The sequence below is a fragment of the Typopeltis vanoorti genome, chromosome 12, assembly GCF_054136105.1.
Source record: "Typopeltis vanoorti isolate ZY-2024b chromosome 12, IOZ_Tvanoo_1.0, whole genome shotgun sequence".
Classification (NCBI taxonomy): domain Eukaryota; kingdom Metazoa; phylum Arthropoda; class Arachnida; order Uropygi; family Thelyphonidae; genus Typopeltis; species Typopeltis vanoorti.
The window spans coordinates 124,192,886-124,709,594 of record NC_143560.1 but is presented as its reverse complement, the minus strand read 5'-3'; the positions used below and the strand labels follow the sequence as shown (position 1 = coordinate 124,709,594).

At 36.2% G+C, this 516,709-nt stretch overlaps 2 protein-coding genes across 2 annotated transcripts; both read right to left on the bottom strand.

Moving 5' to 3' along the window:
- Nucleotides 1-47,013: 47,013 nt before the first annotated feature.
- LOC150101205 (uncharacterized) lies at nucleotides 47,014-289,992 on the bottom strand. The gene is made up of 16 exons (XM_090402189.1): nucleotides 289,802-289,992; nucleotides 240,327-240,564; nucleotides 229,527-229,687; nucleotides 214,818-214,953; nucleotides 189,598-190,950; nucleotides 176,776-177,247; nucleotides 160,601-160,720; nucleotides 138,008-138,114; nucleotides 130,578-130,644; nucleotides 114,787-114,884; nucleotides 101,518-101,529; nucleotides 97,328-97,501; nucleotides 67,361-67,501; nucleotides 56,734-56,846; nucleotides 47,789-47,898; nucleotides 47,014-47,081 (listed from the first exon to the last, which is right to left on the bottom strand). The coding sequence occupies exons 1-16, from the start codon at nucleotides 289,990-289,992 to the stop codon at nucleotides 47,014-47,016; spliced, it is 3,561 nt and encodes a 1,186-aa protein (XP_090258315.1).
- Nucleotides 289,993-488,656: 198,664 nt separating this feature from the next.
- Nucleotides 488,657-490,733, bottom strand: LOC150101204 (transcription factor Jun-like). Its single transcript, XM_090401412.1, has 2 exons — nucleotides 489,274-490,733; nucleotides 488,657-489,084 (listed from the first exon to the last, which is right to left on the bottom strand). The coding sequence occupies exon 1, from the start codon at nucleotides 490,494-490,496 to the stop codon at nucleotides 489,567-489,569; it is 930 nt and encodes a 309-aa protein (XP_090257538.1). The 5' UTR covers nucleotides 490,497-490,733; the 3' UTR covers nucleotides 488,657-489,084; nucleotides 489,274-489,566.
- Between the last annotated feature and the right edge of the window lie 25,976 nt (nucleotides 490,734-516,709).

The window sequence follows — 516,709 nt, the reverse complement described above, 5'->3', positions numbered from 1 at the left end:
ATATGCCATCTAATCCCATGGCTGTGTTCATGTTGAGGTTCTTCAATATTTTACATATTGTTTCAGCTGTTGCTGATGAAGTGGCTAGCACTTCCACTCCAACCAACAGACCATGGATTTGAATCCCACTACAGCAGTAGTAGTTCTTAAACTTTTTATGATTACAACACAGCCATGAAGAATTGTGGTACGCTGAAAGTTTGAATTGGCAATAGAAGATCAGGTTATGTCTGTAGATTGCATGTGTTCTTCTGGTCAGTTTGTGGGATGAATAACCTGACTTACTAAGGAAAAACTCTACCACCTCTGAATGAGGCAGGCTAACTCACCTTCAATTGAAAAGTCCTTATAAAGGTTTTCACATCATAAAGGCTATTTGAACCTGGTTCTTTCCAGCTACAAGGCATTGTCAGACACTTGTACAGATTCCCTTCAATAAGGAAACCATCACTGATTGCTGGTCCAAGGCATCAGTGATTTCATAAGGATCTTGTTTAATTTGTATATAAATGATATAGGAAATGGCTTAAAGGGAGATATTCGGTTGTTTGCTGATGATGCAAAGTTGGGTAGCGCAATAAAAAATCAAGCTGATGTTGAAAGTTTGCAGGATGATTTAAATAAGCTGGTAGAATGGGCAAAAGATAATGGATGTCAGTTCAATGTGGAAAAGTGTAAAGTCATGCATTTTGGGAAAAATGCATGACTTTACACTTTTGAGAAACATTTAAATTACTGAAAGGTTTTTATAGGATTGATGCAGGGGAAATGTTTCAGCTGTGTGATAGTGATGGAAGAACAAGAGGTCATCCCTGGAAATTAAAGAAGAGTGTGGTTAACAAAGGTGTCAGAACAAGGTTTTTTGCCTGGAGGGTGGTGAACGAGTGGAATTCATTGCCTGACTTAGTTGTGAGCTCTTTGTCTGTAAATGAATTCAAGAAGAGATATGACAGATATTCTTTTGCTAGTTTGGGTCTCCCGCGATGAGTCTACTGACTCCATGGAGATACTCGTAATAATAATAATAAGCTAGAAACTGCTGCTATTTTATTATCCCTAATGCTATATTGTCTGAAATTATTAGTCATGCAGTCAGTTTTGAGTTGCAGGGTTAAAATCCAAGTTTTAAGGAAGAAAAAATCCTTCTTGCCTGTGCTCAAGATCAACTAATTCAGGAACCAGTTGAAAACAAAAATCTAGAAAAAGTTCCTCTAGTCAGAAACTAGAATCAAACTTATAATGGTCTTTCTTCTGGTGATCTAGCACTAAGGAAGTAAATTCTATCTCCTTTGGGCCATGCAGGTCTATGCTTTTTTAAATGTTTTAAAACTAATTACATGTTATTAAATTTAATGCAGATAAGGTTTTTGATTAAAAGAAAAATGTAGATGATGACTAAGTAGTAGAAAGGAACAATAACAAAAGTAAGAACAAAATGATGCAAATCCATACAATCTATACATGTGCATTCCCTTGGTAAGGATATGGAATTCAATTGTATGGTACTTACAGAAGTACCATACAGTCAATAAGTATTAAGATAGTTACATAAACTTAGAATTTATGTACAATGGATTTGAAAAAACCCGTCCACTGTACAGTGGACAGGTTTCAAATCCACTGTACAGATGGTTCACACTGTTCACAGATGGTTCTTTGTGCTAAATCATTTCAAAGTAAAAAACTGATTCTTCAAACTTCTCAGGCACTGATAATTTGGAGATCCATTAAAAAATGAATGATTATTTTTTGAATACTGTACCTACTCTGAATTACATATGCCTTGGTCTTCTAAAGCATTGTTAACTGCATCAATTAGGCTCTGCTCACACATTTTTGAATTAAAAATATCAAGTGACTTTCTACTATCTTCATTTTTAATATCATTCTGATGCAGTCTATCATTCCCTCAGTTTTAGTTTTACTCAGAACTCTCATATTTACAGTTTCTAGTCCTTGATCAAGTGTTTTATTTCTAACTGAACTCATAGATCCATAAATGAACACTACATTCTGTATTTTTTGTTTAGTGTTTTGGCTAAATTTCTCTTATTCCATATAAGAGATTTATTATTTGTTTGAAATTTTAATTGGCAGTCTTCACAAACTGCATAAATTGCTGAAATGTTTTATTTATTTAAGATGCTCTTCATCGAGATTGCACGTTTGATGTTCTCCACATTGTCATATTTCAGAGTTTGTATTTTAATTGCCGATATACATATCGAGTTTATTATAGCATTATTCATTTTAGTTAACTAAGTTCTGAAGAATTTTACTGGATTTATCTAGGAGTATAACATCATCTGCATAAAAAGCAGAACTATTTCTGATTTCGATATTAGGCTTAACGTCACTTTTCTTCATAATGTTACCATATATATCATAAACAAGAGTAGAGATACCATGCATCCTGGTTTTATACATGATTTTACATCAAACAATTTTCCTGTACATCCTTCAATTGTAACTGCCATACACGCTGTTGATTGTTTTGCATAATTTCATTTTATTACTATATAATTCTAGTAGAAAATACTCGTGATAAGAACGAAGGAGTATTAAGCTGTTGCGAGGCAACCTCAATAATTAGGCTTATACATATCAAGCTCTTCTTTCACACTGCATGTGAAAGAAACAGCTTGATGACAAAGAGTGTTAGATTTGATCATTAGAAGTTATTGTAGTTAAAGTGACTATTTTCCTATCAGTTGGTGACAGTGATCATGCCATACTGACTTGGGAAGTAGCCAACTATATGGATGTTCCAATCAGGACACATTGCATATTGAACTATAAAGCTGGAAATTATGAACTCAGGAGAATACCATCTTTGGTCCCATAAGCAAATGCCCTTCCCATCAGTTACTGAATGGGAAGGGCATTTGCTTAAATAATGCAGTATCTGAATGTGTCCATAAAGTTCAAAGAACAAATAGGATGGCTTAATTTTATTAACAAGAGATCCATAAGAAGATTGGAAGGAATAATGAGAATACCAGTGAGAAGAGTCATGAAGTATATAAAAGTGCATAGAATATAAGTTAAGAATATTGTATGAATAGATAAGTTGGAGTATGAAAAGAAATTGGCTGTGCAGGCTAAAGGGACTTCAAAAAAAAATTTATTGCAATGCTTCAAGTAAAAGAAACAATGAATGAATGCAGTAGAATAACTTTACTGAATGCAGACAGTACCTTAGTCTCAGAAGTAGTAGTAGTAGTTCAAATAATGAGTGTTCATCAACCTGGTGTATGTAACATAGTGCACAGTACTATCTACATTGGATGAAGAGATAGAAGTGCATGAGAAGGAGGTTCTGGAGCTGTTTCTATCTGGGTAAGAATTCAGCAATAGGGACAGAGGGATATCAGCATGTATGCTAGGCTCTTGATATATTTGTATAAACACTCAGGAAAGATCCAACAGGAATGGAAAGAATGTATGATAATCCCATTGCACAAGAGTTGTGCCAAGACTGATGTGTTTGTAATTAATGACCTGTCAGTATCTCTGGAGTGATTGTGAAGATTTTAGAGAAGTTGGTAAGAACTTGCATACAGAAATAGGTATAAAAATAGGCTCTACTTTGCAAGAAACAGCACAAGTTTACTAAAGGGAGGTCATATCTGGGCAATTTGTTCATATTTTACAACAATCAGTGGCGCACTCAGGATTTAATCTTTGGGGGGGGGGTGCCGAGTTGAGTAGATGATTTGAAAATACACACTACATATTGCATAAGACCTATGACTGAGCATCTGCAGTGATTGCCAATGCATGATACCTGTGATCTCCTCTGGCCCGGCTCGGGCAAACTAAGTAGCGCTCGCCCCGCCCGAGCACTACTTCGTTTGCCTTGCATTAACAGCACCCATGATTCCTGAGAGCTATAGGGTATTCCCACCTTATGTGACCACTAATTCATAAGTAGTATAGAAATAGAAGACACGACACAACATAAATTAAAAAAATGAATTTTAATTAGGAAAAGATTTTTGGAAAATTTTCTAGTGTTTTTTTTTTTTTTTCCTTTTTCTTTTTTTTTTTGGGGGGGGGGGGCCTTGGCCTGCCATAGATAACAATGCTATCACTGATTTGGATAAAGGAAATGTATATACTCTAATACTACTGGACTTTGCTAAAGCATTTGATAGGATACCATATGAAACGCTGTTGCATAAACGAGAATATGGATTGGAATATAAATTATTGATTTAGATAAGTGGTGACTGATGAATGAGTATCAGAAAGTGACAGATTGGGGGGCAGGGGGGAATCTACCAGATTTAAGGTTACTAGTGGTGTGCTCAAGGGATCAGTCCTTGGGCATGACAGGGGATCTTCAATTGGTTGCCGACAAGGCAAAGACAGGCAGGCAATCAGAGAGATGCTATTGATATACAGCATTTATGGGATGATTTGAATAGGCTGGAAGTGTGGACAAACAATAATGGCTGTCAGTTCATTGTTAGTAAGTGTCAAGTTATGCACTTTGGCAAGATGAGATATCTAGCAGCATATTATATTGGTGGGATTATGCTTGGAATAATTAACAAGGCTGGAAATCTTGGAGATGGATAGAAAGTTGTCACATAGCAAAAATTGCAAATAAAACTCAGAGAATCATTGCAATGTTGAAATGAACATTGATGTCATGTAAGTTGACATTTATTTTCAATGTTCTTATCAAACTGATAGCAGAGCTGAAGAAGAGAAATGGGTACACTGATACTGCTGGACTTTGCATTGGCATTTGACAGGATACTGCATGAAACTCTATTACATAAACTGAAAAAAAATGGGAATGGACATAAAGCTGGTGGCATGGATAAGAGATAGCTGATGGACAGGCATCACAGAAAGTATATAGTGAAGTTAAAGCAAAGAAAATGCAGGTTATCAGTGGGGTGACACAGGACACTTGGGTAGCCTGTTTTCTGGGAATGATTATTTTATTTTGTGTGTATATGTTGGGGGGGGGCAAATAAAGGTGATGTAAAGATCCTACAGGGTGATCTAAAATACTGGTAGTTGGAGAAAGGAATGGCCTCAAGTTCAGCATGTCAAAATGCAAAGGTATGCATTTGGAGATAAATAACTACAGGCTACATACTGCACAGATGAAACAGCATGTGATAAAGAAATTGATGAGGCTAATGATTTTGGTGGCAGTGGTGTGCATGTGAGAGGGGGTTAAGAGGCTTTAAGTTCAGAGGACATATTGCAAAAGTTAGGGAAATATCACAAAAGATAACTTGGATGGTAAGAAACATGCTAACAGGCAGGCAGAAATAAGGAAACTGTTATCCATCTTTAAGGCTTTGATACAACTTCATCTGTATTATTGTGCAAAGATTTTTTTTTTATCTGGGTTTCTTGTAGTGGAAAGGATTCAGAGATAAGTAACCAAAATGGTATTTGTGGAGTGCTTTCTGTGAGAACAGGCTGAAAGTTTTTGGGTTACAAAGTTTAGCTAATGAGTAGAAAAGAGGAGATATGATAAAAACACGTGAATTACTAAAAGGGGCTTTACAGAATAAATGCTAAAGAAATATTCCAGTATAATGACTCCATGGAGAACTCACTGGAAGCTGTATAAAAGTAGATTGGTTAGCAATGGTGTCAGACTAATTTTTTGCTTGGAGTGGTAAATGAGTGGAACAAGTTCCCAGAAATGGTCTCACACTTTTTTTAGCTAATGGCTACAACTTCTGCAGAATAGGGTGACATGAAGTGTTTTATCTATCTCTTCCCATAGAATATAAGATTTCATAGCAAAACTATTTCCATCCAGTATATCTCAAGTGTATCTGAAAACATAACCAAATTTCTTTTTTTTAATATATTTTTGTGACTTTCACCCACAAAAGGTTGTAAACCTACAGTACATTAGTAGTGTCGATGAGCTAAAGATTTATTTACTTATTTTGTTGTATTTTTTACATAGTCCAGAAATCTTACTAGACCAAACATGGAACTTTTTCAAGCCATTTCAGGTGGAGCAATGATTGCATATCAGGCAATAAAATCCATCCCACACCTAAAGGACAATCACAACCATCCGGACCCACTGGCAGAATTTGAATCTACAGCCTGCTGGTTGAACAATGATTACATTAACTTGTCCAACCATACATAATCTTTACATTATTTTTAGGTGCTTCAAACTAGTAATTATTATCATGTGACACCTCAAAGATTTCATTGCATGAGTACACTCACTCCTTACAACCCATCATTTCCGACACTTAATCCTCCATCTACCACTCACCAATAGCATTTTTTGGCCTATATGCAGGATGAGAAACCTGAATTTCTGGAAGAAAAAATCTTGTTAGTTCTGTATCAGATTAAACAGCTGACCCACCTTCTTTGAAAAAAGCTCATATAAAAATTCCTCTCATCACAGTGAGAAATCAAATTTTGATATTTTCCATTAAAATTTTTATCCATTTCCTAAAATAAAATGCCAGCTTTGCTGGGTGAGTGAATAATGTATCCACTTTTCAACAAAGAGGATTGGTTTTGGATTTCATTATTAACATGGATACCTGTAGAAATCTTTAGGTGGTGCATGAATTTCATCATCTAGTATGGGATTACTACTGACCTTCTTACTGGAAAGCTAAAATGGCTTGAAAAAGTTCTCAGGATTTCTGGATAATGTAATGCTTAGCCCTCCCCCCCTTCTACCAACAATATACTACTGGTTTACATTTTTTGTCAAGTGGTATACACATAAAAAATAAAACTAACAAGGCTTTTATAGTTACAGCTTAAAACATGTAATATTATGTGCTTACTTTTATGTATCCCTTCCTTCAAGGTCAGATAATTATTATACCTTTCTCTAGAGACCCAATAAAGAACTTTTTAAGCCACTTCAGACCTCCAATAAGCCTCATGCCAGATGATGAAATTCATCTGTAGCCTAAAACATTCACAAATATATATGCTTGTGGTGAGATCCAAACACACAGCCTATTGGTTAAAAAGTACAGATGCTATCCACTTTGCCAACCAGACTAACAAATTGTTCTTATATATCTTAAAATGGTTTAGCAACTGATAAAGGTTAGAGCTAGGGCTGCCTGCTATCTGTTTACTGCTTCAATATACATATGTAAGCTGATATACTTGGAAAAATTAAAGATGGAAACTTAAACTTACATGAAATAAATTTATTAGCTGTAAAATTTTTGCCTAAGTGTCATAGGCATTTGATTGCCTTCAGTTATCTCCCCTATATGGGAAATATTATTATGTCATTTTTATGCAAATTACTGATTATTAATTTTAATAATTAGGAATTTACTGCCCATCTGCTATCCTACTGTGCTGTAGTGGCAATTTTTGAAACTGATTATTTTATTGTAATTTATTTTGTGTTCCATTGTTTTTATTTGTACCCATGTGTTGTATCCATGATGTCCTCACAGCCTAAGTGCTCTGAGGACATCATGTTGGAGGCTTAATGGATTGTATACAGAAAGGATTAAAACAGATTTTAATACTTCCTATATTTCATCTCAGTCACTGAGACATCTTCAGGGATTACAAAAAAAAAAAAACTTATGTAACATATACCACACAATACTAAGCCAACCATGTGGGTGACTCTAAAGTCCTATCTAGGTGTGCCCTCTATGGGCACTTGTAGGTGGCCTAGAATGTAAGGTGGGATAACATTGGGAAGCATTAATTGGGAACATTAATCATCAGAGATCCCACCTTACATTCTTACTCTACAACTCTATTCACCAGACCTGGCCCATTTGACTATTTCCTATTCGCAAATTTAAAGAAACAAAATTTACCACAGATGATGAAATCATATCTGCAGCTGGTTTGTGCAACAAGGAAAGAAATTTTTTTTCAGAGGATTGCAAATGATGCAGCAGCACATTGCAAAAGGGTGTATAACACTTTGTGGGGAAGATGTAGAATAATGTGCAAGTTATATAGTTCTACCTCAATTCTCAGTACCGTCGACAGGATGTACCTGCTTCACGGCACAGCTTAATAAGGGCGCTCGTTCAGCCATATTGCGGTAGGCGCCGTCGCTACGCTAACAGGAATTGTTAGCGTAGCAAATGCGGAAAGAAGTTTTTCCAAGCTTAAACTGATTAAAAGTTATTTGCAAACAGCAATGACTCAAGATTGGTTGGTCTAGCAACTATATCAATAGAGGAGGACATAGCTTATAATTTAAATTTAGAAGAGCTTAGAAACAGTTTTATTGTGCGATAACCCCGTAGAGCAAACATTTCATTAGTATTATTATGTAATCATTTTGCATTGATGTTTCTCTTGTAATAAAAATACAAAATAGCAATTGGAGATTTTCTTATAATCCATCAGGGACAATATTTGTTTGCCTCGGGGCATAATCTAATCTGGTGACGGCCCTGTCAATTCCTTCATGGTGATTATAACAACTTTTCGGCACACTCTAATATATACATGATAGATAGCAGGAATTTATTTCACTTGCTTGAAAATCAGGCATTACTAGATAACAAAACGATAGTGAAGAAGAGAGCTAAAGATTACTTGTTAAGCTCAGTGGCTTGTCACAGCCAAGTAACTGTAGAAACCTAATTAATGTTATAATAGAAATTAATCTGATTATTCTTATCTTCACAGTCTGATTTGTTTATCAATTGCATTATTCTACATATTCTTTGTCCAGTTTGTCTCTCTTTGCAAGAAAAAACCCACAATAATAAATTTAGTTTAATCCTTTATTCAAGTGTGTGCAAACAAAGTTTGCACCTGAAAGTATCTTCAGGACTGGGGTAAAGTGCTGCAACTCCTTGCAAAGGTGGAGCAAGCTACCAACACTCCTATCTCAGTATCTCACATAATGCAAAAATACATCTCCTTGCGGATATGTATAATGTTATGCATTAAGGGAAGGACCACTACCCAGACTAGTTTCGACCTTTATTGACGTCTCTTCAGTAGGAGCCAGGCCCAAGTGGAGATACCAAGGCAGAAGCATTAGCAAGGTCATCTCCTCCTACAGGAGCTGCCAAATGGTGTGCCACCTTTATATTAAATTACTCTGGATTTAGAGAAAGATGTTGAAAGTTTATTTTTCACTTGGTTAGACTATAATAAATTTAGTTTAATCCTTTATCCAAGTGTGAGCAAACAAAGTTTGCACCACATTTGGATAAAGCCAGGCCCAAGTGAGCCTTTCACTTGGGCCTGGCTCCTACTGAAGAGACCTCAATAAAGGTCGAAACTAGTCTGGGTAGTGGCCCTTCCCTTAATGCATAACATTATACATATCTGCAAGGAGATGTGTTTTTGCATTATGGAAGATACTGAGATAGGAGTGTTGGTAGCTTGCTCCACCTTTGCAAGGAGTTGACCGGTGTTGTACCAATTTACCCCAGTCCTGAATATACTTTCAGGTGCAAACTTTGTTTGCACACACTTGGATAAAGGATTAAACTAAATTTATTATAGTCTGACCAAGTGAAAAATAAACCTTCAAAAAACCCACAAGTCTCTAAGAGAGAAAAAATACTGCCACTTCCATATGATAAATATGATAATATCAAACAAACCATGAATATGGAGACTTTCAACCAATGAGTATAAATTATAAAGAAAATGCAATGGAATTTATTTGGTCATAAGCAATATATAATGAAAACCAACTAGTTTTGCCAGTAATACTTGTAACTTCTTCTGGGTTGAATGATATAAAAAATTCAAATGTTATAGTTCATGTTAGCCTTTTGTATTTTTTATGTCAATCTAACCCAGCAGAAGCCACAAGTATTACTGGCAAAACTAGTTGGTTTTCATTATATATTGCTTATGAGCAAATAAGCCCAGTGTATTTTTTATTATTTTTAAAAATCAGTCACTTTTATTTGTAAAACTAGTAATCCTTGTCACTATGCAGTGAATTAACATAATGCCTATTTCCCCCCCCCCCTCCCCCAATTCAAAAGGAATTTTATGGTACAATTTGAACTCAAATACAATCTGTATGTAGTATGCATATTAATAATGAGCTACTAAAAGTGGAACCTATTGCCACTTCTTCATGGGAATATTTGTCTGTTTCTTTAAAAAATAATAATAAAAAAAAACATTTTTTTGTATAGGTGAGAAATCAAGTACAGCAATCCCTCGATTAATGCACCTCTGATTAGTGTGCCTATATATATCTTAAATAAATGTTACAGATTTTTTAAAAATTTTCCATCTATACATTTTTTATGGCTAACTATTTTAAAAAAAATCACTTACTAGGATGAAATAATTTAGTTACCGATTTAAAACTGTGAGATCTAGGATCCAGAGTTGGGTTGACAACAATGGTATAATCTTTGATGGACAGCATGGATTTGCTAAAGGGAGGTCATGTTTTAGTAATCTACTTACTTATTACAATAAAGTGACTGCTTCCTTGGACAGAGGAGAAGGATACACAGTAATATACTTGGATTTCGCAAAGGCTTTTGATAGAGTACCTCATGATAAGTTGACAGTCAAACTAGAGCAGATGGGGTTGGATATTAGATTAGTGCATTGGATTGGAGACTGGCTATCTGATAGGTATCAACAAGTTGTGTATGGGGGTGCAATATCCAGGAAAAGGAAAGTCACTAGTGAAGTGCCTCAGGGGTCTGTTTTAGGGCCATTACTATTTAACTTATATATTAATGATATTGGTGAAGATTTGGATGGAGATATTCAGTTGTTTGCAGATGATGCAAAGTTGGGACGAACCATAAAGAGTAGTGAAGATGTTGTGGCCTTGCAAGAAGACTTGAATAAATTGAATGACTGGGCAAGCAAATGGGAATGTGAGTTCAATGTTGCAAAATGTAAAGTTTTAAAATTTGGAAAACAAAGATGGGATGCAGAATTTATGCTTGGTGAGAATATATTGTTGGAAGTAGAGGAAATAAGAGATCTGGGGGTGATAGTGGATAAGGATCTAAAATTTAGGGGACACCGCCAAAATTGTGAAGACAACACAAAGACTTCTGGGAATGATGCGGAGGACACTGACATGTAGAAGTAGGGAGATACTTGTTCCAATGTATAAGGCTTTGATTAGGCCACACTTGGACTATTGTGCCCAGATTTGGTCACCGGGTTTTCAGAAGGATGAAGAGATGTTGGAAAGGGTCCAAAGGCGACTGACTAAGGTAGTTTCTGACCTCTGGAATGTTGAGTATGAGGAAAGATTGAAAAGATGTAATTTGCAGAGTCTCGTGGAGAGAAGGAAGAGGGGAGATATGATAGAGACCTACAAGTTGGTAAGGAGTTGTTATAGGATCAATGGTGGAGAAGTTCTACAGAGAATAGTGGGAGATCAGGGGAGAACCAGAGGTCATCCCTGGAAACTGTATAAGGAGGGTGTGAGTAAGGGAGTGAGAGGCAGGTTTTTTTCGTGCAGAGTTGTGAGTGATTGGAATGCCTTGCCTGAGAGCGTGGTGTCTGCAAGTAGTTTGAATGTGTTTAAGACACGGTATGATGAGATGTGTGTGTAAGATAAAAGGACCTCCTAGATGAGTCTTTGACTCCATGAGGTCTTGTTTAATAATAATAATAATAATAAAACATTTTACAAAGTTATTTTTTAATGGCATACTATACTATACTATTTCCATGTACACTATGTTCCAAATTTACTGCCAAAATTTATGTCATCTGCTAATTACATAGCATTTTGATGATCATATCTTGTGCCTCCTTTGCAATTGTTTTCCTTACTTTTTTTTTTTTTAAAGTATTTTCATAACCTTTCATCATGAGTAAAAGAATTAGTGAGCAAAAAAGTGTGTGAAAATGATTCAAAAAGTAATCTCATTGGTAAGAAAACTTGAAATAATAAAGAAAAATGAACAAGGGGAGTCCAGAGAAAAGATAGAACAAGAACACAAAAATGGGTGAATCAACTATACGAGCAATTTTAAGCAAAGCTGCTGAATACAAAGAGAAAGGTAAGGCTGCATCAAGTTCATCATACATGCACTCAAAATCAAAATATTATAATGATTGAATTAGATAGACTTCTTTCTACATGGATCTAAGATCGTAACCAAAAACGGATCCCATTAAGTACTGACCTTATTAAATCAAAAGCATTAAGTCTCTTTGCAACCTTGAAAGAAAAAGCTATCAATGATGAAAAAGAAAAATTCCATGCCAGTGCTAGGTGGTTTGAGTGTTTCAAAATAGAAATAGCCTAAATAATGTTCTAATCACAGGTGAAGCTGCAAGTGCAGATAAGGAGGTTTTTTTTTAAAGTATTAAAAAATACTTTTAATACTGCAAATTATCTAAAGATTTAAAGTAATTGTGGAAGAAAGGGCCTATTTGTGACCAACAATATTTAATATCGATGAAACCAGCCCTTTTTTTTCAGAAGCAAATGACTTTTCTGGCGAAATTCAGAGAAATCTCGGCCTGGTTATAAAGTCGCAAAGTACTGCTAGCAATATGTGAGCCATTTGGAAACACATTCTTCCACATTGTGCAAAATTATTTTAGAGGCTTTTCAAATGAATCTAAGTTAATTAAATCTCATTCTGAGAAACCGAGTGATTCTGACCTGCTAAATTTAGATGCACAGCAGAAAGATCCTGAAGAATATGAAGAAAATTTAATCACTGGAAAGCCCAAAGAGATTTCACAGAAACAATGTGAAAATATTTTTCATACAATTGAAGTTTATAAGCAGCGATGCTAAAAGGCTGACCCTGATGAAGAGAGAAGTAGTAAAATTTGCAGAATAGTAGAAGAGGTAATAGGGCCATATCTGTTGTATGAAAAACAGAAACAGAATGCCCACAAAACTATGTTAGCTCAATTCTTTGTTAAGTAGAATAATAAATTTACATTCTGAATATGTTTTATTGTCTTTCAGCCTCATGGCTTTCCTTTACCTAAGCCCTGAGATATACCCTAATTTATATAAAAAAAAAAAAAAATTAAGGGTCAAAAAAGAAAATTGAGGACTGAATTATACTTTTCCCGATAGGTTATTATATTTGATTAGTGCATTTTTGATTAATGCACCTGTGTTAAAGAACGTATATGCGCATTAATTGAGGGATTGCTGTATTTTTATGTACAGTATAATGCAAAAAAAAAAAAAAAAAACCACTGAATAACTACAATGATATATGTTATGGAGTAAGGGAGTGTTGAATTTCAGTAGTTTTTTTTTTCCACCATACCATATAATATCAGAAATGTTTTTTTACTGGATCTCCATCATTTCATAAAATTAATGATTTATTTTTCTGTTTAATAGTCCAATTCAACTATATTTACCAAGGAATGGAAAGATATTAATTAAATACAAAGTCAAATTATAATTGATATATGAATAACGGTTAAGAAATGACAAACATTTTTAAAGCTGTGGCATTTGATGTGTGAAAGGCAAACATTGAGGTACTATAATAAAATCTGTATACTTTTTGTTATCAACAGAGCATCATTCCAATTTAGTGTTATAGAATATCTTCTCACCAGTGCAGTTTCTTTAAAAAAGTCATCTTCTTCTGTTGCTGCAATTATGGCATCTACTGAATTACAGCCAACTTCACGTAACTTTTCATTGTGAGGACAGGCTTGTTTTGTCTTTTCTTAGCTGTGCAGCAGCACCTGCTATCTATCTATCTATCTATCTATCTATATATATATATATATATATATATATATATATAGCAGGTGTACTTATCAAAAACAACATTTTCTTGTTTCTGATAAGACTCCTCATGTAAGCCTGAATGCTGAATTTTTTTTCCATGTGAAGTGCAGAGGAAATGCTGAACTGATTGAATAACATGTTCTCCCTCCATAAATGTTAGATCTGTTTTGCTACTGTGAATTAGCATCATTAGCATCTGAAGCTTTTAACTGAAAAGATATGTTTTATTTCCAAATAAAATATGCTATTCACCTCCACATCACTGGTTGGTCTCTTTACAAAAAACAATGAATGTTGCTATATGATTTACCATAAAAACATATGCCACATTAATGACATTTTAGTAATAAGGGAACATGGTAAACAAGTATTTCTAAACTTCATAACTTACAGCATAATTATTAACAATTCATGTTTAAAATAACACTTCCGTTAGATGATGAGCAATTAATATTCTCAGAGTTTGGTAAAGTAATAAACACATTTCAAGTCAAATCACTTCTGTAGTCAAAAACAATGAATGGCTAAAATGTTATAGCACTGTACCATGTCGGTAGATCCTACAACACTAAAATATGAACACGAAGATCAACAATATGCCTCTCTAAGAATGACTACAACAAAAGACAAGCATAAAAATATAGAAAATATTATGGCAACTTTTAAGACCCCCCCCCCCCCATGATGCTGCAAAATTTTTGGAAGCAATCACTATGCCATTTGTAGGGATAGCAGTAATGAAGGTTTCCAATGTTTTAAGTTATATCAAGGTGATATTAAAATACATGAAGTAAAGAAGAATAATAATTTTAATTTCCTAAGTTTCCACATATTTGGTACAAACATCCACGTGTATATGGGATAAATTTTTGTGCCATAATCCATATTTTGGCCAAAGAAGACAATCCTTTAAGGTGAAGAGTAAAGAACAACAAATACTGCATATCAAATAAAAAATAAAACTGTCCTGAATGCCCTCAAATTCATCACAAAGTCACATGAAGTCAAAAGGAATTCAATAGTCATGCCTCACTGCTGCAGACACAAATGCAAACATCTTTTCAGAGAAGTAGAATTAGTGAAGCCACCCAGATAGCACTAAATCAGAATGATTCAGTTATGATTTGTATTTCACTGCAGTAGGTTTTTCATTGCAGTATCTTGACAAGATATACTTTTCATACACTATCTGATCAAAAGTATCTGGGCACCTACTCGAAACTGTAATCAGACTTTCCCTGTGACACACTTTCCAGTAGTGGACATTAATATGGGGTGAGTCCACCCTTTGCTTCTATGACAGCTCTAACTCTGCCAGGGAGACTTTCTACCAGGTGTTGGAACATCTTTGGAGGAATGGTAGCCCATTCTTCCTAAAGAGCTGCAGCCAGAGCAGTTCATGATGTGGGTTACTGGGGTCTGGAGTGAAGTCACCATTTTAATTCATCCCAAAGGTGTTCTATGGGATTCAGGTCAGGGCTCTGGACTGGCCAGTCCGTTTCTGGAACGTTATTGTCCACAAACCATCCCTTCACAGACCTTGCTTTATGGCAGGTAGCATTGTCATGCTGATATAGACGACAGTCATCACCGAATTGATCTTCTACTGTAGACAGTACTCAACGGCAAAATGTCCTCGTACCCTTCCGCATTTAGATTTCCATGTAGTGTTACGAGAGGGCCAAGTCCATTCCATGAAAAACACCCCCACACTCCTCCAAATATCACTGTTGGCACTACACACACTTGCAGGGATCATTCGCCACACCATTGGACTGCTACATGGTAAAGCATGATTCGTCACTCCAAATCATTGCTGCACTGGGGGGGAGGGGCACCAGAAAAAAAGGAAAAACGCTAGAAAATTTTCCCCAAAATCTTTTTCTAATTAAAATTAATTTTTTAATTTAAGTCGTGTTGTGTCTTCTATTTCTATACTACTTATGAATTAGCAGTCACATAAGGCAGGAATATGGTCAGCCTAGTGGCTGTGCACTTCACAACCATATGCCTGGGGAAGGAGTGTCTTAGGTTCGATTCCCGTCGGTGACGTGTGGAGCTGAAGGATCTTCCTCGGCCATAGCCAAGTTAGCCAGTCTTGTGCATGGACAGTAGGGTTTTTCATCCCACAAAGTAGGCAAACTGGCCTTGAGAACTCAACACTACAGGACAGGATACACTGGGGCATAGGGCTGAACATTATCCTGTGAACGGTTTGAGGTGCAATGATGAATAAACCCTCGACACCACAAGGTAAAAGAAGATAAGGTGGGAATACCCTATAGCTCTCAGGAATCATGGCTGCTGCTGCTGTGAACGCAAGGCGAATGAGGTAGTGCTTGGGCAGACCAAGCACTACTTCATTTAACCAAGCCATGCCCAAGGAGATCATGGGTTTCATGTACTGGCGATCACTGCAGATGCTCAGCCATAGGTCGTATGCAATGCATAGTGTCTATTCTCAAATCGTCTACTCAACTCGGCACTCCCCCCCCCCCCATCAAGGTTAAATCTTGAGTGCTCGGCTCCCCTTAAGATTAAATCCTGAGTGCACCACTGCTCCAAATCACATTTCCACTGTCCAGTGGCATCACTCTTTACATCACTGTAGGTGGCTTAGCATTCACAGGATAAATGTTTGGTTTATGGACAGCTGCTTGACCATGGAACCTCATTCCTCTTAACACACAATCATGGTGCTGGCTGGACAATAAGTAGCACTGGTGAATTCCCAGATGATTGTTTCACTCGATGTCTGGCAATTTCCACGAACCACCTTCGACACTCAATGGTTCCTGTATGTCATTAACTGCAGCCTACCAAACCATGTTGTGGTTGTGCCTTCACATTTCTACTTCACAATCAGCCACCAACTGTTGACTTGGGCAACTTGAGGGCTGAAATGTCTCTGACAGATTTCTTACTGATGTGGCAACCAATAACTAGTCCACGTTCGAAGTCATTGAGCTCCCTTGACCTACTCATTCTGCTCGTACTTCTTATCACTGAACAGCATACAGCTTTGTGCCTCCTTTTATACCGGTAAGTGAGGTAGTGACATCTAGACATCAGTTTACGAATTATAGAGGGGTGTCTGGATACTTTATATAACTGGATAGTGTATATAACTACATAAAATTCAAGATATAACAAGTAAAATATCATAGCCTTGAAACAATATTGCTTCCTAAACTATTATTTGCTTTCTTTAAGTTTTCCCAATCCTTGCTGGGGTCAATGTGTTTCTTAAGTTTTGGTACATATGTTAATCCTATTCATTGGTGTCAAAAGTTTTTCCACTTGGTTATACTATACATTAAAGATGCCAAGAAATTATATTCTTGGTTTAATCCTTTATCCAAGTGTAAGCAAAACAAAGTTTGCACCTGAAGTAACTTCAGTACTCCAGAATATTTTAGTAATAAGGTGCGACACCTTTTGGCTACTTAAAAAAAAAAAAAAAACAGCTAACACCTTTTTGTTCTCGTATATAGGGAATAGGTGAGGCCGTTTAGCCCTATCTAACTCTGGAGACTGAGTGGGCAGTTCAATCACCACTGGTAGCCAATCAGAGATAGCTGGCCCAAGGCTATCACTAATTAATCAGTACCCAGTGGAGGCGGCAGCTAGCAAGTGCTGCCATCATCTTTTGGCTATTTGTATATGGAAATATGACTTCTGCATTACTTCAACTTTGGTATAATTTCATGGTCTGGCTCCCACTGATGAGATCTCGATGATAAAGGTTGAAACCGATCTGGATAGTAGCCCTCCTATTTTTGGACATCTATAATGCATAGCATTATAGATGTCCAAAAGGATATGTGCTTTGCATTATGGGATACTAAGGCAAGTAATGTGAAGTCATTAGCCTCCATGTACGATTTGCCCAGTCCCGAACAGCACTCAGCTCTTCAGGACTGGGCAAACTTACTTCAGGTGCAAACTTTGTTTTGCTTAACTTGGATAAAGGTTCTTGGCATCTTTGTTTAATTTATGAATGTGGTGTCCAGATAAATTATGAATTACTCATCGTACCAAAAACAAAAAATAAATTTCATATATATGACAGTTTCTTGATTCGGTATTGCTTTGTAAATGAAAATTCATAAACTGAGTTAAATTTTCTCCTTACTTTTTATGTGATTTCTTCAGATTTGTGCATATGAGAAAAACAAAAGTTGCCTCTAATTTTCTTTAAGATGATATTTATTTGTAAAACAAGATGAAATCACCAATAATTTATATCTTAGAACTAAATTAAAAGTTAAGTGAGAGCCATTCACACTGATGGTAATGTGGAGGGATGGGGAGAGAGAGAGATGAGTGTATTTGCATGGCAGTAACAGATAATCAAAGAATACAAACTGTTATTAATAATATTCATTTATTTTCCAAAAATCTTTATAGCTTACGTATAAAATGAGAAACAAACATGATTTACAAAAGGTGACAGCAGTTATCACAGAACCCAAGAAAAAATACAAAGCACAGCTGCCACACACACATAGTCAACACTATCTTAGTACTGCACGTCTTTATTAGGCTTACATTTCAATCTTATCAACTAGTTGTATCCAAAATTTAATTTTATATTGCATCACCAGATCATTTAAAACAACTGGACATAGCATTCTTCATATTTATTCACAAAACTAAGCTTTCAGCATTAATTCCTTTTTATATAAAAAAAAATGCAAAAGCGACCGAGTACACAGCAAGGTAATTATCGTGTCACTATTCAATAAATATGTAATTTTCATTATAAAAATAATAATAAAAAATAGTAACAAGCAAAATTAAAAATGTGCATGCATATTTAAACATTTCTAACAGAAGGAATGAAAAAACTAAATTCTAAAAATTTTATATTTAGCATGGTTTCATGGAAGGATATATTCGAAATCATATATTTTACAGCTGGTTTTATATGTAGCAACATTCCTTGTCCTGCACATTATCTCAAGAGCCAATCAATATATACCTAGTCAAACATACTATTTGATGCAAGACAGGGAATGCTACCTAATTACTTAAGTGATACATATATACTATGTAAAATTACTCAAAAATTATTTCACAAATAGCGAATCATTTCTGAAAGTTTAGTTTTAATATTTGATAGTCCTATTTACAATGCCTTACGAGTTTTCATATGGCTCTTCTTAATGGACTCTGATATGATGACATGAGAACACAAAGAATGGAATGTAAATAATGATATATACATACTATATTATATAATATAAATAAATAACGAGCACTGCATGCTCAAAATGAAATGACATCTTCTGAATTCTACTCTTCTTTTACTGAAGAGTAAAAGATAATCATTACAAACATAAATGCCATTATTATTTTTTGGTCATGGGCTAGCCAAATGTCAGTTTAAAATCAAGGTTTTATTTAATATATTTAACCAAATACTTTAATGATGATAAGCAAAAATTTAGCAAGAGAATTAGTTCTGAAGATAACAAAGAAGTAGCATCATTAACATAAATATGAAAGCCCTTTTATATTTTCATGATAAAATTAATGCTTTTAACATTAAAATAGAGAGTAAATGAATATAATGAATATGAACAGAACACAAAATTTCTCCTGATAATTTTTATATGATTTGAGAACCTAGTATTATTTATCAATCTGAATTATACACTAAGTGGAAAGGTATTATGCTTAAATACATAAGTATAGAAAAAATAGCCTTTAAGTTTATTGTATGAGATTACATTTATTGTACAACAGCTAAAACTTCTTCAGTTATCTAAATAGTTTTATTCTATTTCTAATTGAACAATATATATATATACTAATAACAGTACTTTCTTTCCACTGATATAACTGCCCCACCCAATAAACATAAGATCAGTGTATTTCATAATTTTTATTTAATGTAATGAGCATGCCGACTTGTGATACTATTTCCAGCATTTTATTTATGGAAGACCTACAGATATGAAAAAATTGTTGTGGACTTTAAAGTATGGCTAAGTTTTTGCTAAAATATTATAGTAAATTAATATCTGAGTGACATCTATTAAGATGTCCCATAAATGTGCATTACTCCCGAGGAAATTAAAATGAGATGCAAAATGAATTTCAAGATTGTCAAATGAGCAATGAAGTCATTAAGTAATTATACTTTGTTTTTTAATCATGAAGATTCTCAGTTAGGCTTAGTGTGTTCACTTCCCCTCTAAAACAGTGCATTTCAATTGTCTATTTAAAATTATATATATGTGTGTGTGTGTGTGTGTGCTAATTATAAACAGATGTATCACTGGTATGTTTAATAATTTATTAAAAACACATGTAAGTGTACTTAATCAAAACCGACTTACTGAGTTTTAACAGTTGTAGTATTTCATTTTTTGTTACATTGAAATCTTCAGAGAAGGTATAACTGCCAACAATGTCGATACATTTAAACAGCCCTAGATGCACATGTTTATAATGCAAGTCTCAGATACAGGCAAATGCAATATTATAGTTTCAAAAGTGCCAATAATATAATAATAGTAACTTGAAATGTTAAAAGGAAAAAAAAAAATTGTTGATTTATTATAATAACGTTCTGGATCTTAGACATCGAGTTACTGTGATTGATTCAGGAAATAATGAAGGGCTTTGTAGGTTTCTATATATAGACGTTCATATTTGAAATAGCTTTTGTATAGTATCTTCACTTCATCTAGTTCCACTGCTGGGTAGTATACCGGGTGTCTGAAAAAGAACTCCAGGGTTTACAATGAAATTTATTTTATGACATTTTGAAGCAGAAATGTATGTAGCATATATTATCCAAGTATAATGTTACAAGTTTGATTATCTGTTAGTGGAACTCAGTGTGTGTGTGCACCATTTACAGTCCTACAAACATCAAAACAAAATTCTACTTCAGACCACACTTGGGTAAGCATATCCACAGGGATTGCTTCTATGATTGCTGTTATTTCAAGTGATAAACAAGTATGACACACCTGGAAATGCTAGAGAACTTTGTGTTTTCCCAGACTGAGAATGTGGAGGGCCTTATCAGGACTGTGCCACAGCACAGTCCCGATTTGTCCACAATAGATTTCTTCCTTTGGGGCTATGTAAAAGGCATTGTGTATCAAAGAAAAAAAATCCAGCCCACTGCAGCATAAAATAACAGCAACCATAGAAGCAATTACTATGGATATGCTTATCCGAGCATGGTCTGATTCTGTTTTGATGCCTGTAGGGCTGTAAATGGTGCACACACATTGAGTTCCACTAACAGGTAATCAAACTTGTAACATTGTACTTTGATAGTATATGCTACATACATTTCTGCTTCAAAATATCATAAAATAAATTTCATTGAAAACCACGGCGTTCCTTTTTTGGACACCCTGTATTTAGTGGAGATGCCACACTCAGCAAAGTTGACTCACAGGACTGGAGAAACCTTGTCTAGTCTTTTATATTTATTTATTTTGATTTCTCCTATTTGTCCAAACTAAGAGAGATGTGACAAAAACAAGTAATGTAATATACACCTTTAGGTATGTGCTAACCTGGTAAAATCTGGCCATCTTTGGTGCAAATTGTTAAGTTAGTACAGAAATATCAAAACAAGCAAAGTGAAACATAATATATCCAGTTAAATACACAGGCTGATCCTTAGTAACAGCATGTGATATTGAAGATAAACAGCTTTTTCTGAAACACCATTAACATAGTGATATAAATTACCATTGGTAATCCATATATCCTAAGAACTCTGGGAAAGTATACTCGAGACTTATACACCATTCAAATTGCATGATCTCTGTTCTGCATGGTTAAAAAAATGCTTCAAATTTTCATTTTACACAGTATGATCTTGGATTAACACATTTAGGAATAATAAAAAAAAATGTGTGTGTGTGTGTGTTTTGTATTAAAAGCTATGCAGTTGCCCATACCCACTGAGTATATCACACCAATTGTTATTCAATTCCTCCAGTACACTGAGGTATGTCTGCAAGATGTATATGCAATTTCTAGATGTAATAAATGAGATTAATTAATTCACATATCAATATGTGAATTAAGATGCAAGAAATAAGAAAAGTCTCATTGACTATGTTATTGTTGATAGTGATGTTTGGCCACCAGTTCAGGACACAAGAGTATACAGAGGATTTCAAATTGGAAGTGATCACTATTTAGCCATTTATAAAATTATTTAAAAACACATTTATAAACTTGAATTGCATATTGAAAAGAAGAATGAGAAGGTTTTAAAACAAATCAAAGTTTGAGCAGCTTTGGGATGTGAACATACAAAAAAATTATTCAAGAAAAAATTTAAGCATTTGAAAGTAAGAACCAAACTTGAAGATTCAGTGGAAAACCCTGAAAAACATTGAATGATTCAGCAAGAGAGGCATGTGGGGAGATATATCTGCAAAGATAGAAAAATCAGAATTCCACAGTGGACTCAGGATGGTCTGAGGTCAAATTAAAGAGACTGTCAAGGAAAGAATAAAGCATATTAAGTTTCTGGCAAGTAAGTCAGCTTGTGCTCTTAGAGAATACTGAGAGAAAGCAAAGCTAGCTAACAGAAAGCATGGGAAGACTTTGGTAAGAACACTGAAAATAAATATCAGTAAGGTGGAAAAATATTCTGGAGGCTGTTCAAAATGCTGAAAAATGGAAGAAAGGGTACTTCCAGTCAAAGGAAACTGAGGCGACAAAAACAGAAGATAAAGACATTCTTGATGTTCAGAGTAATTACTTCGAAAGATTGTTAAATTAAACGAACAGTGATAGAAAACACTCAACAGAATTCAATCAGGAATACATATCAATACTGGAAGCAGAAAGCCAACAAAACCTTAAATGTGAAAAGGAGTAAATGATATTTGACCAGAACTTGAATATGAAGGCAAGTTTTATAGTGGTTGCACTGCATAATTCAGAAGGCCTGGTCAAAGAGTTGAATTCCAGATGAGTAGAGTTCTCATAGTACCCATCTATAAAAAGGGAAATAAAACTGAATACAGAATTACAGAGGTATTGAGTATTCCTGGTAAGAGTTATTATTATTATTACTTGACACCTCCAGGAGTCCAAGGACTCATTGAGGGAGGGCACCTACTCTACAGCTCTGTCTCCACCAACTACAACGAGCCACAACTACACCAACGCCATCTACCGCCAACCACTATCACTACTATTTTCACAGACAATCACAAACATTCATGCCCATGGTGGGATTCGAACCCACAGCCTTTTGGCTGGAGAGCGGATATTCTAACCACTCGGCCAAACCAGGCCAGCGTTATAAGAGTTATACAATTATACTTGAGAAATGGCTAAACAAAATTGTGGAAGGGAAGCTTGGTGAAAAACAACATGGATTCAGGCCAAACACAGAAGGTGTCAGGATCAGATTTTCACTTTAAGACAAATAATTTAGAAATCATGGGAATATAACAAGGATCTGTATTTAAGTTTCATAGTTCTGGAAAAGACATACAAGATACCAAGAGGAAAGCTGTTCAAAATGATACAGTCATATGATATAAATGGGATATTATATCAAGCAATGCTTAGCCTATATTTGAGTTGTAATTCAGCAGTTAGAACTGGAGGTACAAGAAGATGGTTTGATGTTAAATCAGGTGTGAGATAAGGGTGTACATTATCTCCACTGTTATTCATTAACTATATGGATCACATTATGAAGGAAAGTGGTATTAAACCTGATATCAAATTTGGAGATGTTAATCTCAGCTCTTTCCTTTATGTTGGTGATATACTTCTAAACAAATCCAGTACAGGTTTGCAAGGTTCCAAGATTAAATTGAATAACTGCTGTAATAAATTTGGTATGAAAACATCAACTGCATCATGAATGCAGAACCTATAAAACAAGTCAAACATTTCATCTATTCAGGCACAATTTTTAGTGAAGATGGCAAATTAAATATGGAAATAGATAACAGAATTAGCAAAGCTGGTATGGTAAGAAGTTAACTGAAAAATATATGTAATAAGAGAGAACTTAATCAAAACACTAAGCTAGCATGACAGAGTTCAAACTAATTTTAACTTATGGATCTGAGAGCTGAGTTAAAAATAAAATACTTAATCAAAGACTGGAGACCACACCACAGATACAAAAGTTTTGAGAAAGATTAAAGTGAGCAGATAGCATGTAGGGCAGTATCATGTTAAAAATGAAGCTAGTAGGAAGAACTTGCCATTGTTAACATTCAGGAATGTGTTAGCAGAGCTGATCTCAGGTGGTATGGTCACCTAAACAAAATGGGAGAGGAAAGGTTAGCAAAACAAGTATTCTTTGCCAGGATTTGCTAGGCAGATTGATACAGTAAAAAGTAACTTATAGAGAAAAATGTAAGCTCTGATAATACTGGACTCTCGACAGATAACAGATTAACTTGGAGGAAAATTGTTGATTGGAAATTAGGAATGATGTAACATTTTCATGTAGTACTATTGATACAATTACTATTGTATGAATAGCACTACCAATATTATTATTGTACTAATATTTTACCAATATTACAAGTACTACTAGTACAAGATAATAGTACTACAATTGTCATTTGTAGTACTATTATCTTGTACACTCCCTGAGCGCACCTATCAGGAATTTGATAATGATGAATAACTAAGCTGTAAAATATTATATTATATACAATGTGGATTTAAAGGATCTATTATAGGCATATAAATGATCCAACTAGCTAATGTAAGTGCTATTGTATTATTTATTATTATTAATATCTGACTTCCATGGAATCATCATGGAGGTCTATACTCTCATGCAAAAAGATCATTGAACTATGCCTTTAAATGCATTCATAGTTTTGTACACATCACACTTTCAGGCAAATGCATTCCATACACTCTTCATGCAAAGAAGCTGCTCCCCACTCTCTTTATATAGGAGTGCACTATCAGGATTATTCCCAAAACTTGGAAAGCTAAAGGAAGTTATTCCTGTTTACATTAGGATGATGCATGTGATGACTTTCACAACTTTCTTTATAGAATCTTAGAATAACTTGTATTATTTCCAAGATAACAAACAATCATTGTCTCCATCCTCATTTTCCTCAAGAGGATATTTTTATGCTTTCCATTCCTTATGCCAGGAATTTATTTGAAATGTTATCCATGCCTCTATAAACCTCAAATCTCTAGGTTTCTTCTGTCCAGTTCACAATTTAATGACTTATGCAGGCTTCAAAAAGATCAACTTTTACTTCTTCATCTCACCTTTAAACTGCTTCTTATCAGTGCAGTTAAAAAATAAATAAATAAAAAAAATAATAAAAAACTGAATTTACTTTTGTTTTGGATTACTCATGCTTCTACCATATTATATTTGTAATACATGCTTTCCTTTATTCATTTTATTTATTATTCTTTTTACCAGGTACAGATGCACTGAAAATGATCATGAAACACAACTGAAAATGCTGGTTATAATTAATTTATCTAAGTTTTTCCATTTAGAAATGGCAGTGATTGGTGGATTAATGCAATCCACTAACTAGCATTAAGAATGTCATTTTTGTGACTTGGACAAACCTAAATTTTTTTGGCTCTTGGATGATGCAGATATATGTAAATAAGAGTACCCAGGAATAAGCTTTACCTAGTAAGCTGTTAAGCTCATTCAACTGCAGGATCCTAGCCAATGAATCAGTATGTGCATCAGTCTTGTAAATTTCAGGTCTTATTCAGAAAAAAAAAAAAAAATGTAATGGCTTTTTGCTCAATCTTACAAAGCAATATTGGTGTTTAATGTGAAGGATGGGGGGGTGGGGAGGAGGCATAAATTTCAGTAGAAGTATAGGTGTGCCTTCTACTTAAATTTGTAGAAGTATATAATATTGGCTTTGTCAGAATTTATGTTACTGATTCCCTTCTCAATGATGACCATAAATTTAATACAGTCAACTCTCACTATAACAAACTAAATTATAATAAAATTCAACCATAAAAGTCCCACTATATAAAGGAAATTCACCATGTCAAGCTTTCTACTATAACAAATTATTTCTCTGCGCCTTAAAAGTTAGCTATAAGTGATCATGATTGTGTAAGGTATTCTTCACATACTATACAAACTCCTGACCTATTTTTGACATTTTTTTTAATCACTAGTTAAATGACAGTCTGATAAATTTATGGCCTAGTTGTTGGAGAATAATATTTTAATTTTAGACATTCCAATCAGTGATTTTTTTTTTCTTCACAAGTGAAATTAAGATCATCTTCCTGATCTGTAAGAAATTCTACAAATGTTTTCATAAAAACTGGCAGTGGGTAGTATCCTTGGGAGTGATATCCAATCTCTGATGTGAATGTTGTTTCAAATCTGTTTTCTTTATGCACTCTAATAGTGCATTTTTTTAAGTCATGTAGCTTGAGTGAGACTTGCATTGTGCATGAAAATGTTTACTGTATCTCTATTGATATTGTTACCCATACTATGAAAATGTTCATGTAATACTAAGAAAATATTACAGCTTAATACTCAAATCTATTTCACTTAAGTGCTTACATGTATTAAACATTTCAAATAAATATTAATAACAAAAATAAATCTAGTGAAATTAACTTTATGTTAATATTATGCATTTTCTGTGTACTTAATGATTAGAATGGCGGTGTTTTAACTGAAAGGGTACACTATACTTTATTAGATTGCCCGCCTGAAATAAGTTGCTTCAATATGAATTCAGAGAATTTATGCAGCATAAAATCACTGATATAATTCAAGTATGACAGCATCTGACCAATTATAAATATAATTTTATGGGACTCCCACCCACAAAAGATTGTAAACCTATAATACATTAGTACTGTGAGTGGGCTGAGGATTTCTTATATTTTGATTAATTTTATATATATATATATATATTGTATTTTTATATATTTATTAAATAAAAGTACATAATCCAGAAACTCTGCTCTAGAGGTCAAAGATGGAATTTTTTCAAAATATTTCAGGCCTTTAAGAAATGTGGTGGCAGTCTCACTATGCAATAAAATTCATCTGTTAACTAAGGACAATCGCAAATATCCAAAGAGTGGATATGCTAACCACTCAGCCAACTATGCCATTATGTAAAAGGAAATACATCTGAAATGCTAATTCCAACATCACTGACTTTAATTTTAATAATACTCAACCACAAGGAACCAAAGCCAGAAACAAGGAATGATTTCTTTCTCTTATCATTTGTAAAAAGTTGCATATGATGGAGAAAACAACTGGTACAACATACAGGATATTGAAATTTTTTTATATTTTTATTATTATTATTATTATAAATAATAATAATAAACAATCTAATAAGCTGAGGGCAAAGTAGTTTTTAGTGAAAAAGGCAAATCTACCTATGGTCTGATAAAAGGATCAAGCACGGTCTCTAGACCAGGATTTTCACTTTATCAAACTTGGTCCACCCACTACTAATACAAGGCTTCCAGCAACATGATTCCACTTTAATTGGAATCCATATTCCCTCAAAACCAATAACATATGAACAACAGCCATGGTCACCATCCATATATACAGTCCAACAAGAAATTCATCAGCAAGTAACCTTACTTCTTCTTCTCCAGTATTTCACTAGGATCATATCTATAATTATTCAAGACATAAATGTTAGTAACTCTGCTTTCTCTAATTCCAACTTCTAAATTATACACGCTGCCGAGTGCACTATAAGGTTTACTAACTCTTGTGTAAAGAATTGCCAGAATGCATTTACAATGTTAAAATAGATGTATGATAGATGTTAAAATAAAACAGAATGCATTTACAATGTACAGTAGATGATTAGGGCCATTTGTAGAAATCAAACTGCTCTATTATAATTATGAATACATTTTTACTGTACAATAATATGGTACTTAACCAAGCAAAACATCCTTTTGTTATTACAAAAACATGTCTTTTAATATCTCTTATTTGAACATATATATATATATATTCAAAAATTAGCATAGCTAATAAAATAGCTAATAATGATTGCAGTAATGTCATCCATCTATATGCAGTTATTTAATGCATACAGAGCAGAACACCAATTTTCTTCACATCTATACTATGATTCAAGATCTAAGACCTTTGCTGGTAGTGCTGCTGCTGCTGCTATACTTCCTGACTTAATCATATTCAATCAGAAAGCAGTTGATTACATTTATAAGGACTCATTGAGTTCTTTACAGGCCATCTCTTTTCCTGTACAATCTACATCCAGTGCTTTATGAGATTCTACAACTGTTGTACAAAATAAAGACCCTGAATTTTGATATTTGGTTGTGCTAGATTCCTAGCTACATTGGAATTAAAGTAAATGAGACTGCAGCTGCTACATCAATTGATACTTTTTTCTGCATACTGTTTATCAGTCCCATATATATATATACACGCTAGTGGCCAAAAATTGTGGAAACCTTTTGGAAAAAGTGTATTTTTGAGGTTTGATGGCTTATAACACCACTTTTCCTTGGTGTAATACCATAAAATTATATATCAATGGAAAGATAATTTAATCAAGAATGTAATGCAACAAAGTTTGTTCGTTTATCTGTATTCTATGAAAAGTTATAGCCAAATAACCAGAAAGAAGAAGCACAACTTGCTTAGGTTGAATCGAAGTAGCTTTCCTTCATTTGAATGTAGCCAATTAGCATGAGTGTTTAGAGAGCCAATCAGGACAACACATGGACATTTGTAAGTGTGTTATGTGATTGCTATCAAGTTGATTGGTTTTTTTTGTGTGTTCTTTCATTTAATGAGCTTGTAAAACATAATAAAATTAAAGAAATGGCGCAATGAGTTGACTGGTCATCCAGAAAGCGATGTAAAATAGTACTATTAAGTGAACAAGGCTACAGTTATGAAGAAATCAGAAGAAAAATTGATGGAAACTTAACCAAAGGTGGCATTTCTAAATTTTTGAAGAGGTATAAGGAGACTCAGTCACTACAAAACTAGACTGGTAAAGGCAGGAAAAGGTGCACAACAGCAAGTGTTGAGAGACTGTGCCTACGTGACAAAAGAAAAATCACCTGGGTGTATACAAGATGAAATGGCGCAATACAATGTGAAGTTGAGTGCAAGGACTGTTCGGTGCAGACTGCAGGAATTTGGTCTAAATGCTAGAATTCCACAAAAAAAGCCATTTTTATCTCTCAATTGAAAAGATTAAACTGGGCTAAAACCCATGTTAACTGGACAGCAGAACAATGGGACAGTGTTATTTGGAATGATGAGACCAAAATCTCCCTGTTTGGTAGTGATGGCATAAAATACGTAAGGAGAAGAATCGGAGAAGATTTGCATCCTGATTGCATTACACCTACCATGAAACACCCACTTAGTGTTATGATCTGGGGTTGTATGACATCAAAAGGTGCGGGCAGAATTTGCGTGATTAATGGGAATATAAATGCCCAAAAATACATAAATGAAATACTTGAGCCCAAACTGAAGCCTTCTGCATGTGATCTTTTCCAAGATAATGAAGCATTTATATTTCAACAGGATTCAGCTCCATGTCATGCTGCTGCTGTGTGTGCAAAATGTGGTTTCAAGATAATCATATTCCACTGCTGGAATGGCCTGGGAATAGCCCAGACCTTAACCCAATCGAAAATCTATGGGGTCGACTAAAGAAACTTGTTAGTCAGAAGCGACCACCAATAAAACCCAATTAATAGAAGCAATAATTCAATCTTAGTTTCACATTATAACAGCTGCAGAACTAAAAAAAACTTGGTTAACGCTAAAGGTTACCCAACTAAGTATTAACTCACATTGTGAACATTTTTGTATAGCTCATTTTTTCTGTTTCACTTCTCTTCTTTATAACTGCTGTTCTAATAAAAAATCCTTCATAACACTTATTGCATTACATACTTGATTAAATTATCTTTCCATTGATATATAATTTTATGGTATTACCCCCCCAAAAAAAGTGGTGTTATGAGCCATCAAACCTCAGAAATACACTTTTTCCAAAAGGTTTCCACAATTTTGGCCACTAGTGTATATAGACAGTTTATAAGTTCAAAGCTAATTACCCAAAGGCAGTCATTTTGGCAGGAAGCATTGACAAATTACATGAGATTACCCTGAAATTAAGCATTGGCAATCAAGTCAACATAGAAACAGGAGGTTATTCTTGCTAGACTCTGCATACATCACAGACATCTTCGATATTGAGGGCTAATAACCCACTTATATGTGAATAATGCAACACACATCTCACTATTTCTCATGTTCTGGTGAAGTGTTAGCACTTCACTCAAGAAAGGAATGAATTTTTAACTACTGTCAAGCAGATCTTAACAGACTCGGACATATTGCACTAACTTTTTAAAAAGAATTAATTTATACAAGCACATTTGATTATATGTTCTATTTATATGTAGATACTGCTTTGCTTAACTTAAATTTTTACAATTTTCTTTCTGTAACGTTATTCACTCATTTATCTCTTTATTACCATGTATCGTTATTTTGAATACTGCTATAACCTTTGGTTTGGTGCAGTATGACATTTGCTGTCCTTTTGGCAATAAACTTCTAATAACCAACTATCACCCTCATAGAAACAAATCTTTATGTCCTCCATAAGTCGATTAATTTTGACTGTCAGAAAGAAAAAAAAAAAAAGAAAAAAACTAGTCTGGTCAACCAAACTAATAACAAACAGAATGAAAATGAGAAAATTCTATACGTATGGTAACAACTAGTATAGAATATTTTCTGCTTGGTCAGTGAAAAAGCAGACAAATAAAAAAAAAATCTTATTTTTAGTATACTTCCAGTTTGTTGCAGTTAGCTTATCTGGCTTTTATAAGTTAATTCTGATAGAATAAGGTATTAGCTCTATGGCTACAGTCTGACACATTTGATTGTATATGTTCATGGGCAATTTTATAGGGAAAAAATAAATAAATAAAAAAATCCAAACTATAAGAAAATTCTGGCAAGAATTTTCTTGTAGTGTTAATATTGAGTTACTCAATATTACCGGTTAATATTGAGTTACTTGAAAAAGACCAAGAAAATTTCACTCATCACAGATGGATTTGAACCCTCGTCTCTTTCTAAGGCAAGAAATACATAGCAAAACTACACAAGCCAATGACAAGTCAAAATAAAGTAATAACAATATAAAATAATAATATTCAAAAGACATCTTAATGTGCTTTCTTGCACATTCACAAATGAAATCACACTCAACACTAATGGGTTACATAAAAGAAAGAAAATGAAATTAAAAAAATAAAATAATAAGATTTAAAAGTAACAAAGCTTACAGGCCCTTACCTTAAGAGTCTGTCAATTCTTGTGTACTGCTCTATATTTTTTTTTTCCTAGTGAAAAATTATGCTGCATTTAGCAAAGAAACTGTTCACTAGCAGCTGATTTTTTCAATGCTAAAATGCAGAGGTCCATTAACATAAATGTAAAACAAAATTTTGTGTCAAGGTGGAAACTACTAGTTTTAACCAATGGAGCAACTTATTTCATTTTTTTTTTTCATAATGACAACTTATGTTCACTTATTCAGTGATGTTAAGAGTTTTGATTATGATGTGCAAACTGTATAATCACTTTTACTTCTTTGATATTAATTATTGTAATGCAAATAATTTACTTAACTTTATAAATTTAGAAAAAAAAGATTCTTTTGTAGTGGATTGAATTTTATAGTTTGAAATTCACAGTGTTTGATTTATCCATAAAACAATTTTTTCCCTACAATAATCATTATAAAATACAGAAAAATAAAGGACATATATACTTTAAAGTCCATCTCTCATATTCACAAAGTCTGATTTAATATACAGTTAATCACCATCTACTGAGATTTTGCATTTGCTTCACATCCAAGATTCATTTAACTAGATGCTCATGCTACATCATTATATGCTATCAAGTGAAGAACAATAAAATACAAAAGTAGTGGCTGAACAGGAAATGTGCAGCAAAAAGAGCCAAATGCAAGTTGGCAGGCCGCAAGCAAATGACAGCAAGTACTAAAATATTACCAATATTTATTATTTCATGTAAAAATATTTATTCACACAGGTCTGCTCTTGGCAGTGTTATGACCTATTTTAAGAGGTCAAAGATGATTTAACAGAGCACTAGAAATGTTAATTACACAATATTACTTGAACATGATAAATATATGCACACACACACACATCTGCTTGTATGCATATATGTGTAGGTGTGTATATATATATATATATATATATATATATTTTTTTTTTTAAATGTAACTTATATGCAAAAATTATTTAACAAAATAACACAGTATCACACCATAGAAGTCTGTACAGGACGATGATCTGAAATACCATCCTCTTGAATTGATGATGTAAATACATCCAAATAATAATAAGAAAAGAAATGTAAAACTAAAGGGACAAATAATATGTTAACCTCATATGGTATAATCCCATATATTAAAGGCATTCTTTAAGTGGAAGAGATCAATAACAGTTTGCAAATGTATATGAAATTCCTGTAAAGATTAGTATGAGTATTAGTGTACTGTGAAATTCACGTTGTTGGTCATTTATGGTTCTATAACAAGGGAAGATGATCAAGTTTCAGAAAGTGAACTGCTTAGAAAGTTCTCTACATTTATTGCATATGTAGAAATGTCTAATATTCTTTTATCAGGCGCATTTTTATGAAAAATGATAGCAACATTAAATAACAGAAATTAAAATTTTCAATAAAAGCTACCTTCTATCTGGCCATATGTGCTTGTGTTGGAGGGGGAAAAAAAACATAATAGAATAGAAGAGTGTTTCTCCTCAATGTTCTGATCTGCATGAAATCCACTGAAAATCAAGCAGATTTCAAAATTCGGTGCATAATAATACATAAACTCAGTACCATCTATGGAGTATAATAAATTTAGTTTAATCCTTTATCCAAGTGTGAGCAAACAAAGTTTGCGCCTGAAAATATCTTCAGGACTGGGTTAAGGTAGTACAACACCGGGCAACTCGTAGCAAAGGTGGACTAAGCTAACATCACTCCTATCTCAGTATCTCCCATAATGCAAAACACATTTCCTTGCAGATAGGTATAATGTTATGCATTAAGGGAAGGGCCACTACCCAGACTAGTTTCGACCTTTATTGAGGTCTCTTCAGTGGGAGCCAGGCCCAGAAGTGGAGATACCAGTCAGAAGCAATAGCGAAGTCATCTTTACCTATAGGAGTTGCCAAAAGGTGTGCTACCTTTTTATTAAATTACTCTAGATTTAGAGAAAGATGTTGAAAGTTTATTCTTCACTTGGTTAGACTATAATAAATTTAGTTTAATCCTTTATCCAAGTGTGAGCAAACAAAGTTTGCTCACAAACAAGCAAACAAAGAAGAGACCTCAATAAAGGTCGAAACTAGTCTGGGTAGTGGCCCTTCCCTTAATGCATAACATTATACATATCCGCAAGGAGATGTGTTTTGCATTATGGGAGATACTGAGATAGGAGGAGTGATGTTAGCTTGGTCCACCTTTGCTACGAGTTACCCGGTGTTGTACTACCTTACCCAAGTCCTGAAGATATTTTCAGGTGCAAAATTTGTTTGCTCACACTTGGATAAAGGATTAAACTAAATTTATTATAGTCTAACCAAGTGAAAAATAAACTTTCAACATCTATGGAGTAAAAATGAAATGAATTTTTTTTTTTATATAATTCAAAAACTGATAATTTGATTAATCCTGTTTATCCTAATGTATGCATCTGTATGTATGCAAACAGGTAAAAAAAATATTACACAACTATAGCTTGGACTACTAATGTAATTTTTTTTTTTTTTGGATGAAGAGATCTCAACAAGAATTGAAATGACCACCTCCAATAAAAATCACGATAACAAAGGCATGATAGTATACTAGACATAATGAACTCATATATCAAATGGAAGTACTGTCATATGTGAGATTTCATGTGCAAACTCTCACTACCTTGTAGTAACAGACTTCTTTTTTTTGGGGGGGGGGGGCAAAATAAGTATAAAGATAGCATACATTTACAGAAAAATAAACAGGACAATGCACAAAATGAAAAGTTTAAAACATTTTTCATTTTGATTTCTGAGTTGGCCAGACCGTTCAGTTTAGTATGTCCTTTGTTTGGAAGATATAAAAAAAAAAAAAAAAGTCCCTGTAATCAGACTACTTGTTCAAATAGTGAATTTGAGGCATTCATTAGAAATGTGGCAAATCTGTGTGATATCAATAAAACTATTACTGTCATGCATTTTGTTTGCAATAATTTCCTAATTGGATGGCTGAATGGAAAGCATTTCCATTTCTAGCATATAAAATATGGGTTCAAATCATATGATATGACTGTTTGTGAAAGTTATTAAGGAATAGATGAGTTTTATTACCAGTGTAAGACCATTCAGCTTACTAAAGGTCTAAAATGGGTTGAAATACCTGTTTTGTATTATAGAGCAGAGTTCCAGCTAAATAGTATTCCAACTTCTTTATCTGATCTGGGGATCTGACATTACATAAAATTATCTTATATATTTTCATTTTCTTGTTATGTTTAAATTGATTCTGACACAGTGTGTTCTAGGTTTATTATATATTACTAAAATATTCATTAAGAAATAAACTATGACTATTTTAACTATTACATGCCCATAATATAGTACTTACCAGATTACATCAAATGTGGTGGTAGGGAGGGAGGGAGAGATATTTTCAGTGCTACAAATGGAAGCAAGTGTTGGAACTTTATTATGCTGCTGGCAGTTAAACGTTCAATAGAAAATATCTTGTGGATAAGGCTGGTAAAAGCATGCAAAATTCATGCAAAAAAAAATTTCATACCCAGGGATTTTACAATATTCAAATCAGTCAAAACTTGGCTGAAAAGTTATTTTTATTATTTTTAGTGAAGTCCATTATAATGCTCAATTAAAAATTTCATATAGATGGTGTGTATGACTACTGGGCAGTAGATAAGTGGAAATAACTGGATTTTCCCTGTGACAGAATGCAGAAGAGGTAAATATAGTGCTGTTTGTTTCTGTATACATTTGGATTCTACATATGACAAGTGCAAATTATGAATGTTATGGATTTATTTCATATTATTCTTAATAACACTAACAGTCATGTTTATATTAAAAAGGGGGAAAATAAAAGATTTTTAACAGTGCAATGTGACATTATTGCATATTAGCGGAATTTGCACTGTATAATAACATAACTCTATTATAAAAAAAAGTGCATTATTAGTATGTTATATTAAAACAAGGGATTATCTGTTAAATACAATGTATAATTAATGTAATTAATTAATGGTTGGTTAACACAAGTGCTTACTTTTTTATGTTTCACCTACAGTATCTCTAAATATTTTTTAAGGAATGCCACACATTTGTCCAATTGAATTAACTGTGAACAAAATAATGCCACGTGAAAAATGCACTGAAAGTACATTGACATAATATAATTTTAGCTGATCTGATTCTATAAAATCAGCTAACAGAGAAAAAATAATTGCAATGAATGAATACTGTACCTACCATTCTTCCCCACCATTGTCCCATAGTTTCAAACCAAAATGAAGAAATCAACTATACAGAAAGTAAAGAAAATTAGAAATTTGAAAAACTGTTACAAATCATGTACCTATTTTCACAAATTCTAAAAAGCTAAATTTTTAGAAAAGTCCTGAATTTTTTCAATTTCCTATCCATCCCCCCCCCTCCCCTCTCTCTTACTGCTGGTTGAAACTGCAATTCACATATAGCATACGTTGGACTTAAACACAGAATGTCTGGAAGCAATTGGAAAGCATCTTACTTGTGTGTTATATTATTATTATAACACACAAGCATGAATTGAAAAGTAAGTCACACTGGTGACTCACTTTTCAATTTTTGTTCTTTATGATATTACTTACCATTGACTCTTTATTAAACTAACAAGCAGAACTTTTTTTTGTTGTTGTTGTTGTTTTACTCAAGACAGGTTGGTTAGACATTTATAGTACATTTTGGTGTTATGGGTTAGATAATCCAGAAATTCTGTTCTAAAGATGGAACTTTTATAAGTTGTTTTATGCCTTCAAGTAAGGGTGATTGGTCTCGCATTAAGTGATAAACCAACTGTCACCCAAAAACATTCGCAGACATCCAAACTACAGTGAAATTTGAGCCGACAACCTGTTGATTGGATAATGGCAATGCTACCCAGCAGGGATGTATTACACTGATAAAATTGAACTACATGTGATTGATAAGGCTAAGGATTTTGGATGATGGTAACCAAAATTTGAAGAAGGCATACCAGAAGTAGACAAGACTATCACTTGGGTGCTGAAGAACACACCAGTAGATATAACAAGGTTATTCCTCTTTATAAGGCAGCAACATCTGGACTACTGTGCTCAGATTTGGTTGACTGGATTTCTTGGGAATGTGGAAGTATTAGAGAGGATCTGGAAGCAAGTGAGTAAAATTGGAATTGGTCTGTGGAGTTCATCCTATGTTCTTCCTTCCCAGGGAGATGAGGGGTTATGGATTACTGAGTTCAGCTGATAATTCTGCAACAGTTTGGTTAACAAAGGCATCAGGGGTAGATTTTTTCTTGGAGAGTGGTGAATGAGTTGAATGGGTTGCCAGAAGTGATCATAAATGTTCTGTTAGTGAAAGAGTTTAAGAAGAAATATGATAGATATTGTGTGAATAACAGTTAGTTTGCACCAAACAATAGTGAGTCCCAATATAATAATAATCCACTCATCTAAACAGGTCAAGAATTATGCAGGATATTCTAAACACCAGCAGGAGAAAATAATATTTATAACTGTCTTTTTGTTGTTACAAGACTAATTTTGAGAAGGCTATAAGAAAGTTAATACCAAAGTTATAATAATTAGAATATTATGTTCAGTATAGGTATCTTGGCTGTTTAACCTTTATGTCAATGGTACTGTCACTTGATTGCAGGGAGAAAAATCAGCTGTTTGCAGATGAAGTGAAGCTTGAAAGGGCTATTAGTAATAATACCAATGTGGTGACTCTTCAGGAATATTTGAATAATCTGGATAAGTGGCTGAATGAAAATAGGGTATTAGTTTAATGCAACTAAATGTAAGGTCTTGAAATTTCAGATCCATCAACTGATGGCGGGTTGTACATATTGTGCAGAACTATATTAGAGGAAATGGAGGAGGCAATGGATCTTGGGGTGATAGTCAACAGATAAGGAACATACTGCGAAGTTTCAGTTTCATACAGTTTTGGTTCCTGTTTTCTTGTAGATTTTTAGATGTACTATTTCTGCAGTACATTACTAGATGATGTACTTCTCTTCATCTCACTAATGATGATAAAATGATTACAAAAGTCTAAGACACAAGTACAAATTTTGAGAAAAGTGATGATGTAAGGAAAAATTTTATAAATAGCAAACCAAATCAAGATATAGATGGTGCTTAAAGAAAAACACATATTATTCCCAAAATTAAAGGCTATGTAGAAAGTGCTATTAACCACGCTACCAGCCAAGACGTCTATAGACGTTCAAGTTATCATGGATGCGAAGTGCATATTAAAATTGTAATACCATTAATATTACATTGAAATATATGATGGATGTGAAGCGTATGCGTATTTGATCCATAATGGCCAGTAATATGGTTAATACTGTGAAGATGAAAACATTTGAATATGGCAGAATGTAAAAGAAATAGTTTGAAATTTCATAAGATGTGCACACATGCAAGCACATTTTATGAGATGTGTGTGTGTGTGTGTGTGTGTGTGTGTGTGTGTGTGTGTGGTTGTTTCAGTGGCCATCCTCGGATTTGGGTAAAGAACAGGTTTTGTGAGGCAGCTGCACTGCTCTTATAAGGAGAGTTAGGTAGGAAAGTGTTTTGTCTGCCAGAATATAGAAAGATATTTTACTTTGTCCAGCTGCCAAACTGATGAGATTATGCAGGGTATGGGTGTTTGGGTTGTTTTTTATGGCTACAATTTCTGAGTCAGAAGCTTATTTTATTTATTTTTTTTTATATATATATATCTAGCATAATGCTATTTTTAAACATAAGCTTTGTTAACTAATTATCAACTGAACTTTAGGTTCAGAAATTCAAAATTCCCTGGATATGTTTCTTCTTTAGTAAGACAATGTGAGGAGAGATTAATGATTACTTTTTTCACAGACATCCTTTGGTGACGTTCCTTTTCTACCAACAGCCTGTTAAATTTCCTTCATAAATGATTTTTATATATTTCTAATACTATGAATTATTGGACAATAGTATTGAGGCTAAAAAGCATATTGGAAATTAAGTAGTTAATATTAGAACCAGGACTTACTACAAACTATCAGCATCCTGAAATGGGGGGGGGGAGCCTCACAAATGAATCCGGAACTTCGAACGGAGTGCAATACATATGCAGTACCATGAGGATATTATGCAAGAAACTGATGATGATGTGACAGTTTATGAAAGAATTTTATGTGTTATTCATTAATAAGTAAAATTTTATGTTATGTAAGGCAAAATCATTATTAAAATAATATTGCCACAATATCATTTTAGTAATGACTACTCTCTATATATTGGAAAAAAAAAAAAAAAAGTTTCATTTGATTACAAAGCCAAATCTGACGATGTTTCCATGACAACCCAAGGTCCTGCTTTTTAAATAACTTGAATGGTGAGATGGGTGTTATAACCTTCAGATATTCTACATTTAAGTCCAACCTCAGCTATGAATATTCCTTTGTTAAGCTAGAGAGAGAGAGAGAGAGAATGAGAATGTTATACGCAAAATTTTAAGGCATGTTCTAAGGCTAGCTGTCTTATATATAATAATAATACTTTACTCATGGAACACGCTATAAAAATTCTTTTTTCTAAGATGTTATATCATCTTTTAAGACTTGAAATGCCATTTCTTAACAGCAAATCAAAACAAACATTTCTTGTCATTTTTAATCGCAGGAATAAAAAAAAATTACCATTACAGAATAACAACTTAGATAACAAAAGTTTCCTATCATGCTTAACAACAATTCATCAATACAGAATGACAACAATAAGCATAATTTTTATAGTGAGGGGAAAAAAAAAAGTAGGATATCCACTATGAAATTGAAAATAAACAGACACAACCATTTTCTCCTAGATATTGCATATTTTTTGTATAATCAAATATCAAAACATATATAAATATGCACTTTTTTGGTAATGAAATTTATCTATCCAAGAAAGCAACTATGTACTTTGAGAAAGTGCCTTCCTAGTAAGGTATAACAATGTACAAAGACACAGAAATCGAGTTATTTGGCATGCTACAAGACCTCAATGTTTCTGGACATTTTGTAACTTATCATATTTATTTACAACTTAAACAGATTCTAATATAAACTTATATAAAATTTATGAGGTTTGTACAAAAGTAATACCTTCTATTTTTTTTTTTCTTTTGATTCATGCACAGCAGAAAGCTTGACACATCACTGAGTAGAAAGCAGTAGTCTCTAGTTCTATCACAGTGAGTGGCAGAACACACAAGCAGTTCAAAATGAACACATGAAGCAGAGAATGATGACTGAATTGTTTACTGTGGAAGATGCAAGTCCAATGAAACTTCATTCATCACATCAACAGTAATGTCTTTATGCACATTTTTCAAATGTGTATGAAGACAATACTGTTGATGTGAGCACAGTTAGATGCTTGGTTAGACACTTTGTAAGTGGTGAAACCTTAAAACTTTTAAGGGTGGGTCATCATCCAGTGTGTCATTCAGTGATTGCAAAGTGTATAGAGAATAATGGAGAATTTGGTAAAAGAAGAATGGATGCTAGTGAAAGATAGAGGATTAATCCAAAATAAAATTATATTTTCTGGAAAAAAAAAGGGAGGGGGGAGCATTACTTTCATATCATCTCTCAATATATAAAATTTATAAATTTCAGCAGTAATTATCTGATTAGCTGAGTCACTATTCTTTTACTAAAAGGTTGTGGTTTTGAATCTAACTGTGAAATGGATGTTTACAAATGCTTATAAACATTTCAATATTCTAATAATGTATGCAAACTGGATATTCATTTTTCAAATGATTATTTCCAAATGTGCAAAATCAAAACGGACTAACTCATTTTGTTGAAGGGTTAGGCTCATGTAAAAAGGACTAACAAGATTCTTTATATAATATGAAGGAATAATTTGCATTTATTACTATTTAATAACCACTGGGTAACCATGACTTAACTAATGTTAAGTCATGGTTACCCAATCTTAGCATTCTGTGTTCTGAAAAATGAATATTCAGGAAAATATTTCATTTCAGTAGACCAATCAAACCGTCCATATTAATTCGGCACTCATTATGATCTGGGTACATTCCATAAACAAGAATAGACTAATGGAAGTACTTTGTCTTTGGTGGAAGGAAGGAGGAAGCTAGTTTTGCAACAGGAGAGAGGGAAGTTTTTTTTTGTTTTTTTTTTAAACAAATGGGCAGTTTTTTTTTAACACCTTTGACATGTAGGAGAGCTATATGATTTCTATTAACAGAAGTTTTTCTAGTCATTACAAATACCTAATACTACCTATTCTTAACTACAACTAATCTTCGGATAAGTTGTAGTCATTTAGAGAAAACTTTTCAAATACATTCATAATTGCAAATGCACTAGCAGATCATTTCAGCAAGTGCCATGGGTGTAATATGCAAAAGTTTTAATAATGTTATTAAAAAATTTGTGTTTCAATCCGTTCAATTAATTTATTGCAACAATGTTTGGTGTCTAGAGCAGAATTTCCAGATTATCAAACCCACAGCACATCCACGGTACTAACACATAGGTTTACACTCTTTCTGAATGATGGAAATTCACATAAGTGTCCTACTTGCAACCACTGCTGAAACCTATCTGAAGCTCTGTATTATTATAAACTGCACTAATGAGGTAAAGCTCAGGAGATGCATGTAGCAGATATGCACATTAGATATGCGACTTACATTTATAGTTGTTTTGTGCACATTCCTAATAAAATTCATCAGTTCTTGATTCTTTGCACTTGTTAAAATAGAATGTCAGTCACAACTACAATACAAAATGGGTAAGCATATTTAAAAATAAAAATTTATATCATATATTTGCATAGGTTTTTATTTTTATAAAACTCAAATTAGAAACTTTTGTGGTAAACTGACAAAAAAAAAAACCCTCTTCCATCCTTCCTTGTTTCAGCTTCCCTCTCACATCTTGATGGTACAATGGTAACATCACATCACCTAACAATAAGGCAGACTTTTCTTTTCCAACTCTTCTATAGAAGACCAAAGGAAATCATCCTGCAATAGCACAAATCATTCACCTACCTCCCTTGATATTTTGTTAGAAGGATATCAGAAAAATTCTTATTAGTCTTAACACTAATTAGTCTCTAGTCTAGATGGATTTTTCCACCAGTTGCGCTAAAAACTTCACTTCTGAATTAACATCCATCTTGTATCACCAATATGAGCTGTCAAATTTATCTGGCATCTATCCAACAGAATGGAAGCAAATCTTTATGCAGTCTATCCTTAAAAAGGGAAATAAAAGTCAGCCAACTAAGTACTGTCCCACTGCTATCGGCTCAGTACTCTCAAAAGTGATGGATGTCATCAACAACCAGCTTCTTCACTACCCAGAGATCCATCAATTAATTAGTCATCACCAATATGGACTCTGCCATTCTTGTTTGTGAGAAGAGATTCTCAGTAACCTTACAAACTTTTTTGACACTTCCAGGCATTTTTGTGGCCTACTTAATAAGCAACCATCGTATGGTATTCCTCTGTATTGACATGAATGAATGTATTGATAGCTTCCTCTCTGCTGTTCACTGTGTGTCATGGTGGATAGTGTCTTCCCATGAGACTTTTTTTTTTTTTTTTTTTTTAATCAATGCTGGAATACCTCAGGGTTCTGTACTTTTATCATGCTCTTCCTATACAGCAATGACCTTCTTTCTCTAACTTCATTCACAATCATTCATCTCATTCATAGTTTTCTCCATTCCTCCTCTTTATTTGAGAAAATTCTGTAGCACTCAAATGACTGAAGTTTCCAGATCTGCCATAACTAATATCTTAAACACTGATCTCTTCACCATTCTCAAGTGGGGTGGGGGGGGGGGGGGTTAGACAACTTAGTGAATTTCAATGCTTTCAAAATGCAGCCCTATCTTATTATCAAGAAGGAAAAAAAAAACCTATGACACTTGCTCTTAGTTCATGTTCTGATTTTTATTCAAAATCAGTTTTCCCTTCTTGGGCTGACTTTCATATGCAGCTTATCCTGGCATAAACATATGACATTCATAGCCTACTCAGCCTCTAGAAGACTTGGTATTCTTTTTTCACCCAAAACACTACTTCTCACCTGCTCAACTCCTAGCACTTTATAATTCCTGAATCCAACCAAACTTATATTACTATTCTCACATTTGGGGTGGTGCATCCAAAACTCAAAAAGAATTCTTGATTGTGCACAGAAGAGGAGAAATCCACCTAATAGGTAAATCTCCCCTCTCTCTCTCACAGGCTTCCTCCAGTCTCTTTCACAGGCACTGTTTCTGCATTATGCTTCTTTTTTTATAGTACACAATTGGCATTGCTCCACTGCTTTCCTCTAAGAACTAGAGCAGTCACTGATCAATGTCCACACACACACAGTCCAACTGCAAACATATCAAATCACCTTTTCACCTTCTTTCTTCATTCCATCTACCTCTCTTATTTGGAATAGGCTAACAAGTACTGTTTTTCCTAATGAATAATATAACCCCAGATTTTCAAGAAACTTGTTAAATGATTCATTCTTTCTCATTAACCACCTTACCACATACAGCACTATTGTGTTATAGTTTTCGTGATATCTCTGGAATGTGGGGTTGATAAAAGACAAGCAATGCTGCTGGATAACAGTCAATCAAAATGGTGATTGACTGTTATCCAGCTCCCTTCAGAATTCAGCATTGTGAAGAAAGTATGAAAATCGTGGATACCACAATTTCCAGCAATATCTGTAGTCTTAGATTTACTCTAAAATATTAACCCAGTTGGTTGTTAACATTTAGTGAGTGTTTTGCTGCTACCCAGTAATTTCGCAAATGAAAACAAAACTCATTCTAGACTTAATGACAGGCTGGACCATAAGCATGTCATTCTGATGAGGAAAAAAATTCCAACATATCATGGCACCTTGACTTCATATTTAATTGTAAAAGACCACCGATATTGTCTTAGAGCTAATGATGTACTCTTAGTACATCATTATCTCTAAATGATTGTCTCTAAATCATTATCTTTAGAGAGCCAGTTACAAATTTTTACACAAAAATTTGATGGTTTTTATGTAGAACTGTTAGTTTTTGTTTTTTAATACAGAACCATATTTGAAGAGTTTAAAAGGATAACCATTAATACTTTTGAAAGCCATTATAAAATATTCATGTGCTCTTTTTATAAGGAACATTATAATTATGCAATATTATTTGTTTTCACAAATCACAAATGAATAGCTAGGGAACATAGTTTTATTAAACTGTACTGTTAATTATAAAAATAGCTGTACACTTCTGTGAGAAGATTCTTCAGCAAAGTTATCTTAATGAAATACTGGTAAGGGACGACTGGTTATCGTTATACCATATTTTTATAGGTGTTCTTTTCTATGATGCATTAAAGAAGTGGAAGCCAGTTGTAGTGATAGTTAATGCATTTACGATAGTCAGTTTTTATGATGGAATGAGTTTTCTTTGATCTGTCAGCTCAATGTAACAATTAAACTATGAGAAGGAAGATGAGTGAAGGATTTATAATGGCTAGTTGGAAGACCTGATTGATGCATGCAAGTTTCAGAAAGATCATTCACACATTTTAATGTAAATGTCTGGTTAACACGTGTTATGTATGAAAATATATGCTGCACATTAGATGTTAAAGTTTTGAATTATTTCTCTCACAAATATGTGGTACTATTTATGTGATTATTTACAAGTGATATCATCTACAGCATATCAATGCAGTTTGGAAATGATTAATTTGTAAAAAAGTCAGTTCAGTAACATAAGGTTTGGTATGTGTGTGTATTTAAGAACAGAATGAATTTCTACAATTTAGAGATACCTGTCTCATGTTTTCAAACTTTACTCTAGGTGATATGCAAATAGAAATACTTAATTGTAAAATATCAACAGGACCCACTGATAGAGTGAAGTGATTTTGGAATAGTCATTAAATTTTCTGTTCTCAGAAAATCTGGAGATTCAGAGAATGTTTGGTATGTGTGTGTATTTAAGAACAGAATGAATTTCTACAGCATTTAGAGATAATACCTGCCTCATGTTTTCAAACTTTACTCTAGGTGATATGCAAATGACAATACTTAATGGTAAAATATCAACAGGACCCACTGATAGAGTGAAGTGATTATTTAGTGAAGATGGAAAATTAGAATAAGTGAAGCTTAGAAAGGAAGCTAGATAAATACATTTATATGCAATAAGGAAGACATCAGCCAAAACAAACTAACAGTACACAAGACAATATTCAGACATTAATTTATGGACCAGAAAGTTTGTTAAAATAAACCAAATGATCAAAGAATAGAAGAACCACAGATATAAGCATACCGAAGAAAATTAGAGAAAAATGAAAAGAACAGTATCAATAGCGGAAATCACATATTTGAAAGGAACTTGACATTATTAGTATTCAGTGGTGTGTGTGTCCCAACTACCAAGAACAGATGCAAGTTTTTTTTTTGTTTTTTTTTTTACATTACTGACCAATAACAAATTAATTTCAAGGAAAAGTTGACAGGATGCTAGTAATAATGTAAACTTAATTGTGTGTAGTACTATCACAGTATCCTGTACATAACAGGGTATGACAAAGATGATACATGAACATCTGTTTTGTTATATTTTGGAAGGGTTTAAAAAATGCAAAGTATTCTTCTCAAGGCTCACAAAATTAATGATATCCATTATTTGAAACTTTAAGTGATGTGATCATGCATTAGACCAAATCCTCAAATAACTGTGCTGTTTAGTGTTCTGATCATACTGGGACATGAATAGTGGCATATATATATATATATATATATATATATATATATATATATATATATATATATATATATATATATGTTTAAAATTATTACTGACTTAAACACCGAGAAAAAATATAAGAGATTTAATAAGGTTTCACTACTAGTTTCATCGGAAATGTCGACTTCGTCAGGTGAATACAGTACCATGGAAAAAAAACATCTTAAAAATATTGTACTTTAGAGAAACACAGGGTTTAGAACAAGTAGTAGTTGTGTTTGAAATTGAGTCCGAGTGTTAGTTCTGGAGTGAAGCACTTTGCGTGTGAATGATATCATGAGTACGCCAAAATACATATAGTGCTGTAATCCAGTTTTGGTGTACTCATGATATCATTCACAAGTAAAGTGCTTCACGCCAGAACTAACACTCGGACTCAATTTCAAACACAACTACTACTTGTTCTAAACCCTGTGTTTCTCTCAAGTACAATATATTTTTTAAGATGTTGTTTTCTCCATGGTGCTGTATTCACCTGAAGAAGTGGTCATTTCCGATGAAACTAGTAGTGAAACCTTATTAAATCTTATATTTTTCTCTGTGTTTAAGTCAGTTAATAATTTTAAACATGTCATTAAACCGAGTCAATTACTCTGTAAATATATATATATGTATATATATAATATATATTAAGAAAAACTTACTAAAAAGATTTTTCCCAGAAAAAAAAGAAGGAAAGACAAGTTTTTAATGTAAAACAAAGTGCCTGAACAGACTTCTATATGAAATTAATGTTGCAAGTATATTCATGTAGTAAAATATGAAATAAATGCTCTGTAAATTGTCTATTTTACATATTTAACTAAGTATCCAAATGTTATGAAATCATCTATATTCTACATAATATACATTCAAATTGTTAAACTTTTGCTTATGTGTTTATAAATTACCTAAAAACATACCAACACCAAATCTGAACTGCATTATTTTTCTTTTCACATTTGGGATGAAGCTGTACATTCTTATGATGAACATGAAATGACCATGGCAAAAAGTGTAAAACAAGTTTCCTTTAGTACAAAATGTGGTACTAAAACTTATTCCTGAGAATTAATGCCATACTTTTCTGATTGTAATCTTGGCTTCCAACTATGGAAATAATCAATTCATTCTTGGCATCCTTGTTGAGCTTATTTACTATTTAACAAGTGCATTTCACCTATTTCCTCCTGAAAAATTTCTTAACATTTGGTATACTTCTGCAAAAGTAGGCCTATCTTCTGCCCTGAAATGTAATATTTGGTGTAATGAGGAATATAATATTCTAAAGGTTTCAAAAACACAGTAAGCCTTAAAAAAATATTTTAAATAACTTATATCAACACATACATTAAGATTTTTTCTATCCAATCTTTGATCCAGTCAAATAGCAGTGTATAATAATGTTTTGAACATTTTATGGTTATATATATACCATTAAGCCCAATTACATTTTTAAAACAATGTCAAGAATCTTAAGTATACATTTCCTCTGATAATGACACTCACTTTCTAGGGGAGGGGGGGGGGGGATAGAAAAGGATGCGTAATCAATTAACAGTGTCAAAGTGATGTGAAGTACACTCATTTTGACAAATATCTTTGACCATAATGGGGCATAATAGTATCCACTTAGCAAAAATTTAATGCACTACTTTGAAGGGAAGGAATTGTATTCTTCAAATCAGATTCACATAAAAATACTGATTTGCAGGCAAAAGTCTAAGGAATGTGAACCACATGGGACTTCTTAGCTGGTATTCCATCTTCACATTCTTGTTATGCGTATTATCACCTGGATACACAAACAAGGATGGGCTGGCAAATGGATTTAGAAGACCAAACCACATTCTGTAGTGGCTTAAGCAAAAAGGTTAAAGGTAATGTCTTGAGGAAAAGAGTACCAAGTTTTCTGGAAGTAGCAAAGTTATTTTCTTAAATTACCATTTATGCCTACTTACCAAATTATTATTTTATAGTCTATCATTCATCCTCTGTAACTGGAATGCCACTGTACTGGTGGATAGTTTCTTGTCTTCAGATTTCCCCACCAATGCCAGTGTACACCAGGGCTTTCTGCTTTCATTCACACTATTTCTTCTATTCATAAATAACCATCTTTTAAACATTTGACAAACTTTGTTCCTCCTCCCTTTTTTTTAGCACTAATATATCCAAATCTACAAGATCTATAATCAATGTCTTAAATCTTATCATATTTCAATGAGATGTCAGTTTCAGTGAAATAAGATAGGATTAGGTCAAAACATAACCCTGTCTTATTTCATTCAATAAAGTCCATTAACTCCTCTAAACATTCGCTAATACTGAGATCTCCATGAGATAAGCTTTCTGGACCTAGGTGTCCTTTTCTGCTTAGGACATTACCTCTCCCCTGTACATCTCCAAATTGTATAAATCTCAAATCCACCAAACGTTAGAATATTGTTTTGCCACAGGAATGGTACACCAAAAAATATTTCCAAAAATGCCTGATGCTGTCCAGGAGACAGTAATCTGGATAATTACACCTCTCTCACAGACTTGTTCCAGTGACTATTTCACAGACATACTTTTTTCTACCTTAATTCTCTTCTGCAATAGCTGACACTATTCCTCTGCTTTCTCTCAAGCCCATAAACACACAAGCAAATGCTGGTCAATATCTGTTCAATGTCCAGCTCCAAACATACCAAACCAACTTCTCATCCTCTTCATAATTCCATCTACCTTCATGCTTAGGAATTCACACTGTTTCCTTGAGAATGACAGCATTCGTTATTTATTCAAAAATCAACAGTTTCATTCTTTCTTCTTTACCATCCACACATGGCACTGATGTGCTATAGGTTTTGCAATATTTCATGTGCATGTGTGTGTGTGTGTATGGGGTTACATATATAATATAAAATTGGATAAACAATTTTAGAAGTAATCTGGAGTTTTAATTTTAAACTAAAGTGTGAACCAGAATGCAGTTCTGTAAAAGTAAACCTATCTTCTGTCCTAAAAAGAAACATATTTTAAAATTTTCAAAATAGCACCCACAATGTACAACATGAATGCACAACAGGTTTTGCAGACTTTGCGTGTGTGTGCATGAGCAATTAATGTTTGGAAAAAAAAAAAAGTTTTTTTAAAATTATTTTATGCAAAAAGACCCATAATAAAATGAATTTTTCTTTTTTTGTGTTTCAGAAAAAAGTATTCACATTATAAGCTGACAGCTCCAGGATAATTTCTATAATACAACTGTCTGCAGAAGGAGGATAGGTTTTCAGTTCTAGCCACCAAAGAGTAACTTTTTCTTTCTTTCCTTTTTTTTAACAGCCAATTTCAGAATTAGAACTTTAGAGTTAGTCTTTAGGAGTGCTTAAGGGTCAAAGCTGTATAACTGAGAGGAGACCTCCACACAGCCTTTAAAGGAATGCGGAGAACCGACCAGAACTTCTGACCTAACGTCCAATACTCACCTTCTCGTGGTGCACCCTGTTGGGTATCTACTTGGATACTGAATGAACGAGGATGGGCTGGCAATTTGGGATTTAGCCCACTAAATTGTATTCCTATTGGTTAAACCAAAATACAAAAATGATGGTACGACATGACAAAATTTCATGCTGGTTGTAGCGTCACCCGGTTAAACAAGGTCCCCATTGTTTTCGCCCGGGAACCAGGACGAACAGCGAAAAGTCAGCTACTGGAACAAATCTGAAAACAAACCCCAACTCAACATCACCAGAGTTAAAGATCGGTACTATCAACCTAAGAAGCCTGAATGGCAAAGAAATGGAGCTAGCGGAAGAATCAGATAAGTACCAGATCGACATAATAGGGGTGAGTGAAACAAAAAAGACAAAAACTGGTGAGATCTTTCTGAGCAATAAATACAAAATGTTATATTCAGGCAATGACAATCAAGGAAAAGAAGGAGTAGCCATAATATTCAACACAAAATACGAGGCTCATCTTCTTGAATGGCAGTCAGTCTCAAGAAGAGTAATGTGGGCAAATATCAGAATGGGGAACTGGACAATGAGACTTATTTGTGCCTATGGTCCCACAGAAGGTTCTACTAAGGTAGAAGTGGAGGAATTTTTTGAGGCTTTAGAAAAAGCAACTAACACAATGAAAAAGGAAAAGTTGGTCCTTGTTGGGGATCTAAATAGCAGCGTAGGAAATGATTGTGAGACATACAAAAATATTTTGGGAAAATTTGGAGAAAAGAGAAAAGCTAATAATAATGGCAAATACCTGTTGGATTTCTGCTCAGGACATGGACTGGTTATTACTAACACCATGTTCCAACATAAAAATGTGCACAAATTCACATGGAGAGAAGAGGCAAGGAATAAGAAAAGTCTCATTGACTATGTTATTGTTGATAGTGATGTTTTCTTCCTGGTGCAGGACACCAGAGTGTACAAAGGATTTGAAATTGGAAGTGATCACTATTTGGTCTTGAGCAGGATAAAATTGAATTTCATATCGAAAACAATGACATGTAAGAAAGTTTTAAAGCAAATAAAAGTTGAGCTGCTCTCAGATGTGAGCAAGGTCTGTTCCTGACAAGATCTATGCAAGTATACTTGAGAAACGGTTGACTATAGACTAAAATACACAAAGATTATTTAAGGAAAAATGAAAGAGTTTGAGAACAGAAACCAAATCTTGGAGATTCAGTGACAAGCCTTGAAGAAAACCCTGATTGATTCAGCTAGAGAGGCATGTAGTGAAGTGGCTGCAAGGATAGAAAAATTAGAACTCCATGGTGGACACAGGAAGTTAAAGAGGCAGTGAAGGAAAAGAAGAAAGCATATCAAAAGTTCCTGTCAAATAAGTCAGCTTGTGCTCTTAGAGAATACAGAGACAAATGCAAGAATGCTAAACACTGTGTAAAACTAGCTAAACAAAAGTCATGGGAGGACTTTGGCATGAATATAGAAAATAAATATCAAGAAGGTGGCAAAATATTCTGGAGGTTGTTGAAGAAGTTTAGGAATGGAGGAAAGAGTGCTGTAAAAGGAGTTAGAGATGATAAAGGTGACATGAAAACGGGTGAAAAAGATATCCTTGAAGTATGGAGTAATTACTTTGAAAAACTGCTAAATGAAACAAGCAGTGATGACAGCACAGTGGTAAAAAACACTGACCAGGCATGCAGTCAGGAATACATATCCATACTTGAAGTAGAAAAAGCCATCAAAGGCTTGAAATGTGGAAAGGCAGCAGGAGTAGATGATATTCGACCAGAAATGCTGTAGTATGGTGGTATAAAAATCTTACAGTGGCTGCACTGCATAGTTCAGAATGCCTAGACAGAGGGACAGATTCCAGATGATTGGAGTAGAGCTCTCATAGTACCCATATATAAAAAGGGAAATAAAACTGAATGTGAGAATTACGGAGGTATTTCCCTACTGAGTGTTCCTGGCAAGATCTATGCAAGTATACTTGAGAAACGGTTGAGAAGAATTGTGGAAGAAAAGCTTGGTGAAGAACAAGCCGGATTCATGCCAAATAGAGGCTGTCAGGATCAGATCTTCACTTTACGACAAATAGTCGAGAAAGCATGGGAATATAACAAAGATCTGTATTTAAGTTTTGTCGATTTGGAAAAGGCATATGACAAGGTGCCAAGAGATAAGCTATTCAATACGCTACAGTTATATGGTGTCAATAGGGCATTATATCAAGCAATACTTAGTCTTTATTTGAGTTGTAAGTCAGCAGTTAGAATTGAAGGAAGTACAGGAAGATGGTTTAATGTTAAATCTGGTGTGAGACAAGGATATACATTATCCCCTCTGTTATTCATTATCTATATGGATCACATTATGAAGGAAAGTGGTATTAAACATGATATCAAAATTGGAGATGTTAATGTCAGCTCTTTGCTTTAATGCAGATGATGTTATACTTCTAAATAAATCTGCTACAAGTCTGCAAGATTCTCTGACTAAATTGAATAACTCTCGTAATAGACATGGTATGAAGGTCAGCATTAAAAAGACAAAGACAATGAAAATAGGCAGAATCATTGAAAATGTCAAGTGTGTTGTGAATGGGGAACCTGTGGAACAAGTAAAACATTTCAGCTACTTAGGCACGATTTTTTAGTGAAGATGGTAAATTAAATATAGAAATAGACAACAGAATCAGCAAAGCTGGTATGGTGGGAAGTCAATTGAATAAATTCATATGGAATAAGAGAGAAATTAGTCAGAACACTAAATTAGCTTATACAAGACAGTGTTCAAACCAGTTTTAACTTATGGATCTGAGAGCTGGGTTAGAAGTAAAACACTTGACCAAAGACTAGAGACTGTAGATATGAGAGTCCTGAGAAAGATTATAGGCATGTACAGATGGCCTCAATGGCAATATCATATTCAAAATGAGGATATTAGGAAAGAACTTGACATTGTCAGCATCCAGGAATGCGTTAGCAGAGCTAATCTCAGGTGGTATGGTCACTTAAACAGAATGGGCAAATAAAGATTAGCAAAACAAGTGTTCTCTGCCAGGTTGGCAGCAAGGCGACCCAGAGGAAGACCAAGATATAGGTGGATTGATACAGTACAAAGTGCCTTAGACGATAGAAATATAAGATCTGATAATGTTGGAGTCTTGTCAAGTAACAGACTGATTTGGAGGAAAATTGTAGATAGGAAGTTAGTAATGATGTATTTTTTTTCACGTGGTACTATCATATCCTGTACACCCCTTGAGGGTACATGGCAGGAATTTGATGATGATGGTTATGATGCAGTGTGGTGTAATGTGGAGGTTGACAGGAAGGCATATTTAGTTGGATGTTGCTATAGGCCAGGAAATGTGGAGGGTAGAGGGATGAAGAAATGTATAAACAACTTAGATTAGTGAACAAAGGAAGGGCAATTATTATGGGTGATTTTAATTATGGCAGTATAGATTAGAATGAAAAAATAACATTTGGGAATAAGGAAAATGAATTTCTCAGGCAGCGTGTAAAGGAGGGCAGACAAGGATCAGGAGTTTTAGATCTGATCATTTCAATAGAGGATGTAATTGTGAGTGGGGTTTCAAATTTTCCTCCAGTTAGTGAGAGTGATCATAAAATGATCACTTGAGTTGTGGCTAGCCATATGCAGACCTCTGTGAGGAAAGGATATATGTGGAATTATAAGGCTGGTGATTATGACAAACTTAGGAGACAGCTTAGAGTTATAGCATAGAATGAGGAGTTGAGCAGTAAGGAAATAAATGCTGCTTGGGAACTGACAAAGAAATGCATAACAGCATCAATGTGTAAATGCATTCCCAAGGACAAAGAGCTGAATAAGGTGTAAAATGGATGAATGAGGGACTTAAGCATGAAATCTCAAAGAAGGTACTTTGGAGCCAGTACAGAATGAATAATGGTAATAATCAGTTACACAGAAGAGTTTGAAGAACAAGCCAGGAGAGTGACTCATTTAGTAAGGAAAACAAAAGCGCAGTATTAACAGAAAGAAGTTGAGGTATTCAGTGATAAATTTATAAGGGTGGAATCACGAAGAACTTAAGTGTAGAGGACATAGTAGAGGATGGCTTAATTGTGAGTGAGCAGGAGGTATTTGAGGAAATAAATAACATTGACGTCAATAAGGAGATAGGATTTGATGACATATCACCACATGCCTTAAGGGAATGTTCCAGGGAATTGGCAATAGCATTGGCGTGCCTGTTTAAAAAAAGTCTTGCAACAGCACAGGTTCCAAGGAAGTGAAAGGAGGATAAAAATGTTCTACTGTATAAAGATGGTGATAAGGCTGTGGCTTCAAATTATAGGCCAGTCAGTATATCTGGAGTTGTGGTGAAGGTACTAGAGCAATTGGCAAGAAGTAGGATACAGAAATGGATTGATAACAGTAGTATTCTCTATGGTTATCAGCATGGGTTTGTTGAAGAGAGATCATCTTTTACTAACTTACTTATGTACTAGAACAAGGTGAGAAATACCTTCGACAAGGGAGATGCATATACAGTGATGTACTTGGATTTTGCAAAAGCTTTTGATAGAGTGCTACATGACAAGCTGTTATATAAACTGAATCAGATCGGATTAGATAATAGAATTCTGAGTTGGATCAGTGACTGGCTGTCAGATAGGTATCAGAAAGTTACATGGGAGTGCAATATCCCAAAAGAGGAAGGTCATCAGTGGTGTAGCACATGGATCAGTTATGGGACCAGTGTTATTCAATTTGTATGCTAACGATATTGGATTGAACCATGTGGAAAGACTTGTGTTCGTTGTACATGTTGATTGGATTTTAATGGTACAGATGCGAACACAGATTGATAAGAAAATAACTGTTAATTGACTTAATTGCTAATATTTCGCTGGTATTCTATCCGGTGTTAAGTCAGAGGACTTAACATTGTTGTCACTCTCTTGAGAAAAATAATGATTCATCAGAAATAAAGATGCACTGTATAGAAATTGTAATTTAGTTGTATATATCTTATTTAGTAATGTGAAATTTCATTGTATTATTATTATATAGTTGCTTAGTCTAAAATACCGTGTGAACAACTAACCATTTGCTGGGTATAATAATCTAAATGTGAAACGGCCGACTTCTAAGACACGTGGTGAATGTACTAGTATATCTGTTAATGTAGCACGGTGCTTTTGCCCCCCCCCCCCCCCCACCGTGACGCTACGAGAGTTACGAAAGGATTCCGCGAGCGGCACTAAGTGCCGCGTGACGTAGTGAAAGCATGTCGTACACATCGATGGCGAAAGAGAGAAACAGCGCAGTGTTTAAAAGTGGATGTAACACTGCGAACCAGGCTTTTAGACGTTTTCCTGCTGCTGTATTCCTGTGCCACGGAAGTCCAGCTGGTATGGAGCCTCCACGTGGGTTTCCTTTGTTCGTGGACGTTACGACCGAATGACCAAGAGAACTTACCAGTCGGAAATAAAAGCCCAGCAGATCCTGATAGTGGAAAACTACAGAATAATTCCAGTTGAAGTATAGAGGGAGATCATATAGAAAATCCCGAGGAAGTGTGAAGAAAAGTGATCATATAAGGTAGTTGTCTGACGAAAGAATTGAAGTGGCCAAATTAGAATATCCAGCAAATTGGTAAGGTGAAAACTTTATGTCTACTAACTAAAGAATTGAATGAGAAGACTTTAATGTGTGTGCTAAGAGACATTTCTTTGAACTGTTGCTGATAGATTTAGAAGGAAATATAATAGTGTCTCATAAATGTATTTTGAAAGAGAGTGAATTACAAATGTTCGCAATTAGATCTGAGATACATGTAAAATTTGAATAGGATTGTTAAAGAGAATTATGAATGGAATTTGATAAGTATTAAGAGTAAAACTTAAGTGGTTAGAGTAGGAAATTGAGACTAAGTGATTAAATGTTAGTATTTATGTTTCTAAGATAGAAATTCATGAAAAGGGATAATTAACTATGTACGAGTGTTAATACTGTATATGAAATTTAGTTGAATGATTAACTAAGTGCTTCTAAGTGTAATATATGAATTCTAACTGTAATTAAAATGTTTTGTTTTAATGTGAATGTTGTCTTGCCCGTACTTCATCCTACTGCACTTGCTCATAAGATATACCGAACCACAAAAGTGCGGGAAACTGTATAATATAAGGTCATGACTGCAAGTTGTAAATTTATAGCTGAGATGAGTGAACACTGACTGGTTTCTAACTTCTTGGTCCTACATTTTAGTATATCCTAGGATTCAGGGTGGCGCAGCATATACAAATAAATTTTCTCTGAATTTAAAAAGGGAGATAGAACCAGTGCTGAGACAAAGAAATAGGCATCCGCCATTTACATTTCTTTGTCTCACAAAACAACAGCTTCACTCTTATCAGGGATTCGGCCAGTAGTGTTATTGATAAGAAAGGATTAACCTGGAAATAATAAGTGTGGGATAGAAGTAAGAGTTATAATATATATATATATATATAGTTGTGATAAAGATAAGAAAGGACACTTAAGGACAGGATATGACGCACCACCAGCATCTTCAGAGCACAGACAAACAAAGTTTGTTACAGTAGCACGACAACCACAATCCGGTATAACAATAGGACTAGTATGAGCAATTGCAGCATGCAACACAAAAACTAAAGTCCTAATTAGGAGCCATCTAAGTTGGGAAAAAAAAAAAAAAGAGAAAAAAAAACCAAGAGAGAAAGCAGGTATTAATTTGGTCTTAGGATGACTGTCTCCCAAATCTTTGGTAGATTTATACAGACATACTTGTTGAGGTTTGGAGTATGTTTTAAGGCTTCTGTTGATTTCAGGAACACCCTCTCTGACTTGGGAGGGTATCCAAAGCGTGGTCTGCTAGACCTGACTTACTTGCTATAGCAAAAGTGCCGGATATATTTTTTGTGTCCACAGTTCTTCCTGTCTGTCCATAGTAGGCTCGATGACACAAAAAGGGCACTTCATAGACTCCTGGATGTGATAAAGGAGAGAATCTGTCCTTAGGTGAACGGATGAAAGTTGCCAATTTCATATAAGGTTTAAATATGGTGTGTAGTTGGCGTTTGTTAAGCACTCTAGATATCTTTTCAGATGTGCCTTTAATGTATGAGATGGTGACAGTTTTGTTGTAGTTGTGGTAGACAGTAGGGAGGATTTCTTTGTGTCGCACGCTACAATTGCTCATACTAGTCCCACTGTTATACCGGATTATGGTTGTCACGCTACTGCAACAAACTTTGTTTGTGTGCTTTGAAGATGCTGGATAGAATACCAGCGAAATATTAGCAATTAAGTCAATAAATAGTTATTTTCTTATCAATCTGTGTTTGCATTTATACCGTTAAAATTAAATCAACAAATATTGGGATGAGTTTAACTAGTAATTTTCAGCTGTTTGCAGATTGTGCAAAATTGGGGAGAGCAATGCAGAGTCAAGCAGATATTATGGCCTTACAGGAGAACTTGAATAGACTGCATGAATGGGCAGGTAAGTGGAACTATCAGTTCAATGTTGCAAAGTGTACGGTTTTGAGATTTGGTAAGAAACGATGGGGATGCAAAGTATACACTTGGTGGGAAAACTTTAAAGGAAGTAGAGGAGATGAGAGATCTGGGAGTGGTGGTGGACCAAATTCAGGGGTCACACTGCACAAGTTGTGAAGAAGTCCCATCAAATAATGGCAATAACATGCAGAAATAAAGAGGTTATGATGCCATTGTATAAGGCCTTGATCAGGCCTCGTGGATTACTGTGCACAGATTTGGTTGCTGGGTTTTCATGGGTGACGAAGATATGTTGCAAAGAGTCCAGAGAAGATTCACAAAGGTAGTCAGTGGTCTTTGGAATGTGGAGTACGAGGACAGATTGGGAGAATGTAAATTGCAAAGCCTCGTGAATAGGAGGAAGGGGAGGGTATGATTAAGATATAAGCTAGTCAGGGGTTAATCAGGTTGACATGGAAGAGAGTTTTCATAGAATGAGGGGGGGGGGGGATAAGAACAAGAGGCCATCGCTGGAAACTATATAAGGAGGGTGTGAGCAGATGAGTGAGGAGAAGGTTCTTTGCATGCGGAGTAGTTGGTGAGTGGAATGCATTGTCTGAGCGTATTGTGAATGTAGACACATTGAATCAGTTTAAGGCACGGTTGGATGAGGATGAGCATTATGTGCAATAGTGTGTGTACATCCCACGATGAGTCTCTGACTCTATGGAGGTAAGATGTTCATAATAATAATATCAATAATAATATAACTTGATACATATTCCATCTTGTAAAACAATTATAACTTCACATTAATTGTAAACTAGGGGAAAAAAAGCAAGATAGAACTATTTACTTATATTTCCAACAGCTCCTCATTATTTCATAAACTGCTGGTGGACAGTGTTCTGGCTGTGGCAACCTTTCATTTTGTTCAAACATCTGAAGGATTTCCCTTCCAACCATTCCCTGTAATATCCAGGAATAATAAATTATTGCAAATTTAAATTCCATTAAGCAGTAAACAATAACAATGTCCAGACTCAATAGTTTTGTTTTTCTTATTATTATTTAGTTATTACTTATCCTACTGTGTAGCTTGGATTATGGAAGTCTTTAGCAAGGCTCTAATCCTTAATACATCCAGAGTACAAAAGGTTTGCAACCTTTGTGGGTGAAGAATCATAAAAAACAGAAAGAAAATAAAATTAACCAGAACAGATTCAAGTAGAAAAGCAAGAAAAACTAAATCACTTTAGCAGAGAGTACGAACAGTAATTCTTTGTTCCCAGTTTGGAAGTAGCACTCAGTGTAATAGTTGCTGATTCATATGTTAGTTTAACGAAAGAAACATGAGTGTATGAATAATAACTGAGTTAATTATTAAATTTTACTTCATCAATAGGCATCAGTTTCTTTCATTCAACTAAAACTGAGGAATTGTTGATGATCTTAGATATACCTACAGCAGGTTCTTTCAATGGGTAGAAAACTAAATTATACCTGAACACGAAATTATATTCATGTTTTCATCCTTATTTCACAAAAGTGTGTGCAAAGCATGTGAATTATCTTCATGACTAGCTCCTGTCTGGTAGTGATCCTTCACATAATACATTCTCAAGAAATTAGTTTTTATTTATTTTATCACACACACACACACACAAAAGGTTATAAAATCTATAACAAAACACTGACACATGGGGGTAAGTAATTAGTGAGTAAGAAGGAATATTTCGATGTGTTATTTTGAAAAGCTGGAGATTGTATTCACTGGGGAAAAAACAGTATGAGGAATACTTTTCCAAAGAACAGAGCTGAACTGTACATGAATGGTGACTAGCAGTATTTGTGTTCTCACATGACTGGAGGAATGACAATGGCCAGTAAGGTGGAGCAGTACTTATGAAAATACCTATAAAAAAAGGCATAATGCAGAAACAGAGCATTTATGAGATTAGACAGAATCTGATAGGGGTATCTATAAGCACAATATCCTCTTCTAGATATAACTGAGTATTCTCAGAGAGGTATTGGGTGCACCACCCAAATGTAAGAACAGCATACTAAGGTTGGATGGATATGGGATTTATAAAGTGTTAGGAATTGAGCAGGAGAGAAGTGTTCATCATTATCAAATTTCAGATATGTACCCTCAAGGGAGGTATGGGATACTATGATAATATTACATAAGGTTCACATCATTACTAATTTTCTATTAACAAATCTACCTCCAAAGTAGTCTGTCAGGACTTAGATAGTGATCAGATTTTATAATTCCATTCTTCTGAGGTAATTCTAACTGCATCAATCTACCTAGTTTTTGGTCTTTCTCTGGTCTTTTGTTCTGCTATAACAAGCTTTGATAATCTTTCCTCTCTCATTTTTTTAAGTGACTATACCACACTACTGTTAGCATTCAAGAATGTGTGAGCAGATTAGCTCTGTTCACACATTCCAGAATACTAACAATATGATTCTGTTGTAGATGCCATCTATTTATTCCCTTAATCGTTCTCAAAACTTTATTATCTGTCATCTCTAATCTTTGATCCATTGTTTTATTTCTAATCCATCCCATAAGTTAAAATTGGTTTGAAAACTATCTTCGATGCAGTTAATTTAGTGTTTTTGCCTAAATCTTCTCTTATTAACAACCACACAAGCTTTGCTTATTCTGTTGTTGTCTATTTCCATATTTAATTTTTCATCTTCATGAAAAACAGTGCTTAAATAGCTGAAGTATTTCACTTGCTATATAGGTTCTCCATTGAGAGTACAGTATGATGTTTTCAATTTTCCTGCATATTTTCATATGTTGTCTTTTTATTCCTGATTTTCTTGCCAGATTTGTTGTAGCAGTTATTCATTTCAGTAGACTCTCACAGATTTCATACTAGATTTATTTAAAAGTATAACATCATCTGCACAAACTAAAGAGCTGAGTTGAATATTTCCAGTTTCAACATCCTTCGCTTCATTAAGGATCCATATAAATGAATAACGGTGGAAATAGCATACATCCATGTCTTACTCCCGATTTAACATCAAACTATCTTTCTATACCCCCTTCAATTCTAACAACTGATTTACATCTTAAGTACAGGTTATATATTGCTCTGTATAATGTTCCATTTATCCCATATTATCATTATCAGAGATAAATGATAACTGACACTGGGTTTAATAGTGATAATATAGACACTTAAACCAACTAGTTTTGCCACATTTCACCTTAAGCCAAGCATCCTGATTTTACCACTAGCACATGTGGCAAAACTAGTTGGTTTAACTATACTATCATGACCTATTAAACCCAGTATGAGTTATCATTTGTCACATTCCTTTTCTGGTCGAAAAATCTACATGTTCATTATCAGAGACCTCCAGTGAGTCAAGGACTCAATGCAGAGGCCAGATATCATCAATACCAGTTGTCATACCTTCTCTTAAACTCATTCATTCATACTAGATGCACTCACTTCCAGTTCCAGAGACTTCCAGTGAGTCAAGGACTCAATGCAGAGGCCAGATATCATCAATACCAGTTGTCATACCTTCTCTTAAACTCATTCATTCATACTAGATGCACTCCCCCACTTCAACAGGTAAATAAATCAACAGGATACATTGTAATTTTAGTTTTCTATTAACAACTTTTTTCTTGACACCTTGTCAAATGCCTTTTCCAGATCTACAGAACTTAAATGCATATCTTTGTTATATTCCCCTGAACTCTGAACTATTTGTGTTAAAGTGAAAATCTGATCTTTACAGCTATTTGGTCTGAACCCACCTTGTTCTTCAAATGAAAGAGTACTTACAGTACTCTTTCATTTCTATGTTTTTTTTTTTTTTTGTTTTTTCAATAGATAACCTTCCTGATATTCATCATCTAGATTCTTAACAAAGTGTTCCAATGACTTCTGTTTAGCTATTTTTACACACTGCTTTGCTTTCTTTTTTTTTTTTTTTTCTTCTCTGTATTCTCTCAGAGCACATGCTGACTTACTTGGTATGAATTTTGATATGCTTCTCCCCCCTTTCCACAACTGCCTCTTTAACCTCCTGAGTACACACCATGGATTTCTGATTTTACTATCCTTGCAAAGAATTTCACCAGATTAATCAATGTGTTTTTCAGAGTCTACCACTAAGTCTTCAAGGTTTGGTTCTTGTTTTCAAACTCCTCCTCCATTTTTTTCCTGAATAATAGTTGTATATTTGAGTCTACGGTTATCTTCTGAAAACTGCTCGACTTTGACACTTTTTTAGAATTTTTGTAGAATTTTTCTTTTCAATATTAAATTACTTTTTATCCTGCTAAAAACTAAATAGTGATTACTTTGTATTTAAAATCCTCTGTATAATCAACTGTTCTGAACAAGCATGCAGATATTACTATCCGCAAGAATATAGTCAATTAGACTTTTTTTTATTTCATATCCTCAGTCAGCAGAGGGTAATCAAGATGATATTTGCACTGTGGAATTGCATATGATAATAGAATAAGATAATGTAGTCTTCAAAGTCTGGGTAATAGATAGAAGAGAGGAGATAAGTTGATAAGGGGGACCAATAATTTTATAGCTCATGCCAAGTGGATAGAGAATTCAGAACACAGGAAACTGACTAAGGTTGTGGTTAGGAAGCATGTGAGGTCCAGGTTCTTCTTATGGATTTGGGTGAGCATGTATGAAAATGTCTGATACTTAGTGTCCCACACCCATTCATATATCATCAATCTTTAAGGCAAATCATATGGTGAAATATTAGACATTCACAAATTCTTTTTCATTTTACAGACAACATGCTAGACTTTTATTCTACATTCATCTATTTATATAAGTAGAACTGTCTAATCATTGGATTCTTTTTATCATTTTCTATTATTTTACATTACATTATTCTTTTACTTTTCATTATTCCTATTTGCACTTTATTTATTTTATAATTTATATTTATATTATTTATTTATTATTAATATTTATTTATATTATAAGAGTTAATAATATTTATAGTTAACTATGCTTTACATACCAAAACAGAAGAAGAAACTATGCCTTTCCTTCCATTAACCTTGAAAGATATATTTCTCTATTTCACACAAAAACACAAAGAAAGAAGTAAATCATATACATTTAAGCCATATATTTCAGCCTGAATATTATAGGCTATCGTCAGTGGCAATGATAATTAATTACAAGGTAGAACACAAAGAACGGATTGATTTGAAACAGTATTATTAATTATTCATTAACTGTATTTAAAAAAAAAACTTTAATGATGTGCGATTAGAATAAGATCACATATCTTAGATGGTGACATATATATATCACTATCTAAGACATCGGAGAGTCTTATTCTAATAATAGACATCATTACATTCTTTTTTAATAGAGTTACTGAATAATTAATAATGTGTTTCCTCAGTTATACCTTTGTGTTGTTTTATGCATAACATCATGCGGCTCTTACTTTTGAAATCAATCCATGTTTGCATTCTACCTTGTAATTAACTACTGTTGTCACTGATGATGGCCTGTAATATTCAAGCTGAAATATATGGCTTTAAATAAATATTAATTACTTATTTCCTTGTGAATTAAAGAACCTTCATGGTACAAGTATCTCTTTAAGAACAACTTGCAAGATATAGCCATGTTTCTATTCATAATCTAAACTGCATCTAATGCCTTAATCATGTTTATCAGACAGCAGCCAATGAGAACCCAGAGATGATGTAGGTGGAGTGATGTAGTTCAAAGTGCTTTAGAAGACTGAAATATAAGATCTGATAATACTTTTGTTGTGACAATTAGCATTAGCAAACTAATTTGGAGGAAAAACTGTTGATAGGAAGTTGGTAATAATGTAAACATCATGCAGCATTATAATAGTATTCTGTACATCCCTTGAAAGTATGTATCAGGAATTTGATGATCATCTACTAACATACTACACTGAAAAAGAAAGACATTCAGAAACATATTCAGAAAAACTTCTAGCTGTAAGGCATGTCATTCCGAATGGGTTCAAATCCATATAGGACTTTAAGAATGCTTGTAAGGTCTATTCATTGAGGATGAATTTTTAACCAAATTTAATCACCTGATAACTGGCATTCAAATTATCATTTTTCCTATTTTTACTGAAGAACATTCTTAACACAGATAATAAAAATGAAGGCTGAATTACCCGAGTTTCATCCTAACAAAAACTTGTTTTGTTCTTTATTATTCAAATGTAAATATACAGTAGTCAACACAAATTAATCACACTTACATTTTAAAGAAAATTTTCAATTTCGCAAGAAAATAAGTATAAAAATTAAACTCCAACTTTACCTAATAATTTATATGTGCTTCTCTGTTCCTAATAAGTTCATTAATTCGCTTAGGCATGGACTCTACCAATGTAGAACACATTTTTCTTATTTCTGCATCTCAAAATCATACTTTTATAATGGATTGTATTAAGTTATCCTCTGTATCACAATTTAATTTTCCAAGTCTCTTTTACACTATGGCCCACAAATTTTCTATTTGGTTACTGTCAGGAGAGTTATCCTGACCACTGAAGCAATTGGAATGGTATGATTTTTGACGAACTCTATCACATTTTTGAAGTATGACATGGAGCAAGATTCTGTTGAACCACTTTTTTACTAATATTTTTACTTTTTCATCATACCGTCAACAGTCACTAAGTGATCCTGGACCATCATGTGCAAAACAACTCCAGAACGTCTTTTTAGCTGGGTGTTTAGGAGCTTGTTGAAGGTGAGCAGGAGAGATCTTCTCAGCTGCTGATTTGCAAATATAGGGTACATGCCCTCCTTGGACAAAGAAATGGCTCTCATCTGAGAATATGACCTTCTTCTACTTCTCAAGAGTTCAATCTTTGTACACTTTTGCCCACTGGAGCCTCTTTTTCTGCATAGTCTTCGTCAACAGTTGTTTCTTTTTTGGTCTATGGGCAGTACTCCCTGCTTTCAACAATCTTTGATGGACTGTCATATCAGAAACATTAATCCTGCTAGTTGCCAGGTCTTTATTTAAGTCTACACCAGACAATCTTGGATTCATTTGGCTTTTTCTAACTAGTAAATGATCTTGAGTAAGTGGCGTTTCCTTTTTTATCCACATTTTCAATTTCTGTCAGAGAAAAGGTGCCTGTCTCCCTAAACCTCTTTAAAATCACATGAACAGTACCCAATCCAACACCACATTCATTGCAATTTGTCTCTAAGTCATGGATGTGTGCTGAGAAAGAGTACATATTTTTGAATGCTTTCTTGTAGATGTATCCATTTAATAGCTACACAAAATGAATAAAACACTACGAATGTAAACTTCCTTGTACCATTTAAAATGCACACTATTAGTAAACACCATAGAGACAGCTAAAACACACAGCACTCAACCAAAGTAGTGAACTAAAATCAAAAATAATAAACCCAAACCAAAGTTATTGTGAACTGAAATCAAAACCAAACCAAAAACTTGACAACTTTGGCTTGTTCAGATTAATCTGTTCACTACTATATCTATCACATAGGCCTAAAAATCAGTAAACTCTTCGAACAATATGTAGCTGAAAATAAAACAATGGAGTAAGATATCCAAGAAAACGTGTAACTGGTATGTATAATCATGCAATCCACAGCGTAGCGGTAGAAAAGCAAACAGACCAACAAACTGTCTAGCATGGATGGCAAATATAAGAAACAGAAATATTAAAAACATATTTGTATATATTTGCCATGTGTTTTTAACATTCTGAGATTAGTGAACTGCAAGGAACTAAAAAACTGGTTTTCAAAGACAATGAAAAAATAATCCTTTGAGTGCTTTTCCTCTGTAATGCAATAAAGATACTATTAAAAATGTTTTAAATTTTTATTATGAATACAGTCAATCCCCTATTTATGTAAATTTGATTCTTGACTCATTTAAATCTGTACTTACACAAATTATCCAGAAAGGACTATGAAAAAAAATTTAGTCATAAGAAATTTACTTATTGTACAACATTTAACAGTGGTTGCCTGCAAAACAGACAGTCTATGTGTTGTATGCATGCATGCACCTTGCTTACTACTGAACATGGACGTGCTGTTTACTTGTATTCATATATTTTCATTTCATAATTTTTAGCATTTGTGTGTACTGGGGTAGAGTTAAATCATGAGGAAAAAAAGGAAAGACATGGAAAAAGTGAGTCCATGCATAAAGACATCAAAACTAATAAAAAATGAAATTTATAGAGAAAAAAAAATTAAGTACCTGATACCTTAAAAAAAATAAATAAAAAATTCTGCACCAAGTACATAATGCTGCATATTTCAAAGTTGATTTGTATATTGCAGCAAACATTAAAAATGCCTTCACCATAAGCTCCACTAGCTATGTGCACACACAACACTCTGGATCACGACACTTATGTAATGTAATATAACCTAATGCTTTTTCATGACAAAAATTTCTGGATAACACTGGTAAAAATGTTTTGGTATCAATGTGAAGGTGAAGAATGCAAATGGATGACAGATCCTAATTCCTCATTGTCTAAAAGTCTAAAGAGAAGAAAATGATGCTTTTAGCTGGTTATCAAGAGCTTTATGAAAAGAAGTCACTGTTCAGTCATCTCTTGATAATTTCATACAAAAGGTTGAATAGCCAAATTAAACATTTTTTCCTTTTCTTTAATTCATATTATTTATATTTTATTATATTACTTTGCATTGATAATTCCATGCTTAAATCTAATTTGTGTATGTGTGTACGCACACATCTTGTAAATTAAACTAAGAAAAATAACTTTAAAACACATTAATGCATCAGCACATACATGTAAGCAATGGGGTGTAATTAACAGGTGAGGATTTAAATCCAACTTATGCAAAATTCAAGTAATGTCAAGTTTACAGAATGTAACTCTTATATAAGTGGGGAACTGTCTGCATACAATAACTTTCTCAATTTTTTCTTAAAAAAAGAGCTTATATATATTTTACTGTTTAATACCATTTCCCATAAAAAAAAAATAATTCACTGTTTATCCAGTGCTATATGACCATTTTCTGCAATTGTTCGAAATTATTTCACTCAAATTGATGGTGGCATGTCATACAAAATAAGTCAAAGACAATTTCAGACTGCTCTTGATTATTTTAAACTTTTGTCAAGAGAAACAAGAATTTAAATGTGCTTAAGAGATTAGTGGATCTTAAGAATTTTAAACATGTTTAAATTCTTCAGCAATAAAACATTTCCCTCTCATTTTGTTCAAGTAACTACTTCAGATGAGCTCTACCTTAGATTAGATGGGCCACTAATGGGGCAGGGATGTGCAATATACAGCATCTTCCTTCTTCCTATGGTGTGGTTTCTTTCTACAAAAGAGGGGCTTTGGTGAAACCAGTGAGTATTGGAAGAAATGTTAACTAGATACTAGTTAGTAGATGTCCTTCATTGCCCAGTGAAATACCACCACCTGGCTTATTGGAGGTCTGAAGTGGCAAATGCCATGTTTGGTCTATAGATCAGGGATTCTGGTTTCTTTTCTCCCTCCACTCTCTTCTTTGTGCAGCGCGAGTAATATAATACCCTTCAAAGCCATGCTAAACATACTTAGAGATTCATAACCTCCTCAATTTTGAGATAACATCAGTTAAAATGGTGGTGTTGCAGGACAGCTGCCAGTTAGTGCATGGACTTAAACCTATCAGTAATGAATCAGGAGCATTCCTAGTTAACTGATGCATAATCCCACGGCCACATACTCTGCAAGGTCAATGCCTAAAGATGAGGTCCGAGAGTCTATCTTCTCTCACTGTATCCTTCCATCTAATCATGATTAGATTCAGGAAACTCTTACAATGATAGTGACACCACAGCAAAAATGAATCTCCCTCAATAAAAAAGTCACATCACAACCAATTACAACATACAAAACCAAGCCAGAATCACCTCACTAAAAACTCACTTTCACATCCACTTTACTAGCATCCATGGAATTAAAACAAACATAAATGACATTCACCATTACTTGCAGTCTTCCAAACAAGATATCCAATGCCCAGAATACACACTCATTATTCTTTTTGCCACAAAGGTGGCACCTGAGTCTGTGTTAGCCTGCAAGAGAATGGCTAATTTAGAATACCCTGCTTCTGACCTTCTCTGGATTAAGATTTCCTTGCCCCATTTAGTAACGTTGGCTTGTTGCATTTACCAAACACTGATAACCACTCAGACCTATTCACATTCCTTTCAATGAAACTCAGCTAAATGCAATCTAGCTATCCAAATAGGGAGATCATCTCCCTAGGCAACCTAAACATCCACAATCCCAATAGCCTCCCCTTTTCTAACACTACCAAACAAGCTGGACATAAGTAATTTTTGCTATAAGTAATGACCCAATGCAAATTGTACATCTACCTCCTCAAATTCACGATAACCCTATTCACTCTGGATCTCTTTTTGAACTGTTCATAAGAACTGGGCAAACTCAGACCACCATCCTCTCTCACAGAACACCCTTCTTCCCACCACTACCGACCTTGCATCCTCTGGCACTACAAAGGTGCCAAATGGGATGACTTCTGGAATTTCTACTCCTCCTTTCCTTGGTCTGACTATTGCTTCCACTCATCTGACCCTAACACCAGCTCTGATTGATTCACAGAAATTATCCTCACTGGCAAGAAGTTTATACTACCGATATCTATGGTCTTTGCTAAGAAAAATTAGAAGAGTGAGCAGATGGTATTAAATGCAGAATCATTAAAAAAATGAAGCTACTAAACATTGTTATCATATAGGTATGTATGAAAAGAGCTTTTTTTTTGTCATATTCAATTGTTTTATTGAATATGTGTGACCAACTATGACTTATGCTTTGGAAACTGTGGCCCTGAGGAAAAATAGCATCAGCAGGATGGAGGTAGCGGAGATGAGAATGCTTAGGTGGATGTGCGGTGTGACCAGAAAGGATCATCTGAGAAATGACTATGTAAGGGGAACAGTGAAAGTTACGAACTTAGGAGCAAAGACACAGGAGGCAAGGTTGAGATGGTTTGGTCATGTGATGAGGAGGGAGGAAGAGTATTTGGGAAGAAAGGTCATGCAGATGGATGTGCAGGGGAAGAGGAAGCGCAGATGGCCAAAGAAGAGATGGAGGGAGATGGTGGAGGAGGACTTGAGGATGAAGAACTTTTATGTGGCTACAGCCCAAGACAGGAAGTAGTGAAGGAGACTCAGCACAAACAGCAATTCTACTTAAGTGGGAAAAGCTGCAGAAGAAGAAGAATTCAATTGTTTTATTCTTAAACTCAGCTCTCAGAGCAATAAGTTAGAAGTGGTCTGAACACTTTATTTATATTTATCAACTTTATTTATTTTAACAACTGAAACAAATAGCACAAACAATAAATATTATATAACTGCATAAATACTAAACTGTTATATCTTTACCTGATAAGGCTTTTCTCCATAAGACATTGCTTCCCAAATGGTCACTCCAAAACTCCACACATCAGATTTACTGCTAAATTTGAAATAATAAATACATTCAGGAGCATACCACTTTAAAGGCCATTTTCCAGCAACTTCAGCCTAGAAGTATAAGTATGTAATATAACCTATATTTGAAGAAACCTCTTTAAAAATAATGTATATAACCTACAAATCAAAATTTCACATTATACAATAATTACTGTGAAAATGAAAGCATGATCAAAATTATACCATAGAGATAAACAGGCAATATACGATATCATTATAATTAGGAATTAATATTATAAATCCTAATCCTTCCCAACACACACACAAGAATTAATACATATTTTATATTCCCCATGCTGGTTTATGATTTGAAGCAGGTAGAAATAGAGGTGTCAAAGAAGTGACTTATAAAAAAAAAAAAAAACATTCAGCTAAGAAGTGAAAAAATGTAAATAAAGTGACTGTTGGTATAACAGTCACTTTATTTACATTTTACCAACAAAGCAACTGTTGGTAAAAGGAAGAGATGTTACATAAATTGTGTAGAAAGAAAGCTGAGAGAAATAATAGGCATTATGAAGCCAAAGAATGAAAGATGAAGAACAGTGAAACTGTTAGTCAGCTTTGCTATAGAAAACTGTCAGAGTCATGTTGGTAGACACAATGTCCAGGTTGTGTAAGAAGAAGGATCTAGATTATGTATATATCAGGGAGTGATTATTTGATAGGAGGAAAGAATTACATGACAGAAAACAGGTCATTTCAATAAAGAAGAAGACAACACACATATATGCATGTGTACACACACACACACACACACATATATATAGAGAGAATTTGATTTAATATGATATGTTTTTTTTATGGCACAAAGACATCAAAGGTCATACTGCAGGTCACAGCAGTACATACGGTAATTGTTTAGTAGGATGATCACAAACATCCATGCCCTTGGCAGGATTCAAACCCGCAACCTCTTGGCTGGAGAACAGATAAGGTAACCACTCAGCCAACCAGGCCAGCTAAGAGAGAAACTTATTTAATAGAAATGAGAGCAATGGAGTAAAAGATCAAAAGAAAAGCATTCAATGGAGCAAAAATGGAATTAAGTCTGAAAGTATGCTGTTATATTTACAGCAATCCCTCGATTAATGCATTCTTTAAAATAGGTGCATTAATTGAAAATGCACTAACCAAATATAACAACCTATGGAAAAAAGTAAAATTCATTCCACAAATTTCTTTTTTGACCCTTAATTTTTTTAATAAAAGAATTAGGGTATATCTCGGGGCCTAGTTAAAGAAAACTATGAAACAGAAAGACAATAAAACATATTCAGAATATAAATTTATTATTCTACTTCTTAACAAAGAATTGAGCTAACGTAGTTTGGTGGGCATTCTGTTTCTTTTTTTCATACAACTGACGGTATGACCCTATTGCTTTTTCTATTCTTCTGCAAATTTTATTGCTTCTCTCTTCATCAGGGTCAGCTTCTAAGCATTGCTGCTTAAAAACTTCGATTGTACAAAAAATATTTTCAAATTGTTCATGTGAAATCTCTATGATCTTGTCAGTGATTATATTTTCTTCATATTCTTCAGGATCTTCCGGCTGTGCATCTAAATTTAACAGGTTGGAATCACTCAATTTCTGAGAATGACATTTAATTAACTTAGATTCATTTGAAAAGCCTCTAAAATCATTTGCACAATGTGCTTCCAAACGGCTCGCATATTGCTAGCAGTAATTTCAATTGGCTCGAAAAGTCTTGGAAGGTATTTGCTTCCAAAAAAGGTCGGTTTCATTGACATTAAATATTCGCTGGTCACAATAGCCTCTTCTTCAAATTCTCTGGATAATCTTTCCAAAAAAGGTCGGTTTCATTGACATTAAATATTCGCTGGTCACAATAGCCTCTTCTTCAAATTCTCTGGATAATCTGCAGCTACTTCCTTATCTGTACTTGCAGCTTCGCCTGTGATTAGAACATTATATAGGCTATTTCTCTTTTTGAAATGCTCAAGCCACCCAGCACTAGTGTGGAATTCTTCTTTTCCATCACTGATAGCCCTTTTTTTCAAGCTCACAAAGAGATTTTATGCTTTTGATTTAATAAGGTCAGTGCTTACCTGGATCAATATTTGCTTACAATCAACACACGTGCACACACGCACCCCTCTAATTCAATCATTATAATACTTTGATTTTGAGTGCATGCATGATGAACTTGAAGCAGGCTTACCTTTCTCTTTGTACTCAGCAGCTTTGCTTAAAATTGCTCTTATAGTTCATTCACCTATGTTGTGTTCTTGTCCTATCTTTGCTCTGGACTTGCTTGTTCATTTTTCTTTATTATTTCAAGTTTTTTTTCCAGTGTTATAACTTTTCAAATCATTTTCACACTTACACTTTTTTGCTCACTAATTCTTTTACTCATGATGAAAGGTTGGGAAAATACTTTAAAATAAAAAAAGTAAGGAAAACAATTGCAAAGGAAGCACAAGATATGATCATCAAAATGCTATGCAATTAGCAGAAGAACATAAAGACGAACATAAAAGAGGGGTGCTTAAGGGTCAAAGCTGTATAACTGAGAGGAGACCTCCACATAGCTTTAAAGGAATGCAGAGAACCGACCAGGGCTTCTGACCTAATGTCCAATCCCCACCTTCTCGTGGTGCACCCTGTTGGGTATCTACCTGGATACTGAATGAACGAGGATGGTCTGGCAATTTGGGATTTAGCCCACCAAATTGTATTCTTATTGGCTTAAACCAATATACAAAATGATGGTACAACATGACAAAACTTCATGCCGGCTGGGGCATCGCTGGTTAAACAAGGCCCCCGTTGTTTCTGCCAGGGAACCAGGGCGAACAGCGAAAAGTCAGCTACTGCAACAAATCTGAAAGCACACCCCCAACTCAACATCACCAGAGTTAAAGATTGGTACTATCAACATAAGAAGCCTGAATGGCAAAGAAATGGAGCTAGCGGAAGAATTAGATAAGTACCAGATCGACGTAACAGGGTTGACTGAAACAAAAAAGACAAAAACTGGTGAGATCTTTCTGAGCAATAAATACAAAATGTTATATTCAGGAAATGACAATTAAGGAAAAGGAGTAGCCATAGTATTCAACACAAAATATGAGGCTAATCTTCTTGAATGCCAGGCAGTCTCATAATTAGAAGAAACACACGTATAAACCACAGTGAAAATTATTTAATTGTAAATATTTCATCCTAAGTATAGTTCGCCCACCGTTTGTAGGTCCCTGCTTCGCGTCTTTCCAAGAATAGTCGATTCATGCTGAAGGGGAGAAAGAAATGAAGGACGTCCGAATTGGTTTGCCAACACGCGAAATTACGTGCTTTATAGGTAAAATTTTCCAACTGTTACACAAGCAAAATAGTTTACAATAATCATAAAAGAGAAGTTAATTTTCCGACCGGTAATAATAAACAACTCATCCCACAATACAGACTGATTACCCTATTATCGGAATGGGTTCTCCTTTTTCTGAGATGCGCAGAAGTGTCGAGGGACCTCTAATCGGTGGGCGAACTATATCTTAGGACATCATCAGTACAGTATTTAAACAAAAATTAGGAATAACATACAGTTAGGATGCATGATTACAATAGAATCTCATGAAAACATGCATAACGTGCTAAAGTAGTACAAAAAAAAAAAAACGTTAATTATTTAACACAGTTTTGTATGATAATTTCCCATACTTTAGGAATAGTAAGAACGTCGTTGCAGTTTAGGTTTGGTCTGTGTAATAGGGCTTCAGAACTTTCTTTGTATAAACGTTCATGTTTAAATAAAGATCTATGTAAAAGTTTAGCCTTTTCCCAATGGATCCTATGGTTTGGATTTTCAATTCCGTGTTGAGAGAGGCCAGATTTCTGCGGTTTAAGAAGACGAATGTGGTCTTGATGTTCCGAGATGCGTTTCTGAACAGACCTACCTGTCTGTGCAAAGTAAGATCATTTGCATGAGCATGGAATCTCATAAACACCAGGTAACATCAAGGGTGAGAATTTGTCCTTAAGTGAAGGTAATAAGTTGTAAATTTGGTTGATATGTTTGTAAGTAGTGGCAAAATTGTAAATTACAAATTACAATTTTGCCACTACTTACAAACCTAATGTCAAAGGCATATGACAAGGTGCCAAGAGAGAAGCTATTCAATACGCTACAGTTATATGGTGTCAATAGGGCATTATATCAAGCAATACTTAGTCTTTATTTGAGTTGTAAGTCAGCAGTTAGAATTGAAGGAAGTACAGGAAGATGGTTTAATGTTAAATCTGGTGTGAGACAAGGATGTACATTATCCCCTCTGTTATTCATTATCTATATGGATCACATTATGAAGGAATGTGGTATTAAACCTGATATCAAAATTGGAGATGTTAATGTCAGCTCTTTCCTTTATGCGGATGATGTTATACTTCTAAATAAATCCGCTACAAGTTTGCAAGATTCCCTGACTAAACTGAATAACTGTTGTAATAGATATGGTATGAAGGTCAGCATTAAAAAGACAAAGACAATGAAAATAGGTAGACTTGATGAAAATGTCAACTGTGTTGTGAACGGGGAACCTGTGGAACAAGTAAAACATTCAGGTATTTAGGCACGATTTTTACTGAAGATGGTAAATTAAATATGGAAATAGACAAAAGAATCAACAAAGCTGGTATGGTAGGCAGTCAATGGAATAAATTCATATGGAATAAGAGAGAAATTAGTCGAAACACTAAATTAGCTGTATACAAGACAGTGTTCAAACCAGTTTTAACTTATGGATCTGAGAGCTGGGTCAGAAGTAAAACACTTGACCAAAGACTAGAGACTGTAGATATGAGAGTCCTGAGAAAGATTAGAGGCATGAACAGATGGCATCAATGGCAACATCATATTAAAAACGAGGATATTAGGAAAGAACTTGACATTGTCAGCATCCAGGAATGCGTTAGCAGAGCTAATCTCAGGTGGTATGGTCACTTAAACAGAATGGGCAAGGAAAGATTAGCAAAACAAGTGTTTTCTCCGAAGATGGCAGGAAAACGACCCAGAGGAAGGCCAAGATATAGATGGATTGATACGGTACAGGAAAAATCAAGGAAAAGAAGGAGTAGCCATAGTATTCAACACAAAATACGAGGCTAATCTTCTTGAATGGCAGTCAGTCTCAAGTAGAGTAATGTGGGCAAATATGAGAATGGGGAACTGGACAATGAGACTTATTTTTGCCTATGGTCCCACAGAAGGTTCTACTAAGGTAGAAGTGGAGGAATTTTTTGAGGCTTTAGAAAAAGCAACTGACACAATGAAAAAGGAAAAGTTGGTCCTTGTTGGGGATCTAAATAGTAGAGTAGGAAATGATTGTGAGACATACAAAAATATTTTGGGAAAATTTGGAGAAAAGAGCAAAGCTAATAATAATGGCAAATATCTGTTGGATTTCTGCTCAGGACATGGACTGGTTATTACTAACACCATGTTCCAACATAAAAATGTGCACAAATTCACATGGAGAGAAGAGGCTAGGAATAAGAAAAGTCTCATTGACTATGTTATTGTTGATAGTGATGTTTTCTCCCTGGTGCAGGACACCAGAGTGTACAGAGGATTTGAAATTGGAAGTGATCACTATTTAGTCTTGAGCAGGATAAAATTCAATTTCATATTGAAAAGAATAACATGTAAGAAAGTTTTAAAGTGAATAAAAGTTGAGCAGCTCTCAGATGTAAACTGTAGACTAAAATACAGAAATATTATTGAAAAGAAAATGAAAGAGTTTGAGAACAGGAATCAAACCTTGGAGATTCAGTGGCAAACTCTGAAGGAAACATTGATTGATTCTGCTAGAGAGGCATGTGGTGAGGTTGTGTGCAAAGATAAAAAAATCAGAACTCCCTGGTGGACACAGGAAGTTAAAGAGGTAGTGAAGGAAAAGAAGAAAGCATATAAAAAGTTCCTGGCAAATAAGTCAGCTTTTACTCTTACAGAATACAGAGACAAATGTAAGAAAGCTAAACAGTGTGTAAAACTAGCTAAACAAAAGTCATGGGAGGACTTTGGCAAGAATATAGAAAATAAATATCAAGAAGGTGGCAAAATATTCTGGAGGTTGTTGAAGAAGCTTAGGAATGGAGGAAAGAGTGCTGTAAAAGGAATTAGAGATGATAAAGGTGAAATGAAAACAGGAGAAAAAGATATCCTTGAAGTATGGAGTAATTACTTTGAAAAACTGCTAAATGAAACAAGCAGTGATGACAGCACAGTGATAAAAAACACTGACCAGGCATGCAGTCAGGAATACATATCCATACTTGAAGTAGAAAAAGCCATCAAAGGCTTGAAATGTGGAAAGGCAGCAGGAGTAGATGATATTCGACCAGAAATGCTGAAGTATGGTGGTATAAGAGTCTTACAGTGGCTGCACTGCATAGTTCAGAAAGCCTGGACAGAGGGACGAATTCCCGATGATTGGAGTAGAGCTCTCATAGTACCCATATATAAAAAGGGAAATAAAACTGAATGTGAGAATTACAGAGGTATTTCCCTACTGAGTGTTCCTGGCAAGATCTATGCAAGTATACTTGAGAAACGGTTGAGAAGAATTGTGGAAGAAAAGCTTGGTGAAGAACAAGCTGGATTCAGGCCAAATAGAGGCTGTCAGGATCAGATCTTCACTTTACGACAAATAGTCGAGAAAGCATGGGAATATAACAAAGATCTGTATTTAAGTTTTGTCGATTTGGAAAAGGCATATGACAAGGTGCTAAGAGAGAAGCTATTCAATACGCTGCAGTTATATGGTGTCAATGGGGCATTATATCAAGCAATACTTAGTCTTTATTTGAGTTGTGAGTCAGCAGTTAGAATTGAAGGAAGTACAGGAAGATGGTTTAATGTTAAATCTGGTGTGAGACAAGGATGTACATTATCCCCTCTGTTATTCATTATCTATATGGATCACATTATGAAGGAATGTGGTATTAAACCTGATATCAAAATTGGAGATGTTAATGTCAGCTCTTTCCTTTATGCGGATGATGTTATACTTCTAAATAAATCCGCTACAAGTCTGCAAGATTCTCTGACTAAATTGAATAGCTGTTGTAATAGATATGGTATGAAGGTCAGCAATAAAAAGACAAAGACAATGAAAATAGGCAGAATCATTGAAAATGTCAACTGTGTTGTGAATGGAGAACCTGTGGAACAAGTAAAACATTTCAGCTACTTAGGCACAATTTTTACTGAAGATGGTAAACTAAATATAGAAATAGACAACAGAATCAGCAAAGCTGGTATCGTGGGAAGTCAATTGAATAAATTCATATGGAATAAGAAAGAAATTAGTCGGAACACTAAATTAGCTGTATACAAGACTGTGTTCAAACCAATTTTAACTTATGGATCTGAGAGCTGGGTCAGAAGTAAAACACTTGACCAAAGACTAGAGACCGCAGATATGAGAGTCCTGAGAAAGATTAGAGGCGTGAACAGATGGCATCAATGGCAATATCATATTAAAAATGAGGATATTAGGAAAGAACTTGATATTGTCAGCATCCAGGAATGCGTTAGCAGAGCTAATCTCAGATGGTATGGTCACTTAAATAGAATGGGAGAGGTAAGATTAGCAAAACAAGTGTTCTCTGCCAGGTTGGCAGGAAAACGACCCAGAGGAAGACCAAGATATAGGTGGATTGATACGGTACAAAGTGCCTTAGACGATAGAAATATAAGATCTGATAATGTTCGAGTCTTGACAAGTAACAGACTGATTTGGAGGAAAATTGTAGATAGGAAGTTAGTAATGATGTAATTTTTTCATGTAGTACTGTCATATCCTGTACACCCCTTGAGGGTACATGGCAGGAATTTGATGATGATGATGATGATACGGTACAAAGTGCCTTAGATGATAGAAATATAAGATCTGATAATGTTGGAGTCTTGAAAAATAACAGACTGATTTGGAGGAAAATTGTAGATAGGAAGTTAGTAATGATGTAAATTTTTCATGTACTATCATATTCTGTACACCCCTTGATTCTCGTGGAAAGGCTTAGACCTTGGTTATGCATTTTCACTATATAATTTAAGGAAATTACAACGTACTAGGATATACATTAAAATAAATTTTAATGTATTTCAATATTTCGGCAACGTCACGTTGCCATTTTCAAGAACTTAAGTACAAGACACGTGCATGCAGGCACAACAAAACAGTAAGTGAGGAAGAAGTAGGAAGCTATTATTTCTTCTAAAGTCCTGATGGTGCCCTCTAGCGGGCAATGTTGGTATTCTTGGGCGATTGGGCTGAAGGTCTTCTGATGTAGGTTTCCCAAATAGCCAAATTTGTTGAGGTTTGGATCGTTTCTTAGGGCTGAAGCTGATTCAATGAAAAGCCTTTCATATCTGTATTTGCTACAGTGTATTATCCTGGCTTTCTTCCACTGTATTCTATGGCAGGTATGCAGCGCATGGTCAGCAAGACCAGAGTGGCTGTATTGTTGGAAACGAATGTAGTCCTGGTGTTCTGAAGAAATTCTGATATTTGCTGTCCTGCTTGTTTGGCCAAAGTAGGACAGCTTACAGCTGCAAGGGACCTGGTATACACCAGGTAGGTCTGGTGGGGGGGGGGGGGGGGAAGAGTTGGGCTTTAGTAGAGCGGATAAGGGATGCCAATTTTTTATATGGTCTGTAACATGAAGTTATGTTTTTTTAGGATTTTTGTGATTTTTTCCGAGGTGCCTCGGATATATAGGGTATGGTGATGGATTTAGAGTAATCCTTGTTGTGGGGGAGGGTGGGAGGTTGTGGTTTTTTTGGTTTCAATATTTTTTGGATTATTTTGGGGGGGGGGGTAACCATTGGCTGAGAAAGTGTTGAGAATGTGGTTTAGTTCTGTGGTTAGGGCATTGTCATTCAAGCAGATAAGTTTAGCCCTGTTGTGTAGTGTCTTAATGACTCCATATTGTTGTGAGGAGGGGTGGTGAGATTGTTGGTGAATGTATCTGCCTCTATGGGTGGGTTTTCTATATATTGAGAAAACCAAGGTTCCATCAGGTTGGCGGGTGACTAGTGTGTCTAAGAAAGGAATGCAGTTTATTTTTCCTTTTCCAAGGTGAATTTGATTCTGGGGTGTTAGATGTTTAAGTGTGTTAAGAAGGAGAGGAGTGTATCGGAGCCATGTGGTCGAATAGCGAATACATCATCTACATAGAGAAGCCAAAAGGTTGGTTTTTGTGGGGCAGAGTTTAAGGCTTTCTCTTCAAAAGTCTCCATATAAAAGTTGGCCAAGGGTGGGGAGAATGGAGAACCCACGGCTGTCCATTCTATTTGTTTGTAGAATTTTCCTTGCCAAACAAAATAGCCTGAGTTCATTGTGAACTGAAATAGGGCTGTGATATCGGGAGGAAATTTAGCTTGGATTAGCTCTAAGGATTCTTTGAGTGGGACATTTGTGAATAAGGAGGAGACATCAAAACTGACCATTATGTCAGTGTGTTTGAGTGTAAGATTTTTTCTATGCTATTAGAACTATTAGAATTAAAGAAAAACAAGAAAATAATAATCACCAAAGCTGACAAAGGGAATGCCACAGTATTGCTTAACCAAAAAGATTACACAGGTAAGCTGAAATCTCTATTGTTAGATCGGGCCACTTACCTCCCTATCGAGTACAATCCCACCAACTCACAAATTAGAAAACTCCACAGGCTCCTAAAGGTCACGTCTTGGCCTGTGGAAATCACCAACAAATTAAAACCATATAACTCCATACCCCCCCCACCCCCTGTATTTATGGACTCCCAAAAATTCACAAGGAAAATGTGCCATTACGTCCCATAGTGGATGGCATTGATTCCCCCACATACAAACTAGCTAAACATTTGGCCAAAGCTCTCTCACTCTATACTGGCAACACACCTTCATACATAAAAAACTCAGCCCACTTCAAAGCCAGCACAGAAAACCTTATACTCAAACACACTGACATAATGGTCAGCTTTGATGTCTCCACCTTATTCACAAATGTCCCACTCAAAGAATCCTTAGAGCTAATCCAAGCTAAATTTCCTCCCGATATCTCAGCCCTATTTCAGTTCACAATGAACTCAGGCTATTTTGTTTGGCAAGGAAAATTCTACAAACAAATAGAGGGGACAGCCATGGGTTCTCCACTCTCCCCACCATTGGCCAACTTTTATATGGAGACTTTTGAAGAGAAAGCCTTAAACTCTGCCCCACAAAAACCAACCGTTTGGCTTCGCTATGTAGATGATGTATTCACTATTTGGCCACATGGCTCCAATACACTCCTCTCCTTAACACACTTAAACAGCCAACACCCCAGAATCAAATTCACCTTGGAAGAGGAAAAAAACAACTGCATTCCTTTCTTAGACACACTAGTCACCCGCCAACCTGATGGAACCTTGGTTTTCTCAGTATATAGAAAACCCACCCATACAGGCAGATACATTCACCAACAATCTCACCACCCCTCCTCACAACAATATGGAGTCATTAAGACGCTACACAACAGGGCTAAACTTATCTGCTCGAATGACAATGCCCTAACCACAGAACTAAACAACATTCTCAACACTTTCTCAGCCAATGGCTAACCCCCCCCCCAAAAAAAATCCAAAAAATATTGAAACCAGTAAACCCAACCTCCCCCCCCCCCCACAACAAGGATTACTCTAAATCCATCACCATACCCTATATATCCGAGGCACCTCGGAAAAAATCACAAAAATTCTAAAAAAACATAACTTCATGTTACAGACCATATAAAAAATTGGCATCCCTTATCTGCTCTACTAAAGACCAACCTCCCCCCCCACCCTTTATCAGAAAAGCAAATAAGCAAATATCAGAATTTCAGAACACAAGGACTACATCCATTTTCACCAATACAGCCACTCTGGTCTTGCTGACCATGCGCTGGATACCTGCCATAGAATACAGTGGAAGAAAGCCAGGATAATACACTGTAGCAAATACAGATATGAAAGGCTTTTCATGCAATCAGCTTCAGCCCTAAGAAACAATCCAAACCTCAACAAATTTGGCTGCATGAGACTTCCTCAAATTTGGGAAACCTACATCAGAAGACCTTCAGCCCAATCGCCCAAGAATACCAACATTGCCCGCTAGAGGGCACCATCAGGACTTTAGAAGAAATAATAGCTTCCTACTTCTTCCTCACTTACTGTTTTGTTGTGCCTGCATGCACGTATCTTGTACTTAAGTTCTTGAAAATGGCAACGTGACGTTGCCGAAATATTGAAATATATTAAAATTTATTTTAATGTATATCCTAGCACGTCTAATGTATATCCTAGAGAGAATGTATATCCTATACGTTTAATGTATATCCTAGATTCTGCCAGAGAGGCATGTGGTGAGGTTGTGTGCAAAGATAAAAAAATCAGAACTCCCTGGTGGACACAGGAAGTTAAAGAGGCAGTGAAGGAAAAGAAGAAAGCATATCAAAAGTTCCTGGCAAATAAGTCAGCTTTTACTCTTACAGAATACAGAGACAAATGTAAGAAAGCTAAACAGTGTGTAAAACTAGCTAAACAAAAGTCATGGGAGGACTTTGGCAAGAATATAGAAAATAAATATCAAGAAGGTGGCAAAATATTCTGGAGGTTGTTGAAGAAGCTTAGGAATGGAGGAAAGAGTGCTGTAAAAGGAATTAGAGATGATAAAGGTGAAATGAAAACAGGAGAAAAAGATATCCTTGAAGTATGGAGTAATTACTTTGAAAAACTGCTAAATGAAACAAGCAGTGATGACAGCACAGTGATAAAAAACACTGACCAGGCATGCAGTCAGGAATACATATCCATACTTGAAGTAGAAAAAGCCATCAAAGGCTTGAAATGTGGAAAGGCAGCAGGAGTAGATGATATTCGACCAGAAATGCTGAAGTATGGTGGTATAAGAGTCTTACAGTGGCTGCACTGCATAGTTCAGAAAGCCTGGACAGAGGGACGAATTCCCGATGATTGGAGTAGAGCTCTCATAGTACCCATATATAAAAAGGGAAATAAAACTGAATGTGAGAATTACAGAGGTATTTCCCTACTGAGTGTTCCTGGCAAGATCTATGCAAGTATACTTGAGAAACGGTTGAGAAGAATTGTGGAAGAAAAGCTTGGTGAAGAACAAGCTGGATTCAGGCCAAATAGAGGCTGTCAGGATCAGATCTTCACTTTACGACAAATAGTCGAGAAAGCATGGGAATATATCAAAGATCTGTATTTAAGTTTTGTCGATTTGGAAAAGGCATATGACAAGGTGCCAAGAGAGAAGCTATTCAATACGCTGCAGTTATATGGTGTCAATGGGGCATTATATCAAGCAATACTTAGTCTTTATTTGAGTTGTGAGTCAGCAGTTAGAATTGAAGGAAGTACAGGAAGATGGTTTAATGTTAAATCTGGTGTGAGACAAGGATGTACATTATCCCCTCTGTTATTCATTATCTATATGGATGACATTATGAAGGAATGTGGTATTAAACCTGATATCAAAATTGGAGATGTTAATGTCAGCTCTTTGCTTTATGCGGATGATGTTATACTTCTAAATAAATCTGCTACAAGTCTGCAAGATTCTCTGACTAAATTGAATAGCTGTTGTAATAGATATGGTATGAAGGTCAGCAATAAAAAGACAAAGACAATGAAAATAGGCAGAATCATTGAAAATGTCAACTGTGTTGTGAATGGAGAACCTGTGGAACAAGTAAAACATTTCAGCTACTTAGGCACAATTTTTACTGAAGATGGTAAACTAAATATAGAAATAGACAACAGAATCAGCAAAGCTGGTATCGTGGGAAGTCAATTGAATAAATTCATATGGAATAAGAAAGAAATTAGTCGGAACACTAAATTAGCTGTATACAAGACTGTGTTCAAACCAATTTTAACTTATGGATCTGAGAGCTGGGTTAGAAGTAAAACACTTGACCAAAGACTAGAGACCGCAGATATGAGAGTCCTGAGAAAGATTAGAGGCGTGAACAGATGGCATCAATGGCAATATCATATTAAAAATGAGGATATTAGGAAAGAACTTGACATTGTCAGCAACCAGGAATGCGTTAGCAGAGCTAATCTCAGATGGTATGGTCACTTAAATAGAATGGGAGAGGAAAGATTAGCAAAATAAGTGTTCTCTGCCAGGTTGGCAGGAAAACGACCCAGAGGAAGACCAAGATATAGGTGGATTGATACGGTACAAAGTGCCTTAGACGATAGAAATATAAGATCTGATAATGTTGGAGTCTTGACAAGTAACAGACTGATTTGGAGGAAAATTGTAGATAGGAAGTTAGTAATGATGTAATTTTTTCATGTAGTACTGTCATATCCTGTACACCCCTTGAGGGTACATAGCAGGAATTTGATGATGATGATGAAGTCAGCCTTCAAAGTAATAGCCCAGTGCCATTAATTCAATCCTCTCAAAAAAGAATGAATAAAGTCATCAATAGCCAATGTCTTGACTACTTGGAGGACAACCAATTAAGTAGTGATTACTAATATCGATTGTACCATTTTTGTTCTACAGCAGGTTCTTACTCATCTTTGTGGACACAATCCACAAAAAGTACATGGAGATACTCTGGGTGATTCTGGACATTTCTAGTATATTTGATTGGGATTGATTGGAACAGAGGCCTTCTTGCCAACTGACCATCTTGTGGTCTATTTTCAGTCCTCTTAAACTGGGTTGCCAGTTTACTTTTTGGTCATGTACTGCATGTCATGGTGGATAATTTTCTCACTTCAGATTTTTCTCACTATCAATGCTGGAGTACCCTAGGGCTGTCTGGTCTCCCCACACTTTTCTTCCTGAATGACCTTCTCTCACTGACCACAAATCTTATCCATAGTTTGCTGACAAACAGCGCATGTATATCATTCTTCTCCTTCATCTGCCATACCAAATAATTCATACTTTAAGATTTCTATAACTAATGTCTCAAACATTGATCTCTTCATCATTCTGCAGTGGGGGTGAGAATAATCTAGTGAACTTCAATGCTATCAAAACACATTCCTGTTCTTATTTCTCTTAAGAAAGATTTCACTTCACTCCCCTTTAATTTTGACAATACTTAAATCACCAGGCAGGATCAGATTTATTTTCTTGAGCTGACTTACATACTTCTAGCCTTGCTGGCACAAATGCATTACATCATCAACCTCCAAAATCCATGCCTCTTGCATTCAAAACATTACTTCTCACCTAATACTATATAAGCTCCACATCTCCTTAGAATACTGTTTTTAACATCTGAGGTGGTTCACCAAAAACCTCCCTTAAAATGGTGTCGAGAAGAGGACAATCCACCTCATAAGTGATCTCCCCCCCTTTCCCTCACAGGTTCCCTCCAATTACTTCCTCATAGATACTCTCTTTGTTATGACTTTTATACAGATATTTTCATGGGTACTGCTAACTGAAATAGTCATCGCCATTCCACTAAACATATAAAAAAAAAAAAAATGAGAAGCTGCTTAAACATCCATACAAAGTTCAGCTTCAAACATATCAAACCAACTTGATATACTCCTCTTTCATTCCATATACACCTGTTCTTTCTTTGGAACAGCCTTATCATTACTATTTTCCCCCCAAGCCTATGACCTACAGCTATTCAAGTAATAAATCAAAAGATTCATTCTTTCTCTCTTACATAAAGTACTCTCATATGTGTTACTGTGTCCAATGTAATGGGATAGCTTTGTCTACATACCATGAACCCAGTATGATGAAGGTTTTGCAAATGTGATTTAGCTTTTGCTTTCTTTTAACCAATATTAAAGTTTAAAGTGATTTTGCAGGGTACTTCATCATCATCATCAAATTCCTGCCATGTACCCTGAAGGGGTGTACAGGATATGATAGTACTACATGAAAAATATTACATCATTATTAATTTCCTATCTACAATTTTCCTCCAAATCAGTGTTACTTGTCAAGACTCAACATTATCAGAACTAATATTTCTATCGTCTAAGGCACTTCGTACCGTATCAATCCACCTATATCTTGGTCTTCCTCTGGGTCGTTTTGCTGCCAACCTGGCAGAGAACACTTGTTTTGCTAATCTTTCCTTGCCCATTCTGTTTAAGTGACCATACCACCTGAGATTAGCTCTGCTAATGCATTCCTGGATGCTGACAATGTCAAGTTCTTTCCTAATATCCTCGTTTTTAATATGGTATTGCCATTGATGCCATCTGTTCACGCCTATAATCTTTCTCAGGACTCTTATATCTGTGGTCTCTAGTCTTTGGTCAAGTGTTATACTTCTGACTCAGCTCTCAGATCCATAAGTTAAAACTGGTTGAACACTGTCTTGCATACAGCTAATTTAGTGTTCCGACTAATTTCTCTCTTATTCTATATGAATTTATTCAATTGACTTGCCACCATACCAGCTTTGCTGATTCTGTTGTCTATTTCTATATTTAATTTTACATCTTCAGTAAAAATCGTGCCTAAATAGCTGAAATGTTTTACTTGTTCCACAGGTTCTCCTGTAGAGTACTTTTCAGCATAATTGCTCATCTGTTGTTGTATGAAGGAGAGACTTCATACAACAGGTTTTGAGTGACTTCTGATGTTGAAGTCACATGGATGTTTCATAAATGTATGAAGAGAAGATTCATTTTTCTAAGTGTGTGGTGGAATCACATTAAAATCTGGGAAGAAAAGCATTCACTCCTCTGATCAAAAAAACAATTGACAGTAAGAAGATAGTTAAAACATACACATTTGTCAATGACATTTGCTATCCTAATGGTATGGAAGGCATATAGAGAACAGCAAATGATTTACTACTTCTATTTAGCCAATATCTCTGGCTTTTCTGCAAAGCCAACACACATAATAAAGTAAAAATACCTGCAATAAGCCCCAAGAGACCAGTAAGTACTTAATCATGTAAAATGTAGTTTCCAAACCACAGGAACACATACTGGGACAAAAACAATGGACTGGACCTGTATAGACTGTATTAAGAACTGTATAGGTTCTGTAATAAGAATTGTATTAACTTCTCTTAAACCAGATATTGATTTTCAACTTCCAGTTATGTGCAAAATTCAGTTAATGATGAGAAAACTTGAATGATCTTGTAAGATTTAAACTTTGTATAATGCAATAATGTTAACAAAGTAACGGAAATGCTGGGAAGGCAGGGGGGGGGGTGTAATCCTAATAAATGGTATTTGTTTATAGCTGCATCAAAAGCATCATCTACACAGTGGAAATAAATCCCTCTAAATTCCAGAAGCATGTGCTGGCAATTTGAAAGAATCTTATGAGAATATGGATTTGCTTCTTATAAATATATTAACTATGATGAATATAGGCAGCACATTTGCAGTGACCTCACAAAGTACTGTTGATTTTATGAGTAGGATAGTTTTAAGATAAAGAACACCATTATGTCATTAAAATAAACAGCTAGTTCAAAAGACTTTAATGCAAGGAAAGAAAAGAGTTTTCCCTTATGAAGTGCAAAAAAGTTCTCTTGTCACTGGTTCACATAAACTCAGTTTGTTGGAAAAGTTTATAAAAGTTTTAATAAAGGTGATATTATACGACTTCTTCCCAAGACTAAACAAACAAATATTACAGAAGGCATTTTTATTGGCTTATAAATTGATATACTAATTGAAGGACAGCTCTCTTTCAATGACAGCTTAAACAACTGAAAATGCAATTTAAATAATAATGAAAAGGCTTTGAGAACTTTTAAAACTGTTAGATTTTTAAGGTCTGTTAAAAATGACAGCTATAGAATTCTTATAGAAGAGCTACAGGCATGAAAAGCATGGGATGCAACATGTTATTGTACTTTCTGCATTCACATCTGGATTTCTTTCCTCCTAACACATAAAGTGCTGCTAGTAATGAACATGTCAAACAACTCCATTAAGATGTCATTTATATGGAAAAATATCATTCACATATGATATCTAAGATTGCTGGTTTTTCTTAATTGAAGAAACTACTGATGTCAGCTATAGAAGGAAGACTAAAATTTTTTTTTAAAAACCTTAACATAGGTTCATATGAAATGCAATTATGTCTACAAGTAATTTTGATTTCCTGAAAAATTGGAGAGTAATAACCTAATTTTAGGCTAACATTCAAATTCAGTAGAACCATTTACTTTTGCTTAAAGGCAAAACAGAAATTTTCAATTTGTTGATGAGTATTATCAAATCCTTTAGCCATACAAGTTAATAAAATGTGATATATCCATCCTTTTGTAAATGGGACTGACTTAAAATAATTGAATGAATGAATTAAAAAAATTATGTAAATCAAACATAATTTGTTTGATTTACATACATTATTTTAAGATGGAATGTTGTGACAGGTCCAAAAAGACAGCAGCCCAAGAAAAAATATTTCAACAATATTACTATCATCATCATCATCAAATTCTTGCCATGTACCCTCAAGGGGTGTACAGGATATGATAGTACTACATGAAAAATTTACATCATTACTAACGGTCTATCTACAATTTTCCTCCAAATCAGTCTGTTACTTGTCAAGACTCCAACATTAGCAGATCTTATATTTCTATTGTCTAAGGCACTTTGTACCGTATCAATCCACCTATATCTTGGCCTTCCTCTGGGTCATTTTCCTGCCAACTTGGCAGAGAACACTTGTTTTGCTAATCTTTCCTTGCCCATTCTGTTTAAGTGACCATACCACCTGAGATTAGCTCTGCTGAAGCATTCCTGGATGCTGACAATGTCAAGTTCTTTCCTAATATTCTTGTTTTTAATGTGATATTGCCAATGTTGCCATCTGTTCACGCCCCTAATCTTTCTCAGGACTCTCATATCTGCGGTCTCTAGTTTTTGGTAAAGTGTTTTACTTCTGACCCAACTCTCAGATCCATAAGTTAAAACTGGTTTGAACACTGTCTTATATACAGCTAATTTAGTGTTCCGACTGATTTCTCTCTTATTCCATATGAAATTATTCAATTGACTTCCTACCATACCAGCTTTGCTGATTCTGTTGTCTATTTCTATATTTAATTTACCATCTTCACTAAAAATCGTGTTTAAGTAGCTGAAATGTTTTACTTGTTCCACAGGTTCCCCGTTCACAACACACTTGACATTTTCAATAATTCTACCTATTTTCATTGTCTTTGTCTTTTTAATGCTGACCTTCATACCATATCTATTACAACAGTTATTCAATTTAGTCAGAGAATCTTGCAGACTTGTAGCGGATTTATTTAGAAGTATAACATCGTCCACATAAAGCAAAGAGCTGACATTAACATCTCCAATTTTGATATCATGTTTAATACCACTTTCCTTCATAATGTGATCCATATAAATAATGAATAACAGAGGGGATAATGTGCATCCTTGTCTCACACCAGATTTAACATTAAACCATCTTCCTGTACTTCCTTCAATTCTAACTGCTGACTTACAACTCAAAGACTAGGTATTGCTTGATATAATGCCCCATTGACACCATATAACTGTAGCGTATTGAATAGCTTCTCTCTTGGCACCTTGTCATATGCCTTTTCCAAATCAACAAAACTTAAATAAAGATCTCTGTTATATTCCCATGATTTCTCCACTATTTGTCGTAAAGTGAAGATCTGATCCCGACAGCCTCTATTTGACCTAAATCCAGCTTGTTCTTCACCAAGCTTTTCTTCCACAATTCTTCTCAACCATTTCTCAAGTATACTTGCATATATCTTACCAGGAACACTCAATAGGGATATACCTCTGTAATTCTCACATTCAGTTTTATTTCCCTTTTTATATATGGGTACTATGAGAGCTCTACTCCAATCATCTGGAATCTGTCCCTCTGTCCAGGCATTCTGAACTATGCAGTGCAGCCACTGTAAGACTTTTATACCACCATACTTCAACATTTCTGGTCAAATATCATCTACTCCTGCTGCCTTTCCACATTTCAAGCCTTTGATGGCTTTTTCTACTTCAAGTATGGATATGTATTCCTGACTGTATGCCTGGTCAGTGTTTTTTTTATCACCATGTTGTCATCACTGCTTGTTTCATTTAGCAAACTTTCAAAGTAATTACTCCATACTTCAAGGATATCTTTTTCTCCCGTTTTCATTTCACCTTTATCATCTCTAACTCCTTTTACAGCAGTCTTTCCTCAATTCCTAAGCTTCTTCAACAACCTCCAAAATATTTTGCCACCTTCTTGATATTTATTTTCTATGTTTTTGCCAAAGCCCTCCCATGACTTTTGTTTAGCTAGTTTTACACACTGTTTAGCTTTCTTACATTTGTCTCTGTATTCTCTAAGAGCACAAGCTGACTTATTTGCCAGGAACATTTGATATGCTTTCTTCTTTTCCTTCACTGCCTCTCTTACTTCCTGTGTCCACCATGGAGTTCTAATTTTTCTATCCTTGCAGCCACTTCACTACATGCCTCTCTAGCTGAATCAATCAGGGTTTTCTTCAAGGTTTGCCACTGAATCTCCAAAATTTGGTTCCCGAAGGTTTGCCACTGAATCTCCAAGATTTGGCTCAACTTTTATTTGCTTTAAAACTTTCTTACATGTCATTCTTTTTGATATGAAATTCAATTTTATCCTGCTCAAGACTAAATAGTGATCACTTCCAATTTCAAATCCTTTGTACACTCTGGTGTCCTGCACCAGGAAGAAAACATCACTATCAACAATAACATAGTCAATGAGACTTTTCTTATTCCTTGCCTCTTCTCTCCATGTGAATTTGTGTACATTTCTATGTTGGAACATGGTATTAGTAATAACCAGTCCATGTCCTGAGCAGAAATCCAACAGGTATTTGCCATTATTATTAGCTTTTCTCTTTTCTCCAAATTTTCCCAAAACATTTTTGTATGTCTGACAATCACTTCCTACTCTGCTATTTAGATCCCCAACAAGGACTAACTTTTCCTTTTTCATTTGTCAGTAGCTTTCTCTAGAGCCTCAAAAAATTCCTCCACTTCTACCTTAGTAGAACCTTCTGTGGGACCACAGGCATAAATAAGTCTCTTTGTCCAGTTCCCCATTCTGATATTTGCCCAAATCACTCTACTTGACACTGCCTGCCGTTCAAGAAGATGAGCCTCGTATTTTGTGTTGAATACTATGGCTACTCCTTCTTTTCCTTGATTGTCATTGCCTGAATATAACATTTTGTATTTATTGCTCAGAAAGATCTCACCAGTTTTTGTCTTTTTTGTTTCAGTCACCCCTATTATGTCGATCTGGTACTTATCTAATTCCTCCACTAGCTCCATTTCTTTGCCATTCAGGTTTCTTATGTTGATAGTACTGATCTTTAACTCTGGTGATGTTGAGTTGTGGTGTATTTTCAGATTTGTTCCAGTAGCTGACTTTTCACTGTTCACCCTGGTTCCCTGGTGAAAACAACGGGGGCCTTGTTTAACCAGCGATGCCCCAGCCGGCATGAAGTTTTGTCATGTTGTACCATCATTTTGTATTTTGGTTTAACCAATAGGAATACAATTTGGTGGGCTAAATCCCAAATTGCCAGCCCATCCTCGTTCGTTCAGTATCCAAGTAGATACCCAACAGGGTGCACCACGAGAAGGTGAGGATTGAACATTATGTCAGAAGCCCTTTTTTGAGGAATTTTGACTACAACAGTAGTTCATATCAGAAGTATACAACTAATAACAATACCAATGCAATGTTCTGCAGAAATGAAGACAGTATGTCATTGAAAATACTAAAGTGAGAGTTATAAAGTTGATTTTTAAAATTTAATACAACAGGCTGCTATGTGATGAAAGGTTCACATGAAGGAGATGAAATATTTGCATAACTTACCATATATTAGTCTTTAAAAGTAATTTACTTCATTTGCATGTCTAAATAATTCTCAGTATGCATTATCTGTCTCAGTTAAAATAAAATATTAAAACTAAAGTGAGAAGATAAACAGTTCAGTGAAATGGATGACTTCAGAAAAGAGAATAAGTCCAATATGTGATGAGAAAAGAATAATGGGGAAGAGAGATAGTGGTCAATTGCATAAAGAGTATGAAATACAAGCTAAGAAAGTGATAGCATAGTAAAGCAAGGTAAATCAGAAAACAAGAGGAGAAATGGACAAGCTGATTCAAAACTGATTTTGAATCAACTTGTCCATTTATATTTAAACTTTGAGTAAAAACTGATAAGCATCCTTAGTTTTTGACTGTTTATTGAATAATAATAATAACCACTATTTTACATAAATACCAAAATACATTATCACTATGTCACTAAATTTATTCTGCACATGAGTCAAGCAATGGAGATACCCTTGGACACAAGCAATTTTAATTGCATGCTCTTGGGATATTAACTGTAACCAGTGAAAATAATTACACCCTTATATTCTTCTCTTATAGCAGTCATTAATTAACAAATTTTAACACTGAATATACATGTATGCTATACTGAATGTATGACTTTACCCCATTAAATCCTTTATCAAGTAACTGCTGACTTAACTCTTCTTTTTTGAATTTTTGAAAGTTTTACATCTTTCTTGTATTTTGTTTTCATATAGAAAACGAACACCTTTGTTTTCTATATGAAAACAAAAACAGCTTGGATGTAATTTTAGAATTACATCCAAGCTAGGTGGCTGTATGAGGTGGGATTTTGGCTTTCTTGATGGTATTGGTAAACAATCATTTATAAAATGAAAAATGATTTATAAATATTACTTGCTTCAGAAACTTCTGTGGATGAGGAACATGCTGAAAGTTTAAGCCTGATATATATATATATATATATGCCCTGTGTCGAACAGTTTATTGAAGTTTAATCTCTACTACTTTCATATGCATTATAGTACACTTCTTTAGGAGAAAGTGAAATAAAAAATTAAACTGATATTACATTGAATGGGTTTTGCAACGAGCAAGTTTAACAGTATTAGTAATACAAAATATCTGAAAAACAGACAACAACATTGTATGTGGCATGTTGTTTCAACATGCCGAGTTGAAGTTCAGAGGGCACATTGCAAAAGTTGGAAAAACAGCTCAAAGGATTACTTGGATATTGAAAAACATGCCAACATGTAAAGATAGGAAAGTTATTATCCCTCTTTATAATGCTATGATTTGGTTGCATTTTGACTATTTCTTGGGGATAAAGAAGTGGTGAAGAGGATTCGGAGATGAGTGACCAAGCTGGTGATAGGTCTGTGGAATGCTACCTATGTGGACAGGTTGAAGGTGTGTAGGTTGTAAAGTTTAGTTGATAGGCAGAAAAGAGGAGACATAATAGAAACCGATAAGACATTAAAGGAGTTTTATAAGATTGACATAAAGGAAATTTTTTAATATGTGACACAGAGAGAGAGAACTAGGGATCCATGTAATTTGTGTAGGAGTGTGTGGACTAGATTTTTGCATGAAGAGTGGTGAATGAGTTTAAGAAGACGTATGATAGGTTTTGTGTGTATAAAAGTCGGTGTGGGTTCCCATGATGAGTCTCTGGACTTCACAGAAATACCTGTATAATAATAATAATAGTAATAAAATAATAATAATAATAATAATGCATTGTAATGCAATGCACAGAATGCCTGGCAATATGAGTTTAGTTGATTTTTTAATTTCACTCTCCTTAAGGACACTATACTGAATATGAAACTAATAGAAATGGAAACTTAATAAGTACACACCAAATAGTTGCCATGTGGCATATATAGTGGATATTAATATCACTACATAGGGAAGAAAAAAACAAACTTCTCTATAATTATGGATCTCACATTCAAACTGAATGTTTAGTCATTCATATGTAAATAAAATATGAAAATTTCAGTTTTTGTATAAAATTATAAATAACCATATCATTCTTAATATTATATTTCATTTTTTATCATTCTTTATTCTAATAATATTTTTTCTATGCTGAGCAAAGTTTGACAATCTATATCTACACCAGATTGGTGAGAAGAACATGAAACAAACGATACAAGTGGATGGAATTGATATAGAAAACGTAGAACAATTCACATATTTGGGAAATAAAATGACATGATTTGGACTGTAAAAAAGAAATTAAGATCAGGATTGCAAAGGGAAGAACAAATCTGAAGTCCATGGATAACATCTGGAAAAGTAAAATGATCAGCCTTCAAACAAAACTAAGAGTACTAGAAACATTCTAATAATAGGATGGGTACAGAAAATCACAAATGAAGAGCCATATCAGAAGATACAACCAAAGGAGAATCTAATGCAGAAGATTATACAATGGAAGCTGCAATTATTTGTACACATCTGTAGAATGAGTGAGGGCTGGAAGATAAATACATTTGTGTTTGGTATCATGGATGGTGTAAACAAAAGAGGTAGACCATACAGAGAATGGATAGACAACATAAAGGACTGGTGAGGAATGGGTTTAAAGAAACTGCAACACTGTGCACTGAACAAAGAAAGGGGGAATAAGATAGTGAAGGAGGCATCGTTGGTGTCATCATCATCACAAACCAACGGGCAGTGAGCCCATGATTTGTGATGATGATGATACCAGATCCATTAAATTTCCCACTAAAATTTCCGTAATGTAAATAATCTCTGTAATAATAATAATATAAATGTCATTATTTCACAGAATAATAGAGTAATTTTATCTGTTCGTAAATGCATGATTTCTCTGATGTAATCAGAGTCATTCCATGCTTATTACAAAGTCATTTCAGTATGCATGCATTTCACATGAATGGATCTACTGTTGTATCTTCGTCCAACCTTGGTACATATTAAGTATCAAATTAAAAATAAGAAATAGTTACATTCAAATACAATATTTATAATTGGGATATCATTTTTTGTAGTCTCATTCTTCTTCACACAGTCTTTGTCACCATGGAGTCCTAGGCCTCATTGTGGGAGGTCAATGCACACTACATGATCCATTATCATCATCATCATCATCAAATTCCTGCCATGTACCCTCAAAGGGTGTACAGGATATGACAGTACTACATGAAAAAATTACATCATTACTAACTTCCTATCTACAATTTTCTTCCAAATCAGTCTGTTACTTGTCAAGACTCCAACATTATCAGATCTTATATTTCTATCGTCTAAGGCACTTTGTACCGTATCAATCCACCTATATCTTGGTCTTCCTCTGGGTCGTTTTCCTGCCAACCTGGCAGAGAACACTTGTTTTGCTAATCTTTCCTCTCCCATTCTATTTAAGTGACCATACCATCTGAGATTAGCTCTGCTAATGCATTCCTGGATGCTGACAATGTCAAGTTCTTTCCTAATATCCTCATTTTTAATATGATATTGCCATTGATGCCATCTGTTCACGCCTCTAATCTTTCTCAGGACTCTCATATCTGCAGACTCTAGTCTTTGGTCAAGTGTTTTACTTCTGACCCAGCTCTCAGATCCATAAGTTAAAATTGGTTTGAACACAGTCTTGTATACAGCTAATTTAGTGTTCCGACTAATTTCTTTCTTATTCCATATGAATTTATTCAATTGACTTCCCACGATACCAGCTTTGCTGATTCTGTTGTCTATTTCTATATTTAGTTTACCATCTTCAGAAAAAATTGTGCCTAAGTAGCTGAAATGTTTTACTTGTTCCACAGGTTCTCCATTCACAACACAGTTGATATTTTCAATGATTCTGCCTATTTTCATTGTCTTTGTCTTTTTATTGCTGACCTTCATACCATATCTATTACAACAGCTATTCAATTTAGTCAGAGAATCTTGCAGACTTGTAGCGGATTTATTTAGAAGTATAACATCATCTGCATAAAGCAAAGAGCTGACATTAACATCTCCAATTTTGATATCAGGTTTAATACCACATTCCTTCATAATGTCATCCATATAGATAATGAATAACAGAGGGGATAATGTACATCCTTGTCTCACACCAGATTTAACATTAAACCATCTTCCTGTACTTCCTTCAATTCTAACTGCTGACTCACAACTCAAATAAAGACTAAGTATTGCTTGATATAATGCCCCATTGACACCATATAACTGCAGCGTATTGAATAGCTTCTCTCTTGGCACCTTGTCATATGCCTTTTCCAAATCGACAAAACTTAAATACAGATCTTTGTTATATTCCCATGCTTTCTCGACTATTTGTCGTAAAGTGAAGATCTGATCCTGACAGCCTCTATTTGGCCTGAATCCAGCTTGTTCTTCACCAAGCTTTTCTTCCACAATTCTTCTCAACCGTTTCTCAAGTATACTTGCATAGATCTTGCCAGGAACACTCAGTAGGGAAATACCTCTGTAATTCTCACATTCAGTTTTATTTCCCTTTTTATATATGGGTACTATGAGAGCTCTACTCCAATCATCGGGAATTCGTCACTCTGTCCAGGCTTTCTGAACTATGCAGTGCAGCCACTGTAAGACTCTTATACCACCATACTTCAGCATTTCTGGTCGAATATCATCTACTCCTGCTGCCTTTCCACAATTCAAGCCTTTGATGGCTTTTTCTACTTCAAGTATGGATATGTATTCCTGACTGCATGCCTGGTCAGTGTTTTTTTATCACTGTGCTGTCATCACTGCTTGTTTCATTTAGCAGTTTTTCAAAGTAATTACTCCATACTTCAATGATATCTTTTTCTCCTGTTTTCATTTCACCTTTATCATCTCTAATTCCTTTCACAGCACTCTTTCCTCCATTCCTAAGCTTCTTCAATAACCTCCAGAATATTTTGCCACCTTCTTGATATTTATTTTCTATATTCTTGCCAAAGTCCTCCCATGACTTTTGTTTAGCTAGTTTTACACACTGTTTAGCTTTCTTACATTTGTCTCTGTATTCTGTAAGAGTAAAAGCTGACTTATTTGCCAGGAACTTTTGATATGCTTTCTTCTTTTCCTTCACTGCCTCTTTAACTTCCTGTGTCCACCAGGGAGTTCTGATTTTTTTATCTTTGCACACAACCTCACCACATGCCTCTCTGGCAGAATCAATCAATGTTTCCTTCAGAGTTTGCCACTGAATCTCCAAGGTTTGATTCCTGTTCTCAAACTCTTTCATTTTCTTTTCAATAATATTTCTGTATTTTAGTCTACAGTTTACATCTGAGAGCTGCTCAACTTTTATTCGCTTTAAAACTTTCTTACATGTTATTCTTTTCAATATGAAATTCAATTTTATCCTGCTCAAGACTAAATAGTGATCACTTCCAATTTCAAATCCTCTGTACACTCTGGTGTCCTGCACCAGGGAGAAAACATCACTATCAACAATAACATAGTCAATGAGACTTTTCTTATTCCTAGCCTCTTCTCTCCATGTGAATTTGTGCACATTTTTATGTTGGAACATGGTGTTAGTAATAACCAGTCCGTGTCCTGAGCAGAAATCCAACAGATATTTGCCATTATTATTAGCTTTGCTCTTTTCTCCAAATTTTCCCAAAATATTTTTGTATGTCTCACAATCATTTCCTACTCTACTATTTAGATCCCCAACAAGGACCAACTTTTCCTTTTTCATTGTGTCAGTTGCTTTTTCTAAAGCCTCAAAAAATTCCTCCACTTCTACCTTAGTAGAACCTTCTGTGGGACCATAGGCACAAATAAGTCTCATTGTCCAGTTCCCCATTCTCATATTTGCCCACATTACTCTACTTGAGACTGACTGCCATTCAAGAAGATTAGCCTCGTATTTTGTGTTGAATACTATGGCTACTCCTTCTTTTCCTTGATTGTTATTGCCTAAATATAACATTTTGTATTTATTGCTCAGAAAGATCTCACCAGTTTTGGTCTTTTTTGTTTCAGTCACCCCTATTATGTCGATCTGGTACTTATCTAATTCCTCAGCTAGCTCCATTTCTTTGCCATTCAGGCTTCTTACGTTGATAGTACCGATCTTTAACTCTGGTGATGTTGAGTTGGGGTTTGTTTTCAGATTTGTTCCAGTAGCTGACTTTTCGCTGTTCGCCCTGGTTCCCTGGCGAAAACAACGGGGGCCTTGTTTAACCGGGCGACGCCCCAGCCGGCACGAAATTTTGTCATGTTGTACCATCATTTTTTATTTTGGTTTAACCAATAAGAATACAATTTGGTCGGCTAAATCCCAAATTGCCAGCCCATCCTCGTTCGTTCAGTATCAAAGTAGATACCCAACAGGGTGCACCATGAGAAGGTGAGGATTGGACATTAGGTCAGAAGCCCTGGTCGGTTCTCCGCATTCCTTTAAAGGCTATGTGGAGGTCTCCTCTCAGTTATACAGCTTTGATCCTTAAGCACATCACCAGTCACCACCTGGACAGTAGTCTGTAAATTGCATGTGATCTCTAGCCAGTCTGCCTGTTTTTCTTGGAGCAAAACTTTCCAGGAGAAACCTTGTTCCCTCCATATGAGACCAGCTAACTCAGCTTTCAATGAAAAAGTCAATATAAAAAATTTCTTGCATTATTATTATTATTATTAAGTTTATATTAGATGCTCACAGCTCTGTGATATTAGTATGTATTGTCGCTACATTTGGCAACTTTTGGTTTCATATAGACCGTAACAAGCCTCAGGGCCTAATAAAGATAGGAAGATGATGATGGTTTCATATACAATAGATCTGTACACTTCTAGGTTTAGCAACTTCTAAAGAATATTAATTTATATTAAATAACATTTACAAATTAGAGTTGATTACACTCCCTTGGTTTAACTGGAAGTGTAACCAAGATTTATAATGCAATTCTGGGAAAGTGCATTAAAATTAATTTGCTTATTTTTGAGGAAGAAAGATGAGTTTAGTACTGTAAATATGGTTGTCATTTATGTTTCCAGTCTGTTTTTAATTTTATTTTATTTTTAAAATCAAGTGCATAAAGTATTAAAAACAGTTGTGATTTAATAAGCGCTTACTAAATTCCATGATAGCATTATAGAATTAAAGTATGTACAGGCAGAGACCCAGGGCGCACATTATTTCAACTGTTATTTATTACATCTATGTAACTCACATTATGGAGGAAAGTGCAATTAGGCCTAATATCGAAATTGGTGATATTCAGAGAATCCTGCAGACTTGTACTAAGCCTGCAGGATTGCCTCACTGGAAAAAAAAAAAAAATTAAAAAAAAAAAAAAAAAAATATATATATATATATATATATATATATATACTGTCCAGATGGTGGCTGGCAATTACGTAGTCTAAATGGTGGACCATACAGTGTTGAGTGTGCAGTGACCTCCCACAATAAGCCCTGGGACTCCGTGGAGATAAAGGACGCTGTGTAAAAAAAAAGATGACAATGATGACTACAAAAAATGATATTCCAATTACAAATATTGCATTTGAATGTAATTATTTCTTATTTTTAATCTGATACTTAATAGGTACCAAGGTTGGAGGAAGATACCACAGTAGATCCATTCATGCAAAATGCATGCATACAGAAATGACTTTCCATCACCTCACAGAAATCGTGCATTTATGAACAGATAAAATTATTGTATCATTCTATGTAAAATATGACATTTACAAAGATTATTTACATTATATATTACATAAACACATCAAACAAATATTATTTCAGTGATTAGCATACAGAAAAGATCTAAAATACATGGAACTCAGTTATGCCAGATGCAATATATGTGCTATCAATTTACAAGTCCATCAATATCAGTTAATATACTAAAAATCATTCCTACTACATGTTTTCAAATTTACATTCAACTTCAATTCTTGAAGTAAGCTATAGTACATCATAAACTAGTTGAATAAATTAAATAAGTTTTCATTTGCATACTTATGTAGTTATACCAGAATCATTAAAATGAATAATAGTACCCACAGAAGCTAGGTATCAGAAAAGCCTTATCTTATTCCTCAGCTGTAGAACATGGATGTGACAAGTCATCCTTTTATGGAGAACTGAGTATTAGGGTATAACATCTTATTGGCTGTGATGTCATGTCCAAAATTAGCCTGAGAATCAAGCAGCTGAATAAGTAAGGAAGCTCAATGGAGGTGAAAATTTGATTCCTGATGAGGTGCAGGTCTTCACCTACCTAGGATAGCATAGCTCTGATGCCTGTCTATTATTACATTCAGTGCAGGTTTGAGCCTGTTGGGAATGACTTTGTATATTACTTTGCAGTGAGTATTTATGATGGAGGTGTTGCCAATTTTTGAGTTTGGTAAGTTTTTTCTTGAATAAATCTCATGTGGCCAATGTCACAAATGAGAAGTCACTGATACATGCTCCAGAAAACAAAATTTAGTGGTGAGCCTGTCTACCTGTGAAAATTTTTTGCTTGATAAAGAAATATACATTTTTGTCAAGATATGTTTTTGTTCTACACTAATGATGAGAGCAATCAAATTTCAGAAAGGATTCTGCTGGTGGCACTGTAATGTTTGCTTTGTACATGCTTCAGTAGTAGTGGTGCAAGGTGTGAAGAAGGATTTCAGTGAGGTCTTCTCTGATGCTTCTACTAAATAATAGAATTAAATTAAAATAATAAAATTAAACAAAGTGTAAAATATAAAGTAGAAAAAGGCAAATGAGCCAAAAAAAAAAAAAAAAAAACTTTCTTGTTATAAATGACACTATGGTTTTGAATTTTCTTCTGCAATCCAGAAAATGGTAACAGTTGAATTTCTCTTAGCCAAAAATCATTTTGGCTATATCTGCAATTATAGATAAAAGAGATAAAGGGAAAAGACCAAAGTAGTACGTTAAATATGAGAAAAGAGTATGCTAAGTAATGAGTTCAGCTAGCAGTAGTGCACACTAATAAACACTTAATGGAGTTAAATGTTTGCATAAAACTTACTCTATAATAATCTTTTCCTAAACCAAGGGCTCTGGACATTCCAAAGTCACTGATTTTTGCAAAACTTTCATTAACAAGGAGAACATTTCTGGCTGCCAAATCCCTGTGAACAAACTGCTTATTTTCCAGGTATTCCATGGCCATAGCAACTTGCTGCATCAGAACTAATATATCCTGCACTGCCATATCCCTAAATAATAAGAATAACTAGCTATACAAAAGAGCAAAATGGCTTCATTTAGTAATAAAATCTATGAAAAACACATAAAATGTTTATAATTAAGGGGATACAAATCCCTTGTTGTTCAACTGCCAGTAAGCAAAACTCTTAAGATCGAGAACTACGAATCTATGAGTTTCATATATACTGAAAAACTATCGGTGAATCCAAGTGTAAATGACCACTTAGTAGTACAACACCAAGGCAACTCGAAGAAAAGGTGAAGCAAGCTCCCTCACTATCCTTGATATTTATGCTTACTGGCAGTTGAACAACAAGGGATTTGTATCCCCTTAATTATTATTAAGGATGCCAGAAAAATAGCTGTTTGGCTTTAAATTTATGTTCTAATATACAAACACACCTTTATGGCATTCGTATACTAAAGGTATGTAAGTTCTTTTCACTTAAACCTTGTTATCTTCCAGGTCTACCTACTCACTAATGAGACCTCAAAAAAGGTTGAAACCGGTCTGGGTAGTGACCTCTCCTCATAATGTAATTACAGTATTACATCCCCTAGGGGCTGTGTTTTTACATTATGAGAAAATATCAAGGATAGTGAGGGAGCTTGCTCCACCTCTGCTTCGACTTGCCTTGGTGTTGTACCACCAAGTGGTCATTTACACTTAGATTCGCCGATAGTTTTTCGGTATATATGAAACTCATAGATTCGTAGTTCTCAATCTTAGAGTTTTGCTTACTGGCAGTTGAACAACAAGGGATTTGTATCCCCTTAATTATTATTAAGGATGCCAGAAAAATAGCCATTTGGCTTTAAACATAAAATATTTATTACTGTTATACTAATTAGGCAAATCTAAGTTTACAAAACAAAACTATATTACAAAGCTTTTTTGGTAACATGAGCAATCTCACTATTACACTAAATAATATGCTCATAGACAAACTTTGTGTCCATGAGCACATATATTGTCTTTTAATAACACATTAATAGGTTCTCTAAGTTTATTTTGAGGACATATGGTGACCCATGATAGAATGAAAAGTTCATGTCAGATAATTCTCTCTTTTCCACATAGAAACTAGTGAACATTACAAGAAATGTTGAATTTCAAACCACGTGTGTAGTTATACAATACAGTACTATTGTGCTCAGTTTATTGATAGTTTTGAAGGATTTCAAGAACTACCTGAGATCAAACAAAATGGAAACAGAAGTACTTGTTAATATTCCTAACCAAATGTAGCTTGGGGTTTCTAACTGCCATCCTGATCTGCTTCAAGCAACACAAAGCTCAGAAAGCAGAGGAAGAAGATTTAACAGCTTAAACTACTGTTTGGTTCTGATGAAGCTTTCAGCATACAGAAAAAGCAACTGAAATTTTCATATCGTGAGATTCAAATTTTTATCAGACTAGAAAAGTTGCTCCAGATTTAAGAAATGCATACGCATGCTATTGTGAAATTTATGAAGAAAAGAGAAGACTGTCTTGGAAACAAATGATTTTTGTAATTTGCTCGATGTTAGAGGCTATGTTTTGATACATTGAATTGTTCTGGAAAAAAAAATGCAAGTTATCATTTCTTTGGATAAATAAATAATTGTCTGAGTACAAATTACTGTTTTGTTTGGGGAGGGATTGAGACAGCCTTCGTGTGTCTTCATGATCCCAGGCCTAATTCTTGTGTCTTATAACTGCCATCCCAAGCATGGCCTAGCAATCTACATCTGACCTGGCCTCAAGGACATAACCCAATGTGTACCTGATGCAGAATACTCCATATGTATTAAAGTTCAAAATACCACCATCTACAATGTCTACAAACTACCATCGCAATACTGGCCTGAGCAGATGGACCGACCACCACCTCATCCTGCTCTCTATGTTGGTGACTTCAATTCTCATCACACCATATGGGGCTATTCCTCTAACAGCCAGGATGGTAATAATCTAGTTAACTGGATGGATACATATAACCTGCATTTAATATACAATGCCAAGCAGGAAGGCACTCTCCACTCATCCAGATGGAAAAGAACCTACACCCTAGATCTGTGCATAGTCACTAAAGACTCTGAAGACCACCCTCTGCCAACAACCAGAACCATCCTCAACAGATTTCCTAATAGTCGGCATTGTCCTACACTAATAGACAGGCACATCAATCCCAGTCATCAGCAGAACACCAATTGCTAGATGGAATCTTCGCAGGTCCAACTGGAATGCATTTCAGAAACAAATCGAGCAAACCATTAGAGCAATTCCACCCACCCCTAATTGCTATCCAAGATTTGTTAAACTAATCAAAACTGCAGCGAAAACCTCTATTCCTAGAGGCTACAGAAAACAATACATCCCATGCTGGAGTAGAGAAACTGAGGAACTTTTAGCCAAATATGAAGAGACTGAAGACCCAACTGTTGGTAAGGAGCTCATAGCAATGCTGGATAAAAACAGAAAGGAAAGATGGATCTCAACCATCAATGAACTCGATTTCACCACATCTAGCCAGAAAAAGCTGGTCACTTCTGAGAAAATTGGGTGGGGGCAGAACTAACAGCACACAAAATAACAGAGATAACTCCTGATCAAATGGCTAATCATTTATTGAAAACCTCCAAGATACATCCCGGTTCTATCACGAAAATTATTGTGCAATCTTCCATCAGACAAATCCTGAAGGAGGCCCCGCAAGCGTCCTGAACTTGTACACCCAGTATCTCGAGAAGAGGTAAAGGTAGCCTTAAAACTCACCAAGAATGGCAAGGCTCCAGGAGTGAATGGTATCCTTCCCGAGTTTCTAAAGCATCTCAGTCAACAAGGCCAAACATGGCTGGCCACCCTTTTCTCAAAAATTATAATGACTGGAAAATTACCAAATCTGTGGCAGGAAGCCAAAATAATCCATACCCAAACCAGGGAAAGATCCAAATGATGTCAAAAATCTATGAGTTATCTCCTTTGCTCCACCTTCAAGCTCTTTGAAAAAATTCTCCTTAAAAGAATTTCACCACTCATCGAAAGAGCACTTTCTGACTAAACAAGCTGGCTTCAGGCCGGGAAGAAGTTGCTGTGACCAGGTCCTGGCCCTGACAACACAGATTGAAGCAGGCTTCCAGAAGAAACTTAAATCCTGAGCCATTTTCATTGACCTAACATCGACTTATGACACAGTCTGGATCAGGAGCCTCCTCCTAAAGCTAGGAAATATAAGGTACAAAAAAAACTTTCCAGCCTTTTGAATCCATTCTCTCCAACAGAAAAATCCGGGTCCATATTTGTGGAAAAAAGAGCAGGGCCAGATTCCTTCATAACAGTCTCCCCACAGGACTCTGTGTTATCCCCTTTACTCTTTAATATCTACGTGTATGACTTACCACATACCAGCTCAAGCAAGCATATGTACGCTGATGACCTAGCGATCCTACATCAATCTACCTCCTTTGCCAACCCGGAATCAACCTTAAACACAAACCTGAACATCCTGGAAGAGTAATTCGAGCAGTGGTACTTGAAACCAAATCCAACAAAAACTGTGTCCACAGTATTTCACCTGAACAATGCAGAGGCTAATCAACACCTCAACTTTTCTTTCTGTGGAAGAATGGTAGAACACGAGCCTCACCCGAAATACCTTGGAGTGAGCCTGGACAGAAGCCTGACCTATAAAAGGCACATCACCAACCTGTCCAACAAAATTAAAACGAGAAACAATATCATTTCAAGGCTTGCTGGAACAACCTGGGGTTGTGGTGCAGAAGTCTTAAGGTCATCTGCACTAGCCCTCACATTCTCTGCAGCAGAATATTGTGCCCCTGTCTGGGAAAGAAGTACACACACTAACATTATAGACACTCAGCTAAACTCTACCATGTACACAATTAGTGGGACAGCGAGAAGCACCCCTCTCTCCTGACTGCCTGTCCTATCTAATGTTGCTCCACCAAACATACAGAGAAGACAAACCTCAATTAAAGAATTTAATAAAGCAATGAGCAACCCACTCCTGCACCAGACTCCCATAAATCCACCTAGTCTTTGCCTAAAATCTAGAAAGCCTTTCTGGTCCATGGACGAACTCTCTTCAGCTGCCATCAAACACGTGGCATGTGGAGAGAATACTGGTCCAACATTCTCCCAACAAATGGCTTACTGGTAGAAGATTCCTGTGCTCTACAGCCTGGTTTTGCTCTTCCTAGGAAGATTTGGTCATCAATCAACAGGATCAGAACTAACCAGGGCAGAGTGGCTACCTACTACATAAATGGAGACTGTTAGACCACCCTTATTGTGATTGTTCTCCCGTAGTTCAGGCAATTACTCATATTGTAAATGACTGCCCAAGGCACCAATTTCAAGGTGGTGGCCTACAGGATATCCACAAGGTGACGGATGAGGCCTTGGATTGGCTTTCCAGACTGGACATTGACCTGTAGCTGTTCTGTATTCCTGTATTCTGTATTGCCATAAGAATAAATAAATTGTTTTGTTCACCTATAACTAACACTACTATAATTAAATTTCATTGAAGAGAATATAATCTGTTTTTAACAGTACACCAATGGCAAATAAATTCATGCTTTATAAGAACAAAGCAATGAATTAACTTGTAAAGCTGGGAAATACCTATACAAAAAAAATTACTAGTGTGACACTAAGACAGCTCAAGAAAAAGATTGTTTCCCATCTGCTATCAAAAAAAAAGAAATTCTTAGACATTTTGTACAAACTCAGTTTGTCTAAATGGTGAAAATAACAACAGTTGACACAGATTATTACTGAATAAATACGAATTATTTATTGTGATTGGTCGGTGAATTTATAGGTCGTGTGAAAGTATTTTTTTATCTGTTTTATTGCGTTTTCCCCTCGGAAAATCAGCGTTTTATAGTATATTAGTGTAGATTTTCATGTTTTTTGTGTAGTTAGTGTTTCATAACATATTTTTTGTTAAGCTATTGCTCTAATAAATATAGTTTTCAAAATGGTGCCAAAAACGCACAAGAAATGTAATGCTAACAAGAGCAGTGAAGTTGAATTCAACAAGGCTTGTCCCACTAAGAAGGCTACTGAAAACGAATTAACCTCCAAAATAATGAAGTTGAAGTAGATAATTAGAGAGATGACGCAGGAATTATAGAAAGTCGAGTGCTGTTTGAATGAACATAAGGAAAAGAAAATTAAGCAGCAGAATAAGAAAAAACAAAGAATAGAATCAGGTAAGTTAGTAAGCGATGAAAATCAGGCAAGTAACATTAACTATAAAAAGAAGGATATTATTTGGAATGGTAACTATCACAAAATATGCTGTTGATGAGCAGGTTATAACTTCTAGTTTTTTTTTTGGAACAAAATGTAAAAATATAGCACATGCAATTGAAAAACAAGTAAACAAGATTATAATTGTAGTAGGTACTAATGAATTAACTAGCATAAAGTTCTTCATGAGAGAGGATATGAAAGGGTTGTTGGAAGAAGTGAAAGTGAAGAGCGCGATAGTGAAAACAGTTAGTATGATAAAAATGAATTAAGAAGAAGGGCTATGATGGCAAACGATTCAATGTATAGGCTGCGTGTAAAAAAATGGATGCGAGTTTTTGAATGTGTGGAGTGAGTTTAAGGGAAGATTAGATTTGCATAAGAGGGACAGCCTATACCTGAATGTGTTTGATACTAGGAGTCTTGAAAAATTAATAACTGGTATGAGACCTAAAGCAGAGAGTCAGGGAAACTAAATTAGAATGGGAAGAATATGAGTATAAGAGTGACAATGTTATATAATTGTACTAATGATGGAAATGGGCATTATCATGAAAATGATTACAAGGAGAGAATGATTTCGAATTTGGGTTCATCTGGTTCGGACCTATCAAACATATGCAAAGATGTCTGTCTACCTGTATAAGGCACTAGAGAAGAATAGAGATCTGCAAATTGCCCAACTGTGTCATGCAGACTGCAGACAAGAGTATATAAAAAGTATATACAAAAAAGAGTATATACAAAAGAACATGCAGGTAGATTATCATGTCTATATATCAATGCTAGTAGTATCAGAAACAAAGGGGTAGAGTTCATTTCCTAAGTCAATATGTTGGGACCTCAGATTGCAGGCATTAGTGAGACCTGGCTATTAGAATCAGACATACTAACTGGTATCAAGCATAAAGGGTACAGTATTTTTAGGAAGGGTAGACTGGATAGGAGAGGGGGGGGGCATCTGTTAATGATATCATATGACTTGAATCCAGTTAGTGTTGAGAACTATGATTGTGGTACTAGTAACAATATTTCATGTAGCAGTGCATTTGAAGTCATCTGGTGTGAGATGGAAATAAACAAGATCAACTGCATAGTAGGGTGTTGTTACAGCCTGGTGGATCTGTTTCTAGTCATGAACAAATGCATCACCAAATAGAGATGATGGGTGTGAAAAGAGTAATAATGGGAGACTTTAATTATCCAAATATTGATTGGATAGCAATAAAATCTCATGAGAAGAATGAAACTGAATTTATTGAACTGTATGTGGGACAACTTCCTCAAGCAGCATGTGACAGAAGGAGCTTGAGGTCAAAGAGTGCTAGATTTGATTACAGTTAGTGTCAGAGGGTGTTTCACTTAAAGACATAACTATAATGTCTCTGGTTGATGACAGTAATCATACAGTACTCACTTGGGAAGTGACTAAGTTTATGAATGTTCCATTCAAAAAAGGTTACATGCTGAACTACAAAGCAGGAAATTATGACCAACTGAGGAGTATACTGAGTTCAGTGTAATGGGATCAGTTGCTGGATGGGAAAAATATCAACAGTGCATGGGAAGCATTTAAACAATAATTAAATGATGGGTTATTAGAATGTGTCCTGAGAGTTTAAAGAATAAATAGGATAGGAGTCAAATGGATGTCTAATCTTATTAAGCAATATATTCTTAAGAAACAGATGACATGTAAGGAATACTGTCTGCATAAGGATGATGTCCATTATGAAAATTATATATACTGCATGGAAAGCAAAGTCCGAGTATGTAAAGAAACTAGCTCTGCAAACTAAAGCCCACCCACAAGAATTCTATCAATATGCTGTATGTAAAAGAAAGAATGAATTTCAAAGAATAACTCTTCTGAATATAGATAGTGTGTGGGTGGCAGATTTAGAAGACGTTCGAGTAATGAGAGCCCATTTTGCTAAAAGCTATCAATCTGGAGCATGTAACATTGAGTTCACTGCCACCTCTTCTGAAGAAACTCAGGTGTATGAAGAGGAGGTATTACAGCTGTTGCACAAACTGAATAAGAATTCAGCAATAGGGACTGATGAGATATAAGCATGGGTGCTAAAAGGGTGTTCAGCTGAACTGGCTATTCCTTTGACCATGCTATATAATTTGAGTCTCGCAACAGGGAAGATTCTGCAGGAATGGAAAGAATGTATATAACTTCATTACACAAGGGTGGTGAAAAGACCGATGCATCCAACTATCCACTAATCAGTATCTCAGTAGTAGTGGTGAAGATTTTGGAAAAATTGGTTAGGGTTCACTTTCAGAAATGGGTTTTCACAGTGAATCTCTACTTTGCAATGAATAGCATAGGTTTGTTAAGGGAAGGTCATGTTTTAAAAGCTTTCTCACATTCTATAATAATGTTACCACTGAACTAAAATATTAAAATGCTTAAGAGGATGGCTTACTAACAGATATCAAAAAGTGGTATATGGGGGGGGGGGGATGTATGTGAGTCTGCAAGATTTAAGGTAACTAGTGGTGTACAACAAGGATCAGTCCTTGGTCAACTGTTATTCAATCTGTACATTAATGATATTGGGAAGGATCTGAGGCGACATACAGCTATTTGATGATGATGATGCAAAGATAGGCAGGGTGATCAGGAATGCTGCTGATATGCAGTATTTGCATAATGATTTGAATAGACTGGAATTGTGGGCATGGGAAAATGGATGTCAGTTCAATGTCAGTAAATATAAAATCATGCACTTTGGCATGATTAGATATCCAATGTTGTATTATACTGGTGGGATTATGCTAGAAGAAACTGATGAGACTAGGAATCTTGGAATGTTACTAGATAGCAAGTTGAAGTTCAGGGGCCATGTAGCAAAGAAAGCTGTATAACTTAGAGGAAACCTCCACATAGCCTTTAAACGAATGCAGAAAACTGATCAGGTCTTGTGAACTAATGTTCAACCCTCACCTTCTCTTAATACACCTTGTTAGGTATCTACCTGGATACTGAACGAACGAGGATGGGCTGGCAATTTGGGATTTACCCGACCAAATTGTATTCTTATTAGCTTAACCCACAATATACAATAATGGTACAACATGATAGAATTTTCATGCCAGCTGTGGCTTTGCCTGGTTAAACAAGGCCCCATAGTTTTCACCATAGAACCAGGGTGAACAGCAAAAAGACATTTACTGGAACAAATCTTGAAACACACCCCAACCCATGATCACCAGAGTTCAGGATCAGTACCATCAACATAAGAAGCCTGAATGGCAAAAAAAAAGAAGGAGCTAGCTGAGGACTGGATAAATACCAGATCGACATAATAGGGGTGACTGTAACAAAAAACATAAAACAGGTGAGATCTTTCTGAGCAATAAATACAAAATGTTATATTCAAGAAATAGCAATCAGGGAAAAGAAGGAGTAGCTATAGTATTCAGCACTAAAAATGATGCTAAGCTTCTTGAAAGGCAGGCAATATCAACTAGAGTGATGTGGGCAGATATCAGAATAGGGAACTGGACAATGAGACTTATTTGTGCCTATGGTCTCACAGAAGGTTCTACTAAGGTAGAAGTGGAAGAATTGTTTGAGGCTTTAGAGAAAGCAACAACTGACACGATAAAAAAGGAAAAGTTGGTCCTTGTTGTGATCTAAATAGCAGAGTAGGAAATGATTGTCAAACATACAAAAATATTTTTGGAAAATTTGGAGAAAAGAGCAAAGCTAATAATAATGGTAAATACCTGTTGGATTTCTGCTGAGGACATGAACTGATTATTACTAACACAATGTTCCGACAAAAATATACACAAATTCACATGGAGAAAAGAGGCAAGGAATAAGAAAAGCCTCATTTACTATGTTATTGTTGATAGTGATGTTTTCTCACTGGTGAAGGACACTACAGTGTACATAGGATTTGAAATTGGAAGTGATCATCATTTAGTCTTGAGCAGGATAAAATTAAATTTCATATTGAAAAGAAGAACATGTAAGAAAGTTTAAAGCGAATAAAAGTTGAGCAGCTCTCAGATGTGAACTGCAGACTAAAATACATAAACATTATTCAAGAAAAAAAATGAAAACTTGAGAACAGGAACCAAACCTTGGAGATTCAGTGGCAAATCCTGAAGAAAACAATGATTGATTCAGCCAGAGAGGCACGTGAGGTTGTCTGCAAGGATAGAAAAATCAGAACTCCAATATCAAAAGTTCCTGACGAATAAATAGGCTTGTGCTCAGAGAATACAGAGATAAATGTAAGAAAGCGAAACCCTGTGTAAAACTAGCTAAACAGAAGTCATGGGAAAACTTTGGTAAGAAAGTAGAAAATAAACATCAAGAAGGTGGCAAGATATTCTGGAGGTTGTTGAAAAAGCTTAGAATTGGAGGAAAGAGTGCTGTAAAAGGAGTTAGAGATGATAAAGGTGACATGAAAAAGGGAGAAAAAGATATCCTTGAAGTATGGAGCAATTACTTTGAAATTGCTAAATGCAACAGGAACTGGTGATGGTGGCAGTGATAAAAAAACATTCTACAGGCATGCAATCAGGAATACATATCCATACTTGAAATAGAAAAAGCCATCAAAATCCTGAAATGTGAAAAGGCAGCTAGAGTAGATGAAATGATCAGGTATGGAGGTATAAAAGTCTTACATTGGCTGCACTGCATAGTTCAGAAGGCCTGGACAGAGGGACAAATTAAAGATGATTGGAGCAGAGCCCTCATAGTACCATATATAAAAACGGAAATAGAACTGAATGTAAGATTACAGAGGTATTTCCATACTGAGTGATCGTGGTAAAATTCATGCGAGTACACTTGAGAAATGGTTGAGAAGGATTGTAGAAAGGGAAGCTTGGTAAAGAACAAGCTGGATTCAGGCCAAATAGAGACTGTCAGGATCAGATTTTCAACTTTAACAGAAATAGTTGAGAAAGCATGGGAATATAACAAAGATCTGTATTTAAGTTTTGTAGATCTGGAAATGGCATATGACAAGGTGACAAGAGAAAAGCTATTCAAAACACTACAGTTGTATGGTGTCAACCGTGCGTTAATACTTAGTCTTTATTTGAGTTGTAAATTAGCATTTAGAATTGAAGGAAGTACAGGAAGGTGGTTTAATGTTAAATCTGTTGTCAGACAATGATGTATATTATCCCCTCTGTTATTCATTATCTATATGGATAACTTCATGAAGGAAAGTGGTATTAAACCTGATGTCAAAATTGGAGATGTTAATCTTAGTTATTTACTTTATGTGGATGATGTTATACTTCTAAATAAATCCAGTACAAGTCTGCAAAATTCCCTGACTAAATTGAATTAACTGTTGTAATAGATTTGGCACATGAAGATCAACAATAACAAGAGATAAAGACAATGAAAATAGGCAGAAGTTGAAAATATCAACTGCTTTGTGAATGGAGAAACTATAGAACAAGTAAAACATTTCAGCTACTTAGGCACAATTTTTAGTGAAGATGGTAAATTAAATATGGAAATAGACAACAGAATCAACAAAGCTGGTATGATAGGAAGTCAACTGAATAACTTTATATGGAATAAGAAAGAAATTAGTCAAAACACTAAATTAGTTGTATAGAAGACAGTGTTCAAACCAATTTTAACTTATGGATCTGAGAGCTGGGTTAGAAGTAAAACACTTGACTAAAGACTGCAGATATGAGAGTCCTGAGAAAGATTAGGGGCATGAACAGACGCATTAATTGCTGTATTACATTAAAAATGAGGATATTAGGAAAGAACTTGACATTGTTAGCATCCAGCAATGTGTTAGCAGAGCTAATCTCAGGTGGTATGGTCACTTAAACAGAATGGGAGAGGAAAGATTAGCAAAACAAGTGTTCTCTGCCAGTTGGCATGAAAAAGATCCAGAGGAAGATATAGGTGGATTGATACAGTAAAAAGTGCCGTAGAAGACAGAAAAAGAAGATCTGATAATGTTGGAGTCTTGACAAGTAACAGATTGATTTGCTGGCAAATTGTAAATAGGAAGTTAGTGGTGATGTAAGCTTTTCATTTAGTACCATAATATTCTGTACACCCCTTTAGGGTACATTTCAGGAATTTGATGATGATGAGATAAGGATGTCATTTTTCCTCTTTACAAGGCCTTGATAAGACTACTGTGCACAGGTCTGGTCTTCTGGTTTCTGTTATAATTCTACAGTGGGGAGCATCCAAAGGACTGTTAAAAATGATATCAGGATTGTGGATGCTAATTATGAAGACAGATTGAGAATTTGTAAACTGCAGACACTAGCAAACAGGAGAAAGAGTGATGATATGATTGAGACGTATAAATTTCTGAAAGGGTCATATAGGATTTCAGGTGATGGAAGTTTTCATTGTATTGGGGAGGGGGAGAGGACAAGAGGGCATCCTTGGAAGCTGAAACTGAATTCTGCTAAGAAGGAGGGGTAGATTTTTCTTTCATAGGGTGGTGAATGATTTGACTGGATTGTCATTGGATGTGGCAATCCATTCCAATAATAATAATAATTATTATTATTATTGTCATCACTGAATAAACAAAAACATTATTTGATAAATGAATAAAAAAATAATAATAATCCATTCCATTAATTATTATTATTATTAATAATTATCACTGAATAAACGAAAAATTATTATTTGATAAATTACTATTAAATAGTAATTTTCACTATCTTTTGTGCTTATATTTAAGTTATGTACATTTAAATGCAAGAAACTATTGGTGACTTTATGAAACATAATTTAGTTACACTCCAATGAATATAAATTCTAAATTCAATTGCAACAAATGAATCAGTGTTCCAATTTAATTCATTAATAGTTAGTCAGTAATATCAAACTATTAAACATCAATGAAGACTTAATATCATTCTTTATTTCACCAAAAACAAGAGTGTTTTTGAAGAATTCTAATTTATCATCATGAGGATGATGATAAATATGAGCATATTTATCATCATCATCATCAAATTCCTGATATGGATCCAAAAGCAATGTACAGGACACTACCATAGAACTGCATGAAACATTTACATCATTACTAACATTCTTATCAACAAATTTCCTCAAAATTCATCTCTGTCTAGACTAGAATAACTAGTCTCTATTCACATATTCCTGAATATCCAATTCCTTCCCAATTATTTTTTTTTTATTAATATGCTTCTGCCACTGATGCCATCTATTCATTCTCTTAATTTTTCTCAGAACTTTTATATCTGTGGTCTGCAGTTTTGGATTCAAGTGTTTTATTAATTAAAAACTGGTTGGAGTATAAGTTAAAACTGGTATACAGCCAGTCTTATTCCATATAAATTTATTCAGGTGGCTCCCTATCATACAAGCATTATGGTAATTCTGTTGTCAATTTCCATATTTAATTAACCATCTTCACTAAAAAAAAATTGACTACATAGCTGAAATATCTTACTTATTCTATAGGTTATCCATTCAGGATGCAGTTGATAATTTCAATGTTCTTGCTTACTTTCATCTTTGTCTTTCAATTGTTGATTTTCATACTGATTTATTACAGCAGCTATTCAACTGGGTGAGGGAATCCTGCAGATTTGTGCTGGATTGAATACTGTCAGTTTTGATATCAGGACTAATTGCCACTTTCCTCCATATATATACAATCTATGTGATCCACATAGATGATAAATAACAGAAATAATGTGCACCCTGGTCTCTGATTTAACATCAAACTATCTTGTACAACTTCAATTCTATCTGCTGACTTACAACTGAAATGCAGACTATGTGTTACTCTATATAATGCCCCATTTACACCATGAGTATAGCATTTTGAACAGCTTTTCTCTTGGCACCTGCCATTTCCAGATCTGCAAAACTTAAATGTTAATCATTGTTATATTCCATGATTTCTCAACTATGAGTTTTAAAGTGAAAATCTTATCCTGACAGCCTATTCAGCAAGGAAATTCCTTTGCAATTCTTGCATTGTTTTATTTCCCTTTTCACAAATAGTATTATGGGAGCCTAATCTAATCACCACTTTCTCAGCATGACCTCTGGATAATACAGTGAAAGCAAATGTTAAACAATTTTTGTACCTCCAAATCTGAGCATTTCTGATTGAATAGCAACAGCTGCTTTTCCAAATTTGAGGTTCTTGATAAATTTTCCTACCTCTAGTAGCAACGTGAATGCTTAACTATATTCTTCTGAAATGTCTTCTACTACATTTCTGTCACTTCTCATTTCATTTAGCAAGCTTTCGAATTGATTACTCAAGATATCTAGACTATCTTTATATTCAGTTTCATGTCACCTTTATCATCTCTGATTTTTTTTTTATAATACCTCCTTCATCTATATCTTTTTCAATAGCCTCCAGAATATTTTGACACCTTCCAGATATTTATCTTCTATATTCTTACCAGTCTTCCCATGAGTCGTTCAGCTACTTTTACACACTGCTTCATATTTTTACATTTTACTTTGTATGCTTTCAGAGCACATGCTAACTTACTTGATAAGAACTTTTGATATACCTCCTTTTCCATGACTGCATCTTTAACTTCCTAAGTCCACCATAGAGTTCTGATTTTTCTACACATGCAGACAGAAACTTCACCATTTAAGCTGAATCAATGAATGTTGTCTTCAGATTCACCAATGAGTCTCTAAGGTTTGATATTGCTATTAACAATGAGACTTTTCTTACTTATTGAGTCTTTACTTCATATGAATGTGTACACATCTTTTATGTTAAACTATGATATTAGTAATGAGTAGTCCATACCCTCCAAGAGAAATCCAGCTACACTTACCAATTATCGTTAGCTTTGCTCTTTTCTCTACATTTTCTCGAAAAAATTCTTAAATAAATATCAAGTCTGTTATTTATTTTCTATTCTGCTATTTAGATCTCCAACAAGGACCAACTTTTTCTTTATGTCAGCTTCCTTCTCTAATGATTCAAAATGTTCTTCCAGTTCTTCCTTATTAGAACCTCCTATAGGATCACGAACACAAATAAGTTTCATTGTCCAGTTTCCCATTTTGATACTTGTCTACATCATTCTACTTGATATTTCCTGCCATTCAAGAAAGATTCCAAAAGGAAGGAGTAGCTATTGAATACAATAGCTACTCCTTCCTTTCCCTGATCATTACTGCCTGAAATTAATGTCTTGTATTTGTTATTAGATGAATTTGATCTGTTCTTCTTTATTTTGTTAACACAAATTATGTTGACCTAGTTCTTTTATGTTGATGCCTCTTACATTGATGGTACCAATCTTGAATTCTGCTGATAGTGATTTGGAGTTTTATACATATTTTTACAGACGGAGATTTTTTTTTTAACTTATTTTTATGCATCTTAAAATGATGACTCTGGAGCCAAGAAGAGCTTTCTAATTCTGAGCTAATCTGCAAAATTTCCAGAATTCATTAAAATTAGTCATTATGGTTTTCAACAATGAGAATTCCTTCCTTTAATAACTTTTTAATTAGAGCTAATATCATAACTGATATCAGATATTAGTTGTGATATTGGCTCCAATAAAAAGATTATTAATAAAAATTAGTTCTAATCTGATCTAGTTGATATTAATAAAGTAACTTGTCAGTCAAGCCTTTTTTGCATAATGAAACCTACAGAGCTTCCATAATTATATAAACACACATGTACCACATTAAAAAATTTATATTATTTATTAGACAAATATTTTATCTTACATTATCGTAAGGAATGAATAAGTGCAAGTGAAAAACAACAATGATCAAGTTTGAAAATAAAAGTGATATTGCAATAGAATCCAGTTAAACATGCAGTCCCATATCAGTTAGGATAAGTGACTTTTGGGATAGGCATATAATAAATAATTAATAAAAAAAACAATACAGTTTTAAGGATAACTATTTTCCAAACTTTAGGAATATTGGTATCATTATAATCAAGGTTCGACTGATGAAGTAAGGCTTCAACACTTTCCTTGGATAAATGCCCATATTTATAAATAGACTGATATAAAAGTTTGATATTATCCCAATGGATCCCATGGCTAGTGCTGTCAATTCCATGTCGAGCTAGGCCAGATTTATGAGATTTGATAAGCTTGATATGGTTCTAATGTTCTGAGATACGTTTGACTGATCCTCCTGTGTTTGACCATAAGACACGCTGCAAGAACACAGAACTTGGTAAACACTACTAGGTGTTATCATTGGTGAAACTTTGTCTTTGGGAGAAGGTAAGAGATTACAAATTTGGTTGATAGCTCTTGAGGATAATAATGAGTTGGGATTTCTTCAAAATATTTGCCACACATTCACATTCAATCGTTTGACTGATCTTCCTGTTTGACCATAAAACAAGCTGCAAGAATACAGAACTTGGTAAACACCAGGTGTTATCGTTGGTGAAACTTTGTCTTTTGGAGAAGATAAAAGATTGCAAATTTGGTTAATAGCTCTTGAATATAATGAGTTGGGATTTCTTCAAAATATTTGCCACGCATTCAGAGATGCCTTTAATATAAGGTACAGGAGTTCTGTGGACTTCTTCTTCCCTTGGTGGATGTAGAGGAGATCTCGTAATTATTTTCTATGCTATTCTTCAGTTATAACCATTTAATAGGGCAGTTTGATAGTTTCCACTTCTTGTTGGAGAGATCCTTTAGAGGAGCAAATTTTGTGTACTCTAAATAAGGATTTTACAATATTGTACTTTTGTAATGGATGGTGTGTGTGTGTGTGTGTGTGCACGCGCAATGCGAATATAGCAACCTTTAAAGTTTGCTTATGATAGACAAAAGTTGAAAGAGATCCATCAGATTCCCTTTTGATATGCAATTCCAAAACTATATTCTTCCTGACAATTCTTTCTGAGGAATAAATTTAATTTCAGGATATATATTATTAATTTTGTGTAGAAAGCAACAGAGTTCTGATTCGGTATGATTTCAAATGAGACAAATGTCATCTATGTAGCATAGCCAAAGAATTTTGGGTTGAGAGAGGGAGGGAATTCTTTCTTCAAAGTGTTCCAAAAAAAAATTAGCTAAATCAGGTGAGAGAGATGCACCCATCACAGTTCCTTCAGATTGTTTAATTTTATAAATAAAATTTATCCTTGCAAGTGAAATAACCAGATGTGACTGTGAATCTGAATATATCAGAAATGTCTGATAGAAATTCTTGAGATAGAAATTCTAATGTATGAGTATGAAGAATATTTGTGAGAGGGAAATAATATCAAAAGTAATAATAAAATCTGATGCAAGTTTTATGTCTTTTTTTTTCTTTTTGAGAGAAATGCTACAGAATTTTTTTTTTTTTTTTTTTTCCAAAGAAACAGAGTGAACACTGAGAGGACAGAGAAGTGAAGATAAAGTTCAAGATATTATACATGTGAATTTTATATAATTTAGATGCACCACTGATTCCAAGAAGCCTTGCATGATAAGTTCTAAGTTTTTTTAATGGCTACTTGATCAATGGATGCAATCTTATCCAATAATTTGTTAAGTTTGTTTAGATGACTTATAGGATCTCAACTAATCAAAGAATATGCATTTCGATTGCAAAGAAGCAAATCCATTTTATGATCAAAAGATTTGCAATCCAAGAAAACAGTGATGTTTCCTTTGTTAGAAAATGGTACTGTGTTTTAGACTTCAAGGATTTCAATGTTCCAAATCTATACAACACCTGTTCTCTTCCAAAACTCACTCTTTTCTTTGACTAAATATCCTAACAGCCAATAGCAAAGCACCAGAATTTGAAGCATCCACTGTAAAATCACAATATTGTTCATATCTTAGTGTCTGAGTGCATTCTGATAAGCAGCTTAATAATCTAAAAATAATACACTTGGGATTGTGACCCATCATAAAGAACTCTACTCTAATATTACAACTTTTACCTTTCCCAAAGCTATAATGTTCTGTTGAATTTAAACACTACTATGCTTAAAAATTACTTTCAGTAATTACAGTTAAGATTATTAGTAAGCATAAACAAGAACTGACCTGTGAACTCTCAGATATTTACTAAGAGGTCCCAAAGGAGCTAGTTCCATAACAAGCATGACAGACTCCCACTCACAAACACCTAAAACAGAGTATTTCTGCATCAGTTTCAGTTATTTGTTTAATATCAATTTAAACTGGAAGATTTAACAGCATGCATTTGGTTCATCAATCAGAATATATACATGGCATTACTATAAAATATAATAATCTTAATATATAAGGGTACTCTTAAAATGCATTGTTATTAACATAAATATTATAACTGATACACATGACTGTCATCAGTTGCATGCATGAATGAAATATTATACAGTGATATCCAAAAATTCTAGTCTTTCAAGCATTTGAAAATACAGATGACAGACTGTTTGGAGAGCAGAAGCATATGCTGCACATGGCCAATCAAGACTAGCTAATTTATCTATTTTAGAATTATAATTTTTAAAGTGTAATTTGCAAGTAAAGTTTTCTCCCATCACCCTGTCTGCATAATATGAATGCATCTTATGTATGTATGCACACAAAAGCATGCATGAACTTTTGTTGAAAAGTTTTTTTTTTAAGCTGTTACACAGAAACATGGAGGACAATATGCAAGAAAAGTGAAGTCTTTAAACAAAGGAGGCTGTGGGAAACAGAACATAAACAAAATGACAGGAAACTATACACTGATGACAAAACACAAGGGACTGGCAGAAACCATACAAAAAAAAATAAATAAAATAATAACAGCACACAGAAGTACAAATGCAAATAATAGCCTGGTTGGCTAAGGTTTGTGTATCCGCTCTCCAGCCAAAAGGCTGCAAGTTCAAATCCCACCGTGGGCATGCATGTCTGTGATTGTCTGTGAAAATATTAATGGTGGTGTTGGGCAGTAGATGGCTTGGTGTAGTACAGTTCATTCTAGTTGGTGGATTGAGTGATGGAGACAGAGTTGTACAGCATGCCCTTCCTCGATGAGTCTATGGACTCCCTGGAGGTGTCATGTAATAATAAGAAGAATCATCACCACATGGAGATATTGGGAAAGAATAAGAAACAAGAGAACTAGAAAAGTATGAAATTATAAATGAGAATCCATAATTAACATTTAAAATTTGAAATATTACATTCACGTGAGCCGGCCTGACAGTCCAAGTGGTTAGTGTAGTCGCTCTCTAACCAACAGGCTGTGGGTTCAAATCCCACCATGGGCATAGATGTTTGTGATTGCCTTTGGGTGGAAGATGAATTTCATTGCCCAGTGTGAGACCAATACCCTGCTTCTTACTGGAGGCCTGAGGTACGTTGAAAAAGTTCAAGAAAAAGTGATTGGCTCAGCGATCTAATGAGAGACAGGTGGCATAGGTTAATACTGCTTTGTTAAAACTATAAATATAAATTAAAAAAAAGGTACAATATTTCTTTAATTTAAAGTCTAATTAAATGTTGATTCTTTATCCATAAGGTAAAAAGAATTCTATATTGATGTTTATTGATAAACACACTGACTTTTCTTTCACAATGAAAATAATTTTCAAAGGTACTATGATTGCTAGACACAATTACAATCACTTAAATTTTATTAAGTGAAGTAAGTACATTTCAAAGATATAAAAAAACATATTCTTTTACCAAGGGTTTCCTTGCTGTATGTCTTCTCATATTCTTTTACAATTACAAAGAATATCCTTATTGCTAGCAGAAAATATAAAGAAAGTCATTTCTTTATAGTTAAGCATATATTCATGGAAGAAACTTTTTTTTGTGTGTGTGTGTATTTTATTTTACTGTGTGTGTGTGTGTGTGTGTGTAGACAGTAGATTCCAGTTAATCTGAGCAGCCATTTTATTGGGACAAGTCTGGAAGAATAAAAACAAAATGAAAATATGACAAAAATTTCCTTTGTATATTTAGGACACAAGGCCATTTAATTGGGCTTGCCAGTAACCTGAACCATATGGAGTGTTAGAAAAATTATGTAATCTTGCTTCAAAAATTTAGTGCTGATGAAACAGGCCTATTTCACTATGCCACATTGGATGGTTCCCTGTGCTATAAACACCCTACGTTGTTTGGATCAATGAAAGCAATAGATTATGCAACAATGTTATGTTGTTCAAATATCAGGAAGTGGTAAAGGAAAGCTGTTTTTTTTTTTTTGTTTTTTTTTTTAATGTTGAGCACATACACAAGAGATTGGTTAATCAACCTATAGTATGTTAGTATCATGTAGAGGTAGTGGGTTGAAAAAGGAGAAACATGTTTACATTTGATTGAAAAGTCTGTATATTGCATTCCTTGGGGGAAGACTGTTCCACAATACAGCAGTAGCAGGGATGAAGGAGGAGGAAAAGAAACTTGTTCTGTGGGTTTCAAGGTGTACTGTGAAAGGATGTTGGGTGGCAACCACACGTTTCAAAGGACTTAGTACTCAGTGGGAGAATTATTGATGCTCTTACATACAAACATTTACCTTGGAAATATTTATATAGTACACATATTGCAGAAACCACACACCTGTGCAAAAGTGGAGGGGGGTGTTGGTAAGAGATTGGTTACTAATCATTCTAATTGCCCTCCTTTGTAAAACTTTGTCAAGAATTTTGAAGGAGCTCTTAGGGTTTTACTCCAAATGTGAAAGCAGTATTCAATAGCTGGGCAGATTTGTGATTTGTGTAAGGTTAACAGCTGTTCAGAGATGAAGTAACATCTTGAGTGAAAGAGAAATTCTAGTATTTTTAGAAATTGAGGAGGGAATGGTTGTGATGTGTTTATGCCAAGAAAACTTGATGTCAGAGTGATTTCAAGAAATCTCACCTTGCCTGGAAACATGAGTGTTGTCAAAGGTAATACTGGGGGAAAAATGGCTCTTTTTTAAAAGAAATAAGGCAGAACTTGGTTTTGATAGCATTAAAATTGACAAGGTTATCTGAACTCCATTGGAGAACGGCTTTGGACTTACAATTGAGGGCAGTGGTGGTTGATGTTTAGTAGGTTTAGGTAGAGCAGGGTTTATCAAATGAAAGGGGGGGGGATGCAATGTGCTGTCATCTGAAAAACTGTATATTGGGTTGGAGTTCAACTGAAGTAGGTCATTGATTGGTGAGAGAAAACAGAACCTTGTGGAACCCTGGCATTAAATGGTGAGAGGATAAGGAGCCATCAAGACAGAAAGCTGGACACACACTGATTCTAATTCTTTGTGCTAGACCCAGTCAAAAGTGTCGGAAATATCAAGTGCAATCACTTGAGATTTACTAAACTTCTTCATGACATTTGTCCAGAGATGGGCGATATACTTGAGTCAATCTCCTGTTGATTAGCAGTGATTTGTCACCATTCTTGGGAATGGGTTGAACATAGGCCAATTTCCAGGCTGTGGTAGGACAGTTGTCAGTTGAATAAGAGAGTATATACAGGTGACATAGGATAGGAGTCAGTGGGTGCACAAACCTTCAAGACAATTGGAGGAATGTTATCAGGGCCAGGAGATTTTTTTTTGTGTCTAATGTGGACAATATTTTTCTGATCGATCGCTTCCAGTGAAAGGATATAGAAGGTACGATAAAGAGCCAAGAGGCTATTTTTCCGGTGGCGTAAATTAAGTTAAGGGGATAATAAATCCTTCATTATTTTAAAGCCGGATATGAAACTCGGAGATCGAAATCTAAGAGTTTCATGCTAAAGAACTATCGGCGAGTCCAAGTATAAGTCAACACCTGGGTAGTACAACACTAGGGCAACTCGGAGCAAAGGTGGAGCAAGATCCATCACTATCCTTGATATTTTCTCATAATGTAAAACACAGCTCCTAGGAGATGTATTACTGTTTTACATTATGAGGAGAGGTCACTACCCAGACTGGTTTCGACCTTTACTGAGGTCTCATCAGTGAGTAGGTAGACCTGGAATGACCTCGACCTACCTACTCACTGATGAGACCTCAATAAAGGTCGAAACCGGTCTGGGTAGTGACCTCTCCTCATAATGTAAAACAGTAATACATTTCCTAGGAACTGCGTTTTACATTATGAGCAAATATTAAGGATAATGATGGAGCTTGCTCCACCTTTGCTCCAAGTTGCCCTAGTGTTGTACTACCCAGGTGTTGATTTACACTTGGACTCGCCGATAGTTCTTCAGCATGAAACTCTTAGATTTCAATCTCTGAGTTTCGTATCCGGCTTTAAAATAATGAGGGATTGATTATCCCCTTAACTTAAGGATATAGAAGGTATTGTATAGCACGCATCTGGAATGGTTGGGGAGGAGGCATTTCCTACAGTCAGTGATGCATGCATTGGAAGCAAAGTGTGAAGCCTGGCTTTCTCTATGGGTGATGATGCAATAGAGTCATCTGAGCATGATAGGAGTGGGAATACTGTTGGACAAAAGCTATGCTCAATTGCTTTGGCAAGAGACCAAAAGACTTGGCTGCCAGGTTGCAAGTTTCCTGCTTTTTGCTCTTTCAAACTCAACTCTGTTTTGGAAGCAGTGACAGTTTTCTTTCAGCTATTTCAGGCTTGAGTTTAAGCACTAAAGGAGGATGGAGTTCTTGATGTAAGTTAGTTGTGGTATGCTTGATTTTTTATTTGTACAGCCTTGGCACATCTTTTAGGAAAGCAGGCATAATTAGGCCATTTCAGAGTAGTGAGGAATGTATGTTTCCATGCCTGTAAGGATTACTTCGGAGATACATTTGGTGCATATATTGGGTTGGAAGACTGGAAATAATAGTCCAACCATGGGAAATATAGAAGACATGGAAACTGTCCCACTAAGCACTGTTATAATGCCAAATTAATCTTGTATGGGAGTGACCGTGTAAGTGTTGTTGCATGGGGGGAGGAGACAAGCACTAGATTGTGGATGGAATTATCTGGGGGTGGGGGGCACTACATTCACTGTGTATTTGGAAGGATCACTGGTAAGAAAGAAATCTAGGATGCTTGGGGGGAGTGGTTGGCATGTGAACAATTTGTGTAAGGTCGTTCTTCTTCTTCATGTCGCTTCCTCAGTGAGAGGGTGCAGCACCATGTCCTTCCAGTTGTCTCTGTTGGTGGCTTTCCTTTTTTGTTTCTGCATAGCATGATCCTGTCCATGATCTTCAAGCCATGTTCTTCGTTTTTTGCCTCTTGATCCTTTTCCCATAATTTTTCCTTCTAAAACTGTTAATATCCTCTGTCCTGCTGAACCTCTCAGTACATGTCCTCCAATCTCATCTTTCTCTGGATCATTTCCTGTAATAAAGATCTCTGTGTTCTCATTCTCTGCAGGACATCTGTAATTGTCACATGTTCTATCCATGAGATTTTCAGAGCTCTTCTATAACACCACATTTCAAAGGCTTTTCATCTGTTGCCTTACTCTCTTCTTGAATATCCAGGTCTCACTTCCATATGTGAAAATTGGCCACACTAATGTTCTTATTATTCTTTTCTTTGTCTCGATACTCACAGAACTTCTGAGCAGATTGTTATTTTTCCAGAATGCATCTTTAGCTATGGCTGTTCTTATTTTTATTTCTTTATCTTGCTTTCCATCTGCAGTAAAGTAGGGTCCTAAATATTTGTATTCTGTTGTATGTTCAATTTTCATATTGTTTATGAATATTTCTGGCTAGGATCTGTTTTCTTTTGAGATTTTCATAAATTTCGTCTTTTTTGCATTTATATCTAATCCAAATTTTTACCTTCTTCAATTAGTAGCTGAAGTAATTTGATTAATTTGTTTCTGTTTTCTGCTATTAGAATGGTGTCATCGGCATATTTAAGATTGTTGTAAGGTCATTAGTGATGGCAAATATTTCAGCATCTCTGCCTTCTAGATCTGTACAGATGGAGGAGGAAACCCAGTTATGGTTGTGGACATTAACATCTCCAAGAGGTCAGTACCATATGAACAAAAATATGTGGATGATATTTGAATTTTTTTAAGAACTGGCTTATGAGATGGGATGCAGAATTACAACAGAAATGGAGAAAATAAATTTACTGGTTCCTGACAATTGCTAAGGAGGTCAGTGCAAACATTAATCTTTTATAAGCAATACAGTTTATGGTAAATAGCTGGCAAGAATAAGCAACAAGATCATTCAAAAAATATTTTGCTTACTGTGGTTTTAAGCATTCAATCATGGCTATATCGAATATGCCAATAATGAAAATAATGGCCCATTAGATGTGAATCACATCAGAAACTATGAAGTGTATGCATTCATTAACAGTCTTCTTCAATATTATAATGAAAATGAAGATTTTGAGGAGGAAATTAAAACAAAACATAAGAGGTCATTAGAAGAGGAAAGAAAAAAGTGATGAAGATGACATTCCTGAGCTTGAACAGGCAACTACCAGGATGCTAGAAAATTTATTACTCTACTTGATTACAATTATTTCATGCAGAAAGGCAGTATTATACTACAGTAAATGCCTGCACCCACCTGAGGATATATATTCGAAATGATAATGATGACATATAACAGAGTACAAATGGATGAATACTCACTTCTTGAATTTTGTTTAATAGCAGTCAATTAAAAAAGAAAACAGAAAAAGAAAGAAAGACAGACTATGGGTCATCAATTCCTGCATTATCATTAACTGCATGCATATTTAATACATATATAAATGAAATTATTTCTCTCATCATCATCAAATTCCTGAGATGTACAGGGTATGATAATACTACTTTTTATTTATCAAATCTTATATTTCTCTCTTCTAAGGCACTTTTTACCATATCAATCCACCTATATCTTGGTCTTTTTCCTGCCAACTAGCAGAGAACACTTGTTTTGATAAGCTTTCCTCTCCCATTCTGTTTTAAATGACCATACCACCTGAGATTAGCTCTGCTAACGCATTCCTGGATGCTAACAATGTCAAGTTCTTTCCTAATATCCTCATTTTTAATGCCATCTTTTCACACCCCAAATCTTTCTCAGGACTCTCATTATCTATGGTCTCTAGTCTTTGGTCAAGTGTTTTATTGAACCCAGTTCCCAGATCCATAAGTTAAAATTGGTTGAACACTATCTTGTATACAGTAATTTAGTGTTTTGACTAATTTCTCTCATATTCCATTTAAATTTATTCAGTTGACTTCCTATCATACCAGCTTTGTTGATTCTGTTGTCTATTTCCATATTTAATTTACCATCTTCACTAAAAATCATGCCTAAGTAGTTGAAATGTTTCACTTGTTCTATAGGTTCTCCATTCACAATGCAATTGATATTTTTAATGTCTGCCTGTTTTCGTTGTCTGTGTAGGTCAGTGGATGTGGCGTTTGCACACCACGGCGCTTGGCGGCACGAAGGAAGACTTGGTTTCGAGTCTAGTTGGCGACTAGAGGATATTCTTCTAAGCCTTTTTTTGACCAGTTCCCAAGTTAGTTGATCTCTGGCATGGGCAAGCAGGTTTTTTCTCCCGGAAACTCAGGTTTTTCACCCCGTAAACTTAAGAAAATTGACCGTAGAACCCACATTATTTCAGACATCAAATACGAGTGTTAGGGACCACGAGATGGCAGCACCTGTAGAGCCGTCTCTCTCTACTGCATGCCACTTAATTAGTGATAGCCTTGGGCCAGCTATCTCTGATTGGGTACCAGTGGAGATTCAACTGCCCACTCAGTCTCCAAAAAGTTAGATAGGGCTAAAAACGGCCTCGCCTACTCCCTGTATATACGGGAATAAAAAGGCATTAGCTGATAATTTTTAAAAAATTTTTTTTGTCTTGTTATTGCTGATTTTCATACCATATCTCTTACAACAGTTATTCAACTTAGTCAGGGAATCTTGTACTGAATTTATTTAGAAGTATAACATCATCTGCATAAAGTAAACATAAGTAAACAGCTGAGATTAACATCTCCAATGATAATGAACAACAGAGGGGATAATATATATCATTGTCTGACACCAGATTTAACATTAAACCATCTTCCTGCTTCAGTTCTAACTGATGACTTACAACTCAAATAAAGACCAGGTATTGCTTGATATAACGCCCAGTTGACACCATACAACTGTAGTGTTTTGAACAGCTTTTCTCTTGGCACCTTATCATATTCCTTTTCCAGATCTACAAAACTTAAATACAGATCTTTGTTATATTCCCATGATTTCTCTATTTCTCATAAAGTGAAAATCTGATCAGCCTCTATTAGGCCTGAATCCAGCTTGTTCTTTATCAAGGCTTCCCTTCCACAATCCTCAATCATTTCTCAAATATACTTGCATAAATCTTACATGGAACACTCAGTAGGGAAATACCTCTGTAATTCTCACATTAGTTTTATTTCCCTTTCCAGATATGGGTAATATGAGAGCTCTACTCCAATCATCTGGAATTCACCTGTCCAGGCCTTCTGAGCTATGCATTGCTACCACTGTAAGACTTTTATACCTCCATACTTGATCATTTCTGGTCTACTATCATCTACTCCAGTTGCCTTTCCCCATTTCATCAAAAGCTTTAAATAATAAATTACACAATAACCACAGTAATTAACTTTAATGAAATAAAGGTACAAAATTTCGTACTGAAACTAATAGTACATCATCAGTGTAGACAACAAGCAATTCAAAGGAATGGAATACAAAGTACATAACAGTCAGTAGTTTACCAATTAAAAACTGTTGCTGCATGCTAGAAATTAATATTAATAAAATATTATTAAAAATTCTTAAAAACTATTTCTTATCTTATGGTTACATAAGATAAAATCTCCCAAACTTTTGGAAGAGAGAGAGACAATCATTTCAATTCAGATTTGGGTGATGTAAAAGGGCTTTGCAACTTTCTTTGAAAAGGCATTCGTATTTAAACTTGCATACTATATTGTGCCAGACCAGACTTTTGAAGTTTCATATATTCAATATAATATTGGTGTTATTCATTCTATTTACCACAGAACGGCATGTTTGTCCAAAGTATGTTAAATTACATTCACACAGTATCTGGTAAATGCTATTTTCGCATTTGTTCAAAGTAATTACTCCATACAATCAAGGATATCTTTATCTCCATTTTTCATGGTCACCTATATCATCTCTAATTCCTTTTACAGTAATCTTTTTTGACAACCTCCAGAATATCTTGCCACCTTCTTGATACTTATTTTCTATGTTATTACCCAAGTCTTCCCATGACTTTTGTTTAGCTAGTTTTTTTTTTACACAGGGTTTAGCTTTCTTACATTTATCTCTGTATTCTCTAACAGCACAAGCTGACTTATTTGCCAGGAACTTTTGATATGCTCTCTTCTTTTCCTTCACTACCTCTTTAACTTCCTGTGTCCACCATGAGTTCTGATTTTTCTATCCTTGCAGACAACCTCACCACATGAATCTCTGGCTGAATCAATCAATATTTTCTTTGAGATTTGTCACTGCATTTCCAACATTAGGTTACTGTTCTCAAACTCTTTCATTCTTTCTTGAATAATGTTTGTGTATTTTAGTGCATAGTTCACATCTGAGAACTGCTCAACTTTTATTAGCTTTAAAACTTTCTTACATGTTCTTCTTTTCAATATGAAATTCAATTTTATCCTGCTCAAGACTAAATGGTGATCACTTCCAATTGCAAATCCTCTGTACACTCTAATGTCCTGCACCAGTGGGAAAAAACACTATCAACAATAGAATAGTCAATGAGACTTTTCTTATTCCTTGCCTCTTCTCTCCATGCAAATTTGTGTATATTTTTATGTTGGAACATGGTGTTAGTAATAACCAGTCCATGTCCTGAGCAGAAATCCAACAGGCATTTGCCATTATTATTAGCTTTACTCTTGTCTCCAAATTTTCCAAAAATATTTTTCTATGTCTGACCATCATTTTCTACTCTGCTATTTAGATCTCCAACAAGGACCAACTTTTCCTTTTTTATCATGTCAGTTGCTTTCTCTAAAGCTTCAAACAATTCCTCCACTTCTACCTTAGTAAAACTTTAGTGTTTAGCATCATATTTACTAATACTAATCCTTCTTTTCCCTGATTGTTATTGTCTGAAAATAACATTTTGTATTTATTGCTCAGAAAGATCTCACCTGTTTTTCTCTTTTTTTGTTTCAGTTACCCCAATTATGTCAAGCTTGTATTTATCCAATTCCTCAGCTAGCTCCATTTCTTTGCCATTCAGACTTCTTATGTTGATAGTACCAATCTTGAACTCTATTGATGCTGAGTTGGGGTGTGTTTCAGGATTTGTTCCAGTAGATGACTTTTCGCTGTTTGCCCTGATTCCCTGGCAAAAACAACAGGGGCCTTGTTTAACCAGGCGAAGCCACAGCTGGCATGAAATTCTGTCATTGTACCATCATTTTATATTGTGATTTAAGTTAATAAGAATATAATTTGGTCGGCTAAATCCCAAATTGCCAGCCCATCCTCGTTCGTTCAGTATCCAGGTAGATACCTAACAGGGTGCACCACCAGACGGTGAGGACTGGATATTGGATTAGAAGCCATGGTCGGTTTTCTTCATTCATTTGAAGACTATGTGGAGGTCTCCTCTCAGTTATATAGCTTTGATCCTTTAAGCACCCCCAGACCCTTAAGCACCTAAATTATTTCTATGGCAGATATTTTACTTTAATTAAAACCAATCGTTTAAATCTATCTATAAGTCTAATTATGCTATACAACTAATGAAAAACTTGTAGTTTGTCTTATGTTCATATGCTTTTTAAACTCTTGACGTGCAACTTTGTTTAATTTGGGGAGTCGCTTAACTTGGCCAAATTATGCTATTCTTAATGTGGTCCAATTAAATGGAATCTACTGTGTGTGTGTGTACAGTAGATTTTAGATATGCAGGAAAAGTGTGTGTGTGCATATGTATATACACATATATATACACCTTTTCTGTACAGCTCCGGGTCTAAATCAGGAATTTGATGACGGTGTGTATATCAAGAGTACAAATGGATAAATACTCACTTGAAGCATTCTTCTGTTATATATCAAAAATATATATCTAAAATACTTTATTTTCATTAGAAATGGAATTAAAGTGTGGTTATCATCAATCCACAAACTGATACTTTTTTATATCAACAAATTAACTTTAAAAACACAATGAGTTTTCTATAAAATCCTTATAACTTTTAATTAAAACTCTGAATTGAAGATATACTGTTGTGAAAATTTAAAAAGAATTAAAGTAGGGCACTTTTTACAGATAAACTGTAGACTCAACTACACAACATTTTTCAGGCAAAAAATGAAACAGCTTAAAAACAAGAACCAAACTTTTGAATCTCAGTGGCAAACTATGAAGAAAACTGATTGATTCAACTAAGGAGACATGTGATTAAGCTGTCTGCAAAAACAGAAAAATAAGAACACCATGGTGGACACAAAAAGTTAAAGATTCAGTCTCGGAAAAGAAGAGTGTTCATCAAAAGTTCCCGATAAGTAATTCAGTAACTGTTCGTAGAGAATACAAAGAAAATCTAAGAAAACAAAGCAGTACATAAAACTATCTAAACAAAAGTTATGAGAAGACTGGTAATAACATAGAAAATAAATATCAGAAGATGGTGGCAAAATATTCTGATCAATATTTGACCAGAAATGCCCAAATATTGAGGTATTCAAATTTTGCTGCATAATCCAGATGATATGGCCAGAAGGTTGAATTCCAAATGTTTGGAGTAAAGCTGTCATAGTTCTCATCTATAAAAAGAGGAAAAAGTTGAATGTGAGAATTACAGAGGAATTTCTCTATTAAGTATACAAGCCTACTTGAAAAGATGCTAAGAAAAATTGTGGAAAAGAAGCAAGGAGAAGAACAAGCTGGGATCAGACCAAATAGAATTTGTAAAGATCAGATTTTTCACTTTATGACAAATAGTGGAGAAATAATGGAAATATAACAAGGCATATGACAAGGTGCCCAGAAAAAACTTTTCAAAGCCTTACAATTATAGGGAGTGAATGGAACATAATACAGAGCAATACATGGTTTATATATTTAAGTTGTAAGTCCGTAGTTAGAACTGAAGGAAATACAGGAAGATGGTTTGATGTAATATCAGGTGTAATACATGGATGCAGATTATCTCTACTCTTGTTCAACATCTATATGGACCACATTATGAAAGAAAGTGACATTAAACCACATTAGAATCGGAGATATCAAACTTAACTTTTTGATTTATGAAGATGATGATGTACTCTTTACACATCCAGTGCATAGTTTATAAATACATAGTTTATATATTTAAGTTGTAAGTCCGTAGTTAGAATTGAAGGAAATACAGGAAGATGGTTTGATGTAATACCAGGTGTAATACATGGATGCAGATTATCTCTACTCTTGTTCAACATCTATATGGACCACATTATGAAAGAAAGTGACATTGAACCATATTAGAATCGGAGATATCAAACTAAACTTTTTGATTTATGAAGATGATGATGTACTCTAAACATATCCAGTGCAAGTCTCTGGGATACTCTGATTAATTTGAATAACGGTTGTAACAAATTTGGCATGAAAATCAGCACTAAAAAGACCAAAACTATGAAAATAGGTAGAACACAGAAAACTCAAGCTGCATTCTCAATGGAGAACCTATAGAACAAGTAAAATATTTAAACTATTTAAGCACAGTTTTTAGTAAAGACAGCAAATGAAATAAGGAAATAAGACATCAGAATAAGGAAACTTAGTATGGTGGGTAGCCAGCTGAATAAATTTATATGGAATAAGAAAAAAATTAGCCAAAACACTAAACTAGCAATATGCAAGACAGAGTTCAAACCAGTTTTAAGTCATGGATCTAAGAGTTTAGTTAGAAATAAAGCACTTAATCTAAGATTAGAGACCTGAACAGACATTAGTAGCAGAATCATATTAAAAATAAAGATATCAGAAAAGAAGGAAGGAACTTGACATTGTTAGCATTCAAGAATGTGTGAGAAGGACTAATCTAAGGTAGTGGTGTGGTCACTTAAACAGAATGGGAAAGGAGAGGAAAGGTTAGCAAAACAGGTGTTTGTGCTAAGACAGCAAAAAAAAGACCCAGAGGAAGACCAAGATCTAGGTGGAATGGTTAAGTCTGAAGTGCTTTATATGTTAGATAAAAGTGACTGGCACCAGTTGTGCCAATCACTTTTACTCTCCCCATTATAAGAGAAAAAGGGGAGTTGAATATTGACCAATTATAAAGTTGACTATTATAGCATTGCTTCAACACCAAAAGTTGAAAAATTAAATTAATTTATTGAACTTCCTAATATTTTGCTGGTTTTCTACCCAGCATCTCCAGAGGAGCACAAATTATAACTGTGATGACAAGCACTACACTGAAGCATTAGACAGAATTACATTCATGATCATCTGTATGGCAAGTGGAGATTGGAAGATCATGCTTTGGATACTCTTTTACATAGGATTAGATGAAGGAAAACATCGATAATATACAAAAGTCGTAATAGGTTTGAGAAACTATTTTTCGAATCAGTATCAGCTTGAAGCACTCTCCTGACTTTGGTATGACTGTATTAATTTAGCAAAGATCTGAGAAAGTGTCATTTTGAGATTTGATAGCCTGACTTCTGCTAATTAACTTGTGGTTATCTGGCTCATAGAGGGCATCAAATAAGGGCATTAGTTCGATTTGAGTTACAGTTTGAATTGTTTATTTATTTATTTCAATGATGTGTGCCTTTAACAGTTAAAATCTGAAGATGCTGGGAAGAAAACACCAGCAAAATATTAGTAAGTTTAATAAATGTATTTTTGGTGTTGTCTACACCATGAATATCTATCATGAATAACTGAATTTGTTCCATTAGGTGGCTTTTCACTGTTTGCCCTGGTTTCCTAATGAAAACACCAGGGACTTGATTTAGCTGGGTGATGCCCCAACCAGCATGAAATGTCATCATGTTTGTTTCTGGTTTAAGTCAATACAGAATACAATTTGTAGAGTTAAGTCTCAAATTGCCAGCCAATCCTCATTTGTTCAGTATTCAAAATACATATAATGGGACACACCATGTGAAAGTGTGGATTGGACATTAGGTCAGAAGCACTAGTCAGTTCTCTGCATTCTTTAAAACTAATGTGGAAGTCTGTTCGAAGTTATCTAGCTTTGATACTTAAGTGACCCCTAACTACCATTTAAAAGCATTAATTAGTTTTATATAAAGATGAAGCCAGCTAACTTGCCACTGAACTTAACAAAGTGAGTTGAATTTTTTGGAAATTAATCTTCTTCTTCTTCTGCAGCTTCACCCACTTAAGTGGGGTCACTGTTGATGATGAGTCTCCTCCACATCCTCCTGTCTTGGGCTGTCACCACATCCAAGTTTTCATCCTCAAGTCCTCTTCTACCAGCTCCCTCCATCTCTTCTTTGGCCACCCACTTCCTCCTTCCTTGCACATCCATCTGCACGACCCTTCTTCCCACATATTCGTCCTCCCTCCTCATCACATGACCAAACCATCTCAACCTTGCTTCCTGTATCTTCGCTCCTAAGTTTGTAACTTTCACTGTTCCCCTCACATAGTCATTTCTCAGACGATCCTTTCTGTCACACCACACATTCACCTAAGCATTCTCATCTCTGCTACTTCCATCTTGCTGATGTTATTTTTTCTCAGGGCCACAGTTTCTATAGCAGTCATAGTTGGCCTCACTACTGTCCTATAGATTTTGCCTTTCAGATTGATCGGCACCCTCTTATCGCATAACACTCCAGCCATCTCCCTCCAGTTCCTCCAACCTGCTTGTATCCTGCATCCCACTTCCTTCTCAGCTCCTCCATCTTCTTCCACTGTTGAACCTAAGTATCTAAAGTCCCTCACCTTCCTGATGACATTTCCTTCCAGCTCCGGATCTGTCTCCTGGTCGCCGCTCACTGTGCAACACATATACTGTGTCTTACTTCTGCTCAGTCTCCTACCTCTCTCTTCCAGTACTTTTCTCCATCTTTCCAGTTTAGTTTCCACTTCTTCTCTTGAATCTGCACACAGCAAGATGTCATCTGCATACAACATTGTCCAAGGTGCGTCTTCTCTCACCTCCTCCGTCACCACCTCCATCACAATGTTAAACAGAAACGGACTTAATGCTGACCCGTGATGCAAGCCAACTGTTACTTGAAAACATTCTGTCTGTCCCAGACAGATCCGAACACTTGTCTTCACATTTCTGTACATCTCCCGCACCAACCTGACATATTTCTCCGGAACCTTCTTCTCCCTCAGACACCTCCAAATTCTTGCCTTAGCACTCTATCGTATGCTTTCTGCAGATCAATAAATGCCAGATGTAGCTCCCGTTGTTTCTCTCGAAACTTTTCCATCATCTGCCATAATCCAAAGATAGCATCTGTTGTTGATCTACCAGGCATGAAGCCAAATTGTTCCTTTGCAATCTCCACCTCCTTCCTCAAATCTTCCATCAAGAACCCTTTCTAGGATTTTCATTGTGTGGGACATCAACTTTATTCCTCTGTAATTTTTACAGTCTTGTGCATCCCCTTTACCCTTGTAGATGGGGACAAGAGTACTCTCCATTTTTTGGAAATTAATACTTGAATTTAAAAAACAAACAAAACAAAAATTATTAAATATAATGGATATTATGTAGTGACCTATAAGAGAACATGCTACACTATTAATTTTTAGCTTTGTATTAACTCTAAGTTTATATGCAATATTGCAGTGAAAATAAAGTATGCAAATAAAACTTACAGATACTAAAAATAAGAATTACAGAGAGCTGAAATTTCATCATGATGAAGAATTATAGAGCTTACCTATTAATCTGACAATATGTGGATGATCAAGAGCTGCCATTGTTTGAGCTTCTTTCAGAATTTCAGTCTGAAAATCAATTTAAACACCTATATTGCTAATATGCAATAAATTTCATAAACAACATTTAATAGCTTCAGTAATAAAATTCTGTGATGTCGAAGAATTTGTGGTTTTCCACAAATAAAGAAAGAATATGTAACTACAGTCAAAAAGATGAACATTCTCTGATCAGATCAGAATATAGTTTGAAGTTGGCATGATTGGTATTACTAAAACAAAGAAGACAAAAACAGGTGGGATTCTACTAAATAACCATATAAGATGTTATATTTGGGCAGTTATGATCAGAGAAAGGAAAGTGCAGTTCTTGTATTCAGCATAAAAACACAAGAATAAGTTTCTTAAATGACAGGCAGTATCAAGCAGAGTAATATGAACAAACATGAAAATGGGGAATTGGCCAATGAGACTTATTTCTGTCATGAGCCCACAGAAGGTTCTACTAAGGAAGATGTGGAGGAATTTTTCAAGTCATAAGAAAACGTAGCTGATAAAAAATAAAAAGTTAATCCTTGTTGGAAATCTTAACAGCACAGTAGGTAATCAATACCTACTGTACTGTTAAGAAATACAGAAATGCACTGGGAAAATTTGGAAAAAGGAGCAAACTGATAAGTAAAAACTGCTGGATTTCTGTTCAGGACATTAACTAGTCATTGCTAATACCACATTCCAACATAAAGATTCATTCAAATTCACATGGAGAGAAGACACAACAAATAAGTATCATTGACTTATGTTATTGTTGATATCAATATCTTCACACTGGTTCAAGAACAAAAATGTGTATTGTAAGGAATTGGAAATAGGAAGTGATCACCATTTGGTTTTGAGCAGGATAAAACTGAATATAATGCTGAAAAGTATGTAAGAAATGTTTTTAAATGATCAAAGTTGAGCTGCTTTCAGGTGATGTGCATAAGTTTTTTCTTGAATGACATACAAATATTATTCAAGAAAAAATGAACGAGTTTAAAGGCAAGAATCAAGCTTAGAGACTCGTCGGTAACCTCTGAAAAAAAAAAAACAGATTGATTGGTTCTGCCAAAGAAGCATGTGACAAAGTTGTTTGAAATGACTGAAAAAGAAGAAAGAATATGAAAAGTTGTTAGGAAGTAATTCAGCTTGTGCTCTGAAAGAATACAGAGAAAAATGTAAGAAAGCGGTAAACCAAAAATCATGAGCAGGTTTTGGTAAGAATACATAAGATAAATATCAAGAAGGTTGTAAAAGGTTCTAGAGGCTATTGAAAAAGCTTAAAAATGGAGGAAAGAGTACTGTAAAAGGAATCAGAGATGATTGCATGAAAGCTGAAGATAAAAACATCCTAGATGTTTGGAGTAAAATTCTGAAATACTATTAAATGAAACAAGAAGTGACAGTAAAGTGGGAGAAAATATTCAAGAGGAACGCAAATCAGAAGTACATATCAATACTTAGGATTTTATAGTGGCTACACTGCATAATTTAGTAGCCCTGGTCAAAAGGTCGAAATTTGGACGACTGAAATAGAGCTCATAATTCCCATGAGAATATGTCTAGTATGTATCCTAGGTAAAATTTACTCAAGCAGATTGGAGACAATGCTAAGTCTGGAAAAGGCACATAACATATACTGGTTCAAAATGCTGCAATTATATGGTGTAAACAGCACATTATATTGAGCAATGCATAGTCTATATTTGAGGCATAAGTCAGCAATTAGAACTGAAGGAGGTAGAGGAAGATAGTTTCATGTTAAATTAGGTGTGAGAGAAGGGTTTTTCCACTCTTATTAATTCATGTAGGAAAAGTAAAAAAAAAAAAAAAAAGAAAAGTAGAATCAGGCTTGACATCAAAATTGAAAATATTCAACTCAGCTCTTTACTTTATGTAGATAATGTTATACTCCTAGAAAATTCAATGGAAGTCTGCAAATTTATGAAAATTAGCAATAAAAAAACAAAGACTAAAAATAAAAACAGGGTGAACACTTAAAACAACCTACAACCTGAATGGAGAACCTACAGAAGAATTATTAAAAATTATGGAAACAACTATCGTGTTATAGTAAAACTTCAGTTTAATATAAACCAAAATAATTACTAGACGTTTCAACCTTTGTATTGATCATCTGGAATATTCACATATATATACAAAGTAACATATATGTTTCATTGTACAAATTTGTCAAGAAACATATATATGTTACTTTGTATACATGTGTATATTCCGATGATGATGCTAACCTGGTTGGCCGAGTAGTTAGATAATCCGCTCTCCAGCCAAAAGGCTGTGGGTTCAAAACGCACCAAGGGCATGGATGTTTGTGAATGTCCTACTAATCAATTACCATATGTACTGCTGTGACCGATATCCTGGTGCAGTATGACCTTTGATGTCTTTGTGCCATAAAAAATCAAATCAAATAAAAAAAATTCAGATAATGACCTTAATATGAAGGTCGAAATGTCGAGTGATTATTTTGGTTTATATTAAGCTGATGTTTTACTATAACACAGTAGTTGTTTCCATAATTTTTAATAATGAATGCTGATTACCATGTAATCATGAAGGAAAAGACTTTACAGAATCAGTAAAGCTGATATGGTAGGAAGTCAAATGAAATAAGAGAGAAATGTCAAAACACTACACAACCTGTATAGAAAACAGTGTTTAAACTAATTTTAACTTATATCTGAGAGCTGGGTAAGAAATAGAACACTTCATCAAAGATCAGAGACCACAGGTATGCAAGTTTTGAGAATAAATTGGGTTGTGAACAGATGGCATCAATGGCAGAACTGTATTAAAAAATGAGGATATCAGCAAGGAAACTGATATTATTAGTATCTAGGAATGCTTGAACAGAGCCAATCAGTTAATGTAAAGCAGTAAGCAGTATGGTCACTTAAACAGAATGGAAGAAGAAATGTTGGTGGAACACGTTTTTTTTTTTCCCCCATCCCCCTCAGGATGGCAGGAAAATATCCAGAGGAAGACTAAAATATAACGTCTTATGATATTGGAGTCCTGACAGATAACAGATTTGGGGAGAAAATTGTCAACAGGAAGTTGGCAAGGATGTAAACCTTTCATGTAGTACATCATCATAGTATCCTGTCCCACCCTCCTCCCAAATTCACATATCAGGAATTTAATGATAACTATGACATTTTATAGAAGAACAGGGGATAATGAACTCCCTTTGGCAGCTCTCTGCAGGTAATGCCAAGGGGCAGTCCATCATTCCCTATTTTAACAAACTATTTTTTGGAGCAACAAAAAAAAAAAAAAAAAAAAAATCTAATTTATCCTTTCAAATCTATTCTTGCAGATTTGGTAGAGCCGACTCATGATAGCAAACTCTCAAATTGAATACAATCAAACAAATTGAATACAGTTAATTCACCATTTATCTAACTGGACTGAAAAATCTATTTTTGACATTAGCTTTAAGAAATGCTGCATGTACCATGATGAAGCACCACTCCTGGGGGCTAATAAATGCTTTTCGAATTACAGGCAAATTACCGTATTTTTCGGACCATAAGACACACCTTTTTACATAGAAAAATCGACTTAAAATTGGGGTGTGTTCTTATGGTCCAAAGGTAACATTAAAATACGAATCTTTACAGTGTACCGAAGCTGTTAGCAAAGTTCAATTACTGGCGCAATATGTTAATAAAATTAGTAACTACACCACTGAAGGTAGGTACCTAAGTTATCTCGCTGCATGTGGGTGAATCACTGAATTAGAGCATCAATAATCATTAGTGTGTAAACAAATGTGCTTTTGTACGGTTCATTTGATTTTTTTTTTTTATAAGTCATTAAAATTTTTATCATAAAATTAGAAAAAATGAGTGTAAAACAAAAAAGACTTTCATATAACGTGAGTTATAAATTAAATGTGATAAATTATGCAAAACAATATGGAAATAGAGCAGCAGAAAGACATTTTGGTCCACCACCAAAGAAAAATGGTTCGCGAGTGGAGAAAACAAGAGAAACAATTAAAACTGCTATGTAAACACAAGAAAACATTCCTTTTGCACCTAGAAAAATAGCCAGAATTAGAAGTACAAATGAAAAATTGGGTAACAAATCACCGGAACATGGGAATATCTGTTTCTACGAAAATGATAATTTTTGAAGCGAAACGATGGACAACTGCTAATGGAATTTTAAATTTTACCGGATCACTGTCTTGATATTTTAGATTTATGAAAAGACACGGGTCATGCATGCATACAAAAACCACTCTAGCCCAAAAAATGCCGGCTGACTATGAAGCTAAAATTATAGAATTCCATAGATTTGTCATATCAGTGAGAAGGAAATGTAACTTTGAGTTAAATCAAATTGCGAACATGGATGAAGTGCCTCTAACTTTTGATGTTCCTTCAAATCGGACAGGAGATTCAATGCCGGCTGACTATGAAGCTAAAATTATAGAATTCCATAGATTTGTCATATCAGTGAGAAGGAAATGTAACTTTGAGTTAAATCAAATTGCGAACATGGATGAAGTGCCTCTAACTTTTGATGTTCCTTCAAATCGGACAGGAGATTCAAAAGGCACCAAATCAATAGTGATTAAAACAAAAGGTCACGAAAAAACTCACTACACTGTAATTTTAGCTTGTTGCACAGACGGAACAAAACTACCCCATGTTAATTTTCAAGAGAAAAACGTTACCGAGAGATGAAATTCCTTGTGGCATTATTATCCACGTTCTCTCTCCATCTTTTTCTCCTGTTTTCATGTCACCTTTATCATCTCTAACACCTTTTACAGCACTCTTTCCTCCATTCCTAAGCTTCTTCAACAACCTCCAGAATATTTTGCCACCTTCTTGATATTTATTTTCTATATTCTTGCCAAAGTCCTCCCATGACTTTTGTTTAGCTAGTTTTACACACTGTTTAGCTTTCTTACATTTGTCTCTGTATTCTGTAAGAGTAAAAGCTGACTTATTTGCCAGGAACTTTTGATATGCTTTCTTCTTTTCCTTCACTGCCTCTTTAACTTCCTGTGTCCACCAGGGAGTTCTGATTTTTTTATCCTTGCACACAACCTCACCACATGCCTCTCTGGCAGAATCAATCAATGTTTTCTTCAGAGTTTACCACTGAATCTCCAAGGTTTGATTCCTGTTCTCAAACTCTTTCATTTTCTTTTCAATAATCTTTCTGTATTTTAATCTACAGTTCACATCTGAGAGCTGCTCAACTTTTATTCGCTTTAAAATTTTCTTACATGTCATTCTTTTCAATATGAAATTCAATTTTATCCTGCACAAGACTAAATAGTGATCACTTCCAATTTCAAATCCTCTGTACACTCTTGTGTCCTGCACCAGGGAGAAAACATCACTATCAACAATAACATAGTCAATGAGACTTTTCTTATTCCTAGCCTCTTCTCTCCATGTGAATTAGTGTGCATTTTTATGTTGGAACATGGTGTTAGTAATAACCAGTCGATGTCCTGAGCAGAAATCCAACAGATATTTGCCATTATTATTAGCTTTGCTCTTTTCTCCAAATTTTCCCAAAATATTTTTGTATGTCTCACAATAATTTCCTACTCTGCTATTTAGATCTCCAACAAGGACCAACTTTTCCTTTTTCTAAAGCATCAAAAAATTCCTCCACTTCTACCTTAGTAGAACCTTCTGTGGGACAATAGGCACAAATAAGTCTCTTTGTCCAGTTTCCCATTCTCATATTTGCCCACATTACTCTACTTGAGACTGACTGCCATTCAAGAAGATTAGCCTTGTATTTTGTGTTGAATACTATGGCTACTCCTTCTTTTCCTTGATTGTCATTGCCTGAATATAACATTTTGTATTTATTGCTCAGAAAGATCTCACCAGTTTTGGTCTTTTTTGTTTCAGTCACCTCTATTATGTTGATCTGGTACTTATCTAATTCCTCAGCTAGCTCCATTTCTTTGCCATTCAGGCTTCTTATGTTGATAGTACCGATCTTTAACTCTGGTGATGTTGAGTTGGGGTTTGTTTTCAGATTTGTTCCAGTAGCTGACTTTTCGCTGTTCGCCCTGGTTCCCTGGCGAAAACAACGGGGGCCTTGTTTAACCGGGCGACGCCCCAGCCGGCATGAAATTTTGTCATGTTGTACCATCATTTTTTATTTTGGTTTAACCAATAAGAATACAATTTGGTTGGCTAAATCCCAAATTGCCAGCCCATCCTCGTTCGTTCAGTATCAAAGTAGATACCCAACAGGGTGCACCACGAGAAGGTGAGGATTGGACATTAGGTCAGAAGCCCTGGTCGGTTCTCCGCATTCCTTTAAAGGCTATGTGAAGGTCTCCTCTCAGTTATACAGCTTTGACCCTTATGCACCCCGTAATTTAAGGCTTGTTTTGAAAATCTTTATGCATTCATTCTTTCAACATGTTTCATCCATTTATGTTTATATTTTTTAATTTTGTCTATTACTGATTCCTGGTTTAATTCTTTCATATCGTCATTTCTTTTGTGATCAAATAGAGTATATTTTGCAGTTTTTCTCATAAACTTCATTTCAGCTGTTATTAATATTTGTTTGTGTTTGTTTTATTGTCCAGATTTCCCTTCCATGTAATAAGACTGGTAGGGCTAATGTATTGTATACTTTTAGCTTGGATTTTTTTTTTTTTTTTTTTGAAATTGGTTAGGTTTAAATATAATGTTAATTACACCTGTTATTCTTTAAATATTTAAATATTTTAATTAAAAAACAATTAAATATCTTAATTTAGATAATTCCACCAAAAATAATCTCTTTACATAGAATGTCAACCATCCATCCCTCTTCCTTTTTCATGTTAGGCTCAATGGCCAGTGAAGGCTAAGTAACTTGACATCTTTGAAACCTCACCTCATAAATGCTCTGATAGGGTGGTTAATCCTTTCTGCACTATCTGCTATGACTAATTTGTATGCATTCTTCTGGATGGTTTACCTATTTTGCAAGATGAAAAATCCTGCCACCTCTGTCTCGATATCCCACCTTAAGCTGAAAAGCTCTGATAAAGGTTCTTTGCATCCTAGATAGGATTTGAAACAGGTCTTTCCAACAAATGAAAAAAGTCAAAAATTGATGATTTTTAGTTATGCTGCTTAAAAACTTGCCATATGCATACACTGTAATCAAGAAACGCTTCAAGTTATTTGCAATAAAAGCTATCAGAAAATAGAAGCATAATTTTCCTTACAGCTAAGCTATATATTTAGATAGTTTAGTTAAACTAAACTATCTAAATGATAAACTATCATTTAGTTGGTTAAAAAGAGATGATAAAATGTGAATTTCAATTTTTAAGAACTAAAAATTATAAAAAAAAAAAAAAAAAAAAAAAAAAGAAGCAAACCTTCTGATTAGGCACTGGACTACTTTTCAGCATTTTTACAGCAAACTGCACTTCAACTGGTCCAGATGCAAAAACTCCACATAAAACTTCTCCAAAATTTCCTGAGCCTTAAAAAAAAAAAAAAAGGTGAATTTACATTTTTATAGTTAAGTTTAGGGAGAGAAAAAGAAACCAACACAAGAAAATAAATTTTTTCTATTGCATTTAGGTTGAAATTTTTAAACATGACAACACAACAGATGTTGTCATGTCATGTTTATTTTAGGCTTACATGCTGCCATAATATCATTGCACCAATATTTTTTTATACGTTTTGGTGTCTTAGGATATAACTATCAAAGGAAAAAACACTATAGTAATAGAGTTATTTTATCAGTTCCAGTTTTGAAGAAAAATTAAAATCTAATTACAGGTGGTCCACTGGTTATGGAAGACCCAACTTACGGCATTCCATACTTACGAACGGGCTCCCCATAAGGATAATTAAATCAGTGGTTCCCAAACTGTGTGCAGCGAAATATTCCAATATTTTCACTGAAATAATTGCACCAACTGTGCACTGCAACTGTTAGGTAGGCATATGTTCTGACTTTGGGCACCATGAAAAAAATGCTGATATACTAAGGCTGCCGTGAACCGAAAAAGTTTTGGAACCACTAATTAAATAATTAAATTAATAACTCGGGAACCAGTTTCTTCTGCACATGTAAACAAACCCACATGTATGAGTTTGTTTTTATGTTCTGTTTGTTTGAATGAAAAGAAAGAACACAATAGTTTCTGTAACTTATTATGGGGTATTATTATTGCCACATGAACCATTATAGTATTGTTATTATTACCGTATATGCGCTGTTCATCAGTGATTAGAGTTACATACAAATCCGACTTAAAGACATTCTCAGGAACGTATCTTATTCGTAACCTGGGACTGCCTGTATATATCTTATTCATAAGTAGACCCAAAAGCTATTTTTCTCTGTCTACTCAGCTATCTTGCACAAAAAGTTATGACAGGGCTTAGCAAGATCCTGAAATCCTGGTAATTTTTTCTTGGTATTCAAATAGCAGTATTGATACAAAAATACTTGTTTCAAATACTAATTTAAAAAATAATTGGTTACGATTTATTCATATCAAGGTTACAAAAAAGGAGCTTGTGTAGCTCAGGAGCCTGTGTAGCTCAGTAGAAGTGGCATTTGCACTCTGCAGCTCTTGACCGCACGAAAAAAGGATTTGGTGGTTCAAATCTAGTCGTCGACTAGAGGAAATTTTTCTAAGCCTTTTTTCGGCCAGTTCCCGAGTTAGTCGATCTCTGGCACGGGCTAGCGGGTTTTTTCTCCCGGAAACTCAGGTTTTTCGTCTCATAAACTCAAGAAAATCGACCGTAGAGCCCACACTATTTTCAGACATTAAAAATATTGTGTTAGGGTTAGAGACCATGAGATGGCGGCACTAGCTTGCCGCCTTCTTCACTACATATCGATGAATCAGTGATAGCCTTGGGCCAGCTATCTCTCTGACTGGCCACCAGTGCAGATTGAACTGCCCACTCAGTCTCCAAAAGTTAGATAGGGTAAACGGCCCTGCCTACTCTCTATACGGGAACAACATAGGCGTTAGCTGATTTTTTTTTGTTTGTTTTTTTTAAGGTTACAAAATACTAATGCCTATAAAGTTAGCAGTAGATGTGCTTATGCCATAAAGAAGCAAATCTTTTAACTCAAGATGATGCAATAAAATTTATTATTGAAAAAACTTGTAAATCAAAATTCTGAAATAGCTAAAGAATTGCATATGGTATTTGAAACTGTATTTTCAGAGGTTTACAAATTTATCACAAGTTATTCAGTATTTGAAAGAATGAAGGATAAACAAGATGGGACACAAGATGATAGTAAATTCTTTCCTATACTCAATAAAGATACTACAATGAAAATTATACTGCACTTAATAAAGCATCTTTCAACATGAGAAAATAATGAAAAGAATTCAAATTTAGAATACCAACATGGACCAGAACATCACTGTTCTGCAAATTCCTTACAAAATAAGAAATTGCTTTGGGAATGGGAGGGGGGAACCCTACAACTTTCCTACATCTATCTCTACAATATCACCATTCAACATAGAATTTGAAAGGGTGTTTTCTGCCACTAATCAAATCCTATCCTAATTTTGCCTTGAATGTTAGGCTGATGGTCAGTCATGGCTAAGTAGCAGCTTACTTTTTAAACCTAATTAATGCTCGAATAGGATAGTTAAGCCGCCCTGATTAATGCATTATAGCTGTCGATTGTGTGTGTTCACCTGGCGGTTGTTTTATGGGATGAAATATCTTGCCACCTTCATATGGGACCAGCTTAAAGGTTCTTCATGTCTTAGATGATATTTGAATCAAGGTCTTTCCAACCAGAGTGTATTGTGAAAAGTAAATGAGCTATGGAAGCTCTTGCAAATAATCAAATATGTACAAAATTGGATTCAATTTAAATGATAACATTATTGCTTGTATACATTTCTTAGGAGTGCACTTTTAGGTTGTTGTTGTTATGTGCCATCCAGTTGTTTTCAATTCTTGGTGATCTTGTGAACAAAGGCTCTCCATTCCACTCGGCTTCCTGTCCTTTCTTTCAGTAAGTTCTTTTATGTGTCGTCTATCCAACTCTTTTACGGTCTTCCTCTTCTTCTCATGCCCCCCAACATAACTCCCTTTTCCAATGATTCATCTGCTTGCATAATATGTCCAAAGTACATCAACTTCTGTTTAGAGATCATTGCCTCCAAGGAGCATTCTGTCATTCATACTCTCTAAAAGCCTTCTTATTCTTCATTCTTGAACCCATGGGATTCTTAAGTCTCCTCCACATAATTCAAATGAATCAATTTGCTTTCTGTCTTTCTTCTTAATAATCCAGCTTTCACATCCATACATCACTACTGAAAATACCATTGCTTTGACAATTCTAACCTTTGTGGCCTTACTCACACTTCTCTCTCTCATAATTTTTGTCAAGTTTAACATAGTTTTTTTCCCCAAAACTATCCTTTTTTTAATTTCATCTTCACATTTACCATAATTTCTTATTCTGGACACATGTAAAGTGTAACTTTCAAGGATCTCTATTTTATCTCCCTCTATGATAAATTCATGTAAATTGCCAGAAGTCATTGCTTTTGTTTTGCTGATGTTTCAATTATGATGATTGCAGCATCTGCATATCTCAAATCAATTATTTTTCTGCCACCAATCTTAATTCCAGCTGGGTCTTTGTCTGAGTTAGCCATTCTCATAAAAAAATTGTAAAATTCGATGCAGCAAAAATTTTCAAAGCTCTTTGCATCGAGTTTTACAGAGGTCACATCTAAAAAGCTTACAAAAATAACTTTGTTTGTTACTGTAAATATAATACTAAAAGCCTATGTATAAAGCCCAAAGGGAATTAGCTTGCTCACTTGTATAAACAAAAAGACGTCTATATGTTAAAGCCAAGGGCAATGCCTTTGCCATCGGAATGTTATTTGATGTTAGTGCTCTGATTGAAGTGTAAGAGAATTCCTTTGTTTACAAGCTCAGTCTAAGACCACCTTCAAGGTCAGTGGAAAAAGGGGCGGTGTGAATCAAACATAGTTCTGCAGTCCAGTAAAACAGATTAAAGATGCACTTAAAGGGAGAAAGAGAAGTTGGCATCGATAGAAGATCAAGATAATCACGAGGAAATGTTCAGGGTTCTCAATCCTTAAACCAGGGTTCCCTGGAAGGATGAATATAAGCTATGGATCTTCAACCATGGAGATCGACAGTTTTCGGCTAGAGCACACAGAAGTCGGAAGGAGTTAAAGAGGAGGAGGAGGTCGATCCACCGGAAGTCGTCCAGATCAAAAATGACGGTTACCAGAAGCGATTAGCTGAGCCGGACCCGATGCTTTGGGGATCAGACAAATCTGCATGTGCTCCGACCGTTGGACCCCTTCACCCGAGCTCCAAGACGTTGGGAAATCGCATTCCAGAACCCTCCAACTGTTCTGAATGAGACACCGGTGCTCTGAGAACCTCTAAGGAAAGAATCCAAAACCCAAGACGGAAAAGGAAACTAAGGACTCCGATACGAACAGAGAAGCGGTGCACTAAAGACAGAAAGAACTCATGTGAGTTATTTGTTGATTTTGTATGTGATGTAAGAGAACTACCTTAAATGGACTGCTAAGTTTATAGTGTTAAGATAGATATAGCCTGAAAGTAATCAATGTAAATTTATGGTTGGAATTATTAAGTGTATATACCAGAGCATAGCAAATTCCTAAGAAGTAATTGGGCCAAAAGTTTAATTGTTAATTTTAAGGAATTCTAAGGCTTTATGCTGCATAATTGCAGAAAATTACTATAGGGATTCTGTTCTAAAATAGTTTGCTAAAAATAGGAATTATGAATTTTATTGCAGTGATTTTGTAAGATATGTTACATATTTGTGGGAGTTTGCGGTAGAAGTCTGTCATATAGAGTATAACTTAAATTAAATATATAAGAAGCAATGTCCCTATTGCATGAATTGTATATTCAGTCTTAGTATTTAATAAACATATTTGTTATTTATATTTAATGAGTACCACCTGATCTTTAATATGCAATGCACTGTTTCCAAATAAACTTGATCCTGTGAGCGGGGGAGTAAAATGATAAGATGAGAAGCGCATAAAAAATCCACGACTGTAATTTAATTAGGGGAGGATTTGTATTAGATAAAGACCTACTGAAAGTACTACTATTTCTTATACTGCAGAGGGACCACTGGTGGTGCAGTCATTAAAGAAAACAAATTTCTAGGCTCTCGGGTATAAGAATATAGAGTTACGGAAGGTAGAGTAAGAGGTAACAGGAAGCACAAGATTAATACAGTATAAGGAAGGGAATTAGATACATAGGAAGGGATGATATATGTAGCAAAAAGATATAAGAAAATAGAATAAGCATATGCGCAGTAATCAGCAAACATTAACACACCAGTAAGAAAAAAACTACAAAGGCACAAAAATATTACAAAGTGCAGAATAACCTTAAATTTACAATAAGGTGCAGCCAGAACCAAATTTTACACATTCACTATAAATATTAAAAAGATAGGGCAACAGTATACAACTTGCTGCACCCCTTTTTCCACTCGAACACTGTCTGTTTCTCCAAAGACTGTTCTTACTGAAGCTTCTTGGTTGTCATACAGCTTTCTTATCAAGAGAATCTTATCAAGGACAGGTAGTACTGATAGTAAAACATAACTAAAATTTGTGGTATTAATATGTGTATACATATAGTTATATATATATATATATATATTTTGTTTTTAGAATAACTATATTCTTAATAATTTTTGTCATAATATTTATTATTGCAATAAAAGTTTGATTTAAACATGAAGTACAGTACAGGCAGTACCAATACGTATGACATGTTAAGTTCTATTGCATAGTGAATGGCGAATCACCATTTCCCCCTCACACATGCACACACTTGTAGATGCATGTAATGATTTAATGCACTTTAAAGGGTCATATATGTACAAAAATGTTTAAATAATGCATTTATTTATATCAGTTATACAAATGAAAAATTTAGAATAATTTTTGCAAAGGTAAAAGTTATTCTGAATAGCTATGGCTTAAGGGAACATGCCAACCAGTTTGGTCATCAATCTACACCCTTAAAGCTTTTCCATTTAGGCAATAAGATTGTCATGCTTAAGGATGACTGTATATTATTATATAGCATAGCAGTTTTCACTTTACCTTTATTTTTAGCATCTATAACAATAGTGCAAGGTAAGTTTAGCCTGCAGCCTGTCTCAGTGTTTGAAGTTCCATCATCACTAAATTTAACAATCGTAATCTTATTATCTAATGTAATGGGCTTACATGTCTTCTTCTTTTCAATGGAAGCAACATCACCCTTACTTTGAATTTCATCTGTCATTATTAATAACAATGAAAAAAAAAAAAAAAACAGTTATAAACAGTTTATAATTCACAGCATAACACCAACACACATAAGAACACAGCAAGCAATGATGCCATAAAAAAATGTTTCAGGAAAGCTACACATTGATTAATTCATGGAATGTCGCATCATTAAAAAACTGTTGCATTGATCATAACTGACCAATGCAATTATAGTAATTGGCATTACTGCATTGATGATAATTATTATACCTAATTATCATCAAAATTTATCGAGAAAAATGTTTGTGTTTGGAACATCAGTATTAATAACAGTATCCTTGTTATATCTGAGAGGAATAATGATACATTATTCCTCTCATAAATTTGATTTCAACAAAACATTTGCAATACTATTGTACTATAAAGATATTCCATCTGCAACAGCTGCAAAACATATCTAATATTATCTTCATTTATCATATTTATCAATATGATAAATGACAGTAGTGAGGCCAGCTATGATGTATACTATAGAAACTGTGGCCCTGAGGAAAAATAACATCAGCAGAATGGAAGTAGCAGAGATGAGAATGCTTAGGTGGATGTGCAGTGTGACCAGAAAGGATCGTCTGAGAAATGACTAAGTGAGGGGAACAGTGAAGGTTACAAACTTAGGAGCGAAGATACAGGAGACAAGGTTGATATGGTTTGGTCATGTGATGAGGAGGGAGGACGAATATGTGGGAAGAAAGGTCATGCAGATGGATGTGCAAGGAAGGACGAAGTGTGGGCGGCCAAAGAAGAGATGGAGGGAGCTGGTAGAAGAGGACTTGAGGATGAAGAATTTGGATGTGGTGAAAGCCCAAGACAGGAGGATGTGGAGGAGACTCATCATCAACAGTGACCCCACTTAAGTGGGAGAAGCTGCAGAAGAAAAAGAAGAATCAAGAATAAACTACCTACATCCACTACCACAACTAATGCTTTATCAAATTTCAGGCTATGTCCTGCATCTTAACTATGACCAAATAATGAAGACCTGCAGAGATCAGAATACAAGATTATTAAGTTTATACAATCAATTTTCACATAGAGAATACAATTATGACAAACTCACTCACTATAAAAAACTATCCTAAAGTTTGTTATTGTGAGTGGGCCTGACTCGTTATTGTGAGTATAGGTCTGCCTGTAATTACCCCATAGCTATTTTTATGGAAATTTACTAAAGCATGTTTGAAGAATGAGATATTCACTTGGTCCACATGCTGTAGTAAGCTGGTAGAACTGAGAGAGAGAGAGAGAAAAGAATACCACTTTTACATTTGGATTTAAATTGGTTAATGTTGTAGGACGACAAAATTTCATGTTCTAAAAATAACTACAGACTGAACAGAGGCTACACTGAAAATATAATCAAAAATTGTTTTGTTTATCTTTTAATATTGTTGCAAACATAGAATGACCATTATAAACACGAACAACTTGAAGCAAATGATTTATAGTTTTCAGATCACTTAATTAGGTCCATTTTAGTGTGTAATGAATCAATCATTGTTTTTGTCACTTCACAAGCATGATTTTTATGTTTGTTTTCCATATCTCAAGTAATAAAAAATGGAATGGTATACGTAAATATGCACAACATTAATGAGCAGAATGTGTTAATTCCGAATGGCATACACGATTCATAAGACCAATAAAGTAAAATTAGTTACATAGCATTTTAAATTATTATTTTATCAGCTAACGCCTTTTTGTTCCCGTACAGGGAGTAGGCAAGGCCGTTTACGCTATCTAACTTATGGAGACTGAGTGGGCAGTTCAATCTCCACTGGCAGCCAATCAGAGATAGCTGGCCCAAAGCTATCACTAATTACGCAGCATGCAGTGAAGAGAGATGGCACAAGTGCCGCCATCTCGTGGTCCCTAACCTTAACACAATATATTTAATGTCTGAAATAATGTTGATTTTCTTGAGTTTACGGGAAGAAAAACCCAAGTTTCCGGGAGAAATTATTATTTTATTTTTATATATATAAAATAATAATTTATTTTATTATTATTGGATATTAGTAGTAAGATTTCGGTCTATCTGGTGTTGACGCTCTTCTAAGTTAGAGTTGGCAGAGAAAAGGACATGACTGGAGAGGGCGCTTGCACGGGTTCTGTTGTAAGAGATATCACATTGATGCTCTTCAAGACGTAGTGAGACTGACTTATCGGTTTGCCCATAATATGGTTTTCCGCAACTGCAGATGATTAGACTGAAATCTTACTACTAATATCCATAAATGCGCTGACGAACTAGAAAGACGCATCTTAGAATCAAAAGAAATAGTTCTGGACCACTCACACAGCACAGTAATTCAGTTCTGGCACTCCCGAGATACTTCCCACTCACTAACGCCTCACGCTAGACCTGCCATGTGGACACGGTTCAAATTTGACTATTGTTATTCCTAACTTGTTAATATGAGAAGTCCATGTTTTTATCTTAACTATTTTTCCAGTATGTGATAATTTGTACACCTGAAGAAGTCGGCATTCTGACGAAACTAATTGAGTTTTAATTAAAGTTTTTATCTTACCTTGTCTCGGTGTTCCTAGTCAGTAAAATTATGGTTTAAAATGTCTACAATCCGAGTAAATACCAGTTACAATATATATATATACGCACACCCACCCAAAAATATATATATATATATATATATTACACCCAAAGGATTGAGTGTAAAATAGGCTCTTGAACAAAAGAGAATGTCAAGTTTCTTGGATGATGAGGAGGCTACTGATGTGATGAGTTTATGCAGGGAAAGACTGGACTGGAGGTAACAATAGCAAGCAAAGACATTTGATCTTGTCTGGTGATTTGTGTATTACTGAGTAAGGGTAGGTGAGCTGAGATCTCTTTTGCATGAGAAAAGGCAAGACTGTGTTTTAGAAGCATTGAACATAACAATGTTGTCTTGCCCCACTGATGGATAGTATGCAGATCAATGTTTAAGGCACGAGTTGTAGATGATCTTATAACCTGGGATGTCAGAGTACTGCATAGTTTGACAAATAAGTAGGATGAGTGGGGAGTACTATCATCTGCAAAGCTGTGGATAGGATTAGTGGTTATTGTGAATAGATCATTTATGTACAGGAGAAAGAGAGTAGGTGATAGGACAGAGCCCTGAGGCATTCCTGCATTGGTGATGAAGCTTGAAGAGAGCGAACCACCTACCATGACTCACAGAGAACAACCAGAGAGAAAGCTGGCTACCAAATTACAAACAGACAGGAAGACCAAATGATGACAATTTGTTTAGTAGTCCAGTTGGAATTGTGGATGTTGTGATCACCTAGGAAGATGACCTCACTTTTTGGATAGGTGAATTGCAGGTAGTTAAGTTTCGTGGAAAGGAATGTGAAGAGATCTGAGTGGTTATTAGTGTGGGACCAGTAAATGCAACAAGTGAGTTACTAAATTGGACAAGGAAACCTTGAGCCAGAGAAGGTCAAAAGCAGGGGATTCTAAATTGGCCATTCTCTAGCCGGCTGTGTCAGATTTTACAAAGTCACAGGTGTTACTGTGGTGAAAAGAATAGTGAAGTGTGTAGTTTGGGCACTGGATTTGGACAGCAGTAGATGTAGCTGTGATCTGAGTTTCTGTCAGAAATAAGACATCTGGTCAAGAAGACTGCAAGTGATGGTGGATGCCATTTATGATTGTTTTAATGCCATGGATGTTAGTATAAAGTGGATGTGAAAGTGAGTTTTTAGTGAAGAGATTCTGGCATGGTTTGCATGTTGTGGCTGGTTGTGTTGTGACTTTTTTGATGGGATTAGTTTATGAGAGTCTTCATAAGTTTGATTAGATGGAAGGATATGGTGGGGACATGCAGTGAGAGAAGATAGAGGCTCTTGAACGTGAAAACCATGCAGAAAGAAACCAGTTTCCAAGGCATGACATGGCCTCGACAGTGCCCCTCCCCTCCACATACCACTTCTTGGACCCTCTCCCCCCAGGCATGATCTGGCAGATGATCAGGAAGCTTCCTGACTCTTTACTGATAGGTTCAGGCTCATGTGCTAACTGATGGCTAGCCTGCAACACCACCATTTTAACCAATGTACTCTCGAAATGGAAGATTTATGGGTCTCTAAGTATGTTTGTCATGGCCTTGAAGGTATCACTCACAGTGCAGAGAGAAGAGAAGGGAGGGAACATTTACAGTGCAGCATATATTTATGCCTCTCTCTCTCTTTTTCTGTAAATAGGAATTGTGAATCCGAGAACAAAAATCTTTAAAGAAGCAGAAAGCAATAGCATTAGAAAAGAGGGCACGAAATTTTTCATTAAACAAAACAGAGAAACATGTTCCAAGCTTCAGGCATCCAATTCTATAATAAGCACCATCTTTAACAATATATGAAAAGTTCACATATCATACTTTCAGAGTTCAACTGTATTTCAAGGAATGTAATCCCAAATGATGACAATGAGCCTATGAGAAATCAGGGTTTTGATTTACAATGGCTCACTTAATTATAGTTTTCCGAGAACCAATCAGGTTGTAAAAGCAGGTGCTTACTAATTCTGACATGGAATTTGGCTATCATGTCAGTTCATTGTGAGAGGAAGTATGAATGGGTTTTCAAGGCACTCATACTTCCTTGAAAAGCTATAACAACAGGCTTACCTTAGGCTAAATTTGATTGTCTATTTTGCCTTATTACAAATACTGAATTTAGCTTAAAAAGAAAATACACTAACAAACCTGAAGCAGTCCATCACAAACAGCACAGTTCAGGTACAGTGTCCTGAACTGTGCAATAAAAATGGTTATAGGAATTGGTTATGGTTAATGGATCTGGAGATAGTATAAGAGAGCTTTGTTCATAACCACGGTAACAACCACTTTGCCTCTGAGTGGAGAGGAAACATGCAAAACTATAAAGCTGATGATTATAACAAAAGGAGGTGCAACTGTTCAAGACTGGAAAGGAAGAATATTAGTAATGTTCAGGAAATAGTCAAGGGATATTTGAGCAAAGTAGTATCAGACTAAATACTAGGGTTAGGCGGATAAGCCAGGTGAAAGTAAAATGAATGAGCAGCATGATTAAGTAGGAAGTACAAAAGAAGAAAACATTATGGAAAATATATAAGAATAAAGTGATCAGCAAGCTCATAAGCAATACAAAGCACAAGCAGGAAGAGTAACAGCACAGTGAGAAAGGTAACATCAGATTATGAAAGAAAATGAGCAGGGTAGGCCAAGAGAAATCCTAAACAGTTCTTTTGCTATGTGATGAGCAAATGGAAGAATAATTATGAAAAGATGAATTTAACTAACGTTGACAGTAATAAGGTGACAGAAGCAGAAGAAATAGATGAAATAGTTACCGAGTGATCACTTCCCAAGTGTGTATTATCCTGGTGGAGATAATACAAAGAGGCTGATGTGACAAACTACGATGAGAATAGAGGCAGATGAACTCAGAGTGTTTCAAAAATTAAGAAATCTGTAGGCGACCATGGGATTGAATGAAACACCAGCCTGTGTGTTATGGGATAGTGTTGGATTCTGAATAAGGAGAAATTTAAGTTATTAATATTCCTTACAGAATCCACCATACCAAAGGCTGTACTTGTAAAAATTATTTGATATTAATCCCATGATTGTAAATTATTATTCATATAATTGCCTTGAGTTTATTTATTTAATTTTATTACTTAATCTAAAATATGTGTTAGCAATGATAGGACCTTGTATTGAAATATTATTCTGTTTATTTTGATTATTCCTAATTTAATATTATGAGGAGTTGTATATATAAGTTTAATATGCCTTATGTGAATTATAATATTTTAATTTTTTATTTATCACTACCAGTATGTAAAGGTATAATGTTATGCAATATGTCTGTTTTTATTTTATTTTGTTTGTTACTATGGAGACGGGCTAGAAATAGCTAGCGCATGCATGGATCACGAGATATGGTATTCAACTGCAGAGAAGGAATTGACATAAGATAGCTTGAGAAAGAATTTTGGGCGGGAAAAAGGAGGGAGGTATATAAGCTGATAGCGGAGAAAACCGGGGGCTTCTCTTTTTCAGGACTGACCATTCAAGGACACGAGAGCATTGAGTATAGCACAGACAGACAAGGAGAATAGGAGATGCAGCAAGGTGAATGCAAAGGATTGCTGTGTCTGGAACTTTAGTGCTGTAACTGGACTATTTAAGGACCGGAAAAGTAATAGGCAACAGAAAATAATTCTAGAAGTTAAAGAATTACTGCGTGTTCCATTAGCTTCATGAAACTTTAACAGAGAGCTGAATTGGTCGAATAGTGTTAAAAAAGGAATGAGCTTTTTCCTTTATCCAAGTACGACTATTAATAGTTCAGTTATCATTGAGAAGATTTATTCTAAATAGTGTTGCCATAGTGTGCTAAGTAAATATAGTTATAAAGTGTCCCCATAGTGAAATTGATGAGCAAAGGATTTATCCGGTAAGAACTGTCCAATTTTATGTTACTTCAGTGCAGAGATATATATGCAATTCCTCCTGTTATTCCCCACATTAACTATAACGTTTTTTGCTGAAATCAGCCGGAGTATGAAGTATGAAAGTGTATACTTATGAAGCATTTGTTGCCAACATTAATGTATTGAGACTTTACTGACTGTAAGATAATAGTAAAATTTGTTACCAAGAGATTTTGTGATATTAAACTCTATTAAAAGTTATTTTAATATTGTGAAAGCTATAAGTCTGATAGCAGGATGCCCATAGACTGAATCTGTAAGATGTTGTGACCAGTTAAGCTAAGACATTTATATTATCTTGTTCTCAGAATTGAATTTATATGTATAACATATAACCCTTAATTAAATGTTTTGTTTTGATGATTTTAAATTGTGTTTGCCTGCATCTCTTTTACTGCACCATTCATGAAATTATCGGACCTATCGGGAGCATCAAAAATAAGAGATAAACTCGGTCTATGAAATAATATTGATATAAAATTAGTTGATGCTTGGTTTCAGTATATTTCATTAGACTAATCTAGATATAGAGTGGCACAGTCTAAAAATATAAATTTCTCTATATTTAAATTAGTAATCAACCAGCAACTTATTACTTGCTTAAGAACAGAGTTAAAACAAGATGGTGGATCAAAAACAAGGAAGTACGATCCAACAATAGTGCAAGAGACTTAAACATATTGGTTAAGGGCAATGCCCTTAATCAGTCTGTTTTAAATTTTAGTACTGATAAGAATGCAATGGGTGTGAAAAGAAAAGTTGGTTAAGAGCAGATAGGATAGATATTTATAGGAAAGGATACATAGGATAGATAGATATATCCTGTTGTTGGTGGTGGTAGTGTGTGTGTGTGTATAGAAGGAGGGACTGTATGGCTTTATGAAGGGAGAGGTCTTATTTTAGTAGTTCAATCACTTTTTACAGACATCTGAGCGGGATAAAGGAAATGGCTACACCATAATATTGCTGCAATTTACAGAAGTATCCAAAAGGATACTACATGGAATCTTATTACATAAGCTGGAGTAACTGGGAGTCAACATGAAGCTGGTGACATGGATAAGAGAGAGGTTGTAGGCTTCAGAGAGTAGTATATCATGGAGATGGATCAAAGAGAAAGAAGTGACTAGCAGTTTGCCACAGCTCTAGTGGGGATGCTGCTGTTCAATTTCTACATCTATAATATTGGGAATAATTTGAAAGGTTGTTCCAGCTGTTTACTGATGACGATGCTAAACTGGGGGAGAGTAATAGTTAACAAACATGATGTAGAGATCATCTTGAACGATAATATAAATAGGATAGTAAGTTGAGCAAAGGATAATGGCTGCTAATTCAGTGCATCCAAGTGCAAATTAATGCACTCTGGGATAAAACAAACAAACAAACTAAAGGCTGCACACTGCATAAATGTAGCTGAAGTGCAAGAAACTGATGAGGATAGAGATATAAGAGTGATGGTGAACAGAGAGAGAGAGAGATAAAGTTCAGGGGACATATTACAAAAGCGGGCAAAATATCTCAAAGGATCACTTGGATGTTTTTAAAAAAAAACATGCCCATAAGGATTACACATATGGACTACTATGCACAGATTTGGTCATCTGAATTTCTTCAGGGTGTGGAAGTAGTGGAGAAGATTCAGAGTTGAGTTACTAAAATGGTGAATGGTTTGTGGAATGCGTCCTATGAGGACAGAGACCAAAGGTTTGTGGGTTAAAATGTTTAGCTGACAGGCAAAAAGGAGGGGATATGACTGAAACCTATAAGTTACTTTTGAAGGGGTTTTATAGAGTAAATGGTACAAGTACAAAGTAAAATAAGCAATTTTACTCCTCTCATTAAGATAAATTATTAAATATGTATAGTATCTTTATAAGTTTTGTCCTATTAAAAATAAATCATTTTTGTGTTTAAATGTACATCTAAATTCAAATAAAACAGCAATTTACAATGAAATATATATTTTTTTTATTTTTTTTTATTTATTATTATTATTATTATTATTTTATTCACATAATTGATACATAGTCAAAACAAGATATAAATAAAAATTTGACAGGTGATACAGGATAATTCAGATTCTACCCAAGAATCTAAGAATAGTCCATCAGGTAGCATTGCAAAATATAGACTGTTCCAAGTAATGCTGTTTTTTGTAGGTCATATGTGGTCACTTCATTGATTTTTAATTGCTGTAAATAGTTGGACAGCTTCTTTGAAGTTGCACCAAGTGCACCAATAACTATTGGAATGACTTTGGTGTGTTTAAGCCACATTCGGCCAACTTCGATTGAAAGATCTCACTATTTAGTAATTTTTTCCTGTTCTTTGTTGTTGATGTTGTTATCACTCGGTACTGCAATATCGATAATCCAAATGCCGATCAGTTTGTATTCTAAAGACCCAGAGAATTTTTGCTGTTTTGATTTCCCATACTGTCTCTATGTTATCCTGCCACCAGTTATCAGAAGTAGGAAAGCCATATTTTTTGCATACATGCCAATGAACTATTTTGGCCACTTGATCATGGCAGTATTTATAGTCAGTTTGAGGTATTTTGCTGCAGGCACTGATTACATGTTCTACAGTCTCATCTTTCTGATCGCATAATCTGCATTTGCTGTTATTATTGATGTTGAAAATTTTTGCTTGTTCTTGAGCTACTAGAATAAATCCTTCTGTTTCTTTTTTAATGTATCTGTGTTGTAGCCATTGCCATGTCTTGTTGACGTCAATTTTGTCCTCAGTATCTCAAAGAAATTGGCCATGCAAGGGTTTATTTTTCCAGCGCACATATCGGATATTTTGTTGTTCCTTTTTGTAATCGGATTTGTTTCCTGTTGCTTTTAGAAGGCTCTCTTGTGTAATTGCTTGAAGCATTGGCTCAGAGCTCTTCTCGATGTAATTTCTTAAACCAGTTTCTTCTTCTTCTTCCACAGTCTGTCTCACTTGCAGCAGACCCCGTCCACCTATTCTCCTCGGCAGGTACAAACGGTCAACATCACTTCGTGGATGTAATGCATGATGCATTGTCATTAATTTTCTAGTTTTGCAGTCTAGTTTGTCCAGGTCTTCTTTTGTCCAATTTATTATGCCAGCTGTGTATCGGATCACTGGTATACCCCAAGAATTCATTGCTCTAATTGTGTTTAATCTATTTAGTATTGTTTTCAGAATATTTCTAACTCTTTTGATGTATTCTGATGCTGCCTGTTGTTTAACTTTTGAGTGGAGAATATCATTGTCTTCTAATATTCCTAGGTATTTATAGTGTTCGTCAACTGAAATTGCTTTTATATATTTCTCTTGATCAAAATTAAAATTGTTAGTGTCATTAGTTTTTCCTCGTTTAATAGACACAATTGCACATTTATCTAAACCAAATTCCATTTTGATGTCCTGACTGAAAATACCAACTGTGTTCAATAAAGATTCTATTTGCAGGGCCGATTTTCCAAATTGCTTCAAGTAATCCATATACAACAGATGGGAAATTTTAATATTACATTTAAGAATTTCATATCCAAGATTTGTTTTCTTAAGGGTTGCTTAAGGGTCAAAACTGTATAACTGAGAGGAGACCTCCACATAGCCTTTAAAGGAATGCGGAGAACCAACCAGGGCTTCTGACCTAATGTCCAATCCTCACCTTCTCATGGTGCACCCTGTTGGGTATCTACTTTGATACTGAACGAATGAGGATGGGCTGGCAATTTGGGATTTAGCCGACCAAATTGTATTCTTATTGGTTAAACCAAAATAAAAAATGATGGTACAACATGACAAAATTTCATGCCGGCTGGGGCGTCGCCCGGTTAAACAAGGCCCCCGTTGTTTTCGCCAGGGAACCAGGGCGAACAGCGAAAAGTCAGCTACTGGAACAAATCTGAAAACAAACCCCAACTCAACATCACCAGAGTTAAAGATCGGTACTATCAACGTAAGAAGCCTGAATGGCAAAGAAATGGAGCTAGCTGAGGAATTAGATAAGTACCAGATCGACATAATAGGGGTGACTGAAACAAAAAAGACCAAAACTGGTGAGATCTTTCTGAGCAATAAATACAAAATGTTATATTCAGGCAATAACAATCAAGGAAAAGAAGGGGTAGCCATAGTATTCAACACAAAATACGACGCTAATCTTCTTGAATGGCAGTCAGTCTCAAGTAGAGTAATGTGGGCAAATATGAGAATGGGGAACTGGACAATGAGACTTATTTGTGCCTATGGTCCCACAGAAGGTTCTACTAAGGTAGAAGTGGAGGAATTTTTTGAGGCTTTAGAAAAAGCAACTGACACAATGAAAAAGGAAAAGTTGGTCCTTGTTGGGGATCTAAATAGTAGAGTAGGAAATGATTGTGAGACATACAAAAATATTTTGGGAAAATTTGGAGAAAAGAGCAAAGCTAATAATAATGGCAAATATCTGTTGGATTTCTGCTCAGGACATGGACTGGTTATTACTAACACCATGTTCCAACATAAAAATGTGCACAAATTCACATGGAGAGAAGAGGCTAGGAATAAGAAAAGTCTCATTGACTATGTTATTGTTGATAGTGATGTTTTCTCCCTGGTGCAGGACACCAGAGTGTACAGAGGATTTGAAATTGGAAGTGATCACTATTTAGTCTTGAGCAGGATAAAATTGAATTTCATATTGAAAAGAATAACATGTAAGAAAGTTTTAAAGCGAATAAAAGTTGAGCAGCTCTCAGATGTGAACTGTAGACTAAAATACAGAAATATTAAAAAAAAAAAAAAAAAAAAATCAGCTAACGCCATTTTATTCCCGTATACGGGAGTAGGCGAGGCCATTTAGCCCTATCTAACTTTTGGAGACTGAGTGGGCAGTTCATCTCCACTGGTACCCAATCAGAGACAGATGGCCCAAGGCTATCACTAATTAAGCGGTACGCAGTGAAGAGAGACGGCTCAAATGTGCCGCCATCTCGTGGTTCCTAACCCTAACACAATATATTTAATGTCTGAAATAATGTGGGTTCTACGGTCGATTTTCTTGAGTTTACAGGACGAAAAACCCGAGTTTCCGGTAGGAAAAACCTGCTTGCCCGTGCCAGAGATCGACTAACTCGGGAACCGGTCGAAAAAAGGCTTAGAAAAATTTCCTCTAGTCGCCGACTAGACTCGAAACCAAGTCTTCCTTCATGCGGCCAAGCGCGGCGGTGTGCAAACGCCACATCAGCTGAGCTACACAGGCTCTTTGGTTTTATATATATATATATATATATATCATCATCATACTTTTCTGAAATATTCAGAATCATACAGAAATATTATTGAAAAGAAAATGAAAGAGTTTGAGAAGAGGAATCAAACCTTGGAGATTCAGTGGCAAACTCTGAAGGAAACATTGATTGATTCTGCCAGAGAGGCATGTGGTGAGGTTGTGTGCAAAGATAAAAAAATCAGAACTCCCTGGTGGACACAGGAAGTTAAAGAGGCAGTGAAGGAAAAGAAGAAAGCATATCAAAAGTTCCTGGCAAATAAGTCAGCTTTTACTCTTACAGAATACAGAGACAAATGTAAGAAAGCTAAACAGTGTGTAAAACTAGCTAAACAAAAGTCATGGGAGGACTTTGGCAAGAATATAGAAAATAAATATCAAGAAGGTGGCAAAATATTCTGGAGGTTATTGAAGAAGCTTAGGAATGGAGGAAAGAGTGCTGTAAAAGGAATTAGAGATGATAAAGGTGAAATGAAAACAGGAGAAAAAGATATCCTTGAAGTATGGAGTAATTACTTTGAAAAACTGCTAAATGAAACAAGCAGTGATGACAGCACAGTGATAAAAAACACTGACCAGGCATGCAGTCAGGAATACATATCCATACTTGAAGTAGAAAAAGCCATCAAAGGCTTGAAATGTGGAAAGGCAGCAGGAGTAGATGATATTCGACCAGAAATGCTGAAGTATGGTGGTATAAGAGTCTTACAGTGGCTGCACTGCATAGTTCAGAAAGCCTGGACAGAGGGACGAATTCCCGATGATTGGAGTAGAGCTCTCATAGTACCCATATATAAAAAGGGAAATAAAACTGAATGTGAGAATTACAGAGGTATTTCCCTACTGAGTGTTCCTGGCAAGATCTATGCAAGTATACTTGAGAAACGGTTGAGAAGAATTGTGGAAGAAAAGCTTGGTGAAGAACAAGCTGGATTCAGGCCAAATAGAGGCTGTCAGGATCAGATCTTCACTTTACGACAAATAGTCGAGAAAGCATGGGAATATAACAAAGATCTGTATTTAAGTTTTGTCGATTTGGAAAAGGCATATGACAAGGTGCCAAGAGAGAAGCTATTCAATATGCTGCAGTTATATGGTGTCAATGGGGCATTATATCAAGCAATACTTAGTCTTTATTTGAGTTGTGAGTCAGCAGTTAGAATTGAAGGAAGTACAGGAAGATGGTTTAATGTTAAATCTGGTGTGAGACAAGGATGTACATTATCCCCTCTGTTATTCATTATCTATATGGATCACATTATGAAGGAATGTGGTATTAAACCTGATATCAAAATTGGAGATGTTAATGTCAGCTCTTTGCTTTATGCGGATGATGTTATACTTCTAAATAAATCCGCTACAAGTCTGCAAGATTCTCTGACTAAATTGAATAGCTGTTGTAATAGATATGGTATGAAGGTCAGCAATAAAAAGACAAAGACAATGAAAATAGGCAGAATCATTGAAAATATCAACTGTGTTGGGAATGGAGAACCTGTGGAACAAGTAAAACATTTCAGCTACTTAGGCACAATTTTTTCTGAAGATGGTAAACTAAATATAGAAATAGACAACAGAATCAGCAAAGCTGGTATCGTGGGAAGTCAATTGAATAAATTCATATGGAATAAGAAAGAAATTAGTCGGAACACTAAATTAGCTGTATACGTGTTCAAACCAATTTTAACTTATGGATCTGAGAGCTGGGTCAGAAGTAAAACACTTGACCAAAGACTAGAGACCGCAGATATGAGAGTCCTGAGAAAGATTAGAGGCGTGAACAGATGGCATCAATGGCAATATCATATTAAAAATGAGGATATTAGGAAAGAACTTGACATTGTCAGCATCCAGGAATGCGTTAGCAGAGCTAATCTCAGATGGTATGGTCACTTAAATAGAATGGGAGAGGAAAGATTAGCAAAACAAGTGTTCTCTGCCAGGTTGGCAGGAAAACGACCCAGAGGAAGACCAAGATATAGGTGGATTGATACGGTACAAAGTGCCTTAGACGATAGAAATATAAGATCTGATAATGTTGGAGTCTTGACAAGTAACAGACTGATTTGGAGGAAAATTGTAGATAGGAAGTTAGTAATGATGTAATTTTTTCATGTAGTACTGTCATATCCTGTACACCCTTTGAGGGTACATGGCAGGAATTTGATGATGATGATGATGATGGTACAAAGAATTTTTCCGAATACATGACTGGATGAGAGAGAACCCCTCCCTTCCCCAAAAGTAATGTAAGAATGTGGTTGGCAAGGGGAAAGAGGAGAAGAAAGAGAAGAACTAGATTTTTGGCTTGGAGAATGGTAAATGAGTGGATCGGGTTGCAGAGATAGTTAGTGGTAACAGCTTTAAAGAGAGAGAGATATGATAGTCATAGTGTCAAGAACAGTAGGTGTTAATCTTCCACACAACTATTAGGTAAAATTTTCTACGGCAAACTATCCATTATAACAAACTATTCATGTGATCCCTAAGAGTTTGCTATGGTGAGAGATGACTATAGATTTATATACACTGCTCAAAACAATTGGAGATATTTTAGTTTCTGTTGAATAATTATACATTTCTGCAAATAATTATAATTACTGGGTACTTTATGCATGAATAAATATTTCTTACTTATGGATAGGTTAATGGAGACCATACGCCCTATTAAAAATTTATTAATTTTTAATAGGGCGTATGGTCTCCATTAACAGCCAAAACAACGGTACATCTGGATTGCATGGACTGGATAAGATGATCGAACAGTCCTTGTGGGATTTTTCCCCACTCTTCTGTGAGAACAATTTCAAGCTATTGAAACGATCGTGGTGGCAACAGTCAAGCAGAAATGCACCTACCTAAAGCATCCCAGGCATGTTCGATTGGATTATAATCCGGTGAACAGGCAGGCCTGTCCATTCATTCAATATCTTCTTCCTCGAACCACTCTTGTACCAAATTTGCATGGTGTGGACGAGCATTGTCATCCATAAAAATGAATTCTTTGCCAACTGTAGCAGCATATAGAAGAACTATAGGTTTCAAAATCTCATCACAATACTCTTGGACTGTTAAGGAACCGTTTCTGATAAAATAGAGATCAGTATGGCCACCTATACTTATTCCAGCCCATACCATCAAACTCCCAATTTGATGTTGGGGTCTTTCACAAACAAACTGGGGATTATTTCTTGTTCCACTTTCATGTCATATCAAAATACGTCGGTTATCTGGTTGCAGACTGAACCTGGACTTGTCACTAAAAAGTACACGAGCCCAATCCTCGTTTGTCCAATCGCAGTGTTCTTGTGCCCAAATTCTTTTGTGATTTGCAGTAAGTGGAATGCAAACCATTGGTCTTCGAGCATATAAACCTATGGCATGAAGACGATTTCGAACATTTCCCGTCTCCTCCAAAGTCGCGAAATTAAGCTTGGAGATACACGACACGCTTGAGCAACAACTTGCTATGTTTGTCCGGCTTCTAATCGACCAATGGCTCTCCAAGCAATGGATTCCAGGATATCATGTTGCTCTGCCATTTTTAACAAAATAATGGGTGGTAGGTAACACAAGTTTACAAATGAAGTGATAATTATGCACTGTGGAAGTGAGCACAATGAGTCATGTTTTTAAACCCCCCACATGCTAATATGGCTAAGACATGTTTCGACAAGTCTTACCATGATTTTGTACACAGTTGCATGTTCTACACAGCTGTATATTAAGAATATTTTGAAATAATTGTGTTACATTTGTAAATTATTTTTATAACTTAATAATTTACAAGAAAATCAAAATATCCCCTAATTGTTTTGAGCAGTATATGTATATGGTTTGTACAATTTGTTTTAGACATTTTTTTTGAAAAAAAATGTCTAAATCTTGTGATGAATGTAATAGGCATATAATTGTTAAAACAGAGAATATCTTATAGGCTTTCAGTAATTAAATTATGGACATTATGCTGAAGTTATTTAAAAATGAAGCAGACTTATTTTGAAATTATGGCAGCTGCTGGGTCAATTTCAGATAGACTTGATAATTATATATTGCTTACTGTTTAGCTGGTACTAATATAACTCAACCTGCTAATACAATAACAACCCAGGCACCAAACTCCTGTCTATGACAAAATACCACTAAGTGTGATAAACATGGGATAATTCAATCTGCTCATCTGGAAGACACAAAGTCAGACCACCAGCATCCAGCATTAATGTGCAGAGAGATTTAACTGGCACAACAGACTAAACAGGTTTTCTATAATTTATTATACACAGATTTTTAGTAAAGATGTCATGTACATCGTATTAGTTCCATAAGCATTTAGACTTCTGAATAATAACACATTGTGGTACTGGTGTTCTCATCCTCTCTTAACTCTTGGAGAATAGTCATGATGTCATTGTTTCTGTTATTTTCTCTCTTTTTTTTTTGGGGGGGGGGGGGGGGACAAGGAGGAAGAAAGGAAAGAGAATAAATCATATTAAGATTTTTTTTTTTTGATTTATGCTCTACTGCATAAAAAACAGTTATAGTAGTGATACTAGCTTCTGCAATCATACCAACACTACACCTGTAATCTCAGCGTATGTTAAGTTGAAAGGAAAGTTGAAAGAAAGTAAAACAACAGTGTTTTTTTAATATAAGTTGATAGTATTAATTTTTGAGATGATGGACTTAAAACAATGACTGTGATTTCAATAATAGAAGTTAAGAAAAATAAAATATAAAAAATAAGACAAAGTAACGAGGAGCACATTAATAAGATTACAATGCGTATGCCATTGCTATTGTGAATATTTAATCATTACTTACACCATAAACACTCAATAACTTCAATGATAAATTCACTAACCAATCTTTTCTTTCAATATTATAGATTTTGGATCAACATTAATGGGTCCTCTTCTGCACCTTCGTAGTGTATTATACGCTAATTCAGATTCTTCTCTAGATAATGTATGTAATACGGCAACTACAGAAATAAAACAGTATAAATTAATATACAAAATTTCAGTAATATCAAACTAATGAATAAAATATTTCTAATTGGAAAAAAGCATATACACTGCTAGGAAAGAAGTCAACAGATCCCCCCCCCCCCCCCATGAGCAAGGTGCATTGTAACGAGTCACATGTTTGTAGCCAGCACAAACTTGAGGAATATGATGCTTCCAAGTTAATGCAACTGCGTCTGGGTGAAATGGCTACAAGAAAGGAACTGACAGATTTTGAAAGAAGCACTGGGATGCAATGCAATGTTGTAGGCCTATCTGCTCAACAAATTCTTGACAAATTGAGCAATCCCAGGTCAACAATCAGTGATATAATATTGAGATGGAAGTGCAGGCAGTACAACTTTGGGTAGCAATTGCTACCCAAAGTGTACACCCCACCATACTGACCAAACGTGACTGCAGGGTGCTATGAGGGATAATATGTAAAAACCACCATTCATTTGAAATGAAGTGTTGTGATACAATGCAATGTTGTAGGCCTATCTGTTCAACAAATTCTTGACAAATTGAGCCATCCCAGGTCAACAATCAGTGATATCATATTGAGATGGAAGTGCAGTCAGTACAACTGCAAGTGCTACCTAACGTATATGCCCCACCATACTCACCAAATGTGACTATAGTGTGCTATGAGAGATAATATGTAAAAACCACCATTCGTCGGCTGACACATTGAATGTGGAGTTCCTGGCATCGACTGGAACACAAATCTGCACAAAAACATTTGGAACTGAGACCCAGAATATGGGTTTCCATGGTAGGACTCCAATATCCAAGCCCCGTATTACCCTAACCAAGATGCAGCATCATCTTCAGTGGTACAAAGAGGGTGTACAGTTGAATGTGGAAGCTTGGAAAGCCATATTATGGAGCAATGAATCACAGTACACCCTCTACAGATGGATGGATGTGGCAGAAGCCCAGTGAACCTCTCTTACCAGAGTGTGTAACCCCCATCTATGAAATTAAGAGGTAGTGGTGGTGTGAGAGTATGGTCCTGGTTTTCCTGGTTTGGCCTTGGAAGTTTGTTTGTGGTGCCATGAACACTGAACTCAGAGGTATGTGAACATTCTGGGCAATGTAATGTTCCCTACTTTGTGACGTTTCTACAGAACTGACTACAGTCTCTTTCAGCAAAATAAAACACTGTGTCATAAGGCTACTGCTGTAACTGCATGGTTTGTGAATATGAACATCACCACACTTGACTGGTCTCCACAGAGCCCTGATCTCAACCCTATTGAACATCTGTAGGATGAACTAGAGCATCAGGAGAGGTCAAGGGATATCTGTCCCATAACAGTCTCAGACCTCATTGCATGCCTAGAGGAAGAATGGTCCAAAATTCCCATTGATAGTTATCACATGCTTGTAAGATTGCTCCAGTCATTGCAGCGAAATGAAGTCCTATGTCTTACCAAAGTGGGTGCCATAGCTGTTTGTTCCTCATAATATGGTGTCCATTGAATTATGATCAAGCAATGTAGTTGCATAAGTCATTGTTGTGCACAGATTCACACAATTCCTCCCATCAAACAGAGTTTAATAGGAACCATAATTAAATAACTTGTATAAAACAGGTTTCACACCATGTAACTATTTAACAAACCAATTTATTTTTTTATAACTGTCTATTAGCTTACAAATTTCATGTGTGTCATCAGAGCATAAAAATATATTAATTGCTAAAAAAAAGTACTGTGCAAAGATTTGCAAAAACAGCTATTCACAAGCACCTAGTAAACTAATATTATGACCATTGAGTGATTTCAAAAAAGCTTATTTATAATGTGTTTTTTTCTAGACATAACATATTTTTAACATTATAACATATAATAAATACACAGTAATATAATTTTATTTATTTTCATGTGAATTCTACCAAAGAAAACCTTGAGTGAGTACGATTCACATAAAAAGGGTTAAATGCTTTGGAAATCCTACTGTAGAGACCAAACAGGAACTTTTTCAAACCACTTCATATTATATTTCCAATAAAGAGAGTGATGGCCTCACATCTACAGTCTGAAGCCTTCACAAACATTAATACCTATAGTGCAATTCAAATCACAAGGTTACTGGATATGCCTATATATCCAATGTATAATGCACAACAATGACTTATGCAACTACACTGCATGATCATAATTCAATGGACACCATATTATGAGGAACAAACAGCTATGGCACCCACTTTGATAAGACATAGGACCTCCTTTCGCTGCAATGACTGGAACAATCTTACAGGGCATACTTTCTACAAGCATATGATAACTATCAATGGGAATTTTGGACAATTCTTCCTCTAGGCATGCAATGAGGTCTGAGACTGTTGTGGGACAGATATCCCTTGACCTCACCTGATGCTCCAGTTCATCCTACAGATGTTCGATAGGGTTGAGATCAGGGCTCTGCAGAGACCAGTCAATTGTAGTGACGTTCACATCCACAAACCACACAGTTACAGCAGTAGCCTTATGACGCAGTGCAGTCTTGCTGAAAGAGACAGTAGTCAGTTCTGTAGAAACGTCACAAAGTAAGGAGCATTACATTCTCCAGAATGTTCACATACCTCTCAGAGTTCAATGTTCATGGCACCACAAACAACCTTCTGAGGCCAAACCAGGACCATACTCTCGCACCACCACCTCCGAATTTCATACATGGGAATACGCACTCTGGTAAGAGAGGTTCACTGGGCATCCATCTGTAGAGGGTGTACTGTGATTCATTGCTCAATAATACAGCTTTCCAAGCTTCAACATCCAGCTGTACACCCTCTTTGTACCATTGAAGATGATGCTACATTTTGATTGGGGTAATATGGGGCTTGAATATTGCAGTCCTACTATGGAAACCCATGTTGTGGACCTCAGTTCTGAATGTTTTTGTGCAGATGTGTGTTCCAGTCGATGCCAGGAACTCTACCTTGAATGTGTTGGGATCCAGAAAAGTGGCCCCTCGCATTTCGCCTCCCACATTTCACCCCCAGCACATTTTGCCCCCCTGTAAATAACGAGTAGGCTACAAAAATGTAAATCATCATCATCATCAAATTCCTGCTATGTACCCTCAAGGGGTGTAGAGGATATGACAGTACTACATGAAAAAATTACATCATTACTAACTTCCTATCTACAATTTTCTTCCAAATCAGTCTGTTACTTGTCAAGACTCCAACATTATCAGATCTTATATTTCTATCGTCTAAGGCACTTTGTACCATATCAATCCACCTATATCTTGGTCTTCCTCTGGGTCGTTTTCCTGCCAACCTGGCAGAGAACACTTGTTTTGCTAATCTTTCCTCTCCCATTCTATTTAAGTGACCACACCACCTGAAATTAGCTCTGCTAATGCAGTCCTGGATGCTGACAATGTCAAGTTCTTTCCTAATATCCTCATTTTTAATATGATATTGCCATTGATGTCATCTGTTCATGCCGCTAATCTTTCTCAGGACTCTCATATCTGTGGTCTCTAGTCTTTAGTCAAGTGTTTTACTTCTGACCCAGCTCTCAGATCCATAAGTTAAAACTGGTTTGAACACTGTCTTGTATAAAGCAAGACAGTGTTCAAGACAGTGAACACTGTCAGGGAATCTTGCAGACTTGTAGCGGATTTATTTAGAAGTATAACATCATCGGCATAAAGCAAAGAGCTGACATTAACATCTCCAATTTTGATATCCTGTTTAATACCACTTTCCTTCATAATGTGATCCATATAGATAATGAATAACAGAGGGGATAATGTACATCCTTGTCTCACACCAGATTTAACAATAAACCATCTTCCTGTACTTCCTTCAATTCTAACTGCTGACTTACAACTCAAATAAAGACTAAGTATTGCTTGATATAATGCCCCATTGACACCATATAACTGCAGCGTATTGAATAGCTTCTCTCTTGGCACCTTGTCATATGCCTTTTCCAAATCGACAAAACTTAAATACAGATCTTTGTTATATTCCCATGCTTTCTCGACTATTTGTCATAAAGTGAAGATCTGATCCTGACAGCCTCTATTTGGCCTGAATCCAGCTTGTTCTTCACCAAGCTTTTCTTCCACAATTCTTCTCAACCGTTTCTCAAGTATACTGGCATAGATCTTGCCAGGAACACTCAGTAGGGAAATACCTCTGTAATTCTCACATTCAGTTTTATTTCCCTTTTTATATATGGGTACTATGAGAGCTCTACTCCAATCATCGGGAATTCGTCCCTCTGTCCAGGCTTTCTGAACTATACAGTGCAGCCACTGTAAGACTTTTATACCACCATACTTCAGCATTTCTGGTCGAATATCATCTACTCCTGCTGCCTTTCCACATTTCAAGCCTTTGATGGCTTTTTCTACTTCTAGTATGGATATGTATTCCTGACTGCATGCCTGGTCAGTGTTTTTTATCACTGTGCTGTCATCACTGCTTGTTTCATTTAGCAGTTTTTCAAAGTAATTACTCCATACTTCAAGGATATCTTTTTCTCCTGTTTTCATGTCACCTTTATCATCTCTAACTCCTTTTACAGCACTCTTTCCTCCATTCCTAAGCTTCTTCAACAACCTCCAGAATATTTTGCCACCTTCTTGATATTTATTTTCTATGTTCTTGCCAAAGCCCTCCCATGACTTTTGTTTAGCTAGTTTTACACACTGTTTAGCTTTCTTACATTCGTGTCTGTATTCTGTAAGAGTAAAAGCTGACTTATTTGCCAGGAACTTTTGATATGCTTTCTTCTTTTCCTTCACTGCCTCTTTAACTTCCTGTGTCCACCAGGGAGTTCTGATTTTTTTATCCTTGCACACAACCTCACCACATGCCTCTCTGGCAGAATCAATCAATGTTTTCTTCAGAGTTTGCCACTGAATCTCCAAGGTTTGATTCCTGTTCTCAAACTCTTTCATTTTCTTTTCAATAATCTTTCTGTATTTTAATCTACAGTTCACATCTGAGAGCTGCTCAACTTTTATTCGCTTTAAAATTTTCTTACATGTCATTCTTTTCAATATGAAATTCAATTTTATCCTGCTCAAGACTAAATAGTGATCACTTCCAATTTCAAATCCTCTGTACACTCTGGTGTCCTGCACCAGGGAGAAAACATCACTATCAACAATAACATAGTCAATGAGACTTTTCTTATTCCTAGCCTCTTCTCTCCATGTGAATTTGTGCACATTTTTATGTTGGAACATGGTGTTAGTAATAACCAGTCCATGTCCTGAGCAGAAATCCAACAGATATTTGCCATTATTATTAGCTTTGCTCTTTTCTCCAAATTTTCCCAAAATATTTTTGTATTTTTCGCAATCATTTCCTACTCTGCTATTTAGATCTCCAACAAGGACCAACTTTTCCTTTTTCATTGTGTCAGTTGCTTTTTCTAGAGGGTCAAAAAATTCCTCCACTTCTACCTTAGTAGAACCTTCTGTGGGACCATAGGCACAAATAAGTCTCATTGTCCAGTTCCCCATTCTCATATTTGCCCACATTACTCTACTTGAGACTGACTGCCATTCAAGAAGATTAGCCTCGTATTTTGTGTTGAATACTATGGCTACTACTTCTTTTATACTATGGCTACTCCTTCTTTTCCTTGATTGTCATTACCTGAATATAACATTTTGTATTTATTGCTTAGAAAGATCTCACCAGTTTTGGTCTTTTTTGTTTCAGTCACCTATTATGTCGATCTGGTACTTATCTAATTCCTCAGCTAGCTCCATTTCTTTGCCATTCAGGCTTCTTATGTTGATAGTACCGATCTTTAACTCTGGTGATGTTGAGTTGGTGTTTGTTTTCAGATTTGTAAATAATATACCTAATGTTTTAATAATTTTAATTTATTTTGTTTTAATAGAATAAATGCACATTATTATTCTTTAAAACTCGAAGTTGTATGCAATGCCTGTAAGGTAATCAATCACATCATGGTTTTGAAAATCTTGGACTATTCTTTTGATTCTAGCAGAAATTGCAGCATACTTCATGTTTCTTTGATTGCCTGAATTACCGGCAATTAGTTGTGTAATTAAGAAATTGTGCAGCCCTTGTTTCTTTAAAGAATCAATGAATCTGTAAATATTTGGGAATGAAGTAGCACAAGTTTCCTGAAATCCCCTGTGCAACCCCTCCACGCCGTTGTTGGTCATTCAGTGTTTGTGTGTAAACATTACACAATTCAATGGCAAAAATGGGTAATTGCTGGCCTCTCTGTTGTCTTCTTCCAATATATGTATCTTCAAAGTAGCTTGCAATCACCATAGCTTCAATGGGGAGGTCATCAGCTTCAACTAAATCTTCAAATGCTTGAATAATGTTAGCAGGAGGAATAAATGCCAATGCCGGAATCAATCGGATCCAACGAGCAAATTCATGGTCTTGTTCGTTTCGGGCTTTTAAACCTTCGTTCTGTACCTTTTGCCAAACGCTTTGGGAAAGATGAAAAAAACAACTGGTATTTACGATACCAGGAAATTCTTCTTGGAAGGCCTACATGGCACTTTGTTCGAAATCTGTCATAAGTCACTGGGGTTGGAGACCCAGTTGTAGATTTTTAACTTCTTGAAGCAACCTGACATATGTGGCACGAGTTTTGTTTGGCAGAAGCGCGTAGACCGCTGGTTAGGTCTCTCTCCTCACATTGAAATGTGAGGAGAGCCAGATGCAGGAACTTTTGTTTGAATTTAGACAAATCGGAACAAGATTCACTTGTTACTGAAAAGACTCCTTTAAGATTAGTCACTGTCCCCCCGCCCATGTCCATCACTAACCACATGACTATTCCCCCTCATGGTCAAGTATGTATTCTTTCCATTGTGAAAGGATTAACAGTTCCAGTTAATCCTTTCACAATGGAAAGAGAACTCTGAAAACATACAAAAGGGGAGAAATTAGTTTAAAAGCTACGTGACAATTTGTACACGAATGTAATTTTGAAAATTTGTTCGGAAAAGTTAGAGTTATCGGAAGTTCAGTTCGAGTAATCGAAAGAGTTTAACATTGAATCTCCACTAAAGGGGCTGGGACTTCAATAAAAATTCGAGTTATCGTGAGTCGACTGTATTTACATTTTTGTAACCTACTCATTATCTACAGGGGGCGAAATGCGAGGGGCCACTTTTCCGTAAACCCAATGTGTCAGCCGACGAATGGCGGTTTTTACATATTAACCTCATAGCACCCTACAGTCAGGTTTGGTGAGTGTGGTATACACTTTGGGTAGCAGTTGTTCTGCCTGCACTTCCATCTGAATATGGTATCACTGATTGTTGACCTGGGATGGCTTAATTTGTCAAGAACGTCAACAATCATATCCACTTAGCAAAATACATCATCAATTTCTGATATGCACTCTCTAGGGGCATTCTTATCAACACCCCCCTCCATTGAGTGTTATCTGTCAGGTCTCTAATATTGTCAAGACCTCATATTTCAGTTTTTTAATGCGCTGCTATCCTAGAAATAAACACTTGTTTGAAAAATGTTTCCTCTCCCGCGCTGCTTAACTGACTATTACTTAAGCTCTGCACATGTGTACCTGAATTTAAACGATGTCAAGTTCCTTTCTAATATCTTCTCTGTTGATGCCATCTGTTCATTTTTTTCAGTATTCTCATATCTGTGGTCATCATATTTCTAACCAAGCTCTCAAATAAATAAGTTAATCTATTGATTGCTGTCTTATATACTGCTAGTTATATAGTGGAGTCTTGCCAGATAACAGATGAATTTAGAGGAAAATTAGTGATTGGAAGTTAATAATGGTTTAACTTTTTCATGTAGTACTATCATAATTATCCTCTACACCACCTGAGGGTACATATCAGGAATTTGATGATGGTGGTATTGCTAGTTTAGTATTCAAGCTGATTTCCTTCTTATTTTTAATTTTTTTTTTTTCAAATGGATCCCCATCATATAAGTCTATTTCCAAATTTAGTTTGCCATCTTAATTAAAATTGTACCTAAATAACTGAAATATTTTACTTCATATATATATAGGTTTGCCAATGAGAATTTCCAACAGTTCCTGCCTACTTTCACAGCTTTTGTTGTCTTTTTTTATCACTGATTTTTATACAAAATTTGTGACAATAGTTATTCGATTTAGTTAAATTGTCTTGTATACTTACACTAGATTTATTTAGAAGTAACATCATCTGCATAAAATAAAGACCTGAAGTGAATATCACTGATTTTTAAATAAGGTTTAATGCTACCTTCCTTCATTATGCAATATGTATTAGATGAGGAATAAAAATGAAGATAACTATAGAATAACAAGTATACACAATAAAAATAAATTTATTATCTAAATATTTCGTCTTATGTATCGTAAAGCATCATCAGTACAAACAACAAACAAAAATAAGGAATTCATGGATTAAAACTATTGGGCTGAAAATAATTAAAATTAGTTAAAAATAAAATATATATAATAGATTAAATTTATTTAATACAATTGAGATATAAAAATTTCCCATAATTTTGGAACAGTAAGACAATCGTTACAATTAAAGTTAGGTTGATGAAGTAGGGCTTCAGCACTTTCTTTGTATATACGTTCATGTTTATATATGGATCTATGCAGTACCTTGGTATTTTCCCATTGGATCCTATGTGGTTAGTATTTGCAATTCCATGTTGTGCCAGACTAGATTTGTGAGGTTTGATAAGCCAGATGTGGTCTTGATGTTCAGAGATATGTTTATTTACAGATCTTCCTGTTTGTCCATAGTAAGACAAGTTGCACAAACATGGTACTTTGTACAGTAGCTCTCCTCCCCCTCTGTGGGGGATACATTTCAAGACAGCGAGTGGATACCTGAAACTGCAGATAGTACCAAACTCTAAATATACTATGTTTTTTCCTATACATACATGCCTATGATAAAGTTGAATTTATAAATTAGGCACAGTAAGATATTAACAATAACTAATAATAAAATAGAACAATTATAACAATATACTCTAATAAAAGTTGTGAATGGAATCTTAGCAACCTCAGCATATGATTTTTTTTTTCTTTCCTTATGAAGTTGAGTACTTTCATCTTTTCACTTAAAGGAAGCACTTTATGGCTTCTTTTTGACACATCAGAATTACCAGCATCACTACTCTTGCAGTTTGGGGCCATTATTAAGTAAAATAAGATTTACTTGAACACAAGCACTGCGATATCATGAAAGTCGATCTGATAACCTGAGATGGCTACTAAGTGATTGACAGGTGGGTAATGTATACAGTACAGCATGGATATGTCGGACAAACGGATGATTCACGCCCTGGGTGGGACGCCGCAAGATATAATCATGCTACTCAGAATGGAGCGGAATTTAAAACTTATGAATTGTTTATTTCTGGAATTTCCATTTAATATTTTCTATCTGGTGGACTGTGAGTAACTGAAACTGCAGAAAGTGCATCTGCGGATAACGGGAGCATAAGTGGCGAGAGTTTGTCTTTTGGAGACGGTAGCAGGTTAGGAATTTGATTGATTGGTTTATAGGTAGCGATGAGTTTATATTTTTTCATAATTTTTGCCAGATGTTCAGAGATACCTTTAATATATGATATAGGAGTCCTATGGGCTTCTTGTCTGGGTTGCTGTACAGGAGAGTGGTTAATTGTTTTTTGGGTTATTCTTGAATTATATACATTTAGTAAGGCTGTTTCTTTGACAATTTCCAGTTCTTGTTTTAAAGATTCTTTAAAAATCTAGTATTAAGAGCACAAATCTTGTGTGCTCTTGATACTAGGGATTTTATGATGCCATATTTTTGAGATGGATAGTGGGCTGATGTAATGTGGATATAACCTGAAAAAAAAGTAAGTTTTTGGTAGACAGAAATGGAAATGGATCCATTTTGTTTATACTGGATGTGTACATCTGAAAAGGAACTACCTAATGATGATTCTTTTTCTATTGTGAACTTAATATGAAGATGTAGGCTGTCACACAGAACTAGAGTTCTGGTTCTGTGTGACTCCAAACTGCAAAGACATCATCATCATCAATGTGCCACAGCCAAACTTTTGGTTTGGGGTCAAAAGAGAAAATTCTTTCTTCTAGGTGTTCAAGATAAAAAGTTGGTTAGGTTAAGTGATAAGGATGAGCCTATTGCAGTTCCTTTCTCTTGTTTAAATATTTTATCTTTCCATATGAAGTAACCAGATTTAACTGCAAATTTGAATAATTTTTTTTTAAATAACGAAACCTGTGGTGCGATCATAATTAAAAGAAACACACGTATTAACCACAGTGAAAATTATTTAATTGTAAATATTTCACGTTACGCACGTTTAATGAGATTCTATTGTAATCATGTACCCTAACTGTATGTTATTCTTATTATTGTTGTAAACTACTGTACTGATGACATCCTAAGATACTTATTTATATATATAAGTTATTTAATTTAATTTATATATATAAGTTATAATTATTTAATTGTAAATATTTCATCCTATATATTTATATATATAGGATGAAATATTTACAATTAAATAATTTTCACTGTGGTTAATACGTGTGTTTCTTTTAATTAAATTTGAATAAGTCCCATCTGTCTAATGGAAATTTTTGGGATAGAAATTCTATTGTCTCTTTGCAATATTTGTGAAGAGAGAGAGAGGCAATATCAAAGCTTATCAACATGTCTGTATCTGCCAGTTTAATGTCTTATATTCTTTTAAGAAATTCGATGGAATTTTTTAATGAAGAAGCTGAGTGGCCAATGAGGTGGGCTGAGAAGGCTAGACAGAAATTTTGATATTTTATACATAGAACTGCCTATAGAATCCACAATAGGTCTACATGGACAATTGTTTTCATGTAATTTTGGTGAGCCATATATTCTAGAGGGTCTTGCATGGTATGTGCTGAGTCTTTTGATGGTTTCTTGATCAGATGTTACGATACGTAAGGCGAAATATTTATATAATAAACTTATTTTTACTGTGGTATACGTGTTATTCTATAGTTACAGATACTCCACAGGTGTCAATAGACAAGAAAAAAAAATGAAGATAGAAATGAATTCACCCTTGTCTTAATGCTGTCACACTCATCTGGCACATACCAAATAGCATTATCTAGCCTTCCTTCAAAAGGAAAATAAAACTAAGCGACTAAACTATCGTCCTCCATTGGCCTCACTTTAGTATTCATAAAGTGGAGAAGATCCTAAACAACCAGATTCTTTACTATCTGGAGACTCATCAATTAATTAGGGATTACCAATATGAATTCCACCACTTGCTCTCCAGTAGATGTCCTTGCTAATATAATCTGCCAGTGGACATAGGCAAAGGAAAGATTTAGAGAACTTGCTTTGCTCTTGATATCTCCAAGGTATTCGACCATGCCTGGCATGGAGGTCTTCTTACTAACCTAACATTTTATGGTCTCCATCCTGTCCTTAGTGATTGGATTACTGTCAGATTTCTTCAGCAATGTTGGAGTACCCCAACAATCAGTACTCTTGTCTATGTTCTTCCTCTTACACAATGACCTTCTCTCTCTCAAATTCTATCCATAGTTTTTGATGATGACAGTACTCTCCACTTCTCTTTATTCAAAAAACCTTATACTCAAATGATTATACTTCAAGATCTTCCATAATATCTTAAGCACTGATCTCCTCACCATTCTCAACTAGGATGAAGATAATCTAATAAAGGTCAATGATATCAAGACACAGTCCTATCTCCTAATTCATCCCTCTTACTTTTGGCAATATTAAAATCTCTAGCCAAGATCAGTTGACATGAAGACTTTCACATCTAGCTTATACTGTTATAAACAAATCCCATATGTAGCATCCTCAGCCTCCAAAAAACTTGATATTCTTTTTTGTTCAAATGACACTTCTCACCTGGTTAACTACTAACATTTAATAAATTCCAAATCTAACCAACCTCAGAATATTTTTCTCACATTTGGGATAGTCCACCCAAAATCTCACTAAGAATTCTCAAGTCTTGTGCAATCCACCAAATAGCTAACCCCTCTCTCAGAGGCTTCCTCTAGTCACTTTCTCACAGGTACCCTATTTCTACATTATACCTTTTTTACAAATATTTTCAAGTATGTGTGTGCGCATACATGTGCACACATGCACGAGCACACACAGGGCTCAACAAATATGCTCACCCATGCATATAAAAATTAACCTCATTCCAATTCCTCATTATGATATTTGTCCACATCATCTTACTTCAAAATGCCTGACATTCAAAATCTTTGTGTTAAGTGTCGAATACTGTAGCTACTCTTTTGTTTCACTGATCGCTACTTCCCGAATATAACATCTTGTTGTTATTATGTAGAAGACACTCACCTATTTATGCCTTTCTTCATTTTAGTAACATCAATTATATCAATGTGTTACTGCTTTAATTCTTATATTGACAGCACCCATCCTGAATTGTGCTGATTTAGACATTCAGTAGCTGACTTTTCACTATTCATTCTAATGAAAACATCAAGGGTGTTTAAATGGATGATGCCTCAGCTATCATCGCATTCCATCAGTATCTTCATTTTCTTTTGGTTAGTCATTGCAGAATAAACAGTTGGATAGGTTAAATCCTTAACTGACAGATCATCTTTGTTCATTCAGTATCCAAGTGAACAATTACTAATAGGGTATACAACGAGAAGTGTAAACTGAATGTTAGTCTATAGCCTCAGTCAGTTCTTTCCATCCTTAAAGGGTGACATGGAGCTCTCTTACCAGTTATTTCACTTTGCCCATTAGGCAACATCATTTTATAAAGAAGTCTGCTTAATGTTCTTCAAAATCAATTTAACTAATGGATTTAGGAGTCAGGTTACAAATAAAACAATCGACAAAGTCTGGAGAACATAGATGAATTTTGAGGAAAATCAGAAAAGTGAACATATGACATTACTAACATTCAAGAATTTGTAAGCAGAAGTAATCTAGGATCAGAAGTGGAGAAGAAAAGTTAGCAAATACAGTTGTTTGATGCCAGGACAAAAAAGACTAAGGAGAAGACAAATATCAGTGTAGTTTAATGCAGTCAGCAGTGCTGTAAAGTACCTAAAACAAATAACAGATTAATCCAGGATTAAACTGTTAATAGGAAGCTAGTAATAATGTAAACTTAAATGTGTTGTTCTATCACAGTATTCTGTACAGCACTGAGGGTACATACCAAGAACTGAGAATGGCATATTTTTACTTGGTAACACATTTCTGTGCACAATAATAATGCTTGCATTGTTTTCTCTGCTGTTGGTTAGTCATTTCAGTAGGTTTGCAATGTCCAAAATTTGCCAATGAATGCATCTTATTGATCTTTTAGATGGCTGTGTGTGTGTGTGTGTGTGTGTGTGTGTGTGTGTGTGTGTGAGAGAGAGAGAGAGAGAGAGAGACTCTACCTACCTATGCAAGGCCGTGTAAAAGGTTAAGTCTGGACATCTAGCTGGTCAAAGAGCATGCTAGATCCCTCCACAAAGACTTGTATATCATTTTATAGAAAATTACAGGTGCATTTCCCCATTCAGATGACCTAAGCCTGTATGATCTAATTAAGTGGTTACCATCAAGCCTATTAATGTTCATTATGTGTATTATTCATGCCATCTCTAGTAAATATCACTTTATCAATAAAGTGTAACTCTGCACATCAGGATCAGTGAGCATCCAAAAGTTAATACATTACTCAATCTACCTGTTTAAGGTGCTATACTTCTTGCAGTTTTTTAATTTTATTTTTTATTTATTTATTTTTCTATCTGATCCACACATGAAAGACCACATGATCAATAGCACACTAGTGCCATGTGTGGGCAAGAGGAATAGAAGAAAGGAGGAGTCTGTTCACATTTTGCTTGAATAGCTGAGGGTCTTTGAGAGTCTTTGGGGAAGGCAGAATGGGGGAGACTGTTCCAAAGGACAGAAGTTGATGGAATGAAAGATAAGTCAGTGAAGGGTTCGGTGAGTTTCAAGTTAGACTATAAAAGGGTGTGGGTTAGCAGTGGCTCTTGGTTTGATGATTTTGGAGAATGGAGGAATATATGGCCAATTCAACAGAGCACTGTCCATGAAAGTATCTGTAGAAGTGGCCCAAGGCAGAAATTGAACATGTGTGTGTGTGTGTGTGTGTGTGTGTGTGTGTGTGTGAGAGAGAGAGAGGGGGGGGGGGACTGGAGTGGGTCTGTGAGAAAGGGATCATTAATTAGCCAGACTGCCCTCTTCTGGATAGAATCAAGCAATCTTAGAGAGGATTTTGGTGCACCACCCTAAATATAGGAGTAATATTCCATGGCTGGGCAGATTGTACTTGTAGTGAAGCAAAGCTGTCTGAAGTATATTATTTTCAGATGCAATACTAAATGATCCAGTTCCCCACAGATGGTGGATGTAATCTATAAAAATTGGGACCATATGGTTGGCAAATCAGTATTGTGATTTCTTATAAGTAGCTTTTGCAATGCCATTACAAAAAAAAACATAAATGAAGTGCATGCTGAAAACAGCTACCACCATTCTTTTCAGTAAAAGCACACAGATAAATGCATTAACCCAACAATGCTCAACAGAGCACTGTTTAAAAGCTCCAAGAACTACACTATGTAAATTTTAAACTGTGAAATGACTATCACCCTATTTATTTGGAAGTGGAAGAGACTTTTAATTTCTTCACACTGAAACATTATTCTGAAGATAATAAATACCATAAAATTCTAAGTATAAGAGGCACTTGTGTATAATATGCATGTCTAATTTAGATCTGTTAAATGTTAAATTTAGATGTAGTTAAAGGTTAAACTGAAATTCATAACACCCAGCAGTACTATTCTATTAAGACACAGGTGTATCATTTTAATAATTTATTTCAGTATAGATATTGATATTCACAATTATGCATATTATATGTGAAATTTCAGTATAGATAGATAGATAGATATTGTAATTAAACATATTAACATGAGATTTTAAAGTACCAATGTGATGTAAAGTTCTCACATTTAATTCAGAAACACTCAGAGAGAATATTTAAACTATCTACAGCTTTTAGATATGAGCCTCGTATTATATGAAAATTGTGTTAAATAAAGCATATGCACACAAACATGCACCAAACTCAAGTATAGAAAACAATGACCAAACAAGTTTTGCTTTTTGTATACCTGTGTTTGGTGCTGCAATCATTTTAATATGCCATTCTTCATCTGAGTGCATTGTTTGAAACTTAGTAAAATAGGTGTGTGCAGCTAACATTTACGGTATATTAAAAATAGTATTTGGCAATTGTGTCAGAAAACCATGATTTTGCGAATTTAAAGTAGTTTACAGAGCAGCCAGACAAGTCTGCATGGAAATATTTCAAATGGTCAAACAGTTATTACTTACATCATATATGTTGTGGTATTAAAATATCTCTAACATACCATAAAAAAATTTTCATAGTAATAACAAAATGAAAACTGACTATTCTCCATCAGAAATATGTCAATTGCTAAATCTGTTTTGTTTGTTGCACAATATAGATATGGTTCCTTGTGACTTCTTGGGATTACTCTGAATTCAATTAAAGGTCACTAAGATGAGAAGTGACAGTCCCCTCTCAACAAAAAAGCAGCTTGCTTCAGTAGATAGAAAGGTTACAGAGCCAGTGAATAAGTGATATGTGCCTAAGGGAATTAATTCAAAGGTGACTAAAAACATCAACATTTCATCCTCTGTATGTGGATCATCACATCTTATCCTACTAATAATTTCCTTAATCCAATAGTACATTGAGTACACTAAATGTGTACTTTCAGTTGATTCTCCTTCAGTGACATATTTTTAAGGAATGTGTATAAAAAGAATGACAGTAAATCACAATTAACAAAGTTTGTGATAAAGTAATTAAAAATTTTGTGTATGTGGAGGATAAAAAAAAAAAGGTAATAATAATGTATCTATATTTTCATCTTATTAATAACACATCATCAGGAATTGTTTTATGAAATTTAACTTTTACCTGAATTTTCCTCTGCAGGTTGGCCATCAATCACCAATGTAGTGGAAGACGGAGAAACAGAGGATGGATCATTAACAACACTTAAAGAGCATATAATATCACTACTACCACTGAGAGTTGCATACACTGGATTATCAATTCGGTCAACATCATCTTTTTGTTGTCCATTACATTCGTCAACTGGTAAACTAACTCCACTAGATATCACTGGTGGTGAGGCACTATCAATAAGCTGCATGACTGGAGATGTATCCCGTGAAGTTCTAGCACTTTCTGGATGAGTCATGTCAGAACTATTTTGTAAAGATACCATGGACACAGAATTTATCTCTGGGCAGCTTTCATTAAGTACAAGGCAAGTATTCACTTCCATACTAGACTCTGTTGCTTCAATAATGGCTTGCTCAAAATGTGCATCATCATGATTTAGCTCAGTATAAGCATCAAGATCATGAGGAGAATCTTGTTCAGGCTAAAAGCAAAAAATATTAATATATATATATATATAAACAATACAAAATAATCTACAATTCCCTGGATCTGAGATAGTTAGTTAGTATATCATTACTTCTTAACTAGAAAAGAGATTTGTGTTTTTTTTTTTTTCATCCATATTTAACTCTAGTGGGTCGATCCTCTAGTATTAGTGGCTACCACCATAATGCAGGACAATATAAGAAATGTGTTATGAAAAGCATTATAGAATACTTCCATCATGTTCTCATTATTGAGAACATGATGAGAATATTTTGTATAAACAAAATGGCTAATTATGAACTTCATGTGCAAACTTTTTTTTTGAGTAAAATATGGATGAAAAATAAGATTACTGTGTCTAATGTCTTGTAAAGTGTTATATATTAACATAATTTAGCATGCACAGTTACCTCTAATCAAAAGTACTATAAAACTCTAGCAACACTATTTTTCTATTTGCATGACTTTTTTTTCCATCAGGATAGCTCATAGTATTTTCACCTAGATCGAAACTAATAAGCAATTTATCATGAAACAAACCATATAACAGTAAGATACTGAGAATACACTCATTACGATTATTTTATTTATTTATGTTTAAGGTAAAACTCATCTACAAAAGGCTGAAAACATAATAATACATATATTATTATGGCCAAGGGTTAGATGATATGAAATATCCCGGATCTAGAGACCAAACTTAGAACTCTTTCAAGCAGCTTTAGACTGTGAATAAGCAGGATGAATGTCTCACAATGGACAGTGAAATTCTTATACCACCTAAAAGGCACTGCAAACATCCTGCCTGCAGTGGGATTCAAACCCACAACCTACTGGTTAAAGAGTGAGGAAGTGCTTGAATAATAAATAACTCACAGACATTTTCTATTAACACTAGATATATTTCCTCAACATGCTTTGCTGTCTGTATGGTTGACAGCATCTTCAAGAGGTTGTTTAACATAAGAAGAAAACAAAAATTGCCAAAAGTAAGAGGGAGTGAATATACTGAAAAATGATATTAAAAGAAAAGAACTTCAAATTCTATACAATTAGTTCCTCCAAAATGGCTGCTCAAAAAAAAAAAGATACTAAAGAAGCTTTTATTTTCTGATGAACTATTCAGTAATAACCCAGAAATTAATTAAAAAGCCATGGTAACTATACCATATGTTGGCAATGCATCAAGAAAAATAGCCCAAATATTAAAATCAGTAACACCAGAACAACCTTTACACCAGTTAACATCTTATGAAACTTCTTTTGTCCTAAAGTCCTAAAATGGAACCATTTTAGGACTGGAGTATACAAGATTCCGTGTTCTTGTAAAAAGCTATATGGGTCAAACTGGGAGAAGTTTCGAAATCAGGAACATAGAACATATGTTTAAAATAAAAGGGAAGAAAAAAGTTCATATGCAGTGCACATCCTCAAAGAACATCACATGGTCAATTGCAAGTACTCTTAATCTGTCGAAGAGAATTACTTCAACAGATTTTTCAAGGAGTCTTCCATGGTTATTCACTCGAAAGGCACATTAAATAGCAAGGAATGATCCTCTTCATGACATCTGGAAATCATTAAGTAATATGTGTAACGTTCAAGACCTCTCCTATGCAGCAATCACATACAGAGCTTACACAACAATAGAGAGAGAGAGAGAGACTGCATGTAACATGCCTAATGATACACATGATTAAACTATTTTTCTAATCAATTTATAGAAACAGTGGTTGTTGTAAAGTGATTAGTTTTTTTTGTTGGTTTTTTACTTATGTTAAACAACCTCCTGAAGATGCTGTCAGCAACACAGACAGCAAAACATGTCAAGAAAATACAGTTATTTATTATTCATGCAAATCTACTCAATAAATTACCTACAAGTGGAAGTGCTATTTACTCAGCTAACCAGGATGGAATGAAAGCAAATTGCACTTTGAAAAGATATTACACTCTCAATTTTTATCCTTTATACAAGCATAAGTACACAAATGTTTGCATGTGAAGTGCCTTCATACTTGTATATAGAGACAGCTTACTTCCCATCAAAATACCAGTATAATGCGCAGCAAGCTTCCTCTGGGAAATTTATACTGCTACACATTATAGGAAGGATCACTATCCAGACCAGCGAAAGTGCTAAGACCTAAATGAGTGGCTTAAGTCATAATTTCAGACGCAAGTAACAAAATGGTGCACTACATATTATTAAAACACGAAATGATGCACTACATATTATTAAAGCACTGAATGAGAGATACTCATAGGAAATTTTTATGCAGAATCACAGAGTAAATTATACTTGACAAGAAATTATGTTTTGGAGGAGTCGGGAAATGCACATTCTCGTTTTTATCCTTTTGAATATACTTCATATGCAAACTTTTGATTCCTCAAGCTTGGGTAAGGAGGGGAAAAATACAGTTTCTCATCATGTATAATTTGCTTTCTAATCTAATGAAAACAAATGCTATTATAATACTATAATTGAGGAAATTATTCTTGTCTATCTTGTTTTTATCTGAAACTGAAACATGAGCAATAAGAGTTCATATCAACTTCACAACTAGGCCCACTTGTACATATATATATATATATATATATATAGAAGTAGGTGACTTTACATCTATTTCCCCAATATTCCATAATTCAGACCATAGTTACTTTTGGACATGCATATTATCATGCATTATGGGAACAGTTACTATCCAGAATTGTTTTAACCTTTATGGAGGTCTCAATAGCGGAAGCTAGACCTGTAAAAATTCTGAGAACTACTTCCTTCTCCTGAAGAGACCCTCAATATAAGATAAGATCAATCTGGATAGTGATTCTTTCCATAATTCATGGCAACACACATGTCCAAAAGAAAGCATGCCCTGCATTATGGGATATTAGGTCAATCTGAGGTACAGTTATCTACCTCTATATACAACTAGCCCTAGCTGTAGAGATATTTCATGCACAGAAGCTGCATGACTTCTATGCAATTACTTCACATCAGTTATCCTTTATTATATGAAGTCAACAGTCTCTATATAAAAATAACCCAATCATAAGATAATGCTTCACATGCAAACCTTATTTGGTTATGCTTGGCTAAAGGATTAAAACAAAATGATAAGCTCCTATTATAAATTTACCTTATAACTAATTGAAAAAACTTTCTGTAATTTTATGTGTAATTTTTGGTTTGTTTATGTTCGAGTCTTTTTAATTACTTTAATATTAATGAATTAAAAATTCAATTTAAATTTTAAAAAATTAAAATTAATTTTAATTAATAATTTTCTTTCTAACTCTGAACAAACTTGCTGTAAGAAGTTTTTTTCTGAATCAGAAAGCAAGTTATATAGGCTTATACATGATCAATCTAGTCTAAAACATATGTGGTATGCAGTTCACTTTCATGCAGCTTGTAGTTGCTGGCATAGTAAAGATTTGACACAATGCAAGACCAGATGAATACCTACCCAATATCATGCAAGCAGACAACTTCACTTAATTCCTTAAGGAGAAGAGACAGGAAGCTATTATCAAGACACAGGCACTGAAACTGAGGACCAATCCATCATGACTTTCTGCAAAGACATGAGCAGAAGGAGATGAGTTATATATCTGCTTATGGGTAACACCACTAGTGTTCACCTCTCCAAATTTAGTGATGTCTCCCAGCATACCTATGGAAACCTTATACCAGTATATTTTATAGTCACCAGGATATTTCCAGAAAAGAATACTTTCTTTACTGGAAAGTGATAGGATATGATGTGTCTGAACTGATTTATAAGAGAATGCCCACCTCTTGTAGTACAGAAACTTTTTTGTCATCATCAAATTTTTTATGTGATATTATGGTAGTACTACATGAAAAAGTTACACTATTACTAACTTCTTATCAATAATATCAGATCTTATATTTCTGTTTTGTAAAGCACTTCTTACTGTATCTTGGTCTTTCCCTGGGTCTTCTTCCTGGAAAAGAACTTGTTTTCATAAACTTTCCTCTCCATTCTGTTTAGGTGACCATACCACATGAAATCAGCACTGCTAATAAATTCCTGAATGCTAACAATGTCAAGTTCTTTCCTAATATCTTCATTTTTAATATGATATTACCATTGATGCCATTTGTTCATCCCCTAATCTTTCTCAGACCTCTCATATCTGTGGTATCCAGTTTCTGATTAAGTGTTTTATTTCTAACCCAGCTCTCAGATCAATAAATTAAAATTGGATGGACCACTGTCTTGTATACAGCTAGTTTAGTGTTTTGACTAATTTCACTTATTCCACATATTATTCAGTTGACTTCCTGCCATACCAGCTTTGCTAATTCTGTTGTCTATTTCCATATTTAACACGTTCACTGCCAACTACGAGTATACTCACAGTTGGTATATGAGCCTCACAAACCAACTACGAATATGCTCGTATGTCGATTACCGACCTCCTATGCCAAACGAGTTAACCCATAGTATAAGCACATTAATTTGGACCCTTGGCTTGTGAATAAAGCAGAAAGCATGTCTGGGGACTTGGTAGAAGGAAAATAATTTCAGCAAAAGTATAGTATATTATAAGAGGTATTGTTGTGTAAACTGTGTATTTATTAATGCAAATAAAACAATTTTTTGAAGTTTTTTCAGCATATACATATATTTATATGTGCTATATCATCATCTGAGTCATTGCTAGAGTCATCTGTAGGATTATAATCATCTTCAGAATCAGAACCAAATAATTTATTACATTCATCATCATCGCTCATATTAGCGTAAGCTTCTAATTCTTCATCAGTAAGCTTTCTTTTACTGTCCATGGCGTAATTGAAGGTTTTTATTTAGATAATTTTAAATAACTGCAAGACCAGATGCAATAAACCTTACTGCACTAAATGCTGAACGTCACTGATTCTACTCAAGTTACACAGTCATCAGTGCATGTAAGACATAGGTGGGGGGGTGATACGAGATTACTCGTAGTCGGCATATGAAACTCAAGCATCATGCATCGTTTAATTTCATCCATGATATTTTGTTCCATTGATATCTGTATGATACTAAATAATACTATAATAATAATTATAATATTAAATTAATTAATAATAATGCTAAATATTAAGTATATATATGACCTCTTCACTTCAAGGCAATGCTACCTTATAAGCATATCCTCTCTGGTTGTAGAACATGCCAATAAGACCTCTAGATAGTAGATGTCTTTCAACATCCAGTAAAATGCCATTGCCTTGCTTATTGGAGGCATAAAGTGACTGCTGCCATGCTTCATCTCTGGAGTAGGGGGCTCCTCTGGTTTCTGTCTCCTCTTCCTTATATCCAGTGTGGATAGTGCTTGAAGCAAGGATGCCTTGCTGGGCATGCTCAATACACCATTATTAATAAATTACGGATCCAGAACCTCCTCCAATTGACAGTAGAGCAGTAAAGTAGTTTTCACAGGCTGACTGCTAGATAATACATGAAACTGAACCAGACAGTAACATGTCTGGAGGCACTTCCCAATTAGCTGGTGAATAATCCTACTCCTGTTACTTACTCTGCTAGATCATGCATGAAAGAAACTTGCATATATTAGAGCACAGGGTCACTATAGTAGCCATGCTTGGATTGGAGTGCAGGCACTTACTGTGTGAGAATTGTATGCATAAGTCCCTCACCTCAGCTGAATGGGCCCTGCTCTTTATGTTTCTGCACAAACTCAAGAAAGATAGCTAAACAAATACTAGTGTCATTGCAAATGTAAGAAAAAAAAAAATCCCCTAAATAAAATAAAAATACAATTTTAAATAATTGTAAGACTAGACGCAATAAACCTTATTGCACTGAATGCTGAACGTCACTGACATTCAGCACACAAAAAAATCACCAAAACATGAAAAATATAACAAAAATTACAAAATATAAGAATAACATATACCACCAGCATATATATCAGAATTTGAAAATTTTTGGTGACTGAATTCAACAGAAATTTGAAAAATTATTATTGCAAAGTGGTTATATAACAGAAAAATCTGCATGCTGATAAATTATTGAAGCCCTTATTAGATGCCTGGCACCAGTAAGATATTCAAAATTTTAGTTACTTTTATTTTTAAGTGTTCTCAAAAAAAAAAAAAAAAAAAAAAAAAAAAAAAAAAAAAAAAAAAAAAAAAAATTCAGAGGGGGGGGGGGGATATCAACACTGCATGCATAAAGCAAAGTGATCCTTTGTTCAGATATCAGGTTTAATGCTATTTTCTTTCATAATGAGATCCATATATATAATGAATGAGAAAGAAAAAGGGTGTACCCTATCTTCTCTCTCTCATGCATTATATATATATATATATGGATCATGTTATGAAAGAAAGTAGCATTAAACTTGATATCTGAACCAGGGATCTCTTTGCTTTATGCATGCAGAGAAAATGCAAGAGAGCTAAAGTATGTGTGAAAGTAGCTAAGCAAAAGTCATGGGAAGACTAGTAAGAATATAGAAGAGAAATATCAGAAAGGTGACAGCATGTTCTGGAAGCTGCTGAAAAAGCTTCAAAACGGAGGAAAGAGTATGATAAAAAGAATCAAAAATGATAAATGCAACTGAACACTGAAGGTATAAATAATCTAGATATATGGAGAAATTACTTTGAAAGACTACTAAATAAAACAATCAATGACAGAAAATATGAAACAAGAATGAAATCAGAAGGCATATCAATTCTTGCACTTCTGATTTCATTCTTGTTTCATGTTTTCTGTCACTGGCTGTTAAAAGCCTGAAATGTGAAAAGGCAACTGGAGTAGTTGATATTCAACCAGAAATGCTCAGATTTGGAGGTACAAAATCACATTATATAATTCAGAAACCCTAGTCACAAGTTCAAATCCCAGAGGTTTTCATGATGTGGCGGTTTTGGTGGATTTATGAATCTTGATATTTTTTGTGAAGGTAGACAAGCCACTTTTATGTTGTACTTGTGGAGTAACGTAGCCAGACAGGAAGGTCGGGAGAGATCTGCATGTCTGAACATGTAAAAGATCAAAAAAAAGGTGGGCACAAATCAGGCTTGGCAATCCACAGGCCATCAAGTACTCTGGCAACAGACAAACATCATATATTGATAACTGTTTCACAAGAAAATTTAAAGAAACTGCACAAATGCTTAAGATCCCTACACAATGCAATAAAAATCAAGGCTTGATTTTACATCAAGTGTGGTCTTGCCTTCATCAAAAATCTAACTGTCCCAGACCTCGGACCACGTGCGCCACAGAACGTGCCACCAACTTGCAATGTTCCAACACACATACAATAATGAATATATCATTTGTATTCTGGTTTCTTGATTATTTAACAGTTGTGAAGTTATAAAAACATCTAATATGTGTAATTAATTGGCAGTATGTTTTGTTGTGTTAAACTTTTATATACCATTACCTCTGATGATGTAAGTCTTAAGACGAACGAAACTTGTCGGAATTTTTAATTGTTTATTTTTAATAAACTCTTTATATTAATATGCGATCTCAATACCAAAAACTACCTACACATCTCTATGCCATGTTTGCCGATGGCTCGTTCATGTCCTGAACAGAAATCTAGTATGTGCTTACCATTATTATTAGCTTTATCCTTTTCTCTCAATTTTCCCAAAACATTTCTGTATGCTTGGGATTAATTTGCTACCCTACTGTTTATATCTTCATCAAGGATCAGCTTTTCTGTTATGCTTGCCTTCTCGACTGACTCAAAAATTCCTCCACTTCATCTTTAGGGAACTATAGGAACATTGAGGTTTATTTCATTGAAATAAACTTCAATGTTCAATTCCTCATTTTGAAATCTGCTCACATAACTATTTAAAACTGCCTACCAATCCAGAAGTTTATTTTTGTGTTTGGTTTAAATACTATCACTACTCCTTTCTTTCCGTGATCACTGCTGCCCAAATATAACATCCTATATTTATTATTTAGCACGATCTCATCTGTTTTAGTCTTGTTCATCTCAGTAATACCAATTATGCCTCATGGTACTTCTCTAGCTCTTTTGCTAGTTCAACATCTTTCTGTTATGCTGATGATACCCATCTTGAATTCTGCTGCTTGAGTTTGTTTCAGCAGCAGCTTCACTATTCACCTTAGTTCCCTTATTAAAATAATGGGGATGTTGTTCACCTGAGCAAATTGTACAGTTATCTGTACAATTGTATATATTTCTGGTTTAAACCAATACAGATTATAATTTGGTCAACTTAGTCCCAAATTGCCAGCCCATCCTCATTCATCCAGCACTTAGTGAGTACCTAACAATGGGGACACTCTCCTCTGTAATGTGAATGGGAGGATTGGACATTGGGGAAAAAGTCCACTTGGCTCTCCACATTCCTAAAAGGTTACATGAAGGTCTTCTCCTAGTTATCTGTCTTTGACCCTTAAGTGACCCAAAAATTATTGATATGTTCACTTAAATAACTGACATTTTAGATTGGTCAAATTAAGCCAATCTGCTTGCAAAAACTTAGACAATCATTAGCTGACAATTATTTGATTTAAAATGTGTTGCATTGGTAGTTCAGTTGGTAACAGAAAGTCTTCTATAGGTTCGAATTCTGCATAAGTCATGGATATTTGTAAAAGCCTGCTCAAGAAGAATGGAGAATCTTGAGTTTATAAGACGTGTCTTTAAAAAAATAAATACTCTTTAAAAAAAATTCATTCTTGACTAATCTCCAGCAGCGGCAAAATAACATGGATGGGAATTAAACAAAAGATATATAAGCATCCTTTGAATGTAATTTATTTTAAATAAAGCTTTTCTTACATTTAATAAAGACATGGGTATGGAAAAGGAAACTGTGTAGCACTGCAATAACTCACTCCGTAATGGAGTAATAGGTGCTGTAATCTGTATTTATAGTTTCTTCACCCTACACCTGCATGTGAATGAAATACTGGTTTGATGCTACACTCAGCAATATTCAAAAGTTCTGACATTCTGTTAAAGAAAGTGCTTCTGGCTAAGCTGTTTGAAATCAAGCAGCTTGAAAACCTGAAATGCTTCAATTCTTTAGTACTATGCCTGTAATCAATATTTCAGAAGGAAATTAATGATCTGTAAGTACTCAAATGATTCAAGCTATTAAACCTCAGTTTCATAAATCCCTCAGTTCAAAATCTTGGTGTCCTCTTTCATTCAAAACATTACTTCTCACCCAGCACAACTCCTAACCTTTTTCATGCATACACATGTACACACACATAAGCTTCCTCTAATTGCTTGATCAAAGATGCTCTGTTTCTGCATTATGTCTTTTATATTTATTTTGAGCAGCTCCATCGGCCACCACCATTCCTCCAATGATGTAGAAACAAGCAGCTAATGGTCAAAATGCATACACAGCTCCTTATTGTACCAACTTTTCATCCACTTCTTTGAAATTTGCTCCAAAGCTCTTCAAGAAACACAACAACAGACTTCATCTTTTTCCCTGATCACTTGGCATGCAACATACACATGGGGCATTATTATGTTACAGGTTTTTGTGACTTCTTGTGTGTGGAGTTGATACAAAAAGAAAGAAATAAAAACTTTAAATAACTTTCTATACAAATGCAATCAACTCTTATTACAGAAAGACTATTATACTAAAATCACTCTCTAGAACACTCCTGGAAAATTCGTATACAAAAAAGTCGCAAAAACACTCTAGATATGATACATGAAATGTGAAGAATGGCTCATGATGGAGGAACATGTGAAACCAGATGTTCATACTGTGAGTACTGAAAAACTGGAATTTATTTTAAATAAAGCTTTGCTTACATTTAATAAAGACATTATGGATATGGAAAGGGGAACTGTGTAGCACTGCAATAACTCACTCCGTAATGGAGTAATACGTGCTAACCTGTAATAAGCAGCTCAACGTTCTGTTGAAGGTATTATAAAAAAAGATTTTAAATACAGATGATGTTAGTCTTAACTTACATGGCAACTAGATGGTGCATAAAAATGGATATTCACTTGCAGTTTATATCAATGCCTTGCTCTGACAAATATATAGGAGAAGAAACTGAAATGAAAGTTTATCACATCATCTTTAAAGAAAGCAGATAAAAGTGAAAACTTTTAACTAATAAACAAAAAAGCTAAGATTGTGGTAATGGAGCTACCATTTTTTACCAACTTGTAGGAGTAAAATCAATATTTCAATTAAGGGGATATTAAATCCCACATTGTTTTAAAACCGAATAAGAAACTCAGAGATTGGAATCAGAGAGTTTCATGCCGAATATAGTAAACTAAAAAAATAAGGCGAATACTAGCGTGAGCTAATGCAAGTAGTCCTAGTATGTAGTACTAGGACTACTTGCATTAGCATTATTGCATTATTTTTATAGTAAACTATACAAATACGGCGAATACTAGCGTGAGCTAATGCAAGTAGTCCTAGTATGTAGTACTAGGACTACTTGCATTAGCATTATTTTTATAGTTTACTATATTTGGCATGAAACTCTCCGATTCCAATCTCTGAGTTTCTTATTCGGTTTTAAAACAATGTGAGATTTAATATCCCCTTAATTGAAATAGTGTTTATATCGCTGAAATGAAGCCTGTTGGCTCTTTATATTTAAGTAAAATCAATAGATTATTTAATAATTAAAATGTTTTAATTACGAGCAATAAATAAGACATAATTGGAAAATGATGTGAGATTGGAAATGAACTAATATCTAGCAAACCATGACTTATAACTAGTTTTTCTATCTTTTATATGATGACAATCCACTGAAAATGTCAGCATACTGTTATTTATACTGCTAGCTGTTCATCTTTACTATCAATTTTTACAATTGAAAGAATTTATGAATTTAAAGAGTTACTTTAAATTCATTGCCATCCAAATTTTGTTTTATTTATAGTTTTATTCTTACTTTTGATATAGCTTTACTCGTTTTCATCTTCCATCTTGTTTCACAATCTCGCATCACAATCATACCTGGATGAATTCATTATTCATCCAGGTATGATTTATCATTATTATTATGAATAATTATAGAGGCACCCTACCATGTTTACGAACTTATTTTAATTAAAATTAAATTCGACATTTCAACTATTATATCAAGGTCATCTTCAGGAATACACACACACACACAAAGGATCACAAGATACAGTGAGCCAAGAATAACTGCTTGGTCAACTGTTGACCATAGCTTGACCTCTGGTGGAAAAAATAATAATAAAAATAAATAAAACCAAACATAATTATCTTAGTAAACTACATCAGCAGTTATTTGTTTCTTATAGTCCTGTTACTTTAAATTTCTATTTGCTGCTGAAGGGTTACTGTATTCTTATCCAATTAAACTTCTTTCGTATTCAGTATTCACTATGTGGGTTATTCTTCTTTTTCCAGATGCTACATGGGCTGTAGGTGAGCCATCCAAAAATCCTAGGGACTTTCAGGCCATCATTTTTGTTGAGATCTAGTTGGATGATAAGCATTTCACAATCTTTCTTGAATTTACATTTGTACCATGTTTTGGTCTGCCATAAGAACTGGATGCCTTTCCAGTCAATCCAGTGATATGTTTCAAGTGCATGGTCAGAAAGACCTGCTTTTCTGTGATGAAGGTACCTGATGTGTCTTTTATGTTCTTTCCACTTAGGGATTGTACCACTTGTTTCACCTATGTAGAGTAGACTACAGGTGCATCAAATCTAGTATATACCTGGATGGACAAGAGAAGGGAAAAGAATATTTAGAAGAGCTTAATATACTTTTTATTTTTGTTGGTGGTTTAAATGTGGCCTTAATGTTAGTGTACTGTCTATTCTTTCAGATAATCCTCATATATAGAAGATGGCCATAGTCATCTTCTATATACAAGATGCCTATGATCTTACTGTACTCTTTTTTTTATTTTTGGTTGTGCTTTTGTGAAGGACTTTATGGAGTGTTTTATTGTTGTAGTCATTTTTTAGAAAAGTTTTTCTTATTATTTCATATTCATTGTTCAGAGCCTGCTCAACAGAGCAAATTGTTAAGGCTCTGTTTTAGGGTGCTAGGTTACTCTAATGTAAAAGTTTAAATTAATAAATAATCCATTAATCTTAAACCTACAGGCTGGTAAAAAGGGATAACTCTATAAAGCTTAGCTTTTTTTTTTATACTGTCTTATACTGGCAGCTACTTGAAACTTATGTTTAAGAATTTTCTAAATAGTGAAAACTTTTTTGACTACTCTTTTTTCATAGCAATAAATTTTTACAACCAACAAAATAAGATAAGAACCATTTTTACAATGGATTAAAATACAAAGTTCTTACCTCTGAGGCTTCTGTTAAAGTAGGAGAAGTACTTTCATCTGTAGAGGCACAAGAGTTTCGACTTGCATCATGATTATTAGTTTCATGCTGTTGTAATTTTTTCCTAGGCCTTGGAACTGGTCTCCTACTTTTTGAAGGTGACAACTGCCCATTTTGAGAAAAAGTTTTAGTTTCAGGTCTTGGAGAAGGTATTGGGGTTACAGAAAGAGTTGGAAGAGATTCACTACTTCTGGAATCTATGGAGGTAGATAGATATGGTGGTCTAGGAGGAAGCTGTGGTTTTGATTTTGAATGTGAAACCACTGATGGTGAGGAGGCACTTCGAATAAATGGTAAAGGAATATGGTTATCATTCTCTTGAAATGTTTTTATTCCTCCCTCTTCCTCTGGAATAGAACTGGATGTAGATTCTCCAAGACTAATTGATCTTCCCGATACTACAAGAGCATCACGATTTGCATAGACAGGACCGACATCCTGACTTAATTTCCTTGTAAGAGAAAGACGAGGAGCAGGAACAGGAGTTAGTTTGTGAATTTTATTTGTCTCTTCAGCAGTTGTTCTCGAATTTGATTCTGTGAATGTTCCATTACAATGAACATGATTTAGTTTAGAAACTGAGTAATCACCTCCAGTTTGTGTCCTTTTGGAAGAACTCTCTATTAGTTTTCTTTTTCCTTTTTTATCAGTATCTGAACTAGAATCACTAGAAAAAAATAAAGATAAAACATGAAGAAGGTCAAAACTTGAAGCCTTCTGAATTCTACTTTTTTTTGTGTCTTGTATTCCAGAATCCTCTCTTGCAGAATATGTCAAAGATCCTTTCCTAGGGGCAGCAGGTGTTGAAGGATGAGCATTCGCAATTGTAACTGGAGAAGTTCTTGAATGGACGGCTCTAGAAGAGTCACCACTCTCCAAACTATCATCACTAAAAGAAGGGAACAGATGCAATGATGCTTGAGTACCCTGGGATGTTGTTTGAGTATGGTTTGATGACTGTAATGTTTGAGATACAATCTGAGGTGCAACACTAGCTACTAGTTTTGTAAATAGCCCACGCTGATTTAATCCACTTAATAATTTTGCACTTTTTGATGATGTAGAAGTACTCTTTTCTGTGCTTAAACAACTTGGACTTTGCCTTCCACATGATCCCTTATTTTTGTCAGTCCCAGTCTGAAGATGGGTATTAGGATTTTTACTTCTATTTTCAGAAGAATGGGAAGCATCATGATTTCGGGAACTTCTGTTTTGAGGTGTGGAACATTCTGAAGGCCGACGAGATGGAATGGGACATGGATCAGCAAGAGAGCACCACAGACCATCACTGAATAGTGTATAATGGCTTACCAGCTATACAGAGAAAATTTTATTTTACCAATACCCTATTTATATTTTAAAAATATATATAAATCAAATAATCAATAAAAGCATAATTAATCAAAATTCTGTTATTAGTTTTTTTATTGGGATTAAAAAATTTAAAATAATAAATTATGTAAAAATCAGCATTTCATTATTATTTTTATAGTTAATCTCTCATCACTTGTCAAGTAAATAAACCATAGATGCATGCGCACAGTTGAGAAGTTTTCAGATGTGAACTGTAAAATCAAATACACAAATATTATTTGTATTCCACAAAATACTGAGTTTGAAAACAAGAAACAAATATTGGAAATTCGGAGACCAACACCAAAGAAAACAATAATTGATTCAGGTAGAGAAGCATGTGACAAAGTTGCTTGATGAATAGAAAATCACAACTCTGTGGTGGACTATAAAAGTTAAAGAAGTAGTCATAAAAAAAACGAATAGAATAAAGTGGAAAACTTCCTAGCAAGCAAGTCAACAGGGGTTCTAAAAAACACAGAAAAAAATGTAAGGAAGAAAAGCAATACATAAAAGTAATTAAACAAGAGTCATGGGAAGACTCTAGTAAGAAGTATCATCTATAAAAGCAAAAGGAAAATCTGAAAGCAAAATTAAGAGGAATATCCCCTAAGTGTTCCAGGTAAGACTTAATCAAGCACACTTAAGAAGAGGCTAAGAAAAATTGTGGAAGGGTAAACTTGGAGAAAAACAATCTGGTTTCACATTCAGACAGAGGTTTTTCGAGATTACATTTTTATTTTTAAGACAAATAGTTTAGATATCATGGGAATATAACAAGGATAATCTGTAATTAAGTTTTGTAGATCCTGAAAAGACATTTGATAAGGTGCTAAGAAGGAAGCTGTTCAAAACAATACAATTATATGGTGTAAATGCAACACTAATGAGCAGTACATCATCTATATTTGAGTTGTGAGTCAGCAGTTAGACTTTAAGGATGCACAAGAAGACGGTATTATATAAAATCAGGTATGAGACAAGGGTGCACAATATCTTCATTGTTGTTCATCACCTATATGTGGATCACACTTTGGTGGAAAATGGAATTAGGGCTTATATCAACATTGGTTCTTTACTTTATGCAGAAAATGTTATACTCATAAATAAATACAATGGAAGTCTTCAGGATTCTATAACTAAATTGAACAAGTGCTGTAAAAATATGTCTTTTTAATGCTGATTTTCATACTAAAGACTATGTATATAGGTTGATGTATATATACATCAATTGCATCCTAAATGGGAAACCTATAAAGCAAGTAAAATATTTTAGCTATTTAAGCACACATTTTAGTGAAGATGGCAAATTAAGTATGGAAACAGACAAACAGAATAAGCAAAACTTATATGATAAGAAGTCAAATGAATAAATTTATATAAGAATGGAAGTGATCACCATTTAGTCTTGAGCAGGATAAAATTGAATTTCATATTGAATAGAAGAACATGTAAGAAAGTTTTAAAGTGAATAAAAATGAAAGAGTTTGAGAACAGGAACCAAACCTTGGAGATTCAGTGGCAATCTCTGAAGAAAACATTGATTGATTCAGCCAGAGAGGCATGTGGTGAGGTTGTCTGCAAGGATAGAAAAATCAGAACTCCTTGGTGGACACAAGAAGTTAAAGAGGCTGTGAAGGAAAAGAAGAAAGCATATGAAAAGTTCCTGGCAAGTAAGTCAGCTTGTGCTCTTAGAGAATACAGAGACAAATGTAAGAAAGCAAAAGACAGGGAGGAAAACTAGCTAAACAAAAGTCATGGAAAGACTTTGGTAAGAACATAGAAAATAAATATCAAGAAGGTGGCAAGATAATCTGGATAATCTAAGCTACGGAAATGGAGGAAAGACTGCTGTGAAACGAATTGGAGATGATAAAGGTGACATGAAAACTGGAGAAAAAGATATCCTTGATATATGAAGTAATTACTTCGAAAAATTGCTAAATGAAACTAGCAGTGATAACAGCACAGTGATAAAAAAAAAACACTGACCAGGCATGCAAATCCATACTTGAAGTAGAAAAAGCCATCAAAAGTCTGAAATGTGGAAAGGCAGCTGGGGTAGATGATAATCGACCAGAAATGCTCAAGTATGGAGGTATAAAAGTCTTATAACAGCTGCACTACATAGCTCAGAGGGCCTGGACAGAGGGACGAATTCCAGATGATTGGAGTAGACTTCGCATAGTACCCCATATATAAAAAGGGAAATAAAACTGAATGTGAGAATTACAGAGGTATTTCCATACTGAGTGTTCCTGGGAAGATTTATGCACGTATACTTGAGAAACGGTTGAGAAGAAGTGTGAAAGAAAAGCTTGGTGAAGAACAGGCTGTCAGGATCAGATCTTCACTTTACGACAAATAGTTGAGAAATCAAGGGAATATAACAAAGATCTGTAATTAAGTTTTGTAGATTTGGAAAAGGCATATGACAAGGTGCCAAGAGAGAAGCTATTCAAAACGCTACAGGTTGTATGGTGTCAGTTGGACATTATATCAAGCAATACTTAGTCTTTATTTGAATTGTAAGTCAGCAGTTAGAGTTGAAGGAAGTACAAAAAGATGATTTAATGTTAAATCTGGTGTCAGACAAGGATGTACATTATCCACTCTGTTATTCATTATCTATATGGATCTCATTATGAAGGAAAGTGTTATCTGATATCAAATAAATAAATAAATAAATCTGCTGCAAGTCTGGAAGATTCCCTGACTAAACTGAATAACTGTTGTAATAGATATGGTATGAAGGTCAGCAATAACAAGACAAAGACAATGAAAATAGGCAGAAGCACTGAAAAAATCAACTGCAATGTGAATGGAGAATCTATAGAGCAAGTAAAACATTTCAACTACTTAGGCACGATTTTTAGTGAAAATGGTAAATTAAATATGGAAATAGACAACAGAATCAACAAAGCTGGTATGGTTGGAAGTCAACTGAATAAATTCATATGGAATAAGAGAGAAATTAGTTGGAACATTAAATTAACTGTATACAAGACAGTGTTCAAACCAGTGTTAACTTATGTATCTGAGAGCTGGGTTAGAAGTAAAACTCTTGACCAAAGACTAGAGACCGCAGATATGACAGTCCTGAGAAAGATCAGGGCCATGAACAGATGGTATCAATGGCACTATCATATTAAAAACGAGGATATCAGGAAAGAATTTGACATTGTTATCATCCAGGAATGTGTTAGCAGAGCTAATTTCATGTGATATGGTCACTTAAATAGAATAGGAGAGGGAAGATAAGCAAAACAAGTGTTCTCTGCCAAACTGGCAGGGAAAAAGACCCACAGGAAGACCAAGATATAGGTGGATTGATATGGTAAAAAGTGCCTTAGAAGACAGAAATATAAGTTCTGATAATGTTGAAGCCTTAACAGGTAATAGATTGATTTGGAGGAAAATTGTAGATAGGAAGTTAGTAATGATGTAAATTTCTCATGTAGTACTATCATATCGTGTACATCCCTTTAGGGTAAATGTCAGGAATTTGATGATGATGATGAAGAATAAGACAGAAATTAGTCAAAAGACGAAACTAGCACACAAGACAGTGTACAAACCAATATTAATCTATGGATCTGAAAGCTCGGTCAAACAACTGGTCAAAGACTGGAAAGATCACAGAAAGTGCTGAGAAAAATTATGGGGATGAGAGCAGAATGACATCATATTAAAAAGATACCTGGAAGGAACTTGACATTGCTAACACCAGTAACATGTAAGCAGAGCTAATCTAAGGTGGTATGGTCACTTTAACAGAATGAGAAAGAAAAGGTTAGAAATGCCAATTGTGTCTATGCCAGAATGCTAGGAAAGAGAACCAGAAGAAGATAATCTAGGTGATGGAGCTAGAAGATCAAAATATAAGATCTCACAATACTGGTGTCCTGACCGATAATAGATAATTTTGGAGGAAAATGGTTAAATGGAAGTTAGTAGTAATGTAAACTTAATTATGTAGTACTATTACAGAATCCTATACACCTTATGAGGGATACATATCAGGAATTTGATGAAGACAATGATATCAATGCAGGAGCTTAAGAAGTGCAATGAAAAAAAGATGGTCAATGTCATCTGCCACTTTCAGTAATGATCCATGAGAATCTCATTATTCTCCTGAACCTTTGATCTACAGCAAAGGGACCAGAAAACAGAAGAGGCAGACCATACAGAGAATGGTTAGACAACATAAAGGACTGGTGTGGAATGGATGTACAGAAACTGCGACATTGTGCATTGGACAAAGAAGGTGGAAGAAGATAGTGAAGGAGGCATCAGACACCAACGGGCAGTGAGCCGATGGTTTGTGATGATGATGATGATGAAAGGGACCAGGAGATGCACATCTCATTTAGCCATGAGACAATCTGTTTCAGTTTTTTAGTCTTTTCAGTGCTGGATTTGGATTGACCTCCAGATATTTTTAGATTCAGTATACCCACAGAAAGCAAGTAAGGGACTTTGCTTACTGTCAATTCTGATATGCTTTTTTTATCGTGGAATGTCTTGGTGCATTTGATGGAGAATCAAGACTTGGATAAACAAGGAAAATTCAAGATTATGAATAAAAGTACTCAGACCAGTTCATAGGAAAAATCTTGGTAATACAAGAGCAAGAGAAGGGAAGGGAAAGGAATAGAGAAGGGAAAGCAACAGTTCAAGCAGTGGCATGCTAAAGTACTAAATGATACAAGGTCAAGAATGACTGTGAGTGATATGTTCCATGCAGTGGGAGAGGGGATGAATAAAATAGTTTGTGATCTGATTTGTCTGTAGGAAAAGTGACATTAACAGTATATCAGGACTTCTATTTGGACACATCGCAGTAACAAATGCTTCAGCCAGTCTTCCAGCTGAGTCACCCAAAAATAAAGTCAGTCACTCACTGGCATGGATGGTCACATGGCTTATGTACCCACTTTCAAACTTGCATACTGTAGGTTTGTATGGATGTTTGTCACGGTCTTCATATGGAAGATAAATTTCACCAATTTGTGTGAGATGACCACAATGCTAACTATTGGAGACCTGAAAAAGTAGCATGTTTGGTCTGTAGAGCAGGTTTTCTGGACTATCCAAAAATAAATTTTAAAAAACAATGAATTCTTGCAAATGAAATGGCCCAATTGACTGCAGGTTGAGTTTGAGAGGACTCTGTACTCACAATCTGGCTCATATTTAATCCCAGGAAACAAGTAAAGAATAGGATGGGTTCTATCAGAAAGAATAAACAACACAAGGAACTAATGTCAAATGAAATTGCAATCCCCACAGATATAGAAATTAACCAACATAAGGTAAGAGTTCCGGGGTGCTTAAGGTTCAAAGCTGTATAACTGAGAGGAGACCTCCACATAGCCTTTAAAGGAATGCGGAGAACCGACCAGGGCTTCTGACCTAATGTCCAATCCTCACCTTCTCGTGGTGCACCCTGTTGGGTATCTACTTTGATACTGAACGAACGAGGATGGGCTGGCAATTTGGGATTTAGCCGACCAAATTGTATTCTCATTGGTTAAACCAAAGTAAAAAATGATGGTACAACATGACAAAATTTCATGCCGGCTGGGGCGTCGCCCGGTTAAACAAGGCCCCCGTTGTTTTCGCCAGGGAACCAGGGCGAACAGCGAAAAGTCAGCTACTGGAACAAATCTGAAAACAAACCCCAACTCAACATCACCAGAGTTAAAGATCGGTACTATCAACGTAAGAAGCCTGAATGGCAAAGAAATGGAGCTAGCTGAGGAATTAGATAAGTACCAGATCGACATAATAGGGGTGACTGAAACAAAAAAGACCAAAACTGGTGAGATCTTTCTGAGCAATAAATACAAAATGTTATATTCAGGCAATAACAATCAAGGAAAAGAAGGAGTAGCCATAGTATTCAACACAAAATACGAGGCTAATCTTCTTGAATGGCAGTCAGTCTCAAGTAGAGTAATGTGGGCAAATATGAGAATGGGGAACTGGACAATGAGACTTATTTTTGCCTATGGTCCCACAGAAGGTTCTATTAAGGTAGAAGTGGAGGAATTTTTTGAGGCTTTAGAAAAAGCAACTGACACAATGAAAAAGGAAAAGTTGGTCCTTGTTGGGGATCTAAATAGTAGAGTAGGAAATGATTGTGAGACATACAAAAATATTTTGGGAAAATTTGGAGAAAAGAGCAAAGCTAATAATAATGGCAAATATCTGTTGGATTTCTGCTCAGGACATGGACTGGTTATTACTAACACCATGTTCCAACATAAAAATGTGCACAAATTCACATGGAGAGAAGAGGCTAGGAATAAGAAAAGTCTCATTGACTATGTTATTGTTGATAGTGATGTTTTCTGCCTGGTGCAGGACACCAGAGTGTACAGAGGATTTGAAATTGGAAGTGATCACTATTTAGTCTTGAGCAGGATAAAATTGAATTTCATATTGAAAAGAATAACATGTAAGAAAGTTTTAAAGCGAATAAAAGTTGAGCAGCTCTCAGATGTAAACTGTAGACTAAAATACAGAAATATTATTGAAAAGAAAATGAAGGAGTTTGAGAACAGGAATCAAACCTTGGAGATTCAGTGGCAAACTCTGAAGGAAACATTGATTGATTCTGCCAGAGAGGCATGTGGTGAGGTTGTGTGCAAAGATAAAAAAATCAGAACTCCCTGGTGGACACAGGAAGTTAAAGAGGCAGTGAAGGAAAAGAAGAAAGCATATCAAAAGTTCCTGGCAAATAAGTCAGCTTTTACTCTTACAGAATACAGAGACAAATGTAAGAAAGCTAAACAGTGTGTAAAACTAGCTAAACAAAAGTCATGGGAGGACTTTGGCAAGAATATAGAAAATAAATATCAAGAAGGTGGCAAAATATTCTGGAGGTTGTTGAAGAAGCTTAGGAATGGAGGAAAGAGTGCTGTAAAAGGAATTAGAGATGATAAAGGTGAAATGAAAACAGGAGAAAAAGATATCCTTGAAGTATGGAGTAATTACTTTGAAAAACTGCTAAATGAAACAAGCAGTGATGACAGCACAGTGATAAAAAACACTGACCAGGCATGCAGTCAGGAATACATAACAATACTTGAAGTAGAAAAAGCCATCAAAGGCTTGAAATATGGAAAGGCAGCAGGAGTAGATGATATTCGACCAGAAATGCTGAAGTATGGTGGTATAAGAGTCTTACAGTGGCTGCACTGCATAGTTCAGAAAACCTGGACAGAGGGACGAATTCCCGATGATTGGAGTAGAGCTCTCATAGTACCCATATATAAAAAGGGAAATAAAACTGAATGTGAGAATTATAGAGGTATTTCCCTACTGAGTGTTCCTGGCAAGATCTATGCAAGTATACTTGAGAAACGGTTGAGAGGAGTTGTGAAAGAAAGGCTTGGTGAAGAACAAGCTGGATTCAGGCCAAATAGAGGCTGTCAGGATCAGATCTTCACTTTACGACAAATAGTCGAGAAAGCATGGGAATATAACAAAGATCTGTATTTAAGTTTTGTCGATTTGGAAAAGGCATATGACAAGGTGCCAAGAGAGACGCTATTCAATACGCTGCAGTTATATGGTGTCAATGGGGCATTATATCAAGCAATACTTAGTCTTTATTTGAGTTGTGAGTCAGCAGTTAGAATTGAAGGAAGTACAGGAAGATGGTTTAATGTTAAATCTGGTGTGAGACAAGGATGTACATTATCCCCTCTGTTATTCATTATCTATATGGATGACATTATGAAGGAATGTGGTATTAAACCTGATATCAAAATTGGAGATGTTAATGTCAGCTCTTTGCTTTATGCAGATGATGTTATACTTCTAAATAAATCCGCTACAAGTCTGCAAGATTCTCTGAATAAATTGAATAGCTGTTGTAATAGATATGGTATGAAGGTCAGCAATAAAAAGACAAAGACAATGAAAATAGGCAGAATAATCATTGAAAATGTCAACTGTTTTGTGAATGGAGAACCTGTGGAACAAGTAAAACATTTCAGCTACTTAGGCACAATTTTTACTGAAGATGGTAAACTAAATAAGACAACAGAATCAGCAAAGCTGGTATCGTGGGAAGTCAATTGAATAAATTCATATGGAATAAGAAAGAAATTAGTCGGAACACTAAATTAGCTGTATACAAGACTGTGTTCAAACCAATTTTAACTTATGGATCTGAGAGCTGGGTCAGAAGTAAAACACTTGACCAAAGACTAGAGACCGCAGATATGAGAGTCCTGAGAAAGATTAGAGGCGTGAACAGATGGCATCAATGGCAATATCATATTAAAAATGAGGATATTAGGAAAGAACTTGACATTGTCAGCATCCAGGAATGCGTTAGCAGAGCTAATCTCAGATGGTATGGTCACTTAAATAGAATGGGAGAGGAAAGATTAGCAAAACAAGTGTTCTCTGCCAGGTTGGCAGGGAAACGACCCAGAGGAAGACCAAGATATAGGTGGATTGATACGGTACAAAGTGCCTTAGACGATAGAAATATAAGATCTGATAATGTTGGAGTTTTGACAAGTAACAGACTGATTTGGAGGAAAATTGTAGATAGGAAGTTAGTAATGATGTAATTTTTTCATGTAGTACTGTCATATCCTGTACACCCCTTGAGGGTACATGGCAGGAATTTGATGATGATGATGAGGTAAGAGTTCCTCCTGTTATCCTGCAAGCCAAGAAACAATGGATAGAAGTGGCAATGGTCCTCAAAAACAATAAAATAAATTTTAAGAAAGTCAGGAATACAGACAAGGGAGTCTAAATATAGCCAGAGATGGTAACTGACTACAACACAATCAGTAAAATTTTAGAAGATAAAAAAGGAGTCCAATACCATACCTTTACTTTAAAAGCAAAAAAACTTCAATGTGATACTGCACAGTATTATGAAATCCATCACCACCAAGGAAATCACAGGAGACCTCCAAAAGCAGACTAAACCGTATTAAAGTTAGCCGTATGCCCTAAGCAGATAAAGAGCCAATGTCTTTTGTCCTAGTGGAAGTCAGCAAATAGTACTGGGAAATCTACGACCTAAAAATAGTTTGCAACCTGGCTATAAAACTAGGACATATTATAACAGAAGGCATCAACTGGACAATGCTGCTATTGTCAAAAATTCGGCCACTCGCAACACTGCTGCAAGGCCAATTTCCGATGTGTTAAATACAGAGAAAAACACGCAATGGCTTCCTGTAAAAATCTAAAACTCAATTGCACCAATTGTGACAGACAGCATCCTGCCAACTACAGAGGGGTGCAAGCGATATTTAACTACCCAAAAATCAACAAAAGAATATGTAAGGGTCCATCTATAACTTTGTGGGCACCGACAGCAAATGCTGATAAACTGCAAAGGCACAACAAACCATCCAAACACGTGAGTCATATACAGTGGTAGTGGTGGCTTCAAAACCTGCAGGAAAAACTGAATCCCAATGCCCAACCAAATCTAGCAAAGCTACAGTTGTAGCAGCCACTCTAGGTGAAATGTTAATTGCGTTCAGCAAAGCAAACCCCAGCCAGGACTCCACAAATAAGTTTTGGGACATACAAACAATTTTTACTGCAATAGTCAATGGTTAACAAACATAGAAGGCCAAACTATCTACAGATTCTGTTCTGGAATGTCAATGGTCTAGTAAACAAAATGCAAGAACTACATGAATTAAAACAACATGCTACAGTGCTGAGAAAATCCTTGTAAATGTAAATGAAATGCACCTTTGACCAACCAACAGCCCAAAGCTCAGGAAATATGTTCTATACCAAAATGACAGAACCGATGATGGGGGAGGGGGGGGGGGTACAGCCATATATGCCAAGCTCAATATAGAAAAGAATGAAATTGTAAATCCTGCCACTACCAACATAGACATCATGGGAGTGGAGATCTAAACTGCAAATGCAGGTCCCCTGAAAATATGCTCAGTATATATAACTCTCCAAACAAACAGTTACTGGAAGCAGACTTGAATGAAATTCTACACACATGAAACATTGCTACTAGCAGGAGACCTGAATGCTAAGCAATACTACAAATTGAAATGGTAGAACCCTCAATGACTTTTTGCTGCTGCCAGAAACACAGTGATCATAGGACCTCCAGACCCCATGTGCTAGGAGGACTTCCTGATATCCCTGACATAGCGATACCACAAAATATCACACATCAATAAAAAAAATAAATGTGACAGATGACCTCAACTCTTACCACAATCCAGTTTTATTCCAACTGGGCTTAGAACATGAAAATATTTCGGACTGGGTCCTAAGTGTCAACTGGACAAAACAAATAACTGCTCTACGTGAATCTATTGGCCCAGTTCCAGCCATTGATTCAAAAGAAAAAATTGACAACTCAATGTCGAGCAAAACTGATCCATGAAAAGAACAAAGCTAGCAATTAATACAACAGAATGATGGCCCCAAAACACCAACAAGTGCTCAATACCTGCTACAAAGGAAATTCGATATGCATTTAAAAGCTATCAACAGTGCAAGACAAAACTTCCATTATTAAAAACGGAGGACCAGATGCTCTGGAAAATGAACAACGCTTTACGCACAGACCACAAATCTCTCCCACCAATTCATGGTGATTAGTCTGGTTTACAGTGAGATAGACAAAGTTGAAGCCTTTGCCAAAAGCCTAGAGAAACAGCATAATCCAAACTACACCCATGTGGATCTAAACTTCAAACTACTTGGCTGGGTACGCCGTATGCCAAAATGCACAGAGTACATAAACTCCATTCAAATGACATCATCTGCTGAGGTACAGAAAATAATCACCAAACTTAGAATAGGAGAGCACAGAGGCCTAAATGGGATTTCTAACAAAATTATCAAATGCCTGCCACATAAAGCCATAATGCACATTGTTGCTATTATTAATGCAATATTAAGATATCACTAGTCCCTGCACAACGGAAAGCAGTAGATGTAATTTTAATCTGAAAATCAGGAAAAGCAGCATGTCTTCCCCAAAACTATCATCCAATCAGCCTGCTTTCCTGCCTAGAAAAAATAGATGTTGAAATTTTTCCAGTTGGTTATACTATAAATTAAAGATGCCAAGAAATTATATTCTTGGTTTAATCTTTTATCCGAGTGTAAGCAAACAAAGTTTGTACGTGAAGTAATTTCACAATTGGGCAACTCGTATACAGAGGCTAATGACTTCACATCACTTACCTTAGTAGTATCCCATAATGCAAATTCCATATCCTTATGGACATGTATAATGCTATGCATTATCAGAAGGGTCACTATCCAGACCAGATAAAGGATAAAACTAAGAATATAATTTCTTGGCATCTTTAATTTATAGTATAACCAAATGAAAAAACCTTCAACATCTATCTCTAATCCAGAGTATTTTAGTAATAAGGTGTGACACCTTTTGGCTACTTGTATATGGAAATATGAGTTTTGTATTATTTCAATCTTGGAATCACTTCTGGGTCTGCTCCCACTGATGAGACCTCAATAAAGGTCAAAGCCGGTCTGGGTAGTGACTCTTCCAATAATGCATATTATACATGTCCATAAGGATATGTGCTTTGCACTATGGGATACTAAGTTGTATTATGAGTGCTATTTCCACAAACCATAGGACCTCGGGTAGTGGATTAAATTAGTGGATTAACCAGCCTTTTACTTAAGACTGAGGAAGCAAATCAAGCTTGGATGAATATTTCAGTTGGGTCTCTTTTTATGCGGTAGATACGTTCCACAGAAAACTGCATATAAAAAATCGCAAAAAAAAAAGCCTAACTTATGTTGAAAAATCAGGGATACGTTCTACAATTTTCTGAAACCGCATAAAACCGAAGCAATGAATTAAAATAAACCTAAAATCGCATAAAAAAGTTTATAAAAATTCAGGAAAATAAGAATGCCTAAGTCTGTTTTAAAGCTTTATTCATTTAATTTTATTGAAAAGTAAAATTTTTTTTTAACATTTTGTCATCAGAATTAGCATTGCTATTAGACAATATTCAGCAACGTTTGCGAACTGGTGTAAAATCACTTTCATCACCAGAAGAGATAGTCAGCGCATCAGATCTGTATGGTAAAGGCAATGGTTCTTCACAAACAGAATTAGCTTCACCCTCGTTCTGTGCTGATTTTTTTCTTCTACCAATGTAATCAGTGATTAAACTTTGCGATGATGATTTCACTAATTTTTTATACAGCTCGCGATATCCAGACATACAGTTCTTCCTCAGCTCACGTTGGAATTTACAGGCTCGTTCAGAATCTGTGTCATTAACAAGAAAATGATTTTTCAATTTATTGCACAGTTCAAGACCTTCTCAAATTATATTTGCAGTGAGGGGGCAGGTTTTTCTTCAGCTTCACTATCATTTTCTGGATCTTCGATGATATCTAAAGTTAATCGATATCCAATAATATCATAGTCACTTAAGGCATTATCCAATTCGTCTACATCGTTCTGGCTAAATGTATCAAAACCTTCTCCACCAATTTCATGTGCCAATGTAATGATTTCAGCTGATAATGTAAGATGTTTGCATGGTTGCACTGTTTGCAATACATCCAGGCCAAGCTGCTTTCCAGCAAGCATTTAAAGTTTGTGGTCTTATTTCAGCGATAGCAGATGCAAGATGATTTAAACAGTCCAACATAGAAAATTTTTTCCAAACGTCAGTTACTGTTAATGATTCATTTTCTAGTTTATCCAATATAAATTGAAAAGTGTGCTTAACGTAATATTTTTTAAAAGTAGCAATTATGTCTTGATCTAATGGCTGAATAATGCTTGTTGTATTGGGTGGAAAAAACACTACAAGAACATTTGGATGTTCTAAATGCAGATGACTTGGTGCTTTGTCAACAATTAATAAAACTTTAAAATCAAGAGCCTTTTGCTTCATGTATGTTTCCACTTCTGGTACAAAGCAATTATTGAACCATTCAGTAAATACAGCAGTTGTTACACAGGCCTTTGTATTAGCCATCCAACGTACTGGCAGCTGTTTTAGATCTTTGCCTTTTAGAGCACGTGGTCTTAGAAATCGATTTACTAGGAGTAGTTTCGACATTCGATCTCCTGATACATTGCTACAAAGTACCAACGTTACTCGATCTTTGCTTGCTTTAAACCCACTTGCTTTTTTTTCAGACTTTGCGATGTAAGTTTGACTAGGTTTTCTTCCAAAACAATCCTGTTTCGTCAGCATTAAATACTTGATCTGGACAATATCCACCATCTTCAATAATTTTGGCTAACTTCTCTTAAAAATTTTTGGCTGCTTCTTCATCTGCTGCTGCAAGCTCACCTGTAATCTTCACATTATGAAGTGCATTCCTTTTTAAAAATCCGGTTTACCATCCTTTGCTAGCCGAAAGTTCTTTATCAGCCTGGGAAGCATAAGTAGACGGCTCCAATTGCTTCATCTGTTCATAAAACCGAAGAGCTTTTTGTTTAATTAAATAACCACTTATAGGAATTTTCCTTTGAGTTAATTCTTCAATCCAAATTACTAGCACTCGTTCCGTGTTTTCTAATAAAGCATCTCTTGAGTATGATGATAATTTGGCACTTAGTTTTGTGCCAGAAATGACAGATTTTCTTATTACGACTTCATTCTTTTTAATTGCTCTTATAGCAGATTCACCTAAATTAAAATGTTTACCAATCACCATAGATCCCCTCTCCTTTTGCTAAGCAATCTAAAATTGCAATTTTCATTTCCAAAGAAATTGCTTTTCTTCGGTGCTTTTTTTCTCCATTGGGCCAAATTTAATTAATTATTAATGAATACATTACAAAATAACCAAGGTGTTCAATGAAAATTTCAGGATTTGTGAAGTGTTTCTGTCATAGGAAAAGTTTGGGAAATGCTGAATTACCCTATTATAGGAATGGATTCTCCTTCTGTTGACATGTGCAGAAGTCGAAAGGTCTCGTATCTGTGGGCATGCACCGCATAACTTCAAATCTGCATAAAAAAGATCTGCCATAAAAAGAGACCCGTGTGTGTGTGTGTAAAAAATCCACTGTCGGATATACAGGTAGTCCTCAACTTACGACGGGGTTACGTTCCAACCTCTCTATCGTAATAAGTCGATTCTGACGTAAGTCGAGGACTTTTGTTAATTCTTGATTTGTGTTATAATATTTTCATAAATTAAATTTATAACTTAAAATGGTGAAAAATGTATAAACTTACGTAAACATTTATAAATTATTTATTAGCACATACAAATACATAAATACAAAATTAAGAAACAAGCCATTAGGAAAAAGAATACCAGGACATCCTCTTACATGATGGACGTCCTTGATACACATGATGATGATGACAAAATTAAGAAAGAAAAATTTAAGAAAAAATACATAAACGCATATCAAAAATGGTGCACTTACTTTACTTTGAAATTCCTTTAAATATTAGTTAACATAAACAAAAAACTTATTAACAGTGTCTTTAATTAAACAGGTGAGTAACTGTCACTTATTTGGATGATATGGTTATTTCTCGTGATCGGGAATAAAAATAAGAAAACAACAGACAACTGTTAGATCTTGAATGGGGACTCTTTCAACAAAAAAGTCATTCATTCAAGATTTAACAAGAAACACAATTCTTGTTAAATCTTGAATGAATGACTTTACATTCTTTTACATTTACATTTACATTCTTACACAGAATTATATTGTTAAAGTTATTGATGTCAAAATTATACTCTGTGTAAGAATGTAAATCTAAGTGCAAACAAAGGTTCAAAAGTTACTAGCTAGCTGCCTACGATGACGTAATGCCCCCAACGGAAGTGTTCATGGAAAGGGAGCTGAACTCGCGTTCGGCGAAATGAGCACTCGTCAAGGAGCAGAAGTGTGATGCAATCACATAGGGGCGAATAGGAGAGCACAATGAGAGATCCTCCAATACGAAAAGAGGGCACTACAAAGAAGAATAAAAAGCGAGTTCACTCGGGTTTGAATCCCCCGTTTTTTCTGTTCGTTTTCTCGTGTGGTCAAGCAGAGTACTGACTGATCGACAGCGCCGGAAGTAATCTCCTTCCCGGTTGCTATCTGAAGGAGTCAGGCATGCTATACATGAGCTGACAGTAGACACCAACTAGGGCCATCAGTAAAAGGTTACCGATGCAAGACAGCGGAAAAGTTCCCCAAAAAGGGCGGCTGAGACGATGATATTGATCCGGTAGATGAGCGTTTGTGCGGCAAAGTGCAAGGAATGGCGATTAGCGTAACCTCCACGTGGACGCGACTCGATAAAGCAGAACATCTGACTACAAAGGACGGACGAAAGAAGCGTGATATCCTCTTAGGACACTGGTAATGTACAGTAAATTCTTTATTCTTGTAACAATTAGTATTGGGGCAAAGAGAGAAGAACAGATTTCTAATTGAGAAGAAAGAGAACTTTTAAGTGACTTTTGTGCTCAGTAATGTGTTAATCATATTGGACTAGTAGTCTGAAAGCCTGAGAGTATGCAACACTTAGTTGAATGTGAATTGATCTTTGTTAGCAAGTTTTTACTTAGAATTTTGAACTAGTGTTTTATGATGAATGTGTACTTATTTAACCTAGAGATGTAAATAGAGTATTTGATAATTAGAATGTTCCCTATTGCTTAGCTAGTAAATTAGAATTTTGATATGACATACCTTTGATGTGTGGAAGTTTATTGTATGTAATTTGATAATTAATAAACATGTTTTTCTATGTAAGTCTGAGTTTGTCTGAGCATGAGAATGATTTTACCACTCGCTAAAGTTCAAACCTGTGAACAAGGGGAAATTAAAGAAAGTTATAGGCCATGACTGCAATGTTGAAGTTTCTATAGGCACTTAATACTTTAACAAGATTAGGTAATACTTGAACTCTGGGAAGGTTTCTTTGTACAAGAATTCTTCTGTACTAGGACTCTGGCTGGTGCAGCTATATCAAACAAATTTTGTCAGAGTTCTGAAAGGAGAAGTGGCCCCAGAGAGAAATAGGTTAGAGATTTCAGGCTTAGTAGGTACGACAGGGATTTAGGATAGAGAAATAACAGAAAAGCGACGCCATAAGAATGGCACAGCTGACGTAACAATGAACCAGTCGACATAAAGAATCATTCATAGCAGCTGTAACAATAGCGCAATCGACATGACAATGGTGCAGCCGGTAGGATGTGTTTGATCCATAAAATTAAGGAATTTGGTCATTCACAGTGAGTTGATCTTAGTCTCATGCACAGCAATCAGGAAAATTTTGGAAGGGAACTTTGAAAGACAGTGTAAACTAAAAGTGCAGGTATGTCTCTTCCGTCTAGCTCCGAGTAAAACAATTCAGCTTCTGATTCGGAATTCTTTAAGACCATAAACCCTAGACAGATTTTTTCCTAAGTTCTCTGGAGAAGACACAGATTATGTGAGATCTTTCTTTAAATACACTGAAGAGTTTAGGAGGGTGGGTAGATGGAGCAAATTCCAACTCCTAACATTGCTTCGTGGCACCTTGATAAGGAAGGTAAAGAAGTTTTTCCAATCACACCCCATTTTGGGAAAGACCCTAAGCTATGAGGAGTTTAAGGAAACACTCACCCTTAAATATTCAAAAAGGGGAGGGACTAATCAAACGCTCACAAAAATATACAAATGCTTGCAAGAAAAGGGGGAAGGGGCGAAAAACTTCCTTAATCGGATACTATCACTCACTCGCGAAATGAGGGCCTCCCCCGAGGAGGAAGCCCATATTGAATGGTTAGCTCTCCAACAATTTCGATCGGGACACACTCAGATTGCAAGAAAGTACTTACATAAGAAAGGCAAAAAACCTAGGAGTGCTATGAAGCGGCTAAGGAAAGGAAGAGGGTGTTGGAAGATTTGGATCAGGCCCTTGAGATAAGCAAACTGATGACAGGAGTATCAGAGGAAGGAAATTCCAAGGGAGACAGGGATCCATTGAACACAAAAATAGACTATGAGTGTGAACCATATAGAATGCAGAGCGTAACCCCACCAGAGCCACAGAATGAAGGAAACCTTACCATGGTCGAAGGACTCATAGAGGGAACACCGTGTAAATTTCTGTTAGACACAGGTGCACAAGTTTCGGTTGTCCCTCATTCATTGATCAAAGAACTTGATCCCCTCAGTCCCGAGAGCCTCACAGAGCTTCAGAAACCTCACACTCTAGTAGGCGTAGCCAGGATTGAACTGTGTTCCACTATGAAAGTAAGGGTGCAAATGTCTATACCTTGTTTCCCCATAGATCTCACTCACGAACTATTAGTTCTCCCCAAGATGTCGGGCTAAAGCAATCAGGTTGTTTTAGGCCTGGATATTTTGAAAAAAAAAAAAAAAAAACGTTTTGCATGCGATTTCAGAAACAAATCCCTCTCTCTTTGTGGGAGAACCTTCCAAACCCGGTTACAGCCCTAAAGAAGAGAGCAAAATGAATGAAACCATGAAAATCGAAGTAGGCAGTTTAGGGAACAATCATGGTGAATGGAGAGAAAGGCTCACACACAATGCCATGGAGCTGCATGATTCTCAATTAATCAAGGAAGAAATTAGGGAATTCTTCCACACCATCTACAAGAGTTTCCCCAAGGTATTCACAGAAAGAATCACTTCCCTTTGCTGCACTAATGTAGTAGAACATTCAGTACAAGTCACCTCAGAAACCCCAATATATATACAAGGCAGCATAAGACCCCCCCTCTAAAACACCAGGACAAATTGGAAAAGCTCCTGTCAGAATATGAAAGGGCAAGAATTATCGAAAAGTCGAATTCTCGTTGGAACAGCCTGTTTATCCTTGTCGAAAAATCTAATGGAGATTTAAGGTTTGTGTCAGACCTTAGGGAGATTAACAAGGTTACCACACCTATCGATTTTCCAGTGTGTACGATAGAGGAATTGCTTGTCGGCCTGGAAGGAGCAAGGATGTTCTCAAAACTAGACTTAAACTCTGGCTACTACTAATTTCCTCATAGGAAGCGGGACAGACAGTATTTTGCCTTCACCACAAAATGGCAAAAATACCAACTGTGCCATCTTCTCCAGGGAGCAAGGAACTCAGCCATGAGTTTTCAGAGCCTTATGAACACTGTGCTAGCTGATGTATTGGGCGAGGGAGTCCTGTGCTTCCAAGACGACCTGCTAATCTATTCGTCCACACTAGGTGAACACAAGAAAATTTTTCTAAAGGTTCTACATAGACTGAGCGAAGCCTGCCTATCACTCAAATGCTCCAAATGCAGATTCTTTTTAAGGGAAGTGGAGTACCTTGGACACATAGTGAGCGGCATGGGAATAAAACCATCCAAGGAGAATGTGAGTGCTGTTTTGGAGGCAAAGCCTCCCTCCACAGTGAGATAAGTCAGGAGATATCTGGGGATGGTAAATTTCTATAGGAAATTTATTCCCCAGTGCTCTGAACTAATGGACCCCATTGTGAAACTTACGAGAAAGGGGACAAAATTCACATGGGGAGGGGAGCAGCTTGGTTTCAGCGCTGGTTCTCACTCATCCCAAGATTGGACAGACCTTTTTTCTTGCTGCCGATGCCTCAAAGAACACCATTGCTGCCGTTTTAGAACAAGCTGAAGGAGAAAATTTCAGGCCAATTGCATTTATGAGCAGAAGATTATCGCCCTCTGAACAGAACTACTCTGTAATAGAGAGGGAGGCCCTGGCAATCGTGTGCAGCCTTAGGAAGTTCAGATATTTATTGCTGGGACAACACATCATCCTCAGGTCGGATCACAAACTCTTATCCTTCGTTTTTTCAATGAAGGATAAGAACCAGAGGATTGTGCGTTGGTTCCTAGAGATGCAAGAGTACAATATGGAGGTTAATTACATTCCTGGAAAATCAAACGTGGTAGCTGATTACCTATCCAGATCGCTAGACCCCAACCCTGATGAGAACTGCAATGCCGATGTGAAGGGGATGAACCCTGTAATGGTGATAAAGGGGGGAAAGAAAGAAAAAAGTCTACCTCCCCAGCTCCAAATCTGGGGAAAGCAACAGATCATTGATGTCCAAAGGATGGATCCATTGTGAGGGGGTGGGGTACACAGAAGGCTATCAGAAGGACAGTCTCTCGCACAGTCAAAGGTTCTATGACTCCATATACAGGGACAAGGACGGCCTTCTGTTGCCAAAACAAGGAGTCACCGGAAGATGGAGAGAAAGAATTCTAGTCCCGAGTGTCATGATTCCTTGGGTATTATACACCTTTCATGACACGGACTTAGCTGGCCATCAAGGTATATATAGAACCTGGAAGAGGATGATGGATAGGTATCTGTGGAGGGGGATGAGAGGTGATGTTGAAGCCTACGTGTCATCATGCCATCTGTGTCAACAAAAATCCTCCATCACTGGCAAAGCACCCCCTCGTGTCCCTTTCAGGCTGTGGCTATGGACATCGTGGGACTACTCCCCACCACCTCGAAGGGGAACAGATACATACTTGTCATAATTGATATGTTCTCTAGATTTCCTGAAGCCATAAAAGATCAAATGGCAAAGACTGTGGCGAACAAGCTATTCAAATTGGTTTTTTCAAGATATGGAACACCCGAGACGCTCTTATCAGACCAAGGCACAAATTTCACCACCGAAGTGATGTTACAACTCTGCAAGTTGCTGGGGATAAAGAAACTATTCACCACCCCATATCATCCCCAAGGAAACGGGATGTGCGAGAGGATGAACCACACTCTGAAACACACTTTATCTAAGCTGACAGAGGGGCAGGTTTCAGAGTGGGATTCTCACCTCGCGCACACCCTTTTTGCCTGTAGGACAGCCCTCCACGCCACCACTAAGGAGACCCACGCAGTTGTGCTATATGGTTTTGAGCCCCTTTTCCCCAGCGATTTCAGAAGCTCCACAGAGCAAATACCAGTTTTCAGGATATTGACCGATATCTAAACAATCTTATCCAAGACAATAGGTTAGCACACGAATTAGTAGCTGAATCCAGCAATATGAGCTCCCAACGTGCCAGGGCATATGCAAACAGATTGAGGAAGTACAAAGACTTGAATCTGGGCAAGCTAGTTCTATTGGAGCAGAATTCAGCGAGGAAAAGAGGAGGTAAGTTCAGAAAGAGTGCCGACGGACCCTTCAAAATTATAGAAAAATTGTCACCAGTTACCTACAAGATTAGAGATACAAGAAATAAAAGAAAAATCTTGATCGTCCACTTGGATCATTTGAAGTTGTATATAAAGCAGATCGGATAGGATAGTCTTTTTAGGAGACTCACTGGAAAACATCTGGGGTAGACGAAGAAGGCAAACAGAAGGAAAGGTACTCCGAGGAAACAAACGTACAACCAAGTCCAGAAACTACTCGTTTATGGGTGAAAACAACAACGAAGAGGAAGGACGGAGCGTTTTTGAGGAATACCTCCCCAGACATGCCAGATATAGAGAAACCTTAGACAAAATTTGTAGGGGAGGATGCCCACTGTGGGAATCAGAAAAGAACGGGGGAGTTAAGTTGCGGAGAAAGTATACAAAAAACCCCCGTTAGATACTCATTAAGGCCCAGACATAATAGCAGAGGCATATCAACAATTAACCAGTTGGGTTTTTTCTTTCTTTCTTCATATATTTTGTGATAACACCTGACTGCTTCTCGAATTTGCTTTTCGACTTTGGCGAAGAGATCAGTGTCTTGATCCATATTTTCGAGTAGCTGAAGTCCTTGATTTAGTTTAGAAAATACTTCAGCTAATCCTTTTACAGTAAATTTCTTTTCTTCGTCTTCCTCGTTATTCCTTTCTTCTCCTACAACTCCTTCGTTTTGGAAAATCAAGTCTTGATTAGTCAGTTCACCTTCTTCGTGATCTGCTAATTCTTCTATATCAGTAATATTGATTTCTAAATCCAGTTTTCCTGCAATTTCAACGATTTCTTCACCAATTTGTTCTAATATACTATACTCATACTCTTCGAGTGTCTCCTGCGGTAGTAACTTCTTCCAAATTCCTCGCATACATTGTTCCGATAGTTCCTTCCATGAAGTTCCAATGTTCTGAATACATTGTTTAATATCGTAATTTTTTCAAAACTCGCATAATGTTATAGGATCGTTGTCCATTGCTGTTATTGATTGAGAAAATGTAGTTTTCAGGTAATATGGCTTGAATGTAGCAATCAAACCTTGATCCACAGACTGAATCACAGCTGTTGTAGATACATTGTTATATAAATGTGTTGTAGATACATCACATTTATATTTTCATTAAAATCGCTGATGTGAAGAGGATGTCCTGGAGCATTGTCAAGCAGCAATAGAATTTTAAAAGGAATGTTTTTTTTCAAGACAGTAGGCACGTACTTCTGGAATAAAACAATTTAAGAACCAGTCTTCGAATAAAATAATTGTCATCCAAGCCTTAGGATTACTCCTGTAGTACACTGGCAATTTATTCTTGTCAATGTTTTTCAAAGCTCTGGGGTTTTGTGAACAGTAAACAAGAAATGGTTTTAATTCAAAACCAGCAGCATTTCCTCCAAGAAGCGTAATCCTATCTTTAAATGACTTAAAACCAGGCGCCGATGTAGCTTCTCTGTGAATGTAACTTCGTTCTGGCATTCTTTTCCAGAACAGTCCGGTGTCATCTACGTTAAAAATCTGCTCTAGCAAATATCCTTCATCTTTTATCATCTCTTTCAGATTTTTCTTGAAAATTTCGGTACTTTCAAAATCAGAACTAGCAGCTTCTTCCGTTATTCGTATGTTATGTAAGTTAAATCGGCTTTTGAATCGATAAAACCAACCGAGCATACATTTAACTAGCGTTAAATGTATGCTCACCGTATTTATCTTCTTGTTGTTTCCTTAAATTGTCAAATAGGCTGCATGCTTTTGTTTGAACTGTAAATGAACTGCGAGGAATATTCTTGTTGATTTGATCATCTATCCATATCATTAAAAACTTCTCCATTTCATGAATTCCCTTCTCTTTTTTTTGTTAAAATTGTACATTTCATATTAACTTCCCCTTTAGCTGCCTCCATTATTCTCGATTTATCTTTTATGATTGTTGAAACAGTCGAATGCGATAGTTTTTCTTCTCGTGCTATTTCATCGACTTTCTTTCCTTCGTCATATGCTTTAATCACCTTCATTTTAACATCTAAACTTAAAGCTTTCCTCACCTTCCTTTTTATGTTGGAATTTTCATCAGTAGTTTTACTTCTCTTACTGGACATGATAGGGTTACGACGAGATATGAAAACTGCAATGAAAGAAAAACGAACACTTCGACTGCTGATTAGCAACTAACATGCCAAAGGCTGTGATAAGTTAGAAGTGCATGAATCAAAGCAGCAGCTATTGCTTATTGGTGATAGAGTTTGCTTGTCAACTAACAGCGACGCTGCAATGCGTATACAAAAGCAATGTGATATACTGTATGTATGTATATGCTGGCAGCAAAGTTAAATTAGAGAATTTTTAATAATAATAATTTTTGGTGACAAAGTTAAATTAGAGAATTTTTAATAATAATAATTTCTGGCGACAAAGTTAAATTAGAGAATTTGGCTGTCATAAGTGCGAATCGTCCTAAGTATATATAAAGTATATATAAAGGGGGAAAGGGAAAAAAACTCAGTGGTGGTCTATAGCTGACAATGGGCAAGCCAAGTGCTCAATAATATTCCTTAAAACAAGTGGGCATCTTTGAATGAAATAAAGATCTTCGCTCTAAAAATATTAGAACTTAGTCATGGGCAAGTGTTTGGATCAAGAAATGAAATATTCCAACCATGGAAAAGGTTGAATGGAAATTACAGATGAAATCATTCTAAATGGAGCCATTTTAGTGTCAAACGATTTATGCCAAGATTAGCAGTAGGATAGCCATAACACTGGGGGGGGGGGGGATATAAAATCCATGGCATACTAAGAATCATCTCTTAAAATATAACTACATTGTACCTACCTTAACAGCATTATCTTATTTTAATTCTTTACCCAAGCATAAGCAAAGAATATGTGCTTATGCTTTATCCAAACTGCTAGGCTGTTTGCATATAGAGCGATTTCATGTCAATTCTTAGTATCGTGTATAATGCATGACACGCAATAAACATCCGAAAAGAAGTATATACAAGTAGCCTAGTCATAAAGGTACTTCACGTGCAAATTTTCTTTGCTTATACTTGGATAAAGGATTAAAACAAGTATCTGGTGAAAAACTTTCACAAACATGATAAATTACATGCTATTCAGACAATAAAATACTAAACAAGTAAAAATAACATTTCTATTCTCATCATCAATTTTAAACTTTATTTAAAAGAAAGTCAGGCATCATTAAAGAACAGAAAAGCAATATGTTTTTGTGTAATTTGCATGATATAGTAACACTTCCGCAGCACATGTGAAAGGAGATAGATTAGACATGTGCCCTCTGGTTATAAAAGAACTGGGTTCAAATCTCAATGATATGAAGAAATTTTACACCTGAACACAAAGTAGCTGGTCCCATAAAAAAAAGAAGGCAAGACTTTTCCTCCCAGCAATGTGGTGGGCTCCTTCCAAAGCAGGCAACAAGTCTGAGTACAAACGCAATGATAGTGAGGAATATATGAAATGCTTTGCATAACAAAGCCATTTACTCAACAGAAGTGCCAAATGATAAACATAATACTAACAGCAACATTATTAAATATTAATATAAATATTTTAAAATGTCTTATCTCAGAATATAAAGATACTAATTAAATAATTAGTCACAAAATTTAGGAAATTAATGAATGATATGAATTTCAGTATACTCACAGCCATTATACTTGGAAATCTTTGTCCATCTTGTATGGCAAATTCACCAGAAGGAAGTACATCTATTTTATAATGTTTAATACGACCTGAATGACTTAAACAAAGAGCATAGCTACTGTCATCTCGTTCTCTTACCCTGTTAAAATATCCAATCTCAGTATATAATAAATCACAACTGAAGACCAGTAAATTGCTACAATGTTTCTGCAAAGTTAGATATAAAAAAAAAAAGCTTAATGCTAAACAAATGAAAATAAGAACAGATAATACAGGATGTCCCATAATTCTTAGTGCTAAACTTTAATAGTTATATTATAAAAGTTACAGATTTATAGTAAATAATAGCTTAAAGAGTATGTAATTAAGTTTTATCTACAATGATTTGTTTCTTACTGGTGCTCAACATAACCGCCATCTTGTGTGATGCATGTAACTAGGCGATTTTCGAAGTTCCAGAAAACGGTTAGTAGTTGCTGAGAGTGACTGCATCGATTGCATTTGCAATTTTAGTCTTAATGTCATCAAGAGAAGCAGGTTTTGAAGTATACACGACTGTGTTGATGTGAAATAAGTCTAATGTCATAAAAAAGTCTAATGGAGTCAGGTCGGGTGACTGGGGTGGCCACGCAAGCACACCTCCTCTACCAATCCACCTGTCTGCAAAAGTGTCATCCAGAAACTTTCGTACCCATGTCGTATAGTGACAGGGTGCCCCATCCTGTTGGAAAATGGTTTTATTCATAAGATTTAATCTCTTTAATTCGGGAATAAAAAACTTCTGATCATCATCATCATCAAATTCCTGAAATGTACCCTCAAGGGGTGTACAGGATATGACAGTACTACATGAAAAATCTACATTATTACTAACTTCCAATTTACAATTTTCTTCCAAATCAGTCTGTTACTTGTCAAGACTCCAACATTATCAGATCTTATATTTCTATCGTCTAAGGCAGGGATTCTCAACCTATGGTAAGCGTACCACTGGTGGTACGTGAGCCACTGCCTTACTGGTACATCTAATATCTTGAATTAAATAGAGTGGTATGCCACTGGAAGAGGTTGAGAACCCTGGTCTAAGGCACTTTGTACCGTATCAATCCACCTATATCTTGATCTTCTCTGGGTTGTTTTCCTGCCAACCTGGCAGAGAACACTTGTTTCGCCAATCTTTCCTCGCCCATTCTATTTAAGTGACCATACCACCTGAGATTAGCTCTGCTAACACATTCCTGGATAATGAAAATGGCAAGTTCTTTCCTAATATCCTCGTTTTTAATATGATATTGCTATTGATGCCATCTGTTCATACCTCTAATCTTTCTGAGGACTGTCATATCTGCGGTCTCTAGTCTTTGGTCAAGAGTTTTACTTCTGACCCAGCTCTCAGATCCATAAGTTAAAACTGGTTTGAACACTGTCTTGTATAAGCTAATTTAGTGTTCTGACTAATTTCTCTCTTATTCCATATGAATTTATTCAATTGACTTCCCACCATACCAGCTTTGCTGATTCTGTTGTCTATTTCTATATTTAATTTACCATCTTCACTAAAAATCGTGCCTAAGTAGCTAAAATGTTTACTTGTTCCACAAGTTCTCCGTTCACAACACAGTTGACATTTTCAACAATTCTACCTATTTTCATTGTCTTTGTCTTTTTATTGCTGACCTTCATACCATATCTATTACAACAGTTTTTCAATTTAGTCAGGGAATCTTGAAAACTTGTAGCAGATTTATTTAGAAGTATAACATCATCCGCATAAAGCAAAGAGCTGACATTAACATCTCCAATTCTGATATCATGTATAATACCACTTTCCTTCATAATGTGATCCATATAGATAATGAATAACAGAGGGGATAATGTACATCCTTGTCTCACACCAGATTTAACATTAAACCATCTTCCTGTACTTCCTTCAATTATAACTGCGGACTTACAACTCAAATAAAGACTAAGTATTGCTTGATATAATGCCCCATTTACACCATATTATAACTGTAGTGAATTGAATAGCTTCTCTTGGTACCTTGTCATATGCCTTTTCCAGATCGACAAAACTTAAATACAGATCTTTGTTATATTCCCATGCTTTCTCAACTATTTGTCGTAAGGTGAAGATCTGATCCAAATTCTGAAACATTGCTAAATAAGATTCACCCCTGACAGTGGGCTCATCGAAAAAGAATGACCCAATAATGCAACACCTCCTAACTGTGCACCATACATTAACTTTTGGTGAGTTTCTTTCGTAATGCCACATTTCCTGAGGCTTCTCTGTACTCCAAATGCAGCAATCGTGACGGTTAACTTTCCATTTATGTGGAATGTTGCTTCATCTGAAAAATTTAACATCAATAACATCTGTCTCATTTTTCATTTGTGTCTTCATCAGTTGACAGAAATCCAATAATCCTCTTCTTGTGGCATTTGAACAGTCATAATTTTGTAAGCATGTTTATGGAGTTGTCTGGTTAGAATTCTGTGCACTGTGGTTTTTGGTACATTTAACTCAGCAGCAGCACTCTTTCTTGAGATTCTTATCAAATGCCCTTTCGATTTTGACCACATTCACTTCCCTCGATGAACACCTCCCTGATCTGGGTTTGTCATGAACTGATCCAGTTTCTTTGAAATTTTTCATCCAGTTATTAATTAAATTTCTGTGGGGAGCCTCCCTGTTATAATGGGCAGAGAATTTTCTACTTACTGCTGTTATGGACTTGAGTTAAGCAAGCCAGAGAATACAATTGACTTTTTCTTCAACATTTGCCATCTTCAATCACACCAGTCTAAAATAGTCTCCATAAACCTGCTTATTATCACCCATGAAAAATGTAATGAAATAATAATATTCATGAATCAAAAATTCGAATACTTTCAAATGATATTTATTGTAACTCTGTAACTGTGATACTTTTGAAGCAAGTAAAGATCAAAACTGCAGTAAGAATTATGGGACACCCTGTACAATGTGATAATAGGTCAACAGTTTAACATAACTCTGAGCGTGGTGTCATATTTAGTGTGTATAATGCTCATGTAAGTATCATGAAAACTATTACTCTTTAACGAATTTATGTAGAACCTTCTAGAGCATACTGACAATAGTCAGTAGATGGAAACATTTTTTTTCCTTCAACGTAGAGCTTGATAGATTACGTGGCAAATGACAGCAAAACATGAAAATAACCAGTAAAGGGGTATACTGAAACACAGAATGCATCTCTCCATATCATAGCTGGTATATACAGCAGAGCAGATAACTTCAAAGAATTGTACTACTATAATCTAAAACACATATGGGCAACCCCTAGCCCTCTACTTCTTTTGATCCGGTCATAATCTATTTCAGTGAAGTTTGTCTGATTCATGGTGGGAGAAAACATGGTGTGTTCTACTAACTCACATTAAGCTGACGTCATATGACTTGGGAAAAACACACTATGTTTTCTTCAACTAAAGTCACTTTCTCACTTTGACTAGTGGCATGTATGAACGTGTCAGTTCGGTGTTGCATTGGTGTTGTGCTTTGTTCAGTGCCTACATTGATGTTATGTTCTGTTCGGTGCCTCCGTTGATGTTGTGTTCTGTTCAGTGCCTGTGGTGTAGAAGACAGTTTTGTTTGATAGTTCTGAATATCGCTTATAAATTTGGGACAATGTCAGGGGTTATTGCAAAAAAAAAGAAAAGTAGATACAGAGAATCATCAATTTCAAGACAACTGGACAGAGGATTATTATTTTATTCTGAATAAAGGTTTGCCTGTATGTTTGCTGTGCAATGAATCCGTATCTGTCAACAAAGAATACAACTTGAAGAGGCACTTTACTTCGAGACATGCGGATCACCCAAAAATTGATGGACAATTACGAAAAGATGAAATACAGAAGTTGAAGAAGAACTTGGATACCCAGCAGCAAATGTTCAACAAGCATAGAATGTAGCACCACAGCACTGTCAAAGCTAGCTTTGTGGAAAGCGAAAAAATCGCTAAACATTCTAAGTCATTTGGTGAAGGAGAATTTATCAAAGAATGTCTGCTGGATGTTGCAAGTATAACATGTCCTGAAAAGAAAAAAGACTTCGAGAATATTCGTTTGTTGAGATGTACTGTTGTCCGACGGATGGAAATTATGGCTGATGATATCAAAAAAAAGTTTAAAAGAGAAGATTGCTAAAATGGAAGCATTTTCAATTGCTTTGGATAACAGCGGCGATGCCTCCGATAGAGCACAACTAGCAATATTTATTCGAGGAGTTGATGCAGATTTCAACATCACAGAAAAATTATTGCCGCTTCGGCCATTAAAAGAAACAACTACCGGTGAAGATATATTTGAAACAGTCAACACAGTCTTCGAGAGATTTGGGCTTAAATGGCGTTTACTATCTGGCATATGTGCTGATGGAGCCCCTGCAATGGTTGGTGCACAGAAGGAATTTATTGGAATAGTTCATGAAAGAGCAATAGAACTAGAGACCCATCTGGAAAATTTAACAAATTTTCACTGCATTATCCACCAATAAAATCAGTTAAATTCACAAATGTTATGGAAGTTGTAGTAGCCAGTCTTAACTTTAAGTCACGTGCACTTAATCACCGCCAATTTAAGGAGTATTTGGCAGACCTATTTTCGGATTATGAAGATGTGCCTTATTATTGTGAAGTGAGGTGGTTGAGTAAAGGTAAAATGTTAAAACGATTTTATGATCTCAGACAAGACATTGCAGATTTTATGGACATAAAAAGGAAACACAATTAACCAAGTAAAAGATGATGAGTGGGTGTGTGATTTAGCATTCCTTGTAGATGTCATCAGATACCTACACGAACTGAATCTTAAATTGCAAAAAGAAGGACAATTGGTTCATGAACTGCATGGACATGTCAAAGCTTTTTGTAATAAACTAAGATTGTTGGAAAGTGAGATAAGAGCTAAAAATTGTTATCATTTTTCTACTCTAGCAACTCATAAAAATATCCCTTATAATTGTTATGGAGATGAACTGAAGGCACTAACAGAGCAATTTGATACAAGGTTTGCCGACTTCAAAAACAAAGACCACATTTGCTATATTTGCTCGCTCGATGGATGCTGATGTAAATAATGTGCCAGAAAACTTACAGATGGAACTTAGTGAGCTTCACGCGGATTCAGTGCTAAAATCACAATTTAACAACATTGCTTTGACGAATTTTTATAAATTTTATTTGATGGAAGAAAAATATATAAATTTATGCACCTTTTCAAGAAAAATCATTTGTCTTTTCGGCAGCACATATGTGTGAACAGTTTTTTTCGAGGACGAAATACAATAAATCAAAAATCTGGATAAGAATAACGGACCAAAACCTCGAAAATTCTATGCGATTATCCTTAAGTAATATTAACGTCAATATTGATAGTCTCGTAGTTGAAATACAAGGCCAATTTTATAATATAATAAATTGTTATGTCGTTCATTATATTATAAAATTTATGTAGAGCTTTGTACCAAAGTATTATATTATAAATAAATGAAACATGAAGTAGCAACTTGTTTTAATTCATTTAATATTAATTTATTTTATTTAATAATTTTGTCTGGCCCTTGACTCGGAGACAGAATGATAATTTGGCCCCCGAACTAGGAAAGATTGACCATGCCTGATCTAAATAAAGCAGTCACAAGTATAGCAGGAAAACAAATGCTAGAAACTTGAGAAGTAGAATAAAGGTTATTCTAATGAACAGCAATTCTAGTTGTTCCAAGCTAATACCAGTGGAGCAATATTTAAATGTCACAGCTTAGCTGAATTGTTGCTATGCATCAGGTGGATACATTCAAGTTCACAGTTTATCCAATGTGAAAGCTGTGGTTTCCAGGAGAATAATATCACTCTTGAATGGATTAAGGAGCACGAGGGTGACTTTACCAGACTTTACTGGCCTGTTTAGTTCACCAGCTTGCAGGTACAAGGAATTAGACACATGCAACTAAGAGTGGAAGAGACTGATCTTTATGGAAATAACCCATGTTATAGCAATAACCTTGCTATATATGCTGTGAGGATTTATCATTTTGTTAATCATGTTGTAACTGTGGCCACTGGATATGGGTGAGCTCAGCTCTGAAAGGTAACATGGCTACAATCCCAACCTAGTTATCAAAATGCTAAACCATAGCATGCTGATTACAGTAATGATATTACCATTTCTTATATTCAGGACACCTCAGAAAAAACAGCCACGATATTTTTTTAGACCAGAAATCTCCGTGCAGTCTTAAAAATTACCAGTCTGGTTGGCTGAGTGGATAGCATATCTGATCTCAAACCAACAGGCTATGTATGGGTTTGAATGTCTGTGAACTTTAGGTGATAGATAATTGAACTGCCTGGTGTAAAAACACTACCTAGCTTATTTGGAGCTTTAAGTGATTTGAGGACACATACAAATACAGGTAACCCTCGTATAACGTGGATGTTAGGTTCCATAGAAATGCCGTGTTATGCGAGATTCAGATCACATACAAAAAGTAATGTTATGTTCCGAAATTTTTTTTTTTAATTATATAAACAATAATGACATATCCAATAAATATACGTTTTTATTTAATTCAGGTAATTCATGTAAGTTAAGAAAACATATAAACTATGACACAAATACATAGTATAAAATTATAAAAATTACAAATTGTAATTAGGCTTCATTGCACGTAATGCATAAATGTTTCAGGCAAAATAAAAAAAGTGCATATTTTAATCTTTCATAGCACAAGGATTTGAGGATCAGTTCATAAACTAATGTTTATGAACCGATCCTCAATGTGATCCGAGTCTCACAAAATGCGATTTATATAACGCGGCATTTCTATGAAACCTAACATCCGCATTATACGAGGGTCACCTGTAATTCATTATTCCGATAATCAGATTTCAATCACACCTCTCACTCCCTGAATGATAACAAATGATAACCAATTAATGCATCACCTGATGCATTAATATAAAACAGTAGAGTAATTCTGTCTTTGGAAACTTTGAATCCAGGAGCTGATCTTTCATTTTTTGAAATATAGGTGGATTTTGGCATTTTTTTCCAATATAACCTGGATTCATCAGCATTGAACACCTGGTCTGTATTATAAATGTTTATAAACTTTGAGAGTTTTTTGTTTAATAAGATTTCCATCCAAAGGAATTTTCTTTTGAGTGCATCTTCTTTCCAAATCATTAGAGATTTCTTCATTTTTCTCTTAGAAAATTGTGTATACGAGCTTTGCACTTACCGCTGACCCAGCAATAAACACTTTCTCGATTTTATGTTCATTGTGTTTGAATTGTTGATTCATTTAAATTGAAAGTCCTTACAACAACTGATTTTTCTCCATTTTTCAACCGATCCATGATTTTAATTTTTTTTCTCCGAGACGAATTTTCTTTTCAATATTCATTTTTTCCCTTTTAATGCAATTTGTGGCCTTTACTATAAAAATAATTTTTTATGTAAAAAGAAATTACATATTAATTATGTATGTAACTCACCGGAAAATAAAGTGCTCAGCTTGAGATGACACACTAATGATTTTTAACACGCTTTCCTGGCAGAAAACGAAGACAATTTTACAATAAACACTTTATAAGGTATACAATTAACGTACATGTGTGCTAAAGGGTGTTTCCCCTAATATAAATTCGGTACTTATAACTACCTGCACGATACAGGCAGACCCAAAATTAACGAAGATAAAATTTGATTTTTAAGTTGTGCGGTGAAAAATATATGAAAACATAAAGGGTTACTACAATTTCTAGACTATGTTTTTGTCAAAACCACGTTGTATAAGTACCGCATTGAACAAGGGTTACTACAATTTGGAGACCGTGTTATATTGAAACCGCATAGTATAAGTACCGCGTTATATGAGGGTTACCTGTAGTTCCATTTTTAATCTCTGGAGATGGGTTTCCAAATTCTATAACCTTTAACCTAATCCACCAATGTACTAGCATACTATAGGTTAACAACCTTTCATGGGTGGAATATTCACATTTAAAAAATTAAAATAATAATACCATACCGAGCTAAAAAAAAAAAAAAAACTGAATAGTCATGACTGGCAGACCATGCCATTAATTCTACCCATCAAATCAAAGGGAGAAAAATCATGATACATTATCACAGTGAGTTTAAACAAGAGAGAGAGAGACTTTTCTATAATCTGCAGCTGCTCTTAAAAACCATTCAAGATATCAGATGTAATTTTCAGGTCTCTCAACTAGCATCTACAGAGAGAGACTTGAGTCTAGATGTAAGTCTATAATCATTTTCACTTGCTTGTATTTTCAATGTATGCACTGTAATCATACAATATACCCCCAATTGTGTGTCTCTTGTAGCAACATTATTGGGGGTATTGTATGATTACAGTGCATTCATTAGAAACACAAGCAAGTGAAAATGATTATAGACTTACATCTAGACTAGATGTAAGATAATACTGGAACTCCAATACTGGAAGCATAATTTCATTCCTTTATGTTGGACTTCATATTTATTATATCAACAACATGAGCACTAAAAGGTATAGTATATACCTAATAAACTGGCCACAAAATGTAAATTCTGTTACAAAACAAATGGAATATAATAAATTTAGTTTAATCCTTTATCCAAGTGTGAGCAAACAAAGTTTGTGCCTGAAAGTATCTTCAGGACTGGGGTAAGGTGGTACAACACCAAGGCAACTCGTTGCAAAGGTGGAGTAAGCTACCAACACTCCTATCTCAGTATCTCCTATGATGCAAAACACATCTCCTTGCGGATATGTCTAATGTTATGCATTAAGGGAAGGGCCACTACCCAGACTAGTTTCGACCTTTATTGAGGTCTCTTCAGTGGGAGCCAGGCCCACGATTTTTAGACATGTATATTAGACATATCCGCAAGGAGATGTGTTTTGCATTATAGGAGATACTGAGACAGAAGTGTTGGTAGCTTACTCCACCTTTGCAACGAGTTGCACCACCTTACCCCAGTCCTGAAGATATTTTCAGGCGCAAACTTTGTTTGCTCACACTTGGATAAAGGATTAAACTAATTTATTATATTAAAGATACCAAGCAATTTTAAACCTGGTTTTACTCCATTTTTCCCAAGTGAGCAAATAGACAAAATGTCAAGTTTGCGCCTGCAATTGATGCAAGACTAGCTGATCCCACAGGTAGTGCAAGATCAAGGCAACTCGTGGTAAAAGTGGAGCAAGCTCTGATCACTAATCTTAATATTTACCCTTAATGCCAAAACACTATAAATCTATAAATTTATTATACTCTAAAACTTTCAACATCTTTCTCTAAATCCAGAGTAATGTATTAAAAAAGGGTGGCACACCAATTGGCAACTCCTATAGGTAGAGATGACCTGCGAATGCTTCTGCCTGGTATCTCAGCTTGAGCCTGGCTCCCACTGAAGAGACCTCAATAAAGGTCGAAACTAGTCTGGGTACTGGCCCTTCCCTTAATGCATAACATTAGACATATCCGCAAGGAGATGTGTTTTGCATTATTGCATTATAGGAGATACTGAGACAGGAGTGTTGGTATCTTACTCCACCTTTGCAACGAGTTGCCTTGGTGTTGTACCACCTTACCCCAGTCCTGAAGATATTTTCATCAGGAAAATATCCAAGTGTGAAGCTCACACTTGGATAAAGGATTAAACTAAATTTATTATACTCTAACCAAGTGAAAAATAAACTTTCAACAAAACAAATGGAAGCTTTCATTTAATGAACGAGGAAGCAATGATAAAGCTGAAAGATAATTTAATCAAAATTTAATACTTCTTTGCAAATTCACTCAGCTGGTAATTCATTTTAGTGATCTTTCAGCAGAGGGATATACCTTTTTCAATAAAATGGAGAGAGAGTGATCAAACCTTTGTACCCCTCCCTAAAAATTAAAAAAAAAAATGTACACTGAGTATACGGTTATTTACATGCATATATGAATGTATATTTTGTTCCTGAGTATTTCACAAATCTCAATACACTGTTGACCCCATATGGACATGATTACAGATACAACTCTCTTAAGTAGACATCTATTAATGTTTATAAAATATATATTCAGAAACAGATATTCTGGATTGGCCAGTTCTAATCTTTGCATCTCCACTTCTTCCAACCTGCAACACTTTGGGTTGGATTATTAAATGAGGTGCTCACATAATCAGTGGCTTAAAATCTGGATATAGTTCACAAGAACATGATGCTGCATTTTCAAGTCTATCAGTGGAAATGCCTTCATCCATAGTCCATGTTTTTAGAAAATGACAATAGATACTGGTCTTATAGCTGATAGCAAGTTTGTAAACTAGAGGTTAGACATCTGCTATGCCAATGTTTAAATGTCACTAAAAATATGTGCGTCAATCCATCCTCTTAAACAGTATGAACACTTTTTAAATTCAAGCTAGAAATCATAAGCTTTATTGATCAGCAGAGAGAGAGAATTCTTGTTTTCAGAGTTTATGTTGCTTTTTCATCATCATCAAATTCCTGCCATGTACTCTCAAGAGATGTACAGGATATGACAGTAATACATGAAAAATTTACGCCATTACTAACTTCCTATCTACAATTTCCCTCCAAATCAGTCTGTTACTCGTCAAGACTCCAACATTATCAGATCTTATATTTCTATCTTCTAAGACACATTTTACCATATCAATCCACCTATATCTTGGTCATTTTCCTGCCAATCTGCAGAGAACTCTTGTTTTACTAATCTTTCCTCTCCCATTCTGTTTAAGTGACCATACCACCTGAGATTAGCCCTGCTAACACATTCCTGGATGCTAACAATATCAAGTTCTTTCTTAATATCCTCGTTCATAATATGATATTGCCATTGACGCCATCTGTTCACACCCCTAATCTTTCTCAGGACTCTCATATCTGCGGTCTCTGGTCAAGTGTTTTATTTCTAACAAAGCTCTCAGATCCATAAGTTAAAACTGGTTTGAACACTGTCTTGTATACAGCTAATTTAGTGTTTTAACTAATTTCTTTTTTATTCCATATAAATTTATTCAGTTGACTTCCCACCATACCAACTTTGTTGATTCTGTTGTCTATTTCCATATTTAATTTACCATCTTCACTAAAAATCGTGCTTAAGTACCTGAAATGTTTTACTTGTTCTATAGGTTCTCCATTCACAATGCAGTTGATATTTTCAATGCTTCAGCCTATTTTCATTGTCTTTGTCGTGTTATTGCTGCCCTTCATACCATATCTATTACAACAGTTATTCAATTTAGTCAGGGAATCTTGCAGACTTGTAGCAGATTTATTTAGAACTATAATATCTGCATAAATCAAAGAGCTGACATTAACATCTTCAATTTTGATATCAAGTTCAATACCACTTTCCCTCATAATGTAATCCATATAGATAATGAATAACACAGGGGTAATGTACATTCTTGTCTCACACCAGATTTAACATTAAACTATCTTCCTGTACTTCCTTCAATTCTAACTGCTGACTTACAACTCAAATAAAGACTAAGTATTGCTTGATATAATGCCCTATTGACACCATACAACTATACTGTATTGAATAGCTTCTCTCTCTATCTCTCTTGGCACCTTGTCATATGCCTTTTCCAGATCTACAAAACTTAAATACAGATCTTTGTTATATTCCCATGATTTCTCAACTATTTGTCGTAAAGTGAAAATCTGATCCTGACAGCTTCTATTTGGCCTGAATCCAGTTTGTTCTTCACCAAGCTTTTCTTCCACAATCTTTCTCAACTGTTTCTCAAGTGTAAATGTTACCAGTAACACTCAGTATAAAAATACCTATGTAATTCTCATATTCAGTTTTATTTCCCTTTTTATATATGGGTACTATGAGAGCTGTACTATAATCATCCAGACCTTCTGAACTATGCAGTGCAGCCACTGTAAGACTTTTATACTTCCGTACTTGAGCATTTCTGGTCAAATATTATCTACTCCTGCTGCCTTTCCACATTTCAGGTCTTTGACTGTTTCTACTTCAAGTATGGATATGCATTCCTGACTGCATGCCTGTTGAGTGTTTTTTACCACTGTGCTAGCACTGCTTGTTTCATTTAGCAATTTTTTGAAATAATTACTGCATACTTCTAGAATATCTTTTTCTCCAGTTTTTTCCAGTTGCTTTTTCATGCCAACAGTAAAACAAGCCTCATCATTCACACACTTATGGGATCGTACAATTTCAATTTCAGAGAGCAATCAACATCACTCAGTCTGTCATTTGAGCAACAATAAGAAATAAGCAAATACACTAAAATGTACTCCTAAATCAGATGCTAAATTGCATGGTTTCAAACAAGCAATAAAAGTGAGCAGCATATCTACCTGCTCTTGCTGCTTATGGGTAATTACAACTTTTTTTTTTAAGTTGTTTTAATGTGAATGAACTTGTTAATATTAGAGATTTTTATTTAAAGAATATTATCATAATATTAATCCTACTGGCTGCACCATTGTTTATATATAGGATTTTTATTTATTTTATTTAATCTCTGCATTTCTAACAATTATTTTTAATTTATTTTCGAGTGTACCTATATATTATATACACAAGGGTTCACTCCGATTGGTGCAATGACTTCTTTTTTACTATTTCTTTCAGAATCCAAATAAATCACTGAGTCAAGACCAAAATACAAAATAAACACATTTAATAAAACAAAAACAATATATATACACTTCAAACAATATTACATAACTAACTACAAATTTAATTGGATCCAAGGCCTTTTAGAAATAAACTTACACTTAAGACTAGACTAAACACTTTGTTTTCACAATGACAAAATGTTCATAGCCAGTTTCTTTCTCTGTCAAGGCCCTTTTCCAAAAATATATGACTTTATTCTTCATTTTCATAGGATCCTTTATCATCACTTATGTAGCACACATTAATTCTTCCTAACTCAATTCTGTCTCTTTTTAGTAGAAATAATAGTTAGATCTGGCATCCTTAATACAGATGAAACTTCCTAATCAGAGTTTTCTCGAACATTCCTTTAGAACGTAAATTGCAATTTCTTCTTTTATTCACTAATGCTTATTGACAGTCTTAACTCTTTCATTTAAAAAATTCACAGTTCTACGATTCCCTTTTCGGAATCTACTATAAATCTTCCAATTAGCGTTTCCTCGAATATTCCTTTATTTTAAAAGGAATATTTGAGGAAACGCTAATAAAATGATCTACAGCAATATTTCCCTTTTATTTATCAATACTTATTCCACATTAAAACTTCAGAGTTTCATGATTCCTTTTTCGGAATATACTATTGATTTTCCTCCTACTGTCACATAAAATAACTCAAGTTGAATCTAAATATCTGCCGGCCTGTGTTCTAATTTTCTCTCCGAACACTCTTCTTGTTTACAGCCGTTACTCTGATACCGAATGCTGTTCTTGTCAGCTGTCAATCTCACATCAAACTTTTCGGCAAGCATGCGCACTCCATGAAAGTGGCAAGTGAAACTAGGTATAATGGCTGGCACGTTGTCTCCGTTAGCGACAAGAGAATGTTTCCATAAAACACAACTTTTGATAATTTTAAACTACAATAAAATTCCTGTAAGTAATACAAATATCAAATCCAGTAAGTACATAAATGCTTTACATATCACTTTGACAAAACAATTTCAATAACGGACACATCGCAAGTGCTGACATTGCGTGTTATGAAACTAAAACTAATAAACATACTAACATAAACAATACGTAAAAATATTCAGAATTTTAAATTATGATTATTTTTATAAACTCAAACTTATATCCAAAACTAATACTAAAATATAAGCCAGTTGGAAAGAGAAGGCAGAGTAGACCTCAAAAAAGGATATTGGATGGATAACGAGACTGAACAGACCAATATGGTCTATACCCGTAATTAGTGTTATGATGATGAACTCAATCTTGATATGGAATACTGTATCAAGATGTCAAGTATGTGGCTTACTGTTGCAATGTACTATGTAACTTCTTTCATAGCCTAATTCATTAATATGTAATCTTCAATATATGCTGACCAAAGCTGGTTCAAGATGAAATTTTTTTTTTTATACATGGGATTGTACATCATATCAGTTTGGTAGCTTATTTAAATCTGCAAACACATTTAACTGCATCTACTTCAAAGCATATATATTGGTTTAAATATCTTCTGTTTATCTTCAGACCGTTCTCTTCCCAATTAAGCTTGAATATTCCCTCTAAACATGTGAATAGTTTTAGTGATATTGTGTCACCTTGACTTTATGCCTCTCTGTATTTCAACACTGCAGATGTTTCCATCAGAATGAACTGTTAGTACTGGCCTCATTATTGTATGCTGATTTGATGGTCCTTATATATGGTTCTTCCATTTGCTGATTCAGTATTGCACAAGTATTTTTTTAAAAAATCAAAGGCTTTCTCATAATCAATAAAAACAAGAAAAATGGAAGTTGTTTTGTTCCATGCTACTATTCAATAATCTGTTGTACAACTTGAATATGGTCTATTCAAGTTGTACAACAGTATATGAGCCAATACTTTTGCAAACACTTTATAAATCACCAATATATATATAAATGAACAATACATACTGCTATATAAAACAGCCTCTCAATGAATAAAAGAATACTCACAAGAATTTACCATCTTTATGGCTACTTTCTTCAATGCGTCTTTCAGCTTCCACTCTTGACAACTGCCCATGAAACCATGGTTGAATCTGATGTAAAGTTTTGGTGATTAAGAGTTTGATATCATTATAATTTTCAGTAAGGCTTGAATCTAACTTATCTTCCTACAGAAAAGAAAGAAGATAGAATACATTATTTCATAATATGAGGTATTTATTTTAAAACAAAATGGAAGTGCACAATTAAAATATATTACAATAAACAGAAATGTACCATCAACTGTAAATACAAAAACTCTCAAAGCATCTTAGCATTAATGCTATACTAAAACAAATTCACTATAGCAAACTATTTATTTGGTCCCTATGGGTTTGCTATAGTAATAGTTGACTGTATAGTAAAGCTGTGATTAATCAAGCTTTGATTAACATTCCATTTTAATCAATGTGAAGTATATAAGAATAGTCTATGGTAGCAGTGGCCAAACAGCAGTGAACTAGTCTCAATCAGCTATGAAAAGATTGTTGCAATTTTTATTACTCACTGTGAGGAGATCTCTGCATAGTCTAAGGAACAAGGGAAGTGAAGTGGGTTTTGACCTCGTATTCAATTCTCATGTTTTTAGTGGTGTATCCAATTATTAAGTATCTACCCTGAATACTGAACTAATCAGAATGGGCTAACAATATGGACTAACCAAATAAACTGTATTATGTTTTGGCTTAAACCATGCATGTATTATGATGATACAGTTATAATCAAATATCAAGAAGCTGAGGCTATCATAGCCTAGTTAAACAAAATCCCTACTGTTTTCATCACAATACTAGGGCAAATAGTGATACGTCAGCTAGTGGAAAATAGCAATGACAAAACTGAAGATATGAATTATCGATGGTAGAGGAGAAGGTAAAAAAATTAAATCAGCAGAATTAAAAAGTACAATGTGGACTAACTAGTAATATTAAGACTGAGGAGAAAACAAGTAACAACTTCTAAATAATAAGTCATAGGAAGATTTATAGAGGAACATTGATCAAAAAAGGAAAGAATAGCTATATAGTTTTCTTCATGGTTAGTTCAATGCTGGTCATAAAGATAATCTTCTTGATTCGAAATTTAAAGTTGAGTGACTGGGCAAATTTCAACATAAGGAAACTGGATGATGTGATTGTACCTAGTCCTAATAAAGAGGCTAGCAGGGAAAAAGTAGAGGAATTCTTCAAGTCATAAGAAAGGACAAATAACGAAATTGGTAAAATTCGTTCTTGTTGTAAACACAAATAGCTGAGTAGGTAATTAATTGCAAACATACAGAAATGTGGGGATAATTTGAAGAAAAAGGACTATTAATAACAGTAATGGCTAAGCTGTTGGCTAAACTTTCCAACTTGGAAGTCAAGTGTTTGAATCCTACTGCAGCATAAATATTTAGCAGGGCAATTTGGAATAGCAGTCGAAGCAATCAAGGCAATGATAGATCAGTGTATTATGTGCGTTAAGTGTATGTGTTTTCCAGCTGATTTGACTGATATGAAGGAAGAAAAATCCTGACAACTGCTATAAGACAATCAAACTCACCTTGCTGGTGAGTTTGATTGTTAGTGATGACATTGACATTGCTGATAAGTTTGATTGTTTGATAACAATAATAATAATAAAGAAAGAAAAAAAAAGGCACTTGCTGGATTTCTGCTCAGGACAAGAACTAGTTGTTACTACAGTAATATTTTGCTACAACAAACACCATTATAGCAAACGGAGCTTTTATTGGTTTTAATAGTGAATTTTCTTTATAGTACAGCAGCATACTTCCATATGCCTATGGAGACAATGCTATACAAAAGAAAATTCACTATGGCAAACTATCCATTATAACATACTATTCCTGTAGCCTCTGTGACAATGGAAGTCAACTGTAATAATGTGTTCCAACATGTGTATAAAGTCATATGGAGAAAACACAGAAGAAATAAGTCTCAGTGATTATGTTATTGTTGATAGAGATATCTTAATAATGGATCAAGATACAGGGAATTTAAAGCAGGAAGTTATCAACCTGGCATGATAATCCTCTTCTTGTAACATTTGAACAGTCATAATTTTGTAATGTGTAATTTAATTTTGACAGTGGCGGCCCATTCATAAGCACTGCGACACTGTAGCACCCCCAAGTAAAAAATGAAAAAATTAAATTTTGTTAGTGTTTATAAATAATAACAATGCTTACAACATGCTAAAGGTTACAGCTTATGTTTCGACATTGATTGAATAGTTAATTGGAATTGTTTGATTAACGCTTTAGATTAGGAAACAAATACACTGCGATCTAACACAGTGTCCATATTATCACATTCAACCAACTGCAGCCAGACTTGCCGATATTCGTTTGTGCATCTCATTGCACGTAACTAGTGAATCTGACACTGCTCTTTGGGCAGTGTATAGTATGCTTGCATGCATTATTCCTGAGAGATACGAAAGGGTGAACTATTTTTTTCTAATCTTATTTTATTTTGTTAAAATAACAGATTTTATATGTTAAGATGAAAAGACAAATGGCTATATTTTCTGGCAAAGTTAGTTAAATTAAGGAGATAAAAATCCCTTATTATTTTACAGCCAGTATGTGAAACTCTAAGATCGAAAACTACGATCTACGAGTTTCAGGCCGAAGAACTATCAGCGAATCCAAGCATAAGTGACTACTTGGTAGTACAACACCAAGGCAACTCGAAGCAAAGGTGGAGCAAGCTCCCTCACTATCCTTGATATTTTCTCATAATGTGAAAACACAGCTCCTAGGAGATGTAATACTGCTTTACATTATGAGGAGAGGTCACAATCCAGACCGGTTTCAACCTTTATTGAGGTCTCATCAGTGAGTAGGTAGACCTGGATGATATCAAAGTTTAAGTGAAAAGAACTTACATACCTTCACTATACGAATGCCAGAGTGGTGTGCCCATATATATTATATTATAATTAAGATGAAAAGCCAAAAGGCTATATTTTCTGGCGAAGTTAGTTAAATTAAGGGGATAAAAATCCCTTATTATTTTACAGCCAGTATGCGAAACTCTAAGATCGAAAACTACAAAAACTACACTCTGGCATTCGTATAGTGAAGGTATGCAAGTTCTTTTCACTTAAAACTTTGATATCATCTAGGTCTACCTACTCACTGATGAGACCTCAAAAAAGGTTGAAACCGGTCTGGGTAGTGACCTCTCCTCATAATGTAAAGCAGTATTACATCTCCTATGAGCTGTGTTTTCACATTATGAGAAAATATCAAGGATAGTGAGGAAGCTTGCTCCACCTTTGCTTTGAGTTGCCTTGGTGTTGTACTACCAAGTGGTCACTTGCGCTTGGATTCGCCAATAGTTCTTCGGCATGAAAAACTCGTAGATCGTAGTTTTCGATCTTAGAGTTTCGCATACTGGCTGTAAAATAATAAGGGATTTTTATCCCCTTAATTTAATATTTTATATGTTATTTTAACATATAAAATATGCTATAATAAATAAATAATTTATTTATTATAGATACAAGGCTGAATTTTGACAAGTGTCACTGTTGAAAATATGAAGAGAATGATATTTTTTCAATTATGGTTACACGAAACAAATACATTGCAATCTAATGCAGTGCGAGAATGATCGCACCAATTGCTGGTAGACTCGCCGATATTCGTTTACACTTCACACTGCTCTTTGGGCAGTGTATCGTATGCTTGCGCTCCTTATTTCTGTGAGATACGAAACTTTTGTTATTGGTGTTTGTTCATGGTGAGGGTGAAATATTTTTAATAAAGCAATTTTTTAACGTGTAAATTTATTTATTAATAAATTGGTTACTGATTAGGAAAAAAAGAATTTTTATTTTATTTTGTATATGCAGCACCCCCACTTGAAATTTTTACTGGCTGCCACTGTTTTGAACAGATTAAAAATGAGTATGACAGTGAAAAGAAAAATATGTAAGCAAGTTATAAAAAGGAACAAAGCAGAAAAGCTTTCAGATGTGATCAATTTAAACACAAAAATATATTGTGGAAAACATGAAAAAAATCTGAAATAAAAAAAAAACAACTAAACATTAGATGTTGGGTTTTCGTTTTCAGATTCTTTCTGAAAAATCAAACATTGGGAAAATCTAAACAAAGCATGGATTGATTCAGAAAGAAAAAATATCTAGCTCACTGTCAAACACTGTGCAATATAAGTAATTTCTGTCATTTTATACTTTTCATACTTGATTCTTAAGGTTTAGCCATCTAACAATAGCTTGCTTATATCTAAATGGATGGCAGATATTAGCAAGCTGTGGTAATTAAAGGTGGTAAAAAAATTTAAACGCTTTAGGAAACAAGCACTATTTAATTATCACATATGCTCAATACAATTTATTATAGTGAATTTCTTTGACAATATCACTGACTATGGGAATTTGGTTGTGACTTTCTGATAGTTTGTCACAGGAAGTAAGTCATAATGGTGTCTGCTATAGAGAAAAGTCAACTGTACAACCAAAAGAATGGTTGTATAAACACAAAATGAATTATGAAAATATCATCCTTCGATGATATTTGCACAGAAAATCAAACAATTGACTCGGTTGGATGATTTTTTGAAGACCAATGAGAACTCCCCAGAAATGCTTTGGGAAGGAATCAAAAAAGAAGACCAAGAGACCCATGAATATCAAATTCAACATGGGGAACTAATCAAAAGAAGGCAGCTGGAAAAACAGAGAGACACTGGGACTGAAGAATATAAGAGATTACATAGAGAAGTCAGAAAAGCCAGACTCAGAAGAGTCAACAATGACAAGTTCTATACTAATAAATGTGAAGAGATAGAGTTCCAGATGAGGAGGCACAATTATAAAAGTATGTTTTATTTAGTTCGTGATCTAAAGCACAAGTTTAAGTCCAAATTGAATGTCAAAGATAGGAATAAAGAAGACTCGGAAATTTTTACTAAGAAGAATTGGAAATCAAAAACAACTAGTGAGGAACTGCACAATAGAGTGGATCAAGAAAATTTGGAGGAGCGTTTGACTAGGAAAATTCCGATTTATAATCTCCTCCACTTATGCATGAAGTTGAAAGAGCAGTTAAGCAGCTTAACAGCAATAAGGCCACAGGTGCAGATGGAATCCCAGCAGAGTTAATTAAGGCCACAGGGGATAAGAGTGTTTCATAGATTGATTACAAGGATATGAGAGACAGAATCATGGCCTAGAGACTGGAAGAAGTCAGTTTTCAAACCACTGCACAAGAAGAGAGATATAAGGGCTTGCAAGAACTATAGAACTATTAGTATAATATCTCATGCAACAAAATTTTATTGAAGATCATGCTAAATAGGACTGAGGCCAAAGTTGAGGCAGAGATGCCTGAGGAACAAACAGGTTTTAGGAAAGGTAAGTGCACCAGAGATCAGATCCTTTGCATTAGACAGATCATAGAAAAATATAAAGAATTCAGACTCCCTCTGGTAACGTATTTCTTAGACTACTCTCAAGCTTTTGCCTGTGTTCAGCATGTGAAACTGTGGGAAGTAAGGAAAAGAATGGGTTTTCCTCCTCAACACACTATCAGGTTGATAGCTAACTTGTACAGGGAGTAAGAAGCTACAGTAAGAGCAGATGTTGGATTGACTAATTGGCTTCAGGTCAAAAGAGTTAGGCAAAGATGTTTACTTTCTCCTCACTTGGTTAGTATATATGTGGAGGATATCATGCATAAAGCATTGGATAAGCTCAAGACAGAAATCAGCATACCTCAGATTGATCAGTAATCTGAGGTATGCTGATGATACCCTACTTCTCTGTAATGACAAGGAAGAACTAGGACACATTCTTGATAAAGTTAACAAGATCAGTAATAACAGAGGACTTCAACTCAATCCTAGCAAGACAAAGATTATAGTTCTCAAAGGAAATACACACAGGGAAGTTCTTGAGAAACAAGTATACCTTAATGGAGAAAGAATTGAGGAAGTCAGCAAGTTTGAGCACCTGAGATCCATTATTAATGTGAAGAATTGCTGTTCAGAAGATATCAGAAAAAGATGATTAGAAATAGCTAAAACAATAGTCAGAGACTTGTCTAAAATCTGGAAGGATGGATCTAACTCCATGGGAACAAAGTTGGCCGAGTGATGAACGTATCCGCTCTCCACCCAAAAGGCTGCAGGTTCAAATCCCGCCATGGGCAAGGATGTTTGTTTGCAAAAATACTAGTGGTGGTGGTTGGCAGTAGATGGTGTTGGTGTAGATGATGAAGGTTGTTGCAGCTGGTGGAGTGGCGAAGGCAGAGAGTTGTAGAGTAGATACACTTCCTCGATGAGGCTTTGGGCTCTCTGGAGGTGTCATGTAATAATAATAATAAAGTTGAGAATTTTGGATGGGATGCAGTTGTTTTTCCAACAGCGACTTATGGATGTAAGACTTGGAACCTAAAGGTCAGATAAAAAAAGAATAGCTGCTTTTGAGATGTGGTGTTACAGAAGGCTGTTGAGGATATCATATACTGAAAGACATACAAATGAATGCGTGTTAGAAAAGAGCAGTAGAACTTGAAGGCTCCTTAAGGATAGTGACAGAAGAAAGTTAAAATATTTTGGACACATTGAAAAGAATGGAAGGAGAACTTCTCAGAACAGTAATAAAAGGTAATGTTCCAGGAAAAGGAGGAAGGGGTAGACTGTCAATGAGATGGATGGACGGTGTGTGAAGTGACTGATCTTCAGAAAGTCAAGCCTACAGAAAAGCATATAACAGGACTACATGGTGAGACCTGGTGTGGCACATCAAGCATCAGCGTGACCACACGGAATCTGTGGATGTCCAGTGAACATATGAATGAATTTTGGTATATAGATGATCTTTTCATAATATAACCAGGAATAATAGAGCTACAGATGTTCATGGAATATAATAAAACCTATTCGCCTGAACCATGTGAGTAGGTTTTTGTATTTTACATGGTTAAAACGGATTCTGACTGTTGACGTGCAGAAGAAATGTATCTAGGACATGAGGAAAAACTGAGAACACATTATCAATATATCTTTAGCCAGATAGAACACTTAAGTGGGTTGTCATGAGCAAGACAAAGGGTTGGGGAAGGTGAGAAACCACTGCTCTTCTAATCTGCATGAATGGCAAAAAGAATGGGAATTTGTGCTCTCAGGAGTAAAAACGTTTTTAAAATTATTAGTGTTATTCAAGAGGCTATTAGTGAAGAAAAAAGTGAAGTCAAAGCTAACTACAGAGATTTTGCTAACTGTTGGATATAATCTCTAAGGAGAATCAGTAGCATCTATAATGGGTCAGAGGATCATCAGGTCTGTGAATTATTGGTGATCTACATATGACAGAGAAGGGGATAAAGGGTTTAAGTAGTTTAATAATTTCAGAAGTTCAAAAGTCCCTTTTCTGAGTAATCTCCTTTTTATAGCTTTCAAGATGCCTAGAAAGGCTAGATTACTGTTAATCTCTTTCTCCATGGTAAAAACAGTCCTACCAAATCTCATGTTAAAATAAAAAAAGATTACTCAGCAAAGCAACTTCTTGGCCTCCTGAAATGACTAAAAAAAAAAAAAAACTTAAATCCTTTGGTCTCTCTGATGTATAAGGATTGCCAAGAATCTACAAATCTAATAGTCCTATTACTATATAATACATATAGCTTTTGCAGCTGCCCAAACACCTGGTGTACTTTTTTACACAAGACACTACTTCACACCTTCACAGCTGCTAATTCTATACAAAGCCCACATCCACCCAGCCATGGAATATTACTCCCATATTTGGGGTAGTGCCAAAATCCTCTCTAAGATTGCTCGATTTTATCCAGAAGAGGGCAATCCAGTTAATTAATGATCCCTCTCTCAGGTATTAAAGTGAAACTAGATGCAGAGACATTCAGTTTCTGACTTGTGCCTCTTCTACAGATACTTCCATGGACAGTGCTCTACTGAACTAACTTCACTAGAACTATAAGAGTCAGGTAGACTATAACTAAGGTTGCTGTTGATGTGAGAAGAGTCTAAGATAATTTCTTAGAATTCAACTATGCGATGTTCCACTTCATCGTGACAAATATAAACGTCTGATGTTGCATTCCAATCTATTTCGTGTTGGCGGCCTTCATCGTTTGTGTTCACTGAGAATAAGACGTGACTTGAGAGTGTGCTTGCTCTGATTCTATTGTATGAAATGTCTCTCTGGTGTTCCTCTAGCCATAGGAGGATTGACGTCTCAGTCTGGCCATAGTATGGTCTCCCACAATCGCATATTATTTTATATACACCGGGGAACTGAAGATGGTTATGAGCTTTTTTGGGGTGGTTTAGAACTGACCTTAGTTTTGGAAGAGTTGAAACACGTTTTTATATTAAATTTTTTCAAAATTCTTCCTAGTTTCCGGAAGAGCGAGCTGATGTAAGGTAAAGAAATATAAACCCTTGGGGGTTGTTAGGAATCTCTGTGTTGTTTCGAGGACGCCGGTATAGTTACCTCTTGATGTTTTTGGAAGAGTATCCATTATTAGAGAAAGTTCTTCCTAGATATTTTAGTTCTTCTTCATCGGACAATACTGAGCATGCATGGTGAGCCAATGTGGAAATGATGCCCAACTTTTATGCAGGATAGTGATGTGAGGGTGCATGTAGGTATCTATCTGTGTGTGTGTTCATTTCCTGAAGATTGAGATTTTTAAAGAATCAGACATCTTAGTAAATTTCATGTCTAGAAATGAAAGGGAACCATTTTCTTCAATCTCAATGGTGAATTTTATATCTTGGTGGAAGTTGTTTAAATGATTTAGAAAGATGTAAAGATTCTCCACACCATGCTCCCAAATAAGGAATATATCGTCCACATAGTGGAGCCATGTTCTAGGTTTTAATGTTGCTTTAGAGATGGCTTTTTCCTCGAAATCTTCGAAGAAAATGTTGTAGATAGGGGGCTGCCCATAGCTAGTCCTTTATTCTGTTTATAAATTTTCTCTTCGAAGTTAAAATACCCCGAATTAATACCGTGTGAGAGAAGTGCAAAAATCTTTTTTGGAGATCTTGTTTTTTAAAATGTTGAGAACATCTTGCGTTGGAACATTTGTAAAAAGTGCCACAACATCAAAGCTCATCATAATATAGGAATTCTTGAGCTTTTTATGTGGGACTAAGTCCATTGAATTTTTAATATAAGAGGAAGATTTTCCTACTAGACCTTTTAAGGAGGATGCTAGATATTTTGATAATTTATATGTGGGTGAATCAATGCTATCAACTATTGGCCTGAGCAGACAATTTTCTTTGTGCACCTTTGGAAGGCCGTATAATCTTGGAATAAGTGGATGTAAAGACCGAAGAGAATTTCTATGGGCAGCTCCTTCTCTCCAATACTGGCCAACATCCATCTCTAAAGCAATATTAAAACCTAGAACATGGCTCCGCTATGTGGACGATATATTCCTTATTTGGGAGCATGGTGATTTAATCATTTAAACAACTTCTACCAAGACATAAAATTCACCGTCGAGATTGAAGAAAATGGTTCCTTTCATTTCTAGACATGAAACTTACTAAGATGCCTGATTCTTAAAAAATCTCAATCTTTAGGAAATCAACACACACAGATAGATATCTACATGCATCCTCACACTATCCTGCATAAAAGTTAGGCATCATTTCCACATTGGCTCACCATGCATGCTCAGTATTGTCCAATGAAGAACTAAAATATCTAGGAAGAACTTTCTCTAATAATGGATACTCTTCCAAAAACATCAAGAGGCAACTATACCAGTGCCCTCGAAATAACACAGAGATTCCTAACAACCCCAAGGGTTTATATTTCTTTGTCTTACATCAGCTCGCTCTTCCACAAACGAGGAAGAATTTTGAAAAAATTTAATATAAAAACGTGTTTTTCAACTCTTCCGAAACTAAGGTCAGTTCTAAGCCACCTAAAAAATGCTCATAACCATCTTCAGTTCCCCGGTGTATATAAAATAATATGCGATTGTGGGAGACCATACTATGGCCAGACTGAGAAGTCAATCTGCCTACGGCTAGAGGAACACCAGAAAGACATTTCATACAATAGAATAAGAACAAGCGCACTCTCAAGTCACATCTTATCCTCAGTGAACACAAACAATGAAGGCCGCCAACACGAAATAGATTGGAATGCAACATCAAACGTTTATATTTGTCACGATGAAGTGGAACGTCGCATAGTTGAATCCAAAGAAATTATCTTAGACTCTTCTCACATCAACAGCAACCTTAGTTATAGTCTACCTGACTCTTATAGTTCTGCCATTAGATACTGGTGTATGCGTGAACTCACACGCTCGCATATGAACAACAATACAACTACAGTGCAGACTATAACGACAATTCAAACTTAACTACAGTTTACAAGTCTGTTTTATGGTTATTATAATGGCACAGTATTTTTTATGGTTTTTTTTTCATTTGCTTTAAGTGTTCCCACACCTGAAGAAGTCATTTTTGACGAAACATGTTGTGTGCAAATTAACTTGTTTGTTTCTCGGTTTCAATCAGTCAAAAAAACACATGAACACATCTACTCATTCAGTAAATATAACTGATGATCATATATATATATATATATATATATATTTCAAGTGAGGAATTGCTCTCCTTGTAAAGTGCTATGCACAGAAAAAAAAAACTTATAAATTTTATATCATACCCTGACTATATGGTTAATTTGTAGAATAATAAATTATAAAGAAAATAAAATACTAAATAAACTTACATCTATACCCCATTCACGTGCTTTTTGTAGCATTGCTTTTCTGATTTCCTCCTCAGTAATCCCCCAGTGTGTTAATGGAAGTACAGAGTCAAGTGATTTGTTGCAAGGAATAGTAGGTTTGCAAGCAAGTCCTTCAACTCCTTCAACTAGCTCTACTGGGCCTGCAAACTTTTGGCGTGGAACCCCACAGAGACCAACTTCTCCACTAGGCAATTTCTTGATGCGATAGTGAAGTACACTAAAAAATAAATTAAAATCATTAAAAAAATGGTTCAAAATTATTTTAAATTCCAAAATCATGTTTCTTCAGTATGTCAGTATTAAATATTTGTTACACTGTTCTGAAATGGAGTGACAGTAATTTATTAAACTACTATTATTAGTAATGCAATAACAGCTGAAGGGGATGACTAGCGAGTGTACTGGATGCATGATAAATAACAGTTGGCAAAACAAATGTCATTGACCCTGTCTTGTCTTCACTCATGATTTGTCCTCTAATATTAAATTAAAAATACATTTCAAAAACAAGAAATGTGCATTTATCTTCTCCCAACTTTCTTCAGTCTGATAATGTTTCTCTCTTTAGAAATATTTTGTTAGCTGATACCCTAGAATTACTGAACAATTATTTTTCCTTCTGATAGTTTTGTATTTGGTTTTAACATGGCATACTTACAATATCTATTCTAATAATAATAATACATCAAATGTCAAGATGAACTATACAAACAAGAGGCAAAGCTGCTGGCTCTTGTTTCATCTGCTCTAGTCAATTACGATGTAAAAGTTTGAGCAGCACATTCTTAATTATATCATTCCCTGACCGTCTATGTGAACAAAATAACTTGGTTATCTTCATGATATTTTGCTACTGGTGCAAAATACTTCAAATATCAAGAGAACCTACACAATTTATGGACAAAAAAAAAAAAAAAAACTATCTCACAGAAAAAAATAAAGTATAATCAACATTCTCTACCTCTTCACAAGATGATGTCTGCAGGTTTTCTGATTGGTTATATCTAAGGTACTTTAGAAAAGATAAAAAGGCTTCTGCAGTATAAAAACTTGAACATAACATTACCTACCTCATCAAGATGATATATAGCCTTTCTACTCTTTATGGCCAAGGTACCTTAAAGATGACAGTGAGGCTTTTGCAAATTAAAATCTTGCAAGATTCCTTTCACTTTACCGAGCCTTGATAAGACCTCATGTCGACTACTGTGCCCAGATTTGGTCACCTAGGTTTCTTCTTGATGGGGAGGACGTGGAGAGGATCCAGAGGCGAGTGACCAAGATGATAGCAGGTCTACGGAATGAACCTTATGAGAACAGGTTGAAGATTTGTGAGTTGCAGAAATGAGTTGATAGGCAGAAAAGGGGAGATATGATTGAGACATTCAAATTGCTAAAGGGTTTCTATAGGATTAATTCAGAGGATATTTTTGAGATCAGGACTGGTGGTGGGAGAACTAGGGGACACCTATGGAAGTTGGGCAAGAGTGTAGTTAGCAAGGATGTTAGAGCTGGGTTCTACTACTTTTAGAGTGGTAAATGAGTGGAATAAGCTGCCAGAGTCTGTTGTGGGTGCTATAGTGAGTGAGTTCAAGGTAAGGTATGATAGATACTGTGATAATATCGTATAGTTGTGTGGACATGATGTTTAGGGCCTCCCTCGTATGAGTCTAAGGACTCCCTGGAGTCGCCCGTAATAATAATAATATTTGTGAAGGAAGTTATTCCTGCATTCTTCTAAAGACAAGATGAATACGTTAGTCTATGTGGGAGTTCATCAGACATCATGATCATGTCGTTGAAAGTTTTTTCACTTGATTATACTATAAATTAAAGATGCCAAGAAATTATTATTTCTTGGCATCTTTGTCATTATCTTTATCATTTTTTATCATCTTCATGATGATATTACTATCGTGACAGGGCTACTTAGATATAGAGGCTAATACCTTCACATCAATTGCCTTAGTATCTCATAATGCAAAGCACACATCCTTTGGTGTGATTGTATGTGTGTGTGTGTGTATATATATATATATATATATATGATGATTTATTCCTTCAGTTGTTTCTGACCCTAGGTGACTTTGTAGGCATGCATGCAAAGTGTTCCTGGTGAGATTTTTACAGCATAGCTCACCATTGTCTTCTCCAAACAACCCAATTTTATCCGGGCTCTGGACCGGCATACGACTGGTACGTATTCATGACTGCAATCCATGTGTGTGTTCACAGGGACCAGTTTGCCTGTTCTGTGGGACAGGTGAAAAAACCCCCTACTGCCATATAAAACCGGCTAACTCATCTTTCGTCAAAGGTGACTTATCTATTTTTCTTTATCATCTTCGTAATGATATTACTATCGTGACAGGGCTACTTGTATATAGAGGCTAATGCCTTCACATCAATTGCCTTAGCATTTCATAATGCAAAGCACACATCCTTTCAGGTGTGTATAATGCTATGCATTATGGGAAAAGTCACTACCCAGACTAGTTTCGACCTTTATTGAGATCTCAATATTTTTTATTTTTTTTATATATTTTTTATTTAATCATCCATTTAATGTCAGCCCCAGTTCACTATCTGTAATGCCATATAAATCACAAAATGTTTTACTGTTATAATCATCATCATCATTAAATTCCTGCCATGTACCCTCAAGGGGTGTACAGGATATGACAGTACTACATGAAAAAATTACATCATTACTAACTTCCTATCTACAATTTTCCTCCAAATCAGTCTGTTACTTGTCAAGACTCCAACATTACCAGATCTTATATTTCTATCATCTAAGGCACTTTGTACTGTATCAATCCACCTATATCTTGGTCTTCCTCTGAGTAGTTTTCCTGCCAACCTGGCAGAGAACACTTGTTTTGCTAATCTTTCCTCGCCCATTCTGTTTAAGTGACCATACCACCTGAGATTAGCTCTGCTAACGCATTTCTGGATGCTGACAATGTCAAGTTCTTTCCTAACATTCTCGTTTTTAATATGATATTGCCATTGATGCCATCTGTTCATGCCTCTAATCTTTCTCAGGACTCTCATATCTGCAGTCTCTAGTCTTTGTTCAAGTGTTTTACTTCTCACCCAGCTCTCAGATTCATAAGTTAAAACTGGTTTGAACACTGTCTTGTATACAGCTAATTTAGTGTTCCGACTAATTTCTCTCTTATTCCATATGAATTTATTCAATTGACTTCCTACCATACCAGCTTTGTTAATTCTGTTGTCTATTTCCACATTTAATTTACCATCTTCACTAAAAATCGTGCCTTAGTAGCTGAAATGTTTTACTTGTTCCACAGGTTCTCCATTCACAACACAGTTGACATTTTCAACAATTCTACCTATTTTCATTGTCTTTCTCTTTTTATTACTGACCTTCATACCATATCTATTACAACAGTTATTCAATTTAGTCAGAGAAGCTTGCAGATTTGTAGTGGATTTATTTAGAAGTATAACATCGTCCACATAAAGCAAAGAGCTGACATTAACATCTCCAATCCTGTTTAATACCACTTTCCTTCATAATGTGATCCATATAGATAATGAATAACAGAGGGGATAATGTACATCCTTGTCTCACACCAGATTTAACATTAAACCATCTTCCTGTACTTCCTTCAATTCTAACTGCTGACTTACAACTCAAATAAAGACTAAGTATTGCTTGATATAATGTCCCATTGACACCATATAACTGCAGCGTATTGAATAGCTTCTCTCTTGGCACCTTGTCATATGCCTTTTCCAAATCGACAAAACTTAAATACAGATCTTTGTTATATTCCCATGATTTCTCCACTATTTGTCGTAAAGTGAAGATCTGATTCTGACAGCCTCTATTTGACCTGAATCCAGCTTGTTCTTCACCAAGTTTTTCTTCCACAATTCTTCTCTACTGTTTCTCAAGTATACTTGCATAGATCTTACCAGGAACACTCAATAGGGATATACCTCTGTAATTCTCACATTCAGTTTTATTTCCCTTTTTATATATGGTACTATGAGAGCTCTACTCCAATCATCTGGAATCCGTCCCTCTGTCCAGGCATTCTGAACTATGCAGTGCAGCCACTGTAAGACTCTTACACCACCATACTTCAGCATTTCTGGTCGAATATCATCTACTCCTGCTGCCTTTCCACATTTCAAGCCTTTGATGGTTTTTTCTACTTCAAGTATGGATATGTATTCCTGACTGCATGCCTGGTCAGTGTTTTTTTTTTATCACTGTGCTGTCATCACTGCTTGTTTCATTTAGCAATTTTTCAAGGATACTTCAATACTTCAAGGATATCTTTTTCTCCCGTTTTCATTTCACCTTTATCATCTCTAACTTCTTTTACAGCACTCCTCCATTTCCTTGATTTCTTCCATTCCTAAGCTTCTTCAACAATCACCAGAATATTTTGCCATCTTCTTGATATTTATTTTCTTGCCAAAGTCCTCCCATGACTTTTGTTTAGCTAGTTTTACACAGTGTTTAGCTTTCTTACATTTGTCTCTGTATTCTCTAAGAGCACAAGCTGACTTATTTGCCAGGAACTTTTGATATGCTTTCTTCTTTTCCTTCACTGCCTCTTTAACTTCCTGTGTCCACCATGGAGTTCTAATTTTTCTATCCTTGCAGACAACTTCACCACATGCCTCTCTAGCTGAATCAATCAGGGTTTTCTTCAAGGTTTGCCACTGAATCTCCAGTGTTTGGTTCCTGTTCTCAAACTCTTTCATTTTTCCTTCAACAATCTTTATGTATTTTAGTCTACAGTTCACATCTGAGAGCTGCTCATCTTTTATTCGCTTTAAAACTTTCTTAGATGTCATTCTTTTCAATATGAAATTCAATTTTATCCTGCTCAAGACTAAATGGTGATCACTTCCAATTTCAAATCCTCTGTACACTCTGGTGTCCTGCACCAGGGAGAAAACATCACTATCAACAATAACATAGTCAATGAGACTTTTCTTATTCCTTGCCTCTTCTCTCCATGTGAATTTATGCACATTTTTATGTTGGAACATGGTGTTAGTAATAACCAGTCCATGTCCTGAGCAGAAATCCAACAGGTATTTGCCATTATTATTAGCTTTGCTCTTTTCTCCAAATATTCCCAAAACATTTTTGTATGTCTGACAATCACTTCCTACTCTGCTATTTAGATCCTCAACAAGGACCAACTTTTCCTTTTTCATTGTGTCAGTAGCTTTCTCTAGAGCCTCAAAAAATTCCTCCACTTCTACCTTAGTAGAACCTTCTGTGGGACCATAGGCACAAATAAGTCTCATTGTCCAGTTCCCCATTCTGATATTTGCCCAAATCACTCTACTTGACACTGCCTACCATTCAAAAAGATGAGCATCGTATTTTGTGTTGAATACTATGGTTACTCCTTCTTTTCCTTCATTGTCATTGCCTGAACATAACATTTTGTATTTATTGTTCAGAAAGATCTCACCAGTTTTTATCTTTTTTGTTTCAGTCACCCTTATTATGTCGATCTGGTACTTATCTAATTCCTCAGCTAGCTCCATTTCTTTGCCATTCAGGCTTCTTATGTTGATAGCTTCAATCTTTAACTCTGATGATGTTGAGTTGGGGTGTGTTTTCAGATTTGTTCCAGTAGCTGACTTTTCGCTGTTCGCCCTGGTTCCCTGGCAAAATCAACTGGGGCCTTGTTTAACCGGGCGATGCCCCAGCCGGCATGAAATTTTGTCATGTTGTACCATCATTTTGTATTTTGGTTTAACCAATAGAAATACAATTTGGTCAGCTAAATCCCAAATTGCCAGTCCATCCTCGTTCATTCAGTATCCAGGTAGATACCCAACAGAGTGCACCACAAGAAGGCGAGGATTGGACATTAGGTCAGAAGCGCCCTGGTCGGTTCTCCGCATTCCTTTAACGGCTATGTGGAGGTCTCCTCTCAGTTATACAGCTTTGACCCTTAAGCACCCCTTACTGTTATAATTAAACTGGAATACTGATTTAGAAATTCCATTTTATTCTGACATATTATAATTTATTATTGCATAAAAAACGTCCTTGATACTAGACTGAAAATTTTTAGGAAATGTTAAAGTGAGATCAATAAATATTTTCATTATATCTTCACTTTAAGTTTCATTAATCAAGCAAAAATATACTTTTCATCCAAACATTTTTTCCACTCCCATTTGTGCCCACTGCAGATATATATAAAATTTGCACAATAATGATGAAATTTCCTTTTCTGTCATCATCTTCTTCTTTGGTGCATGTCCGAAGATTGGTAATTATAGCAGCTCATCGCAACATCCAGTCTTGGGACCTCCTTTTTATCTCTTCATGACTCTTAGCGCCAGTTAGCATTATTATGTTGTTTATATATGAAATTCTTGGTCTGCTCGTGGCCTCTTTCCATCTACAATCCCCTCCATTATTTCTGTAATCAGTCCCAATGTCTCAAATGGTGTCCAATTAGGCTTTTTCTTCTCTTATTGATGTGTTTCATTAATGACTGCTCTTCATGAACTATATTTAAAACTTCTTCATTACTTTTCCTTTTGTCCAACTAATTTTCATCATCTTTCTCCAGCACCAAAGTTCAAATGCCTCCAACTTTTTCGTGTGTTGTTTTGTTAGAGTCCAGGCCTCACAACCATATAATGCAATGCTCCATATGTATGTTTTCACTAGCCTTTTTTTGAGCTGGATGCTAAGGCCTTTACTAGTAAAAATGTTTCTTCTGTTATAGAATGCTTTTTGGGCTGGATTATTCGTGCTTTAATATCTGACTGGTTTCTTCCATCTTCTGTGATAAGACTTCCAAGATATTTAAGAGAGGATACCTGTTGTATTAGGTTATTATTTATTTCCAGGTTTATTTTCATTGGATATGCTTGACTTGTAATTAATAATTTTGTTTTCTTATAATTAATTTTTAGGCTGTACTGTGTGAAGATTTCTTCCATCTGTGTTAGGGTGCCTTTCAGTTTGTTTTCGTTATCAGCTATAGCTGCTATATCATCTGCGAACTGTAGCCAGTTAATATCAATTCCATTTATCTTAATTCCTGTTTCTATTAGTTCTTTCAATTTATTTATTGCATCTTCAATGTACAGATTAAACAATATGGGTGAAAGAGAGCACCCCTGTCTTACACCTCTACATATTTTTGCTATTGCAGTTTTTGTTGTATTGCTGGTTGCTTCTATTAGGGCTTCTTGATGCTTGTAAAGATTAAATATGAGCCTTGTATCTCTCCAATCTACCTTTATTCTTTTTAGGAGGTGAAACATTTGATTACAGTCAATACTATTGAAGGCTTTCTCTAAGTCAAGAAAGACTATCAGAGTATTTTGATTCTTCTCCAATCTTCTTTCAATAACTGTTCTTTGAGTAAGGATTGCTTCTCTTGTCCCTTGCTGTTTCCTGAATCCAAACTGGTCATTGCCAACATATTATTCAACCTTCTTTGTTAGTCTTTTTTGTATAATTTTGAGTAGTATTTTCAAAACATGTGATATTGAACTTATTGTTTGATGATTTTCACACTTGTTTCAATTATTTAGTTTAGGAATGGGTATGATAGGGCATTGTGTAAAATCTTTGGGGATGATCCCCATTTCATAAATATCCTTTATGATCTTGAAAAGGTATGACTTGGTTATGTTTCCTGAGTATTATTAATTTTGAAGGGATGTTATCAATGCCTGGTGCCTTGTTGGTTGACAATTCATTCAGTGCCCATTCAAATTCATCATTTAATATAATTGGATCAATTTCTTCCACATCAAGTCTTGTTTCATCTTCTATAGCCTTGGCGTCTAGATCTTTTCCACTATATAGATCTTCTAAGTACTCCTTCCATCTTTCCGAAATTTCTTCCTTATCTATAAGTATGTTCCCTGTTTATATTTGATAATTGTACTTCTTGTTTTGTTTTGCTGGCTTATTCCTTTTATAATGTTATAAGCTTTATTGATTCTTCCAGTCTTTGTTAGATTTTCTATTTCATTACATTTCTCTGTATACCATTGTTCTTTTGCTTCTTTACATTTTCTATTTATCATATTTTTTATATGCTTATATTTGTCTTTGCTTTCTTTCTTTAGGGAGGTTTTGCATTTTCTTCTTTCATCTATTAGATCTAGAATGTCCCGGGTGATCCATGGTTTTTTTATTTGCTTCTTCCTTAATCCTATGCAGTCATTGGCAGCCTTGCCTTGATGATTGTATCCTTAAAATGAGTCCATTTTTTCTCTATGTTTTTCTTTTCCCTCTCTCCCATTTTAATGCTTTCATCAGTTTGCTGTTTATAGTTTCTATGGTTTTCCTCTGTTTTCAGGTTACTTATGTTCCATTTGGGCCTTTTCCTTGGTTGTGACAACTTTTTAAATTTCAGATTACATTTCAATAAAATCAAATTGTGGTCACTGTCAACATCAGCTCCTTGGTAACTTTTGCATGATTTTACTTGATTTTTAAATCTATTTCTTGTCATAATATAATCTATTTGGTACCTTCCTAAATAGCCTGGCATTTTCCAAGTATACCTTCTTCTTTTTGGAACTTCATACCAGGTATTAGTAATGATCACATTGAATTGGTGGCAGAACTCCAAAAGTTTATCTCCTCTTTCATTTCGGCATCCAAGTCCGTGCTTTCCCACCTCTCTACCATCTTTGCCTTCACCAATGATTGCATTCCAATCACCCATGACAATAAGATTATCTTCCTTCTTGGTCAGTTTGATTAGATTCTCAATATCTACATATACTCTCTCAACTTCATCATCACTGTGGTCGTTTAATCATCAAGCTTACATGCTAGTAGGCATGTAAGCTTGTATTATTATAATATTTGTTGGTTTTGCTTCTAGTTTTACCATTATCAATCTGCTACTACATTTCACCGAGTTGATTACTCTTCTTCCTCATTCCTTATTGAGAACCACCACGACTCCATTTTTTGCTGTCTCATCACCTGAATAAATGATTCTGTAATCACCACTCCAAAAGTCTCCAGTTCCGTGCCATCTCATTTCACTAATTCCCAATATGGCTATTTTTAATCTATTAATTTCTCTCTTCAAATTTTCCAATTTGTAGGAGGGTTCCCACATTCCACGTCCCAATGCATGTACAAGGATTTCGCTGGTTTACGACCAGGGAAGCCTTGCTTTTTCCCCTGTCATACACAAGTATTGGGCCATTGTGCATCTTACTTTAAGAATGTCCATCCATACTGCTATCTTACTAGGGAAAAATAGAACAAGGTGGTATCCTCTTGCCCTCCTTGTCCAGCAATAGACTTCTAGAGAGGCTCAGTGATTATCCGTTCATGATTATCTGCCTACCACAGTAGCCTTTACACCGTTGTCACTTATGGTGATCTTCCGCTGATCAGGATGAAAGTTGTTGCTGCCCCAACTTCCAGCGGGTAGTAACAACTGTCATATTTTCATTATAATTATTTATTAAAAAATAGAAAATTTTTTTAATAATGAATACAACAGCAAAGAAATGGAAAAGAATCATATCGACCAAAACTGGTTACTTATTGGTAATCAATATATATGCTTGGTTAGTTTGTATGAACAGCATAAATATTTTCATAGAAAACAGGAATTTATTAGTCATTACCTAAATAAGTAAATTACACCGACTAGTTTCACCACCTAAATGAGAACTGGGGTTCTTTGGGGCTAGACACTTCAATACAAATAAAAGGTCAAGAAGTAGATTAATTCAGTGTAATTTATTGTATTATATATGTAATATATGTTACGTATTAATCATAAGACATTCTTTCATTTAATCATAAATATTTTCTATAGGTCCAAGCTATGCATGATGTCATTACCATAGGGGTTCTTTGGCTATGAACAAAAAAAAAATCAATGAATTGTAAGAAAACACAAAGAAAATTTTCCAAAATCATTGTAAAAAACTTGGATATGGCTGCAATTATTTAGCAACCAAAACAGTGATTTTTTTTTTTTTTTTAACAAACCTCAATTTCCCCCCTCCCACACACACACCCAGACTTAAGTACAAAATATCATGCACACACGCTAGTCTGATATTTACTAGAGGTAGCAGTGTAATTAATGAATGTTATTGATTTATTCAATTCATAATATTGTGAATAAATTGCTGAAATTTTCAATAACATTTACTTAATTATCTTAAAAAAGGTAAAATAAATAAATAATTTTTTTTGGTGAGCACCATAAAGTAAACATTTCTATGTGAGTGTTCATTAGAGCAAAATTATGGAGACCACGATTGTGTTAAGAGCGGGAACCTTAATTTACAGACATTTGACCTTCATATTAAGGTCATCATTTGGAGTGTGTGCACGCGTGCGCGCACGCACGCACACACACCAGATATGGTAGGGGTGGTCTGAATATATTGAATAAGGACTCATTGACCAACAGGGCCATAAGGGGCAATCATCTTGATTGTAAGGGAAGTGGCACTCCCATGATCCTGTAGCTGGAGATATATTTTTCTTCTTCTACTACTTTGAGGAAGAGCCACTCAATAAGGCCTTATCAGCCAACTCTTCTTATTTTATGACCCTTATGCTATTAGAGTACTTGAGGACTATAGGGTCTTTATATTTCTGGTCTATATTTATGTTCCCTCTAAAATCTCCTCTCTTCTCTGGGAGTGTGTATGTGTATATAAATATGTATGAGGGTGGTCTGAAAGTTCTTGACCTAACAATGAAAAAACGAATTTATAATTTCAAAATTATTTTTATTTTTCAACATACTCCCTTAAGACCAGGGCCGTCGAGAGAGATTTTTGGGCCCGTGACAAGTCTGTGGTCCAGGTCCACTTAAAAAAATGCATTACTTTTGTTTAATAAAAAAAGTCATATAAAACATTTATTTAAAAAAAGTGTACAATAAATTCAAAATTCGATACATTACATACCAAACAAAATATGATGAAAAATACGAACAAAATTAAAAATATAATTTTAATAATTAAAAAATCAAATTAATAAGAATACTTTTATTTTTTAGTACACGACCTACACTATACAATTGCACACTTTACAAAGAATCACAAAACCTTCGTCTATCAAAATACTAACAAGAACGAAGCGTTCTGGCAGGGAACATTACTGTGAATGCAATTACTAGCTAGCGCTAGCAAGGCCGACTGCAACAACCTTGCATGAATGCCTATTGACGTCATCACCCGCTATAACTACAGCGATCCACTGAGAGAATCAGCGTCTTTCGGACACTCACGGCGAAATAAAGAGCTTAGCTGTCTGTCTAAAACAAAACACAGTATCATTCTCGATATGAAATTATCCTTTATCATTATTGTATTATTACGAGAATTAAAACCATGAATTATAAACACAGTTATGTGACATGTCGGAGCCCCGACAGTTGGGCCCTTTTCGATGACAGGCCCGTGAAAAAAGTCTCAGATGTCACCCCCTCTTGACGGCCCTGTTTAAGACTAATATTTATTCCGATGATGCTCCAGCACCATTATCCCATCTCTGTAGTGGTTCTCAGTAAGTTCTGCAAAATACCCCTCTACAGCTGCAATCACCTCTTGATTCGAAGAAACATGCTGACCAGTGGGGAAGAGTTTTCATTTTGGGAAGAGATAATAGTCAGAGAGAGCCAAATCTGGGGAATAGGGTGGATGTTCCAACAATTCATAATGGAGATCCCTTTTCCATTTTTCCATTGCCAAAACACCTTTGTGAGCAGGTGCATTGTCCTGATGAAAGATGATTTTTTTTTCTTCTGCAAACCGGGTCTTTTCTCACAAATTTTTTCGTCCAGTCTGGTTAAAAGATTGGAATAATATTACCTGGTTATTGTTTTACCCTTTTCAAGATAATTAATAAACAAAATACTTTTAGCATCCCAAAACACCGATGCCATGACCTTTCCTACTGATGGAACTGACTTTATCTTCTTTGGCATTGAACAACTAACTGGCTTCTGTGCACTGTTTTGACTGCCGATTGGATTCAGGTGTGTAATGGTGAATCCAAGTCTCATCCATAGTAATAAATGGACACACAAAATCAGTTTTATTCTTGTTAAAACACTCCAAGCACTGTTCAGAGATTTTCATGCGAGTGCGTTTTTGATCTGCTTGTGAGCAAGTGCAGTACCCATCTTGCACAAAGCTTTTTCATTTGCAATTCTTCATGCAAAATATATCCTACATGTTCTTTTGAAATGCCTATAGTCTCAGCAATTTCATGCACTTGATCAATGATTTCTGGTGTTGTTACACTTTTTGGACGTCCTTCATGTGGATCATCTTCAAGGCTGGTACGGCCACGTTTAAACTTGGCAGCCTATTTCTTAATTGTTGAAAACGAAGGAAGAGTGCCCATAAACTTTTATGGACCTCAAATGAATTTCTTTTGGCATTAAACCTTCTTTTACAAAGAATTTTATAACTGCATGATACTCAATTTTATCCATTTCAAGGGATGCTGACAACACTTTTGCTTCAGACAGCTGTATAAAACAAACTACTTGATAGAATGACTTGCAATTTCACATGGATGCTTATGACAGATGTACCAACATAGAAAAAAAAATCTTGCCAATAGTGTTGCCATCTATATTCAAGGCCGAGAATTTTTCAGACCACCCTTGTGTGTGTGTGTGTGTGTGTGTGTGTGTGTGTGTGTGTGTGTGTGTGTGTGTGTGTGTGTGTGTGTGTGTGTGTGTGTGTGTGTGTGTGTGCACCCACCAGAGGGCCAACCAAATACAGTAATTAATATACACTCTATTAATCCTATAAGTTTACATTTGGAAGAAGTTCCTTAAGGTAGTAGCCCTACCATCACCAGGCTAGTACCCTGACATGGAGAGCACTAAATTATTTTTATTGATTCACTTTGTAGTTTATAATAATCTTAAAATAATGAATTCTTTCTATATACATAAAGACATGCATAAATATACTTGGGCAGAAAGAGGATGGAAATCAATATTCGAAATGAATCTATGGAAAATGACTGGAATGAAAAAGGTAAAACGAAAATGGAAACAACAAAATATAATACACATAGCAGACTGCAAAACAAGAGGAATAGCATATAAAGAATTAGAATTAAATTTAATATTAAATGAAATAAATTTTCAAATCACTGAAACAAATAAAAAAAAAAAATTAAAAGGAACCATGAGAAAATTTTAATGTAATATATATAGTGGAGTTGACGGAGACCAAAGAGCACAAGCAGGTATCGTGATTTGAATTCATAATTCCTTTTCAAAACAGTTAATATATTATAAACTATGGAATGAACAAATAATAGAAGCTAAAATAAAAATACACAGAGGTCATTTAACAATAATTGGTTTATATGCCCCAGAAGAAGGAAGATAAGATGATAATATGAAATTTTATAATCAATTACAAAATATATATAATAAAAAAAATCAAAATGATTATGGCAGCAGGAGACTTGAATGCAAGAACTGGAAAAACGAAAATTATTAATAGTATCGGAATATATGGAGAACATATTCTAAACAGGAATGGTAAAAAGTTGATTGACTTTGTAGTTTATAAAAATCTTAAAATAATGAATTCTTGCTATAAACATAAAGACATGCATAAATATACTTGGGAAGAAAGAGGATGGAAATCGATATTAGATTACTTTATCTTAAATGAAAAGACAAAGTTTTCTATAGATGTTCAAGTCTACAGAGAATATGAAGTAAGTAGTGAACATTGCCTCGTTACAATAAAATTAAGATAACCACTTAAATGGCTACAAATAACAAGAACAGAAAGAAAATTTAAAACATTCTTTTATAACTAAATCACTTAAGGAATTGAACAACATAGATATGAATATAAATTAAATTACACTTTAATAAATATTTCCGATATTTCAGCAACGTCACGTTGCCATTTTCAAAAGGAACTTACAAAAAAAAGCATGTGCACATAGGCAATACAACACAGTAACTGAGAATGAAGAGATGAAGCTATTGTTCTCCTAAAAGTCCTGATGGTACCCTCTAGCGGGCTAAGTAGGTGTTCTTGGCCATTGGGCTGAAGGTCTGGTGATGTAAGCCTCCCAAATTTGGGGAAGTTACATACAATCAAATTTGTTGAGGTTTGGAGAGTTTATTATTATTATTATTACGGGCAACTCCAGGGAGTCATTGGACTCATCGAGGGAGGCCCCAAATCATATTCATCACAACTATTTGACATTCATACAGTATCTATCATACCTCGCCTTAAACTCATTCACTGTCACAGCATCCACCACAGACTCAGGGAGCGCATTCCACTCATTCACTACTCTAAAAGTAAAGAACCCAGCTCTAACACCTTTACTAACCACACTTTTGTCCAGTTTCCATGGATGTCCCCTAGTCCTCCCACAACCAGCCCTGTTCTCAAAAATATCTTCTGAATTAATTTTATAGAAACCCTTCAGTAATTTGAATGTCTCAATCATATCTCCCCTCCTCCGCCTATCAACCAATTTTTACAACCCACAAATCCTCAACCTGTTCTCATACGGTTCATTCCACAGACCTGCTATCATCTTGGTCACTCACCTCTGGATCCTCTCCACCTCCTCCCCATCAAGAAGAAACCTAGGTGACCAAATCTGAGCACAGTAGTCTAGATGGGGTCTTATCAAGGCTCGATACAGAGGAACAATAACCTGCTTGTCTCTGCTTGTCATCGTATTCTTCAGCAACCAAGTGATTTGATGAGCTGTTTTGGTCACTTTTGCAATGTGTCCCCTAAATTTCAATTCCTTATCTACCAACACTCCTAAATCTCGTGCCTCATCAATTTCCTGGAGCACGGTTCCACCAATGCAGTAAACTGCCACCAATCTTTTCACCCCAAAATGCATAACCTTACATTTTGCCACATTAAACTGACATCCATTCTCCTTAGCCCAGACCTCCAATCTATCCAAATCATCCTGCAAAATTTTGACGTCATCTGCATTCACTATTGCCCTACCCAACTTCGCATCATCTGCAAACAAATGAACTGTTCCTCTCAGATCATTTCCTATATCATTTATGAACAAATTAAACAGCAGTGGTCCAAGAACAGATCCTTGTGGCACACCACTAGTCACAGGCCGTCTTGTGGACTCTACTCCCGAGTAAACCACTCTCTGATATCTCTGTGTCAACCACCCTCCTATCCATCTCACCAACCCTATGTCCATTCCCATATGCTGCAATTTACTGATTAGAATTCCATGTGGAATCCTGTCAAAGGCCTTGGCAAGGTCCAGTAGAATCACCGTAAACCCATTACCCTTATCCAGTTCAGCCGTCACTGTGTTATAATACGTGAGCAAGTTACTGAATCATGACCTACCCTTCACAAAACCATTCTGTCCCCGATACAGTATCCCATTTTCTTCTATCCAATCTTGTATTTTCCTCTTGACTATTTTCTCTAAGACCTTGACAATGATTCCTGATATGCTAATCGGTCGGTAATTTACTACAGCAGTCTTGGAACCACCTTTATGCAGTGGAACTATTTTCCCCTCTTTCCACCCGCTTGGGACTAACCCAGACCCGAGACTCAAATTAAACAAAATGGTCAAGGATACTGACAATTCTTTAGCTGCTTCTCGTACAACACGAGCTGGTATACCATCCAATCCCACAGATGTATTGACATTGAGGTTATGCAATAGAGTACTCACCTCCACTTCATTAACCACAATTCCCGTATAATCTACTGGTTTATTCGTTTCTGCAATGTCACCACCTGGATGATATACTTTTGCAAAGTGCTCACTCAGTAACTCAACTATCTCAACTGATTCAGTTACCTCCCTACCATCGGCATTCTTTAAAATCAATCTGCCATGTACATTTTTCCTTTTACTTGCTACATATCTAAAAAACTGTTTAGGATTCTCTTTAGCCTGCATGGCCAATGTTCTTTCGTAATCCTTTTTTGCTTTTCTTACCACACTCGTCACCCTTCTGGCCTGTGCTTTATAACGTTCATGTGCCTGCCGGTCACCCTTCTCCTTAAATTCCCTCCATAGTTGTTTCTTTTTTTGCAACTCAAGCTTAATGGTGTTATTCATCCATTTAACCCCTACTTGATTTATTATTCGGACTCTAGGTATACAGTCAGCCATTGCTTCATGCAAGCACTTCTTAACTACCTCCCATGCACTATCAACTTCTAGTCCTTGCAGTTGTACATGCCATGGCACTGAACCAATCAAACTCCTAAGCTTGTCATACTTTCCAGCCTGATAATTCCACATGTACCCTGTCTTAATTGAAAATTCTACACCTTTAGCCACCTCCCAAGTTAAGACCCTATGATCACTCTCACCAATTGGTGGCAATGTGGTCATATTTGTTACAGCCAAATCCTCAGATGTAATTACTAGGTCAAGCACTCTCTGACCCCTAGTATTTTCCATTACATGCTGTCGCAGATAGTTATCCCTTAATAACCGCATAAAATCCAGTTCCTTCCTCCCGTGTGTCCTCTCCTCACTCCAATCAATGCGACCATATTTGAAATCTCCCATAATAATCACCCTCCTTCCACCCATTTCTTCTATTTGCTTGTGCATACTGTCACCACCATCTTTTCCATCACCTGGTCTATAGCAGCACCCAATTGTATATTTAGTTCTGCTAGCCACAATCTCACACCAAATGGCCTCAAATGTGCTCTTTTCTCTATCCTGCAATTCAACTTCTATTCTCCTTGGCTGGAGCTCATCAGCTATCATCAACAATACTCCTCCCCCCATTTTATTCACTCTGTCATTCCTGAACACACTATACCCATCACATTCAACCCCACTAGTTATATCATCTACAGTCAGCCATGTTTCACTAATACCTATAACCTGTGGTCTTCAAGTGCCAACCATGGCCAAAAACTCTTCCTTCTTGTTCCTAATACTCCTAGTATTAGTGTACATGAATTTAAGACCCCCATTAGCCCCAACCCTACCTTGATGCCTTATATTAACTATCCCTCTCAGATTTGTTGTCCTTATTTGCTCTGGCATATTATATTGATTCGTACATTCAACTGCCTCCATAAGGACTGTATCTCTACTCCCCCCCCCCCCTAACAAATCTAGTTTCCCTGAATTTGCACATCCACTACATTCAGCAACACTTTCTCAAGTCTTCTTACACCGTAACCATTCAAATGCAAGCCATCCATCTTATATAGATCCTTTCACCCATCAAACTCACTCCACATATCCACAAATTCCACACCACTCGTCATACATAACCCACGCATAAAGTCATTTGCAATTATAGCCCTCCTTTTAAACATTTCACTGTCATACCGTGGCAAAAGACTAATCATTCTAACTCTCTCACTCTTTTCTTTTGCTACCTCAAACAATTCATTCAGGTCTTCTATCATTTCCATTTTATCTAATTTCAGATCATTCGTACCTGCCACAACAATCATTTCTTTCACCCTTTCCTTTTGCTCTCTAATAGACGCAGTTACGTCCTTTATGGTCGCAGAGTTGCTTAGGGCTGAGGCTGATTCCATAAATAGTCTTTCGAATTTGTATTTGCTACGGTGTATTACTGTAGCTTTCTTCCACCGTATTCTGTGGCATGTATCCAGAGCATGGTCTGCAAGACCAGAATGGTTGCTTGTGAAAGCGGATGTAGTCCTTGTGTTCAGAAATTCTGATATTCGCTGTCCTGCCTACTTGGCCAAAGTAAGACAGTTTACAACTGCAAGGGACCTGGTATACACCAGGTAGGTCTAGGGGAAGTGGTTGGTCTTTGGTGAAGCGGATAAGGGATGCCAATTTTCTGTAAGGGAATAACATGATCTGACCTCCTATAACAGGAGGTCAGGTCATGTTTTTTTAAGATATCGGTAATTTTTTCTGAGGTGCCTCCGATATAGAAAATGGTGATGGATTTAGAATAATCCATGTTGTGGAGAATCAACATCATCCACGGAGATACGATCGCACGGAAGGCCCGCCAATACGGTAAAATGAAGTTGAAGCTATCTAGACAATTAAATTGTATAACTTTCCTGAAACACTGCCAGGATAATAAGGTAATCCCGAACTGTGTAAAATTCAAGCACCATTTTGTTTCACAAAAAGTTTTCCATATATATAACTGCGCTAGCTACACGTTGCTTCGCGAACAAATCACCGCCATGCGATTTCTCTTAGCAGACATTAACGAAGCTATTTGTGCCTTTGAAGATGAGGTTTCATGCACTTTAAATCATGAACTTTGATCTATTTTACATGACATCTCGTGTACCGCTGCAGACAAAGAATTTGAAAAAATATGATGCCGACAGATGAAAAAATTCGAAAAATTAAAAAAGAACTCTACCGTTAATCCAAAACTTGCTACCAACATCGTAATCAACCTTTCTTCAGTTACCCTGAAGCCTGAAGCACTCAACACGCTTTCACATGGCCACAACTTCGCCATTGCTCCCAGAAAAATACCTAGTGGGGATATTATGATCCAGATAGAACACGGAATCCGCCAACTTCCACATCAAATCGCCAACAGTGTAAGACTGGATGTAGCTTGTGTCCTCTCCAAAGCAAGACCACCAAAAACCAACATATCCAACAAGGAATATAAAGCTCTACAGGAAATGAGGAATAATAAAGAATTAGTTATCACCAAAGCAGATAAGGGAAATGCAACTGTAGTACTTAACCAAAAGGACTAGCAAGTTAGCTTAATGCTCTTCTATTAGATCGGGCTACATATCTCCCTATCGAATACAATTCCACCAACTCACAAATTAGAAAACTTCACAGGCTCCTTAAGAAAGTCACTTCTTGGCCTGTAGAAGTTACCAACAGATTAAAGCCGTTTAACTCTATACCTCCCTCCCCGTATTTACAGAATCCCAAAAATACATAAAGAAAATGTGCCATTACGTCCCATAGTGAATGGCATTGATTCCCCCACATACAAATTAGCTAAACATTTGGCCAAAGAGCTCACACACACTATACTGGCAACACACCATCACACAAAAAAAATTCAGCCCACTTCAAAGACAGCATAGAAAACCTTACACTCCAACATACTGACATAATGGTCAACTTTGACGTCTCCTCCTTATTCACAAATGTCCCACTCAAGGAAACTTTAGAGCTATTCCAAGCTAAATTTTCTCCCGGTATCTCAGCCCTATTTCAGTTCACAATGAACTCAGGCTATTTCGTTTGGCAGGGAAAATTCTATAAACAAATAGAAGGGACAGCCATGAGTTCACCACTCTCCCCACCCTCGGCCAATTTCTTTATGGAGACCTTTGAAGAAAAAGCCTTAGCCTCTTCCCCACAAAAACCAACCATATGGCTTCGCTACATTAATGGTGTGTTCGCTATTTGGCCACATGGCTCTAAAACACTCCTCTCCTTAACACACTTAAACAACCAAACACCCCAGAATCAAGTTCACCCTGGAAAAAGAGAAAAACAACAGCCACTCTTTTCTAGACACACTAATCACCCGCCAGCCTGATGGAACCTTGGTTTTTTCAGTTTATAGAAAACCCACCCATACAGGCAGATACATTCACCGACAATCCCCCCCCCCCCCCCCACAACAATATGGAGTGGTGAAAACACTATACAACAGGGCTAAACTAATCTATTCTAACGACATGGCCCTAAACACTGAACTAAATCACATCCTCAACACTTTCTCAGCCAATGGCTTTCCCCCCCAAAAATTATTAAAACCTACAAACCGCATCCCCCCCCTCCCCAACAGGGATTACTCTAAATCCATCACTATTCCCTACATCCGAGGCACCTCGGAAAAAATTACCAAAATCTTAAAAAAAAACATGACCTGACCTCCTGTTATAGGCCTTACAGAAAATTGGTATCCCTTATCTGCTCCACCAAAGACCAACCACTTCCCCTAGACCTACCTGGTGTATACCAGGTCCATTGCAGTTGTAAACTGTCTTACTTTGGCCAAGCAGGCAGGCAGGACAGCAAATATCAGAATTTCTGAACACAAGGACTACATCCGCTTTCAAAAGTTTGGCCAAAGTAAGACATGAACTATCTTACTTTGGCCAAACAGGCAGGACAGCGAATATCAGAATTTCTGAACACAAGGACTACATCTGCTTTCACAAGTACAGCCATTCTGGTCTTGCAGACCATGCTCTGGATACATGCCACAGAATACGGTGGAAGAAAGCTACAGTAATACACTATAGCAAATACAAATTCGAAAGACTATTTATGGAATCAGCCTCAGCCCTAAGCAACTCTCCAAACCTCAACAAATTTGGTTGTATGCGACTGCCCCAAATTTGGGAGGCTTACATCATATACCTTCAGCCCAATGGCCAAGAACACCTACTTAGCCTGCTAGAGGGCACCATCAGGACTTTTAGGAGAACAATAGCTTCATCTTTTCATTCTCAGTTACTGTGTTGTATTGCCTACGTGCATGTGGCTTTTTTTTGTAAGTTCCTTTTGAAAATGGCAACGCGACGCTGCCGAAATACCGGAAATATTTATTAAAGTGTAATTTAATTTATATTCGTATCTACGTTGTTCAATTCCTTAAGTGATTTAGTAATGCATAACCAACGTATAAGCCTGTCTACGAGAAATTCTTTTATAAAATTAGATTATTAAATCACATACAATGGCGATATGAACAAAGAAATTAACCAATATTTAGATAAAATAAAACAAAGTGAAGGAATAGAATGGATTAATATAAAAATGATACTAAATACAGCAGCAAATGAAAGCTTAAGAAGAACCAAAAAAATTCAATAAAAAGCAAAAACTGAAGATATGGGATGATACAATCAAAGAAATAATCAAAATGAAAAAAAGAATATCATAAATGGTTAAGCAATAAAAGATTAGCAGATGAAATAGTTTAAAAGAATAAGAGCCATAGCTAAAAGAGAAGTCAGAAAAAGACAGAATCATGGAACAAATTTGTTTCTAATTTAGAACATGACTTATATAGAATAAGACCCAATGTATATAAGATTTTGAAAAATTTAAGTAAAGATACTAGAGAAAGCATAAAATTAAAGGCAAAACTGGAATCAGAAGAATTTCTATACAGAATTGTGGACAGACGAATATTTTTAAAAAAATAATTGGCAAACATTCAATGAAAATGAAATAACTATACAAGAATTAGAAATCAGCTTGAAAGAAACAAGAAACAGAAAATCACATAGAGAAGATAAGTTAGGTTCAGAATTATATAAATATGTAAGAATAAGGTTTAAAGAAAAACTCTTATTATTTTTAAATAAAATCCATTCAACAAGTAACCCACCAATAGAATGGAAAAAAAGCAATAGTGAACACTATTTTTTTTTAAAAAAAAAAAGGGTAATAGAGATGACCCTAAAAACTATAGAGGGATAAGTATTTTAAATTGCTGCTATAAAATATATAGCAGAATTTTAAATAACAAACTAATAAAATATTCTGAATGCTTTATTTTAGAAGTACAAAATGGATTTAGAAAAAGACAATCATGTATAGACCTGGCCTTTTGCCTAAAATTGATAATAGAGAAAAGAAGAGAATACAATTTAGAAACACATATTACATTTATTGACTTTGAAAAAGAATTTGATAAAGTTAAAAGAAGTATTTTATTTAACATATTAAAAGAAAGGCAAATACCAAATAATATTCTAAAAGCTATCATAAGTATATATGAAGATAATTAAATACAAATAAGATTAAATTATGAACTATCATATCTGAGAGAGAGAGATCAAGGAGTCCCCTCCTTGATCTCTCTCTGAAAGGGGACAAGAATGTCCCTTTCAGCAACTTTTTTTAATATTTAAATGAAATAATAATAAGATGGAATAAAAATTATTCTCAACAAGGGATTAAACTTTCTCTTACTGTAAACTTAAACATTCTCCTTTTTGCTGATGATCAAATAATAATTACAAATTCTGAAGATAATCTACAGAAAGATATTTTAAATTTAAATGAAAAGCCAAAAATTATGAAATGATAATATGAACAGAAAAAATCAAAAATGGTGGCCTATAAATGACAAGATCCAATAAGAACTAAAATAGTAATAGATAAGATTTTAGAACAGGTGAATTCATTCACCTACGAGGCTGGTTCCATAAGTTTCCAGCCTGACTAACTTTTAGAGACGATAGAAAGAAACCAACTGTGTCACTATTCAACATAATCTCCCTTTACTTCAACACACTTTTCACATCTTTGAATTAACATTTCTATGCTCTTGTAAAAATAGTCTGTACTCTTGTCTGCAAAACTGTATCTTTCACCTCATTGCCATCTGCAAAATTTCTTCCTCGAATGTCTTTCTTCAGTTTCGAGAAGAGGTAGTAGTCACTGGGTGCTAAATCTGGGCTGTAGGTTGGGTATTCAATCTCCCGGAAGCCACAGTCCTTTACTGCAGCCTTTGCAACAATAGTCGTATGGACTGGAGCATTCTCATGAAACAGGCGAACACCATGATTCAACATTCCTCATCTCTTCTCCTTTATGGCATTGCACAGTTTGTGCAGGAGTGAAGCATAATATATTCTGCATTCACAGTGATATTCTTTTCCTTGAAGTCAATCAAGAGAATTCTCAAAATCCCAAAAGATTGCTACCATGACCTTCTTGGTTGACTGAGTGACCTTGGCTTTTCAATGCAGTGTTTCTTGGCCTTATATGCACCACTCCATGGATTCCCTTTTTGAAAGAGGATCATAATAAGGGAGTGTGGTTTCATCCCCAATGACAATGGATTCCAGCACTTCTCTCTGATTCTCTTGGCACAGCTCTAAAAACTTGAAGGAGCAGGTCACACAATGCTCCTTCTGACCTGAAGAGATCAGAGCACCAACCTTCATCATTGAAGCTTCTCATGAATGATGCGAAAGATGGTTGTTATAGAAAGCCCCAACCATGCTGAGATTTCTTTGAGCTTCAACCATCTGTCATTAAGCAGTTCCTTCTCAACGAAAGAGACATTTTCCTCAGTCATCATGAGGATCATCTTTGATGCTCTCTTCCCAGGTGAAACTGTTTAGTCCATTCCTTCATGGTGGAATATAAAGAAGAAGCTTCCCCATAAACACCATCCAATTGCTGTTTGATAGCACTTGGAGAAAACTCTTCTTTGGTGAAACCTTTATCGCAGCGCAGTACTCAATTTTTAACATTACAGCCACTTAGTATGCCATGTGTTAGTCAAATGAGCACCTCCAACTGAATGACGCAGTTGTAGGAACTCATTTGACTTAGAGCTGTGCCAAGGCAATCAGAGTGGTGCTATCTGTCATGCATGGCATTTTAAAACTGGTGCGAATTTTGTTATGTCAGGCAAAAAACTTTTGGAATCTACCTCGTAGGATGTATGATTACATATGAAAATGAAAAATATATAAACCTAAAAATTGCAAAAGATTTAAAAATAACAGTTCTGTATTTAAACCTAATCTAGTTCAAAACCAACCTACATTAAAAGCATATAATGCATTAATCCTACCAGTCCTATTGTATGGAAGTGAAATCTGTACAATAAAACAAAAAGACAATCAAAGATTAATAACAGCTAAATGAAGTGTATGAGAAAAACTGCAAAGTATACTCTATTCAATCACAAAAGAAATGAAGAAATTATGAAAGAACTAAACCAGGAAGATCAGTAATAGAAAAAATTAAAAAATATAAACATAAATGGATGGAGCATGTTGAAAGAATGAAAACAGAAAGATTACCAAAACAAGTATTAAAGTAGAAACCATTAGGAAAAAGAAAACCAGGACGTCCTCTAAAGAGATTTAACGATGACTTCTGATGCCAGAACAGATCACTGTAGGCTTAAATCCATGAAAAGTATGATGATGATATATATATATATATATATAAAACCAAAGAGCCTGTGTAGCTCAGTGGATGTGGTGTTTGCACACCACCGCGCTAGGCCGCACGAAGGAAGTCTTGGTTTCGAGTCTAGTCGGCGACTAGAGGAAATTTTTCTAAGCCTTTTTTCGACCGGTTCCCGAGTTAGTCGATCTCTGGCACGGGCAAGCAGGTTTTTCCTCCCGGAAACTCGGGTTTTTCGTCCTGTAAACTCAAGAAAATCGACCGTAGAACCCACATTATTTCAGACATTAAATATATTGTGTTAGGGTTAGAGACCACGAGATGGCGGCACATTTGAGCCGTCTCTCTTCACTGCGTACCGCTTAATTAGTGATAGCCTTGGGCCATCTGTCTCTGATTGGGTACCAGTGGAGATTGAACTGCCCACTCAGTCTCCAAAAGTTAGATAGGGCTAAATGGCCTCGCCTACTCCCGTATATACGGGAATAAAAAGGCGTTAGCTGATTTTTTTTTTTTTTTTTTTTTTTTTTTTTATATAAAACCAAAAATACACATAGAAAACACCCCACCAAGACCAATTGTAGATGGAATTGACTTCCATACTTATAAGTTATCCAATCATCTAGCAAAATTATTAAAATCTTTTACAGGTTGTTCTAATTATTACACAAACACTTTGTTTCCATGATTAAAGACATACATCTACAAGAAGATGAAATCTTAGCCAGCTTTGATGTCACTTCTCTGTTTACTAATGCACCCACACAGAAGAAATATTAGTTCTTTTACAAGATAAATTATCTAAAAAATTCTTGACACTCTTATATCACTAAATAAATTCAGGATATTTTATTTTTGGAAGCACAATCTACAAACAAAATTAAGGATTAGTCATAGGCAACCCTCTATCACCTGTACTAGTGAATATATATCTAGAAGCTTTCAAATAAAAAGCAATAAACTCCTTTCCATTAAAACCAAAATTATGGAAAAGATATACAGCAATCCCTTGATTAATGCACTCCGATTAGTGCATCATTAATTTTTCTATACCTAAATGCAATTAATGCGCCTCTAAATTTCGATTAGTGCACCTATATACTTAAAAATAAATGCTAGTTTTTAAAAATTTTCTATCTATACATTTTTCTATGGCTAACTATTTTAAAAAATCACTCACCAGGATGAATAATTTAGTTACCGATATAAAACATTTTACAAAGTTATTTTTAATGGCATAGAGTACCACACTATTTCCATGTACACTATGTTCCAAATTTACCACCAAAATTTATGTCATCTGCTAATTACATAGAATTTTGCTGATCATATCTCATGCCTCCTTTGCAATTGTTTTCCTTACTTTTTAATTTTAAAGTATTTTTCCAACCTTTAACACGTTCGCTGCCATGCCACTTCAGCATAGTCTGTTCCCCTACGCCAAGCAATTTTGCTTCTTCAAGGTCAGTACGGTAATCTCGTTGCCGGCAGTAAGCGTCATACGAGTATACTCGTAGTTGGCTTGTGCAGAGCATATACCATCTATGAGAATACACAGTTTTGATGCTAGCTCCACAAGCCAAGCATTTTCACTTCTTCAAGGTCACTACAGTAATCTCGTTGCCGGCGGTAAGCGTCATACGAGTATACTCGTAGTTGGCAGCGAACATGTTAATCATGAATAAAAGAATTAGTGAGCAAAAAACTGGAAGTGTGAAAAAGATTCGAAAAGTAATCTAAATGGAAGAAAAACTTGAAATAATAAAGAAAATGAACAAGGCAAGTCCAGAGCAAAGATAGGACAAGAACACAAAATGGGAGAATCAACTTTAAGAGTAATTTTAAGCAAAGCTGCTGAATACAAAGAGAAAGGTAAGGCTGCTTCAAAAATCAGGCATTCAGACCACTTGAAATCAAAGTATTATAATGATTGAATTAGAGAGACTTCTTTCTACATGAGTCGAAGATTGTAACCAAAAATGGTTCCCACTAAGCACTGAACTTATTAAATCAAAAGCATTGGCTCTTTGCACTCTTGAAAGAAAGGGCTATCAATAATGGAAAAGAAGAATTCAATGCTAGCGCTGGGTGGTTTGAGCATTTCAAAAAGAGAAATAGCCTACATGATGTTTGAATCACAGGCGAAGCTGCAAGTGCAGATAAGGAGGTGTCTGCAAATTATCCAGAGATTTTGAAGAAAATGTGACCAACAAATATTTAATGTTGATGAAACTGACCTTTTTTTGAAAGCAAATGCCTTCCAAGACTTTTCTGGCCAAATCAGAGAAATTTCAGTCTGGTTATGAAGTCACAAAGGATAGAATGACTCTTCTATTAGATGGCAATGCCAAAGATGATCTGAAGTTAAAATCCATGGTAGTTTATATGGCACAAAATCCTAGGGCCCTCAAAGACATTAATCAAGCTTCCCCCCCCCATTATTTACAAGAAAGCATGGATTACTAAAGGTTTATTCGAAAGATGGTTCGCAAGTTAATTTCATCCAACAGTTAAGAATTTTTGCAAATGAAATAATCTTGATTTTAAAGCTCTGCTTATTTTAGACAATACACCTGGTCACCCAACTTCTCTTGATTCATTGTGTGAGAACATTAAAGTGATATTTTTACTGCCAAATACAACTTCTCTCATACAATCTATGGACCATGGGATTATCGCAACCTTTAAAGGCATACTACCTGAGAAGCAGTGCTTTTTTTCTGGAAAAAAAGGTGCCGGTACTCACTATGAAGATGTTATTACAGCAACTTCCACACTTTTAACATATCCTCTGATATACCCTTGTCGTCTCTAGATCGCTTCTTGCTTTTGGTATCAATTGCAGAATGATGACTTCTATATTTCACTATATTGTCTATTAATGTTTTTCTCATTTCATTTGCGATATGGCTCACAATGTTAATGCAAGCATTTGCAGAATGAAGAATATATCCTATGTCTAGGCCATTAAGTTCCTGTAAATTTATTTCGTCTTCAAACTTGTTAAATGACTGATTTCTCCTCGGATCTTTGTAAGCAGTTCGAAACACTTTTCCTGTTATGTCTTTATTATGAGACAAAGTATTTAGGAAAACTTTCTCTAATGTTTCGTTTTTTGCTTCAGATTTTATTTTTTGGCACGCTTTGTGCACTGCACTCTCCTTATGATCGTAAATCTTTTTTCTTAATGACATTAACTGCTGTTTGCAAGAGCCTCCAAAATAACTGATTTTACCATTTGCCCACTCTGCTGAAATTTTCGTTCCCGTGTGTTTATCGACGGCAAGATTTCCGACATCATGACACACTTTACAGCCCGACATTTTATTCTTGGCATGCAGCCACTCATTTCTCTCTCAGAAATGAGTTTTTCTGCAAAAGTGTCTAACATTCGGGCCAATCATTATCAGAATCTGCTTCCTTTTGACCACGTGGATCTTCGGTCTTGGTTTCGTGATCCTCTTCAACAAGTGTATTTTCGGTGCTAGTTTTCTGTTTTACAGGATCACAAGTATATTCAACAATTTCTGCTTCTTCAGACTTCCTTTGTTTACGCATTGGCATAAAGTAACTACTTATTTTACTCATTTTGAACAACGATTGCACTGATTTAACTTAGATTAATTCAAAACTCACATGAACACTTGCCTGTTGTAGAGTGAATATAGAACTGATAAACTGATATTGGAAGCCATCGGAAGTGAACACAACTTCCTGTTTCTGGTTGCATACCAACCTATGAAACAGGAAAGCAGGGTACCAACTTATGAGTAATCAAAACTGAAAATTCAATTCATGAACACTGTACCATCTACCGGAATATTTATAATACATTTTGCTGTCAATAAATCGCAAATTTTTAAAAGCTTAAGAAAAAAGGTGCCGGTACTGCATACTGCCAGAAAAAAAGCACTGCTGAGAAGAACATTTAAACAGGCAATAGACACAACATCAGGAGAGAATTCTATGACATTAGTAGAATTTTGGAAGAAATTTAACGTTAAATCTGCTACAGAAAATATTCATCAATCTTGGAATGAAATTACTGCTAGCAATATGCAAGCCATTTGGAAGCATATTCTTCCACGTTGTGCAAATGATTTTAGAGGCTTTCAAATGAAATCGATAATGCTGTTGAGGAAATTGCCAACATTGGGCACGAACTGGGTTTTGATGATAATGTCCAAGAGTTAATTAAATCTCATTCTGAAGAATTGAGTGATTCCGACATGCCAAATTTAGATGCACAACGGGAAGATTCTGAAGAATATGAAGAAAATTTAACCACTGACAGTCAGCCAAAAGAGATTTCACAGAAACAATTTGCACAATCGAAGTTTTAAAGTATTTGTACAATTTGTACAATCGAAGTTTAAAAGCAGCAAAGCTTAGAGGCTGACCCTGATGAAGAGAGAAGCAGTAAAATTTGCATTAGAGTAGAAAAAGCAATAGGGTCATACCGTCGGTTGCATGAAAAAAATAAACAGAATGCCTGCCAAACTATATTAGTTCAATGCTTTATTAACAAGTAGAATAATAAATTTATATTCTGAATATGTTTTACTGTCTTTCAAGCTTCGTGGTTTTCCTTTAACTAGGCCTTGAGACAAACCCTAATTCTTTCATTAAAAATTTAAGGGTCAAAAAATGAAATTTGAGGAACGAATTATGCTTTTTCCCATAGGTTATTATTCTTTCCTTTATTATATTCAATTAGTGCATTTTCGATTTTTATGCCCATTTTAAAGAACACATTAGGTGCATTAATTGAGGGATTGCTGTATAGACATTTTCCTGATCTGGAGCCAGAGTCCAGATTCATTCCAAGAGTTCTTGAATCTTAGGATATCCTAGGCAACCTAGGATAAAATTGCTGTAAATTTTATCCTAGGTTGCGGATAAACACATCAAGAAAAGGAAACGAAATAAACAGTTCACTTCCCTTTCTTGATGTGTAACTTACTTGTTTGTCTGGAAAACTAAAAACCTCCATTTACAGAAAGCCTACACATGCCAACAGATATCTTCACATGCAGTCTCATCATTAGGTACAACAAAAGTTCAGTATTATTTCTACTTTAAGAATTCATGTGCATATTCTCATCAGTGATGAAGAGATCATCAAAAAACAGAATGGTTATCCTAAGCAGACAATTTCAAAACTCTTGTTTAATCCTTCAACACACCGTACCGAACAGAGTAATGATGTGAACAGTTATATCACAATTTCACATATCAGCTCTATTTCTAACAAATTGGCAAAAATCCTCAAGAAATATAAAATTCGTACCTTATTCATCCCTTTAAGAAAGCTTCTATCATGACGTTGTCCATTAAAACCTAAATATAACAGTTTGAAATATCTAGGCGTGTACCGTCTTTGGTATGGCTGTTATTCTCCACGTTATGAACAAACAGAAAAATCAATTGAACTGCATATCAAAGAACATTTCAGAGATATCACATATCATAGCATTTGTAAATAATTTCAGATCCAAATGACCATCAGTCCACTACACACTCAGTAAACTGAGACAGATCCGAAATTATTTACAAATGTTATGATGAACTTGAAAGAAAAATCTTAGAATCAACAGAAATTGCACTAAATCCTGTTCTCCTTAATATCAACCTCAGCCACAACCTTTTTGATTGTTACTCCTCTGCTATTTAGCTATGGCAGTCTTGAGACAATGTCCTTAGGCATGAGAACCACACAGATAGTCTGCAAATCCATTTTAATATGAGCAATCCATTAATAATTTAGAATTTAGTAATGTATCCAAGTAACGTTTTTTTTTGTGTCTCTTTATTTCTTCTTCTATGTACTGTGCACCCGATGAAGTCTTCTAGAAAGATGAAAGTAGTTGTGCTTTTAAAAATAAATTAGCTATATTCTAATTTTAAGATTCAGCTTATATAGTCATATAAGCGATTTTCCTTAAAACATGTATAATAACTGCGAAAACCTATTATAGGAAACACGCACATACAGACAGACGGAGAGAGAGATATTCATTACAATTTAAACAGTATGCCAAAGTAACACTAATTTTGTTACTCCACTGGCCTGCCTCTGTGAAAAAAAAAAAAAAAAAACCTAAACCAAAGCTATGGTCCTGTTTTACATGACCAGAGACAAATTCTTATTAGCCAAATTAAGACTAAGGTCGAAGTACTGAGTCCTAATAATTATGACTATTAAAAGAAAAAAAATTATGTTAGTTGAATATGCACCATTCATATTCTTGAGATTTTGAGGCCATCATTAGTTCAAATTATAGTTTTTTTTTTTTAGAATTTCATAGGCTTCTTTAAATTTTTGTTCATACCAAGTTTTAGTGTATTGTAAGGAACTGACAGTCTGGTGGGCTGAGTGGTAAGCATTATCAAACAGACTGTAGAGTTTAAATCCAGCCATGAGTGGGCATGGATATTTGTGAATGTCTTTAGGTGGTAGATGGATTTCATAGCCCAGTGTGCACCCACCACCCCTCTTATTGAAGAGGCTTGAAAAAAAGTTCCATGTTTGGTCTCTAGAGCAAGATACCAAAAACAATATAAAAATAAAAACATAAGAAATATCCTTATTAGCCCACCCACTGCATTAATGTACATTAGGTTTACAACTTTTCATGGATGGGGAGTGATAAAAAATGCCTTTCTAGTCAGTTCTGTGGTTTTCTGATCCAGGACAGGATCAGAAAACCACAATTATTAAATTTAATGCACCATTTGTGCTCTTTTTTCCAGATAGGAATTGTGCATCCAGTTTTGTCTATATATGTCGCAAGTTAAAGGTGCACCGATGGTATACTCCAGGGTGAGCTAGGAAAGGAAAGGAACCCTTGGTGGAGTTGAACATGTTTTTCAATTTTGCATGAGTTTAAAGGTGGTAGTATTCTGTTATTCAGATGATTCAGATGAATATCATCTGATATTCCTTTAATATATGGAATGGCTAAGGTTTTATTGAAATCTAATTTATTTTTAGGTTGATGGTATTTTTAATATAGCCTTTTTTTTTTTTTTTTTTTTATTTAGAAAAGTATTGCTGATAATATGTAATTAATGCTTAAGAACTATAAATATTTGCTCACTGGAGCAAATATTTATAGTTCTGTTTTTGAGTGTATTAATGATGCCTATGGTGGTGGTAGTAGTAGTAGGAGTTTATGTATTGGCTACTATGTGCAGGCTTATGGAGACAGTGAAGGGCTGCCCAAAGGAAGGCTTGTGACAAGTGTATCCAGAATGGAAGTGTGTTCTGTATTTCATTTTCTGTGGTGAATTGGATATATTGTTTATTTCAGGTGGCTATGGAAGGTGTCAAAAGTGTAGTAGCCGTGGAGAATTGCAAAAATATCATCAACATATCTAAGCCAAACTGGGTTTTAAAGTAAAGAAATCTAGAGCATGTTGCTCAACAGCTGGCAATAGGAGGGGTTGTGGCAAACTTCATGGCAGTACCTTGTTTTGTTTTAGTAGATAAAAGTATTTTATCACTCTAGCAGAACATGGTGAATGGACTAAGATGGCAGAAATTTGTCCTGTAAAAGAAGAACTGTCATTGATCGAAACATTTGTGAAAAGAGCAGATATGTCAATCAGACTAATAAATCATTTTAATTGAGTATTATGTTCTTGAGCTTCTGTAGCTCAAGAGAGCTACAGAAGCTCAAGAGGCTTTTACAACGAAGACCTTTGGTTGTAAAGACCTGGGTTCGATTCCTGTCCATGACACGAGGAACCTTTATCTGGTCTCTTTCGACTAAAGGTGAGTTAGCTGGTCTCATATGGAGGTAGAGGGTTTTTTCACTCCAAAACTTGGCTTTTTTTATCCCTCAGAACAGGCAAACCGGCCCTGTGAACACACATGGATCTACAGCCATGAATACCAACAACAATACGTAGAAGAGATAGGATTCTCACCACGTGTCATTATGCCTGTAGTTAACCATGAGTCACATCATGATAGTCAACATCTGGATAAGAGACGGTACATGAATGGGATGATGTTCTTAATTTTGTTTACAAAGTATTGTGTGTTTTTAAGGGAATGAACTACCAGCTCCTTGAGTATCGACACTAGTTTCTCAGCTAGGTGATGATAAGGGCTGTTGATATCTTTAACAATCAGCTGAAACAGCATATCCTCTTTGTGCTTCTTAGCAGCATGGAAGTAGTTTTTTTAACTGTCTAATGGTCAGGAAGTGACTGACTTAAGCAATTCTAGAGTTTTCTTTTTAATTCAGTTAGTTGGGTTATATTTAACAACAACTTGATAGGTTTTGTTGTCAGAGACCAACTGATTCATTTTTGTGCAGATAAGTTGTTCTGCTTAAATTAACAGTAGCATTACTTTTATCTGCTTTAGTAATCGCAATATCCTAATTTGCTCTTACTGATTTAACAGCTGCTAATTTTGTTTTGGTGAGTTTTTAATGGCACTTGTGATACAGTAAAAGATCACTGGAAACACATAGACATAAGAATGAATAATTTATTAATGTAGATGCTCTAACCTGAATGACATCACTCTAGCATGTAACGCACATCTGTGAAAAGGAATAACAATCCATTGTTCATGCTCCACCTTGTGAATCTGCTTGTGCGTTGGTTATGACCTGCTAGATTCAGGCAAAAATATCTGCATTATTAAATTATTACTATAATTTTTGTGTGTATGTGTTTCTAATGTCTATTTTGGTGAGTTTGCTAGTTGGTGCTTTAGTATTATTTAAGATGTCAGACGTTTCTAATATTGTATTTTATCAGCTAAATTAGTTGGGATTTGATATCAATATGATACCACAGCAAAGTTGAAGCCTTCATTAAGCAGCAAGAGTTCACAATTATTCAGGATGTGGCTTAGTGGCTTAATCAAATGATTACTCATTGTAAATAGTTGATTGACACTATTAGCACTTATCTGGAGTTGGCTGCTCCTTGATTCATTCACTGGTCATGAGATATTCAAACTGCTATAAGTTTTTAAGAGTAGCTTGAATTTGCCTTCTGAGTATTACTTTGTCAGTATGGATAAATTCAGAGTCAAGGTGAATTTCTTTTTTTTTTTTTAGTTTGACATAGTAAAAAATCAAATTACTATCGCTACATCTTTTATAAAAATGCCAGCCAAATGATCAAAAAAAAAAGAAACACACCTTTAGTTTACCATAGTGATTGCAATGCTTCAAAGTTAAATCCCCATGGATTATAAGAATACTTCTTTTTTTAGTGTTATATGGGAAACAGAATTCATTATGGTAGACTATTACAAACAAGTTCTAATTCTACTTGCTGACCTCTGGCAGAAAAACCTACATGAAAGCTATAGTCCTGTTTTCCCTTCCAACAACAAATTTTCATTAATTTTAATGATGCAGCATTAGTGTCCAATCATGTCAGGATAGTGAGTTTGTTATTTTAAATGCAATGTGAATGAACAGTGTTTGTAAAAACATGCAGCCTATGAAAAATACTGGCACAGGTAACAGTAGATTACATTATATAGGTAACAGTAGATTTTATATTACTTTTCAGTTTTTTAAAGTGCTTTCAAAATAAAATGCAATTTCCATAAGTTTAATGCTCGTTTCTGTTTCACATCATTATACCATCATGACTATTACATTATACCCATTCTATATATATAAAAAGATAAGCTGAAATTTTAAACGTTTTTATGTCACGTTTTTTGTCAAGTGACAAAAATATCCCCTACATATATATGTTTGGTATCATTTTTTTCTGAATTTATTCAGAAAACTGTCATATATATATATATATGTCCAACATTGTGTTTGCCAACAATTTGTTATGATACAGGTATCCTGTGATATATGCGGCTTTGATTAATGCGGTTTTGATTAGTGCACAAAAAATTATTGTGACCGTAAACATGATATATGCAGTATCAAATTTGATTAGTGCGGCCTAAAAAGTTTGAAAATAAGCAAAGCATTAGACTTGGTGAATGAAACCGATCAGATCACGTGGTACGAGTTGTGCTACAACGTTAGTAACTCACTCTCGGCCTCAGTCTCAGTGCTTCAATTTATCAGCAAAGCATGGTGAGTATAGAGGTATATGTGTATGTATTACAGTGTATGCTTACGGCCTATCCGCATATCACGAAATTTTCAAATTATGTAAAGCATTACCCTTTGTAACCATGGCCTCTAAAAAGAGTAATAAACGAAAACATTACTTTGGATACTAAAATTGATATTATTAAAAGGTTTGATAACGGAGAAAGCAAAACAAACATCGGAAGAGCTCTAGGCTTTGATGAATCAACTATACGAGCCATTTTAAATAAAGCGGCTGAATACCGCGAACAAGGCAAAGTGCCATCTGGATCTTTTGAGTATGCAGCGTACTAGGAATAGAAGCCCATTAATGATCAAAATGGAAGATTTACTATTTCTTTGGCTAGAAGATTGTAATCAGAAGCGTATTCCCATCGACAGCAATAATCTTAGGCTCAAGGCTTTAAGCCATTTTTCTGCACTTAAAGAAAACAAATATCAAGATGTGACTGCAACATTTTCTGCAAGCAAAGGCTGGTTAGAAAATTTCAAATCTCGATCCGGTTTGTTGCAGCCAGATATCCAGCTGAATTAAAGAAAATAATCGAAGAAAATGTGTATAACTATCGTCAAATATTTAACGTAGAGACAAAACTGGCCTGTTTTGGAAGAAAATGCCAACAAAAACATTTTTAGCAAGAAAAGAACGAACCACACCTGGTTATAAAGCATCCAAAGATCGCTTAACACTTTTACTTGGAGGTAATGCCGAAGGTAATTTCAAATTAAAGCCAATACTAATTTAACGAACAATGAACCCAAGAGCTTTTAAAGGCTGTAACAAACAATCCCTTCCAGAAATATGGGAATCAAATAAAAAGGCATGGCTTACCAAACAGTTGTTTGAAGAATGTTCACTTCGCATTTTTGTTCCGCAGTTGAAAAATACTGCAATGAAACTAATTCAGCTTTCAAAGTTCTTTTAGTATTGGATAATGCCCCTGGATATCCCACCTCACTTAATGATTTAAATAGTAATGTGCAGGTTATATTTTTATCACCGAATACAACATCTTTGATACAGCCTATGGACCAGGGAGTTATTTCTGCATTCAAGGCTTACTATATTACAATTTTCGCCCAGGCAATTCAAGCTACAACTGGAGACAATCCAATCACTCTAGAGGAATTTTGGAAAAAATACGATATTAAACAAGCAGTTATAAACATTCACGAGTCTTGGGAAGAAGTGACAGCCAACTGTATCAGAGCAGTCTGGAAGAATCTTTTGCCTGAATCTGCAAATAATTTTGGTAGTTCTATTAATCCCGTCAACGAAGTTATCGATAATATTGTTTTGATTGGAAGTGCTCTTGTTTGAGAATGTCGATTCAGAAAATAGTCGGGAATTATTGGAATCGCATTCAAAAGACCTAAGTAATGAAGATCTTCTTGGAATCGAACATCAAGAGGCATACAAAGAGGAAGAAGAAAAGGAGAGTGAAGAAATGGAAGATGTATCTAAAGAAATCACTATCAAAGAACTTGAAGAACTGTTTAGGACAATTGAGAAGGCAAAAGAACTTATACTAGAGATAGATCCAAATGTAGAGAGAAGCATGAACGTTAGTCACGGTTTAGATAAACAAATTGATTATTATCGTAAAAGCATGGAGGAGTAAAAAAAAGCTACGACTGTTCAATTTACGTTAGGTAAGTTTTTTATAAAAAATAAATATTTAGATAAGTTTTTATGTAACAAATATGTATAAATAAAATATATAAATACATGTCACCCTAAAAATTAAATGATGTTTAAATTTTTATATTTTGCAGGATTCATTATAATTATTCCCATTAATTCTTAACATTGAATAATGCGGTTTTGATATATGGGGTGTCCATCGAGAATTAATTAACCGCATATATCAAAGGATAATTGTATATCGTTTCAGGATTACAACAATTAAACTCATTGTCAACCATTAGAACAATGAAGAGACAAAAAAATTATCACTGTTGCGTGGACAGGTATTACTTCAATATTGCTTCCAGGTGGAACAACATTGCATCGTGTATTTAAATTGGAAATAGAAATAGATACGTATTCAAATTGCTATTTAAATGCAAATGATAAACTTAACCAATATCAAGATTCTTATAACTTATAAGCAATACAAGCAAAGGTAGCAATTACAAAGCTAGCCCCCTGGGTGTCGAGTCTTTAAAATTTGAGTCATCAGAATTCAAGGAGAACCGACCTACCACCCCTACAGCACCCAAACCCTGACCTACTCAGGGGTTGGGTGGCGTAGGCACCAAGGGGGGCAGAGCCCCCCTAGTTACTATATAATGTAGTAGTCATTTTGTACTTAGTCATAGCAGAGTATATTCATTTTGGAAAGCAATACTTCAAAGAAAAGTAGATGAAGCCACCAGAAATGAACAGAAACATGGCAATGGCATTGAAGCAATTCTGGAAGAATTTACTAGCAAAGGTGCAGTTGATCAGGGCAAAGATACAGCATGTCCCAAATTGTTGGTGGCTTCAGGCAACCATATTTGTGTAAGTTTAGGGGTATTCATCAGTTCTGATGAAGCCTTTCTAATCTAAACTTTGTGCAGATATTTTCAGCATAGAATAAATAAAAATAATTCTTGAATGCCTTTTATTCCCAAAGTAAGAGGGCAGAACACTTTTAGCCCAAACTTTAGGATTTGCATTATCTCTGACTCTCTTCAATACTACTTAGATGTCAATGTCCACTGATGAGTGGGTACCCTTGAATCTCACTAGCAGCATTGATACATATATATTTTCACCAAAAATTATGTGAAGCATGCGATAGAGTTGGAGAAACATGGATAAAAAGTACTCAGCATAAATTATCTCCATTAAAAGATGTGATAATCCATCACACTCAGGAGAACCCTTAATGGAATTAACTCAAATTTGTAGCTGTCTCAGAACCTGTGCTACTAAGCAGCATGAAATGCATAGTTCCTTACAATATATGCCATGTAGCTGTAATTTTAAATAGAGATATACACTAAAAGACTAAACACATGCAATATATTTTTATATTTCTAATCATTTTATCATAGTCTAATCCTTTCATCATATCTTTTTTTTATAGTTTGTTATTAATGGCAGAACAAAATAAGAGAAACTTCCATTCTAAAATATGTTTTTTTTTTTTTTTTTTTTTTTTAATCTGAGAGGAAAAAAATGCCATCAATGTATATGGAAAATGGTTGCTATCAGCTACTGTAAGTAAATCTTGTATCAATCTAGAAAAATAAATGCCAGAATAATTGTTTGGAGGTAATATTGCATAATTATCACCTCACCAATAATCACCTTAGTCTTCTCCAAAATAATGTAGAAAGTCATCAGTAGCCAACTACTTCACTACATAGAGGTCCACCGATTAATCAGTAACCACCAGTATGGATTCTGCCATTCAAGATCCACAGCTAACCTTGTAGCTTACATCATCCACCACTAGATATATATGGCATGGAAAGTTCAGAGAAACTTGTGCTGTTGCCCTTAACATTTCCAAAGCCTTTCACTGGGTGTGTGGCATCATGGCCTGCTAAACAAATTGCCATCCTTCAGTCTTCCTGCCACCCTCTGTAATTGGGTAGCCAGCTTTCTCTCTATTCATTCTCCAACTCATGGCTCAGTCCTATCATCTACTCTCTTTTTCTTGTTCATAAATGACCTACTCGCATTCACCACTAATCCTATCCATAGCTTTGTTGATAATAGCATTTTCAACTCATCCTACTCATTTGACAAACCAAGCAGTACTCCGACATCCCAGGTTAAAAGATCATCTACAATCAGTACCTTAAACATTGATCTTCATACTATCCTTCAATGGGATGATGACAACCATGTCATGTTCAATGCCACCAAAATACAGTCTTGACTTTTCCTAGCAATAGAGATCTCAGCTCACCTACCTTTACCCTCAGTAACACACAAGATCAGATCTCTCTCTGCTTAGATAACATTTATCTTCAATCACTCTTGGAATAAATGCATCCCATCAATAGCCTCCTCAGCATCCAAGCAGATGCTGAGGAGGCTCTTTTGTTCAAAAGGTCATTTTACACCCAACCAACTCCTAACTTTATACAAATCCTAAATCCATCCATGCTTAGAATACTTGATCTGTTCCAGAGGCAAACAATCTGGCTCTTTAATGATCCCTCTTTTACAGATTCACTTCAGGATAAAAAAGAAAAAAATCATCAATAAACTTCTATCTCAGACCTCATATGGCACTGATGTGCTCAGAGGTCTCTTGACTTCTCCTGTATGGAATCAATATATCTACTCTATAATATAAAATGATAAGCCTTTTTTGTAACGTTTCTATGTCACATTTTTTGTCAAGTTATTTGAAACATTTAGAAACTCAGGGGCTACCCTGAGTGTCGAGTCTTCAAAATTCGCATCATCAGAATTCAAGGAGAACCAGCCTACCAGCCCGGAACTCAGGGGGGGTTGGGTGCCATAGACGTCAGGAGGGCAGAGCCCCCTTTTGAAGACTCAACACTCAGGGGATACCCTAGGAGCCATCATCCATAGTCACACAAATCAGAATTTGTGTGACTATGGATCATTCAGAGATCGCAGGCATGATAGTGGACGACCACGATTGACACGAAATCCTGCCATAGAGGTGTTGCATGGAAGGACAATAATCCAGAGACAAGCACATGTGCCATTGCCTCTGCTATGGAAGTATCTCGATCCAGTATATTGCACTCTGAGTCCTTACATCCATTTCATCTGCAACGGGTTCAGTTACAGATGGTCAAAGATTATCCTCGACGTGTCAAATTTGCACAGTGGTTTCTGCAGAAAAGTGCCGTAGACTCGGATTTTCCAACTTGTGCTTTGTTCATGGATGAAGCTTCATTTACCTGCGAAGGGATCTTCAATCACCACAATGCTCATGTGTGGCCCATGGGAACCCACACACTGTGCGATCACATGCTACACAACAACACTTCGCCATTAATGTATGGGCAGGTATCGTCGCTGGCTGTTTAGTCAGCCCATACCTGTTACCACCCCGACTGGACTCCCAGAAGTATTGGACCTTTCTGGAAGAAGTTCTGCTGGATTTACTGAACAATGTTCCAATGACTGTGCGTCGGAAGATGTTGTTCCAACACGACAGGGCTCCAGCCCATTTTGGCATTTCTGTGCGTCAGTATTTGGACAGGTCCTTTGGGGCTCGATGGATTGGGCATGGTGGACCCTGTTGCATGGCCCCCCATGCTCACCTGATTTATCGAGCATCGATTTCTTTCTGTGGGGGACCCTTAATGCTATGGTGTACGAAATGCCTGTTGCCTCTGACATGGACCTCGTGGCAAGAATCACCATCACCGCTGCTAACATCCAGGAAACTCCAGGTATTTTCAAAAATGCACGACAATCAATGCAGCAATTAAAATAATACAGTTTTTTATGCTACTTACTGCTTTGTGTTATTTCTGTATCTTTGTGTCCCTGTTAGTACCTTCCTGTGGCTTTTCAGGTGAATATGGTGAATATTTTCCTATGTGAATATGGTCGATTTTAATGTTCTCTACCTCACTTCAAAGTTTATACATGGAATTTTGAACAACCCTGTATGCACTGTGCTGTAATTTTAAACAGAGATATAGACTAAACACATACAATATATTTTTATATTTCTATTCCTTTTCATCGTCATCATCAAATTCCTGATATATATACCCTCAAGGGGTGTACAGGATATGATAGTACTACGTGAAAAATATGCATCATTACTAACTCCCTATCTACAATTTTTCTCCGAATCAGTCTGTTACCTGTCAAGCCTCCAACTTTATCAAATCTTATATTTTTGTCTTCTAAGGCACTTTTTACTGTATCAATCCACCTGAGATTAGCTCTGCTAACGCATTCCTGAAAGCTGACAATGTCAAGTTCTTTCCTATTATCCTCGTTTTTAATATGATATTGCCATTAATGCCATCTGTTCATGCCCTTAATCTTTCTCAGACTCCCATATCTGCAGTCTCTAGTCTTTGGTCGAGTGTTTTACTTCTCACCTAGCTCTCAGATCCATAAGTTAAAACTGGTTTGAACACTGTCTTGTATACAGTTAATTTAGTGTTCCGACTAATTTCTCTCTTATTCTATATGAATTTATTCAATTGACTTCCTACCATACCAGCTTTGTTGATTCTGTTGTCTATTTCCATATTTAATTTACCATCTTCACTAAAAATCGTGCCTATGTAGTTGAAATGTTTCACTTGTTCTATAGGTTCTCCATTCACAATGAAGTTGATATTTTCAATGCTTCTGCCTATTTTCATTGCCTTTGTCTTGTTATTGCTGATTTTCATACCATATCTCTTACAACAGTTATTCAATTTAGTCAGGGAATCTTGCAGACTTGTAGAAGATTTATTTAGAAGAATAACATCATCATCTGCATAAAGCAAAGAGCCGAGATTAACATCCCCAACTTTGATATCCGGTTTGATGCCACTTTACTTCGTAATGTGATACATATAGATAATGAATAACAGAGGGGATAATGTATCCTGGTCTGACACCAGATTTAACATTAAACCATCTTCCTGTACTTCCTTCAATTCTAACTGCTGACTTACAACAACTCAAATAAAGACTAAGTATTGCTTGATATAATGCTCCATTGACACCATATAAATAGTCTTTTGAATAGCTTCTCTCTTGACACCTTTTCATATGCCTTTTCCAGATCTACAAAACTTAAATACAGATCTTTGTTATATTCCCATGATTTCTCAACTATTTGGCATAAAATGAAAATCTGATCCTGACAGCCTCTATTTGGCCAGAATCCAGCATGTTTTTCGTCAAGCTTCTCTTCCACAATCCTTCTCAACTGTTTCGCAAGTATACTTGGATATATCTTACCAGGAACACTCAGTAGAGAAATACCTCTGCAATTCTCACATTCAGTTTTATTTCCATATTTATATATGGGTACTATGAGAGCTCTACTCCAATCATCTGGAATTCTTCCCTGTGTCCAGGTCTTCTGAACAGAGGGATGAATTCCTTTTATACCTGCATACGTGAGCATTTCTGGTCGAATATCATCTACTCCTACTGCCTTACCACATTTCAAGCCTTTATGGCTTTTTCTACTTCAAGTATGGATATGTATTCCTAACTGCATGCCTGGTCATTGTTTTTTTTTACCACTGTGCTGTCATCACTGCTTGTTTCATTTAGCAGTTTTTCAAAGTAATTACTTCATACTTCAAGGATATCTTTTTCTCCCGTTTTCATGTCACCTTTATCATCTCTAACTCCTTTTACAGCACTCTTTCCTCCATTCCTAAGCTTCTTCAACAACCTCCAGAATATTTTGCCACCTTCTTGATATTTATTTTCTATATTCTTACCAAAGTCTTCCCATGACTTTTTTGTTTAGCTAGTTTTACACAGTGTTTAGCTTTCTTACATTTCTCTGTATTCTCTAAGAGCACAAGCTGACTTATTTGCCAGGAACTTTTGATATGCTTTCTTCTTTTCTTTCACTGCCTCTTTAACTTCATATGTCCGCCATGCAGTTCTGATTTTTCTATCCTTACAGCAGACAACCTCACCACATGCCTTTCTGGCTGAATCAATCAATCAATTCTATTCCTTTTATCATATAATTATACCTTGTTGTTAATGGCATGATAAAATAACTAACTTCAATTCTGAAATATTTTATTTGTCTAGGGAGGGGGGAGAAGAAAAATGCCGGTTGATTCATGGGTATGTCATGTGACTAAAACTATCATATGAGTAGATTGTTGTAAGGTGGGGTTTTTAGTGTATAACTATTAAAAAAGCATTTTTTCTATTCAAAAAGCCAAAGAGCAGCAAAATTAAGAGGAAGCAATTTGTTGTATGTTGCTAGCACAAGTACAGAGTGATCCAAAAGTAAAAGAAAAAGTAAAAATTCAATAATTCGAAAAGTATAGACAGTAGCACGATGTGGTTTTCACAGTAAGACATGGGATTTTTTTTAATAACAAAAAATTTTATTGCCAGAATAGTTACATTTGCCACTGACAGGTGGCACAGCACAGTTCGCAATGCAGCTAGGGTTACAAATGCTCAGTGTGACAGCCGTCAGATGTGGCACAGCATTGAAGAGGTTTTCAGCTGTAATTCCTGTCACATAATTCGAATAGCTTCTTTCAACATGGCCAATGACGTCGGCCAACCTCTGTACACCTGTAACTTCAAGTAGCCCCATAACCAAAAGTCACAAGGTGTAAGATCTGGAGACCTTGGTGGCCATTTGTGCTGGAAAGAACGAATGAGGACACGGTCATTGCCAAATGTCGATTGCAGCAGGTGCTGGACAGGACCCGTGATGTGCGGAGGCGCTCCATCCTGCATAAATGCTAAACTAAGCAGCGCTTGCTTCCCTTGCAAGGAGGGAATGATGCTGTCTCTTAAAAGCACTGCATAACACTCGCATGTGACAGAAACAGTTTGAAATGTACCGCTGTGGACTTCCTCAAAGAAAAGGGGGCCTATAATGAATGACGCAGTAAACCCGCACCACGCTGTCACCTTTGGCTGATGCAAAGGAGTTTCCACAATTTCCAGATCTGTTTAAATAGCGGCAAGCAGCAGCTCCGGGACCACCACAGCGTTACTTGTTGGTGACAAATGTAACTATTCTGGCAATAAAATTTTTCATTATTAAAAAAAATCCCATGTCTTTCTGTGAAAACCAAATCATACTACTGTCTATACTTTTCAAATTATTGAATTTTTACTTTTTCTGTTACTTTTGGATCACCCTATAGAATACTATAATATTTGTCACAAAAATCTTTTTGGCTTAAATCATAAACACAGTATGATGGTACAATATAATCAAATCATGTTATTCGAGGCATTGTTTGGTTAAACAAAGTTCCTCGACTGTTTCTATCAGAGAACCTGCAGAAGAGAATAGAGAGTCAGCTACTGGAGCAACTTCAACAGAACTGAACATATGCACAATCAACAAAAAGGCATTAATGAAAAAGAGGTGAAGCTAGCAGGAGAAGTAGCAAAGAAATACAATATCAAGTTCAATTTACCATGAATGGAATTCATGTTAACAAGACAAAAACAGGAGAAATCCTTCTAAATAATATTATTATTTATTCACGCACTACTGATTAGGAAAAGGAGGAGATACCTATGGTATTCAACCAGTGGCATAGCTGGGGGGGGGGGAGGTCTGCTCTGGGTGGCACTTTTCATGTGAAACACAATTTTATTTTTCGACGACTCTTTTATGTGATCTTAGTAATTTTTATTACTTACTTAATAATTAGTTTTTAATAACTATGTTTACAACTAAAATAAACAAAAACATAATGTTTTAATTTATTTCCCTATACGTCGTTTTGACTTTTTATAGTATTTTGCTGTGTATCGAGAGGAGCAGCAAACTCAGGAACCGCCCTGGGCTGTAAAAGCTCTAGCTACACCATTGTATTATTACACTAAACACTTTATCCTTTTTTTTTTTTTTTTTTTTTTTTTGCAGTTGCTGTAATTCTTGCATAATATGATTTTGATAAATGTTCTGCCACCATTCCAAACGCAAAATATCCTTTCATATTTGGCCAGCAAGAGACCAGAAGAATTTGAGCCAAACTGGATATCAAAAAAAGTTCTCGTGATATAATTTCTCAAACTGTATTGAAGATCTGTACTGCCGTACTGTACTGCTTTTTCTCTTTGTCCTGTTCCACTGCACCTTATAATCAAACTCATATTCCACCCAATGATAAGAAAAACAACAAATCATTTCTAATTACTGTCTAATTTCACTCACTCCAATTCTTTCTAAAGTAATGAAAAAAATTATTAATATTTAACTTCTATGCTATCTTGTAGCCTCTCAACTAATACACAATCAACAGCATGGATTCAGCCAATTGTTGATCAACAGGGAATGATAATGCACACACACACTGTAAGCCTAAATTGTAAAAGGGAAAATGCTCGTTGTGGCAGCTTGACTGTTGGGTGCAATGTCCAAAAATTACCATTAGCCAAACCGTGGGATGTATCACACAACCATATTTATTAAGATCTAGTTGTGTTTTTTAAATCTGCTTCTGATTTCAAAAGTAATAATTTTTCTTCATCTGATTCTATGAAAAGTGTCCTAAATATGGTCAACTAGACTTGACTGACAAAAACTGTAGCAGTAGGTATATTTCATGTGTTCTTCAGGATGAATTGGGGCAGATCCTATATTCATCACACTTTCCTATTCAATAGTTACTTGCCAAAAATAAAAAAATTAACAGAATATTTGCTCCTTGCTTCATTTCACATCCCTCTCAACATGCAGGTTGTAGTAATAATGCTGTTACTATTTCCCTATATCTTTAGCACCTCAGAAAAAATAGCTCAAACTTTAAAGAAATATAATCTGTGTACTACTTTCATATCCTATTTGAAATTATCCAATCTTAGCCATTATCCCAAAAAGCAACCTCCTAACCCCCCTCAGTTCCTAGTTTCTTCAATTTGTCATATTAAGGTTTAAACTAAATCTGTCAACATCCATCTTGAAGAAATATAACTCCTATTACAATTATGGTCAGTCAGATCTAGATGTACTATGCCTTGGACACCTTGCGGAGAAATATTATTATTACTCAAAATTAAGTGGATATTGAATACCATATTATTTCTTAACCGAAATAGCCTTATTTCAGTAATTATTATTACTATTATTATAGTAATAGATAACAAGATTATTTTAGAACAGGTGAATTCATTTAACTACCTAGGATGTATGATTTCATATGAAAATGAAAAAGATATAAACCTAAAAATTGCAAAATACTTAAAAATAACAGGTGTAATTAACTCCATATTTAAACCAAACCTAGTACAAAAACAAACCAGACTAAAAGTATACAATACATCAGCCCTACCAGTCCTATTGTATGGAAGTGAAATCTGGACAATAAAACAAAAAGACAAACAAAGGTTAATAACAGCTGAAATGAAGTTAATGAGAAAAACTGCAAAGTATACTCTATCTGATCACAAAAGAAATGAAGAAATTATGAAAGAATTAAACCAGGAATCAGTAATAGAAAAAATAAAAAATATAAACATAAATGGATACGTTGAAAGAATGAAAACAGAAAGATTACCAAATAAGCCTTAAATTACAAACCATCAGGAAAATGAAAACCAGGACGCCCTCTTAAGAGACTCAACGATGACTTCTAAGGCCAGAACAGGCCACTCTAGGCCTAAATCCTTGACAGGTATGATGATGATGACTATTCATCATGGAAGACCCATTATTCACAGAATACCTATCATGCCATGACTTCTCCTTCAACTCATTCACTTCCAAAGTACTCACAACAACCTCTAGCAATCTGTTCACCATCCTCCAAGCAAAAAATCTAGTCCTAATACATTGCTAACCACACTTTTATACAATTTCCAAGGACGATACCCTTGTTCTCTCCATTCCTGCCATGTACCGAAAAAAGTCTTTAGTGTCAGTCGTATAAAACCCCTTTAATAACTTATATGCTTCTATTACAGGGTGTTCGGGATAAATTTGACAGTTTCGTAAGGAAAAAGAAAATCTTCTTTGTATCTATTAAATTTAATGAATTGACAAAAAAACATTACAGGCAGAGTTAATTACAATACTATCAACAAGATTTACTCAAAATAACCACCATTAGCATCGATCACAGCTTCAATTCTGCTTCGGAACCTCGAACAAGCTGATGCTACAGTCTCCCTGGGAAGGGCCGCAAAAACTGTTTTAATTTTATCCATTAACTGGGCTTTTGTATTACTGGAAGTGCGATTGGTGTCTTTTTCAACTGTGCCCCATACAAAATAATCCATGGGGTTAAGGTCTGGGGAGTTTGGAGGCCAAACATTTGGACTGGTGAAGTCGTAGAAATTTTCAGACAACCATTTTTGACTTTTCCCAGAGGTGTGGCAAGGGGCCGAATCCTGCTGCCATACATACGGCCTACCATTGGCTACCCTTGTTATCCAGGGCTTGACTACAGTTAGCAACTCCACGAACAAAGCCCGAATTCCAATGCCAGGGTTCTTCAACACCTGTTCCTGCAGATTTGCGAGGAATTCTGCTGTACGAACGCAATCAGATCGTCTGCTAGGGATCTTTCTTCTTGCTACATCCTCGTAGTCACCATTGCAAGTCTCTAGTTCATGCCTGATTGTTTTTACTGTATTCAGGGAGCATTGGGCAGCAGTCGTAATATCCTTATTTTGATGGCAGGCACGAATCATCATGATACAAGTTATTCTCTTCCATGATTCAGGTGGGTTCCAGCTATCCATCCTTTCTGACATCTTGTATATGAATGAAGAAGGGTCCAAACTTTTAAATGAAGAGAAGTGTGTGTTAATACATGTAACTTACGGAAAAATATAATTAATTATAAATATGTCAAATTTATCCCGAACACCCTGTATGTCTCCTCTTATTCACCTATCAACTAGATTCTGAAGCATAACAGACTTTCAATCTTTTTCCACAGGGTGCATTCCACAGACATTCCATTCCATATCTGTATTCTTCAACAAATATGTAATATGATGTAATGTCAACTAGACCTCACTGATCATAATTGTAGTGGTAAATATATTTCATGTGTTCTAATATGATCTGCTGTTTTGGCCACCTTTACAATACATCATCTGAACTCGTAAATGCCATGTCTGCAATCACTCCAAAATCCCTGACCTTATCAATTTCTTCCCATCAGAATCCATCAATATAGTAAACAGCTTGTATTCTCTTTACCCCAAAGTGCATGATCGTATAATTAGCCACAATAAACTGGCAGACTATTTACGAGGGTGGTCTAAAATGAAGAAGTTATAAAAAAAAACCTTATTATGAGAACTTATGAAAAAAGTTCTCAGCCTAACAATGAAAAACACAAATTTATAATTTCAAAATTATTTTTATTTTTCAACATAATCTCCCTTAAGACTAATACATTTATTCCAGCGATGCTCCAGCATCATTATCCCGTACCTGTAGTGGTTCTCAGTAAGATCTGCAAAATATCCCTCTACAGCTGCAATCACCTGATTCGAAGAAAAATGCTGAACAGCGAGGAAGAGTTAGAAGTCAGAGGGAGCCAAATCTGGGGAATAGGGTAGATGTTCCAACGATTCATAGTGCAGATCCCTTAATTTTTCCATTGCCAAAACACCCTTGTGGGCAGGTGCATTATCCTGATGAAAGATGATTTTTTTTCTTCTACAAACTGGGTCTTTTCTCACAACATCTAGTCTGGTTAAAAGATCGAAATAATATTCCCCAGTAATTGTTTTACCCTTTTCAAGATAATTCATAAACAAAGGGCCTTTAGCATCCCAAAATACACTGATGCCATGACCTTTCCTGCTGATGGAACCGATTTTGTCTTCTTTGGCACTGAACCACCAGCTTCTGTCCACTGTTTTGACTGCTGTTTGGATTCTGGTGTGTAATGGTGAATCCAAGTCAAATCCATAGTAATAAATCGACACACAAAATCAGATCTTTGAGTTTCTTATTCGGTTTTAAAACTATGTGGGATTTAATATCCCCTTAATTTAAGTAACACAAAATCAGTTTTATTCTTGTTAAAACGCTCCAAGCACTGTTTCATGCGAGTGTGTTTTTGATCTGCTTGTGAGCAAGCACGGCACCCATCTTGCGCAAAGCTTTTTCATTTGCAATTGTTCATGCAAAATATATACTACACATTCTTTTGAAATGCCTATAGTCTCAGCAATTTCACGCACTTTGACTTGCCGGTCATCCAACACCATATTGTGCATTTGATCAATGATATCTGGTATTGTTACACTTTTTGGACATTCTTCACGTGGATAATCTTCAAGGCTGATACCAGCCATGTTTAAACTTGGCAGCCCATTTCTTAATTGTCAAAAATGAAGGAGAAGAGCGCCCGTAAACTTTTATGAACTTAGAATGAATTTCTTTTGGCGTTAAACCTTCTTTAACAAAGAATTTTATAACCGCAAGATACTCGATTTTATTCATTTCAAGGGATACAGACAACACTTTTGCTTCAGACAGCTGTATAAAACAAACTACTTGATAGAATAACTTGCAATTTCACATGGATACTTATGACAGATGTACCAACTTAGAAAAAAAAAAAAGTGATGAGGATGACTTAAGACCAACCTCGTAAGTCATCCTCATCACTGATTATTGTCTTCCTTCCTAGGTTTGCATCATCAGCAAACAAGTAATTATTCCCCTCTGAAATCAATTCCTATATCACTGAAAAATTATGTAATTTCTTCTATTTTACAATATATTTCCTATATCATTGAAAATCTCTTATATTTCACTGCAGCAAATACAAGCATGACAGTTTTTTCTTTTTTTTTATGAATCATCAGCAACAGATTTAAAAAAAAAAAATCATACTAAATCTTAATAAACATGGTTGTGTCAAACTCCATAAGATTTAGGAAGCAGTAATTCTTAGATGTTCTGCCCAAAAGTGAAGGCTACCCAGCACACACAGATGATATTTCTCTTAGGAATTTAGGCTTACAGGATAATACGATCCACTTTTTTTTTTATTGTTGTTTATGTGTGTTATTATAATTGTATTATTTTATCCAAGATGATATCTCCATGGCAAAGATGAAATAGTGAAACCATTAAACCTGCGTTCAATTCTTTTAGGCTTATGTGCTTAACCACCACATAAGCCTAAATATCCATTCATTAGCAGCTGATAATATGCAAGAGGTATAGCACTGCTTTATAGGGTTGTGCTTCTTTGAAATTCTATGCAAACATTTTAAGAATTCCAAGGGAGGCAGATATTCACCCTAATATATGTTCCAATGAGGACTGAGTCTATACTGCTTGAAGTATAATACACACATTATTTTGAATTGGGTGATTTATATCACATTCAGGTACAATACGAATTGATCCAATTTCCTGCAGATACCAGTGTTCACCAATAAAAAAGCTTGTCAAGAATGGACAATAATACATGTGGGAATTTACCAGAATTATTCCTCAATAGCTGAGCTTACAAAACTGTAAATGCAAGCGATGGTTATGTACTCCTTATCCAAAACTTCAGTAGGTAGTAAAAGTTGTGTTGTATGTTAGTGAGTTAAACAAAGTTAATTCAATAACAGCTTGCAAGCCTCCAAGAATGCTTGAGATTACATAAATAACCCATTGGAAAAATTGGCAAAATCATGAAACGAATGTATTTCCACCAAACAGTCCATATCTAGATTCTTGTTGATAAACTGTTGTGCTAAAATCACTCAACTGGCAAATTCCTCTTAGTGTATATATGCTATACAACTTGTTTTTTGTTTTGATTGAAGTATAGTGAAAACATTTACAATGATTATTTTACAAATAACTTCAACTTACCTTTTTTGATAGCATAGTGATAGAACATAATCAGAATTACTCTCCCGCAGCAGAAACAGGCTATCTTGACATCCCCTATCCCATAAAATCCATTCAGCAGTTTCTCGAGATATATTGCCATAATAGTATAGCATGGGTTCCACTGGCACAGCAGATGCTGCAGCACAGGGTGGTGGACAATCTTCTGACATTGTTCTCACATCCTGCTTGTTCAGTTCTGGTAGGAATGGGATGCATTCAATAATTTGATAGGGAAAATACACCCTGTAAATAGTCCATTAGGATAACAAAAAATATTATTAATCTGTATTTAAAAACTTCACAATAATCATGACCTAAGTTAAACTGACTCATTTGTGGATTTAGAAATTATTTTAATGGAAAAAAGGGCCTAAAATGCTTCACTAGCAGAAAACCATGAAACAGGAAAGAAAACAAAACTGTTATTAAAAATAATAAATAATATCCATTATCATTTTTAAAATAATAATGAATACACACATTCTTTAGTATTTATTCATGAAATTATAAAAATTTCAAATTAACTGCTATAAAAATATAACCTTTGACATTAGATGTTTTTTTACTGAACTATAGGTTCTCATCAGAAACCAAAAGATCTTCATTAGCCATATGTTTAAAAGATATACATTTTTGTAAGTGAAAAAAAAAACTGTATTTTATGCTGACAAGTATATCAATGTACAAAGCTTGAGTAAGGATGTAATGTTGTAGAAAGAGACAATCTGGAAGCAAAGGAGCAGCTGTGTGAGAACTAAGCAAACTCAATAATAATTAAGTGATAGGACTTGATATATCACAATACACTTTAAGGAAATTTTCCAGGGAGTTAATGGTACTTTTGACATGATTGTTTAATAAGAGCTTGAAACATTAGGGAGAACAAAACTGTTCTGCTGAACAAAAGGAGAACCCCAAGAATTATGTCTAAAATTACAGGCATGGTGGGTAAGGTGTTAAAGAGCAGGAATCTCTATGAGGGTCACCAAAGGGTGGGTTGTGTTTTAGCAAATGCACTTTGCAAAGAGCAGAGTCACTAAAGGTGTACTACAGGAGAGGTTTCTCCCTGTGTGGTGACAGGGTAAAAGAATAGTCCCAATGTAGCCAATGCATGTCATAAGAGGCGACTAAAATGGGTACCAAGCACCTGGGGGTATAGCTGGGCTACCCTGCCGCCACTGGACAAAAATATGGAGGCTTGGTCCTCCGGGTTGGGAGTTTGGCAATGGGCTAACAATCCATGTTAAAAAATTCCTGTAAAAAACTATGTTGTTAAGAAAGCTGGACTGACTTCAAGGAAATGACATGAAAAGGAAAAGGTTAAAAGTTAAGAATTGGAAGAATATTGCAAAGAAAATAAAGAGTGGCTAAAAATTGTTTTGCAAGCTAAAACTCATAAAGAGTTGTAAAGCTAGAAGAAGACAGGAGACGTTTATTTTACGACCTTATTGTTTAACTTGCGTGTTAATGATAATGCTATAGGTTTAAATGAAAATATACAGTTAGCAAATGAATGCAAAGTTGGGAAGCTCTGAGGAGTAAGGAAGATTTGAACAGAATACCTGTGTGGGTGATCAATTCAATGTGGCAAAGTTCTGATGAATGAAGAGCTCCAAGATACATAAAGATTGCATGTATCATATTCAGCTGACATACTGAGGGAAAAGAATATAACACTTGGAATTCAAAAATGATCTGAAATTCTGGGATCATATTTTGGGAAATGTGAGCATACAGCACAAGAATTATATTTGATGAGGAGGTCAATGATGAGTAGAAATCAGGAATTATAGTACCACTGCACAAGGTCTTGTTAGGCATACATTTTTTTTCTTTTAATGTTGGGCCCATACATGAGAGGTTGGTTGGTCAACTCATAGTATGCTAGTATTGTGTATGGGAAGAGAATTGGGAAATGAGGACTTTATTCACATTGGATTTGAAGGGCTGTGCGTTATATTCCTTGGGAAACACATGGGAGAGAAGGCTGTTCCACAATACAGCAGCAGTAGGAATGAAGGAGGAGGAAGAGGAATAGGTTTTATGAGTATGGACGGTGAAGGGATGGTGGGTGGTAGTTGCATGTGCTTCAATGTATTTGGGAAAGAGAGGGGAAATTATTGTTGATGAACATTTACCACAGATATATTTATAGAAGATGCATTCAGTAGATAAGAACTTGTTTGCAGAGAACTGACTAAAGCTTCTGACCTAATATCCAATCACCACCTTCTCATGGTGCACGTGCACCCTGTTAGGCATCTACAGGATACTGAATGAATGAGGATGGGCAGCAATTTGGGATTTAGCAGACCAAATTGTATTCTTATTGGCTTAAACCACAATGCAAAATGATAGCACAACATGATAGAATTTCATGCCAGATGAGGCATTGCCTGGTTAAACAAGGTTCCTCCTTAAACGTGTGGACAGACTTATGTGTTCGTCGTACATGTTGTTTATTTTTTAACGGTATATATTAGAACACAGAAAAATAAGTAAATAATTAATTTATTAACTTATTGCTGATATTTCGCTGGTGTTATAACCAGCATCTTCAGAGCACAAAAACACAGTAATCAAGCCTACTACGGTCAAACAGGAAGAACAGTGAACATCTGCATCAGCGAATACAAAAGATACATCCGGCATTATCACTATGGCAAGTCGGACCTAGCAGAACATGCGCTGGATACCCCTGCACACAGGATCAACTGGAAGAACACAAAAGTACTGCACAGAAGCTCTTACAAGTTGGAGAGATTGTTTTTAAAGGCAACAGAAGCCCTGAAACACACTCCAAATCTCAACAAATATGGCTGTATAAATTTGCCTAAAATCTGGGAGACAGTCATCTCAAGAAAAAACTAGTACCGTTTTTTTTTTTCCTCTGTTTGCAAATTTATTTTTTTTTTTAAATAGAGGGCGCCAAAATCAGGACTCTAGTGTTTGTGTTGCTGCTACAATTTTGTTTAACGAGTCCATTGGAATTTCCAAAAAGCCGACTGGGAAAACTACACTGCGGATCTAGACGCACGCCTTAGAAGAATTCCCCCAACTTACAAAAGCTATACACAGTTCACTAGAGTAGTTATAGCGGTGGCAAAAATACACATTCCTCGAGGCTACCGAAAAGAATACATGTCTGGATAGACCAATGAAAGCGATTCCCTGTATCGGGAATTCCTTGAAAGTAAGAATCCTGAGATAGTCTCAACGCTGCTTGTAGGGAAAAGTGGATTCAAATAACTGAAAACATAGATTTCAAACACTCTAGTAGAAAAGTCTGGTCGCTACTTAAAAAGCTTGGTTCAAGCCCCTCTGTACCAAAGAAATCTCCTTTTGTCAATCCGAATCAGATGGCTGCTCATATTGTTTCGCGTTCTAGAGCTCCGATAGATAAAGAACATACTAAAGAGGTAAACTGCAAACTAAAGGCTATGAAGTCTGTAACTCAAAAGAATCAACAATTCTCTTTGCCTTTTTCCCATGAGGAAATATCCTCGGTGCTTCAAAATATCAAAATGGGGAAGGCTCCTGGATTTGACAATGTTCATAATGAATTCCTGACGCACTGTGGACCTTATGCAAGATCGTGGCTGGCTAAGTTCTTTAACGATATACTTGAAAGTGGCTGCGTTCCTAAAGAATTTAAAAGGACAAAAATCATTGCTATGTTAAAACCAGCAGACATAACTGAAAGCTATCGCCCCATAGCCCTTTTAAGTGCAACCTACAAATTGTTGGAGAGACTAATATTGAACAGGATCAGTGATAAAATTTTGGAATGTGTTCCAACAAAACAAGCAGGTTTCAGAAGAGATCGCAGCTGCACAGATCAAGTTCTCAGCTTAACAACCTACACTGAAGCAGGATTTCAAAGATGCCTGAAGACTACTGCAGTGTTTATTGACTTAACAGCGGCTTACGATACTATTTGGAGGGAAGGACTCATACATAAATTTCTTAAGGTCATCCCATGTAAAATATTGGGTCATCTCCTAAACAACTTACTGCGTGATCAATATTTCAGGGTAGTCACCGGAGGAAGCATCAATAAACAGAGAGTGCTTAAAAATGGATTACCTCAGGGCTCAGTGCTCTTTCCACTGCTTTTTAGCCTTTACATCGCAGATATTCCTGAAACAGCCAGCAGGAAGTTTGCTTATGCAAATGATCTAGCTTTGGTGATCAGCGAAATCTATCAAAAGAACTGAAGAAATATTGAAAAATGATCTGTCAGCTTTATGGCAGTTCTATAAAAAATGGAGATTAACACCAAATTCTGGTAAAACCGAATGTTCTTGCTTTCACCTGAACAACAGTCTTGTAAATCAAAAACCAGAGATATATGCTGATGGAACATTAATTTCATTTAATCCGACACCTAAATATCTGGGAATAACTCTGACATATAAACAGCATATGATTAATATCGCTGCTAAAGTTCGCACCAGAAATAACATAGTTCAGAAGCTTTGTGGTACTATATGGGGTTCAAGTGCCACAACTCTGTGGTGCACTGCAATGGGTCTAGTTTACAGTGCAGCAGAGTATGGTGTTCCTCTATGGCTCAATAGTTACCATGTCAATAAACTAGATACTCAACTTAACACTACTCTGCATTTAATAACAGGTTGCATTAGGAATACACCTTTACAATGGCTCCCCACTGAGCCATATTGCTCTTCCGGAACAGTGACAACAGGAAGCCTTGCTTCATGAATATAAAAGAATTTTAAATAACCAAAATCTACTAATACATGAATTTATTCCAAATGCTTTTTATCCAATAGACTAAAATCCAGAAGACCTGCCATAAAAACTGCCCATAATCTTCTTAGCCAGAATGACAGTATGGTGAGTAGGTGGAATGTACTGTGGTCCCAAGCAGTATCACCTGAAGTTCGCAATCACATAAACATCTTCCAAAAACCATCTGGATTTGACCTGCCCAGGAATATATGGATGGCTAACAGGATTCGTACAGGCCATGGTGCATGTGGAGACTTACTTTCAAAGTGGGGTAAGATACCAAATCCCCACTGTCTCTGTGGAGCCGAGATCCAAACCATTTACCATATAGTACAGGAATGTGAGCTGACAGAATATCCAGATGACTTTAAGGACATCTTTGACCTATCCCCAGAGGCGATCAACTGGATCAAAAACCTAAATGTTAAAATATGACTAATCTTCTGTCTGATGCTTGTCATAAATTTCATATTTGTATTTGCCTGAATGTAGACTTTTTTTTTAATCATATATGTGTATCTTATCTATAATCATGTGTATTATATCTTATTGTCTTTTAACCATGTGTACAAGCCATATGATAAATAATACTTGATAAAGAATGGAATGAGGTGGTCATGGACATCAAAGTTTTGTCTTCAGTTGCTTTAGATAGAGATCATAGGCTTCGTATAGCCACTTTTAAAGCCTATGTGGAAGATAAATATGGCAAGAGAAAAGAAAAAGAAAGAAAGAAAGCTAAAGTTATGGACAATGCAAAAAGTCTGAATTAAAGCAAAAATCAGAGTTTTATATTATAGTAGATGAGAATGATAAAAATTTCAAGATGTAATGATAGGAACAGCAGAAGAGGTGTGTGGAAGAACGAATGGAAGCAGAAAAAGAAAAGTAACATGCTGAAATTGAGAGCATTAAAGATGCAGTCAGATTAAAAAGTAAAGCTTTTCTGAGATTATGATGACTAGATCAAATGATGATAAACTTGTTTATAATCAGAGAAAGAGCCACACACAAAACACACACACACACAAAAAAACAAATCACTGAAGAGGAAAAGATAAGCTGAGCCAAATTTATACATAAGTTGGAAGTGGAAGACAATGCTAATGGGAACAAAAAAAGTCATATGGACTGCTGAAGAATAGAAGAAGAAATGAGGATCCAGGTTTTTTAATCGATGGAGATGGAAATTTTGTGACTACCAGAAGAAAGATTGGATAATGTGGGATAATGTTATTTTAGAGATTTGTTAAATAAAGATGAAAGCTATAGTGAAATGAATAGAGTGTTGAGAGAGAAATAAATAAGTCTGGCAGAGGTCGAAGAAGTAATAATATTTATTAAATATACTGCCAAATATTTCAGTTTAAAACTAACAAACCATCATCAGCGGCCTGAACAACATTTTTTACAAGGTAGAATGCAAACAATTGAATTATTCAAAATAGTATGAGTTGCATGATGTTAAATCGCTAATAGCATTATTTTTCACTGAAGAAAAGGTTAATCATAAGTGATTATAAAATAATTATATAATTTATATTATCATCAAAAAAAGAAAATTAATTTATATCATCATACTAAACAGATCATTAGATAGATGTAGTATCCAGTGGTTTCTTAGGATCAATCTTTGTAAATATCACTATTGGCCTTAAAAAAAAAAAAAAAAAAAAAAAAAAAAAAAAAAAAAAAAAAAAAAATTATGCGTTATTTGGATCAAACTTTCTCATATTTATGACAAGGATAGGCAGTCATTCCGATTCAAGTTAGGGTGGTAAAGTAAGGCTTCAGCACTCTCTTTGAATAGGCATTCGAATTTATACCAACATCTGTGTAGAAGGCGAGTTTTAGACCAAAGATGTTGTGGTCTGCTTCTATTCTGTGTTATGCCAATCCAGACTTATCGGATTTGTTGTGGAGAATATAAGATTGATATTCTTATATTCTTTTATTTCTTTTTTGGTCGTTTAACATCTCTTCCATATCCTCCTCAGTGGTTATCGTTCTATCCAACCAGTATCATCCTTCCATAATCTTTCTTTCTTCTACTGGCCACATACGACGAGACTGCAGGTTTGAATCCCATATTAGGATGTTTGCGATTGTCCCGCTAATTCTGTATGGAGAGGGAATCCGTGACCCTACCACTTCTAGCAGAAGGCTTCACTCTCATGATCCTAAGAGGTATAGGAGTGACCATATGACATCCAGTGATGCCAAACATGAATAACTAATCTATCTCTGAGAGTTTATTAGTATTATTATTATTATTTGACGCCTCCAGGGAGTACAAAAACTAATCGAGGGAGGGCACCTGCTCTATAACTCTGTCTCCGCCACTCAATCCACCAACTGACTGCAACTACACCAACACCATCTACCGCTGACCACCACCACCACTACTACTATTTCCACAGATAATTACAAACATCCATGCCCACAGCAGGATTCGAACCCGTAGCCCTTTGGCTGGAGAGCAGATACGCTAACCACTCGGCCAACCAGGCTGGCGTTCCACAACTGAAGAATTTTTTGCACCTTCTAAAATATACTTTACTTCTTCTTCCATCATTAATGTTTTTCTTCAGCCTCAACAATATTTTATTAGAAATTTCTTAGTTTTCATTGCATTCAGTACAGTCATCTGAAAAGTCTCTTCATTGTTTCTGTTACGAAATCTAAGATCTGTTTTGGAAGTACATAGCATTTGTGAGGCATGCCTAAACATCCACAGTCTAAACATCAAGTCAACATATCTGTTCTCTTTAATGCAAGTTTCCAGTTCTCAGCCTGGGTCACCTTGACTTTCCCCTCAGCTTTATTAATGTGAAGTTAACTACCAAATCTCTGCTAAGAGTGGCATCTTGTCTACTGATCACTTCATTAGGCTGTAGTGAATTGTTCAGGTTGCAGAGCAATTAAATTTTGAGATATTTTATTAAGTTTGCACTACTGATATTGTTAAGAACCTCATATATATATATATATATATATATATATATATATAAAATAAAGGTAATAATAATAATATGGTAGTTCTAAAATTCGCTATCAGGTGGCACTGTATGGTGTACTAAATGTAGATGTAGTAATTTTTTGTGCATGTAAAGAGAAAAGCGACACAAGCATAAATGTTCACAAGCACAAGACCAACTGTTCAATGTGCTACCCTCCTCAGTGTGCCACAAACTGCATCCTTTGCACAGTGTGTTCAACGGCAGAACACAGTTGGTCGGGAGTGATGTTGTGCACACGCTGTGTTATGCTGTCTTTCAGCACTGGCAAGTCATCGGGATGATCCTGATAAACTGGTATTTGAGAAATCCCCAGAACCAGAAGTCATAGGGGATCAGATCATGGCCATGCAGTGGAAAATGCACAGCTCATCACTCTGGCTTCTGTGAAATGGTCTCGAAGAACCTCCTGTGTGGATTGACCAATGTGAGGAGTGGGCCCCATCCTGCATGAAAATAACTGTGTGTGACTGGTGCTTCTGTCACTATGGTACAACAGAATTGTTTAACAAATCCTGACCCCTCTCATCAGTAACTGAGTAGGTCACGGACCATTTGGTCTTGTGACCTGCTCAGTTACTGACGAGAATGGTCCAATGATAAAGGAAGCTGTAAACCTACATTAGACACTCTGGGTGAATGCAAAGGAATTTATTGGGTTGCATGCAAGTTTTGCATAGCCAATACCCAGCAGTTGCAGGTTCCGTTCAGTTTAGATGAAAGTAAGCCTCATCTCCCCACAAAATCATCCATGGTCATGCAGCATCCAACTCCACTTAAGCAAAGAATGTTAAAGTGAACATTAGTCGACTTTCAAAGTCCTGCAGGCACAACTTCTGTCTTAGCATTATCTTGAATGGGTAGAAATGAAGAATCTTTCACAGAATTTTCTAGACAATTGTGTAAGGCATATCCATGTGTCTTGATACAGCATGTACACTGCAGGAACCAACACTATTACTCATGGCCTGTGCAATGACATTAGCAATTCACTTGTTGTGAACTGATCATTTATCGCAGAGAACAGGAGATAGTGGACCTCATCAACATTTGTTCAGCTGGTGAGATTCATGGAGTGTAATAACAGCATTGCAACTGTTTAGATAGCAAAACTTCATAACCAAAACACATTGAGGTGGTTAATGCAATCACTGTGGATAGTATTAACAACCAGAATGAAGGGAAAAATCCATGTTCATCTTTTTAAACCTTCCTGGCACCTACTGAGTTGCATGATATACAAATTTGTGCATTTACAATTTACAATTCCCGTGCGGAATTTTGGAGCTACTTTTTCCTCCCTTAAGATATCACTTTGCATGACACAATGCATCCCTACAAAGTTGTGCAGCATTTCGATCACTGGATGGTATTCCACAAATCCTTAAAGAGGGATACTTTAATTTTGATCACCCTGTACTTCCACATTCGAATAGGCAACTATTCTCATTCCTCCACTTGTTACAAAGTCTGTTATAACAGGAGAGAAGAGGCTGCTCCTCACCCTTTTACATTTCAACTGCAAACCAAATGTACCTGTTTCTCCTTCCATTTTCTAGAACAACCTTGTTCACAAAATTTCCAAAAGGACTACAACCTCCAGCTATTCAAGAAAAATATCAACAGATTCCTCTCTCTTTAATCCCTACCCACGCATAATGAGTTATAGGTTATTATTATGTGACACCTCCAAGGAGTCCAAAGACTCATCGAGGGAGGGCACCTACTCTATGTCTCTGTCTCCATCACTCATCCAGCAACAACAGTGAACAACATCATCTACACTAATGCCCACCACCACCACCACTAGTATTGTCACAGACAATCACAAATATCCATGCACATGGCAGGATTCAAACTGACAACCTTTTGGCTGTGGGTTTGAATCCCACAACTGTATTTGAATTCAACTCAGGCAACTGTACTTGAATCGAATAGTAAACAACAATAACTTACAACTATCCAAGAGTTATAATAAATACCACAATTTGGAATGTAATAAACAAGATGGAGGATGACCCAAAGGACATTTTATAAGGCTTATTTCAGCTGGTTCTCAAGCTGGTCAACCTATAGCAGTCAAGTAATTATCATTATTATTATTATTCAGGCCTCCATGGAGTCAAAAGACTCATCGTGGGAGGTCCATCCTAAGAAACACAAAGTCTATCATACCACTCCTTGAACTCATTGACCGTTCTTGCTCTCACCACTATCAGACAATGCATTCCACAATTCAACCACCCTCCATGCAAAGAAACCACTCCTCATAGCTTCCTTTCGTAACTTTCAGGGATGGCCCTTTGTCATCACTCCTTCCTGCTGTTCTACCAAGCGAAAGAACTCCCCAGTGTCAACCCTGTAACCACCTCTCAACAGTTTAAAAGTCTCAATCATATCACCTCTCCTTCTTCTATCTACCAAACTCTACAGTCCACATTCCCTCAGCTGATCCTCATAACTAACATTGTACAGTCCTGAAACCATCTTTGTTATCCACCTCTGTATCCTTTCCACAGTTAATTTATCCCCTTCAAATCCTGGGGACCAAATTTGAGATCAATAGTCTAAGTGTGGTCTGATCGGGGTCTTATACAATGGAAGAATAATCTCATCCCTGCAGGTCAACTTCCTTCTAAGTATTGCAGCAATCCTCTGGGTTACCTTCACCACCTTTGCAATATGTTCCCTGAATTTCAGTTTTCTATCAATCATCACCCCCAGATCTCTTATCTCCCCCTACTTCCTCCAGTACCGCTCCTCCAATCCAGTATGCAGCCTCCCATCGACGTATCCCAAACTTCAAGACTAAACATTTGGCTTCATTAAACTGACAACCCCATTCATTTGCACATCTGTCTAATGTATTCAAATCCTCTTGAGCTGCCACATCTGCACTATTACTAATAAACCTTCCCAGCTTCACATCATCTGCAAACAACTGAATATCCCTCTGCAATCCATTAACAATGTCATTAATTTAAAGGTGTTAAACAATACCGGTCCCAGTACTGAGCCCTGTGGGACCTCATTTGTACCCTTCTGCCTCCTTGATACTGTCCCACCATATATAACTCTCCGATACTATCCTCAATCCAGTTGACTAACCCGGCATCTAAGCCCATGTGCTGCAACTTAAATATCAGCTTATCATGTGGCACCTTGTCAAATGCCTTTGCAAAATCCAAAAAATGGTAGAATATGCCTTTCCCTCATCAACTGCTCTTGTCACTTTATTATAAAAGGCAATCATATTACTAAAGCAAGAGCACCCCTTAAGAAATCTATGTTGACTCTCACAGATAACATTTAGACACATCCAGTCTGCTACCGCCCTTATGCAATGGCACTACCTTACCTTCCTTCCATTCCTTGGGTACCTTTCCCGTAGCCAGACTTTATTGAAAAGCCAAGTCAATGGAACTGTCAGTTCTTTAGCACATTCTCTCAAAACCCGTGGTGAAACACCATCCAGTCCTACAACTTTACTGACATCCAGAGTACTCGATATTTGGAACACGCTCTCCTCTTTCACCTCTAAAACTCGAACCTGCCCTATCCCTCTAGCATTAAAACTTACTTCTCCAGTATGAAATACTCCAATAAAGTATTCACTGAACTACTCTCACCTATGTCCTCTGCATCAGTCACTCTATTCCCATTTTTATCCCACAATATCATTCTTCGACAATCATTTCTCTTCCTACTGGCCACATAGCTAAAAAAAAAAAAAAAATCCGCTAGCATTTTCTTTGGATCTTAGTGCCAATCTCTTCTCATATTCCAGTTTCGCTTTCCTTACCATACTAGTCACTCTCCTGAGCTGAGTCTTATATTCTTCATGCATCTGCTCTTCACCCCTCTCCTTATATCTCTTCCATAACCACTTTTTCACTTGCAGTTTCTGTTGATATTGTTTGTCATCCACTTTACACCAAATTGTGTTCTGTTGTTCACTCATGGAATACAGCTTACTATTGCTGCTAACAAATATTCCTTCACAATTTCCCAAGCACTGATGATACCAGCAAAGGTTGGTCGATTGGTAGAGCCTCTGCTACTAATGGCTCACGCAAAAAAGTTAAGCGAGTTTGAGCACGGTTAGTAGTTGGAAGGAATCAATCGTTCGATGCTGTTGACACACACTCTCCCTCGATGAGTCTTTGGACTCCCTGGAGGTGTAAAATAATAATATTCCGGGCCTTCCAAAAGTTGATATCTAAGTCTATTATAATCACCAGCCTTCCAAGTCAAAACCACATGGCCACTCTCTCCAAATGGGGGTAGAGATGTCATCTCAGTTATTATCAGCTCTTCTGATACTATAAGCAAATCCAAAACTCTTGAACCTCTTGTTCCCTCTATTACATGTTGCCTAAGACATTTGTTACTCAAGAATTCTAGAAATTCCATTCCCTTATTACTAAATACATTTTCCTCTTCCCAACTTATAACTGCTGTAGTTAAAACCTCCCATAACATTCTTCTTGCACTTGCCAAGCTCAACTGCCTAAACATCTCCTGCTCCCCACCCTCTGTGTTCCTTGACTTGTAGCAACACCCTATTAAATATCCTGTCTTGCACGCCTCTACCTCACACCAAATGTTTTCAAAACCATTAGTGTCACTGCCTCCAAAAGCCTCCACTCTCAGAGGACATAAGTCATCACTAATCATAAGCAATACTCCACCAGTGCATTTTCCCTCCCCATCCTGCCAAAAAATGCTGAACTCTGCTACTTCTATTCCTGTTATTATATCATCTTCCCTCAACCACGTCTCAGAGATCCCAATAATCTTTGGGATCTCTGATTTTGTGTGCTTTTAATATTGCATCTAAGAAAGCATAGACCACAGAACTTACACTATAAAATACAAAAATATCAGTGTTAGGATTTTAGATCATGAGACAGTGACAGTTGTCTACTGTAGCCTTGCCTTGGTTACCTTAAAAATCATCAACAGCCATGAGCTTGGCTATTGGTGATGATGAGTAAAGGGGGGGGGGGGGGGGTAGAAGAGCTCTACCTACTCCGTTTGGGAAAAGGCATTAAACACTTGATTTTTCATAAAAATTATGCTCCCAATACAACAAGCAAAACCAAGATCATCATATAACTGAAAGGTTCAACCAATTGCTATGAGAAAAACAGAAAAAATAAATACATAAATTACCTAGTAAAAAGATCATTGTAAATTATGTCAACTAAATCCTGCTGATAAATGCACTATATCTAAAAGCTTTGGCTATAATAATGCCGGACTGGTTGGCAAAGTGGTTAGTGTATCCGCTCTCAGCCAAAAGGCTGCAGGTTCAAATCCCGGCGTAGGCATGAATGTTTGCAATTGTCTGTGAAAATACTATTGGTGTTGGAGACCAGTAGATAGTGTTAGTGTAGATCAGTGCTTCCCAAACTGTGGGCCATGACTCCCTTGGGGGCCATAAGTTTTGTTAAGGGGAGCCGTGAAATAATGAAAACAAATTTAAAATGCTTTAAGACTAAGTACATTTTTTTTAATCTTAAAAGAAACATATTTAATTGTTATTATTTCTTTTTTGTTCTTTTTTATATTTTAATAAAACTACTTAGTTTACAAATTTCGCTTCCTGCGTATTTCGATGCTTAATGAATATTAATAAATATATGCTTACTCATAAGTTTCATTTCAAAAATATTGATAAGAAGCACAAAAAAAAAGCTTACAAACGCAAAATCTTGGTTATTAATTGTATTGAATATAAATACAATAAATATTATAATAACATGTCTATATTAAGTTTTAAAAGAGGTAAACCGTGAGTACACATATCGGTACACAATAAATAACGGCAAAAACTCACGTAGAAAGATTATTTATTAGTATAATTTTCGCCTGTGTGTCACAGGCATCTTCAGTACATTAAGCTCAAAATTAAACACTAACTGACAATTCCAAAAAGCGCCACCTAAGTAGCTGGTGTAAGATAACTAAAAAGGTCAATCTTCTTCTTCTTCTACGTGTTATTCCCGCTTCCTATGCAGGGTCCGCGTGTTACTTTAGATGCGACTTCTTGTTAGTACTACTCCCAACCGACCCGTCGCCTGGTCTGCAGCTGGGGGGGGGGGGAGATATATTTTTGACTGTAGAGGCGTATGTTCATGGGGCCGGTTTGCCTGTTTGCAGGATGAAAAACGCCAGATAAACTGGCGGAAAAAACCCTATTGACCGCGCCCAAGACCGGCTAACTTGGCTATGCCTGAGGAAGATCCTCAAATTCCTCACGTCTACAACGGGAATCGAACCTGGGACACTCCTTCCCCAGGCATATGGTTGCGAAGCGCAAAGCCACTAGGCTAACCGCGCGGTGTAACTAAAAAGGTCAATAACTTTCCTAAAAAAAAAAAAATTAATACAATAAAAAGTTAGGAATAGTACTTTACAAATCAGCTAATCTTTTCTAACTTTTTATTGTATTAATTTTTTTTTTTTTAGGAAAGTTATTGACCTTTTTAGTTATCTTACACCAGCTACTTAGGTGGTGCTTTTTGGAATTGTCAGTTAGTGTTTAATTTTGAGCTTAATGTACTGAAGATGCCTGTGACACACAGGCGAAAATTATACTAATAAATAATCTTTCTACGTGAGATTTTTCTGTTATTTATTGTGTACCGATATGTCTATATTACGATTTTTTTTTTTTTTTGATGGTGGCCGTGAAATATTTTAATTTTTCCAAAGGGGGCTTTGGCATCCATAAGTTTGGAAAGCACTGGTGTAGATGATGTGGTTCACTGTAGTTGGGAGATGGACGGAGAATAAGTTGGTGAAGACAGAGTTGTAGAGTGGGTGCCCTCCCTCAATGAGTCTTTGGACTCCTTGGAGGTGTCATATAATAATACCTTGCAACTTGCTAAAAATTAATATCACAACTCATGGAGAAAGGACAATAATACATTTCCAATAACAAAAACTACTTCATTACTTCAACTGCTACTATTCCAAAAAAAAGCTATATAATTAACAGTAATTGAAAGGAAAACTTCATCATTTTAAAGATGATAGAATATAATTATCATTATTTTGGAAGCTGATAATGGGGGGGGGGGGGGTTCCCTCTTTCTTTTGAATACTACAAAACAATCTTGATTGCTGATGAGTTCTATTTGCTGAAAACATTTAGCTTTGCTCTAGAAAAAGAAAATAATTTAAAAAAAATCATACAGTGCATACTGATTTTTACATAAACAAAAACAACTTGCATGATATAATTCAAAAGTTTTCATCATTAAAAATCTTTGCACACTACAGCTGGTCCACATATCATACCATTATTAGCCAATGTCAGATAAGTGGCTCACAGCCACATTAAAAATCTATTTTCAGTGGAAGTGGTACCTGACCTTTACAATCAGACTTCATCTTTCTTTCAATAGGAAGACCACATATACAACAAACAATACAGCCAAACAATGAACTGTCTGCTGTCTTCACCAGCTGCAAAACTTAATTTATATTTATACAATCATGCCTCAAACCAATAATAAATCCCTTTGATGGAGACGAGTGGTAACATGATAATAATTCATTTAGAAACAGTCAACAAAAATTACACAATTTTCTCTTCTTACTCAACATTAGCTACTGGAAGAATACATGTACCATGTTATGATCAGCAAAAACTAGTTCATATTATTATTATTACATGACACCTCCAAGGAGTCATCGTAGAAGGACACTTGACTATACTCCACTACACACATCTCACGTGTTCCTTACTACTTAATTCTCCAACTACATACAATGGCATTACTACCATCACTAACAATGACAACAGTATTTTTTAAATTGCATGTGTTCTCATGGCTAATTTTCCTGTACACAGGATGAAAACTCAAAAACAGCTACCTCCATTTCTAGGAATCTCTCAAAATTTACCTATAATGGCTGCTATTGTCATGATAATTCTTTGTCATCCAAGTGAAATATTCAGCATAATCAGCACTAAAGAATATAGAAATTATGCATTTTGAGATATGAAAAAAAAAAAAAAGAAAGAACTCAACACTTATATACTCAAATGATCCAATATGATCCCTAAGAAAATTATCAAATGATCTCTAAGAAAATTATTTTTAATTTGTTTTGAATACAAAAACCACAGACAATAAGTATCAAGTTTTATCTCAACACAAGACTTCAGTGCTAATTAACTTAAATCACTTCTCTGATTAAAGAACAAAACGTGCAAGTTTCTTACAACAAACTTGTTGACAAATTACAGTTTCCTCAGATCCCTGAATGATCCTAATCCTTTTCAAAAATGCCAATCTTCTGTGCCTACTGAAGTTATGAATTTTTCAGATGGGGGGGGGGGAATTCCAGTAATGTGGCACATATGAGAATAAGAAAGGCAATCTAATTGCTTGTGTGGCACCTTTTACAATTGCTGATACAGCAGTGACCTTGAAAAACACAACAGCACGCGACATATCACTATTTAGATTTCACATATATTGAAATAAAAACCGAAAACAGATGCTTCCCTTATAAAAATATCAGTATAACATGGTGACAACAAACAATTTCAGAATTCAGTCCAAAATCTGTTTCCACAAGCATTAAGATAGCTAATAATGACACACTTGATTTTTTTTTTCAAAAATTAATTTAATAAAAATAACAATTTCATCCATTTATTTAGGCTGTTACTTCATTTACTTCATATATGAAAAGGTCCTCAAACAAATCCTTGCATGAGATTCTCAATGATAAACTATAAATAAAAGGAAGTTTATAATTACAAGTATAACTGGAAGTTCCAACATTCTGTTATACATACAGCAATCCCTCAAATTATTCAACCATAATGGGGAAATCAATTTGCCGATCGAATAACTGAAGGCTCAATTAACTGAAGGTTCAGTTACACAGTGATGCACCAGACGTTGGATGACTTCTGGTGCATCTTCATTGTACTAACTCACTCAAGGGTTAGTACAATGAAGATTCAGTTATTTGAAGTATAATTGTGAGCACAGCATATATATAAATAAAATAACAGCAGCATGAACAGCTGAGTGGACATCGTATCTATCCTCCACCTAACAGGCTATGAGTTTTGAACTTACTGTCTGATGTGAAATCATTACCCTGCTTACTGGAGGTCTGAAGTGGCTTGGAAAATAAACTTCCATATTTGGTCTCCAAAGAAAGGTTTCCAGATTATCTGACAGCCTGCCAATAGTACTAACCAATGTTCCCTCTAATCCAGGGAAGCAAATGTGCAAGTCATGTCTTCTGGGCAGCAACTGGGTTTGCACTAAGCATCCCTGAACCAGGGAAATGGGAGTGATTTTTGAAAAAAATTAAAAACATACTTTACACAGTGAGAAGTTTCATATTTTTAGTCTGCTGAAAATCTAATTGTACCTAAAATATATAATTTTAAGTAGACTTACCATAAATTTTTTTTTTTTATCAAACAGGAGTTTGCTCAAAACAGAAAGTAACGGCTTCTACACTAAGTACTTATGATTCAAAAGGCTAAATAACGGAGTGGTTAACAAAAAACAACATTTCGTAGTAATAATTTTTAATTACCCTTAACTGAACATAACTTATTATTAAAAAGTTATTAATATTTATCACTGGCTTGAACTTTCTTTAAAAATTCTTTGTTATTTTTAATCGCATTGAAAAATTCACTACAATTTAGTTCACTATTAAGTTTGCAGCGCAATACAGCTTTTACTGTTGATTCAGCCATTCTACCTCTTTCTTCAGACCATATGTTATTCATTATTGAGAATATCCTTTCAACAGGTGAAGATGTGCCTGGCAGGCTGAAAATGTATTCTATAATTTGGACAAGATTGGGCAATGAAATGTTCTTTTCTTTGAAATGACTGAATAGTTGTATCCATTTTTCTTCGCAACTTGTATTTTTCAAAATGTCAGTTTGCCGACCAAAAAGCTTTTGCAATCACCACTTCATCAAACAGTTCATCCATGTTTATTGCATTATTTGCAAGAGTTTCATCAACTTTTTCACCTGAAGCTTCAATTTCCGGCCAAGTTAATTCATTGTTGTTTATCCAAGTAAAAGATTCTGCCCCACCAAAACTGTTTTCCGAAAGCTCAATGTAAGAAAGACATCGGTCATAAAATTTTGTAAACTCTTGTAGTATTGTATTAATATTAATACTTCCATTATTTTCCAGTATTCTAAAAAGCTTTTTTGCTTCTTGAGGTATAAATTTATTATCATGCCTTTCCTCAAGATTTGTTTTTAATTTTCTAAGTCCAATGACAATATCTGTTGCACTCGCTTTTGTACTTTCCATAATCAAGATAGATTTGTTAAACAATTTGAGTTACCCATGCACAAACCACAAATACATTTCACCACAATAATTATCAAAGAACTGTTTTATCATCACTGGACAGTGTTCTTGTGAAATAAAATATGATTTCAGTTCCTCATAGATTTCAAGTATTCTGTCAATAGCTGGAAGTAGCCAAAGAAAACACTACTTTCTTCAAAGGTTCTTCAACATGTTGCCATGTTGAAGAACCTTTTTATACTCTACATCTACAAATTCACAGAACACTTTTAGTTGAGTGACTCAAACCGTATAAATGTGGAAATATTTATAAATTTTGACTACTAAAGCTTCTATTTCAATAGGTAGAACAACAACTGCAGTTTGAAGACAGTTGTGAATGTGTGAGCACCGCAACACCAATGACCACAATATTTCTTCCTACTTCAATCAACTGTAAATACTGTTTTCTCCTCTCTGTTTTACAACGCCAAAATTGGTATTGCAGTTATCTCCACAAAATCCAATAATTTTTTTTTGTTATAATATGAGTTTTCATAACTGACATTAAATGGTTTGTATTTCTGCAGTTTCACCGGGAACTGATTGAAAGTCTAAAAGTTTAACTTTTACTCCACAATCTGGTGCAAAATACCACACAACACAAGGCACAGTTTTAATTTCTTTCCTGTTGAAAGATCAATTGATATCGTCACAAAATTTGTTTTGTTTAAATCTTCACAAAGTGGCTGAAACAACAGTGGCTCAATCACATTAACAATGACAGCTTCACATTTTGTTCTACCCAGTCTAAACTTTGTTTCAAAAAGCTTTGATATCAATTTAGATGAACAATCGGCAGACTTAAAGCTGAGATTGCGAATAGCAACATGAAATGCAAAAGTTGCTTCTTTAGCAGCTATTAAAAATTCTTTGTCACTTAGATCGGCACCTTTAAAATATGACAATATCTTTGAGGAAGTTCCTGCCGCTGCTAGACTAGCCTTATGTTTCGCACATGTCAGGTGATTTTTTATGTCCGAACGGAGCCACAGAAAATTCTGAAGAGCACTGTTCACATTTCACTTTGTCAATATGACCACAAACTTTTTTCAAAAACCGATAATCCTTTTTTAATCCATTCGTAAACACAGTTTCTTTTTGGCATTTTGGGATTAAATTAATTTAATGAAGTAAAAAAAACTGCAAACAACACGCCGAAAAGAAACACCGACTCACAATCTAAACTCAACTAAGATTGCACATGTGCAACGACTTGCGAAGCAGTGTACAGGCCAGAGTCAAAGTGGGATATTCGTGTTGCCTAATCGCCATTTTCCGAGGCTGCACTTTTTGTGCTGCATGTATATTCTGCACTTTTAAATTTTTACCAAATAACCAGGACAAAATGACAAACTGGCCAGGACCATACCTTCAAACCGGGACAGTCCCGGTCAAACCGGGATGTATGGTAAGCCTAGTTTTAAGTGCCTTAATGTTATGTGATGTTAATAACTTAAAACTTCCTGCAACTTTAAAGTTTTTAATGTCATCATGATTGTCTTGCAGCAATCTTTTGGCTGATCGAGTGGTTAGCGTATCTGCTCTCCAGCCAAAAGGTTGTGGGTTGGAATCCCGCCGTGGGCATGGATGTTTGTCTGTGAAAATACTAGTAGTGGTGGTCGGTGGTAGATGGTATTGGTGTAGATCAGTGTCTCAAAGTGTGGTACGCGTACCCCGGGGGGGGGGGGGGGGTGCGCGAAAGGTCGTTAGGGGATACGTGGCAATTTTCAGCTATGCATAATTAAAGGAGTCATATTTTTCAACAAACAGTGCAATTAAAGACAACCTGGATAAAACGGCACTAACTATTGAATCACATCCCCTCTCCAACAGAAACTGCTGTATAGACCAAGCAAAACCATATGTTGCCGGTGGAACATATGGTTTTGCTTGACACCACTCCGATCGTTAATGTGTTAAAACTAAGAAATATATAGTGAATGTGTTTCAGATATTATGGAATCCAGTTGAAAGGAATTAGCAATTCAACTCAACTGTTGAAATGCTAATTTGTCTTTGGTTCGCGTGATCTTTTGTTAATACCGCGCCAATCATATGCAGTTCTTCGCTGCTCTATGTATCTCAAGTCTTGTAAATTACTGGTAATTTTTGCTTGAAATAATGGGAAAAAAGATGACGCTATTTGGATAAATGACTTTGACGATGCACACAAGAAACTGTTCTCGATGCCAAAAGTATTGATAGCGAGTAGGAGCTTCTTGGTAAGTCGCATCATTTTCATTTTTTTTCTGAAAACTTTAGTTTCTGAAAATTTCCACACTTATCTCACAACACGATTTTTTAGCTTTAATTTTGGGAAAAAAGTTAGAGTTATATTCGAGTAAATACAGTATTTTTTTTTAGCTTGCAAATTCTTACATATGGATCACTGGCAGGGCATTGCAGCAAAACGTACACACAGTGCAATTAGTTTTTCTAACTTGTCATTTCATTGTCAAAACTTCATCATTATGTAATTTCCATGGCAAAACCTGTGTAATATTTAAAACCAAAACAAAAGTTTTACAATTAATTAATAACTGATTCCAGATTTTGAAAGTATGTCAACAAAACAGAGTTAAAACATTCCTTAACTTCCATAAATAACAGCAAACATAAAAGCTGATCAAACATTTCATCAATTCAGGTATAAGTACATGATTCATCTAACGTGATAATGACTTTTGAATAATAAATATGTTTCAGAGATTTGGTGTTACAGTGGCCAACTGTCCTAGTTTACTCAGGATACTGAATGTACCAGATTTCATGAACAAGGCATTAGGAAATTAAAGGAAGTAAATTTTGTAAACTAGTATCAGTATTAGTAGAGCAATAATTTCTGGTTTGAGCACTACTGCAACTCTGATTTCAGTTACATTTCAGCAACAGACAGATGATCCTTACAACTGGTGGCGTAGCTAGAGAGGAGCAGAGGGGGCAGTTCGCCCCGGGCAGCACTTTGAACCTTTTTGAATTTTTACAGTTAATTCTAAAATACAGTCTCGAGAACTCAGTTCCAAATATTGTAATACTACTACGAATATCCTCATGATTGCTGTAAGTGTTGTTAGTTGTGAGAGGAGTTTTTCTAAATTGAAATTGATTAAGAATTACCTACATTACTATGAAATAGACTTTGCCAATTGTCATCGATGATTTTGCTAACAGAAAAGCAAGAAATATGACATTTTAGAATGTTGAAATTAAAGTTTTACTTCAAAAATAAGCATAGCGTTTTAATTTATTTCCCTATATGTTGTTTTGACTTTTTGCAGTAATTTGGTGTGTATTGAGGGGGGCGGAAAACTCAAGGACTGCCCCCGGCAGCAAAAGCTCTAGCTACACCACCATTCATTCATTTTAAGTTCCATAGTTTCATAGATTGATCGCGTGAATTATGATCACACATTCTTAGTTTTGTTGCCAGATATTTCTTTCTAGAAATAAAATTTACAGTAAGCAATTCATGTCAACTTGGACAATTCTGAAGATGCAGAACCTGGCTGTAACATATCAACTCTGCCAAAAAAGAAGGTGAAAAAAAAGCAATGATACTGAATAAAATAAAATACTGAATTGTATTTAGGATTGATTTACTTATAAATTTTACTGATTTATTCAAGAATTACTGAATTCAGTAGCATGATTAATATCAGTGTAATCAATATGTTTTTCAATCTTTTAATTCCAAAAAATGTTCTATAACTTGACATATAAGAACATAAGGCATGATAGTAAATAATATAAAATGGATTTAACTTACATATATATTTTTATTACTATAAAATTTTTGCCCTAGTATGAAGAGCATCTTCAGAATGACTTTCAAATTAAACAATACGTGCAGTTTGCACATGCCATTGTTGAATATACCAGTTTCTGTTCTCGTGGTTTAATTTGAAAGTCATACTGAAGATGCCCTTGATACTAGAGCAAAAATTTTTACTAATAAAAATATACACATAAGTTAAACATGTTTTATGTTATTTATTAAAATGTTCTATACTGTTCCATAAAATGTCTAAAATATAAAAAATACCTTGTTTGATAATGTAGCCTATTAAATATATACCAAGTTAAATAACATTGCAAAATTTTATTATTTATTATTATTTTATTATTTCGTGACACCTCCAAGGAATCCAAAGACTCAATAAGAGAGGGGACCTACTCTACAACTCTCCATCTCCACCAACTACTACACCGAACTGCTACTACCATCATATGAGATCTCATATGCTACTACCATATGAGATCGGCTAACTCACCTTCAATTGAAAAAAAACCATAAAAAGATTCCTCCCATCATGATGAGAATCAAACTTAGGCCTTTCTCAATTGAAGGGCACAATGCAACATCGTTCTTCCAATTGTGCTATGGAGGCACTTAATTTTAATTTATATATTTAGATCTAAGTTTTTAACTTCTGAGTCATGAATTAAAAAATATTTGAATTTATGTTAAAACTGTTGTTCTGTTTAATTACATTTAAACTGTTCTTCATTAGAATGTAACAGAACTGTAATTATAATTATTAATAGTATTATTTAGCAATAAAAATATAAAATATATAATAGACATTTTATTCAGTTAATATATATATGCTAAAAAAAAAAAAATTATGGAAATAACTTGAGTGTGGAACTTAATCATTATTTAATGACCATTCCAATGAGATCAAGCTAAAGAGCCATGGAGTACAGGTGCACCTCCCCTCAAAAAAACAAAATATGTTTTTTTAGGATTAAATGACTGGGAAACCGAGATAAGTAAAAAAAACAAATTTTAATGGGACAACTAGTTTTGTCTTTAACAGACTTCTTCAGGTGCAAAAAATAATAGAAATAACCAACAAGAACTGTAGAGGAATTAACTCTAAACAGCACAAAAAAGTTAGTGTTTACATTTCAACATTAATACATTGACATTTGTGTATTTAAAAACATTCTCTCTCTAACTTCATTGTTGGGTGTATGCATATGCTCACAATCTCATGTATGCAATTATTGGATAGCAGCACAATGACAGTCAAGTCAGACAGGTTATAACTTAGGATGCTGTTGAAATGTATAGGATTAAGGATGATTTTTTTAGATTCTACTATCTCTCTTTCTAGTTCAAGTTCACCTCTACCAAAACTCCACTCCTTACTGAGTCAACCTAAACCTAGACATAACAATCTCAAGTATCCCAGTGTCTACCAGATTTGGTGCAACTGTGACAAACCATACTTTGGCTAGACAGAGAAATCCATTCAGTTACGCACTGAAAAACATCATGGGGACATAAGTTACGGGAGAATGCAAGCCAGTGAAACCTAGACATAACAACCTCAAGTATCCCAGTGTCTACCAGATTTGGTGCAACTGTGACAAGCCATACTTTGGCTAGATAGAGAAATCCATTGAGTTACGCATTGAAGACCATCAGAGGCACATAAGTTACGGGAGAACGCAAGCCAGTGCTCTGTCGAGCCACATTCTGTTTTCCGCAAATTCTAATGAAGAGAACCATACCCATCCAGTTCTATGGACTACTAATATTTGCCGGTGTTACGATGAACTAGAAAGAAAGATTGTAGAATCTAAAGAAATCATCCTTAATCCTATACATCTCAACAGCAACCTAAGCTATAACCTGTCTGACTGTCATTGTGCTGCTATCCAATATTGGCGTACACAAGATTGTGAGCACACATATATGCCCAACAATGAAGTCAGAGAGAGAGAATGTTTTTAAATACACAAATGTCAACACATTAACGTTGAAATGTATATGCTAACTTTTCTGTGCTGTTTAGGGTTAATTACTTTATGTTGGCTATTTCTTTTATTTTTTTGCACCTGAAGAAGTCTGTTAAAGATGAAACTAGTTGTGCCATTAAAATTTGTTTTGACTTCTTATCTCGGTTTCCCAGTCATTTAATCCTAAAAAAACATGTACTTCAACCGAGTATATCAGTCTTCTAACATATATATCTATTAGAGACTTATGGAAATAATGGTTTATAAAAATAAGTGTCCTGTTTTGTGAATTTTTTTTTTTTTCTGACATGACAATCTCATCCATTATTTATTTATTAGTATGGAGTTTCCTCCGTTTTTCTCCCCCGTCCCTATTGGGGTGAGTTTAGCCCCCTCATGGGGGGGTTAAGTATTTTATGGCTGTAGATCCGTGTGTGTGTGTTCACGGGGCCGGTTTGCCAGCTTGCTGGAATGAAAAATGCGAAATAAACTGGCGGAAAAAACCCTACTGCCCACGCCCAAGACCCGCTACCTTAGCTATGGCTGAGGAAGATCCTCAAATTCCTCACGTCTTCGACAGGAATCGAACATGGGACACTCCTTCCCCAGTCATACAGTTGCGAAGCGCAAAGCCACTAGGCTAACCGTGCGGACAATCTCATTCATCAAAAACTGTAAACCTAGAGTATTATGGATGGCCTAAAGTGCAGATAATTTAAGACCCTTGCTCTTCAAACCAAATGTAATTTTTCAAGCACCCTCAAACTTCCAATAAAGGGGAAAACTTACATTGGTGTTGGAAATCATCTGTTAACTAAAAACATATATGTAACACACTGGGAATTCAAACCCACAGCCCATAGAATGGAAGACACGAATGCTATCTGCTCTACCAATCAGTCCGAGCTATACACCAACCTCAAATAGCAAATGAAACTCACTCTTAGAACACATCTTGTACTTGCATATTCATGCAAGTTTGCTATACAGCTACTATGAATCTCATTGCTACAATAATACTGAATATTATGATTATATAGGGTCCAAAGACTGACCTTCATGAGATGTCCTTCTGCCCATGCACGTACACCACTTAACACGTTCGCTGCCACGCTACTCAGTCATAGTTTGTTCCCACACGCCAAGTGCTTTCGCGTCTTCAAGGTCACTACGAGTAATCTCGTAGCCGGCTTATCAGATAGAATTTTGTTTCATACACCAACTACAAGTAATCTCGTATCACTTCCATCTATATATTACATGTTCTGACGCCAGTGTTTATTGTGTCTAGTTCAGTTTTAGTTTCTAGTCTCTAAGAACCTTCAATTTCGCCATGGCCAGTAAAAGAAAACTTACTGATATAGAAGTAGAAGCTTATGCTAATATGAGCGATGATGAATTTCATGAAATATTTGGTTCCGATTCCGAAGATAATCCTACAGACGACTCTAGCGGTGACTCCGATGAAAGGGAAACTTTTGAAGATGAAATTAGCAACCAGTCAAATACATCAACATCAACTTATTGGGAAAATTCAGAAGAAGAGCTCCCACAATTTGACTTTGTTGAAACTGCAGGTTTTAAAATTGACACTGGAAATTTCAGTATCAAAAGGTTAGTTGAACTTTTCTTTTCTGAAGATTTTCTCAAAATTTTAGTAGAACAAACCAATTGATATGCTTTACAAAATATTGAGGAAAGCCGAGCGAAGTTCAAAAAAAGTCGAAGAATTTCTAACTGGAAAGCAACAGACATACCTGAAATGAAATTACGGGTCCTTGTAATTTACCGTCTATTGAGCATTATTGGAGTACAAATCAGCTTTACAGTTTGACATTTCATCATCATCATCAAATTCCTGCCATGTACCCTCAAGGGGTGTACAGGATATGATAGTACTACATGAAAAAATTACATCATTACTAACTTCCTATCTACAATTTTCTCCAAATCAGTCTGTTACTTGTCAAGACTCCAACATTATCAGATCTTATATTTCTATTGTCTAAGGCACTTTGTACCGTATCAATCCACCTATATCTTGGTCTTCCTCTGGGTCGTTTTCCTGCCAACCTGGCAGAGAACACTTGTTTTGCTAATCTTTCCTCTCCCATTCTATTTAAGTGACCATACCACCTGAGATTAGATCTGCTAATGCATTCCTGGATGCTGACAATGTCAAGTTCTTTCCTAATATCCTCATTTTTTTATATGATATTGCCATTGATGCCAACTGTTCACGCCTCTAATCTTTCTCAGGACTCTCATATCTGCGGTCTCTAGTCTTTGGTCAAGTGTTTTACTTCTGACCCAGCTCTCAGTTCCATAAGTTAAAACTGGTTTGAACACTGTCTTGTATACAACTAATTTAGTGTTCCGACTAATTTCTCTCTTATTCCATACGAATTTATTCAATTGACTTCCCACCATACCGGCTTTGCTGATTCTGTTGTCTATTTCTATATTTAATTTACCATCTTCAGTAAAAATTGTGCCTAAGTAGCTGAAATGTTTTACTTGTTCCACAGGTTCTCCATTCACAACACAGTTGACATTTTCAATGATTCTGCCTATTTTCATTGTCTTTGTCTTTTTATTGCTGACCTTCAATACCATATCTATTACAACAGCAATTGAATTTAGTCAGAGAATCTTGCAGACTTGTAGCGGATTTATTTAGAAGTATAACATCATCCGCATAAAGCAAAGAGCTGACATTAACATCTCCAATTTTGATATCAGGTTTAATACCACTTTCCTTCATAATGTGATCCATATAGATAATGAATAACAGAGGGGATAATGTACATCCTTGTCTCATACCAGATTTAACATTAAACCATCTTCCTGTACTTCCTTCAATTCTAGCTGCTGACTTACAACTCAAATAAAGACTAAGTATTGCTTGATATAATGCCCCATTGACACCATATAACTGCAGCGTATTGAATAGCTTCTCTCTTGGCACCTTGTCATATGCCTTTTCCAAATCGACAAAACTTAAATACAGATCTTTGTTATATTCCCATGCTTTCTCGACTATTTGTCGTAAAGTGAAGATCTGATCCTGACAGCCTCTATTTGGCCTGAATCCAGCTTGTTCTTCACCAAGCTTTTCTTCCACAATTCTTCTCAACCGTTTCTTAAGTATACTAGCATAGATCTTGCCAGGAACACTCACTAGGGAAATACCTCTGTAATTCTCACATTCAGTTTTATTTCCCTTTTTATATATGGGTACTATGAGAGCTCTACTCCAATCATCGGGAATTCGTCCCTCTGTCCAGGCTTTCTGAACTATGCAGTGCAGCCACTGTAAGACTTTTATACCACCATACTTCAGCATTTCTGGTTGAATATCATCTACTCCTGCTGCCTTTCCACATTTCAAGCCTTTGATGGCTTTTTCTACTTCAAGTATGGATATGTATTTCTGACTGCATGCCTGCTCAGTGTTTTTTACCACTGTGCTGTCATCACTGTTTGTTTCATTTAGCAGTTTTTCAAAGTAATTACTCCATACTTCAAGGATATCTTTTTCTACCCTTTTCATGTCACCTTTATCATCTCTAACTCCTTTTACAGCACTCTTTCCTCCATTCCTAAGCTTCTTCAACAACCTCTAGAATATTTTGCCACCTTCTTGATATTTATTTTCTATATTCTTGCCAAAGTCCTCCCATGACTTTTGTTTAGCTAGTTTTACACAGTGTTTAGCATTCTTGCATTTGTCTCTATATTCTCTAAGAGCACAAGCTGACTTATTTGCCAGGAACTTTTAATATGCTTTCTTCTTTTCCTTCACTGCCTCTTTAACTTCCTGTGTCCACCAGGGAGTTCTGATTTTTTTATCCTTGCACACAACCTCACCACATGCCTCTCTGGCAGAATCAATCAATGTTTTCTTCAGAGTTTGCCACTGAATCTCTAAGGTTTGATTCCTGTTCTCAAACTCCTTCATTTTCTTTTCAATAATATTTCTGTATTTTAGTCTACAGTTCACATCTGAGACCTGCTCAACTTTTATTTGCTTTAAAACTTTCTTACATGTTATTCTTTTCAATATGAAATTCAATTTTATCCTGCTCAAGACTAAATAGTGATCACTTCCAATTTCAAATCCTCTGTACACTCTGGTGTCCTGCACCAGGGAGAAAACATCACTATCAACAATAACATAGTCAATGAGACTTTTCTTATTCCTAGCCTCTTCTCTTCTCCATGTGAATTTGTGCACATTTTTATGTTGGAACATGGTGTTAGTAATAACCAGTTCATGTCCTGAGCAGAAATCCAACAGATATTTGCCATTATTAGCTTTGCTCTTTTCTCCAAATTTTCCCAAAATATTTTTGTATGTCTCACAATCATTTCCTACTCTGCTATTTAGATCCCCAACAAGGACCAACTTTTCCTTTTTCATTGTGTCAGTTGCTTTTTCTAAAGCGTCAAAAAATTCCTCCACTTCTACCTTAGTAGAACCTTCTGTGGGACAATAGGCACAAATAAGTCTCTTTGTCCAGTTCCCCATTCTCATATTTGCCCACATTACTCTACTTGAGACTGACTGCCATTCAAGAAGATTAGCCTTGTATTTTGTGTTGAATACTATGGCTACTCCTTCTTTTCCTTGATTGTCATTGCCTGAATATAACATTTTGTATTTATTGCTCAGAAAGATCTCACCAGTTTTGGTCTTTTTTGTTTCAGTCACCCCTATTATGTCGATCTGGTACTTATCTAATTCCTCATCTAGCTCCATTTCTTTGCCATTCAGGCTTCTTACATTGATAGTACCGATCTTTAACTCTGGTGATGATGAGTTGGGGTTTGTTTTCAGATTTGTTCCAGTAGCTGACTTTCCGCTGTTCGCCCTGGTTCCCTGGCGAAAACAATGGGGCCTTGTTTAACCAGGCGACGCCCCAGCCGGAATGAAATTTTGTCATGTTGTACCATCATTTTTTTATTTTGCCGCTCTAAAATGAGCCGAAATCGATTTCAAATTTTATTGCGTCATTTGCATTTTGCAGATAATTCTCAAGCAGCTAATGATAAATTGCACAAATTAAGACCAGTCCTAGATCATTTTAATAGTGTAATGTATGAAATTGCTACACACCAGACAGAAACTTATGTATTGATGAGTCAATGGTGTTGTGGTGGCGCGGTAGACTGGCATTTCGGCAATACATAAAAAACAAAAAACATAAATATGGCGTGAAATTCTATGAACTGTACGAATCAAATGGATTGGTGATAAAAATAAAAATTTATACAGGAAAATCTGAATCCTCTTTAGCGAAAATGGGTCACATATGTTATGTATTGCATATAGACAATTTTTATAATTCTGTAGCTCTAACAGAATCGCTTACCAACAGAAAAACATGTGTGTGTGGAACGCTGAGAAATAATAGGAAAAACAATCCACCTGATGTTATTCAGAAGAAACTAAAGAAAGGGGAATTTGTCTGGCAAAGACGAGGTCCTGTTGTAGTCAGCAAATGGAAGGATAAGAGGGAAGTCCTTTCCATTTCAAATATGCACAAATTTGAAATGGTTGAAGCGCAAAATCGGAATGGTAAATTTCAGTTAAAACCGAATATCGTTAGGGATTATAATTTGGGTATGTCAGGCACCGATCTTTCTGATCAAATGCTTTCATACTATTCCACCTTACGAAAGACAATTAGATGGCCAAAGAAATTGGCAATATGCATTTTTGAGGTATACATTCAAAATGCGCATACATTTTATAACATGATTACTGGAAATGCATGTCTGCATTAAAATTTAGAGATCAATTTATCTCAATTTTTGTTAGAATGGATGAACTTAAAGCATCAGAGAATATCAGGAGGAATTGGGGTTTTCATTATTTGGAAATTTTACCACCAACAGAAAAAAAGAATCAACCGACAAAGCCATGCCGTGTCTGCAAGAAACAAACGTAGACGCGAAACATGTTATTATTGTCCTGTTTGCCAGGAAAAACCACCATTGCGCGTGGAAAATTGTTTTAAAATGTACCATTCTTAATTTGAATAAATTGTTTTGTTTTTTTTATTTTACTGAGTGCTTTTTTATTTCATTGATTGGTTTTTATTTTTATTGATTTTACTAGTTTTAAATTGATTTACAAATTACGTGTTATACTACGGATTAACTCACACTTGGCATAGGAGGTTGGTAATCGACATACGAGTATACTCGTAGTTGGCGTGTGAAGCTCATACACAAACTACGAGTATACTCATAGTTTGGCATCTGAGGCACATACACAATATACTATATTTTAGTTGAAATTATTTCCCTTCTACCAAGCCCCCATCCAAATACAAAGGGAGAACTCGTGTTTGGCATAGGAGGTCGTTAAATCGACATACGAGTATACTCGTAGTTGGCTTGTGAAGCTCATATATGAACTACAAGTATACTCATAGTTGGCAGCGAACGTGTTAACCTACCTTTCCTAAAATTTATTAATTTTTATATGCCAATCCTACCCATGAAAGGTCGCAAACCTATAGTACATTAAAGGGATAGATAATCTAGAAATCCTACTTAGATTTAAATAAATGAAAATCATTTACCACCCAAGATGCTACACCTACTCACCACTCGTAAGAAAACCTTGGTCCTCATGCCCTTGATAATCACTGTTCTGTACCATACACTGGAAGATTTTGCCTAACTTTATTTGATAAAATTCCTTTATTGGCTTTATCATATCACCTCTCCTTTGCTATTCAGCAGAATATAAAGCCTGGAGCTATAATAATTAAATATTAATATTATCCTCATGCTCAGGATTCCAATGTCCTAGTATCACCTTGGGTACCCATCTCTATAACCTTTCCACTGTTGCCTCATCACTCAGAACTAGAACTGTGGAAACCAGATTTAAATACAGTCCTGATGCTGATGTACGATCTCACTGCTGTTATCATCTGTGTCATTTTTACCAATTTTGCAATATCTGAGTTTCAATTCTCTGTCTGCCGTCAATTCAATGTCCCTAGTACATGATTATTTTTTGAAGCAATTCTCAACAATAAAATATGTCATCAACACTCAAATGTTCTTAGTATCATTACTTTTTTTAAAGCAAATCTCAACAATATGTTTTCTGGAATCTCTTTAATCCAAAGCACATTACTTTGCAATTGGTAACAACAAATTGGAGCCTGTTATAAGTCGATATCACCAATCTCTTCAGATCACCTTGCAGGAATTTTGTCAGAATTGTTTCTATTAGAAATGAATCATTTTCATATACAATTTCATTAAATCATTTCTTTACAACTATTAATCATCAATATAAAGCAACTAGATATCTTTCCGCTTTTTTTTTCCAGCCCACCATACACTACTTCCTGATCACTGTCAATCAGCTATCCTTTTTTTTTTTTTTTTAATCAATGCCATTAGTTTATTTTCCATCAGTTGCCACACCAATTTATACCACACCTAACCTTCAATTCCTAAGCAAGATATCCAATTACAACCTTAGATATCTAATGTCATATTGGTGGGATTAGGCTAGAAGAAACTGATGAGGCTAGGGATCTTGGAGTGTTAATAGATAGGAAGTTGCAATGCTGAAACGAACGTTCACATGTAAAGATAAGGATGTTATTTTGCCTCTCTACAAGGCCTCGATAAGACCTCACTTGGACTATTGTGCACAGGTCTGGTCTCCTGGTTTCCGTTGTGATTCTGATATATTGGAGAGAGTACTCTCCTTTGTCAAAAATGATATCAAGATTGTGTAATACTGTTTATGAAGACAGATTGAGAATTTGTAGACTGCAGACACTAGTAAACAGGAGAGAGAGAGAGAGGGGTGATATGATTGAGACATACAAACTTCTGAAAGGGTTATAAAGGATTTCAACTGATGGAATTTTTCAATTTATGGAGGGTGGGGAAAGGACGAGGGGGCATCCTTGGAAGCTGAGAATGAAGGCCGCCAAGAAGGGTACGAGGGCCAGATTTTTCTCTCAGAGGGTGGTGCATGATTGGAATGGATTGCAATTGGATGTTGTGAGTGCAAGCAGTTTGAATGAATTCAATAATAAGTATGATAGCTGGTGTGCATAGTATGTGACCTCCCTCGATGAGTCTCTGACTCCCTGGAGGTCTCTCTTAATAATAATAGTACTTAGCATTATTATTATTATTGACATAATACTGTTAGAATAATATTACTTGGCAAATACATTTTGTATGTATTCTCCATCTGATTTTTCAGTTCTGTAGAAGAAAAAACCTTGTTGCCTCCACATGAGGCCAGATAATTCACCTACAACTGAAGAAATTAATATAAAAGTTCCTTACCTTACTTACAGTATCATGGAATATCACTTCATTTATCCAATTGTATTATAACTATATGACAGCAAGGGCCAGCTCTAGGCTTAGACAAAAGAGTTACCAGCCTCAAAAAAGTAATAGTATTAAAGAGGACCATTTTCAGTTCTGTAGAAGAAAAAACCTTGTTGCCTCCACATGAGGCCAGATAACTCACCTACAACTGAAGAAATTAATATAAAAGTTCCTTACCTTACTTACAGTATCATGGAATATCACTTCCTTTATCCAATTGTATTATAACTATATGACAGCAAGGGCCAGCTCTAGGCTTAGACAAAAGAGTTACCAGCCTCAAAAAAGTAATAGTATTAAAGAGGACCAGAGAGTCGAAGCATTGGTGGTATGAGCAGTGCCCCACAAAATGCTCTATATGCACTTTTTTGGCAATAACTATAAACTGCTTTTAGCAATAAAGAATTTTATGATGCCTGTCTTGTCTTACAATGCATAGATAAAACTGGCCTAGGGGTACCAGATACCCTCGAGCCGGTACTGATGACAGCAGCTTACTAAAATAATATCTCCCCTTATGCAGCTGCAGAGGATGTCAGCAACATCCTGCAGCATGACTGAGTACTGCTCATCACATGTATAAATATGATCTGGCTTAAAATTACCAATACTAAGATAAAATGAGCTTGTGCCTGAATTCTTTCCAAGAATCCTACACAACCATTAATGTAATATTGTTTTGGAAATGATTCCTTTTCTTACTGCTATCATATGGTCGTGAAAATATGCAGCATTGCAGTAGGTGCAAGGGTATGTAAACTTCAAGCAGTGTTCTCTGATGACAAGCATTCAGACCAATCCGATTTGGAGAAATGCAATAACTGCAAAGAGCTGTTATAACAATGACATTAAGACAACTGGTATGTGATACACAACATAAATTAGTATAATTATTCCATAATAGTATATGTATTCCATAATTATTCCACATATATTATTCTAATAAACAAAATTACAAGATTATCATCTTCCATCATAAAAAGCTATACTCATCAGAAAAATATTTTTAGCAAACAGAAAATTTTTTATCCTATTAATTCTATTAAATAACTGTTATTCAGCCAAACATTAAAATGATTTCTGAGGACGACATAACTGTATGATAAATTCATTCATCTCTGCTTAAGGGTTAACAAAGATAAACTGTTTGATACAGCATAATAATTTCTGTCAACCTATTCCTAAATTTTGACTATCAACTTTTCTACAATATTTATTACCAGTATACTGATTGGTATATAATTTGTTGCATAGATTTTGGCATTGCCTTTGCACTATCCTGTCTTCTTTCAATTCATTACTTTGATTAAAAGTATAAGACATTCCTAATTTACCCACACATTTTCACAATAAATCCATGCAAAATCCTTTCAAACTGCCACTTACTTGTATCAAGATATTGCAAGAGAGTATCCTGACTGTGCATCTTTATTCAAAATCTATTCTCAATGAGCTATTTGGGTTTCATGATATATCAACTCAGATGATGGACTAACAAAACAGTTCCTAGATAGTTCAATTCTTTCTTCTACAACTTTTGTTCTTCTACCATTTGATTTCAGTAGAGTTATTATACCAACTAACTCTGCGTTCTCGTAATTAAAATGAATATTAATTATATTCTAATTAATAATAATTAGAATAGTGAGGGAACTTGCTCCACCTTTGCTTCGAATTGCCTTCGCCGATAGTTTTTCGGCATTGAAACTCATATAGATCGTAGTTCTCGATCTTGAGTTTCACTTACTGGCTATATAACAACATAGGATTTTTATCCACTTAACTCTGAGTTCCTTTGACTTGCTCAGCCAACTGCTTTTCATAATCTGATACTGCTTTCCCTATCAAGATATTGTTCTCTTACCATTCATACATCTGTTTCATTTCTACTCTCTGTATTGTTCTCTTTTTATGAAGTTCAGACTGAATGGACTTATTCATCAATCTGATTCATTATCTTCATTCATTCTTTATTTGTTCATTCTTCTAATCATGGAAATACAGTCAGATATCAGATAGAGATTTGTCCAAGCATCTCCTGATTGCTTTAGTGGCTCTAGTGATGCCCTCTTTCCCTCACTCACATTATCTGGCCATGAGCTATTTAGGTTTCATGGTATATCAACTAAGATGATGGACTAGCAAAACAGTTCCTAGATAGTTCAATTCTTTCTTAAATGAAACTTCTCATCAAAATTGTATGGTCACTCTCACCAACTAGAGAAAGGGCGACCACTTCATTTATGGATACATAATCCTCTCATATTATAACCAGATCTAACAGCATCTAATCTCTGGTCCCCCTCTGTCACAGTTGACAAAGCAACCTTATGAATTCCCTCTTATTCTTTCCGTGCATATAATGACCACTCATCTTGTACCCACCAAAGTAATTTTCCAATACATTTTGCAATCTCAAAATGTATTGGAAAACTCACCTCAAACTCCATGGCATTCAGCAATATTCCACAATCTTTCCTAATGTCAGACTCTCCCACAAACCAGACAGTTTCAAGCCAACTGTTTCTTAAGTTACTGCTTCTATCCTCATTGTGGATCATTATTCTTGCAACCTATACTTCTTCTGCTACCATTCACATTCTAAGTGAAATATAAATGCTGCTCTGAAATTTCTTGAATACAATAACAGCAGCAATAAGATTACCACTAATAAAAAATAATACCTGCCAACCTCCTACCTTCTTGGTGCTTAACTCAGTTATTATTTTTTGTTCCTACATATAAAATGTTTTTAAAATCAATCCCCATCAATGATACATGGACAGGGTGGGGGGATTAATGTGGTATCCAACCTCAAAAGGTTTTTGAAAACCTATAGTACATTAGTACTATGGATAGACTAAAGATTTTTTTCTATTGGTTAATTTTTTATATATGTTTGTATTTTTTTAATTTAATTATTTTTTCATGCCACTTGAGACATCCAATAAGCTGGGCATTGGTCCCACACCATATGATGAAATTTATCTGCCAACCAGAGACAACCACAACAAACACCAATGTCTATAGCAAAATTCAAACCCATACCTGTTGGTTGTAGATTGGATATGCTAACCACTCAACCAACCAAGCCAAATGGTTGCTACCATGTGATTTACTACACATGCTGGTTTATTATCACATTTAACCAACAATGAATTTCATATATTATAACTGTGGTTTGAATAACACATTTAATAACAGAAATAAAACTAATTATGCCCCATGCATGTAACAAACAGAACTTAAGAGTTTCATTTTCTCCCCATTCTTGTCCAAAAATACAATTAGAAAAGTTAAAACTTGGCCAAAGAATTTAATATTCAATTCTTTAAAAAATGCTACATTTCTGTTGGAAGTTTTTCCACTTGGTTATACTATAAATTAAAGATACCAAGAAATTATAGACAACAATCTAGACACTTGGATAAAGGATTAAACCAAGTATATAATTTCTTGGTATTTTTAATTTATATTTATGCTACATTTCTATTCTTTTTCAAGTACTGATCCTGTGCTTGCCAAGCTAAAATGTTTTAAAATAGAATTCTGCCAAAAACACACAGGATTCTACTAAGACATGCATTATAAATTCCTGAAAATACATTTATATCATAAATTTAGAGCAATTTCTTATTATTATTACTACCCCAAGACCTCATGGAGTCAAAGACTCATCTGGGAGGTCCTTTTATCACACACACACACAGCTCATCATACTGTGTTTTAAACACATTCAAACTCTTTGCAGACACACCACATTCTCAGGCAAGGCATTCCAATCATTCACAACTCTGCACGAAAAAAACCTACTTATAGTAAAGAAGATTATCTGTAAAGTAAGTGATATATTAAGCACTAACAACTAAATAATTTTTACCAGAAAAAAAAAAGTTATCCCACTTTCACAAATATTCACCTTTTATTATTATCATTTCATTTTAAGCTCATTCACGGATTTATTTTATCATCCTCTACTAACAACTTTATCTGCTAAAATTTTTCATTTTGCAATCTAAGACTATTATATTTAAAGATGGATAACAAAGATAGTAAAATAACTGTATTTGCAACTTTTCATATATTCATATTAACAGAGAGACATTTATAATATAATAATAGTTAAATGTAAATAATATAATGTAATTTATAAAGTTTGATATAAAATATCTAAAAATACCAGTTGAAAACAGTTTAAATTATTAGTGCTTAGGATCTTTGGTCAATATGTATTACTAAAAATAAGTTACAATGAACTTCACCTAATATAGATTTTTTTTAATGTATATTAGGTGATGTTTTTTTTTTCTGTAAACAGCCAAATGAACAAAAAACCACCTACCATCCAAAATATTTTTTTTCGAAAAAGAAAAAAATTAATCCTAGTTAATACTAACATTGAACACACTGTTTAAGTAATATCCACATGAGGAACCACCCTTTGGACAGTCAAAGCTCCAACACATAGGATTTCTAGGATTGTCATTTTCAAGAAAAAAAAAATTCATATTCGAGTCCAATGCTATGGACCCGACTGCCGTAAAATATTAATAGCAGATCAGCAAAGCAATTCTATGATAGGATTACGCCATAGTTCTGATCTACTAAAAATGCATATTATAAACATTTCTATTTTGCACTAATCCAGAAAGAGAGTTTTATTTAAACTATAGCAAACTTTTCATGGCATGATAAATAAGAAAATATTTTATACTTTTGCAATTTTTTCTTCGCATGATGAATGGGAAAATATATGTTATATTTTTGCAATTTCTTCTTCGTATGACGAATAGGAAAAATATATTTTTAACATTCAGCATGCGAGGAAATATTTACTCCAGTTTAAACAAAACTCTCTTCCTCGAATATTACCAAATGAAAATGTTTACAATATCCAATTATAATATATTTATATTAGGTTTTATTTTATTTTATGTAAACAGTCATAAAAGAAGTTTTATTTTATGTAAACAGCCAAATGTTAAGAAGACACCTACAATCCAAAAAAGGCGGAAACGAACATGAAGTCAACTTTTCATCAATCCCTGTACGTTTTAAAAAGCCAATTCCACATTTCGATACGCGATGTCAACATTTACAGCTTTCTGTTTAGAAGTTACAGCATTTGGTAACAACGTTGTGGTACAAGATTCAGAATTGCCGGGTAAATACATACAGTTATAGGTAAATGGCCTTTCATCAATAATTCATTTATTACATGAAATTTATTCTGCTAAATACTGTGACCGTTCCGCTAACCTACCAACTTTAGATTTCTAAACATATATTTGTTTATTTATACAATTAAAGTACATAAAGTATCAATATTTAATAGAAACTGGTTCAATTCCGTATATTTAACAAGTTCTAAACACTAAGCAAGCGCAAAGTCGCGACTCAGAGCGTGACAATACGTAATAGAGAACGCAGTTATTTTTGAATCGCTGTATCCGGCTAGCAACAGCGACTCCAGAGACAAGCTGTCTTCTGCTCTTAACGATAGTATCCACTAACTATTTTCTTACAGTCTTTTCAAAAAATTACAAGAAGCAAAAATATACTGATATTTAAAACCATATTGGTTATTCTTATTATTTTATAATGAATAAATTAAGCGCCCTGAAATAATACAATGAAAATAATGCCAAGAAATATATCTTACCTAACTATCATTGTGCTCACCGCATGGCTGCCATGATTGTAAATATGGCCACATGGCGCATGACGTCACAGACGACAACGCATTGATCGATATTTGGAATCCTCACTTAGTCACGCCAGATGACGCTCTAGCCAGATCCCTGAAGGCGGGGAAACGGGGCAAGGAAGAGGTAGAGGTGTTTAGAAGCCAGTTGGATTAAATCACTCTGTCATCGATTCGTTGCTGTAATTCGTCCTTTGACGAATATTGCACACCTCTCCATCACTTTAGTGAATTTGCTGAAAAGCAGTGTAAGAAAACTTGGCCACAGTATCGCATGTCACAGTTCATGACAGCATCAGAATCCAAGTAAATTTTAACATAAATATTAAACTCTTATTCAACACATGAACACTTTTCATAGTAGTAGTAGTGAATAAACTGTAACTTTAAACTTCATTCTTGAAATTCTGTAAAATTGTGAGCAATAGTGGCTTAATATTAGCAACACTCACGTCTTCAATAACCTGAAATATGGGAATAGCTAATGGAAAATGGATATTTGAAAAACCATCGAAATGGTTGTAACAGCATTTATTTTTCGTCAATAAAAAAAAGGGTTTGTTTTATATTAGTGTAGTTAATACACCAAAATCTTAATAACGATGAGTCTTCGGACTCCTTAGAGGTGTCAGGAATAATAATAATAACATAAAACTGATTGATTTTTTAGTAAAATCCCTGATGAGAGTTTTTATTTTTACACTTTCAAATATAACAGTAAATTTTCTTTTAGATTATTACTGCAAAGATCAACGGTATAAAAATTACATATCTTTTTTTTTTTCTCTCTTTAATACAAATGGTTTGCGGAAAGAGAAGAATCCTCCCAGCACAGCTCCTCTAGATTCAGTGTCGATTAAAATAAATATGAAATATATTTTATATAATACAGTAGACATCTTTTGACAGCAACGGGTAATCTTTAAAAGGAGAAAGCCGAACTTGAAGCACATATTTTGTAAGTGAAAGGAATTATTTAAAAGTGAATATGCCGCAAACACAACAGTGCTTAAGTTGCAACGAAATTATGAAAAGGGACATATGTCTGGTATATAATGAAATCTGAAATGGGTAAAAAAAAAAACAGGATTTCAGAGAGAAAAAATCCTAATTGCCTGTGTCAGAGATAGAATAACTCTGGAACTAATGGGGAAAGAAAAATACAAAAAGTTCTTCTAGTGACTCGCAGCAAACTTATAATGATCTTTCTTGTGCTATTATGGGTGCAAACGCTATTTTCACACAAGTTCCTGTGATATCGCTTCTGTAGTGATTTGCCATTGTAGGTTAAAATCTAGTAGTTGGATAGAGGACTTTTTCTTATCATTCACTTATCGATTAATGCATAAGTGAATGATCGTCTTTCATTCACTTATGCATTAATCGATCTTTGGTAGAGATAAATAGGGCTGCTCTTCCTGAGAATTCGGGGTTTTAACCCCGCAACTCAGAAAAATTGAACTTGAAAAAAAGCTATACTATTTTAGACAGTAAGGAGAGTCAAGAAGTTAAATGGCGGTAGTTTGTCTGCTGTAGCATCTCATCCAAAGCTTTCAAAATCAACAGTAGTCACATGCTCAGCTATCAACGATGGCTATAAGGAGAAAAAGGCCTACTCATTGATTTTCTAAAAGTAATTTGGACCAAGAGAGTTCCACTTAATTCCTATAGGAATAAACTATGTATAGTCAGAAAATAACTTTTATTCCTACAGGGATTATAGAGGGCACTTTGGACCTCAATGACTTTTAGAAAATGAATGAGCAGCCATTTTTCTCCTTTTGCCATCACTGATAACAGAACTCATTTCTGGCGTTGACTTTTTTTGGACGAGATATTATGGTAAACATACTGCAGCAATTTCAATTTCATGTGTGTGTGTGTGTGTGTGTGTGTGTGTGTGTGTGTGTGTGTGTGTGTGTGTGTGTGTGTGTGTGTGTGTGTGTGTGTGTGTGTGTGTGTTGCTAAGTAATTGGAGAGAATTAAGGAATTCTTTAACGAGTTTCTTGGAAACCTGTAAACTCAATATACCTACAATGAGTTGACACGCCTTCACCCTACAGTGGTCAGCCTCACACTTATTATACTGAGAAGATGGTACAATGAATTCAGAATGAATGAACTCCCTACAGATGCTGATAAGTAGTTGCCTATGTATTCTTTTCTGATTGGAAGAAAGTGGAAGAATAGTTGGCTAGTTCTTTGGAGCAGCGTATTTGAATATATGAAAAAGACAATGTGCAGAAACAGAGCATTTGTGAGAAAGCAATTGGAGGGAGTTTATAAAAAGGAGATTAACTGTTAAGTGGGACGCTCTCTTCTGGATAAAATCGAGCATTCTTAGGGAGGTTTTGGGAACACTGTCCAAAATGTATAAAATAGTATTTTAAATGTGTCAACAGTATTATAACTCTCAAATTGGTGGATTTGGAATTTATAGTTAAGAGATCTGTAGGTGTGAAATGATTTCATATAATCCTATCATATTATCTTTCAGAAAATAGGACAGGATTATATGTTCGTAGCATTAAATTCACTAGATTATCTTTACTCCACTTGAGAATGATGAGGAGATCACTGTTTATGATATTAGTTAGTAAAGATATAGAGTCTGTAATCATTTGAACATTATACGGTTTCTAGAATAAAGAAGAGAAGTGGAGAGTGCTATCATCAGCAAAACTATAGATTAGATTTCAGGTTTAAGAGAGAAGCTCATTAACGTATAGGTGGAAGAATGTAGGTGACCATCACAAAGGCTTGTGATTTCTGATGAGATCAATCCATCCAGTAGCATGCAGTGAACGATCAGAGAATTTGGCGATCTAATCACGAATGGCATGAAGGAAACTATACGATGGTAGCTTTGTAAAAAAGGCCTTTATGCAGATTCAACTAAATACCTTGGAAATATCAAGAGCAATCACTTGAGTTTCTCCAGTATGTTCCATGGCTTGTGTCCAAAAGTGTGGAATACTGGTTAGGAGGTCTAATATGGAGCTAGACTGGTGAAATCCATATTGTTGATATGGATTCCAGCATATCAACAACATATGTATCAAAACATAGACTCCAGGTAGTGGAGTTAGCTGTTAATGGCTTTCTCTATTCCTTTTGAGAGTATTCAGTCTTAAGGCAGTGAGACGATAATTTAATGGCTGACTGCCATATCCTTTTCAGGAAGAGGATGAATAAAGGTGTGGATAGATGCCAGATGAGTACGACAGCTTGTATAGCAGATATAGGATGGATGTTAATTCTGGAGTACAATTGCAGGGGTATCATCAAGATTAGGCGACTTATTAATATATACATTAATCAGGATTTTATTGAATCTTTCTGGTGTCAAAGCAGTGCAGTAAGTTGAGTTTCACATAGTAAAGGGAGGTGATTTTTCCATGATCATCTCTGCAAGAGTTAGAGGAAAAAACTGTTGCCAAGAGGTCAGCAACAGCACCTAAAGATAAGGCAGACGTCTTGGGATCAATTTCTTCCTGTAACTTTTAAAGGACGGCCAAGGAATATCATCTCCCGCTCTGTTTGAGATCATATCATGCCTTTGAACCTGCCCTTGCAGGTAGAAAGATTTTTTTTTGTTTACAATTGTCTATTTCAGTGTTTGCATTGAGTCTCTTGATAATTTTTACAGGTGTTACTAAGGTGTAGTTTTGGATTTGAATCATTGAAGGTATGCTGGATTTTGATCTTAGGCTCCTTTGCCGCAATTATTATAGAACTCTAGATTGAATAGTGATGAGGGCTTTTGTGCAGTGAGAAGAATCAAGGTACTAATTCGAGAAAGGATTTTTTACATTATTTGATTGACTACTTGCTGATGTTTAGATCCGAAAATCGGAAGCAATAATAAGATCATGAGGAATAAACGTAGAAATCTCTGAGGTCATTCCATTTAGCACTGTTGTGGTGACAGAGGACACGAGCTCAGAGTCACTAAGAGAAGCTCTGTCTATAGAAGAAGAAAAAAAAACAACGTGGATAATGTTATGGTCAAAGTTGCCAAGAGGAAAGCAAGCATCTACAGTGCATTTGGAGGGAGACCTGGTTAATTAAAGGTCCAAGGTGTCAGGATTTCAGGATTGCCAGGTGTCAGCAAAATAATAGTAATTATCTGTATTGTGGCAAGTGGCTGTGTTAGATCGTTACCAACACGAAACCTTTGGCTACTCCTTCAGGTTGATTTGAAGAATTAGAGAAGGGAAGCCAGTTTGAATTACGAATACAGCAATTCCAAAGAAATATGATTTCACTGTTTTGGTAATTAGGTTGGATGAAATCAACTTTCAGGATTACGTAATCAAAGAGCTAAGCATTGTCGTAGGAATTTGAAAAAAGGCACAGGCACCAAAGTGAGGCTAGGAAATCTTGAGCCAAAGCAATTCATATAGAAGAGAATTGAGGTATAATAACCTCTGGCATGGAAAGTCAGTCTGAGAAATACAGATGCCTTGTCTGTCTTAAGGAAGGGATCATGCTAAAAGATGCATTTAGGACAGTGAAGGTGAACTGTGATTACAGAACTGTGATTATTCCTGACTGAAACCTCAGTTGAAACTCAATCAGAAATAATATATCGTGTCTTAATGCCTGCTTTTCTTAGTTTTGAATTACGGTGGAAGCAACTAAGACTATGAGACTAGAGTATTATGTCTGTTGATTTCGTGTGTGTTGCTCTTCGGGATGAAAAACCCCAGTTCTCGATGGAAAAGACACCTGTAGCCTCCGAACGAAACTAGCTAACTGACCTTGAATTGAGAAGTCCTCATGAAGGTTCTTCCTTGCGTTTTATACTGGATTTGACTCAATGCTTTCCAACTCAAGGTCGTTGGTGTTTATACTGAGGTCCTGAATGTCTCAGAAGTGGATATGGAAATAGTTTTTTATGGAATTTTATTGTTTTGTAGATTTGCTTTTTTTACATTTTATGTTTGTTTTGGAAGGATTGTTTCTAACTGCTGTGACTTTTATTTATTATGGTTCGTGATGTCAGAGGCATAAAGAGCAGAGCTGTGCAGTAGGAGTGAAAGATTTTTCGACATTATTGTTCGGGAGCGCGCGCACACGCACGCACGCACACACACACACACACACACACACACACACACACACACACACACACACACACACACACACACACACACACACACACACACACACACACACACACACACACACACACAAAGTAATGTTCAGACTCCAGTCCGAGCAAGAATGGTGCCAGTATCCTGCTGCATTCTACTATGTGCTCGGACTCCCTCCAGGCACAATCTCCTGAGTATTTAGCAGGGACTTTTTCCCCAGCTGGACGGGTAGTTTCCGGACGAGTTAACATCAGTTAAGTTTCATGTACTATCTAGCATCCAGTCTGAGATCGCTTTACTGCTCTACTCTCGAATTGTAGTGCTGACTTCCTAGCTAATTATTTCCCGCCCGCATGTTTCAAGATAAAGGAGGTAGAGAAACAGGAGACTAGCCATGTTTCATTGCCAGGCTACTGTCGTCATATTACGTCGCCAAACGCAGGTGTTTCACCTGGAGATGAAAGTCATCCACCTAGAAGTCTCTTAGGCATTTCCCTCCAACTTAAGATGTGCTTATTCAGTGACCTACTTTCAAAACTTGTTGTTAAGTATCATAAAGGCTTCACCCATCCTATTTTAAAAATAAGCATCATTGTGTTTGATGTGTTCCTTCAGTTAACATTTCATATTCTGAAAATCAATTTATTTTTCCATAAGCTCAACAGACATGTAAACTTGCCTACATTTTTATCTGCAATTTTTAAAAGTAAAAATGCTGCTTATAATTACCCAGTAATCTGTTGACACGGCTGCACTAATTCATGTCATTTTTCATAATCCCGTTCATCCAAGTTATTCGGAAAAGAGGATGTTTATTTGCTAAGATCGAGAATATATTTAAATGTCAAACGGGCGCTTTATTTTTCCAGCTACCAAAGCAATACGTGAAACTCTATCGATCAATATTCCCATAGAATGGTAGAGATTTCGATCCTTTTTTATGTGAAAACTGCTTTTCGGTTCTGAACAATGTCAGGAATTCGCATTGCCTACTTTAAAATAAGTAGGTCAAAAATAATTAACAAATATATATATATATATATATATATATATATATATATATATATATATATATATATATATATATATATATATATATATATATATATATATATATATAAAGTCAATGAAATTGAAGAAAAAAAAAATCCTTAGCCTGCTAACCTTTCGTAAGTAGGAGCCACATAAAATAAAATAAAATAAAAAACACTAGCTTTAGGTTTTTTGCAGCCCCAGGGAAATATTTTAGCCTCCCCCTTTTTGTTGACTTTTGTTGATTATTGTTTTTTCTATATCGACGAAACAGCGTCGGTTTAAATGTGCAGTTGTAAGCAAGCACTTGCTTTGCTGGTGCATAGAATCGAGCTTGGAAAAAAAAAAAAAACGACTACTGAATATTTGTTCGACGTCTATATATTTAAAGTAACGTTCCCCCAAGTATGGTGTGAGAACCAGTACCGGTCCTGGAAAAAGAAATATTGGTGCTTACAAAATACAAAAATTCAAGTATGGTATATTAGCTGTCGATTGAGAAAATCAATCTATAGATGATAAAGTCCTAGCGATTAGCGTAGTGGCTGTGCGCTTCGCAACCATATGCCTGGGGAAGGAGTGTCCTAGGTTCGATTCCCGTCGACAACGTGAAGAGCTCAAGGAGCTTCCTCAGCCATAGCCAAGTTAGCCGGTCTTGGGTGTGGACAGCAGGGTTTTCCCCCCAGTTTATCTGGGGTTTTTCATCCCGCAAGCAGGCAAACCGGCCACGTGAACACACAGGCTACAGTCATAGGATACCTCCAGAATAGGGAGTAACCAACCTATTCCGTAGGACTTCGATTCAGAATGCCTACACGGTAAAAGGTGTGGGTCTACGTGAGCGTAAAATTAAATTAGGAGATGATAAAAATAGAATTAAACAGCAGAAATGCATCAAGATTTTTTTATTGTTTATTTTCATGTGTATCTGTGCACACAAAGAAAATGCTCTGAAGCAGTTAGTCCCACAGTTGCCAAATAAAACTTTTCATGTTGCACTAGATTCACGAAAGGGAAAAAAAAAAAAAAATTTACTAACGAATGTTTTCGCTGGAGCATTATTCCGACTAAATGCTTTCCAATCTATCATTTTTTCATCGACATTTTATCTGTAGATTCTCAAGAGGTCTTCAGTGAACCCTTAAAGCATCATTTGGTGAGTTGTAATTGTGTCATCGTTGACTGTTTCTTTTTAGCCCGTATTTGGTTGATAGAAATTCTATTTTTATTTTTATTTGTTTATTTTGATACTTATAAAGTTACGTAGTTGGACTTTAAAATGGCTAAGAACTAAAAATTCTCTCTCTTCGTCAACATTTGAATGAGGTAAATTTAAAATTGTTGTTGCTATCTGTGAGTGATGTTGGAAAGGGTTTTCTACAGTGGCAAGTGACTGGTTGAATTTTGGTTTTAGTGCATCTGCACTAAAATATTTTATTGATTGCTTTATATTACTGTTTGCTTTATATTATCAAATTCATCACTATGGTATAGCTTAGACTTTACATATTCTTGAACCAAACAGTGACATATGAAAAAATATTGTTTATTATCGATGAAATTATACAGTTTAGCATAATTCAAAATTAGTTAAAAATAAAATCCTTTTTTTTTTATCCTGTTTCTATTTTTATTTTTATTTGTTTATTTTGATACTTATAAAGTTACGTAGTTGGACTTTAAAATGGCTAAGAACTAAAAATTCTCTCTCTTCGTCAGCATTTGAATGAGGTAAATTTAAAACTGTTGTTGCTATCTGTGAGTGATGTTGGAAAGGGTTTTCTACAGTGGCAAGTGACTGGTTGAATTTTGGTTTTAGTGCATCTGCACTAAAATATTTTATTGATTGCTTTATATTACTGTTTGCTTTATATTATCAAATTCATCACTATGGTATGGCTTAGACTTTACATATTCTTGAACCAAACAGTGACATATGAAAAAATATTGTTTATTATCGATGAAATTATACAGTTTAGCATAATTCAAAATTAGTTAAAAATAAAATCCATTCCTTTAATTGTAATTAAAGGAATGGATTTATAATTTTTGGACATTACAATTAAAGCCTTTAATTGTAATGTCAAAATATTTAAAGAGACGGAGTAAACGCGATAAGCACTGGCGCATGCTGCATATAAACAACAATGGAACTGCGCGACGGACAGTGCGGCATTACGCTAATAGCTCGCATCTCACTATGACGTACATATGCTTGCGCGAGTAGCAAATACTAGAAATATGACACTGTGGTAAACACAGTGTCATATTGCTGCTAGCGTCTTTCGATACAAGATGGACTTTTATTATTTTTTATACAAAATAAGAGATTTGTGTAGGATTGTTCGTGATAAAATTAAATATTACAAGCAAATATAAATAAATTAATAAATATATTTATATATCGAGAAAAATTGGGGTGCTGCAGTTCCTCGGTATCTATGCACGAGCCACCCCTGAACCCGAATAACTTTATGAAGTTTTTTTCTTGGATTAAGAATGATTGAAATAAGTAAATCAACAAGATTCACTAGATCATTCAATAAATTAGTAGATTTTACTTTGGGGGCTTAAAGTTCTTGTTTACTCTTTCGTACCTCACTAAGTATGTCCTTTAATATATTTTTATTAAAAAAATAAGATGCATACTTTTCTGGTCAGAAAATAATTAGTAAAGAATGTCGGCTGTGTAACACCCTTCTTCACCTCATGCTGTGTCAAAATGGGTTTTTACCTCAATCTACTGTTGTAAAATTCTATTTTACAGCATATTCAATCGCAACAAGTTCATATATTTAGCTGACCAACCGATGAATGGGAAAATCAGCTGAATGTTTCCTTCATCATAATATCTAAATCCCTTGACAAACACTCATCTGCAGTATGTGATAAAGCAATTCGTTTTACACTTAGATCCTCGTTTATATTAAATGGAAGCTTTGTCATTTCGGACTGCTAAAATGGCTCTTTGTGTGTGTGTGTGTGTGTGTGTGTGTGTGTGTGTGTGTGTGTGTGTGTGTGCTTGCGTATTACTTAATCATTTAACCTAGCAGTTAGAAGACATTTGCGTTAATTACAAATTTTTTCTTTCAACACTTTCTTGTTCTTCTAAGTCAATTTTTATACCCCCCCCCCAAGCCATCCATTTCTAAAAGGGTATATTTTTTTTGTTTTTTACGAAACACTATAAAAGGCAACAATAACTGGAATACACAGCAACTCTCAGCACGAAGACAACAATGGTTAGGATTCTCGATAAGTAACAAACAATACGAGTCACACTGTTAATGACCAAAACGGTTACGAACTTTTGATAACAAAGTGGTGAGTCAAGCTTACTGTGAAATTCAAGAAACGAAAATCTGAATTCTGACCTCCCCAGTCCACAGATCACAGCTAAAGAAGATATAAGTGCTTAATTTCATTTCTTCATATGATGGTAAATCATTCATCATATTTTGTTGTTATTACTTTTAATTTTCACATTTGCTAATAGTTTTTTAAAAGAGCACTAAATATTGTCAAAAGTATTGAAATAAGCTATGGCATAATGCACAAAATATATGCACTAATAACCGATTAAAAACTGCTAGATTATTACAAAAAGCATCTAGACCCGTTGCTTAACTGATATCAGATGCCTGTCAGTAAACAAATATCGATATGTTTACTGACAATCTCATTTCGAAAATAATAAATAATGATGTATGCAGGCTGAGATCTCCGTATAAGTGATCTGATGCAACCATTCCAACAGGAACACCATATTTGAATATTTTTCCCCTTGACTTAAGCAGGGAAGCCAAGTGGCAGATTACAAATGCTCAAGTGAAAATTGCTCCGTAAGAGTCAATGAGTAGCTACCTTAAAGTCAAAGCAATGCGTAGCGATTATACGCATTGCTTTGACTTCTCTACGAACAACTTATTTACAATTGGGAATTAGAATTAACAAGGTGCAATTTATAACTTCTAAAATACGATTTGATTTTATTCAAGAACTATCTTTTAGCGGCCCGTTTTGCTTTCCCCCCCCTACCCTAGAACGTTTAAATAGTTTCCATGGCATATAGAATAGGAAGAATAGTCATTTTCCTGGTAAAGCTAATGAACAAATCTCCAATCAATCTTTTTAATAATCTTAATTTCTTCGGCGACTAGAATAAATTTTTCTAAGCCTTGTTTCGACCGGTTCCCGAGTTAGTCGATCTCTAGCACGGGTAAGCAGGTTTTTTCTCCCGGAAACTCTGGTTTTTCGTCCCGTAAACTCAAGAAAAGCGACCGAAGAACCCACATTATTTCAGATATTAAATACCAGTGTTAGGGTTTGGGACCACGAGATGGCGGCATTTGTTGAGCCGTCTCTCTCTCTCTCTCTCTCTCTCTCTCTTCACTGCGTGCCGCTTAATTAGTAATGCCTTTGGCATCACTAATCTCCACTGGCAGCCAAACAGATATCTCTGATTGGCTGCCAGTGGAGATTGAACTGTCCACTCAGTCTCCAAAAGTTAGATAGGGCTAAACGGCCTCGCCCACTCCCTGTATGCGGGAATAAAAAGGCGTTAGCTGATTTTTTTTTTTTAAACATATAATAGATATGCGCCTGTCCTTCGCTTTGGATTCCTTTGCCTGCAGTTCGTTTCAAAACAAACTGCTCTGCAATAAACTTGTCAGAATTTCAAAATACACAAGTTGGTCCATTTCTCTATTTTAAAGTGTTGTCAAAGTTCAATGGCTACAATGGCAACAAGTAAGTTCTGGGAGAAGTGTATTATACCTGTTAATTTTGTTTTTCTGGCCATTCTGCTTGTTTCGTAGCTGAAAAAAAAAAAAACTTTAAAGGAAGAACCCTTACAAATGTTTATAGGGTTTGCATGGGCGTCTGCAGAAAATTTTCCAGGGAGGTGCACAAAACTTGGAGACAAATAATTCATCATCATCATCATGCATACCAAGGATTTAGGCCTAGCATGGCCTGTTCCGGCCTTAGAATTCATCATTGAATCGTTTAAGAGGACGTCCTGGTTTTCTTTTTCCTATTGGCTTCATTGAGACAAATAATTGCATCAATAAATTTTTATTTAATTATTTAATTTTTTGGGTTTTTTTTTTACAAGTAGATCCGGGGTAAAGTGTCCCGTTCCCCCTCCCCCTCTCTGCGGATGCCCATGGGGGTTTTGCATCCTGTACTGGATTCGCACACAAATCTTTCCAACCAAAGGGCATTGCTGATACTAACTGAACCACAAAGGTTCCCACCTTTGTTGGGATGCTTAATCTGTATTAAGCTTAGTAAAAACCTCTTTTATAATAACATTATAGACTTAACGACACAGGGTGTTTGGGCCTTCAGCCATTGGATGCTAGGTGAGGCTCTGGTAGCAGAGTAGGATCTTGTTACGGCGAACGCATCCCCCACCTGAAAGTGCAAACTGAAAAGGGCTGCGCTCCACATCACTTTACTCCAGTTTTAATTTATCATGATTACTATAAGTACAGTTTCTTTCAGAACCTTTTCTTTGCCTGTTTCTTTATATTTTGATGAAAGTATTTTTGTTAAATAATATTTTTTATTTCGTTTTTTTTTCTTGTTGAGGAATTGTATTAAACAGTATTTTTTATTGCTCATTTTTCCGATTTTTCCAATATGTGGACAGGGCTGAATAACTGAGCGTATCCTCTATTTTCTGGATTAGGGCGAACCAGAAAGTTAAATATATAAACAGCGTTTCGGTATACTCGTAAATGAGCTACACTTTCATTTGATGCATTTGTTGTAATTTGCTTCTTTTTCCCTTTTGTAGTTATCCGCTTTGGCTCTATGTAAACGTCGCCAGTTTCTGAGACAGACACGTGACATAGCGAAAATAGAAAATTACAAGAAAAAGTTTTGCAAAATATTCAGAAAAAGTTCGCAGAAAATTCTGCGAAATTTTTCTGACTAGAAAGGCGCCACCTTAACAAATTAATTAAATAAATAAACAAATCTTTAAACATCAAATTAAGAAATGGTGAACCCAAACAGTCCTTTTACTTCAACTTCGTGATTTTGAAATATGGTAACAACTCTGCTATATGCAATGCTAGCCGCTTATCCATTGCACCAGTTTGTGGCCCACTTCTGTCCACCCTAATCTGTGTGCAAAATTTTGTCATATGCCTCTGCAAAGTCCAGAATGTTCATAATGATAATTCTATCTCCCCACTCCTGAATTCTGGGTTCCAAGTCCATATTAAATGGACTTGTAACTTGCACTCTCCATTTCAGCACCATCCATGTGCAACAACAGGTTCCTTCCAGTCATTTTTAACTACACCAGACTTGACTCAAACACGCCAGAGGTACTAATAATGCTTTCGCATATGCCTGTAACGGAAGTGCCGACGTCCCATTGACGTATCTGCATTGAGATTTTGCAAAATAATTGAAGAGTTCTACGCCAGATGGAGTACTTTAAAGTTCACCATCGTATATTGTTCAGAATCAGTGCTAAGATTTAAACCATGAGTTATATTTTTTTTTTCGTTACTCCGATCCATTAAACATTAATTGCAAATATAGCACAGTTATGTATTAGGTGGACTATTTACTTACTGTATTTTTATTTTGAGTTGTAAAGTAGTACAATGTGCCATTTTAGCGCTCTTGGAGTTCAACACAGCAGAAACAACAAAGAAATAATTCAACAACTAATGCAAATTTTATTTTTAAGAAATTATTAAATTTTTATTGAAGGAATTATGTAAATAAGAACATTAATTTTCTCCCGCCACTCAGTGATCCTCCCTGAACCTAATGAGGCAGAATAAATTTCAGAACAAAAATTCAAAAAGTATTCGAGTATGGAATAAATGGGTTCAAGGATATTTGGTGAACGTCGTCGGTTCGTAACGCTGCTGAAAGATAAGTATTTATTATTATTATTATTATTTGCTAATAATACCAAGTTAATTTAGTGTAGTATAGTTTTTTGTTTTATAAGTGTGCGTGATAGACGAAGTAGATTTAGGCAAAGCGTGTACAATGAGTGACCACTTTACTTGGAACACATCCCACACCCCTCCGTTTATGAATTTCTCAATATTGCAAATCCTGCCACTACCAACATAGAAATCACGAGAGTGGAGGTCTAAACTGCAAATGCGGCTCCCCTGAAAATGTATCAAAATACTCAATGTTGGTAGAGGAGACCTGAACGCTAAGCACATAGCTGGGAACAGCAGAACTACAAATCGAAACGGTGAAATCCTCAGTGACTTTACTGCCAACCGTAACAGAGTGATCATAGGACCTCCAGAACCCAGATACTAAAATGTCGTAGGACTTCCTGATGCGCGATGCTACAAAATATCGCTCATCAATACCATATAAGGTGCGATCGACGACCGACCTCAGATCTGAACACAATCCAGTTTTACTCCAACTGGGCTTACCACATGAAAATATTTCAGATTAGATCCTAGCTGTCAACTGGACAAAATTAAAAGAGATTAAAAATCTGATCTGTGAAACAAACAGAGCTAGGTGCCAATTACGACAAAATGCTGGCTCCGGAACACCGGCAAGCGCTCAATAGAGCCATAACAACGATAGTGAGGACAAAACTTCAGTTCTTAAACACAGAGGACCACACGCTTGGGAAAATGACCAAAGCTCCACTCAAGACCGTAAACTTCTTCAACCAATCCGTGGTAAAGGTGGTCTGGTTTACCGTACCATAGACAAATTCAAGTTTTTGCCGACAGTGTAGAGGAGTAGTCCAAATTACACCCATGCAGATCCATGCTTCATCAGTAAAGTACACACCTGGGTCAGTTGTATGCTAAAACGCGCAGAGTACAAAGCGCCATTCGGTTGACATCACCTGGGTACGTGAATCATCACGAAACTAAAGAGCATCAGGCCGAGATGAGATTTCTAACAAAATCATCAAATGCCTGCCACATAAAACCGTAATGCGCATTGCTGCTATTATTAATGCAATGTTAAAGATATCACTACTTCCTTGCACGATGTAGAGTAGCAGATGTAATCTTAATCCCCAAACCAGGAAAAGCAGCACACCGTCTCCAAAACTATCGGCTAATCAGCCTGCCTTCTTGCCTTGGAAAAATAGCTGAGAGAGTAATACTAATAAAACTGCAGAAGCCATTAAAGAACTAAATCTCATCCCCGATAAGTAATTTGGATTCCGAGAGAACCACTCCACAGAACAAGTTCTCAGAGTCGTGGAAAACATCAGCCTAAGGTTAAACTAAAACCAGCACACAGGGGCGATCTTCCTGGACATTGCCAAAGCACCCGACAAAGTATGGCACAATCGGATTTTTTTCAAACTTCTTCAGGCTAATTCCCACTAGGATTGGTCAAACTCATTAAATTGTAAATAGGTAGTCAATATCCCACCATGAGCGGGCTAATTGCTCAATAATATTAATTCATCCAGAAATTTCGCTGCAAATCCGACAAAGGGATAAAAACACCACAGGTCCAATCAATCCATCTTGCCAAAACAGAGTTAACAGATGGTTCTGTGTGTGTGTGTGTGTGTGTGTGTGTGTGTGTGTGTGTGTGTGTGTGTGTGTGTGTGTGTGTGTGTGTGTGTGTGTGTGTGTGTGTGTGTGTGTGTGTGTGTGTGATGCAGAAGGATAACAGGTCTGACACTTAAGAGACTGTGCCTTGTTGGTGCCAAAGTATCACTCAAACGTCTCTTCTGGGCGTTTCATGTACAATAGCGTTTAATATGTACCAGAAATGGTGTAATAACTATTCAACTTGAAGTCAGTGGCACTCCTGTAGACGGAAACAGTTCACTGATGCATGATATTAGGGAGGAGTGTAAAACGTGTCAAATCCGTCAAATCGCAGCGCATTATCTCAGATTACGCAGTTCGTCGCCCGCTGTTACAGATGGGATACAAGAACAGCCTGAATACTATCAGCTAAGAACAAGAAGATGCAGCTACAGTGGCAGGTGATCAGCAACACCGGACAGCCGACGACTGTAAAAATGTGGCCTCTTCCGACCCATTTCAGTTTATACTATATTATGCTGATGACAGAAGCAGAATATAGCTGATACAACATCAGGCCATTGACCCTTCCTGTTCAAATTGCGAACAGCTGAGGCTGGTTGCAGGGGTGTAATGATGTGGGGAATGTTTTCTTAGCACACGATAAGTCCCCTAATACCAGCTGAACACCGCCTATCACTGCCTATTTTAGTATCATCGCTGATCATGTTCATCCTTTATGCCTGCAGTTAACCATTGTCCAATGGCTACAAGACAATGCACCTTCTCACAAAGTGTGTAGCATTCTGAAATGGTTAGAGGAATATCACAACGAGTTTCCTTTACCTCAGTGAACAGCTCAGTCCCCAGTTCACAACCCAACAGAGTATCTCTGTGATGTGGTAGAGCGAGCAGTTTTCAGCAGCAGCGCGCCACCATCGAATTTGCAACAGTCGGATGATGCCTTTGCGACAGCGTAGACAAACATCCCAGAGGAACGTTTTAGACACTTGGTTGAATTAGTGACACAGAGAATACAGGTCGTTCTTAAGGTAATAGGGAGTCCCACTGATTATTAAATATTGTTCTCTGGTAAAGTGGTCACGCATTGTATATTTCCTTATCTATCTATTCCTTAAGTATCTATTGTCCGTATGCTGCCAATGCATATCGAACAATAGCGGTCAAATCTCCTTTGTTGAGAGAGTTAAATTTTTGTGATTTTGTCCAGTTTAGAATTTGTGAGATGTATTCGTCTCGAAAGTTGAAAGATTTGTGGAAGGAGAGCGAAACTGATGAGCGAGTGTGTAATAAATGTTTCGTCGGCCTATAAGAATTTAGCCGACCCTTTTTTAGGTCGACCAATCTCTCTTGACGTTTCTGCAGCCTTTCAATCTCGAGCTGAAGTAGTCCTTCAGTGGACAAAGCACAAGATTGAAAGGCTGCAGAAACATCAAGAGATCTCAGGTCGACTTCTCAGTCGACCTGAGATAAAAGCGGTGCGGTCAGAATGCAGAAAGGCAAAAGGTGAAAGAACTGATTGTTTTCGCTGGCTCCAATGATCTCACAGGTAAAAAGTATTGTATGAGGGAGAATTGAAAATTATTGGATGAAGCGACAAAGAGAAGAAAAAAATGAGCGGGTGAAGTTTGTAATTCTCCTGGCATGTTATGATAGAGGCGAACTTAAACGAGGGCGATAATAGCTTATGAATCAACACGCAGGTTGTGCAGACAGAATGATGTAGAGCTTGTGGAGACTTCTGATCTGAGTTTGAGGAACAGAGATTTCTGTAATACTCATGGACTGCACATGAACGTGTTGGAATTAGGTGTCTAGAGGGAGAAAGATTTGTTCAATGAGAGTGTGCCAAGTCAGGAAATCTAAAAGAAATGATGGTGGATGCTGGCAAGTGGGGCACCTCATTGAGGCCAATGAGTTTGTGAATGAATAAAAACATGGAATCTGGTCTCTCTGCAGTTTCGATATACTAACGCCAACGTATGAGGAATATGAGGGAGCAATTTTTGGCACTGGTAAATGCAACCCTCGCCAAGTTATAGACATTAGTGAGGCTTGGCTAACAGCAGATGACGTAGTTACAAGGGGTAGAATGTGATGGTGTTAGTATTTTCAGGGACGAGAAAGCAGTCAGGATGGTGGGTTGGGTACTGATGATAATTGCAAACAAACTGCAGCCAACAAGAGTCAGTCGGGCAGATGATGATTCTTTCGAGGCAATCTAGTGGAAGATTGAAGCCAGCAGGACAAAATATAAAACTGGTTGCTGTAGGTAGGCCAATGGGAAAAAGGGATGATGTGGAAGACATGAATCAGCAGATTACAGCGAATGCAGATCAAGGAATTATTATGGGAGACTTCAGCTTCGGAGTCGTAGACTGTAAGGAGGAAAGATCACATGCCATGAGAGAAATTGAATTTATATCCATACTAATAAAATAATCACTTGATCCAACGTGTGATGTAGGGGACTCGGAATACGAGAGTGTTAGATCTGGTTATAGGATGAGAAGATCTCCACAACTAAAGTGGCTACATTTCCTCTAGCTGGGAAGAGTGATCATGCGGCACTGTGCAAGGTAGCGAATCATATGGAATTTTCAGCTAAGAAGGGAATATGTGTGGAACTATAATTAGGACTACAGATTATCATAAGCTTAAGCAGCAGCTTGAAGCAATGTCATGGCATAAAAGACTGCAAGATATCAGGAGGAAGCAGTATCATACTATATATCCAATGTCTGTAGTGTATATTAGATAGGAATTAAACGGATAAGTAGTATCCTGAAGCATGAGCTGCAATAAAGAAAATTATTTGAAGGGTATATAAGGAGAAAGGTAACAGTGCAAGGATCATGCAAAAGGTGACCAGCATGGTAACGAAGTCAAAATCATATTATGAGAAGAAATTAGCTGAGCAGGCAAAAGGAAATCCCAAAGAGCTTATTGGCAAGTAGAAGGAAGAGTGACTCTGGATAACTTTAATGAGCGATAATGGTAGAGTTGACAGAGGCAGATGAAATAATTAAACTACTGAGCGACCCTACTTTGCAAAATTGTCCCAAGTGAGGATATTGTTGTATCAAAGATGCCAGGAACTGATGTGAGAAGAGAGGTTGATGAATTGCAGGTACCTAGAGTAATTGAGAATCTCAATGCAAATACAGCTATGGAATATTAGCTCGCGTTATACGAAAATGTGCAGGGGATCTGGCGATGCCTTTGACTATTCTGTTCAATTTAAGGCCTCAGTCCTGGTAAAGTCCCAAGGGAGTGGAAGGAGGGCAAATAATGCCTTTGCATGGAGGAGGATCTAAGTCTGTGGTGGCAAATTATAGACATATCAGGAGTGTTGGTAAAAGCACCTGGAAAAATTGGTCAAAAAAAAGAGAATTCAGGAATGGGTGGGTACGAAAAGGATACTCTATGAGGGGACAGAACAGTTTTGTGAAGGAAGCGTCATTCCTTAGTAATCTGCTAACTTTTCGTACTAGAGCGACAGCTTTGGATAAAGGAAAAGGCTACAAGAAGATTCTGCTGGATTTTGCAAAAGCATTTGACAGAATACCACATGGATCTGTTACACCAACTGGAACAAATGGATTGGAAAGTGGAATGGATATAAACGTGGCTGATGGACAGATACCAAAAGTAGCTGATGAAGGAGCAGAATCTAGGAGAAAGCATGTGACTAGTTGTGTGCCGGAAGGCTTAATTTGTACATAAATGATACAGGAAATAATTTGAAGGGAGATATTCAGTTGTTTGCTGATGGTGCTCGGTAGGATAATGGTTAATCAAGGTCAACTAGAGGACTTGCAGGATAATTTTAATCGGCTGACACTATGGGCAAAACATAATGAATGTCGATGTAATATGGAAAAGTGCAAAATTATGTATTGTAAGATACAAAGATTACAAGCCGTGTACCACATTGGGTGGGAGCTGTAGTCCAGTCAATTGATGAAGGGATTTCTTGCTAGTAGTAGCAGGTAGAGTTGAAGTTTGAGGGCATATTGCTAAGGTGTCCAAGATAGCTGACAGGATTACTTGGCTGTTAAAAAACATAATAACAAGTAGAGATAAGAAAGCTGTCATTCCTCTTTACCAGGCCTTGATATGCCCACATCTGAATTACTGTGCTCAAGTCTGGTCTCCTGGGTTTCTTGGGGATGAGAAAGAGGTGTGGAGGATTCAGAAGCAAGCGACCAAGATGGTGAGTGATCTGTGGAATGTTCCCCATGAGGATAGATTGAAGGTATGTGGATTGCAGAAGTTGGTCGATAGGAGAAAAAGAGAAGATATGATAGAAACATTTAAGTTGCTAAAAGGATTTTATAGGGTAGATGCAGGGGAAATGTTTCAGCACTTGCCTAGAGGGACCAGAACAAGGGGGTCATCACTGGAAGTTGAATAAAGGTGATGTTAGTAGGGGTGTGAGCACTAGATAGATTTTTTGCTTGGAGAGTTGTGAATGAGTGGAATGGGTTACCAGAGATAGTTGTAAGTGCTTTGTCTGTTAATGGGTTCAAGGAGAGGTGATAGATTGGGTCTTCCGCGATGAATCTTCGGACTCCAGAGGTGCCTGTGCAATAATAATAATAATAATAATAATAATAATAATAATAATAATAATAGCAATAATTTACTTTGTAAAAAATCCGAAAGCATTCCATGGATACCAAATATTTTCAAGCCATTTCAGGCCTCTAATAGATAGGGCTGTGATATCACATAACGGAATGATATTCATCTTCTACCTCAGGACATTCACAAATCTTTAACTTTCCAGTCTCTCAAGCGAGTGTTCCGACTAGGAGTCAATTCCTGACATATTTTCAATTTCCTTGAAGAAAAAAAAAAAAGAAAAAATTGCCAGGAGATTATAGTTTTTCGGTTCATATTAGATGATTTTAGCAAATAAAGAATATTATTATTTAGGTTTTTCACAATTAGTACAACTCTTATTTTAAAATAGCTATTTAGCCGATACTTTGGGAAAAAGACGAATGAAATGAAAAAATATTGCGTGTGAGTTGAGAAATGTAGAGATAATAAAAAAAATAATGAATTCAATAACCACTGAGAAAGCACGGACAGTTTTTCAAATGATGTGGTTGTTTTGTTTGAAAAGAATTTTTCGGTCATTTCAGATTTTTACATAGGAAACTAATTACGCAGGAAATGTATTATTATAAATCAAATCAGCTGGTTCTAACCGTTCAAATAGAGATACGTGTATTGTTCAATATTGCATTGTGGGCCATCAGTAATGTGTATCGTTCGAGTACACAGGGGTCAACAAAAAAGCTGGCGTGAACATTTTTAGCGTACGTATCTTACCTTCATTTTATTTCGAAATACGGCTTAAAGTGAGCAGATTTCTGAAAATATAATTAGTAATTAATCTTTACTAATTTCATATTCTGTGTAATAATTATTAAATGTTTCCATTAGTTTTAATGTTAATTTTAACATTACCTCTCTTTTTAATAATGACTCCTTTAAAAAAATAATTTAAGTTTATAATAAATAAACGCTAAACTAATAAAATGTAAGGAATATTTAATTGAAATAATTCATCAGTGTTATACTAATTGCATTTATAAATAAGAAAAAAGTGTGCAGATGTAGGCAAGAATAATAACTTTTATTATTATTATTATTATTATTATTATTATTATTATTATTACGAACCCCTCTCGGAGTCAGGACTCATACAGGAACAGTATCACTAATACTTTAGTAACAACTGTAGTCGCTAGTGATAAAGACGGAGTTGTTGTTTTTTTTTTTTTTTTTGCTTTTTTTTGCTTTTGCTTTTGCTTGGTGGGTGGTGAAACTGTGTCTGGAATGTTTCAAATCGATTGTAATAAGTTTATTTAATTGTTCTATTCAACTTGAAATATGAACTGAATGTGAGTGTTTGTGTTGATGATGCGTACTGCAAGAATGGAATGATCACCGCTCATTCTACTACAGCATTGGTGGTAGTGTTGGTAACTGATGTCGATGATAATGTTTAAGGAGAGTGCAACATTGCACTTCCAGTAGAAGATGGTGCTCCCAGTGAACATCTGTTATTCAGATTAAATCAACAGGTAAGATAAAGGTTACAATGGACAAGTACGATATTCTACAGCCTAATTAAAGTATAACAAAATTTATGGTTGATGAAGCGCCTCCATAGCGCAATTGGAAGAACGACGGTACGCTGCGCCCTTCGATTAGAAAAGGCCGAGGTTCGATTCTTGTCATGACGGGAGGAATCTTTATATAGACTTTTTCAATCGAAGGTGAGTTAGCCGATCTCGTACGGAGGTAGCAGGGTTTTTTCTCCCGGAAACTCGCGTTTTTCATCCCGCATACAGACAAATCGGCCCTTCAGAACACACGCAATTTACACACAAAAAAATACTAGGTGTGGTGGTAGTAGTGGTTGTGGGCAGTAGATGTAGGTGATTGGTAGTAGAGGTTCTGTGTAGTAGTGGAGATGGAGGGTTGTACGATAGGTGTCCTCCCGCGATGAATAATATTCGGACTCCTTGGAGGTGTCACGAATAATAATAATAATAACTGGAGAAATTAAAATTAATAAGGATCGCGAAGGAGATGATGGACGATTTGTTGGTGTTAAAATCAACCCGCGTTTAGAAGGTGTATGCTCTTTCAAAGTGGAAATAACATATTAGCGAAAACTCGCCGCCATTTGTTAAGCCATAATATAGAAAAAGATTCAACAGGATACACTAAAAGGACCAATGTTTTACGCATATTTGCATAAGATGAACAGGCTGACAAGAATAGTACCATCGTTTATAACTTGACTTGGCAATGTGCCTCATACAATGCTAGTGACCTCTAATATTTTGAAATTAGTCACGATTCTGGATGGGTTAGCCGAAAGCTGCAGATCGAAATCAGTACCATACAAGTACTATAATGACACTTGACAAAGGAGCACCTGGACACAGAGCTCAGCTAATTGGAACATCGCGCAAATAATCGTCCCACGTGGGATCAACTAATTTATGGACCTATAATCGAAGAAAACCCTGAAGTAGGACAAAAGGGTCCTCACAGTAAAAACACACAAAAAAGAAAGATACATTTTATGTAGGTCAATGATCAGAAAAAAAGAAAGAAATGGACGCACTTGGGCTGATATATGTGTAAATTACCTAATAGATTATTAGAGAATACAAAAATACAATTTAACAGTTAGGGTAGAGAATAACAGTGTCTGGCTTCAGAACCAACTGCTTGCATAGTATTATATGATATCAATAATGAAACCCCACTGTTTGTTAAGAGAGAGCGAACAAGAAAATGTGTTAAAAGGAATGCCTCCAAAGTAACCACAGTCCAGACAAGTTATAAAGATGGAACCTATTCCAATAGCAAAGTTTATTATGGAATTGAATGGAGACCGTGATCTCCATCAGTAGCTACGAGAATATTGCTCATTTTTTGACAGATGAAGAATTTGATGATTCGGATCCAGCCAACAATAAATTTTCCACCGACACAACTACTGGAGAAATCTATGTGCTAAAAGCTTTGAACCGCGACCTCCCTCCTGGGCTTTCTCGGTATTTTGAAGATGAATGTGGCAATGGACTAGTGGGCTGCGCTGATGTTTTAGTGAACTTGAAGGTCATTAATGATAAAACCCCATTTCTTCTTATGCTATCGATACGGTAAACGTAACATAAAACGGCACTGAAGGAATGACAGCCACCGATTGTAATGATCCCAACGAAATCACGAAGGTTAGTTTGAAATATACTCCATTGAGCCAAACCAAGTGAATGAAAATGGAGAATTGATTTTTATAACTGATAGAGAAACAGGCTTTATTTCTACAGTAGTATGCTACTTAGAGAGAGACCAGTCCTGAATATACTATCAAAGTAGTGGCCATGGACGCGGAGGAACCAAAGGAATTGGTACAGCATCTATGCCTCCAGAATTTACAAAAAAAAAAAAAAAAAAAAAAAAAAAAATGGCATGTATAGATTGAAAGGTGATAATGTTCCAGAAACTTCAATTCTTGTGGTCTTTGTTAATGATGGCGATCTTCTGGAAACAAACGAGTTTAGTTATAAAGTAATCGATAATGCCATTGTTACAAATTCTGATGGGACTGGCTGTCTAAAAATTGCAAAACCTTTAGACTTTGAAAGCAGAAGTTTGGTTTCAACATTTCTATTCGAGTAAGTTATCGTGGAGGAGAATCATCAGAACCATAACGTGCTGATTGCGCCAAAATACGTGTGTCTTAGAGATATCATGATAACAAATCCCAATAGGAAAAACCAAAAATAGTGGCTGTCAAGGTGGATGCTAATATCAGTAGTAGTCTGGCTGCACTCCTGGAAATTGATGCTGATCAAGGCAGCAACTCAAAAATCATTTACTCAGTTCATAGATCACCGGACAAGAAGAGACAGTTTCGAATTGATGGGGTTGTAATGATCCAGAGAATGTTGGACAGAGAAGAAACACCTCGCCATCAAGTACCGATTCTTGCCATTGATGAAGGTATACACACAAATTATAAATCTGCTATCACGGAACATTCTCCACCACAAAACGTAGAAGAAATATTAGCAACAGACGATAATGATAGATCCAAAGGAAATGGTTCACCCTTTGCCTTTCGAATGGATCCTAATGAATCCGATATTATCATACTTGTCGTAAGAGTATTCATGCTTTCATTGCCTTCTTAACATATACGACTTCATTTTCTGATTTTGACATTCAGATGGATATTTAAAGAAAACAATATCAGGTGCTTTGAGTGATTTCATTTTTTTAAGTTTCATGCATTTTATTGATATTTTAGATAACAATTATAGTTTATTATTTTTAGCAAATTAAGAAATTAAATCATAAGGATAATTAATTAGTAATAAACTACTTGGCGTAGCTTATTATTATTGAATTAAGATAAAGAAACCTTCAAATTCCTTTTATTCTCCCAAAGAGAGTAAGCAGAACTCTTTTAGCCCTAACTGACTTCGGCAACTCGATAAGATGCAGCTCTACACCTTAATAGTCACCGATAATCCAGCTCGTGGTTACCGATTATTCTGATTCATAACAGGAGACAGCTGCCATCTTGTCTTCCTAAACTCTAACTGGCATTATTATTATTATTATTATTATTATTATTATTATGTGACACCTCCAGGGAGTCCAAAGACTCATCGAGTGAGAGTGTGCCAACAGCATCGAGCGATTAACCCCTTCCAACTACTAACCGCGCTCAAACTTGCTTAACTTTGCTGAGCTATTAGTAGCAGAGGCTCTACCAATCGACCAACCTTTGCTCAGAAACAGTATAATCTGTTCAGTCTGTGTTTATCTGAGTTACAGAATTAAAAACCCGAGTGTTCTGGAGAGAACCATATTTTCCTACACGTGAATTCAACTAACTGATATGTGGGAAAATAATTCCTCCAGCTGCGACTGGAAAATCGTATTTTTAACGGTCCTTCTTTTGGGAAGAGACTCAGACTATTATTATAACGACTCAGACTATTTTTCATGTTATTTATTTTTTAGAACATAAGAACGTTTGTTTTTGTTTGAACGGGAACACGTTTTGTAATTTTTACTCTGAAAGATCGTTTCCATAAGTTCTTTTCTGGGTATCTTCTTAGCCTAGGACATCACACCACATCATATCTCATAATTATATCCCGTATTCCATCATACCCCCATAATTAGAATTTTGACAAAGTAATACTTTCTACTTCATTAATAGAAGTTATTTTCTGCTTTGGTTATATTGTATACGCTCTTTTTTCTGGCCATGTGTTGATCATACACTGTTATTGCGTTTGCAATCTTTCTTCTGTCTTGATTCGATTTTGAACAGTGGAACTTGAATGAGTCACATCTTTATTTGTCATATATAGAAAATATTTTTAATGGAGTTGTATGAGTTGAAGAAAACGAGATGAAGAACCATCCAAACTTTTAGAGTGTTCATTCGTCACACCGCCAATGTAGATGTTAGTTCCTAGCTTGTGACATGTCATCAGTCCGGAGGCTTTTGGATATCCCCACTGATTTGGACGTTAGCAGTAACAGGTGGGACACTGTCAGTTCAGCTTTGGGGATTCAGGACGGTAGACAGAATCCGTAACCGATGGTAATCCGACGGAGATCTCGCTCACTCTTCATGATTAACCCACTCCCTTGATCTATAATTGCTGAGTTTTAATCGCAGGCGTTTTCTTTAAAATTCATTTCTTAGATCTAGTTTTACGTCAAGCTGTTTTTTATTCGAACTCATTCTTGATGTTGGTCTATCTGGCCATGCAATTTGCTTGATCATACACTGTTAGTGTGTCCAATCTTTCTTCTGTTTATACTCGATTTTGAAGCGGTTTAATTGGAACTTTAAATGAGTCACATCTTTATAAAGAACTTTTTACAGCATGATTTGGAGATTTTTTTGCTTCATTATAGACGGCATACTCTAAGTTCTTCCCTACTTCTCGTTCTTTTTTTATTTGTGCAGTTTAATGAACACTGAGCATTATATCGATCTGTTACACGCTAATATTAATGTTTTCTTTCTCTTATGACTATTTAACATGCTCTATATCACTTGAAAAGTTGCTTCACGAATTATAATATACTATTAAAGATTTTACAGCAAAACTATAATGAAAAGATATCTAGAAAAGTGGAATGGAGGCATTAAATTAGGTGTCCGCAGAATAATCACTAACCTACAATACGCAGATGACACAGTGATAATAGCCACAAATGAACAGGAATTAAAATCCATCCAATTAGAATGGGAAAGCTTAAGCCAGTTTAAGTAAATAAAGATAAAATCAAAATAATGATATTAAACAACGCAGAAGAAATAGAAGTAACTTAAATTGTCGACAATTTCAACTATCTTGGAGTAACAATAACAAAAAAGATGGATGTAAAAAAGAGATAAGAAGAAGAATAGAAGAATAAGAAGAGATAAAAAATAAAAGCTAAGAAAGCGATGACTGATTTGACTAAGATCTGGAAAAAAGAGATACATCTCCAAAAAGACCAAAATGAAGCTTGTAGAAACCTTATTTTTTTCGATCTTTCTCTGTGCTTCTGAGTCTTGGACAATGACAAAAGATGACAGAACAATTGAGGCGTTTGAGCTCTGGTGCTGAAGAAGAATGTTAAGAGTGTCTTGGACAGAAAAACGAACTAGCAAAAGTATTCTAGAAGAACTGAATATCCACACAAGACTGACAAGAGAATTGTGCAATATTTTGGACCAGTGGCGCACCGGTGGGGGGGAAACCCTTGCCCCCCACTCCCCCCAAAAAAGGAAAACCACTAGAAAATTTTCCAAAAATCTTTTCCTAATTAAAATTCTTTTTTTTATTATTTGTTGTGTCGTGTCTTCTGTTTCTCTACTACTTATGAAATAGTAGTCACATAAGGTGGGAATATCCTATAGCTCTCGGGAATCACGGACGCTGTGAACGCAAGGCGGACGAAGTAGTGCTCGGGCGGACCGAGCGCTACTTCGCTTGCCCGATCCGGGCCAGAGGAGATCACGGGTTTCATGTATTGGCAATCATTGCAGATGATCAGTCATAGGTCGTATGCAATGCGTGGTGTGTATTCTCAAACCGTCTACTCAACTCGGCCCCCCCCCCCCAAGATTAAATCATGAGTGCGCCACTGTTTTGGACACATATATAGAAGGTAAGGCAACTATCTGGATAAAATAATCATCCAAGGTGAACCATGTGGAAAAGAGGGAAACAACCAACAGATGGATTGACCAAATATCAAGAATCATCGGACTTAAACAAGCGATAAAAGAAGCACAGGGGAGAAAGAAATGGCGATGCATCATCAGGAAGGTCACGAGTCCTCAGACACGAGGCCATCCGAGAGAGAGAGAAAGAGATTAAAGACTTATTATTACAATGAGAAATCTAAATGATATATTAATCTAGGTTTCAGTGCCTTACCCCAAAATTTGAAAGAAAAAAAAAAAAAAAACTCGTTCTTTATCATTAGTAAGACAGTATTAAACGATAGACTAAATAAGGGGGGGGGGTAAGAAAGTTTTTATCTTAGTGTTTACTTTACTGAGAAAGAATGAGAACAATTGCAATTGAATAAAGAAGCAACATTTAAATAAGATTGCTCCCTAGCCATCTCCTGATGAGGCACCAAAAAGTGCCGAAACATGTTTCTTGAATGGGCGGGGGAAAATCTTAGGTTTTTTTGACTTAATCAGATCTAAAACTTTGTAAGACTGCAAAACAGTCTGACTTGAGAGTACCACGATCAGCAATAGGGGCCTCTTTCATGTTACCAGAGGAAAATAAAAAGAAACAAAATATAGGAAAAATTAATTTTGATGCGTCCCTTTGGAGGACATCGCGTTCTGTCAAGAAACATGTCGGGATGGTGGGAAAAAGACTCGAATCTGGTGAGTGCTTTTCCCTTTTTATTATGAATTACAGAACTCCGCAGAGCCAAGAAATTGGTAGATGACTGCACCGTTAAGGTGAGATTTCGTTCTGATTTTCCATACTTTTAAATATACTTTTGCATTAAGTATACTGTGGGAATTATTGCAGCCACAAGCGGTTCGTTCCGCTTTTCAATGCCTAGAATTCAGGGCTCCTTAAGCCAGATTGGGCTTGATAAAATTTGGAAAGCTTCTGCTGAACAAAAAAAAAAAAAAAAAAAAAAAAAAAAAAAAAAAAATCTATTATATATAAAATTCGTTTCTTTTTTGTAAAAGTATGATCAATCATTAAATTAATTGTCTTCAGATAATATCAATTTATCTGATCTGATATCCGACGGGAAATTTGATCAAACAATAATTTGATTCAATATCAACAGAGAAATCCGACTGAATACCTGAATAAAGTCAATGTAATCCGATCCGAACTGAATTGCATCCTTCCTTTGCTTAAGTCTCGAATAAAATTTGCCATGAAACCTAAACTTTCCTGTGAGCGTATTTGTATATGCTATTAAATATTGATTCATGCTATTTTGCCAGATGATTTTATAAAAGAAATTATTAATCAGAAAGTAAACAAGATTGTAATATTGACATGCTCAAATACAGAATGCGAATACGAACAAGAATCCGTATTTGAATATTACGCGTCTTATCCCTGAAGGATAATATTTATGCTGCTTAGGTAGAGCAAATTTGGGGAAAATGAGGAACTGGACGGAGAAATGTTTTGGAAAGAACATGCTGAAGGCGAATTCGATTGTATCTTAAGGAATGGTTATAAATAAGTTACAAATAAGTCAAAGTATTTTAGAAATTTTCATTTTCTCACATTATTAAATGTGGAATATTTAGAATTCTTAACATATTTAGAAAAAATATCGAAATTAAAAAAAATGTTGAAGAATCGGAATTATTCATTTCTCTCATAATTTCCAAGCATGATAACAAGGATATTATCAAGTTATAATTACTGTATTGAAATTACATGGAAGTTGTAAACCCAGAGCTTTGTGTATTGACAAGAAATTTTCCTTGAAAAAAAAAGTAGTACTCGGGACATGTTGAGGAGGGGGGTTCAAAAACCGGAAAAAAATATTACACAATTCATAAATTTTAGACGTAGAATAGACTAATCAATAATCAAAGTTAAAATTATGCATTTTAATAAAATATTAAAACTCTAAAGCAGGGAAATATGCTTAATAAATACAGTTCAAAGCTGTGTTAATTGTAAACACCAAAACGCATTATTACAACACTGGGGTTTCGTATTTTAAGTGATGTTAAATCAACACTTCATTTGACTAGCGGTAAACGTGTAAACTCTAACGGGGAAAAAATACTTTATTTTTCGCTCTAGCTTTACAAATAAAAGAATCTTCTCCTTTGAATCTGCAAATATATTTTATTATTATTATTTAAAAATTCCGTCTTAGGACTGGCATTTATGCATGTTATGAATCATTTGATATAAGAAAATCTTATGGGAAGCAGCAGGCCACCCTACCAATCTAAACGTACTCTTAAATACCCTCAAACAAATGGCGTTCGGATTAAACTGTGAATCTGCTGTACTATAAATCTATTTAAACAAATTCTGCAGAATTGTTGAATACATTCAAAAAGCGACGAGGCAACTAATCAAGAAATCGGAAGTGTCGCCTCTTACGAGAAAATCTTGTGGAATATTGCATAACGTTTCTTACTACGAGTGCACTCCCCATAGCTCGGATTAGCAGATTATGAAACCTGTTACAGTGAGAGACAGATTGGGGAGAGATGGAAAAGAAAGATGACAGGCTACGATACTTGCCACACACGTCTAGACCTAGGTCTAGACGAGTTAACGATCGTGTTGGTTCTACCACATTCTTCAGAGTTTGATACTGTTGATATCGGGATTATTCAGGTCTCGATTATTCCATATAATACGAATGGTAAAAATGGGACCGTGCGCGTGCGTATGTTAATAAAGAACCTAGTTTATAGTGCATAAACATATGAAGAAAAGAAATGGGAGGGGAAAAGGAGGAGAGAGAGAGAGAGAGAATGAGTGACTCAAGCGCGTTAACAAATGGGAGAAAAGTGTTAGGAAATTGCTTTTAACAAGGAGAGAAATGTTTTGCCCATTCACTTAAATTAAGAAATGGGTTTAACAACGTGATGGAATCGGAAAGAAATCTCCCCATAAATACGCAAGTTGGCATCGATTGTGCGACGATTTTACCTAATACAGTACTCTGAGATCAAGAAAGAGCGAAAACGTAATCTCATTTGAAGTGTGAATACGCAAAAAGTTAAGCTACATTACGTAGTTATTGAATAATCGGCTAGAATAAAGGGAAGGAAGAATTGTCGTGTGCATTTGTATAAAAATGTTTCGAGTTGAAAAGATGAAGGCTGTTTTACGATGTCATACTTCATGACAAAAAAGGCAAAAAAAAAAAAAAAAAAGAAAACATAATACTAGGCGCTATTATTAAATCTGTTAGTGGTAAGTTCGTACAAGGAAATGCCTTCTACCTACAGAATTTAGGACTGTCTGCATGAAAGTTACCCTGCCCAAAAACAGCAAAAAAAAAAAAAAAGGAAAAAAAAGGTGAAATCCCATTTCTATAAGAAATCTCTCTCTGCGCACCAAACGATACCCCGATATTTTGTCTAAAGCACCTCAAAAGACGCAGAGAAAGTTTGTTTTACGCGGGGTTATAGTTGCCCAATGGAGGAAAAATCCTTGGCGTCGCCACCACCGTTTGAGACCTGGTAACTCACCTTCCGTCGAAAAGGCTTTATAAAGGTACCTAGCGACCTAGATAGGATTCGAATCTAGGTCTTTCTTGAACTTGGTGGTGAGTGGAATCTCTTGCTTTAGGGAGCAAAATTGCGATTTCTGCAAATGAATAAATTTATTCTAGACTTTGCAAAGAGCTTCCGTAGCGCAGCCGCCAAGATGTCGTTGGTCTTCGTCCCATCCAGAATGAGTATAACCTTCATAAGGTATTTTCAGTTAATGCGAGTTTCTTGGTTTCACAAGGGAATGAAAAGTCTTCCCCTCCAAAACAACTCAGAAGGACGTGAGCATATTTGGTTTCAGATAAACCTAAATTGCACACACTTCAGTAAAGTCCGAACCCTCCTTTGGCCTTACTGTATTTTCTATCCTTCTTGACATTCTCTCCACTAGTTCGTGATAATTCGATCAGTTGTTTTGGATCCTCCCTATTTCGGCATGATTTATAGTCCGTGTAGCGCTAATTAGATACACTGGTCCGTAACGGATGCTCCAGTTCGTCTTAAAGGCGTTCCGTGGAGTTAAGATTGGAATTTGTACAGGCTAGTCAAGTTTTCCACAGTTTTCTCCCCAATCATCTGACAATAGTATTTCAGTATAACACGATGGGTGCATCGTCGTGTTGAACGAGACATGGGTTGGTCTGGAATTACAATCGAAGCATCGTAGGATACGAAGCCAGTATGTTATGTCTATTCATTATTGAGTAGTTCGCTGGTTGGCTTACCTGTTTTTAAGAAATGAGAAACTGAAGTTTCCGAAAGGGGAGGCATGGGTCAGCTACGATATCAAAAAAAAAAAAAAAAAAAAATTGAGAAGCACTGCCTAAGTATCGGTGTTTATCTGTCAGAGCATTCATCCGAAGACCAGGAGAAGCAGCACCAGAAAACTACATTTCCATCAGCATAGCTTCAGTGCTGGGATGGGATTCATTTAGGCATAAAGCGTTCTCAGGCATTCCCAAGAACCGCATTCGCCCATCCGATTATTATTACGCGACACCTCCAAGGAGTCCGAGGACTCATCGTGTGTGGGCACTCCACCCAACTCACCATCCCTCCTACTTAATCCAACTACTACTACTGCTACCACACTACTACCATCAACATATAACGTCATCTGCGGCCACCACCAGCAACCGCATTTTTTGTCTGTAAACAGCATATGTTCTCACGCCGATTTGCCTGTATGCGGGGGAAAAAAAACCTCCTACCTCCATGTGAGATCGGCTAAATCACCTTTAATTGAAAGAGCCCATATAAAGATTCCTCTCGTAAAGACCTGAGTTCGAGAATCGAACTCGGGTCTTTACCAATCGAAGGGCGCAATGTCCCACGTTTCTTCCAGTTGCGTTAAGGAGGCACTTACTATTATATTTCATTGTAAAACTGGAGGAAGAATCCAATCCCAGTACTTATTCCATCATAGGGTATGCTTCAAGAGAGAGAGAGAGAGAGAGAAACACAGATCAGAAATACCATTATGAATCTCCCAGAACTTGGCAATAAATTCATACATATTATTAAAATAATGTTTTAGCGGCTATTACATGTAGATATCAAGATTAAGACAAAATACAAACAGCACTTTTGATGCAATTGGTAATTGTGTCTAACTATAATATACAATTAAGTCATCACACTAAAAGTAGTGTGGTGAACTCCCCTCTTGACAAAAATTGTTGCTGGTAACAAGCGCGTGAAGTACTTGTAGTTAGTTGCTTTACTGCAGCAGCGTTTTTTTCCCTTTTTAAAGAAAGTTCATTACAAACGACTGACAGTTTCTCATTTGAGAAAAAAAATGCAGAGGGGTTGCAAACCACGTACGTAAAAAGTTAATTTACTTTTTCTCTGATTGGATTTTATTAATCTCTGAGGCATCCGAATACGTGATTTGATGCATACAACGACCCGTGATGATCATGATGATGCACTTCGTATTGTAAGAGTGGTTCTGGCATTTTAAAGATGAGTACATTTTCCATGATCGTGGCAAATATTCTAGATCTCTCTCTTTATACTGATATACGAAAGTCATCTGTGAGAAGTGACAGAATGCTGCCACATATATATACTGTATAGGAAATGAAGAAAAAACATGTTTACTGGAATAACGATAAGGATTTGCCACGTATTATGCTAGAGAAATCTATAATTTACATTAGGTCATCCATTAATGAACTTTTTGTTTCGTGTGTGTGTGTGTTCCTCCCAATAGTAACCTGCGATGAGGCAATTTTTTACCTATACGTTCCATTGCATGCGATGCATGGATTACTTCGTAGCTTGTAAATAACTTATTAACATTTATATTAGATTTATGTTTACACATGTGTGTCAATGTTCCTATTTATTTATTGTTTATTTATATTTATGTTTATTCATGTTTAAACATTCATCGATATTCATATTTATATTTATAATTTTACATCTCTATATGCGTATTCCTACATTTACATCCATATATACATTTCTATTTTTATCTCTACATATATTTACGCTATATAATCTAAACATTATGAGTAGTTTATATTACACTGTGTGTGTGTGTGTGTGTGTGTGTGTGTGTGTGTGTGTGTGTGTGTGTGTGTGTGTGTGTGTGTGTGTGTGTGTGTGTGTGTGTGTGTGTGTGTGTGTGTGTGTGTGTGCGTTTATTTCCCTTGCTTCCACATTAAGCAAAGAACTTTTGTATGTAAAACCGAACGAACGTTACCTTTAATTGAGGAAATAATTATGCAATATGTAAAGAAAAAGGAACGGGAAAAAAATTTTTTTTGTCTCCAAATTAAGGACTGCAATAAAAAAATCGAAATATTCTTGCTGTCTCTATTATTCAATTAACTCGCTAATTTAGCGATGACATCACGTCAAGGGCCGCACTAGACTGAGTCAAGAGGTCAAAACAAAGAGTGTTACGACATTTGCCACTCAGTTGGAAAGAGTTAGACGACTATCAAAGGTGGGTTTTCCCCGTCTCAAGATTTTTTCTTCTTCCAGAAACTCATAAATTTCATCCGCAGAACATGCAAACCGCCCAGAGGACAGACGCAGTCTACAGACATAGGAGACTAGACAGTCAGAAATCAGGCTGTCACCATGACACCGGTTTAAAAGAGTTTCATTAGAATTCTGTATAATAGGTGGCGCTTGATTTCATTATTATCTTTCTGAATATATAATATTTTACATCTTCGAAAACACGTGAAGAAGGAAAAAATAAATCTTAAATAGCTCACTAATAGGCCAATGATATAGACCAATGAAGATGAAATTATTGATGTTAAATATGTTAATGCGGTTATTAATCTACAAACAACAATAATCTTACATTAAATAACTTGCTCAGTTAAAGAATTTCAGATTATCATCATTTAAATGTTCGACTTTTTTTTTTTTTTTGATTTTAGATTTAACCTTCGGTTTCGGGAAGAATCAAACTGGAACTACTGTGGTTTCCTGGGTAACATGGAAGCGTTTATTATTTGAAACATTGCCAAGAAATCGTGGCGCAGCTGCGTGACTCCAAAACTGTTCTTGTGATAGTTTACTTTAGCAGTTTTACTGTCTTCTCATATATCTTGAACAAAAGTAGAAAGAGAGAAAAGACAAATGAAGAAAGTATGTCAGATCTATTGGGAGATTAAGTGTTTGGCTCCGTTTGTATGTCCATGAGATTTCAATGATCGTAAAAAAGAATGGGATGCTTCGGTCCGCAGTCTTTTTCAGAAAGAGAAAAGTTTTAGATGAGAAAAGTAACGCAAAATGAATTCAGAAAGCAGGGCGTGTGTGATTTGGTTCAGCAATCCATTTTGCTATTTACGTTAATCTTCTCTGGAGTACCATAAAAACTACAATTTTACGGTATTTTCTTGATTATTTAATTGATGATCAGGCTTATTTCACTGAAGTTCTACTCATCTGACTTCTTCGGGAATATAGGGAAATAACTGGCTTCGCTTCAAAAAAAAGTGTACAAAAAAAAGTCAATATGACTAGTTTCAGTACAATAAAAGCAGTAAGAATTCTGTGTAAGAATTACATAGAATTCTTACATAAAATTCTTACATGTAAGAATTCTACATACCAGTTTTAAATTATCAGTCTGAAATAATGTTCAACTACAAGCTGTGTGATTGACTTGCTTAATAGTATAAAAGCGAACCATCTATTATTTATAATAATGCCATCGTTTTCTTTGTAGCGGTGCGAATTACCTTAGAGAAAATGTAAAGGATTTTGTTGGACTTGGTTTTTCTGTTCTCCGCGTTTGATCTCAGAACATCGATTGTCCTGTGCATTGTTTTCCGCATGCACAGATCTATACGTGTAGTAAGCAATCCTAAGACACTCTTGGCATTTTCTTTCTTCCCCCTCCCCGCCTTTAATCGAAGAAGAGCGCATTTCCTTCCTTTTGGAATGAAATATTTTTTCAATGTTTTTCTTTGAAAATTATTGAAATACATAATTTAATATTACAGTTTAACATTGCAAAAATTACAAAATATTACGTGGACTCATGTATGTGCATAACTTGTTTAAAAAATTGTTTGCACATTCCCCACATATTCTTCACTACTGAAAAAAACGTATGTAAGGTAGAAAGGCAAAGAAGTAAACACTACATGCCTGTATGTATCGGATTACAATGCTGCAAATGGGATAAATGCGCTTTGGGTAAAAGTTGACTGACTTCCATCGAGTTGCGATCATAGGCTGTAATATTACCCGATCAGCAATTTTGTGCGATTCTATCACGAGTAAGGTATCTGAGATCAGCCGTGTCGGACAAACCATTTTAACTGACGAAAAGGGACACGAAGTGAGGAAAAAAATTGTACATTCATCCGGCATGAGCCAGTGGATTCTCTCAGCAAGTAAGTTCAAGGCGCCTTTAGAGCTTTGTGCTAGAACATTATGAATTGAATTTAAGAGTCTCGGCTTCCATGTAAGCACTACCGAATACTAGCTGAACATCACCCCTCAAACCATCGAATTGCTGAGTGCTGGATTCGCCATGTTACAAAGAGACCATTGATTTCAAGGTTGGAGTCTGTAGTGGCGAATTAGGATACCTTCAGAGCAGTAGCAATAGAAGATTATTTTACAGAGAATGACATCCCGTCTGTTTATTGTAGCAGTGATAGTGTTATGATGTGTGTGTGTGGGGGGGGGGGGAGATGCTTCATCTTATTAAGAGTACGACCTCATGTCATAGTGCATGGGTTTCGCCTCATCTCATTAAAGTATCCTGGACGATGGTATGTTGCTTGTACTGTAACAGGTTTACTGAAATAGTCTCCTGAAGTATCAACAGGATAAAACACATGTCAAACACACGGGGATTAAAAAAGTGGCTCAATATCTATAAAATGTTTTCAGAATACTACAAAATGGCATAAAAGATGGTAATTCAGATCTTCACTTTCTTTAGTTGAATTATGAGATACCAAGGTAAATTTGGGAAAGTGTGAAGTTCCGTATGGTCGTAATATTATAATTTTCAGGAACGCAGTTAGCGAACGAGAACGTTAGTTATTTAGTGTGTGTGTGTGTGTGTGTGTGTGTTCAATGTAATGAAATTGAAAATGTCCTCCCAATAGTAATTAATTTTAAAAGCATCAGCCCTTTTTAAATTAATTATTAATTTTAAATGCCTGCTCGCGTAATTACGTATACTTTCAATGTCCAAGAAAAAAATAATTATTAATTTGCTTATTTTATTTATATATTTATGCATTAGAGGAATGCACTGTTTTTACCGAAAAGTATATTTTTTACAACAACAACATCACGCACTGTAGGTGGGAAAACATGAAACAAACACAACAGTACTGCGTGCAGGCAAGTGATCAGGAAGGAAGATGAAAGAATCTGTTCATGTCTTTCTCGAAAGGCTACTAGTTGTACTCATTGGTAAAACGGTCTGGGGATGGCTGTCTTAAAGAACAGAGGTAGATAGAATGAAGGAAGCGGATGAGAACTTGTCTCGATTAGTTTGAAGCTGAGATGTGAAGGTATATTGACCAGATGCTCCTCGTGCTCATCCATGATTAGAGAAGAACAGAAGAATGGTTGGTAGAATGGGTAGAATCGAGCATTATTAGGGAAGTTTTCAATTCACTACTGAAAATATAACAAAAAATATTCTACTTTGGGGAGTATTTGGGATTTACAAAAGCGTTAGACATCCTGCAGGAAAGAGAAGAACACTGCTCAAAACAATTAGGGGACGTTTAAGTTTCTGTTGGATTTATACATTTCTGCAAATAATTATAACTATTGGGTACTTTATACAGGAATAAATATTTCTTACTTATGGGTGGGGTGTAATTGATCAGATATTATTTATATAATCGATATTTATTACAAATTTAACAAATTATACATTTTAGCGTGAAATAATTTTAACAAGAATAACAACAAGAACAGCCAAAACGCTTTTGTTAATTTTTTATAGGGCGTAGCCTATAAAAAAGTAATTTATACATTAACAGCCAAATTTAAACATTAACAGTTTTTATACATTAACAGCCAAAACAGTGGTTCATCTTGATTGCATGGACCGGATAAGATGATCAAACACTTCTAGGATATGTTCACACTTTTCTGTAAGAGCAATTTCGAGCTCCTGAAGCGATCGTGGTGCACGAGTCAAGCAAAAACGGGCCTACCTGAAGCGGCCTAGGCATGTTCGATATTGGATTACAATCCGGTAAACAGGCAGGCCTGTCCATTCGTTCAATATCTTCTTCCTCGAACCACTCTTGTACCAAATTTGCATGGTGTGGACGAGCATTGTCATCCATAAAAATGAATTCTTTGCCAACTGTAGCAGCATATAGAAGAACTATAGGTTTCAAAATCTCATCACAATACTCTTGGGCTGTTAAGGAACCGTTTCTGATAAAATAGAGATCAGTATGGCCACCTATACTTATTCCAGCCCATACCATCAAACTCCCACCTTGATGTTGGGGTCTTTCACGAACAAACTGGATTATTTCTTGTTCCACTTTCACGCCATCAAAATACGTCAGTTATCTGGTTGCAGACTGAATCTGGATTTGTCACTAAAAAGTACACGAGTCCAATTTGTCCAATTGCATTGTTCATGTGCCCAAATTCTTCGGGCTCTTTTGCTATTTGCAGTAAGTGGAATGCAAACCGTTGGTCTTCGCGCGTATACACCTATGGCATGAAGACGATTTCGAACATTTCCCGTCTCCAGAAAGCGATTCCAAAGTAGCGAAATTAAGCTTTGAGATGCACGACACGCTTGAGCTACAACTTGCTGTGTTTGTCCAGCTTCTAATCGACCAATACCTCTCCAAGCCATGGATTCCAGAATATCATGTTGCTCTGCCATTTTAAACAAAATAATGGGTGGTAGGTAACACAAGTTTACAATTGAAGTGATAATTATGCACTGTGGAAGTGAGAGAAATGAGCCATGCTTTTAAACCCCCCACATGCTAATACATCTAAGACACGTTTCGACAAGTTTGCCATGATTCTGCATACACAGTTGCGTGTTCTACACAGTTGTATATTAAGAATATTTTAAAATAAATGAGTTACATTTGTAAATTATTTTTATAACTTAATAATTTACAAGAAAACCAAAATATCCCCTAATTGTTTTGAGCAGTATAGTATTTTAAATGAAAAAGGATACCAAGTTTTCTGGAAGCTGAGGAGATTGTGGAAGTGATGTGTATACTTAGTATACTTAGGGTTTGAGTTTGTGAGGAAGTGGGAGATGGCTATTGGTTTATAGAAGAAGGTACGTGGAATTATATAGCCCTGGGTTACCCCAGCATTTATAAACAACTCTAATGAGAGGAAACCATCCGCCACCACATGCAATGAATGACTGGAGAGGAAAACGGCAATATAACTACAAAGGGCAGGAGGGAGAGCATCATACGGAATCTGGTAGCTTGTTGAGAAGGCTTCGATGCCAGACATGATTAAATGTCTTAAGGATAGAAAATGAAGAAAGACATCAGAATACGGGGGAAGGGTTCAAAGTTCAGTATCCACTAGCATGGAATATTGACAGTGAATGCTTAACTAGTCGATTTTCACATATCCAGATACCTGTTGTGATCTTGTTCCAGAAATAATCCGTATTGGAATGGAAACTTTCATTCCTCACTTTGTTCAAATTCTCTAACCCACATCTAACCCATGGTTTTCCAAAAAGTGTGCCAGGGCTGTCCAAGGAAAGCAAACATCATTTCAAAAGCGGATTGTGACCAAGCACCAGCGTCATTCACATCCTACACAGTTGCTCACAACACTTGTAAAACCAACATTAAAAGGGGAAAGTTCAAATTCAACAAGAATAAATGTAGAAAACTCGCTGCTTGTGCCAGTGGCAGTTGTACCTTCTGGTCGTTCGCCAAAATCATTGAGTACAACTTTTGTCCATCTGTGCTACCTCCTCTGTCTCATCCTAATGATAGCATTGTAACTTCACCGAAAGGCAAGGCTGATGTCTTAGCTTCATTTTTCTACTCAAACTCCTATACAGATGATCATGTCAAATTACCTTCTTCCTTGCCTAGAACATTGCATTTCTTCCTTCTGTGATCTTCCATTTAGAAAGACATCAGAATAATCCTGAATAACTTGGATACCACAAAATCAGCCGATCCTGATTGAATTCCACTCATTGTGCTCAAGAGATCTGCTCCTGAACTAATACCTTTTCTTTGTCATTTTTTGCTATTCACTAAACTGTACTCAGCTGGCATCTACCCTTCAGCATGGAAGAAACCATGCTGAAGGGTAGATCATATACAACCTATTCTCAAAAAAGCAGATAAATATCCATCATCAAGCTATCGATCTATTGCTCTCATATCATTTTTGTCTAAATTAATATAAAAGATAACCAACAGTCAATTTCTTCAACACCTTGAGACCTAATCGGTGACTATCAGCATGGATTTCGCCACTCTAGATCCGCAGGAGATCTTCGGATCTACATCACTCACATTTGGATCCATTCCTTGGAAAAGTTTGGAGAAACCTCTTCCGTTGCACTTAACATCTCCAAGACTTTTGATAGTGTCTAGCAATGAGGGCTTTTCAACAAGTCACCATCATTTCGACTGCCTTCGTCCTTGTGTAGATGGATCGCAGTTCTCTCTCATATCGGTCTCTACTTGTAATGGTGGACGATGTTCTCTCCTCAGACTTTCCTGTCAATGTTTGTGTCCCTCAGAGCGCTGTCATTTCATCTGTCCTCTTCCTTTTTGAGTGCATGTGTCAATGAGTGCAGGGCATTTATATAAATGCCCTGCACTCATTTATATAAATGCCCTGCACTCGTTGTTACGTTTTTTTTTCTTGCACAATTGCAAACATGAGAACAGTATTCCAAGGATGCGTGAAAGTGAAATGTTCATCAAGGATTTAGTGACTGACGAAGGTGAGTAGTGACTGAGGATGTGAGGTTTTTTTGCAGCAGGAAGGACTCGAAGTAAATGTCAGTCCAAGAAGAGAGATTTGATACTAACTAGTGATTGTAAGGGAAGATGCATTGCAAAAAAAATTTGTTCCTTTTATTGCGAAAAAAAGAAAGAACTGTATTTTGGTAGCATTGAAAGTCACACACACACACTCGAATATCCTCTTTTCCTGTCATTTAGCCTTACAGGTATGTCCTAAAGCTTTTAAAATTAACTCTTCTAGCGAATAGTTTTTTGTATGCTTTCCACTCCCACGTGTCTTTTTATTATACTTTGCTGTTTATCCCTCCTACTCACTTGTAGTAAGTAGGCAGTGCCACCATTCAACGAGCGTTCTTTTGTTTTCAATAGCATACGTGTAACGTCGGAGTAAGTAATTCTACAGGTGGCACTGTAATTTGACAGTTTTGTGACAGAAGTGTGAGCAATTTCCAAAGAGACGCGATTATAGAAAATTAAATATACTGCGTAGTTTAAAGTGTTTACGACTTTCATCCTTTTAGTAATGTCTTAAGAGTTAATTTTTTAATTACGAATTCGATATCTTTAGCTTATTTCTAAGACCATCAAGTTGCTTACTTCCCTCTAACTGCGTTCGATATTCCTGTTGGCATCCGTTACTGGAAAGAACCGTAGTCTACTTCTGAAATTAAACTTGAACAAAAAAAAAAAAAAAAGGATTGAGCGAGTTCAAGTCGAAGTTCTTTAACGATATTCAAACAAATTCTCTTGCAAGAAGTATTTTTGAAGATATTTGCGGATATTATTGGAAAATTCTTGTGTGGAGATGACTGCTCCTCAAGTAAGTGTAATTTCTGAACTTATAAGGTTCTTAATCTTATATTAAACAATTCAGCCAGTTATTTTGTCTGGAATGAGTGGTTAGAAAGGAGTTCGTTTTATAGACTATTTCTAATTATATGGGCGAACAGAATATTGAATTTATAATGCTCGTGCATACGTTGCAGTACAAGGGCTGAGTAAAAACCTCGGACATATTTCACTTCGGTCACTCTGGATGATTATTATAATTATATAATAGTTGTTTTAATGATAAAACCATATTTCAGCTTAATGGGCGATGTGATGATAAATAAAATAGAGGAGTTACTCGATCTTGTACCAATGCACTTGTTAATCACAGGGTGTGTACGATCACCAATGAGAAATGTATTCTTCATTAAATATTTCGTTAGTGTTGAGAACATAAAAGGTAATGCGAGTTTATGACGATGGTTATGCAGCCCGGAAAGATCTGTTGAACGTATTGCTACAGAGATAACGGAAGTGAATTATGTTTTAAGTTTATTCGTTGTTTCCGCCTCGATTTCAATACGTCGCATCTTTGAAGGGGTGGACAAGACTAGTGTGGGGTGAAAACATCGACGTAAGTTTTTGTTACTTCAAAACAGGAATGAAATAATTAGTTTTAAATTTTATTCTTAAATGTCAATTTTGGAAGTCTTGATCCCTTGTCACATCTTAAAGCAATTGATATCCGCACTCTTGTGTTGAATCCATTAAAAAATAGTATTGGCTTCTGTTGGAGTTTAATATTGTAAGAAATGTTAACGTGATACATACCCTGCAAAACTTTTTTTTCTTCTTTTACTGTTATTAAACTATTTGCCTTTGGCGTTATTCTATAAAAATATCCTCGTATCGCCACAAAAACGGTCCATTATTTGACCTCCCCCCCGCCTCACTTAATCCCTTTAAGAACCATTCAAGATAAACGTGGCTTTACTAATACAGTAAGTAAAGTTCTGATTAATTCCAAATGTCATTTAAATCTAAATAAAAGTTGGAACTTTCCTAAAAATAAAAAACACCGTTAGGAATGCATTTGCTTTTCTTAAGAGTTTACAGTATGCTTCTTCCTCACGCTTGGGGAATAATCCCAATATCTGTCTAAGTATAGCACAACTCTGCAAGGAATTTCACACATGTGGGATGTCAACCACAAATCGTCGGATTGAGTAATTGTTAAGCATAGTCCCACCCCAGGTCACTAATGGTCTAGTGCAGTGGTGGCGAACCTTTTTATGTGCGCGTGCCAAAAGTTTACAAATCAAGTTGATGACGTGCCGGGCAGTTTTTAGTAGGGGAAAAAATTAATGGAAAATCTATTAATTAATTTATAATATATATTTTATAAATAATTATAATTTTATAAATATTTTATTTATAATATTTATTTATATATAAATTTATAATATTATTACGGTAAGTGTAAAATTGATTATTGTATTATTAAATTGATTTTAATGTTGGTTTGGGGAAAAGAAAAAAAAAAACGGTAGTGAGAGAAATATTTATGCATTGTAACTCACCATAGAAGTTAGCTGAGCAGGGGAAGCTCAACTTCTCGGCGAAATCCTTACCGTACTGACTCCAATATAACTTTCCCTCGTGTATAACTCGCACCACTGATTTTACTTTACGAAAAAAGACATCAAAAAGTTTTGCATATTACCTCGCACACGAAAAATGTTCACGTCAAGACGATAGTAACTCGCTCTTCCCTCGGCTAAAAACACGCCCTTCCCAAAGCCATTATACTGCAGACACAAGAAAAACAAGTGTAGTTATATTGTATCACTGAATAAGGTACAGAGGCTTTTGCAGTCTGTGTAATATATTTCTTAACAAATAGTATGAATCATTAGTTAAGGCCGTTTTTATTCCAGTTGTCTCTAATTGCGTTATTATTGTCCCCTCCCACAGAAACTATGCCGTACAGACTGAAGTCAACAACTGTGTTTCAGTGCAACCATATGTTGCACCAAAACACAGTATCTAACTAAAAACTCTTGTCCAATTTTTCAATTATGAAATAAGTGTTTGTTTTATTGCATTTCAAATTCTCGGTGTCATTATGACAGATCACAAAGGCTACCTTAAAATAAAATTCGATCACGAATTGAAACATGCCTATAATTACGGTGCCACACGTCCTTAATTTAAGAGGACAGTCCTTTATTTTACAGCTCTGTCGTTTAGATTTTTTTTTTCTAAAATGGCCATTTTGTCCTTTATTTTGTGAATTGAAATAATAAATTGAATATTCATGCCAACAAATATAAAGATGCAATTCATAAATTTTACCAAACCTGCATTGATTATTTAAATAACTGAGACAGTTGTTTCGTGGAAATGGAAGTATTTGAATGGGTCCTACTATGAGAAATTCCTCTGCGGGCGAAGATCGAGAAAAGGGTTTTGTTCATTTCCACTCACTGGAACTTAAATATAAGCGACGGCGAACTATTTGATGAAGTTTCGTTTATTAAAAGTTATGTCAACAATGAAAATATCGAAGAATGGCGACAAAATGACGTAGTAGGGTTGAATATTTTAAGCATTTCGCAGATAAACATTTTAAAAATCGTTGAATTTTGCTTATGGCTCCCTGGATCTAATTCCCCCATTGAACAAGTCTTTTCATTAGTGAACAATATGTGCACCAGTGGAAAAAACCCAATTAAAAATCGAAACCTTGAAAGCATGCATGTCAAAGTTCCATTATACCAAATGGAACTTTGACATGAATTGAATACAGTTTTATGAATTTTTAAAACACGAACCTGATTAATTAAAAAAAAAAGTTCATTCTTGTGTAAAGTATCAAAATTAAATTTTTTAAAGTAATAATATGATTGTTTTTATTTGCTATGTATATGCTTATATTTTACAATAAACGTTATAAAGCTTTTTTGTTTTAGTGAAACAAATAAACACAATCTGTTTTTTTTTTATTTATTTATTATGACACAATTTCTGATTTGTCCTTTATTTTCTCCAAAAAAAAAAATTTATATATATATATGGTACTGTACATATAAGGCGTGTATGAGTTCGCCCGCCAGCTCAACCCAAACAAGCAGAAATAAAATTCAACCAATTGTTGAAACTGTATGAGTTGAGCCCGCTGGTAACAAGAAGTCCCGTCGGAACGATAAAGGACACCCCGTCGCGAATGTGTTAAAACTAGTAAATATATAGTGAATGTTGTTACGACAGTTTCAGATGTTATGGAATTCGGTTGAAGAGAATTAGCATTTCAACTCAACACTTGTCGGTTGCCTATGTCTTTGGGTCACGTGATCTTTTGTTAATACCGCACCAATCATATGCACGTCTTCATAGCTGCTCTCTCGTGTAAAACAAAATTTAATTTGTACGTATTGTAATAATTAAAAAAAGTTGAATAATTCATAAGCGTATAAAAGGATATCACCTGCAACATTTTTAATTAAACACATTTTGTTATAGGAATATAATATACATACAGAAAAAAACAAAATTATTAAATTTAAAATTTCAAAATGTTCAAATGAATGAAATTTGGCGGAGAATTCCGACCGCGTGGTTGGAACGATTTGAATTTAAACTTTTAATCAAATAGTTGGAACGCGATCGCGCCTTCAACCAGCCCTGATAAAGGTCACTCTAAAGTGCCTCGAACTCCCTACCGCAATTTTGGAAACAATGCTCTGTTGAGACATCTGTTGCTTGTTATTGAAGGCCCTTCTCCTTTAACCGCGTTATTTCAATACTAATGGTTCTGGATGCTCACTGGAGTAATAGTATGTGAAATGTTTGAGGGATATTATTTATAATTTTAAAAAATACTTTAATTTCAAATACCGGATTATAGGTTACAAATAAAATATTCCAGTATTTCATGATGAAAAACTACGTTTGAAAACAAAATACTATGGCGTCGCATCCTACTGCAAGTAAGAATTCCCCTCCCCTCTAAAAAAAAAAAAAAAAAAAAAAAAAAAAAAAAAAAAAATCCTTCCCTTTGGATCCTTCTGCTTGTTAACAAAGTTAACTGACTTAAATTAAGGGGATATTAAATCCCACATAGTTCCAAAACCGAATAAGAAACTCAAAGATTGGAATCAGAGAGTTTCTTGCCGAATATAAACTATAAAGTATCGGCGACACTAGCGTTAGCCAATGCAAGTGATCCTAGTACGTAGTACAATACCGAGCAACTCGTTGCAAAGGTGGGGGAAGTTCAGATCGCTATTCTTAGGTATTTTCCATAATGTAAAAACACATTTCCTAGGAAATGTGTTTTTACATTATAGCTATCTGAACTATCTGAACCTAAGAATAGCTATCTGAACTTCCCCCACCTTTGCAACGAGTTGCCCGGTATTGTACTACGTACTAGGATCACTTGCATTGGCTAACGCTAGTGTCGCCGATACTTTATAGTTTACTATATTCGGCAAGAAACTCTCGGATTCTGATCTTTGAGTTTCTTATTCGGTTTTAAAACTATGTGGGATTTAATATCCCCTTAATTTAAGTAATGTTTTCATTGCCGAAATGAAGCTTATTAGCTCTTTATACTTAAGTAAGTTAACTGACATTTCAGTGCACTTCTTTCAAGGTGCTGTTCATACAGAAATAGTAAGCAGTCCGTTTTCAGACTCCTTTCTTCGTTCCAGTTATCTCAACGGGTCTGCAAGACACTTCGTCTGAAAGCATACAAATTTAGCAATAAGCTCCGCCAGTTCAGTGTACGTCATTTCACCTCTGATCTGAGGACAGCAGTTAACAATCCCCTGCTTTAATCACCTTATTACCTAAGGGCAGAAAGCAAGTAAGAAACAAGCGAAAAGTTTTGTTCGAATGAAACCCACGGGGAGAGTCTGTGAGCAGACATAAAGTGTCCGCTGAAATGTTCACCTCCTGATATTCGTAGGGATGTCTCCGAGAATGTTCTCGTCGGAGTCTTTTTGTTTGTTTCTGCACAGCTATTACATTAGAGGCCAGTTCTTAACGGTTCCCACGAGACCCACTGCCGTGTTTTCTGTTAGTCTGTCCTCCCACACGGGCAATAAAAGTACAAGATTGAAGAAATGCATGCGTGTGCTCGGTATGTTTGCCTATTTAACTATCCAGAGAGTAAAAACACCTGTAAAAGATGTTGGGATCACCTCAAATAGAATGAAACTTGATGTTTTATTCTTTCTCTTCAATAGAGAAAAACACTCGTTCTGGACCATGTGATCATTCCCGGCTATTGGGCGAACTTCGGTGGTATTTAGCGATGGGAATCAGATTTAGGTGCGTTTTATCATTAGGGTTAGGGATTTTGTATACTCTAAGCAGTACTCTAAGACCGACCAAAATTTTTTAGAAACATGTAATTTTTCTTAAGCACTGTAGTTTCCATGCTATTTAGCGCTGATTTTGTCTTCGCTTAGTTGTGAGCTCTACTGCCTCGGGTCTGCTTATCCCGTTTGTTCATTAGGTCTGTAAAAGTATTTTGGACCAAACGTTTTTTCGGTTAGCTTGCTATTCGACAGAAAGAATCAGTTCCTATGACAAAAAGACGGTAAATTATTAGGCAAGATTCTTTTTCAGGCATTAAGCTAACTCATAAGATGAGTTAGCTTAATGCCTGAAAAAGAATCTCAAGATTATTGGAAGCCTGAAGTGGCTTGAAAAAGTTTCATGTTTGATTCCTAGAGCAGGGCTTCCAGATTGTGTAAAATTTTATATAATTAATAAAAGTAGAAAAAAACCTACTACAGGTTTTCAAACACTTTTCCTGGGTTATGCGTTTTATTTGTCAAAATCTCATCCCAGTTTGACTTCATACGAATATTGAGCTGTTTAGAATAATTCTCAAGACGTGAATTTGACTGATTCTGCATTGATCTCCGCTGAGTCATATTTCACAGCTGGACAGTTAAAACCTTGCCAACTCCGCATGTTATGAATTAGCATTATTCTTATAGCTCAATTTTTTTCAAGTACTCTACCAGAAAGTTTACTCTCCCATCTTATGCGAGCCGTTTTTGCAGTCAAGGTGTTCTTTATGAAAAGCGGCGGTCTGGTTGGCCGAGTGGTCAGCATATCCGCTCTGCAGCCAGGAGGCTGCGGGTTCGAATCCTACCGTGGGCATGGATATTGGTAATTGTCTTACTAATTCTGTGTGGGAAGGGAATCTGAGACCCTACCATTTCTAGCAGAAGGCTTCACTTCCATAAACTGACATCACCATGACCGCATCGACAGTCTCAAAGTGGTAAATGTAGTTCTTCTGTTAGAGGAATTGCATTGTTGTTCCTATTTCAATAAGAACCAATGTCGACTATTGGCGATCGTGTGACTTCAATAAAAAGTAGCCAATTAAGAAATAAGTGTATATTTTTTCTTAGCTTTGTTAGATCTTCAATTCAATTATGCTAGCTTATTATCTGATTGGATAGAGTACCTCTCGAACCAGCAAAGAGGCTGTGCGTTCCGAATCCCAATGCAGCACGAAAGACGTCTGGTCTTGGTCGCTTGCATTCGCATAAAACAAATTTCGCATTTGGTCTGCAGAGCAAGAGTTTCGGGTATCCAATCCTTTATTCCACCCAAGAGAGGAAAAGGGGAAAAAAAAGTATGAGATTTTAAATAAACGTGGTCTTATTTTGGAATAATTTTATTCGTCAAAAGTACTACATATTAATGGAGGGGAGGGGGGGAGGGATTTAGACGTTAAATGGAGCTTGTAGTTTTCGTTCTGAAAAATGGAGCTTGTAGTTTTCGTTCTGAAAAAAAAAATCTTTAAATTATGAGCGGAAATGCGAATCTTTAAAATCTGTTAATTTTCATTCGATTATGCCCATCACTAACTAGTACCGTTGCGACATCAATACACTGTTATTTAGCACGAATGTCCTAATGCTGAGGTTAAAGCAAGTGCGAAATAATCCTAAAGTGTCCTAATAAATTATTAATTTATTAGGACACCTTCTTGGCAACTCTCATAGTATTGTATATGTAAGTTCTGTTTGCTACAAACTTGGTATTTCTACGTCTACCTACTCACTGATGAGACCTCAATAAAGGTTGAAACCGGTCTGGGTAGTGACCTTCTCTCACTCATAATGTCTAACAGTAATACAGCTCCTAGGAGATGGGTTTCACATTATGGGGAAATATCAAGAATAGTGATCGGATCTTGCTCCACTCTTACCATGAGTTGCCTCAGTGCTGCACTCCCTAAAGAGTCAGTTGTAACACTATCCAGGTATTTGCTTACGCTTGGACTCGCCGAACTTTATATATTTATTTACTATATATTCGGCATGAAACTCTTTGAGTTTCTTATTCGGCTATGAAACAATATGGGATGTAATATCCCTTAACTTAAATAAGTGTAAATGAGAGTAGCATAATGGGATCGTAATGGTAGAGAATGTGCTCGGGGTTTGTGTGAGACGAAGCAGAAATGGCACGTTATGAAACTCTTTTTGTTGGTTACTTGTTAAAAAATAAATTTTTGGGACTTGAACAGGATTTTGCACCTCTTAGTCTACCATAAGAAATAATTTATCTTATTTAGTTATCTTGCATTAGCTGCTCAGGTGGCGCTTTTTAGAATCGTCTGTCATTTTTTTTAAATTGCCATTCTGTGATCTTGTTGACGATTCCTATGATACGTGGCGAAAAATTGTACCTTAAAAAAGTTTATGCGAGTTTTCCTTCATTTTTCTTTTTCTTTTAAAGAACAATATAAGCGAGACAAGGTCCGTTGTGCAAAATATACTTTAAAACATTACTGTATAAAGCTAGAAGCCATTCCCAGAGAATTTTTTAAATGTTTACATGTCGCTCTACACACGTAAGATGCCACAGGTGGCGCTTTTTTAGAATTGGCTGTCATTGTTTAATTGCCATTTGTGATCGTGTACTGACAAATCCTGCTATACGTCAGCGAAAAACAGTACGTTAAATTTTTTCACGTGGGTTTTAGCCTCCGTTTTTATGTCTTTTAATGTTATTTGGGAGCTTCGATGAATTTTCACAAAGAACTGATCATAGAGTTAACTTAATGTCACTTTTATTATAGTCAGGTGTGATTGTGCAGTGGATTAGAATGCTCTCTGCTTAATCAATTTTTTAAGCGTATTTCTCAGTGATTGTTAATGTGAATCTGGCCCGCGGTCATCTTTTTTACTCACTACATTTTGTATTTAAAATCAGGAAAGTTCGATACAAAAGTAGAAAATTATCATAATAAAATGTTGCTTTTGTTTCCGCCACCCCATAACAAAATAAAAGTTTTAAGGAAATATGGAAAATATTCCATCATAGGTATGTAAAAAAGGAGCTTCTCGGAGTTATATGCGTGCGGTGAGCTTAAACACGCTCGATTAACAGATAATTCAGGCGTATTTGTAACGTAAACAGCGAAACAATGCCGATCTATTTCAGACTGAAATGTTTTAATTACAGATATTCATAAAAAAATAATAAAAAAGGCGTATTTCGCTTTGCAAATAAAGTAAGTGGGAAAGTATTCCTTTTGTGAAAATTACTTCCTCTGTTTTGCAGATGGAGGCGATGTTTATGGCCTGCCCCTTTCCCCCCGCCCCATTCACCAGGTCGAAGCTTAAGGTTCCGCTAATATGAACATTTCTCGGCGGCTCCATTTTGCTCCCCGAATATAGCGGAAAGGAATCTTCGGCCATTAATTTTCTTAACTTCCGCGGCCAACTCTGTTTATGTCTTCAGGTTCAGCGATAAATTTCTTTATCTTATTTGTGCTTCCTGGATTTTCCACTAAAAATAAATCTCTTCTAATGGAAGAGTTAATGCATCAAACTTAGCAGATGTGTTTTAATACAGTTCATAAAACGAAAACACAACAGAACTTTCAAGCAATTAAAAAGGATGACGCCTTACAAGTATTCCACTTATCGATAGATTCCATGTGCGCGGTGTTTTCTTAAGCAACTTGTCTTTTCTCGGTAGCCGCAGTGATAATTAATTACCGTCTCAAGACATTCGGTCATAGTTACGAAAGTAGGGCTGCAAATCAAGCGTCCTCTGCTAATTAGCGAACGTTCGGTGATAATTTTGCGTCTGATATATCAGCCGGAGTTCTTGTTGGGGTGGTCTGACTTACATAATTGCTCGTTACCTTCTTAATAATCGTGACATATTGGAATTGTGTCTTCGTGACTACGATGTGTTTTTTCATTCGCTGTTGGCATCGTGGATCATCCGACAGTAAGAAATTGCTCGAACATGCAGCGCAATGTCGCCTCTGTGTCCACCTCTTTTTGTTTCCTGTCTCTCGGAAATGGAGATATGGCGAGTGGAAGACACAAAACGACCTTGACACGGTTTTCTGGTAGTTGTACACCGGGTTGATGTGGCTATTTGTCGTTGTGCTCTCATTTTTAGTGTTGTTTATCCTTTTTGAAAGGGAAAAAAAATAAGATCAACTCTCTCTCCAAGCTACCAATTAGCGTTTATTTCAACGAGACAAATTAGAAATACAGTATCTACTATTCGAAACACGAACTAATATGCAAAAGGACTTCCCACATTTTTAAAGGTCGAATGCTGTTTGATTAAGCAACATATAATTCTGTGAAATATCTTGAAGAGTGCAAATTTTTGCATCCTTTTCTCGCTCAGTGATGAATTATGGGAAGTTTACTTTTTATTTTTTCTCTCTTTTGCTTTATTGTAGGATAATTTTCTTCATTTACGTCATTAGTCAAAAATAATCGTATGCATGCATATACACCGCACTAAGGGACACGAACAAGGGGCTCACGATTCTGTTGTTGACATCGTTGCAAGAGTGGTGGCGTGTGTATTTTTGGTCGATAATGAAACTGAGGAGAAATGCTTCTTTGTTTTAAAAAGTCAGTTGTAGGTTTGCGCACTGTGCAGTATCTCTTAGTTTGTAGCTGCCGAGTGCAGGGAACAATACTTCAATGAAGATTTTAAGGCCAAATGGGAACTGTTTGTAACTCTTGCGCTACTGGTTCAAAATAGCTAACGACAACAATTATGTCGAACTAAAACCATTAATTATCTCTGCAACTTCTGAGACAACTTATGGAGAACTTGTTATGGTCAGTTGTTCCCTTTCTAATATCCTTTCTGTTTTCACTCGACAAGGGGGGAGGGGGAATATTGAGTAGCTTTAGAGCTTTATGATTACATAAATCAATAACAAGCAGGTCTTTCTCGGTCAAGTGGATAGCGTATCTGTTCCGCATGGGTATTTGTGAGTATTCAGATGAAAGATAATTTCATATCCTGATATAACACCACCATCTGCTTACTGGAGATTTGAAGTGGCTTGAAAAAGAGTCGAGAAGTAAGACAGCTACAAGAAATATTATCTGCATGCGGGTATTCATGCAGAGGAGATCTGGATTTGAATCCCATCTAGGATGAGATGTGTTTCCTTTGTGCTTTCATCATAAGCGAATCATCTCTCACGGAAATGGCAGATTTCCCTCCGGAAACTCGGGTTTTTCATCCCCCTCCCCCCAAACAGGCAAACCGGCTAAAGAACATACGCAATTAACTGCCTAAGATAGCCATACTTTAATAAAAATAATACATTTCATGTAGAGGATGTTTTCGAGTGACTCATTGTCAAAGCCATTGGCATTCACCAATAGCTTTGACAATGAGTCACTCGAAAATTTTTAAATTTGAAAACGAATAAGCGATTGAAGAGCTTTCTTTAGCGAACTTCAGAACACCGTCTGTAATGAAGAATGCCCGCTGCTCTTTGCGATTTGGGAAGGTACACGCACGAGAAATGGCTTCAACTGCAGTGATGCTTATTGCCTTGACAGTTGCTGTTATATGATCACATGACTGCCAGATTACCTTTCAGGTAACTAAACTCATAACACAAAAAACAATATTCTGTGATCGAAACAGGATTCAGTATTTTAATCTGATGGTGTATTGCATAGAAAGCTTTCGGATAGAAACCGTTGCATCGTCAATTTGATGTGTGGTAACCGGATAATGTGCATTTCATACAACCTTTTTATATGCGTATAGAAGAACCTGCGCAGATGATGTATTTATTCGGCGCTTTTGATAGAACATGGGAGGTGCACTCGAGTTCTTCCAGATTATCATCATAACTGTGAAAGCTCCAGAGAAGATACATATCTAAGATTTTTGTAAATACAGTATGAGTGGAAGTATCAGCGATAACAGTGTTCAAAATATTCCCAATGTGGAAACAAAACGAGAATAAATGCAACACCAGCCCAAGTCTGGTCAAAAAAAAATAGAAGAACGTAAGTCTTACAGGAATTACCGAAATAGAGACAATGCAATGATAATTTCAACTGTAGTCACAAAGAGTTTCCCACGAATCAAAATTAATTCGAATGCATAATCATCACGAGGAGAATGATAGTCTGCACCTTGGAGACAATTGCACAAAAGTTTGTAGTTGCATCAGAAGCTGGTTTAGATCGATCGTGAACTTACAGTTATGGATAATATCTTCTAACTTCTCGACTGTTGTTTAACATCAGAAACGTATTCGCCACTTCAGCCAGACCACGTACAAATTATAGTGACAATAAGTCATCCCTTCACAGGAGTCTTCTAGAAGAAAAACGAAAACAAACCTCGCCGTCTGTCCAGTCAGATGGCTTTGGAGAGCATGACAAAGGTCCGAAGGATGTCCTGACCTGATCCCTATCGAGTACATGTGAAATATTCTGGAAATGTGTATAAGACATCAGGAGCATCTACCTCCTTGTCGCCTGTGAAATATATTTTTAGAAGAGTGACCGAGACTTTGGATGAACTGCAACCATTTCTCAATTCCACGTGGCAGTATCAAAGCTTTAGGTCCGAATCGCAGTTGACCATTTTCCCAAATCTTGTATGTACTTTGTAGATAGTTGTAGCGTGCAACAGAACACACGATCTATATTTACTCGTCGTGAAATAAGATTTACCTCTTGTGGTAATATCCCATTATATGATTCAGGATGTTTGTTCACATGTTTTTTTTTTATTATTATTATAAACAGGGTATTTTTACTACAGTTCAATAGAGCTGCATCTGTTCTAAAGGGAAATGAAGACGTTGTTGGTTTCTTAGAAAAGGGTACAGGTGACATCTGCATTAAAGTTCATTTTCTAATTAATGGGGGGAAAAAAAGTCCATTTGCAATACTAGATCACGCGTGGGTTCTACAACTTTTTATATTGGAGTTTACAAACCAAGCCACGAACTGCGGCTATTCGTCTTATTTGTTATGAACACGTCCGAGCTGTTCTCTTCGCAAGAACACGATCTTTCGGTTTTATGGACGGAAGAAACTTCAACAATTTCCCGAAAAAAATGGTTGAGTCATAAAATCGGCATTCTTTCTCTCGTCATACTGTTGGGTTATTTTAACAGTTTCTCTTTCCTACGCTTTATTCTCGAATATCAGATGTTGGCAACTCGCGGGTGAGAGAACTGTTTGCGCTGGCGTTACTAGAATGCGTTCGACTTCTTAGGAAGTTAAAGGAAATAAATCTAGAAAGGAACTTAATTTTATTTGTTTATACCAATCCCACTCGGGAAAGGTTGAAAGCCCTACCAACAATAGCTACGTGATTAGGTCGAATCCGAATTTTCTTGCTTCGGGTCTCTTAATAAGCAGGGTGATCTAATATCACACCACACGACGGAAACCACCACAACCAAAAGACAGGAATTAACAAGAGGAGAGAGAATTCAGAAAGCTATACGCTGGCATTTTACAAATCAGTTTGTTACAGTGATGGGGGGGGGGAATCAAATTATATTTACATTACTTTAAAAAATAAATTAGGAGTTATTTTATCCAGATAATTATCAACCTCATAAAGTAGGCTCTTACTTTTAAAAAAAAGGCTACTAGGAGGAAAAGCTGCAGAAGAGAATTCCACCATCGTTTCTGTCCAAGCTCATTTAAGTCAACTTATTTTAGTAGGGTATGCGCAGTGATCATTTTCGCTCTCATCCTGTGCTTAGCAGAGTTCGCAATTAATTGATTCTATTTACCCGACATGACGAATTCAAAAATGTGTTCATAATCACAGTTTGAATGCGAGTTGACGCACCGATATGCGCAGTATATTAATGCGCACCTCCCATGCAGCAGAGAAACATATAATGTTCTACAGAATAAACATTGCTGGGAGGACAAGAATATCAGCAACGTCTGGGGACCGGGCGTCCTTTTTAATATGAATACTTAATTAAGGTGGATGCACCTTAATTAAGTAAACTTATAGCCCAGAAATATCGTGGGTAGGTTAAGGATTTTCTAATCTCGTTTGTATCTCTAGAGGATGCAAACGGGTTTATGGCTTGTTTGTTTTTAAGGATGAACTTTATTTTTTCAAGTCACTTAAGGCTTCCAGTAAGCAGGGGGTTGTCTCATATCTGGCGACAGATATCGTCTATCGCATAAATTGCAAAATCCTTTTAAATACTGCTCGCGTTATGTACAGATTTCGATGCCATGCTGATCACACAAAGGACTCGTGTGGGTTGACTGCGACAAAGCCGTCATAGTTCTAAGCAGCCCTGAATGTGTATTATAAAACAACACTGAAGTAATTGATGCATTCGCTTTTTCTATGTTAACCAATTTCCTTGTTATGAGAGAGAGAGAGATTCTCCCGGGTTATTGGTTTTTCTAAAGGAACTAAATCCACGATATTATGTTTCAGAGTTTCTTTTCGATTATTCTGCAAAACTCGGTTTTGCAGAATAATCGAAGCTCCCTGAATATGCTCGCGGGCACACACTCACTCACTCAACAGTTCAAAACTGAAGTGCACTTCTAAAATAAGCCCAGTTACGCTTAATTTGTACCACACGAAAGTTATTCTTTGCCTCTGGTAGAATAGATGGTTTTCGAACAATATCACTTTCAGTTGGCTCACTCTTATTGCCTTTCTAGAAGAAGTTTGTCTAATTTAATTACTAACTTTAAAAATCTGTGAGGAAAATATTACTTCGCTGAAGGATATTTTGGAAATTCTGAAAAGAAGATAAATCAACCTTTTGCAGAAATGACAAAATATAAAATCTGAGGAAAAAAAAGCCTGTTTTGCGCAATTTGGAAGTTTGAAATGTTGGTAATTACTGATCTGTAGTGGTTTAACTTTTATTCTATGAAATCTTTAATTTCAGGGATTGGGGGGGGGGGGGTTGTGGATCTAATGAGAACGCTATCTACAAAATTTGGAGGGGAGGGGAGAAGGGGAAGTTGGAGCGAACAAATCAGTTACCAGTCTCAATATGAGGTGGTTTACCTCATCCTAAGTGAACCTATCTCCTTGAACTCTCTAAATCAAGAATAAGAAGAAATCTCGTGCTGCAGAAGGGACTCGAAGTTATTTTTATCGCTCTCATTAGATTAGCGTGAGAACAATAGTGGCCACCCCTACGACATCGCAATGGGCCAAAAACGTCGCCTGTACGCAGAATGGGAAATGGTCAGTTGAATCGTCCAATACATTTACAATGGGCTTCCTAATAAGCTTTTTCTCTCCGAGGAAGTCGTGCAGATAAATCTGTGTCCTGATTTAACTACGAATCATTTTTTTACAAAAGACCTCGGGGGATTCAGGCTTGTTTTCAAGAAATTTACTTAATCCGAGAGGTAAGTTTCGAGTTTCTTTACTTTTTTCGAATCTGATTATTTCCTTCAGTCAAACAGGAAAATGCTTCCTGAAATGCGCGCGCGCGCGCACACACACTCACTCACTCGACAGTTCAAAAAGTGCACTCCTAAAAATATTAGTGGAAGGTAGCAAGAAGTGCATGCGTTGTTCCTGTGGTGTTCGATTATTTCGACGCGAATTAAAGTATCGCTGCAATCAAATGACAAACATTTACTATTTGCGTGGAGTCTAAATTGGCAACAGTTTCATCACTGCACAGGAGGAGCAGTTTTTTTTTTTTTTTTTAATCCCACAAAACGGCAAACTGATCAGAATACGTACATTTTAAAACATAACATGCTGGTCTCACAGTGTGTTATGTTGTTTATATTTGCTTACTGTAATTCCAAACAAAGGTAACCTCGTTACTGCAGTTCATTTCGAAGGTGCAAGTAAATAAATCTTGATTTATATATTTAAAAAAAATTAAATTAAATTAAATGAAAAAACTATTGTCCGATGTACTTCCTTACAATTCTTTTTGAAATACTTTGAACTCATCATATTTACTCATAATGAATTTTAATTCAGTGAATTTGCCTCAGCATCGCTGAAGGATGTCTCGATTGCTGTCTGAGCATGTATGCGTACAACTCGAGCAAGATAAAATTTGATTCTGCACTCGACTTTTTTAACGTTTCTTTCTGTTACATCCTTCGTTAATAACTTCTTCCTTGACGGCAAGAAACTTTCAGCGAAGAAATACTTTTTTTTTTTTTTTTTTTCCATTTTTCACGATCATCGCGCGACCTTGTCCTAAATGTGCGACCAAATGGGATTGTGGAGTCTGTCAACCGGAAGATAGAGGACACCGATAACGGCATCACCATTCATAGCTGGCACACATTCCTCGCATTTCCTGTCCTATTTCTTCTGGTCATTCGTAGAGTGCCGTACTTCGACTTCTGGAGCACAGAAATCTCGGCAGTTTGCCGTACAAGCCGTATCATAAGCCTGTGTCGAAGAATTCTTTTGAATGCTTAAACAGATAATTTAAATGTTTTTGCACGGAATTGTTTCTTTCATATCGACAAGGTTTGTGGCGTATTTCTAAAGCTGTTATGAGGCAGAAGAGGCCTTGAACCACCCTTGACGTGTTTACATGTCGATAATTGCATGGATGCGAATTACCTATACGAAGAACTTTATCAGAGTTAAGGTGGGTAAAGGGTTTATCTGCTTCGAGATATTCCCGGCCATAGAGTAGCAGTTCCCTTAACTGTAACCCATTTCTGTGGCATTCCCCGTTAAGTATCCGCGGCCTCCTTCCTGATTATGATTTGCGCAAAGTTTTGCATTGATGAACACGGGATTCCCCCCCCCCCCCAGAATTCATCGGACAACATCGAAGAACAGACGGAATGCTCAACGTGTCGTATTTTCACTTCGATTAGATAGCAAAGCGAATTTACTCCTGTTGTTACTTCTCCCGGTGTGTGTGTGATTTCTGCTCACGTTCAACAAGAAAAAAATTTCGCCTTTTAATCTTATGGGGTAGCAATGCGATGACACGATCGATAGCCGAATTTCTTGCAGGCATGCGTCGGATCAACAGCTTTAAGCGAACACACGCCGATGTTTGCCTTTTTTTTTTTTTTTTGCCAGTTTCGATTACTGGGAGAGCAATTCTGGAATGGACAATCACTGTCGGTTGGCTTCGTTGCGAACATTAATATTTCGTTTCTTTCAGAAGAATGCAATTCACGCTAAAGGCAGTTTGGGAACTATTTAGTCGCAGAAAAAATAAATACTTCTCTACAGTTCGTGACTTAACTGCTCGCGTCATGGAATAGCGGGTGGACAAGTTGCAACAAATGAAAATTTACCTCCTCTGTTGAAAGCTTAAGACAGATAATGGCCAAGCACGTTCGTACCCGAGGAACTTAAGAAAAGAAAGCCGGTGTTGTTGAGCAGAATGGGCGAGGCAACAACATGCCGAGAGCAGAACGAGCGTACGTTGGAATCCTGATGGTGTTGAAGAGAAAGTTTTGGGCCGAATTTTGAGTTTTAAATTTAGTTTCGTTCCACGACTAGTTTTAGTTTGTTTTTCTCTTGATTAGTAGTAAATAAGACTTTTCTTAAATAGAAGGGTAATAAATAAATAACGATTTGTTTTCTATGACAATTATTGGTGTTGCTACACTGTTTTTCAGAGGTTATAAAGTTACAGAACCTTCTTGGGTTGGTATTTTACTGCTTAGGGCAATCTCCAAACAGTCCATATACACTACTTGGAAAGAAATCAATGGGCAAACGACATGGCACGATGTGCTTTGCCCACATGGGCAAAGCGCCTCGTGTTATGTAACGAATCGCGTGCGTGTTTATAGCCGGTATAAATTGGAGGAAAATGATGCTCCCAAATCAGTACGACTGTCCAGATGGAATGACTGCGAGAAGGGAACTGACGAGTTTCAAAGAGACGTTGTGTTAGGATGCCATGTTGCAGGCCTGTCTGTTCAGCAAATTGACAAATTCGCCCATCTCGGGTCAATCACCAATGATACCATACTGAGATGAAAGCGCAGGGAATCAACTGTAAGTGCTACCCACAGTGGTCGACCCACCATACACACACACATTAAACGTGACCGTAAGGTGCTACGAATGGTAATGTGTAAAAATCGCTATTCGCCGGCCGACACGTTGAATGCGGAGTTCTGGGCATCGACTTGAGCACGAATCTGAACAAAAACATTCGGAATCGAGGCTGACAACATGAGTTTCCATGTTAGCAATGCAATATGTTATCTCCACACTATTCGATCCAACATACAGAGTCGTGTACAGCAGGATTTGGAAGTTATGGAGAGACGAACCGGTGAACGTCTCTTACCAGAGTGCATACCCCTCCCCAACTGTGAAATTCAGAGGTGACTGTATGATGGATGGTCCCGATTTTTCTTGGTTTGGCCTCAGATCTCTGTTTGCGGTTCCACGAACATTGAACTCAGAGATGTATCTGGACAATGCAATGCTTCCTATTTTGTGGAAGTTTCTACGCAAATGACCACCGTCTCTTTCGCCAAGACAACGCACCATGTCGTAAGACTGTAATTGTGTGGTCTGTGGAAATAAACGTCAACACACTTGACCGGCCTCCACAGAGCCCTGATCTCAATCTTATCGAACATCTGTGGGATGAACCGATGCGTCGGGTTAGGTCAGTTGGACCCCATAACAGTCCAGAACGCCATTACAGACTTATATGGAGAAAGTCCAAATTCCCATTCATCGCTATCGCACGCTTGTGGAAAGTTTGGTCCGTAAGATTGCTGCAGTTATCTCAGCGAAAGGAGATCCTACATCTTATTAAAATGGGCGCTTTGGAGGTTCGTTCCTCACACTATGGTGTCCGCTGACTTCTCTCCAAGCAGTATTTGCCTTTAAACAAAAACATTGTTAGATTTTGTATAAGAAGTGTAGTCAGAAAGTTTCCTTACTGACTGCCAGATAGCTTTATTGCAATTAAGTACAAAGGTTTTCCAACAGATAGAGTGGGATTTGCTGATCACTCTTTCTCTCTTCTTCCAAAATTGTAGCTTATGTGTACTGAAAATGTCATTTAATAATTTAGTATTGCAAAGCACTTTTACGCAACTTGGAAAATGCAATTATTTTGAGTCTTCGATATTTCTGTTCCATCAAAAGTACGGTAGATTTAAGAGAACAACATGCATATCAAGTTTCATTTTAAACCAGAGAAGGAAATTTTTCTCGAGATATTTAAAACTTGCTTTTTTAGGCAAAACACATAATAGAATTGAAATATTGGATGAAAAATACGACAGATTTTTTTTTGACATTGTGCTTTGCGAATTCTTTCCTACATACCAAATTATGAACCAACATTTCTAGTCCAATATAATTTATAGCGGCCAAGGTAAGAGTTGCATTAAATGTACTAAAATATTTACTTCATCACTACAATGATTCCGCTCATTCCACAGTGGTTTTTGGCAAAAATTTCTTGCCAAAAACGGCCCGATTTTGGCAACAAACTGTTATTTTGGAATAGCAGATTAATTTTTTATCTTTGCAAAAATAATATCTATACCTTTTATTCATGTTTCATATAAAACATTTAAAAAAAATGACGGTCAATGAAAAGTTTGGAGACTAAACATTTAATTAGGATTCAAATAATAACGTTTATCCGATAAGATTGATCCATTTTTACAGCTCCAGTCCTGATAGCCGCTGGTTGATTCCGTGATAGTTTGCACGTCACCTGAAAGAGAAACAGACAAATTATTATTAAATGTTGGAAGATGAAAGGCGTGCATTCAAATGTAATAATTGCGATGCGCAGTCTTAAAGTAAGCGGCCAGAAAAAGTGAGGAGGGATTTCTAGAGGCGAACTGAATGACGAAGCAGAAGAGAAGTCTTTCGCATTAGAATGATTCATCACCTGAAAATTCGGTTGCGCTGATGTTTTAATGGAGCGCGTTAGCAAATAATCTCACCGTCTGGCGGGGGATGCTTTCATTGCCTTGTTAAATTGGGGCCGTCTCTTTCCGAATTCCAAAGGAACCTGTTAGAGCGTTCAAATTGGCAGAAGCGTCAACGTCTTAAATGTTGCACTACGTAATTCGGCACAAGGTCGACGCTACGGCGGAAAGCGTCACATTCAGAAAGCAGCGAACAAGGAGTTCCCTTGGGCAGGGATAATAGCGGGCAGAAAAGGTACGTTCGGATGCAACCGAGTGACGGAACTGCCGAGATAGTGAACTGCGCAAAACAAGCAGCAGACAAATCACAACAGCGCCAGGGATAATGCGAGTTTGGGGGAGGAGGAAGATCGCGAGGAGAGAAATGGGACGGGAATAGGTGGAACGGAGACGCGAATCCCAAAAATAATCGATAAAATCAGCGTCGATGTTCAATGTTGTGGGGAAGTGGCGTTTTCAGAGCTTTGAGCTCCGATCTTGTGGGAAACGGCAAAAGCTACGACAGCTCTAAAGCAGAAGAGCTCAGACTACTCCTGGCTGTCCCCATGCTAATTGCGTGCGGAGAGACATTTTTATCCAGTGAATAGGGATTGATGTACCACAAAGTTTTTTTTTCTTTTTAGCACGAGGTGTAAATATAAAAATTGTTATCTTGCCGAAATTGCGCCTTCTCTGTAACATTTCGTTCTACAGGTGTGGAAGTATTTCCGCTTGAAAATTCGTGTATGATATAGGAATATCATATACGAAAGACATTCTTCGTGTGCGCATCCATTCTCATCATGCCTGATTGCGTCAGAGTGTTTCGTAACTTTGCGCAAACCTTCCTTTTTGCCAAGCGACAGTCCAACGAGAGTGTTTTTCCGTGATGTTATGTACGTGGGAAGTTCGGTTCACCGACTTTGCACGGTGTTGCAAAGAGCCTCCAAATCGAATGCCGTAATCCGGAGGGGGGGGGGGGACGTACAATTAAGGTCGACATTTTTGAAAATCAAATATTAAGAACAATCATTTGATACAATCAAAAGAGTAAACCACGAATAAACCAAACGATCTTTTCAGGGGTATCTTTCAAGGAATGAAATCAGCAGTAAGACTCAATCTCTTTTATCTTAGTATAAAGTTTTTTCAAAGTTATCAGCAGGTGTAATTGATAGAAGATATAAATGCTTATCAACAAATGAAACTTTAAATATGTGCACATTGCAATGTTCAGTCTTACTGTTTCAAGTAAGCGGATTGAAAAAGTGAAATAATAATAATTTCCCTCCGCTTAATTATTTTAAACAAAATTGGTTCCGAAATTTAGTTTTATCTTTCAATGAGGTTTATAATTTTGAATATTCCGCGTATAACTTGGAGACAAGATACGAGAAAGATATCATCCCGTAAACATCGGGGATGACCGACAATCCTAGATAAAGTTCCCAGTACAATACGAAACCTCCATGTTATGTTTATCTTTCTCTCTCTCTCTGTGCCTCCCCAAGCTAAGCTCGAATTGAAAAAAAGTTAGGATTCGACAAAGCAAACTTATCTTGTCACACTTTTTTCCCGTTTAATCGAATAAAGCCGAGTTGGTTCGAAAGCGACCCTTCGCAGAACAACGAAATGGGTTTGAAAATAAATCCGTTTAACTTGACCTCATAGCCTGTGTGGTTACACCTAAAACAACCCCATGTCATTGTGTAACCATTTGTATGGTTACACAATGCGTAAGTACCCTTTGGTGCTTACGCATTGTGTGATTGTATGCCCGATACAATGCCAACGCATTGTGTTGGGCATAAAACACTTATTTTGCAGAATTTTTAAATACCATCGCTGCATAGAATTAAAAAGTAATTAATGATGATGATGGAACGATATTATAATAAGAACAGAAGGAGGTCTTTAATTGAACAGTCCAGAGGGATTTGTCATCGAAGATAACATTAACTTCTCTTTCATTCATTTTCGTTAGTCATAACGCTGAGATCTATTACTCTTATTATGCATTATCGTTGCATCTTTTAAAAAGCTTAAATGAAGAGGGGTGAGCCTATTAGTCTTATTTTCAAAACTTGCATAAAATGTACGCACGAAAACTAGACACGTGAACCTTGTGTAGCGCTAGTGTACTTTTCTTTAACTTGTGTTCAATTCACATCTTTCTGCAATTTTTTTTTCTGTTCATGTAAAGGATGTATTTCATCTGACGGCAGTCTCTGACACATTCTTCCGTAAGTTAATTACCAACAGAAATTTACTGGGATAATAGTTATGTTAAATTATCCACAATCTTCCACAGGTAACGCTACAAAACTGATCGCGTATCCCATTGATAAATAGTTTCAAAACTAATATGTCCGGTTTGAATTTGTCAAGAGTTGAGAAACGTTTGTGTAATGTGAATATTGGAATTTAGCACAGCTGCGATGTACGTAGCTTTTCAGACTGTATTGCAAGAGCAAATGAATAATATTAAAGTTACAACGGGGAAGTTTCTCCCTTGCGCGTGTGCATCTTAATAGCTGAGGCACGGATGTGAAAAGACGAACAGGCGTTGAAGCTATAATCGATAGAGGACTCGCTGCCTGTGACATCACACAGCAACACGTCATCTTCTCTCATTGAGTTGACAGCCCTCCGTCATATTTAACGGTTTAAAAACTTGTTTTCCAATGAATCAGTTTAAACATTCTCGGGGGGGGGGAGAAATCCTCCCCAACAATGCGTTTCCGAATAATGTCCTCACTCGAATAACCAACACTGACTACAACCCAGTTTCTGTGCCTTTAGTGGCGCCAGATGCAACACATCACGTGAGTGATGTTGCCTTTTTAACTTCAGCGCCATCACAGGGTCGTGTCCTTGAAGCAGGCGCTGCCTTTTTCTGCAGTGCGTAATGTCCGGTTTGTCTGCAGTCAACATTCAGTTAGCAAACCTCGAGTGAAATCACTTCGCGTGTTTATTTGACAGGTGACCGAATTCTGGACGCTTCGGAATAAGTCTGAAATATTACGAAACTGCTTGGGTTCCCACGAACTTAGTATTCCAATGAATTCTTTTATAAAATTCTTTAGTGCTCAGGAAAAATTAAGATGTAAAAAATTGGAATTGCAAACAGCTGTAATCAGAGATCGAAAATTCAAGTAATGGCACTGTATATTATTTAACGATACATTTGGGCTATATACAAATAAATATCGGCAAAAATTATTAAATTAAAATGGGGGTGTTGTAAGTAATAAAATAATTACTGAGTTTTTTAATACAGGAAAAATAAGATAAATGGTTTCAAGTACCAAAATTCATTTCATAATAGCATTCATTTATGATGCAAACTTAGCGATGACTCGGTTTCCTTACATAACATTCCTGTCATGCGGTGTAAGCACCTTTCTAGGGGATACGTGGGAATCGAATCATTTCACGACATCCTGTGTGTGTAATTCTAGGAACACCAGATCGCTCTGGTTTTCGTTATATATTCGTGCGTGCGTATGTATGTATATATAACACATTTTTGATTAATATCACATTTAATTCTAGGAAGACTAGATTGCTCCGGTTTTAATTAGTATTTCATTGCAATAATTAGTCTAAACGTATGCATTGAATTTTATCTCTTTGAAAGGTTACTTGAATTTTTTTCTCAATTTGCACTAAAGTTGGGTTTTCTTAATACTGATCTAAAATCAGTCATTCCCTGTTTCTCACAGAAGCTGTTAGTTTAAACAGAAAAATTGTAAAAAATTAATTATATGAGTTTTTAATGGTACTTGTGATATAATCAAGTTTATTATACATGCACATTCACAAGCATAAATTTTTATTACTGCACGTATTTCGACCAGAAACTAAGCGGTCGTCATCAGTGCCTCGGCATAATCAAAAGGTGAAGCTACAACAAAGAATGTCATAGTTTGGGAATTCGTCTTGTTTTTCATTATGCAAAGCAGCCTGAATACTGCATGCAGTTGACAGACATAAAAACAAGCCTTAGCTGCTTCGGCAGTAATTCTAAACTGGCTGGCTGACCAATTCCCTAATAGTCGATTCGGTTCCCGTTACCAGAGTTTCCTCTTGAAAAGTTGATTCACTTGCTGTGTAATAGAAGAATCAGAAATCGCAATAATATTTACACTAGAAGATAACAAGAATAACCGTCCAATCATTACTAAACATTTTATTTCATCAAAACCAAGTTTCTTTGGCTTCTCAGCTTCATATTAAACGAGGGTGGTGTGAAATAATCTTTTTAACTAAAAGAGAACTTGATTTTTAGCCTCTGAGGCAGTCGGATTTTGAATGACTTCTGCAGTTAATATTCCAAATGCTATCACCATTAATCCAGTTTTCTTCTTGCATGTTCCTTAAGGAAGGGACGACCTTCCCTCTTCAGTTTCCTTCTCATCTGAAAACAAAAAAACAATAAAAAAAATTAGTCCGTGTACAGTCTGTCTTATTGGAATACTTTGTGCTGAAGAACAAATATGCACTTAAAATTATACAAATCCAACGAAGCCTCCATCATCCAGCTCATTCGCTACTCTGACAGATGCGATTGCTGAAAAATAAAACTCAAGTACTAATAATCTGAAATGTGTTGTAGAAGTTAAAAGGCTCAATACTGCTCGACATAAAATGCAAAGAACAGCTGTGGATCACTCATCGTACGCGTTTTTTCCTGCTTGCTATAATTCTGAATGCATTTCTTAAGCGAATAGTTTCAAATGACGTCTAAAATCTGCCTCGCATTCGCTGTAAATGATTAATCTCGTGCGATGATGCGAATGATTAAGTGGAACAAAGGCAACTGAGTATTAGCTGATGTCACTCTCGACTGCCCGAACTATCTGGCAGGAACAGATAGCGAGATGACCTTGAAATTCCCTAGGAGCACCGCAGTGAACCGGGATGTAAGTCGTAGCGAGATATTTGTCTTAAGAAAGTTTGAGGCACAAACTCGCTCTTATCTCCTGAGCTCAGTCTTGTCCGAGCGCCCTCGTTTATGGAAGTAAACAAATTATGGGACGGAGTGAAGTTCGACCTACGAGTTGATACTTTATCAGATGGTTGACTAAAAATAAATTGTGTACAAATAAATTTAGAACGACGTCTGACCTAGAAGTCGAACACATTGCCGCGATGAAGAGAAAACGGGTAAGAAGAGAAACCCAGGTGATAATTTTAAGTAGTTTTGGAAGTTGGCGATAGAAGTCGATCACTAGAAACGGGGAAACATTAGCAATATCCAGATTTTAATAAAATCGGATTCTCTTTCGCATATAAAATATTAAACTAATCAATGCTCTTAAATGCAGTGAAAAAAAAGTTAATTTTTTTAAACGATAAAAAAAAATTCCAATCTAAGATAAAGACTGCATCTTGACGCGCGATTTTCACATTTCTTTGCCGATGTCTTGGAAGCAGCCGAGTAGATGCTAGCGAAAGGCAAAATCGACATTTAAATGTCATGTTTTGTGTATCTTGATTTGATCAGTAAGCGGTTGTCTGCTATTCGAGGCTCTCGGGTTTATTATTTGATGCGATCGCTGGTATTAGTAAGACGTTGAAAGGTAGATGGGAATGCATCCGAATGATTATTTTTGCTCTTTGTTTGGAGATCTGCTCGCATACTGTCGTGCCTAGAAATGTTACGTTGTGAAGGGAGTGGATGCCGAGAATGGATCCAAAGCAAAAGCACTCTAGAGAGTTCATGAAAATTCTAAAGGACTCATTCAAACTTTTGTAAGAATATCCCCGGAAACCTGTTGCGTGAACTGAAACAATAATTGCCGATGTCACTACTGATATCTCCATGAATGAGGACGTTTCGCTCCAAAGATGGAAATTGTTTAACGACGCTTGTGCTGTTGGAATCTCTTCTTTGTTCTCAGAGAGATGATACTAAACGCAGCCCACGGACGATATTGCGTTAAGATCTTTGAAGCCCTTTCAAAAATAACGAGGGCACTTCAAAGCTTGTCCATCCCTAGAGTTCGGTTGATTGTGTTTGGAATTACATTGGAAGCGTTTAAAGCTACGAGGTGAGTGTTGTGTATGTTAATTGGCGCGATCTTCTGGTTGGTTTGGCTCTTTTGCAGAATAAAAATTCCGAGTTTCCATAAAGAAATACCTTTCCACCTCTTGGTGAGATCGACTAACTGTGAAACTTTATAAGGTGAAAAAGTCCTTATAAAGATTTTTCTTGTTTTACACAAAGAATCTTACCGAGGTCTTTAAGAACAGATTACATTGTGGACTCAGCTAAGAAAAGACTTCTAAAATTCGGTGTTAATTCTTAAGATGGCAATCGAAGAGTACAAACAGACACTCAGTACTTATGAGGTGAGGTAGCAACAGTGCCCGCTAAAAACAAGTGAGAGAGATGAAAATTGGTTTTGTTCGATATTTATTACATAATCTCAATGACATTAGCTTTTAGCACGATCTATTTCAAATCCATTTTTACTTTATTTTTAGCGGATTTTTCTTATTGGCTATGACGTTAGCGCAAAATTCTCTTAAAAGCTTCCCATAGAACTCTCTTTACTCTCTATCTTAGGACACTTCTGTTGCATATTCGCCAGTTTTATAAGCACGGTGTTTACGGATTTCAGTTTTAAGTCTGGGGATGCATTTCTTCAGTTTCCGTATACAATTTGTTGTTCGATGCTTTCTGAAGATCATACGTCAAAAAGTTGACTTGTTTTCGCTTTACTTTCAAATTGCGTTCGTAATTTAAATGAGTACATCAGTGAAAAGTAGTTCACAAGTGTAAACGACATCACATTGACGAATAGAATGAGATTTATTTAGCTGATAATGGAACATTTTCGCAGCATTAGCGAAAGCTAATGTGATCCCTGTTATTTTAAGCGCAACACTTCAATTTCTTTTCGATACAGAAGTTTCACAGAATTCCTGGAATATATTCTGTGAAAACGATGGATTCCGTAATTCTTTGAATGAGCGGATGAACTTGTAATTAGCCTCAGCCCCCTGTTCAGAACGATGCATTTCTTAGACGTGGCTTCCTTTGAATGTCGTGTGCACAGATAAACTTGAATCACCAGGTTGGCTACTATAGCAGGAGGACATTTTTGATTATTTTAAACATTTACATCAGAGCAGACTGCTTGGCTTGACTAGATTGACTCATCATCAAAATTAATTCGAGGTTTCCCCCTGTCTTCTCCGTTACTGAACCCGTTCGTAAAGTGATACCCGATCAAGCAATATTAAAACCAACGAAGGGATTCAGATTCCTCTGAGGAGATTTTCGCCCTCACAGGACAGTCTGCAAATATTTCGAGAACAAGTTAAACATCTTTATTATTATTATTATTAGAAAAAAGAGTAGGAGGTAAACCTTGACAGCGTCTAGATGTCCGGATTTAAAAAAAAAAAAAAAAAAAAAAAGCCATGCGAATCACCAGTAAAGTCACAAAGCCTTTTCGTCCCCAGCTACCAACGTAAAATATATAATTTTTGGTCGTACAGCTTCCGAATGAAACGTCATTTAGCTGTTTCCCACGAAGTATCTTACTATCAGGCGATGCGTATCTGTTGACTGTTTATTGAGGGGGGGGGGGGAACTCTTCAACTTCCGCGTGTCTACAAAACATTCCTCACTTCTTAGGCGGTATTCGAACTCGGAAATGTTTTCGAATTGCTTTTTAATTATCCCGACTGAAAATTACGGAACTTACGTAAAAGATTTTTTGAGAAGCGCATAAAATATAAGCGATCGCAAAATGGACGAGGATTATTCCAGTCACTGCGCTAGCTGAAAGAAATCCCCCTCATCTACTCTTCATTGCGTAGATTTGCGCTATTTGGGCGAAAGGCTGAAATGGACGATGAACAAATGCCTCGCACAGCATCGAGCCAAGTCGGGAAGCACTGAAGAGTGAACCCTCGTATTACTCCGCGCAAATATCTTTCTATTTCATCTTCTTGATGTTTATGTAAACACGATTACTGAGGGGCTTTCGTCAGCCCAGGCGATGAAACGTAACGCTAATTATAAGTAATTGAGCTTATTTGCATAAGATACCCCTCGGTTTGTTTTGCTTAATCAAAAATGTCACCTGTTCGCGTTCGCGACACCGAAGGTGACTCTTATCACATCTAACACCTTCGTTAATAAAGAAAATTTTGAGGGACTCGATGCCAAAAATATTTCAAGATGGTTCGTACGGAGCTTTTAAATATTCTCTTAAACGCCCACGCGCTAAATTAGTTGGACTGCGACGTCGAATAAACATTAAAATATTCATGGAAGACGACGGGCGAGCAACAGACGCAATTCTCCTAACAGATGCTCTTCGTGTTTTATTTATTGAAAATTGGATTTTATTTTTTTCCTCGATTTTAACGTCTGAAGCCGAAATGTAATATCGCGCTGCCTATTACGAATTGACGACTCCGATAATTACGAGTTCAGCAGAACCGAATCCCCGCGGCTGAAGTGCAACGGGAGCAGATCCGTGAAATCTAGACGCGTTTTGTGTCGGCACATAAAAGGAATATTCTATTGCACCGTCACGTGATCGGAGTCGACTGCTAGCTTGCAACACGACGTAATTAATTCAAGGATAAACGGGTCAACGCGAGTGTTCGCTGCCTTCTGCCACCACGTCGTGCGATGCGCGAATATCTGCGGCGCCCAACTTTTCGAGGGTCGCCGCCTTTTTCGCTGTGTCAAATGACGTCGTGCGACCAAAATCCCCCGGGGAGGGAGGGGGGGGGATGCTCTCGCTGATCGCCAGCCGACCTTTCGTCTGTAATAGCGAATTAAACTCTTAATTCGCGGTGTTTTTGAAGAATTTTGGCCTCGTTGAAATGGACGGTGTTCCTCCGCATCACGTGCCGGGAGTTGCGTTCCACTTGGCATTTAACATCGTTTGTCGCGTACGTGGCTCGCGCATTCTTCTTCAAGGTCACTCGACTGGGGTAATGAACTGGGAACCAGAAGAAAAAGACTGCGGAGAAACAGAAATCGATGCGGAGGAATCCGAAGTTGCGCGGCGAACACCTGTGCCCTCCGTGCGATGCTCGGGGAAGAAGAAGAAGACGGAAAACAATGGAAACGAAATTGTCGGGCGTAGCGGAGAACCGTTACGGACAGACACATAATAGGATTAGACTCTCTTCCGCAGAAAAACGTTCTTCTCTTCATCCCCTTCCTAGGGATGAACGTTCGGCTTGGAAGCGCATTACAAGTTCGAGGTCACCGACAGGGAGCAATGCGCCGTTACTCGATCCGGAATGTCAACATTAAAAATTGATTAGACTGGCGGGAATGGGGTGCGTGCGTGTGACCGCTGGTTTGTCCTCCAGAGATGACCTCTCGGAAAAGGATCCACACGAAGAAACGGAATGGCTGTGAAGGAAGGAGGCGGCACGAAAACAATTGAATCGCCGTCATTTCTGACGAATTCAGTGAGCAGCGGTAAACGTCCTCAAGTGTGAGGAAAGTTGATGTGCGTGGAGTCGGTTGAAGCGCGACACCAACTCCTGATTTGTTTGTTTGCTGCACACGTCACCTACTAACGATGCCCTTCCTGTACACACACACACACACACACACAGGAACAATTTGGATATTCAAGTTTGTGTACTGAACGAATTACTGTTTGGGGTTGTCGGTTTTGTTTCTCTGACTTCGTTAGTCGGGAAACTAATGTGCTGGCATTAAAACTCAAACCTGTCGTGCACTCCTGGATTATTATAAATCAGGAAATGCTTTTAAATCTGACTCCGGAGAAAAATCTTTTTAATCTCCTCTACGGACAATGTCGCGTATCGCAAGAGGCAGTACCTGTCCATTCGTAGCCCTCCAAGAACTCGATCATTTTATATTAAAGTGTAACACGATATGCTTATAATTTGCTTCTTTATATCCCTTAGACATCTGTCTATTCCCTAGACATCCCTCCAATGTGTATTATCCAACCATTCAAGTCGATGTCAACCGCCCTAAGAACATTTCGTAAATACGATGCGGTCTGCAAATAGTGGAGGGAGGAAACAAAACGCCAAACGCATGTCGCGTTCATATTTTAAGACCCTGAGGCATCTCATTTATTTCACGATGTTATTTGATTTAGAAAAGTCGATCACTCTAGAGTCGTTTAGAACAGGAGTAGGTCACGGATTTCTTTGTCATCCAGGTTGATAATGCGTACTGATCAATATCATCTGCCATCTTACAAATGTACACAGAGTTGTGCAATTCGAACTGATAATTTAAACATCCAGTGATTAACGATTATCTCGATACACTGGATGATCATATCGTCCAATGAATTCAATACTGGAATTTAGTATTTCATCTCGGACAATTTGAGGCTTTCAATAAACACTTCCACTTCTTTTCGGAGTCTGCCGAATTTGTCTTTAATCTCAAGGCCTTTTTGAATCATAGTATCAGGATTTCTGCCTTCCAAGTGCCCCCTTTCTCTCTCTCTCTCTCTCTCTCTTTCTCTCTCTCTGCGGCTTGTATTAGAAGAACAGTTTTGTAATTTACAAAGCAAATAAGGACACGAAAAGATTCTTTTTTGTTTGCATGATTTGATTTCGAAAAGAGAGAAAATGAGCAGGATTCGAAGTCAGGACCAGTTGCTCATACCGAACAAAAGCATCGAGAGTGATCCAGCGTCACGTGCTATTGCAAGATCGATGTCTTCGACTAAAATAAAATATCGTTGACAAATGGAAGTAAGAAAATATCCAAATTTTGGAAATATTGAATGAGTAAGCCCCATGTAACAAAAAAATAGGGATTGGCATGCAGAAAAACTGAATGACTGCGATAAGTTTTATAGTCTAGCGGTAGGACCGTTGCGGGGGTATATGTCCTCTAGGAGAGCCCTATTTTGTCGCTCTAAAATATTCAATAAAATTAAAAACAAAAAATTATGTTTTTATGGTTGAGATTCATTTTGTCGCCCTCCAAACTTTCCCTTCCTGAACACTGCCTTCCCTTGCTTAGTGGGTTACGAGAGCTTTGTCTAGCAGCTGCTCTTCCACAACTTAATTTTTTTTCCAGAAGAATTTTGAGAAACTAAAAATACTTCTTTCCTCATACATACGCTGAAACCTGCGTGATGCACAAAGAGGGAAAGATGCCTCTGAAATACTTCGTCTAGAATAGAAGCACTTGGTCGTTCTCGGATGACTTGTTGAGTCCGAAAATGAAGCCAATCTTGGATGACTACTAAAATTCGGTTGACAATGTCATGAGGAATAAGTAGTTTTTTCTCCTCCCATTATTTAACAGCACCTCATGTTTTCCATCTTATTTGGCACAGCTGAGATTCCGGTTTCATCCTCAGTACTCTTAGTGCACACGATCCTTCATCGCAAAGACCGGTCTTGTCTCTACCCACCATTCATTTCTGAACTAAACGGATCACCCCAACTGAAACAGCACATTCGTGTGTACTGTATTGCTAATTTTTTATTATTTCAAAGGGAAAAAAATATCTTAAAGCGTAGCCCATATTTTGTAGTGGCAGCTTTACTGCTCCCAATTTATGATTTTGCAACGCAAAGCAGCATCAGAAATCTAATTGTAAGCAGAACTGATTCTGTGAAGCCAACTGTTTCACAGAATCAGTTATTTCCTTCTGTTTTCGAATTTGAATCTTTGTCTTATTTGAATCTTAATATTATGAACACCAAAAAGGAACAAATTATCGGGGTGGGGGGGGGGGATCTACAAACAAAAGGCGGAGCCACGTGCTTCTATCCGAGTTAACTCATCGCGTTTGTGAGCAATAAATAATAAAAAAAAAAACCTCAGCATAACAAAGCTGAGTACTTGCCTTGATGTATTATTATTGCTTCTTGTACAGCCTAACGTGGTAAAACGTATTTCCCATCGCAACAAGAGAAAACGAAATCTTAGCTTTTGTACATCATTTGAGCTTGGAAGGTACACTAACAACAGTTAATCATCTCTGTGACATCTAGCGGCGCTTTGCAGAAACAAGACGTGCGCACTTGTAGAAGATACGCATTCTTATCCTCCACAGGTCCTCCAAATTGAATTTTTGAAACTCATTTCTTTGAACAGGATCTTAAAATGTTCGTGGAAGGGGAGGTTCATCTGCTGGGTGCTCAATCGCAACAAGAGAATGCAGTCCGTAAAGCAAATAGTTTTGATGAATAAAGTCAAGAATGTAGAGGATAATCGTAAGGTGCAGAATTTTTCTTAGACTTAACAAAAGGTGCGTTTAGGATAATTTCATTAACACCGGGGCAATTTAAGTTATCAGACTTCAATGCCGATGTTCAAAGTTTGTAAACCGCGCATGATCTAAGCCCCCCAATTGAGTACGACTTTTTTTTTTTTCAGCTTTCCCATAACTGACTTTTAGTAGCCACTTTAGCAGCTTAAAAATTGCACAGGATCCCCTCCGTACACTTTCATTGGATCATTGAGCTCCCTCATCCCTCTGACAATACCAGATTTCTCCGCAAACTTCTCCTTTGCTGTTTTGGTGGAACAGAAAACTCGCCAAATTGTCGGGAACTAAGTTAACCCTCGGTTAATAAGAGTAAGAAACTATGAGCAACCTTTGCTCGATTCAACTAAGAGATGTCCAGCCGATTTTGCCGTGAATCCAGAATGAGAGGAGAACTTGCAACAAGAAGTATAAGAAAAGAGTGCAACGAATTCTGTCTCTAAGGAAGAAAAGATCCAAGATGACAAAATCTTGACGACTCTGTTCATAAAAGAAATATAAAAGAAACTTCATATTGATTATTCGGACCGTTTGGTTATTTGCAACGAAGAATATCGGCAACCGTTCACTGCAACGATAAATGACCGTCTTATATATTTGTTTCACGAAGCATACGCTCGAGGTCCACGAATCGAAATTAAAGCGCGTGTTTTTGATGCATGCCTAAACTGCTTTCTGTAAGGTTAACGTAAGTTGAAAGTTTATTTTTAATACCTTTCGGTGTCATTTGTTCATCGTGTTCATTCGTAAATGTCGACCTGCTTCCTGTCAAGCAGTAGACGACAGAAAATTGTAACCGGATCGGAGGGTGGTAGACCGATGCCTGCGGAGATGGTGTTATTTATCGTGCATAAAAACAAAGCGCAAAACGAGTTGTCCATAACTGCAATACTTTGGCAAAGGGATTTTAACGGAGCCTACCTTAAACAGTAAGGATTTTTCTTTTCTCGGCGGTTATCGGTAGTCTCGTGCGGTGCGATAAGTTTTTTCCTCTTGGAAAGTTTGATTTTTTTTTCTTTTCTTTCCGTTAAAACCTCGAGGAATTAGCAGAAGTGGTACACTGACTTCCTGGTCGCTTCGTCACTAATCCAAGCTAGGCGAGACACGGAGATGGTGTTTTTCCTCCTCTTGAAAAACAGACAAACCAACCGGTGAACACACCCTCTGAACAGCAGCTGCCTGAATTGGCACGACGCAATCCTAACGGTCTCCACCGCTTTATTTATGAATTATTTTCGACATTCTTCGCAGAACAATTGTCGTCAACGATTTAATTTTTTTCGATTTTCTACGAAAAGCATCCAGCTTATCCGGTAGGTCACGTGATTACACCCGCGTAGCGTGCGCGTATGATCCGTGTTACTCGATTAATCATTTGAGTCCTTTCCGCGACGCTCTGCATTATGTGGCATCACGTGGGTGGTGGTTGCTTAGCTGTAAAGCAAACTTTGCACGCGGCACTTCGTTTCCAATAAACGTTCGCGTAAATTCGCGAGTGTACAAACGAAGTAATTTGCGTTCAGAAATAAATTCATTTTCTCCGAAAACGACGGCAGTTAATATTGCGAATTTCCTTAAGACGCGACCCAGTTATCCGTAGTTGGCGCACTTCCGTAAATAGCAGGACTTTCAACAGGGAGTTCGAAGACGGGGCGAACAATGTGCAGACTCGAGAAGGCGCCGACAGTTGGTCACGTGGTCAGCGCCTGACTATCTAATAAAGTCGGGACGGAGAAGGATGACGAAGAAGAAAAGCGTAAAAATGATCGATGGAGGCTTAAATGAGATAGCGGGGGCTGCGAAGAAGGTCGAGGTGACTACAGACAACGGGGACAATGAGGGTGGTGTGATAACGGCACAGTTAAAGACGTCGCTACGGCAACAGAAAGCGCATGGAGATGTGCGTAGCCAGCGTCACGGCAAAAACAATTGAATTAGCACGTACGCGACGAAGCGACTTCAATGTTGAAGAGAAAGGGGAGGCAAAGGCGTCAACCGAAATCCTTCCCATCACTACGGGTCACGATATTCTACAATTTTTCATAATTCTCTCAGCCCCCACCCACACACCATTTTCGTAGATAATTTTTTGTTGCATCATCCTCCGTTCAGAAATCATTCTAAAAAAGACTCCGTCATTTATTGAGAGACCAAAGCAGACGACTTTTTTTTTTCTTTTTTAACGTCTAGTAAGTTTCTACGTATTTGTTAAATTACATACGTTTACATTCAGCACTTAAATTTTGGACTCGATATATATAATCCAGCATTTTTATTAATAGACTTATAGGACTCGTTTTTTAAGCTTCAAATGTTTCGTATAAAATAAAGTTCTGCATTTTTCCAGTTACAAAACACTAAGTTAACTATTGCAAATAAAGGAACGGAAGAAGGAACTACATAAGTCACTGGTGCTTCCATCTAGCGGATAAATATTAAACTAATCTTTACTACTTGCATGTAGCCAATATGAGGCGGTCTTAACACGCAGTGATGGTCAGTCAGGCTAATATAATTTCACACGCGTCTCATCCTACGCGTTTTGGTTTCTACTTACTTTGTATGACGACCCTTTTGTTGTGATAGTTTTGTGAGTGCCGTAATTCAATATAAGTATCGTGAAACAACTGAACTTCATTCTCTGCACCACTTACGAGAATTCGATTGGTCGCGATGCTCGAGTGAAACCGAACTTCTGTGCAACGCCTTGAACATACGCACAAAAAGGAAAGGCGACACTAATTGCCCCTGGAAGTATCGCAATATGCACATCAGAGCACGAAGACAACAGCTTGAAACAAAGAAGGCCACTGTTTGCGTGGATCGCAGTAACTGCTGACAGTTAAATCCAGGAAGAACTAAGCGATGAAATCGATGGAAACTTCAACATAATTTCGAAAACAGACAAATATCGCACTTAGGTGCAAAAAACACCATAAGGGAAAGGTGGCACAGGAAGAACCCTAATCACCACGTTTTTGTTCCCAGGGTGGGAAACTGTGCTAGACCGTACCGGCGTGACAACGCGATTGCAACCCCCCCCTCCTAGTTTGGATAGTTTCATCACGAGAGACCGGAATAAATATATTATTTCATAAAGATACTGAAGGCCAATCCAACAGCGATCCTTGTTATATTTAAACGCTCGCAGAAATGAAAGCACGCGACTTGTCCCGAAATCTTTAAGAAAATATTAAGTAGGGAAGATTCGCGAACGAATGTTTGCTTATCGCGTCCCGTACTTCTGTTACAAGAATGGAAAAATTAAAACATCCAATAAATGACCTCTTTAAAAGTGACGTCACTTTCAACCATATTTTCCAGAAACATTGCGTCACATCCGTGTAAACCAGCGCCTTAAAATCAGAGCTTATCTACAGAAATGTCGAAATTAAAATTCCCCGTAAAGGTCAGCTGTTTGGGAGATTATTTTTGAACGCTGAAATGAAAAAATTTCTAAATAGGATTTGTTTTATTTCCAATAATTTATTGGATTTATTTGGGAGTTTTAAAATCCGATCACCTTTTGATTCTCAACCAGTCTGTACTTAGTGACGTCACTTCAGATTTCAGTCTTCTTTGGCGACAAGCTTTCAACAAGAAAGCCTTTGAGGAATTTTGATAGGTTCCTTCGTTGGGCCTGTCTAAATCTTTTCCGCGTGTCTCAGAAAGAAATTTCGTGCTTGTGATATTCACACCCTTAACTTACCATATCGAATTTGTAAATTTTAAAATGAATTTTTCAATTTTAAATTAAATATTTCTTTTTAAAGAATAAATCTTTGAATAATGTGTTATTCGTGGATTTCATATTCGGTGGTGTCCCTCGATCATATTTGCCCAATTGTATGAAATGATCCAGCTACCAATAGAAGATACGTGTGACTACAAACAGAAGTCCTTCTCGACATTAAAAGCCAGCGTAGAACTGGTGGGCCTGCAGATGATAACTCAAGGAAGAACGAAGATTATGAGGGAGATTAAAACAGTTTTGGCTAAAGAAAATGGCCTTTTATTCTAGTAAAACATAACTAAACGGTTTATTATAGATGGGATATAAGTGAAATAACGTGCAGGGGGTTCTTCACTAGTCGCAATCGAATTTTATTCCTTGCCTTCGCAATAATCGAAGGCAACTATAAAGTAAAATAGAAGTGCGGTTGAGAATTTAAAATAAACAAAAACACTCGTTTAATTTTTTACTTACCGCATCGCCTACATTTATCTTTTTATAGTAACCAGCATGGCTACGGCCTTTGGTTACACGCATTGTACAGTTCTTCCTAATCCATTTCAATCTTCTGTTCTTTATTCTTGAGTCTTTCGATTTATTATCAATCTCTCTCTCTATTACCACTTTGAAAATAATCGTAGGGAAAATTTTCCTCGGGTGTTTTTCTGTTTTCCTAAATGAATTATAATGAAAGTATGTACGCAGTGTCACCCATAAGACGGGCATTACTTGGCGTTAATCGCAGAGCGATTGTAATCTTAAAAATCCCATTTAACTCATTGCTACGTATAAAAAGGGATGTTTCCTTTGCACATCCTGCAGGTCATGTTGTGTGAATTCACAGCACGCCGTCTGCTTGCAAAATTTCGCACTTCTACAAGAAGGGGAGATTCTCAAACATGAAATCAGATCAATTAGTTGAGGATGATTATTCGTCTTAACAACGTGGTGGTTGCTACGAATGAATATTAGAGTTCATGTCAACTCTCAGAAGGGGGGGGGGGGGATTGAGGGAACTTACTTACCCTCGTTAAATGACTATTTTTAGAAACATTCGCTTTGTATCGAAGTACTTTAAACCACATGACAGTTAGAACATGGTCCAAACAATCCGTTTATTAACGCAACTTTTCTAAAGCCGATTTAAAAAAAAAAAATTAAGGGGCTTCTGACGAACTCCTCGCGCAGCACTGATTAAGAAGATCCCTTTAACACGTGCAAGCAGTTGCTGATGCCCGAGAATAAAAGAAAACGAGGCTTCCTCAGTGGCAACGTTCCTCCGACCAAAGTTCTCTTTAAGAGGATAAACAACACCCATCGAAGTGTCTCCATCCCTCACGTAGGCCCGCGAAAAACACGGGAAGACAATAAGTCGAGTCCCGCAGTGAATGCTAAACGCGGAGATTTTTATATGGAGAGAGGTTTCGGAGATTTGTGCGATGATCGCGCTGCGGCTACGTGAGGTCCATGCCAGTCTGGGGGAAATGACGCCACAGTCTTTAGAGCAGATCGAGACGACACGGCGATACGAGCCTCGAGTATTACAGCTCGCAGCAATAACAGCGGTAAAACACGACTCTGCCTCGCAAACAGCAGCAGTCGTAACGGCAAGACGGTACGGGGGAAAAGTTTTAAAATATAAAATGAGCAAGAAATAAAAGCGCGGCGCATCCCCGATTTAAAAGAAGGAATGGGGGGGGGGGGGGTTGCTGTGCATTTGCTACCGATAAACATTGAGCAGTATCGCGGACAGACATGTGTCGAGGACTGAACGAGCTTCGCACTGTCAAGCCTCGGTATCAATTGAATCAAGGGGGCGTCGTATTCAATTGGCACGCAGGAAAACTCGATTGATTTCCTCGCTCCACAAAAACATGAAACACCCGACTGAAAGCTAAGAGCCGCTTACTGCGCGAGAGGCTCAACATAAACTCGGGTTACTGCTTTCGACAAGGATCCGCTTCGCGGTGGTCTTGATGCGTCACGAAATGAAAACGAAAGTTCTCCAAACAAGCCGCTGCCCCAGCTATTCATATCGGAACTGTGCCATCTGACCCCTTGCTCTCCTATTTCTTCAAACCGTGTCGCCACACCTTTCGATAGTACGTCGTTTCCATAAAACAGTCACAGCCAGTGGCGGAATCCGGATTTAATCTTGGAGGGAGGGTCGAGTTGAGTAGACGGTTTGAGAATACACACCACGCATTGCATACGACCTATGACTGAGCACTGCAGTGATCGCCAGTGCGTGAAACCCGCGATCTCCTCTGGCTCGGTTCAGGCAAACGAAGTAGAGCCCGAGCACTACTTCGTTCGCCTTGCGTTCACAGCGGCCACGATTCCCGAGAGCTACATTATGCGACGGCTAATTGATAAGTAGCATAGAAATAGAAGACACGACTCAACATAAATTTAAAAAAAAAAAAGAATTTTAATCAGGAAAAGATTTTTGGAAATTTTTCTAGTGTTTTTTTTTTTTTTTTTTTCCTTTGGGGGAGAGCCAGGATCCCCTTGGACCCTTCCCTAGGTGCGCCAATGGTCACAGCACAGACAACAGCTGTCCAGAAAGCAAACATAATGTTCATATTTCTCGGGGGGGGGGGGAAGAATCTTAGTCCGAACTAACAAGTATCCTCATATCATGACACTACGGAGATGCTTATTATGGAGATTATACGGAGTATTTCCGTAGAGTTCAGACTCGTCGCGAGAGACCCATACTAACAATTGTTTACCCCACACCCGTGATATACCGCCGGGGCTCTCGCAACTACCTCCGGCAATCCATTCACCACTCTCCATGCAAAAAATCGAGTCCTTACTCACCACACTCGTACACAAATTCCGTGGTCAACCCTTGTTCTCCCCTTACTCGTCGTCATGTAGCGAGAAATTTCTTGTGCCAATCTTTGCCTACTCCCTCACCCATAAGGTTGGTGTGTGTGAGTGGGGGGGGGGGGTAGCTATGCGCTACCATACTAGGGAGATGATTATGAGCAAGGTGGTTTCCCTTTGACTTTCTGGCCGTAGTATATTTTGACTTGCCGTGTGTGTTCACGGGATCGGTTTACCTGTTTTGAGGGCTGAAAAACTCGAGTTACCGGGAGAAAAAATCCACCACGGTATGAGACCGGTTAACTCATCTTTAGTCGAAAGAGACCAGATAAAGGTTCTTCACGTCTTAGACAGGAATCAAACTCAGGTCTTTCCAATCAAAGGGCTTCGTCCATACCCACTAATGGTAGAGACGAAGGCTCCCTGTGTCAATCTTATGGACTCCACTTAGGAACTCTTAAGTTTCTATCACGTCCCTCTACCTGTTAACCACGCCCTGCTTGGTGTCACCAGCTTGGGTCACTTGTCTCTGAATGCTCTCTACGATTTCCATGCCGATTGAACTTAAGTCCATTCGGTAACTAATGTGAACATGCACACATCCATGTACGCGTTATGGGCAGCGAGGGGTTTTTATTCGGGGAAAAAAAAAAATGTCCCAAGGTATACATTTTGTGAACCAATAGCCAATATTACACATTGTATAATAAGTATACAATATTACGCTGGTGTACAAATAAGTATGCAATACTTTATACAATACACAACTAAAGCCCTTTAGTGGGGAGCATCCCTTGCCTAAATACGATGCTGTTCCATTTGGTTTGTACAGTACAGCGATGGAGTAAGATGTTGTCCGTAGATTTTTGGCGATCCAGTATGTAATCGACTTATTCTACTAATAACAAAATGCGTGTGCACGCGAAGAGGAAGTTACGAAATTGCAAACGCAGCAGCACACTTGCGTATGTGTTCTTAGTGACGAGGGGAACCTTTAAGGGTTTTTTCAGTTGAAGGTGAGTTAGCCGATCTCGTAGGGGATCTCCTGGAAACTCGGGGTTTTTCGGCCGTTAGAACACACAACTTACGGGCAATGTACACTAGTGCTGATGGGCGGTAGATGGCGCTGTGTATTGATGGCAGTGGTATCGCGTAGTTGAAGGATTATGTAAAGGAGGTGATGAGTTGTAATGGGCCCTCGCACGATGAGGCCTCGGGGATGTCACGTGGTAATAATATTTGTTGCAAAGAATTTCCTGCACGTGGTAATAACTTGTTTTTCTTTTACGCATGGCATCGATCGATCGGAAAAGATCTTTATTTAAAAGCATTTCACCATCGACTGTTACTTCTTAATGGTATATTTTGACGGATCCTGGAAAGCTCGGTTTCCTCAACCACAGTGAAAATCATTGAAGCATTTTTCGTGATTGATCTGCGCAGGAATATTCTGAACAATTCAGATGTCTTTTTTTACTTTCACGGCCTTAGCCCTACTGGCCAGTTTCGGCCTCGCACTGTCTGATTGAAGGATCTTTCTCTGTTGGTTTCAGTATTCCTCGATTCGTTGAATCCATTTGTTTCCATAATTATTGTTTTTCTAAAGCCGGTTCTTGTAACGTGTAAAATATGTTTTTGACGTTAAAAATATCTTGATTCGTTGTCCAGAATTTTTTACGAACAGCGTTACGTTTCATAAGTGTCACGCGCAAGCGTTTGTGCGTGCACGTGGCAAGGGGAACTCGCGAGCGATGCGTTTTTAACTTTGACCGCGATACAGAAATCCACTTCGAAAGCTTTCAAATATGTAGCGGACGCATTCGCGTGCAGAATAATTGAAGGTCGCCCGTTCTTCCCTTCCATATAACGGCTTTAACTTAGACGTAATCTTGTATTTCTTTGTACTGAACTGAGTTGAAAGACTTAACTTTTGGATCTCTTTCTTCACTGCGGTTAGCATTGCAGCCAAGATAAGTAGGACTAATTTGCTTGTTTTCAGTTCCCTTCTTTTAATTTTTGTTTTTTCAGAAAATATTTTTTTCATTCCATATTTGGTAGCAATCTTATCAAGGTTGTAGAGAGCTAATTAACTGTGGTCGATCCTTTTGTTCTGTCAATTAAGATTTGATCATCTATATAAAGATGTAGTCGGTGATCTGAATACTTCTGCGTTATTTATTCACACTGCCGTTCTTTTATCTCATTTTATAATACTTAAATTAAGGGGATATTAAATCCCACATAGTTTTAAAACCGAATAAGAAACTCAAAGATCGGAATCAGAGAGTTTCTTGCCGAATATAGTAAACTATAAAGTATCGGCGACCACTAGCGTGAGCTAATGTAAGTGATCCTAGTACGTAGTACAATATTGGGCAGCTCGTTGCAAAGGTGGAGGAAGAAGTTCAGATCGCTATTCTTAGGTATTTTCCATTTTACATTATGGAAAATACCTAAGAATAGCGATCTGAACTTCACTCACCTTTGCAACGAGCTGCCCAATATTGTACTACGTACTAGGATCACTTACATTAGCTCACGCTAGTGGTCGCCGATACTTTATAGTTTACTATATTCGGCAAGAAACTCTCTGATTCCGATCTTTGAGTTTCTTATTCGGTTTTAAAACTATGTGGGATTTAATATCCCCTTAATTTAAGTAATGTTTTCATTGCCGAAATGAAGCTTATTAGCTCTTTATACTTAAGTCATTTTATAATATTTTTTTCAGTTTGCATAGTTGATTACAGGTTTATACATAAAGAATCCAAGCGCATTTTTATAAATAAGAAATCGTCTTCTTTCTTATTCGCCATCAAATCGCATACAAAATCTTGACTTTTGTCCTTTTCTCCTACGCCAACGAAGGACTTCTCTTTTAATGACTCCACACGTGCAAACAGACGAGACGTCTTCTTTTGTACGCTTTACCACGCTGCAAATACGTGGGCGATGTCGGCGGTAGGCTAACCGTATTACCAATGATATCAGATGCCCCCATGGGAGTTGTCGAAAGATACAGGAGAAGAAATGGAGTCTAAAACAAATAGTTTGCATTATCTTCTTGCAGCAAAAGAAATTTCAGAAACGGATATTTAAATATATATACTAGGGGGCTACGCCCTACGGCGCCCAAACCCCGTGTTCCGGACTGGTAGGCCGGTTCTCTTTGAATTCTGATGTCTCAACACTCAGGGTAGCCCCTGAATTTCAAAGCGTTTCAAAACACGTGACATTTATAGGGTAGATCTATATACATCAGTTACAAAATCCTGATATCCACCTTGTTAGCCTCTCAAGAGTTTGTCTCGATAATATCGCTCTCACTTATTCTGATATAAGTGAGAGCGATAGTTCCATCAACTAAGCGGGCAGTCTACGATCGGACTTCACCTTTGTGACCCACTTCAGAATCCTTCGCTCATCTCCTCAAAATCCAGACAAAATCTGTGTGCAGATTTTGTGTTCAAGCGTAGCCTAATCGAAGCATTATCAGCGCATTGACCCCTTCCTCATTATTTCTTGTCAGTATTCTTATTACGGCTGCACTTGTTTTGCATTTTGTCCCTCGAACTTGCACTCGCCATCAATCTCAGGATCCTCTTTGACCATCTGCGGCAACAGTTCCAATGTTGAATACAGAATGTCCTTTCTAAGTTCTGAGGTCCTTCCTTTTATTATGTTGAATTTCAACTTGAAATCGTTTTCAAGTACGAATATGTTTGTGCCATTTGTTGTAGTTTGGTCAACTTTTCCTCATCTGCAAATGTTGTAATAAAGCATGAATGAGTTTTTTTATTAATATGTTTTGCAGGTAAAGATCCGCTTTCATAATCCCTTTCCAATATGTTTTATCATTTTCGCAGGGTTCCTTGAAAAAAAAGAAAACTATGTAGTCCCGCAGCGTCATAGTTTAAGAAACATTGTATTGGAGGCGGTCTACTAGCGATCCAACTAATTATCCGGACCCAATTTCTGTAATTTATAACCGATCTCCATGTCAAAATCCGACACGTACCTTTGTAGAAATATCATGGCATGCGTACCCTCTTCCGTGGCGGTGATCATCTTATTATAAATGTAACAAAATTACTGAAAAGTAGCCTAAATTAAGCAAAGGCGTCAGATCTTTTCGTCGTCTTCCAGTCTCGCATCCAGTTTGTGTTTTCGAAACTTAACAGCAACTACAGAAATGCGAAGTGGTCAGGAATTTCACCCGTTTGTTTCCTTGTATATGCAGTGGTACATTCTTGTCCTTTCCGACTCATTTCAAGTTGTTTTACGAGAACCTGGCATCGGAATCGTCTTAAAGTCGAAATGAAATCGCTTTCTCTTGCAACAACGAAATCCCGTCCACCCCACACTTCCTTCTTCGTATGTCAAGATCGCTTAATGGAATCAGCTCATTTATCGCTCTTACTGCTGCTCTCTCCCCCCCCCCGAAACAGTTTTTTCATCGGCATGAACTAATTTAACGTAAGGGTCATCAATAGTTCCGCTACGTGGTTAATTTTGCATAACTCGGTGCAGAGCGATTCTCGCGTGGTCTTTCTTTCAGTTGCTAGCGACATCGAATAAGAAGTTCCAGCGCAAGATCTCGGAGAGAGACTTTCTCCATCCCTTCAATTCCCTTTCAGCTGACTCGCCTCATATCAAACCCCTTGTTTCGCCCCTATTATGAGCTACTCGTTCTGAGTATCTTTCGCCATTCTTTTTCTTCTCTTTTTAAGTGCTTCGACTTGTCACTCTGAGACCGCTAACTTCCAGAGTGTAAATTAAGATTGAAAACCCACTTCACCCACTTTATATCAAGCGATAGAAATAACGACTCCAAACGTTTTTGAAGTCGGCATCAAAAGCATTTTAAAATATCCTTAAGCCTCCAGAAGAAAGCTATTCCCTCTAGATATTCTATCCCCTCCCCACTCCAAGTTCAGACGATTCGAGGTCGGATTAAAAATCATAACCAACCTCACCTCAGTCCTGATGTTTAACGGATGATTTTTATGCATATAAAGCCAGCGTTCTTCTGTTCATTATGGTCACAGCGCGAACTGTCGCAAAGGTATGTTACTAGAAACATTGCGTGGTCTTGCTTTTTGTATAATGTTCATAGAAGAGTGTGAATATATGAAGCCCACACCAAACGATATTGGCCGGAATGTCAGACGGCAAATATCGTTATGTATGTTGTGACATACTTGACTGTTTTTTTGTTACCCGCATTCCGCTAGTTGGGAGCATTTGGTACAGAAATTTACCAATGGGTTTTAATATTGCTTCGATCCCTAATAAACACGGCGAAATTACACCTGACGTTAAAAATCATCTATCAGCCATTTTTCTCATCGATTTGTCTAAACAAAAAGGTTCTTTCGAAATAATCCGAACTTTCGAAAGTGCATCTTTAGAAGCCTGTTTGGATTTCTTATCTTTTGGTCTGTATTCCTCGTCACAGTGTCCCATTTCCCAAGTATCACGCGCGCACCGATTTGAATCGAATATCGATAAATGTCATCTCGGTTTGCATCTTTAGTTCACCTTCGTCCGACGTGAATCCTGCGACCTCGCGTAGGAAAAAACGCGATTTTTAAATGAGAATCGAATGATAAAAATGCCCAATTAACACGTCGAATAGCTTTGCAATAAAGTATTCTCAGTGAACAGACGGGTTATCAAAATGCAAATACTTCATCCCGTGCTTACTGCGGTCATTTTATTTGCAAATAATAAAGGTATTGTAGCTCATTTTTTGTTATTTTCACAAAAATGCTTATATTAAAACATACTAGATGGAGCCACGAACAACTTGCTCCAGTTGTGTCGAGGAGTGTGTGTGTGTTTTAAATAACCAGCCAAGAATTATTCGTTTAACTCATTCATTCGAGTAATTTTAAGATCTGCACCTAATCCTCATAGCGATTGCTTCTCGGTTACTAAAAGCAGTTACTAAGAAGTATAATGAATACTTAATTATACTCCTGGCGTTCGTATTAAGGCAAATAAGTAATTCCCGTTTAGTTATTTGTAGCGTGACCTCATTAATCGTTCCTTTACCCTTTCTCGAGGTCAGTCTCAGCACACGCAAGTAGGATTTTTTTTTCTCTCCCAGAAACTCGTTTTTAACGAGATGCCTCAAGAAAATCTACTATGTTTGCTAATGGCACAGTTAAGTAAGTTTGAGCGCGGTTAGTAGTTGGAACCCCTTCCAACTACTAACCGCGCTGAAACTTTCGCCCAATCGTTCGATGCTGTTGGCACACTCTCCCTCGATGAGTCTTTGAACTCCCTGGAGGTGTCAAATAATAATTATTATTATTATAGCCAATAATGCGAGTGTTAAAATTGAGGGCCACGAGATGGCGGTAGTTGTCTTCCTTAGTTTCAGTCTCTCTCTCCTAAAAAGTTTTGATTTGTTGATAGTTTGTGCTCGCTGCTCGAAAATGCATGAAGGAATCTAATACCACGTCTTTCTCGACACTCGCTTGCTTTCTTCCCGGTCTCATAACATTTTTCTTATCGACTGTTTTCTACTTAAATGCGGTCCATCGTTCCTAAATAATTCTTCTCGATAAACTCCAACCTTGCTGCAGATCGAAACATATTGAAAGTAATTTGTATAGTGTTTAGATACCGACCTTATTAATACTTTTTTTTTCGATAAAATTAAGAGAACCCGTCGTTTTCTCTTGTTCTGTCATACTTGGACGGAATATCGGACATATGAATAATATGAAAGCCAAGCTCTCTAAGGAGATCATCTCGTTACCAACCACTGCTTAAAGTTTTTTGGTGGCGATGTCATTTGTGCTAATGTGAAATACTAGATGCTCTTTTTTTTGCGAGGAATCCAGTCCATCCCTTCCTTAATCCCAATTCCTGGTCAACATATCTTGGACTCGTTCAACCTCCTTTTCTACAAAAGATATTTCCAATTTCTCTCATTAGTAGTCTGCAATTAATTAGCTTCGTTATTTAATAATTGTTTTTCGGCATGCCAACTGTTTCTCCTCACAAATCTGCTGCTTCACAATCCCCTTAACAAGAACGGCCCCTCTACATCGAGGCTTCTACTTTAAATATTTCTCATTTGTTTCACAGTCGCAGCGATTTCTTTATACTTTGCGCATGCGTCAACTCCACAGTGGAAATTCTGTTGATTGAAGACATCCCCACATTAAGCATTCGCTGCATTCCAACAGTTTTTCTCCATCCATCTATCTTGCTTTGCTACTCTTTCCCCTCGCCAGCATCGCGATACTGTTATAAAGCAGTCACTCAAATAAATGAATAAACAACCTAATTTATAACAGTTTGGTATTATGAGTATGGAATTCACTTTGCCAGAATGTGTTTTCCACCCTAATTTAATTTGAACTGCAGTCCGATCGACCCCTCACTCGATGAAGCACCGAAACGAATCGCAATGTACAAAGTATGAAATTGTTTAAATAATATTTAATCGATCGAACCTTATGGTATCGCACGGAACTCCTCCCACTGCCTTTGTTCTTCTTAGCACTCCCATAAGGAGAGATGTACGTGCTTCACGAAGCTTAGTTGTTCGGATGTAAACATCTTTGCTATTTTAGCTGCTTAAAAAAAAAAACCTGAGTGTTCTGTGTAGTAAAAGTTCTTCGCAGAGATTATTTTCGTTATTTAACAATGTGTGTCTTTTTTTTTAACCTTCTAATTTCTGCATAACTTTCAGAGTTTTTCCAAGATTGAGTTCTGCCAGAGTTTTTTTGTTTAGCATACGTTTTCACTTTATTTAATTGCTTTTTCTCATCTACTTTCTTTGACTTTTCATTGCATTTTAATGTTAATGCTGATTTCCTCTGTCAATGATGGCATCTTCTTTCTGTTGCCATTATTTTTAGAACAGGACTTATTTCTCTCCCTTCGCCCATTTTTTGATGACCGAACATTCTTGTTCGTAGCAATTTAATATGAATCTACTCCGAATTTACCCACTTCGTATTACATTCAGCCAGTGTTATTGTCTAAGTTGTTATTCTAACGTTCTATATAAATTATTGCGTGTTTTTTTTAATTTATTTCACTTTCCTTTGTTGTAAAGCGCCTCCGTAGCGCAATTGGAAGAACGACGGTACATTGCGCCCTTCGATTGGAATAGGCCTAAGTTCGATTCTCGTCGCGACGGGAGGAATCTTTATCTGGTCGATTTCAATCGATGGTGAGTTAGCCGATCTCATACGGAGGTAGCAGGGTTTTTTCTCCCGGAAACTCGGGTTTTTCATCCCGCATACATACAAATCGGCCCTTCAGAACACACGCAATTTACAGACAAAAATTACTAGTTGTGGTGGTGTTGGAGGTGGGCGGTAGATGGCGTTGATTCGTAGTAGAGGTAAGGTGTAGAGACAGTTGAAGATGTCCTCCCGCGATGAGTCTTCGGACTCCTTGGAGGTATCAGGAATAATAATAATAATAATAATAATAATAATATTTATATGTATTGATCAAATATTCTTTGTAAAGTATTAAATTTCTTGGTTATAAAAATGTACACTAGATGGCGCCAAAACAACTTCCTCGAGTTGCATTCAAACATTACTTTTCATGCGAGAGATGATTAGAGAAAATGAAATCATTAGATTTACAGTTTCTGTCTCGCAAATCACTAACACATTTAGTTAAACTTCTCAGTATTGACTGATCTTCAATTTTCATTACTATGTGAAACACGTTTGTTTATTATAAGCTGTTGATGATGACTGACTTGTTTGATTAAAATGACCTTTAAATTAAAAATCGGATTTTTATTTTATTTTATTTTATTTATTTATTTATTTATTTTTACTGATCATGAATTGGTGAAAACAGAAAGGAGAGGATTAAATCCAATTTATAATCTATACTAGCTGTGGTGGTGGTGGTTGTGGACAGTAGATGGCGTTGATGTAGGTGATCGGAAGTAGAGGTTCTGTGTTGGTGGTGGAGACGGAGAGTTGTACAGTGGGTGTCTTCCCGTGGTGAGTCTTCGGATTCCTTGGAGGTGTCACGAATAATAATAATCCATTCGTACTCGGATTATTAGACAGAAACTGACCCAAACATGTGAAATTAATGTTTTTTTTTTCCTTCTTAAGTAGCTTGTTCAATTTGGAGGGTAGCAGTGGTGGTACGCCAGAGTATCCATCCCTCCGCCATCCTTCTGATCTCATAATAGCTCTTGTTACCCATCCATTCAACCCACGAAGTTCTTGGTCTTCCAGGAGATCTTCTTCCCTCTAGTTTTCCCTCCAATTCTCTCCCTGGAAATTTGTCATTTCCAGAAACGTTTTTCCTGCTGATTCTCTTAATGTGTTCCTCCATCTTGCACTTTCTCTTTATAAGGTCTTCCACGTGTGCTCTTTCGGTTCTCATTAACTTCAAAACCTCTTCATTAGTTTTCTTCTTTTCTCTGAAGAAATCATCGGTGCTCTCCTACAGCACTACATCTCAAAAGCCTGCAATTTTCTGATTATTGATTTTGTATACATCCGCGTCTCGCATCCATAATTCAATGTGGACCATACGTAAGATATTATTCTTATTTTGTTCTATTTATTCCTGAGGTCATTTGCAATTTATTATTCCAACGTGCTTTTCTTTTTTTCCCTTGCTATTCTTGATTTCATTTCGAAAACTGCTTTTGTTATTATTACTCCTAAATAATTGCAAGACTTGACATTCTGAATGAATTCCTCTTATTCGTGTTTTGGTGCTTTTTTTTATTTGTATTATTTGTTAACCGTGATAAATATTTACAGCACCTTTTTATGTTACGAAGAGAAAAGTATTGTGTTAGAATGTGTGTAGTGTCTCCGGATATGTGAATCGGAATAAGATTAACCCTGCATCGCGTTAATTACTGATGAAACATCTAGATATCGCAAGAAAATGAGTCGATTCAGATCTTAAATAAGACTAACAGCGCCTCTATGAACTTTAATAAAAATTTAGCCACATTATTGTACCTTTAAGTAGTACTTACGCCACGCTGAAGACAGGCGATTGCCAGTTCTGGCGTAATAAGTTCAGTCTTAGTTTTGAAGAGTGCGATAAGTGCAGTCATCAGTCATTCCAGTCGTAAAACAAACGCTGTTGCCAAATGTGTTTTGCACTTCTAATTTTGGGGAGAAAATGGAAAAGTTTGAGTAGCCAAGTTAGAGAAATCTGTCAAGATTTAAAAGTACACTTTGATGTACTTATCTCTTGAGAGAAGGGGAGGATACTGAAAAGTTCAATCTACCCAATAAGACGCCACATCCTTTATTTTTCTCTCCGTGAAAAGGACCGATTTGGTACCACTTAATATTAAACTATCAGCCTATTTCATGTTGAGCGTCGCTGGAAAAAAAAAATGTAAGAATGAAGCATCAAATTCTGCTTCGATCCTGGATGGAAATTTTCAAGCACCCTCAGATAAATGTCGATATATCTGCGATGTTCCTTCTATCTTAACAAAAATGAACTTTTTGTAAATGTTCCATGCAGTAAAGGAACAGTTCGGTAGGTATACATATCCTTTATTGACAGCACGAGACTTTGCAGGATCTTTTAGAGCAACGAGATGTGTAAATTGCTATTTAGAATTAAACCTGAATTCTTAATCATACGTGAAACCAAACGTCCGCTGTTTATAGCCTTTCTTGAGTAGAATTGCATTTCAATCAAAGCTCTCATTTTATATAAAAGAATAGAAGATATGTATGGAGAATATAAAGAGAGAGGATATATTCTTGACCAAAATTCATAGAAAGTCATTGCTGAGTCGAACTAGCATCACATTTAATCCTTTTAACTTTTTTTTTTTTTTTTAGTTTACTTTGTACTGCGTTGGAATATTTGACACATTTCAGTTTGCGCCAACGATGCTGGGTGCATCCCTAGTATCTTTGGATGCTCTTAAATCTGAAGATTAACGTCGTTTACAAACTGCAATAAAAGAACTGAGTGCATGTTGATTAAGATCTTGTTCATTTAACAAGAAACGCCAATCTAACAATTACATCATCCTGTAATGCATAATATTTACTAAAACTTTTAGTAACAGTTCGGGCAACCATGCTTGAAAACAGGCGTCGTATGAAAGGACCAAAGTTGGTCTCCTACAGTGCGTATAAAGGAAAGTGCATTCTCGTGAGAATACGGCGTACGAATTTATAAACGCAGGAGCTACTTTGAAGATGGAGAGAGGGTCATTCAAGCGATAAACGTGGAAGAGGTCTGTTTAAGAAATATCAGTCATGATCTCAAGCAGATGGAGTCAATTGACTGATTGAACAGCTGGAAGAATGCAAGGGAAGGGCACGCGCATTTATTGAGTAGTGGACTCCGGAACAGCTACGAGAGAAAGTGATGAGAGCAGAGTCTGAAGGACCAAACATCGTCTTAATATACAAGGACGATATCTGCAGCGTTTTGTTTCTAGATTGATCTAAACTATTGCCTCCATATGCGACTACAAGCATTACTATTTAAGCAATGTATTTTGACTTTCGCGAAAGCAGCTGTTTGACTGAATGATGCGAGCGAACACATTCACTTCTGTTGAATGCATGCGTCGAGGAATCGGCGCGTGGTGATCGGATCTGTTGGCGAAATAAGGAGGTACAGAAATTCATCGAAGACTTGCAGCAGTGTGTGTTCTGCCATACAGAAAAGCAAATAAGAGTGTGTGTCCATCTTATAGCTTTGAAAAAACCCACGTCCATATTCTCAAGAGGGAGAAGGACTACTGGTGGAGGGAAGTCATCCACAACAAATTTGACTTCCATAAGGTTAGTTTCCGATGGCTTCCAAAATAAGTAATGAATCGTAAGCGAAATCATTTCGATATCTGTAACTGCTGCCTTTTAATTAATTTCATTTAGAAGAAGACGTCGTCTCGAGTTTCATTGTAAGTGGTGTGTGAATGTGGATCCACCACCTGAGCAGGAAAATTAGATTGTTTTGAATTGAAGCCGAAGCAGCTCAGGCTTCTGTGAGACATCTCAGTTAATTGGCATCAGTTGTAGCTGCGTGGTCTTTTGCTTAATGAAAAACTATACTTTCTAGAGGGAAAATCACCAGATGGTACCGGATGTCTTACCCTTAATTCTTTGCGTCCTAGACTGCGATTCGAACCTGGGAAAAAAGGATAATCGATTGGACTGCAGCCCATGCAATAACTCCATCTCTTAATTCAACTGCAAAATAACTTTTTAAACACTTTGGTGATTCAAACAGATGATGACCCATAGAGCAAGGGCTTAGCTGCTAGAGGCTACGGTACGATCGTAAATCATAACTGATCGTAATATTTCTACAGATTGGCCTGCAGCAGAGGAACAGACACCGTCAAGTATGAACAGGACACATCTGATTGGCATTTATTCCGAATCTCTGGCTCACCATCCAGCTACAACCAACACTGTTTTCCTAATAAGTGATGGCTTCTTATGAAGCCCGTGGAAGCTTCATTTCCTTCCTGAAGGGCTGCGAATTAGTTTTTGAGCAAGCAACTACTGCACGCGCTGTCATTTGCTGTCTTGATCGCATACCACAGGAGGAAGGTTGGAAAAACACAGTCAGGAGAACAGTGCGACCTCTGCCCTAAGGACGGGATTATTTGGGTTCGAATCCCATCTCGAGCGCGAGAATTCATTATAAAAGCTTTGACACGCTTCGGAGAACGCACGCAGTTAACATTTCTGTAGCCTCTTTCATCTAAAGCAGATAGAATTGAAATAAACACATGACGGATGCTTTGTGGCTGAACTTCTGTATTTCGTTGCAGTTCTTATTAACCAGATGACTATTTTATTTGTACTTTGGGCCCTTCTGCATTCTCCTGACGCTTTTTAACTCGAAAGTGTACTTTCTGACGTCTTTTTGCCGACTTTAATTTGCATAAACCACGTAATTATGCGGTGAATATAAGAAATGTCTAGAAAACATGAAAACGCGACAATGTCGACTCGCCTCAACTGCCAACTCGTTTGGAGAAAATTGATTGTAAACAAGAATGACTTCATTTCGAAATGTTGCCGCTGTTGTGTGCAATCTCATGAATATAAATGTCATTATAATGACACGTGCAATTGCGCTGTGGTCGAACTTAATCTTACAACACGGAAATATGTTATGGGGTGGCAATGAATTAAGAGTGCAAGTCTCATTAATGTCCCCAAACACATCTGCATAGTAAATATCTTAATACAGAACATGATAATAAATCTTCGGCTATTAGGAGTTCTCTGCTCCCCTCGTGCTCAAAGAGACGGGGAAGAACGCACCTTGGGCACGCACAACTTCATTGATATGATTTCGTAGCTCGTGAAAGACTTCGCAGTATTGCGAAATCTGTGATTGTTCCTTTGACGTTGTTCACAGAGCGACATGCAAGATTGTAGCAATGTCATCTTTTAGACGGGGGTGAGAAGTGTGGGGGCAACAACGAACCGAATTCGATCCAAGAATCTTTGTTTGAGTGAAACAATTAGCCAAACATAACTTAAATACTCGAGTGATTTATCAGTTTTCTGTAGCTTGTAAAATAAAGAGGTTTTGTTTAAGCCTATCTCTGCGCGACAGACATTACTGTTTAAGTTTTGCGTCATTCTGTGAATATCCCGTGCGTTTATTTAGCGCCTATTCCTTCGACCTAATTGCATATCCCGTCACTTGACGTCTCATCAAGTATTGAGGCCGAAACCGACAAATTGGATGAAATTGCCGAACAGAACAAGCATTGAAACCTAAGCAACGGTTGGTCAGTGGGGAGTGCTTGGCTCAAAAGGAGACGCGCTGAAATTAGATTAACTCGTGAGGCGCACGCAGACATATAACAGACGCCTAATTACGGTCTTGGACTTACGACACTAATTACGACTTGCTTCAGTCTTCCCAACTGAAAGTTCATTTCTCTCTCACCATCATGCAGACGTAAGAAATAATCACTCGCTTAAACCATTTCTTCACTAATTAGTGAGATGTCTTCAAACGCAGCGGGAAGTTGAGTGCAGTCGTCTTGCCCCCTGATGAAGCAGTTTTATTTTTTTTAATTTCAAGTGACAAAGGAGATTGCTAAGTTTTTAAGTAATCGATTCGAGTCTGTGTGCAAGTGTATTCCAGTAGGTTAGTGCAGTCGAAAATAAACGGCGGAAGCTTCGATCATATCATTTTGACAATGGTGACAGGCATCTGCTTAACATAGAGGCTTGACAAAGGCATCATCACTAAGGATGGCAAACAGAAGAATCAACCTTAATATATTTTTTTTCCTTTCTATACAGTGGTCTAATATTGCAACAGAATTGTAACAAATACAGGTGTCCCTCATCATACGCGATCTCACTTTACGCGTTTTCGCTATAACGCGATTTTAAAAAGTTAATTTAAAAAATTGCATCTGGTACCAATTTCGCAGTCACCCTGTGCGTGGTCACGTGACTTTGACTTTGTGCGCAACCCGCTTTGACAAGGCGGCATCGTGCTGCATGTCAGTCTCACACAAGGCGTAGAACTAGTAAGCGCCATTGTTGGAGTCTTCTGCAATGCAAACATTATGAAAAAAAAAAGAGGTAATTGGGATCAAAATACATCCAAGACTAAAAAAACAGAGAAAAGCTATAACACTGGATGAAAAATTAGAAGTTATAAAGAGGTTTATAGTTAGAGCCACACGAATTGCAGAATCAACTTTAAGAACAATAAGAAATGAAGCAGAGAAAATAAAAGAAAGTTGTAAAAGTGCGACGAGAATCTCGACAACTAAGATAACACAGATAAGGGCACCAATTATGGAGAAATTGGAAAGGATGTTGGCCCAATGGATTGAACATGAAAATCAACGGGCTGTTCCATTATCCATCTTAATTATCCAGACTAAAGCGAAAAGTTTGTTTGATGATTTGAATGCTATAGATCCTGATCCTAAAGTACAATCTTTTGCTGCAAGTGCTGGGTGGTTTGAAAGTTTCAAGGTGCGATATGGATTCCATAATGTCAAGCTGACGGACGAGGCTACGGGAGCTGATGTTGTTGCTGCTGAGAACTTTCCAGCAAAATTTCTAAGTGTAATTCAGGAACATGGTTATTTGCCTCGGCAAGTGTTCAATCTCGACGAAACGACGACATTTGTGTGCTTTGTTTATAAGTTTAAATAATTCATTCGTTAAAATTTCTTTTGCTCACAGGTGTAAAGTTTTCATTTTTTTTATCCTTCTGAAGAAACCCCTATCTCACCCATGCTAAATTTCTCACTTTACGCGATTATTTCATAGGGCCAATTAATTGCGTAAAGCGAGGGACACTGTATATCAAAGTATGCAACCTTTTGATTTATGATCTAGGTAAAATTTATTTAAAACCTGTGACATTTTAGAATTAAAATACTTAATGATTTTATTCTGTAATTATTTATCGCACAAATATAAATAAATAAAAAAATAAACTGTACTTATATAAGCAAAGTGGATATTAAATCCAGCGTTATTTATCTCGCCAAAGTAAGTATTTTGGCTCTTTATTTTAGTAAAAACTACTTAACTTGAAAAGTAGATAACTCAATTGTCACTAGATGGCAGCATAAGACAATGGTATGGTTTTCAAAGCACTACAATACATTTTCTTTTTAAAATAAAACGATTATCGGATATTAAAAAATCGCACAGTATAATACTATGTAATATCTAACATTTAAAAGATTGGGCCATTCGCTATTTCTATTTCTAGACATGAGTATTTTTAAGCAAAGAAAAGTACACAACAAATCAGTGAATTGTCTTATTGTTGGTGATGTTTTGATCGAGTTACTTTTATTTCACGTAACAGCACTTGGAATCTCAAGTTTTTTGCATAACTTCTCAACCTGAGGATTTGCTGTTATAAATAAAATTTTAAAAATAATTCCATGTTTCTCTTTGCTTAATTGATTGGCAGTAGATTGGATTTTTTGTCTACAGAACGGGATAAGTTTTTAAATAGAGTATCACAGGACTCGCATCTGCCTGCACAACATTAACATATTCCAGTATCTTGCATCGCGCGTTATAAAATTTACGGCGTCGAGGCTTTCCCTCCCAGAGGAGCAGTTAGAATTGAAAATTCTATCTGCTCCTCTGGGGGATAAAAGTGAAACAAGAATCAACGTGTTGAGCGTGAACAAAACCAGAAATAACGAGACTGACGATGTGTACGTCATATTGTAAGACAAACTTTCCGCTGTTTTTTCACTTTAGTTTCGCACTCTCGCCAAACAGAAATTTAAACTTTGACTTCTATCATCCGATGCAGTCTAATTTTTTTTTTTTTTGAAGTTAGTTATATCAAAATAACTCGTAAAGGAGAAAATAGGTTCGAATGATTTTTGCAAGCTAAAATGCGCACGCCATTTTGGAAAGTTCTGGAACAAAAATGTGGGCGTGGTCTCCGAGTAGTTTTGCTTTTGTTTCATTGGCTGATAAGACAACTTTCCTAATTGTTCTAGAGTTTTCTCAATAGCATAAATGCAAACATGCACGCAATACCGAATGTGAAGTATGAAATAATTGAGCAAGATAACTTGATATTATTTTATATTGTTACTTCATGCTATTTTATTTATTACACGTGTTTTTTCCAAGTTTTTATTTTATCTCACAGAAGAGAGAACAAAACCCATCCATCAGTGCCGTGTGTGGGATGAAAGTGAAAAAGAAGTTGGTTGGCGTGTTGCTTGGGAATACTTCACGAAGAAAGGAGAGAAGCAGGTTCGGTTTGTAATTGCACTGACTAGGCGTGCCTGGCAGCTGCTGCTCTTGTTTTAACAGGCCCAACAGAAAATGGAGGAATGGTGGATTCCAGTTTATAGTAATGCCCATAAAGTAACTGTAAAAATGCAAAGAATTTGGGCCGATGGAAATTTCGAAACTTGATCATTTGGACGGCATGAATTGCTCTCTTCTGAATTGTTTTATAAATCCGATCTTGCCTCCAAGGCATTATATTCGCTAAGGCGATAAACTTGCGATTGGCTGAACCCATCACAATACAATTTTTCTGAAGACTTTCTTGCTTTTTTTTTTTTTTTTTTTGTTGTTTAAGGAGCAGCTGCGTTAAATTTCCTTAAAATATCAGTTTTTATTACTGAATATTTAAATTCGCTGTAGGATATTTATATTACTTATTATAAAATGTTGTGGGTGGGTGGGTGGGTGGGTGTGTATATATCCCATTAACTTATTCTGACGGCTTCGTATGTCGAACGTAGGGTCATTGCGATGTTCGTTTGGAAAATACTTCGGTTCAGTTCTCGTCGTGAATTGAACCGCAGGAATCTTTCTACGCTTTTTCGGTTTAAGGTGAGTTGCCGATCTCAGAAGCAGGACCCCCCCCCCTCCCTAAAACTCGGGTCGGCAAGAGACAATTTGCAGACCAAGAATACTATTGTTGGTGCACGGTAGATGGCGTCGTGCGCTGACTGTGGTGTCGTTTGTAGTCGGAGGGTTTAACTAGTGGAAACGATGAGTTGTAGAAGAATAGGACTTTTCTAGGATGAGTCCTAGGACTTCGCGATATAATAATATTTACAAATTTAAGATGACGATAGTTAATAGTGCGGGGTTTCAAAATCACTTCGTTGTCAAACAGTGGAAATTGTTAAGTAAGTGATTGCCTTTTGCATACACACGAAGCACACACATTTTCCCCTATCGCTCTGAATAAAAAGACCCCTCACCTCGCATCCTGATTAGGGAACCACTTTCGTCTTATCTGATAGAAATAAAACTGATTTGGGTTAGCCTGTAGTATATTTTTAATGTTTCACATGGAATAAAAATCATTTTTTCCTGAAAGAAAACGCCAAATTTCGTTAAGCGGTGAATTTTAAATTATTCCAGAAATATTTTTAGTGAAAATCTCATAGACAATTTAAACAACAGAATTTCCCCCAGTTTGCCAGGGTACCCTTGAGGTAAGCTGCAAATTTACGAGTGCTTTTAAAATTGAAAACAACTGCAAAAGTACTTGTAGGGTGTTCTGTACGGCTGAATCTCATTCCTGAAAAAGCCGCGTCACAAATACTTTTTTTTTTGTTTCGCTGGTACGTTCAGGACGCCTCTCATGTGGGTGAAGGACACGAGCGGCATTTTGTGTACGTTTCGAGTCTGTTATTAGCTCTGCCAAGGAAACGCTCTTCTTTAAAAAGAGCTTCACAGTTATTTATTAAGGTAAAAGATACATGGGTTTCAGATGCAGCACTTAAATCTTCTTCTTCTTCGCGTTATTCCCGCTTCCTATGCAGGGTCCGCGTGTTACTTAGATGCGACTACTTGTTAGTACTACTCCCAACCGACCCGTCGCTTGGTCTGCCGCTGGGGGGGGGGGGGGGATATATTTTCGACTGTAGAGGTGTATGTTCACGGGGCCGGTTTGCCTGTTTGCGGGATGAAAAACGCCAGATAAACTGGAGGAAAAAACCCTACTGACCGCGCCCAAGACCGGCTAACTTGGCTATGCCTGAGGAAGATCCTCAAATTCCTCACGTCTACAACGGGAATCGAACTTGGGACATTCCTTCCCCAGTCATATGGTTGCGAAGCGCAAAGCCACTCAGCTAACCGCGCGGTCTAGATGCAGCACTTAAATACGGGACTTAAATTAGCAAAAGGGGGGGGGGGGGCTTCCTGTACAAAACTACAGAGAATGTTTCAGAACTGCTTGGGAATTAATTAAATATTTTTTAGAAACCGGGTGTGACCTTGAACTTACTCAAATTTTAAAAATATGGAGATCTGTTACAGGAAGAAAGTTCTATCACAAACGTCGAAACAGCTGTCTTTAATGAGAATAGATACCCCCCCCCCCCGGGACAAGGATACCCAACCTTGTTTAATTAGGGCCAAAGCAACTATAACTAGTCCAGCGCATCAGAAGCTTCCACAGTTCGATCATTATCCACGATGTCCTTTGGCTGAAAACACTTGGGTTCGAATCCCGTCTGGAACGTGATGAACTTTCATAAGAGTGTCTTTACCTGCTGGAGATAAGTTGGTACTACGGATATAATACGCTGCTTAGTTATGTCGCCCATAATTCAAAAAAAAAAAAAAAAACTTATCTCCGTATGAGACCCGTTGACTCACCTTTAGCTGAAAAGCGTTACAGGGACTTAATGCAATCCAGCCTTAACCTGGAGAGAAAGATATGAGCTCATATCAGCAGTAAGACAAGAAAAGGAACTTCCTTATTCTTAATTGTAATCATCTTCAATAATATTTTGTTATTAAATGAAGTCGAAGAAGTTTTCATTGAAAAGTTGACTTTTAGAACGAATTAGTGGAAAGATTTCGATGTGGGTGGGCACACCTCTGTGGGGTTGCTTACAGTTTTAATAATATTCGGATTTTGTAACATTTTCCCCCTCTAGAATTCCAACTGAGGGAGAGCTTTGGTTTTATCTGTGGATGCCAACTGCGGAAATGAAAGCGTCATTTTCATTTCAAAGGCCCAATTGGAAGACTGACGAAGGCTTGCAGAGTGTTGGAAATCTAACGCTCATCAAACTGTTGACGACTGTTTTACCTGTTAAATTCCTCCACATTACATTCAAACAAAAAATAAACAGCTGACGCTGAACTATGCTTGCTAGCTTCAGTTTCAAAGAAACGAACTTTCTTGGCATCCAATCGTGCGATGAAATAGCACGAAATGAAGACGTCAAGTAGCGCCGAAGAATTCCCAGCTTCCCTTGTGGATCGAAATGCTCTCCACGGAAGGACAAAAGATACTCCTTCGCCTCCCATCCGTCACCCTTAAGGTGCAACACCAGGAAACGGGATGGCTTATTTGATAACCGCAGCTCCGATTTCTTCGCACGCCACCAGGACGCGTTCCTCTTCCGATAGCTCGCACTCATCGAAAAGTCTTAAGTGCAAAACAATCGCCAACATTAATCTTCGCTCGTTGCTTCTATTAATTACCTACGAGGGAAAAACACGCATTCGTGCCTGCTATGATCACGCAAGGATAAAGGTTAAACAAATGGAAGCAGCGTCCCTCCTCTACGGCACCTGAAGTATCGCCAGCGTTTCACGACGAGAGCAACCTCCGTCCCATGTAAGGAAGTGGCGGAGAAACGTGTCAGTGCTGCGAGCAAAAGTAATTAACATAATTAAGATAATCGGATTTGATCGATGCCGCGCGTTGTTCTGTGAATCTGACCAATTAATCAGCGCCCTCTGCAGCCGTTTCCACCTCGCCGCATCAATCTCCATTCTTTGTTGCACGCTGACGCTGCGGTAATGAAGCGATCAGATGTTAATCTTATCGCATGTCACGATCGTGGAAGCAGTCGCAGATGGCGGCAGCAGGTGGAGAGGCGTGAGAACACACAAAATACCGACTTCGTTGTAAGCAGTTTATTTGCACTCCTCCCTCGCCCAAAAAGTAAAACTGCACGTCGAGGTTTCACTACTTTCGCCAACCCTTTAGCCCATTCCTTTCCACTCCTTTTCGGAAACAAATTTGCTCCGCTTTTCAAGCAGTCGAAGGCTGAACGTGACCTTTGATACCGCTTGCACAAATATTATAATGAAAATTGGCTGCAGTTGTGTAGTGTTGCTTTGTTTCTTTCTTTCATTTTTTTTTTTAATTACTGGTTTTATTCTTTCTTATGTGAGCAAAATTGTACAAAAAAAAAAAAAAATTCGTTTATCCCGAAAAATGAATGATCGTCTTTGCTACGGCTTTGGGGTTTTTATTATCCCACTGATGAGAATTCGAATGACTTAACAGTCATACGAAATGCAATCATTCCAAATTTAAGCATCGCAGATAGTGGGGGGGGGGGGGTGAACTACATTCGCATAACTTCCATCTCTTTTGTTAGCGTTTAATCTACAGAGAAATCGATGTAAAAGTCTCGGCAATGGAATTATAAAATCGCGAACTTAATTTAAAAATGGCCGTGCGGTTATTTGCCCCCGTACATTCCTTGTGGGCGGAGTGGAGAGCGATTCACTTTCCAACCAGCAGAGTCTCGATCCTACTCTTGGCCTCAATTATTTAATGCGAACATTAAAGAAGAACTTCAATGGCTTCCCCTCTTTAATTCCAGCGATGAAGACAGAAGAAACAAGTACTCGTCAGTAATACCTGATCACTCTTATTCACTCTTCCCACACCCCTGATCTCTTCGTCACCTATTTTCTAATGTGATGTCCTCGCCCTTGCTGGTAACTCCAACTTTAATCTCATTCAAGTCCACTTTCTGGCAAAAAGTCGCTGGTCCAGCTACTCACCGGAGTAAAACCGGCGCCAAAATGGGTTGACTGATGCGCAGTAGCGCACTCAAGATTTAATCTTGGGGGGGGGGGGGGTAGGTTTGAAAATACACACAACGCATCGCATACGACCTATGACTGAGCTAATTCATAAATAGGATAGAAATAGAAGACACAACATAAATAAAAAAATGAATTTTATTAATTAAGAAAAGATTTTTGGAAAATTTTCTAGTGTTTTTTTTTTCTTTTTCTTTGGGGGACTAGGGCCCCCATGGCCCCCTTCTGGGTGCGTCACTGCTGATGCGCACTCTTTCCGTTCTTCTGATCTAACAACTGCGCTAACCGAATGACTTTATTCTTGGTGAAATGAAGGACTTTATCTTAAATCCCCCACCCCTAACAGCTGACGACCAGACCTCGGTTTTCCGAAGGGTCACCTCCACAAAATAAATAACGATAAAATAAAATAAGCCTCCGTCTACGCATTCAGAAAATGGGAATTTTGCTTGAAATTCCTTTTACAGACAAGCGCACTGCTTGGCTGTGATTAGGTGGCAACCACATAACAGATGAGTGAGGGGTGCTTGTCCCCGATGACAAATTGAAAAAAAAATCGAGACGAATTCTTTACGCGCATAATTTTAAAAGTGTCGACGAGGATCCCTGTTTGGAAACACGGAGGTGTAGGGGAGTGGGGGATATCGCGTGCAATACAAACGAATTCGACTACATCAACATTTTCGGTTCGCTTGGCCAAGTTTTTATTGTGGCAGTGAAGTGGGTGTGACTCACTCGCACGAGACTGTTACATCACGACTATCATTGTTTTTATTCGACGCCACGTGGTCTCGGCACTAAATGGCGTAGAACTTTCTAAAGGTGGACGCTACGTGCCAAACACCCACACAGCCGTGTCATGTGAGTGCGTGGTAATGAGGTTCCGACAGAGCTCGGAAGGTTCAAGGCTGCGCGCGCAAAACAATCTCCCTCGCCGCTGGTAATCCGACTCGAGCAAAAGTTTTCCTTTTAAAACTGCTGTTTCTGCTCGTTAGAAAAACTGCACGCGTGCGCGTAGTTGCCCCGACGGAACTCGACAACTTCTCGAGGGAGTCGCGAATGAAGTGTTAGCGGCGATATGCGGCAAAGCATTCGATTTTTCTGTTCCAGTCTTGAAATGGCACCCGACACTTCGCTGGCGATCGCGTATCCCGTTGTTTCAAAGGCTCTTCTGTATTCTTTCGGGCACGACGGCTTTCTGCGTGCACAACAAATGCCACCCACGCGAAAAATGAAGCTGAAATAATCAACCACTCTCGCCAGACGCACTGACCTTGTTACGAATGTCATGATTCCAGTTCCGGGATGCGTGGGAGAGCGGGCACTAAACATGAGCGCACTCGCTGCGATGGAAACTTTTCGGTTGAATGTCAGCTACAGTTGCGAAGTGCACTAAAATATATAATAAATAATAAATTAAGTGATAACACACCTTAAGATTTCTTTGCATCTCCACATCACAAGGTTTGAAAATTGGCTTCCCGTATAACAGTCGACTTTTGGTTCGCTGTCCATGCCAGGTTCACTCTATTTGCTGTCCTTAAACACCGATTGCTCTTTGATCAATCTCTGAATCCACCCCCAACACCTAATCTTGTATACGCAGACAGCTTGTTACTGGGCCGCTGTAGCCCGCACCCTTCCGATACTCTTCTGTACATTTATGGAATGATAGAGCGAGAGAAAGAAAATAACATGGAGGAACAAACGCAGCTAGTCTGTGTGATGTAACTCGTGTGCAGTACTATTGAAACATTTTGGAGATGGTTAAAATGTCAGGCTGCAGTTTCTAATGCGAAAAGTTTTCGAGAAAATGCTCCAGCTGTGTTCGGTATAGCTCCGTCACAATCAACACAGTTTATTCTCCCTCCCCCCAAGAATGCGATATCATTTAAAGACAATCCCTAATTGCTTATGAAGTTCCGATAAACACCTCTGGCCCAACTATTCCAACTCGAGTATTAAGTGCCATGCAGTGAAACCCGCCCGCGTGCCGTCTCGTCGCGGTTACTTTAAAGATGACCCAGTTTGGCTTTCCGTCAGCATGTAATGGCTTCTATCAGCCTACTCAGACGGATGTCAAGTGGCTTTTCAAACGAGTTATGCATGAGATTCAAATCAGGATTACAGTGCTTCAGCTCTCTCTCTCTCTCTCTCTCTCTCTTCCCCTCCCCTCCCCTCCCTTCCTCCCCTACAACGCGACAGGCATTGACACGAATCAAGACTGCGTGTGTGTGTCGTCTGCTACTTGGATCGAGTAAGTTTTAGTCACACAGCTCGATATAAATGGTGCATTCTTCTGTTCGTGAAGGAAAGCGTTTAAACGACCTTCGCCAATTTCTGTGAATCAGAGGGTGACTCACATCTTGGAAAATACCACTTCATGAAAAAGAAAACGAAATGCGAGAGAGATTTCTTGTATTTAGTCAGTAACTCGGACGAAACGGTCTCCATCGTGAATCCTTTTTATAACTCGTTCGTTCAAAAACGTTTTGTTCAAATAGAACACTAGTTGGCAAATCGCACGGTAGGTGGCTGTTGCTAGGTAACTATCTGAATGATGGAACTGCCGTGTTAAGTAAGCCGAAGTCTGTCAAGCAAACGAAATTAAAATATAAATAAATATATTTTTATTTATGAAGGCATTGAAGGACAATCAATCTTTACTGAATATTTTTCACGAAAATACACACACTTCAACTACGCAATAAACATAGAAAACATTAATGGGAAAACCGACTGGTTTCTTTTAATGACATCGACCTTCATATTACCGCGTTTACAAAACCATTATAACTTAGTAACTGTTTACTCGCTACCTGTGGTGAAAATTCTACCGCAGCAGGAATGCGACAAAAGAATGGCGTTCTTAGTACAAAAATCATTTAATTGTCTTTACACATACAATAGAATAAGAAACAAGTAATCGCGATATGTAATTATCAAAATGTGCCTTATTAAAATAGTTACATGTGACAAATGCAACAGATCCTGTGCAAAATGGTTTATAATATAGGATGATGCAGAATACGAGAATAAACATAACTGTAGAAACTATTTTAATAATCAAACATAAGTAATGCAGTCAAAGCAACGCTAATGAGACTCATCTTGTAAGAGTAGCTAAATGATTCGAAGGTTCTTGCGCTGCCCACGGCTGCTCTAATTGATGCGCACTTCCGTTTAAGTACCAACGTCATCTCCGGTTTGAATTCCCCCCCCCCCCCCAAGGCTGAGATAACATTTACCAATGTTCTCTTATAATTGGAACAATTTTTTTTTTTTTCTTGTCGCGTGCAGTATAGCATCCCCCAACCCCTTAGTTATTTTATTTTTTGTCTTAGTTATTTTATTTTTAGTTTATAGTCTTAGTTATTTTATTTTTTGTAACTGCAAAATTGTAGAAAATTTGCCAAATTTTGTCCTAACTGTTTTGACAGCTTTGCACTTACAGAAACAAAAGGTATTTAGAAGTTTTGCCATTTGTGTTTCAATGAAGGTCAATTGCCTTACTTCGTCAGGAATTCACACTATGGTGGAAGACAAATGGAGCTAGGATGAGATGGCTTTTGCGACATACTTTAAATTTGTATACTTTTAACTGGATATTCTTCAACGAACTCAACACCGAAATGCTGTGTTTGGGTGCCCGTTTTAATGTAATAAATGCAGTGTAAATTCGAAAAGAATTTATAAATTTACATGAATAGCAGTTTATTTTCTGTCACATCATCGAGTTCAAAGCTACTGAATTAGAAATCGCAGTGTCAGACTTACCTTCGGCTGTTGTACGAAATGTTGTTGACTGCATCTGAACCAAGTTAACTACAGTTTCCTTTTGTTTTTCCGAAAGCCACAATAAATTTTAGTTTTGTTCATAAAATTAATCACTGCTAAGATCGTATTTTTTTGTGACGAAAAATGTGTCGATTAGGAGTAAAAATGCAATTTTTCATGGTATTAGTGGGGTACTGACTTCGCCGAAAGATCAGAATACTAAAATGACGTCTTGTTGGCCATGTTTAAAGTATAAAGTTACTTTTATTGCCTATCAATATTCTATAAGTTTACTTAAAAAAGATAAAACCGATTTAAAAAAAAATAAAAAAAAAACTTAATCCCTCTCTTTTGGACCTTATAATTTTTTTATTAATAATGAGACCTAGTTATCCATAATTAGGCGATGCATCTTTCCTTTTGGCATATTTGAATGACAATATTGAGATAAAGAACGTTTTCCTGTATATTTTATCTGGAATAACGACAGGGAAGAGAGAGGAACGTTTTCTGAGGAACGCTGTTTTTCTTGCAGTAAATCCGTGAGGGCTAAAAATAGAAAACGAGGAAGAAACCTCACACTACTTAAGCAGTTTTTTTTTTTTTTTTTTGGCTTTTGAAAGACAGTTAGCCTCATATTTTTTTCTTCCCCTGTTGCGGGGAAATACTCTCAAAACATTAAGAAGCCGATTGCGCCATCTGGCGATGCAAATAGCTTCTGTTCCAAGTAGGGATGTGAATAATAGTCCTTGACACGGTTTTCGGAGGAGGCTCTTTCCCCTTCGCAGCGCAATCGGTGTTGCCACGGAATAGCAAGAAGAAGAAGCAGCGACAAGGGAGTGTTCTCGTGGTAACTGGCAGAGTTCCTAATTTCGTTGCGACTGAAGATCAAGATCACAACAGTGCTAAGTTTCTTCAAACAGCCACTAAATCAGCGAAGTTTGGCTGCGGCGCCAAGAAGTAAATTCATCCATCACTCTCTTCGACTCGGTGTTGAGAGGACGTTGTGCAAGCAGCAAATGTCAACACGGGCTTTTAATGGACACCCGCGCGATTAGTTTTTGTTACTTCGCTGTAAGTGAAGGAAGGGGCTGTTGGGGAGAGATTTCTGAAACGTAACACCAAGCGGTAACAGCGGAAAGAGTTATTATGATCCAGCTACATTTGATATTTCTAAGACACGCTTTTCATCTATTTCGAGAAAGATCACCGAAAGGACTGTTTAGGGTTGCCTGCCGGTAATGAGAAACAAGACTTCAAATACAAAACTCAGCGTATAATTTACGATTGTGTGGAATACAAAGTTTTATTCGGACAGCACCCATTTGCTTCTCAAACAAATTATTCACGCTTTAGTTCTCGACCAAAAACCCATACTCACTCCAGTGGATCATCCCTGGTCACTGTCTCTCTTCTTTTGGCAAATATCGAAAACTTTTATGCATCAATTTATAGAGTTCCTTTCGCAACACCTTCAATTCTGTCTATCTTTGTATGCAATTGGTCAAAATCACGTGAATGTCAGCAATTCAAACAGGATCGCCTTTAATCTTTGTTTATTCCTTTTAACCTTTTCGGATAAACATCGCAATAATGGATGATCTCGGACTCACTTCAACTATTTTCGCATAGGCTTTCGTTTTGTGCCCTTTTCTCTACATGGATTTTAATGGACTCCGATCTGCTCAACTTGGTTTCCCTGCCTCAGCCTATAAAATCATCGATAATTTTGGTCAATATCCATTCACAATCCTACTTCGAACCCATTTCTCGTTTCCTTTTATTCCATCTACCCTTATTATTTCGTGCAACCTTCTTTGCGCTGTTTTCGATTAATTTCTAATTTTTCACTCGATTCGTGCTCCAACATATTTTATTCATCATCGCCAGTAAGCTACCAGAATTCGAATTACTGGTTTGCAACTCTTGACGTGCATTCGCGAGCCTAATGGGAATCGATGGGTGGCAAGAAGGTGATAACTTGGGATTGGCCAGTTGGTTAAAATGCGCAGAGAAAAGTGGTTCAGGTCGGTGCATGATATGAACAATATTTTTTGTTTCCGTGAACAGTCATAATTCGAACTACCGGTTCTCGCTATCTGGCTCTCGGACAGGACACCAGTTGGTCATCCTCTTCTTCCCAAGCCTTTTTTCATTTCCCATAAGAGTAGGCAGTATTCGTTTAACCTTAACATTTTTTGGAAATCAGCACGCAACCGGTTTCTACTTCTTACTGTGGCGTATGCTGAAATAATACAGTTTCACTGCTTGCTAGAAAAGAGGCGATACTCAGAGACCTGTAATAATTAATTTTATTTATTCCTTAGCCCAAGTTTTGATAGTAATTTTCGAGCATTTACGCTGCTGTTAATATCGACTTCAAATGATGTATTAATTAGTACGTGTGACTTCCAAGTGCGCCGGAGAGAAGTGGAAGCAACTGGCAGCATTACCATCATGAAATATTACCTGTTCATCGGTCATTGATATTAAAAATAAATAAATAAAAATTAGGAATTTTGGCAGTGTAAAACAAACTGAAATCTTTTTATAATGGCAAAACGGTGGTTGGACATAATCTTAACAACAGATTGCGCGTGTTTATTTGCCGTCTTATGCGTAAACTGTGAAACTCTTGGATGGACAAAAAAAAATCTGTTGGATGGCACCTTAGACAATGTACTTTTTATGCAAATAAAGAGAACATATTGTCTAAGTACATATTTCAAATACAACTGACTGAAAGCATTCGTCTTGCGAGGAGCTTGAATCCCACCGTGGTATACTTGCAGTTGAACTAAGTAAGGCGAAGCGTAAGACCACCCTTCGTCACCATGCCTTACTTGGAAGTCTGAAAAAGTTGCTGCATTTGGAGTTCAAAACAAGGATGGTGATATAACTCCAGCCTCCCTCCTCCCCCCCACACAGACACACGCGCATGTGCCCACAGTAACTAATTCGCTTTCTTAGATGGAATTCACGATTTAAATTGCAGACTGCTTTAAAAAAATGTAATTTTCTCTGAGATTTTTGTTCTCCGTCGTTAAAATATAGTGTTATTTGAATCTGATAATCTCGACTAAATCTGTTCAATTCGCTTCTGCTTCAGAGAGAATTCACCGGAAGGATTATTCGCTTTAGTTCGTTCAGCTTGCAGCACATTAGTGGGAATAAATGTCTCGCTATATTAGTTAATTTTACTCGTCTTTCTTTTATTCGCTGGTAATGTTTTTCGATCTCAAAGTATTCTATGAATTCCTGGCGCGATTTTAATAAGGAAAAACACAAACTTTTGTAAATAAAATCGTAGAAGAATGATTGAAACGACCTGCAAATCTTTAATAAACGCAAAATATTAAAGACATAAAATGAGAATCTCGAAGTGGTGAATACAGGGCTTTAAGGATAGACATGTGCGTGTCCACGCACGGACATACACACTCACGTGCGTCTCTGCTGGGGAATCAAAGACGCCAGTCGGTACGACAACGTACTGTAACAAGACGAACTTGACGTTTCCCGAATGTGTTCAGAACCGTGGAGCCGTCTGGTTAGGGCAGCGCAACACGAATCCAGGTGAGCAGAACAGTCGCTGCAGCCCCGATCGTAGCCCACCTCGCCTCGCTGTCTCCCGCTTTCCAATTTACTAAACAAATTCGTGCATTCTGTGCAGACGAAAGGGGCTTCATCCATCAAAGGGGGAGGGGAGGGAACGATCCGAAATCCGCTTGTTAGTGGAAGGGGAGAGGGCGACGTGAAGCCTGGCACGTGCAGACGGGGCTACAGACATCATTTACATGATACTTTCGCCTTTCGTCTAGCGCGCGGTCGTCAAAGTGTCGGCACCTCGCCGTCTGTCGCGACAAACAGAACATTATGTTCGTCTTAGTTCGCCACACGGTGGGCAGACACGCCGTGAATGATGAGGTGATGGGAGTAGGTAGACTCCCGTAAGTCTCGTCGTATTTATATCCCCCCCCCCTCCAACCTCACTCCCAGGGAAATCCAGATGGAGAGAACAATTAAAGAATGTGGTCATTCACTCGCAATGCGAGGCGGAAATCTCGAGAAAAACTCCCCTTACTGCCGCACTGATTCGGGGAAAAGCCTTCGTGATCTGAAGAATTCGAGGCATCCTAAGAATCTGCCAGCGCTCACTTTGCGATTCAGCTAGCATTCGATGGTTTAAGCCCGAATCTGGCTTCTGTTTAAGCTGAGAGTAGTTCGAAATTTAGAATCTTACCTTCGATGTTTTTGAAATTCTCAGGCACCGTCTGCGTATTCCAACTAGTGGAGGAATCCCCTAACGAAAGAGGGACACAACTGAGGGAAACGAAAAAGGGCACGCAAAGAAAATGTTTCAATGGGAAAACTGTTTTGCATAAAAATGACAGCACTTATTTGAGGAAGATTTGTTGCAACTCATTCGTTCTTTTCTTAATTTAGAGACGTTTCTGCACACCAAAGGTTTTAGTTTACTTTCACACTTTAATTTGTCTTCCCGTTAACTGAATTTTGTGTAATTCAGCATCACTCAAGTTGCAACTTTACAAACATCTCTCCTTAAAATGAATGTTATGCAAATTCCGTAAAAAGCAGATAATTTTTTTGGGGTTATCCCCCCCCCCCCCGCTTACTTCGTAATGTTCCCGAGACGCATTCATTTTAAATTTGCGATGATCTGACGTAGCGTGAGACTGCGCACTTGCTGTTTCTCCTCGTTGTAGCCACGATTTCCTTTGCCTCTCTGGTCTCTGGAAATTGCTTTTCAAAGAAGTTTAATGCTGAGCGCACTCGCAGTACTTCTTGTAAATCCGACCTCATTTAAAATACGAGGTAAAATGTTTCACGAGCCATTTTTTTGCAGTTGATTTTTTTTTTATTTGAAAGAAAAAATGTTTATTTGTTAGCTTCCTATAATAGTACAATATGTTACAAATAAACATGATTCTTAGCAATTATCCGATTATTTTTCATTCGATGGGAAGTGTGAGTGCGCGCGCACTTCAAGAGAACATATGCATATTGCAAATGAAGAAAGAAACATTACTGGATTCTCCTTCTATCGGATAACCCAAGTAATCGCCTCAAAACGTTACTAGAAACGCAAAAGCAGAAATCCTCACTCTGATCATTGGGACATGGAAATAATTCGAGACACATCGATGTACCAAAGCCCATCCAAACCTTTGCTTCCAAGTCATAAGCAGAAGTTGTGTGCAAAATGTGATAGTTCCATCTCTCTGTCTCTCTTACATTACATAAAACGTTCAGTCCATCGAACGTTCTCGCCCCTTCTCGAATATAGTTCAACGAAAATTATGCCATCTTTAATCATAAGAAGTTGTTGCGATCTTAATAAATCTGAGCTTGGTAAAAGACGCAAGAACCCTGATTTGCATACGTGAATGAGCATAAATTGAAGCTACGCACGGGATGAAGTACAGAGTTCGCCGAAATACAAAGCGGCACATGACGACGCTTCTGATTGCGAAAGAGTTTCCGGTATTGCGATTCCTGGTGATCCGCTTTCACTGAATACGCAATCGGGAAAGTGCATCGATTTTGCAAGAAATGTGAATCTCATTTAGTGAAGCTCCATTTCGGAAAAGACATTTTTCGATTCGTCAACAGAATGCAAAATTCGAATCCTCTTGATGTGATGGAGAGGATCGTAATGGGCCTCTTTATCTCGAGTTGTGTTTTTGTTTTACTGCGTGGGGTGGTGGAAAGGTTGGAAGAAATATTTCGTACATTCCGCATCCATGCGTACGTAGACGGAAGCTTTTTTATTTATTTATTTATTTATCTTTTCGTTATTCACTGGTCATATTCTTGACGATTCGAAAGCAACCCACACCTCTCCTTGACCGGGATGACCTTCAGGCGAGGAGTTATCTAATCAAACCTTGGTGTGCCACGTGCTATGCGCAGACCCGGAAGGTCGAGGCTGCTACCTAAGCACCTTAACGAAGCGATATTAAACTGCACAACATAACTGTTCCTGAAGCGACCACCCACACGCAGCGTTTGTAGTTTCAAGGCTGTCGACAGCTGCTCTTTTCTTTTAAAAGCATTTGTGCGATCGGGGAAAGCGCGTGCATTTCCAAACCAGCTGCTTGACAGTTCCACTGGGCTCCGTTCGACTCGGTTTTATTGGTCTCGCTTTTCACATAACTTGGGAAAAGCACGGAGCCAATACCTGCATCATTCGAATGACAAAGTTAAGCTTAGTTTGTTATTTCGGACAGTGTTGCTATCGTATCAACTCGCATTTATTGATTCTCGGTATCGTAACAATTCCTTTCTGCTCTGTCGACGCCCTCTGCAATTGAATCCCGTGGTTTTTAACATAAGGCTTGAAACATCTTCATAACGCTAAACATGATTTCGTTTTGTTTCCTGCTGAAAGAACACGTTCGAAATACTGGGGAGGGGTAGTTGATTTATTAGGCGGAGTAGTGATCTGTCTCTTCGGAGTGCCTCTGTCAGCTTGCTGACATAATCAATAATTCACTTTCGATTCCTCTACCGATTCGCATTCGGCGATAAATTCAAGTGCGTCCTTAAGTACCACACCAAGAATGCCACCGCGAAAATATTACTTCAGACGAAGAAAGCAATGCCACCACGAAATAAAAATCTTTTTCGGGGTGGCATTAAAAGAAAAAAAAAAATCCTTCGAATCTGAAAATTTAAACTCGATCAATCAGAAGGTATGAATGACGCAGATTTATCGTAAAATGTGTCATTTGAAGATTGGTTTCAGTGAGTGAAATTTGCCGACACATAAAAGGTTGAAACTGTTAACAGCATTAAAAAAAAAAAAAAAAAGAAACCTTGGCCATCGATGACCCCTCTCGCTCTCCATCCAAAGCAACTGTAGGTGTGGATATGAACATCTACTCAAGGTTATCTTACGTAACGAACTTCCGTTCCAACATTTATTCTCGTCCTCCTTCTGAGAGTGGCGTAACAGCTTATTTCCACACAAACAAGCGATTGCCAGTCGTAGCGAAGGATAATATCGAGGAAAATAGACGCACAGAGCCTCGGGAGGGAAAGCGAACACGTCGTCGGATGATGAATAGTGGCACGTGCCTTGTCAGCTGAACGATATATGCATGGGCTCGCCGCAGACTCCGTGGCGCTTGCGAAGCGAAGAAGGGACAAGGAGGAGCCAGACAGCGGCAGAGGGTGAACTTATGGGCACAGCGAAGCGGATATTCCTGGCTGCTGCTCGATTCTGGGGCGCGCTCCAAGTCTTTTAGCTCTCATTTCAAAGCAGAACTTCGAAAAGATCGACCTTTCACTCGGTTGGGTTGAGTACAAGCTAAGCAACAACCAAGGCTACGTCTCTTCATCACTGCGGGTGATTTCTAGCCCGTTTCCTGAGGGAGGAGAAACTTAGCCACCTCTGCACGAGTCTAGTAAAACCTGCCTTCGTTAAAAAAAAAAAAAAAAAGTTCCTCGCCTCAGACGACCTTTGAATGGAAAGACGTGAGTTCCAGTCCCATCTGGAACGAACCATTGTAAAGCTTTCAGCTGAGGGTGAGTCGGCCGGTCTGATTCTGAGGGTGTGGGGTAGTCCCGAAGCCAGCCAGAAGAACGCTCAATTAACAAACATATCATGCTGGCCACGTAATTCAAAACAGGCATCCAATTTCATGGACGAGATTCGAATTCTGGTCATGCCCTAAAGATTCTCGCTGTCCCCCTATGAGCATATAACGTAGGGAATCTATCTTTTATCCCAACCTCAGTGGCATTGGGTTTCTCATTGGATTGTGGAACTCGCTGAGTAGACACATTTAATTATGAAAGACTGAATGAAGATGATGATATTTTGATTGAATAAGGAAATATATCAGTTCTTAGATTTAGTTACTAGTTTTAAGTTAGTAGTACGTAAGTTAGTTTAAGGAAAGGAACTTACAATCAATTGGGGAAAGAAGGATTTAACTCAGAGTTATTCAGAGAAAATTCTAGGCCTGGCCCAGGCTGATGCTTGTCCTGACATTAGTGACAGCACGAATAACACGGGTCTGTAGAATTAATAATAGGCAAGTATGGCTATTAGTCATACTGTGGTAATTGCATGAACTGAACGGCTTTAGGTTTATGTACTATACGTAATTAAGGACTGAACGCCTTTACGTCCTTAATGCGAGACAGGGACACATTGCCAAGAGAGTCTGAACTGATTTTATAATAGGTGAAGTTGGGGTGATGAACCTCAAGGTTGATGCAATTGTATACTATAAGAGAGTACTAGTGTGAGTGATGAAACTCGATGTTGATGCAGGTGTGTTTTATAGGAGACCAAGAGAGTCTGACCTGAAGATTACAGGTTAGTTTTACCCTATTGATGACTAGTCGTTGCGATAGTAATCCTGCTCAGTACGAGAGGAGCCGCAGGTTCGGACACTTGGTACATGTGCTTGGTCGAGTGACCAGTGGTGCGAAGCTACCATACGTGTGATGCTACTACGAACTTGAAAACATGAAGACATCGCAGGTGAACCGGCGACATTTGTAACAAGCCAACTTCATTTTTGAAGTAGAGTTTGCGGGGTTCATAGTCTATGGTTTGTTTGGAGGTCCTCAATACCACTTTCCTCGATCCTGAAACTAAACCGAAAAAATTTGAATCTTAAATCGCGTTATTAATCGGCACTCATTTTATAAACCTGCCATCGAGGGTGAAAAGGAGTTTTTAAAGCACGTGATGGACTTCTTTTAGACAGCAAAATCATCGCATTTCTTTACGTATTTTGAATATTCCTCTGAAAATTTCTATTTCTGGGTTGAGACAGCTCGCGTGAGATTGCGATAGATTTTAAGGTATGTCAGGAATCTGAAAACGAAAAAAAAAAAAATCTTCGCTTTTCCCGGAAAGGTTGTGCGTGTGTGGGTGCTCAACACGCGCACTGGTGCAGGCATTTGTTCACCGCATAACTGTGTGGGTTTTATTGTGACACGGAAAGCGAAGGTCTGGCGGCGAAGTTAATTGTAGCTGCGAGGGAATTCGGAAAGAGGTCGCGCATATCTTCGCACGAAGTAAACAGATGGAGATCAAAAGTGCTCACGGCAATTACTGTATACAATGGCTCTCAGTTTGATTGCTTGTTTAAGGGTAAAGAAAAAGGGGGAGAGCGAATAGAAATGAATTGTCGCGTACAAACTCGTCTGATTTTGTAGTTTAATAGATGTAAACTCATAATTAACTATTCAACAGTGAAAGTTAGCAGCGCGATCTGCAGTAGAAGTATCATTGAATCATTTTTTTTTTAAATCCCAATTTGTAGACAAATGCAGTCAAGCCATGAAGAGAATTAAATCTGAAGTAAATACTGTGATTAGTATTCACTTATCGATTAGGCATTTCTGCAATTATAATTACTTGCAGATTTAATGAATATCGACTTACGAATCCTCTGAGAATAAAAATCTAGTCCTGACTACCGTATTATTTATTTGCGGGATTGACAAATTATCGAAAAACTTGCAGAAAATCCTCGCCCCATTTCTTTTAATAAGTCGATAGCGTTCCGTAAAGTGATTAACGGTGCCGTGTCGTTGTTTGGAGAACATTTTCACGGTGTGAGAACCGTTCCAAGAAGAAGTCAACGAATAATAATAGAAAGAAGAGCAAAACATTTGATTCTTTGGAAAATATAAATTATTGCATTAATTTTTGTTCCTGGAATGCCGCTTAATGAATGTCGACTTACGAATCCCCCGAGAATAAAAAATAATTGCCGAACTTTAAAACAGTAATTATGAAACTGTTACACATAATCTTCTGGGTTTTCTTAAAGTTTGAAATATTCAGTTTAGAAAGTCTTTTTTTTTTTTTTTTTTTTCATTAAATGAAAAGGAAATCTGTTTGTCGAGCCTGCAGCTACTCGCATAGGCGAGCGTGTTTACCGAGAAAACTGTTTATTTGTATGTACTCAAGTGCTTTACGGTTGCTTCATTTTCAAAATAAACATCGTGCATATACAGAGGCGAGTTTAGAGCTTCTGTAGTTGGAAGGATGATGAGACGGCTCCCTTTCGGTAGCAAAAGACCTGCGTTCGCTTCTTGTTTGTTAATGTGAGAAACATTTATCTGAAAAAGACTGTTTCAGCTGAAGGGAGGGGGGGGGAGTTGTCCTCCAGCATACGAACTGCCCAGAGAATGGACGAAATTCCACGCTGAACATCGAGATGGAGAATGGCCTGTGAAGAAGCTTCAGGGTTAATGGTTAAGATTACCATTTAAGAGAACATAGAGCAGCGAGGTCTTCAGATTTGCGTGACGGTTTCGTTTATGTAAGAGTGGATCAGGACCCTCAATTCGGAGATTGTAAAACATTGCAATTCTGATGTAGGAAGGTGTCCTGCAATTGGAACTGGATTGGTCCGAGGACTGCATATAACGACCGGTATCCTTCCTCACGTTCGACCAACTATCCAACAAAAAGGGGGTTTTGAAATATCTAAAAGTTGCAAAGTATTAACGAATGCATAAAAGGGAAAAAGATTTTTCTACGTCAGTTGACAATGCAATAACCATTAACGGATTTGATCCATGGCTGTAGGAAGAACTTGTGGATGTACAACACACGTTCCTTGCTTTAGGTTTAGCGAAAACTAAACGTGGTATCCGAATATTTAGACCTGGAGGTAGAGATAAAATGGCAAGAACCAGCCAATCATGCTTAAGTTTCTTAGCTTTAACGTAGAGATACAGTGAAGTTACTTTTGATATGACAGGTGTTCGTGTTAATTTACATGTTAATCATAATCAAGTAACAGCACGCTGGACGAACACAGATCTTGAAGACGTTCAGAGAGATCCAAAAATCCCACGAGCGTCGGTTCCACGTCCCCTTAAAAGCAGTTAATAACTACACAAGATATTGTTCGGTGCATCTTAAAGAAATTATTTCTCTCAGTGAGGTCTTCAGTTTTTGTGACGAATCTGAACGAAGCGTATTCCACATACTGGAGCTTCTCACCACCCCATAACTCCCACCTCCGACTTTTTCCCTTAAATTCCTCCTCTTCCCCCCCAAAAAAAATTTCGAATCTTCAGATCCTTCTATCACCCCCACTCCCAAAATGTTCTCTACCCACCCTTAATAATAATAATATTATACATATATGAAAACCCCGTTTATTTCAAATAATTTCCCCACATTGCTTTCCTCCACCCCCCCCCCCCTCCTTTAACAGCATATGAAGGCACATCGCCGGAATAAGGAGACCGAAAACAACATCAAAAAGGATGTCCAAAATTTCTCCTATTTTTATTCTTAGTTTTATAACACTTCCGTAACCTAGATTTTGGGGTAAAAAAGCCAATGACACAGTAAAAAAAAAAAAAAAAAAGCACTCCTAAACGAAAGTAGGCTATATTAGCCATTAAAATAATAATAAAATTTAAACCATCGAGACTTTATGCTTTTGAAAAAAAATTCACCATTAACAGTGAATACTCCAGTGAATATCTACAACTCAGGTGTTAAACTGCTGTTTACGTGGTGTTCGGTTCTTCACAAGAAAAAGAAAAACTTCCAGAAAATAAAAACAAAATACTTATTTTTATGTGTAGGCTCTTCCCACTTTGTGCGGCTAGCAAGTGGTGGAACCCTGAGTGACGTCATCGGTGGAGTGTTCATAAGATTCCAACCTCAGCGGACCGCAAATTTCGGTGGATATGCATAATTTATGCAGATGTCAATAATATTGCATGGAAATATATTTCTCAATAACAATATTCAATGTTTTGTTCAAAAAAAGGGGGCGGGGGGGGCCTGAACTCTGAATGATACCAGTGTGAAAAACTTAACATTTTCCTCACCGTAGCAAACGCACGTGCTCCAACTTCAGTAATGACAAACTTCAGCTTTGGCCTGAGAAGAAATTAGGAAATAACCCCTTGTCGGCCCGCTGTGTATTACTTTCGCTTTTCAGTGAGCAAAGGAGGTCAACTTTGACATTCAGATCGATGGAGCCCGTGTCCCATTACCACCTGCTGCAGGTGACCGCATTTCCGAAACTCCTTAAGCAATGTTTCTTGCTTAATGCGGTGAAGACGGTCTCGGCATCTGAACTTTGACCTAGCACAAAAAAAAAAAAAAAAAAAAAAAAAAAGAACTTTTCCAAATTGAGTCGAAAAATTTAAAGATGTCTGCCTATGGAGAAAAACGACCCTTGGGGGTATTCTCATTGGCTTCAGATGAAAATTTAATGATGTCGAAAAAAATAATTATATATATAGCAAGTTGAATTTGGACCTTAATGATGTTATGTTAGTAACTTCAGTGACTCACAATACTTGGCTTAAGAATCGATGCTGTGACTTTTGTTTAATTTCAATAAAAATGAACTAGAAATCTAAAAGAAAAAAATATCACTCGAGTCGCAGTGGGAATGTTAAAGCCAGAATGGAATTTGACACCACACCTTATTCGATAATTTCATTGCGACAGCGACAGATTTGCTCTTTCAGTTTTTTAATTTTCTGGAACATCATTCAAGTAAGACGAACGAATTTTTAGGTGAATCCATTCGATGGATTTAGGAGAACCGCTTTTTCTCAGTTAGGACATCGATTTCAGGCAGCGTTGAACTTTTCGTATAGCCCTGAACTCTATGGAGAAACAAGGCTCGAACCCACGGAACACACTTCATGGTTATTTCTACAACACGTCAGAGAGAATCGCTGTCAATAACAGAATGGTGCATTTTGTAAATGAATTCTGACACAAACCATGTTTTCCTCCCAATATGCAAAAACTCGCCGTATTTTAGTGGCCCGCAGAGCAACTGGAACAGCGCAGTGTTCCAGAGTATGGAAGGAAATTCAACATGACACCGAGTGTCACGTTGCGAAGAAATCAGGACAACCCATTTAGAAAATGTCTGAACTTTTCTCACCAGAGAAACGGCCCCTTAACACGTTTCAAAAATCTTTAGCGATGCGGAGGGGAAGGCCTCAACACCCACACGATATTGATGTTGCAATGGGGGCTAATGTACGCATCATTAGCTATCAGTGTGTCAAGTTGAAAGATAGAAATTTATGAAAGTTAATATTTCCTTCTTAAGTCTTAACACGCACACACAAAGAAATGACATCGAAAGAAGGAAGATGTTAAAACAGTCCGGAGTAGAAGAGAGGGCAGCTGCAAATGATGTGATAACAAAATTTGAATTGAGTAGCAAAATGCGTTTCGAAAGCGGACTATTTCTATATTCCAGAAAGAAAAAAAAAATTCTCTTTCACTTAAGTTACGTTTAACTCTTAAAAGCAAAATAGATTTCACCTTTTTTTCATATTTTTTTTTATTCTTACGATTATTGAATCTTATTTTTAATATGAACTCACTCACGAAAGATTACAAAACATATCATAAGGAAACCCGCGCAAGGCAATCAGAGTGCAGTTAAGAAAGTAATGTAAGTGCTTCTTACATTGTTCTTGGTGTTAACGGAAACTTCGATAGACTACACACGTGCGTGTACAATTTTGAAGTGCTATCGCTGATTCAGTTACTGCGAGGATGATTTTCAAATAGTAAGAATGTAAAAGTTTTTCGGCTTGATTCGTGAGCAAGAAGTTCCCGTGAAGAGGAACTTGTAAGCAACCCCTGTGCGTATCCCATTTTCCGTTAGTAAACCTCTCTAGCTTAAGTGCCTTCAACCCAAATCTTCTCTTTTCTTCAGTATTATATTTCGAAATGCTGTAGTTCCCCCCCCCCCCCCCACTCTTGCAACAGTATCTAACAAATGTGCCTTTCTTTTCTCTAGTGATTATTCTTTGTTCAATTCACTGTCCTTCCCGCGAAATTAAAAAAAGAAAAAAGAAAAAAAACCTTCCTGTTCGCTGCAGAAAACCGATTTTGCCAACACCACACGTACTCAGCAGTAAGCAATCAACTAGTGTTGAAATTGATACCAATTAATGGCACAATAGCGTCGGTGGTATGCAAATTATAATAAATGCCATTTCCCTTTCTCCCCTCGGCCTCAATCAACTATGCCTGTTTTATTTCTAGCAATACAAGCCACCATCAGCCATCTGACAGTTTGTTACGCCAAAGCAGAACGTGGCCATTGACGCGTGACGTCAATTAATATCTTGCTGTGCTTGCCGATCATTAATACGTATTTCGTTTTAATTAAGGCGTACAGGTTTAATTCTTTTTATTTCTGTAGTGGAAATTGCTGCTTAGGAACTTCTGCGCCCTCTTGTCGGTTAAAAAGCATAATTAGTTATATGTAAAACGCGTTGCTAAAAATAAGTTGATTAGTATTATTGAATATCAATGATGGTATGACCTCTGATTCAGTATTTTCATTTTACGATATTTTTACTAGCTCTGCAAATATTTCGTCTCGCTATTCCCAGATAACATTAAATGGTTAATCGAATCCTAAAAAGTTTCGGTTACTCGAGAGAAATTGATGAGAATTCATTTATCCGATGACAAGAATTTCAGCTGTATTAAAAAGGCAGTTTTTTCAAGGAAAAAAGAAATCCGGGAATTGTTACTATTTAAGTCAATGTTAGCAGAGCTAATCTGAGGTTCTGTGATCGTGTAAACAGAAGGGCGTGAAAGATTGGCAAAAACGGTATGCGAACAGAAATGCCAAGGAAAAAACAGGGCAGTGATATAAATAGATTCATTTAGGTACTCCCGGCTGTCAGTTCCTCATTCGATTCTACCATTAGTCTTCTGACTGAACAATTGGAACACATTCTTCCATTGGGAGTGGAAAGAGAGAGAGAGAGAGAGGTATTCAGATAGCAGAATTTTTTTTTCTATCGCATATTTCATAGATGTTATTGGAAAACTTGAAAACATTTGTCGGAATGTACACCTTCAATTGAGACCCAATGTGCAGGAAATTATGACAATAACTGTTTAAATGCTTTCGTATTGTGCACTTCAACTACACAATCGAATAATAATACAATATGTGTGCTGTTCTTACACCAGTGTTAAAGCATTTATCTAAATCCGTTTCCGGATTTCAAAATGTCTTAGTGTAATTTCGTGTGGCATCCTTGAAGCCTTTCAGCAACAGAATTAGAAACGTTCTTTTTGGATATTACTCGTCAATCAAAAGTGCTCTGCGTGTATCACGTGCAGAGCACTTTTGAGATTTTTCTCTAAGTTGATGGAATCACTCCAAGATCTGTCTTGTCGACATATGTTGTTACATCATATTTCGCTAAACGCTTTTACCAATTTTAAAACGAATAACTGACATTTATTTATTGGCTCCCCATGGCCAGCTACACAGCGACCGGGTCTGTGGCTTTAGACAGGCATGTTCTGCATTGCCACAATAGTCAGTATGGCTGACACACGTATATACAATCCCGATTTAAAAAAAAAAAAAAAAAAAAAAAAGACTAGTAAGTTACTGCTAATAAACAACTTTTAAAGGTGTAAAATTACAGAGAACCGAGATTTCTAAATTCTTCCATGACCTCTTGTCCTTCTACAAGAGATTTTGAATTAGGAAAAATTAGGAAAGGATCCTATTTTTATCTGAAATGGGGGAAATCCCTTCTCTCTCTCTCTCTCTCTCTCTCTCTCTCTCTCTCTCTCTCTCTCTCTCTCTCTCTCTCTCTCTCTCTATATATATATATATATATATATATATATATATATATATATATATATATTTGCACGCATTATTGAATATACTTCATGGGTACAAGAGATGCTTTGAAACTTTCATTACAAGTTCATCATAAACTTGCAGCAGTAAATATCTTTGAAACTTAGACATCAACAAATCTCACCACTTCAAAAAACAAAGTAAGATTTATGACTCACCGAAATCCTTTTGTGTAGCCCTTAATTGTGTTCAATGTTAGCCTCCATACCTTTCACACTTCACGGAAGCAAACCGCTCTTCGAACTGAACAAAGGTGGCCGCCCTTCGAGTGTTTTTTTTTCCTTCTACATAATCCAACCTTGTCCCGATTCATACTGTTAAACAAACCGAGACAAACAAGCCCTCGAACTTAATTAACGTGTTTCTCCACGGTGTGCTAACTCTACTAATGTATGTGGGTCATCAAGTAATGGTTTATGTAAGCTGCCTTTCCAGTAGAATCATTTTCTTTACCAACCACGCACTAGAACTTATTACATTTGTTACTAGGTATTGTTAATGACCATTCAATAATAAAATGAGAGTATTACAATAGAATTAAAAATGAATAATCCAGGTAACCTGAATCAAAATGAGACAGAACGATTCTTTGGGTCCCTTGATGCAGAACAAATGTCTACACGACTTCGCGCCTTGGTGCTCAAGACTACCCGAAATGAAGACATACCGAAGAACTCAAACGCTAAATAGTAGAACCAGTGCAGAAATAAATGGAAAGATCGTTAGGATGCAATAAGATAGAATATCCAGGAAGTTAGTTTATTTAAATTTCACCGACTTGCGTACCTTCATGATAACTTGTTGTGCTGTATGAGCAAGACCGTTATAGATGTGGTTTTATCACCAGCGAGAAGTATTTTTTCTATTTCAGATATTCCTGTGGTAGTTGATTTCTGGTGAAGGAAAGGTGGCTTCCCCCTTCCATGAAAAAATCCACAACTCAGCAAAATTGACCGTAGAACTCACAAGAGAATACTCAAATAAATACTATTTAGAATTAGAAACGTCACCAGTAATTTAGCAAGTAGTAGGGAATGTGCTCGACCTCGCGATAGTTAGAAGTGGACACCGGCTGCGTACCAATTTCTAAAAGCTTAAAGTTAGAGATAAGGGTGCTGCCTACTCTCTTTGGGAAATCATTATTAAAATAGGGAGCCTCCGTAGCTCAGTCAGTATATGCGATGCCCTTTGGCCGAAAAGACCTGGGTTCGATTCCCGTCAGTGACGTGAGAAACCTTTATCTGATCTCTTTCGACGAAAGGTGAGTTAGCCGATCTCATACGGGCTTTTTTTTTCTTCTCGGAAACTCGGGTTTTTAGCCCCACCCCAGCAGAACAGGCAAACGGCCCCGCGAACACACGCTTCTACAGACGGGACATCTCCTGGAATAAAGAGTAACCAACCTATTCCATAGGATTTCGGTTCTGAATACCTACACGGTAAAACGTGTAGGTCTACGCGTGAGCCTAAATTAGGATCGGATCGGATTAAAATAAGGCTCCTCATACGGGTCTTCTATGCAGCCAGTTCTGACTGTGCTATCATGACGATTTGATGACGCGAGATCGCGTTGAATTTAAGTTGTGGTTCAATTTGACCATTCGACTTATCACTCATAATAACATAAATACAATTAAAATTGTTTTAGCCTTTGATTTTATGATTTTAATTTCACATAAACTTTTTAAAATGATAAATTTAAAACTTTCAATTACTATCAAATTCCTGATATGTACCCTCAGCGGAGTTTACAGGATATTATGATGTAATGTTGTAACTTCCGATTAATAATTTTCCTCCAAATCAATCTGTTATCTGTCAAGACTCCAACATTATCAGATCTTATATTTCTTTCATCTAAGGCACTTTTTACTCTATCAATTTACCTAAGTCTGGGTCTTTTTCCTTCCATCCCATCCCATCCCATCCCAGTAAAGAATGCTTTGTTTTGCTAACCTTTCCTCACCTATTTTATGTAAGTGGCATTCCCACTTTAGATTACACATTCCCTTACACATTCCTGAATACTAATAATAAGTGCTTTCCTAATACCTCATTTTAAATACGATACTGCTATTGACGCCATCTATTCACTCTACTAATCTTTCTCAGAACTCTTATATAAGAGGTCTCCATTTTGATTAAGTGTTTTATTTCTAACCCAGCTCTCAATATATAAAATTAGTGTGAATAGTCTTGTATATTGATAGTTTAGTATTTTAACTAATTTCTCTCTTGTTCCATATAAATTTATTCAGTTGACTTCCTACCCAACCAGCTTTGCTAATTCTGTTGTCTATTTCCAGATTTAATTTACCATCTTCACTAAAAATTGTGCGTAAATAGCTGAAATGTTCTATAGGGTCATTATTCAGCATACAGTTGATGTTTCCACCTATTTTCATTGACTGCCTTTATGTTTGCTGATCTTATCTATCATACGTAAATTATTAAATTAAGAAACAATTAACGACTTAAATACGGCATCATAAGATTGATTAGAAATAGTTTCACAGCTATAATTCAATTTCATTAATCGGGTTGACTGATCTGTTTTGATCAACGTCAAAGAAACCCAAAATATTCGACGTCTGTGTGTGTTATTGACTGTTCAGGAGTGTTTTGTTATTATGTTGAAGTGTAAGGCTTTTAACTAGCGTCAGGTGTTGCATTTTGTTCTGCTTATACGAAGAGTAGTGAAATAAATCACTTTGAGAAATTGAGGGTCTTCGATCATCCCTTTGTGTGATGCCCTATTTTGTTTGTTCGCAGTTCCCCGAGATATAATTAATCAGCTTGACGTATTTCTATCGTAGTCAGCTTTGCAATTAGGCTGTAGTGATCGACTGAATTAATTGCGTTAGTTACGTCTATAACGAGTTTCAGATTTGTCAGAGGATTTGTGGAAGTAGTTTCTTAGGAAGTTGCTTCACTGTTTCCCTTCTGGAAGCAGTACTGCTTAAGAATTCTTTTATTTTTTTATTTCATATTTTTATTAATATATTTACTTTTCTTTAGGTAATCATAGTCTGATATCTGGTATTTCCAGTGGGGGATAGAGTTAAAGGCCCGTGTACGGTTTTTTGCCTAATACATAAAAAAATAATTCGCCACTTACGAAAAATGCCCCAGATGCCAATCCACAGAACCACCTTCGTTGCCATTGTTCACACTTACATGATGACACAGGTAATTTCTTGAACAAAAATACATTCTCATTGACAGATTTTTACCCACCCCCCTCTCTCTTTCCTAGTGAGCAAACAAATGACAGTACTCATCAAAGGTAACTACTACAAAAGTTAAGTAAATGCAGTTATGGCGTATCTGCTTTTAGCTCCAGAAATGTGGAGGTATGTATGGCCAGTGCTGTGCAACAGATTAGCCCTAGCTACGCATGAAGCTCAGTAAAATGTAATAAACATTACATTTAAATTACTCCTGTTTATTTTGTGTAGTTCACGAATCAAGTTAGTCTTACCAATACCTGTGGAATTTTGACAAACTCGGAAACTAAAGTTTTTTGAGGGCTTTTTATAGCCTTGCATATCAAACATAACTCTTTAGAAACTGAAAATAAATTCCATAGTTAACTGGAAATAGTCCGTTTATTATTATTAAGTTAGAATGGGTTAATAGCAGAGAAATTGGGTTAATAACAGTAACAAACCATGGCTCTGGAATACCTGTTATCCTTACTGTAAGAACAGATATTTTCTACAGATTGCTATTTTTTTTTATGTGTCTGCTATTTATACATATATTAATAATTACTTCCTTCGATATGCTTCAGAAAATGCACGAAAGCTGCCAAACATTGCCGAAGGTTTCGAGTATATTTTCGCTAATTGATTAGCCTTTGAGGCACCTCTTGTTTCCACATTCAGAATAAGGACCTATTTTGTGTACAACCAGCGCATTTGCCCTCTCTGTACCTCTGAAAAGATGTGAACAAGAATACGTATAGTACTCCTACAGCGAAAGTCAATTTTTTTGGGTGTAGAAAACTAAGGTCATTCCTGTCAGAATAATGCTGCTGTCACATCCACATTTTTGTAAACTTCAGCAGTGCTATAAAGCAAAGGGAAACACGCATGTTAAAGGTAGTTTGGATTAAGGTACTGAAAAGTGAAGTCTTAAACATAGTCAGGTGAAAAGGTTACCCAGCCGCTTATCGGACAAATGAACTACATACGTATTTAGGTCAGATTTGTAGCATAACCAGTTCATAGCCAGTACGCCAGCAGCGACATCTACCTACATACGAATTTATAAATAAAAGTGAGGTGAGTGTGCAAATATTCTGAAATGTAGATATGAAAAATATGGGACAATTCTTGTGTGTATGGGCACGAGTTTATGCAGCTAAAATTCTAAATTGTTTAAATGTAACGTTTGAATTCGACACACTCGCATTCGCATACAGAAAATTTTAAATCACATCGTTTGGGATTAATCAATTTGATATAGCTAAATTATTTATCAGCTTTTGTAGGCTTATCTATCGTTTGGATGTTCACGCATTTGAAAGCTTAAAAAGTTCTTGATTAATAGCTTGGAACTATGCTATCAGTATCGGAATCATGGATTAGAAAAAAGAAATTACTATCAGTAGCGTTATCAAAAAAAAAAAAAAGTATGGTTTAAATTTAGTGGTGACCAGATGCACAAAGCATGGCTTGAATGTTAAATTATGACGTGAGAGGAAAAAAAAAGCATAAGTGTACCGTACCCTCCTTAACTCTTCGAAAGACTAATTATCTTGCTTTGATTGTCCTTAATCCCTTTAAGCACGATGGTATTATATTATACCTCCCTTTTAACCAAACTAAAACAAATTGACGGATGGACATAAGTCCTGCTCTTAACAATATTTCTAAAAATATTTTGTTCCTCCTCAAGTAATCACAGGCAAAGAATTGCATTATATCCTAAACAATATTAACAGATGACTTCGGTGCCCCAGTGTTTTGCAACGGATACATTCGAAATATGCAAACCAAAGGTATACACGCAAACTGAGGGAAGGAACTTTGTTATAACGAATCTGGATCCAAGTCATCGACACAGATGCCAATGGAAATTTAGTTTTTAAGATTCCGCCTTCCCTGTGGTATTAATAATTTTTCTTCATTGATTTCCACCTTACTACTGGATTTTTTTTAAGCCGTTTCTCATGTTTCTGATTTTTATTTCGATTTGTGATACTGCTCGCTTCGTTTCGCTAAATTTATCGCTTTTTCAGTTGAGTTTGAGATTAGAATAATGCTTTTCTGTTTACTGAATCCATTATTGCAGGTTTGGAACACGCCATTAACAAATAAGGCTTCACACCCTTGTTTGTTAATTCAACTAATTGATTCTAACTAAACCTTAAAGACATGGGAATTTATTTCCTTCAAAACTATTGATCTGTTGAATACATTTTTGTAAAGAAATTGCATGTTATCTAAAAGGGTTTAAACATGAGATCAAAATGCTAAATTGTGGAAGAGTATGTAAAACACCCCCAGCCAATTGGCAAATGGTTTAACTAACGGGTGAACGAAGGATGACCATCTTCTTAAAATTAAGATATTAAATATCAGAAATATTTGTTTCAGTTGCGTTAGGAACAAAGAAGCCCATCCCGTTTTCTTTTTACTGCACAATACAATTGACTACACTGATTCTTTCAGTTTGAATGGAATTCATAATTATTTAATTTCTTAACGACGTTTCGACCTTCTTATTTTGTTGTTTTTCGGCTATTAATTCTTCGGAGTATGCTTTACAATAATGCTTAATAATATGTTAGTTGGATTTATGAAATATATTTACATGGAACATAATATTATATATGTTATATATATCACATATATAATTAAAACTTAAACTTTGACCTTTTTAAGAATTCTGAGCTGGTTCAGATAGGTGCTTTTATAGTAACGAAACCACACACAAATAAATAAAAAAAAATTATAAACCTCACATTTCCTCCACTTTAGTGTGTAATAATCAGATAATTTGCATATCACAGCACTGAAGTATCCCTCGATATACTATGAACAACACGTGGGAGAAAGGAGGAAGCATTCCAGGGAGGCATCTTAAGAACATTAGCGACTCTAGAGAGGGTGCCAATTTAAGACGATATCGCAGGTATTGGTATTTCCATATTAGAAACGGTAGGAGACTGTTATCGTAAAATGGTACCACCATTTTACGATAACAGTCTTCCAGAATGACACCATGCACTATACATTTGGCATAAAAAATAAATGGTTTGCAAAGCATGTCGGGTGTTTCAACACGTTCTCTTTGCCTAAGTTGAATCCAGTAGAACATCTATGACATTCGGGAGACATTAGACAGTACGATTAAAAAGTTCCTTAAGGAACATGCACTTTTAACAGACATATTACGCTGACTTCATGGCCTTAGTTGTTGCGGCAGTAATTAAAAAAAAAAAAAAAAAAAACGCGCTCTTTTCCAAGCAAAGAACGCGTCATCTTTTCAGCTGTGTTACGCTTTGTAAGATCTGGGCTCTCGCAGTTCAGGATACCAGAAACTTATAATGAACTTCCAACTGAAGATGAAAGGCGGAAAGAGCTTTTACTTCTGCGAAATAAACAAATCGAAGAAAGTCGCAATTAGGACTTGTATATCTCAACTGACCTGTATAATAATAATAAAAAGCATCACAGACTATTGGAAGAGAGACCGCAATCCGTTTAGATGAACTGTAACAATTTCTTGATAATGTTCTACCTTGTAGACATTGCTTTATGAAGATAGCTCTTCTTGCTATCACTGATAGCATTCAGAATTTTCTTTTCTTCTCAGAACTGTGGATCATCTTTTGTGGTTAATTTCGTTTGATAATGATTTTTAATGTTCTTGAGTATTTTTATATTGACTGACATAATGTCGAATATTTTTGTTCCTAAAATTTCACATCAACTTGGTCCAGGCGTCCACAGTGGCTAGTTGATATTACCAGCTCGTATCTGTTGCTAACGGTATAATTTAATTGGGGTTTATACACTAATTGCCCACTTTGTGTTCGTCGATACGTATTGATCTGTGTTAATGAATATGGTAATGATTCCAGATGTGAACTTTTATTATTAATTTAATTACATTTATTAAGTTTTGATATTTGATCACAAATATCAAAATCTTTAATATACGAAGTTGTGTGTGTAGCTTTAATACTTCAAAAAAGTTAGAATAAATTGTTCTTTATTTATTTTTTTTATCAATACTAGATTGACCTTTTCTATTATTACTGGATTCAGGTGGGACTAATACGGATCTTTTTATTTTCATTTCTGACATCACGACCCTCCAGGAGATAGAAAATTTAATCTTAAGAAATTTTCTTTTACTTATTAAAAACAAATAAACAAAAAAACTTGAGACTATTTGAGAAGTGCGTTTGGTATGTTTGAGGTGAAGTCCTCGTTCTGTGACCCATTGTCTTCCAACGAAGCGTTTGGGTTTCACTTCCCAGAAAGATAAGAAGTTCATTTCTGTGACAAAAGATGTGGCCTGAAATTCCAGAAAGCATATCGCTGAACCTTTACGGTGGCGCTTCACTGCGGAGGCTACTCTACGAAGTTATCGATATTCGTATGTGTACATGCATGCGACGCTGCCTCTTTTCTTCGTAAAATGGATTAACCTTGTCGTGACTTCGTTCTCCTAGAAAGGACTTTTCTAAGTAAGTGTGATGTCTGCAGGCCTACCTTGGATCGGCCATTCTCGGTAGCCTACCTCTGGTCTTATATCCGATTTACTATCGGGCCCTTTTTAAGCACGTTTGTCTAAAGTTTATAGCGCACAAAGTGAAAGAATAAACGGAAACATTGATTACATCGTTCTGGTTAAAGAGGTTGCCGCCATGTTCCGAGAGAGCAGCTGATCTGTTTCGTGAATTACGCACGTGAAGCCATTTGAAGCTGCTAATGAATGTCGCTTCAAAATATAAGAGTTCGATCGTCTTCAGCTTAACGAGAGAAAAAAAATGTAAAAATTGGGACAGCAACGACTTCAGTTTCAGTGACTGATTCAGCATTCTTAGTTCTGCATCTTCTGATAATTACACAGAAGGATATATATATCCTTCGGCAGTAGAAATTTTAAACTTAAAATCAACACTAAAAACTTAAAATTGAAATTCGTCCATGGGAATTTTTTCATTATTCGAGCAGTTTAAAGGGTCGTTACGCTCTGGCGATCGCAGTTTGTCATGGGATTGTCTTATTTTCTGTTCCCCCCCCCCCCCCTCGTAAATATTCACTAATGAACAACGCAGTCGGCATTCGCATAAAACAGTTTATAATGTTATATTAGCGCTTTTCTGCTGATACACGAAATCCCAATTGTCTTATATTAAAAAAAAAAAAAGATAGCAATAATACGGTCATTCTGTCTTTGGGACTTGCTTCTTCTGTGCCGAAAATGAGAATCAAATGTTTTCAAAACGAGTCGTTGACAGGATAGCTCTCTCTCTAAACAAACTAGCATTTAAAAAAAAAAAAAAAAAAAAAAAAAAAAAAAAAAAAAAAAAACAGTACATATGGCATGTTTCTCAATTTTAATAACGCTTTTTAACACAAACGGAATGCAGAATGCTATAATATTAAATCACCGCTACAGGTAATTATTATTGAGCAGTTTTATCTCATCACTGCATGAATTTTCGAGTTTGATCCAACTGAACAAATTCTGGTCTTCTAAAAATCGTTTCGAATGTGGATGGTATGTGCGCTAATAATTCAGAAAAATAAATGTATTAGCTTCGTCTTACACGTTTTTCTCGATAACGTTTTTTTTTTTTTTTTAATTAATCGCAGGATAATGATAGGACAGGAGAAATCATATAGACGGTGTAAATTAGGAGATTGAATTTATACTGTATGTACAAAACTGTGTCCCCTCCAAGAAATCAGCATTCCTTTACATTTATCAAAATGAAAAAAAAAAAAAAAGTACGAAGAAGCAAATGTACCCTTGCTTGTTAGACAAAACCACGTCCTATTTTTTTTTTTTTTTTAATAAAGAAAGATTGGAATACATCAAGAATAATGGCTATTATTTTAAGTATCGTAAATAATTACTGCTAGCTATTATAATACGTTCTGTTACTTTAATGTTGATAATGCATCGGACGAGATGTTACTGAGATCGCATTACTTTTTAACCAAATAGTATCAAGCAGACGCGTCCCAGTTTGTTTGTGTAGGCGATAGTATACGAGGTAGAAAACAGGACCAAACGTTTCTCATCGCTTTTCTCTTAAAACCAAAATAAGCAACCTTTTCGACTTCATTCCAGTCTGGGCAGGGCTAGTAACATTACTGGCTTAACGGGTGAAGCAAAAGCTTTTCGTATTCCCGGCTATCTTAATAGAGACTGTGAGTAGAAAGAGTTTGCTCGCCCTGAGTGGGCTAGGAGATTAATCCTCAGTGAGGGGGTTGAGGATGGCTTTAGGTCTTTTGTGCTTAGAATAGTCCATTGCATCATAGTCAGCGGCTAGTTGGATCAGTCTGTTAGGGTGCACAGTTGCTTTTGAAAAGAATTTGGTTGCTATAGTCTGCATGAAGGTGTAGATATAGAGGACCTCCGTGTCGCGGTGCAGTTGGACAGTTCGGATGAACCATGGAGCGCCCAGGATCATTCTAAGACACTTGTTCTGAATGCGTTGTAATTTAATGATATTTGAGTTTGAAGTATGGCTCCAGGCCGGTGAGGCATAGGTGAGTATTGGACGAACCATCAGTTTGTATATGAGAAGTTTGATTCTGGTGCTCAGTTTACTGTTTCTGTTTATTAGCGGATAGAGCTGGGCTATGGTTTTTGATGTGTTTGCACAGAGAGTCTTGATATGGGAGTTGAAAGTCAGTTTACTGTCCATTACTACACCGAGATACTTGATCTCTGTTTTCCACTGAATTTTTGTGTTAAAGAGGAGAATGTCTTCTTTGGGAAGCACTGATCTTCTAGAGAATAAGACGGCTACGCTCTTCTGAGGATTCACCTGAAGTCGCCATTTGGCAAAATATTGTTCTATTTGCAGTAGGTTTTCTTGCAGTTTCTTGATGGCTAAGTGAGGCTTTAATGATCAATATCGCTGTGTCATCAGCGTAAAGAGCTTTAATTGAAGATAATGGGTTGTGTGGTATATCATGCAGGTATAAGGAGAATAGGATTGGTGCTAGTAAGGACCCTTGTGGAACTCCAGCCAAGATGTGTTTCTGTGAGGACACTGCTCCACTTAATCTCACTTGCATACGCCTATCGCAGAGGTACGTCTTGATGAGTTGAATGATTCCAATTGGAACACCGGATGATATAAGCTTGTGTAGCAAGCCATAATGCCAAACCTTGTCAAATGCACTAGCTAAGTCTAGGAAAACAACCCCAGTGCATTGACGCCAGTTAAAACCTGTAATGATATGTTCCACCAATCTGTGTATTTGTTGTGTGGTACTATGCAACTGTCTGAAGCCAAACTGCTCCTCAGGCAGGATGTTTAACCGGAGTACAGAATCTTGAAGCCTAGTAAGAATTACCTTCTCAGCAATTTTTCCAAGATTAGAGATGAGACTGATTGGCCTGTAATTCTGTGGCAAAGTGGGATCCTTTCCAGGTTTATGAATTGGAACAATGTACGCCAATTTCCAGTAGGAAGGGAAATACTTGTAGTGAAGTATGGAGTTGATTATGTTTACCAAATGAACAATAGCTTTGCGAGGTAGAAGTTTTATAACTTTGTTGGAGATACAGTCGGGTCCAGGAGCCTTTTTATTTTTGAATTTCTGAATAATAGCATATATTTCAGCAGGTGAGGTGGGTGTAATTTGAGTAGAATGTGTGGGAGCAGACTTGAGCGAATATCTGACATTACGGTGTATCTTGTAGATATGACTAATGTCAAGGTGATCGTATGCGGGTTTGCATTGATTTTCAAGGTAATTAGCTATTGCCTCAGCTTTATCAGCATCAGTGTGGATGAGACCTGAATCTGTTTGCAAAGGGGGAAGAGGTTTATTTTTGTTCTTGATCTTTCGGATAAGATTCCATACAGAGTGGCTGTCAGTGGAGATGGAGGTCAGTTTTTCTTCCCAGAGTTGAGTTCTATGAGCTGCGAGTGCATCTCTCACTGCAGAGTTTAACCTATTTAAGATCCGTTTGTCTTGTGGCGCCCTAGTGTTATGGTATCTTTTTCTAGCCCTATTTTTTTCCCTAATCAGATTCATAGTATCTTCAGGCAGGTGGTTGGATTTGTGGGTGGTTGCAGGGGTATAACTGCTGCACAGGCTGCTGTAATTTGTTCTGTTAGATTTTTGACAGCTATGTCAATTTCCTCTTTTGATTTAATGATGGGAACAGGACCAATATATTTTGGAAGCACCTTGGAGAGACTTTCCCAAGGAATAAATGAGTGAGGGGGTGGGGATAATTTTTCAAGATTTCCTAATTTTAACCGTATTGGATTATGATCTGATGATAAATCATTGATTGTCATTAAATTGTATTGGAGTCTGATGTGCTGCAGTATGGCTATGTCCAATACATCAGCCCTGCCATAGATGTTGTGATGGGTGGGATCAGCAGGGCCTATTACGTGAAGGTTGTTGAAATCAGCATAGTTCTGTAGTATCTGTCCATTTTTATTAGTGGAGTGGCTATTCCAGGTAGAATGCTTGGCATTTAAATCACCTGCCACAATGGTAGGCTCTCCAGTATCAAAAGTAGTAATGATTTTTGAGGTGGATGGTATGCTGCAAAATTTTTTAATTTGCCTACTGAGCTCGTGAGAATCTCGATGCCAGTGACCTCGAGATTGGAGGTAGAAGGAATGTTTATGGAGTGATGAGAGATAAAATTCTTGATGAAAATTCCCGTGCCTCCATCTCTGTGGGTTGATCTGTCAGTTCTATACAACTGATATCCATAAATTTTGGGATTGTCTGCTGATCTTAGATGCGTTTCATTTATTAATAGAACATCTGGCCGATGTCTGTGGGCAAAATTTTGGAGTTCTAGGATCTTATTTCTTAAGCCGTTTGCATTCCAGGCTATTATCTCTAGGGATTCTGGTTTTAATTTTTTACCGTTCATTAGTGAGCGCTGAATGATGACTTGAGTGTCTTTTAGAAATCTGTTAGTAGAACTTTGTGAAGGATTAGATCTGCTGAAATCTAATAGCATAGTTGCCAGGGACGCGGTAATGAGAGCTGTCAAATTTGGGTGTGATGGTGACTGTTCTAGAGATGTCTGTTTAGGGCGGGTTACATCCGCATATGTCCTGGACTGCCAATTTAGAGTCGTTTTTGGAGGGACCTCAGTTTTCAGCAGATGGGCTTCTGAGTCTTTATTCTGAACTTTAGGAGGCTGTGAAGTAGCCGCAGATGTAGGTGAACTGATGGAAGGAGAGAATGTTCCCTCTCCAGATTTCCTGTTACGTGGATTGTACAAACATCCTCTGTAGTTGGATGTGTGAGGACCGCCACAATTGGCACATTTGGCCGGGGTAGATTTTGGTTTAGAACAGGTGTTCGTTGGGTGACCAACCCCACACTTCAAACATTTAAATTCGGCCCTACACATTTTCTAGGCATGCCCAAACTTTTGACATCTATGGCATTGCCCAGTAGAAGCTCTCTTCCTTAACGGTTCTACCGAGATTTTCAATCCACAGATGGTTGTCAAGTCATATATGTGTTTATAGGTTTGACTGATCTCGATCAGCACTAATGGCATTGGAGTCTTGTCCCTCCTGGTCATCCTGTTGACCTTGATTGGTGGTAAATCACTCGAGTGCAGGTCTGTAATGATTTCGTCGGTGGAGACATCCTCAGGTACACCTCTAATCACTACCTTGAGATTTTTTTCAGAACCGAGTGAAAAAGTATGGTACTGAATTCCTCTGGAATTTAATTCTGTTGTGAACCTACGATAGTCTGTGACAGTTTTAGGGTTAATTTTGATACCATCTGTGATATTCTTTGCGTTGTTATATGAAATCTTTAAGTTGTTCATTATGTTCTTTAGTATCATCCATTTGTTCTTCTCACGCAGAATAATCGGGGGGATCTTTTCCCTTGCGGAGGTAGGTGAGTCTGGGGCAGAGCCATCTTCTTCCATGACATCTATAATTGGTGATTCGGAGGTCTCAGTTTTGCGCTTTTTGCTTGCGCGAACCTCCTGAAAATCAGTGTGGTCAGTACGGGAATGATCTTCAGCCGTTGTTGTTTTTTCAGTCAGTAGCGTTGTCTTGGAGTAGTTCAAGGTTGAGCGTCGTCCGTATCAACTTCTTGAATTTCATGAACTACTACCTTACCTGGCCATTTTGTGTGTAGCAGATTTCCAATATGCTTAAAAATAGCCAGGAGCTGTTTGAAGGTGAGTTCCTCGTACGGTAGATCTGTGGTTGGACCCACGTTTTGTTCTGGAGAACAGGACATGCTTTCCATTTCCACCGTATTGTGATAATAGATAGTTTCTAAAACAATAACTGATGCAATGAAACAATGGCGATGCTGACGGCAGTAAGCCTAGCGTATCGCCGTTGTTTCGAAAAAAGGTTAACTTACCTACTGAATTAGTTTTTATGAGCCTATTTAAGAATCAAACCGGTTGACTATACCAGTAGGACTATTCACTGCCAGTAAAAATATTTGTTGAGTTCATTAAATCACATTTTATATCAGAATCGCGAATCATATGTATGAGCACTAGGCAAAACGCCATTTTCTCCATCCATCTCTGGGCAGGGCAGTGAGTGTTTGAACTTTTATAGCACGATGGCAATTTCAAAACAAATATCAAAACTAGACTTAAGCTATACGATTTAACCAGACGAATTTGATTTCGCTTTTAAGTAACCAAGATGTGCGTGGTTCAATTAAAATAAAAAATGATTAATGAACGCATTCCTATAAACTTCATTTTTAGGAGAATGTATGAGACATTTTAGCAAGACATTTTCAAAATCTAAGAATATCTGAGAGGAGCAACTGGTATAAATTTATAATTACTGTTCTTGTGGCAGTAAAGCTGCCAGGTTAACAAAACATTTACATAAAACTTATATCTTTCATAATTTTGAAACTGACCCCGGTCTGTGGTGGGTGGTAGCAGTTAAACTTCGGAACAGCTTATTAACTTGTGTGTAATAAATCAACCAAAGTGTGGTGGCAGCAAGAATCGAAGGCCCAGCAGCAGATTCTGTTTTAATGAAATGAAAATCATGACAGTGCCCACACAGATATAAAACGGTCCCCAAACTGTCCTCTTTATAATTTTTTTTAATCTGAATTATGGAGAATTTCAGAGGGAACTTATTTTTTCTGATACCATGAAAACGTACGCTTGAAAATGATGAATCTTCAGCGCTTTTTTTAAATAAAATATTTAATTTTTCATTCGTGAAATCAGCTACAGTGCTAAGTGTTATCAATTAGCGATCTGTTTTTGTATTTTTTTATTGTGGGATTAAATTCAAGAGACTCCTAGAATATAGAAATCCTACGCCCGAGACACGCTCAGGAAACGAACGCAATACCAAGCGAAAAAGTTTCTCCAGCCATCACAACTCCTTATTAAACTTTCCATTCGACAGGCAGGCGAATTTACAGGATAAACTGCACGTTTCGTAGGACACGGGGACTAGAAATTGTGGAATTCCAGCCTTCTCTACTTCAAAGAGCGTGCAACGCATGAATGCACAGCTTATTTTTTATGCATTTTTTTAGAATGCCATGTCTAATGATGCATAGAGATAACAGTAGTTCCCTACTGACTTTAAAGCTCTGCCGTCTTTTGGAACTAAAATTAGTGCGTTCTCGACTGGGAAAGATCGGAAACAGTGGGGGGGGGGGGGGCTATTCCGTTGCTCTCAATCTCTGGCTGAACGCTCTACGCCAGGATAATAACCTTTAAATACAAGAATGTTAAACACTTAGCTGCTAGTTAAGTTTGTGATTGATTACCGGGCAAGTAAATAATTAATTATCTGTACTCATTCTTGGAAGATAACTTCAAGTCCGTCTCTCGCTGCACCATGGAACACAGTCTTGTGTAACACTCCACTAGTATTTGCATGCCGTATCGAGAAAATGAAAAATCCCAATCCCCTTCGCATTGCTCCTTGGCTTCAGGACATTTTTAGTTTACGGAACACCGTATATAAGTGGGATAAATAACTATAAGGAAGCTGGAAAAACTTCAGTATTTGTTCACTTCTAGTAAGCCTGAAGGTATCGAACTTGTTCCAAGGAAAAACATTAGTGCCCGAAGACGATGACAAAATAAAATTAGAAATGTGAGCTCATTGGTGATTTAATTAAAAAAAAAAACGCTACGAACATTTAGGAACATTGTATAATAATCTGCTAAAGCAGATCTGTTCGTTTTTACAATGCAGTAACTTTTTCGATTTTTCTAAATTTAAAGCGTTGTCACAACGATCACCCCCCCCCCCCTTCCAACCCTGGTGGTTTGCGTATGAATGTGAAATCATGAGGTTGATTCAAAGAATGCAGTAAGAATTTCCCAGTTTGTAAAATGATTGATTGATGGTCAGGGAGTAGCTACTTTTCCCGAGGGCGCTAGAGTTCTCTGGGAGCCCCTCCTTCACTGTTTCTTCTTTGGTGCATCAATCCGAAAATTGGCAAATATAGCAGCACATCACAATATCCTGTCTTGCTTCACTGTTTAGGGACATTAAATTTGCCCCCCCCTCCCCCAACCAGCTAGAACCTCGTGCGCCTGTGCTTAAGTACGGTCCTGTTGATAGTTTAGGTTAAACGATGAAAGAAGTAAATTCTTTTAAATCTATTTCGTTTTACTTGATCGTATTATCAAACATTTCAGATACGAAAGTGAATGCGACAGTTCATATTCAGAAAATTTGAGGAAGTTCGTCACTTTTCTTACCAGCACAGACTGTAAATAGTTGGCTGTTCAATCATTTTGCGAATAGGAGTAAAAAGTTCCTGCAAATTGAGTAATCAGAAGTAAATAAATCCATCTCGCCTCTACAATATACTGAAATGTTTAAAAATTAACTGTTCGTTTAAATTGAATAGTTTATTCAATTTTGTGTCTTCGGACTCCATGAAGATGCCCTTACAATAATAATGATACTGAAGAAAAGGACAGAAGGCGGTTGTCGTTAAGTGATGAATTTCAGGAAACTAAACACTTGCTGATCCGTTAAAAGTAGATTCGTTTTTGGTAAGATAAAGGTAAGGCAATCCTTCTATATCAAATAGGAATTAGTTATTTCACTCGACAGTGTGTTAATGTTGAATTAAAATTATGAATAAAGAACTTATAACTGCGTCAAAATCTTATTTCCATCTTCTATTTAAGTACTTGAAAAATGCGGTCAAATCTACTTCGTATCATTGTGATCTAAATACAGGTGAAAATTAACATTAGCTTCGTAAGTGCAATAACTTCGAGTTTGTAGAGATATTAGAATAAGAAAAATATTTAGCAAAATACTGACATGATCCTAAACACGGAAATATGAACTAGGAAATCCGCATTCCAGTTTCACCCGCTCTTCTTAACTGTATTTTCCAAAGCATGCGCAACATTTCCTGCTCGGTTAAAATAACTGAAATATATTTTCCAACCGCAAGAAAGTCAGTGAAGACAGACAGGACGTTAAGAATGGCGTGGCCTATTCCTAGCCAGAAATGATTACGCAACGTTGTCATTCTTCATGGATCCGTAACTGTAACACGCTTTGTTGATACATTTTTGATGCTTTTTCTACTTGTTTGTTAGTTTTCAACCGACTAATAAGAAAATCTTCACTCATTGGTTATACACGGTATTTTTGTACCATGCGTAAAATTCAGAACTCCCTTTCCAGTACCAAGGTTTTGATGTAGTTTAATAAAAAAAATGCATTCCCCCCACCCTGGTTGTCATATATATGATTAAGCAAAAGTTTAAAATTGTTGTAGTAGAAACTATAATTGGTTTATCTCCATTCATCCGCTTCAAGCAGTCTCATCTGATTCCAAAAATCCACCCTCCTTCATTCGCGAGTAAGTAGCATACTTCCTACAAAACAGCGTGTGAACTCGAATTACTTCTAAACAATAAACATAATAGGAAAGATAATAATTAACTCGTATTATAATAGTTTGTCAATCTATCTATTCAACAACAAATATCAACATCTAATGTGTATGTGTATATGCATGTATGTTAAAGATACCAAGGGATTTTATAAACTTGGTTTTAATCATTTTTCCCAAGTTAGCAAACAGACAGGTAAGTCAAGTTTGCACATGAAGTATTTTCAGGTCTGAGGCAACTCGTGGTAAAGGTGGAGTAAGATCTGATCACTTTCCTTAGTATCTCCCATAATGCAAAGCACACCTCCTTGCGGACATGTATGATGCTAGGCATTAAGGGAAGGGCCACTACCCAGACCGATTTCGACCTTTATTGAGGTCTCTTCAGCGGGAGCCAGACTATAAGTTCTGCATTACTTCAACCTTGGTATTCATCTCAGGATCTGGCTCCCACTAACAAGACCTCAATAAAGATTGAAGCCAGTCTTGGTAGTGGCCCTTCCCTTAAGCATAGCATCATACATCTCTGCAAGGAGATCTGCTTTGCATTATGGGAGATGCTAAGGAAAGTGATCAGAACTTACTCCATCTTTACCACGAGTTGCCTCAAACCTGAAACTACTTAATGTGCAAACTTGACTTACCTGTCTGTTTGCTTACGTAGGAAAAAGGATTAAAACCAAGTTTATAAACTTCCTTGGTATCTTTAATGTATATATAGTAAATAGTAAAAACTTTTACACACACACACACACACACACACACACACACACACACACACACACAATCTTCATTAAATATTAATATTTAATGTAGAATCCAAATGATTTCAACATGGCAATGAACCTGATTGAAAAGAGAACATTATTTAATAAGATAATGTAGCTCAAAATTCCAATGTCATGGACCCAAGAGCTTGGGTGGACCAAAATAAGAGAAATCTGAGCTAGGTTTCAAATGAACTACAAGTACTACATTCTAGATTTCCTTTGAGGACCAAGTTTGAAATAGTTGCCGGGTCAATGAAACCTTAATTACAGGCGGTAATAGAATGCAAATATATGGGCCATTAGAATTCGTGTCTTTTAAGTAGTGCAATATCAAGACAACTCATGCCAAAAATGATTTCGTAAGCAGCCAATCACTTCCAAATCTTTTTTTGATCCCCTTGTTATAAATAAAAGGATATTTTATCACCCTTTTAATACATTGTTTAATTATAAAAGGCAAATGTTTAGTAGCAGTGCTAATTATTACCCATCATAAATAATGTTTATCATATTATTCATGAGATTAAGAAAGTGTTTTGTATAAATCCAATGAATTGTAATACTAAAAATGATTATTAGTAATCAAGCTGATTGTTACAAAGTGAGTTCCTGCAGGATGTGCAATTTGTGACTACCAAAAGGGGGAAAATAAATACTGAAATTCCATAATTCCAATATTTAGTTCAGTGAAACAGATCGTTGCGATGCCAACGTACTCCAATAAGATTAATTACTGTGGTGGTATAGCTATGGTGTTATTATTATTTTGGATTAACTTTTTAGAAGCAGGCGGATTATGAAAATATTGGTTATCGTTGTATAAGATTACGCAATTTTCCAAAAGGGGGGGGACGATCTATACGGCCTCATTATAAAAGAAAATAATAATAATAAAACCATCAATATTTTGCACGTTTGTTGGACCACTGTTAGGCTGTATGCCACTCCTAGGCAAAGCAGTATTTAGCCGTTTCTAAATTCAAGGAAATATGTGATATTAATATTTTTTTTATGGTTGAGATAAAATTCAATACTTTATTGATCTGACCCCACTTCTACCCTCTCATGAGTAGCAAACATTTTAAACAAACAGTGATAGAATACAATAAAATATCTTTTGACCCTGTTTCAGACAGCAGTATGAGTGTTAGAATTTAGAATCATCAGATGGTAGCTGAGCCTCCGTAGCTCAGTCAATTTTCTTTGAAAATGATGCACTTTGAAAGACTTGGGTTTGAATCCAGTGAAGAACATGAAGAACCTTTATCATGATTTTGCATCTGAAAGCGAGTTACCTGTGCTCATGCACAAGTGAAAATGTTTTTTTCTCCAGGAAACTCAAGGTTTTCAACATGCAAAACTGGCCAGAAGATCATAACACATGCGATCGGATATATGAGATTATGGGAATAAGGATAAACACATCTGATTTTGACAGCCTTCGGGGCACAGATTGGTTGTACATTCTGCCAATGTTGACTCAGTTGTCATTAATGATGTAGAGTGGAGCTTTCTGACCTCTGATTTTTGAAAAGTTAGGGCTGATAAACTATGCCTACTGCTTTTGAGAATAAAATCATGCTTTGAGTTATTATTATTATTTCAAGCCACTTTCAGTATCATTATCAAATTAAATGAATGAATGCAGTCCAAGAACAGAGCCTGGCAACATCCTATTTATTACTCCTTTCCTTTTCTGTATGCTGATCCTCAGTCACCTACTAATATCTGTTGAGAAGTCAGACTTCTGTTTACTTCAACAATGAATAATCCAGTGCTCTCTCCTTTTTCTATGCACCCTGAATCTCATCTTTCTATGCACCCATATACCAAAAGCCTGTGCATTGCGCAACTCTGTTATTATATATTAATCTTCCTTATTCATTACCTTTTATCCTATCACAACAACTCATTTCCTTGATGAGTCCTTGGACACTGTGGAGGAACTTAATAATAATAATCTCATGGAAACAGTGTTTGCTTTCCTAGCACTAAACCGCCAGAAAAAAGACAGTTATATGTTTAACTCCATTTGTTAACTAAAGGAAGTCTTATATTTTATTCAATTGGTTTCTCAAGTTAGTCGATCTCTAGCACATACAAGTAGGAATTTTCTCCAACAAACCTAGCCAGTTAAAACCAGAGTTTTTGGGAGATCACAGAAATTGACATTACAGATCTCACAATTATAGACAACAATATGCATGTTAGGATTTAGGACCACAAGAGGGAGAGAGAGTTGTCTGCCATGGGAGGTTGAAAAAATGGAGGCACTTAGAATATTGCAGAGCATCAATGGGAACACAGGCATGGGATTAGATGGCATATCAACCCATGTATTACGGGAATGTGCAAGGAAATTATCAGCTACCTTGGTAATTACCAACTTGTTTAAGTCTCAGTACACTGTGGAGGAAGTTAATAATAATCTCATGGAAACAGTGTTTGCTTTCCTAGCACTAAAAAGACCCTAGTACTTTTTTCCACCAGAAAAAAGACAGTTATATGTTGTTGGCCAAGTGGTTAGCAATCTGCTCTCCAGCTAAAAGGCTGCGGGTTCGAATCCCACCATGGGCATAGATGTTTGTGATTGTCTGTGAAAATACTAGTGGTGGTGGTGGTCGGCGGTAGATGGTGTTGGTGTAGATGATGATAGTTGTTGGTGGGTTGAGTGGTGGAGATAGAGAGTTGTAAAGTAGGTGCCCTCCCTCGATGAGTCTTTGGACTCCCTGGAGGTGTCATGTAATAATAATATGGTAATTTAATATATCAATTATTCATTTCCTGTTACCGGAAGTTCCGTAACTTGCTAACTGCAATCAGTAGTAATTAAAATTTAATAACTAGTCGTATCATTATTATTGCATATATAATCTTATACTGCATATGTGCTAACTTCTAATTTAAGAAGAATTTCAATGCATTTCCTACTCTCACAATTAAATACTTCCCCTTCTTGGTTTTTAAAATAGCCAGAACTGCAAATAGGATTATTTCAATCATTTGTATCAACTTTGTAATTAATCCCTTTTATACTACAATAGTCAGGATTTTCAGGTAAGCTTGGAATGACGGTGTAAGGATATTTAGGAGCAGAGGAGAACAACCAGACTGATACTTGGCACTTGGGAAAGAATTAAATTTTGTACATTACAAACTCAGCTAGAATCATATTATCAGTGGTTATTATTATTTACTATCAGTTACTATTTTTCTCATTTACATATTATTTGCACTTAAGTTTTATTCAGTAGTACTTATTTTAGTATCTACTTGTTTATTTAAATATTTTATTATATAAAAACAGAATATTCACTGTTGAGAAGAAAACGTGGGTATTTGGTTTAATGGGCCACATTATGAAGGAAAGGTAGTAGTAAACCTCATAACCAAATAGATGTAAACCTGAGTTATTTACTGTAAGAAGATGATATCTCCTAAATTTTTTATAAGTCCCCATGGTCTTTAATCAAATTAAATAATTGCTCTGAAAAATCATTCTTTTGGTAATAGGCAAGAAGGCATCAGCTGCATTCTAAGTAGAACCTATAAAAAGTGTTACACATTTTAGATATTTGGGCATAAATTTTACTCAAGATGGGAAATTAAATATGCAATTTTTTAATTTTAATACCATGCATAAGACTGTAGATTTTATAATACAACAGTACAGTGGATGAGCAAGTGGATCAGAAGGTCATAGTACTTGGTACATAGGGAGAAAATCTGAAGAACTTTGCTCCAAAAATAATTATTAGGAGAAGCTGGATCAGTAGGTCTGGAGATGAACTGTGTATGGATGTTGACCAACAGCGACTCATGTTTTCATATGCTTAGAAGAAAGTGGAGTTAGTGGCGGCCAGTTAGATGTAGCAGCATCAGAAAAAAAAAAAAAACCCTATAGGCAGAAACTGTGAGTGGAGTGAGTCTGTGAAAGAATGACTGTGAAAAAGACTTCTCTTCTGGGTTGCATTAAACACTAAGGGTGGTTTTTGATATAAGAACAATATTCAAAGTTTAAGCATATTTGGGATTTATGTAGTACTATGCGAGAAGTAATGTCATGAACAGAAGACGTTTTTTGTTATCTCATCATTTCAAGGCTGAGAAAACACCAAGTCTCCTGATCTAGATAATATACTATGTCCCATTTTATGCAGAATTAAACACATCCTATATTGCTGAGAGATCCTTTATAGGACCTCCCAGATGAGTCGTTGACTCCATGGGGGGTCTTGGATGGTAATAATAATAATAATATTACTGTACAAGCAGAACCGTAATGAGGGCATGGTGAAAGATGTGTAACACAGCCTCAACTAGGTTTGGGGCGCAAAACGTAAAAAATGTTAAAAATAAATAAATAGATATAAAAGTCTGCTATTTTATATTGTATTTTTAAATTTCAGCAATAGGCTGCTTTAGACACAAATTCTGCAACTCATTTTCATGGGGTTAATTAAATTTTGCATTTAGTAAAATTTAACTTGTTACATTTAAATTTTTCAAAATTTTTGGGTTGGGGGGGATGCAAGTTAGACACTTGCCACAGGCACTTCATGCCCTCATTACTGTACTGGGTACAAGATATCACATGATTCTGACATGTCACTGACTACCAACTTCGCTACCTCGAGGCCCACTAATTAATGAGATCACCATTATGAATTCTGATATTCTCACTTCACAGCACATCTCCTAGTCAATGTTATTCACCTTGAGACACAGCCCATGGATAGATTTATAGAAACTCAGTCACTTTTGACATTAATACAACATTTGTTCATTACTGGCATAGAAGCCTATTTGCCAGCATCTTCTGGTCTATTTTTGCCCTTTGAAATTAGGTTGTCAGTTTCCCCCTCTGATCAGGGTGGATAGTCTCTTTTAATTTCCACCTATGCCAAAGTAACCCAAGTCTGTCCTTTCTTCCACACTTTTTCTCCCATATTATTAATGAATATCCCCTTACCAACTTAAAAAAAAAAAAAATCAATAGTTTTTATTGGTGACAAAACTACATTCCTCCTCTTCATTTGACATACTTTGTACTTTCCAAATGATCCAAGCTGCATGACCTTTCTTACTCAGCAATCTTCTTGCAATTCTCTAGTGGGGTAAAGAGAGCAAACATTCCATTCAGTATCTTAGCAATCTTATGCCAGAAGGTTATATTCATCAAAGTGAGCTCTCAGTAGGTAAAGTTTTGAGAAGATAACCTTTGGTATTGGAGTCACCAAAGGTTGCTATCCACTTATTGTCATTTGGATTTTGAACCTTACAGACAAGAAGGTTCTTTAAAAAAAATCACCTCCTCCTGGCTTGTGAAAATTATTTATAAACTAAAAGCATATAATCTCCCCACCCCCAGATATGTATGCTACCAAAAATCCATAAATAAAATGTGCCATTATACCCAGTTGTGGATAGCATGTATTCACTCTCATGCAAATTAGCTAAATGCTGAGCTACAGTACTCTCCCAATATGTACTGGGAGTACCTCTTCTTCAAACCTAAACAAAAACAAACTCCCCACTTTAGTAGAAAACCTCACACTTCCAGCACAGATGACATAATTTTGTTGATATTCTCTGTATTCATTCATCACTGTTCCACTTAAAGAAACTTTGGATCTTATCCAAGTTGAATTTCCTTCATATCACTTACACATATCTGTACCTTGTTCCCTGATGATGACAATTTGACTTTCCTGAAATGGAAGTGTTAATTCGAACACCATTTCAAAGAAATTGGCAAGGTTTTTATGCCATCCCAACCTCAATAAATGAACCAGGAGTCTGAAGACTCATTGCAGGAAATGTATTTAGCAACTGTATTTCTTAATACAGTTTTAGGATCCTAACATTGTAATAATTTACAGTGCATTCATGTGATTGATATAACTGTTTATAGTGCATTATTTTAATATATATTAGTTATTTTTAGTCTACATATGTTTTCTTTATTTCATTGGATTTACCACACTTCTCTCAAATAGGTAGCTGTTGCATGTCTTAATAAATATATTATTAAGTCTTAGTAAATTTATTAGAGGTTTGCATTAGTTTCATCATCATCATCAAATTCCTACCATGTACCCTCAAGGGGTGTACAGGATATGATAGTACTACATGAAAAAATTATATCATTACTAACTTCCTATCTACAATTTTCCTCCAAATCAGTCTGTTACTTGTCAAGACTCCAACATTATCAGATCTTATATTTCTGTCGTCTAAGGCACTTTGTACCGTATCAATCCACCTATATCTTGGTCTTCCTCTGGGTCGTTTTCCTGCCAACCTGGCAGAGAACACTTGTTTTGCTAATCTTTCCTCTCCCATTCTGTTTAAGTGACCATACCACCTGAGATTAGCTCTGCTAATGCATTCCTGGATGCTGACAATGTCAAGTTCTTTCCTAATATCCTCATTTTTAATATGATATTGCCATTGATGCCATCTGTTCATGCCTCTAATCTTTCTCAGGACTCTCATATCTGCGGTCTTTGGTCAAGTGTTTTACTTCTGACCTAGCTCTCAGATCCATAAGTTAAAACTGGTTTGAACACTGTCTTGTATACAGCTAATTTAGTGTTCCGATTAATTTCTCTCTTATTCCATATGAATTTATTCAGTTGACTTCCCACCATACCAGCTTTGCTGATTCTGTTGTCTATTTCTATATTTAATTTACCATCTTCAGTAAAAATCGTGCCTAAGTAGCTGAAATGTTTTACTTGTTCCACAGGTTCTCCATTCACAACACAGTTGACATTTTCAATGATTCTGCCTATTTTCATTGTCTTTGTCTTTTTATTGCTGACCTTCATACCATATCTATTACAACAGCTATTCAATTTAGTCAGAGAATCTTGCAGACTTGTAGCGGATTTATTTAGAAGTATAACATCATCCGCATAAAGCAAAGAGCTGACATTAACATCTCCAATTTTGATATCATGTTTAATACCACTTTCCTTCATAATGTGATCCATATAGATAATGAATAACAGAGGGGATAATGTACATCCTTGTCTCACACCAGATTTAACATTAAACCATCTTCCTGTACTTCCTTCAATTCTAACTGCTGACTTACAACTCAAATAAAGACTAGGTATTACTTGATATAATGCCCCATTGACACCATATAACTGCAGTGTATGGAATAGCTTCTCTCTTGGCACCTTGTCATATGCCTTTTCCAAATCAACAAAACTTAAATACAGATCTTTGTTATATTCCCATGCTTTCTCGACTATTTGTCGTAAAGTGAAGATCTGATCCTGACAGCCTCTATTTGGCCTGAATCCAGCTTGTTTTTCACCAAGCTTTTCTTCCACAATTCTTCTCAACCGTTTCTCAAGTATACTTGCATAGATCTTGCCAGGAACACTCAGTAGGGAAATACCTCTGTAATTCTCACATTCAGTTTTATTTCCCTTTTTATATATGGGTACTATGAGAGCTCTACTCCAATCATCGGGAATTCGTCCCTCTGTCCAGGCTTTCTGAACTATGCAGTGCAGCCACTGTAAGACTTTTATACCACCATACTTCAGCATTTCTGGTTGAATATCATCTACTCCTGCTGCCTTTCCACATTTCAAGCCTTTGATGGCTTTTTCTACTTCAAGTATGGATATGTATTCCTGACTGCATTTTTCTATATTGTGAGCAGTTTGATTCAGAAACAGAAATATCTAGTTTAATGTATATTCTTAGTAAAATATTTTTACTTCTAGATATGTTTTCTTTATTTCAGTGGATTTCCCACATTTCTCTGTTGCATGTCTTAACAGATTTTAGAAAGCTGGAAATTACCAATGGAAATTCTGAATGATAAGAAAAGGCCAAAGTTTGGTTTTTTTCAATTGCTTTGCTTTCTTTCAATTGAAGGTGAGTTAGCTGATCTTATACGGAGGTGGCAAGGTTTTCTCCCAGAAACTGATTTTTCTTCCCACATGTAGACTGTCCTTGAGAACACATGCAGTTTACAGACAAAAAGTACTAGTAGTGGTGGGCAACATATGGCATTGGTGTATATGATGGTAGTGGCGATGCACTACTCTCAATGAGTCTTTGGACTCCTTGGAGGTGATACATAATAATAATAAGTAATATATATTCTACATTGCTGGCTTGCTTAGCAATGTTAGCATATCCACTCTCCAACCTGCCATCTGTGGGTTCGACATCCTGCCATGGGCATGGATGTTTGCGATTTTTGTAGGTGGGAGATGAATATCACCTCCCTGTGTGAAACCACTGCTCCACTTATTGGAGGCCTGAAGTGCCTTGAAAAACTTCAGTGTGTTGTTTCTAGAGCTAGGTTAATAAAAGAATGAAAAAAAAATCCTTGGCCCACCCATTGTATGAATACACTATAGATTTTTAGAAGCTTTGTGTATGTGTATATTATTATTATTATTATTATGTGACACCTCCAGGAAGTCCAAAGGCTCATTGAGGGAGAGTGTGCCAACAGCATTGAATGATTGACCCCCTTCCAACTACTAACCGCGCTGAAACTTGTTTAACTTTTTGCGAGCCATTAGTAGCAGAGGCTCTACCAATCGACCAACCTTTGTGGGAGCCACATAAAAATATAGCTGGAAAGTAGTTCTAGCTAAATATATATTTAAAAGAAATATAGGAATTCCAAATTGGAAGTGAAATTGCATCCAAATTTAATAAAAATCTACTTTCCACTTATTTGCAAATTATTTTTTTGAATTTCAGATCAGTTCTCAAGAAGCTTTGAAGAACTTTTTTTCTTTAAAGAAATAGCTTACTTACAGGAATTGAAAACTAATATGTTTTACGTAATTCTTATATCTGTTTTTAGTGTATTTTTTTTATCATTTCCTGGCATGTACCTTAATGTGAAGGGGCGTTATTACATGATACTATGATAGTCCTGCACAATTAGTTTTATTACTAGTTTCCTATCATGTTTTCTTCTATATTGGTAGAAGATTTTGAATTTGATAGCAAGTATAATATAATCTACATTGATTTACAAACTAGATTTAATGCCTCCTGTACATTCTTTAATTCTACCTGTTACTGCTACTTAAGCTATATTTCTTTATATAAGGTTCTATTTAATTTTTGTTTTGAATCCCCCCCCCCCTGCAGTACTCGATCACATACATTTTCAAGATCTAAACTTAATTTCTTGTTAAATTCCAATGATTTTTTAGCTTTTGCATAAAGTGAAATCTGATACCTATTTGGCCTGAATCTATCTTACTTTCTTTGAAGTTTGTCTTCGGCTGTTCTTGGCTCATGGTATGTTTGCATAATTTACTGGGATACTTAATAAGAAATTTCTGTAATTTCCTCATTCCTTTTTTATTCCTCCTTTTAATACATTGGTACAATGAAAACTCAAATCGGTCGTCTGGGCTTTAGCTTATGCAGTATACCCACTGCAAAACAAAGACATCATATCAGATATCATCTGAACTTAACTGTACAAACTTTTTTTTTTACCATCCCGCATAATTAGATGAATAGTATCTCTGCTCTAGAGAGCATGGGTTCAAATCATGAGTGTTTTTTTGACTTCTGCCAACAATAGTGCTAATGCACTCACGCACACACACACATCTTTTGTGGGTGTGTACTTAGTACTGTGAGTGAACTAAAATATTTTTTGTCATTTAAATTTTTTTATATTAGCTGGAATCCTTGCTCTAGAGACTGAACATGGAACTTTTTCATGTCCCTTCAGGATTACAGTAAGCAGGACAGTGGTCTCACAGTAGGTGATGAAATTTGTAAAATTCATCTTAAGATTTTCACAAACATTCTTTGCTCATGGTGGGATTTGAACTTGAAGCCTGTTGGTTGAAGGAGGTGCATGCTAAAACCACTCTCTCCACTAAGCCATCAAATTGAGTTTGAATACTCTTAGGCAGTAGATACACTTTACTGTCCATTATGAAACCACCACAGTTAATGGAAATGTGAAGAGTTTTTTTTTTTTTTTTTTTTTTTTTTTTTTTTTTTTGAGCAAGGTTTCAGAATAAATCTTGGTTCAGATGTTATAACTAACATAGTTTTCATGGGTAGAATTTATACAGACATCCACTGACTCTTCTATAATATCCAGTACTAAAATGTACTATGTTCCTCCTGGATATTTTCTACCACTTTCACTATGTGCCGAGTGCTGAATAAAAGGAGAAATGATTGATAGGATAACTTTAATGAATGTTGATGACAAAAGAAGAAATAGTCATTTTGTGAGATTTATCATCCAAGTGAAGATGTGACAGACTGAGATGAGAATAGAGGTAGATGAAGTTGCGGTGATCAGGATATTGCAAATTCACAACACAAGAATTATTCTTGTGTTGTAAATTAAAACTGTTAAACTAAACATGAACAGTCACCATCCTTTCTATCCATTTGCCCCACACAGTTCTACCATCATGCATTTTTCTGAAATTTCAAAAAAAGTTTCAAATTTCTTTCAACATTCTTTTTCACCTTCCAAGTCATGAGCATGCAACTACCACTAACTTAAATTCTTCAATTGAAAAACCTGTTATTTGCCTTATTATGCCACTTGGTAAACATATCACTTAAACAATTATGTAGTCAATAAGGCTTTTGTTTTATGTGAACACATAAAACATGAACTGAATGTTTTTGTATGAACATAGTAATGACTAGTCTTTATATTCAGTAAAGAAATCAAATAGGTATGCTGCCTTTTTTTCCCAAACTTTTCCATGTTTTGATAAATGGTTTCTACACTTTTATTTTATTTTTAGCACTTCAGTGGAATCTGCTTTCTCACATTAAAATTTTGTTCATAATGCTACTGTCTACCTCTCATTCAAGAATCATTTCTTCATGTTTGGTGTCAAACATTACAACTATCCTTGCCTAGATACATATTGTCTGAATCGATTATTCTAAAGTTATTATTTAAAAGGATTTTGCCTGTATTGTTTTCTTTAAGTAAATCTACTTATGTCATTTTACATTGAAATAGTTTCTATCTTCATTTCTGAATTAAAATATATAAGAATTGTCTACAAGTTTCACCAGCATTACTGTCTGGCTTCTTCAGGACATGTGTAATGGTACATGGAACTAACATTTACTAGTAAAAAAGAAGACTGGAGTAACACAGTCGAATAAATGATATGTAACACAGTCGAATAAATACGGCATGTAACATCATATGCATGGGACATGGTGTATCAGTCATTGTTTACTGAGTGCGTTATACAGTTATTGGCAAAATGAAATTCTGGTAAGCTGAGCGAACTTATTAGGCTTTTCCAGATGTCTTTCAGAATCATTCCTTGATTTCTGTTTAGATTTTCTCCAGAGTGGAGTACAACAGCGGCTTTTTTGAAGTTTCTACATCGAAAATCCTCTTCTATATAGAGCATGGAGCTTTTATTCCAAACGTGAACAACAACAGAACAGATACTTCAGGTAGCCCATCACTTCTTGATCTCTAACCACAGTATTGATTAGGATAAAAGTTCCATGCCCTATATAGAAGAGAATTTTCGATGTAGAAACTTCAAAGAAGCAGCCATTGTACTCCGCTCTGGTGAAAATCTAAACAGAAATCGAGGAATGATTCTGAAAGACATCTGGAAAAGCCTAATAAGTTCGCTCAGCTAACCAGAATTTAATTTCACCAAAAACTATATAACGCTCAATAAACAATGACTGGTATACCATGTCCCATGTGTTACTCCATTCTTCTTTTTTACTAGTAAATGTTATTTCCATGTATCATTGCATATGTCCGAAGAAGCAAGACAGTAATGCTGGTGAAACTTGTAGACAATTTTTACATATTTTACAAATATCTGGTCAATTAATAAAGCCAATATAAAATTTCTACAATAAGAAATGTTATTCTTGCTTTAATCTTTATCCAGGCATAAGCAAACAAATATTTGCATGTTAAGTAAGTTACTTGTATATAGAGGCTGTTGATTTGCATTAAACTGCCTCAGTATCTCATAATGCACTACACATCCTTTTGGATTTATATATTGCTATTGCATTATGGAAAAAAAGTCACTATACTGATGAGATCTCAAAGATCAAAACCAAGCGGTAGAACAAGGGGAAGGAACAATGACATGGGGCCATCCCTGGAAGTTGCAAAAGGAAGTAGTAAGTAAAAAGGTGAGAAGTAAGTTTTTTTTGCATGGTAAGAGCATGGAATGCATTGTCTGAGAGGGCAGTGAAAGTGCAAATGGTGGATAAGTTTAAGGAGTGATACAATAGACTTTATTGACCTTGTACAATGGTTTTGTGACTCCATGGAAGTCAGGAAAATAAAGTTTGAGTGGCGACATTTCTCATAGTGCATAGCAGTATTTACACACATCCAGAAAGGGGTGTGCTGTGCATTATGTGGGATACTCAGGCAGTTGGCTGTGAAACAGAAGTCAACCATTGTACAAAAGTAATGTAGTTGTGAAGATATTTTATTCACAAACATTTCTTTGCTTAGACTTGAGTTTCTCAGCAGAGGTACAGCTACTTATCTGTTTGTCATTGTGCTTCTTGTTTGATCTTCTGATCTGTGCTGTGTCTGTAACACTTGTCACAGATGTCATCTGTCCTTGTATTTGTGATAGTAAAATCGGCATAATATAAAACAAATAGTAAATGTAAATTCTTTTTTTATGCAAAAGTGACCTAATTTCTTTATAGGTTTTATTCTCAACATATTGTGGGAATCTTCCATGTTACTTGAAACATGACACAATAGTGTAAGCATAATATATGACAGAAGGATTAACAATTAGTATATGAATTGCTCAACATGTAGCAGAAATTCCATGCTATGCTTAAAGTGATAAGCATGGCATGGGCAAATTTTGAAACTAAATCTTAAATCTGTCATCATAGTGAATATTCTGCAAGCTATGTACCTTCTCCATTGATTTCTCAACCTATAACCAACCATACCCAAGCACAGTCTACTTGTGTTCATTTCAAGCCATCATAAAGAAAGACAGAGAGACTGCCTTATTTGTATCTGTTACATCTAATTCATCCTTTGAGCTGTTTTTTTTTCCACTTTTTTGCAATAGAACCTTAATTACCTTTTCACTTCCATATTTCTAGTCTCATCAGTTACTTGCAATAAAATTCCATTGGTATAATACACAAACTGTAGCCCTCTCACTATGGAAACTATGCATTGTATCATTGAACGGGCAACCATTATCCTTCGCTCACAATGTTACTGCTCAAATTCTACTAGGATCCCTATATCCTATTCATATTATTACGTGACACCTCCAGGGAGTCCAAAGATTCATCAAGGGAGGGCACCTACTCTACAATTCTGTCTCCACCAACTACGCTAGCATTTCCACAGACAATCACAAACATCCATGCCCACGACGGGATTCGAACCCACAGCCTTTTGGCTGGAGAACAGATACACTAACCACTCAGCCAATCAGGCTTGCTTGCAGTTTTTCCCAATGTAGTATTATCAACAAATAACTGGATATTCTCCTGTCTATCATCCTCAGTATTATTAACATGCAAGTTAAACAGCAGTACAGAAGCACTGAGTCTTGCGACAACCACTGGTCACATGCTTTCTCCTAGAATCTGATCTACCACATACTCTGTAACTGCCATCTTCTTATGCAAGTTGCCAGCTTCACATTCATCACCATTTGCTACAATATAAGTAACAGATTTCCATATGGTATTCTGTCAAATTCTTTTGCAAAGTTCCACAGCTAAAGCAAGACTTTCCCCTTCACAAAGTTATGTCTCCTTGTAGAATATCACATTTCTGTTTGCCCATTCTTCTACATTCTGGCTTTAATCAACTTTTTCAAAGCTTTAACCACATCAAATTCCTTGTGTATAAATTATGGGGCCAAATACCCATGTAAGAGCAATTTCCATAAAATTAAGATAAAATAACAATCAACATCCACACACATTAAAATACAAGCTACATACACTTTGCTCTACAGCATAATTGCTTTAACTGTTTACCCTTGTCTGACCTCTGGTGAGGGAAAGAAAGAGGAAGAGCAAAATTTAAAAAGCACACACACAAGAAATAAAATTAATAATTGAATAGAACTACATTAATTACTACCCCTACAATCCTGTTATTGTTAGGTTATGTTTATTGTCCATTAATCAGGCTTTTCTCAGTTTGGAGGTTTTGGGATTTCTGCCATTCTGTTCTTCTGCACCTTGATGCTATATAGGTTGCAGATGGGTCCTTCCAGACAATTGGAATTGCTAATCCATCATTCTTGTTGAAATTAGAATGATGACTCAGCATCACACAAACTTCTTTGAATTTTCTTTTATACCAAGTTCTGGTATGATGTAAGGATTGGGTGTCTTTCTAGTCTATTCTGTAACATGTTTATATTGTGATTGGAAAGGCCTGTTTATTCATAATGAAGGAATTTAATGTGTTGTGTTCTTCTTATTGAAATGGTATAGTAATGAACAAATTAATCCAAACGCTCACATTTTAAAGAAAAATTTTAATTTTGCAAGAAAATGAGTATAAAAATTAAACTCCAGCTTTACCTAATTAATTTATATGTGCTCCTCTGTTGCTGATAAGTTCATTAATATGCTTAGGCATGGACTCTACCAATGTAGAACACATTTTCTTATTTCTGCATCTCATAACCATACTTTTATAATGGATTTTATTAAGTTATCCTTTGTATCATAATGGATTTTTTACACTCCTGAGTAGGCAAGGTGAAGAAGGGGATCTTTTTAGAGGAACTGAGTAGGCTTTTATGAGTGGTTTGAATGTTGCCTTTAATATTGGATTTTTGCAGTGTTCTGTGTTTTTGGATATTTTCTTAATGTACAGAATGGCTATGGCATTATTGTAATATTTTTTTATATTTGGTAGCATTCTTGTGAAGGATCTCTTGTGGCTGTTCTTTATAAAGGTTTTTCTTATAATTTGATACTCGTTCTTCAGAGCCTGCTCATTACAGAAAATTGTTGAGACTATACGTTTGAGGGTGCTGATGATCTCTAGCACCCTCAAACAATATAGACAAAATATCAATATGTGAAAGCATTTATGAAGCTGTCAACAAACTTTATCTAATTGAACAGAAGAATAAATCAACTTCTAAGAGGTTTAAATTTATCTGCTCAATAATCTGAACAGCTTAGATCTCATCTGGCTTTATTAGCTATAGAAAGAAACATTTGCTGTTACAAAGTTTTTTTCAAACAGAATTCTAGCTTTATATTTTGATAGTGAGCAGAATTTGTTGCTGAAGTATTGTTGATAGCTTTTTGGAGCTATGAAGTTCATGAGCCAAAAGTTTGGTCTGTGGAATCTGTCAAACCAAGCTTAAAAGCAATTTTTGACATAAAATAATCCATACCTTTCCTTTCTGTAGTAAAGTATGAAGGGAGAATTCTAAAATACGTTCAAGTTGATTGAAGTTATAAAGTACCAGGAATACTTGAGACAATTTAAAAGTAAAATGATCTCTCAATTATCAAAGCTTGTTGCAAGGCAACTGCTGAGTATTGGAAAAAAATTAACAGGATGTCATGTTCATTTCTCTTTTTATCCCTTCTTCATTGTGAATGCTCATCCCAGAAGCCTTCTTGCACTGCTCAGGTTACATTATCTCCATGACTCTTTCTCTATATGTAAATCTAGGCCATTCTCTCTCTGTCTTCCTGTTTGTGATCAATTCATGACTCTTGGTGATATCTCCTGAGGCATCCAAACTGTTGAAATCATGCTCCAAGCAGTCTCCATTTTCTAGCAAATTCAATCTCTCCATAAAGGTCATATTACTAACTCTTTGAAGGTGACATATACTTCATCGCAGGCCATTTATCTCCATAGCTCTTCTGCTTCATATTCCTCAGAGTTGATGAAAAACATCAACCAAATTTATTCTATAATAAATTTCGTTTAATCCTTTATCCAAGTGTGTGCATACAAAGTTTGCGCCTGAAAGTATCTTCAGGACTGGGGTAAGTGGTACAACACCGGGCAACTCCTTGCAAAGGTGGAGCGAGCTACCAACACTCCTATCTCAGTATCTCCCATAATGCAAAACACATCTTCTTGTGGATATGTATAATGTTATGCGTTAAGGGAAGGGCCACTACCCAGACTAGTTTCAACCTTTATTGAGGTCTCTTCAGTGGGAGCTAGGCCCAAGTGGAGATACCAGGCAGAAGCATTAGCAAGGACATCTCCTCCTATAGGAGCTGCCAAACGGTGTGCCACCTTTTTATTAAATTACTCTGGATTTAGAGAAAGATGTTGAAAGTTTATTTTTCACTTGGTCAGACTATAATAAATTTAGTTTAATCCTTTATCCAAGTGTGTGCAAACAAAGTTTGCACCTGAAAGTATCTTCAGGAATGGGGTAAATGGTACAACAAACTTTGTTTGCACACACTTGGATATAGGATTAAACTAAATTTATTATAGTCTGACCAAGTGAAAAATAAATTTTCAATAAATTTATTCTAGTGGAGAACTTATAGAACAAGAAAAACATTTCAATAATTTAGGCACTTTTAGTGAAGATGCAAATTAAATATATAAACTAAACTAACTGTATACAAGAAAGTTTTCAAAGCAATTTTAACTTATGAATCTCAGAGTTGGATTAGAAATGAAACAGTTGATCAAAGACTAGAGATCATACATTGAGAAAAATTAGGAGTGAACAGGTCAATAGCAGAATTGCATTAAAAATAAAGATTGGAAAGGAACAGAACTTGACATTAATTAGCCTTAGAGAATATGTGAGATTCCAATGTATGATGTGTAAAACAATAAGAGCGGAAAGGTTAAAGAACAGAGGACAAAACTTATCAATCCAACAAGATCTAGATAAACTGATGTAGTTAAACACATTAGAATACCAAAATATAACATCTGATAGTCCTGACAAATAGGACTAATTTGGTGGAAAATAGTTAATCAGTTAGTAATGTAAATTTAATCACATAGTACTATTTTACTAGATGTTTAATAGAGACATGCATGTTAGACATAGTATAATTTTTTAATTAATGGCTTCACACATGTAAGAGAGAACTAAATATAGAATTTATTACTCCTATATATTTTGCTCAATATGGCATGAGCTTCATTCAGGAAGAAGGCAGAACTGGAAACAACATTTAAATTCTGAATACAAGACCAAGTCATACAGCATGCTTATAATGTCATGTCTCGGTCACAGCTGTAGGGCAGTGGCATAGGGCTTCACACGATTCAAAACATTAGATGATCATATTTGAACCTTCTGTAGTGTAGCATCGTGGTATGGTTCCAGTGAACTCTGTACAGTGTCAATGGCATGAGAAGCAAGGCTTGATGTTCTTGGATTCTAATAGCAAAGATGACAAAAACAGGTTATTTGATAAACACTGACAAGCAATAAAAGGTGATGATGTGTCATTGATATAGGTGGATTTGAAAAGTTGCAGATTCATCATGCTTGCTCTGGCCTTCCTAAGGTACACAAATCTGGTTATCCATTATGTCCAATAGTTGAGTGTATAGGACCACCTACTTATTTGGCAAAATATCTTCCAAGACTTTTACAGAACTTCAGAGGAAAAATAGCTTTGATTTTAAGAGTCTGATATGATCATTTCCTTTGATGTGGTAGTTTACAAATATACTGCTTAAAGAAACTCTACAGCTTTTGCAAATAGATTTTCCTGATGACATCATCAAAGTATTCAAGTTTACTATCAATGCCAGTTATTTTACTTCATGTAATAAATAACTGACATTGATCTGAATGTGTTGAATCTACTGAAATTGGATAATTGTTCAATATGTCAAAAAATGATTTTTTTTTTTTATTGAGGGTACTGCAATGGGTAGTTTTATATCACCTGCTTTGGCTGATTATTTTATGGAGTGTTCAGAGGATTGGATTTCTAACACTATTTCTCCTCAACCTTGCATTTGGCTACATTTTGTGGATGACATCTTTGCAATCTGGTCTTATTCTGAAACAGAACTATTATTTTTGGGTTCCTTTTAAGATACTTCTTTCACTGCTAGCCTCTTAAAAGTTGCAGCTTAAGACCACAACCACCTTAAATTGGGCCCTGTTCTGTACAGGAGGAAAGGAAAAGATGAATCTCATTAGAGCATGAGTAGTTTCAATTAAAAAAAAAAAATCATTTTTTGACATATTGAACAATTATCCAATTTCAGCAGATCTTTATGTAAGCAAATAATTATTTAGCATTTGATTAATGGATACATTTCAGCCATTTAAAGAGATGTATACAATTATATGGATAGAACAATAACAGGTATTCATTTGAGCAAATGACATGGGCTTGATGGGTAAGGGTGTTAATGATGCCAGATTTCTGTGCTACATTAAAAGTGAACTTTCTGTAAACAAATACAACTTAAATGATATACTGACATATGAGACAGTCTAGAAGAATTGTTAATTTTTATTTCCATAGTAAACTTGATAAGTTTCTGTAGCTCAGTCAGTATAGATGAAGCTCTTTGGTTGGAAAGACCTGGGTTCGATTCCTGTCAGTGACGCGAGGAACCTTTATCTGGTCTCCTTCGATGAAAGTGAATTAGCCAGTCTCATATGGAGGTAGGGTTTTTTTTCACCCAGAAAATCTGGTTTTTATTCCGCCACAACAGGCAAACTGGCTCTGTGACTACATGCATCTACGAACGTAGGACACAGCAGGGGGCATAGGGCCAGCCACCTTATCCTCGAGTATGGTTGTGGTTACAAGAATACTGCCTCGACACTATAAAAAGTAAGAGAAGGATTAAGAAAGAAAGTAAACTTGATGCATCAATAAATACTATTTCCCCCCCCCCCCCCCAAAAAAAAGTGATGAGCAAAGAGAGCTTTGTTTAGCATTCTTCCAGTATCTGTCAACTTAATTTGAATGCTCATTAATATTTTCCATGGTCATTGCATCAGCTTTTGATGCTGTGTTACACTAGAGAAATATTAACTAATCTTGTTTTTCAACTAAACCTTTCTATTTATTTTGATTCATTATGACAATATACATAACACAAATCCATATAATAATAATAAGTTGATAATTTACTGCATAACCCAAACTTAAGACTATTTTAACTGAACATGACCTTGAGACTACTACGCCTGCAAAACGTTTATCTGTTTGTACACTGTTGTATCTCGTCGCACTTTCACTGGTATGTATCATTTCTACAGAACTACATTTATTAGGTAATACAGGAATACATCAGATTCCTTCAACAGAAGAAACCCAAACTTCTTATGAATAAGAAGAGCCATGTTCATAATAGCTTGCTGAGACCTTGCCTGTTGTATTGCATCATTGTTTATTATTGTTATATGATACCTCCATGGAAGTGGGCTCATGCAGGCTCTCTGCACACAGCATGTTCACTGTCTACTAATTGTTTTTTGCCTGTTAATTACACAATTAACAGACAAAAATTGTTCTCTGGATGAAAACTCTGCTGTTCCATAGATCAGCTAACTCACCTTTACATGAAGTCATCATCATGAGCTGGATAGCATACCTGCTCTCCAACTTGCATTTTTGTCTCATGAGTTTGAATCCTACATAAGACACGGATGTTCGTAAAAGCCTGCTCTTGAATATATTATGTATTATGTCTAGGATTTGAAGTAAGTGAGAGAAGGTTAATGAAAAGCAGATGAAGAGCTTTAGAGTGATCCCATACTACCTAATGCTATATTACTTATGTAGTTTTTTTGCCATGCAGAATAGCAAAAGATTCTAAATTATACATTTTCTTCTGCCTTCTAATCATATGCCAGTCAAGCAATATCTATCTAGATTGTAGGTCATATGGACAAGAACACATCCTGGTCAGTTTGTCGAAACTGCCACAAGGAGCTGATTCTGTAATGTAGGTTTTTAATACAATTACTAGGGAAGAACAACTGGCATCAGAAGATATTTTGGTATCTAGAAAGATCAAAGAGAAGGCATATAAAGTTCACTGTTTTTTGTATGGTAGGAGACAATTTGGCTCAGTATAAAAATTAACGAACAGGTATATGTTGGAAGAGTTTGCATTGTCTTTTTATGATGTTGCAGTAATCTGGTGAGAGCAAGGGTGAACAAAAATTGTGTTAACTTCATTGTAATATAACTTTCAATGAGGTTTGAGTTTGCATTTCTCCTTTGAAATTTCAATTTGGCTCTGGTGATGGCTCTACTGATTGTAAGCGTCTACATAAGCAATAAAGGAAGCTGGCCTTTATTTCAAGTCATCTGTGATTATAATTCTGTTCTTGGACCACTACTATTTAATTTGTTCATTAATGATGTCAGAAAGGATCTGAGAGGAACTATTCATTTGTTTGCTGATGAAGCAAAGTTGGGTAGAGCAATAGTGAATGCACATGATGTCAAAATTTTGTAAGATGATTTGGATAGATTGGGAGACTGGGCTAAGGAGAATGGATGTCAATTTAATGTGGCAAAGTGTAAGGTTATGCATTTTGGGGTGAAAAGATTAGCAGTAGTATACCACATTGGTGGAACTGTACTCCAGGAAATTGACGAAGCCAGGGATTTGGGGATGTTGGTGGATAGGGAGTTGAAGTTTAGGGGACACATTGCAAAAGTGGCTAAATCAGCTCATCAAATCACGTGGTTACTGAAGAATACTTTGACAAACAAGTTATTGCTCCTCTGTATCGAGCCTTGATAAGACTCCATCTTGACTACTGTGCTCAGATCTGGGCGCCAGGGTTTCTTCTTGATGGGGAGGAGGTGGAGAGGATCCGGAGATGAGTGACCAGGATGATAGCAGGTCTATGGAATGAACCTTATGAGAACAGGTTGAAGATTTGTGGGTTGCAGAAATTGGTTGATAGGCAGAAAAGGAGCGATATGATTGAGACATTCAAATTACTGAAGGGTTTCTATAAGATTAATTCAGAGGATATTTTTCAGAACAGGTCTGGTGGTGGGAGGACTAGGGTCCATCCATGGAAACTGGGCAAGAGTGTGGTTAGCAAAGGTGTTAGAACTAGGTTTTTTGCATGGAGAGTGGTGAATGAGTAGAATAAGTTGCCAGAGTCTGTTGTGGGTGCCATGACTGTGAGTAGGTTCAAGGCAAGGTATGATAGATACTGTGTGGAAGCTAAATAGTTGTTGACATGATGTTTAGGGCCTTTCTCGATGAGTCTAAGGACTCCATGAAGTTGCCCGTAATAATAATGCGTCTTGCTTTGAATGACCTGTTTGGAGGATCAGGTTGTGGATAATGTAATTTAGAATGAAATGAAGAACATAGTTTTCAAAATTAGAGTATTTTGAACAAAGGATGTTGACATTTAGGAATATCTAAGAAGTCAAGAAATGGGAAATTTCCTCCTTTCAGGAGACTAAAAGGAGGAAATTTTAAATTCACATTTCCTGAGGGAACACTAAAATGTTCCCTCAGGAAATGAACGAATGCCCCCAATGTCATGGAATGGCCATTTGGTGCGTAATTCTGATTGTCAAGAGAGGTGTAATAGCTAATATCAGAATTGCAAGATGGACTGTATGTATGTTGTTTATTGTGTTTGAAATGTGTATGTTTATAAAATGAAAATAAATCCTGTAATATTTCTCAAAGGGCCATAAGCAGCATTCTTTTACTTCTAACATTTTGGAAATTGATGGTAGCCAGTTTTGTGAATTATTTTTGTTCTGCATCATAAGCCTTTGATTATCAGTTTCATGTTCTTGGCAGTGTGGCAAGGAGAGAGAGAGAAACGGTGATGCTCTTAGGTGGGATGCCCATATGGATGGTTTTGATTATGCCCCAGCTAGTTGTGAAGCTTTCTACAGTTATGTGATGCTATACCATCAAGTTTGGTTCTACGTTCTTGTTGTGTATTAGATTAGACGACAGAATTAAATCTATATAGTGCACACAACTTGCTAAGAAAAACAGAATAAAGATGAACTGGAACCCCTATTCTGGAGTTCGAACATTGGTTTAATTTTAGTTTGCAAGTCAGTGTATATTTTGCATATTATATTATATGATTTGGCTTACAAAACTTTAGTAAAGTAACCTGTACTGACACCAAATTACCAACCATCCTCATATAGTTGCATGGGTGTGGTTAGTTGAATTAGTACTTAAGAGATGGGTTACTGTATGTGTAAAATGAATGTTCTTGCACCAGTTTTAACACAACCCTGCCACCCCAAAGTTTGAAAGGGTTCAAACCATGGGTTATCTGCAAGCAGTATTTTTTATATTGTATAGGTACAATGGTTATCATTTCTGATGATGTCTATACTTTTAGATTAAATATTAGAGCAGCATTCTAAAATAAGCCACACCATCATTTGAAGAAAAACTGGGCAATTTCAGTAACACTGCTCGGGAAAATGAGTTTACTTGAAAACTAAGCATGTTCCCTGCTTCTCCAAAATATAATATAATACTTAAGCTGAAACAAATATATATATTTTTTAATCTGATAAATAAGGAAAAAAAAACAAGTACACAATCATACAGGCTACTATCCAGACCATAGAAACATTTTGCTCTTAAGAATTCTGTTTTGTGATCTGACTGATACTATATAAGCTTGGCTCCCTTTCAATGGATTTAATATTAAGTTCCCTAATTCAGTGAAACTCATGTCTGAGTGGCATGTATCTCAATAGGTATGTGTTTGATCCTTTCAAACAATGGGGCATGTACCAGTGATTAAAAATAACTTTTGCTGTTTCAACAATTATAAGGCTTGGGTGATATGAAATTATTCAAGAAGAAAATTACAAGTTTATTTGATATTCTTGAGTGTATCACATGAATATTAGAATGACAGTTTTGCTTTTGATGTGTAATCCATCAATTATCCAATCTGAGCAGGAAATCAATTCACTGGTTGTATAATTGTACAGCCAGTTAAATGAAGCTACAGTTATGTGATGCTATACTAGAAGTGGATTGCTACTAACCTATTCAAGGGGATAAATTGAAGGTGTGATTGAGAGATCCATAGCAAATGTAGTTTTCATTGATGTACTTTCTTTTACTTAATAAACATACGATAGTTTCATTTATCTTCACATATTGTATAAGTGAATGCTAATAGAAATTATTCAACAGTTGGATAATATTTACTTGCATGCCAAAGAAACATAAATTGTCCTTTTACCCAATGGAAAAATAAATGCAGGCATAAATTAAACAAAAACAGTACTTCATGATTTGGTAATTTTGTTCATCTCCCTTCCTCATCTACAAATTTCAAGTGCATTTTACAATTAAACATTTTCTCTACTTTCTGGTGTAACCTCAATAGGATCTAAAAGCTTATGAAAGAAATTTCCACAAAAGAGTTCAATATGACAGAAAAATTGGACATCTTTAACTTTTAGGCATATTAGAAAAAAAAAGTGTGAAATGAAAACTTTTCTATTTTTAAAAGAATTATTTAAAAAAAAAAAATTTTTTTTTTAAATTTCAACTAAATAATATGCCTAATTTGAGGGTATTCTTTTGTACTACATAATTAAAATGTGACAATTCTATTAAATCTTTATCTGCATGAGAGACAAATTTCCATTATACCTAAATGCACACATAAGTACAGACTGAATATGGATTATAAAAAACTTGAAAAGATAAATGAAACATTTCTCTCATTAATATTATGCAGGATCTAATATTATTAAAAAAAAAAAAAAAAACACCTTAAAGAGATCAACTGGGTATTGCCCTACTCATAATTTAAGTATATTTTTTCATTACTGTGCTGACTGTGAGTAAAAATGGTTGAATGCAACATAATATTCTTGATCTGCAAATTATTTTCACAGATCAAGGATACTGAAGTGTTAAAATATGAAATTTTCATAAAATCTGTAACTGTTAAGGATGACATGTGAAAGCATAGTGCATATGTTGATACTGACTTAGGCAACATGAATTTACACTTTTCTGTAAGAATTTTAATATGAATATTTACATGTGTATAGCATTCATGACTTATGCCATACAATACTGAACTGCAACATCTGACCAGTTTGAGAAGATTCCCAATTTGCTGACACATAGATAACTTAAGTACAATACAACTTTACAAAAGAAAATTTCTATACATATATAAAATATCTGAGGCTGCTTATGCACAATATCCTGTATAAAAATAACAGTATCAAAAGCTAAAGCTCTAAAAAGCTGAATTGCAATTTTAAAATGTCTTTATCAGACACACTGTTCCCCTTGTTCCATTACACATAGCCACACATGATTTACACTTAAATAGGCTTTTAAAAATATATATATATAAAGTAACCCTCTTCCAGCTTAGCACTTCCATAAACAATTTCCACCCAACTACAGAACAAGCAGGCACTGGGAAAAGAAGGGGAGAAAAAGTATTATTACACTGACATCTTTAACTGGCATGTTAAAAATGTTGATAAAATGAACATTTTGCAACACTGCATGACTATTGAGTTCTTTAATATTTTTTCATTTAAATCAGATGTGATTAAAGATGTAAATACTAATTTAGTACAGAAATTATGAAAATTTTCACACCTTTTGTAATTTGCTGTCTGAAGGCGCATTGCCTCTCCTTTACATCCAAAAATTCCTTACAGACTTTAATACCACCATCACGTTAATGGTAGTTGAAGTAACTATCACATCGGACGATCACAATATTACGAAGGCACGTGCAACCTGACATATTCAAGATTTTGGCAAGAGGTCAGGCAATTAATCCTGGAAGCGTCGGATACACGACCACAATTTCAAATATAGGAGGCAGGGAAGGAGTGCGGGTCCTTTGAGCTGCTGAAACTTGTGGACATTATTGTTCAAAAGCAGTATCAGAATGGATGAGTAATCATTATATCACAGCCACTTTTAACATGGTCCATAACTTGCTGTTTCAACTGACATACCTGATCACGCAGTTTATGGACCACAGCGCTCAGTTCTGTGTTTTCGTTTTTCAAAAGACGTACTTTATCTTCCAGCCGTGCAATTCTTTCCAGTTTTCGTCGTCGGCACTTACTTGCGGCTATCCGATTTCTAAGGCGTTTCCGTTCCAGTTTTATCCTTTCTTGATTCACCATGTCGATCGGAGACAAGGGAGGTGTAACCCCTACACTGGGTACTATCTGGGGTTCATCTTTTACTGTTATTACCGATGTTGGTGTGAGGCAGCCATTTGTAACTGCGGAATATGCTCCTGTAGTGGAAGTTGTCTTGACCGAAGGGAAAGTAACCATCGTTGTTGGCGAGGTCGCAGATGATACACTGACTACGGAAGAAAGAGATGGTTGGACGGAAAGAGATGTTGAAACAGGAAATGATGCGGGTACAGAAGGCTGGACGGTGCATATTACATTACTTTCAGAAACAGTCCCTGTAGTCACCGAAGATATAGCATCTGCAATAACGGCTTGCGCTACGACGCTTCCGTTACCTGATGCTGTTGTTGATTGGTGTAGCTGCGCCAGTGCATCGACAAAACCTCGGGCATACAATTCCTGCTCTTCTGTAACGTTTTTGGGAAAAAGGAACTGGGTTGGCGTTGGCGTAGTAGTTACTAGTCCATTCTGAGCAATAATGAATTTTTCTAGTTCAGGTGATGCCAGTTTGAGCATATTTAAATCAGGAGAAGTGAGTAAAGACGTAAATTTTTGTTTCTTACTGGGCTTAGGAGAGTCTAAGTCCAACCTCATATTTCGTTTTAACGTTTTAATGTCTTCTTTAGAACGGAAACCTGGATCATCATAAAACGTAGTCTCCATTGTTCCGTTGCGTAAACCAGTAGTTAAGGTAGCCACCTTTAATTAGGCTTAGCAACAACAAAACCTCAATAGTAGAATAACATACACAATTTATAGTTATACGTGCAATTCGTATTTATATCAAGAACGCATCTACTAAAACACTGTCTTGACAACACCAAAACACTGGACCTTTCTATAAAATGAACAAAATTTCCTCTCACACAACAAACCAACGTGCTATCTGACTCACTGTCTTTTACAACCTATCCTGCCTTATAATGCTGACTCACTAGACAAAAAAAATTCATGACATCATTTATCTACGAATTCATTGGTTGAGAATGACATCATCACTGTATGACCAACGGCAATCCTTATACCTCGCTCTGTCGCACACGACGAGTTTGACGTCAGTTGTGACGTCCGTTTACAGCTCTAAATTTCTAATACACTATTGTACGCTTTGAAGTAATTGGTCTTTATTGATATGCAAAAGGTTTGATGGATCATGTGGATTGCAATGTCAGCTAGTTTGTAGCTCTAAGTTACATTGCAATTTTAATGGAGCTAGATGTTAATGAGTTAGTGCCAGCAATGGTTGGTAGATTGGTAGAGCCTCTCCTATGCCTCACGCAAAAAGTTAAGCAAGTTTGAGCGCGGTTAGCAGCTGGAAGGTTCGATACTGTTGGCACACTCTCCCTCGGTGAGTCTTTGGACTCCCTGGAGGTATCATATAATAATAATTTAGAACAGGAAATTATTAACCTTCCAACAGCGGCGTTGCTACAGCTTTTGGCGCCCCTCTCAATACACACCAAAAATACTGAAAAGTCAAAACGACGTATGGAGTTAGGTTCAAAGGGCCGCCCCCGCCCCCACTAGCTACACCACTGCTTTCCAAAAAAAAAGAAAAAAAAAAGTTTCGTCAGTGGCAGATTCAAGATCATTTTCCCGCTGTAAAAAATAAAATTTTAAAAAATATTCCCTGTTTAATTTTACTCCCCTTCGGGAAATAGATCTTATAAGACTGATGTCTTCCCCCCCCCCCTTCACCTAGGAATTTTAGTCCTTTAGAGATGAGACAGTTAGGATTCGCATCAATCTCAGCTAAATCCAGTGTATTATTATTATGTGACACCTCCAGGGAGTCCAAAGACTCATCGAGGGAGTATGTGCCAACAGCATCGAACGATTAACCCCTTCCAACTACTAACCGCGCTCAAATGTGCTTAACTTTTTGTTGGCTGCTTGATGAGTTTATTTATTTATTATTATTTTTTTTTATTATTATTAGGATATGTTAGGTGAAGTGTTGTGGTAAATTTTTTTAGTTCAGATGAGTACTCTATTTAAGTAATTGTAGTGCCAGTGAATGAGAACAGTTAAGCCTAATTTTAGTGTCCGTTACAATACCATTATAAAAAATATTTATTATATTACAAACGTACTATACGTTACAGGTAATTAAATACCGTCGATGGTACTAAGACGCTTCAGCTTAGCTTACGGAATTGCCTATTAGCAGTATATTATTAATTCTAATGTTGCTTCATTTCTAAAAAAAAAAAACATGAAGATAGCACAAAAAATTTGCCTTAAAGGATGCAGTCACATACAGGGTGTTCGGGATAAATTTGACAGTTTCGTAAGGAAAAAGAAAATCTTCTTTGTATCTATTAAATTTAATGAATTGACAAAAAAACATTACAGGCAGAGTTAATTACAATACTATCAACAAGATTTACTCAAAATAACCACCATTAGCATCGATCACAGCTTCAATTCTGCTTCGGAACCTCGAACAAGCTGATGCTACAGTCTCCCTGGGAAGGGCCGCAAAAACTGTTTTAATTTTATCCATTGACTGGGCTTTTGTATTACTGGAAGTGCGATTGGTGTCTTTTTCAACTGCGCCCCATACAAAATAATCCATGGGGTTAAGGTCTGGGGAGTTTGGAGGCCAAACATTTGGACTGGTGAAGTCGTAGAAATTTTCAGACAACCATTTTTGACTTTTCCCAGAGGTGTGGCAAGGGGCCGAATCCTGCTGCCATACATACGGCCTACCATTGGCTACCCTTGTTATCCAGGGCTTGACTACAGTTAGCAACTCCACGAACAAAGCCCGAATTCCAATGCCAGGGTTCTTCAACACCTGTTCCTGCAGATTTGCGAGGAATTCTGCTGTACGAACGCAATCAGATCGTCTGCTAGGGATCTTTCTTCTTGCTACATCCTCGTAGTCACCATTGCAAGTCTCTAGTTCATGCCTGATTGTTTTTACTGTATTCAGGGAGCATTGGGCAGCAGTCGTAATATCCTTATTTTGATGGCGGGCACGAATCATCATGATACAAGTTATTCTCTTCCATGATTCAGGTGGGTTCCAGCTATCCATCCTTTCTGACATCTTGTATATGAATGAAGAAGGGTCCAAACTTTTAAATGAAGAGAAGTGTGTGTTAATACATGTAACTTACGGAAAAATATAATTAATTATAAATATGTCAAATTTATCCCGAACACCCTGTATATCTAACAGATTTATCATCATATATCATTTATCGCATATCTAACAGCAAAAATAATCACATTTGATGATTTTTGCTAGTTAATGATGTGACATCAGTGTGTCTAATGTGAGGGTATAACCCTAAAGGCCAATAACTTAGTTTTGTCTGCAAGTATTCTACGCTATAGATTATTTTTAGAAAACCGATGTAGACACCCTGTTGTGACCTTTAGTGATATGAAATTTGCGGTCTTGAAGTAAATGATTCAGTATATGTACCATGGCGAAGCTAATGTTTCATGAGGTATGCTTCCATAAGTGTTAAATGTGCAAAATTTCTTAGAAGTTTTGCAAGTAAGTATTACGTTCAGGTAGCAGGGACACAGAACATGGGGATTACTCATATCGTGTCCGGAGGAAGAAAACAGTGGCAAGGTACGAAGACACAGATTGGTAAGGGGCGATGAGGGTGGGAACAACAAGAAGATCTGTGACATTAGATCATAATGTTATAAACAATTAAATGCCATCAAAACTGAACCATTTAACTCATTGTTTTGATACTATGGATTAGAATTTCTCTGTGCTAAACATTCCGGAACACTGGTGGAAACCAGCGTTCCGGAATGTTTTTTTGAGAAGAATAAATCTAGGTGAGTATTTGAAAAAGTAACTTAATATCTAAAGTAAAAGTGTCATGGGTGAATCGGTGCCAGTAAAGGATAATGAGACAGAAGTTCTTGGTGAGTTATGAACAACTGTTTGGCTTTGAGAGCGAATACGAAACATTAAAAAAGGGTTCAAATGAGATTAAGATAATTTCAAGGCTGTGCGATGTCGAATATGAGAACAGATGGAGTAATTGTGAATTGCAAGGTTTTTGAGATAGGTAAATCGGTGATGGGATTTTATAGGGTAGGCACAGGCGAAATTTTTCAAACACAAGATAGAATTGGAAAAGAAGAAGAGCTCATTAATCGAAGTTGAGCAGAAGTTTGAACAGAGTGAGGAGCGAATTTTAAGTGTAAATACATTAACTGCTGTTATGTGTTGAGTGGATCTTCCACGATGTCTTGGACTCCATGAAGGCGCCAAAATAGTAGTAGTAGTATTTATTTGTATGTATTCGTGTGTTCTAATTAATTTTTCTGAGTTGGGTAACTGAAAATTCCACGTTTCTTTCTATATGTCTGCGGAAATAGTGTATGCATCTATAACGCAAGTCCGAAGAAAGACTAAGTTCGATTCTAGTGACGGACTAGAGGAAATTTTTTTTTTTTTTTAAAGGCTTTCTTGGAAATGGTCCATTCCTAGTTAGTTGATCTTTGGCATGGGCAATTAGGATTTATTCTCTCGGAAACGTGAGATTTTCATTCCGTAAATTCAAGAAAATTAACTGATACCCGCTATTTCAGATACTAATCTATAATGTTAGGGTTATGTTGAAGAGTGTGTGCAAAGGAGAGCGGTTAGGTAACCTAACGGAACATCGAGATTGTGAAGTACAGATTACAAAATCAAAAGAGAATTTGTGACTAGACACTAAACAGGAGAAAGAGAGGTACTGTAATTGAAACTGGAAATTTTTGAGAGGCATACAGGAGATAGTATATGGAATGTTTCGTTTTATTGAGGATAGTAATAGGCAGGGGGTGTAGTTCCAAAAGAAATAGTGCCAGGGCTCTACCTTGGAAACAAAAATCCAGAGCACGAAGTACGGCATTATTATTGCGACGGCCATATGTATAGAGAGATTGCCTTGTTTTCTGCAACGAAAATGACAAGAGCGGCAAGCTTCTATTTTTTGACCGAACGCTGGAAATGCATTATAATCCTCATTATAATGCATTTCCAGACTCAATGTAGTCCAGGTAGTGAGGACTCAACTAGATGAATCTTCGCTACCTGGAAGTCTCTAAATAATTTTTGTCACTTTCTTCTGGATTCCCTCTGCCACTTCTTACCCACAGAATTCAGATGAGCAGAGCTATGCGCAGTAGTCCAGATTTGGCCTTATTAATGCGTTATAAAGGGTAACAAGAACCTCATTATTCCTGCTTCTTAGTGTGTGTTCTTCATGAATCATGTAATCTCAAGTGATGTTTTGGCCAAATTTTGCAATATGCCCTCTAAACTTCACCTCACTGTCCACAATCGCTTCCAGGGTTCTGACCTCATCAATTTCCTGGAGTTCATTTCCCTTTATATAGTACAGCAGCTGGTGATGTTTTGTTACCAAACTGCATCACCTTGCACTTGGCCATGCTAAATGGCAGCTATTTACCTTTTTGTATATTACCAGTCTATTTTAATCAACCTGTGGTTTCTTTATTATCATTATTCACTGGTTACCGCTCTTCCCAGTTTTTCATCATCAGCAAATAAGTGGATACTTCCTGTCAGTTTATTTCCAATATCGTTAAAGTACACATTACACTAATGAGTGAACCAAATACTGAGCTTTTGTTGTATACCAATAGTCTCCTACCTTCTGTTGGATTCATCTGGTCCATAAACCATCTTTGATATCATCCACCAGCCACCCACATGTAAATCGCCAGCTTCATATCCATCCCCATTTGCTTCAACGTATGCAACAGAGCACCATGTTGAATCCTGTCAAATGTCTTTGTAAAATCTGGCTGAGTAGCCATTTCTTTATCCAATCAATGGCCTCTGTGTTATATACAAAATGCAAGACGTACCTGCACAAAACCATGTCCATAAAGTATATTCATGTCTGTTCATGTGTATTCATACAAAGTATACCCAGTTTTCAATTGTCTTGTACAAAGTACTCCATACCTTAACCATACTTCCTGAAAAACTGACTGGCCTCTGATTTAGATCAACTAAGTCGGGAACCAGTCGAAGAAAGGCTTCGAAATAGTTCCTCTGGTTGACGAATACAAACAAACTAATGTTATTCCAGTGTCCTATCGCTGTAGAAACAAACTCCTTGTCTGTAAAATTACAATAACACATTAAGATGACTCATCATCCCAAGTGGCCAAAATGTGCAACATGCTTTCTGAACGAAAGCAAGAATGAGAACGGCTTCTTTGTCTAAGCTTTACTCTAAGATGATACCACTTTTCATGTGAATATTAGAATAAATCTTGACATTTGAAGAACATGTCTGCAACACTCCTGCTGTTTTGAAAAACATGCTAGAGAGTCGTAATGTTGAGATTTGGCTGTTATATTGGATAAAATAATACATTAATAATAAAAGCTACAGAATTTATTTGGAGCGTTTTTTCCCTCCAACACATCATACTATCACATTTTTGTAAAACAGCATTAAGCCTATGTAGTCTTGTGGAAATACGCTTGTGTCCATAGCGCTAGTGCTAGGCCGTCCAAAGAATTATCGTACTAAATTCGATTCTAGTCGTTCGCTAAAGGAACTTAAGCCTTTCTTCGACTGGTTCCCGGATTAGTCGATCTCTGACACAGGCAGGAGATTGACTTCTTTTTTTCTCCCAGAAACTCGGGTTTTCGTCCCATAAATTCAAGAATTTCTACCATAGAACCCAGATATTAATGTACTTCCTTAAGGTTAGTGACCACGAGATGTCAGCACGTATCTTCCTCTCCTCACAGTTTATAATTAGTGAAAATCTTGGGCCAGCTATCTCTGACTGGCTACCGGTGGCGATTGAAATGCCTTCTGTCTCCAAAAGTTAAATAGGGTAAAACGGCCTAGCCTGCTCTCGTTGTAGGGAATCAAAGGCGTTAGCTGTTACTATTTATATTTTATTAGAAACACACTGTTTATGGACTATTCATATATCCTCACTATTCATAAACTATTCAAAGAGATAGCTGTGACAAGCGATCTCTTTGAATAGTTTGGAGATGATTGTACATGTGTAAATTATCTTATTAATTACTATTTTTTTTTTCTAAATGTCTCAGGAAACGCAAAGGATTTGTCATCTTGAGAAAAAGGAAAATTTTATGGTTTCAGTATAAAATTATTTCATGCTTTAACTACATCGCTCAGTTATACAAAGAACAGCTTCTTTGATTCGTAGTAAATGAAATTGACGGGCTACCTTTCATCTGGCTGATGCTCTCAGTGATTAGTTGGTTGGAATTATACAAAACAGTCAAGTCTTTGACAGGCACGTTATTTTATTTAACAGTATTTGGCTCCGGTCAGCTTGCTCTTGGAGTGTGAAATAGGAAATTAAGGGGGAGGACAATGATTTCGTTAATAGTGACTTTTCCTACCGAAAGAAAAAGGAATTCTCATGTTTTTTTGTAGCTGCAGCTTTCTTTTATATCGGATGGAGGCTGCGCTTTGTCCATTATAAGAGTAACCTGAACACCACGAAACAGAACGATACTTAGATTAGATCAGATACAAATCATAGGCAAATTCATTGTCAGGTTTCATCGTTTTCCTACTTATCTAGTTCATATTAAGGACATATCAAAAAAACTTATCTAGTTCATATAAAAAAACCCAACCAAATTCATATCAAGAACATCAAAATGTGGATGCCTATGTCAATGTAGACAACCCTGTTTCTGTTAAGAGGGTTGTCAGTAGTAAGTGCTTTGCGTGTTAATGGGTTCAAGGAGAGGCATGCTAGATTGTGCGAATAAATTGGGTCTTCGGGGTTCATGGAGGAACTCGTACAATAATAATATACAGTACTATGTTATATAATTATGTGCTTCTCTGCTATGTACAGTATTGTCATGTTAGCAACACCTTATTCACATGACAAGCTTGTCATGTGGCTGACTGAATAAGGTGTTAATTGGTTTTGTTTGTAAGTTACAGGAAGAAACTTATTTTATTTATTTGGAACAAGATCAGTTTTGGTGTGTCTGGCATATCAGTTAGTTTCGTAGCAATGCATTCCGGGCACTATGATTGGCTTTCATTATCTTGAAAAACAATAGTAATAACCTGCATTTCTGGGTTTTTAATTGTATAGCATTTAGTGATAATTCAGTTCTAGGATGTAAATAGTTAGATAGCGGAATTTTGATAATCATTGATTACACACGATTTTCAAGAACAAATGTTGGATGCAATGTAGCAAATGCTGTCAACAGATTCGCAGTTACATTTATATACGACATTCCTCTATGACCGGGGTCGGCAACCTTTTGAGTTGGAAGAGTCAAAAATTACAATTTACAAAATTTCAAAGTTTTTAAAGAGCCACAAAATTTTTAAAAGTTTTTAAAGAGCCACAAGATCTTATTGTCTTCAAGGCATTTTTGCACGGCATTCGCTATATCTTCCCCTCTAGTTTGTCCCGAGAGCGGTAGCAATCCTAGAAGTTCTTCTTTTGGACCTTGGGAAGACATATACCTGACAAAAAGGGCAACTTGTGCAGTGTCTTTTATGTCGCAAGACTCATCTATAGCAAGTGATAAGGCAGAAGAAGGTTGAATATCTTCCACCTGCAAATATGTTACATTTGAAGACATTTTAGCTATTCTATCTTGTACTGTTTTAGCGGATACGAGAAGCTGGGCATAATGAAATATAATTTATCAAAAAACATTTCACAACGATATTTCCCAATTAAAAATACCTACCTAAATAAAATAAATAATTCTCAAATAATTTAATTATTAAAATAAATAATTTAGACACGAAACACTGTTTGTCTCACTCTCTCACGTACTGATTGACTATAAATACATAGTTTCGTCGCATCTGTGGTCGCCTCCCGTGTGCGGTGATCGCCGACTGGCACGAACGGACTTGTCAGAACGTGTTTATCACGGCGCAGTCTGCACATTTTCGTTTTTTTTTTTTATGCCGAAATCAATGAAAATTGCCAAACATATAAGCTTCCGACGACTGACGACAGTGATGATGCGTGTCACGGGGGAGGGGTGCGGTGAAAAGCGAGTACAAGTGGCTGAGAGATAGAATCGGTGCCTAAAGTCCTCGTTAATCGATTCAGAACGATTTAAAAAAATTTTTAAATCATTCTGAAAAGGATGAATAAAATAAAATAAATAATATTTGCGTATGGAACTAAAGAGCCGCAGCTTCACATCCAAAGAGCCGCATGTGTCTCGCGAGCCGCAGGTTGCCGACCCCTGCTCTATGATACTATATCAGAGGGTGTTTCTAGTTTTGTTTTAAGTTCTGTAGTTTATTAATGTTACCGAAGGCAAGTTTTGTACTTGGCATATTTAATGTATTGATTGATTGATTGCCTTTGCATCAATCAATTCATTATGGCACTTGCATCCTAGGTCGCCCGAATGTAGACTTAAGTTCAAGTCGAGTCGCCGACTGGAGGAACTTTTTCTAAGCATATCTTCGACCAGTTCCCGATTTAGTTGGTACCAGGCACCGGCAAGTGGGTTTTTTCTCCCAGAAAGTTAGGTTTTTAACCCCCGTAAACTCAAGAAAAATGACCGTAGAACCCACATTATATCAGACGGTAAAATATCCTGTTAGGTACCAAGAGATTGCAGCACTCGTTTACCTGTCTCTCTTCATCGGTTGCAGCTTATAATTTATGACAGTCATGGGAGAGTTGTCTCTGATTGGTTACTGGTGGAGATTGAACTGCCCACTCAGTTTCCAAAAAAGCTAGAGAGGGTTTAAAGGCTTTGCCTACTCCCTATAAGTGAAGAAAAGTCGTTAGCTGATTTTTTTTTTTTTTATTTAAGAGAAAATTTACGATAACTGAAAATCTTAATCTTTGAACACAATGATCAAAAACAAAAGGTCAGGGTGAATTGTCAAACAGTTTCAATAAGGAATGTAGTCATTCCTCACAGCGATGTATAGTACTGTTTATGATAGTGTCCTCTCCTAATTACAATTTCTGTGGGTGTTTCACCCATAGCAAATGTAAATAATATTTGAATTCAGTAATAAATAGATGTTCGCGGTTAGCCGGGGGGCTGTGCGCTTCGCAACCATATGCCTGGGAAAGGAGTGTCCTGCGTTCGATTCCGTCGCTGACGAGAGGAGCTTAAGGATCTTTCTCAGACATAGCCAAGTTAGCCGGTCTTGAGCGTTGGCTGCAGGTTTTTTCTCCCCAGTTTATCCGGTTTTTTTTCTCCCGTAAGCAGGCAAACCGGCCTTGAACACACGCATCCAGACATGGACACAGCGGGAGGCATAAGGCTAGCCACCTTATCCTTGGGACGGGTATACGTAGTTGGTGAGCTATGGAAATTTTAACAAACGGCTCGCATCGTCGAGCAAAAAAAAAAAAGCCGTATTTCACAGAAAAACGTTTATTAATACAGCTTGTGTACAAATGCCAATCAAAAAGTATGAGGGGACAATCAACCTGTAAAGGCTATCATTTTTAAAGAAATCTTTCATGATCTAGACATGAAATATTTGCCACACAATCATCTGTGTTAATTTATCTTACATAAGAAAAACATTTTTTAACTATCAAAATATAAGAATAAAATCTTTTATAATCGCACATATGAAATAGTCCGCATTTTTTATAAACAAAATAAATTTCTTTCGTTTGCGATAGAAGTTTTCATGACAAACAGTTTATAAATAATAAATAAATATTATCTAAATACAATAATATTGAAGTACGTTATATTTTTCTTTTGTTTTTATACTTCAAGTGATAATCAACGGTACCAATCAAGGGGCATTATTTTATAGTCCTATTTATTCATATGCGATTACTAAAAGTGAATTCTTAATTGTAAAATGGTGGTAACAGTAACTATAATATTTTATTTAATAAAATCACTTTGGTAGGTTACTGTATGAGTTTTTCGCTCAATATATTTCAAAAAATTATGTTTTTTTTTTTTTTTTTTGAAAAAATAAAAAAGTAGACAAGAACAAGGGGCTCGCAAATTTGAGAAAAATTTAACAAAGGGCTCGGGCAAACCCCTTATAGCTCACCACTGGATATACGGCTTGGAAAGGCTTAGAGCAGTAACAGGCCAATAGGTCTAATACAAAAAAGGAAAAACGACAACAAATAGATATATGAACACAATGATGAAAAAAAAAAGGTCAGGGTGAATTATCAAACTGTCTCAATAAGGAATGTAGTCCTCCCTCACAGCAATACAATAATCACAGCGATGTATAGTACTGTTTATAATAGTGTCCAGCAGTTCAGTTGGTAATAACAACCATTGCTCCTACGAAGCTTAACTAAATCCCTCATGGTTTTGAAGAGGTTTGGGAACAGCAACACGTCTACCTAGAGCACACCCAGTAGCATTAGGGTCGAGAGATTTGGATGGCCAGTCCCATACGTACGACACTTTTTTCTTGAAGATATTGGTCCACGAATTTTCGCTTGATGAAGACGAGCATTATTGTTTTGTAGGATATGTTCCCCCATATGGATGAATATTGAGATTCAGGACCTAGTCTATATAGTTGCAACATTCTTTGTTCTTCTAGGAAGCACATACAGGTTGGTGCATCTATCCAACGAGATACCTCCCCAAAGTTTCACACTGCTTCCACCATAAGTGTCCCTTTCCTGTATATTACATGGATGATGACGCGTTCCTGGGTCATTCTAGTTTAGAGCATGCTTGCTATCTCTCTGTAGAGAAACAGGCGTGCTCTGTTAAACAGTACCAATCCATATTGCTCTTGTTGATTTGGAGTCTAGCCCAAAAGATATGGAGCATACCTGATGGAACTTATAATCCCCTGATGATAGGCAGAGGGCTAGCTGATGTCTATTCGGTGACGTATTCGGGGAAGAAAGAGAGCGCGATTTGTTCGTTGCCCACGGTTGTGTGTGAGCAGAAGGGATGTATCCTTGGATAGGGAGGTAGAGGAAGAGGTGGGATGACAGAACTATGTGTTCGTTATCTAGTGGGTTTCTCCGGTCGTTTTCCCCATTCCCCACACATGTGGAAAGCAGGAAAGTGATCTCCATGCCTCTATCCTGACACCCCTCCTGTGGCATGGGGATAGGGAAATGCAGATCACTTTGGAATTAGGGGTTTGGAATGGACCAAAAAGTTTTGGAGACAATCCTGACAGAATGTATGACTTCCTGAGGATATGCGAAGGCCAGCTGATATTTGTTCGGTGACGTGATATAAATTGGGCGGAAGAAAAACGAAATTTTGAAATCTACTCTCAAAATGAAAAACAACAAACAATACATCGCTTGTGGAATTAAAATTTAACAAACAGATCTTTATTTAGACATGATAGAATTAATGAAAGACGTGAATAACTGTTTCCGTCCAACAACATTCTGGTGTAGTTTGGTACGCGATTGCCATTTTGATGACTGTTTTTATTTATTATTTATTCTTAAGTTATGTAATTTAAGAGCCATGTTACATGCATTCGTCTAAGTTGTATTGTATGTTAATTCTTGTGGTTTATTTGGTGTGAAAACCAGTTCTTCTGAGTTTTATATATACAGTATATTATTTTTTTTTATAAAATAGAGGAAAAAATCTCGAAGTTTTGAAATCTATTTTTTAATCTAAGAGTCGTCTGTGATGTAATTTATGGTACAGTACTATTAAATTTCGTACTTTTAAATTTCCTGATGAAATGGGATATTTTTCTCGCCCTCTAACGATTTTTTGAAAATAAGACTTTGTGGAACTACCTTTCTCGTAAGTGAAACTTTTTCTTTGATAGATTTAAAAAAAAAAAAAAAAAAAACAGTACCCGCTGCTACTGTACATTAAAAAAAATAAAAACATTAATTTAAATATAAACTGTATTAATGAAAATATTACTTGTTCGTGGGTACCTGATATGTTCTGGTAATAGTATACTCATACCAATGATCCCTGTTAAGAATAAGCGAACAAACACTTCATATTAATACCTTGGAATAATGTTTACTCCCCATGTGTACAGGGTTTGCATGTCGAAACATGTAGACAAAGCTATGCCACTAGCAAAAACAGAGTACCCAATGATAAAAAATGTCACGTCATGAGGAGAGGCATAGATAATCACACTTCAGACAGCTATCTACGCATGCGAAGTGATGTAATTTATTACTCCGTGCTACGTGTGTGAAGTGACAATTTATTACTGTGCTCACTTTTCAGGAAGTTCCGAAGAACAGTTTGGGGCCGAGTCTCACATCGTTCTGTTATTCAATCATCCAAGAAAGTGCGAGTTCAGCTGACATAAAAGCAACAAAGAGAAACTCACCAAGTAGTGTTCGTTTCTTGTTATACCTCATTGGTCTTCGCAATTCATTTCTTGCTATGCACTCACTATAGTACTTAAGATTGTTTTTGTGAGAAAAAAAAAAAAAAGTGTGCACTATTTTTTTTTCTCTCTTTAGTGTAGTAACATACTAAATTCAGAACGTTTCTTGGTGGTGGTTTTTTTAACGGACGTATTGTTACGTCTGTTAAAAATCCGTCAAATAGACGTATTGTCTATTTGGCTGGCATAGTTTCCGGAGTTGTGCAGGGTGTGTTGGAATCGATTCTGCGTGGAAGGGAGTCTTTGTTTGGTGGTGGTTTTATTTTTTAAAAGATATTTTTTTTTGCTGTTTTCCATTTAGAGAGTAAAATTCGATCCTCTGGTTGGTCGACAATTTCCATAGTTGTGCTTTGGGGGTTTGTTAGATTAATTGTTCGTGTGAACAGGTTACTGTTTTTGTTGTTTCCTCTCCCGAAACGTCACTACTTCATCTCACCATGTGAGGGAAGGGTAGTAAAATAGATATTTACTGATTTTGTAATTCCTGTAGTGTGCTTTCTTTTTGTTCCTGTGGGTGACTTGAACTTGATTCCGTATTTCTCACTGTGTCATTTCTTGTTCAAGTCCAGTAATCGATGTTACAATAGAAAAATCATCAAGAAATCATACACCAATTCATCTGTGCATCAAAGAAATAAATCTTATAAGAGATTTACTAATATTCGATGTTACATACAGGAAATTCAGTAAATTCTCAAGAAATCAATGAGAATCTGAAAAAACTACTCCACCTCCTCCAAGAAATATAAAACCCGAGAATGGTATTTGTTTATCCAACTCATCAAAGAAATCTAATCAAGCATTAAAATAAAATAAACAAAAATATTTATATACGAACAAATTTACCTAACAGTCCTCTCCAAGAACACAAATTACGTTAGAACACACCACTCGAAAACCAACAACATAAATATGCAACACTAGGAAAACTGAAACCCCACCACACAAAATCTCATCTGAGCAAAGAAATATACCACCTCTCACAAAAATAGACGCACCTACCAGCAATAGATAAATCCTTCAGGCTAAGAGATAGCAGGGAGTTGTCTGTGGGGAGCGAGGATGTTTTCCCGCACACGACTGGGAAAACACCCTGGGGGGTAACGAACACATACCTCTATAATCCCACCATTCCTCCTTCTTCCTACTCCCCTTCCCCAGGGATTTAACCCCACTGCCCATACATAACTGGATGGACACCTGCGGGCAACGAAACATATCACGCTCTCTTTCTCCCCTCCTCTGCTCGAATACGTCACCGAACAGACATCAGCTGGCTGCCTCATATACCTGAGCTGGTCATAAATTCTCCGGAGTGCCTTCATATCTTTTAAGCCCATTTGAAATCTTCTGACCGAATAGAAACACGCATATCATCTTCCTTGAAGCCCTATGCACAGAGTTGGGAGTTAGACCTGCCAGAGGTCACAAACCAATCAGTTCATGACAGGTGAATGAAGCTGCTGCTCCCATTGCGGAGCAGGCCATGAATAACAACGTTGGTTCCTCCAGTGCGCACATGCTGCATCAAGACACATGGATATGCCTTACACAAATGTCAGGGAAATTCTATGGATGGTTCTGTATTTCTAAATATTCAAGATAACTCTGACATGTCAGTTGCATCCGCAGGAGACTTTGAAAGTCGCCTGATATTCGCTTGCTTGAGTGGAGTTGGACGTGGATGATTTTGTGGAGAGATGAGATTAACTTTCACCTGAACAGTGTGAGAATACCCACAATTGCCGAGTATGGGCTACGCAAAACCCGCATGAATTCAACAAACTCCTTTGCATTCACCGAAAGTTGTGGTGTGTTTGTGTATACAGCTTCGGACCATTCATTGGACACTTTAATCATTGGACCATTCTTCTTTGAGGACATTTGCCAGTCGGGTTCTGTGACTTGCTCAGTGAGAGCCGAGAGATATCGCGATATGATAAACAATTTTGTTGGCCACAACTACAGCAGTGCCTGTGCATGGATTCAGTCATTTTCCATGAGGCATGGACACTCTGCACACATTGGTCGTTCCGTACAAGATGTTCTTCGAAAACATTTCATGGAAGCCAAAGTGATCAGCCGTGCATTTCCCACTGCATGGAAGTCTCGTTCACCTGATCTGGCCCTGGGGGATTTCCCAAAGATACAGAAAATTACTACTACCTGGTGATGAATTTTGGAATTACTTTCCCCCTCAAATTTGCAACATTTGGATCACTGGCTCCACAAGGCCTTAAACAGGGATACTTCAATTTTGATCACCATATATATATATATATATATATATATATATATACATACATACATACATACATACATACATACACACACACACACACACACACACACACACACAAGGGTTATCTGAAAAGTTCTCGGCCTAACAGTGAAAAACTGAGTTTACAATTTCAAAATTATTATTTTTTTTTTTTCAACATAATCTCCCTTAAGATTAAACATTTATTCCAGCGATGCTCCGCGCCATTATCCCATCCCAGTAGTGGTTCTCAGAAAGATCTGCAAAATACCCCTCTACAGCTGCAATCACCTCTTGATTCGAAAAAAAAAAAAAAACGCTGACCAGCGAGGAAGATTTTTAGTTTTGGGAAGAGACAAAAGTCAGAGGGAGCCAAATCTGAGGAATAGGGTGGATGTTCCAACAATTCATAGTTCAGATCCCTTAATTTTCTCATTGCCAAAACACCTTTGTGGGCAGGTACATTGTCATGATGAAAGATGATTTTTTTCTTCTGCCAACTGGGTCTTTCACACGAATTTTTTCGGATAGTCTGGTTAAAAGATCGGAATAATATTCCCCGGTTATTGTTTTACCCTTTTCAAGATAATAAATAAAACGCTTTCCTGCTGATGGAACCGACTTTGTCTTTGGCGCTGAACACTTCTGTCCACTTTTGACTGCTGTTTTGATTCTGGTGTGTAATGGCGAATCCACGTCTCATCCATAGTAATAAATCGACACAATCAGTTTTATTATTGTTAAAACGCTCCAAGCACTGTTCAGAGATTTTCATGCGAGTGCCTTTTTGATCTGCTGTGAGCAAGCGCGGCACCCATCTTGTGCAAAGCTTTTTCGTTTGCAATTCCTCATGCAAAATATATCCTGCACATTCCTTTGAAATGTCTTTGGTCTCAGCAATTTCACGCACTTTGACTAGCCGGTCATCCAATACCATATCGTGACTTGAAGATGATCCCGCCAAACGTGGCGGGATCATCTTCAAGGTTGGTACGGCCACGTTTAAACTCGGCAGCCCATTTCTTAATTGCCGAAAATGAAGGAGAAGAGTGCCCATAAACGTTTATGAACTTTGAATGATTGGCGTTAAACATTCTTTTACAAAGAATTTTATAACCGCACGATACTCAGTTTTATCCATTTCAAGGGATACAGACAACACTTTTGCTTCCGACAGCTGTAATAAAACCAACTACTTGGTAGAATGACTTGCAATGTCACATGGATGCTTATGACAGATGTACTAAATTAGAAAAAAAAAATCTTCCTTATAGTATTGCCATCTATGGTCGAAGCCGAGAATATTTCAGACCACCATCGTGTATGTGTATAGTGTTAAGATTATAGACCACGAGATGGCGGCACTTGTGTCATACTTTATTCATTGAATAGCCATTGGTCTCCAAAAGTTACAAGGCTAAAGTAGCCTTGCCTACACTCTTTTGAGAATAAAAAGAATTAGCAGATTAATTGATTTATTATAATATTACCATATGTATTATAATTCTCCAATTTACACATTGGTAAACAAAACCAGTATAAAACAGTTTGTTCTGGGCAACCTTTCCTAGTTCGGGGGCCAAATTATCATTCGGTCTCTGAGTCAAGGGTCAGACCAAATTATTAAATAAAATAAATTAATATTAAATGAATTAAAACTAGTTGCTACTTCATATTTCATTTATTTATAATATAATACTTTGGTATAAAGCTCTACATAAATGTTATAATATAATGAACGACATAACAATTTAATGTGAAGATTGGCCTTGTACTTCAACTACGAGACTATCAATATTGACCTTAATATTACTTAAGGAAAATCGCATAGAATTTTCGAGGTTTTCGTCCGTTATTCTTGTCCGAATTATTGATTTATTGTATTTCATCCTCGAAAAAACTGTTCGCACATGTATGTACTGCCGAAAAGACAGTAAATTTTACTTTGTCTTTTCGGCAGATAAAATTTATAAAAATCCACCAAATAAAATTTATAAAAATCCGTCAAAGCAATGTTGTTAAATTGTGATTTTAGTACTAAATCCGTCTGAAGCTCAATAAGTTCCATCTGTACGTGTTCTGGCACATTATTTATATCAGCATCCATCGGACGAGCAATTATAGCGAATGTGGAGTCTTTGTTTTTCAAGTCGGCAAACCTTGTATCAAATTGCTCTATCAGTGCCTTCAGTTCATCTTCACAACAATTATAAGGGATATTTTTATGAGTTGCAGTAGAAAAATGATAACAATTTTTAGCTCTCATCTGACTTTCCAACAATCTTAGTTTATTACAAAAAGCTTTGACATGTCCATGCAGTTCATGAACCAGTTGTCCTTGTTACTGCTATTTAAGATTCAGTTCGTTTAGGTATCCGGTGACATCTACAAGGAATGCTAAATCACACACCCACTCATCATCTTTTACTTGGTTAATTGTGTTTCCTTTTATGTCCATAAAATCTGCAATGTTTTATCTCAGATCATAAAATCGGTTTAACATTTACTTTTACTCAACTACCTCACTTCACAATAATAAGACACATCTTCATAATCCGAAAATAGGTCTGCCAAATACTCCTTAAATTGGCGGTGATTAAGTGCACGTGACTTAATAAAGTTAATACTGGCTACTACAACTTCCACAACATTTGTGAATTTAATCGATTTTGCACACAGATTTTGTTGGTGGATAATGCAGTGAAAATTTGTTAAATTTTCCGAATGGATCTGTAGTTCTATTGCTCTTTCATGAACTATTCCAATAAATCCCTTCTGTGCACCAACCATTGCAGGGGCTCCATCAGCGCATATGCCAGATAGTGAACTCCATTTAAGCCCAAATCTCTCGAAGACTGTGTTGACTGTTTCAAATATATCTTTACCGGTAGTTGTTCCTTTTAACGGCCGAAGCGCCAATAATTCTTCTGTGATGTTGAAATCCGCATCAACTCCTCGAATAAATATTGCTAGTTGTGCTGTATCGGAGGCATCGGTGCTGTCATCCAAAGCAATTGAAAATGCTTCCAATCTAGCAATCTTCTCTTTTAAACTTTTTTTGATATCACCAGTCATAATTTCTATCCGTCGGAAAACAGTACGTCTCGACAAACGAATATTCTCGAAGTCTTTTTTCTTTTCAGGACATATGACACTTGCAACATCCAGCAGACAGTCTTTGATAAATTCTCCTTCACCAAATGACTTAGAATGCTTAGCTATTTTTTCGCTTACCACAAAGCTGGCTTTGACAATGCTGTGGTGCTGCGTTCTTTGCTTGTTGAACATTTGCTGCTGGGTATCCAAGTTCTTCTTCAACTTCTGTAATTCGTCTTTTCGTAGTTGTCCATCAATTTTTGGGTGATCCGCATGTCTCGAAGTAAAGTGTCTCTTCAAGTTGTATTCTTTGTTGACGGATACGGATTCGTTGCACAGCAAACATACAGGCAAACCTTTATTCAGAATAAAATAATAATCCTCCGTCCAGTTGTCAAGAAATTGACAATTCGCTGCATCTACTTTTCTTTTTTTTTTGCAATAACCCCTGACATTGTCCCAAATTTATAAGCGATATTCAGAACTATCAAACAAAACTGTCTTCTACACCGCAGGCACTGAACAGAACACAACATCAACGCAAGCACCGAACCAGTAGCGCACTCAGGATTTAATCTTGGAGGGGGCCGAGCACTCAAGATATTTAATCTTGGGGGGGGGGAGCACTCATGATTTAATCTTGAGGGGGTTGATGTATGCACACTACATTGCATACGACCTATGAGTGAACATCTGCAGTGATCGCCAATACATGATACCCGTGATTTCCTCTATCCCGGCTCGGGCAAACGAAGTAGCGCTCGGTCCTCAAGAGCACTACTTCGTTCGCCTTGCGTTCACAGCGGCCGTGATTCCCGAGAGCTATACGGTATTCCCACCTTATGTGGCCGCTAATTCATAAGTAGTATAGAAATAGAAGACACAATATAAATTAAAAAAAATGAATTTTAATTAGGAAAAGATTTTTGGAAAATTTTCTAGTGTTTTTTCTTTTGGGGAGGGCCAGGGCCCCTTGGCCCCCTCCCTGGGTGCGCCACTGCACCGAACAGAACATAACATCAATGCAGGCACTGAACAAAGCACAACACTAACTAACGCAAGTACCGAACTGACACGTTGTAACACGTTCACACACGCCGCTAGTCAAAGTGAGAAAGAGACCTTGGTTGGAGAAAACATAGTGTGTTTTGCTCATGTCATATGACGTCAGCTGAATGTGAGTTAGTAGAACACACCATGTTTTCTCCCACCATGAATCAGACAAACTTCGCTGAAATAGATTAGGACCGGATCAAAAGAAGTAGACGGCCGGATCCGCCCGTGGGCCGAGGGTTGTCCATATGTGCTTTAGAGCACGCCGCGCACACACTAGCGTTTTTAAATACGGCAACAAACGGTATCAAATCAAGTGATTCAATGCACTACTTTTCAAGTATAAGGTTCTTTATTCATATAAGACTTCAGTGATGTGGTCTTATAAAAAAAATCATTGACCAGTGGCATAGGAATGCTTTGGCATTAGAGAAGTTGCCGAGGGCATCGGTGGCAGAATATATTACCATTCATCAAAATTGCACACTATTAAGGGTGCCTTAGGTACGAATTTGTTACAGATGCTTGAAAACCTAAGCATGCTGCTACTACATTTGACCTGGATATATAGTTTTTAGCTTCGGGAATAGGCCGCACAGTTTTCATATGGATTTGTTTGAAAATCGATCTATAAACATTGCCGCACTGCTTTCCCACTTTCACCAGTAAGTGTGGAAGTCTGCATTAATTAAAGGTGCGGATTTATTTTTTTAAAGTTTGTGTAATTTCAGTCACTAACGCTTTCTATTTACCCACACCATCTTTTACTTCCAATTTATTATCGATTCTTACTTTCTTTACATTCCAGACATTTTTCTCGTGTTTCTCAATTTGTATTTATAAAGTTACTTCCATTTCTTCGTGTATTTCATATTATTTTCACCCCTTTATCTTCAACCAATTATCATTTCAATATAATGTATAAAATAAATCTGATAATGCATTTTAATGCCCTCAAGAGAGTAGGCAAAGCCTTTACAGCTTTCTCTAAAATTTGAAGACTGAGAGGAAGTCAGTTTATAAATTCCCTGATTTATAATTTCATTTCTGTCAAAAACTAGTCAGTAGTACAAAAGAAGTATTATATAATCTGTTTTTCTTCTTCACAAACTTTTACATCATTTCACATTCCATATCTATCTTCTTTTAAATCTCGCAACTATTTAAGTCTAACGTTCAGATGTGTCAATATAATTGAGCTCTTTCACTTCCCCTCTTAGAGTCCTAACAGTAGCCTTTCTTTAATGACATTGCTGATCATGGAATCGCATATAATACTGAATTTCTTTCCTTTCAAATTTTATACTCTCCTGACTTTATCCATGATCCTCTTTTTTTTTTTCTTACCCTTCTCCGTAGTAATTACTTTAATTCTCCGTACTTTCATTCTCTCCCCTGATCTTTCATTATTCTCACTTCCACTCCATACATACAGTCAGGGGCACGCCAAGGGTATTTGCCGCCCGAGCGCAAACTTTTATCGGTCGCCCTTGTATAATCCAAATTAGATATTAGCTACATGAAATGTCGCCATATCAATGTTGTCGCCCGGGTGCGGTGAACCCATTGCACTCTCGGGTTGGCTTGGCCCTGCATACAGTAAGCGTGAGCGATTCCATTGAATCAGTATTATCAGAAATAGGGCAGCGGAGTAATTATCGGCTTCAATCTGGTCAGGAAATGGAGACTGAAACTTGTAGACGAAGCTCCTGTGCATTTTCATTTTGCTAACAGAACGCATTAAAATGATAGTGATAATGTTTTCTATTTATTTTCTGCTAAGTTCACCGAATTTCTTATATTCATTCGAAATTATATCGAGCCATCTCCTGTTTGAATAAAGTTAGTGAAATCTGATGTACATCACTATAATATTTCAAGTTTTTAAATTGAGCTCATTTGTGCTCTTTGTAATTGTCTGCATTTCCTTCACTGTACGTGATTATACAATACCCTCTGATACTCTTTGCGAATTTTAAACCCTTATTTTCGCATAAGTTGTAGTGACGGCGAGAAACTTTTGATTTAATAGTTTTACTTGTGTAAAATCATACGACTGCTTCACAAGTTAGTTGATCCGCACCTCAAAACAGAGGCAGGTAATTTCCGTCTTTACTAGATAATTCGGAATGAATTATCTAGTAATTCCTCGTAAAGGAGGAATTTATTTCTCGTCAACTTACGTAAATTACGTAAAAAAATAGAGTTACATTTTTAACAATGAGATTTGACCATTGCTTGTTAAGAGAAATCAACAAAAAGTGTATACTTAAACGATGATTTATTTATCCAAAGAAATGAAAACGTTTTTTTTCCCAAACAAATCCAAAACATGAAAAGACCTTTTAAAATGAAGTAAATTATGAGTGTTTATAAATTTCATAATGGATTGCATAAGCATTTTTACATCTCTAGCAAGATTTGTTGTGCGTTCGGAATTTGAATGTTGTTGCTCGAAAATTTTAATATCTTTTTTGTGTATTAGTAAAGACATAAAGCCAAAAGGCTAGTTTTCTGGCACCTTAATATAGAAAATAAGGGGATAAACATCCTTTGTTGTTTTATAGCCAGTAAGCGAAACTAAAGATCGATAACTAGTTTCGCTTACTGGCTATAAAACAACAAAGGATGTTTATCCCCTTATTTTCTATCTTTTTTGTGTGTTGAAAAGCTTCAAATACCTTGAAAGTGAAGAATTGAACAGGAGTTTCAACTGTTAAATCTTCTTCCTCATCTTTTCTTTACATTTTGCCATTTTAAGGAGTTTTCATTCTTAAGCTTTCCGCTGTGTACTAAGCAGAAAGCTCAAGCTGAAATTGGTTAGCAATATTAACGACTGCTTCTGTTTCATTTTGTACGATCTCATTCAATCATATTTTGCAAATATAATCCACATTTTACAAGCATTGCAAAATAGTTGCAATAAGTGCAAGATTATTTTATTATAATTAATATTCATATTTTCGATTTGGTTGATACTTAAAAAAAAATTGACGGAGAACTCGCAAAGCAGAAGCTGTAAACAAGTAAATCTTATTTTCTGTTGTACAATTTCGCCTCTGCAGATGGCCCCGTTGGACAACTCGAAATGACTGCAAAACTTTAATGTGAATACCTTCCTGGTGTGAAGCCATTGCTCTACTTATCGGAACGTGAACATTGCTTAAAAAGTTCGTATTTTTGCGTCAGCAGGATTTCTGGAAGACGTAAACATTACATCACCCGCAAAGAACGCTGAGGGTTATTACATATATCCGATCATTCATGTGTCAATCACAAATTGCAAACTTCATTTTATTTCATCCAGCGATTGAAAATTTATGAATATCAGTACGAAACATTTTGCTAATGATATGATCTGATAGCAACTTTTTTTTTTAAATTAAAATCCTGCTTAGACATGCTGGGGTTAGAAGTCGCAGCCTTATTGTTGGAGAATATACCATCTGCTTAGCAAAAATTTGGATTACCATTCTGATACCCAAATTTTGTGAAATCTGAAGTTTTTATATTTATATATTCCAAATCGAAAAGTTCAATAAATTCAACAGGCCAGAGGTTCTTGTCAATATGTGAACAGGAATATAAACAAGTCTAATATATATATTATAAATATGCATATTATAAAATGTGACAGATGTTATATTTCGCATAAAGGATATTGACCGATATTTCTGCTTTTATTACAATCTGTATGTTCAATTAGAATTACGCATGACTCATAAGAAGTAATGTTCTCTTTAAAATTTTTACTGATTTATTATTATTTGGTTTTGATATATCAATATCTTCACAGTAGAAGTCACTAAACCCATAACTCAATAGTGCACCAAGTGGTCAAGGAAAAGAAAAAAAAGTCAGTTAACATGTTTCTTTAAAACCTGAATTCATTCATTGGGGAAATGTTATGGAAAAGTCAGTTATAAAGAAAAGAGGCAGATGGATGAAAGGAAGAGAATGAGTTCTATAAGATTTGCAGATACAGCTCCAAACAACACAAAGTGTATCACTTTTGACCAGACGGTTCATGTTCTTACACGACATGAGATGATTAGAGGAATAGAGAATGGCCTATTAAAATATTTTTAAAAAGATATTCTGATATCAACTTTGATATCTAGAATGGTAACACTGATTCCAAGTAATTCCTCAACTTGGGTCAGAGCTCATACTCATTATAACAGCCAGTAAAAGATCATGCAGTGGGCATGTCATATTGCAGGAAAAAACGCTCAAACACCTCTATGGAAATCACATTGTCTCCAGCACTTGCAAACTTTTCTGCAGAACATTTAGAAAAAATCCTTTTCTCCTCCTTACAGCCTCAGCCTTTCTTTCTGATACTGTACATGGACAACGTATCTGGCCCTATAAGAGAAATAATTACCAGCCTTTCTACCAAAAATAAACAATCTAGACCGACTCAGATAATTGTCACAATGGAAAAGGACAATGAACTGGCATTCTTAGATGTCTTACTCGCCTGTCGTCCTTGAGGTGAACGAAGTACATCTATCAAAAAACCTACTGATTTTATTTTTCTATCTTTGCTTATGTAGCTCAGTGGAAATGACGTTTGCATCCTCAGTGGAAATGCGATGGTCCTCTCGAAAAGACTTAAGTTCTAATATAGTGGCCGACTAGAGGAACATTTTGTAGGTCTTTTCGGTTCCCGAGTTAGTCGATCTCTGGCACTGACATGTCGGTTATTTCTTCCAGAAACTCAATTTTTTTTTTTTTGCCCTGTAAACTCAAGAAAATCTACCCTAGAACCTGTACTAAATCTGACAATAAATATAGCGTTAGGATTAGGGACCGCGAGATAGCGGCACTTGCCAACTGCTTCTCTTCCCCGAATATCGTGTATAATTATTGTTAGGCTAGTATCTTTGATTGGCAAGCGGTGAAGATTGACCCACCTCTTCAGTCTCCAAAAGTTAGGGCTCAAAACAGCCTCGCCTACTTCCTGTAGGGAATAAGATGCTCTTGAGGATTTTTTGTATCTTCAGACTTAAAACAGTACTACATACTATTGTCCCACATGTAGGACCAGAAGAAGCCTAGGACCAACAATATCTAGTGCTATCCAACTCCAGACCTGCAGATTTGACAAGTCACTCTCTGGCAAGTCCTCCATGTTGCCAGTGTGTTCTGCAAGGAATGCAAAGAGTATCTTGAAATCAGCCCGACAGAATCCAAAACATAATAAGTCCATGTAATTGAACGTGAAGTTGCAGAGGCAAATTTTGATACAAAGCGGTGTTCTTCCTGTAGGAGCCATACAAAGTCTTGGTTTGCAGCACAGTAGGCGGCTTTCTTGTTATGAAGAGCAGTGAGTGATCGCCCAGCACCCACAACCTGTACGCTAATAACGACTGACTCATATATTTATTAAAAGGTTAGGCTTCCTTAATCCAATATTCTTCATATAGTGACGCTTAATGCGTTATTCAACCTACTCTCTATAATCCTCAATATTGTATTGTGTCTTCTGTCACGTATTTCATGTGTGAGATAACGACATTGAGCCACATGAGCTAAAGTTGCGATGTGATGAGGTTTGTTATTTAGACAAATATTTCAGAATTCCCCAAACTAAAGGTGTGTAGGAGAGATTAACCTTTGAATCGTGATAAATTATTCTTGAACATTTTTAAAGTTATGTTCCTTTTTCTAATGAAAATATTTCCTGGACGAAGAAAACTGCGTCAACCTTTAAATCGTTTCTTCACCATCGATTTTGATTGTAATCAAAAGACGTTAAAAATTCACCGCAGTTATGTATGCCACGGATACGTGGCATAACTGCGATGAAGCCGTCACATAAGCCGTTATGCGAGCAATTCTTGTGAATAAAAGACAAAATTAGTGTTGCTACAGGCTTTCTTTAAGCTTTGCATGTTGTCAGTAAGAAACATTTAACAATGTTATATTTCCGTCCACAAGTATGTTTCCTGAACAGCTACAACCACCTTAAACTTCTTGAATGTTCTTCAAATAAATGATATTGTAATCATCCGATTTCAACGGATTCAAAAGGAGTAATCGTGGGAAATCATACACACACGCTGTTCATCAAACCACACATTAAAATCATACGCTGTTTTCACGCTAACCACGAAATCAATTTCAAACAACTCTAACGTACCAGCTCTCCAACCAACAGGTCGCGGGTTCGAATTCCGCTGCAGGCATGGATGTTAGTGATTTTGTTACCTCGTGTACTGTAATCTTTGATATGGCGCAAAAAGATCTTTTTCTCTCCTTGCACCATTACAATCAAAAATCATCATCCTCAGTACTTCATACTATTTCAGTATGTATTAATTTCATACATTGGCCATGGCAAACCGCCTTGGCCAATGTCACATTCTGTTATAATTGGAGGCATTTACTATTAGAGAGATCACTTTCCTTGTGCAAGATATCTATTATTCTCAGTGGGGGGGGGATTCCGAAACATACAAGAAATAAACGGAATATCTCGTCTGTCTGCAAAAATTTCAATTCAATAATTCGTTATTAATAATATGAAGAAATCAGAAAGGAGATTGATTTAAATTAATGTTGGAAGGAAAACTTATGAGTGCTATTTTAAAATGTTGTATTCTTGGGAATTGTAAATGCATTAGTTTTAATGAAGTTCCCAGGAGAATGATCTTTGCTGGGATGAGAAAGTACTCTCTAGGAAAGTTTCTCGATTAAGCCTTTGGGTGAAAGTGCTGTAAACTAAACCTCGCTCACATTAGAGGATCTAATTGTCTCCCGTGAATAACAAGCTCGGAAGCGATGGGAAATGGGTCTTCTGCCGTGCCTGATCAGAGTCCTTGTTCAGATATACTTTAAGGCAGTGTTTCTCAAAGTGTGGTACGCGAAAGGTCGTTACGGGCTACGTGGCAATTTTCGGCTATGCATAATTAAAGGAGTCATTATATTTTTCAACAAACAGGGCAATTAGAGACAACCGGGATAAAACTGCACTAACTAATGAATCATATCCCCCTCTCCAACAGAAACTGCTGTATAGACCAAGCAAAACCATATGTTGCCGGTGGAACATATGGTTTTGCTTGACACCACCCCCGTCGTTAACGTGTTAAAACTAAGAA

Coding starts and splice junctions, on each gene's coding strand:
- LOC150101205 (XM_090402189.1), bottom strand. CDS start 289,992: ATGTCAGAAGATTGTCCACCACCCTGTGCTGCAGCATCTGCTGTGCCA. Junction 177,248..189,597: donor CTTTAACAGAAGCCTCAGAG/GTAAGAACTTTG, acceptor TTTTGCTTTTAG/CCTGAACAAGATTCTCCTCA. Junction 56,847..67,360: donor ATGGAGAAAAGCCTTATCAG/GTAAAGATATAA, acceptor TGGATATTACAG/GGAATGGTTGGAAGGGAAAT.
- LOC150101204 (XM_090401412.1), bottom strand. CDS start 490,496: ATGGAGACTACGTTTTATGATGATCCAGGTTTCCGTTCTAAAGAAGAC.